General features: G+C 33.5%; 1 protein-coding gene across 12 annotated transcripts; it reads right to left on the reverse strand.

Moving 5' to 3' along the window:
• Positions 1–1,297: 1,297 nt before the first annotated feature.
• On the reverse strand, positions 1,298–461,594 carry LOC118192707 (protein phosphatase 1 regulatory subunit 16A-like). Of its 12 annotated transcripts, none has more exons than XM_085822141.1 (16): positions 461,443–461,592; positions 431,971–432,066; positions 412,561–412,629; positions 407,830–407,973; positions 327,851–327,891; positions 211,708–211,868; positions 210,953–211,223; positions 43,578–43,648; positions 38,724–38,869; positions 37,662–37,765; positions 33,881–34,005; positions 30,082–30,207; positions 24,614–24,689; positions 13,850–13,967; positions 9,000–9,111; positions 1,298–6,265 (listed from the first exon to the last, which is right to left on the reverse strand). In XM_085822141.1, the coding sequence occupies exons 7-16, from the start codon at positions 211,206–211,208 to the stop codon at positions 5,618–5,620; spliced, it is 1,782 nt and encodes a 593-aa protein (XP_085678267.1). In that variant the 5' UTR covers positions 211,209–211,223; positions 211,708–211,868; positions 327,851–327,891; positions 407,830–407,973; positions 412,561–412,629; positions 431,971–432,066; positions 461,443–461,592; the 3' UTR covers positions 1,298–5,617. The 12 variants fall into 12 exon arrangements, with proteins under 12 accessions (XP_085678267.1, XP_085678264.1, XP_085678261.1 ...); XM_085822138.1 differs by having other exon boundaries at positions 211,694–211,868; XM_085822135.1 differs by having other exon boundaries at positions 210,953–211,868.
• Positions 461,595–505,984: the final 44,390 nt, after the last annotated feature.

Raw genomic sequence — 505,984 nt, forward strand, 5'->3', positions numbered from 1 at the left:
TTATGAACAGTCAACCTATTCGCACAAACCATATTATGACGATCAGCAAGTAGTATGCATTCTGCCACTTTGGGACACAAATATTAAAAAAACAAAGAGCACAGAACTTAACATTTAGTAGTTGCTAAGCAAAATTCTCAGAACTAGTTTTTAAAATGAAAGTTGCAAGTTTCCCTTAATCATATTGAAAAGAATTATTTGTTGATCTAATACTAAGGATGAAGGAAAGAAAAATGAAGTAGCTTAAAATTAATCATACTTAACAGAATTCAAACCAATGAAGAAAGTCAAAGGATTTCAGCATGAAAATTATGTTCCGTTTCTGGCAGTGCTATGATATACTTAAGATTATATTTGTGCAAATTAAGAATTATTACGCATTTATAAGTTAACTGTGGAAGCAAATTATTGCAAACATCATGCAATGAAATTGTAGTGGATGCTATAAAGTATAGGATATATTCCGTTATTAGGATGACATGTGTTAACATCTTGAGCCCGGTGGCGAATTTGCTGTCCTTTCCGTTCAGCCGGCGCGAATTGCGGTGCAATGTTGTAGGGTGATCTGCGACTTCGTGCACTGAGTAGAGCTTATCTGTTGGTGAGATTTGTTGGCTACTGACATACAAACCCTGCCTGTGCGTTGCAAAGCTTGTGGTCGCGAATGTTAATGCTGTTGGTTTGTGGGACCGACGCCAGCCAAGCGAAAATTCTAGTGCCGGCCACACGGAAAGTTCACTGCCAGTCCCCTGGGATCGGCGCCGGGCTCTACGTGTTAAACAATTTTTTTGCATAAAGGTATATGTGCATTGATAAGTTAAATACATTATTCTTTATAACTGTGTTATTTTCAAAGTAAAAATTGTCAACAAAAAGGTTTTTAGAAGTGTGCGATTCCACTTCATTCTTTGTTTATTGAGAGAAACTAAGATATATTTCTTTTGTTTAGAAAAATGTTACCATGGTTGATATGAAGTTGCCAGGTTTGGTTTGAAATTCTTCAAGAAAATAAGAAGCAAAATATTTTTTTCCGCCGTTTTTGATTGCACTCCACGTCTGCGCTCATTAACAACAATGTTAAGTTATTAGATAAGGATATATAAAAACGAATCGATTACAACTGAAGGAAGCTTTATCAATTTTATAGAAATAAGAAAGAAAATTGATAATAGTTTTACAAAGAAAAATGTTTATAAGTTAGATGATCTCAACAAGCATATGGGGCCAATACGGTTCGATTGCATGAATGTGTCCAAGCCATAACTTGGCAAAGAAATGACTAATATAAATACATACCTTGTTTTTTTTTTTTTTTTTTTTTTTTTTTTTTTGACTCTTACTTAAATGGTATGCCAAAAAATGACATTTCTGCAAAGTCAAGTATGCTAACACTTTTTAAAACTGTACACAGGATCTACAATTTTTTTAATCTTAAGAGTTGATGGTATGCAGTTATGTACATTATAAAACAAAATTAGAAGGCACACAGATATGTGATAAACATCAAAAGCAGATGCTGTAAAGAATGGGATCTACAAATAAATGAAGAACATCATTTATTATAGGACAAAAGGATAAAACACTGAATTGGAGTAAAAAGAACAGCTTTTTTTAAGCAAATCAATTAAAAATTTTTTATATGTCTAACTGATTAGGAATTTAATACTGCAATTAACAGAAAAAAATGAACAAGGGCAAAAATTACATATAGAGCTATATGCTTAGTAGAGGGTTTATATCTTTTTTTACACCATATGAAAGAATATTTCTGAAAGTATTTTTCAGAAATGTAAAAATTTAGCATTAAATATCAGGTAAATTTTAAAAGAAAGAAGAAAGGTAATAAATCAAGAATCAATTGATAAGAGAACTAATTTTTCATAGTCAAAATTAAAGAACCGTTAGATTTATTTCAATCTTCCAACTGAAATGGAGTTATGAAAAAGTACAAGCAATATTTTCAATTTTTAGTTTCGATCTGATGAAAAGTTTCTGAAATTGAATTCAAGTAATTAAATGTAGTGGCTTAAAATTCAAATTATAATAAAATAATGACTAATAATTCAAAAAATAAATATTCAAATGATATAACTCTGCAGAAAATCAATAAAAAAGTATTTAGTTCTAGAATATACCATTTTCAGCAGTTATAAATACTAAAGCATCTGCAAACTTAGATCCTTTAAAAATAATTCATGAATACAATTTGGTTCATTGTATCCAAATTTAGAAACAGCATTAAAAACACTTTTAAATTTATCAACTACTGCTATTTATTATTTATCGCTAATGGCGAAAGATGTTTCAGCAAATTAAAAATATTAAAAAATTATGTAAATCTTCATTAGGTCAAGAAAAGATGGATTTTACTTTGTTAAAAATGAGGAAAAGAAATTCTTGAAAAATTAAGTGGAATGCTATTCATATTAGTTACATTACAAATTATGCTATTTCACTTTTAATTGTCATTTATCAAAAAGGAAATGTTTAAGGTCTTTCATTTCAAAACTGCAAATGAAGGGTTATGAATGGGGCATTTTTCTGAATATATAATACAATGATTAAATATTATTATACAGCTGCTTTGATTTGAAGTAGTTACTTTAAATGAATATAAAAGTGATAGTTGTATTGTGTGTATATATATATATTTCACTTTTTATATAGCCCCCAAAAAACTGCCGAATAATTTACTTGTTTATAAAGGTGCAAAATTATATCTTTGCCTTGGGTGATAAAATATCTAGGCACAGCTGTAGATATAATCCATATGTATAAGGCCTTCAACAGCATACATTTTATTAATATTGCTACTGTAAAAGGCCTATTAACTGTTTATTTACTAAAAAGAAACTGTTTATTTCATTAAAAAGAAAATCTGAAAGGTTTCAGATTTTAAATTTATTACATGTCATGTTCTTCGCACTTACACCATAAAATTCAGTTCACACAAAATAATTTTAAATTGAGCATATCTTTAGAATTTCTGATACACAGTCTCATGTGCTGGCTTGGCATTGCTCACTTTGAAACCTTGAGTTTGTTACATGTGCTGGCTTGGCATTGCTCACTTTGAAACCTTGAGTTTGTTAATCAAAAATTTATTAAAGTTTTACAAAATATGAAACTTATAATAAAACAAATTCCAAATTTAAAATTTGGGCCTCCAGATGCCCATATTTACAGTAGGATTATGTCATTCAAAATTTGATGGCTCTAGGTACCGTTGTTTTATCACAATGCAAGAAACATATATATATATATATATATATATATATTCATATATATGAAGATTCTTCATTATTTAATTTCTTCAAACATAATACAGGATGATAACATTTGATGGCAACAGTTCGAAAAGTGAAATGGACATTTAGAGTGATTAGATGCAAAACGAAAACAATGGTCCCTCAGAGACAAAACCCCTTTGAACTAAAAATTGCAAATTTGTACAAGTAATGAACCACAAAAATGTAGAATATGAGCACAGGCAATTAGATTAGAAACATTTTAGTGTAGAATGCATTGAATTATTTTATATACAGTAAACTAATACCAATGAAAATGGAAAAGCCTGGCAACATTTATTAGCAGAAAAATAGTTAATACATTTAAATAGATATTGAATATCCTTTAAATACAAACACAAAAATCAACAAGCTTTGTGAATGACCAGATTTATTTTCATATATAAACAGATATAAAATGACACTCTTTTGTTTTTAAAACATGATACAATACACAAACAAAATTATGAATTTTAAATGGCAAAATATCACACTAATTGGCTTTAAATTTTCTCTTAATTAACACAAAAGAAACACAAATTTATAACAAGAATATGGACGGGTAATTTCATTTATATGGATTCCTTAAATTATATAAACATAATTGATATATACTGATTTTATAAATTTGCATAATGAATATTTATACAATAAACAAAATAAATATGTTAATATGTGAAATCTTAAAATAGAGAAAAATACCTTTAACAGAAGTCAATAAAATACATGAATAAAAAACTTGCATATGATTATACTGAATACTATATTATGTTGAATTTATATAAGTCCATTGTTTTATTTAACAAGTGCAAATATTGAGCTTTTTTAAGACAACAATCAATTATTTTTCAATCAATTAGGCATCACCAGGTTAAAAAAATTTTGCACATTCCCTTATTTATACAATTTTTGAGAAGTTTTGAATCAGAATAATCCTATAACAAGTTAGAAACTGCTAGTAGTTATAAAAATTGATGTAGTGAAAGTAAGTAGGAAAAAATACCGTACAGTAGAGCTCTGGAAAGATTAAAGACTATCATAACAATACATATTTAATATAATGTAAGATATAGTAACAGATGCAATGACTATTTTTATAGCTTCTTGAGTTTGAAGATATTTTAATTCATTTCCAAATATTAAAATGTAATAGTTTTTTTAATTATAAAAAAAATTCTCATTCTAGAAAATTTATTACATTATTGAAAATATTAGATATTTGTATTCATAAATATTTATATATTTTAAAAATTAAAAACAATATATTATTTATACTATCATTTAATACATACTTTATAAAAATTATTTATTTTGAACTATCACATTCTTGCTCATGCAATTATTTCTCAGAACTACATAGATTCTTTCAAAATAAACTTCCGAAAAATCACTCGCGTTCAATACATTATTAAAATACATCTCAAAGTATAGTACCACTATTTTCCATACTTGTTTTAACAGTATACTATATCAAAAAATTATTCAGTATTTTCGATTTTTATTAAGTATGATATAAAAAATCAGAATATACTATTTCAATAAACTAAAGTACCTGCATCTGAACCAGGCCATCATTTTTTAGGGAAACATGAATTCATGTATCTAATTCAGTCATGCATAAAGCTCTAATTTTTTTTAAAGTTAGATTAAATTATATCTAGAATATTTGTTCTTAAACTGCATTTAACTAGTAAAAAGAACTGCTTTTACTGTACAGTTATCACATACATATAGAAAATACTTTTGTTCTGCAATCAGAACTTCATATTTTTTTAATTTAACAATGATAAAAAAGAGCACATATAACATGAAAAAAATGTATGAAGATGAAAAACTCAATATTACATCATTTACACATATTAAACTGATATCTGAATAGTTTTGCACTAAATCCACAATTTAAAAATCAAACAAAAACACAAGCAAATATGTACTTCACTATGCAATGCAATAATAACAGCAAGGAAAACACATGTCTATTCAAAATACTATAATTTCATACAATTTTTTTAAATCCCTGAATTAGGAAAAAATATAAAACAATTAAAAATTTATCATGAAACTATAATTGGAAAGCATAAAAGATTTGCAAGAAATGTTTTATATTCTGTAAAATAAAAAATAAATTATTCTGGTCCCAATATCTTTACACAAACTACCAGCCAAATTCTTTTCTTTAGGATACAGTTTTTTTTAAATTTTAAATTGGGTAATTTTATTTTAGTACAAATTTAAAGTGAAGGAGGAATAGTTCATTCTGGAAATCTATATACAAAAATGGAATGTCTTCCAATTGTCAAAAATAACTAAGTATACAAAATACTTCTAACTCACATTAAGATACAACAACCTCGCTTTTTCTTGTGTTCACCAACCACTTCTAGTGGATCTCCATGATATTTTCTAGGTGTTACAGATGGAGAAGGAGGATTATTATAGGCATTCCCATAATGTCCATTCTGCAATATAGATTTACCATTTGTTTCTTGTGCAGATGTATTAGAAGTAATACTATTACGCTGACCACACCTTTGTTTTTTCAAATCTGCAAGTCCGGATCCATAAGTAGGACTTGTATTAACAGTGACATGAATTTCCACATTAACTGATTGGCCAGGCTTCTGCTGTATAACTGATGTAGTCTCAGCAGTTTTAACTTGGGCAGTTTTCTCTGAGGATGTTGAATTATTTCCATTAGATACTGAAAATATATCTGCACTGTTGCCACCCAAATTATCTTTCTCTGAAACTTCATTTGGCACTCCAACATTATCACACATGCTAGCAAATAATGAAGTGGTCCTTTTGGGGGAATCACCTTGCTCAAGAATTTCAGTAGCAGTCTTTGCTTTGAATCGCTGCAAAGTATCTTTACCTTCTAGAGGAAGGAAAGTAAGATCAATATCTTTTGGATCCAGCTCAGATTCTGCAGGAATTTCATGAGAATTAGAATCTAATCCAATTTTCTGCTCATCATCCTGAAAGGAGAAATGCTATAGTAATGCAGTTTAGCACAGATATAAAATGCCAAACTAATTAAATGATAATTTACATATTCTGAATTAAAATAATAATAATAATATATGAAAAAATTCCCAGTTCAAAAGCATACTATTTTTATATTCTTATAAGACTAAAGAACAAAATAGAGATACAAAGTTGTAATCTGAAGTACAGTCTAATACCTAGATGGAAGTTACCATTAAAACATTCACAGCATCGTTCAAAATTAAAAAAATATATGATTTTGTACCAACTGCATAACAAACATCACTAGAAACTTCTTTCACTCACTACAGAAAAGCTGCAAATGTAAAATTATCAGCTAGATATAAATTAAAAATGTTTTGAATTACGTAAATTTGATGTAGCTTTATTCTTCCCATATGTCAATTTCGCCAGGACAGTATTTTACATGTTAAGTGAAAACTACATGTGGGATGGAATCTTAAATATTTTTGAATCCAAATCCTAAAAGTTTGTTAAATATTGAATCTCTTATACACAAATAACAGGAAAACATTTTTTTTTTTTTTAAATTTAGTCAAAAAACTAATCAATTAAAAAGTACTCTTGAATTTTCAACTTTTTCTCCTTTCAAAATAAAATCATTTAATTTAATTAATTATATAAATTACTGAATTGATATCTATGTGTGCTGTAAATTTTTGGCTTAATTTTATATGGTTTAAAGATATCATGCATGAAAGTCTAAAAAACAGTCTTTTGAGATGGGTGTTAAAATTTTAATTTTAAATTTTAAAATTAAAAAATAAAGTAATTTAAGTTAAACTTTTACTTCTGAAATATAAATTTCTGTTCAATAACAATAAAATCACTTTCTGTGCGATAATTTAACACTTCAAATTAAGTATAAAATCACCATATAAAGTATTTCTCCCACTTTCCTAGCATGCCTTTGTGGTGTAGTGTTTCTGCACGCTGGGCCGGTATTCCGCGGTCCGTGGCTTGATTCCCGGCGAAGGCGTTTGCTATTTTTCTTCTTGCCTATTTCTAAAAAATTCTAATGTCTCTACAAGCAAAAAACATTTTTTTAAGAAATCTTTTTATTTCATTTGTTTGTTTTTAAATACTTTAAGCTTGTGAATGAATGTGATATTTTTACACAACAAAAATACATGTGCAGAGTTCCAATTCTTAATTTCACTTACATTCTCACACCCACATGGTGAATCATTATCATTTTTTGCTTTCATCACTGCATGACTGCAGCTTGAGAAATGACTCAAGCTGCAGAGTGAAATGCAGTATAAAATGCAGTGATGACTAAACAGTTTTATTTTAATACTAGTAACTGAATACCAAACAGCATGGTAACCCTTTATGCTGACCTTATGCATGGCGATGATTACAATCTTCAGCTAACATCTCTGCGAAGTACTGACAGTATTGACAAAGAGAAATTAAACAAAAATTTCTTCCTATATGCAAAAAATAGATTTTCTAAATGATACTCATACATCAAAAGATTACATTTAGTGTCATTTGAAAGGAGAATAACTGATTTGTTATTCAGAAAAGTCCAGGACCGGTGCCAGAGCTGATACTGTCTTACTGGCTGCTAAATTTAAGGGAGACAAAATTTTTAAAGGCATCAAGGTAAAAATTAAACGATGGCAAAATCTTTAGGCTTTAGGGAAGGCACTGGAATACACAATTTCAAGAAGGCTAAACTTCTTAATTTAGAGAGGTGCTTGGCAGCAGAATTTCAGATCCTCAGAGAATGCACTGGACCAAAAAATGTCCAGCATCAGCCTTGGATAATGTATATCTGAGAATTTACTTATTCCGGACTCGGATAAGCCTTAATTATATGTGTGGAAAATAAGTGTCAGTATAATAAATAACTAATATATATCAAGTTTAACTTTATCAGCATGCAATAGAAGCAAGAAAAAATGTAATGGAATGTGTCAATATTTAGAATTTCTATAAGCCATCTTAAAAGATTTAAACTGACGGTCAAATATCTGGAAAAAATCCAAGAACTGGAATTGCTGAAGTCCCAATGAATCCGGATCTTGAACTTTGTACTCTATGTAAGTCTTAATTTTAGTTATTCATATATAACTAGGATATAGGAGTTTATTCCTTTATAATTTTAACAATGTAAATATGAATTTTAATAGATATTCTATCCCCTTTTCCTACATATGCATTTTGTACAGTGAACACAGAAGTAGTATAACAAGTTTCCCCGACTGATTAAATAAATAGTACATACCTTTTCAATTAAGGTAAACTACATCTGTGTTTGGCTTCTCAAGTAATCTTATTTAAGCAAAATACTCCTCCTTATATTTCAATTTTTTTTTTTTTTTTTTTTTTTTTTTAGGAAAGTTTTTAGAACATGGACACAATGTTTTAAAAATTCATGAACTGAAAAAATGCTGCAGATATGTTTTTATTTAGTGCAAAACAAGGTTTTGCTCTAAACAAAAACAATAATTAAATGTCTGGCATGCTCTTATGAGTTATGTCTATGTCCATTTTATGTTTATGAATTTATGTGTTCTATATAATAATTCTTTTCAATTTTTAATAGAATAAAACATCTAAAAATAAATTTTTTGAAAAGCCTGTAAGTGGAAAAAAGCAGATTTGTGGTTATCGCATGATGTCAACAACATGAAAGAAAAAAAAAAAAAAAAAACAAGGCACTGCAATATTACTATGTTTTTTTTCTCTTACATCTGGAATAGGATTGCTGTCTTCCTTTTCTTGCCTTAAACGAGCTTCTTCTCGTGCTTCTCTTCGAGATATCTGGGCTTTTTCTCTTATGCTTGTCCTTCGAATAGACTGGCTGCAGAATAAAGTTTTAAAAAATGGTTTTAGGCATGAAAAGTAGTAACTTTTGCAAAATAAAAAGTGATAAATTATTTTTCTCAATGCAGAGATAAAGTAATATGACTATACATAGTTATATGATAAAGCTTCCAAATAACATGCTGTTTAAAATAATGTTTAACATTTACAAGTATATGTGTGTATGCATGTACAAGCAGGATTTTATAAATGAGGAAAGATACTCATTTATTAAATCCTGCTCATACTGTCATCAGATCATACTGATGCAGATCATACTCAGATCATGTTTGAATAACAACTTTGGCACAAACTAAAGGGTAAAAACTGCTATTTTTCTAAACAGATATACCATACTAAAAATATTTTCTACCAACATATATGGATATGTAAATTTTTATTTAAATTACAGAACAAAGATTTATATTATACCCTGTTTACAAATATGATACAACCAAAACAGATATACGAATTTTTAAAATGAATAAAGTATCTCATATATTCTACACAAAAAAACCTTAACAGAAATCCCATAACATAAACAAATACTTGTCTCTTAAAATCTTTATACATCATGGAGTCACCAATATTAAGGGAAAAAAATCACACCTAAAAGCTGACACAGCACAATATTTTAAATTCATGAACCCTTTCAAAACTTTTACTGATACAAGTCCCAAATGTATCATATCACTCAGTTATATGAACAAAAAGTGATGGATGTCATGACAAAGAAAAAGCAAATATGAAGATTTTTCTTGGTTTTTGGAAATTTTCAAAGTATATATTTAACATAATCTAGATGTGTCAGAAAATTTTATGAAAACTTTAAGAAACATTTCTGTTCAGAACAAATGAAAAGAAACAAGTGCAGCCCACATTAGTTTTAATTTAAATAAATATAATCAAGCTTAAATTTAGTCTTCATCTTGCTTATTTGTTACATGTTACACAAGACATTAACCAATAATTTTTACACTCATATCAAATATCTCATTTTGCTGCATTAAAGATTAAAATATATACCATTTCCTACACACAAATAGACTTTCTAATGGCAGTATAATTCTGTTTGATCTGAGAACAATTTTTTTTTTTTTTTTTTTAATTTAAATATACAAAGGTAGATAGATCAGAACATACTCAAAAGATATATTACGATCAGCAATATGCAATTTTCGTATTTATGAAACAAATGTGAAATGTACCAACATTAGCAATTAAATTAAAAGTATTATTAATAAACTTGCTCAACAATAACTGATCAAAAGTAGTTGTTTGAAGATAATTTGTTTAATTTGCATGATCCTTGCTTTCTGGAAATTCACTGAACATTTGCATGTTTTTCTGTCTCCTTCTTGCATATACAGTACAGAGTCTTTAATCCGGACGTCCATAATCCTAAATAATCTATAATCCGGACCTCAAAGCTACAAAATTTCTGCACATGCGTATATGTTTATGCATGCGCATAATATGCTTACGCATGCACGTTCAATGTACAACGGATGGTATAAGCTAGGCTAAAATTATCTAATTATCTATTTCAGTTAATGTTGCAGATTGTGTTTTCCTTAATCTTCTAATTGGATCTGGCTTACTATTTTTTGCAGACTGTTAGAGCAATTTTATAAAAAGAGAGCTTGAACTTTCGATTATGTCAAAAACAGTTTCCGATTCTGGAGCTGCCAAAGGATCTACAAAGTGAAAGCATGTTTCGATGTCCATCAAACAAAAAGTGGAATTGCTGCAAAAAATGGATAAAGGGATATCCTTTGTTTCCCTAACCATTTCGAAATATGTTTATCAATTTCACGCTGCTCTCTACTGGGGGGGGGGGGACATCGCAGCACGCAATGAACTGGAAGTTGATCTGTCAGCACTATCCTTATCTTCAAAGCAGATGTTTTTTTTTTTATTATTCGGCTTATAATTCCTTACTAAATGTAGTATTTCATCTCGATGTACTCCGTCTTTGATATGATTTAAATCAAATTCCTCGTCATTATAAATATAATGAATATACATCAAATAGTTTTCTGGTTGCAATTTTCTAATTTCGACTATGCCTAATGTATGCTTTACGCATGCGCGCATTGAAAGAAATGTTTAATAAAGTAAACAAATAAACATTAAGCTTTTTTTTTATAAATTTTGATACCCTTTAGATCATAATTGCTCTTTATTTCATAAATTATGGTTTCATATTTTTAATTTTATAATTTCTGCATGTCATCTTACCAGATTTAAATTGATGATCTATAATCCGGAAAAACCCCTAATCAGGAATCGACGAACTCCCGATGAGTCCCAATTAAAGACTTTGTACTGTACCTACTCACTCGCCCTGTGCCAGCTTTCTCACTCAGCCAGTTCAGTTGTATGACAAATTTTGGAATATGCAACTTTATTTTGTTTTGCTTTCTAAATATATAGTTCAAATTAGTAATCATAAATTTTTATTAGCATGGGTTGCCATACCAAGCAAATAGTTGGCAGAATAAAGCTGTCTCCATAAGAGGATTTGTATCTAAAAGACATTCATAACAATACATATAAATATTATAAAGTTCATAGTATATAGAAGTATACAGAGTATTCAAAGTATACAGAAGACCAGAAAAAAGATACTCTAACAAAATATACAATTAATATTGGTCATTTAATGGCAAAAGATTAATTCACTCCATGCTGACATGGAACTAAGTGGCAGACAACTCCCAACAGTTTTCAAACGAAAAAAACTAAACAAAATGGAAAGGGAATTTGTTAAAGATATGGTAAAAATGTGTGTGAAAGCTAATATTTTACTACATAAATTAAATCACTTATCTATGTTTGATTATTTAGAAAAATGCATGCTTGTCTCAAATAATCTTCCTTCTGCAGATATTTTGAGATGTTAGTATATACCACTTTGTTCATGTTCCAAGAGAGAGATGATTCAATAGTTATAGTGGCCGACAAAACACCCAATTAATCTTTTTTCATATACTGCTCTAGTTTAATGATTATAGACACAGTGATTTATACTTATTATTTAATTATTCCCTTTATTTCATTTTATTTTACAAATAAATACAAAGTGATTTTTTATTTCTGTGAAATTTTCATTTTTTCAGCATGGAAATTGGATATTTTTAGTTGCGATTTATATGAACGATGACAAGTTAAATTAATTGAACTTTGATGTTACTGGTAATAATATTTATCCATTATGAAGACAGTTGAGAACTGGAATTCACAGATAGAAAGTATAATTTCTTTATCTGGAAATGATGTATTTAAAATTAAAACAGAAGGAATCATGAAATATACCAAAGAAATCATTTATTGCTATTAGTGCTGATAGATAACTACAGGTACCATAACAACAAAATGCTTAATAGATGTATTTAAGATTTTTTCAATGATAAAAAAAAGTATGTCATCTGCCCCCTTTCCCCAAAGGTTTTAGAAATTGCCTAAACATGAGTCACTTTGATACCATAAATTAATGTATATAATTGCCGTTTTAACCAACAAGAAACTGAAGACAACTTCATACAAAAATAAAAGTGGAATGAATCATAAATTTCTAAAATTCAAATTCTAAAAAGCTCTTGAATCCTTTACGGAAAGAAGGAAGAAAGAAAGAAAGAAAAACTGTAAAATTTTTTTAACTAAGCATTTAATTAAAGCATTTTTAATTTAATTTGAAATGTGTGTTTGGTGAAAAACAAATTTAAGAATACAGTTTCTTAAGCATATTTATATTTAATAAGACATTAATGAAATTTAGTAAAATAAATATACACATGTGATACTGTAATTTTTGGGAGAGGATAGGAACAACTCACTTTAGTCACGACCGAAAAAACTGCTGCATGGAGGAATGGACATTGTGGTGTAGTGGATGATCGGATGGAATTTTAGAAGAAACATGATTAGCTTGATAGTTAAACATCATTTATTTTTGAATGATGAATTTCTTAACACATATCTTCATAAATGGTAAAAGACTAGGGCTGCTGAGCGTGCCCCATAATTAAAGATATGCCATTACATCTTAGAAGCTAGCACAGGCTAAGAGACATACTGTCAGCAGGAAGGCAAAGTGGGGAAAAAAAAAAAAAAAAAAAAAAGAGAGAGAGAGAGGCTATGCAGATAGTAGCTATTTATATTAGAAGTTTCGCTTAATCTGATCAGCTGAAGAACTATGCGCAATGCAGAGGTTACAGAGTTATTTTCCAGATATGACGTGTTTTTAAATTAAAAAAAAAAAAAAAGGAAGTAAGAGCTAATTTAAAGTATAATCTAAATTTATGCATTTTTTTTTAATTTTACACACACACACACATCGAATGTTGTATAATCTTAAATTCACTTAGTGCCTACTATAATTAAACTTAGGAGATAATATCATCAATTCATCAATATTATTTAGTAAATAAATTATATATCTATACATATATATATATAGTCAACTGCAGTCACCCATTTTTTATTATTTTATTAAATGCTTTTATAAACATTCACTAAGAAATTTTTTTCAAAGTTTTTTTTTTTTTTTTTATGAAACTAATATTTGTCAAAATTTTGAGTTAAAATGTTTAATGGGCTTCTAGGCTAGGATTAAGAAAAAAGGATGACGAAAAAGGCATGAAGATTCATGAAATTCAAAGATTCAAATGTTCCTTCCCTAAGTAATAATGTAAAGCTAATGACAAAATTACCAAAAATAAAAAGTCGCTCACCTTCGAGTGTTCTGGCTGTGCGACCTTCTCAATCTATTGTTCTGAGACCCTTTCTTTGTTTCCATCTCATATTTCAATTGCATTATTCTTTCCCTGACTTCAATATCTTCAGAGATATCTTAAAAAAATAATAAATAAAGCAATTAAATTACATTATGCTTGCTTGACACAATTTATATATATTTTTTTGGTTCAGCTGTATTATTTTCTGGTTTACAACAGTAATTTCAGGTAAATACTAAAATTTAAATACTTTTAATTTTTTAATTTATTTATTAAAAGATAAATAAATGCAATGCTAACTGTGAATAAATAACAGACGCATTATTTGTGTTTTATAGCACAATAAACAAGGCCCATCTGCTTTAGGAGAGGTCTTTAAGGAGGACATACTGAAAGAAAATAAATTGTCATATGTTACATATGAGGAAAATCATGAAATACTTATGTTAGCAGCACAAATATTTTTTCAATTTTCCCTGTGTATCGCAAATTACATAATTTAAGATAAAAATGCATTTCATATAATATTTACCCTCAGGTTGTTAAAATCACATTTGTTCCAAACATATTTGAGTTTATTAAGAGGCTGAGTTTAATAAATGGTGAATTCAATATGACAAATTACAGTACCAACTTTGAACTTAATTAGTAAACTAGGAATTAAAAGTTAATGTAATAAGACCTAAATTATTAATTAAAAATTAATGCTAAAATTAAACTATTTGTGACATTTGGAACTTTATTTTATATAAAAAAATTTATAATTACACACTTGATGAAATTTAAAACTTTTATATAGAACTGCTCTATCTGTATTTGTTTCATATTGTTTGTCAAGACTCTTTTAATTGCATTTTTAAACTCTTAAAACTGTTGGTAGCTTTTTTGACTTCCACCTTTCAACTGAAGAGATTTTCTTAGAGCCTCAGTGCTTTTTTCTCGATTCAGCTGAGATTGGCATGTAGTCACTTTCTTCCATATGACTTTCGCAGTTCTTTTAACATTTCCTATAATATTGTAGTCATTGTTTAAATTGTTGTAATAGTCTTTTTAATTGTTGCATCCATACTGCATGTTAATAACACATAACTTGTTCTTTTAATTTCTTAAAAACAGTCGCTGCTTCACATTTAAACATTAATGTGTGCTTCAGTAATGCTCTTTAAAACAGATCAGTTTTATCTGCATTATGAATATCGTATGGCTTGCATTCTTTTAAGCTTAGGTGAAATGATTTTTATCCATTTCTCAGCTGAATGATGGTTTGGCCTGCTTTTCACCATGTAATTTCTGATAAACAATATTATTACTCTCTTTCCATCTTGAGCATTTTAATAAATTCTACAGCTTTTGTGGTCAAAAGAGCTCTAGAAATTGGAACATTAGTCTCATAGTTTGAAATCATTCTAGTAGTTTCAATGTCTCCTTTTTTCGTTTAGGCATTTTTGACATGTTACAAGTCATGCACATAGCAAATAAAAAATGTTTCATCCAACGATTTGTTCAAATCCAAAATTCTCGTTTCTAACCAGCATGAAGCATTGCACTTTGTCAGTCAAGTCAACTTGGCACTTTTTTTTAAGTCTACAATTACAACTCCCCTTTTCCAATCAAATATTGATAATCTCTATATGTAATAAAAGGAAGAGTCTGTCTATGTGTGTGACTTTTGTTCATGCTGCACATGAGCTAATAGACCCAGGGCTACGAAATTTGGTACATAGGTTCATCTAGACAAGAGTCAGTGCATCTAGAAGCAATTTTTTCAGAATTCAAATGAGTTTTTTTTATTTAATGTTTTTGATGAAATTGCATCAGATCGATAATTCTCTCTCTCCATATCATCAACAATGGCATGTAACCATTGTTGCTGATATCAGTACTGTTGCCACTCGGAAAAATGTAGGCGATAATTCTATGCAGTTTTAAAATTTAATGTTTTTCTTGGATACAGGACGTTTGTCAAGAGAAAAGTGATAAAACTGCCTCAATTGAATATTTATGTTTTCAGAATTTTGTCCTAGAAGATTCTTGAATTCTTTTTCCAGAAGATTCTTAAAAGTATGCCTCAGCTACCAAGAATAAAGAAATGTTTGCGTGCAAGACTAGCAAGTGATAGAGAATGAGCAAAATTATCCCGAGGAAATTAAACATCGGAAGAAAAATAATCGAGAAAAGAGAGGGATAGGACTTTTAGAATTGCAGCAAGGGAAGGCTCGAAGAAAGGAACATAAAGCAAGAAAATAATAGGAGTGCTACAGCAGCAGCAAGGGCAAGTGAAACACCCAAAGAAAGAAACATAAGGCAAAAAAATAATAGGTGTGCTACAGCAGCAGCGATGGCAAGAGAAATGCTTGAAGGCAGAGGAAATGACTGAAGAAAGAGAAACAAATTAAGAAAGGGATAGGATTTTTAGAGCAGCAGCAAGGGCAAGGGAAATGATCGAAGAAAGAGAAACAAGGCAAGAAAGGGATAGGATTTTTAGAGCAGCAGCAAGAGCAAGTGAAACATCTGAAGAAAGAGAAAGAAGACTACAACAGGATCGATTTGCTACTGCTACTGCTCAGTTGCAGATATGGGGAGAAAAATGCAGCATTTTCCTATAATCCAGCTGTGGATTATGCTTTTAATCCAGCACGTGACATTGGATCAATGTGAAAAAGATGCCATACTGTGCGGCCATGAAGTGGATAAGTGAAACTCAAGGTATGTGTTGCAATGCTGGAAAAGTTTATTTGCCTTTAATGATGGATCTTTCAGATATATTATGTAGGTTGTTGACTGAAGACACCAGAGAAGCCAAACATTTTCAAGACAGCATCTGACATTACAATTCCTGCTGCCAAATGACATCGTTTGGGACTACAAAAGAAATTAAAAAATGTGGTTTCCTGCCAACATTTAGAATAAGGGACAAGTCTACCATCGTATTGGAAGTGTACATCCTTTTCCAAGCGAACAGCCTAAATTCTTGCAGATTTATTTTATAAGCAATGAAGAAAAGCAAGCAGAAGAGCAATGCAGAAATGTTCCACAAGCAAGAAGGGAACTGGTACCTCAACTACAAGAAATGCTGCATCGCAAAAATACTTGTATCATGAGTTTCAAAACAGCACTGGAAAAGATTACACCTGAACTAAAGTTGGTACCTTTGGCAGACAGAACCCCCAACCTGGTGAACATTAGAGGAGATACAATCTTCCAGCAATGTCAGAAGTCACAATTATCATGGCAAGAAAACAGCACAGAGTGAGAGATATAGTTTTGGAATTGCAAAACTGTAATGCTGTGAAACTTGCAGATACACACAGAGCTTATGGTACCCTTTAATATTTTGGGATTGGATGGATATCACTCCGATCTCTATCAAATTAACCCAACTACTGGATTAGCAACACAAAAAAGGAGGTCTGCAATGGATTTTTATGCATTCAGGATTCTGGTGTGGTCTTCAAATTATAATATACGAGGGCTATCCAGAAAGTAGATTACGTTTTGGAATAAAAAACTAAACGAAGTATAGGAAACAAATTTTATTATATACAGATGAAAGCCACACTCAAATACTACTTTTCTACATAGTCACCATACAAATTAAGGCATTTATCGTAGCGATGTACGAGCTTGGAAATTCCTTCGTCGAAAAATTCGGCCGCCTGCGCCTTCAACCACTTCGTTACCTCTTCTTGCAGCTGTGCGTCGTCATCAAAACGCTGCATAGCCAGCCACTTCTTCATTGCTGGGAATAGGTGGAAGTTGCTCGGTGCCAGGTCGGGACTGTACGGCGGATGAGGAAACAACTCCCACTTAAAAGATTCAAGAACTTTACGAGTGACATTTGCCGTGTGGGGCCGGGCGTTGTCGTGAATCAACAAGATCTTAGAGCTCAACATTCCTCTGCGCTTGTTTTGAATTGCTCTTCTGAGTTTTTGGAGAGTTTGGCAATACCTTTGAGAGTTTATTGTAGTGCCTCTTTCCAGGAAGTCCACCAAAATTACACCTTTTCTGTCCCAAAAAACAGTCGCCATCATCTTCCTTGCCGACATTGTTTGCATGCATTTCTTGGGTTTTTGGGGAGAACTTGTGTGCCCCCACTGCATTGATTGCAATTTCGTTTCACAGTTCACATGTTTCACCCATGTTTCGTCACCAGTAACGATGCGATCGAGTAAAGAGTCACCATCCTTATGGTAAGCGTCCAAAAAGTTCAACGCTGCAGCCATTCGCTGATTTTTGTGGTCCTCTGTCAAGATTTTTGGAATCCATCTTGCACAAAACTTGTGGTAACCAAGCTTTTCGCTGATGATTTCGTGCAACAAACTTCGCGAAATTTGTGGAAAACTCAAAGAAAGTTCCGTTATTGTGAAATTTCGATTTTCACGGACTTTAGCATCGACTTTTTCGAGAAGTTCGGCGGTCACTATGCTGGGTCTCCCACTTCGATCTTCGTCGTGAACATTGGTTCGGCCATTTTGAAATCTTATGACCCACTGACGCACTCCACCTTCAGTGATAATGTTGTCCCCATACACTTCACGAAGCTGCCGATAGATTTCTATCGGTTTACAGTTTTTTGCAGTCAGAAACCTTATTACTGAGCGCACCTCGCAGCTCGCGGGATTTTCAATTAACGCAGACATTTCAAACCGTCACAGTATCCGAACGGAGCACAGCACGAACCTCTCACTAGCACGGCTAGATGCAGACTGAGCTGCGCAACGCTCTGACCCCAAGATGGCCGCGCTAGCCCCACCCCTAGCGGACACAGACGGAAACGTAATCTACTTCCTGGATGGCCCTCATAATATTGTGATGTGTCAACCCTTTTCCAACAATGTATAGTTGATATGTATACAAACATAGAGTCAGAAGATACATACGACTTAATCAAAGGGCACTGAGAGTGAACTAGTATGTTCATCTTGGAAATTACTAGGATTACTGATGGAAATGTCACTGACATCGGTGAACTTATCATCTTGACATCCACCTTCACTGGGAAGTCCAAGATGTATGCATGAAAGAACTCAAGATGCAATGACTTCTGTGCGTATTTATGGTCAGCCTGATCTCTTTATTACCTTCACATGTAATTCAGCTTGGGATGAAATCAAGATTGAAATCTTTCTCAGACAAAAGCCACAAGACTGCCAAGATTTACTTGCAAGGGCTTTTCACCAAAAGCAAAAGACCATCATGAATCTCATTGTCAAGACAAAGATTTTTGGCAACATTCAATGTCACAGGCACACAACTGAATGCCAGAAACAAGGGCTCCCTAATGACCACATCTTGGTATGGCTCAAGGAAAAAATACACGTTCAGAGAGTCGATGAATTCATTAGTGCAGAAATACCAAATCCAGATGAAGATCCACATTTGTTTAAATGTATAACTACACAGATGGTTCATGGCCCAGGTGGACTCATGAATCCTCATTCTCCAAGAATGATCAATGGAAAATGTATTAAAAGATACCCACATAATTTTCTGAGAGAAACCCAGACAGGACAAGATGGATATCCACTTTATCACCAGAGGCAGCCAGAAGATGGGGGATTTACAACAAACATCAATGCTCGAAGGTGTGAAGTGTTGGTGGACAATAGTTTGGTGGATTGTTTCCTATTGTCCTCTTGTCTAAAAAATCTTCAATGCTTATGTAAACATTGAATATTGCAATTCAGTGAAGTTCATAAAATATGCCTGTAAATATGTAAACAAAGGATCTGACATGGCTGTTTTTGACGTAATGACTTCTGGAAATGACATAAATGAAATTCACCAATATGAAATGGGAAGATATATCAGTAGCAATGAGGCTATGTGGAGAATTCTAAACTTTCTGATTCATGAGCATTATCCTACTGTTATCCATTTAAGTGTCCACCTTGAGAATGGACAACGAGTATATTTCCCTTTGCTTATGCAACTGAACAGGCCCAGCCATCTCAAGAAACAACTTTGGCCTCTTTCTTCCGCCTTTGCATTGAAGATGAGTTTGCATGTACATTACTGTATCATCAAGTGCCAAAGTACTACACATGAAACAATACAAACAAGAAATGGAACAGGCGTAAAACCGGAACCAATGTATCTGATCACCCTGGAATCAAGTTGAGTGTATATCATACATCCAAACAACTCAGAATGTTTCACTTGAGATTGTTGTTGCAAAACGTTCAAGGCCCCAAGTCATTTCAAGAATTGCAAACAGTTGAAGGGAGAGTGTGCAAAACTTTCAAAGAAGCTTGCCAAGTTAGAGGGCTTTTGGAAAATGATGAATACTGGAATGCAACATTGGAAGAAGTTGCTGTGACTCACCATGTCAAATCATCATCAATTAGGGTCAAATTATAAGGATATCCTATCTGAAGACTTACTGCATCAATGAAGACTTCAGCAGAATAATTTGACTCTTGTTTTTAATGAAGACATCTTCAACAGAGTTCTTATCATGATTGAGGACAAAATTTGCTTCTTAGGTGGAACAAAACTTGCATTCTTCCTGGTTACTTGAACCAACACGAAATGTTGAGCTGGCAATGCCCAGTGAAATTTGTCATGAAATGAGCTACAATTTGCAAGAACTTACAAAATACTTAGAACATGAAAAGAAACTGGTTCCAGATCAAAAGGAAGCATTTGAAACAATTATGACAGCAGTTTTGAATCAAGATGGTGGTATTTTTTTATTGATGCACAAGGTGGTACTAGAAAACATTTCTCATTAATCTTATACTGGCAAAAGTATGAGTTAAGAAACACATAGCACTGGCTATTGCATTATCTGGAATTGCTGCTACATTGCTAACAGGAGGAAGACCATCTCATTCAGCATTTAAATTGCCATTGAATTTGGGAAATACTGAAATACCAACATGTAATATTTCTAGAAGTTCTGCCAAAGCAAAAGTTTTACAAGAGTGCAAGTTCGTTGTATGGGATGAATGCACAATGTCTCACAAAATGGCTTTCAAAGCTCTTGATGTTACTTTGCAAGACCTGAGACATAAAAATAGAAGAATGGGAGGCATTACATTGGTACTTGCCGGAGATTTTTGACGAACACTACCCATTGTTCCACAGGGGACATGAGCTGATGAAATGCATGTATGCTTAAAAAAAGCATATATTTGAAATGAAATTCACAGACTTCATCTTAGAACTAATATGAGAGTTCATATTAATGAAGATACTACAGCTCAAGAATTTGCTGGCAATTTGCTGAAACTCGGAAATGGATTCTTCACACCAGATAACAAGATGGATGTATATCACTGGAATGTATTAGAAACATTGTGGAAAGCCACCAAGACTTGTTACTTGCAGTACTTCTCAACTTAAGACAGCACTTCACTGATCACAGCTAGCTATGTGAAAGAGCTATTCTTGCACCAAAAAACCATACAGTGAGAGCCACTAATAAATAACCTTTAGCACAGTTGCCTGGCAGTGTTCAAATTTACAAGTCAATTGATATTGTGTGTTCTACAGATGAGGCTGTAAATTATCCAAATGAATTTTTTAATTTTTTGGAACTGCCTGAAGTACCTTTGCATATTTTGAAGTTGAAAGTTAGTACACCTATAATGCTGTTGAGAAATTTGGATCCCCCTCACTCTGCAATGGTACAAGATTATCTGTCAAGAAGCTCATGAAAATGTTATTGAAGCAACTAATTATGACTGGTCATGCAAGAGGAAAAGATGTGTTCATCCCAAGAATTTTCATTATACTATCTGATGTACCATTTCACTTTAAACGGCTTCAATTTTCAATATCTTTAAGTTTTGCAATGAGTATCAACAAGACAAAAATCTACAATCAACAAAGTCTTTAAAGGTTGTTGGACTTGACCTACAAAGTCCATGTTTTTCACACAGACAGTTATATGTTGGTTGTTCTAGAGTAGGAAAAAAGGATAATCTTTACATCTTTGTTTCCAGTGGAAAAATACTTAATATTGTGTATCCAAAAGATCTTCAAGAATAGCAATAAATTAACTCACTGTAGCAGTTTATGAAATGCATGCTTAAAAATCATCCTATGTCTGAAAAGAAGCTCAAAGGCTTTTTTTACATGTGAAATGACTGTGATATGGCTGCTGACACATTTTCTCAGATTACTTAAAGTATTGTAACATTTTAACAAATCATCATATATTGGATGTTATTAAAACATAATGCTTTTTCTGTATATTTTTCCATAATTCTAATTTGTAAAATTCAAAATTTCAGAAAAAGAACTATTCAAACTGTCGAGTAAGAAAATGTTTGAAAGAATTTGACTCGTCAGAAATGGCATGGAATTATATTTATTTTATTATAGAATTTCCATACAATTTTTTATGTAGTTATGGTGGTGGTTAAGAAGGGAGACATAAATTATGCTTTAACAAATGTTTAATATACATCTCATGCAATCAATTTGCTAAAAATTCAAGATATATATGTTTTTCTGGTTTGCTTTATACATCAGGGCCATATGTAAGGGGGGTGGAATCTCAACAAAGGAGAAAAAGGTTGGAAGAACTTGCAGGGCCAACAATCTCAGGTGTTCCCTTTAGACATTTTTCCGCTACAGTTAAAAGCCATAAAAGGCTGGACGCATAGTGAAGTATACAATAATAAACATTCATTTGTTTACAAAACTTGTTTCTAATGCCTCTAGAGGACTGATTTTGTTAATCATACGATAAATGTATTCTGCTGTTCTCAGCTCTAGTTCAGACAGATTTACACTGTCTGACAGAGACTAGAGAAGTGTACCCAACACCTCCAGGAGGTCTTGGTTCTAACTACACAAGCCAAAATTTCTGCCAAACCTGCTTTACTGAAGTGCTACATAACAAAAAGATAAATAAGTGAACTACAACCAGCTTTTGTCAGCTACAAACAGTTTATTCTGGATCTGAAGAATGTCTTTTGCCAGATTGAGTTTTATAAGTGGTGGAAGTGAGTTTAATAAATGGCAGTTTGTCTACTGATTAGTACATATTTATTTTGGTTGCTGGAGATCTGAACATAATAAGCAACTGAGTTTATTAAACAGTGGGTTTAAAAAGTTATGGGCAGTGTGGTTAATTTTATTTACTTAGCACAATAATTGTTTAACACATGAAAAAAATCGCTATAAAAATGATTTTTACATTGTCTGAATGTCTCTTCCTCTTCTGATTCTGGGAATAAAGAGAAACCAAAATGACAAACAGGCTCGGGCACATGGACCACATCAAACCAAAACAGTCCAGTTAAAGAGGGACATAATATAAACCTTTGTAAGGATTCATTAAGTCGTATCACTAAATAATCAAAAGATTTTATTTTGATTAGCTTTCTGATGAAAATTTACTGTTTGAAATTTAAAAAAAATCAAGTGATATATGCTTAACTTGGGATAAAAATTTTATTTTAATAGTTTGATTGCAAACAATTAAATAGCAATTATAATTATTTCCTCCAAGGAATTTTTTTTATTTCAAACAGTAATTTTTCATCAGAAAGCTAATCAAAATAAAATCTTTTGATTATTTAGTGATAGGACTTAATGAATCCTTACAAAGGTTTATATTATGTCCCCCTTTAACTGGACTGTTCTGGTTTGATGTGGTCCATGCGTCCCAGCCAGTTTGTCATTTTGCTTTGTTAATTGGAAGAATTTTAAAAGTACTGAACATACAAGAAGTAAAAATAGTGCAGCCTTGGATAAAATGGTGATTTAGCAATTAAAAACATTGCCTCTATTATACCCACTGTTGCAATTTTGAATATTTTGCATCTAGATCTAAATACACTTAATATTGTCTAGATGTTTTCCCCAAGATGATGACAGATTTCTTTTTTATAATGAACTATGAGAAAACACTTGGAAGCAGCTTCAGCAGCTGCAGTGGAGCAGAATCTTTTAATAGAATAAACAATAGTAAATTAACATGGTCTGAAACTAAAGTTTCAGGTGAAAAAAATTAATGAAACCATGGCAAATAATATAATAAACATGGATAGTTTTTGATAAAGTAGTGATTACAAAAGTTTTTTTAAGTCAACTAATTAAGAAATTTGGAAAAATAAAAGTAGTGAAGAAAAATGAATACAAAGATACAAAATTAACAGTGAACTAAATTGCAGTGAATTTTTTAATGCCAATAAAAATAAAGAAATTTTAAGAAAGTTCATATTAGTAATAAATACTAAATAGCTTCTTAATGATAAGATATGTTCAACTGAGTAATTAAAATTTTTCAACTCATTGCTGTTTTGTGTTAACAACATTCTTATTTATATATTTATTCTTAGGACTTAAAGTTTATTTTCTGTTGTAAGCATTTACTCAAAACTGTTCCAGTATGAACAAGAAAATTTATAGTAAGCCTATCCTTACTGAACATGTTACTACAATTACATGAAACGTAAGATTTTGTTATTTCTAAAAGAACATTTTGTTCAATGCTCTGCATGAAATATTCTGCTTCAAATAGTCTTTCAAAATTTAATCAAATGATGCCTTACAGAAATGAAAACTCCACAAAGCTACACCTAATATTTGCTATTTGATCAGCTTGTTAAAAATAACAATTTGATTTGGGATAATTTCATTCTGTTTGTTAATATTTAAATATATTAATTTAAATATTCACACAAAGATTTTTAATAAAGTTTTATTAAGATCACTGAAGTGTTGTAAAAGTGGAAACATTGTTATGTACAGAAATTTGGACATCGAAGTTTGTTAAAATGAAAAGAAAAAGATATGACTCACCATAGGGTGTTTCACCATTTTTTGTTTTTGCATTAATATCAGCACCAGCTTGAACAAGCATTTCTATGGCATCAGGCTGTGAAAATTTAAATTTATTGATAACTAAATTCAAAATGACAGAAAAGGATGATTTTAAAATGTTATTTATAATAAATAGTGATAATACATTTAATTTCCAATATTAAACAATTTTCTCTAATAGTTAAAAATTAAAATTAGCATCAATCATTTTGAATTAACATAATAGTATAATGTTGCTAAATGCTTGATCAATATCAATAATCTGAAATGATGCAGAATAATGAATGATTTTTGACTGCTGTTGAATACCAGATACATATTCAGAATATTATATAAGATAAAAAAATATTGCAATCCAGAATTAATACTGGAAAATTAAAAATTTTTCTCAGAATTTTTTAATACCTACTTTAATTAAAATTATACAATATGAAGGCACAATTAGTTTTATACAGCTGAATGATCACTACAGTAAACTGACATATTAATTAGTCATAGTTATGCTGTTTAACATTCGAGCTTTAGATACATAACACATATCTAAAACGTATTTGCTGAATGAACTTATTACAATACACTAAACTCCCAATTACCCACATGCAGATTATCCATTACCAAAATACGAGTTATAATGACCTGACACCAAAAAAATATGAAAAATTTCTAGGTTTTGAGAATAGTCATGACTTATGAGATAATTAACTTCACTGCTAATTCTTGGATTGAAATCAAGAAGTTACTGTAAAATTGTCTTAGGGGAAATGGCTAGTCCTTGATATCATAAAGATGCAAGGCTTTGTCAATGAAAAGTAAAGGGAAATATTGTTGAACTCATTTATGGTCTATAAAAAGCAAGTGAAAGAAACATGTAAGAGTCACTGTATTCAGACACGAACAATGAGGGTTATGGTATTTATTCAAATCGATATAGTGTGATGCAGTAAATTCAATATTAACCAGCAGAAGATTGGAAAGATGAAGGTAAGAGAGCAAGGATGAACTTTTGGATGGGACATTATAATGTGCAGGGATGTTTTATTAAGCGTTCTGAATCAATATGAAGAATCAACAACTGAGTTTGAATTCAATGATATCATAGATTTGGACACTGACCATAGTTTGAACAGATGTCAATATACCATGGCAAAGGGGAATAGAATATATGGCCAGCAACAGAGCATGTGCAACAGGTACAGCCATACTGGGTGGCAGAGGAATTGAAGTGATTGCACTGAGTGGCAAAAAGCCTAGCACCGGCACTGATAGAATATTAAGGTAATTTTTCAGAAGAGAAACTGAAAATTTGTGGGAATAGAACATTAAGGTACTTTTTCCAGAAAAGAATGAAAAATTGTACAAGTTTTATCTTATTCATTAAATACTATCTTAAAGATTAACCTACATATCAAAAACTTAAAATTTATAAATTAGAAGAAATATATTATACATCCTGGGAAAATACTATAAAATGAATTAAAAGTACCCTTAAATTTTATAACCAAGTTCAAATTCTTCACCCAAACATAATAATAGTGGGATTTGATCATATTACAATATATAAAAACCAGAGATTAAATTTGGTAGCTAATGAGTGTTTATCCCCCCCCCAAGAAAGGATAATGTAATATTTTGGGATTTTATTTTCTATTAATGAATTAATTAAAAGTATGATCTCTTCTTGAAAATAATTAACTTCAGTACAAATTTAGTATTATGTATTTAATTGAGAATAGTGTCATTTATAAGTTTTTCAAAATGTTAGATTCCCAGTAATTTAATTTAATAGTTTTAAAATTAAAGTTTCTTCTTTTGTCAGAAAGTTTAACATTTTTAAAATCCAAAATATGTAAATCTAAATAGTTAATTTCTTTTTGAGTAGTATTAGTTTTATTTAGGACTAAATTATTTGGGTAAATATTATGTTCTATTTTTCTCAAAGTCATTTATTGCAACGATATCATCAATATATCTAAAAATATTATTGAAGTAAATTTTAAAACTTGATTAAATTATTTTTGGAAGTGATATTCTTTGAAGAAAAGGTAATACATATATATATCTTTTAAATCTGTAAATACTTCCTTTTTTTCACAGTACATGGGATCTTTGATTATTCCCTTTTTCTCATTATTTGGACACAATAATGCACTAATTCACATGGATAATCAGGTAAACTAGGCACAACAATCATTTTAACTGCTATGTACAAGAATATTTAAGGGTTATATACTTAGGGTTAGGGATACATTTCTGCAGAACATGATTTATTAACTGATCATGGGAAATCGTGCAAAGCTTATATGCCTTAGAAGGGATGCATTCTAATGGAAATTATTGCTAGATGCATGCTTTATGGAGGATGTTTTCTAAGGGAAATTATTATATATCTATACGGTACATGTTTACATGGGTAAAACCATTAAAACTCCATGCAGACAGCCTGTACATGGAAAACAAACCCAACACAAAATACCAAATGACAGTCTAATGAAAATTACCTCATATCCAATGGCAAGCTATGAAAATTTTAACATAGGGCTAACACTTTATCTTATAAAAGCAAAACATCAAATTCTACTTAAATGTTTTACTTTTTACAAAAACAGAAAAAATAAAAAATTATGCAAAAAGATGACATTTTAAAATAAAATAATAAAAATAAATTTTTAAAAAAATCACAGAAGTTACCAAAAAAAAGGGGGAAGGGAGTTTAATTATGCATCATCACAGTTTATGCCTTCTCAAGCTACTACTACACATTATTTTCTTCTTCTTTTATACCAACTGATTTTCTAAGAAACAAAACAATGATTTTTGAAAAAAAATTAACATTAGGCTTAGGATTAAATTCTTTTAAAGGCATCTCATTTAAGGAGATCGTTGCTAAATCTTAAATATACAGTACAGTCAAATATGAATTTAGCTAATTGATATCATTAGAAATTTTGTTAGGCTGTTTTTTTGGGGGTGGAGGGAATACGGCCATGTTAACAAAACCTTGAAAATCATTTTTTCATGCATTAATTTAAAGTCTGCATCTTTTCCCTTCCTCCTGGCTGTAGGTATGTTACATTTTTTATGTATTAAGCATTTCGATAAAAGACTAATTGTTTTCAATTCGTCAAGTTCTTCATCATTTTCATTTCTTACTTTATAATTACTTTACAACAAAAATCTATTTTGTACAGACATAGCAAGACATCTCAATAATTTTCATCATAGGAGTTAGTAAAATTTATTCTTGCTTTAAAATGTTGATCCTTCAAATTCAGTTAAAAAAAATGCCTCAACTTTACGTTATACACGATATGTTTCACCAAATTTAAATGAAACCACAGGACACCCCATTCATTAGTCATATTTACATTAGATAATTTTATTTTGAGAAGAAGGTTGCAGTATAACTACCTTTTTTACATGAAGATAATTAAAAATTGAATACATTCTCCTTGAAAATGAAATTTTGAATATTTTTTGCTTTAGCAATCTTGACAAGTTTATGAAAATGTTTAGCAGGCATTTATACATTATCATACATATTTGCAAATAACTCAATACATAAGCCCCCCTCCAAAGAAAAACCAATCACAAAATTAAACCTCAACTTATATATGCATTCAAAATTTACAACACTGAAATTATTCGTATGTTTTTAGATATAGTTACCTAAATTACACAGGTAACTGTTATTCTTGTTAGAGATACCAATCCAATTTTTCAAAAACAAAATGAGAGATTTAAAAAGATTACAATTTATCATAAATAAACTTTATTTTATAAAACAAATAGAACATATACCATATCAACAAAAAGAAAATAGCCAGAAAAACTTTCCTCAAAATGATATCGCATTTCAGTATCTTTTCCTGATTTGAAACTTTATTCTTGCGATTTTTCATATGGTCACAGATAAACCAATCATTCATTTGCCATCCTCCCTGGCATCATCTGTCCATAGTGTGTCATGTTCTGTGTGGTTCATTAAACTTCCACACTTTTTAATTGATTTTACTACAGTTCAACTCTGATTTTCATTTTTGACCATGCAATTTAAAATGAAATGATATAAAATATGTAATGATGCAGATCACCTAACTTTAAATTTTGTATGAGTTTTTTCACCTCATAACATCTAGTTATTTTATTTTGAAAAATGAATTACAACTTGCCCCTATAGCAACAGATAGCTGCAGATATTCTGTCAGAATGTGTTTTTGAATTTCATTATTATTCTATGAAATAAATATGTACATGATTAAGTCGACATTTCCGAGTGCAAGATTTTGGGATTCAGTTTAAATGTCTGACATTTTGAAATTCTGTAAATATATGTGGCAAAATCCGATTCCAACATATATGAAGGAGCACTTGTACAAGTATATATCATATAATTTAGTAGCACAAATTCTAAAATAAGTCTACCTTGTGCATGAACATTAATAATTTAAGTTTATAAGCAGATATATTACTCTGATATTTAAAGACATGGATTTGTTTGAACACAGTGTACATAAGTAATCTTCAGGTGTAGTAAAAGCCTGATTATCTGGTATTCAATTAACAGGAAAGCTCAAAAGCTCAAATAATCAAAAAAATTCAGAATTTTTGAATTTGGGTTTTTCTTTCTTTCTTATTTTTTTTAATATTCTTTTTGAAAAATTAAGTAAATTTTAGACTTCTACAGTCATCATAAAGCACATGCAGGACTATTGAAACCCCACGATAACTTCTAAAATGTGAATGGAATTACATGGCTTTCTTTCAGAAGACGTTGCTTACACCTCCTATTCACCACTGCATGCATCATATTGTTCTAAGAATTCATCCTTGGAAAAGGATATCCCTTATACAAAGAAAAGTATACAGGTATTACAAAATAACTTTTAATGGGAAGTTCTTTGTTGTTAAGGCATAAGAACATATGGAAATTCAAAGGAGTCAAATATTTTATTTTGCATTTAGATTTCAACTTTTTTCAGAATCTTTTGATATTCTGTATTTATGATTATATTAGTGTTAGATACCATTACAGAAAAAATAAAAACAATTGATAAAAAATATTTTTAATGAATTTTTTTTTTAAAGTTACGCTTAGGGACACAAAATATCCCGCCTTGCGAGATAGTACTACTGCAACAACACACTGTTTCAAGGTGAGTTGTGCTAAGTGGTATGCTTTTTCTTAAGAGGATTAACTGCTGATGCATATATGATACACCCGTCCTGAAGGGGTTACGATTTAAAAAAAAAAGACTCCGATATTTCAACATACAATTACCATCATTTGCCAAACATTACATAAGAAATAATATAATCAGAGAAATAAATCAGATTAAAGATTGAGAAAAGTCTTCTATCGATTATTCCACTAATGTGCAAAAATTTAACACTATAATCACAACATAGCAAACAATGTATACAAGAAAAAATAAAAATTTTATACTTACATGACCCCAGCAAGCTGCAGCGTGTATTGGCTGCCATTGATCATCATCACAAACATCAACAGAGACATGATGATCAAGTAGAAATTCAATTACTGACAGGTACCCATTCGCAGCAGCTATGTGTAGCTGTCCATGTAAATAAAGAAGGAATAAAGGAAAAAAATATTATTCTTATAAATATTAGAAGAAGCAATTTTTACAGAATATTCCCAATCTCCCTACACACACGCATATATATATGACATTTCGTCAAACTTTTGTATTCGTTTACCAAACACTGAGATATTAATTAAATTCTATACGTCTTATAAAAAAGTCCCTCAAAAATTATCTCTATAGCTTGCCAACAAATGGTAGCATACGGTTGTATTCCTAGTTATATAGATTTAATTTTGATAAAACAGTGTATGACGATAAACTGCCAAATTAATATTAGGAGCTTCTATAGCAGCATTCTGTGATCATGTTGAGTAGGAGCCCACGATTCATGGATATAAGGGTAGAACCATGAGTTAATGTAAAATCTTGCATTAAACTAGCCAAATCGGTCCCAGAGATAATTGAATGTGCTTTGTCAAGCTTATAGAGATGGGGCAATGACCTGTACACAATGTTTTAAGTAGCACCAGGTTCAAAAGTGAAAGAATGTCTCTTCAAGATGAGTGATCTGACAGACATTCCATAAGCATCACCCTTGAAAACATGGAAAGAATTTTGGGACTTATTCAGTGGATCATTAAATCATGAGTAGCAATAATATACACTGTGAAATAAAAATAAAAAAAAAAGACAGTTCTATATCTCCCATTCTACTGGGCCGATTGACAAAATTCAAATTGCGTTTTTCATGTCTTGAAAGTGCAACTTAGGATATTTATTAGATTTACATATAGCATTGTTCTAACATAGGTATTTTGACACAAAAACAGACTTTTTCTGAAAGAACATACCAATTTTTTTCCATATTTTGATTCTATGACTCAAATTATGCCTAGATGTTAAATTTTGTAAAATTAGTGCGAAATCTACAGAGAAATTCAAAAATTTATTTTGATGCAATTTTTTCAGTTGTGCCAAGAATAATTCACTTGGCAAACTTCTTAATATATGGCAACCAAGTTTCCTTTCCCTTGGAAAAAAGGCACTTCGTTCCTACTTTCAAATAATTTTAGCAAAGTGTCTAAACCACATTTGATGTTTTATCGCGTTCAACAAATAAGCCAAATTTCAAAATGCGCCAATATATAAATTCATGTATATCTTCAGAAATTTTGAATAAAAAACTGTTATTTTGCAGGTATGCTCAGAAATATGTCTACTTTAAGATGATGGTAAAAATTTTATAGATTATAATTCAAAATTATTTTTGAAAAATTTCTAAAAATTAGCTAAAAAATAAATTTTAAAAATAAATCATAAAAAATGGGTGAATTTTATTTTGAGTGAACCTAAATTTCGAAATGTGAAAGGAAGAATCAGATAAGTTTAATAAAAAAAAGAGTAATTAAAAAATATATACCAAACCTAATTAACATTGAGCAGCTAAAATTTTGAGAACTAATTTTTTAAAAACTACTCGTGCAGTTTTACAATACTTCATAGGTTGGCATAATTTGCATCGTAGAATGGAAATACGAAGGGGAAAAAAAAATGGTATCTTATTTCAGAAAAAGTCCAATTTTGTGTCAAAATACCTATATTAGAACAATGCTATATATAAATCTAATACATATCCATGTTGCGCTTTCCAGAAATGAAAAACGCAAGTTGAATTTCGTCAATCAGCCCAGTAGAACAGTAGACATTTTTTTTTGGTGCAGTGTACATATTGTTGGTATGCCTAAAAACTTAGTTAGACCTACAGACGTAAAACACAATAGGAAACTTTTAAAAGAAATGTTTTTCTCTCAGTAGTATAGACGGAAACCTACTTAAAGTACACTATACAGAAGTGAAACTTTCCTTTATGATTAGCATATGAAAAACAGAGTTTCAAGCATACCCCCTCCCAAGAGTAAAAAATATTATAGGTATGTATGTGAAATAAATTACTAAATGTAAAATTTCTCCCTACATTGCAGGAAGAAGCAAGGTTTTCAAAAAAATTCTAAAAGGAACATGCTTCTCAAAAAGATTTCTTATTGCATTTCATGTATGCAATTCTAATCAGGACATAACAGTTAGGTGCAGACCATCTTAATGCCAAAATTGAACATGCTGCATTATACTGCCAAGTGTGTTCTCTGACTGCTGACCCCTGATCAAAAAGAACATACACTACAATGCGAAGAGATCTCATTGAGAGTGCCATGCATAATCAATCCTTCCAGATCCAGAATCATCACCAAGAAAAATTGCAATATGTTGATTTATTATTTATTTACCTAAAATGAACTTGCATTCCAGCAGAGGTAAGAATACTAAGAGTGAAAAGACTTAAAAAAACATTAATATGTATACCAACACTTAACACTGCAGGCATAAGAGTGAAGAAAATGATGCTTAACAATAAAATAATAATAATAATAATAAAAAGAAAGAGATAGAAAAAAAATGGGGTAGCAGGAGTGAGTGCATGAGCAGAACGGTAAACTGCGAGCTCAGCAAAAGCCTAATAAACCTTAACAAACCTTTTGGGGCAACCATTAAAATATTAAACCTTTTAGACTTTTATTTATTTATTATTTTTATATTATCACCAAGTCTCAAAATATACATGCAGCATTAAAGTACAAGTCACACCATAGCGAGTTTCATGCATTCAATTATTAGATTTGTTACAGAATAAGGGTTTCAGAATATGTTTCAGACTACGTTTACATAATAATAATAAAATTACAATAATTCAAATGTCCAAGAAAGAAACAGACAACCATTAAGTTTCAAGTTAACCCCTTAGCACATTTGCCCGTGTCTGATATGGGCGAAAGTTACCAGCGAATTTGCACACGCCCGTGTCTCACACGGGTGATCTCGTATCTTGTGTTATTTTATTTCTAATGCCCGCCTGAGTTCCTTCTAGTAAAAACAGATACACTAAATTATAATTAAACTTACCATAGATGACACTACTATGCAGCATTTTTTTGCAAATAAACCACATGATGTATTTTGATGATTAACTATAAGTTTCTTAAGAATTCTTTGCTATAAAGCAGTTATTTGGTGTGGAAAAGGTAATAGTATATCTATTTTTATTGCATTAATTATCACAAAAGTAACAGTTAACCATAAATTGATTTTTACTAAGTGTTTTTGTAACTTGTTTAGAAAAAGTTATCTGATAATGAGCGACTCTGACGATTTTGAATATGCCAATTTATCAAAAGGTTTCAGCGATGAAAGTGAATGTGAAAATAATGATGATGGGATTTTGGATGTAGCAAGAAAGTATCAAATTAGAACAAATCAAATAATTACTAGTGCAAATAAAAATAACTTGCAGTATACCTATATATTCATTTTCTGTCCAAAAAACACGATAATTTTTTATCAGTTTTTCTGACAAAAATCAGCTTTAAGGGGTTAATTCTTGGCTTTTATAGGAAAAATTTTCAGTTACAGAATATACTATTCTCTTTCATTTTAGAAACATAGAAAAAAATTTATGATCTATTCATTCATAAACATTAATATAAATAAACACAAATTTATTAATAGAGTGATTTTTAAGCTTAATAGTATTACTATATGTCATCCTTGTTACATTTATTCAAAAGTCTACTTTGGAAAGTGAAGAAATTATGAAATATTTATAACTATTACAATTATACACTGAATTAAATTCATGCATACTTACAGGACTAGCACCATTTTCATCTGTATAATCAACACCTTCACCTTGTGATACAAGATACTTTAAATCATTTAACATTTTAACTTCGGTTGCTGCACGAGTTTGATCAATCATTTCTTGAGTTATACCTAAGTACAAAATTAAATTCATATAAGTCTTATTATTTGCTTATATAATAATATATATATTCTTCATATTTACAAGTACTTTTTATTTGACTAAATGCTGAAGGAGATCCCAAGGAAATTGCACAAACCATTTTCTGTCAGAAGTTTGAAGAAATAGATCATGAAAATATGAATGGGTAGTTTTCTCATGGAGGGGGAAAACAAAAGTTCAATTTTTTATTATTAAGTGATACCTTTACATAATATTATTACACATTTTGACATTTACATATTAAAAGAAAGCTGTTAATAAACAGATTAAAATTCTTAAAGTGAAAAATATAATTTTTTGAGACAATATTTCACCATACTGTTCGAAATTAGTACTTCCTACCATTAAAGTTGTTCACAAATTGTCTTTTGTTAAGAATTATTTGAAATGCAATTTTAGATGCCTCATTTTCAAAAATATCTGTTCACACTGGTAACTCTCACAAATATGGATATTCATCCTTATACATATGATTTTAATTCAGCATATTTAGCTTCCGAAAGATATTTATGAAACATACATATATCCTTTTCTTTAAACATCATTTTGCAAGCCAGTCACTTCCAATTGATGGTCTGATGGATTGGATTGGATTATTCAATGACGGCAAAGCACACAAGGATTATCTGCCTAAATGGAGGGATGCCTTTGTGGAGGACATTCTAAGCGAAACTGGCTCATATACACGTTACACATGAAGAAAACCATGAAAACACCCATGCAGCCAGCCCATTCGTGGGATTCAAACCTTGGACCGAAATACCAGTCTTCAGCATCTTTACCACTCGGCCGCTGGTGGGCCGATGGTCTGATGGAAACTCCTCAATTACACACTCAAATGGATTTTGAAACATAGAAATATCTTTTGCACTGGCATCAAAATCCATAAAATACTGTTGTAATTGTAGTATATGTTCAGAAAATATATCCTGCAAAAATTTTTTGGGAATGGGGATTTTGTTAATATTTTTAATTTTTTACAGCATGAAAAATAGTCAAATTTGTTTAATGCAATTTGTATTTCAAACAATGTAAATTTTTTATATGATGACCTTATGATACAATACATTTCAAATATGAGTACTGTTTCCCCCTGTAATTTTAATTGAATTCATTGAGATAACCCATTACATCTGTGGCAAATATTAATTTCCATAGCCATTTGCTATTCAAAAAGTGGTCAATTAGCCTATGGTCAATTTTCTCATTTAAAAAAATATCAATGACCTCACTCTATTCGAAGAATCTCGACAAAACTTTCCCACTGCTGAACCATCGATTAGCTGCACGATAAGGCAAGTTAAGATATTTCCAGAGGTTTTAAACATTTAACATCTTCACAAGCCTTAATAATTTGTCCAAGTAGTCCTTTCTACATTCCACAAGCATTTTTTCCACCATCAAATGTGATACATTTTAACTGATTCCATTACTAATTATTATTATAACAAATTAATATTATATTAGCATTTTCTCACCTTCCTTAAAGATATCTTCATCTTTACTTGTTCCACACAGACTAATCATAGAGTCTAATTCTTCAATCATTTCAAATTCAGCATTGACTCCTCAAATAAACACCAACCATTGGGCAGTATCAGTAATATATGTGAACTCATCAAAAGCCAATGAAAACCATTTGAAATATAGCCCTTGTGTTTTAATTGACTGTTGTTGAGGCTCTTGATGTCCTTAAGTCTTCTAACATTTGTTGTCGCCCAAATACTGACATATGAAAATATATATATATATTTTTCTGGGTACATTTCTTCAGTTGCCACAAGCAAACATGGTTTAATTGATTCACCATTGGTAAATGGTTTTCCTTTCATTGCTAATCAATGAGCTATTCCTAAACTGACTTTAGTTACAGCCTCATTATAATTTTTTATTTTTACAAATAAATTGCATTGTGAAGATACATTCAGTTTTAAATTTTCCAATTTTAATTATTGTTAATTTTCTGTGAGGTTTCAATATTGTGTCAATGATGTCTACTGTACTCTTGATTTACAAATACTACGTCACTTCATATGAAACATAAAACTTTGTTGAGCATGACATTTGAGGTCGACTTTTCTCTTCTTATTTGATTTTGAGAGTAAAATCGTAATGAGTAAAATAAAAAGAAATAATATGTCAGAGTACCTTAAAACATATGTGAACTGTTATAACAAAACTGTCAACACGCTTCCACAGCACTCAGCACTCAATAAACAAACATTCGCCTGTTAAAAGTGCTTTCAAAAACAGTGAGAAACAAGAGAATACAACAGAAGTGCCACTTGAGGCTTATTGACAACTTGTCAACACAACTATTGGCCATTGCATAATGGTGCATAATTTGATTTATTTTTCACAGAAAAAACAATATCATTCCATGGGCCAGATTAAAAACAAGAGCTGCATTTGGCCCGCAATCCGTAGTTTGTAAACCCCTTAGCTAGATAATTCCATACTGTTTTTTTCATTTAATTATATAACCAAGACAAAAATTACAAATACAGCATTTAAAAAACTTAAATATGAATTCAAGCTTTGAGATTATTAGATAAATAAATTTATAAATTCATTTAAATTGGAATCTAAGTAGTGTTATCTTTTATTGCATCATTTTGCTGGATCAATGGCCTTTCAATGCTGTAAGTGCGTGCATTAGTATAAGCAATTACGCAACTTTGAAAATACTGCTTGTTGTTTAGTGGAAGGCTGGTCCCAAATTTTAATCAGTTTTTCAAAATGAGTGATAAAAACAGAGAAATAACAGTTAACTTACACCTTTCTTAGCTAAACTAAGCTTGCTTACTGATGATCAGAATTATATAAAACCAACGTAAAAAATCTTATGAGTGGGTTGTTTTGTTATGCTTATCCATTAGTAGTGCTTATTTGCCCTTATTTGGCAACAGTTTTATTAGCAGAAAATGGTAAATAGTGGAATATGTGAGTAGCTTTCAAATCATTCAGTCAAAATATAAGATTTTTTTAAATAAAACTTAAAATTTTACAAATTAAAATATTTAACATGTCATTATTTACAAATATGATTTAGTTTAAGACACAGAAGGATTGAATTTCAAAAAACGATAAGCATACAATACCGAATCCCCCCCCCAAAAAGTGCTGCAAAAGATTGCAATTTGAAATTACAAGACTTTCTGCATCCAGCATAGTTATTATACTAGCTATTAAATCTTAATCTTATCTACATAACATAATAAACTTTCTATAATTTAAAGAAAAAATTGTAATACACTTAGGACTAAACTGAATAAAATAATAATAAAAAAAGTGGAATCTTAGCAATTATATATACATTAAAGTAATTTTAGAATTATTAAAATATTATTAAATCATTTTGAGCCACTTTTAGAAAATTAAAACTTTATTGCTTTCGAATGCTTTTAAAGGGTAGAAAAATATTAATAATACATAAAAGTAGATCAGTTGCATCTTGAAAAACAATTAAATATTTTTCACACAACTGTTCATTGTTCAAATGCTAGATTAGAAGATAATAATAATGCAAAATTTCTTTTATATAGGAAGAAAATGAAAAAAAAAAAAGTAAACCACTATGTAATATTTTTGCACAAACATTTTACAAAAAGCAGCATGTGCTTACCTTTTTTGGCCATTTCATTTTCTATGTAATCTAAAGTGGTATCATCATCACAGATATCATATGGCATATTTCCATCAGCATTCACAGCTAATAAATCAGCTCCTCTGAGAGAAAAAAAAAAAAAAAAAAAAGATAATAGAAAAATTAGCACAAATTATTAATACTATTTTATCACTGATTAATTGATATGTTTTAAATAAATCCATATTTCCAATTAAAACATGTATTAATATTATTTCACATTTAAATATTTATTTAAAATTAGTTATAAGTTGAATTGTTAAAAGTTAATACAGAAAATATTCATTACACCCTAAATGTAAACTGATGAATAACATTAATAAACATGCTAAAATCAATTAAATAAGTATAAATTTTACATTTTAAATTAATATTCCATTAATATTCATTCCAATTTTAATTCTCTTGCAAATATTAAGTTGCTTGAATTTAAACATGCACATAATAAAAATAATATAATCTGTACTTAATAAATTAGCATGAATTTTGAACTATAATTTAAAAAAATTACTTAAACAAACTGAGAGGCATTGCAATGCATATTTAATTTATTCTAAAGATACTGATAGCTGGATGATATAGATGACATACTAATTAAAACTCTTGCTCATGCTTTTCAATGAATTTGGAAAGGGGGATTATCCTTACTCTAAATTTTTTTAGCTATTTCTCCATATAATGAAATATAAATTACAAATATGCTATTACACAATAATAATAAAGAAACAGTTGTATGTAGATTCCTTGCATTTATTTGTGGTGGCAGAAAAACTTAGATTTTAAATAACTGATTACATCATAAATCAATAATAAATCATGCAAATAAAAAATTGATGATTTTTCCCCCTATAGACACATATAATGATCATCATAATAATATGAATACATTTAAAACAATTCTTCGAATTTTGCTTTAGTATTTTGCTTATTTTTTATTCTTTGTTTTAATGAAATACATAAAAATATTCATATGTTAATTCATCAAGTTTCAGAATTTATCAAATATAAAAAATCAATGTGTCTTCGTTTTAATAAACTTACTTTGCAATAAGATACTTCACAATATGTATGTGTCCACATGTAGCAGCTGCATGCAGGGGTGTCCACTGTTCACTGTCTTTGGCATTGACATTTGCACCAAATTCTATTAAGAGTTTCATCATTTCTTCACTGTCATCAATGCAACACTGAAATGAAATGGAACACAAATCTTATTATTATACTTTTGGTGCATTTCTGAAACCTTGTTTCAGTTATTTTTATTTCGTTATACATAGCAAAGAAAGTATTGTAATTGCGATGGGTATCACATTTTCACAGAAATATTCATTCTGACCACTCAATAATTCATCTGGACGATTTGTTTGCACGATTAAATAAAGGATATTTCTTCCCAAAACAAATTATAAAATGGATTCAGAAGGGACTTTTTGTGACACCTATATGTAAATTTTGTGACATTTCTATATGTAAATATCTTTTACATAAGTATGTATCTCTCGAAACTAAAAAATGATTAGCTATAAAATGTTTAACTTTTGTATAAAATCTATGAAGTAAAAGGCTTATTGCCAACTGATTATACATATACATATTATTACAGTTAATATATACTATGTTATATATTATTAAAATTATCAAGCCAATTTACATATTTTTACCTTACACACATATATTGAAAAGTTGTATATCTGTGTGTGATAAAAATATGTAAATCAGCTTTATAATTCAATTTAGCAATAGCCTTTTAATTCCTCATTTTTAGTTTGGGTATCTCTATTCTAAAAATAATAATAACTTTCCTGACTGCAGCATTTCTAGATTAAACTATGCCACAGAACTTATAAACTCTGAATAAGCTACTTTGTAAAGCTCATGAAGTAGCTTATTCAGAACATAAATTCAAAATTTTGAGAAATGAAACTTTTCTGACCTAAACCAAAACCTTCATCTTGGCGATCTTCCATATTGGATAACTGCACACTTTTAACTTGAACCTCTGTGATGCTTGGATACTATTTCTCTGTGCTCTCTTCCTAACACAACAGTATTAAAAATGTAAATGTTCAGGCGTGATTAGAATGCTAAGTGAATTGTGGCCACAAATGTCAATTTAAATAAAAATGAAATTTAAACCATTTTGAAAGCCAATTAATTAGCTGAATTCCTTGTTTTAGCAAAAAAACAAGTCTTATATAGAAACTATAATTTTAGTCACAAAAATTGATTTTTTTAACTGTTTCCAATTGCATCTGGTATTTAGGTTTTCGTTTGTGTGCATGTGTTTTACAATTTTTAAGGAAGATGTTTTAAGGTTTTATGCATTTTTGCCTTGCCCCGGAGTGAGAAATGAATTGATTGAATAAGAAATAAATCTCTAAGAAAATTTGAGGAAATAAGTCTAAAGGAAGAGCAGCAAAAAATGTGTATAATTTAATAGGCGATATAAGGAAGTCATGTTCTGTCCACAGAATTTTTTAATCAGAAACAGATTTAACTTTGGACAACACTTAAAAATTTGTAAAAACTAGCTGAACCTTAATACTTGCTTCATTTTTAATAGATGTTATGTCACATTACTTCCCATGTTCTGTATTAAAACGTACATAGTCCGTCTACGAAATTTTGGGGCTAAATTTACACACAACATGACAGCTGGCATTGCTTCTCTTTGCTGCTGTAGAGTGGCCCAAATCCCATCAAACTGTGTCATGCAGACTGTTCACTCGATGGCCTGTGGTTTGTGTTTGTTTGTCCCCATCGTACATCAGAGTGCAGTTGAACTGGACCCGTGAACACTGCATTTGGATACCAGAGCAGTGGGGTTATGTACTTGATATGGATGAGGCTTGATTTAACATCCAGAATGAAACCCAAAGGGCAACACTATAATGAGATCCAGAGACATGCTATCAGGTGCCAACATCGTCGAAAGAGACCATTACAGAGGTGTTGGTGTATTTAATTATGGCAAAGCCCCGAGGGCTATCTGCCTAAGAGGAGGGATGCCTTCGTGGAGGACTTTCTAAGGGAAACTGGCTCGTATACACGTTACACATGGGGAAAACCATGAAAACGCCCATGCAGCCAGCCCGTTCGCGGGATTCGAACCTCGGACCGAACTACCAGTGTTCAGCGACTTTGGCCCAAAACCTTGAAGGTTATTATGCGCCAGACGAATGGTGAATAAAATTCAAAACGCACAAACACATTGTATCAGATGAATTGTTGAAATGAACCTGTAATGCTGATGAAGGCATGGAGAAATGACTGAGAAATGCTCTAGCAACAGGTAGAGCAGGATAACAGAAAAAAAAAATTCAAATTATATGGTAAAAAGAGATGTCTTTTAAAAATCTTATGAGGCTGATGTGAGGGTTTCTTCCAATGAGGTCTGTTAACATTCATAGAGTTAAAATAATATTCATGTTTCTGACTAAAAGCAGGACAGCAGGTTAAAATGTGATTGACTAAAACGGGAACATTGCAAGTGCCACAAATAGGCTCATTATCTCCTTTCAAGAGATACTGATGTGTCAGTCTGTAGTGACCAATTCGCAGGCGAGCCTTCCTCTTTTTGATTCCCTCTTGACTCCCAATACTCCAAATTGGGTTTTACCTGCCTTAATTTGTTCAGAGTCTGGCATTCCCAGAGTTCTTGCCACCTGGACAAGATTTTTGTTCTGACGTAATTCTGTATGTCTGTAAAAGTGACATCATTTTCAGAGGTAATATCAGCAGATTTTGCTGCGACATCGATGAGTTCATTGCCTCTGATGCCAGCATGTCCAGACACCCAGCAGTACATAGAATAACCTGCGTTTCTCAGACAGAGGTGGTGTGTCTTTAAAATTTCTAAGACCAAAGGGTTGCTGGTATTTGTATTTATTGATTCAAGAGCACTCAGAGAGTCAGAGTAGATGATGAAACCTTCTGCTATTCTGCCTAGAGATAAAGATTAATGAATTAAAAATGGCAAAAGTTTCTGCAGTAAAGACAGATGCAGCCTTATGAAATTTACTACTCTTGATTACTTTTCCACAAACAAAAGCTGCCCCTACATGATCATGATTTCTTGAGCCATCAGTAAAAATTGCTTTATAGTTAGAATAAATACTTCTATGCTCTAGGAAAATTTGTTGATACTGAACATCAATGGTACTGCTCTTCCTTAGTTCTCCAAAAATGTTCAGTAGGTGAATATTCACTTCTTGCCAGGGAGCAATGCCAAAAAAGTTAAAGCTTTTGGGATGCAGGTATTTTAGGTTGAATTCTTCAATGAGTGAATGCAAAGATCAAAAGGTGGGATACACAGTGTGAAATATGTGTAGTTTTACAGTATAAAAGCAAAATTCCCTGTGCTGAATGGTTGTCTCAGTATACAACATTCATACCAATGTTATCCAGTGTGAGTCTTGACTCATCACTTAAGATCACATAACTTGACGAAATTCTCACACATGAAGACAGAAATTAAAGAAAATTCTGCCAGTAATGCTTGCTAATAAGGAGGTGAAATGATGTTCTAGAATGCAGTTTCAAAGGCATCTCACAAGTTTGGATGGGTGCACCAATATTTAACATTTTCTAATTTCCAAAAGTAGGTTATTATGAGCAATTACTCTTTTTGGTTGTTTGTTTTATAATGTACTAATAATTTCACACAATAAATTACTTCACATGGAAGTCCCAATTCAGATGTCTCCCTAGAAATACATATTTTCCTTTCTAAACATGCAAAACAAAGTAAAGCACAATGTAAATTAAAAGCACTATGTTTATTTAAGCCGATTAAAAGCACTACCTTCCCTCCCCCATGCTAAAACCCTCATTCAGAAGACAAAACTTAAAAAATATTTTAAATGCTAGAACCAAATAAATCTATAAAGATTAAAAATTTACATTTCCTTAAAGGTGAATCACTCAAAAGAATTTAGTAATTATTTCCTCTTTTCTTGAATAGCAAACATTTCTAAATTTTGCTATTCAGGAAAAGAAGAAATAATTCAATCATACCATTTTAAAAATTTATAGTAGTCTTAATGGAGCACTGACTCACAATGTCATCAAAGAACTTGAATGGAAACAGAAAATCCATTCAAGTTCATTGACTCAATGATCAATGCATGACACAATATGGTCCAAGATATGCTTACTGTGTCCTGATTTTCCAAAACTGGTGTTTTATGCTTTACCTTGTTTTTACTTAAAATACAGATTACAAGTGGTGGTGGGGGAAAAAAAAAAGTAATGCAAAAATGTTCTTCATTATCCTAACAGTTTATACACAGATAGAGTTGAAGATTAGCAATATTTTAGTTAAAATTTGCAGAAAATTCAGTAAAAAATTATGAAAAAAAATTATTTTGAATACATACACAAAGTTTGTTGCATCCAATTTTCCCACACTTTGTTACATACACACTACTCATACTGCTATGATATCTGTTTGCTTTGAACAAACAACTATCTTAAACATTTTTTCAATTGGATTTATCACGGAAAGAAAGGACTGTGCTTTTCTTTCCTTTTTGAAAAATTATCAATCATACGTTTTCACCAAATAAAAAAACTTGAATGAGAAATCCTCCCTGTTGCTGTTAGTCTTTCCATTTCTCATAGAATACCAGTTTCATTTTTACATGGTAGCATCAAAGTGATCCATAGGATTCACTGTTTTATATCATGTGACAAAGTACAAAAATTGCTCAAAGCAGTCATTCTTCCGAAATGTTTCGAATGTGTGATACGGTCTTCAACCGCATAAGATAACAAACATTAAGTGCACATAAAATTGGATGGAAACTAAATGTTATTCTATTATATTCAAGAAATCATTATAAATTGGGTTCACAATAGAGCGGTTTGATTGCATATTCAAGTTCAAATATTAACCTGGTGCAAAGCTGTCAGTCCATCTTCATTAGTAGAATCAGGCGAGACACCCAGCATCAGCAACCTTTTCACTGAAAAGAAAAGAAAAAATTTAAACACATATAGAAATTAAAATATATAAAACATACAGTCTAAATGTCTATAAATTTTGAGCTGATGATGATGTAATAATTTAAATTTATGACAAACACAAAACAAAAAATAATCAAACTATAATATAAATAAAATAAAATGAAAAATTTAACGGAATAAGATATGCACCACAGCTGAACAAGAAACTATCACCATGAGAATAATGAAACATTCCGAAAAATATTTTCCCCAAATATATATACATTATTAAATTTTTATATTGTAATATGAGATATGAGATGTAATTAATTGCAATATACTAAATGCAGTTTTCAAATTTATATATATCTTTATAATTATTTTTAAAAACTGCATTCACGTTACAAAAGTACTCCCTGTTCATTTTAATAGCAGAAGGATTATTTGGTCAAAACGATGCTTTTTCTGCCCCCATATAAAAAATAATATTTATTGGCATTTTTAATGCTAAGATATAAGAATTAGTTCCTCTGTACCTCAATGAAACACACAAAACTGATTTTGCACATAGCAATTCCTCAGAGAGAGAGAAGTGTTCTTTCTAACAAATCACACAAAAAATTAGAAGGAAATTACAAAAATCTATAACATTCAAAACATTACTCTGCTGCGTATATAAAATAGCCATAATTAAAATATTCCATATAAAAGTAAATGTAAATAACAACTCTCAACAGAATCTTTCAAAAAATTAAACACTCGGTAGAACGTTTACTGGCTCTTTTTTCCCCTCCCAAAAGCGTCTTTATAGTAAACTTTTGTTCCAAAGTGAAATTATAAATGACAAGGAACTTAATGAGGCTTTGTTGATAAAGAAATTGACTTCGCTTGTAGCGCAACATATATCTGAATTATCCAAGACAAAAAACATTACTGCAACAGAATTTTTGTATACGAACATAATTATGCATGATTATTTCTCATTCGGAAGTTAATTCCCAAAATTTTTGCATTTATGCATGAATTAAGAATTGTTTCTTGACTTTCCATTCTTAGTCTTAGTTTTTGACTGATAAGATTCTTTTCTACTTTCTATTTGTGACTTTTTTAATTTCAAAAAATAATGATAAATAAATAATAATAATAATAATTCGACAGTTAATTAAATTCTCAAAGCATGGAGATAAGAATAAAGAGCTATGGCATCCCAGCACTATGCCTGACGCAATGCTACCGAGCTTTGGGAGCCAGAGGAGTGTGTGTGTGTGTGTTTTGTTTTACATCTAGTTTAGGTTAGGTTACGTTATTTAATTACGGCAAAGCCTCAAGGGCTATCTGCCTAAGGGGAAAGATGCTTTCATGCAGGACTTTTTAAGGGAAACTGGCTCGTATACACTGCTTTACATTCAGAGCATGTTACCTTGACAGCGGTTTGGACCAAGAAGTTTTTACCTTTTGAAATTAAATCCAGTTACTTCTACTTTGTCGTTAATAAAAATAGAAATAAATAAGAGAGAACATTCGCTAAAGAAAGTGAAAGAAAGCATTATGGGCAGCGGTTTAGTATTACTTCCACACAAAATGAAGAGAAGAGGGGGCACTTTCGCATAAAAGGAAACAATAATTGTTGAGTGGAAAATAGCAATTCGTATAGTTTAGAGGTATTTACGCAAAATCACATCTTGGTTAATTTTCGATAACTTGTAACAGCGATTTTGATTATGAATTTGTTTTATAAAAGTCTTTAAAATATTGGCAAAAATATTGTAAATAATTCAGTATCGATGCATCAACTGTATAAAAAGTTCCTTATTTCAAGCCACTGATTAACAGAGTTGTAAGAAAAAAGTATAAGAATAAAATTTTCTCTCTCTCTCTCTCTCTTTTTTTTTTTTTTTTTTTTTTTTTTTTTTTAAATTTTATTAAGCAACATGTTTAATTGATGACTAAATTTAACACTCAATTATGAAAGAAAAATCTTTGTTATTTGATACATATGCTGTTGAATGAAACGTAACCAATTTTTATTTCTTAATCTAATCCTTCATAAAAGAAGAGATTGAATAGTGATCTGCTACTTTTAAAACAGTTTCAAGACATGAAAAAAAATCATCATCAATGTTATTAACCAGTATATCAATACACTATGCATATTGTTACCTTTTGGAATACCTTGCAATATGTAAATTTCAAGTATTTGTGAATTTACATCAATTAGCTGTTTTAACTCTTTCATTGAACCAAGGAATACTGCTATGCAGAGAACGGCAATCAAGATTGCGATCTGATGACCATGAGGTAAATATTTAAATGTGAAATGGATAGTTGGTATTTATTATATTATCAAAGAACTATTAAACTGAGTTAAATTTCTAAGAGAGGTATTGAATTCTCTGTAAAAATATATTTACTAGAAAATTTGAAAACGAATGTATTCAAAAACATATCTTAAGTGAAGAGTTTGAAACTTGAGGGCTAAAGGTAAACACAAAATTATGCACGTTTCAAATATTTGTAATTAGGCACAAATAACAGGTTATGTTTCTAAAACTTCCGCAAAGGCTATCTGCCTAAGGGGAGAGATGTATTCGTGAAAGAATTTCGAAGGAAAACTGATGTTATACTAAAAATAATGCACGTAATCTTCATTGAATTTATACATATTTATCAAGTAAAAACTTCTGATGTATGGTAAATTACTTAAATCGAAAAATATAGTGAATGAACAGAAAGTAAAGATATGCGCATCCCGAAAATTAAAAAATATTAAATATATATGGGTACTTATGCATACCTTGAAAAGAGCTTGCATTTGGCTATAACAAAATTGTACTGCTGAAATCAAATGGGGGGGGGTAAGATAGGTATTAAAAGAATTATTTACTTACATTTTATAATACCTCAATCTCAGTTACAAGTTTTAAATAATACTAACAAACTTTTTTTTTTTTCATTCCTTTCAGAAATACTCATACAAAGTTAAGTACATGGAAATCAGAAACCAGCAGCAATATTTAACGTATTTCACTATTATAATAATTTCAAATGAACTGAACAGAGCATCAATTATACAATGACGATGATTTTTATTTTATTAAAATGCCTAAGAAGCAGAAAAATACTCGTACAGCTCTTCACAGTACTATAGAATACAATTAGTAATTACACTTTAAACTACTAAGAACATTAAACACAACGCAATGAAAGGCGAAGCTCTCACGGATATCTCGATATTCCGTAGTTGTTCTGCACTAAAAAAACAGAAATTAATACTTTGATACTGTTGGGTAGGCCTGTGTCAGCAGAACTTTATCCCGCTATTACAAGCACCTCAGATAGCCGGATTAGGAGAACCCTCACATGGGTAACATCACATGTAATCACTGGTATGAGAAATGATTGAATCAGAAATTGATGCTCTCTCTCCAGCCTTATACAATTTTCCCCCAACTTCCAACAAATCCCTAGTACTTCTCGAAATTAATGGAAGGTATATGAGGGGCGGATACGGTTACAACTACATAGAGGAGCCATTACAGTTATTCAACTACAATACCCATTACAGAGATAGAAGGACCGGATCAAAATGTTGCCGGGTGACAGGTGACGGAGGACGGGACATCTGGTGTCACCCAGAGAGTTAAACAGGTGCATGCCTCTAGTCCTGAACAATCCAGCGTTTAAATAGTCGGCAAAACTGCGGATTTCTGGCAATTCGTCACCAAAACTTGTCGCTCAGTCCTGTTGGTTTCTGAAAATTATCAGCCAGAGTTCGTTAAGGATGGTTCGTATAAACCTCTCTACAATGCCATGTGATTGCGGATGTAACAGTGTCATTTGTGTTTTGTCGATGCCGAAGAGCTTGCAGAGTTCTTTATTTGCCGATGCAAAATTTCTTCCTTGATCGGAATGTAACTGAAGAGATACTCCAAACATGGCATTACCTCTGCTACTGCGACAGTATCTTGATCAAGAATAGGATACGCTTCAAATCACTTTTGTGATGTAATCAATGACAGCGCGGATGTATTTATTGCCATGAGCAGTTCATGGCAGAGGTCCCAGGATGTCAAAGGCGATGCGTTCAAAAGGCGCTCCTAGATTGCAACGTTGCAGTTTCCTTCGGCTGCGTTTCTTCGGTTCTTTCCAAACCGCACAAGCATCACATGATTGGTATAATTTTTTCACGTCAGTTCTTGCATGACTCGAGTAGAACCATTTTCGAACTCTATGCAAAGTTTTCATTATTCCGAAGCAACCTCCTGCTGGACTGCTTTAAGGACGTCTGAGATCTTGGAAGTATCAGCTGCCATCGGAATGCCTTTGGATCATCCAATTCAAACTACTGTTACAAGACACAGTTTCGAATATGGAATGAGTCTCAGAGAGCCCAATATTGTTTTGATGTAAAACTACATATTAAAATGCCCTGCCAAGTTTTTCTATTTGGAGATTCCATTAAGTCAATTATGAATTTAATGGCGCCGTCTTCCAGCTGGTCCCCCGTGATTTCTTCATCACACCATGGGTCTGGATCAGATGATGTTATATATGTAACTTGATGTACGACCAGATTAAGTAACTCGTATTTCGCTTCGACCCTGGAACAATATCAACAGCTTTCTGGCGAAGGTCTTCTAGATAGGGCATTGGCGTTCCCATGTGATTCCCCCCCCAACAATGGCTGGCACTTACCTATAACGGCATTGGCCACTACTTAGGCCAGAAGTGGCGGCCATTTTATTGTCGAGGCACCTAATAGGCTTTCACCGTTACCTGTTATGAAGGGACAGACAATTTTAAATCCATGCCTTCTCCGAAATTCGAACCCAAGCCCTTTGTCATCGTAGTCAGGCTTCCCTAACCACTATACCGTCTAGGCGACCATTTCCATGTGATGATCCCTTCCGATGACGGACAGTGATGCCATTCCTGGAGTCTTTGTATCCACCTGGCTATTTGACCTTCAGGATTCTTGAAATTTAAAAGCTCTGTCAACGATGAATGATGAGTGCAGAGCAGGAATTTTCAGCCATACAGATAATGATGGAAATGTTTTACGGCTTTAATTATGACCAGTCACTCTTTCCTGGTGACACATTAATGCCTCTTCGGTTTAGACAGAATTTTAGAAAATTTGATTAATCGCATTAAAATAAAAAATGTATAATAAAATTTTACAGCGTTTTTTACAGAATCATTGAACAGCGTTCCCATGTGACATCATTGAAAAGACCGCCGATAAGTTTCAAATCTGAGGAAAAACTTAGATTTGAAACTTATCGGCGTTCTGAAGTTTTTTGTAAAAGAATTAAAAATATACAAAAAATTTATATTGATGATTTAAGCGATAATAATTTTATTATGTAGATTATTATTTATGTAGATTATTTGAAAACGAATATAAGTTATATATTACAACACCACTGACTAAGACAGGCTGCACTAGAAAACGGGTCTGGAGTTTTTTGTAAAAGAATTAAAAATATACAAAAAAATTTAAATTGATGATTTAAGCGATAACAATTTTTATGTAGGTTATTCGAAAACGAATATAAGTTATATATTACAACAACAATTATTATTATATATTACAACGTGAAGGATATAGAGCTCTTCGCATCAAAACTCGCGAAGAAGAGATAAAAGAAGCTACAGCAGAGATTGAAAGTGCAGTACGGAGGAGGTGTTCAGAATTCAGAAGGGAACAGTGTATCGGTGAAAGAAGAAAGAAAATGTTTAAAAAGAAAAGAGAGAAAGAGAAAGCAAAAGAAAAACTTTCTCGCTGGAAAATTTCTGCAAGCGCTTTAAGAACTGATCTATGAGACTAGCATTGGTAATTGGTCTCTGGAAGTTCGCAAGAATTCGTTAAACAGAATAAAGATACTAACACATAGAACAAGAAACAGAATAAGTTGCAAAATGAGAAGGCACTGCCATTTGGAATGCATGACTCATACGAGAATAAAATTCTGCAGGGAATTTCACTGCATAGCGAAATTTCATAAATATTTCTCGAACTAAGAGGTTTCATATCTTTTTTATAGCCAACTATAACACGGCCCGCTAGTATGATTTTTGAGATACGCAGAACGTTTTTGAAATGCTATTGATGGTATAAAACGTAATTCATACAGCAAAGAAATTAATTATACATTACAGCAAAATGTTCAGCAGTATCTTCTATGTATAAAAACTGTCCTTAATAATAATAATAAAATCACCTACTTGAACTTGGTTTAGGTTAAGTGAGTTAACATATGACAAATTACATCCTTATGGGAAAATGTTGTTTTAAAGTAGTTTTTTTTTTTTTTTTTTTTTTTTTTTTTTAAGAACTGTTAATATTTGACAACGCATATGTTGGAAACAAAACTGTGTAGTATTCCCTTATTTCCTGTTCACAATCGATTAACTTTATTGATTATGAACTAAATATTATAACATCTTCCGTTTTCCCTGCACATAACAGTAACTAAAAAACAGAATTTGTATTGGAAAATTTAGTTTATATCTTTATCTGTTTAATAATGTGTAATGTGTACATTCATTTTTTAATTATTTATATCGATTTTGGATTATGAACTTGTACACAAAGTACAATGTACAAAGTTTAAATAAGGAATGATGTATAGTTCAGGAATGAAATAATTCATTTTGCAAATTGGAATTAAAGGAAAACTTAAAGTTTCCGAACATTTCAGTTTACGAACGATCTTCAGGGATAAAATAAGTTCGTGAACCAAGGTTTCACTGTATCTGCATCTCCTGCCACTTCATAAACTATAGCAGAAATTTTCTAAATGAACTTATTTTACACCAACTATACATAAACTACTTTTAAGTTACCATTTTATTTTTCAAGCGCTATATTTTCAAATTATTAAAACAGACTCCTTTTTATCTACCAGTGGCTAAGCGGAAGAGAAGAGATCGCTGAGCATTCAAAATTCGACATGGGTTTGATTCCGATGAACGTGGAGACTGAAAGGAGAGTTTATAGTTTCCCTTTCCTCCTTAATTATCAGTCCCCTGCCCGTTTAAAGCCTTCAATGAAGACGACTCTCTCTTAGACACATAGTTTTCGCATGTGTTGCCTCAATGGATTAACTAACCAAAAATTCACTTTAAATAGATCAAAACAAATGTAATAAATACCAGTATTTAGTGGTCTTCTCCAGCGACTAAATGGGCAAGGGTTCCTGAAAAACTAAATATAACTACCAAAAGATAAGATCGACGCTGAATAAGACCAGATGCCGAATCATTGAACACTGCTGTTGTCCCATCCAGATGTTTCGATATCAAATAGGAAAATGGAATATATTTTATTCTAATGGACGTATTATGTATGGCGAAAATATTCATGATCTCCAACATCAAAGGAAACCAAGCAGCAATAGCATTTGTAACTCAGCAATTCAGAGGATAAGGAATGAGATGGGAAAACAGTTTCGAAGTCTGCTGTGAGACAAATATACCAAATATCGGAACCTACTATGGTAAGAAGAAAAGCTCAGATATGTCTTTGCAGTTCAGCATTTTAATCATACCTACGGAGCTGAAAGTTTCTAAGGTCTGAATGCAGCACGCCTAATGGTTCTAATGGTTTGAATACAGCACGCCTTCGCATGAAAGACGATTTATTTTAAGGGACGGGTGATCTGCTATATGAAAATACACTGGCTTCAGAAAGTTAAGCACGCAATCCAAATAAATAATTTTCGAAAGTCTAGTTGAGAGACTGAAAATCGCTGTAAATACATATGGCAGTATGAAAATAACGTATGTAACAGCCAGTTGCGATTGACTGCCGAACACATGCTAATTAGACAGCCTGTGAAGACGCCAGTATTCAAAACGGCTTGAAAAAGTTCATTTAAATGCTGATACGAAGTGTTTATAACTTTCGTAGGATAATTTTTGACAATATTTGTGTTCCTAGGGTTGAAAGGAGACAAGTAAATAGAGAATATTGGCGTGCTGTCGGACGATACAACAAAGACAGTCAATCAAAGATGTCGCTCCTTCGTCTGCCATTGATCATTCGGCAATTTCTGAATGTGAAAACAAATCCAAAAAGATAAACAGATGTGCAAAGATCTGGACCCAGTCAATCAAGGGTTACCGCCCTCAACATTGTTACATCTATGATTGTACATTTAATAAGACAATATCTGCCAGTACTATGCGCCGAAGGCTTCACATGAAGTGACTGCATGAGAAATATTAAGTACTTGTGTTTCACTAACCGCCCGATTTAGAGAGCAAGATTAAAGAGGTGTCATCAACATCTCAATTCGACTGTCTCAGATGAGCGCAACGTTCTATTCATCGTAGAGTCTAGATTTGCCCTAGAATTACATGGAAAGCATGTAAGGGTCTGAAGAGAACGAGGCACACGGAATGAGGTCTAGAACAGCGAACACAAAGCCTTCAGAAATGGCAGCAATATGGTGGAGACTTGAATGTCTATGGGATACCGCACCCAGCAACACATTTCTAAAAATGATTCTGTCAAGGCTGCGCGGTATCGAAATTACGTCCTACACCAACACACGCTAGATTTAACTATATATTCACATGCGTTTCGGGGGTGCTGCCTACATTCCACTGTGAGCTGTACGCTGCAGCAGTTAGTTTTAATTTTCGCCTTATGATAATGTCTGCTCCCATAGAGTCAACATTGTTAACGGGTATCTAGAAAGTGATGCTATTCCTCAAGCAGAATGCCGCCGTATTTTCCCGATTTTAATCTCATTGAAACTCTTTGGGATGCCATAACATCTCAGTACGTTTACTTCTTTCAGGCAGTTTGAAATTCATAAATTAAGGAAGAAGTGAACACTTGCGATGGCTGATTACCTCACTGATAACATGAGCAGTCGCTGTAAAGTTTGTGTGGGTGGTCACATATTTTAGTAATGTAAGTTTTGTTTGCTTGTTTTTTTGTTTTAAACAGCAATTTGTTAATGACCTAAACATGACGCCATCATAAAATTTACGGAAATTAAAACTGTTTTCATCTTTATATATAATGCTTGTCTTCTTTCATGCATACACATATTTGGTACTTTTAAGTGCAATTCCAAGTTAATCTAAGCTTTACTTTTCAATTTTTTTTTATCGATTTTAACTTCGCGTGCTTAATTCTTGAAAGCCAATGCAAGTTTCCATAATCCGTGCACATCTCCCCGAATTTAATTTCGAACAGTTATGAACACTTAAGGCGTACATTGAAATTTAACTTAATAGATGAAAAACATAAGTTATTATCCACGAGTAGTAACTTTATAGATCCCGTTAACACAATTAAGCGTATAACCATATTTTCAAAAAATTTATAATTCAAAGCCTTTAATTCTAAATATAATAATAGTTTACTTGTGACAAATCTCCAACTTACAATTCGATTCGAAATAAGAAATTTAGAAATTTATTCAGCTTTCAAATAAGAAAGGAACAACGGAAAATATGAGCGGGAAATACTCTAGTGCATTTAAGATCATTTTTTTTTTTTTTCCCCAAAGTCCCACAAATCCTTCTTTTTTACCACAGAGACGTTCTCACATCGTAACAAATGACCTTATGCTTTAAAATGGCGAGCGAATACCCACGAACTAAAATTTGCGCATTATCGAGTAGTTTTGCACGAACATCCGTTTTGAAAACACAAAATAAATCGAAATCAAATCCACTTCCAACTCATGTCACTCAAAAGCATATCGCAAACAATTTTCTGAAATCGAAATTTGGGTTTACCTTTTTTTTATATATATTTCTGAAGATACATCTCCGAGACAATTCAAAATCGAAACAATACAACGCACAGTTGGAATAGGATACAAAGAGGGGAATAAACCCATCAACATCTAATATATAACATCAAGGCAAATGAGATTTTAGCCTCTGATATATTATTATATTTTATTAAATCACCTGATAACCGAGATAGAGCGAAGCGGATGATCAATTTCGGTTGTGCTAAGAAAAAATAGCGCCTGCCATAACTGCCAGGAACTTCTTGGTAACTTCCACGCTTCGGCAACCACAGGCATCCCGTCAGAATCCAGCAAGACTGGCAGAACTTCATTTTCATTGTTCTCGGATGACCATCAAATGGGACACTGGGTCATAAGACAAAAGAGATGAAGGCCGCTTATAACGGGTCAAGTATAATCGTGCTGTTCTTATCTTTAGAGGAAGAAGGTCATGACAATTTTATAGCTATATACCGTAGCATTGGATACTGTGTGAGCTTGAACTTGACAACCTCTCGTGGTGGAAAGTGGTTGTGGTAATGCACCCACTTAAAGAATGGAAACAAAATGCTCAGCAGAAAAAAACAAACGCAATTAACTACCTAGATTTCCTTAAAATTAAAAGATCACTCACGATTTTTCAACAGGTAGAAACAGTATATGGTTTATATTTCTGTCTTAATGATGTTTCAGCGCTTCCCCCCCTTTTTTTTAACTTATGGGTCGCACGTATAATCGCATAAAAATCGGCGAGGACCCAATACAGAATTTATTTTCATTAAAAATCATAATATGCATTATTATAATTTAAGAAACATAAATATTTCTAATGTACTGAGCTGGTTTTTTTAACATCACTGTATCCGTATTTGATTTCATAGACGTGGAATCGATACAAAGAACATATTCAAGATGTTAGTCAAAAAAAAAATTTTTTTAATGTTTCGTGAACTTCAGATGGAAAATATCGCTCGTGAAGAACTGGAAATTTTTCTTTAGATATTAGAATTTTAAAAGAACCAATTGAGTTTTCTAAATTGCATATACAGTTGCAACTCTATACATTCCATTTGTAAGCTCGGGATTAAGTTTAATATCAACTGATAAAGTGGAAAATGTACATTGAAACGCCATTAGTTTTTCTAAATTCTTGAATCTTCTATTTCACAAAGTACCTCAATAAAATGACAATTAATGCCGAGTAATGTTCGCAAAACTTTGTCTGATAGAATTCAACAAGAAATTAAGTCCTTTCTTTGAATATAAAATTGGCAAAATTTCAATTTAAGTTTGAATGGTGTCATCTTTGGAAACAAAACCTATTAATATGCTCTTGGCATTTAAGGTTTCGGTTTAGGTGATTACGGCAAAGCCTCAAGGGCTATTTGCCTAAGGAGATGGATGCCTTCATGAAGGATTTTGTCAGGGGAACTAGCTCTTATACATTACACTTAGGGAAACCACGAAAACGACCATGCAGCCTGCCCGTTCACGGGATTCGAATCTGGAACCGAACTACTAGTGTTCGGCGACTTTACGGCTCGGATAAGCTTACCGCTTTTTTTAGCATTTAAGATGCGTGTTCAGTACGTTTAAATAACAAACCATATTCCTATAAGACAACTGATTCTAATTTCTAAATTTTTTCGTAGTATAAGCTAATACTTCCACGCATTTTTGGTTATACAACGGATGTAGGGGATATCAACAAGATAAGAAAAACGTAACATACAGCAATGAAAACAGAAGAGATCGCTAGCGAAGAACTGGAAATTTTACTTTAGATATTATAATTTAAAAAAAAAACAACTTAAATTCGCTAAACTGCACATACAGTTGCCAAGTGAAACATAAAATTAGTAACACAACAATCTTGAGCTTGGCGCGGATTTATGTCAAGATCTCAATCGATTTCGAGAGGAAAGCAGGTACAGGTCCCTCTTCGTCAGGAGCAAAGATGTAAGACTCTTGTGTTACCAATTTTATACAGCAATGAAGTAAAAATTCGGATCAGGAACATATAAGGCTACAAAGATAGTACACAGCATTACCCATTAACGGAGCATTAGCTGCTTATGCTTGATACATTTACTCATTTATTTAATATACCTAATATCTTAAGTTTATCAATTTATTTAAATTTGTTACATTGCAGCAAATTGGAGAAACTCCTATATATAATTCTTCGTTTTACATAGTAAAGAGTTTACCTAACAAACAAAACATTTAACAAATAATAATAATAATAATAATAGAGAGAGACATAAAACACCGTGCACATGAAAAAAAAATAAAAGATTCTTTCGAGGCATTAAAAAAAAATAATATAGTACTTAAAAAAAAAAAAAAAAATCTTCAATTTAATTTTCATACAATTCATATCCAATTAATGAAGCACACATTTTTTTTTAAAAATTTCATAATGAGTACATATACAGAGTAAATTAAACTTCGTGAGGAAACTAACCTGCTACTAATTTTAAAACATACATTTTTCTTTTTCAGTGATGAATTATCAAAAATGTTGATGGTTTATAAAATGATCCAAATTTACTGCTTACGAAAATTACAGCTGAATCGTAGTTAACATAAATGGTAATCATAATAATAATAACAATAATAATAATCAAAACTACAAATTATTTAGCATAAACATTTTAAAATCAAACAACGAAAACCAAGACTAATTATATACTAAAGATAAAACTGAGAATAATTCCAGGTAATTCAATGCATTCAAGAAAAAACATCTTTTCGAAAAATGTGACCGTACAATCTATATTATACTGAACGCAAGTTCTACTTTATTTATTGATTAATATTTGAATCGGAATATTTTTAAGATGTAAATTCAAAACATTTTTAAAATAGCCAAAAAATATAACCAAATTAAATAGTCAAAAATGAAAATAAAATGTAACGGCAGAGACCGATTTTCTTAAATCACATTAAGTGAAAAATAAAAATAAATCAATATAACTTTAAATATAGAAATGGATCTAATTTACATTATTTACTCTAGAAAAATTCGTAAAACAGACGATAAGCGCATATTTTTTTTATAACAAATTTATAAAAAAAATTATTTCCTTGTTAACAGAACTAGACAGCTCCCTTCCCAAACAAACTCTCTTATTAAAAAGTAACTTCCTTACTAAAAGAAGCAAAGGCTATCTCACCCAGCGCTATTCAAGGTGAAGACAAAACACTCTTCTTGTGTAACCTCATCAATTACAAAAGTTGTCAAGCAGAACAGAAGGGTAGAGAAAATGAAGGGATTTCTTTCCCTAAATATACATTGCATGAAAGAAGATTTTGTTAGCTACATCAATCTTAACAGGTGGGAAAACTACATCAAACTTAAATGACGCGGTAATCGGAGTAATCACTTTTTATGAGTTCAAGGGATTTCCTCTGCTTCCAATGTTTTCACTTATATACCAACAGCTTAACATAAATTTTCAGTAAAAAGAGATTCAGTTAGCGAAGCGCAATGACTATTATTTTTACTTAGTTACGCATGGACAATGTTCTGTAATGAGTATTATTAGTGCATGGAGTAAAACGTAAAATCACTCCCATACTAAAACCATTTACAATTACCAAATTCATTACTAAAAAATGTTGTTAAAGTCATAGCAATTTTTATTGATACCATATCACTTTGCAAAATATTTCACCTATCTTGCTTAAACAAACTCTTGCACTATACCTTAAAGATTTTACATATATGAACAGGAAAACCGCTTAAAATGAATTTGATGAGTGATCCGAATTACAACTTTATTATGGAATTGCTATTACTCTATTGAAATCACCACAAGGTTTACCCACTTTGTAAAATAATTTACCTTCTTGCAAAAACACACAAATTTCACAACCTAGAGTTCTACATTGCAATAAAATATCAACGTGATAATCAATTAGATATATTTTCCTTTCTCGGATTACTACAGCGCAAATAGTTTGACTTGTCTCGTCAAGTCAACAGATAATTTATTGGGGGAAAAAAATGACTATTTGGATAATAAAGGTGCGAAGAACTTGCTCTATTCATAGAAGCAGATTAGGAGAGTGGACAACAAGAAAATACGATGACTAAGAAGCTAACATCAACAGAACTTGGATAAGATTTCAGTAAAATGAATACTATTTAAATTTGATTGCAGTGCTGTGTTTTTTCTGAGTATTACTGTAATATTGTGTATTGCTTTATTTAGGTCATCATTTCTGTTATATTTTTAACGGTTTATTTTTGTTTAACTCCGTAGAGCTGAGGATTTTCTCAATCCAACAACAACATTTTCTGAGTCCAAAGATTCTTCATTTTTTACAGAGTCCAAGAAATTATTTTCCGAACGCACTGCAACATTATACAGGAATTAAAGGATCAGTATCCACGGCGATATGTTACGATCAGCCAGAAAGTACGTCTGTTGGAAGAATATATGATGCAGCGAGGCCGTCATCTGACGCAGGTCATGGGCGAAGAGGAAAAAAAGTGAGTGGCGTGGACGCGCTCAGCTGATTAATGTTTAACAAAGTTTTTTTAACGAAAAATTGTGAACAGTTAAGTTTTTGATAAATGTCGTGAGTTGATTTTTTAATTTCAGTGATCAGTGTTCCGTACAGATTGAGTTATGCTGTAAAATGAAACAATAAAATGCTTCATATACCTTCATTTGATCATTATATAAAATTTATTTATTGATTAGTTAATCTTTTAATCTTACTGCCAAATCTCAAACTGCATAGAAAATTTTAATGTTAGATTTATTCCCCACTTTTTAATTCTTCCATTCTCATTTCCATTATCTTAGTAAATTTCACGCGTCCGCTTATTCATTTCGTTAGAAGGGGGCCTACTATACTCGTGTGCAACATTAAGAGGATTTATACATTATATCGAATTTTTGAAAAATTAATGAACAGATTTTAGTAAAATTTGTTAAAAATATGCAATTATAACAGAGAAAGAGATGTATCACTCAAAAGTCATTTTATGAATGCATGGCTATCAGTAAAGCTCACAGTGCAGAGATGAACAAATTGAAAATGAGTCTAATATTGAAATCGAATTGTCTATCGAATTGAAAATGAGTCTAATATACGGTAAGCTTCCCTCTCACTGACGACAGATCGCGCAGCATGACGGCGTACTGGATAAGAAACAGTTGAGGAGTCCCTGTGACAGTGAATCCACTGCTGAAGCAAGGCCGTTCGGAGGTGGATGACGAGCTGAAATTACCTTCCCAATGGCGTCCTAGACATGCTCTATAGGGTTAAGGTCACGAGATGTGGCTGGCCAATCCATGCACCGAATATCCTCACATTTCAGGTAATCGTCAACCATCTGAGCTCTATGAAGACGAAAGCTGTCTCCATTAACAGGAACCCAGGACCAGCTGCTCCCCTGAAAACTCAAACATAGGGTTTCTCTAGCCTCATAGCTTTGCTAAACAATGCAGGCATGTGCGGGAGTCCAGCATAATACCTGCCCAAACCATTACACCTCTACTACCGTAATGATCCTTTTCCCTGATGAGGAAGGGATGGTATCGTGTTCCAGGCTCTGTCCAGATGCAGGTACAAAGAGAATCAATTTCCAGGCTGAATCTCGACTCATCTGTAAAAAGCACGATGCTCCACTGAAGTCTGACCCAAAGCGCAAGTTGTCTGCACTAGGATTAAACACGCTTTCTTGTATGCTGCACTGAGCGGGACGTAAACAGCTGGTCTTCTACCTCCCTGGCATCTCATGAAGCCTTCGGACAATTGTAGACCATAAAACACAGGATATAGTGACAGCATACAGCTCACGTGAGAGCTGTAAAGGTGTAGCAGTCCAGTACGCCGTGCTGAAAGCGCCGATTAACGATCCTCATTAGTGGTTTGATTCTTGGTCTACCTCGTTTAGGTCTTCTCAATATGGATCCAGTGGCCTAAGACTGCTTCCATACTTCCACAAATTGCAGACGACACTGGCGTTACACTGAGCTTTGCAGCCACCTGCACTGGTGACGTGCCGGCATCCAAGCTAAAGACAATTCTCCACGTCACCCACACGTTTTGTGGCTACTTATTTTATCTGATTCCTCAGGAACTGCAACTCTTAAAAGAAACACAGCAAATGTCATGAAGGAGTACGAGTGCACAAATCGACAAAAACTCCCCGTACACTTATATTTCCTTCACAATTACAATTCCGCAGACACGCATGTGTACACTTATGTATCCGAATGCGAATATTTGTATAATTCTTCGACGGCAAAAGTACTACCTTTCATTCAATACTTTTCGTAAAAATAGACATAATTTGCAAATTCTGTTAATTTCACACAAGAGTAATTAACTTTAACTCCATACTTTATGAACACAAGTAGCTTTTTCTGTACAATTTTGTAGGCTTTTCTGGAGGGAGTAAAGATAACTGAGCGTCTGGAATATAAAATATTCTTCGTTTTTTGTAGTTACCCTTGGGGATATATATCAATAAGAAACTAAGCCAGATTGGAGGGGAAGGTGTAATCTTCCAAGAACCATACCTTTTTTTGTAACAATTACAAGTTTTTCTAAAATCTCCTCCAAACCCTTACATTCCATAAAATAGCAAGTCAGTCTACTTGAGAAGAAAGAAAACCTTTTCCCAGGATAGTTCAGTGTTTTACGACGGCTGAGTAAATTCGAATCTTTAGTGCCATTGAGAGTTCCAGAAAACTTGAGCCCATTGTAAGAATTTCTGAAAATTTATGGAAGTAATGGGGGAGAAGTAAAAGAAGGGGAGGAAAAGAAATAAAAATTCCTGTTTTTCGTAAAAATATAAAAGAAAGTAAACAACTGAAAAATTTGATATCCCCCCTTCTACCATACAATTCAATAAGTTCGTAATGCGGAAGCCTTACCAAACTGGAGAGAAATTTTTCTTAGCGAGGGAAAAAACATATTTTCTCTCAGGCTGCTAAATACAATGAGTAAAAAAACAGAAATTTCCGTTTACGGCTCATGACTACTTGATGCAGAAAAGGAATACACGCTTTATTCCACATATTAAAAAAGGGAAGAACACAAAAAATTTATATTTGATGTTACTCATTTCTTCATTTTGCCAGTAAAAGCCAATACAATTTTAAACATCTTAAAATTCAATAATACACCATACAGAAAGTGAACTATTTATCAAAAAAAGTAGAACTCCAACCAGATTAACTGGAAATAAACTCAGAACTCGATAAATTCGGTTCATCCCCCCCCCCCGCTTGTGTATTTACCATCATGCAAACGAGAAAATCTTATTTTTTCGTTTCTATTTCATGCCAATAAAAATTATACTGTTACGATAAGTCATATAACTTTATAGTTCTACAAATAAAACATACAACATTAATTTAATAATGTAATAAAATTAAACTAAGAGTTTTCATTTGCCTAAACAAAAAATCTCATTCACCTAAATCAAAGCAATGAAATTAATATTTATACGCAAGATTCTGTAACACATAACACATATTCTGTAACACCACTACACAAGCTTATGTATTTTGCTGTTTCATTAAATCTTAAAAAATTAAGCACATTTAGTACGTTTAAAAGTGAAAGAAATTATTTTCAAATTCGCAAAACAAAATGCATAAAATATACCCATTCAACTAAAACTAAGTAAGATGACGTAAAATAAAAATTTAAAAAAAGAACTGCAATCTTTGATTTTTCCGATTCTAGCTTTCCCACATGAAAGTTGACTTGAACTTGTACCATTGCAGTATAACACACGATCTAAAATTGCACTTAATAATTTTTTTAATGAAAAATGCTTATATTCGTACATATAGGATTTGCAAACTTCAAAAATGTGACGTGGCCAGCACACGACCGCTAGCCAATTTCATATTTTAAACAGTAGCGCTCACTGGTACTCAGAAAGCAAGCATATAAAAAGTATCCACTTCAACTAAGTCTCTTGTAGACAAAATCTTATTTGTTGTTCTCTTAAACAGAATGCAATACGAAATTCTGAATCATATTTGATTAGGTATAACGACTGACGATGGGTAAAAACTTTTTTTTTTTAATTTATACTAGCATAATCAAATGTTTGCCCTTTCATTTTTGTAATTAAAATTAATTTTATTGGGCAGTTGATTAACAAGTAATTTAATTGGTTCTCAATTAAAGAAAAATAAGTGTTTATAACATATTTAAAATTAAATACTTCGAAATGCTTTCCTCAGTATCCCACAGTTCAATAGGTAGTTACACTTCAAACTACTAAAAAAGCTAATTAAATTGCAATGCAAAGCGCATCTAAAGAGCGAAGCTCATACGGCGATATCTCAGTACTCCATAGTCGACTCTGAGATGAGAAAACTGAGAGCTAACGCTCTCTCCAGTATATATAGTTTTTCCCCGGCCGCCGAGAAATATTTAGCAGCTCCCGTTTCTCGAAATTATTGGGAGACATATACGGTTAAAGTTACATATAAGGACTGGATGCGGTTACAGTTGCATATAGGTGCATATGAGAATCAATTATAGTTATCGAGTTACAGTATCAATTAGTTAAGACATGGTCTGGACCGATATGCCGTCAAATGGTCGCCAAGCGTGGCGACTTTTGGCGATTTCTCGCTAAATTTGGCAACAAAACCGTCGCCAGACTGTAAAAAACTTGCCCCTGTAATCTTATACTTCCGGCAGAGCTTCCACTCTTCAGATTTTTTGTGTTGTATTATACAGAAGATAATCCTTGGCAGCAGGCAGAAAAAAGATGGGGCACAAATCGAAAATTAAGGCACGAGTTGATATAATTTTACTTTTCATACATTTAATGAACAGTGGTTTCACAACTATTATACACTAGTTAATGATCGGTCGGCTTAAAAAACTCCCATTATAAATATTGTGACGCATGCTTTGTCTACATAAGCTTATTTTTACAGGAAATGTTTCTTTTTCGACTTGGTGAAAATGATGACGCTTCCAGGTGTAACTATAATAAAAAAATACACCGTATAAGCACGTGTATTTTTTTCGCATATCAACTTTTAAAAAGGCCAATAAGGAGAAAATATTAGCTCACGTAATTTAAATATTTTTTACATATTACATAAAGAGATATATGCGAAGCACTTAGTTGATTTAAAAGAAAATACATTTAAACTGAATTTTAGATTTTCAAAAAAGGTGGCAACTGTCTTATTGCATAAATAAATGAAGTCATGAGTTCTGGTTAGTTAGGGAAATACGATTAGTCTTACTCTTGATTCAATGATGATTATGGTGTCAGATCATTTAATAAGTTCGCGGTGAAATTGGATTAATAGTTTAAAATTTACACTTTGAAATAACGATAAACACTTTTAGAAAGGAGATCAAAGGAATGCACGGATTCATAAAAACATTCAACTAAAGATTTCCATCCCAAGTTGTCATCGACAGTTTGTAAGGGAATCTGCAATCCAAGCAGAGATATTTCACAGGCTGTAAATGTTTCCAATACTGCTCACTATTCTTGATGGCGACTCGGATTGGGAGTAACATGGTGGGGCTCTGAGATTAATTCTTCAAACTGGGTTCATGAAAAATGCATTGCTATGAAAAACTGAAATGTTGTCTAATCTAATAAGTACCTAATCATTTTTATTATTTGCGTGCTGTTTTCTTGTATTTAGGTCAGTTGATTTATTCGATTACGATAAAGCACTCGAGACCTATTTGCTTAAGGGGAGGGATGCCTTCGTGAATGACTTCTAAGGCAACTAGCTTGTTGCAAATGGGGAAAACCACGAAAACGCCCATGCAGCCAGCTCGTTCGCGGTATTAGAACTTCGAACTGAACTACAAATATTCAGCGACTTTACTACCAATATTCAGCGATGGTCGGCCGCTGGTGAGTTCTTGTATTTAAATAGTTAGATTGGTGGTTACGATACAGTCGTTATAAGGCAGGTAGTGCGTGTGCCGTAAAACGAATGCTCCGATATATGATTGTCTATGAGGCTGGTCTTTATGTATGTCGTGTAATAAATGTTCTTATGATTAAAAAGTTTGCGGAACATGTTAATAGGGCAGTTTTGTTTGAAATGTACAAAATTATTATATAATCACTTTTGAAGTAATACACTTCAAAATCCACTTATTTGCTACAGCGTTCCAGTCATTCTTTGAAGCACTGGGATACTGTCTGTTTTGCTGTTTGCTTCAAACTGCCTCTAGTGTAGTTTCGGATAGCTTGTGTCTGAAAATCTTGACCCATTTCGAATCATAGAACCATTTTTTCAAGGCAGTCATAAGGTAAGAAATCTCACCCTTAAGATGATTAAGATATGACAGAGATCCATTTCGGAAAAGAAAACACTTTTTTTTTCCCCTTTCTCAAATGTTTCTTGCTTAAAATGCAGTACTGCACCGAATGGTGGAAAGGTATTTCAACTCGATTTGCACTTTAGCACGAACTACACTGTCTCAAAAAATGCCATTTCACACATTTTCTTTAAAAAAAGAACATTAACACTTCTGAAAATAAAATTCAATTATTACGTGTAGTTTTATGCACGAATCTCTTCCGCGGACAATTTGAGCAAAGAAACGGTTATGACTCAAACTTGCATCGCAAGCCAAACTTAGTTGTACCTAAATGCGTTATTAGCTTTTTGTTGGGTAGAGGCGAGCGAACGTTTTTTCTTATGCGCATGCATATTAATTATGATGGCGCAGCTGTCTCTTCTACCGACACATCTGTCATTCGAGCTTCGAGCGTATGGAGATGGTGAGATGTTACTTGCTGTGTGATGGTCAATACGATTTCCTGTGTGATCCTTTTATTCATTATACGTGTAAATAAAGTGTGTTGTCCTAAATCGATGCCTTCTTTACTGTAAATATTGGCCTCTGAACAACAAATGGTAGCAGCTCCGTGGTTTTGTCAAGAAGAATTGGATATAAGAGACCAAGTCGAAACCGAAACTGTCTTAGTGGAAGCCAAAAATGGAGAAGTGGAACGTTCCCGAATTAACTGGAGAGAACTATTTTATTTGGGCATTAAAAATTAAAGCTGCCTTATCACTGAAAAGACTTGACTCGGTAATTTCAACAGTAAAACCAGAAAATTTAGACGAGAAAGATGAAAGATTGTGGAATGAGAAAAACGCTGACGCCGTAGCATATATAAAACTTTCACTATCGGATCAACAGGCGCTTCAGTTCTCCACAGAAGAGAATGCAAAAATTCTTTGGGAAAAAATAAAGTCAACATTTACGGGACAAGCCGAAGATCGAAAAATAGATGCTGGTAATGAGTTAAAAAATTTAGAAATGAAGTTGCATGAGTCGGCTAATGATTATATCGCAAGAGCGAAAGGAATAGCAACTAAGTGTCAATCGCTAGGACTAGATGTATCTCCTCGGGAACTGGTGTTTTACACAGTCCGTGGACTTCGTGGAAAATTTTCTCGAATTAGGGAAATTGTAAAAACTCAGCGTGAAAAAACAATTGATGAAGTACTCGAGATACTCCGTGAGGAAGAGTCCGTTCACAATTCAACGAATGGGAAACGACCTGATGGAAACAACGCAGAGGCGTTCATATCAAGAAGGAATAAAAACTATAAGCCAAGAATTTGTTACATTTGCCGACGGCCTGGTCACATCGCGAAGGACTGCTATTACAGAAACAAGAATCCAAAAAGTGAGTTATCCAAAGGTAACAAGGAAAGAATGAAGTTACAACCTACAAGTGTGAACGTTTCATCTCGTTCTGGTGAAAGAGAAAATGATTTTGCTCTTCAACTTACGCGTGGAAAAAATGATGAATGTGATAAAATTTGGTTGCTGGATAGTGGTGCAACCGGACACATGGCAAAAGACTTCTTTTGGTTTCAGAATATTACACCAGAGGTGAGGGAAATTTACCAGGCAGGTAAACATTCAAAAATATATTCAGAAGGTATTGGTACTATTAAAGCAAAAGCTATAAATACCAAGAATTCTAGTTTTATTAATTTAACTATTAGTAATGTTAGTTATATTCCTGATTTAAGAAATAACTTATTGTCACTCACTGCCTTAATGGATAAAGGATGTAAAATTGAATCAAGGAATAATTCTGTATTAGTTTTTAGTAGGTGTAATGAATTACTTTTTAAAGCATTTAAGAATAACGGTAGGCTTGAAGTTAATTTAGAACCATATTATAATTCTGAATCTTGCATTGCTAATGATTGTACTGGTAATAATTATGAACTTTGGCATAGTAGATTGTGCCATTTAAATCCAAAATATATGCTTAAAATGAAAGAATACATTGATATTAATGATGTAAGTGATTTTAAGTGTGAAACTTGTGACATAAGTAAAATAACTAGAAAAAGTCATCCAAATATTGACATTAATCAGAGTTCAGAAATTTTAGAATTAATTCATTCGGATCTATGTGGCCCTGTTCAAACTGAATCAATTGGTGGGTCTAAATATTTTATGATCTTAGTGGATGATTTTTCTGGAATGTATTTTACTTATTTTCTTAAAAGTAAAAGTGAAGTGTTTGACGCATTTTGTAAATTTAAAGCTAAGTATGAAAATTTAACTGGTAAAAGAATTAAACGTTTGAGAACAGACAATGGTTTAGAATTTGTAAATCAACAATTAGATAATTATCTTGCTAATTCAGGTATTTTTCACGAAAAAACAATTCCATATAACAGTGAGAGTAATGGAAAAGCTGAACGAGCAAACAGAGTTCTTTTAGAAAGAGCTAGGACATTACTACATGAGAGTGAGCTTCCGGTAAAATTCTGGGCAGAAGCAATTAATTTTAGTACTCAAGTATCAAATTTAACACCCCGGAAAGGAAAAGAAAAAATTCCTTTAGAAATTTGGACTGGTAAAAAACCCAAATTAAACTATCTAAAAAGGTTTGGATGTGTGGCATACTTTCACATTCCGAAAGTGATGCGAAACAAATTTGACATACCAGGGAAAAGAGGGATAATGTTAGGATATGCTAGAGAAAGAAAAGGATATCGTATTTATGATATAGCAAGTAACAAAATAATTGAAGAACGATCAGTTAAACTTAACGAATCTTTAAAGGGTAGTAATTATATGGGAAAAAATAAAACCTTAGAAACTTGGGATATTGAAGAATTAGAAAGAAAGGGAAACGAAGTAGATCAAAAACCCCACCTCGAATTGGTTGTTACGGAAAATACCCAAGCAAGCGAATATGATGACTCATCGAATTTCGAAATCGCCGACATAAGCCGTTGTAGCGGGGGTGATGACAGGGGGAATGAAGTTCAAACATCTGATAGCTATGAAAAAAGTAATAAATATGGAAATGAAATACTATTAAGACGATCCGAGAGGCTCAAATCAAAACAACTAGCATCAAGTATAATCAGTAATGTTCCGAATGATTTTTCAGAAGCAAAACAAAGTGCGAATTGGTATGACTGGAAATCCGAAATGGAAAATGAATTAGATTCATTACATAAACACGAAGTGTGGGAAATAGTAGAGAGGCCTGAAAAAAACAAAATTAGTAAAAAGTAAGTGGGTGTATACTTTGAAGGAAGGAGACTCTGGGGAAGTAAAATATAAAGCGCGATTAGTAGCGGCTGGGTTTAATCAAATAAAAAATAAGGATTATACCGAATCATATTCACCAGTAGTTAACATTGAATGTTTTAGATTATTGCTTGCACTTTCAGCTAAATTAAACTTGACTGTTAAATTTTATGATGTAAAAACAGCGCACTTGTACAGTGACTTAAACGAGGATGTGTATATGACTCCTCCACCTGGTTATGAAAAACTGATTGGAGAAGGTAAAGTATGTAAATTGAAGAAAAGTATTTATGGGTTGCCTCAATCCGGTAGAAATTGGTATATGAAAATAAAAAATGAATTAGAAAAACTAGGGCTGGTACAGTTAGCATCTGATAATTGTATATTCATTTATAATGATACCAAAAACATTTTTATATTGTGTTTGTATGTTGATGATTTAGCTGTATTCTGATATAATAAAGAAATGATTGAAAATATTGTTTCTAAAATAAAAAATGTATGTGAGTTACATGAAAATACTAATTCAAAATTTTTAGGAATGCAAATAGAAAAACTTAAAAATGGTATATGTTTGTCTCAAACAGAATATATTGAATCTTTATTGACTCAACACAATCGGCAAAATTGTAAAGCAGTGAAAACGCCAATCGTTAAAGGGGCAGATAAAGGTTTTTCATGTACAAATGAAAAAATTGATGCAATTTTGTATCAGGAATTAATTGGGGAACTTTTATATTTAACGAATAGAACGCGTCCTGATATATCATTTGTAACAACTTATTTGTCACAATTTAATCATGTACCAGAAAAAAAGGCATTATCTTTTGGCTAAAAGGGTATTAAGGTATTTAAAAGGTACAAAAAATAAAAAACTTTTCTATAGCAATGATTTTGGAGTTTTAAATGCATATGCTGATGCTAGCTGGGGAAATGCAAAAAAATGGTAAGTCATTTTCTGGTGGTACTATTTTACTAGGTGATTCATTGATTTCTTGGAAATGTCGTAAGCAGAGTCAAACATTGTCTATTGTGAAGCAGAATTATTTTCTATTTCTGAAATTTGTAAGGATATGAAATTTGTAAGGATATTATTTGGACTGTAAATTTATTATCAGAATTAAAATGTAAACAATTTTTGAATGCTGCAGTGGTCTTGAATACAGACAGTCAAGCTGCCATCTAGTGGATCAACTGTGCAAGATCTACGAAATCCAGACACATGAACTTACGTTTCCATTTTATGAAGGACTTAACAAAGGACAATGTTATTAAGTTGAAATATTCACAAACTGATAATATGATTGCAGATTTTCTTACTAAGAGTGTCAATGAAGAAAAATTAATGTATACATTGAAAGTAATTTCCTTAATTTCTTAATGTAATGTGTTATATATTGTTTGTATTTCATTTTTGTATTGAAAAATGTTGCTCGCAGGAGGGGTGTGTTGGGTAGAGGCGAGCGCACGTTTTTTCTTATGCGCATGCATATTAATTATGATGGCGCAGCTGTCTCTTCTACCGACACATCCGTCATTCGAGCTTCGAGCGTATGGAGATGGTGAGATGTTACTTGCTGTGTGATGGTCAATACGATTTCCTGTGTGATCCTTTTATTCATTATACGTGTAAATAAAGTGTGTTGTCCTAAATCGATGCCTTCTTTACTGTAAATATTGGCCTCTGAACAACACTTTTAAAGCATAATTTAAAAAAATAAATAAATAAATAAATCACGAAATCCTCTTTCTACCTCACGAAACTCCGAGGCTTTTGCAGTAAAACTTTTGGCAGGCGCTAAGGCTAGGCTATAATTACTTCTAGTCTCGAAACGGGCCATTGACAACGTAAAGAAAAGATATCCTTTGCATTTGAGTGCATTATTATACTACTGATCCTTAAGAGAAAGGATTCTATACGCTGCTTTAATAAACCCAAGGTATAACTTTACGTTAACTGTCTTCGGACATCTAATTTAGGCATTCAAAGCACAATTTGAGCTTCAAAGCACAAATCCAATTTTTCAAAGCACAAGTTTGAAAATAAATTAATGCTTCAAATACCAAAACGTCACTGGAGAAGGAAATTGAAGCTCATCGTCGAACTGCAAGGGGTTCCAAACAAATTTAAGTGTGTCATGGTGATCTAACATACTTAGTAAACTTAAAACAGCTGCGCATTAGTAATTAGTATGGCGTTTAGAGCAAAAATTCTCGTTTGATAGCTGGGTGCAAGCAAGCCAATTCGAAAATGGAATTTTTTCAATTTAGTACTTTCAAGCTTTAAAGCACTCAATCATTATTAATAAATAAACGAAAAAGTGTCATTTAGATATGTTACGATTATAGCAGCAATTTTAAAATACAATGCTCATACAAAAAAGTAATTCAGTGCGTTATCTACAGCTTGTTGAAGAAAATGCTAAAAACGCAAACGATTACAGTTTTTTCCAATATTCATGATATGCCGAAATATTAGCAACTATGCAAAAAGCAACACATTTCTTTGTTCAGAATTTATATGCTTTTAATTTTACGCCTCATTACAATTCGCTAAAAATCAATTATATTGTAAACCAAAAATGAATATTTGATGTCTCAAGTTATTTTTTCTGATGTGAAATATTCGTTAATTATCATAGTAATATAAACATTGCAAACATAATAAACTGTAGAACATACGGCATAACTTTCATGCATTATTGTCCCATCTTAGTATAATGTTTCCATATTTTCCTGCTCTAAAACATAAGAGACATTACAGAAATGCGATTCGGTTTAGCCATAACAGTACTTGGGTTGCTATAGGTAAAAAACATAAAAGGAACTCTATCAGAGTCTTCCGGAGTTTAACCCTTTCAGTCCCAATTTATTTGTTTAAACGTAAAGACGTAGCACACGCTCGCCTTATAATAAATAAATTCACTAAGCCTCTACACGGAGATGCGCGGGAAAATTTTCAGAGAGGATTTTTAGATCTCTTAAACATAATTTGTAGTGTCATTAGGTTAATTGGAAGCAGAAAAGATGAAAAATATGCAACCGCCTTCGCCGGGAATCGAACCACGGATCTCCTCTGGAATACCGGCCCAGCGTGCTACCGTTACACCACGAAGGCACGCTAGGGAAGTGGGAGAAATACCTTATAAATTCTGACGAGAACTCTCGACGGAGAGTACACAGAAACTCAAACTCAACCCTTTTCTGTCAGCAACTACACAAGAGAACATTTGTACAGACATAACCTGCACGCCTCTGCTTCGCGAAGACATAACAGTCAGGTGTCCAAGCCTTACCCAACATTAACACTCAGCTCTATCGATGCGGTTGCCTTGCAATCAAGGAAGTTTTACACGTTTTCAGCTTCACGTAGACACAATAATCGAATACCTTGCCCAGTTTCAATCCCATATACTAAAACTTCGACAAAACTAAAACAATCACATTGACAAGGCGACATCAAACCGACTAAAGAAGCTACGAGACAATATAAATGGGCGAAAAATATCTAACCCACAGTAATTAAAAAGAAATAAAGATGGAATGTCAAGCACTTTATTAGCTTTGTGGTTATGGAATTGTCTGCAGACCGGTAAATGCTGGCTTCGGTTTACTTCATTGCTCTAAGTTGTTCAAATTCTAGATTTTTATGCTCTATACATTTCTGATGACGGTTACGTTGACCCTTGCAGATCAACATAACCTACAATCGATTATAAAACAATAAAATATTTTAAATTCTAAAATCTCAATGCATCCAAAGAACAGCATATTTTTACCCGAAGGGAAAATTACTGTATAGTTGCTAGACATCACATAATACAGTATGTAATTTAACTGACAGCTAATATATTTTCTCATCCATTTGCACAATGATAGCAGGGGGCCTGAACCACAAAACGTTTACACTTTTCCTCCCTAAATAAGATATAGAAATCACTTAAAGAGCAAGCATATACATAATTTTCTTGAAAAATGATTCTCCATGATTCTCTTAAGCAACAAAAACTAAATCGCGTCCGTCGTAACTGTCGAGGACAATCGCTTTAATCGATCAGAAGTATCGGCAATTGGACGTGTGTCCTAATTTCACCGCAAAAGAGAAGCCCACAAACATCTAATCTTACCTCAAAGGGACACAATTAACAAGAGGGAGAAAAGCAATAACCTTGAAGAAAGTTCCTGAAAGTAGGCTGAAGAAACAACGTTCAAGCAGTTTTGTGAGGGTGAGAAGAAGTAAAAAACAATGAGACGAAAAATGCATTACAGAAATCGCAAACAGTTCTCTTAGTAAAACTACTTTTTAAAATAGAACAAAAGGCACTGAACAACAACAATGGTATCCAAAATAAAAACAAGTAACAGCTGATAATTTTGGTAATAAACTGGGAACACGAATACGACATTTAAAAATGTACTAGTTTATAAACCCATTGCAGTGTACTTAATCGACGATTTATGTTTTGATACCTATTTACAAACTTCAGTTTTAACGTTGTCTACAAACGGAAAAAGTTTTCTCTTGAAATCAAAAATCTCTAATCTCAAGATCTGCGAACATTAAACTTTGCAGGTGACTAATACACAAAGTATTGCTTCTTTTAGTATGATATTTTTTTTTGACGAATCTTTCTAATTTTGAGAGTCGCAACACTGTTATTTCCATTTTCAGTCTTTCAGATCCAAAGCAATAATAAACGAATACGAATAATAAACATTACACCTTACCACCAAACTCTCTAGAGGACTTTCGGCTCACCGTATATTTAGAGTGCCCTCATGCCGCACGGATACTGTGCATTTACGAACATCCTTGCCTTCTCCACGATTCAAACCTGGGCCTTCGGTACGTAGTTAGCGTCCCTAACCACTAACCCAGTTGGGAGGCAGGATTAGGGATCCAAGGGAGAAAGCACTTGTAATTTCTCGATAGATACCTATCACCCATTTCTGCAGAAGCAAACGGCTAGCTATGTGTTTATGTTGATTAAACACGCTTTCATATACTTTGACGATCAAATAAATTCCAAGACTAACTTAAACCAAACTTCTCTCTAACACAACATAAGTTTTCATGCACACGTACAGTTATTTCTGACCACTATCTTTGAAATATCAAGCTATTTTTTGCATCGTTTATGCTTCCGATAGACTTGAACTAAGTTTATCATTGACCAAGTATGGGTAGAAATGCCCGTATAATTCATTTACCCCTGGGTAATGAACAAATACAATGGACGATAGTTAAACAAATAACATACTTTTACTTTGGAATAGGAAATTTAGGGTCATTTTCTGCGGCCCAGATTGTCTCGTAACCATGGGAATGACAGCTGCATCAGATGGTTCGAGTCTCTTAACTTCCCCTCCTTCATACTCGATTTTCCTTTTGCATGTTTTACTTCATGAAAAGCACACAAATGAAGGCTGACTTGAATTAGTCTCGTACGAAATGCAGAAAATACAGTGGTGTGAGGTGATAATAAAACGAGCTACGATCGCAATAGGGAGGGCCATAAAGTGCCAATTTTAAAGAAAGAGACTATAAACGTACAGTTATATACAGACTACTTTCTCTTTCTGTGCCTTGAGCAAATAAGAGATCTCAATTCATAAAATGACATATCAACAGCCTTGTGCTTGGCGTATATTTTAGTCACACTATCGACTTCGAGGGCAAACAGGTACAGGTCTCTTTTCACCAAGAGCAAAGATATCTACTACAAACGTTGATTGAGTGGTGCTTATCACCATGGTACCTAGGTACGGGGACCCTATCCCTTGTAGAACATTTTTATATTTACGAATAGTAAAGACAATGAAGGTTCCAAGTTCCGCTGGATGCGCCGCTGATTAACTTGCAGGATTTGCAAGTTTTGTTCCGGCTGTCTGAGTTAGTTGCTATAGAGCGCTGAAAGTAGGACAATGCATAAGTGAGACCTAAGTCAGGATTGCAGATGTTGAGAGGACGCGACTACCTTGTCACGTGAGGTGTGAAGAAGTCGTTAATACGTTGCGAGATTTCAGGTTAGAAATGCTGAAGAAAACCTTAAATGTACAAATGTGCAGAAATAATTACATAAAAGAGAAATTTTTCTATTAATCATCAGAGTAACAACATATGGAATAAACCAAATTTCATCATATAAAACAGTCTAGCAGCCCAGTAAGTTGAAGTTCTGAGTCCATGATAACGTGATGGGGGTGGTGTAAACAGAATCATGATTTCATTATAACAGTCGAAGATGTTCCAGGAAAGCAATAATTTTAGTAAGAGTTACAATATAACAAAATAAATGCAAGACAATGAAGGAAAAGACACGGTTGTATTTATAACCAAAAGAAATGAAGATAACGAGAAGGCAGCGCCATCTATCGGCAGAAATAGAAACGAAAATTGAGAAATTTAAGTGAACAGAATTTTAAAAGTGTTAGGAAGGATTGAATCGGAATTAAAGTCATAAAAACCAGTAATAAAACCATTAAACCCAGTAATTAAAGCCGGTAAACAAAAGAAAACTCCTGAAATGTGAAAAGCTTTAAGAAAATCCAATTCAATAATGAAAATAGCTTTTTCGATTATTTTTGCAAGTTAAATCTGAGATTAAATTTCTAACTATGATTAACTATCGAAAACTTGTCAGTTTCGCCTGTCCGGACATAAAATTCGTATCTCGAGATGCGAAACTTTGATGCTTTTTAGTTTGGTTGATATATCTCAAACCACACAGACAAAATATGTTATAAATTTCCCAAGAATTAAAGTCAGAAATAAAAACTTTAAGAATTAAACCATGGATTTAATTGATAGGCGACAAAATGACTTAAAAACTGAAATTCTAGAGAATCCGCGCAATTTTGTAACAGACAGAAGGATTAAATAAATGGAGTACGACAAGGTTGTGTGTGTGTGTGTGTGTGTGTGATTATGGCAAAGCCTCGAGGGCTATCTGCCTAAGGGGAGGGATGCCTTCGTGGAGGACTTTCTAAGGGAAACTGGCTCGTATACACGTTACACATGGGGAAAACCACGAAAACGCCCATGCAGCCAGCCCGTTCGCGGGATTCGAACCTCGTACCGAACTACCAGTGTTCAGCGACTTTACCGCTCGGCTGCTGGTGGGCTACGACAAGGTTATTAATGTTATTTCTAAGAGCGGGATGTCTTCTTTGATGGCAAGATGAAAATTTTTTAAAGGCGACCACGGGAGAAAATCCTCGGGCAATAGCAAATGAATTCCATGAAATTGAGTTCACTAGCAAAGATTCTCAGGAAAGCAAGCAAAGATTCTGAGGAACAAAGTTTGAACGTGCAAAATACATAACAGTAAAAAGCACCCATTTTTTGCTTAGCCGGGTAACATGACTTAGCATGGGGAAGCAAACACAGAAAAAGGTTAAGGGTAAAAAAAACAGTGCTGAAATCAGATTCATTGCTGTTTATAAGAATACCAAGGAAAAGCAAGGCACTGTCCGATTCAGTTTGAAACGTAAATTGAATAGATAGATCAATCAAATTTATAACAGATAAAAACTGGGATAAATCTTCTTTATTACCATTAAAAAGCGCGAAAGTGTCGTCTACGTAACAAATCCAGAGATTAAAAGAATGTTTCTCAAATACTGTCAGCTCAAAATAGTGCACATAATTGTAAACGCAAATCTCATGTCCGAAAAGGCGAATTTAAGAAGTATTCGATAGCTGATCATAACTCGAAATTTAATCACAATTTTGACTTAGGATCTGCAAAAAATATTCCCAAAAGCTTCTTCCATTGGTGAATGAGATTGTCTTAAAGCCTTTAACATTTCCACGGATTCGGCTTGTTTAGTTAATGATTTTATTTTCAATCCGGTCTTACCTAATACATTTAAAATTCTATTAACTTAATTTTTTAATTTTCGTTACTATTTCTGCCGACAGATGGCACTGCCTTCTCGTTAGCTTTACTCCTTTTGGGTATAAATACAAGTGTGTCTTTCTTTCCGTTGTATATTTCTTTGGTCCTTATGAAGAGGAACCTGTCCATGTTTGCTGTCGAAATCGATAGTCTTGACTAAATCTACGGCAAAACAAGGTTGTTGCTTTGCCTAATTTTATGCTTTACTTTGCTATATTTCTCTTCTGTCTTGAAACAGCTTAGTTAATATATTTCTAAGAAGGTTTGAAAATATAAATGACATACCGTAATTATTACGGCTTGCCACATAATAATTTCACAAAACAAAGGTCTCAGCAAAATTCTAAAGCCTCATTTAATAATTTTAAGACCACATTAATAGAACTATATCTGTATTTTAAAAGTTCGCGTCTGAGAAATATGGAACATGATGATAATAAAGCTGATCTTAATAATTATATTAATGTATATATCTCAATAAATAACGAATAAAGCGCACTTATATATATATCCAACACTGATAAAACTGAGAAATATTAGATTCACCAAGCCTTCCTTTTAAAGTTTTGTTTCTTCGAGAGGTATTACATTCGACACCAATTTCTCTGGAAGAATCAAAACAGAATTTGTAATCCCGGAATTTGGAGAAATGTCTCCCGAGGATTAGCGTTTCATAAGTTTCCTCTTTCAAGAAAATAAAATATCGAAAGCTACGTACAGATCTGATGAATAAATTATTCAACATAGTTACCATCTTACCGTTATCGTGTTTTCGATTTAAAGTTACGAAAATATATATTCTATATAGCCGTTTATTTTCTAGACGGATTTAAAAATAAAGGAAAAATTGGTTTATTTCATCAACTAAAAAAATTTAAATTGGTTTAAGGGGGGAACAGATGGGGGAAAACGTTATATCTATTTGTTAGAAAAATATTCAAACAATACAATAATTTTAACGAAATTTAATATTACACATCTAATATTCTAGTTGGATCATATGTTTCAAATTTTGGTATTGACCGTTTGTTGTTGTGTTATACCAAAAATGCGCCGAAGCGTTATCCCGTGTCTCTTGTGTTATGCCAAATATGGGTATAAGAATTAACAGCTTAGGCATGATGCGTTACTATAGTGGTTCACTCTGGTTGGTCAACGTTTGAATTGAATAATCGCTTCCATATGTTGTACATCACATTTCTTATGTCTTTACAACGTGTTATAACACGATTAACAGACGGGAAAAATAACCAGTTTTTGACACGTCAGTGTCAGGTATGAATTGCTGCTTTTCATATATTGTACTGCTGTATCATTTACACGTAATTCACGTTGAAGTTTGCCGAACAAAAAGGTTAAAATTTTTGTCAGAATAGTGCTAAACGCTTATATAATATATTCGGAAAAAAGTCTGAGTTAAAAATAAACTAAACAGCAATTTACTTCCAGCATTATTGATGCTACATAGAATGAATGGTTAGCAACCAAAAATACCACAGGAAGACTATCAATAAGTAAAATGTTTTCTTATTGCGATATTTGTAAATGGAATTTGTGCAGCGAAACACTCTTGCTAGAAGTGAGAATAAAAAATATTTTTGTTCGTAAAAATTACTTTTTATTTAACAATTATAACCGTTCCCATAATTTTCAAAACAATAATAATAATAACAACTACACATTTTATTTCGCTCTTTTAGGATATATATAAGAAAATTCTTGAGCGGTTAATCAGTAACACTTCTTTTGGGGCTTACTAAAAAATTTAAAAAAATTTAATATGTTCACGTAAATAACATAAGTATTTTTATGTGATCAAATAAAAATTTTCTATGTTAGTTACAACGTTAGTTGAATATAAGGTGACCAAAATCGCCCCAATCTGAAAGTTTTTTTTAAGTCCAAAGGGGCATTTTTCCCTGAAGGACTACATTTCCGTTTTGGCATTTTGCGCTGGTTCACTATAAATGTCCGATTCACTTTTCAAATTGTTGTCACCAAATATTAGAGCCCAGTATTATATTTAAAAAAATTAAATAATGAAGAATCTGCATAAATATATGTATCTCGCATTGTCATAAAACAACGGTACCCAGAGCCATCCAATTTTAAATAACGTACGTTTCCACCTGAATATGGGCATCTGGCAGACCAAATTTGAAATTTGGAATTTTTTTTGTTATCTTTTTCATATTTTGTAAAATTTTAACAAATTTTTGATTTATAAACTCAACGATTTAAAAGCGAGCAATGGCAACACTCTATGGAAAAAAAAAAAAAAAAAAAACTTTTATCTCCAGCGCGCGGAACAGTGTATCGGAAATTCTGAAGATATGCTCATCATCATCATTCTCGATCACGACTTGATTTAATAACTCGAGAGATAACTCTCGATCACCACACAGTTTGACGCGATAATTCGAGAGGTAACAATGTTTATTTAGGTTTGGTTTGGGCAATATCCCTTTATGAATGTATTCAACTACACATGCATATAAAAAACAACTGCCAATCTTTAATCCTGAATGCGCTTTTTAGATTTATTGCTATATATGCATCTTCGATGTTACTTCAAACTCGATACTCTTAGCAATAGTAATATTATTTTCAAAGTTACTGAGACGAACAAGCACGAAATTCGATGACTCAAAATTCGAAATGAAATTAGAGGAATCAGTTCAAGTGAAGGTTAGTTCATTTTTCGTTGGTTACGTCTATGCATAAACTACTTGAGGATAAAGAGAAAGAAAGCTGTGATGAAGATAGCAATTGAGTAAGAGAATCGGAGAGAAGTAAGAGAAGACGAGAAATCACGGTAATAGATAGGGAACGTGAAAGTAAAGGTGATTCTGCAAAAGACACAAAAAATTCGGAATGGATAACATGCACAGAATCCGAAAAAATACCGCAAAGAATACCGTTTATGCGCGAAAACGGCCGAAAAACCACGAGTATCTTCGGACATAATGGATTTCTTTAAATTGTGTGTAAAATCATTTTATGTCAGTCAAAGAAATTCACCAAAGATGAAAAAGATCGATTCGAGCTGCTAGTTCGCCCGAACGATAAAGGCTTCGAATACAAAGCGTTAAAATAAACGATCCTGCAATTATCACAACCCATAGCCCAAATCGGCAACCATTTCTCCTTTTCTAATACGGGATAATTTTGCTTCAAAAGCTGTTTAAAGAATATCGTTTGAAAATTAGTGAAACTAATTTAATGACAGGTTATTCTAAAGGTAGTTCATTGATTGAGACTAAAGGCGTATCAAGTCTCATCAGAAACGACCTTCCGCATCCGGGTTAGGCTTTCCACAAACCGTGCACGCCTCATTTAATGACAATAGAAACAAACTACTAGTGCAGTTTATGAGTTCAACGGAATTATTTGCTCCACTGCTTTAAATTAACAGATGCAGTATTCATGCTTAAGCTTCCAACATTTGAACTATGACGATGAAAAGCTGAATATGTATGAGAGGAAAACTAAAAGTATGATTTCAAGCAGGCACTGTTTTCTCGGCCTTCGCATAACTTTATGCTTTGTAAAGATAGTGCACTAAAGTGTAGCATATGTTTCTCAGATTATAAAGCAGTAATTCAGAGAATATATTGCTTATTGCGATTTTATTTATTAAGTTTTATATATCAAGCTCACCGCAAAGTATTGTTTTCGGAAAGAATACTTCAGAATTCTAAGTTTCTTCAAGTTCGCATAAGATGAATAGAGAAGTTAAAATACTCAGGATATAAGTTTTTAAAATTTCAAATATATGTGATAAATACAAGTATTTCGAAATACTTGTATTTATCTTATACCCCCAAACTATTTGTGTTTACTATTATTGAAAACTCGGAAAATTGTAAAAGCAATTACTGAATACTCCGAAAAAGGAAATACAAAATGTAAAAAATATTACGTAATACGCAATTGTCAGAAAGATAACATGATCTCGCTAAAGATAAATATAAAATACTAGAAAGCCCGGCAGTCATACGAAATGACGGCTGTTCTAGATATTATAAGTTGTAATTAAAATGATTTGTGCAAAGGTTATTGCATATGCTCAGAAAAGTCAAAGCAGTAGCAGAACGCTTACCCTTATGCTCCTCTGTAAGCATTTCCGGTTTCCACCATGCACACATTTTTCTCTTACCCAAGTGTTCAATTACAGTTTCATGCAGAACGTAATATACTAAACTTCAGGGACCACCAATGAAAAATTTGACAACCATTTCAAAAACAGATGATTGCTAATGCAAATATTTACGTTTCCCTTGACACGCTCAATTTGCGTTAAGCTGAAAATTCAGTTTAAAATACATTGTCGGAATAAAATCGGGCAAAATTTTAAACTCTTTACGCGAAAGGATATTTAGCATAGGAGTTTCGGTTTGAGTACAATTTAATTGGGATGAGATGTGCTACGCACAACTCGTTAGTTGGTTTCGTCTCCTTTAATTTCTCAACGTTTGCAAGTTTCTAGGTAATCCATATGTAAATATAGTTAAATGCACAATAAGCAACAATTGTATGAATTAAAAATATTTAAATGTTCTTAAATACCATGCGAATTTAATTAAAACAATGATAACTGCATGTATGGTATCAGTGTATATGGACTATTTGAATGCCGTGGCAACTTCATTCCCCACCCCATTGGCTAGTACAGTTACACAAGCATCCAATGAACTATCGGCGACAAACAGACACTTAAGCCGCATATAATACAGATATAATGCAGTAGGCGCCGCTCAATATAATCGAATTTGTCCACCTCTATTTTAATAACATTACCCGAAAGACAGCGTTAAACGATGAGAAAAAACAGCCTTCAAAATAGCAATGGAAAGAGCTAATTTAGTATACATACATATATAGATATATAACTACACACATATATAGATGCAATTTTGCAGCATTTTAATTGGGAAAATTCAAAATTTTGTTTACGAATTTCTCATAATGTCTTTCACGCAGACGATCATGAATCTTTTACACAGAAGTTCATTTCGTACCTGTTTACAATGTTCTCGAAATTATATGACCGATATTGTACCGCAAATCGGAGGGCATCTCTCATCTCAGCTTGTGGAAGGAATTCATCGATTTCCTCATCTTCAATAAGTTTATCATATGATGCGCTTGTATGGGTTTCAGAAAGCAATTGGCAGGTATCTTCTATCAACAATGTTACAACATGAATTTTTCCATCATCTTTTTTTCCCCTTTAATCGTGTATTAAAAGTCTGGTATATTTAAAAAATTCTTTATTGTCTTCGAGATGCAGTTCCAAGACATTTTTAGCAAAAGCAGTCAATTAAGACAGTTCGTTTTCCATTCTGGCTCATTTACATTAATAACCATATCAACCATGTTATAAATCCTAAAACACTCATTCTCGCACTAATAATATTATTCTTTCATAGTTTAAATAATCCACTGATCACATCTTTGAATTACGGTAGTGACAATATGCTTTTGAGAGACATTTACGTTATGCGCTGTGCAAGATGCTAGTAAGAAAAAAGATATGATTTTTAGTTTCTTATCCCACTTCAAATGCCATTTATTAAAAATTATTGACTTTTTACGACTTTAAACATCAGGACCTTTTTCTCTTCAGATTACTAAGTTTCTGAATTTTCTTATATTAACGCCGCGAAAAACCGTCACTCGATCTTTCGATATTTCCAAACTTTTGAAGTTTAAGTTTTCAGAACGGTATTTTGTAGACAATTTAAACCATTTGTTTAACAACAATGTTTCTACAGCAGATAAATCTACTGCAGATACTGCTTCTATTACCTACTTCTATTTTCTTCACTTTTGATGCCTTGATAAAATTCTGATGTGGACACCACATGACTTCCTTGTACCACCTATTCAATTATACACATTTTTGGGGGTACTTAATTCAAACTTATTCCGTTGAATTATTCTATTCAATTAAGCGATTCCTCAACACAAGTTGAAAATGACATCAATAAATTGAAAATTTGAAATTATATATATCAGTTAACTTTTTTTGTAGGGGAGTGAAACTTCTTATAATTTTATTTTTCCAAAACGAGTACAGAAGTTTCCCAGATATAGTACAGGAACCGGGAGACCGCATTAAAAGTTAGATTTCGTTATTTGACCATTTTTTTTTTTTTTTTTTAAATCAGACAGTGCTAAAACACGAATATTTTCGTCATTTAAAACACTTCTCGAAATGGAAGTATCTGACAACGACCAATGATTACGAAAATAAAGGCCGTTAAGGACTTTTAACCCGGCTCCGGGATACTGGGTTTCTGTATGTGTGTATATATGTGTGTGCATGTATTATTAAAAACAAATTTAGAAGTACTGATGTAGGAACATGGGGACGTAGAAACGCAAAAATACTAGCGCAACACGTAGACAGCGTAGAATGTAGATCCGTAATCGAAGAGCAAGATAGCGAAGAATGCTAAAATGTTGAAGTCGTAATGAATAGGAAACTTGGTAGTTCGAGAAAGATTAAATTTCATTTTGATTTCGATTGACATTTGTGGCCAAAATTTCTTCGGCACTCTAATCCTACCTATTCAGGCACATTTGCATTTTTGATACTGCTGCGATAGGAAAAGAGCAGAGAAGCAGCTTCCTAGCGGCAAAAGAAGTGGAATTATAAGTGCGTACTTAATCCAGTATTGGGGACTTAGCTGGTTTTTCATATTTTTTGGTACTGCCGATTAGAATAAAAAAGGGAGGCGCACAACCAGACGTTATAGAAGTCCCATATACATAATTTCATTCTACGGCTAATCCTTTTTGAGTCGTATCTCGCATGCCATGAAAACATCTGTCATGAAAAAATCCATTCTGAATCCATTTTACAATCCGGGAAAAAAAGTCCTTAACTCTGTTCGTACGAACAGATGTCACACAAAAAAATGGATTCGAGAACGGTCAAAATGGATATATCCGCTGAAATATGATACCCGAAATTTTTCGCGGTTACAGTACTTCCTTTACTTCGTACAACAGTGTAAAAATGTTGATAATAAAATAAAATCATCTTTTCCCATTTTTATGATTAATTCTTCAACTTTCTCCCACAGTAAGGCAAAACTAACTCTACATTCGCTTCACGAATTTTTGTAACCAAACTTTTAGAATTTTCTCAACATTACGATTTTTCTCACTATAAATGCACTTCAAGTTTTCATTTCGATTTTGCTTTGATTTGCGAAGAATATCTTCGTGACTCTTTAATTGGTAAAGAAAGGACGGGAAACATTTAAATTAAGAACCAGCATTCCACTGATTAATTTTTAAGGAACAAATCACAGTAGTCTAATAAAACGAATTTAAAACTTAGATCGCTACGCCTTTTACTAGTGTCCATAACTTGTAAATCAAGGATGTCAAACTCGTGGCCCGCGGGCCGCATATATTTTTGCGGCCCGGCCAATATATCGGCAAATAATAATATATAATAATAAAATAACATATCGACGAAGAAAAAAATGAAATGTTTACTGCTAAGTAATTAACGATAATTTATTCAGTGTTGTTAGATTACTCACAGCGAGCTGACACACACACTACTTAAATTACAAATGCATGTGAGTAGCTTGCGTTCAGCTACCTTCGGCTTTTGGGGGACACGTGCACTCAGAACTTGTACGCATCCCCCGATAGCCGAATGTGGCCGAACTCATGGTCTCAGTTTTCCAATCATAGTTTTGTACGATATATTGGTGCATGCATGTGCATGCACTTTCCTTTATTATTAATTATTACTTAATTCATATTGTAACGGATTTCATAGTTATTTATTTATTTAGTTTTTTTTTATTTAGAATTGTAATTAGATTTGCTTCATGTTGCCTTAGCAACGCAGACGATTTTTGAAAAGACAGCTGTGTTGGAAGGTTAAAAATAGAACAGCGCGTGCATTTAATACTAAATAAATAAATATCTCGTAATTGCTGTTGCCATCCACAAAAATCCAGAAATTTACAGATGTTTCCAGTACATTCGAGAAATTAATTATAAAGCTTATAAAAGCCGAGAACAAACAACTCATCTCAATAGTAGCTGCAGTTCTAGCGAACTGTTTGTTTACTTAATGCTGTGGATTTGTAGCGATTTCGCTGTGAGATAGAATTAGTTTCTCTGTTTTGAATTGATTTTTGCTAAACGTTTGACATTTTGTGATATTGTTAGAATATTTTTGAAGAAATATTTCAGCATTTTGATTTATCTCTTGTGGAAAGAATAAATTTTTGTTAACTTTTTAACGTTAACCGTGTTTATTCCAGCCCTTTGTATTCAGTATGTCTATATCAAAACCAAGTGGTAGTAAAATTAAACGAAAAATCGCTGACGAACATAGAACATTCCAAGTAAAATGGGAATTAGAATATTTTTGCTGTGAAATAAAAGATAAAATAATCTGCTTGATATGTAATAATACTATTAACGTATCAAAGTTATATAATATTAAACGTCATTACGAACAACACAAATCGAAATATAACAATTACGAAAGATTAACGAGAGAAGAAAAGTTGAAAGAGCTCAAGTTAGGAGTGAAAAAGCAACAGTCCATGTTTAGTAAAGTATTGCAAGAAAGTGAAGCGGCGGTACATGCAAGCTACGTCTTGTCCGAGTTGATAGCTAAACATTCGAAGCCTTTTACTGACGGTGATTTGTCCTGGAAATGTGAAGGCTTTTCAATCAATTTCATTGTCTCGAAATACAGTTGCGGAAAGAGTTACTGATTTAGCTGCGAATTTAAGTGATCAGATCAAAGCAAAATCATCTAGTTTCGAAAGTTTCTCCATTGCCTGTGACGAGAGCACGGACATTAGTGGCAAAGCTCAATTAGCAGTGTTTCTTCGTTCTTGTGACAAGAATTTTAACATTTTTGAGGAATTACTGAAACTAATACCGATGCCTGGTACTACCACAGGAGAAGATATATTTACTTGTGTTTTTGGACTTCTGCAGAAATACAATCTACCTTTGGCAAAATTAAATTCTGTAGCTACAGATGGCGCTCCATCAATGACCGGGAAAAACAAGGGCTTCGTAGCATTACTAAGAAAAAAACTTAGTGAAATTCACGGTTCAAACATTCATCATATGCATTGTATTATACATCAAGAAGTTCTATGCACAAAAGTAATAAATATGAAGAATGTTTTGTTATATATAAAAAAAGTTATAAATTTTAGATCTCGAGGTTTAAATCAGCGTCACTGCTTTCTTAAGTGAGTTAGATAGTGAATATTCGGGTTTGTCCTACTATACCGAGGTACGTTGGTTATCTTGCTCCAAGATTCTCAAACAATTCTGGGATTTGAAAGAAGAAATATGTCAGTTTTTAAAAACGAAAAATCAAGACATAAGTTTGTTTTACGATCCAATATGGATACAAGATTTATCTTTCTTGGTTGATATAACCAAACACTTAACCGATTTAAATTTATCGTTACAAGGAAAAGATCATATCATTACGAACATGTATGACAAAATTAAAGCATTCAAATGTCAACTAGTTCTTTGAGAAAAACAACTTAAAAATGAAGATTTGACGCACTTCCCGACGTGCAGCATGAACAAATCAAGTTTAGATGATACTTGTTCGTATCAAAAATACGCAGAAAAAATTGCAAATTTAACAACTGAATTTGAAGCGAGGTTTAATGATTTTAGTTTCCTCGAAGACAATTTTTTTTTTTTTTTTTTTGTTTTTGTTTTTGTTTTTGTTTTCTTCGATTTTTCTCAATAAGTATTGACTCTGTACCTAGCCATATGCAAATGGAGGTGATCGAGATTCAATGCAACTCAAATTTGAAAGCAAAATTCATTGAAGTGGGCGTGCCTGAATTTTACAAATATTTACCAGCCAGGTTTGAAAATACTCGAAAATTCGCATATGAAATTATTTCCATGTTTGCTAGCACTTATCGGTGCGAGCAGTTATTTTCAGTCATGAAAGGTAATAAGTCTCCTATTAGAAACCGTATTAATGATGCTCACCTTGGGTCAGCGTTGAGAGTTATCACTGCAAACAAAATTTCTCCCGAAATAGGAAAGATAATAGCAGAGAAGAGATGTCAAGTATCAGGACGTAAACATTAAATTTTTCTTGTTCTTTTCTATATAAATATATATGTTTATTATTGTATTATTTGAAATAAATCTACGTTTCTATGAATATTTATTTATTTATTTATTTTTTGCGGCCCGCCTAAAGTTAAACCTTGTTTGTTTGGCCCAAGTGTACTTATGAGTTTAACATCCCTGTTGTAAATGATCAAAAGAGAGTAAAAATGATCTGAAATAGCTGAGTCATTAGAAATTTTAGAAGTCAAGAAATTGTCGAATGTGCTATGCCTTCGCCAGGATTCGAACTCCGGTCCTCCCGAATACGCGTCTAGCGTGCTTCCATTTACACCACGAAGACATGAGGAACGGAGGGAGAAAATACCATATATAGTTTACTTTTTAAAGGGCGACTGGGAATGAGGGGACCTAATCGCTAAATCCTGGTTGTAATTAATTATCATCATTCACCCTTTCAGTTCGGGCTCCTTTGTAGGGTCTTCAGTTTAAAAAATTCAAGCTATCATATTTTGATTCTATTAACTAAACTATTTATCCCAGTAAGCGATATATTTTCCATGTTTTTCATAAATATAAATAAACGGGCAGGATTTCGGGGATTCGATAGCAATATCCGCAGGATAACATTAACCGTGTTCACATTAAGCGGCGTTCACTGTATATTGAATCGCCTCCTTGCCCCACATCAAAGCAAAGCTTTAATTCTAATTATGCCTTGAAAGTATCTGCCATATCTAACTTAAATAGTCTTGAATATTTCGGTAATGAACAGATTAGTAACTATGCATTTCGCAGTATCTTGGCAACGAAAAGAGGCACTCAAAAGAAATATTTGAAGTCTTATTGAAATTCTCAGCACGCACTTAACTACAAATGCGTTTATGTATTTAGTAATTTATGCGACGCTTATTACGAATAACAAAGTATATAAAATTAAGAATTATGAACAACGATATTCCAAATTATTTTTACGTGCGTACGGGTTCGTAATAGATTGATTGCACACAAAACCGTTAATAGCTTTATAGGGTTTATATTTATTTTAACTAACATTTATTTTAAGTTATCTTTCCTGTCTAGCCTTTACTTTCCTCTAGAATTGCCAATGCTAGAGTATGTAAATTGTAGTAGAGCGCGCAGTATATTCAAATTTAGCGGAAGTAAGTTGAGTTTAAATAGAAGGAAAACGAGATTGTAAGTGTGCTTCTTGAATCGCGAACGTGAACGTCGCTCGGTAGAATTTAAGAACCGCGCGTTTCGGCCTGTGTGCCTATCTGGGCAGTTTTTGCTGGATCTTTCAACTGCTTAATCAGTAAGCTCGCTGAATCTCAGCGGTAATGTTAGAACGCGGTTAGGTTTGTTTAAAATCTCAGAGCCTCGTGGATAGTGATCTCGCTATTTATTCATCCAGTCATTATTTTTCATTTCTACATTCTGTTTCAGTTAAACCGCCGGGTTGGCGTAGTTTGTGAGCGTCAAGTGGACGCAGCTGTTATTTTAAAAGTTGAATAAAAAGGGTTTTAAAAGCTTCTTACGTGTCTGTGTAAATTCACACTTAGTAGCAGTCACTACCACAGTTGGTGACACGTTGGGACCACAAACGATATTACAGCTTGATAAAATTTATTTTCCGAACAGAAACATTTTATAGTTCTGGAACTTTTCTCAAAAGTACCGGTACAGATCTTCTCAGTGTGTTAGACCTTAATCAGTAGTTATCACTTCAAACTACTAAAGAACGTTAAACACAAGACAATATAAAATGCCTCAAATGCATACTCTTTCAACAGTCTCAATATTCTGAGTTAAACTCTGAACTAAACCAAGCTTGATGTTCTGTCTGGTCTATAGTCTTAAAATTCGCGAAATTTTTAGCTCGCGAAATCACCGATATACTCATTTTCGCGAAAATTACGGCCCGCGAAAATAAGGATCTTTACAGTATTCAAGACGTATATAAAGCTTTAAATTACCCAGAAGTGGGTTTGTCGTTTTTGTTGCCCAGTAACTCCTTAATTAATGAACTGATTAAATTTGAAAGATAAATGAGAGAATTTATGCTCTGCCGAATTGCAGCACGTTTTGAAACTGTTAAAGCGCAAAGACGATAAATTAAAGGTCTTACGTTACGCGTCGTGGCAGTATCAATGTAATTTATTTAGCTAGGACAGGTTTTTAAATATTACGTGAAAAACAAATTTTTTCTTCTTCGACTTTTTTTAAACGTTTTAGTTTAAACTTGTAACATTAATATTCTACTGAATATAAATTATTTTAGTTATTAATAGTCATTTTAAACAAAAACAAACAAAAGGAAATGGAAAAAAAATAAAATCTGAAATATTACGCCCAAAAGGGCCTTTTTTTAACGTTTTGTGTGTTATCTTTATTTATTAAATATCATGTTCTTCGTACTTAAACCACATAAAACTCAATTCAACAGTAATATCACAAAATATAGTGCGTCCGTAATGTCATGGTGCACTTTTGTTCGGTCACAAGAAAGCAACAAAACAAGATAGAAATGTGAAATCTTCACCAAACAAAAGGAAAACTCTCCAAGTTTTCTTATTATTATGTGCAAGCATGTGCGCACACAGGTGATGATGCAGCACCGCGAAATGCGAAAGAGCAGATCAGCCCATCCACGCCCACGCCTATCGAGATGTGGACCGTACAGAGGAAAGTTCAGTGTGTTCTGTGGCTTACCAAATTCGAATCCATGATCGAAGTGCAACGTAAATATCGTCGCGTGTACAACGAACCGCCACTACATAAAAATAACATTAAACGGTGGGATAAGCAGTTGAAGAATACCGGCAGTTTGTTGGATAAACCCCATTTTGGCAGGCCAACGGTCAGTGACGGAGAGACCGAAACGATTTCCGTTTGCTACAGATATGCTTTATGAGTCGACAATGATGGCCGAATTCTGCAGAAAATTGTATTCAGCGATAAGGCGACATTCCCTGTTAGTGGACATGTTCATCGCATGCCCTCGTAGTGTAAGAACGTATTAGCCTTAAAGTGAACATGTGGTGTGGCCTGATGCATGATAAAATGATAGGACTATTTTTCCTTGCAGAGAAGACTGTGACGGCATGGATGGAGCCCACATCAAACTGCACTGAATAGGTATGAAATTTTGAGGTGTTCTTTTGTTAGGTGAAGATTTCACTTTTCCATCTTGTTTTGTTGCTTTTTTGTGACCTATCAAAATTGCACCATGACTTTACGGACGCACTGTATTTAAAAACAGCATATCTTTACACTTTTCTATAGACAGTCTAACGCGCTGGAGATAAAAATGTTATTTTCCGTCCAATGTTGTCATTGCTCGCTTTGAAAACGTTGACTGTTAATCAAAAATTAGTTAAAGTTTTACAAAATATGAAGTAAATAATAAAACAATTTCGAAATGCAGGTGTCCGGGTGCCCATGTTCGAGTGCAGGATTACATTATTCAAAATTTGATGGCCCAAGGTACCATCGTTTTTTCACAATACGAGAAACATACTTACATTCATGAAGATTCTTCATTATTTAATGTCTTGAAATATAACACAGGGCGATAATATTTGGTGGCAACAATTTGAAAAGTGAAACGGACATTTATAGTGAAACAACCCAAAATGCCGTTTCGAATTTAATAGTCCTTCTGGATTACCGCCCCTTTGGGCTACTAATAAATGAAAATAAAAATTATGAAGCAATAAAGATATTTCAAAATTTTATAGTTTTTACACCGAAGTATAGTACCGATTTCATTTAATATTAGAACGCATTTTTGATGAACTGCCGGGAACACCATTATTTTATTTTAAAATTTATGCTATTTACCTATGAAATAGATCTTTTCTTATATACTATTTATTAACGAAAACACATTCTCGCAAACGACATTACTCAGACCCAGGAGAAAAAAACATGAAATGTTTTATGTCATTTTTTTAACTAAATTATTTTATTTTTTAGAATAAATATAAACTTTTACTAAACATAATTATAGACTACAGAGGTCATATAAAAAGTTAGATTTCCAAAGTTTTACAAAACAGTTCCCCCCCCCCAAAATTTAGAAATTTAAAAAAATGACTGTCTTATTTAAAGCACTTTTAAGCGAAAGTATACGTCTACAGCCAACGACTGCGAAAATAAAAGGTATATAGAGTTTCACGAAATATTTATGCAACTTAGGCGATTTTCGAATCTGTTGGAGTCAAATTTGAACCAATGGGCGTGATTCAAGCGCTAAGAATGATGAAGTAGACTTTGATCTGCGTTATTAGGTCTTTATTTTCATTTTAAGTTACTTTATTTACTCTTCAGTAGTCTAAACATGTGAGCTTTAAGATTGTTCTTTCTCTCGAAGAATCTTTCTTCTTTAATGCTCCAAACAGTTAATCCTTCATAATAAATTACAGGTTTTGGGATTTTTGATCTCTTTTTATTCTCTTACTATGACGAAGATAAAACGGATATTTAGGATTCCCTTTCTTATTTTTACCACAGTGAAATTCACTTTTAAAAACTGGGTTTTAAAATAGGTGATCGCTTACTTTCTGTAAGCGACCATTATTCGGCAAAACGAATTTTGTGGATGGAAAATTCAAGTGCCATTTTGCACTTTCCATTTACAGCTTGTACTATAAAGAAGCATCAGTTTTTACATGTCGTTGTTTTTTGTTAATGACATATTTTAATGTTTGTGACTGTATTCTGATTTGTCATGAAAAGAATACAGATTTATCTTTTTAATAGAATGGCTATTACATAAGATACACATGCCAGTTTTCATAATAATAAAAGAAAGGCTAAACGATTCTATATCATGTGCGAAACATATGCGTTAGAAACATCTTTCGTAAATTACAACGTTTCAAATATTCAAAAAATTACCACTGAATATTAATAAATAAAATCTACTTTAATTTATACCAATTAGATACATTATTACAATATAATAGATTTAAGAGGACTTAAGAAATTGCTAAGAAGTGCGTTTATCACTTTAAAGTCGCTCATAACTGATTAAACACTAGCAATAAAATTTAAGACCTTATGCTTAGCCAAATAGAAACATTTTGAGAACTGACCATGTGCGAGGCGACGTAGCAGATATACTAATACGGTTATGTACATTCGGTAAAATACTTGCTAACGCGAATGGATGTGCATAACAGTATAATATAAACTAATGCATAAGATTGTAATGCAAAGTAACAAGCATAATAGTATAACGTTAAGTAACAACCAAAGTTTCTGGAATGACTCTGTTAAGATTGTTTTTGCATCAAAATAGAAAAGAATTCAATTGTTTGGCCCCCTAAAAAAGACGTAAATATTAATAAAATTTGATATGGCAAAGAAAACATTCTTTAGAAAATTTATGGTGTAGATAAAAACTGCTTTATTTATTTATAAATAACTAATTTTTGCATCCTAACATTAAAAATATCACATAACAACACATATTTCACCTGAAAATTCTTTCATACAATTTGTAAGCATCTTAATAAAGAAGTGAATCTCGATCATATACCTGATCACACATCGCATATCTAATTAATTATTACGATCTAGTGAATCAGTTTATTTAAAGGAACATAAATAAAATATTACGGCTATTACAGAGAATAATCTTGCTTTGAATTGTAAAAATAATGGAGGAATCCAAAGAACAAACTTTTAATTAGTTAACTCATTATGATGTATCTTGATGCCTTGCAGCCAATTACAACATCATACTATAAAATGACGACATTGTAACTCACTTTCATTTTTTACAAAAATTCATCACGATGAAAAAATTATTTTAGGATGCTGAAGTGGAAAATAATTTTAATGGACTAATTATTCTTGCTTGGAAATGCTTGGGGTTATCACAGAGGAAACATCAAGAAACTTTTCATTCAGAAAATAAAAAGGTTTGCTTTTTCCTTGCCTTATTACTCAAAGGAAACATAAAATACCGGAAAAGGTTACATAAAGGTATCTATAAGATTTAAATGCATCTTGTTTCTCAGAAGTTTGTTTAGTCGAAGTTGTATACTATGAAGTAGTATATATACGAAGTAGTTGTATACTACTTCAATTAATTATCGGGGGGGGGAGCCATTTATATTTGGCCGTGGCTAGGATTTGAACTTGGGGTTTCTAATATTAAACGTTCATTCAATAAAAATGAATTATTAAATTATACATGCAGCGTTTATCCCTAGACGGCAAACCTACATGCATTTTTAATGAGCATAATATAGCGAACTCTATGAAAGTGACAAGTACATCTCTCAGAGATGATCTCCACAAAAGCTTAAAAATCCTTTGGAATAGTCATAAAGAAATTCATTTTAGATGTTACAAAAAATGAAAGCGTTTCCTCTCATGTTATGAGTATGCCGTGCACTCTCTTCTATGAACTAGAGCAGACAGCCAATTCTTCTCCTTATTAAATGTCTCTTTTAAGGCATTATTTCACTTTAAGTAATAGAAAGAAATCTTTAAGTGCCAAATCTATGAGTAAGGAAGATGATTAACAATTCTTATACTTTTTCTTACAATGTATAAGGTATTTCTCTTCTTCTTAGCATGCCTTCGTGGTATAGTGGTCAGCATACTCGGCGCGTTCGAGAGGTCCGTGGATCAAGTCCCGGCGAGGGCATTGCTTATTTTTCATGTCTCCTGCTTCGAAATAACCTAATATCTCTACAAATGAACCAATTTATTACAATTCCACATCGCGAAAAAAGCTTTACTGCTTCTTGCTCTTCAGTCAGTGAAGCCATCAATCACTGAGTTCTGTTATATAAAATCAACTGATTTAAACTTCTTTCAATTAGTAAACGAAATAGAAATACATTATGTAATGTATGTAATGGTCAACAGCTTTTCTAGCAGCTGGATCATGGCAGAAAGAATTCTGTTCTCAAATCTTGCAGATACACTGTGAAAGGTAAATTTATGAAGTTGCAATTTAGCAGTTACGAAGCTTCCCCCATTTTAAGAAGCCCCGAATTATATATATATATATATATATTATATTTTAAGTAAACATTTTTTTCCACATCTTAAAATGAAAGACCACTAAAAATTCAGGTGAGGTAGGCCCTCTGCTTCATGAATCCGCAACTGCACGCTGTGCACACATAAAAAACAAAATACTATTAGGAAAAAAAAAAATTACGAAAGATAGGTGTAAAACAAAAACGAAGAACGTTAACCACATTTTATGAAGCAAATTTACTACTACTTTACTTTTGATGCATTAAATTAAATGTGCCCGTACGTAAAAGGAAAAAAGATATAAAAAAATAATAACTCCCACGTAATATATAGTTCAACAAGGGCACTTAAAAACTCTATCAAAATATCCCTTTTTCTTCTCTTTGGTTTCACTTGGTTTAATGAATGCGGGGGCTGTGTTCCGCTCCGCTTCCCAAACTTATTAAAATCGACGGTTATGTCGCTGCATAGTCGATTGGGATGCTCTCCGCGACTTGATGAAGTAGTTCGTTTCTGAGGAGAACTTAAACCTGTGGCTGACAGGTAGCTCCATTACGCATGCCTCGGTTATCGAATTAATACCAACCCTTCCCATGTAAGCGCAGTCATAAGAATTGTCTATAGTTTTATTCCTCAAGCAAATACGCAACTTTTTAAATGTAAGAGTATTTTCGTGATAGATACTGATTTCCAGATGACACAGAATACCGTTTGATATTAATTGCTTGTTATAAATTATAGGCGGTAATATTAAGGAATAAAACGAAATAGCTTTTAAAAAGCAGTATAAGTAATAAAAAATTCTTATAAGGAAGCAAGGAAATTATCATTCTCTTGCGAAGTACACAACACATTGGCGTAAAAATACATTTGAATAACTAAAACAATGCTGAAAATGTTCATAAAAATTATCAGTTGGCTATATTATAAATTACATCAGTTAAATTTATTTTAATAGTTATTACTTCCAAAATACTAATTTTTTTTTAATGACAAACTAAACTAAACTGATTAAAATTGGAAGTTTATTTAAAGACCTTATGCTTTGCCAAATGACTGGGGATGAAATAAAGATCCTTTGTTTCGGATAGTGACAACATTTGCCAAGTTCTGCCTGTAAAACATGCCCCAAAACAATGTTTACACTCTTTGAACTAAAAGGTTCTAGTTCATTTATGTGTTTTTGACTACTAGAACTTTAGTGAAGCGTCTAGCGATATAAAATAAAAGTCTAAAGAAGAGTTAAAACACTCTCTTATTCACTCAAAAGAAATACTTCAGCCGGCCCCTCTGGAGCTTACATGAAAGCCTCCACTTGGGCTTTAACTTAAGAAAGAAAATAAAGAACTAAACTAATTCTAACTAGCTAAATTTTAGCCGAAGCTGTACAAAAATAGCTAACCGAGTTGGCCCATAATTAAACCTCACCGGTGAATACTAATAAGCACGTAAGACTATGTCCGAAAGTAGTAAGATAGGCTTAAAGCAAGGACGTGGTTCGAAGGCACAACATGTTTTACTGAGAACTTCTGAGATCATCTACAGAAGTGATTGAACTTCACATGAAATACTGGTTCTACTTCATCTACATAAAACGCGATACTGAAATCTCATTTTGGTAACGGAGCTGTACGTGGAAAACAATAATTTAAAGAAAAAGGTTTCAAAATTAAAAATATTACAAAATTAAAATAATATCTACAGAAACTTTATCAACATTAATGGTAGCAAATAAAAACTTTTTATTTGTATGTGTTGCGTAAAAGTTATAGAAGTTCAAAATGGCCACCATTCGCAGCAATGCACAGTTTGTAATGCCACAGAACAGATCGACAAACAGCAGATATGATTTCTACAGGAAGGGGAAGTACAGAAACTCACTTATATGCCTCATATCCAGTGTCGTCGGCTTTTCTCTGGGATTTTTGGCAGTCTCCAAAGTTTGTTATTATTTTCTTTCCGCTATCTCATTCAACTTTGTCGTATAATCTTACGATCATTCCAACAGCAGAATATCAAAATCTGTCTTCTATCATCTTTGCGCCCACATACATTCTCAGTTTTCAAAAATAGATTAAAATCCAATTTTTGTAAGAAAAATGTAAATAGCCATATCTACAATTTCTAACATACCTGCGCCTTCCTTCTATGGAAATAAAAACAAAAGAGAATAACTACAGGTCTTTCATGTGCATTGACAAACATTGCAGTTTCAATGCAAAGTGTCCAATCGAGACAACTTTAACAACTTCTTTCTTATTAACGTCCAAAGTGTGTACACATTACTTTCAGACACTCTCTACATTCCTTTCGTTCGATTTGTCCTCCAGCTTTCCGATACGTGATCCTGCAACTGATTTTAGATATTATCTGTTGCTGATTCAAAGAACTAATTTTGTTTTGTTCGAACAAGATTTATATGTTCAATATAAATCTTGTTCTTAGATATATAAAATTTATATACATCACAGAAGCTTAGAACTACACAAGCTCATAAAACGAATTTTATTTTATAAACACGATGAAATTCAGTTTATTACCATAAATATACGTAAAAAAAAAACTAATATTTTAGATTTTCAGTTCATACTGTTTCCAGATTCCCGAATTTAAAGCTTGTTCATTCGGAATTCGGCGCAGATGGCCATATCAATATTCTAAAAGCAGATCTTTGAAGGAAAACAACAGATCAATTTAAATGTCTCCCAAAAAGAAAGCTGTCAATTCTTCAAGTAAAGATGCCTTTCACAATATATTTGCAAAGCAGTCCACGTGTTCAACTTCCTGGAATATTGTGTCCCAAACAGAATATTAAACGACATGAGCTGTAAGTTTTTTAAGGGGTAAAGCAGAAAACGAAAAAGGGCCTCTGACATAAGAACTGCAAACTTCAGAGAATTTATTTATACACTTTGAAATTCAACCTTTATTATTTTATTCGAATGAACGTCCACACTAATGGCATACACGGATTTTCATTATATGCACGGATTCATTATATACACGGATTATCTTTTTAAATTTAAACTTATACGAATTTTATTAAAAGAGTTATTTAAAATTACTAAAAAATAAACTTTCAAAAACAAAAAATAAATAAAAATAAAAAAATCACGAAAAATATTTGTTAAACCTTTAAAAATTAAATCATAATGTTTTGTAAAAAATTTTGTTTATTAGCATATTAGACATTCCTTTTAAATTAATAAATAAATTACACATCACAATACAAGTTTATAATAGTAGCAAGATAAACTAGGAAAGAAAAAATAACTACTCCGGCATTCACTGAATATGTACAGGGTGTAACAGCTTTAAATAATATTAAAATCTTGTAGTTTAAATAATTTAAATAGATGAACATTAAGGTATTTGTGAATGGCAATATTTGAAACCAGACTCGAGTGCCTCGTGCGACTCTCGCACGAAGAATGTAATTTATTTTTAAATGTTAGAATATGTTTTCTCTTCTTGTTTGTATGTCGCCATTTTTGAGTGTTAAATAAAAGTTATTGCTGTGTTCCATCATTGGAGTTGCTTCATTTCGCCAAAGAAGCATCACAAGGGATTGGCTAAAATGGTGGGAACACTATGTTGAAAAAAGTTAATTTTATTTTAATCGATTTATACAGCAAACTTTAAAAGTATTTACCTATTTTTTGTATTCATTCTATTTTTCTGTTTGCATATTTCATTTTTTTCATGCACTTTGTATGCATTATAAGGCACGACTTTGCTTTTCAAATGATGATATTCATATTCATTACGAACTCATAGTGGCGTAAAGTTCCTTCAAAGCTTAATAATTTTTGGCTACAAGACAATAGTCTCAGTTCTTTAAAATCTTCAGTCATGCGGTCAGCTGCAAATTAAATTACATTATGTGAAGTTAAATGACCTTATTTTCACGACACCAGCGTGGAATTCATAGCTAAATAGTCCAGTCCATGGTTTATGTAGCGACATTAGTAATTCAGAATAAACCGGTACACTAATAGTGTGTACGTGATGTCTACCTTGACTTTGCTAAAGACGGCGCGTGACAGAAAAGAGAACGCGCTTTTTAGCGTCTAACCGCATAAGGTTGCGATTGCGCACATTCTTTGATGAAAAAGGTTTGTTTCGACATTGTTTATACCATTAGCTCTAAAATACCCAGTACACATAATTTCTCACACAAGAATCAAGTATCGAGCAACTTTATCGGATGAAAGACATCCCTGTACACCTATATGATAGATACGTGACTATTTATTATTATGCAGTTAAAGAAAAATTTAACACCGACTGGCATTTTAATTTAATTTCAAGCGATATAGCAAAATGAGAAATGATGCAATATTTAAACATAAAGCCAGAGATTTATTAAAAGAGAAAATTGATTCAAAACAACAAAGATATTTGAAAATCTGTTCGCCTTCGCACACATTTAAATAAATAAAAGAACCATACCTATGGCTATCACTCATTTAATTTAATTTTAAATTGATGACGAAATCAATGTACATTATACATTCATTAAAAGATCATTAAGCATTGGATTGACGACCAACCAACGTTTTTAAAATTACTCACAAAAGTTACACCGTCCAAACGAGAAAATGTTGAGTGACTCTGACTGCGGTACCGAAGGGCTCAGGTTCCAGTCCCGGAGAATTGGTGGATGTAAATTGTCTATCTTCATAGAGGTAGCGGTAGACCACCTATCAGGTGCCTCCATAATAAAGTGACCGCCGCTTCCGTCCCTAGTTGGGTCCAATGCCTTATAGACTAGTGCTTTAAAGGGGGGGGGGGCTTTCATCCTCAATCACACAGACTTAGTAAATAGGATCCATTAAAAACTTAACTTATAGTCTCATGCTTGTGTATATTCATGCGAGGTTTGAATTTCCTTTCTCTGCCACCTTCAATTAAACCATTCCCTTGTGTTGTGCAGGCGCAATCGTCTAATGAGGCACACCTATATTTTTCTCTAAAGTTAAACTTAGTCATATTCAAAAACACTTGCCAGGAGCAAATTAACACGTGCAATTTAAGTTTGTCTCAGTCTTAACTAAATGCTCGCGAAGCAACAGCGGCTAGAAGCTTAAGTCAATAAATGAAATCCAACAACAGGGAATTTATCAGAATGATGGTTAGCCTATGTCCCCAAGGCACTTTATCAAAACTCTCAGCTTATTTGTGCCTGGATTAATATTCATTCGGGTGCAAGCTAACGAAAGAAGAAATGAAAGTAAAGCCAAAATAATAAGATAACTGGATTAAGTAACGTAAAGCCTTACAAGATGACCACTCATACTTCCAAACGATTTTGATCTTGTTTGGAAATAATTATGTCAGAAAACTGATGTTGAAAAGCGATGTTTATTTGTGCTTTCAAAAATAATCATGCCTTTCAGAAGTGCTCGTCTTAGGAAGGTGGTCGACTTTCTAAGGTCCATAGTAGTCACAATAAGCTTACTAGTTTAAAAATGAATTTCCAAGAATTCACGATATACAGCATAAAATCATGTACTTGAATCGAGCTATTCAAATTAACAATAACTTTTACGTTTGTTGTTGTCGTTGTTTATCTTCCAAAGGTCTGACGAAGTCAGACAAGGTCCGTTGATCCTAAGAAAGTCGAGAACAAGAAGGGGTTGGAAAATACGTCCTGTCTTAAAGATGCCTAGACAATCCAAATGGTCAAAGGTTCGTGGCACTTGGTGCAGGTGTCGGAGATTTTCCTACTCCCAAGAGAAAGACAGGCGCTTGATGTGGCACTTCAGTCGTGAAATCGCAGTCCACGAGACCGCCACATGTAACAGTTACAACCATTCCCAACCTACTACCCAGATATCAGTGATGAGTGGGGGGTACCAAACATTCCACAATATTTTGTAACTTTTTCAGCAAAAATACCTACAAAAAAGTAAGGCCGAAAGAGGAGCGACTAAAATGAGAACAACGCTTCTTTCCCCATTTTGTCCGCTATTCCTTTGCCATTAATGTCTACATCAAGTGGAATCCACTGGAAATGGACATCATGGTGTAGCGAAACCAGCTTTAACGATAAAACGTGTTTCCATCCTACAATAGTACGATAGAAACACGTTTTATCGCCCACTGACATCCAATTATTAAGATGTAGGGAACTACAGCATCAGATAAGATCCATAGATCGCCAAATTCATTTTCGGTTAGAATAGCTTCGAGTCCCACGTCAACTGCTATTAATTCGTTTCTGAAAACCAAATATAAACCCGAGTTATGTTGGTAAAAATTCATTTTATTCCGAGGCGTCTCAATAAAAATTCCGCTGCCTGCATTAACAGTAATTTTGCTACGATCATTGAAGATCTTCATGACATTTTTTGGTATGCTGCTTATGATTTTCAAGGCCAACTAGTCATTTTTAAGATATGCCAGACAAACTCAAATTACCTGCTCGAGAAATCAATAACTGAATCAAATTTATATAGTCATTGAACAAATTACAGTCATAAGGAAAAGAGTTCTAATGTGTTAAATGTGGAAGGCAGGACCACAGAATGTAATCTACATTTTTAATTAAACTACAAAATTTAATTAAAATACAAACGCAGTTAATGCTTCTTAATAAAACTAAATTTACAAACATATATCAACGTTATACATCAATAGTACAGAAATTCAAGACTTCCACAGAACTGCCAATGCTTCGATTACTACGATTTACACAATAGACGACATTCAAGTTTAAAGGAAACAATACACAGCCGACAAAACCGATGAAAAATTCCAAGTATTCGAATATCCTTCGAACAGAAGGGAACAATCTGGAAAGACAAAACACATTTTACAAAAAATATCTTGTCACATCGTCAACAGGGTATAGTTTGACAGCTCTGCCAAATTGTCGACAGAATCGAACATGGCAATTTTTATTTTTCAGTTCGTTCAGATTCCTTCACTTTTTTTTTTTTTTTTTTTTTTTTTTTTTTTTTTTTTATGCTGAAGTATTGTGAAAAATACATATATATCTATTCCGTCGGTGCACTTAACGAAAATTTATAGTCGGTGCAAAGCCAAAACACGAATCCAAACTTTTAGCTCTCCCCCTTGCATACATCTTCTATATCGTTTATCTCTTATTTTGTCATGTATTATCCGATATTCACAGAAATAAAAGCATTATGCTTACAATCAGTATTCATTTCGAGAGCGGCATTAATTTCATAAGAATAGGTTTCATGAATTATCAAGTAAATGCATATTCCAAAGTCATATTTGCCCCTGCTGCCGCTTTCTGCCGGTGACAGTACGACAATTTTTATCCTGAAAAATTCCAGCAGCATGAAATTCGAGCGCCTCGTAACTTTCTTTCCTTATCACCACTTTTTTGAGATTTACTGATTGAGTTTTGGTGCAATTAATCCCCCAAAACGCTAAATTCTTATGTCTTAAACAGCTTAACGTATTCATAAACATGTTTATGTCTTAAAGTGTTCATAAACATGTTTATGTCTTAAACAGCTTCAAGTGTGGTTGGTTCGATACTAACACCTCGCTGATCATTGACTGTGTGACCGGAACTGTAATAAAAACCTAATTTTGCGAAAGGGGAAAAATTTCAAGTACTTTTTTCTCGAGACCTGTAGATTTGCAGATTATTCTGCAGATTTACGATTCTGCCACGGCCTAAAAGTTGCAATTAAGACTGTTTTAGAAAGCTACAAATTATGTATTTAAATAAATTATAACCACAGATAAATTTATGTCTTTCGGAATATTTTTATTATATCATTTATTAATCTTTCCATTCATTGCAGGAATATTTTAGAAAAGTTTTCACACCTATTTTGCCCATATAATCTTTGATCTATTTTCCTGGAAACTAGGCAGTTAAGAACAAAAATATTCCAAACATTTATGAACGCTGTTAATAGCTAGCTTACATATGACTTTGCGGCACGGTGTGCCCGGTCTGAGCACACCTAAAAATTTCCTTCTGTACGCACAGAAAAATTGAATGAAAAATAATCTATAGGTTACTATAGGTTACTCTGAACCTTCTTTGTTTACAGTAGATGGCAGCACAACACAAACCAATCCTTATATTTTAGCCATGCTTAGTTTTTTTAAGACCCTCATTTTTCTAAGAAATCTTCCAGATTTTTTTTACGGTATAAAAGAAATTGTTAGAAAAGAAATTTCTATGTTATTTTATGGCTCTTTATTCTACATTAGTTTTAAATTTTTACCTCGAAATCTTGCCTAAAATCAAACGGCGAACCCCAGGTGTGCCCAGACTGGGCTCACCGATAATCTAAAACAACTGAGAGCCTGTATTCTTTGTTTCTCCGCATCTCATCGGTCAGTTCATTGACAACAGAAAGGTGGGTTCACATCTGTGTTTCATTTTCTGTTTTTCTCTTTCTTCTTCCCCCCCCCTTTTTTTATTTTTGTTTTTGTTTTTTTGTTGTTGTTGTTGTTGCTATCAACTAACAAATTGTTAGGGTGATTTTCTGGAGGTCAACGGTAATTTTCTCAGTTAGCTGTTTGGTTTTACACTAGAGCAGTTCTCTTTTTCTCTTTCGCTTTCGTTCAAAGTTTCGCTAGCGCTACGTTTAATAGTTTTGAGTTGTAGACGTTTAATTAATTTTATTTCATAGTTTATAATTTCTAATTGTAGATATAATATTAGTTTATTTTTTTCGGATTTTTAATTATTTTCCAAACGGATCGGAGAGGGCTGACCATTTCTGAAGCACTGAAAGTGCTACACGAATTGCTTTCAGATAGTGAATCTGATATGGATCCCGGTACATGTGCAAAACACGCAATATTGGGTTGTGCGTTTTTAAAGGTGGTGTCACTTAAAGTGTAAATATGAAATGTAAGTAATGTAAATATCATACAGCCAAGTTACATTTTTTCCCCATTCATACGCATGTAATGATCATATAAGCAAAAAAAAAAAAAAAAAAAAAAGAACTTTTCAGGGGGGTGCAGAGTAGCAGGTCTTCCCGTGGCACACCCTGAGTAATGGTAAATATGCTACAGTATTCAGAATCTAGTGTTTTTTAATCGTTGGCAAAATATTTTACTCTTTTACGCGCTTCCTAGCAATGCTCGTTTCAGTCCCGTTCGTTCTGTGGGTGTGCCCGCTTATTAACGATTAGTTAAAACGATAAGTGCTATCTTCACAACATATTACTTGTGTACTGCTCTAGGCCTAAATTAGACTGCCTACCTTTTCTTTTTTTTTTTTTTTTAATCGAAATTCCAATTTTAAAATTAACCAACTTTAAATCACCTGGAAAAGGATATTGCTGCCAAAAGTATGTGTACAGAGTACATTGCTGTACACGTTTCTTTCATTGCAAAAAAAAAAAAATATATATATATATAAGACTCAAAATAGGCGGCTTTCACATATTTTTATATGAAGTACGGTTATAACAAATCGGCGGATTTCCCGCAACGTTTAAAATTTTTTGTCCCCATTAAGATGCATAATTATCACCTTGTGAATGAGCGCAAAGAAAAATTTTTAGAGAAAATTAAAGCCCGAAATATTTTTTTAAAAAAAATTTTAACTATACGATTGATATTACTATTTACCTCTAATTATTATTTTTATTATTATTAAAAACTGTTAAACAAATATCTCTGCAAATCAAATAATAACGCCTTTAAGAATTTCTCACATCCAAAATATTTATTAGAAGTTATAAAGAATTGTCATATTCTCTCGTATCCGTTCTCGTGTTGTAATAGGTTAGCATGTCTAGCTAGCAAACTGGAAAAGCAGAGGTTCGAATTCCGATGAAATCATAACTGATTTTTTCGGAATGTTTGTTTGTCTGGTGCAATGACAGCACAACTATAAAGAAAATAAAATAGATTCACAAGTATTCGAAACATATCAGCGTAACCAAAACTTCACTGTGCACCCAATGCAGTGAACTAATCTATTCCACGAGAAAATGGTGCACAGTTTCACAAAACTCCATAACCTTCACTGAAATATATTAAATTTAGAATGATAGAGTGACAATACTCTTTATCCTAGCTAAATTAACAGAAAAAAAGATATACAAAAAATATACAAAGCGATTACAATGCGATATACAAAGAAAGTACATAGCAAAGAGTGTTCGAGAAAAGATCATAGGTATGTCATCATAAATTTTTAAGGAAGGAATAATCATTTTCTGTATTTAACGTACATATAGGAGACCATTTTCTATTTATTATCATCAACAGACTCTAATATAATATACTGAAATATATATATATATATATATATTTTTTTTTTTTTTTTTTTTTTCATTTCACTCTACACTCAGCAAGAAACAAGAAGCAACAATTCTCGATTTTTTTTCTTCCGTCTTCTTATAATAAACTGGAAATGATAGCTGCTAAACTATTTCTGCGCAAGAAGGGAAAAAATGAAATACGACCGAAAGTTACAAATAACGTAAATTTTTCATTTTCGAAAACAAAAAGCAAGAGGAAAACGAATGACGGAGAATAAAAAATCTCCGACAATGTAAAATCCAGTCACCATTTTGCGGATAAAGGCAAATACAACAACGATAGACACTGTAACTACAATGCAGACACAGAAAATTGAGAACAAAGTGTACAACTGGAGCATTAAATAATTCGGGATCAATTTATTTTCTACCCTCTTTAACAGTGTTATGCGATGGAAAGCTTTTCGAAAGAATAACGGCTAGCAATGTACGTGGTAACGTGATTAAGCCTTTCAATTAAGGAATGGTTTCCAGGAACTACCGGCCAATAGAATTACTCCGCGGCAGGATATACGTAACCTTAATGGCAACAATATAAACATTCTTTAGATTCCGAAAGACGCTTCTTCTAAAATAAATTAATGTCAACGGATATGTTGTTAATTGACAGAAGTAGAGAATAACAGTGAGCTTCTTACAAGAATTGTTTAATCAATGGCATAACCAAAATATACGATTAGGATATTAAACACTAAACTTAAAAATAAATTATAGCTCAGCTCTAAAGATTGCTAATAACCTCCTCAAAAGCTGAAGAAAACACATTTTAACAAATATAACAGAAACAGGTCAAACTAAAAATTAGGCTGATTCATACGCTTCATAATTCAGAAAAAATTAATTGCTATTTAAGCTCATCAGACTGACGAATGATTAAAACACTTGAATACTGGTAGTTTGATCAGGGTTAGAATCCAGGCGAGGGCACTGATTGTATGAGGGGTTTTTCACGGTTTTCTTCCATAAGTACGAGCCATTTTCTCACAGAAAGTCCACCACGAAGGCATTCCTTCCTTTCAGAAAATAGCCCTCGTGCATTTTGCCACGTTCAAATAAACTAATCTAAACTAAACTAACCATTTACTTTCTTCGGGAAAGTTTCATCCAGAGAAAAAGCACGATCACCCCCTGATCTTAAATCTGAAATCGGTTATATACAGGGCGATTCTAAATTGATTTTACAAATTAAGAGGGGTGATAGTACTCATCCAGATGAGCAATAATTACCATAGAACACAGAGTCGCATTCCACTCTGAGAGGCAGAAAAGAGGAATATTAGAATTACAACCTGAACTTACAAACAATGTTGGGAAATCTAAAGAATTTACCTAAGTCTAAAGAATGCAAATTAAAATTAAAGGCTATGCTTAAAATGTCATTAATAATTCATGTCACTGAAATACTAACAAGAAAATATACTGTAATAGGAATGAACAATATGGCCTAACGGCGTATACTTTCATATATTATGTTACGTGTTTTATTCATTTATAAATAAGCAATATTTGATGGTATTTAGAAAACATATTTATAAATAACTGTACGGTGAGAAATACGGGGAGAATTCTATCAATTAAGAAAACACCTAATATTTTAAGACACTTAATTGCTGCGTTAAAAATGAGATTTTTGAACGGTAAATAAGATTTTTAACAGAAAGCTGAGCATTTAAAAGCAGATTTAAAGTATTAGATTCCAAAAACATACATACAATGTTGCTTCAAACGAGAAAGAAATAATGTTGTAGTAAGTTTTCAGGAACCATATATCAGCAAAATGAGCACCATAAAATATCAAAAGGCTCAAACACACCTTGGATTTAACCAGAACAAAACAAAGATAAAAACATCTGCCAGAGAAATAGTGTTTTTACAATGCTAAGATATAAAGGAACTTCCAGTTCATTCTTTGACTATTTTCACGAAAAATGAGCTTACATTATATGATGAAATATTCGAATTTGGCAAAATGAAAACGGCGTGCATTAAACACAACGCATATTGACTACTTCAATATTACCATATTTACTCATATACTTCTCCCTTTTCTCACTAATTTTAACGCCTGAAAGCCGGGATGGGAAAACAAATAAGCGAAGGTTTCTAAAGATACAATCTAAATGCTAAACATAGCGCACTAAAAAGCACACATAAAGACACACTGATATTATTATATTATGCATTTCAAAGAACTTAATAATTTCAATAATAGTGTTTCTACTTACAAAAAATAATTTATTTGTGCAACATTTTGCATTGTTACTCTAAATCAGAACTTTTCTAAATCTCATGCTGAGAAAACTAAAGAGGAAAAATCTACGAACTGGAAGAATACGCGAGTTAATACGGTGTTTATTTATATCGTTATAACTACGATACGTATACAATTTTTAACTAACCTTCACCGTTGACACTAACAGCAAGTTTTACAAGGGTGCATTACTTAAAGACACAGTAAAGGCGAGATAAACTGGTTGCTACTGATGCCGAAAGGTAAGATGAAATTCTTGATTTCTTCCGAAGAATAAAACCTCAGACTAATATAAAGATATAGTTAAGATCTAGAAATATAGTAAAGCTGACTTTGTGTACGAAACATCAATAATTTGGATTCGGATAATTTATTTCTGCCAAGCACACTAGGATATCTTGTTATAAGAAGTTATAAGAAGGGAGGGCTACCCATGAGAAACTAGATCATAACTGAGCTACACTTTCAGCATCCGGGAACTAAGGGCGAAGGTTACGTAACTTTATTTTTAAAAGGCCGATTAAAAATTACATCATAAAAAAGAAATGAAAGATTAAAAACACAAAACTTTAAGAACATGGCAAGTTTCTTAGAAAATTCGCAGAGGCATTACTACAGCAAATTCTTGATAGTGTTTTATCGCTAATGCCTGCAGAACTATTATACTGTTAAGAAAAACACTGGAAAGCAGTCTTTAAAGAAAAATTAAAATACATGCCACTGATGAGATTCTTATTGTTCTTTAATGGCGACCGGAATAAAGATTCAAATTGTTACACTTTTATCATTTATAGTTTAAACGAAAATCAGACACTTTATGAAAGATGGCTTCAGGCATACTTTCGAAATAAATAAAATATGAAAGCATTAAGAAGAACGGACAGAAAATTTTTAAATCCATACGGTGCAAATTCGATTCTTTAAGAGTGTGAAACGATCAGTGAGAAGAATTTTTAACAAACGAAGCACCGCTTTAGGGAAAGGTAAAAGAGTCATTATATTTATATTATAAGAATCGAGTCATTAAATTTACCTTCACAAAATGTATCGGAATTTTTGACTCGAAGGGTAGCTTTGAAAAAGAGCGCATGTTCAGTTTTTTGCAAATTTAATTAATTCTACTGAGATTTAAGCAATGCATTCGATTGGCGATATTCGGAGATGCATTCAGACAAAGGCAGCGTATTATTGAAAGGCAACTAGTTTAATGTATTGGATGTCACTGGTATCATCACCTAGAAGTTTATAACAGTATCGCGAGGATCTTACGTGTCCTTTCAATGATTATACCTATGAATACTTTCTATAAATGTGGTTTGCTAATAAAAATTTAAATTACAACAGCACAGAACACTAGGTACACTTACGCATTTGATGCCATAAACTATGCCACAATATATTTACCTTAAAAAAAAATGGTCTCCAAACCAAACACTAAGTAGGGCTTGGCATACACCTTTACCAAGAATTTAAAAATTTAGTATTATGAAAAGAATATTTAGAAAGACTTACACGAAAAGGCAGACAACATAAGTTTCCTTTCACTTCTGAAATTCGTTCATATTCGCGACATGAAAATTCCACGAATATTTTTTGGATGCTAAGATGTTTGTTGCCTAGAAAATGTCAAAGCTATTTGCCTCAGAAAGGATGCTTCCATAGTACAGAATACTTCTTGACGGCAAATGATTGGTATTTATATTATACAGAAGAGAAAAATCTTTATGATCTCGTGCAGGTAGATTCTAATAAATGCTAAATAAAATGACATAATAAAAAATCTGATGTGGACACCATATAACTTCTTTTTACGGTCTATTAAACTGTACACATTTTTCGCTGAATTTATTTAAACTTATTATCGAGTATTGTTCTAACTAAATTAATCGATCCTTGAAGGCATGTTGATATTGGCATCAAAAACTTCAAATTTTTAAATTAAATATCCCGATCACTTTTGTCGTATGAGAGTCCAACTTACAGCATTTTTATTTTTTCATAATGAATACATAACTTGCCCAAATGTACGTATAGGAACCAGGAGACGATTTCGTTATTTGTTCGAAATTAATTTTTTTTTTAAATCTGACACATCTAAAACATGAATATTTTCATCATATAAAACACTTCTATGATTGTAATTATATGAATACCAACGACTGTAAAATTAAAAGCGGGTAAGGATTTTAAGATGAGCATTTTGTTGTAGATAACTTAATATAAGAACAGCTTGATTAGGTTAGTGCACCAATTCACTTTTTAACTATAGCCGAAAAAGGACTGCTGCGTAGATTACTGGAAATTGTGGTGTAGTGGATGAGGGGTGGAAATTTGGAAGCAGCACAACCAGCTTGGTAGTTAAACATCATTTATTTTAGAAGGATGAATTTCTTAGAACATGTCCTTTTAATTAGTAGAATATTAAATGTGCTAAACGCATCCCACAATTTTTGGCACGGAATAATATTTTACGTAAGGAAGAATAGCTAGAAGCTAAATGATACGTTGCCAGCAGGAAAGCGAAATAACGAAAGATCCTTAGTTAGTTGCAGTAGTTTTTATACACTTGGAGCGTTTTGTTTTAATCTTGAGAGGCCATTAGGCAAAAGATTTCGCACTGCGGTTACTGCAGGGAAAGCGCGATGTGACATGGTGCAATATGGAGCCTTCAAGATGGGATGCATGTAAAAATTTACAGGAGCATTCCAATTAAGTTTAATTTGATAAGACATTTTAATTCATATTTTGATATCTGACATATATTTTTAGTACTGCCGATTGCAATAAAAAAGGGAGATGCTCAACTAGATGTTATAGCAGTCCTATTTAAAAAACTTCAGTGTTCTATGGCTAATCGTTTATGCGAGTATTTTACGATCCGTTTTCGAAAAAAGAGTCCTTTATTCTCTCCATACATACAGACGTCAGACAAAAAAATAGTCAAGGCCAAAATTTTTTGCGCGATTACAATACTTCCTTTACTTCCTATTAAGAAATAAAAGGACTATTAAGTATGGATTAAATACTGATTAAATTTATCCATCTACGGAGAGTGGTTCTTCAAATCTCTGCTTTCTTTCATATTTTCTGCTTTAATTAGTAATGTTTCACGATTGTTACTTAATCATCTATTTAGATTTAATAAAAATTAATTTAGTATACAAATTATTTTATACTAATAAATTAATAATCAACTACGTCAACTTATTAAAAAAGCACCATTTGTGAAAAAGGGGAGAGTTCAAATTTATAGTGAAACTTTTCAGGGCGACCATTTCTGAAATAACCAGTATTTCTGAAAACGTAAAACAAACATTAATCCAGAACATCAATTTTCTAAGACATCCACCTCTCCAGAAGACCTCAGTCGTTTGTAACCTGGCGGTCATCTTCCAGAGGGTTTACCCATTTTGCAGCTCATAACCATAAACTGACTTAATCAGCAGAAACCAAAAATCTTACTGTGCTTATGTACCGTACGTACTGTTCTCCAATCTTACTGTATGTAGAAACGTCAAAATATGGTAATTACATTACAGCTGGGAATTTACATACGAAATAAACTTCCGAATTAGCGTCAGTGTTATCACTTGAAGGACAGACAATGCGGCCGAAGCAGTCGCCCGGAAATACTTAATGCATACTGTCAAACTCGGTTTTCTTTCTTAAAGAATTTCTGTCACCACAGTTTTGCGCAAGAATAATTTCAGATTTATACGCCGAATACATCGCGCTATGAGAAAACAATCAAAATTACCAAAAATATGCGCAACTTACAACATGCATGGCAACGGATATCTGAAATGATTACTAAATATATATATGCATGTGTGTGTTAATTGTACAGAGATGGTGACTTGAGAATTTAGAAATAAAAATATTTTAGGATGCATGAGAGAGAATACACCAATTAGATTTTATTCATGGCCGAAATATTTATAAATGTCCTTGGCATATAGGTAAGATTCATAGTATACGGATGGGAAGTGTGGAGACCAAAAGCAGATGGATATTCACCGCATGATTTTATTTCTTGAAGAATAACTTCTTTTTACAAATTACTATAGATGCGATTAGCAATTTATAATTTTATATACAACTTACTACATTTCGACATTATAGATGATACACGGAAGCAATGAGACGCACGCTAGCTGGGAAAGAGATATTAGAAGAGCCTAGGGGTATTATTTACGAAAAATATTCTTAAATAATTAGTCGAAATTCCATTGACAGCCCACAGATATGACAAAAATATATTTGCTGTTTTACCGGGTTATGCTGAATTATTATTTATCTCTTTTAACGCAACAAAAAATCTCAAAAGGAAGGAAATATATTGTAGAAGACAGATGGTATTTCTTTTACAGTAGATTCAGGTTTAATTCGAATAGCAAAAATATTCGAACCGTAAGGTATTCGAATCACAGAAATCATTTTAAAAATGGTCCTTATATAATTGGGACTTAATTCAAATAAATCGTAATTCGGAATTACTTGGCGAACTAAAGAGAGTTCGCTATAGCTGAGAATGTTTTCTCTATATATTTGTCGATTTAAAAAGGTTTGAGTCATGTGACTTCCGTGAAAACTGAAATAATAGATTGTAGTTTATGGAGATTCATTTAATCTATCTAACAGTTAATTTTTAGTTTAAAGCAAATTTCCTTTGACTCTCGTTTTCACCCATGCTTTCTTGCCATAATGCTAATAAGCTAGTGCGCGCATATTCAAATGAGACAGAAAGAAATAGTATTTAAGGGAAGGTTTTAGAAGGTGATTGTGTAAGGATCTTAAGTTTTACTAACGTTTATTTTATTTTAAATCTTTACTATCACTTCTTATTTTCTACTTCCGGCCAGAATTATAAGCGTGAAGGTTTTTATGCAAAGTTTGTCTGGCGAACGCCAAGTATTTAAGTGTGGCCTTTTTGCCAAGCGAAAGAGAGGAAGCAGTAAGTCAACGCAGGCCGCTTACCTTAGAAGTTACGCAGTTGCTGTTCGCCTTCCAGGTCAGAGGTTTTAATCCTCTTGATAAATTAAACGTATTGTAGTGTTCACAGTCTCTGTGCTACATACGCTTCCTGTTATTATAAGGCCAATCTTCCACGTGTATTATTCTAAAGTTAAATTAGAGTTTAGTTTTATTTTTATACTTTTTTACGTTAGACCCCGAGTGGAGGGTCAGGGTATTCCGAAGTACGGAAGTTATTGTATATAGAGAAAAATAAAGGGTTTTGTATACCCTTCGTCTGTACCCTGTCTACTTACCACAATTAGTGAACATAGCTTTAGTAAGCTCTCTGTTCCGAGTCAGGTCCTTGTATGTTCCCGAAGAAGGTTAGAAGGAACATTGAACCTGATAGTGGCGCCCAACGAAGAAGAATAACCATGGCCGAGTTTCAAGAAGAACCTGTGCTGCCTGCAGAAACGGCTCAGAATCCAGAAATGCCAGCTGCCGCCCTGGACGGATTCGGTTACATCGTCCAGACCATGCGCGCTTCGATGAAACCAGAAGCAACGTTTAATGGAAACTCACCGGTAACCAGTTTTTTGGAAAAATTGGATGACCACTTCATGCTCTACCCCGTGCACGAGGTTCAAAAAGTTACCTTAGCTACCAGCGCTTTGAGGGGCCAAGCGCTTAACTGGTTCAAATGTATCGGCAGAAGTCTCTTGGGTCAAGCAGGAAGTCCCACCTATACTTACGAAAATTTCAAGACTGCCCTACTAAAAGCCTTCCCTGTTGTAAGGGATCGTGCGAAATTAGAAACGGAACTTTTAAGTATATATCAACAAAGAATCGAAAACCTCTCGAGCTTTATTTTAAGAAAAATTCACGTTTTCAAGCTCTTGTATGGAAACCGTCCGGATCCTGAAATAATTCAAGTGATTTTGCCGAGGTTACTACCCCAAGTGCAAGACTTTATTGAATTAAGAAATCCGACTACACTGGAAAAGTTATTTGAGCTAGCAATCCAGTTTGAAAGTAGAAGAACGGCGGACGTCGAAAGAAGACGCCAATATCAAAAGCGAAACCAATTTGGTACGCCAAGACTACAGCAAACTCAAGCATACGGCTACGGAGAAAAAGCGAATCAGTGGGCAAGGAAACCCGAGCATTCAAAAACAGCCGGCGAACGTCGACAGTTCAATAGCAACCCAGGAAAAAAGTCTCAAGGCCAGGGGAAAAAGAAGGAAAGCACGGAAAGGAAAAATAATTTAAACTAAAACGGATTTCTGCTGACGAGAGGGTGCGGAAATCCGAAGGCCACGAAAACCCCTCTTCCTACAAGTTAAATACAGTAAAGGTGAAAAATTTGACTCTTCCGAAGATTGAAGTCTTGGTGAATAATATCCTGGCCACCGCACTCCTGGATACCGGCGCGCAGTGTTCCTGTGTGGCAGAAGTCTTTTTTAGAAAGTATTTTCGCAAATACCGCATATATAATGCGGATAATACGACAGTATTAGCGGCGCAAGGAGAACAATGTAAGTGCGTAGGTAAAGTACCTTTGTATATCCGTATCAAGGACGAACAAGTAAAGGTGATGTTTTTTATAGTAAAGAATTTGCAAGCACATTTGATCTTAGGAATAGACTTTCTTTCAGGCGCACAAGCTACACTGGATTTTAATGAAGCGTCCCTTAAGCTGACAATGAAACCAGTGCGTGTAGAAAAGGTTGAACCGCCAAGGTTAAATCTTGACCACCTGCCTAATGACGAGCAAGATAGAATCCGACAAGTGGTAAGTGAATTTGCTTCGTTATTTAGTGATATTCCAGGATTTACTCAGGTTACTAACCATAGTATTGACACCGGAGATGCATTGCCAGTTCGTCAAAAACCATACCGGTATGATAAGAATAAGGAAAAAATTATAGAATGGCATATTACCGATATGCTACGTAAAAAGATGATAACGCCCATCTCAAGTAGTTATGCTAGCCCGGGGGTTTTATGTAAGAAAAATAATGATTATCCTTTGGAGCATCCAAAAAGGTGGAGATTCGCTATTGATTACCGTAAATTAAATTCCATAACGAAATATCCGTTACCGATCATAGAAGAAATTTTAAGGAACATAAAATCAACCAAATTTATGACGACTTTAGACTTAACGACTGGTTATTTTCAAATAGGGGTGAGGCCTGAGGACGTGCCTAAGACTGCTTTTATAACCAAGTCTGGCACTTATGCATTTTTGCGTATGCCGTTTGGCCTTTCAGGGGCCCCAGCAACATTTCAGCGATGCATGGACATTGTGTTAAGACCTGTTCTTGGAAAGTCCACATTTATCTATTTAGACGATATCATTATTACTAGTGATAATCTAGACCAACATGTACAGGATTTAAGACAGGTGTTTTTCTTTATTAAATGAGGCCGGTCTAAAAGTTAATGTCGAAAAGTGCAAATTTGCAGCCCCTGAATTAAAATATTTAGGTTACAAAATATCTCAAAAAGGGATCGAGACAGATGAATCAAAAATAATCGCTGTACAAAAGTATCCGACTCCAAACACGGCAAAGAAGCTCTCTTCTTTTCTAGGACTTTGTTCATATTATAGGTCCTTTATAAAAGATTTTGCGGCTATCGCTGAGCCATTGTTAAAATTAAAAAGGAAAAAGGCAAGATTCTCGTGGACGGCCGAAGCCAATAGTGCTTTCGAAAAATTAAAACAAGCATTAACGCAAGCCCCTGTGTTGAAATTTCCTGAAAAGGATGAAAATTTAGAAATTTCAGCGGATGCTTCGGATTATGCGGTAGGAGCGGTACTTTCGCAAAATCAGCAGCCCGTGGCATTTTTTAGCCGAACTTTAAATCAAACACAAAGAAACTATTCCGCGACCGAGAGAGAGGCACTTGCAGTTCTGTTAGCAGTGCAAAAGTTCCGAGTCTATTTTGGAAAGGCGCCGATAACAGTATACTCTGATCATGCGGCGGTAACTAGATTGTACTCAGGGAAAAATTTATCCCCAAGGTTAATAAGATGGGCACTCAAGCTGCAAGAATATAATCTGGTAATCAAGCATACCCCCGGAAAGGAAAATATCGTAGCAGATGCCCTATCACGAATTAAATTAGACGAACAGGGTAATACCGTAAAAGTTGCAATGCTTACAGCGTGTACAATAAATTCCCGAGAAACTGTAATAACAGAACTGGGTAAGGATCCTGAGTTTGGAAGTATTTATGAGTATTTGAAGGATCCTGAAAATTTTAGCCACCAAGATATTGTGGCGATAAGAAATAGGGCGGCCCATTACGAACTAATAGATGGTCTATTATTCTACACAAAAACTACGAATTCCAACAACGAATTTCGACCTGTTATCCCAGCTAGTCTTAGATTAAATATCCTTCATGAGCTCCATGACAGCCCTTTAGCTTCTCATGCTGGTATTCGAAAAACTATCCAACGCGTACGCGAGGCAGTCTACTTTCCTGAGCTGCAAAAGTTAACAAGGGCGTATGTCCAGTCCTGCCCAACATGTCAAGCAGTTAATTATATTAATTTCCGCCCGGCCGGGTTTCTAAATAGTATTAAATCCGAATTTCCAAATGAAATAATTGGCATCGATTTATTGGGCCCTTTCCCAAAAAGTCAGTTAAATAAAAGTCGCTATCTCCTTGTTATGGTTGATCATTTTAGTAAATGGACCGAAATTGTTCCCTTAAAACGAGCCTCCGCGAAATTGGTTACCGATTCTATTTTAAATAAATATATTTTAAAATACGGGGCGCCCCTAAAAGTTATATCGGATAATGGTCCTCAATTTGTAAGTAATATATTTGAAGACATGTGCCAAAAACTGGGCATACGTCATTTAAAAATGGTCCCGTATCGGCCGCAATCAAATATAGCGGAACGGGTCAACAGAAATATAGTGAAAATTATCCGTAGTTATGTTAAAAATTTTCATAAAAGCTGGGATAACTATGTCAATGAATTTGCTTTCGCCCTTAGGACCGCAAAACATGATACAACGGGCAAAACTCCTGCTGAGTTATTTCTAGGCAGAAAGATTATAACACCGTTAGATAAATTATTTTATGTGCAACAAAGAGCCCCAGAATTTAAAATGGGTGATATAGAAAAACTAATAAAAGGAGCAAAAAAGAATACGGAAGTAGCACAAAGAAAACAGAAGCTCTATTATGATTTGAAACGACGGGGAGTAACTTATAAAGTAGGGGATGAAGTTTTAAAAATTAAGCTTTCACTTTCTTCAGCACCAGAAGATAAAACTGCCAAATTTTTTCCACGATTTGAAGGACCATATGTTATAGAAAAAATAACTCATGCTGTAGTAGTGTTAAAAGCCAGAAATGGTGAAACCTGTTCGCAAACATTGATCAAATCAAGCCCTACTTCGATCGTAATAAAATGCAAATCTTTTCAGATCTTTTGCAGGATCTGGCACGGCAGACACCGCAGGTACAAGTTCCAGAGGTGGGAAAACGACAAGTACAAGGGCAGGCCAATGAGAGACAGAAGCAAGTGAAAAGATTATTGCCCCGCGGAAAAATTGAAGGTAAAAAGAAAAAGAAGCCGTTCCACCGTCCAGAAAACAGAGTTCACGAACACCCCCAGAATGAAGAAGGGAGAAGGACGACGTATGTGAAGAGGACCAGGAGAAATGACGGCAACTATAACCCGGCTTTAAAACGGAAGATCGACTCATCCGACAGAACTCTCCGCAGCAAAAGTCGCCGAACTGCGGAAGGGCCATCAGCGGCGGAGGAAAAAGTACAAGAAAAATTTGAACGGCCAACAACGAGGTCCAAGCAGGATCACGACAGAAGTTTCCCGGTTCCGCCAAGACCAGCTGCCATCAAACGGCAAAGACCACAAGCAGAGGAGAAAAGGAAAGTATTCAAGGGTGGCCATAGTGGTGAGAAACGGAAGCTTCCAGAGGAAAGCACTGAAGGGCGAGCCCGTACAAGAAGGAGGATAAACCAAGCTACTATCTGCTATACCTTTCAAGACTGGGCCCAGAAAAGGATGTCCGAATATTACAAAGATAAGTAAAATTTTATGTTACTTTGCAAACTTAAGTTAATCTTTCATTCTTACTGCAAGTGGCAGATTTCAAGAAGTTTTACCTCATGCGAGGTCTACCTTTATCGCCAAAAGGGCGAGAAATGAGTTGTGACCGATTTTCTTATTATGTTTTTCAATTACTCGCGCGTAAAACTAAAGTTGATGTATAATAGCGTTGTGTAAAGACTTAAATATTGTAAAAAGTTATTGTATAAATTTTATTTAAAACATTCTAGCAAGAAAGAAGTTTTAGTCTGAAAGACTTTTTGAAGTGTATTATTTCAATGTAGAAAGAATTGGCACTTGCTTTGAAAAGAATAGAAGTTAACAATGTACTACTAATGTATGTTTTCAAATGTGTAAAATTAACGGCATGTTGATATGTTCTTATATACATGTGAACTGTTATTTTAAATGTTAAGAAATACCGTGATATGGTAAAAGTGAAAGTAATGTTAAAAATTTGTTATTCGTGTGACTGTAAAGATTAAATCATGGCGAATATGTGGTAAAGGTTGAATGATGTAGTTAGGCTCTCTGACGCTACACTTTAGAGTTAGCCACTTTTAGAATAGTACCTCAGGGTTTAGAGTTGAAAGTAGGGTGTGTTAAGAGGTCTCGTTATGTTGAATTTTAACACGTTAGTGTTTTGATTGTAGGAGGAAGTGTGGCACACGTAGACAGAAACACATTCGTGTTTGGTGTTTTTTTACAACACATGTCAGAGAGCACGGGGAGAGATAATTAAAATAGTCATGAATGAAATAAGAATGTTAAGAGAAGTATATTCTATATGTTATTTGCAATGTCATTGTGTAACATTTCATTAAACTAGTTTTCCTTCCAGATCTCTGGAAGGAACCAGAATTGAATAAAGCTCCTGTTTAGATGCAGTACAGATGAAAAAAAGATTGTTGTATATCCTGGGAGCTGCTATTGTAACAAATTTCTTTCTTTTAAATTTTCTAGTTTCTAGAGAAGTTATGGTTGTAAAAGGTTGGCCTCGCGTTAGATTCTAGAGCTAAAAGTTTTCAACAAGGTCGTTTTAGACCTCAGTTTCAAACTAATGAACTCTGGCGGGAAGTATGTAAGGATCTTAAGTTTTACTAACGTTTATTTTATTTTAAATCTTTACTATCACTTCTTATTTTCTACTTCCGGCCAGAATTATAAGCGTGAAGGTTTTTATGCAAAGTTCGTCTGGCGAACGCCAAGTATTTAAGTGTGGCCTTTTTGCCAAGCGAAAGAGAGGAAGCAGTAAGTCAACGCAGGCCGCTTACCTTAGAAGTTACGCAGTTGCTGTTCGCCTTCCAGGCCAGAGGTTTTAATCCTCTTGATAAATTAAACGTATTGTAGTGTTCACAGTCTCTGTGCTACATACGCTTCCTGTTATTATAAGGCCAATCTTCCACGTGTATTATTCTAAAGTTAAATTAGAGTTTAGTTTTATTTTTATACTTTTTTACGTTAGACCCCGAGTGGAGGGTCAGTGTATTCCGAAGTACGGAAGTTATTGTATATAGAGAAAAATAAAGGGTTTTGTATACCCTTCGTCTGTATCCTGTCTACTTACCACAATTAGTGAACATAGCTTTAGTAAGCTCTCTGTTCCGAGTCAGGTCCTTGTATGTTCCCGAAGAAGGTTAGAAGGAACATTGAACCTGATAATTGTAGAGCGTATTATGGCTGCTTGAAATCCACGTTGCTATCTTGAATAACTAGCGATTAGATTTCTGTGGCGTTGGGTGCTTCTAACCATTACGCTTGTTTACGCCGACTTTCACCAGTCATAGCCTTCCTGCGCATTACATTAACCTGTGAGCCGTTAGGATAAACTTACTACAATTAGTTTTAAATTTATTGTTACCTGTTTGGGTTAAGCCAGAACTGTTGGTTTTGTGTACGCCCAAGTGAGGCCATCCATATACTGAGTGAAAAAAGGGTTTTTTTTTAGACCCTTCCTTGAGTCTGTCACACTTAAGACTTATGGCGGATTAATTATGATAATTAAAGATGCTTTGATAAACCGGCATTAAAGCATCTTTCGAGCACTGAGCCCAATGGCACATTCTGTGCAAAGGACTATTAAGGAAAAAGGATTGGGATGAACAAAGCTTGATTCAACAAAATTGAGATGTGTTCAAAACGTTGAAATCAACAATTAAAGAACATTGATTTGATGATCTTGAAAATATTAGACGAAAGAGAAAAGGTTTTGAGCTGCAGAACTTTTCAACGATTTTCGCACTTGCTTTTTGCATTGGAAAAAACGCTGGTGTTAACAGTGCTGAGTTGCAGGAGAGCAGGAAATTAAGAAAGAGAGCAGGAATGATTTTCATGAATGTCTAAGAAAGATGTTCTTATTTATGCTTCGTATTTTATATGCTGAACACCAGAGAACTGAAAAACTAGGCCTCTTACATCAAACATTACTTGAGTTGTAAATGCACATGAAAAGTTATTGAAGGAAAATGCAAACCGTAATACAAGAAAAACAAAGCCTTAACAGCTAGCTTTATTGCCTTAAAAACTATAGCATGTATATTACACAAAACTTTTATGTGGACTAGGGAAACAATTAATTAAATTTGCCTTATTATCGCGGATTTGATAGGAGCCCAAAATATCTCGAGAGAATGTTTTAATTATTGTTACGGATCTGTGTGTACCCTCGGCTCATGTACATAAAAGATTACTTAAATTAAAGATCTAATTAAGAATCAAACCTCATCCCGGTTGAAATTGCTGTCGACACCACGACTTCCTTATAGAGCCTATTAAATTACATATATTTTTTGCTGCGCTTCATTTAAACTTATTTCCTCGAATTATTCTAACTTAATTAGCCGATTTCTTAAGGCAAGTTGAAAATGACATTAAAAATTCCAAATTTTAAAATTAAATATCCTATTGAATTTCTGTCGTACGGGAGTCTTATAATTTTATTTTTTCATAACGAGTATAAAATACTCCCAAATATAAGTACAGAAAAAGGGAGACCGCATTAAACGTTAGATTAACAATAAATTAGTTTATTTGCCAATAAATTATTTTTTTAATAACTGACATTCTCAGAAAATAAATATTTTCGTCATTTAAAACACTTTTACAATAAGAAGTAAGTATATAACTACAACCAATGATTGCGAAAATAAAGGCCGGGTAAGGAAAGCCGGTTAACGGGTGGATGAGTAAATATACATACGGGTAAACAGTACTGGTGATTGCAATAAAAAAGGGAGTGCATAACTAGATATTATACCAGCCCCACATACAAAATTTCTAACTTCTACGGTAATCGCTTTTGAAGTACGCAAGATGCATACACAGCCCGCATACAAACATCACAAAAAAAAGAATACTTTTTAAAATCCATTTTAAAAAAGTTTATTTTAGTCGATTTTGGAAGGGAAGGAAAAAAAAAAAAAAAAAAAAAACAGGGTCCTATCTTATGTACATACTGATGTACAGATGCACGAAAAAAAAAAAAAAACCACCACGTCCAAACATATTCGGGGACGGTCAAAATAATGGATATTTCCACTGAAATATGATACCCGAAATCTTTCACGATTACAATACATCCATTACTTCGTACAAGGAAATAAAATTATAGAATGAATTCGTTACAGTGTGGGAAGGTGGTTGTTTATAAAGCCAATAAATTTTGAACAGCCGAACATTTTCACGTCGAAGCCCGAGTTTTGAAATTCAAATTAGTTTACTTTGAAATATATATATACACACCACACACGTGTGTGTGTGCGTGTACTGTACGAGTTTAATGAATTTTGCATTTAAAAAGGTTCATGAAATCAATGCATATATTATTTCCGCCATCACATTGTTATAATGATGCATGACTTTTATGGTATCGAGCAAGAAAGATTAAAATCTAAAAATTGCATTGAATAAATATCTAAATTAGCCCCCTTTCCCTCTCCAAGAATTGGTTTTAAGTTTATTGTGCAGTTTTTAGTGAGTAAAATAAGGGTTTTCCTTATAAACATTCTTTATTTTACTTGGAATAATTTGCAAACATTATTTTTAGATACGCTGTTTTATTTTTAGTGTAGGTAAGACTCTTATCGTTTATTAATTAGCTACGGAGGATGAAATATGAATCAACTTATTTCTTTTCTCCACACCTTTTCACCTATATTATTTTTTATAGTATATATCTGGCAGTACTGATATTCGCTCAATTATTATTAACATTTTAAGAATTCGGTAATGCAGGATACAACAGTCGTTCTGTCGCAAACATCGCATATGTTATTTCTAAAGTAAAACTTGTCTTTTCTTTCTGCATTTGTAACGAATCTTGATGGATCTCTTTCGAAGGACATCGAAAAAGATCAAGCAAGGAGCTTAACAATAAATAAAGTGGGCGCGCTAAACATAAAGAATTTCAGAATGAATTATCAGCACGGGTCTCGTTAGTAAAATAAAAGTACGAGGCGAAAAAGGACGAGTTTCCCCTAAAAGGACTTTTCTACGGGCAATTTGATACATGGAGCAGTTTATTATCTGGCTGTAAATAAGGAAAATCACCGGATATGTTTAACAAAGTACAAATTTCAAATATTAACGGAGAAGTTTTATCTACATCCGACAGGCAGGCCATTTATCGAACGGCAGGAGATGATATGAGGTAGGAGGCCGGTTTCTCGGGGACGATTCGGGTGCCCAGTAACGGTCAATTGCATCCAGCGTTCTGCTCCAGTTCCGCTAGGCGCAGACATGGTCAATAAATACCCCAACCATGAGTTTAAGAAGCCCCAAGTGTCACTGCGGCAAAGTTATTTATTGAGAATAAAATGTTAAAAGGGAAAAAGGCGTTTTGTTATATATATCCGCTTTGAGCGTTTAATGAGAAACATTTAGGTAAATGAAAGCTGATGAAATGGTTATTAAACTTTCGTACTGATGCAAAAATACTTTCGATGCAATCTCCAAAATTCAGGAATAATATAAGTAATTAAAGATAATGATACAGATTTGAAACAAATAATTAAATATAAACTGATGCATTAAGGCTACTTCTCTTCGTAAATAGTTTAGTAATTAGCGTTTCATGACAGCATAAAAAATAATCTCACTGCTTATGAAACAAATCGGAGTAGTTCAAAAATCTCTAGTCACATATCGAAGCATGCAAAAAAAAAAAAAAAAAAAAAAAGTTATTCAGAATGAATGTCCCTAATTCGAATGCCTACATTTTTTTTAAAGTTACAGAGTGATAAGTAATGTTCGAAATGAAAGGTTAAACTATAAAAATTTTATCAGCAAACGTCCTAGAAAAAGAATGTGCATATAATCTCTCTCTATACACATATATTTCATAAATGCACTAAGCATACGTTTCTGTTACCTTCTCTCCTCCTGTCTAGGTCTACTGGTATATTAGCTTTGAATTTATCCTGCATATCATATCATTTTTATCATCTTTTTCTCATGCCTGTTTTGATTCGCTTTGCTTTTATTATCACGCTCAAGTCTCGTGCATATGAAGATGAACTAACTAGAACAATTGTACTGCCACTATGTCTGCAGTCATTCCTTATCGTTAAAGGCGCTATTTGTGCTTAAATCCTCAGCTAATATTTTACGCTCTCATTACGAACCTGTTGCCATTTTATGCCTGTATATTTGCCATTTTATGTTTGTATATAGTTCATACATATACTGCTGTCTTCTCGTATCACAGTCCACAAAATCTTGCAACGAATTGGTATCAGAATTTTGAATAATTAACATCCCGGAAGTAGGCCAATTCGGAACATTTCCAATATTTTAAGTGCCTTTAGTAGTTACACGTACAGTACCAAAACAAAAATTAGATTCTTGTATTATTCTTCCAGCATTCCTCTATTATTTTTTCACGGAGATAAGTGAGAAGTGACGAAGGATGGGAAAGCGTGAAGCTTTTATAAGGTAAAAGAGTTTATACCCCGTGTGCACCACTGTATAATGATACGAAATTTCTGAAGATCCCCCCCCAAAAAAAAACACATTGAGAATTTAGGTATGTGAGATTTAGATATGTAGCAGAATTTTAGCAATGATGAACAGTACTATCTATGAGGAGGACCAACTTCCATACTGCAACAGAGGCCAGTATCAGTCAACTTGCCATTCGGCACAAGACCTCCCCACAACAGCCAAACTTCAGAAGTCCGAGAACAGATCCATTAACATTCTTACATTTCTTTCAGTACGTAAGAGTATTATATATTTTGCATAGTAATGCTTATCAATCTATTTGTACATTTCATTTGACGTTGGTATTACATTGAGTATCTTTATTGCTTACACATGAACATAATGTTATGAGTACATAAAACAATTAACGGTCATATTAATATACATTATTTTTGTTTCAGATATTATCTCCACTGTAGCACTAAGAACATTTTTTCCCCACTGCAACACAAAGGACTTCTTGTGTAAAGTCCTCTTTTTTTTTAAAGTTTTTTTGTTTTATGTAACCTTGCAAGCAAAACTAGCATTACTGTTGCTTGATGGGTAAAGCATGCGAGAGTTACTTGCATTAGGAGAAATTCCTTCATGAAAAATCTACTCAGGTTAAAGAAATTGCATTCCCAAAAAAAAAATAAGAACATAAAAAAAAAAAAAAAAAAAAAACCCCAAAGAAGCCATTTGCAGTCAAATCAGAACGTTCGCTTACAATCGAATCCGAGGTCGACCAATAATTTTCTACATCAACGTAAGTCCAAAAAGAAATTTTATGGTTAAAATCCGATAGTAAAAGTCAACAGTTTACGATAAATGCTCTTAACCGCTATGAATCTAAATCAAGGATCGTCGCTACATAACCAGCAGTTTGAAGAAGCATTACAAAGCAAAGCATTGCATTAGCGCACATTACAGAGATATACTATTCTACATACTACAACATTTTGGTCCGCCAAACCGGTACAGTGGATAGCGCATGGAGGTAGGAAGTAAGATCATACAGCTGTAATGTATAACAGGTCTATGAGTAAGATGCAGTGGCTCTAACCGGTTTCCCCCATACCCTGCTCTGAAGCACTGGCGATCCCTACGTGGTGACCAAAACATTGGGTAATTTACCATTAAGTTCAATGGGTTTTGACACGATCGTATGTAAATATTTTGTAATTACGTCTTAAATATACATATAAATGTATATATTTTCTTTTTCTACAGTACTTCAGAGTCCTACATATATGAAAAGAATACATCTTTAAACAACATTTTATTCTAAACGGAATTAAATGCTATACTTTTCACAGAACAGTTTGCTCAGAATGGTTTAATTTGAATGAAATATTTTCACAAGTTTCGTTAATTACATTTGAAAAAAATTTTAAGATAATTCGATTTTATTCGGTTAAGGATTACAAAAATTAAGATCTTATTGTGTTATTAATATTAAAATTATGCATTATGTCTTTCTATTTATGGAGCTTCTTCCTAAAATACTTTCTGAAATATGACATATTTTAGCTTCTGAGGCATCTTTTAAATGGAAAACTATAAGTCAATTTATAATTAATGCTCTGTTCGGTCCATTTCAAATTAGAGTACCTTTTATTTTAATAGCGAAATACTTTAAATAGTACATACTTAACTTTCTCTGAATATTTCCGAAAGGGAATAAAATAAGGATTTTTTAAAAATATTATTTAAAACTTGTAACTGAGTTAACAAAATGTAAGGAGAATAATTCTTTTAACTATACTTATCAGATTTTTTACCCATAATTTCAAAAATACGTATTCCAACACTCTTCTTTATTACTTACTTAAGTACGCATCTCATAGAATTTGCTTAACAATACCTTTTAACAGATTGCTTTCCAGTACGAACAATTCTTGTTTAAATAGTTTTATAACGTTTTTGGTCAACAGGATTTCAATTTATGTTTACAATTCAATGCTAAGTTTATTATACATTTAGATAATATTTATAATCATTATAAATTTAGATACATTTAATAATTAGATTTCTTCACAGTAACTTTCACTTGTTTATGAATGAATAAATTCTTCGTTTCAAACACATTTATAAATTATTTAGTAAATATGTACGTATTTTGTTAAAGGTAGATAGATGTATTTTTCAAGCACATGCATAAATACCCATACAAATTTCATATTTTTCATTTCAGGCATCTGCAAATCTTTAATTTCTGTGCATTCACTATATTTTTCGAGTAAAGTAATTTACACTAATTTAACATATACCCGAAAGTTTTACATAAGAAACATGCATAAATATAATTTGAATGAAAATTATATGCATTATTCTTAATACCCACTCAAAGGTAAGTTTTTCTTCAAAATTCCTCCACGATGGCATCTCTCCCTTTAGGCAGATAGCCCTTCCATGCCTTACTCTATTTAATAAAAACTTAACCTGACCTATGTGCCTAATTAGAAATATTTTAACATGCATAATTTTATATTCACATTTAGCCATCAAGTTTCAAACTTTTGACTTAAAAAAAAGTTTTACGATGCATTCATCATCGAATTCAAATCTTCTAGCAAATATATTTTGGCAGAGCACTCAATACCTCTTTTATCGATTTTACACAGTTTAATAATTCTCTGATAATGTAATAAATAACAATAACTAAGTAAAACGTGTAAGCCCAAAGTGATTATTTCTCAGATATATAAAAATAAAATGATCAACAGTAAAGCCTCTCCTCTAAAAATTTTAAAAAAATACATCTTACAATAACATGTGGATGTGAAAAAAAAAAATTATTTAAAACATTTTGGCGTTTGGAACATAAAATAAAAGTAGCGAATACTCCATCAAGAGTATCGAAAAATGTATACAATTTTAAAGGTACCGTAGGTATTTTTCAATCTTTAAGCATAACATTTTTGCTAAAATCTATATTTTTGTAGTTCAACAGCTTAGAAGTTTATAAAACAAATTCATAATCAAAATTGCTGTTGTTAATTAAGACACAATAACACGCCGAACAAATACTAATTCAGAAGTCAAACAACAAAAATCCGCGTTATATTTTCAAATTTTCACAGGACTAATTTCGATGGTTTTATCGAACCACCATCCTCAGCTGCAAACGCGCAAATGAATGAGATAGGATATAATGATAAGAAAGCCTGGACAAGAATAATTAAGTGGCGCCATCTGTTAATGAAACCAGAACTAAAACATAATTTCTTTAAAGGCAATCCTAATTCCAATCCATCAAAGCCTTCGTCCTTTAAAGAAATTATATTTTAGTTCTGGTTTCATCAACAGATGGCGCCTTTTGCTTATTCTTGTTCAGGCTTTCTTATCTAATATAACTATATTATATCTAATATCACTATATCCTATCTCGTTCATTTGCGCTTTTGCATATTTAATATAATATCTAATATCACTATATCCTATCTCGTTCATTTGCGCTTTTGCAGCTGAGGATGGTGGTTCGGTAAAACCATCGAAACTAGTCCTGCGAAAATTTGAAAATATAACGCTGATTTTTGTTGTTTGACTTCTGAATTAGTTGCTGTTGTTAGTTATGATGTGATTTTTGCGTAAATGTCACTAAACTATACAAATTGCTATTATCCATCACACTATGAATGTTTCCTTCAAAAAAGTGTCCCGGTTTTCACTCTGTATGGAACTGTAGTGTGTCGAAATACTATCAGAACACTGTCAAGCGAGCTTCTAAATGCAAACAAAAAATACTGCATCTGGTGACCGAAGCTTCGAAGCAGTGCTTCACTTCTAGTGCCGGTTTGGCCACTTCTTGCTTTCTTACCTCCATGGGTTAGCGACGCTGTCTGCCGTACCGAAAGGCCAGGATTTGAATCCCGGACAAGGCATGCATGTTTGTAGAAGTATAGTGTCTATGCGACATAGAAGCACTGAAAATATGTGGGAAGCCGAAAGTCCTCTCGAGAGGCTGAGGTGTGTGAGACCCCCTCAGACCCATTTCCCCGAGGAGCTCTCCCTCAAAATTGCTAGCGGAACACAGCAATGTCGTACTGTCATCTGTATGGTGCTCAAAGCTCTTGCCCCTACTGGCGCAATCTTGGACTCCTCGCCACAAAGAATTCCGTGGGTTTGTTCTGGTGTTACTGTCCGACAAGTGAGATGAGTCACAACAGCAACATTTTGGTACCACTTTGAAAGTCGAAGATTCTTTTCTGTTATTTGATATATAGCAATTGAACCAGGTTCAATTCTCGGTTGGAGTATTTGATCACGTTAAAGCATAGTAAGGCTTACTGTCTCATGAAAGTTATACTTCCATGGAGAATTTACTAAGGAAAACTGACTGGTATTAATATGGGAAAAACGAAGATAACATCCATGTAGCCACACTATTCGTTTAGATTTGAATCAAGTTTGAACTACCAGTTTTCAGCTTTCAGTAGACATTCAGATGTGGGTAACTGGACGATATGCCTGTTTGGCCCGACACGCACGTAAAAGGAATACGCACCAGATCCTGTAAAGACGTCTTACGGGAGGCAACCTTTTTCAGATAGATGTTTCAATCAAGAGAGAGGAGAAACACGCTTCAAATAAATCATAAAAATGAAGCAACAAGCTGCGTGAGGCGTAGATTTTTAGCATAGAAATACTATCGATTTCGAGGGAGAGAAAAGTTCTTCTTCATCAGGAGCAAAGAAATCAACTGAAAAATAAGATAACTTGTTTTTTCAGTTGATTTTTCTTTGCTCCTGATGAAGAGGAACTTTGTTCGCCTTTGAAACCGATAGAGTTTTATGCTAAAAATCTACACCTAGCATAAGTTGTTGCTTCACTTTTAAGATGTCTAAATGTTTAGTCGGGTAATAATAGGCTAATTCATTAACTGCATATCCAACCAGCCATTAAATAACGTTTAGCTGAACTGCGTTGATTACAAATCCAAATCCAATTAAGCACAAAGAAACACAAGCATCAAAGAAAAATACATTAGAATGTACATAAAATGCTACAATTTAAATGGACCTTTTCTGAGCAAACATGTTCCTTGTCTGATGTCATTAGTTTTAGTTTTCGGATGACAAATCCCTCATCGGTAACGGAAAGATCGAGAGATGCTATGATTTCAATCGAATATATTCCGTCTGTGTCTAATTGGATTATGCAAACTGTTTCCTCCTAAGTAAATTCGCCTTATAGCGCACGAACGTTTAGATAAAAGCAGATAATGGGAACAGCGTGTATCAATTACGTAATCCTTTCGCATTTGAAACAGTGAGTCTGGAACTCGGATGCCAACATTTGCAGCAGCTCTAATTAATAGATATATTTAACAAGGAATTAGCTGTTGAAGTCTTTCAGCACCGATAGGACTGTGCATCATTTGTAATTCTTTTTAATTTTTCAAGCAAAACAGCAGAAGATTCCAGCAAGACAGGCGATGAGAAGGAGAAAGGAACGATTAAAAAATAGTATTTAAATATATATATACAAAAGAAAAGCAGATATACGAAGATAAAAAATGTACTACCTGCCCATGAACAGCAGACTTCCAGCACAACACCACGCATGCGCGAAAATGGTTAAACTACCTGTAAAAAATATTGACCGTTCGGTATGAATGTGCCGGTTTCTGTAAGGAAAGTTTCAGAAATATCCCTCCCCAAACACATAAGCTACCAGCAGCAAGTCTCTTCAGCGTAGATGAAAAGCTTGAATGCACAAAAGTCTAAAGTAGCCAGCACGCTTGAAAGTGTCTTCAACTGAATGGTAATGAATACTAACAAACAAAACTGAGCAACAATGAGAAAATTAATTTCGGCCATGATCAGTTAAACACAATAGAAATGTATTATCTAAATTAATTTCCAAAATTAAATTAAATTAACTGACAAAGTAAAAGAAATGACACTCTGAAATTCTGTTCGATACATAAATTTACAAATACAGCAGCAAATTTAAGACTCTGCACTTTCATATTTGAAAAGACTGACTTAAGAACTTTCCTTGAATATCAGGTGATTTTAACACTAGTTTTTCGAATTTAAGACACTCTGCAAATTCCTCCTCAGATACTTTCTAGTAATAAATAACCTAACCTAATTCGGATTTTGAAGCCTATTCCTGCAAAATATTATAAAACACAAAGTACACAAAGAAAACGATAAAAATATTTTCAGAAGCTTAATTCTCTAACAAAAAAAAAGGGGGGTAAACAAAAAACAGAGCCACTGGTCAGATTCAAAAACTTTTAAAAAAACCTTCTTTAAAAATAATTTGGAAGAATTCAATGATGAAATACTGTAAAGAACAAAGAAAACTCCCGTCAAAAGAAGAAAGCCAGATGAAAATCTTAAAACTTTCAAGACCGCGGGAGACTAAGAACCATTTCTGTCTTGGGCAGGAGGAGGGAGGAAAAAGTCCTTCTATAGGATGAATTCTTTTCCCTTAAAAAGATATGGTGGAAAGGGTCACTTTTTTTTTCCCCTCTTTTGAACATAAAACATTGACGTCAATAAAATATTATGCATTGGCGTAGATCTGAAAAATCTATTATGGCATACACAGGCCAATTCCTCAGCTTCATATTTCCCAGTTTAAGAATAAGATGTGAATTGAAATAGCTAATTGAAAAAAAAAAAAAAAAAAAACAAAGATAGTGATTCATTTATCAGTGATTTAATACACGTTTTTTTTTTTCTTCGAGTACTTTGAATTGCTTTAAGATAATTTACAGATTATTTTTTAGCACTGAAGTATAATTTACCTTTAAGGAATTTATAATATCAGTGGCAAAAAAAGTAATGTGTTTTTGCATTTTAAAAGAAAAGTTATAACTTCAGTATCTATTACTTAATATCAAAACGTTTTACTTGCATTTTATTTTCACGTTGCAGTTTACAATTCAAGACATCAAAAGTTAAATTTATAATTTTTCTGTTACGGAGTTAAGAAGAGACATTTCACCTGGGGAGCCCATGGTCAATTTTTTCCTTATAAGAAGGAATCCATGAACGCATAGTAAGTTTGGGAACCATTGATGCATATATTGATGACTCAACATCGGTTTTCAGTAATTAGCAGTTTACTACGCTTCAGCTGGAAGAAAGGGGTAAAAATTAATTCAAAATATAAAAAACCTGATGTGGAAACTACATGACTTCTTTGCATGGGTTGTTAAATTACACACATTTTTTTTGTTGCACTTCATGTAAATTTGTTTCGCCCAATTATTCTAACTTAATTAACCGATTCCCCAAGGCAAACTAAAAAATGACATCAAAAATTCCAAATTTTGAAATTAAATAATACAGCGGGCAATTTTTGTCGTACAGGATTTATTTTCATTATAATGAGTATATAATAGGGAGACCGCATTAAAAGTTAAGATTTCGTTATTTGCCCAAAATTAATATTTTTGAAAATTTGCCATTGCCAAAACATGAATATTTTCGTCATTTAAACACTTTTGCACTTAGATATATTTGACTATAACCAACGGTTGCGAAAATAAAGGCCGGGAAAGAACTTTAAGCCGTGTAAAGGGAGCTGGGTGTGCGGGTGTGTGTGTATAAATATATATTTGGTACTGCCGATTGCAATATCGCTATACTTCGTACAAGGAAGTAAAAATTTTATACAAAACGTTCACCATTCAAAGACGATGGTAACGAGGTTAATATTGGCATCAAATTAATAACGATTTTGTGTAGTAATCCCGATCAACAGTATAAATACGCATAAGCGACTGCAGCTGATATTTTACTGCTTCCGTGCTTTGATGGAATAGAACGATTTTATAATCTTTTTATTTCACGAAACCATAAATGAAAGTAGAGTTTTTTTTTTTTTTTTTTTATTATTATTATCCGTTGCTCCTTTAAAGATTACATTAAAACTTTATAATCATTTTACTTTCCATACATATAAGAAAAAATATATAATATACATACACAGACAGCGTACAGCACACCACTGTTATAAATTTTTAAAACACTTATTTCTTCATTATTTAGTTTTTATGTATTTTTATACAGTTGTGTTTTGTTTATTTATTTACCGTATTTTGTATGGCAATTTTGTTTACTTGCTGCGTACTGTATTAATGTTATGACCACTTTTTGTAGGTGTTCATGTAAAGGGTTATGTGCTAAATATTACAATTTTGAGTCAACTGACGTTTGAAATCTTAAAAACAGCTTTCGCAGAGCCGAAGACATGAGTAGAAAACCTCCCACCGGGCCTTGGTGAAGTTTTTGTCACAAAGTTAGTATATCGCCAAACTGCACCAACCAAGTCGCCAAATTAGCAAATTTTCACTATTTAACACCACTTTGGAAATTTCTGATAAAAGAATTTTTGAAACCATAACAGCGATTTTTCTCGATGCTTCCAGCAGTGCTTATGAGCAACCGTATAAACAGGAGGCTGTAAGCAACCGTCAGCTAGTTACAGTTAAATAGTAATAACTAGATACTTAGTGTATTTACATTGCTGAAATTTTGCTCGGTAATTACTAGCTTGGATTTTGCTCTGCGAACAAATCTAGTGATAAAATATTCAAGAAGTGTTTCGCCATACCTCTGATTTATAGCTGTGTATCTTTGGGCTATTTATAGATACTAATATCTGATATTTATTTCAATAAAGCTTCAAACTTTCCTTTTAACTGACTCAGTTATTTAAGAAAGTCTCTAAGACTTCATAGCGCATATTATTATGATTTTATTTAATACTCATAATGACTTTTTATGAGCAGTTTATCTGTAAAACTTATAAATAACGCTTCATTCGGTATATTCTGCACTTCTATAACACCCCATAAGGTCTTGGAACATATTACTTCTGGATAATGGATGTATTATAGCATATAATTAGATATGCAATAATCTGATAAACATGCAAAACGAAAAACAGAACATAGATTTAATCTAAAATTTTTCCAACTCACAGTCAGTCAGCATTTTGATATGTGAAATTTTATGTGTTTTCTAATATCTACTTATATATCTGTATGTATTTAAATATGCAAATCCTACACCAGTACATCAGAAATAAAAATTAAATGATTTAAAAAAATCCCACTTCTCAAAATCGCGTTTCTGATTCTTCATCATTGTCGGGAAAGAAGGGAGGGGAGGATTTTCAAAATCTTCGATACGTAACAGATCTAAGCTGACCGAAATCATTCAAACGTGCAGAAAGCTCCGTATATTTCGGGGATTTTCGTGAATTTTCTTCTCAATAAACACAATGGCACCATTTTCCATTTTTATGTTTTGACTTTGCGCAGTTCTTCCATTATCTTCCGTCTCAGTGAACTGAATATTGATGAAATAAAGATTCAAACAGAATGGATATGTAGTAATATTCTGTTTAAAATATTTAAGAGACAGATAATGAGATTGGTAAATAATCGTACTGAAATTTACAGTTAAGACGTATAAAAACAGAAGAACCAAAGAATAATCGTATATTCTGACACACACACACACACACACACACACAAAAGAAAGAAAGAAAAAAAAAAAAAAAAAAAAAAAAAAACCTCCTCAGTGAAGTCACGCCAAAAAAAAAAATTGAGCCGTTACGTTACATTAAGTTACACGTTTTCATGTACTTATCCTTTTCCTCAGCTTGGCAATATGAGCACTACGTGAAATCAAATATGTTTATTTTCCACGCAACTTCGCGCATGACTGCAGTTTTCAAAGTATTGACATTTGGCAAAGGTTTTTGCCTTTCGACTTTAATGAGCCAATAACTGCTTAAGAAAAAACAGTCTCAAATGCAATAAGCGCATTTCTTAATACACAAATTTTATCTTTAATATGTTAATTGATATAAAATAAAATACCTTACAGAAAATAATGAAATATATTCTTAATGTCCCATCTTCAAACCTGGACCATCCTCTGGAACACAGTCGTTTGATTTTAAACAATTACGTGATGCCACTTGAATTTTTATCAATTTGGACAAGTCGATGAAAATGCTTCCAAAGCATTTCAATAGTGCTATTACGTTAACAACCTTTTCTAAATTTAAAACAATATAAAATAACGTATTTATGCTTTTTCACCACAGGCACTTTAAAACCTTGTTCGTTTTACGGCTTCGTTTCAGCAAACCTCAAGGTTTATGATGTGATTTTACTGTACCCAAGATCCAGTAAAATCACATCATAAAGAAAATTCTTCGTTGCAAATAAAAAAAAAAAATATGACCTTTCCAGAAAGCATACAGACGAAAATTCGACACAGGGTCAGAGGTATTACGTAATGATAAATTAAACTACAAACTTTAAGAATTTTTTTAAAGAAATATTTATGCACATAAAATCTAAATTATTCAAAATAGATCGAGAATTCTATTTAACAACATTAACATTTTCGAGAGAAATGTTTCGTAAATGAACCTTTTCTGTCCGAAGACAAGAGACGCGGAATAAGCACAAAACACATGTGCATGCAGTTTGAACAGATTTATTTATTAATAAAGCTGGAAGTCAACTGCGCGCGAGACAAAACATCGTCTGATTATTCAGATTATCTCTGCCCGGACTTCTAGCTAATATTATTGCTAGGTAACTTTTAAATTTGGCAAAGTGCAATTAGAGTTTGCAATAATGACGGCTGCACAATAAATTTAAGCTTGAGTATAATAAGTATTTTATTAATTGGAATTTTTGTTACCCAGAGACTGAAAGTCCAAGTTTATATTTATGGAATCTTGCCAATCACATCATGAAACAGGTTTAAAAAGTTTGTCTGCCTTATTTTGAGACACTTTGTAGCTTGAAATATATGTCTAAGATGTTATGTTAAGAAACGAACCCTGTACATACTTTTTCGAACACCCCATATAAACTTTACCTATTAACATTTAAATATTAGTGCATAAAAATGTACTTGTGTTAAATGAAAAAAATCCATCTCACATAACAGAAAACTATTTAAATTTAAAATCTTGCGCTAAATTAAAGATTTTGAGCAATCTTCAAATCCAATGGCGTGAGAAATTTCTGGATTGCACGCCGAGGCAGCCAAAGAACTGATGGTTAGGATAACCGAAAATTTAAGATAACATTTAAGTATTCAACAAAGTCAGCTCTTTCAGGACACATATCCTCTGGATTCATCATCTGAATATCCTACGAATCGGGCAACGCGAGCATACAGTCCTTTGAAAGTATAATTCAGCAAACTCACGCAGCTAAAAAAAGAAGGTTAGAATAGGCTAGAATAGAAAATTTTCGCAACGCACAGAAAGATAAAAATAAACATAAAGCCCTACTAACCGTAAAAATATTACTTCTTTCCTCATATTTTTCAACGTAAGATTTGTTTTATCTTAATTAGGTGAGCAGAAAGAAAACAAAAACATGAAGCAGCTTCAAAAGTCAATTAGAAAACCTCAGTCGATCATTCGGTAGCAAATATTGGAGATGCATATATATAACGGCAGAGATCGAACATTTGTTTACCATTTGCACTTAACGAAAATTCATCATACAGGTAGATAATCAAAGTACTTAACTAGATTCACCAAACAATTAGCATGTTTTCCATTAACAATTGTATTCAGAGAGTTTATAAGATCCAACAGATAAGAAATATAACAACTGACTAACAATCGGTCTATTTCACTACACTGAACTGATGTGAGTTTTGTATTGCGTATTCATAACTTTATTCGACGATCTTAATCCTGATTTGGCTATTCAGCGCTCAAAATTTATTAACAGGCATTATGTGCATCTTAGCAGCCATCAAATATCAATACCAGATATGTCGCGCTTTTCAAGTAAGATGAATAAATAAAAAGAAATGAGTCAATGACTTTCTTATTGTTTTGGGTTTGCCTAGGTTTTTCCCTATATAGAGAACATTAACTATTTTGGACAAGGAAGTATTAAAAATCAACCGCGCTTTCGGACAGATTCAAACCACGTATCTTGCAACTGCAAGTTGGATATGTTAAGCACTTAACATCATGAGAGCAAGCACAGGAGAATGTGATATTTTCGTATTCTCTTCTCACTTAAACAACGAACTAGGAGAGGTATCAGACCAAGTTGGCCAAATACTATGTTCAATATATTTTAGTTCGCCCCCCCCACAGTAGGAAAAAATTAATCCTTTAGAGGAAGTAAACGAGGAAAGCTTACTACTCCCTAACCCATAATCGAATCATGAATCTTCCAGTCGTCAGTTAGACGTGCTAACCACTTACACTGCGGAAGCACGCACATAGGAATGTGACAATCCTTGTAACCAAAAGAGCATTTTTAATTTGTTGCTCAATTACGACTGCTTGCAATTGCACCGAAACCTGTTGTTTAAAAACTTACTTTAATATAATATAATAGGCAAAAAGAATACGCAGAAAAACAGATGTTAAGGCACTCATAGCAACAAGCATCGGCGTATCATGCGCAGATGTGAAGGATTAAACAAAACCCAGCTATAGGAGTCCTTTGAAAGTATAATTCAGCAAACTCACGCAGCTAAAAAAAGAAGGTTCCGCTTAACCTTCGAAGCTGCAGTCCAGTAAATTTGCCAATGCTATGCTGATTCTTGTTGTTGTAATGTCCTTAATATCATATGGGACATAATGCTTAATTAGGACACTATGAATTCCACAATCCCAATGAGAAACAACATAAGATTTGCTCAGCTGACCTTACGAATTGCAGTACTTAAAACATGACTTTCCTTAAATTACAAACTCCGTACTCATTCGAATATTAGTCTCTTCAACTCGTTTAGAAGATATATACAAAAACCTCTGCGTATAAATATAGATCAGACGTCTAACTTTTATGTTTTATTCTTTTACTAAACCTCGTCGTTATTTATTTCCAAAATAAACTTTAAAATTCAAAAAAGTTTCTTATGAATATCACTGCCGTTAAAGTTGGTTTCGGTTAGTTTATGCGATTACGGCAAAGCCTCGACGGCAATCTGCCAAAGGGAAGGGTTGCCTTCGTGGAGGACGTTTTAAGGGAAACTGGCTCGTACACACGTTACGCATGCGAAAAACGCCGAAAGCGCCCATGTAGTCAGCCAGTTCGCGAATTACTAGTATTCAGCGATTTCACTGTTCGGCCGCTGGTGGGCCTACTACTGTTAAGGAAAACCGATAAAGCGTTATTACAATTACATATCGTTTTTAACTAACAAACGCAGTAGTCTTATAACTCGGATTTAACCTTTTGACAAAGCACATTATGGCTAAGTGCCTTGTTGACTTTCATTGTGAATTAAGGAAAAAAATACAGAAAATTATCAAATTATAACAATTTTTATAACACATTTCTAGTCGAAGAATACATATTTTAGCTGAAGGAACAGAATTTAAGACTCGGATGTGAAATGTCTATACGTTTTTATTAAGGATAAAAAGCAGTGATATCATAATCATAGTCGTGAACAACTTTCTGAAGGAAACTGACTCAATTTCACGTTACATATTCAAAAAATAGTGAAACTCCATGCAGTCTTCTTAACTGAATGCTTTAATTACCTGTACTCAGCAGTCTTATTCACTTGGCCATTAGTGAACCTGATACAATTCGGCAGATAAAAATCTCACGGCGCAGTAGTTTTTTTATTTCCTCAGAACGGAATTTTCTTCACAAGTTGAAAATAACATATCAAAAACAAACAAAAAAAAAATGTTCAATCACTCTTGTAACAATTCTAGTTCCGATGACGGCAATAATTAAAATAAATATTGTACCACCCAACGGCAGCTTCCACTACAAAATTTAAACTCATATTTCGAGAAATAGACGATAGCAAGCACCAAACCCACAAAAGAGCATTTCAGAAAGTTTCAAATATTAAAAAAACTTCGCGCGAAAATGAGAAACAACAAAACCCTAAGTCGAATTCACGGATAAGTACTAGCAATAAGCCAAACAAGAAAACTTTCCCAGCGCAAAATCATCGGATCTAAAAACCGCGAAATACCTTTCGTTCTTCCAGGCAGAAAAACCATTTCATCATTCCTATGTAGGAGATCAAGTGATACATAGCCAGATATTCGAAAAGCTTGTTAGCATCACCAACATAAACTATGGTGACAGACAAGCTTGATGGGGCAATCAGCGGCCTGAAGACAGAAGCTGAGCAGACAGAGGAGCCACAGTAAATCCTTACCTTCCAAATATAATGCTGCAGGATCGATTGACCCGCCTCATCAGTATCTTTTCCCCAGTCGTTATTTTCAGTTCTCCCAAGAAATGGAAACTAAAACTAAATTTTTAAGAAGCATTTGAAAAGGTATTTTTAAGTTCTAAGAAATTTTCCTTAAAAAAAAAAAAAAAAAAAGGAGGAGGGTGAGAGAGTGTGAGAGAGAAAGAGCCTTTTAAGTTTAATAATTTGGTCTTAACTTTAGAGCTACAATTTCAATCAGACATGAAAAATTAGAGGAAAACGTTACTGGTAAAAATTCTGCTACATTTTAACAACTTCTAACTAAAAACGTCTGTAATGTCACTTTTCCTGTTTATCCTTACATATTGTAAAAAGCTTCCTCTTCACTCATTTAAATACTTACGTAAACTATTTACGTAAATATTTGTTCGTAATACGTAATACTTACGTTGTACGTACTAACTTACATAAACTATTTATCACTCATTTAAATACTTACATACAAAACACCAATTCAGATAGCGTGGGCATTACAGGAACTACCGGATTTTTAAATTATTACTTGCTTGTACGAAGTAAAAGAACTATTGAAATTGCGAAAAATTTCGACTGCCATATTTCAACGGAAATATCCATTTTGAACGTTCTTGAATCCCCCCCTTTTTTTGGCATGACATCTGTCCGTACGGATAGAATAAATGGCTCTTTTTTTCCCACACAGATAGTAAAATGGATTTAAAATGGACTTTTACTTCCTTGTATGAAGTAAAGGAAATACTGCAATCGCTAAAATTTTCGGATATCGTATTTCAACGAAAATATCCATTTCGACCTCTATCAAATACAATTTAACGATGTTTTTGCTTGACATCTGTACGTAAGAACAGAATAAAGGACTCTTTTCCTCAAAACGGATTGCAAAAAGGATTTAAAATGGATTCAGAAGAGATTTTTCAATGACGTCTGTACTTACGTAACTCAAAAACGAGTAGCCTCAGAACATTGGAATTTTTCATATAAGACTGCTATAACATGCAATTGTGCATCTCCCATTTTCGTCGCAATCGCCTACACCAAAAATAATAAATGTGTATATGCATATATATATGTCATAATTTGATGCGTAGGAGGAATCGGATACTTCAACAGCTTGCATGCTTAGATGCAACAGCTTAGATGGCTGGGTGGCAAGACGAAAAGACGACGCTGATGATGAATTTGGAAGAAGTCTCAATCTTAATTTTCACGCATATAAAACCATCTAGTAGGCATTTATCCAATCCTAACGAAATACGATAAGTTCTATCCACATTGATTTTTTAAAAGAAATGACGTAGGCATTTAAGCAAGGTAAAGCAACGCGGTGTTGGCAGAGCAGAAGTTAGAGAAAGGAAGAATGACGTAGTTAACTTGTCAGCGATATTTATACCGAGCATATGCAGAAAGTATTCTAAGCTATGATTAGTTAATTTTAGTTACCTTTTTCAAAAAGTGTTAGATAACATGAAAAGATCTCGAATTTGGGAGAACAGATGAATTTAGGGGGAGAGCACCAAATCTAGAATAGTTAATTTTGACATTTTGACGTTGCCAATTATTCTTAAAGCAACCATCGTATTTTGCTATAACTTACACACACACACACACACATATATATATATAATAAGATAGAGTACAGAGTGGGTATATATATATATATATATATATATATTGTATACAAATATTGAAGGTATATATATATATATATATATATATATATATATATACGTAAGATTATATGTAAGATATATATATATGTGTAATATATGTAAGATAGAGTACAGAGTGAGTATGTACTATATATATCTATACCCACTCTGTTACTCGGCTGAGTGATCTTAATGGCGATGTCAAATTTTCAAAAATATTAATTGTGGACAAATTATGAAGTCTAAATTTTAGTGCGTCTCCCGGTTCCTATACTTATATTTCAGACAGTTTTATACTCGTTATGAAAAAAAAAAATTATTAAAAGTTTGACTCCCGTACGACGAAAATTGAACGGAATATTTAATTTTCCGTTCAATTCAAGTTTTTGATGTCATTTTCAACATACTTTGAGGGATCGTTAATTAAGTTGGAATAACTGGACGAAATAAGTTTAAATGAAATGTAGCAAAAAATGTGTATAATTAGGCCGCACGAGGAAGTCATATGGTGTCCACAAAAGATTTTTTTTCAAATTATAATAGTAACCACTGGACCCTAAGCAGCAAGTTTACTATAAGAAGAAATTTTTTCACGGCTCATTAAATTTCTGCTGCACTGATTTCCATTTACATTTCAAACAAGCTGAATATCGCAAATTATGAAATTGTATACAAATATTGAAGAAGGAAATTAAACCACTAGAACATCAAAATAAAATTTTATGAATTTTAAAGAAGATAAAGCAGTATATATTTTAAAGGTATTTTCAAATAAAAAATTCCTTTTAGACAAAAGCTATATTAAATATTCTTTTCAGACACTTTTGAATTAAATTAGCTAGAATTTAAACTAGCTTATTAATTCAAGTAAAATTTCATTTGTTGATTAGATTACGACATTTGCATATAAATACCTCCGTGACTACAAAAAGAGGAGAAAAAAATGGGGAACTCCTAATGCAAACTTATCCCCGATCTATCCAGAAAATATTTCAGAACATATTTCAGGATATTAAGTTACTGATTTGACAAAGATTAATTTTAATGCTTAATAAAACAAGAAGTTATGATATATAAATTTTTATAGGCGGAGCGATGCAAAATGCGAAAAGAATAATTTTGGTCGATACAACAAGAACATAATTCAAAATGAAACGTTCATATTTTAAAAAAAATTCATATAACTAATCTATAATTCGTGTCGTTTCTATAACATTTCGAATTTAATAATGCGTAATGAGTATTCCCAGTGAAATTTGGTCTTTCTTATGTTAACTCAGTTTCGCTTCTCCACAGCAGAAGATTTCTTAAAAATGGGAATCCGTTCCTTTTGAAAATTTATCAATTCCACGTTATTACAAGGATACACAATAAAACTAACAAATTGAAAGAAAGTAAAGAATGCAAATAACTTCGATATTAGAACAGATTTAGTTTCCATTGCAGAGTCTATATACTTTGTAAATATTAGATTTATATCCCACTAGTCGAAACCACAAAATAAAAAAAATAAAATAATATTTAAATACAACATCGCGGCACAAAGAACGAAACATCATTTGAATAATAATCAAAGAAAAAAATTTTTCAAAATTCTAAAATCAAATCATTCCTAGATACTTACAATGATTTGAATTCGTAATGTATTGGGGAAGAGGAGATTCAGACCTAAAGTTATTTAAATTTTTGTATTGTTGCACACTTTTATTTCATTAAAATTACAAGAGAAATGCTATCTACTCCGAAAACATAAAGTGCAACGGCATTAAAGAAATTTTTATACAATATATTCATTTCCTCCTTTATCGAATTAGCTGACTTGCTTAAATAAAACTAATAATACAGCTGTCCTTCGTTTATAAAGTTGAAAAGAGTGAATGGAATCTGTCAATACAATCCCCCCCCCGAAAAAAAACTTTTATGCAAATGGTACTTCCTTATGTAGCTTTTCGAAAAATTTTGAGATTTCTCCTGTGTATGTGAACGAAAGTTAACAAAACAAAAATTGAAGCAAAAGTTCCGCCTAAAGTAAATACAAAGATGAACAAGATAAAGGTTTGTACAGACATTAGGGATTTTGAAGCAGAAAAACGCAATGCCCTCTAACTTGGACCTCTTGAATACGCGCCTAGTGTGTTACCATTACACCACGACGGCATGCACAAAGGAGGGAGAAAATGCCTTATATAATTTATGCTTTTTAAACGCCACCGTTACACCACGAAGGCATGCAGAAAGAAGGGAGAAAATGGCTTATCGCCTGTTACGTTATAACATTTTATATCAAAAAGTATTGCGCACTAAATCATAAAGAGGGCATTAAAGGGGGAAAAATCTAACTCGATTTATTCTAAACTTTTTCAAACCGATCTCTTCAGAAAAGTAAATAAAGATTAGTAAAAATTCTAAATTTTGAAGGTCAGTTTTTTTCCAGTATCGTAGGTTCACCTTTTGCGCTTTATTTTTTTTTATTTTTTTTTTTTTTATTAACTATAAGATCGAAGCGATCTAGAATATTGAAATTACATAGCATGAATATCAACCGCGTAAGGACTTCTGTGTAAACGGTGCATATATCTATTACCCGCCAATTCACCTAAACTCATTACGTTTCGAAATCCATTGGACTCTACAGCATATTGCGACAGCGATTTTTTTCTTCCCCTCTTATTAAAGAAAAATGAAAGCGTGTTTTAAATTTTACGCTTCATGAATTTTAAATTTTGCAAAATTAATGAATTAAAGCTGAATTTTTAAAAAAGAGCGCAATTTATCATAATACATCATTAGGTTACATCGATGCAGGAAAGCGAAAAATAGGCAAAGCCCTCGCCGGGATTCGAACGCTGCACCTCCCGAATATGCGTCCAGAGTGCTTAACGTTACATCACGAAGGCATACGGAAAGGAGGGAGAAAATATATTACATACTCCCCCTTTTAAAAGGCAAATAGAGATGAGGGGATCCAATCGCCAAGCCCTGGTGGTGACGAATTATCATCCACCACATTTTAGTTCAGACGCCACTTGTAAAGCATTTAGAATTTCTTTTAATGCCAAGAAACTGAAGAAATCCGCAATGCACTCGCCGGGGATTCAAACTCCGGACGTCACGAATACGCTTGGAGCCTGCTTCCAGTTACATCACAAAAGCATGCGGGAAGGTGGAAGATACCTTATAGCATCAAAGAAAAAAACTTGATAAATTAATAATGTAATTCCATAAACCGAAAGAAGAATTGACTTATGTACATATAAAGCGGCACTTGAATAGCAACCTAGAGGGGGGGAAAAATCAATCCAGACCCTAACTTTACTGGTATCCTCAGATCACATAAAGGAAATGCAGATGAAAAGAGGAACTTTTGTAGTTCAAATCAGAATCCGCGTCTTTCGCTCAGAAAGCAACAAAATAAAAATTTCAAGAGCACTTAAAGGAACAAAAAAAAAAAAAAAAAAAGTTAGCCCTGACTCTCGTCGGAAGTACAGAAAAAGAAATTTTGTCGAGAATAACACCGCAGATTCACTCGATACTAGCATTTTGCTTCTTTTTCAAAGAACTATCACAACCATCACACGATAAGAGAAAGTATTTGAATTTTAGAATCATTAAATTCTTAGTCAAGCTGTCACTTAGCGTTAACTGCTTTAGCGCTTCTACTCAGCCTATTGCAATCAGACATATTTGAAAGTATTATTGCGGCTTAAAGAATCAGTTATAAAAATATATATGACAAGTAAAAAAAAATTTAGTTATCATACAGGGTGTCCCATAAATCAGACACATTAAGAAAAACAAAGTCCGAAAACTGGCTTGTCAGAATGTGGTTTTTCCGTAAAGACTTATCACAGAGGAGGATCTTTTTCGTCTAAGGTAAACTTAATTTCAAATTACAACACTGTATTGATAATATCTAAAAAATGTGCAAACTGAAATCCTTTACAAGAAGATGTGCAAATGAAATCTCAAAATTAACTCTTACGTCATTAACGGTACTATAATATGTTAGTAAATATACAGGAATAACTGCATAATCATGATTTTTCTCTTTTTATTTTATACTGTGGTGATAACAGCGCCATCTATCGGCGAAAATTAAAATTAAAATGTATCTTATAACATGTTTATGTATCTTTAGAATACCCTTCAGAGCCCTATTTAGCGCCATGTGACTTATGAACATTTTCAACAATAAAAAGACAACTCCGTAGAAAGAGCTTCTCTTCCATATTGAAGAAATAGGTACGGTAGCAGAGCTAAAAGAAGCGACAAAAAAGTTTGTTTCTTGTTTCTGCGAAAGGGCAATTCAACATAAAAAATCTACTTTGAAAACAAAAATACAGGTTACTTAAAATTATCTGGTTCCAAACAGTAATTACAATAATAATAATTTGTCAGTCTTAAAATGTTTTAATCGACCTACTATGAAGGCTCTAAACCGCATGAACATTAAAAAAATTATAGTTAAGGAATACATACAATAATAATAGCATAAATATTAATAGATTTAAAAAACAAAAAGAATATTTTCACAGATAATTACCTATACATTATATATGGCGGAAAGCTTGGAAAATGGATTTTAAAAGAGAATTTGCATAAATTTCAAAATTTTTATAGTAACAGTTAAAGTGCGCGAGACACCAGAATTTCAACACTAAACGTACAGATATATTCCCGATGCATTAAGTTGGAAATTGTGCCCCTTTTATAGAGAACACCCCGGAGAACGGTCCAAGACACCCACTCCTCTTCCATTAAATTACTCGAGAGAACTTTGGGTTCGGCAGTATTTTAAGTACCCCCCTGACGCACAGACACTATAAACTTGCAAACTTGAATATTTTCTTCGAGATTCGAAGCCGGGTTCAACGATACGGAAATCACAATCATTGACCTTTGTACCGATCAAGCGGTTTCTACAGCAGCAGCAAAACATTACATAAATCACTCATATAAAACTAACGTGGCTGTTTATCCAATCAAGAATGCTAGACAGACCAAACACATTTAATCTTTGCATAAATGCAAATGGGTAAAAAATAAAATATGTTCAGCAGAAAAGTTATAAAATGTTTCGGAAGCTGCGACAAAATACTCTTTTTAAAGTTTTATTAGTCTGCAAAGAGTTACCGGGACCAATTAAAGGGCAGAAATTCGGAAAAGGTTGCTAAATTAACTACCTCTTCGTGCTTCTAATTATTCGCAACTTAATTAAACGGCTTTAAATTCCGCTCCGAAGACGACAAATAAATTTAAAGTAAAATTAAACGGGATTACGCATAAAGCTATCAGTCCTATGAAAATACGTGCTCAAGACTGGCTTCGAAAATAAGTTTTGCAAAGCATAAAGAATTAGAGTAAATGGAATTTTAGAACAATTGCGAGTGCGCTATTCAAAAGTTTCGTGTCATAATCACGTAGAAAAATTCGAAATTCACCAATAACTACGTTTTAAAAACTCTTTCTTCAGAATATCGTTTAAATGTTCGCAACCATGTTAATTTTCGGCTCAAGAAGAAAATATGTATTATTAAAGGAATTGAAAGGACCTTAGATTTCAAAATTTTACAAACTATATGGATAGTTAAGCGTCTAAAGCTTTTGTTTCTATAATTAAAGTACCGCTGAATTTATTATACTTAATTTAGTCGGTTATTTAAGGGTTTTGAAAATCAGTCGGAAAATTTTTTTAACTTCATATTTACATATTTAATTCAGATGGATAGAGTTTATTCAAACTGGTAAGTATGGTAAATGAATTTTTGACAATCTTCATTTCCTCATTTCTGCTCGAAAGTTAGTGGCCAGGTCGTAGCAGGATTATTTGATACGACGCCATTTTCTAATGGGAAATTACCACTTGTACACTAGCGATTTACCCAAAACATAAATATTAAAGATTTGCAGACGAATAACAACCATCTCAGCTACTGACATTCTCCCCCCCCCGCCCTCCAAAAATATAGTTCACACACATTTATTATTCTTTGTAGTACAGAATGATGTGATAGAAACACTTCACAGAATGAAGTGCCAGACGATTTTCTCAGTAAATTTTTAAAAAGTAGCACACATATACAATGTGCCAAAAAAATATGCGACAGCTGTGGCCAGTTAAGTGTCTTAAATATCAGTCTTTTTGTCATAACTTGAAACATGTTGAATTTCGCCGTTAGTGAGCCTTCTACCACTTCGGTAGGTTTCAGTTCGACTTTCATGTCAGGTTCAGGAATTTATCTTGCACACTATATTTAACTATCGATTGATCTCCATGAAGCTCCCTAAATAATGTTCTTGGGAATGAGTTGGTGAAATGACTAGCCAATCTCTGCCAAGTGCCGCATTGCTAGAAGTAGCGGAGTTTCTGAATTCTTTATCAAATTATCTTACAAACGACATGCGATATTTATAATGCACGAAATCTGTACACTTTTGAAGATGGGTTCATATGCTAAAAATACATATTTTCATGACAGCATGTACCAGGTTGTACTTATGACTTCAAAAATTCTGAATAATCAATATCACAGTTTATGGATAGTTCTCCAGAGGTCTACTGAAGAGGAATACTGAACACTGTTAGTTCGTCCGAGGTTCGCATCGCCGCCAGTATCTGACTGCATTGGGTTTTAATGATTTTACCCCCCTCCCCCAAACACACACACGTAACGAGAATACAAGCTAATTTCTCTTAGAGTTTCATAAATGGAAGAGTGATTAAGACGTTGAACACTGATAATTCCAGCCGGTTTCGAGTCCTGAAGGGCTCGCTGCATGGGTGTTTTCGGTAGCTTTTTTATGTCTAATGTGAATACGAATCAGTTTTCTTTAGGAAATTCTCTATGAAGGTATCCTTCGCCTTTCACAGATAACCCTAACATGCTTTCTCATAATTAAATAATCTAATCCCTTAGAAAATCCTCTGCGAAGGAATCTCTTCTAAGCAAAATAGATTTAGCGTGTTTTGTCATAAGCAATAACCAAGAAAGTAGATCTGAAAGGGGACTAAACATACTCCAAAACGAACAATTATGCATATACGCTGACTTTCAAAGTTAAGAAAATTCTGAGTTTTTTAAAGTGAGAAGTTAAATTAGGTTCATTTTTAATGACCTCTTATGCACAATAAGAGAGCATTAAAAATTTAGGTGGTCAAAACTAATGTAGAATGTAGAGAATATGCATATATCACATATGTGTAATGTAGAGAATATGTGTAATGTGTCACATATGTGTAATGTAGAGAATTTACATATGTGTAATGTAGAGAATCGTGCATATATCTCAGCTATACACTAATCAGCAAGAAACTAAACTCTTTTTATGAACTAAACCCCCTTCCCCCCATAAAGATACAATCTAAACCAAAAAGCATTTTAAGTCACCATTTTACACATTACAAAGATGACATGATTTTGAAAAGAATTTGGGATGTGGAATTCTCAATTTCTTTCATAGATTTAATATTAATTTAGAAGTCAAACAACAAAAGTCAGCGTTATATTTGCAAATTTTCACAGGACTAGTTTCAATGGTTTTACCACACTATCATCCTCAGCTGCTAAGGCGCAAATGATCATGATGAAATTTATTCATTTGCGCTTTGACAACTTCTTTTCAGGGATACTCAATGTTTACTGTCGCTTTTTTAAATACAAGTCCGAAGCTTATGCAGGCAGTATTCAGTCGCTGAACTCGAGCTAGAATAATATTCTTCTTTGGCAGTTTTATCTGCTCAGATACAAAGAAGTTTCTGATCTTGCAAAGCCAGTTTTGAAGAGCTTAGATACATCTTTAAAGAAAGTACAACAAAAGATGGTAAAAAGAGCGCATTTTAATCCAAAAAATGCAGTATTGTAATAATAACAAATTAAATGATAGCGTTTTCTTGAAGTAAAGGGAACATATTTTATTCTACATAATTTCAAATGGCATGTACAACCTCTCTTCCGCAGTTGTTGTTGCAAAAATTATATCCGAAATTAAGAAAACATGAGTTTTTCAAGAGAAAGGAGTGCTTTTATTCTAATACAATTAGAATTCAAATAGACTGATCTGAATAAACATTACATAACAGACTTGCGAATTTACCTCAGAAGGAAGCACAGAAAACAAGTCTCAAATCACAATCCGCATTACCATAGAGAGCGAAAACAATTCCTCCTCCCCTTTTATTTTCCAATGCTTATATATAGAGAAAACGAGGGAATGAAAACAAAGCAAGATTCGAGAAAACGCCTTCGGAAATTTGTTGTCTCCGATTTCCCGAACCACATCATTACGAAAAGGTTCACAGAACACAAAATATGAAATTTGACCCCAAAGTCAAAATTGGGTTTAAACTTCCAGTTCTCAAAGCTTCCCCCCCCCTTGCCATCAATAAAGAATAAAAAGAAAGTAATCCTGTAATATTGAATCCTACGACCGCATAAAAGCACAGCGAAAAGATATCGCCCTTCGTAAGCTTGTATTGAAAAGAATATTCCATTTATTTATATTCAAATATAATAATGAAAAATTATGCATCCTGCGGGTAAAAATTTCGGCTCTTGCAGCCCAAAACGAAAGAAAAAGAAAGAATAGAATGCAAATCTTTAACATAGAACGGAATCCGAAGAATTTATGGGTTATTTATTGAACATACCAGATTTGTTTCATAATATTAGTTATCTAGAGAGCGCAATTTGTGCCGAAGAATTTCTTCAAAGTTTAGAATTTCTCGAAGAAAAGTATACAGGGAGTCTCAAAAGATCGCTGCCAAATTTAACATGCTGGTCTGTCATACCATGACAAACAATATTTACATAGTAACTAGTGTCAAAAAATGCAGACGGTGATCGCTAGAGAGCAAAGTTCGCAGGCGTAAAGGGGGAGAAAGAAAATACCCCCAAAAGGTGTTAATATGATTTTTATTAAAATAACTTGGTTGAATCACAGAAGATGTTCAATTATTTACATTTGCGACAATGCATACATACTTCACAAAGTCGACGCATCGATTCACGGACCAGTTCAAAATGGGCAGGCAAGGACACGTGCTGTCGCTTCCACGATCCTAGTGACGAGATGCATGTCCGATGTTACGGTCGTCTCGTATGCCATCGACTTCATGTATCCTCACAGGTAGAAATCCCAAGAAATCAGGCAGGGAGATTGCGGTGTCCATGCGACTGGTCCGCGGCACCATACAAGGATTGCATATCGGCCAACTCTGAATTAATAAACTGATTCATCCTTCTCCTCGGCTGAAATGATCCCGCTTCCCATTCTCCCATAAACCTGCGAACATTGCCCTCTAGCTGTCGCCGTTCGCATTTTTGGACATAAATTGCTATGTAAATCTTGTTTGGTATGGTAAAACAAACCAGTATGTTAAGTCAGGCAACATCCTGCATAATGCGGCTAGCTGCCACCAGTGGAGTAGCGAGCATAATTGGCGCTTGGGGCAAAATACCTTTTTGGCGCCCCACCCCCGAAAAAAACACAATGATATGATGAAAATCTTGTTTGGAGAGTTTCAGCACGAATTTAACATAAAGTTAAACTTTTTATACGGTCCCTCTAAAGAATAAAGCTAATAAAAAATATGATACGTTCGTTATGTCCCAATAAGCAAAAGATTCGTACAATTTACGTTTAAAATTAAGACTTTTCGGATTCGCTACAAAGAAAGTAATTAGTGTTTTTTTTACTCATTAATCATCAAAGCAGGCAACTTTTTTACTGTGGTTGCTTGTAAACATTTCGTGAAATCTTATAGGACTTTTTACAATTTCCTTCAAAAATAAGCATTGAAAACTGATGTAAGTCAGAATCCCCAACACACCGAATTTTGACGAATTTTTCACATAAAGGTACAGAACTTTCAATCGTCAGCTTACTGAATATAAAAGCCATTTTACCTTTTGGCTTTTTGCTCTACTTAAAAATTTTCAATTCCGTAATTTCAAACCTGTTTTAAATCCATTCTAAAACATTCCCGTACCTTACTTAGAAATGCTCTATAAATGCAAGATCGATAAGCCTTGCTCGCGAGCTATAATGGATGCCTGCGTGTTAACAGAGCTCAGAATGATTATGCGATGGCTAAAAAATATAAACAAGCTATAGCAAATCACGAAATACGGTTTTATGACCATAGTTCATATTTAAAAGCTGAATTTATTTCCTTTACTTGAAAAAAGTGAACAACTTAGTCATATTTATGAAGATTTGATATGAAACAAAACTTGAAATACGAAACGTCCACAGCGGTAAGATAAGATAGCTTTCCCGCAAGATGGGTTTAGGTTTGCAAGAAAATGGCAAAGGAAAGCAGGGTTACCAGATTTAGAGAGAAATCGCCCACTTGGCGACAAAATTGGCAATATGCTATAGACTGATGGAGAACGTTCTAGAACGAATTCTTACCTGTTTTGAACAGAATGTTCTCGAAGGCAGCCCAAAAGTTATATAAGCCCTGCTTGCACGCGGAGTAACAGTCTGTTAAGAGTGAGTCAGTTTAGTGATAGCCAGTCAGTGCCTCGTCTAGCGAACTGATCGTCGGAGTATCGCGAGTCTAACGAGTGTATCGTCGGGTGCATCGCGAGTTGTAGCATGGAGAGTCTTAATATCACCAAAAATATCGCCTCTCAGACGGTATAGTGATTAGGGGAGCCTACTGCGGAACCGAAGGGATTAAGTTCAAATCCCGGAGAAGGCATGAATGTTTGTAAAAATATATGTCTGCGGACTCCCGAACCACCCTCGAGGTTGCTCTCCCTCAAAATTGGGTTGGAAATAGAAATCCAACCTCCTTGAGGCTCTGGCAACCATTCTTCCATGCAATTCATGGACAGAACAACACCAACTACAAATATCGCCAGCAGCCTCACAACATGATTTCTGTAACCAAATGTGTATATATCTATCTTTTGAAAGACTTCGTTTCATACTAAAGCCATGCTTCTACCTGCATTTGGGTTCGATTACTTAAAGCCATACATAAAAGCAGATGCATGCGAATTTCCACTACGTCACTTAACGGCAGTCAATGTGCTAATTATGTTGACCATAAAATACGTTCTTTCTCTCTGTGCAAACGAAAACCTGCAATTTCGTCAATATTCCTGCTAAGTAGAATGCTTCATAAAGTTGAGGCATGGTTTTATTTATTGCTTCTAGCGTTTAACATTTTCCAGAATGATATTTCATTAAAATCGTAAAAAATATCTGAATTCCAGTTCTTGGATATCAAATGCAATTTAGATAAAGAAATTATCAAAAAATTACTCATTTTATTGATGCGACGCCTTAAAACTTTATTGCATGGAGTCTTGGGGTATGAATTAATGAAAATAAATAAATAAGTAAATAACGAAAGAAAATTAAATCATACGATTCACGTCGTTTATTAATTCAATAAATTAAATCATCTTAAAAAGTCCACATAACTTTTAATAAAACAGCAGATATCTCTCTTCTAAGAATTCAACTAACTCTTTTCTAGTAGGGTCATATACTAAGGATCAACTTTGTCAGTTGCCACTGGATGCTACATATATACACTCTTAGACAGAAAAAAAAGACGCACCAAGAAGGAGTTATCCGAATGGGACGAAAATCGGTAGAAGTGATGTACATGTACAGAAAAACAAATGATTACAGTTTCAGAAAAATTGGATGATTTATTGAAGTGATAGAGCATCACAAAGTGAAAGTCAGTAACGCGTTTGTCCACCTCTGGCCCTTATGCAAGCAGTTATTCGGCTTGGCATCGATTCATAGAGGTAGCGGATGTCTTCCTGAGGAATATCGTGCCAAATCCTGTCCAACTGGCGCGTTAGATCGTCAACATCCCGAGCTGGTTGGAGGGCCTAATGTGACTAAACTAATGTGAAAGAAATGTGTTTAAATTTAATTTGAAATATTTTTATATTATTTACAGTTATATAACAAGTAATTAGTAAATATCAACAATAAAAAATTACTTCACCTGGAAAAAAATAATTTATGCATTATTTGTCCATTTTTTGCAAATGAAAGTGGAAATCTTTTTATGTGTACATCTTCCGCAAACATACTTTTGATATTTTTCACATATATTATTTGTTTTGTTGTTGTGGCAAAGTCGTACTTGAGAAATTTTGTATTTGTTAGAATGGGTTGCATTTCATGATGTTGCAGTTGATCTTTGTGGGTCTTCATGTTCTGATGACTTTTTCTGTCTTGCAGCTCTGCATTCGGTGGAAAGCTGTTCCGCTAATTGAAACAAGAACTCTTTTCGTTTTATTTGTATTCCTGTCGTTTCTTTGTAAAGGATCCAAGCATTTATAGCAACCAAATCTAAAATATTTGGAACATCTACGAGAACTAGCTTTTACTGTATATTTTCTGGCCATTTGATCCGTCATATCAACTCCAAATTCTGTGCTGTTATAAAATTGAATAGATTCCGGTAACACTTTTTATTACTTTTATTAATTCCCACAAATTTATCCTTGGAACTTAGAATAGCTACTCTTTTATTTGGTTTGCTTTTATATATTGTAAGAATACAATTCTCTGATTTATTTAGCAGAGTGGAAAAACGAGGCAAGTTATCCTTCGTTTGTTTGGCTTATTTAGGTAGCTTTCTTTTGTTTCCTGTAATAGTTCCAACTATAGTTGTTTTTTTGCCCAATAATTTTGTCGCGAGTGACATGGTAGTGAAAACGTTATCGGTCGTGATATTTCTTCTACAGCTTGTATCTGGCTCGACAAGTTTTAGAACAACGTGTTTACTGAGATTCGAATAACAAGTACTACTTTAGCTTATTGAGAAATTGCAACTTATCAAGTATACGCCCAAATCGACAATTTATCACGTACTTGTATGTTGTCATGTGACGGTAATTAAAAAAAAAATGAAAACTGTTATTTCAATACACAGCCAAACTGGTCATATAAGAAATTTACTCAATTCAATCATAAGAGTCATTTGATTATTTAAAATTTCCCAATTACCTATATTACCCTTTGGGGCAATATAGGTATAGCACATATACCGGAAATAAAAGAATGGGGGTAACTATAATTATTAATAAACACATTTATATGTTGTACAAAAGTTACAAAATTCTAAGAAATTATGTCATTATATATATAATAGCTTTTCTATAATTGAAATTAAAAAGCAGTCAAAATTATTTCCTTGGGCAATCTAGTGTTAATCCAGACAGCGTTTCGGGGTAATCACTTTCATACCATCACGTAGTATTTCTAATTACAGGACATTCCCTTTTAAGTCGCAATTAATGCATAATTTTTAAATCACTCGCCTTTTTACTACTTTCTGCGAAGTAAAAGAGGTATTGTAATCGCGAAATAGTTCCAGTATTATATTTCAACGGAAAAATCCATTTTGATCGATCTCGAACCAATTTGAACAATTAAAAAAAAAAAATTCTCCGTACCATCTGTACATACGGAAAGAATAAAGTATTCTTTTTTCCAAACCGGATTGTAAAATAGATCCAAAAGAGATTTTTTTTCGTGATGTATATATGTACGCATGTACGTATGCATCTCGGCGTAGAAACTCTAATTTTAATTACAAAAGCTTTTTAAACTGCTTTTAATTGTTTGAATTTGGTGTCTTAAGTTTTTCTGTATTGTACAATTCTTCATGAAGATGTTTTGAATTTTTATGCATTTTCGCCTTGACGCGAAGCGAGAATTGTATTGATTGAATCAGAAATCTCTCTCTCTAATGAAATAAGTTTAATTGAAATGCCGTAAAAATAATTTAATAAGCCATAGAAGGAAATCGTTCGGTATCCACATCAGATTTTTTTTATTAAAATCATAATGTCTTGTATGCTTGGTTACCATAAACTGAGCTCGACGTTAGAAGACTCTTTAGTGAATAATCACTAAGAACGACGACGTCAGAAGAAGGGTGTAAAGAATCCTTTATTAACTCAATAAGGTTTCGATGGCGGCACACGAACTCTTTCTTACAAAGGCCAACATTTTTTTTCGGGGGGGGGGGCTTAACAAAAGGTAATGAATAACTTAAAATTAAATGAGGTTAAGTTTAGCCTAACGGTTTCAGAGATTAACTGTCGCGCAAGTTGGCTCTGATTCGAAAAGTCGGCGTAAACAAGCCTAATGGCAAGAATAGCTCAACGCCACAGAAATCTAATCGTTAGATAATCAAAGTTAGCAATGTGGCCTTTAGGCAGATAGAACACGCTCTGATTTCATTTTCCAAAACCTTCCCTTAAATACTAACTTCTATTTCTGCCTCATATGAAGTCACGCGCTAGTCCATCTGCATTCTGGCAAGAAAGTGTGAGTTGAAAGCAAGAGCGACAAGAATGCTACAACATAAAATAACACTTAAGTAAATTAAATAAATCCCCACAAGAGATCAAAAACCTAACCATTTTGTACCATCTACGTATTCCATGCAAATAGAAAAACTTTAAATAATAACAGTAACATTGCATGTACTTTACGATTTATTTCAATTAAATGTATTATAAAAAATAAAAGATTAAGAGATTTAAATTAGTAAATGTGTATATTGAACCTAAATCAATCAGTTTGTAAAGCAATTCGAGAGAGAAATTTGTTCTGCCAAACAGCAAAATTCTCGGAACAGCTACACGAGAGGCCGCGTGGAAAATAAATCAAGGATCGTATCGCTGTGTTTCGGGCAATGGCAGCAACTGGTAAAAGAGAATAGATAACTTATGTAAAATAGCGTGTTACTCAAAATGATACTATGTAGCCATTATCCAGAAAATCCTCAAAGAAATTCCCCTTTTATACACAGATATTTTATGATAGTCAAGTTAGGTAACGAGACTATGAAATGGGCCATTTCAAAAAGCAAATTTTATTTAAACTAAGACCGAATTTTATTCCTTCCTTTCTGGATAATGATATTCCCCCGCAAAAATGTAACTTGAAGACGAAATATGGCTAGCAATTTCTTTTATGTAGTCTTCATGAGAAAAATTCATTTAAAAGCTTCCTTTGGAAAATGAAAAAGAATTTATAATCCTCATAAAGTTCTTCACATTTATATGCAGCACGAAGTCTAGAGAACAGTTATTGTACAAGAAAAATAAAATATGGAAAAAAAAAAGGTATAAAATAAATAATATATTCTCTTACTTTCCTAAACACGTTTGAAATTAAATTGAATCAATTTAGTACATTCTTTCAGTAATATCTTTTTTAAAAGCACAAAAAGAAGAGCTTTTATGCCGATAATTAAAAATTTGCCGAATTGTTTCGTTTTCTTTAAAACAGCATTTACAAAAGGGTTAAAAATAATTCAGTATTCTTTTGTGAATGGTAAATAAAACAACTCAAACGCCCTGAAGTAATGACAAAGAAACACTTCATTTCTCAAAAATGCATACCTCTTCAACAACAACTCCGTTCTAGCATTTTTTTATTTCGTTACTTCCCATTACTTTAATTAGCAAAAAGGGTATAACTCAATTATTTCATTCAAATCAACATATGATTTTAAAAAGTCAAAATGAAACAGCACATTTACAATAGTTACTTACAGACGCTGCATAAAAATTAACATCAAAATTTTCGGTACATATAAATTAAATTACAAGTAGATTATTAACGTCAAGCAATGAAATTTAATATCAGGTTTATTTCATAAGACTTAATAATGAATAATTATAAAAGAGAATTTCTTTGCAAAACTTTTGGGAAATTACGTTAGATCACGTTATGCCACCGAGATTATTATTATTTTCTAGCTTTGGAAAGTGGTGCCACTATGGAAAAAAATCTGATGTGTACACCACATGACTTCCTTGTACGGAATATTAAATTATACGCATTTTTTCTTGCATTTTGTTTAAACTTATTGGATTCAATTATATCTACTTCGCCGATAGCGCATAAACCACAATAGAATAAAAGCATTCTTTAAAATTCACTATTTGTTTACCATAGCGACACTCTGGCGCTAGGTTCACTTAACAGTATTATATTTCGTTCATATTATAACTCAGAATGCACAAAATTTGTATCATTTAAAGAATTATCTAATCGTTGTCACATGTTCTATTCAAATACTATAATAAAGCTAGAATGATGTATAAAAGAAATTAAGCAAACAAAACAAAAAAGAAACAGTTTTTCACAGACGATTGAGTATTTCTCATTCAATTAATTCAGTTCTCACTTCGCGACAAGGCAAAAATACATAAAAACTCAAAATATCTCTACTAAAAATTACTAATTATTAAAAATTAAGTAAATCTTAAACGCTTATTTCCTCGAAAAAATTCCAGAAAAAATTAAGCATGATTTAAATAGCAATAATAAATGAAGGCGTTTATCTTTGTTGTTGCGAAGCTACGTTTCTCTAGATTGGCAACAAATTCACTACTCAGCTGTTTCAAATGTAAACAAGCAATAAAAATAGGCTTAGCGGCACTTAAACAACTTTTAAATTGTTGATAATTCTAAAAATATTGCATACAGATTTACTAAAGGCATAAAACCCTTAACCGGAAGATAAAAACAACATAATTCAACCATTTTTAAAGCAAAAAATGTAGAATTTACAAACATATAAGAGTAAAGAAACTGAGATCACTGAGCCAGGTAACAGAGTGGATATATTTATAAATATATTTATATACGTTTGGCGAGGCCGATTGAAAGCAAAAAACAGATGCACATGTACATGTTATAGTAGTCCTATATACAAAATTTCAACGTTCTGAGGCTACTCGTTTTTGAGTTATGCGAGATACGTACGTACATACGTTCGTACAGACGCCACGAAAAATTCTCTTCAGAATTAATTTTAAAGCAGCTTTTTTAGTTTTTTTGGAGGAAAAGGGTCTTTTATTCTGTCCTTACGTACAGATATCACGCAAAAACATCGTTAAATTGCATTCGAAAGCGGTCAAAGTGGATACTTTCGTTGAAATATGCTGCCTGAAGCTTTTCGCGATTACAATACTTCCTTTTTACCTCGTACGAGGAAGTAAAAAGGCTTCATTTTATCTTTCCCTGCGCCTCGCGTCTGAATCTGTTGCCACATAGCAAACAAAAGCTCTTTAATTTATCTCTTGATTTTAAACAATTAGAATTTGCTTATCAAACTCAGCAATTATTAAAAAACCAATAATTTAAAACTTAATTTTTGATAACATAGAATTTAATTCATATAATTAAAAATATATATAACGTTATTACAATTAATAAAAGATGTTTCTAACGCTATATATTATATACTTGGTATGGAAGCGGTTTTTTTAACAATAAAAAGTATGCGTAATTTTCACTTAATTAGGACAAAATAATTCTTAAAAATTTTTGTTTAATTTACTTATTAGGACAAAATATTCGAAAACTACCTCCTTTTGAAGCGAATACTTTCGTGAAAGATTTTCTAAGGATAGCTGATTTCTATTCATGTTAAACACGAGGGAAATGGGAAAACCTTATAAAGGCATCCCATATATTTACCAGAAGCCGAACTCAGAACGAACTGTTAGTGTTTCAGTTGTTTTAACTATTCATCTACTGATGAGATACCTAAAAATTTAAGTATTCAAGATTAATTTTAAAATTAATCTACACATTTCCTAAAACGACAGTTTTTACTGTCTATATACCGTTTTTACCAGGCAAAATACACCGCATTCTCCTCCCCCCATTGTACAGTGAAAGGATAATGTTATTAATAGAAAGATGCAACATTATGTTTTCGATAACGACAAGTCTGCAAAAATCTCTGCGTATAACAAATGCGGAGTTACAATTATTTTTAAAGCATATGTTAGTACATTAAAATAATGGCTTATAATATCGGCTGCATTATACTGGGGGGGGGGGAATTTGATGTGTACACCACATGACTTCCTTGTACGGAATATTAAATTATACGCAATTTTCCGGAATTTCATTTAAACATATTGAATTAACACTCAACGCATTTTGAATGAAAGTTTCGTCGATAGCACGGAAACCAAAATAGAATAAATGCACTTTTTAAAGTTCACTACATTTATTTACCATGGGACCACTTCGGCACTAGGTTTACTTAACAGCGTTACATTTCATTCATTTTATTATTCAGAGTGCACAAAAAATAAATCATCTGAATAATTATCTAATCGTTGCCACATATTCTATTCAAATACTATAATAAATCTAAAACGGTATAAAAAGAAATTAAACAAATGAAAAAGAAACAGTTTTTCCACAGACGATTCAGCGCCTCTTACCTAATGCGCATGCGCTACAAATTAATTCAGTTCTCACTTCGCGGCAAGGTAAAAATACATAAAAATTCAAAATATTTCTCATTAAAATTGAAAAATATAGGAAAACATAAAACACCAAGTACAGATACAACAATTTAAAAAAATCAATTTTTACACTTAAAATTACATTTGTACGCAAAAACGAGCTAATAACTTAAATGATAATTCCAGAATGAATTAAGCATAATTTAATTTGCAATAATAATAATAATAATAATAATAATAAAAAAAGACGTTACTTTGTTGTTGCGAAACTTAGTTTCTCTAAATTGGCAACAAATCCACTATTCTGCTAGGTTTCAAATGTAAACAAATATGGCTGCTATGGTAATCAAAAATTAGGCTTAGCTGCACTTAAAAAACTTTTAAAATGTTGATAATTCCACAATTATTGTATGCAGGTTAACTAAAGGCATAAAAATCTTAACCAGATGAGAAGAACAACATAATTCAATCATTTTTAAAGCAAAAAATGCCCAATTTACAAATATTAAGAATAAAGAAACTGAGCTCACTGAGACAAGGAACAGCGTGGATATATATACTTTTGGTTCGGCCGATTGCAACCAAAATAGGAGGTGCATTCCTATATACAAAATTTCAACGTTCTAAGGCTACTCGTTTTTTAGTTATGCGAGATATGTACATACATACGTACGAAAAAAATCAGACAGACGTCACGAAAAAAATCTCTTCAGAATTCATTTTAAATCATTTTTATAATTTTTTGGGGGAAAAAAAAAGAGTCCTTTATTCTGTCCTTACGTACAGATGTCACGCAAAAACATCGTTAAATTTATAAGGTATTTCTCCCGCCTTCGTGGTGTAGTGGTTCTGCACGCTGGGCCGGTATTCCAGAGGTCTGTGGTTCGATTCCCGACGAAGGCAATTGCTCATTTTTCATCTCTCTGGCTTTTCCAATTAACTTAATGTATCTACAGTGGCGCCCGAACTAAAAGGGCTGTTGATGATGACTCTCCACACCCAGGATTTGGCAACTGGGTCCCCTAAAAACCCCAGTCGTCCTTTAAAAGGGGTAGTATATAAGGTATTTCTCCCACCTTCCTAGCGTGTCTTCGTGGTGTAGTGGTTCTGCACGCTGGAGCCGGAATTCCAGAGGCCCATGCTTCGATTCCCGGCGAAGGCGATTGCTCATTTTTCATTTCTCCGGCTTTTTCAATTAACCTAATGTCTCTACAAATTGCATTCGATAGCGGTCAAAATGGATTCAAAATGGATAAATCCCTTATGAATCCATCTTACTTTCGAAATAAAGAGTTCTTTATTCTGTCAGTACGTACAGACATCAAGTAAAAATACAGTCAAAATGGATATTTCCGTTGAAATACGAAACTCGAAATTTTTCCTGATTACAATAATTCCTTTATTTTGTACAAAAAAAGTAACCCCCCCCAAAAGGAGAGTCAGCTTAATAATGCTTTAATGAAGTGGTATTTTTTGTGACATGCTGTGGCGCATTTGTGTACACACTGACTACATTTAGACGTGACGGCAATTTCTGTTTGCCATTGTAAATGATATTTACAAACATAATGAGATCTCCAAACTTGAATACCACATATTCAATAAATGAACATTTAGACGGTTGTTTACGTATTCATATTAATAAAAGGCAACAATTATAATAGTTATTACCTATGTAGAACAAAAAATTCAAACAGTAATATTTTTAAACAGAGGGGGAAAAAAAACTATTTAGAATTGAAAGAGAAGCACGAAACACCCGTAATATTTTCTCACCTGAAACTAATAATTTATAGATGAAAAAAAGAAATCTCGATCAGATACTCATTTAAAAAATATCCAGTCTGGAATTAGTATTTTCATATCTGATTTCTTAATTCTCTGCTAAATAGTTTAAAATAGTAAGCAAACATATTAATGCGGTAGTATTATTTTAGTCAAAACAACAGCAGACGTATCCCTTTACGGTTCAAGTACTGCATGGAATAAACATTCCCTTCCGAAAACGGTTTTTGCCACATGACTGATTCTTTCTTCAAAGTGTACTTAGATGTGACACATCCGTGCAATTTCGGAAAGAGATATGGCATTATGGATGTCTTACGAGAAAAGTAGCAAATAAAAGGTACGCTTGAAAGACAGGACAGTAATCACTGACAGGTGTAAAGACACGCAAAATACATCCACTCTTGACACACTGCGAACAGGTACAGCAAGGTAAATAACACAAAGGATTACAACGCGTCATCTACCATTTTATGATGTTTATTTCATTATAATAACAGTAGAAGACGCAAAATAAAAAAATACACAATAATTTTGTTCATTATCTCCTAGAACTATATGTAGGTATTTAAAGCGATTTATTTTAAGCCATTAGATAATTAAAAAAAATATTTTTAAGTCGTTTTATTTAATAGCAGTAGTGCCGTTGTTATTTTAAGTTAATATTACCTATTATGCATTATCTGCTTGGTCCTAGCCACTTTTATATTTTAAGAATGCTTCTGATTCCGTAAGTATAAAAATTAAAATTATCATAAAAAACGATGCCATCCGTTCAAAGAACGATGGTAGCAATTAAACCAGCTTATCACTGCGACCAATACTTTTACTCATTTATCTTTAGGTGGATTTAGAATCATGTTCTTAATGTGCAGATGTAGGGATTGGAGGGCACTTCAAGGATACCGTGCAGACCATTAACTGCCATTTTACCGAAGATTCTCTAAGTGAATAATTTTCAAAGCTGTCGGAAGATTGTCTCAAATATAATTCCAGAGAAAAGGAGGCTCTGTGAAATTAATACCAAAAGAGACATCACTTCAACGACTACAAGATTAAGAAGCAGACATCTTAATAGAATAAGAATCAACCTAGACAGCCCAAGGACATTTCACTGCAGCAATTGCTCGAAAAGAAAAGTTACTACAAAACATACCTTAACGTGTCCTGCAATACTGGCATCGCTTTAGAAAATCGATGCACATCCTTGAGAAGAACTTTATCTCGCAGATATCTTGCAAACTGTTAAAGCGATACAGCTAAAGTGAACACAGTCTAGTTCGATTTTCCCGAGGGCACGACACTAATTTAAGTCAGTAAATTCGTTTTCGTTACCTCAAGAATTTTATACATCAACAATTATTTTGGGAAGGAGTACTTTGATTTTAACAAGTAAAGCATAATGAACATTTTACTAACTAGAATTCTAATTCTACAGGAGCCACTTAGAATCTCCTTCAAGAATCTTGTGCACCTATAAAATTACAGAGGCACTGCTTTAAAAAAATCCTAGTGTTAAGAAACTGTAACTGGAAGTAAAACATAAACCTAGAAATAGTATTTATAAAAACAAAGTGCACTGACACCTTTTCCGAATACCCTCCACAACAAACTGCATAAAATTTTGTCCGTCTTATTATAGGTTGAAATAATGCCGAAAACACAAATAAAACATACATATAAAAATTATGTATTTGATGTTCTTTCCAGTTACCGTTATCACATAAGCGTACTCATCTATTACATATGGCAGAAATTTTATTTGTACAAATACTATTCATTAAACGCATAAATATTTTACTTTACTCGTTAATACCTTCTCAAGAAAATGATCAAACTAATATTTGCCTCTTAATTAAGAAAATTAATCGCGCCTTTAAGCGAGAGAGGAAAAAAAATCCTTAGGGCTGTTAGAAATCGTGAATATCTGATGTTACACATGACTGAAAAATGTTAACTGAACATAATGCCACCGACATGGGGGGGGACTGAAATGTAGCACAAGAAGCGGGAGGCGGCGCGAAGGATTCAGCTATAAAAATGAAAAATCAATTTTCCAAAAAGCTGAGCTTATTCCTGCTTCATAATTATTTTTTAAACATTTCCCGCCTTTTCCAACAGAATAAAAAATGAAGAAGAATCTATGCTGTCTCCGTCTTTTCCATTAACACTTCGTTCCTAAAGCTTCATCCATCTATCTTCTTGCACATCGCAAGTTCGCAGCGTTTATGGGTGCACAACATCATTACAAACTTTTCACATACGCACTGCCGCTTATCGATGATGTTTTGCCAAGAAGGGATTTTTTTTTATCACCGTTGGGAGATGGGAAAGAATTACCGAATCGAAAGTGCAGAGAGTATTTGTATGTGCGTTTGTTGCGGGAAGGGCAAAATATGCAAGCCAAATCAATTTCATGCACGGAATCACTGCCAGAGGGAACTTCAGCTGATAACGATGTTCTAGTCTAGAGCAATACATATTCCCTAGACTACCTGCATTTAAAAGGCAAACGAAATGGCAAATTACGTTTCCGTTTTACGAATTGAAAAAATTCCGGAAAAGCAGGAAATAAGGAGGAAAAAAGCAGGAAATAAGGAACAATAATTCCCAATTTTCAGTTGCTAAATTTAGCTTACTGCGCAAGGTGTTACAGGCTAAACAATCGTGATTTAAAATCAGATACGAGAACTATTCGTAAAATATCAAACAAATTTACATTTAACCTCATGTCCATAAATTAAGGATAATGCAAAATCAGGCAAAGGAAGAGTTAGAAGCAAAACAAATTTGACTTATTTGTAAACCTTATTTATTAAACAAAAGGTAAAGAGCAAAAAAAGATGCTATATGTTTAATATTATTAAAAAAATTAGCGATTTTTTCTCCCTGGAGCAAATTACAAAAAAAAAACCTAATTACAAAAAATTAATATTACATGGTTGGTATAATTGTTAATACATTGTATGTATCCCGGACGATGCAATACAGTCCGTACAACGCCTAGCCATGCTGAGTATCAAATTATCGATCTGATCTTGGGGGATATTACACCACTCAAAAAGCAAAGCTCTCCGAAATTCCGGTAGACATGTAGGAGGAGGTTGACGAGCTGCAACTCGTCGGCCAAGTACGTCCCGCACGTGCTCTACTGGATTCGAGTCCGGTGAGAATGCTGGCCAGTCCATACGGGTGATATCATCCGATTGAAGGCATTCGCTAACGATGTTTGCACGGTGAGGACGGGCGTTGTCATCCATAAACATAAACTGTGCGCCCATGACGCCCCGAAACAAACGTACATCTTGTTAAAGAATGACATCCAGATAGATTTGGCTTGTCATGGTTCCAATTTGAACATGCAGGTCAGTTCTGGAAACCAGAATAATTCCACCCCAAAACGAGCACTCCTGCACCACCGTAACAGTGTCGTTCAATGATGTTTTCTTCGTGGTAACGGATACCTGGAGGTTTTCATATGAAAGTTCGGCGAGAATGAGACTGCGAGCTAAACCTTGACTCGTCGGAAAACATCACATAAGCCACTGTTGCGATGTCCACAATGCATGCTCTCTACTCCAGGCTAACCGCAGGCGACAGTAAGTGGAACGTATCTGACAGGTCTACGAGCATATAGACCAATCTGCCCTAAGCGTCTGTACACGGTCTGCCTTGAAATTGTCGTACCAGTGGCTGAAGAGAGCTGACGAGACAGGTCTGAGGCTGTGCTCCGCCTGTTTCTTTTGGCAGTAACTGCCAAATACCGGTCCTCATTCGGCGTTTTAACTCTGGGGCGACCTGTGCTGTAACGTCTACTCACATTACCATCATCTTGAATCGTTGCCAAAGCCTGGAGATGACACTCTGGGCAATTCCAAGTTCGTCTGATACTTCAAGTTGGGTACGCCCACAATCCAGACGGCCGATAATTCTATCACGTAAAAAATCATCCAAATGCGTCCTTTGTGTCATAACTATTCGGTTATAGCACTGAAATGCTTATAAAGCGCCTGCGAACAATTTTACTTCTTTGCCTGTATTCCTTATATATCACTCTCTTACACTCTCGTCATTGTGACGTACCATCAGTGTCATCTGGTTACTTCCTGAAATTTGCATATGATTCTTGAAGATGTGTGTAGTGATTTTACAAGTGATATATTTATTTTAGAGTTCGATTTCCGCGTGACTCCGAATTATCCTTAATTTATGGACATGAGTGTATTTCTCATATTGTCGTCACATGAAAAATTCCAGATCATTACTGCAATCTCCAATGAAAAATGTTAAATATGTGGCATGAATTTACTCATTTATGATGCATTTAAATACTTTAAAGGAAACCCCTTTAAAGTGTTTATTATTTTCAGTTCATGAATTTCATGTCTAGGGAGTATTGGCACTCAAGGCAAATATTTAACGCCTGCTTTGTGTTCCAGCAATCCAGTGAAATAAATACTTAACTGTGAATTGAATAAGTAAATATTTTTTTATTAAACAAGTTTAGAAGTCCACAAGTGCGTACATTTATGATGAAATAATTAATACAGAAATTTTTCCTTACCATTTGAGTTTGCCATTTTGAATAAATCATTTTAAATGCAAGATTGTGTCTGCTAAATTTTAATTTCTGGAGAACTAATTCTTAGATTAGTGAGTCCTGCTGAACATTTTACTTAAAACTGTTTTAGGTTTAAACTTAAATCTGCGTAAGATCAAATTGCGTTTCCTTTTAATCTTATGAAATTTACATTTCGAAAGATATTTTTAATACTCCCCACCCCCTGTACATTTTTAAAACATTAATGGGAAACTCTTCGAGGTATTAAGAGTGTAATCTGAAGTTTTCATATCGTAATTTTTTATAAAATTCCTATTGCTTCTAAAATACTAAGAAATCCTCCAAACATGTGCCTCAATAGCTATAATTTTGATTGGAATATTTACAATAACATTAACAATTTTCGTGTGCATTTTGTTTCTTAAAACTGCATTAAGGACATAACAAAAAATATCATCGTCCTTATCACATTATTTTAGGGTTAAAGATTTAAAAAAAAAGCAACGTTTGTAAAGCCAGTCAGGGAAGTTGCGCATGAGTAAATGTATACCTGACTCAGCGAAACCGTCGACGATGTTCGATTCGTTGAGTATGGTAATTCATGCACCAAGTCGGCTTAAAATTAGAAAGTTTGAAATTTAATACAAAATCCTGAAATCATTTTCTGTGACATAGCAAGATCAGGATACTTAGCAATGAAGCTGAGAATAGATTTTTTATGATTTTAAAACCACTGTGTGAACCAACAATCACAGCGAAGCAAACATCGTTCGATGGTTTTGCCGAGTCAGCTACACATTTACGCATGCGCAACTTTTCTTTCCCTGATTGGCTACAGCTTAAACCCTGCTAAACAGGTGTGAATCGACTTATAATAAATCCCTTAAACCATAAACCTTTATGGTGACAAAACTGTAGTCTGAACGAAGCCTTAGTGAACTCTAAGATTAGCTTAAATGACAACAATTTTCAGACAAAACGCAAATATAAAAGTACTTAAAACAGAGCTCAACCTAAACTCAGTTAGCAAGAGAAAGAAGAAAGTGCAGGCAGTCGCCTTATACACGAGCTTTTAAAAACAAACTCGTTATTAGAACGACAACGTGACTGGCAGAATTTAAGCGTAAATTATATTTTAATTTAAAATAAGAACTAAATCCCCCAAATCAAATTTGCATGACGCGAATATTTTTTACGAATTATAAATTTAAGAAAAATCACTTCACAGAATAAAAGATATCTATCACTTCGCAAGTTTCATACCAGCGTTACCTCCGGCTAAGTCAGCAATACTTAATTAGGAATTTCTAGCAATATTATCTGAACTATATTTACCTGCAAAACGATTCTGTCATTCAAGTATTTCCTTAAAGTCAGCTTGTGCTAAAATTGGAGTAAGAAGACACGCCATGTTTAAACCAAAATTTCAACCATCAGAAGGAAAAAAATCTGTAGCGTCTAGTACTTTTCAATCCCCCTCCCCACTACCGGGAATGTTAAAAATATGCATCTAGCTTCCGCAGGAGGCTGAGGGAAGATTGGTTTGGTTTACTTCATTACGGCAAAGCTCTCGAATACTATCTGCCTAAGGGAAGGGATGCCTTTGCGGAGGATTCTTTAAGGAAAATTGGCTCCTACGCACTTTACACATGGGAAAAACCATCAAAACGCTCATGCAACCAGCACGTTTGCTGGGATTCAAAACCTGACCAAATTACCAGTGTTCTGCGATTCTAACGTTCTTCCAAGGAAACTGTATGATAAACTGTAAGCAAAAGCACACAATTTTGCTTTAAAAAATAGAAATTTCGCAAAGATAAAATATCTAATATGAAAATTTCATATTTATTCGGGGTGCTAGGAGGGCAAAAAGGAAAGAAGTACAAATCACTATTTTTTCGAATCTAACGTAATCAAATAGAATATTGCAGTTAAAAGAGGGGGAAAAAAAATTAATTGAAATCTAACTGTAATTTCGGTATGCTTTTCTTTCAGCCTTTATCTACTATCCTTAAGGATACTGTTATCGATATTAAAATATCTCTCAGCATCCACATTTTTAAAGGAACTGCCTTTGCGAAGTTTTGTGCCAGAATTTTGTTGACTTAAAAATCTGTATGACATAGCGTCTTGACTGAAGAATTTGTTTATGAGAGTGACTGGTAAATGCAACAGTCTTAAAAAAATGTGATCTTAAGAAAGATTTCCAATAGTAAGTTTACCTTCAAGGCAAATGTAGGAGTGCTCACAGTTACAAATAGAGTTAGTTGTACTTACAGAATTCATCTGCTACGTTGGATAACATGTACAGAGTCAATATATTTAACTTCTTTTCACAAACTCTCTCTGCTGACGCTGCTGTCATCAACATCATTTTAATAATCTCATCACTCTCCCCAAAATAACCATCAATTTGGCGCTTAGGAGACTGAATCCACTCTTGTGGAACGCTAGATTCAACCTTTTGAATTCTTAGTCAATTTTGTAACTTTAAGACAGAATTCAGAGAGAGAGCCATTTGAATCTGAATTTTACGAGATAGAATTTCATTATTTCTGAAGGAAGTCGATACTCCAGTTGTCATTCTATATTCATTAAACTAAGAAACACTATATTTTGTGTACTCGCTCAAATAAACTGCAGCTTCGGACTAAATTCCGATTCTCACCAGTACAATATAACGTTTTACTGCCAGCTGAGGTGTCTTTTCTTTTAAGTATTAAGCACTTTATTTTCTTTCCCTCAAGACGGAAAAAATGTTTCGTGTTGATTGGAATGCTATTTAATTCTTTAAAGTCTTTTAAAAGTACGTCACCAGCAGAGTTTGTTTTAAACGTTCAGTATTTGTAGAGCAAAATATGGTCTTTAAAATGTATTTTCAGTATGATAAAGCACAGTGCAGTCTGATGCCAGACCTTTTACTTGGGAATATTCTTGTTCACATTCCTTCATTGTGTCAAATATCACCTGAGAGCAATCACAAGCATGAAAACATCTAAACTTGCCAAAACATGACTGTTACAATAATGACGACTGCAAATATACGCTTTCCTTATTTTCTAGATATTTTATGAGTCACTATATAATACTGACTTATCTTTTAGTTGTTCACTCATAGCTTGTTTATCGGAATAAGCGCAATGTGGTACGTACATTTCAAAATATCTCCAGCAGTGAAATTACCTGAACCAAGCACGTATTTTAGTGATCACGCACAGCTGGATGATATAATTTATGCAAGGAAGTACTGGCTTTTAAATACACTTTTATTGTATCCTCAACAAACTCTTTTCCCATTTTGGCACTTTTTTGAAATTAGAAAACCACCAACAACTGTAATCTGCCACTTAATCCCGTATGAGATTGAGAAAATCAAAATATACTTAAACCCGTCTTTTTCGTCGGGTGCGGGATGGATTATCCTTTCAAGAATTCCTAATAATTCGAGCTCTCTCTACATCAATAAAACTTAATCCTGGTCATTAATCTTCAAGATGATAACTAACTGTACATGATAGTTACCTGTCGATACGATAAACACAGAATTCACATTAAGGTTCATAATAAAAAGCACATGTATATGCAATTAATTCCGGATTTGAGAAAGTAAAAATTCCTGAATTCGGAGATATTACTGAGACAAAAGATCGCAGTTTCTTAAACTGTTTCTAGGAAGCACTATAAGTCACGCTGCCCACTGGGCGAGATGAACGAAATAAACAACTCGATTCTGAAGAGAAGGAAAGGGCTTTCAGACGCCAAAAAATCACTTTTTGGGGTTGAGAATAACGAAGAAAGCTATATGAAAATCGTGAGAAATTTTAAGAATAAGAGAAAGTCGGGAGAAATATGTTGAAAATTGGGTTGTGGGAATACGGTCGAAAATCGGGAGAGTTGGCAACTTTGTAAAGGGTTATACATATTTAAAGCGGTTACTACTACTAAACAGAACAGTGAACTTTCTATTTAAATCTGCGCTTTGAATGAAATTAGCAGATGTCAAGACCGTTACCACTGTGCTACTGAAGCCTACAGCGAATTTTCATTTAACTCGTACTTAATCTGCATTTGAAAAATGCATTCTTCAAACTTGTATGCAATACACAGCAATTATTCTCAGTCACCAGCCTATATAAGCTTTCAAAAACCCCGTCAATCATGCACACCTACTAAAATAAAAGGAAGTTATGACAATATAGCGCAGTGCGGCATCTGATGATATCAGAATGCATACACAAATTTATGAGGATTTAAGAACAAAATAAAATGAATGATATTGTTACGAAATGTCAAGACGCGGTGAGATAGCTACCCCGCAAAGCAGTTTTAGGGTTGCCATAAAATTCAAGGGAAGGCAGGGTTGCGACAAAATTGGCGATGTATCATGGACGGATGGAGAACCTACTGGAACGAATTCTTACCAGTTTAGCCCAGAATGTTCTCGAACACAAGCCGAAAGCTATATAAACCCTGCTGGTCCGCAGTCAGGGGACGTTCTCATCGAGTGTGTGTGTCGTCTAGCGAGTGGATCGAGTCGACAGCCGGGCAGCGAGTGCCGAGCAACGACTTCATATAACAGGTAGACGGCTCACCCACAGAGAATTCGTCTGCTAGGGTGTCTCCAACATATACCACGTGACTAATGCTCTTGGCGCTCTTGGGGAGTGATAGCTTAGGCTGTTCATCGCCAGTTTGGCCCGCTTTTGATATGGCACGTAGTGCTTTTTATTTCCGTCTGCTAGCAGTCAGCAGACAACGGCCTCGAATTAGGTTGTTCGATTTTTTACAATTATTTTTAGATATAACTTAACCCCTTTTTTCCTGAATTTTTTATCTATATTTTTAATAATCGCTTTAAATTATTTGCACCATTGTTTAAGATGTTTAGGTTAAATAATTTTAGGAAGAAAATATAAAATAAATAATAAAAAATTGAGATGGAAACTTTAATTTTGAATAACGTTAAAAAACTAATTGCACTACTGTTATAATATTTGAGAAGGTAAAAAAATCTCGTTTAATTTTAATGCATTACATCCTAAAGAGAAAAAGAAAATCACATTGTATTATATGTATTTATGCCATTGATTGCCTCTCTTTTCTTGAGATTATATTACTGGAACAAAATAATGCACTCTCTTTTCTTGAGATTATATTACTGGGACAAAATAATGCACTCTCTTTTCTTGAGATTATATTACTGGGACAAAATAATGCAATCTTAATTACTGATTTCCACACTCATGTGTATGTCATGGCGGGGATCAATACATCTTATTAACTATAACATTGTTTCATAAGAATAAATTGAATTTAATTTAAAAAATTAAATTTAAATACAAATTTAATTAAATATTCTTTGCGCCATTGCTGCAAGGAATGAAATTTAAATTTAAACAAATATAAATTTAATTTTTAACAAATAATGATGATTTTAACAAATAATTAATTAATTTAACAAATAATTAATAAATTTTTAACAAATAATGGATTGATTTTGCACTTGATTTGCTTATGCTTCTGAATTTAAATGATATTGTAGATTAGTTCGAGTATTAAATCTTTTATATGTTTGCACATTTTTTTTAAAAACTATTTTGGCTTTTTTTAAGATTTAAATTTGCTTTTTTCCTTTTATACGTATTTGTTAAAAATTAAATTTAAATTTGTTTAAATTTATTAACTATAACAAATATTTTATATTGAATATATATCAAACGGTAACAAACTTCAACTCAGTATTTATTAATTAGGATCAAAACGATATTACAGTTAAAAATTCTCTCACTCTCCTTTTTTTTAAATACTATTTAAAATATGGTAAGTTTTTCACATCACATTTTTTCAATTACAATAAATTTCTAACAGCATCGTAGATGAGACAGAATTATAATCCAGATTATTTTAATTGATTTTATAGAAAATAATGATAAAGCATTGAGCTTTATAAAAGTAATCTGATTTTTAAAATAATGCTGTTTAACTGTTTATGTTCAATGTTGCATGAATCAAGATCTTCAGCTTTTTTTTTAACAAAGTAAACATATCGCACAATCTTTTCTCAATAATTTAATGCTAATAATAGCATTTTTCTTTTTTTATTGCAGGCAGTAATTGTTTATGAAATCAAAACGCGTACGACTTGGCGAAAAAAAGTTAACGCCAATTGGCGCAGCTTTCTATTTCAACGGAATACACGGAAAAAACATATAAAATTCAATTATTTGTAAAGGGTGATTCCAGTAAATAGTGTCACAGTATTTAATACATTTTGATGCTAATAATACATGCTGAAAATGTCATATACGGCGGCAATTTTCTTATACAATATGGCTGAAACTTTCCAACCAATTCAACAGAGATAATAAAATGACAAAAATACTGAAAATAAAATAATAAATCATGCAGCTTTAACTTACCTATGAAAGATTACAAGTCCTCCTTTCACGAAACTTTCTTTACATCCGTAGGCGCTGCAGCGAATAACCATTTTTACTTAAATTTTATGTGAGCAAGCAGAGCAACAGTCTTTCGTCCCATAGAAAGCAATGTAAAGTATTTCCGGACTTTCGGAATTCGCGCAGCAGTCACGTGATACTAATGTTGGAACCGGTTGAAGGTTGCAATACGCTCTCTACCAGTATACTATCTCGTTGGTGCCGAGTGGGTATTCGAGTACACCACAAGAGTCTCGTAGTGTGTCGCGGTTTGTGCATCGTCGAGAGAGCGTGTAGAGCTCCGGGATCGACTGAACCGAAGAGACGGGAGCCATGTTCTCTGTGTCGTCGAGTGCATCGCGAGTTGTAGCGTGGAGAGTCTCGAGAGTACGTGGAATTCCGAGAAAGACCGAGCAGAGTCGAGAGCTGTACTCTGATGCTTTGCAGTGAAGCTGTCCCTACCGTTCCCGACAATGTGAAGGCTGTGATGCTGATTGCTACAGCGTGTTTATAGTAGATCTTCGACGACTGTAAAAGTGTTTTGGAGCTGTCCTGATAAATATTGGTAAATATTGTATTGTCCTGATAAATATTGGTAAATATTGTATTGTCCTGATAAATATTGTGTTTTGGTACTTCATCAAGTCTCGCTGTTATTCACTCCAAATCCGCACAAACCCCGTACGAACGTGAAGGAAGAAAATAACGTAACAAATGGTGACAGAAGAAAAAGAAAAACGCAACAATATAGACTACTTAGGTTTTCACTGTAAACTTATCCAAGTACAAAGGAAATGCGATACAAAGGTTTCCCACAAGGAGGCAAAGAGTGCTACTGACAATATGAAAGAAAAATTCAAGCGACGTATGTAGTCTCAAATCTGGATTCCATTCCCATCCCACGCGAAAGAGAATCACCCCAGTTCATTCTTGAAAAATACAATAAATACGACGACCAAAGAGTAGACACTAAAATATCGCTTTTATCTTAAGAAATAGAGGAGAGCTCAGAATAAGCATGGAGTTGTAACATGAGTAGTGACGTGTTTGCCGCGTTTACGTAATAAAAAGCAATAACAGTTTACGTAATACAAAGACCAAGGGTAAACACATTAAATTATATTTATGTTAGATCCAAGTAGAGTTTTCAAGTAAAACGCAGCATGCGTCTGAAAAATTTTACGCGTTTAAATTCGTAAATTTTTTTATCTGAATTCGTAAAAAATAGTAAGTTGAAGAAAAATTTACATTCTTATTTCTTAGCTTTCAATACATTATACGCGAAGGTCTATATAACGCTTAGACTTTCAAACAGTTGTTTTATTTCTTCGTAGAATTAATCTTTTGGAATAATACGCGAGTCTCTGGTTACGGTTTTCTCAATCACTTCAAATTCTTTTAAAGTAAAAAAAAAAAAAAAAAAAGAAAAAAAAAAAAGAAAAGAAAGAAATCAAACTTTAAATCTGTGCTTTTTTAAAAAAATTAATTATAATATTTTATGACGATTGTTCTCAACCGTTTAAGATTGCGAACGGCTGCGACACAGTGGATCCATCATCCACATCTTAGCGATGATCATACAATCATACATACCAACGAAAAACACAGGATCGTGTTAATCATCGATCCCGTATGCTTTGCATAACATTTCAAATTCTGCTGCTTTTCCACTTCACAGCAAAAAGTTATAAGGTGTTTCTCCGCCTTCTTGGCATGCCTTCGTGTTGTGGTGGTCTACATGCTGGGTGCGTATTCCAGAGGTCCACGGTTCGATTCCCGGGAAAGGCGTAGCTCATTTTTCATCTTGCCTGCTTCTAAAAATACCTAATATCTCTACAAAGTAATTGCTATTTTCTGCTCAACTTTCGAATCCATGACAGTAAATGTTCATTTCAAAGCAAACGAATAAAAACATCTGTCTGTAAATACGTGATGTTTTAAGGAAGGCAAGTTGCGATGTCACAATAACTGCTATCATCATCTGCCAGATTTGCTGTAAACTGTTTTATAAATAATAATAATAACTAGTCTTATTTAAAAAGCTTACTCTGTACGTTACGACTGGAGAATTTAGCGAATAGTGGAATTCCCTGATAACAAAAATTGAAAATAGTTTACTCGATTTCAAATGTGTTTACACTTGGAATTTTTAAACTCAGAGTGAAGCCAGGCGGAAAATAAGGAATGATTCACATTTTACTGACAAATGTTCCAAACGATTGATTGTTTTTAATTAAATGAAAAATGAGCAAAAGATAATTAAATTCACGACAGAGATACTTCAGAATATTCGCAGTTACGGCATAGCACCAATAACAGTGCTGTTTAAAGTTCAAGTAGCTTTATGACTAAAAATACTATGAACACGTTTTGATTCTCAAAAGACAAAAACCCATGCAGCAACATTCCGTGACCTCGCAGGCCATAATATGTGAATAGATTCACTTATGACCTATCTAACTCCAAAAAAGTATCTCTTTAAAAAAATTCAATTTAAATATTTGCGTATTCTAAAACACGGATATTTTCTTTTACATTTCACAAGCAGTCGAATCTCCAGTTAATGGACGCTCAAGAGACCAACCCTTTTCTTCACTATTAAGAGACAGTCCACTAAATGAGAGTGCCCTGGTCTTCTACTTAACAGGGGTGACTGTGACCCATTTTGGAATATATATATATATATATATATCTCAAAGGATAACCTTCCTTAAGGAAGATTAGATTATATATCAAATAAATACGCGACTAACATATATACATTCGAGCCCTCTGAAAACAGGCCTTTCATTCTGAATACAATTAAGCATTGTAGTTGTTTCAAGCACAAATTCTTAGTATCGTAACGAGTGTTCGCCTTGAAGCTATTGAGCTAATGTACAATCACTCATGGAATAATACTCAATTCCGACGCAAATACATTAGGAAAAAATTCGCGAAATCCTAAAATTTAGGTGCTTGCTTAGCAAAAAAAACGCCTTTATCATCTCGCAAAAACGACCGGTTACCTATTTTACATGTCAAAAGAAAATACAAGTAAGCATGTGCAATAAGATTATCGAACCTTCTTCGTTAAGACAGCTCTAGTCGGAGCGCTGATTTATCTAATATTTAATGCTCTGCAGCTTAATCATGTATTCGAATATATAAAACATAAACTGCACACAAGAAACACAACACTACTTGATATAAATAGATAAACATTAAATATGAAACGCTAAATTCTCTCTAGAAAAAGAAGACTGTGACATTTAGGACAGTCTCTAAGGTCATTAATAATCCACATTAACTAAAAACGTGCGGGAAGGAGAAGGGAACTGGGTTCCGCTTTTAATTAAAATTTTTACGGTATAACGTGTTAAAATAAGAAGTTATTTTTATTTTTTAACAATGTCAAGATTCTAAAAATTCGAATTAATAGAAACACGCAAGGATTTCAGTTTTCGAAATTCGAAATTTTTTCAAGATCCGTGGATTCGAACACCCCATCATTAGAAAAAAGTAATCAGATATAAATTGTTATCACATAATCGAAAGACAAGAATTTCGACTTAAATGCATCAATAATCATGATCACAATTTCAGCATCATAACCGGTAAAACGACATTTGACGCTCGTAATTCTCTAACGAAAATTAAATTTAAAAGCAAGCTACAAGAATAAAATTCCAATCCACCAGATTATCTCAACAAACTGTTAACAATCTTATCACAAAGGCAATCCCCTTCAGCCCAAGCAAGCATCCATTTTAAAAAGCCTCCACCATCAAAAGCCTTTAGAAGGTTCCGCTGATTGTTTGATTAGCACGAATCTATTCAGAAGATAAATCAAAGTGTAAAAATTCTGCTGCCTCAGCGATCACGAATGAAACTCCAACCGCTGTTTGCTTTATTTTATTATAATTTATAACTTCTTTCCACATTCTCCAAAGAAGTAAACAATGAAATTTTGCTTTCCGAAACGCATCGGAAGCGGATTTAATCATATGTGCTGATTTGACTCTCGAGAAGAAAGCAATTCAATCCTAATGCATTGAGAAGTAACAAAATAAATAAATAGAATAAAAATAAAAAGAAAGAAAAGAAAATCTGAAATGTTTCAAATTTTAAATTACGTCCAAAATTAAGTTTTTTTTTTTTTTTAACATATTGTGTATTACATTTATTTATTTATTAAATATCACGTTCTTCGCAGTTAAACCATAAAATTCAGTTCAACAGCAATATCGCAAAATAGTTTTAAAATGAGCGTATCTTTAGAATTTCCAATATAGAGACTCGCGCGCTGAAGCTAAAAATGTTTTTTCTATACAACGTTACCATTTGCTCGCTTTGAAATCCTTGAGTTTGTCAATCAAAAATTCGTTTAAGTTTTACAAAATAGGAAATCGATAATAAAACAAATTCCAAATTTCAAATTTGGGCTTCCACATGCCCATATTCGTAGCAGGATTATGTCATTCAAAATTCGATGGCTCTATGTACCGTTGTATCACAATGCGAGAAATATACAAACATTTATGCAGAGTTTTTATTATTTAATTTCTTTAAATATAACACAGGGCGATAATACTTGTGGCAACAGTTTGAAAAGTGATTCGGCGTTTGTAGTGGATCGACGCAAAACGAAAAGAACTTCAGGAACAAAGCCCCTTTGGACCAAAAATTAAATAAAAAATAAAATTAATAAATAAAACAATATTCTTCAAGACACAAAATAATGAAGAATGGAAGACGTTATATTATGCTCAAATCCATGTATTTTTCGACAGTGTATTTCAAATCAAGCAAACAGTACAACATAACTACTACAACAACTAACAACTATTATTACAGCAACAGCATACTATGTAGTAACATTAAGAGAAATGCATACAGAAATGGTAATACCTATTTTAGAGATTTTAGAACTGTCGATATGACTACCTATCATGACACGAAAAAAATGTTTGGCCTGTAATCCAGTTCGACCCTAATTTCCTGCAGTGTTGCCGGTTCTCTTTAGTGGTAGACGAAGTAATTCCAGTCTAATAAATTCTCGGAACACAAAATTACTGTCCATGAAAACAAGGCCAGGCAGAATATGGTTTGTCGACAATAACTAATCAATTAATTTATTTATAGGTAACTTTTCATTGAGGTAGGTCGTTTCGTTGACTGGTGAGTTGGTTGATTAATTGACTATGATAAAGGACGCCAAAAATACCTAACTTAGAAGAGACACCTTCGTGGAAGTATTTCTAGGGGCAAGTTAATTAATTAAGACATAGCATGTGAATGTTATTTGTCTAAGGAAAGTACACCTTCGAGAGGGACTTTCTCATGAAAGCTGGTGAAATGTCTCGTATTTACACTACATTCTTCCCCCCCCTCTCTTTTTTAAAACCATAAATACCTATGCAGCACTCAGTTCATTGCGAAAGCAAACCGTGACGAACAATCAATGTTCGGCAAGACTTACATACTGGGTTTATTGGTGGAACTTAAGGATTCCTCTCCGAAAGAGGAGAAATAATCCCACCTTACATGTTTATAATAAGAAAACTTTCCATATACCATCTCCAAGGAACACAAATTCAATTTAAAACCATAAATGAAAAAAATTTAGGTTGATATTTAACTGAATTGAAAGATTGTAATTCCAAGTTCTCATGTCAACAGTCAACAACAAAGAAAAAAAGTTGAAGCGAGCCACAGATGAATAACACTGCAGAAAACACCCGGAAAGTGTTCTGAAATTGTCAAGATTTAACTATTTTCTTTTCCAGTTTTCTTCAGTTTATCATTTTTCGATACGATATCATTTTTCTAAATTTCTGCATAGCATTCTGACTACATATGATAAATGCCTTGCAAATAACGTTGCGACAAATGAGAGAAAATTTGTTTACATAGGAAAAAAAAATCAAATATTTCAAATAAAGAAGCTACATATTACCTACCTCTATAAACTACTGTAAACATTCGAAAACAGGAGAGCACAGAAAGTCTCCATTTACAAATATTTTGGAGCCGTTAAGTTTATAGAATAAAATTTGATAAAACGCAGACTTAAAAAAAATAATAATAATAAGAGGTTAACATTTTAGGTTGAAACGATAGGTCTTATTTTTCTTGAGTGGAAAGTCTTGTCAGTACATCTTTCATCCCTTGCTCGTTTCTGACGATAACTCTCGCCATATGCTTGATGTATTTAAAATGTGCTTTAGTTAAATACAGTTCTTGTCATCTGGTATTAAAAAATTAGAAATAATTTTGTATTAATTCATTTTTCATCGATATCCACATTTACCTGCATTGCTTCAAGACATCTGATCTTCAATAATTTTACCTTAACTTTCCTTCCTCATTCCCTAACTCATTTACAGACTTACAGAAAAACTGTTTGCTGAAACAATGGGAGAAACATAAAAAGAAATATTATCAGAGCATTCATTTGAACTGACGTGAATATACGATAATAAGGATTTCAAAAAAAATCCGAAAGTAATACAGAACCATACGTAAAAACAAGAATGAGTTATACAAATTTTAGTGAAATTCTGTTACTTGCTTATTACATGAATAATCATGTTGGCAATATCATGTAATCGTCACCATTAAATGCAGAAATCGAGGAAACCTACGTCAATTTGAACCCTGCAGGATAATTCTTACTTCCGTTCAGTGATAACTTCATTCGAAAAAGATTTCATTTGATAATTACTTTGAAACTCAGACAAAATTCAATAAAGTTTCTATTTTGCCAGTAAATAGTTTTCTTCCTATTTTGAATTTTCATTAACATACGCCTTCCATGTATTGACCTTCTCCAATTTACAATGAACAATTCGTTCCTAGATAAATCAATGTAATGCAATACTTAAACAAATAAACTAAATAAAAATGTGTGAATGCGCGCAGCCAGATTGTAGCCGATGCGAATACAGCACCTGCATCTCATAAAAATGATTGGCATAGAATTAGAACTTAATATTTCAAACATTTAATTAAAAATAATAAAATAAATAAAGATAAGAGATATTACTTCGAGAATTATCTGAAGTGTTCAAATCTGTTCCTAAGACTTTGTGAATGGATCCGCTATTTTGAAATTGAAATATAAGAATCTGAATCCATAATCTTCATTACATCTAGAGACACAGAAAAGTTCAGAAAAAAAATTTGGCCTACAGATGGTATACATAAATTCTTGATGTGTTCAAAATATTGTCAACGGATGACAATTATATATATATTTCTTTTTTTACTAATATTCCATATGAATTTTCAAGCACTAGATGGAATGTTTTGCATTTTAAAAAGAACCTTTCAATATATGAATAGAGTAATTTTTCGAATATGAAAGATTTTTCTCGGCAAAATTTTTAAACCACAAACTGCTCATTCTAGACCAAACAATAATTTTCAGAAGACAGCACATTTAATCTTTTTCTCAAAATATAAAATGATCTCGCCTTTTTGAAGGTATTTTAACAAAACATAATATGCATCAAAATATTTGATAAATGATATTAGTTGTAAAAAATGGCGAATTTTAAAGAATTTTCGAACAGAAGCTGAATTCAATGTGATCATTTTTATTACATGATTTTTATACTATTACTACTACTATTGTCCTTTGACATTCTTTTAATATGGTGTATGGGAGATACACGATTTTATGCTTAATCTAAATGACCAAAAATTTTATGACACGATTTTATGCTTAATCTAAATGACCAAAAATTTTATGATAACTAATACTTCTCTTTTTATATGTTTAATTAACACTATGTAGCGTTAAAAAGTTACGTCACATATTTTACTTTTCAATCGACAAAATGCACAAACTAATAAAGAAAGAAGGCCCGCTAGAGCCCGAGCGGTGAAGTAGCCGAAAACTGATAGTTCGGTCAGGGGTTCGAATCTCGGCGAACAGGCTGGCTGCCTGGGCCTTAGAATGTCCTCCACAAAGGCATCCCTCCCTTTAGGCAGATAGCCATCCAGTGTTTTGTCATAATAATGAAAATAAATGAAACTAAATACAATAAAGAAAGAAAAATCTCCACTTCTGAGCATATAAAATCGGTAAGCCAAAATAGACGTGACATAATCAATTTTCTTTTCCTCCGAGGTCGTGCAAGTTACCGGTGGAGAAAATTTGCTTCTAATAAATTTAATTTTGTGTTTGATTCAGAAATTCAATTTCGTCATCACTTAAAATCATACAACTGATAACAATGAATGATTAAATGCTTCGATATAAACATTCATTAGTGTTAGCAAATGCAGGATTGCTAAAAATTCGAATGATTTTTGAAGAACCGTCAAAATGGTCTTAAAATTTCAGAAATCTTTATGTGTAAAGTTACCTTTTAATTTATCCCATGATCCACAGATTGAAATTGCACTATGATTGATTTGACCATTAAACAAGTACATATGAGAAAAATTCATAGCTAAATAAAACAAAATCTATAATCAGCATTGAAAAAAACTCATGTGAAATACTGCATTGCAATAGGAAAAATGTTTCAGTAGAAAATTCCAAGAAAATCGGGACCAAAGAAACAACTCAAGAATTGATTTCAAGATCTAACTCAAACAACAAACTAACAACGAAACCAGGTTACATAAAATCGTGTAGAAATAGAAGACATCAAAGAAGCCTTGCATATTCTCGCTTAATAAAGATGTTCTGCTGCATAAGATTATATATGTAATATGCAGTCGAACTCAAAAATAGAGATAAGTATTTAAGATTACAAATTAGATTAATTTTTATAAGAAAACCTTAAAAAATCATAACTTTTATAATCAAGTTAACATGCAAACCACCTAACTGCATTATAACAAGCTTAAATATTCTCTTTTCTTCAAACTGTCTTCGATGATCTGGCAATGCAAAGTTAAAAAGGGAAATAAAAGTCATGCGTTACAGTGCAAACGAAGAATCCGCAAAAATTCTTTCTCTAACACAGGAAGAAAGAAATCTCAGTTTTTCTCTTCACTTCCTCCTCCATCTGCTTGATTTTTATGCATTGCTTTCGAAGTGGGTGTTTTTTTTTTTTTTTTTTAATGTATAAAGAAATGAGACTCAAAGTGCTGACAAAGCCATATCGAAAGCTTATAAAACAGGACTGTGAAAAATAGTGTTTCACAGGCGTGTCGAGGAAGAAAAGCGTATTAGGTGACTTTAGCTGAAAGTAAACATTTCAGGTGCGCGATCTGTAAGATAAATGCAAATTTTATACTACGAACGTTTAGCAATATACTCAGTTTTAAGATAGGAAAAGCTATCACTTCGAAAGTTTTGCATACTGTAAAAAGTATTTGAAATGAAATAAATGTATTTATTACAATGTCATCGATCATAATTGTATAAGAAAGGCTAGAATCCGTTTTATTTCAAAGAAATTCAGCTAATCATCATCATTGTCATCCGAGCAAACCAGAAACAAATGAACAATTGAAAATAAAAGATTTGCATAAACATTAAGCATGGGATCTATTGCCTGAAGAATATTTTTTAACTGCAGAGGATTTAGTTCGTAAGACTAATGAAACATACAACACAAGTTAGAACATGATACGACGAAACCCTACTGTAGATACTTACCCCTAACGGAAGGGATGCCTTCGTAAAGGAAGTTTACACGAAAAGCCTCGTATTCACATTATACATGAGGAAATATATGAAAATGGTTACGCAACTAGCCCATTCTCCTAATTCGAACAACTAGTACCGAGCGGTCTTAGACCAATGTTAAATTATATATAGCAATACTTCCGTGTTAAAATAACAATAGTTACTACGTTCACTAATATTTTAAACCTCGGATAAAAAACAGCGTTTTGTTTTGGGACACTTGCATTTTTGAAATGTATTTGAGAATACCTTCTACTAAATATTGAAACAATGACTACAAATATTTTCCTGATATATTATTTTTTCTCTATTTTAAGAATTGCTTGTTACAAAATAAATATGATCAAAATATTCTTTGCAAGAAAATAATTTATTCCAAAACCGATAATCAGTAACTCACATAATAACTCGAGCACGCGAAAGTTTCGTCCAGATGATTCGGAAGACGATGTTTTTTTGACGTGCGTGTGTCTTACCGCGAAAGACCGAAATCAAAATAACCTAATGACGACAATTGGTTTAACAGTCTCTTATTCAATTCGTATATGTTTATTTTCCTTAAAACTTAATATAAAATCTAAACCTGATTTAACCTTACATTCCAATAACCTTATAGATATTTCTATCTCAATTATAATTTTAACTTCAATTTTTACTGGAACATCATTATATTGATCAATCTGTCCTAACCAAATCTTTCTAATACCATTTTCCATAAAAATTTCCACAATTATAAAGTTATCTTTAGGTATTTTAATTGGGCTATTTTATCATTCTTCAATAAAAAGTACACATTAAATTAGGAACTTCATCAATCTCATTATAATTTACTCATTCTATCTCTACTAACCCAACTAAATCCTTATTTGCAATCACAAACAATATCAACATTCGCATAATCGTTTGGTGTATGTCCGAAATATTTGCTAAATATCTTTATTTTTCACTTACACTGGCAAATGATGACATTCACCATGTAGTGAATGATGAATGTATCAAGTATTTCTCCAACCTCCTTACCATGCCTTCGTGGTATAATGGTCAGCACACTCGATGCGTATTCGAGAGGTCCGAGGTTTGAGTGCCGGCGAGGGCATTGCTCAATTTGCACGTCTTCCAGCTTCAAAATAATCTAATGTCTCTACAAATGTTAAATAAAAATATTTTTGTCACGTTTTTAATTCATATTTTATTATTAAAACATCATATGATGTATGTCAAAATGGAAGAAATTTTAAGCAACTGTACATGTAAATAATCAGTTGGACTTAAAACAAACCATATATTCAAATGAGAAAAGAAAATAATACTAATAATAAACTTAGTTATGTGATTGACGTTATACAGTCTTATTTACTGCTACAACTTAAACTGTTATGACACTTCGAAATGCAGATGAATCCCTTCCTTTTATAACGCCTCTCTGTGTTCTTGCCTTCTCATTTCGACCTCCACTACAGCATATCTGTACTTGTCTACATACACCGGTGATGCTCCGAATATATAAGAATATAACCAAATATTCGATTTTTCACGGACATATTTGGTATGTGTCGACATTCACCGGAGAATGCCGAGACTCTCCAATTTCGAGATATCATGGTACCACACACACATATATATTCTAAATAACAGTCATAAATACAAAATATGTAACTGAAAATTGCTAACTTTACTTTAAACTCCACACATCTGAAAATTAATCCGCATTATGCCATCTTTAATTCTGCAATGCGGTGAACTCTTTTCCAATCGCAGTCCAAACTTTAAACAAAGGATTTAACTCTAACCCAACTGCCGAATACGCCTTGCTAGCGTGTGTCTCCTTGCTTCGCTTTATCATCTATTGTCTCGAAGTGTGTTAAGTTATGCACTAAATTATGGGCTGCTTGTCGCACTCACATTGGAAAAGAGTTCACCGCATTGCAGAATTAAAGTGTAAATGAGAACATCTTAAGTAAAAAATAATATTCACTAAGAAATGAAATTATGTTTATTATAAATAAGTCTACAGTTATTTTTGGCATCCAAATCTGAATCGTCTATTATGCAAATTATCTATATGACAGCACATCTACGAATGACATAACCACGACTAAAAAGTAATTGGTCATTACTTAAAATATCATTACCTTAAAATCCTCAAGTCATAGTCAACAAAATTATCACATGTACGAGGCGTATTCGGAAACTAAGTACCGTTTTGGAAAAAAAAAAAAAAAAAAAGTAAAACAATTTTTTCGAATCCAATTTTATTTTTACATGAAAATACATGTCTTAAACTATTTTTCAACATAGTTTCCGCCAATGACCAAACACTTGTCATAGCGGGTGACCAGTTTTTGTATACCATCGTCAAAGAAACTTCCCGCCAGTTTCGATAACCACGACTCCACAGCATTTTTCGTGTCATCGTCAGATCCAAAGCGCTTGCCACCAAGCTCGCGCTTCATGTGCAGGAACAAGTGATAGTCGGACGGCGCCAAGTCCGGGCTGTACGGCGGGTGATCGAACTGCTCCCAATGAAACTGTCGAATTAACGATTGAGTGACACCAGCAGTATGGGGCCGAGCATTGTCATGGAGCAACACAATTCCTTTACTGAGCATTCCTCTTCGTTTGTTTTGAATGGCACGCCTTAATTCTGTTAAAGTCTCACAATATCCTGCCGCATTAATGGTTTCACCTCTGGGAAGAAATTCAGTAAGCAAAACGCCTTTCCTATCCCAGAAGACAGTGCACATGATTTTTTGTGATGACATTGTCACTTTGAACTTTTGTTTTCTCGGAGAATGAGTGTGTCTCCACTCCATCGCTGTTGTTTTCGATTCTGGTGTGAAATGACACACCCAAGTTTCATCACCTGTCACAATTTGGTTTAAAAAGTTTTCTTCCTCATCACTGTACCGCGTGAGAAATGTCAGGGCACTACCAAGTCGCTTTGTTTTGTGAACATCAGTGAGCATTTTTGGAACCCATCGGGAACACAGTTTGCGATAATTCAAGCGGTCAGACACAATTTCGAACAAAACAGTACGTGAAATTTGTGGAAATGCCTCTGAAAGAGTTGTCATTGTGAAGCGTCTGTTCTCATGAATTGCTTCATCAACTTTCCTTACCAAATCATCGGTGACAACAGAAGGCCGACCACTCCGAGCCTCGGCGTGGACATTTGTTCGACCTGCATTAAACATTCTTACCCACTTTCTCACCATTCCATCACTTATCGCGTATTCACCGTAAACTTCTGTAACTTGACGATAAATTTCAGCCGGTTTAACATTCCTCGCGTTCAAAAATTTAATCACGGCACGAATCTCACAGTCAGCGGGAGAACTAATTGTTTTAAACATTTTGAATGTGCACAGCAAACTGAAAACACAACATTGAGCAACCAAAATGGCGACAATTGAAACTCAGTGAACAAGAAAGACTAGTGCGCATGCGCGGGACGCCTACCACAGCGCTGCGACGGCGCTAGAATGAAACGGTACTTAGTTTCCGAATACGCTACGTATTCACGATTTTAAAAATCATAAAAATACTCTAAATAATAAAAAAAAATCCTTGATGCAAAGCATTTAACTATCCTTAATGTATTAAAATGAAGGAAATTGCGTGGAACTGTTTAAAATGCATTGAATTCCGAAACATATTCCAAGCTAGCATGAAGACGTCGGAGATTCAAACAAAACTCGGAAATTAGTGTAGTGAAACTTGCAACGAATTCAGACGAATGGCTTTTAACAAAAGCTACCCTTGAATTTGATAGATAAGTCATTAGAACACATAGATACAACAGGCGATCAGTAAGGAGATTTTTTGTCAAGAAAACAACGAAAATATGCCTGTCATTCACTAAATCTACGGTGAGTAAAGATTTATTATGTTGAAATAATGTTATATTTGCAAACGAGTCATAATTTACTACATTTGGGGCCGACAGACGAACTGCTGTGAGGCAAAAGCCAAATGAAGAATTGAATTCGAAATGCCGATTGCCTTCTATTAGCACGAAGTCGGAAGCATAATGGTTTGGTACGCTTAGCGGCCTCTGGGATATGTAAATTTACTTTTTATATAAAATAATATAAATAGGTATAAATATTCTTAAAATTGAAAGCTTGAAATGCAAAATACATTCAAGTTCTATCAGGCTAACGATCCTAAAATCCTAAATATTCGTTTGTGGTTATTAAACAACTGTCCTGAAATTATCAAAACTCATCCTTATTCTTCGGACTTAAAACTATCCAATAGGTATGGTGTGAGTTGGAGAAAAGAATACTAAAGAAGCTCGGTTAAAAGTCTGTTTTTCGAAAGCTTTGTTAAAAGCAATTCTTACGGAGGAATTAAATATTCTTACTCGAAAAATTTTAAAATCATGGCAAAGCGCATGAAAATTATAATTTTATCTAAAAAATATCTAACGAAGCATTGGATGACCCATTACTTTCATGTTTTTATTAAATATAAACTGCTTGTTCAGAGTATCCGAATATGCGAGTTTATTTTCTGAACTTTTTAAGTCTTTAACAAAAAATAATATAATAATAATTAATTTCGAATAAATTTTTTGAAAACAATCTGGTTTTAATAAAGATTATTACTAGCATACATGGGGGAAAAATCATTTCGATACGCTGATAGATGGCGGAAAGCTGGAAAACGCAAGTGTCAGAAAATAAATGTCAGCCACTGTATATAGGTGTATAACGTTTCGACCGAATTCTCATTAATGATAATAATTTAAAAATAACCTACCAATTATGCTACAATTAAAAGTTAATTAAAACATACTATTGTTCATGTCAATTTGTATAGATAAAAATTAAAAATAAAAAGCATTTAAGACTTAAAGGAATACGTAATTAAGAATTTCATGAATCCGCAATTTGCTATGCACTTCACAAAAGTACATATTAACAATATAAATAAAACAACATTATTTACAAAACAGGGGGGAACACTGCTAAAAAATTTCGCGCTCTTCAAATAAATTATTCGGTTTTACAGATAATTTGCAATGCAGAAGCTTACTGTACTATTTGCAATACAGATGCAAAGACTACAATAAATTTATACCGTAAGCGAAAAATTACATTTTCATTAAATATTTCTCACTCTATTTAAGGTTCGTACATTTTTCAAAATCTAAGACTAAAGCCTGGGGTGTTATTGATTAAAATTAAGTGGAAGCTCGACAGATAGCCCTGAAGTGATTTCCCATAATTAAAATAATTCAAACCACCCCAATCCAAAATTGCAGATGTTGAACAAATTAAAACTTAAAGGCATTCGAAAAATACAATAAAAACAGCGTGCAGTATTCAACTAATGGTTAAAAAAAAATCACTTAATAAATACAACTGTTATTTCGCGTCAGTCTTTAATATGAATTGGAGATAAAAAATTATCAAAAATCAAATAGGTAGAAAAGACATAACTTCAGAAATTCACAAAAGGACAGCTAGAATCGTTGCAAAATATCCTTAAATTTAAATTTGTATTTAAAAAAATAAGTTACTTTTATAATCTAAGAGACACACATTTCATTTTTACTCGTTTTTCTTGCTTTCTTAAGTTAGAAGTATATATTTTGTTGAAAATGTATACTGTACAGTTTACTCCGCAACATAGCGTAAATAGTCCTCATACATAAGATAAGAATGGCGTTAATTCAAGTAAAATTTGTAAAAATTCTGAATTTTAAGATCTGAAATATGCTGAAATGCAAACCAGTAGAAAATCAGACAAATGCTTCGCTTCTTCTGAATACAAATAATACTAATTGTTGTTAACTAAATTTTTTTTTCTTTTATTACAATTCAAAAAAGAAATGAAATAAATAAGAATGTTATCCACATGTTATTACAGAATTTTAATATTATTAGGGTTAATCGTTAATAAGAACAAAGGTAGTGTGCAGGTAAAAAAGACAATTATAAGATACAAATTATTATAAGAAAATTATAACTATTGCAGAATTTGCAATAGTTATGAAATTTAGAAAACAAGGTATTCTATAACATATGACTTCAGAAACGTTTCACATTGCTGACCGGTAATAACAGGTATTTGCAAAAAGAGAAGCATTCCAGTTACAAATAAAATGAAAATAATATATAAAAGCAAAAACAAAATTCCATTAATTAAAAATATCTACTGAAAGTCATTCTGCTGAAACGTTATTAAGAAGTTTATTGTTATTAAATGACTCTTTAATGTAATAATCAATATTATATGTTAGAAAACTGAAAAAGAAAATATATAAGTAAATAAATAAACGTAATACGAAACATTACGATTAGAGTTTAATGTCTTCGCGTCTTAAGACGTTGCGTAACGACTTAATATAAACGTAAGTAACGTCTTAACATAAAAATTTCAAAAAGTTAAAAAAATATTGAAAAATACATTTTAATCCCTTTAACTCATTATCACCTTTTAAAGATAATGCACCTCGCTTTGCCGCGACGATAATACAAATAGTATCTTTTACTTCAATTATCTGTGGACTATGGACTGTTTACGGACTTCACTTAAGAAGAAATCGTTTAAGAAGAAAACAATTACAAGGGAAGAGATACTGTGAACAAAAGGAAGGCAACCTAACCATACTGTGAAAGGAGCGCGCCCTAGAAATATCCACACCGAACTGCTCTAAATTCATTTACAGTAAGTGCTCCATCCTGGAACCACAAAACTGCATTTCCAAGAATCTAAGCTGTAGGAAATCGTGCATCATCTTTATATATCATTGACACATCACAATGATAAAATGTTCTTTTATTTTAAAAGGTATGACAGTACACAAGATGATGGCAATTAAAATTGCTTACGCTCAAGCGCCACTACGCATCGCACAGTGGCGATTTAAAACCGAGGCGATCATTCTGCTACGCATTTTAAGAAAAAACAGCGCGTAATGTATACTCAGTTCACATCAGACAATAGAATCCTCAGTTTTTCCCCTTCAACCCTTGTAACATTGAATTAGTTTTTTAGAATTTTTATATCAATCATGGTGGATCAATCAGTGGATTAAATCTGAGTATGAAGTAGCATTCAAACTGCGATGCATAGAAAAACTTTTTAATTTAGAATGCAATATCAGCGATTTAGTCGCGTTTTAAATAATTTTATTATTAATGATCAGCATGGACTCGCTCTCTATTGGAGGAAACTGCCTGCAGAAATAATATGCGTCAGCCTAACAATCTAACCACAAATGATTTGCTGTAGTGTACAAAATTATGCCGTTCTTTGAACTTGCAGAATGTTAATATAACCTCAAGCGTATGTCATTAGACGATGCAAAAGAATAAGTTTCACTGGATAAATTACCCAAACAGCAAATTTAAACTTTACATTAATAGTAATTTGATTTCAATTTTTTACTTTACTTCTAGTTTCAGCAATAATAAAACTGCGAACGTGTTCCAATGGGGATTGCGGGCGGATTCAATCAGTCCGCTGATAAAAGATCCGAGATTGGAACAAGACCCATCGATCAGTGAACTTGTTTCTTCCAAGCGCTATAGGGAGAAGAAGAATGAATAAATATTCATTTATTACAATAGCATTCGTGTCCTTATAATCTACACAGATCACTTTTGGAAGAACGAAATACAATCTGAAGATAAAAGCCAAATGCATGTAGAAAAGACAATACAAAATTTGCTACACAATCCTTTTAGTATAACACACGTTCACTCGCAAAGCCAAATGAAAATTTCCAAACTAAAATGCAGGGTCATCGAAAGAAATGGAGTTGTTTTTCAAATCACTGTATTCTTCTTCATCGTAAATCAGTTTTCTTACACTTGAATTTTTTTGTACATCTAGCAATCGAACTTAGGTATTTCTAGTACGGACAGAATAATGCTAAGTATTTTATAGCACCGATAGAATAATGCTTACTCGAGTAATTTAATGTTACTAACACAATGGTTAGTCGAACGCTCCGCAAAATACCAAGGAACATACTGATTACTTAAACTATGTTGCAAAGCTTCTATGAAGTTGGCCAATAGTTGTTATGTTGCAAAATAATTCAGAAGTTTTCCAATCTTATTCATTTGACCCCAGAGCCTAATTCGGCTCCAAAATACAGTTCGACTTTCAGACAGTTCCTAAGAATCAACAACAGAAGAATCGCAGATTTTACGAGGGCTAGACTTCTAGAATGGTGTCTGGAAGCTTCATTTTCTCCAGACCAGAGACAAGTGTATAGTCTCAACTATAAACTGGATAAGCCTCCGAAGCTTAAACGTGAGTACTTGTATAGGATTATCCTACACCGATCACTAAAAATACAGATAACGAGGGAAAAAAATTCTTTTTTCAGTAGCAAATGTTAAGAAAGTTTCGGAAGTGATACGAAAAAAATCTATCTAGAAAAGACACAAAAATGATACACTAGTGATCTGCCGACACACTGGAAAATCAATATCGAAAAACGATCAACTAGCTGGCAGCATTCATCAGTATTTCTAAACACGGACAGCCCTATAGAACACCATAAAAAGAGACACAATTAAAATAGAACTAAAATAAGTACAACAACATATGTTATCGTCATTATTAACAATTTATATGCTTCATAAAATAAAAACCGACTTATTGAAAAAGGACTTGCAGAAATAACTCCGAGTTTATTAATAATTAGATTAAGCTTAAAATGCAAATTTACCTCGATTCCGTATATAATTCGGAAACCGAATTATAATTCAATAGCGGCTGCAGTAAGTCGCAAAAGAATTTAATAGGTGTTTTCGTGAAAAGCATATTTTCTGTTTCAGCACAAAATTGCTATATTGAAAGACATTTTGGAAGCAAATGCGCTTCTTTCTTTAAGAAAGTAGGCCAGTTTAGATAATTGAAATTCACTAGTTTACATATGGTTGTAAAGAAAAGATGTATCCAATCCTACTTTTAGGAAGCAGACAGTTTTCTAGAAAATTGTACCAAAAAAGGCAAAATACATACACGTACGAAAAACATAAGACTAATTCAAAACATGAAAACACAATACAAAAACTAATTTATTTTCGAACGAATTATTCCAATTCCTTAAACATATCTTTTTTTTTATGAACTTATTTATAAAGTCTACCCTTCATTTAAAGAAAATGTCATAAAGCTTGCACAAAGATAAAAGGTCACTGTTATTCATTATATTTTATTTGTTGCCACACTTCATTCAAAATGAAGTAGGTTTCCTGCAGATTTTCCAGAAATATTTTTATACTTATAATGATATATTTTAGAAATCTTTGGCCACTCACCCAACTTATATACATAGGTAAGGAGGTAATACTTTAGGTCCAAAAATTGGATAACACGTACGCATAAATTATGATTCCGACAAAAAGTCTTTATTATTTTTACAATTGCCAGGCTGCCTGTGCATACGTGTGTGACGGAACTTACAATTCTTATATCCGAAGTTCCAAAAATTTACATTTCCCGTATTTTAAGCTTTGTGTATCATGTAAGAGCTCATAAGATTCTAGATAAAATTAGACAACCAGAATTAGACTTGACTTGAAATCTATAACAATTTTCAATGAAAAACTACATCAAAATATAATCCAAACCTTTTCAATTTTAGCATTTACGGTATTTATACCAAGAGGGAAAAATATTAGATTTTGACTAAAGCTGATAAACCGGAAGTGATGCTTTACTTTAATCTCTAAAGAGACTTTCAAGGGGAAAAAAAATATTATGTATTATTTTTTAAAAACTATATGAAGCGCAATTGTGTTAAAATACAACATATATACATACTATCGCGAATGCAGAAAAATGAACAGCAACAATTGACACTTTTGGAAATTCTAAAGATATGTTACTTTTAAAAATTTTGCGCTTTGTTATTAAATTTTCTTCTGCGTGAGAAGAAAGTGATGCTTCATAAATAAAACTAAAGTGAAAATAAAAAACTTGACCATTTTATTAAAAAAACTGAACATAATATCTGAATTGTATTTTGAATAAATTATAATTCAAAATTTCGTACTACAGACCTTTCTATTTAGTGGAACAAAAAATTAAATTTCATTTACAAACGATTAACCAGAAATGATACTTTAGTTAAAGCTTGTTTCAGCCTAAATCTTCCCCCCCCTTCCCCGTAAATGAGCTTAAGTTTGTAGATTACTTTAAAATTTGGACAAACATAAGGCGTGTGGAACGCAAGAGAGAAATCGGTTACGCTAATGTAGTTGAATTTTGGGAGCATTAGCCCGTGCATTGCATATTTTGAAAACCAAAACTATTTTAAAAATCTCATCGTTATAAATATAAATTTTAAGAATATTTCCTTGAGTAAGAATGGCTTTGAGAAGAATTAAAATCAGTTAGGGTTTTTTAAAAAAGCACCATTTCAACCATGGTACATTAAAACAGAAAGGGGGAAAGAGAAAGATCAATAGATTCCTTCTAATTACATTAAATCAGAAACCGGATAGGGAAGGCTTCTAAAAAATTCGCATAAGAAACAACCAGTAATCGCGTTAGAGAATAATTATAAATTGAGTGTACTTCCATTTCATTACATACTGCGAAAAACAGTGTTGAAATATGATGTTTTTTATTTGCTACCTTGAAAGCTATCATTTAACCGTTTACAGGATGTGTCAATTACAGTTAGAATATTGCTTTCTTCTTCCTTCTATAACAGTGCCCACCAGCGGCCGAGCGGTAAAGACGCTGAACACTGGTAGTTCGGTCTGAGGTTCGAATCCCGCGAACGAGCTGGCTGCATGGGCGTTTTCGTGGTTTTCCCCATGTGTAACGTGTATACGAGCTAGTTTCGCTTAGAAAGTTCTCCACGAAGGCATCCCTCCCTTTAGGCAGATAGCCCACGTGTGCTTTGCCATAATTAAACGATCCAATCCAATCATTCTATAACATTACCCTCCAGTTATCGGAAAGTTATAATTTCAATGAAATAAAAAAAATTCAACAGCTTATTTCAGATTTTTTTCCTTTGGATATGGCTGTTTGACCAAATGATTTTGGAAAAGCACTCCAGCTATCTATCATGCAAAAAAAGCCTTCATGCAGGACTTTCTAAGCAAAATGGAGTAGCCTTGTAGTCTTACAACACATAGCGAAAACTGATAGAACTCATGTAGTCAGTCCGTTAACCAAGAACCAAGCTGAGACGAACTACCTGTTCAAGGTCTTACCCACTCGACTTTAAGACAGCTGCTTGTTTCGGGATACCAAAACTTAATTTGTAAACATTCTTGCCATAACAAATAGTTTTATACTTAATAAATTAGCAACCAGAACATGAATTTTCAATCAGAGAAGAATTCTCACCAAGGAAGGGGAGGATTTCACTACCCCAAGGTGAAATTGTTAGACTTCAGAATGGCAAAACTCAAATTGTTTTAAAAATTTTTTCACCAAAGAAACGTTAACGCGTAGTTGAAATCACGTGACGTAAAAGTTTAATTTTAGACATCATGTAATGCAAGGAAATTGAGAAAAACATTTCTTTATTTATATTATTTAAATAAACTAATTTACATATTAACAAGCATATATTATTTATATAATTTCGGGTGATTAAAAAGTAGCGAACGTCAATCAGAAAAATTCATTCTTTACTCCAAAAATTTTTTATCTACATCTTCAAAAACTGTGGAAATTCAAAAATGGAAATTAATTTCAAATTGTTTCAATGGATGACTTACACTGTTGCAAGTAATATATCACTTCAAATTTCATTTGCAATTCATGCTGTTAGCAACTTTACAAACCTTTTATTTGAAGCAAGACGGAGATAGTTTTTCTCAAGCAGAATGAATTCTAATGACTGGTCATTAATTTGATGCCGATGCCATTTTTCACACATTATTTGATACTGATTGAAACATTTTTTTCGTAACTGCGTCCATTTTGTCCGAACTAAGAAGAAAAGGGAGGTTAAATCAGTTCTTATGGTGAACGCTTCCACTGTCTCGAAATCAGGCTACCAAAAAAACCATATCTAGTTAGGTTTCTCGAACATTAGAGAAGGCCTCCTTAAATGCTTCACCAACTTTTCCATTAGGATGCATTGCGAAGTTATGCTCAGTCCTATAAATTCTTTCTGCCTGAGGAAAATTCATCTCGGTACTGCAACGAACTAATGTACGCCGCGTCAGTCTTACAGTGTTGATCTTATGAATTTAGCCCTGGTGGTTCAATTACTACAAATCGAGACATATAAAATTCAGCGTTGTGCACTTCTTCACAAGAATGAAAAAAATATATTCAATTAATGAATAGCATTCAATTAAAAAAAAGGCATAATCATTAACACGTTGATTGTCAGCTTTATTTTGCAATATCCCTCTCTTCCTACAATGAACATAAATAGATGAATAGGAACTACAATTAGTTGTAAATTCAATTCTATTGGCTTTACCGCTCTGACATGATGCTTAGGTTTTAAGTTTTCCACCCCTCTTAAATGGCATGATTTCAGCAATTGCTTCCTAATATTTGCCGCGAGTCTTTTATTATAATTTGAGTCAAACAATCTGAATTCGAACAAATTCTTGCTTTCCAGCCCCCCCCCCTCCGATTCAGTACTCTAGCATTAGCAGGATTCTCAAATTTTACTCGTGTATTCAACATTATTCTAATATGCATATTAAATTATTCCTAGAGAACTAGTTTGCAATTCCATTTATATAATAACACTCATATAATGACTGCTACAGTATACACAGAATTTAAACAAAATTTTTTTAGGCTTTTTCATTTACTTTTAACTACTTTATTTTGAATATATATGTAATATATACAGGAGAAGAGGCGAAGGCCAGGAAATTGGGGGCGAATGCAGATTAAATCTTCAGTTTTATTTTCAGCAACAATTTGCGGCTACACGCAAGTCGGCACATTAAATGTGCCTGTTCAAGAACCTTTACATTTTTGATATTATTGCAATAGGAAGCAGCATAGCGAAATTGCACAGCACAGACAGAAGCTGGAGTGCGTAGTTATGCAAGATGGAAGCTCGTGAAGAGAAAAGTTTTGGTTTACAATGGTAGTTTCAGTTCCCAATTATTACGTCATCAGAGCTGCGCAGGCCATAGAATGATCTAGAAACGACGCAATCCAGAGAAGTTATTGCGATTTTTAGAATAGAGAGGGAGAATTAATGTTTTACCGTTAGTTTAAATTATAATTTTGATTTAAATTATAATTATGTTACATATGTGTGTTTGTGTGTGTGTTAAAAAATATGAATACCCAAAATTACTTATTTTAGTTTGGGTACTTTCCCTCTCGGTTCTAAAAATAGTAATAACTTTTACTAAACTATGTCACTTAGAAAACTAACTTCATTAATGTCATCTGCATTGACGTAAGATGTTGTCCAATCGCTGTTCAAAAGTAAACCAAAAAATTTGGCTCTGATACATACAGGCTTTGCTGAAATGCGCCTTACTTTTTTTACTCGCAATTGCTTGGCTATCACGTATCTATTTCCTCCGCGATATTGTCCATCGTTTCAAAATGCGATAAATGTACATAGAATTGTGAAATGCTTGTCGAATCCATAGTGATGTGAAAATCAAAAATATATATGTCCTCAGAAATGAAATTCGTTGTCCTAGACATACTAAGGATTTCCACCGACAATAAAACAAACGGCTAGTTGAAAATTTAATGAGAAATTGTTTTATTTAATACACCAAAATATTTTATGGGGAAAAAAAAAACTGAAAGCTCTGGTTTTATATTACGCCCAAGAAGGCATTTATTTAACCTTTTGTGTGTTACCTTTATTTATTAAATATCATGTTTTTCGCACTTAAACCATAAAATTGAATTCAACAGCAAGATCACATATTAATTTAAAAAGAGCGTATCTTTAGAATTTCCGATGCACAGTCTCGCGCGCTGAAGATAAGAAAAAAAAAATTCCCCGTACACTGTTGCCATTGCTCGCTTTGAAATCGTTAAATTTGTTAAAGTTTTACAAAGTATGAAATAGATAATAAAACAAATTCCAAATTTGGGCTTCCAGGTGCCCTATTCGAGTAGGGGACTACGTTGTTCAGAATTTGATGTCTCTAGGTACCTTTGTTTTTTCACGGTGAGAGAAACATATATTCATGCAGATTCTTCATTATTTAATTTCTTTAAATATAATGCAAGGTTCTAATATTTGGTGGTAAAAATTTGTAAAGTGGAACGTCGTTTATATTAAACCAAACCAAAATGCCAACACGAAATTAAAAGCCCTTAGGGGCAAACTGCACCTAAGGGCTTTTAAACAAAGCTACGCCTCTAAGGGGCCTTAGGGACATAACTTTGTTTTGGCTTAGAGCGTAGCGATCAACTTACTATAAGCACACCTATTATTCTGGAAAACTTTATTATACGAAATAGATGTTAGATGGTGTGGTACAGGGTAAAGTATTCTTTGCATAACCTAACATCACATACTGGGCAACTCATATTTGTTCTTTTCTCTATGTTCATTTGCGTACAACGAGGACAGCGGCGTCTTGATTTTCTCACTATTGGAAAATTATCTCCAACATTCAGGAGATTCTAAGTATTTTTTAAGCCAGCAGTAATTTTTAAACTTTTAATGGGACATATATGTACCGTTAGTAGTCAAAGGGTTAAGCTAATCTATACCTGTTTATTGGCGAAAAATCGTCAGTTTCAGCTCATTTGGCATAGCTATTGAACAGATAGCCACAGTTTTGTAGAGCATAACAAGAGACAGGAGACCATCAATAAGAGCCAGCTGCACCATCATTTCGACTTTCAGCTTTTGTGCTCTATTGATGGAAACTATCTACCATCCGCTATCAGCGGCATTTATTTGAAATAAAATTTTACACAGTTTACAATGGATGTACAAATATACATATGACATACAGAAACAAATTATTCAAGTCTTGTGGTGTTAACGCATAACACTATGCACTATCTGTATACACCTATCGAACAAATGGTCTATAAAAAGTTAAAAAAAAATACATGCAAGTAATAGTTACCGACCTACGCAAGCGAAAATACACGATAAGACTGAATATGCTAGGTGTATAAAAATAATTAAAAAGAAAAATAGGGAGAAACGAATTTGGCCCGCAGTTTCTAAAAGAGGCTGGAGAGTCAGTTTACACAGTTAATTCAAAGGACCGAAACACACTGCATAAAATTCTAGTGAAAATTCCACTCCCATATTTAGTTAAAATTCTAAATACATAAGCACCGGAGAAAAACTTTTTACTTAAACAACTGACATCGTATAGAGATATTTGATTGAAAAAGCTCAGATCAATACATAGAATTCTTAGAAAAATTTATCAATAAATCGGTCACGAAATTTCATAAATCGGTCGGTTCACGAAATTCATATCAATAAATCGGTTCACGAAATTCTTTCTGGGGAAAAGAACTTAAAAATGTTTAAAACAAATTTCAGTTTTCTCCTACAGAATTTTAAGAACTCTTTTTAAAATATAAAATACCAGTGCATGTACTTTTTGACATTTCTTTCCTGCAAAATTAATACTAGCTTTAAAAATGCTAAATTAATTTGAAATGTGATAAAAAACTTAAAGAAATTAATTCAGTTACTTCTTTTATTCCTTAAAAAAGAATTTAAATGAGCGTCTAGCACTTTAATTTTATTATTCTCAAAGTGACAGCAATGACAGACTTAGTTCTTTTTTAAGCTACAAAAAAACCCTAATGATGCCACAATTTTTAAGTAAAAAATCGAATTGATTGCATAGCTTTTGTGTCTAAGGCGCAGTTGAGTTTTGTTACGAATGCAGTTTATTACCTTAGAAAGCAAATTTGCAAATAATTCTCAAGTGCTCAAGCACAAAAACTAATTGAAGCGCAAAAACGAAAAAATATTTTTATGAATATAGACTCCTGATAAAAAAAATAAGCAGCAAAGGCGCAAAACACGGAATAAAACAAAAACTATTTACTGGATATCTGTGAAATTGACCCAAGAGATTGGTGCGTCATTACTAGAGCATATAGAAAACAAAAGCAAAGACACACAAAAGTTCATGTACTAGGACCATCACATCGCGAAAGACCTGAAATGCATGCTTGACAACAGCGAGGCAAGCTGGCAATAGCGTCGCTGATTATTTGTTGGCGCAGTCGTGTCATTTCTGTAGTAATGCATATCGGAGTTCAAGAAGGGTGCTTAAAGGCACACTGCGAACCTGCTATTCGTCGTCCCAACATGTTCACACATGCTCTATAGGATGCAAGTCCGGTTCTACAGCAGATGTGGAATGGTTTCGCACTCCAGATAAGTATGCACCACCTCGAGTAGCACGCGAGTGGGAGTTATGGTTCATAAATATTGCGTCGGTAGTCATTGTTGCGATAAAAGAACGCACAAGACGGTCAGAAATTCGTCGCGATATCAGACGGCTATGACGGAACCACCAAGAAACACGTACAGGTCAGAGCAGCCGTTGGTTGCTAACAAGTAAGCTACTTCTGTAATGGAAAGGTACTTACTCCACTTCTGTAATGGAAAGGTACCATTACAGAAGTGGAGGCTTACACAAGTAAGCCTCCACTTCTGTAATGGTACCTTTCCACGATGTCTGACTCTCAATAACCTTGGTTCTCACCATATCACTAACTTTCGGGAATCCTTCCGGATGTTAAATCGAGACTCATCCTTAAAGAGTACGAAACCCCACTTCTCTGATGTCCAATTGCGGTGTTCACAGACCCAGTTCAACCGAGCTCTAACGTACCATGGGGACAAAGGAACACAAACCACAGGTCACAGGGATTACAGTACACCTTCGTGCAGTCGACGCGACACAGTTTGGCGGGATATCGACCGTCTTGCAGCAGCAGAGAGATGCAATGCCAGCCATTGTGCTGTTACTGATCTACGGCGTCTTGCAACTAGCAACTGGAAGTAATCTTCAGCCGTTCAGGTAATCCCCTAGCATCCAGGCCCAAAACGCAAAGTGTATGTTTTAATTCCCCTTTTTACATTCGTACCTTTCCCTTTAGCGTTTGTTGCTTATTTTTTTAGCACCAGTGCATATACTTTGTCAAAATAAAAACACTGGTCACAGTCAAGCGTGTATATTAAAAACAGACCGGAAAGTACGGTTTATTCAAACACATTTTGATATTTCGCGATGTTCCACAACGTGGATACAATACACTTTCTCTCATAAAATTATCCACAAAATCATTCCTCCTAAAAGCACATGCACTTTGCTGCCATCAATGATCCAACATTCGTAGAAAATTCTTCACGCGCGCTGGTATGGCATCGGCATGACATAGGTCTGCCATTCGACGCCTTTCGAAGAAGATTAACCAGTAAGTTTCGATAGATGTCTGCGCAGTGCTAACAATTCTGGGCTGATTTTGACATGGTTTGGTTTAGCACTTAACCGGCGCTTTAGTTTATCTCGGATATGTTCGACTGGGCTGAAATCAAGGCTTTAGGCTGGCTAGTTAAGTCTATTCACAAATACATTCTCAAAGCACTTGACTTTTTTGTCAAATGACAGATTATCTTTTTGAAGGGGAGAAATGTCATGTTGAAAATAATAAGGGCCTCTTCCAAATTGTTGCCGGAATATTGGTCACGAAGAATTGTGAAATACTGCCCCAGAGGCTTCAGCATACAGGATTTGAGGAACAAAAGCCAGTGGACTAAACCAAAACAAGAAATTCAGTCATACAATACACTTATATTTCCGCTAAATTTTTTCTTCAGCAGAATGGACGTTGCTAAGTATTGTTCACATGACATTCTCAAGATCCGTACATGTTCATCGGAATGCTAAAAATATTATAACTTATAAAAATCGTCACTTCACATGATACTTTTCCACAGTTCTAGAATCTAAAACGACTCGCTTTGCACGACTATACGCGGCGCCAGAGTTCAGTTTACAAAGAGAGCTATCGAACTGCCCGACGGCAATCGCCGTGAAACATTTAGGATTTTTAAATGATGTGAACGAAACAACACGTGCGAAGTGTGAAATTTTGCAATCGCCTGCAACCCCAGGACAAAGCATACGCCCACAATATTTGCAGCCAGGCTTGAGGCATTCTGTCGTGAAAAATTTCCTTGTTACGCACTTTCAGGAATTTGATGTATACCCTGGCAAATTCGTACCCCTATATATTCCATTTCACCACCTATCTCAAAAGCTGGGAGAATTTGCTGCATTTTATCAGGTGTTGTCTTGTATCTTGGAACAACTGCTGCTATGAGTTTTATCATTACGCATGCGAAAACTCCCGTACAAAGCAATTGGTCAATGTATGTTGGAAAGATGTCGTCTGCTGTGTACTTCTGTATAACATCTGTCACTAATATTTATACCATAAAATAGAATTACAAGTCACTGACTAATTACACTACCTGCTTGCTACACTCAAACATTACTTGTTAAGACTCGAACATTCATGTGCTCATATTACTCAAGCAACAGTCACCGCTGAATGGCATGCATGGCACCTGCCAGGAATGCAAATTATCATATAAAGACGTAGTAATTAACATATACATTACATGTTTGCCAACATATGGCTGCAAATAATGTGTGAGCGACCTATTCTGTGGGTTGCAGACGACTGCAAAATGTCATACTTTGAAGCTGTTTTGTAATTTTTCCTGTTCTATCATCATCTTAATTCTGCAGCTTACTTATAGAATGCAAGCGAAAATATCTCACTAAATAGTATTCTTGGCATAATTTCCAGATGCCAATAAAAAGTGTGTGGCCATGGTTTCTAGCGAAGCTTGCCAGTTTGACTTCATTACACGCCGAATGCATCACATTCCCTATGTATATATTTCCCCCCTTTTATTGTCGAAACCTGCGAATTTATAAATTTAAAAACTTTCTCATGTTTCCATTTCACCACTATATCACTTACTGCTCCGTTTGGTATCTGGAACTTGCAGATATCTCACGAATTGAATGGCCATATCTCCAGGCAAATCTCAGGCAATCATGCGCCTTTCAGCCTCAATCAGCTTTGTTGATAGCTATAGCTTAATTATTCTCATCTAAATTCTACCGCTCTGCCAACTCTTTCGCAAAGGCGAAACTAGTCATTAGCATGTCACTAAGCATATGATGGTTTGCTACTTTGTACGTAAACATTTAATTCTCAGTTTCTTCAGATTCTCATCAGAACATTAAATCACATTTTCCTATTTTCTTCGAAGTTTATAAATGATTCATTTTCATCATACTTTCTAAATCGGTCTTGTTCAACAGTTGTCGTTTTTACAAGCTTTTATAAAATCACTTATTAAAATTTGAAGCAGAGATGTAGGTGGAATTAAAGATCCGTCTATGTGGAATTACAGCTTTTGGGCATACGAACTTAACCAGTTTAATTTTCTGCCCGTAATGCAATTGCTGATTAATTCGTTAACTTTCAGCCATGACACTTGCGGGAGGGAGGAAGAAAAGAAAAACAAATACACATTACGCATGCGAAAAAGCTTTTTTTTTTTTTTTTTTGGTGTGTGTGTGTGTGTGTGTGCATTAGTGTGGTATCCAATTCGCGTGTTGCTATTGCAGATGCCATTAGGCAATGCGATGCGTTTAGTAAATACCAGATATAGCCGAGGCTAGTCTGAAGTGCAGTCACTGTGTATGCCAAATGTAACCGGCGTTAGTCGTGAAAGGATTAAACTACATTTCTACCGAACCGCTCAGACGGGAAAGAGGTTAGCGACTCTGATTGTCGTACCGAACGGCTCGACTTCGAATCCCGGAGACGACAGTGATAGAAATTGTCCGCTCTTCCTTAGGAGATAACAGTGGCTGCCCATTTAGGTACCTCCATAATAAAACCACCACCGCTTCCAGCCTCAGTAAAACGGTTAGTGCCCGCTATTAAAAAAAAAAAAAAAAAATCTACCGAATGCATAATAATAATTTTTTTCCTATTTTTTTTCCTCCAGTCTAGTTTTTAATGGCAATAGTTATCCCTAATCCTTGCAGAAATGCCTTGCAGAAATCTTTACTACTGAAGGAGGGAGGCGATGTTTCTGGAAATCTTTTCATATGAAATAAAAAACAACTTACGGTTGAATGCCAGAGGCTTATTACAGTTAAGATGCACTTCTTATATCTATTAAAAATTTTAGATTCATAATTTACATCTTTCTCCAATTTTGTGCTTGAAAGGGGAAACTAAACACATTATTTTCCTTCACACTGATTTTCTTCGCACTTTCAGACTAAGTTCACAGATGGAAATTTGCTACAGATATTTTTTTCACGCACCTTGTGTTAATCACATAATTTCCCCTTCCTAATTTCAGAAGGCTTCTTTATGAAAGACGAAATAATTTACGCGTGTTTATTGACTGCCACATATTTTACTAGATGAGATCGAGATTACTCATTGTAATTAAAGTCATGAGCTTGGCAACACAATTTTCATCAAAATAAGAGACTTGCTCTGAAAACTATATGAATCTTTCTGAGCACTACACTTATGATATTCTATAGTAAGATCTCCGTAAAAATCGTTCATGGGCTAGCAGTACGTTATATACCACAGACTATTAAATATAACATGCTTTTGCTAGCTGAAAAAAGACAAATATATAATGAAAAGAAGAAATGGTTTTAACAGTTATAACTTCCTTCAACAAATATCTGTGACCTAACGCTTTTAGACAGCTATTCATACATTCATAAGCCTTATCAGGGAAGATAAAACAAGACGATGTTGTGATTTTAGAAAGCATACGTTTCAGCAGTTACAATCCGAGTTAAATTCCAGTTAAAACTTGAGCAAATCTCCCTTTAACGAAACGACAGAGAAAACACATTGAATCAACATTTTTAAGCGAAATTTTTGCTGTTTTATTCATAAGAGATAAACACATATTGTATAAAGAAAACAAATGTCCTTAGCATAATACAAGACTACAAAGGACACCTCCAAATGATCAGTCATCATAAATGTATCGGCACCTTTATGAAGGTTAGTTTTTAATTCTGAGGGGAGGGTAGTCTTCACAAATGCACTGGTACCCGCTACACCCAGGGAACCACTATGCAAAGTTTATCTGATACCCTAAATTAACGAAACAAACGAAAATCCTACTTACAAAGCGGTGCTTCGACATAAGATTGACAGCACCTTTACCCAAGAGCACTGTTATAAAGTAATGCAAAGAAAGAATTTTGAGATAAATCTTAGAGCTTCAAATGACGTTCATGAAATCTTCTTGGCGGGGGGGGGACTCCGTATTGCAAATAATACGGGTATGTAAATTCACTTTATCCCTGACTCTAACATCTATGATAAATATACTATCAACTTTTATTTTGTTTTAGATCTCTGACGTCTTAAAATAGTTACCATATATTATCCGAAACGGCTTCGCTTTAGTTAATCTGAATAAATGAGTTTCTACCGTAATTTAATTGCCTGGTTTTAATCCTTTTTAGAATATTCCAGTTCTATGTGTTAATAATGATTACCCATACACCCATTCTGTATTTCACTTTCACAGTAATATCCAATAAATCAAATGAGACATCCACCACAACATTACAAAATAAGCTTTGTGTCTGTCTCTTAAAAACACAGTGCAGGATAGTTTATGAAACTTGGTAAGTCAGGTATATAAGATGAGATTTCGACTTTATCTAATTTTCAAGTTACGTCAGGTTTATCTGGATATAATTCTAGTATATATTGACGAGTATTTGTGCATATAATTTTTTCCAGTTCAGATACTTTTTACATAGCGTTTATTAATAGTTTATTAATAAACAGAATAAAGAACATTATAAAACGAACCAACTGGCATTCGCAAAATTAATAAGAGTGTAGAGACATTACGATTCTTTTTGGGGGGGGTGAAGCAGGCAATATGAAAAATTAGCAACCGCCTTCGGCGGGAATCGAACCAGGGACCTCTGGAATACCGGCCCCGCGTGCAGAACCACTACACCACGAAGGTACGCTATGAAAGTGTGAGAAATACCTTATGTACTCCCCTTTTTAAAGGGCGACTGGGATTTTTAGGGGACCCAATCGCTAAATCCTGGGTATGGAGACACCTCTTCCAACACCCTTGTAGTTCGGGCGCCACTGTAGAGAGATTAGGATATATATATATATATAATTTTTTTTTTTTTTTTTTTTTTTTTTTTAAGCAGGCAAGATGCAAAAATTAGCAACCGCCTTCGCCGGGAATCGAACCACGGATCTCTGGAATACCGGCGTGAAGAACCACTACACCACGAAGGCACGCTAGGAAAATCGGAGAAATAATTTATAAGAGCATTAAGATCTTTTAAAAGCTATCACCGACTCTTAAGCAAGAATCATTTGCGCACAAAACAGTTTAAAACCAGAATACGCAACGCAAGAAAAATCTCACGAACTTAATCAGAAGAATTTAAAAATAAACTCTATTATTCTGCCTTTCTTCCAAGTTGAAAACTGTATTTGCATAGATCAATACATTCAAAATTTTAAAAAAGAAAGAGAGAACCATTAACCCCATTTGCAGTAACTAGGAAATATCTCGTCGAAAATAATTTTCCAGATTCGAAAAGATATATAATTAGAGAACAAATATGAGATACTGATAAATTTCTCGCTGTTTTAATGTATTAGCTTAAAATAAGTCTTTTAAACGTATTATACAACACGTTATAGATTTATTTATTATTTACTTAGTTAAAAAAAGCTACTGTATACACAAACGCATTGCAAGGAATAATAAAGCGTTAAATTATTCAACTATAAAGCATAACTCAAGATTATAAAGCCTTAAATTATGCAAGTATGAATTATCTTCACAGGGATAATATGCAAATTGCAAACAAAAAGGGCGTATTCAAATAGAAACTGATATGGAGGCAACTTCTGTGATATACATACGCAAAAAATTAACGCAAGTATGTTGCTAATGAACAAAAAGTACACATTCATAAATAAAAATTAAACAAATGAAGATAATGTATTTTAAGATTATTAACGCAGCAATTAATGTTGCTTATTTATGGAGCAAATTTTTAAAATGTAGCTGAAAGTAACATCAGTTATTTCTGGTAATCATACTGCATGGAAAAGAAAATGTAGTTAAAAAGCTTTTCGTCTATTAACTAGCAAGAACACATCGACCCCAAAAGTTCTAGTAGTCACAAACACTTAAATTTCTTTAAAACGTCGCAATAGCTAAAAATAAATTAAAAATCATTTATCCTTTCTTCTTACTTTTAATTTAAATACTTGAGATGCAATCAGAAAAACTGCGGAAAAACAGCGGCTATTTTAACTTTGATGGTATCTTAAAATAAAACGCGGAACTCAAATTTTGAAATCGCTAGCGTCGGATGACCCCCATGGAACACTAACATTTTTATCACAAACTGCACGTCTCGTAACACTGGTTGAGCTGGTTGTATCGGCATTTTTGTAATTTCCCTAATGTGTAACGTAACTATATATTATAGCCATACGTGCAGACTTGCTCGCCGACACTTTACTAAGATTTCAATAAACGTTTACAACAAAGTATTAGATTTACACTCGAAGAAGTTTATATATTCTACTAGTCGCCCGATGGCCGATTAGCAAAAATTTCGAAACAGTCGTAGTTTAACCAGGGTTCTATTTTCGGCGGTTGAACGGGTGGTTGCAGGAAGTTTCCGTCGTTTGTCTCACCTGTAATGGGCTCGTTACCCTTTTAGAAAGAATAAACAAAGAATGTTTCCGGGAGGTCCCTCTAATTCAAAGCTTAAAAGCCTTCTATGTTCTTGCTGCGTATAGGACATTTTTCAGAATAAAATAAGACCGGCTTTTTAGTTGTTTGTCACATTTTAGGTACCTACATCTGTTGTGATCGAAAATGATGCCACAGGAGCTACGAGGCCATCAGACACGGAGTGGTTAAGGCTGCTACACATTAGTAGTTCGAGAGAAAGGACTAGTTGCATGGGCAGTTTCGTGGTTTTCTCCATATTAACATGCATAAGATCTGATATTTCTTGAAAAGTCTCACACAAAGGCATTCTTGCCCCTTATATGACTCTCGTGTGCTTCGCCATAATCAAAACAAAATCATAGGTTGATAACGCTCCTGAAATAAACACGGGCAAGTTAACATGCTCCGCTTGAGAAGTTACGAATTACGAGGGGTTAAGTAAGTTACTCGGAAAATTGTTACAATTTTAACGTAAGGATCATGATGCCTCACGTCTCGTCCTAATATCTCGGCAGCGGAGCATCGGTGTTTAGATGGAATTTGAGAGGGAAGGCTTTTAAAAAGATTCTAAACCTATTCGCATGGATCGCCATTGGTGGCAGCTCTTCACCGCAGTGATTAGTCATATCAACATTCAAAGCTTCATAACCAAATCATTTAAAGATCAGTAGGCTGAGTTGTAATCAGCATAGGAGCAGAAGAAATATGCCGAAAAATGTTTTAAAATAAATTAATTAAATTAGTTCATTAAAAAACTAAACAAATACATGAAATGCGTCTATGTACTTGTGGAGGTAACATACAATATATCTACCTACAAATTCTTTGATTTATAAATATGACAGTTTAAATTCCTTACTGATAATTAGTTTTAATTACAAAGATTCAGAGTTTTAAACGCAATAATGTTTTTGACAGATATAATTATTTAACTCTGAGATCTACCCTTCCAGAGAAAAAGTGAACTAATTTTCACCACTTCCTACATTTTGTATTTAAAAAAGAAGGAAACGAGTGGAAAAGATAAAAAGTTTAATACATGACCTTTTTTCTCTAAAGAATTTAAAATCTGACACTAATCCTACCTTAAAAATATTTTGCTGCAGCAAATTCTCGCATTAGCGTAAAAGGTATGAATTTTTTACAAAACAATCTCTCGTTATTGAAAATCTTTTTAATATTAGAAGTACAGGCATTGTAAAAGTAAAAGAACAAACAGTAGCGTAACAAAAATACATCTCATATATACAAGTACATAGACAAAAAGAGAAGCGTTAATATACAATTTTAAATTAGTGAACTTTTAAAAATTTCGCATCCACGTGCATAACCCATTCAGGTCCAAATAAGAATCTCCCCACCCAAAAAAACTCCGACATATTTCAATGACGAGAATTCAAAATTTATCAATCATTTTATGATATTAAGAACATTTTCCTTTTTATTTCACAAAATATTATTTTAATTTTATACGATTCATTCCAATAAAGCTTTCAGATTCAAACGTTCTCTCAAAATGGTTTGTTACGGTTTTTTACACTCTCGCTGAGCTCGCAATCTACAGGTTATGTTTAGCTATAAAAGTAAATAGCACGTTTAAACGCTTTTTACAAGAATTCGCTTAAAACAGTATTTGCAAAGCTTTGCAAGTGTTTGGAAGTTTTATAGCTTTCAAACACTTTTTGCAATGATAGCAACGGATTAAATTCATTAACCAAAACTGTTAAATTCTTGTTGAAGGTGAAACATATCAAGAAAACCTGATCAGCTGAAGAAGTTTCTTGAATAATTTTAATAAAAGAGGAATTAAAGGAAATGTAGAGTGACAAAAACAATTAGATACAGAAGATTTATTAACGTCTCTTCCTAATGTAAGATTCCTGTCTTCCGATTTTAAATCTTCAATGCTCTCGTAGTTTTACTGATAGTAGTATTAAAAATTTTAATTTCTACAAGAATTCAGATCTCACATGAAGACCTTAAGGACTATTCTCACAGTGTCTTTGACAAAATTTACTTGGCATTTTAACTTGTGGGGGAATTGTAACATTTTTATGAGTAACAGAATGAACATATGATGGCAACAACTTTACTGAGATTGCTTCTTGTTTCCTTGTACGAAGTAAAGGCAGTATCGTAATTGCGAAAAATTTCGCGTTTCATATTTCAACGGAAATATCTTTTTTGACATCTCTCGAATCCATCTGAACGTCTCGAAATGGCATTTTGCGCCGAATCATTATAAACGGTTGTATATCGCTCTGTATTGTATTTAAGCAAAATAAATAATGAAGATTCTTCATGAATGTATGTATGTTTATCGTATTGTGAAAAAACAACGTACCTAGAATCATCAAATTTTGAGCAACATACTTCTCCACCCGCCCATGAGCACCTGAAAGCCCAAATTTGTTTTATTATCTATTTCATTTTTCTTTAATGTTACTACCTTTCACATCTTGCTTATCATCAAGGCCATTTTGAGGCAAGAAGTTTCACTATTATTAATCAAATTAGGATCATGAAGAACATTGCGGTAGTAGGTTTGCTTATTAGCACAGCATACGCTAAGCAAACGAGGCAGACGAGTGTAAAATAATAAGTTACGAATTTCAAAAAGTGAAAATTGAAGTGAATAAAATGACAATAAATATGCAAATGTGATATGTGGGCTTCTGAAACAATGTTCAACGCGAAGAAATACATGAAAATTGGCAAACTGCCGCTCCAGCTTTCAAATTCTCAACTCTGTCATCCTAATTAAGTAATTATTATTTCTCTGAAGCTTGTTCATAAGTACGGAATGGCGTAAGTCATATCGTTCGTAACCAGTGTTTGCGTTCATTTAAGTTAATTTTCAAACTTAATCTTTCCATTCCTGTCTTTCATTTTAACGAGGAGGACGCTGTCATTTAAATTCTTGATATTAAAGTAAATTCCTATGAAAGCTTTAAATTGTACGGAATAAAATATTTTTATCTCCGGAAAGGATTTTTCGCGACATTTGTACATATATATATTTGTATCTCTCCCAACTCAAAATGATTAGCCGTAGAACGCAAAGTTTTTACATGCGACTCCTATAACATTTTACATGCGACTCCTATAACACGACTATTTTACATGTCGATGCTTATAACATCCAGCTGTGCACCTCTTTTTTCTTCACTGCAATCGGCAGTACCAAATGTGTGTGTGGGTGCGCCTGCCTGTATGTTTGTCTGTCTGTCTGCGATGAAAAGTTCGTTGCAGATAATCTGTTATTAGATCATTGTGTTGACAAGGGAAGACACCAATCACACTGTAGCGAGTAGATTGAAAATAGAAGATCATTAAAATATCGATTACGTTGTAGAAGATGCAGGGAACATTTGAAGAATTACAAAATTACTTGATAACCTAACATATCTTTATTACCTCTTGATTACTCTATGACATGGCACATCACAATGAGGACAACCTTGCAACCCACAATTTTTATTAAGACATACTACATTTTGTACAATGAATAGAAGCAGCGAAATAAGAGAGGTCCTTTAGCAGGCAAGCGTAAGCAGCAAAGAGGAGGCGTAGTTGCTCACAGTAATATTTATACGCTTGGAAACTCTTTGTTTTAATTCTAGATAGCGATTGGGGAAAAGCTTTCAGCAATGCAGATACTGCAGGGAAATTGCAGACGCCTTGAACGTGCATTAATCGAAAATGAGTAATTTAAAGATTTATAGTCATTTTGTTCAATTAAGTTTTAGTTGGTAATACATTTTTGTGTTTTGATATATAAAATTAATTTTCGACAAATAACGAAGTTTAAATTTGCTGGGGATTTCGGATTTCTAAACTCATATTTAGAAAACTTTTATACTCGTTATGAAAAAATAAAATTATAAGAAGTTTGACTACCGTACGAAATAAATTGACCGAGAGATTTAATTTCAAAATTTACAATTTTTAATGTCATTTCAACTTAATTAAATTAGAATAATTCGAGGAAATAACTTTAAATGAAGAGCAGCAAAAAATAAAGTTTTCTTGAATAAGGTAAGAATAAAATTTCCTTGAAGTTTTTAATGATATAAAGGCGAAACCCTTGTCGATCCCAACAAGCTCTAAGAAATTGTGCTTCTAAGTAGGAACAGACTGTTATATAAAGCAATGCATAAGGAAAATGTAACAGTAAAAAGATCGATTTTTTTCCTTTTTTAACAGAATGTCACAGCCTAGAGAAAACGGCAAACAGAAAAAGTTCCAGATAAACAGTAGTGCTGAAGTTAAATTTAATTCATCGAATTAGAATACAAAAAAAAGAGAACTAACCTACTCAGTTTCGAAAGTGAAATGAAAGCAGGATCAGTGGAATTTAAGTCAATAAATAGGTATTTGTCAAATATTTTTCTTGACGACGCGAATTACCATCCACAAGGGGAACTAAAATGGGGGAGGGGGGGAAGAAACACCTTTTTTAAATTATCAGGTCTCAAAATATTCCCAAATAAATATCGATAAAAATAGGCTTTTCAATTAAAATTAAACCAGAATAACTTACAATTAAAAACATTTACAAGGCAATTCAAAAACCTAAAAGTAACTAGGTATTTTCCAACAGTCTGTAGAAGTATTTAAATATTTCGTGATTTGCATATCCTTAACATAAATATATTTCATTCACTTAAGACTGTCGGCAACGATTGATTTTGAAAAGAAAATAATACCACTTTTGAGAATCCCTTTAATCTTTACTTTAATGTAGTCAAAAACAGAGTTTGTAAATGGCATTACCATTTTCCTGCTTTCATTTGCATTTGATGGCTTACTTAAATAATTCCAATACGCAAGCTAAGGGTCTCAAAACTAGAACATATTAGTATATTCGAACTTAGTCCAACAACATGGTGTTTTTTGAAAATGAATTCAATATACTTTTTGTGCCAATCCTCCTTAAAACTAAATAATGAACGAAAACAGTCAAACATCTATAAAATACCAATAAAAGTAGTCTTTCGCGTCATTTCTTTGTGAAACGTGCTAATAAAAAAAATCAAATAATAAATGCCCATATTTTATTTTGAAAGAAATATCTCGTATTTTGCAAGAAAGATGACAAAGCTACAGAAAGCACCTTTCGCTAAGCATGACTTAAAACTAAATTGCATGCCCTTATTTTGATCTCAATGAACTAGCTAAACTCGATATTTAAAAACAAGTGATTTCTGAATAAAGGAAATGCTAGCAGCAAAATTTTAAGTTGCAATTTCGCATTTATCTTCTGTTGATAGAGCGTTTTTATATCGTTATAAATAATAATATCGTATAAGATAAATGTATGTATGATAAAGGCACCAGATAAAAGGGCAGATATAACTTCTAAAAATTTCTAATAAAATTCTTTCGAACTTACGACTTGGACGAAAATATACTTTGTAGTATCACAAATTGAATATGCAAATGTAAAGCAAAAGAAACTAAACGTATCATTTTAAAAAAGCAAAGCTAATCCGGAATATCACAAAACGCGAATAAATTATTCTACTACGCTTAACAGTTTCTAAAAAAAAGTTTAATGGATAAAGTTACCGAATTATAATTTTAATTATTTTTAATTAAAAAAACACAATCAGTTCTATGAAAACTCTGTTACGATAAATTTGCTTTTTTTTCCTGGCCGATACTTTTAGTTTTGAAGTGCAAAAAGTTATTCTTATACATACGATGCCATTCGCACTGCGATAATGCATGACAATGCAACTTCTGTGCCACATTCAGCTATGAACTGGATTACTCGTCTACCGGTGAAGGCGTAATTAATTTTGCAATTTCTCACTCTGAAATCTTAATAGTCTCCACAACAACACCCAAACTAAAACGTCGTAGACATATATCGCCATCACTTGGATTTGATCAAATACGTCTCGTTCGTTTTACGAGTCATTCTTTAAACGGGGTGAAATGTAACGAATTATAGTACTCCTCTAAGTACACCAGCAGTGAAATGGGTAACACATACACTAGCGGGCAATTGCTAAGGACGAATCTCATTTGCAATGTACCATAACATTAAGTGGGGGTGGAAGCTAAGCAGAACAAGATATTGTTGCCCCACTGTTCGGACATTAGAATAAAGGACACACATTGTTCCAAAAAATACAAAAGGTTTTTAAACATCCAAAAGTAAAAAAGTATTCTTTTGCTGGTGTGCAAGTAGAAATGGAAAATTGCATAGGAATGACAGCAGGCACCTTTGACAAAAGTGTCAGTATGGAATATGTTCACCAAGGAGTGCTATGAAACTTTCCACACGTCGTGTCACGCTTTGCCGAACATTATTCAGCAGTTATTGAAACAATTGATCCCACTCCTCTGTCAGTGCCCTGAAGACTGTCTTCTTATTCGTTGGAGGATATTTTCAACAAGCAAGTCGCCTTCCCAGAACATTCCAAACATTTTCAGTGGGATATAGATCTGCAGAAAATGCTGACAAACGAGGATATGAATATTTTCGCTATCGCAATAAACCTGAACAGTGAGTGCTCGTTGACAGCTTTGCCGTCCATGAAAAGAAATTTATCACCAAAAGCACAACGGAAAAGGCGAACATGAGGCAGTAGACTTCATCAATGTAGCGCTGCCCAGTTATAGTCACAGCTACAACCCCATATAGGGGCGTACGGCCATTGATCATGATGCCGTCTCATATCATGAAACTACACCTAGGATATCTGTCCCTTTCCTGGACGACAAGCATTCTCATGCCAGATCAGTTGGCATCTGTAATCCGAAGATAAACTGAAACTACTCTCATCAGAGAAAAATACGAAAACCCAATCATCAGTCCAATTGCGATGCTCGCGACACCACTGCAAACGGGAGATAGGGTACTGTCTAGACAATGGAATATACACAGCAGGTCTGAATGCGTATAGTCCTCCTTCTCCAAAGCTATTGCTACAGTTTTTCGGGAGATTCACTGTACTGTGGCAATATAAGTACGCTCTTAGATTTCTGCATATTCTAAGACTGCGTTTTTGGATTTTGGAAAGACATAGTTCAACTGCTGTAAGGCAAATTTAAATCTGTAACTGTTTTCAGAAGACGCCACACACACAAATGGCAGAGAGTGTTTTTTTTTTTTTTTTTTTCCTCTCCACTTGAAAATAAGACAAGTCAACTGCCATGTTTGAACTCTCAAATCTTTGGAGGACATTTCATGTACACAGTGTCCATGAAAAGCCCTCACGCAGCCAAGAATTCTGCAATCGTGTGTCGAACATATTTATAGGTATTGCCAATTAAGAAAACATTTTAAATAACGAAAATATTCACATTTTGGGATTTTAGGTATTTGTTTAAGAAGTCAATTTTATAAAAGTTCTGAAATCAAACGTTTTATGCTTTTTTAAAGGTCTATACGTTTGATAAAAGCTTATATACACTGTAAAAATTGAATATGAGTATAGTTCCGTATGAGTTCCGTAAGAAAATATTGACAAAAATATGTAACTTTAAAATTTGAGATCATGTCCATGTGTCCTAAAGGAATTGAAGAGCGAAATATTTAAATATCTATGTAATTTAAAATGAAATATCAATTTAGAAAGAGGCTTCTGACGTCAGCGATGAAGTGCCAAGCACTGCTATGCGCACTGCTATAAAAGCTATGATAAATTCTGCCGCTCCTCCCCACACCCACAAAATACGAAATATTATTATTTACAGAATCTTAAAAAATTTACTGTTCTAGAAAACGGGTGGAAAGTTCCCATTTAGGCACACAATCAATTCATAACATTATTGCATGAACTAAAAATGAAAAGTATTTCTAATTGAATTAATTTTTATTTGAATATACGATCATGATTCTGATGTCATGGAACTGCATGAAAATATTAATATCGTATTAGTATCATTTGAAAACTAATAAATTACAGTCAGACTGCATCAAACGCTACCTTGGCTGGCATTCCGCCAAAACACTCAAGATCGTCCGGAAAGGGTGTAATTACATGTTGCAGGGTGAGGAGGTCACATGAGAGTTCGCTTTCCTCCAGAAAGAAGGAATTTGCTATCGAAGGAGGAAGCAAATTCCCTCCGGAAGAGGTACTGGAAGTCCCCGTTTCATAGGGGGATCCTGTCGTCAGTTGCCTTACGCGCCTTTATTTCATATTCGCAGAAAAAAACGCGAAGATTCCCTAGTGATATGCAACATTGGAAAACAAAAATGTTGATTTTTTTCCCATATGAATTGTACGTGAACGATTTCACAGCTTACTTTTGAAACAGAGATTTTTTATTGCTTACGTTCGTATGTAAGATCAATAAAAATAATGCAACTACATTTTTTAACAGAAATATTCTTTCTGTAGTTAACAGAAAAGAAAACAAGTATCTCTCTGAGCAGAATCTCCCCCAATCATAGTTTATTTAACGTAGTAGACTTCATCAATTTGCCATTATTTGACATTTGCCAATATTGTGAACTTTAATGCAAGAACTATTTTCGTTCATCTTTTCTAAAATAAATTCGGTTCCCCCCCCCACTTCAACTAGGTGTAATGATGCTATAGATCTTAGCCCAAAAAATCAAAAAGAAACATAACAATTATTTACTATAATATAATCATTATAATTAAATAACTATAATAATAATAATGTATTACTGTATAATTTTGATAGAAAATTTCTTTTTTAAAACATATTAATGTACACATATTTTAGTTCAAAGATAAAGATAAATAATAGTTATTAGTTATAGTATTATCATAATAATTATTTATTATCGTAAAATTATAATCAGTATAATTATTATTATATTAGAATTCATTGTAATGAAAATTATACAATAAAATATAATAATTAAATAATTATAATAACAATTACTATATTATAATGGTTATTTAATACATTTTCTCATAAAGTTATGTATGCATGTCTCTCTTTTCCTATATGTATATATAGTACAATTAATCTCCGAAAACACTCATATTTTTACCAATATATAAATAAATATATAAATGCATAAAATTAAACACAATGCAATCAAATAATTAATTACGAGGATGATCAGCATATTATTTTAAATTACTTAAAAGTAATTTTCTGCTTCCTTAAATCTGTGCTCTTTTGAATGCGGTAAAAATATGCAGGGAAAAAAAAAAGAACGGAAAAAATCCCTACTACATAATTTATGTTCCATCCACCATATTTCCACAATAAATTGGTAAGAATGGCGCATGCGTGTTTGCGCTCATGGTCTCGGCTGGCGCGATTAAAGTACACTTCTGTGAACATTTCTTTGGCAATACCAAACATAACAAAGTTATTAATTAAAGGGTGTCACAAACTAGTAAATCAAAAAAAAATCACTGAATAACATTAAAGACACAAAAAAACCAATTTTAAAATTATTCTAATTTATTTTTCAATTGACCAATCAAGGCATACCGAAAAGTAGGGCAAATTTCACAAATTTTGAAATTAATTTCTTGGTAAATTTTTGTCTTAGGGAGTCAAAATTTCTGTGGTTTACTTTTTATATTATGCATAAAACCTTTGCTAAATATAAGAACAAAGGCGGCCGAAGAAAAGTTAGATTTTGTAATTTTTATAAAACTGATTTCCCCCCCTCCTTAATTTAAAAAAAAAAAAAAAAAACTATTTTTTGTTGACAATTCATTCGACCGTAAATGACGTTTTAAGGCTTTTAGTTTTTGCGTTCGATTCTTCTTCGCTGTTTGACAAAAGTAGAAAATTGCGCCCTAGTGTCGTTTGCCCCAAAGTATCACATCGTGTACAAGAGCTTGAGCCAAAATAAGCAGAACTGAACAGAGAACACTTATACTCAAAGGCTCTAGATTGTGATTTTCTCAATACTAAATCTAAAACTATACGAATTACACTCAAATATTACATCTGCTTTTATAATATATTGTTATACATAGGGATTCCAAAAAATTTGCAACTTATTTCAACAGCTCATCTTTGGTAAAGCTTATAACATTTCAAGATTTTTTTTAAAAACTTTTTTCCAACAGCAGCTTTGAAAAGGTGAACAATCTTATAACTTGAAGACAGTAGGAATATGAAAAGAACACATACATCCCTGCGAAGTACATAACGACAAAAATTAGAAACGAAGTTTGTATAAGAATTTGCTTACCTTCCTCCACATCATTTCGAGCTGCAGCCTCCAGAAGCATCACGCTAGGCACAAAATGCACTTTGTAGTCATTTTTCCGCACTTTCTTGACAATGATCTGCTCTTTTTTGCGCTTGTTGCTGTTATATTCCTTTTCCCGCTGACTCCACTTCTTTAGCTGTTGCATGCGTCGTCTTCTGGCCAATTTCAGCCTCTCTTGAGTTGTCATTTTGTCGATCTGGGCCATTTCAGCTATCAAGTCCGCATGTTCGGCCATGACGAAACGACCAATCTAATTTAAAAAAAAAAAAAAAAATCAAAGAAAGATTGGAAGGCTCCTATTTCACAGAGAAGATTTTCGAGGCCTTTCCAGTGGTCATTGCATTATTTCAAAATACAAGCTCACATCTTTATAAGCGTTTTAGAAATGTAAAAACCGTCGTAAAAATAAATATCCGGTAAAAATAATTTCCTTATAAAACTTCACTCAATCTACTAGCATGTGGCCAGTGGACGGATTACGCATGGTCCAACTAAGCTATGGTGGAAGAGTCCTTCAAACTCGATATAAAGCTCCCAACAATAAAAAGTCCACAACAATGCAAAAGATTAAATATATTTGTCACGGCAAATTTATGACGTTTTTACAGATCGGCAGCCAACTGCGCCTTCACAATAAACTCTCGATCAAACTTCACGATTCTGACAATAATCGTCAAAATCGACAACACAAGAAGTTGTCAATAAATAAAAAAAACTTGCCAAGAGGAACTAACTTCGGAAACGTCTTACTGCTCAGCGATCGGTGGATGGAATGTTATGGACGGAATGAAGGGGAAGGCAGAGAGTTCAGCGCAACATCGGCTGGACCGGTTACCAAGGAAACGGAGGCCCGAGATCGGCGCAGTGTAACATCTTCGCCGGTCGTTCCATCATCCTGAAAGAGAAACAAATAAAAGTTAGTAAAACACGCATAGGTCTAAAAAAGTTTGTTACGACCTCACCATAAATTCTGTAATTAAATTGAGATTAAGGAATACATCAGCGGTGAAGATCGAGTATGACAAAGAGAGAGGATCAAGTACTTAAGTGGGCATTAGGCTCCTAAGTTCCGTCCAGGTGCGATTACAGTTATGAAACCATAAACTAATACAAAATTTCATTAGCAAAAGTGACTCGCCTACTCAAAATCTACAAATATTTTATATAAGCTTAATTAAAAGTCGATTCGAGCTGTTTTATTTCTTAGCTAAGCGACAAACCCCCTTCTTTAAAGCCTCAAAGAAAACGTTTTCGATACCCTTATTGTTTCCTAATTGCAATAAATCACATGCGCAATAAATATTTATGCTGTTGCGAAACGACAATGCATACGACATTTGTTTTCATTATTATGTAAATACGTTGCTCAGTGCAATATTTCTCATTTACAAAGTCATGTAACCAGAAATTTTACATGTGCTATTTGATATCATGAATGGAATAAATAAAGTATGTTTCTAATACCTTATAATAGGCAAATTTGAAAATTTCTTGACTACATTTCTCAGCTATGGTCTGCATTAAAATAAAGTCTAAGACGAAATTCTGCACGGTGTATCTGCTATAGCTTGGGAGAAAGAGAAAGCTTTCGATATTACTAGATTACACAATAACAGATACAGAATATTTAAAAAAAAAAAAAAAAAAAAAAAAAAAGAGAGAGAGAGAGAGAGAAATTATAAGAAAGCTAAAAAATAAATAGATAAATTAATACGGAAAAGCAGTCTAAAAGGTATTATAGTATCTGAACTCATAGCTCCCGTATAATTGCTGGGTATTTTAAAAAAGTGCACTTGCGAAAACCCAGCTCGCACCACTCAGAAATCAACGAGAACAACAAATCAAAAGGTTCTCAGGATTTTTTTTTTGGGGGGGGAGGGGCTACTTGATTATGGCACAGCACACTACGGCTATCTGCTTAAGGGAAGAGATGCTTCGTGGAGAGCTTTCTAAGAAAAACTAGCTCGTATACACGTTATACATGGGGGAAAACACGAAAACGCTCATACAGCCAGCCCGTTCGCCTGGAATCGAGCCCAGGTCCGAACTACCAGTGTTCAGCGATTTTATCGCTCGGCTGCTGTTGAACCGCCACAGTTTTCAGTAGTAGTAGACGAAAGGAGTTCAAATGCCACAAAGTATAACTCTTTTGCATTGTGTTATTTCACTTTAATTTAGAAAAACGCGAAAAATGAAATTAAATTTCTTTTCAAGTCAGCTTTAATGGTGCATATTTTGGGAGCGAAGTCAAAATTTTCGTCAAAATTAAATTTAAGGAACTCTATATTTTTAATTGTTCAAAACTATAAATCGTGGCACAAGATACAATCAGGACTTATTCCTTGACATATCAACCATATATGTAATAATAAATTTCCATAGTCAAAAATACACTTAAAATTCTAACTGTAGGTTTTTTTTTTCATTTTTTAATGGCGACGGTCTCTCATTTGAAAGTACGTGGAATTAAATCCACATCGACGTAGTCAAGTTGTTTTTCCCGCTTTTTCTACACGTACAGTTATAGGATGTTCTGGAGATATTTAAAGCGAACTGGAATGGCTGACGTCATTTCTTGGAAGCTCCGCCTTTCCAGAGGCTATAAAAGGACTCGCAAAGGAATATCGGGGTCTTTTATTTAATGTAACGATGCAGTAAACTTATTACAAAAAGTTATTAGTAATTCTTTTTTATTTACTCCGGAAATATGATTTTTGTAACTGCTAATTCTCCTGACCAATAATAAATGGATTCTGTTTTTTTAAACTTATCGTCTGATAATTTAAGCTACAACTACATCTATGATTCTTCACCAATTCTATTTATTCCGGACAAAAGCTGGTACATCATATATACATATATATATATCAGCAAACATCAATATATACGAGCTTTTGCATCAGAACTAATATAATATATATTAATCCTGAGGCAATATAATATAAAAAAAGGTTTGCAATGAAATATATATTTTCTCGTTAAATAAATAAATAAAAAATAAATTTTTAAAAAGTTTTGAAATTCAAATGTGAGCTTCCAGATGCCCATATTCTATGGAAGATAACGTTATTCAAATTTTGATGACTCTAGGTACCGTTGTTTTATCACAATGCGAGAAAGACACATTCGTGCAGATGCTTCATTACTTAATTTCTTTAAATACAATACAGGGCCATAATATTTGGTGGCAACAATTTGAAAAATGATTCGACGTTTATAGTTTTCAACGCAAAATGCCAAAACGAAATTAATAGTACTTCAAGGCAAATTGCTCCTTTGGACTAAAAAAATTAAAAAAGTCTGAAAGCTTTCAGATTTTACATTACGTCCAAACATTGCATTGTATTTTTTTTAAAGGGGAAGTCAATGAGATAAAACGGTAATTTTGGAATACATTTAAGTAATTCAAACAATAAATCATATCACAAAATACCAGTAGTTGTCGAATTAAGTAATAAATACTTCAGAGGGAAAGAACAATAAGACACCATTATCTGTTACGAATAAAAATAAAAGTGGATTCATAAAGAACATCATATCCAGATTACAATGTAATAAGTGTATAAATAATGATTGATTGATTGCTTAATATAGCAAAGTACATATGAACTGTCTGGCTAAGAAGATGAATCCCTTCATGGAAGACTTCCTAAAGCAAGTTTACGAAATTCTCCACAAAATTTTACGTTTTAAAAGAAACATAAAACCCGTATTTATATTACACAAAAATAAAAACATAAAAACTACTATCCAGCTAACTGTTCGCCAGGATTTCAACCCGATGAAACTGTTAATATAAAGCGGTTTTATCCACTCGGTTTCTGGTGAGTGCATAGCTAATGAAAAAGAATTCATAAGAAAAAGATCAGCAAATGGTTTGGTTTCGTTTAGTTTATGGCAAAGTATGCAAGGGATATCTGATTGAAGGGAGGGATGCATTTGTCGAGAATTTTAAGGGAAACTGGCTTGTATCCACGTTACACATGGGGAAAACAACGAAAATGCCCACGCAGTCAGCCAGGTCGCCCGGAATCGAACTTAAATCAAACTTCCAGTGTTCAGCGACTTAAACGCTCAAGCTCTGATGAGCCATGAATTTCAAGGGGCTATGACACATCGCAATGATATCATAAAGAAATCACCCATACATACAGTTCTTCTAGTTTCTGGAGCTATCATAATCATACTATGCCGCAAAATATTACTCGAAAAATTCAATAACTCAGCAAACTCAGCTCGAGAAGCGTGATAGTTCAGTGTCACCAGGTGCCTGCCGATGAAAACACCCTCTATTTTTACCCCAACCATATCAACAGAAAATATTATACTTTGTGATCTAAATCAAAAAGAAAAGAAAAAATGCAAAAGAAACCAAACAAATATTTTAAAACAACGGCAAACATATAAATTTAAATCGGTGCTACTTATTACCCCCCCAGGAAATGAATGCGTGTCATTTATATCAAATATGACAGAAAGATAGTTTTCGCACCATTTACATGAGATATACGGCGCACTGAAACGGGACTGATCCGGTTTCCCAACAGGAAGGGAACGAGTTATTGACCGGATCACAGATTTATGACGTCAAGCTCTATCACATATTAATCTAAATCCACGGGTTAAGAGATACACATAATCCTAAATGGAAACGTATCATTTCAGCATCAAATAATCTTGCTCGAGAAAATACATTGCTCTTCAGTGCTCACTTTGATGAAACAAAGTAATTCATTAAACAATAACATATAAGTGCATTTGGAAAATATCTGATTATCGTCATTAAATAATATCGCCTGAGACGAAACATTTTATGATGAAGAGTTCCAACTCTATTAAAAAAACAACATGGCTTATAGATGAAATACTTTAAAACTTACAATTAGAATGAAATAAAATAAATAAGAAAGCAAAAGAATCAGATTAAAGTGCAGTAGCTTAGTACCTTCTAAGCATACTGAGAAAAATATAACGTTATCATCAGCTACTACTTTATCAAAATATATAAAATTAATTTGAAAGGAAATATTGAAAACACAAAAGGCAAAGAATTTAATTCACTCTAAAAGATAGCATTATTTATATATATTATAACATATGCATTTACACATTTCCAGTATTATAAGATTAAATAACTGCGTGTGTCATTATTATATATATGCAAATGTTATTTAAGCAGATAATGACTTTTAAATTTAAAAATTAATGAAGGAATATTTTGTCATCTTCCATTTTCAACAATTTTAAAAAGTAAACGCTGTATTATACCCATTTTAGCAATGCTGTCAAACTCAAATTGCATGCCGGCCTAATGTATGATCTAAAACAGTTGAAAGGGCGAATTTTTTTTTTTTTTTAACAAAACACACTTTTTAACTAAATTTTAAATTTTATTTACTACACATTTATCAAAATACACATAACGAAGCAAAGGAAAAAAATTTTCTTTCTATCTGAAATCTAAAAATTGACATTCGTAAGAAATTTCTGCTACATTTTGCAATTGAAATGCACTGATGATTAAATATTAAATTTCAGAGTCATTTTTATTATAAGTAGTTCAAATGTGATGAATTAACCATTAAATAACTTACTCAAACTAAACAAATGATGAAAACTTCCCAGGTGGGACAAAACTTGAGAATAAATTATGACAACATATAACCCAAGTTGAGAATGACACAAAAACGAGCAAATTTTGAAGTTAATTATTCCGGTCAATTCTTGTCGTAAGGTATTATTTTTTCATAACAAATACAAAAACCCCAAATATAAGTATATGAACCGGGAGATCGTATTAAAAGTTATATTTCGTTATTTGTCCAAAAATTTTTTTCTGAACTTCACATTACCAAAACATTAATATTTTTATACACTGACTACCAATAAGTATTTGGACACCTATGCAAATGACGATATCTGCGGTCCTAAGATACGCCACGGACTCTGCTGGTATATATCGTGTAGGAAACAACATTGGCTTTAGTCGCATGCAAGATGCCTCGCAGTTCAAGCTCTCTGATTTCGAGAATATAATTATCGGGTATCACAAATGTGGCTGATCCTTAGGAGACATATATAGCGATCTGAAGTACCCAAAATCGACAGTGGCCTATGTGATTAAGAAGTGGAAGGTGAGCGGTGATTGTTGGAATGTGCACCCAGTCGACAGACCAAGAAAACTGGGAGATAGAGACCGACGAGTGCTGTCCAGAGAAATTCGGAAGAACCTCACCCAACCGATGGCCCTCATCCGCGACGAGTTTCAACAGGCATCCGGGAATATTGTTTCATTGAATACCATCCGTAAGGAAGCACATCTGCTAGGTTTTCATGGTCGTGCTGCTGCCCATAAGCCTTTGATCACAAAGTCCAACCGCGCTGCTAGGTTAATGTGATGCAAAGCACATCAAAATTGGACACTAGATCAGTGGAAACGGGTCCTTTGGAGTGACGAATCAAGGTTCACACTTTACCCTTTGGATGGCAGGGCATGGGTCTGGCGTCTACCTGGAGAACGTCTCCTGCCAGAATGCATTGTGCCAACAGTCAAGTTCGGCGGAGGTGGAATTATGGTATGGAGGTGTTTCCCCTGGTATGGGCTGGGACCCTTGGTCCACATTCATGGTAAGCTCAACTCCGATGCCTACTGCACTATTTTGGATGACAATGTGCTTCCTACGTTGTGGCAGTTTTACGGGTTGGACCCCTGTTACTTTCAGGACGACAATGCCAGTTGTCATGTTTCGACGTTAACCAAGGCTTGGTATGGTGCCAATGGAGTTCACCGAATGGACTGGGTCCAGAGTCCAGACCTGAACTCGATGGAGAACCTCTGGGACGAGTTCCATCCCCGAATACAGGGGTGCACTACCAGTGCAAAATCCGTGAAGGAACTTCTATGTCTTCTCCAAGCCGAGTGGAAGAAAATATCACTAGCTCTCATACAAAGACTTGTGGAACGTATGCCCGGAGGGTCCATGCTGTAATTACCTCTCGTGGAGGCTCTACCAACTATTGATTTTGAATAAAGTTAGTTTTTCTTTTCTATCACAGGTGTCCAAATACTTATTGGTAGTCAGTGTAGTCTTCTGTAACTGGAAGTATATGCCTACGACAAATGATTGCGAAAATAAAGGCCGGCTAATAGCTTCATAAGCCAGGCAAAGGAGGTAGGTGGGTGGGTGTGTGTATATATATATATATATATATGTGTGTAAGATAACAATGTATGAATCAGAACTATAATATAACTATAAAGATTAATTCTTCCTCTCTATTCTAAAATCGTAATCTGCATTGCGTCATTCAAATTAATCATGCGATCTTACGTAACCGTTAATACCAGATGCCTCTTGACGACCAATCACCGAATTGTAAACCAAAACTTTTCTCTTCTCGTGCTTCCATCTTTCATAACGACGCACTTCAGCTTTTGCCCTCTACTCTGCTAAGATGTAATTTCGCTGGCTTGCTTTCTATCTCAACAATATCAAAAATGTAAATCTTCTGTGGAAAGGCACGACTAGAGTGCCAAGTGATTGTGGCCACAAATATCAATTGGAAATAAAAATGGAATTAAAACTGCCTCGACTGCCAAGTTCTTTAAATACTACGCAATCAAAATTCTTCTTCAATATGGATCTAATCACGCATCTACACTGCTCCGTCTTTTTTCCTTTGCTTTTATCATGACATATATATATATATAATGTTGTATGATCTTAAATCCATTTAGTGCGAATACTAGTCTACTTGATCTACCAGTACTTTTCCCTAATATACTCAATATCATGATTCTTGACAAATGGAAAACCTACCTAAAATGCACACTTTTTCATAACTACATCAAGTTTCAAAATCAACTTTTTAAACAAGTCAGAGGATTGCCAATGGGCTTACATTCCAGCACCTCGATCTGTAATATCTTTTTATTTGTCAAAGAATTTAACTTCCAAAAAAATCTACAACCACAAGAGTTAAATTACTACAAACACACCTACAGATATATTGATGACCTTATTACAATTAATAATTTTGGTAAAATTGAAAACTCAGACATTTATCCGAATTGTCTTAAACTTAATAAAACTAATAATTCACAAAATAGCATAGACTTTCTAGATCTTCAAATCATTAACTACAAAAAAATTTTACTTTTTCACAAAACAAGAAACTTCAATTTCAATACTAACAAATTAATAAATTGGAACTCCAACATATCCAAAAAAGTAATTAACAATACTATAATTAATCAAATACAACGAATTAAAACTATATGCACAGATACAATAGATTTACAACGCGAAATTTTGATCATTATCAAAATTCTCAAAAATAATCTAATTCCCTTTCAATTTATCAACCATTGCCTTAAAAGAGCAGGCGTTAAATACTCACTCTAAATCATTTAACTGATAGGGATATGATAATTTATTCCTAAACCTGAGAAGGCGGTATAAGTTGAATGACTGTCAGTTGAAAGATTTGTATATAGTGTAATTACTCAATTGTATATATTGTAAAAAGCTAATTGTCTTCAGACATATACTGTTACTAAAAAAATGGGCCTATTTCCTGCCTTTAGACTGTCCATTAGCTCTTGGACAGCGAAAATGCCTTTTTCCTTTCTTAAATTCTTAATCATTGCGACACGACAATTAGCCAGAAATTAATAAATTTCCATTCACTACAGTCTACTTGATCTACCAGTACTTTTCCCTAATATACTCAATATCATGATTCTTGACAAATGGAAAACCTACCTAAAATGCACACTTTTTCATAACTACATCAAGTTTCAAAATCAACTTTTTAAACAAGTCAGAGGATTGCCAATGGGCTTACATTCCAGCACCTCGATCTGTAATATCTTTTTATTTGTCAAAGAATTTAACTTCCAAAAAAATCTACAACCACAAGAGTTAAATTACTACAAACACACCTACAGATATATTGATGACCTTATTACAATTAATAATTTTGGTAAAATTGAAAACTCAGACATTTATCCGAATTGTCTTAAACTTAATAAAACTAATAATTCACAAAATAGCATAGACTTTCCAGATCTTCAAATCATTAACTACAAAAAAATTTTACTTTTTGACAAAACAAGAAACTTCAATTTCAATACTAACAAATTAATAAATTGGAACTCCAACATATCCAAAAAAGTAATTAACAATACTATAATTAATCAAATACAACGAATTAAAACTATATGCACAGATACAATAGATTTACAACGCGAAATTTTGATCCTTATCAAAATTCTCAAAAATAATCTAATTCCCTTTCAATTTATCAACCATTGCCTTAAAAGAGCAGGCGTTAAATACTCACTCTAAATCATTTAACTGATAGGGATATGATAATTTATTCCTAAACCTGAGAAGGCGGTATAAGTTGGATGACTGTCAGTTGAAAGATTTGTATATAGTGTAATTACTCAATTGTATATATTGTAAAAAGCTAATTGTCTTCAGACATATACTGTTACTATACTGTTACTAAAAAATGGGCCTATTTCCTGCCTTTAGACTGTCCATTAGCTCTTGGACAGCGAAAATGCTTTTTTCCTTTCTTAAATTCTTAATCATTGCGACACGACAATTAGCCAGAAATTAATTAATTTCCATTCACTAGTATTTTCAAAAAATCTTAACAGACGGTCTCTCTCAGATAAGAACTCCACAAAATACATCCCTCAAGAATTCCAAGTCCCACCCACTACCATAAATTACTTCACCCAAGTCTTACCGACTGATATTATTCAAAGCCCCTACTGCCGCTAAGAATTTTCGGACACCCTTCACTTCTGAGTCAAACACGAAGAAAACACTTTGCCAACTCCCCCACTAGAAAGAATGTAAGTTACTTAATACCTTTCTGGCCTTTATATCTTCATGTACATTCAATGATCTTATTTATATTACTATTATTTTTATATTATTTTTATATTTTCTTTGATTTGTTTTTACAAAGTTTGCATTATTTATCTTTTTTATAATCCTCTATGTTTATTTCAACTTTACTTTGAATTCGATTTCATAATGACAATTTCCAATGTTTAATTTCTACAAATAATATAGTACTCAAATGCGTAACGATGAAAGTGTCGGGGACGGTTACTCGAGTTTTACAGGATTTCTCTACAGTAATTGATTTTTACTCCAAATTGAATTGAGTAAAATGCTTCATGAGAATAAGTTCTTTGAGTATCAGCATTAGTTCATAATTCCTACTATTCGCGGAAATATTTGGCCTGACTAGAATTGCCGGTTTGGCTTTAACTTATAACTCGAGTAAAAACGAAACACTTTCGTATTTACGTATTTTTATCAATTATTGTTCATTGAACGGGAGTTGGTTTGTTCCCCTTGAAAAGTCAACTAATTTCCGATCAATGACAATGATTACATGTTTTAATTTTTCCTTTTACAATTGAAATATTATTCTTCGTGATGATTTAACTCCAGTCCCCGTTAAAACATTATTAACATTTTGCTTTCAAATTACTTCAAAACATCTTTCAAAATATAACTTACCAGTATGGATGCACACTTTTAAAATAATTCTACTTTAATTAAACTTAGGAGATAATATAATCAATTAATCAATACTGTTTAGGAAATAAATTATTATATATATATATATATATATATAGTGTTTATATATATATATTTAAATTTAAACAAATTTAAATTCTTAACAAATACGTAAAAAAGTAAATATATATATATATATATATATATATATATATATATAGTGTTTATATATATATACATACACTTATACATATAAGTGTTTTGTAATTATATATATATATATAATAACAAAACACTTTTTTAAAAACAAAATATAGACATGCCTAGTATTTTCACTCATTAAGCTGCTGAAAAATTATCAGTAAAGAAATTAAGAACTAATTTTTCACAAAGACGAAAAATTGAAATTCATAATTAATAAATCTGGAAAAATCCTATACAATAAAGTTTATAGAAGAAAACTTTAACCCTTGTCTTTGTGATGTTAATTCTAATAGGATTTTTTATAATTTATTAATTATGAATTTCAATTTTTCATCTTTGTGAAAAATTAGTTAATTATTAGTTAAATTAACAGTTATGAGAGGGGGGAAGCTGCCACAACAAATATATATATATATGTATGTGTGTGTGTGTGTGTGATAAAACTGCGGTTCGATGATACGACATGAATGATTTGGGTACAAACTTGCATTCAAATTTTCCGTGAAACAGGACTTTTCCCATGGACTGTGAACATACAATAGTAAACCCGTATAGATTTCTTCATAATTAGAACTGGCCGAAAAATGTAATGAACGCACAGCATATCTGAATACTCGATGACATCTAACTTTTAAGAATGATGAATTTGCAGATACTACTTTACAGAAATCCAATTGAAGAATAATATTCTATTGAGGTTAATAACACGTAATCCAATCCTGTCGACTAAAATTTGTAATAAAAGCTCATTTGGAAGCACTGATGTAAGAACACTTGAGATGTATAGAAATACTGATGGGGTAGATACTTGATGCTTAAAGCGTCCATGCATTTAGAAGAAGAAGCAGTCGAGCCGGATTAAATTCCATATTTATTTAAATTCACATTGGTGTCCACAATTCACTTGGCACTCCAATTGTGCCTATCTCCGAAACATTTAAAATTTTGATACTATGACAATGGAAACTAACATAGATGGCTGCAGAAGCGTCTTAACAGGATGAAAGCATAAGCGAGAAGAGAAAGAGTGTCACAGTACTTCAGAGTAAGAAGGGAACGGGTATAAAAACATTTTGTTTTACAAATTACTTTGATTGGGCACAAGATATCTGCATTAAGGGTTACGTAAGATTGAATGATTAATTTGAATGACGCAGTTTAGACTTGTAGCGCTATTTTTAGACAGAGAGAGGAAATCCCCAAATTAAATAAAAATTAAAAGAGATTATAGCCAATTAAAATTATAAGTTGTCTTTTATATTTTTTATCTTACATACACACACACACACACACACATATATATATATATATATAAGTTGTAAGTACAATACTAAAAAGACCAATTTTGGTCAAAATTTTTTGCGCAATATGCTGCAAAATTAAGGAAATGAGAAGAGAAATTGTAGCTAGCTCGCCAAAAAATTACCAAAAGCTGTGGCTCCAAGAAAACGTTCAACATAGTATTAACAAAACAATGACATTGAATGAGGTGAAATATTAGACTACTTGCGAAATAAAATGTAAATTATAAAACGCAGTAAAAAACTAATCGTTGGAAACAAGTTAAAGGCAAAAAATAAAACACAGTAAAAAACCAATCCATGGAACAAGTAAAAAACAGATAAAAAATTAAAATTAAAAAGCGGAAAATGGTAAATTAGCTCAATTCGAGGTCCACCCTAGCATTTCAAGGGAAATTTCTGGGTGAATATCGAACCAAGCTAACTCCATTACGCGTTTCGCCGACACAGACAATTGAAACTTTGCGTTACAAAATTTTTTAATTAATTAAATTGTCCTAAACATTTTTTTTAGTCTCAATTCTCTGTTCCAATTTCCCGAAGCGTCCGCTTAAATTGACACATTAAGGTGTAAAATATATATGTAATGAAACTGTGGTTTGAAGGTGGCAGAGTGGAAAGCATGATGACGCAATTTAGCACAACATATCTTGAAAAATCGCAATCTTTATTTTTTCCATGCATATCAAATAATCCTTTTCAGACAAGATATTTCTGAATAATATTTGAATAGAATAACTCCCATTTTGAAGTAAGACATCATCTTAAGCAAGTAAGCGGCAGCAGCATGGATTAAAAGCGTCTTACCAGCGGGAGAGCTAACGCGGGAAAAGGGAAAGGTTATAGCACTTTCATAGCAAGAAGGCTGAAGTTTCAGTTCACAGTTTTGGTTTAGAATTCATTTGATTGGACGAGAGGCATCTGCATTAAAACGTTACATAAGATAGAAAAGTCTGGAACTTGTGAGAAGAGATGAATTTAGGGGCAGATTACCAAATTCAGAATGTTAATTTTGAGGTCGTCAATTTTTTTTTTTTTTTTTTTTTTTTTTTTTTTGAAACAGGTATCATATTTTGCTTTATCTTACATATCCCCCCTTCAAAAGAAAAGTTGAGTGAGCAGGGTGGAAGAACAAGCATTAGAGCAGCAAATGAGCGTTTGTAATTTTTTTATATTATTATTATATTTTTTTATTATGGAATGTATTAGTATGGAATGTATTAGTGCAGTTCTCAAAGGCCAGTTACCTTAATGCAAGGAACGGAGGCCTTTTCAAGTAACTGCCTAGGCACCCTGGGCCACCAGTGCAGAGAACACACTGGTTAGCTCAAGAGGACAGCCCTATTGATGGATATGTTTGTTTAGAAGTATTGCGAGGCTTCCAGTTTTGTAAAATCAGGAATTGTAAATGAAAGATGATAACGATGAAACCATAAATTCTGAAAATCTTAATCCTATTATTTATGATGTTAAATTATAATTTATCAGTATGGAAATAAGTATCATAAATATTTATGTGCATTACATTTAATTACATGTAATGATTATGTAAAAGTTTATTTTGTGATATTCTGTAATCACAATAACCTTCCCTGAAGAATTATGATTATGTGAATTCTCGAACAAAAAGACTTTTGGACTGAAATGCTGAAAAATTCAATGACTCTAAAAATTAAAAATTTATTTTAAAAAAATTGATATTTATAAATTATACTTTAAAAAAGGCTTCTCTGTCGCTACGCCTTTGTCTTTTTGAAGAGGGGAAATATGTAAGATAAAAATGTATGAATCAGAATTATAATATAACTATAAACAATAATTCTTACTCTCTATTCTAAAATCGTAATAACTTATCTGCATTGCGTCATTCAAATTAATCATGCGATCTTACGTAACCGTTAATACCAGATGCCTCTTGACGACCAATCACCGAATTGTAAACCAAAACTTTTCTCTTCGCGTGCTTCCATCTTTCATAACTACGCACTTCAGCTTTTGCTCTCTACTCTGCTAAGATGTAATTTCGCTGGCTTGCTTTCTATCCCAACAATATCAAAAATGTAAATCTTCTGTGGAAAGGCACGACTAGAGTGCCAAGTGATTGTGGCCACAAATATCAATTGAAAATAAAATTGGAATTAAAACTGCCTCGACTGCCAAGTTCTTTAAATACTACGCAATCAAAATTCTTCTTCAATATGGATCTAAGCACGCATCTACAGTGTTCCGTCTTTTTCCTTTGTGCTTTTAATATTACATATATATATATATATATATATATATATATGTGTGTGTGTGTGTGTGTGTGTGTGTGTGTGTGTGTGTGTGTGTGTGTGTGAATGTATATGAATTAACTGACATATATAGCGCAATATATTCTTTAAATTACCGATACAGACGTACCATTATAATATTTCAAATTCACGTTAATTTTACAAAAATTCATCCCGCGGAAAGTATATTCCATGCGCAATTAGCCTATTTTGATATCCGCGAAAATCTTCAAATAATGAGCAATCAAGCTAAAAATAAATAGTATATTAATGACAGGAAGAAAAACTATTGTCTGATAGACTCACCACACCGACCGCCTGCCAAAATGGGATCCCATTGTTCTCCAGCAGTTGAAAAGAAACAGGTGACGAGCTGTTTACCCAGCTGAAAATGCAGCCGCATATCCGAGAATCCGAAACACTATCCGAAGGAAAGAGTGAATGCATGATACGTATTAATGACGAGCGATGCTGATCTCAACAAAAGTTTGATCACCGTCAACATTTAGTCGTGGTTCGTTACGCATTACGTTCTGGTGCAGTGAAGGTTGATACGTTTATTCAACAGCAACCGTTTAAGCCTGGGAAAAAGGGGAGCGGTTGGTTCGTGGAGTCCGTTCCAATGTCTCGTTAACAAAGGACAACACGTTCACAGATTCTGCACGAGTTTATGCCGCCATTAACTGTCAGCTACTACGGAAAACAATGCTTTTTCTTCATCGCCTTAATGGCAACTGATGCAATATGATAGAGCTTCGACTATATTCTTAACATCTGTGTATATAAACTCGCGCAAAGGAAAGATATAATTTCCAAATAAAGATTATATCAATTATTCGTAAACTATCATTTTGACTTTAACGGGAATTGAATGGGAGGAATTTAAAATGGCAAACATTCCTGCAATAAAAAGTGCAGCTAAAAGAAATAAAAACCTTACTAGCCCAAAGCTTCAGTTTCGTAAAAGGAAAATTATTTTTTGAGCACCTACAGCAAAATTCCAACTATAAAGACTAATAATTATTCGGATCCCCGGCTATTGAGGGCATCACAGTTAATTTTTACCTGTTTTTAATTTTTTCGGGGTAATTTCGTGTTCCCCCCTTACAGCCACTTTAAATTGTTACAGAAATTGCAAGAATCAGATGCTTTTGAAATTGCAACAATAAAAAATTTCGTATTTTGTAATGAATTCGTTACTTACGTGCTTTTAATTTTCTTTAGTTTCTTTGGTTTAAATAAAGGAGAGCAAAATAGAGAATACACATTTTTAAGAAGCTATTACATTAATTTATATGAAATGAGTATGATGTATTTATTGAACAGTGATAACATAATACTAAATTTAATGTGATAAATGTGTATGGCAATACACATGTCGTGCACTCATTTCACATAATTCAGTAACATGTCACCATATCTATATAATGATAATTTAAATATGGATGACGTCAGATATGATGCAGCTGGAGCATAAAGATGCACAGGCAGTCATACACACTTCTCGAAAACGTATTCTTACAGTTAAATTGGTGCAATTCGCGCTCGTTCGTGAATATTTACATTTGTCGTTTTGACAATTTTATAACATGTTTAAAGAAAGGTAAGTGACGGACTACATGTGACTACGACAGCAAGAGAAGAATGCGGAGATTACAAAATAAAGGTTAAGAATAATACAGTGATTTTTTTTTATTCCTATTGGTTAAATGGGGTTTTGGCTTTTGAATTTAATTACTATTAATTCCCGAAAAATGTTTTGCGTTATCTTTGCGTAAGTATTATATATAAGAGTCATATCATAAGCATAAGTTTTGAAACCACGCAGTTCTGAGAGATTTATTACGAGCTCATTGCTATTATTAGGCTAGAAAGGGAAAGCAGCCAAAATAAACAGACTTAAAGACGCAACTTATAAATTCAAGTTAGGATTTTATTTTACATATTCTTCACTGAGCGCACAAATATGGGAACAGAGAGCGAGAGATAGATTCTGTGCAATACATAATATACGGCGTTAAAAACATCTTGTATTAATTATAATAATGTATTTTAATTTATATTAATTAGATATATCATTAAAAGCAAAATATAGATTAAGACTTTCAAAAATTAACTTAATGCTTTTAAATTCCTGAATTTATAAAAGAATTACAGATTGATTGAACTTGGAAGTTATATTAAAAATCTTACTTTTTGCTGAATGATAGCACCCAGAGGAGCGATGCAGATAAGTTAAATACCTTACGCCTCGTACAAATGCCATGATTCGAACTTTGGTCCAATACAAATGGATGATATCTCAATAGCAGCGTAAACGAAACTCAACATAATACAACTTTAAATTAATTTTAAATTCCCGAGTCTCGTCTACAGCGGATCTGCTATAGACGTTTCTAACGTCAGAAATGGTGAAACAAGAATTAAATTTGAAAATGAGGTTGCGTTAGTACATCAGTGATTAAATAAAGCAAAAATTCAGAATCTGTTTTAAAATACTCCATCATTTTTCATTACAGCTCATAACAACTGGCCCTACAGAAAATATCTCCACAGTCTGCCAAAGTGGTAAATAAATGTACTAAGACTGTACTTCTCTGTCTCCAACATATACAGAAAGAATAATATAACACCATTCTTTACGCTGGAGAAAAGAAGAGACACGTTCATGATATATTTATTTTCTATTACTGCATACATGATAAAAAATGTATTATGTCTCTCTTATTCTCCATCGTAAAGAGCTAGACACTGAATTACTCGTAACTCTTAACTTTGATATGAAATAATTTTTCTTTTTCACAAAATAAAAAATGAAATATTTGTGAAAAAATTACACTGGAAACAAATGACGCGAGAGAGATAAAGAATGTCCCATCCTTCACTTGTCTCTCGAATTACTTCTTCAGATCAGCAGCAAAGGAATATTTATTAATTTCAGTTGCTAAAGAAGCAAAGGTAGAATACTTAATTCTGGTTAGTTCCCTCAGCGTAGACAACTTTTTTCTGTATCTGCACCACCGATTACGAGGCGGATATCATTGATAAAAGTCTCCAAAAACAGGGATAGAAAGATTGTCGATAATCAAAAGATAAAAAAAGAGCTCTAAAATCAAAGAGGATTCGAAAAAGATGTCATGCTCCTCGGTCACTAGATGGATCAATTCAGCTCAATGACCCTGTGATAATACTCTCATACTGATGCTTAGCGAGCACTTCAAATAATAAGCAAGCAAGATTTTTAGGGAGGAAGGCCTTGCTTCTTATGTTTGATTGATTGAATAATTAACGACAAAATATTTAAAGACTGTCTGCCTAGAATGCTTTCTTAAGAATCTTGCAAAGAGAAATCGGTTTATTTTATGTTATACAACTGCAAAAAAATGAATCATGATCCGCTCGTTCGACCGCCAGCAGTAGACCAGAGTTCATCACCAGTGCTTCAAAGTTTAAGTCAGTTGACTGTTGGAAGTTAAGTTACCTTAGCACTTGTAGTTAAAAGTACTTTATTTTAAGAAGCAAGAAACATTAAAAAAAAAAAAAAAAAAAAAAAAGGTTGTATTCTTGGTTTACATTATCTATATCACCATTTTATACCCTAGCTTTACCAACGTGAACTGGCCATGTATGTCCGTAGAAAATTCTCCAAGGAGGAGGAATAAAGATTGGAAGCAAGCAATTATATCAAGATAGCTTTATTTAATTACTTAATTTAGGTAATTTACAAACATACTATACAATACCATATTGTGTGTATGTACTAATTTTGACAGGAGATTGTAAAACACACTATAGTTAGCGAATGGAACGAAATCAATCAAGTAGAAAAACATGGCCGAGGAACTGGTTTAAGATGGAAACTGTAAAATGGAATACATCAATCATTTTGGCACTGTAAAAAAAGCTCTGATAGAAATAGGCATCATTTAAACGGTCTAAAATAATTGATCTTCAGATATAGTCATATCGCTTCATGCTTTCGAAACAGAATGGCAGCAATTTGACTACGAGTAGATAATATACCGAACTATAGCTGAAAGCAACGTTTCCAGTTCCTGAAATAAAACCCGAAGGCACATGACGTAATAAGCTCCGAACTTGGGAAATTTCAGAAGAGAAATCGGAGGCAAGGGAAACAGAAGAAAAAAGGAGGGTGACGAAAAGGTCCAAAAACCAAAAGAGACAGACAGACAAGTATCCTCAGGGCAGAACGAGTGTCGAATAGAATAACAGATAAAGTTATCCAAGCACATAAATCAATATACAATGAACAATCAAGATACAACGCGCAAGATACAACCTACAATAAGAATAAATACAAATACAAGATGCGATACACAAAATTCAATAAAACAAGTAACAAACTTACATGTGCAGAGAAGATATCAATACAAGTATAAATATCAACAAGAAGTGAAATCTGATAAGTGTTAAAGTAGAGGCAACCAGCACCAAGGAGCTCAAGAAACAAAATCTTGATCGCCACTGATGACAGTATGTGCAGCAAGAAGTCTAATGTTTTTGTCTTCATGGAGAATCTCATAATTAAATACTTGAGAGTAGTTAACGAAGTCACAGGAGATGGTCTTATTAAAGAATTTCTCATTTGTTCTACTAACGAATTACGTAATAGTTTCTATCTTTAAATTCCTGTGAAGAAGCTCATTTCGGACAAGGCTGTCGGGCATCAGTAATGATTCGCAGAAACTTGTTCTGAACCACTTGAAGCTGGTAAAGTTGATTCTTCGTAGCAGTGTTCCATGCAGAAGCAGCATAACACAATATAAACCTGATACGCGTAGTGTAAATTTGTTTCTTTGTGCGTAAACTGAAATTAGAATATTTTCAGATAACAGGGGAAAACTTGTGCATTATTCCAATAGCATTGCTTTTAGCACTTTGACCATGTAATTCTTCGACTCAAAATAATGCCCAGATATTTAGCATGATTGACGATGGGAACTGGTTCTTGAAATAAGAGTAACTCTGAAGTTGGTGCGTAGTTTCCTAGTTTTGCTGAGGATGAGTAGTTGAGATTTGCTTGCACTGATTTTGACGCGCCACTTGGTATACCAACCTTCCACAGTCAGATATAGTTCTGCATCTTGGAAAATTGCATAAACTTTGATAGATTTTATGGCTACCGCCGTATCATCGGCGTAGCAAGCAAGAAGTGAGTAGTTGTCCAGTCCGGGTTGAGGAAAATCAGATATGAAGAATAAATAGAGCACGGGACCTAAGATGCTACTTTGCGGCATACTTGATCTAATAGGCATTAAATTAAAAGTTTCGTTGCCTTGGGCGAAGAAAACAGTACGATGTTGAAGAAAAGAGTAAATAGGATCAATTCTCTATGAATGCCCAAGTTGATAAGTTTGAAGATGAGGCCCTCATGCCAGATCCGGTCGAAGGCTTTCGCCACATCTAGCCTAAGGAGCACAACACTTTGCTTATTGTGGCAACAATGAATTCAATAATTCGCACAAGTTGTCTGGTAGTGCGTAAGTTCTTTCGGAAACCATGCTGGTTATTAGGAGGCAGCAATTTGCATCGCACTATGTAATTATATCACGATGAGAAAAAGAGGGGCAAAGAAAGACAGCCTAAGAGAGCTAATGCCAATGATTTTGTTTTACGGAGTGCCTATGGTTCAAAACCATCTACCTCCTCAACAGAATTAAATAAAGTGAGCAGAAATAGGAAAAATGCACAAGTTAATTTACTTGATGCAAGCTAGAGGAATCCACGAGAGCTTCAAATCAAATCTATTCCTATCACCATCAGGCATTGGCTATTTAAATGCCTTTGGCCAATCGCGGTGGTAAGAAAAATAAACGGTGTAAACACAACTCACCAAAAGGCGAAAATTAAACCTGCATTAGCATACAATCTTTTCCAGGAACATACTACTGTCAGATAAGCAATTCTCGCGAAAAAATATACAATTAATTCGTGTTGTAGATGGAATTATCCAGTGAAAAAGGGCATAGCGGTCTCGATGAGGCAGTCTAAGCGAGGTAGCAGTCAGGCCTAATTGAAACAAAAAGTTCTTAAACAGTTCAGTAGTTGAAGAATGCAATTTTGTAATCATTGGCATTAGATGAGCATAGCAATAATCTTTCTTCCTGAAAGCAAATAACGATAAGCATAAAAAATCCCAATCATTGATAAGGCAGTCCAAGCAAAGCAATTTCTCGAGTCCTAAAAGCAGTTACATGGCAGTCCAAGGGAAGCAGTAATCGATCCTTATTAAAAGACATAATCTAAAGGAGGTAAGAATGCGTGAGCATGCGATTGTAATGGATAAGCAATGGCAGCAATCGAAAAGAGCGTCCTTCCTCGTCAGCGTCCTCTCCCTAACTGAGGTCGGAGCAATCTTTGAAGATCCAAGTTAGAACACTCACGTGAGGTCTCTCGGCCAATGGTAATTCATTGCGAGGAACGGAAAGAGATTGGTCCCTATGGGTCACATGATGGGTGCATTCGAAGTTTGATAAATTTAAAAATGATTCTTGAATAAAATAATTGAGTAAATAGAGAAATAAAATAAACATAGACATAGACGGCAGAGTCCATAACCCTCTCTACCAGGGTTGAGAGTTCATAAGATTAGCAAAGATAAGGTATATACATTATATATAGTATTAATATTATCACTTCCGAATTGTGATGCACAGTTTTTGGTCTTTTGATAATGTGATAATTCGTTGGATCGTAATCAATTATATTTTTAATTGTAGCATAGGGACTGTTCCTCATGCTTTCGAACAATTTATAACCATTAATTAGCATTTGAGTAAGAAGTGGATGAATTTTCAAATCTATGTGTATTTCCCTGTTTCTCACGAACCAGGCTGCGTTGGTTAATGGAACGCAAAATTTTATTCTGTAGAATTCCTTTCCGTTTTTAAACTAATAGCCCATGCAGGGGTTGCATACAATAAAATTGGGCGAATTAAGGAAATGCAAAGCATTTTTTATCCTAAAATTCAATTTAGAATTTCTTCCAATTAAAGCATAAATAGCCATGAAAGTTGCATTACCTTTATTAGCAGTGCATTGAATATTGTTGCATTTTTCTCTTACTGACTTCAGTTGTTACGTTATTTTCTTCCTTCACGTTCGTACGGGGTTCGTAGATTTGGAATGAATAACGACGATACTTGATGAAGTATCGAAACACACTTTATTTAGCCAATATTAATCAGGACAGCTCCAATAACACTTTTTACAGTAGTCGAAAATCTACTATAAACACGCTAGAACAATCAACGACACAGCCTTCCCACTGTCAGACAATAACGGTGGAGATAGCTTCACCGCAAAGCACTCGAGTACAGCTCCCAACTCTGTTTGGTCGTTCTCGGAACTCCACGTACTTTCAAGACTCTCCACGCGATGCACTCGACGATACACAAGAGTATAGCTCTCGACTCAGCATAGCCTAAGACAAAACTCGACGTTGCACTAATTTGCGATGCACTAAAAGACTCTCTCTCGATGCACTCGACGACCAACTCGGCGTTAGACTTCGAGACACTCGCTGAGTGACCGACTATCAGCTCGCTAGACGAGGCGCACACACACTACCTGACTGCGGACCAGCAGGGTTTATATAGCTTTCGGCTTGTGTGCGAGAACATTCTGGGCTAAACCGGTAATAATTCGTTCCAAAAGGTTCTCCATCCGTCCATGGTATATCGCCTATTTTGTCGCCAAATGTTGCAACCCTGCCTTCCTCTGCCATTTTATGGCAACCTGACAACTGCTTTGCGAGGAAGCTATCTCACCGCGGACCAGCAGGGTTTATATAGCTTTCGGCTTGTGTGCGAGAACATTCTGGGCTAAACCGGTAATAATTCGTTCCAAAAGGTTCTCCATCCGTCCATGGTATATCGCTTATTTTGTCGCCAAATGTTGCAACCCTGCCTTCCTCTGCCATTTTATGGCAACCTGACAACTGCTTTGCGAGGAAGCTATCTCACCGCGCCTTGACATTTCGCAACAATATGTTCTTTGAATGTAATTTTTTTTATCAACAATGACTCTTAAGTATTCATAAGCGTCAACTTGAGGAATAATAACATTATTGACTTTGGATATCTGAATTAAACATGCATGCATCTTTTCTATCTTCTGTAAAGCACTGTACAACATTTATTTGCATTAAGGTTTATATTCCAGATATTACACCAATGAGCTATATTATTCACGTACATTTGTAAATTATCTAAAGCAAGTTGCGGGTTCCTGGATTCAGCGAGCACGACAGTATCGTAGGCGTATTTTAAAACTTTTGCGTTCAGAGGGAGATCATTAATAAATAAGTTGAATAATTTTTGGGAAAGGGCACTTCTCTGTGCTATACCGCAAAACATTCTTTTCTTGGCAGATAAAGCATCTCCTATCCTAACCTGGAACGTCCTGTTTTTGAGGAAACAAATGATAATTTTTATGAATCCGTCTGGGAGCAAGAAATTAGAGAGCTTGAATATCAGTCCTGCATGCCATACTCTGTCAAACGCTTTCTCGAAATCGAGAAAGCATGCAGCGACTGCATTCTTCTTTTGCAAAGCCAGTGCAATTATTTCAACTAAGTTTAAAATCTGGTGGGTAGTGCTATGGCCTTTTATGAAGCCAATTTGTAGTTCATCAAGATCATGTTTTTCAAGGTGTTCAGTCAGACGTGCACTTAATACTCTTTCGTAAATTTTACCCATATCTATTTTACCATACCATTTCGTAAATTTTACCCATATGGGAGTAAGCTGATGGGTCTATACCTATTGATTTCTTTTGGATTCTTTCCGGGTTTTAGTATGAAGATGACTATGGAATGCTTCCATTGCTGCAGAAAATAAGTGAGACGAATACATGCATTAATCATATTTGTGATGTTAACGATACATCTATGAGGCAGTGCTTTGAGAGCTTCGTTATTGATGGCATCAGAACCCTTTGCTTTTCTCCAGAACCAATGCCAATGATTATAAGTTACGGAGTGCCTATGGTTTAAAACCATGTACCTCCACATCAGAAAAATATCTAAGTAGTGAGCAGAAATAGGAAAATTGCATAATTGGTTATCATGATGCACACCAGAGGGAGCTAGCTACATTAGCTCGAGAAAGTTTAGGGATAGGAAAAATCAAGTTTTGATTTTTTTTGGAAGTTTTATGATTTAAAACTTTTTTGTATTTTTAATTACTTTTTTTTTAATAACACATAAATACGACGCTAAAGAAAAAAGCAGAAAGGAAAGGTTTTACAGATTAATAGGCTCATTGGCATATGGCACAATTCATAGTGAAGTAAAGATTAAATTTTCGCGACGAAATATCCAGGCAGAAATTTTTCTGCGGGCATGATGTGATTAAATAGTGAACAGATTGATAAGACTGCAGAGATGGCCACTTTTCAGTAATATTAGAATAGAAGAAAGCAATTATGGCAGAGCAATTACATGGTAGTACGTCCTTCATGGGCCGGGCGCAGGAACTGAGAAGAAAGGGGCGTGCCTACGCCTTTTAGCTGGAGGATAGATGCCGTATTCGCGTCCGATGATGGAGCGAGGTCTTTTCTGCGAGCTGCAAATAGCAGGATCGTAGGCTGGTAACTTTTGAAGTGCACGGTTATCAATCTGTTCTATTTTTGAGGAAAAACGAATTACATTTCATACACATAACAGATAAATATTCAGATCCTGGGTTAAGATTTCATCGCATTCCAGGAATAACTGTGAAATAAAGATCAGATGATGAGCTATTTTTCAGAATTACAAAAAGAGATAATATTAGAAACGTTATTGCTTTGCTGTTTTTAGAATGAAGAAGGTAGCATGCTCCGATATTTCATATATTATATATACTATTATACATGCCCCAATAAAAAAAGCACATTTCTAGAAGGGCAAGTCCCTATTTGTCGCCCCTTTCCATCAGGGGACGCTCATGCAACTGGCCATTTATTATTATACAAGATGTTTATGATTCATTTCCTTAAATATTGATCCCAGGCCTGCACTTCCAATTGCAAAATTTCTCAAAATACGAAACAAAACTTTATGACCAGAAGAAGTGAAATTTTCTTAAATACGAAATCTAATTTTGATATGGCTCACATAAAGCAAAAATTTAGTAAAATAACCGCTGCCTTATTAAATAAATAAAATATTAAAAAGGTCCATACATTTATACGCAAAATTCGTGAAGATATTAAAAAAGTCGAAATTAATTTTTATTTACATAAGCATTTTTCAACCAAAATGAAATTTTCTCTAACATTTTTCTCAGATTTTCCTTAATCTTTTAGACGTAACGATACAGCAAAATTAAATACATACTTTGCCTGTATGGTTTTTATACGTCTCTACGTATAAAAACCATACAGGCAAAGTATGGTTACGTCTACGTTTGCATACATACTTTGATGGTAACTGACACATATAAAGTAAAATACAACTCACAATGAATTATGCAATTGACTTCGTTAAATTATTAAATGCTCTTACTTTGGTGAATTTTTCATGTAAAGTTCACGTTTTGATTTTACTAACTATGTAAGTAATAAAAAATATTCCTCCCAGACTTCCTTATGGGGTAGTAGTCAGCTCAACCGGAAGGTCTCCAGTTCAAATACTTGCAAAAGCATCGCTGATTTTTCAAGATATCGTTCGAGCACACATATTAGACATTACAGTTGCAACTGAACTAATGATGTAGCCCCTGAACCATATTTTAAGAAGACTGAGCTAAGCTACTTTCTAGAACACATATGATTTTATATTTTCGGAAAACTGGATTTTTACAATATCGACCTTAAATACAGATCCAAAAAAAAAATGAATTTAACATCACCTAAGAACTCAAAGTTCTCATATGCCACTGTGTGTTTTATTTCAGGAATAATAAACCAAAAAAAATTACATAACCTTTCTCCTCTCCCTTTGAGGTCGAAGAAACTTTGTTCTCCGAACCCTAACTTCCAAAGTTAAACTCTACCGCAGACCGCGGAAAAATTAAAAGAAGCTAGTTAGTGTCTCTGGAGACGGTATTGCGAAGGATATACAAGTCCCCCACCCCCACTGGTAGTTTTATGTTCTTTATAAATGTGTTTATATTGCGCTTGTCAGGTATATATAGCCAAGTTAATATTTGAGTCATTATTTGAGGAGGTAATTTTCATTCTATGCTAAGCTGTTTTAAAATCAACTAGTACGAAATAAAAATTAAATAAAGAGAAACAATTTTTAAAAATACGAGAAGACGCAAAAAGATTCATTATATTACTGTGCAAACACTTTCGCTTACTACAGAAATTGAAATGTTTGACTGATAGTATGCTCATTCAGTTACTATATGTCTCGTTCGTATTTCTTCATTTTCCTGTTAAAAAGCAGTTGAGTGTACTACATCTATCTGTTTATTCGAATATCGCCACGATTATCGCGTAAAGCGAGACGTGTCCATCTCTGTAATATAATTCTAATTGAGCACTTCACATAAATGTTTCTCCAAATGCGTTCCCAGAGGGAAACCTGAAAATGAAATGAGTGTAGTAAAGTAATATTCTGGACAATTTATTAATAGCCCAGAGTATCCCACCTAACTATATCCCTCCCGGATATTCGAAAAATCCGGATATATTTTCTTTCTCTCATTTTATCTCCCTCTCCTCCAATACGCCATAATGTCAAAAACGCGTTGATTCTAACAAAATTTTACATTTTTAGGTTTATCATATATATTTCTTTAAAAATGAAACAGTTTTAAAAACTTTTTCATAAAGCAAAATGAAGAACAGACTTGAAAAGTTCAACAAATTAAAAAAAAATGCTTGTATATGCTTTTACACGCATTTATTTATTTAGTTTCAAAGCGACATACACTGAAGGGACTGCAGTTGCAATGAAAAAGACAAAGTTCCTTGCGTGCAAAAAGAGCTACAATAACATGATGCTGGTTCTGTTCTGTTTTTAGAAAAGAAATACTTCTTATAGCTAAATAGAGACTGATAGAATAAACAAAGAATATATATATATATATATATATATATATATATATAACACGTGACTGTTTAAAAATAGTAATACATACAGCACGTGACTGCTCTTTTATTAATACTTACAGACTATATATTTATTGAACATTAAGGATTCGCGCTATCGGAAACGACGAAATAAAATTTTTGATACGATGATCTCCAAAATGCGAGTCTTACACAAAAGATGAAAAACGCTTTTCAAGATAATTGTCTTCGAATAATATATTGTGGAAATGATTATGACCATCCAATACAATAAGTTGCAAAGCTATGGTAGAAAACATTAAGAGGAGCTTAAATTGAAGCAATGAAACATTAAAAATTAGAAATATATACACAAAAATGAGAATCCTGCTTAAACCGAATAAAAGCTTCCGCTCTTTTTGCAGAAAACTTCTAATTCTGGAAGAAAGAAATCAAATATTGAAAGTGAAAAAATAATCATGAGTTTTTACATCATTATATAATAACCTGGAATTATGCCATGAGTAAACAATGAATGAACATGAGAACGCCAAGACCGAAATATATAATGAAATAAAATTTGATTACGCATCACGACAAGCGACAACTATACGACAGGTACTCACATGAACTAAGCACTGAATTTGCGAGTTAAAATTCACCCTAAAAATGAAGTACAATTTAAAGCAGCAATTAAAATTCACATGGCTTACTCGAATGTACTCTGAAATAATATTGACATACGTGACATATGGAAATTTATGAAAATCAGATGCCGCCTGTTAATCTACATTTAACCAGAATAATCAACTCTCTTATCCAACGGTTTAGACAACCTTTAATGATGTCTTAACAGACGATGAAGACGAGTTATTCAAAAATAACAATATGCCATAAAGCTATATTTACGACATGGCATCTATTAACAAAACACGTAAAGAAGAAAATTAATATCTGAAAATCTAACATAGTCGACCGGGACTGAGTCTTTGCAATTTTGAGTACATTTACCGTCCAGCATTTGCGTTAAGCTAACAGAAATGCTTCAACTGTTTCCCTTTATTTTAAGCATCATTTCGTGATGCGATATAAAACTTTCAAATCTTTAATATAGTCGACCAGGACTGTATCTTCGCAATTGTGAGCACGTTAATCGCCCAGTATTTGCGTTAAGTGAACAGAAATGTTTCAACTCTTTCCCTTTACTTTAAGTATCTCTAAGCAACTGTTCTGTCTAAAATCATCCTTAACATTGCATTAAAGATATTAATATATATATATATATATTTTTTTTTAAGGATCAGATAGATTTATTCGGGATGGAATATTATCTTAAAATACCTGATGTGAACACCATATGACTTTTTTGTGCGGCTTTCTAAAATATACAGGTTTTTTCCTGCACTTCCATTTAAATTTAATTCTTCGAATTATTTTAAGTTAATGAACCGATTCCTCAAGGCAAGTTGAAAATGACATCAAAAATTGCGAATTTTGAAATTAAATATGTGGATCAATTTTTGTCGTACGGGAGTACTTCTTATAATTTTATTTTTTCATAACGAGTACAAAACTTTCCCAAATGTAAGTATGGGAACCAGGAGACGGCATTAAAATTTAGATTTCTTTATTTATCCAAAATATTTTTTTATATATATCTCACACTGCTATAACATGAACCTCTTCGTCATTTAAAACGCTTCCCAATTGGAAATGAATAACTACGACGAACGATTTCGAAAATAAAGGACTTTTAAGCCAAGTAAAGGGTTGGATGTACATTTATATGTAATGATTTTAAAATGCGTAGATGAAAGCACTGTAACTTTTAACAGCTTAGATATTGCGTAGATGACCGAGAAGACCGTAGTGTGGCAGAGTGGAAAGCATGATGACGCAATTTAGCACAACGTATCTTGAAAAATCACAATCTTTATTTTTTTACACATATCAACAGTAAGTTGCATTTTTAGTACGACGTCCTTTTAAGCAAGTAAGCGACAGCAGCATACATAAAAAGGATCTTGCCGGCAGGAGAAGTTTGGGAGTGGGAAAGTTTCAGTTCAGAGTTTTGGTTTACAATTAATTTGATTGGACAAGAGGTATCTGCATTAAAACGTTACGTAAGACAGAAAAATCTATAACCTGTGAGAAGAGATGAATTTAGGAGCAGATCACCAAATTTAGAATGTTAATTTTGAGGTCGCCAATTATTATTATTATTTATTTTTTTTTTTTTTTGAAACATCATATTCTGTTATATCTTACATATATGTATATATGTACTTGGCTCTGCCGATTACAAAAAATAGGAAGGTGCACTACTAGATGTTACAGCAGTCCCATATACAAAATTTCCAAGCTCTATAGTTAATCGCTTTTTAAATTATGCCAGATACAATACGTATATACATACGCACGTATGTACGTACATACAGATGTCACGAAAAAATCTCTTTTGAATCCATTTAAAAATCCGTTTCGGAAAAATGAGTCCTTTATTTTGTCTGTAATTACTGACGTCCCGCAAAAAAATCGTCCAAATGGATTTGGAATGGTCAAAATACATATTCTGTTGAAATATGATACCTAAATTTTTTGGCGATTATAATACTTCCTTTATTTTGTACAAGATAGTTTAAAAGTCACGTCCGAAAACTATATTAGATTTTTTTCTTCTCTTCCCTCCTTAAGAAATAAAATATTTCACATTGTTTTCGATTCTACATTCATTTTCTGATAAAATGTCATTGTTCCACGAATGTTTTGAAACTTTCAAATATCTTCACATGACCTTTACTTCGCAAACCAGGCATAGGCATATACTTCAGATTACAACCATGCTTTTAACTAAGGAAAACATTCATATTTTGACATTTTTAAATTTGAAAATCAGGAAATCTAACATATTAGATGGATTCCCGATCTTGATCTTCCAATATTCAGTAAAAATGTATACTCATTTTAAACAATAAAACCCAAAACATTTGGCTCCCCGCATGATAAAAATTGACTCAGAGATTTAATTTAAAAAATTTGCTATTTCTAACATACTCTTCTTCCCCCCTCTTTAGCTTTTGTACAAGTTTTCCGGATTGTGAAACAGAACGGTAGAGGAGATAAATATCCTTAGGGTGAAATACATATCTCTCTTCTGAAGAATACAGTACTAGCCCTCTATATAAAATCTTGCCAGTCATTTCCATAATTCACTAACCATCTTCTATATAAAACCATACCAGTCATTTCCATAATTCACTATATAGCTTTATAAACAGCCATATCTATGTGGTGAATAAACTGATGACAAATTATCCCATCAGCTACTTTTATGGAAACCAATATTTAATTAAAATATTAAGTACCAAAAACGGAGCTAACAAATACAGTGCCTGATGCTAAATGTTTTCAAAATCGTTTTTCCAAATACAAGGAGTAACATGATCAGTAAACAACGCGACTCGAATAATTAACAGACCTTAAAGAACCGTACCGATATCCAGTGATATTCTTTCGTAATTTACAAATGTATAACATTCTTTCATTAATAATTTTGTTACACTTCGTAAGACCATAAATAAATAATACTTGAATTATTGATTCAAAATCCCTAAATTTAAACAGATGGGATTAAAATCTTATTAAACATTTCAGTAACTATAGAGTTTAAAATAACAAATTGATGGATGTTTACTATTTAGCAAAAATCTGCAATTTGAAGCAATAAATCTGCGTATTTCAATCATCTACATTTAGAATTACGAAGTACATGCACAGCTTAAGAAATGATACAGCAATCTCATAGATACTATAATGGGGTGTCCTTACACGAACGATGAAAGAAAAGCCTTTTGGATTCGAAATCATTGCAATAACCATGATACATCATATTTCCCAACCATGCATAAGTCACAAGTGAATGGGTTTTCTATTCATTAACGTACCATTCACGCCTGAGAGAATATGGGGAAAAAAATATGCCGAAAAATAAGAGTGGTGTTAGAATACTGAAATATTCCACAAATTGCACTTAGACGGGTACAGCCTTCGCCCTAATGCGTAACCCGTTTTGGCAGAATCCAAGAGCGTTTTCCGTACTTTCTCGCAATCAAAGCGCAAACTACGAACACCAAGTTCACATCCTTGGACCACTGAACAAAGTAAAAAGCACTCTCTGGATACATAATCACAAACTTAAACAGAAATATTTCTCAGGAGATACAAAAGACAAAACCCTCTTATCATTAATCCGCATAAAGCCACGTTCGAAAGACAATACAATATTCCCCCGCAGAAAACTCCCACAGCAACTCCAAAACAATCACTTAATGATTCGAAATACCAGCTCGTCCATCAAGATGGCAGGAACTGCATATTTTAAAGAGACCTTCCGCAGAAAGCGTTCCATAAAGAGCTCAGCAATAATTATTCAATGACAGAAGAATATTGATGACGTTTACCGCGTATTCTGTTCTGAATCTCGACCACGCGAGACCTATGAACACCCAAGAACAAATTTAAATGGTTTAGTTTGGAAGTGGTAATGATATTCTGACTTCCCAAGCGTTACTTAAATTCCGAAATAAAATATAGGAGAAGTTAACAATTACAGCGCGGACAAAACAATAATGCAAATATTCAATAAGGAAACACGAAAACCAGAATTTGATTACTGAGTTTAACTACTCAGTAGTAATTCTGTATGCTTCCAAGTTGATGCCTTTCCTAGTGTATCGTACTGCACCATAAAGAATTGGGTATTTTTATTCGTTATAACAATCGAAACTCAAGTAAATCTTCTACTTTATTTTTTTAATGCAATTTAGAACAAAACAAAAGAAAAACCCTGAATTACTTTAATTATTCCCCATTTACATGCCCATACGATTAAAAAAAAAAAATCTGTCTGCTTGCAGGAACATATATCTCCATTTTTACGATGTTCTTTATATTTGAGATGTGAAACAAAACAATGGGAAGAAAGATGACATTTTGTTCTTCCCTCCGAATGTTGCCTATCGTGTCATTTCCTTTTCAATCCTAACAATAAAAGCTGATGAAACATACTTTATGGAAGGGATTGTGAATGTGTCTTGTCACATTTCTTCGCGTAAAATAATACTTAATTACAGTGGATATTTTTTTCAGTGTAGAGGATGATAGCAGCTGCAAAGAAAGTCTTTAAGTTTACTATATACGTTTCCAAAGCCAAAAAGTTTCGAGATGTAGTTACATGAAAATAGAAAATTATTTTGTAGCCTTTTTTGTCAATATATATATATTGTTTTTACAAATTTAGCTTTTAATCACAATGTTAACGCAACAAAGTAACAGAAAATAGCTTTTGTACAAGTTTTCCGGATTGTGAAACAGAACGGTAGAGGAGATAAATATCCTTAGGGTGAAATACATATCTCTCTTCTGAAGAATACAGTACTAGCCCTCTATATAAAATCTTGCCAGTCATTTCCATAATTCACTAACCATCTTCTATATAAAACCATACCAGTCATTTCCATAATTCACTATATAGCTTTATAAACAGCCATATCTATGTGGTGAATAAGCTGATGACAAATTATCCCATCAGCTACTTTTATGGAAACCAATATTTAATTAAAATATTAAGTACCAAAAACGGAGCTAACAAATACAGTGCCTGATGCTAAATGTTTTCAAAATCGTTTTTCCAAATACAAGGAGTAACATGATCAGTAAACAACGCGACTCGAATAATTAACAGACCTTAAAGAACCGTACCGATGTTTTAAGCATGCATTAGCAGACGTTACTTTAAGTCTTTATCAGTTTAGATGAAAAATGATTTCAGTTTGTATTATTTTATTCACATATAAAATTTGGTGAACTTCTTAAGATCTCTTTCTATAACGTAAAACATGAATAATATAAATGGTTTATCGGTTTTCAAAAGAGCATTTTTAAAAATCTTACATATACAGTGATGACTGATACATGAAAAGGAAAAGAAATTCACCAATACTTTATGTGAGCCCCTTTTGTTCTATAACGCCCATTCAAGCAGTAAATGAGTTCAGTCCATATTACTATTTGCATAGCCACCCAGGTCTTCTGATCTCACACCCTGTGATTTATATATATACACAAGTTAAGAATTCTAGTTTCTTAACGTACTTTATACTGCCAATAGTGGCAGAATAAAAAGTCCTCCCTCTCAGTACTACTACTGTGTTGACCATCAACAGAGGAATACTAAAAAAGATAAGGACCGAGCTCAACTACCGAAGTATACTCGGTTGGATGTGTGCTGTGTTATCAACCAGGCATATACAGAACATTTGCAGTACACGTGAGGTTTGTGGGTCATTTCAAATACCTACTATATATAGCGTGGCTATAAAGGTCTTATGCGACGACTGTTTTCACAACTGTTCCATGCAAATATACACTTCAAATTCCAAAAATAAAAGAAAAACGTCTTAAATAAGACAAATATTCATGTTATGGTACTTTTAAATTAAAAAATTAATTTTGTAAAAATTACTAAATCTAACTTTTTAGACGGTCAGCTGACCTATTATATTTCATGAAGTTCATGTTTATTAAAAAATAATAAAGCACAAACTTTTTGACTCCTAGACGATAAAAATTCACCAACACAAATAAATTGTGAGGTCATTTTTATGAAATTTTAGGTGTCGTACTCAACAGCGAAATATTTAAATATGGAAATAGAGAAGATGAAATATCTCTTTAGAAAAATGTTTCTGATGTGCAATAGAATATGTGACAAGCATTGATATGTGAACTTTTGTAAAGCTTTTTAGTCGATACAAATCTTTTCAAAAACAAGACCTTATTCAAAGAATCTTAACAGAATTCGTGTTCTAAAAAACAGCGACAAGCTTTCGTATCTTCAGTGGAAGATTCTATTGACTGTAAACCCTAGTTAGTTCAAACTACAAGTATAATAAACGCATAAAACAACGATATGAAGATTGGCACCATGTCATATTTTTTTTACAAGTCTCGCTTTAATCTGGGCTGTCATATATGTATAGTATATTGTGTTAAGTACCGTCTTTTAATGCGCCATTCAGAAGGTATTACTAAAGGAATGATAAATACGATACTAAATAGCGCTGTCTGAATTATAAGCGATCATGGCAACTATGAATTAGATATTCCTAGCAATAACCTCTACCAGGCAAGTTGTTGAAGCTAAGGTCATGCCCTTATTTTAGTACATTCCTGGTAGTATATTTAAACAATACGACAAGCGATTATATGTTACCCAAAATGTTCCAATCTTCTTTAAAAGGATAGCAGATATTGTTTCTACCTTGATCTAGCTTTAAACAGGCATATAGCTACCACAATATGTACTTAACGACAATCGATTGTCTTAGTAGATCAAGTGCACCAGAAGATAAAGGGGTAAAAATACTCCAACCCAGGTATTGGTAACATTTGGCGATTTTTCCACATCTTGTCCATATTGTTTTCGGCCATACCATGCAGTACCGGTTCTCGTCCGATCTTGTCCTTATTTTGGTAGTTTCCAGAAAATGTATTTTCGAACGCCTAACAAAGATTTTTGTGGAAAGCTTCATTAATGCTTTCGCCCTCAGATTAGTATAAATAGAAAGCACTTAGCAAATCGTTTCATAAAACTGTTAATCAGCTGCACAACCGAAATGGCTTCTCAATGGTAACCAATTATTATTATTATTATTATTATTATTATTATTATTATTATTATTATTATTATTGTGTGTGTGTGTGTTTTGATTGATATGCCATAAGAATTTCAGTCATCTCAGTGTTCCCTTTGAGCTACTTTTTGCTGTTTATTATGCCTGTAAGAACTGTCATCTAAAGTTGCCTTAAAATTTCAAGTTTTCGTGTTCTCTGGTCCTAATTATTTAAAGAAAATTGTTACGAAGTTGCCATACACAGTAATATTAAGGAAATTAAGCAGTATATGAAATGAGTAGGAGCAAACTAAAATAACTCCAAATACGTCAGTGTCTGAAATTAGTTTAAAACTCAGTATCTTATTATCCCTTTTAAAGGGCACACACATTCTACAAAATAAAACAAAATAATTTATATATATATATATATGATAACTATGAAGAAGTCGTTGTAATAACTTGGCGTGGAAAACAGATGCATAAATTAGAAACTTGCAGATGTGGCCGAATTCAATCGTTCACTCAATATTAGCATACATTTTCATTTAATACAACAAAAATCAAATCGGCGCTATAGCGCCTTACTTAAAGAACGTTTTGCATCGGATAAACTTGAAAAATATATTTTTTTAAGGTAGCAATATGTTGCTACAGTGAAGCGGAAGACAGCAAAGAAAGGCGAACAAAAAGCAGACAACAACAACCAAAAAAATTCCTCCAAGGTTTCGTGTGTTACCTTTATCAATTAAATATCAAGGTTTTCACACTTAAACCATCAAATTTAATTCAACAGCAATATCACAAAACTTTGGGCTTCCAGATGGCCATATTCGAATGGAGGACTACGTTAATCAAAATTTTATGTCTCTAGGTACCTTTTTTTTTTTTTTTTTTTTTTTTTTTTTTTTTTTTTTTTTCAGTGCGAGAAAAATAAATACATTCATGAAGATTCTTCATTATTTAATTTATTTAAATATAATGCAAGGCTCTAATATTTGGTAGCAACAACATGAAAAGTGAAACGCCACAAAATGCCAAAACGAAATTTATATCCCTTCTGGGATAACGCCCTTTGAACTAAAAGCTTAAAATACTGTCACACTGTTTTTTAAGCTGTTACTAGCACCTCCGGAAGTTCGAGATAACACAGCAAAGACTTTTTATGCTCAGGCATGATTACATTAAACAGATTGCATTTCGGATCGCATCACAAGAATGTCTACATAAAATGAATTAAATTTCAGATATATAACAGGTTAATATTCGTACGCAGGGTTAAGGTTTCATTGCACTCCAGGAACAATTGTACAACAGAGTTCATGATGGATCGCTTTTCAGAATTACATGAAGTAAAGATTATATTAGAAAAGTTATTGCTTTGCTGTTTTTAGGATGAAAAGGGGAGATGCTCAAATGCAAAAGAAGAGTTAAAAGGCTATGGTTAATTTATTATTAGAAAGGTAGATATAGATATATATACACACAAGAAAACCAGCATTACATTTGAAAATAACGCGATCATAGACTTTCCCCCCCCCCCCGTGAATTCATCTTGTATATTTAGTACAAAACCGACAGGGACGATATTTCTAGTTTCAGATTTTTCCCTCTTTATAAAGTTAAGAAAATTGTTTCAGCATTTAACATCCTTAGCAATATAACGCAAAACGTTTGCTACTAATCCAGAAGCAGTTTTGTTACATGAATACAACACGCTACCCAGAAAACTCGGCATTCGAAACATTATCTCGGTATATCATTAAACCAGAATTGTTTTTGCTTAGTTCTGTAGAACGTGGTACGTTTCATTTTCCTTTCTGCTACGAGTATCAATGTGTCGTGGTAGTCTTCACTATCAAGAAGAAAATACGCAGGAAAACAGATCTGCAAACAGCAGGCTTCAGAAAACGGGACTTTTAGAATTATCTAAGCAGAAAAGCAAATAAAAACATTCTAGTTAATTTTCACGTTTCTAATTCGTTTTATATACAAGTTTCTAGAGAATAATTAAATTGCCAAAAGCCCTTAAGTAAACTTTCGAGGGACACACAATATGAAGATTTTTCGTGACGTGTCTTGAGTTCCATTATTTCATCTTTCAGACATACTAATTAATGTAAGCACTCTTTCATAAATGCATTTAGGCAACTAAATGTTAAGAATTTAATTTAAGTCATAAAGTAAACAGTTTTAAAATTATTTAATTAAAATACCGTGTTTCTCATATAGCAAACGGACGTTAAATTCATCTAACTGCATAAAATCTGTGAATAACGTCGATAATTTTTAGTTAGCCTCATTTCTGCCAGACCTTTTCGTTAATTCTGAATTTATTAAAAACACAATTCTATTCGTAGATGCCAATAATTAAAATAATTATGTTTCCAACCAATTACTATTTATTCAAGACCATTAATTTCTTAACGTCATAATTATAATTTAATTTTTTTTTTCATCAACAGTGAATAGTAAGACTACATACAAAAAAATTAAAATGCGTAATGATTAATGTAATTCAAATGTATAATACTGCATAATAAATAAAGATAATAAACCCCTTATATATATATATATATAAGTTTGTTTGTAACGCCCCGACTTAGGTCTGCAGCAAGCCAAACAGATAATCTCTTGTAATACTAGTTGCTACATCATGGAATGGATTCCCAGAAGAAATACTGGAATGGTTGGCTACATGTCTTCGTGGTTCTCTTTTAAGATTCACGATTATGAAGTATAAAATACAGTTCAACCATTTATTCGTGATAGCTGATTTAGACTGCGTACATATATAAATTTGTATGATTATAAGTACGAGAACTGATTGCTTATATATTTGCTATAGCAGGGTTATATGTTTATATACTGTAAGACGACTTGGCTGTACAGTTCTTTAAAATTCGTTAAATCGAATGGCTGACTGCATAACGTCCTCGTAATTCTTTTTTTAGATTTGTCTGAGGAGACTGACTATATTATTTTTATTATATATTGCAAAAATAATTAGTATAATATAAATCCTGTGTATGTGGAAAAGATCTGTGTTGTATAGCGTTCACCTTTAACGATCGTTTCAGCAAAAGCTCGTTTTTCAGCAAAAGCTCGTCGCTTCGATACTGAAAGGTTGACTGCCAAACTCATTTTTATGGTTCTTCTTTTAAGTTTCGTTAAAGGAGGGGGAAATGTATTATTATTATTACAATATTTACTCCAGTATTCGACCCCTTAGTTTTTACTAATTTTATCTTACGAAAATCGAGAGGAGAAAAGTATGTGAATAATATAATTTCCCGAAGAAAGCGATTAAAGCACGAACATAACAAATGAAAAGTATTCGTAGATAAACTACCTGTAAATATCACAATATTTTTTATTTAAAAGAAATCTGCATTCCATTAAGAATGCAAAGTCATATTAACATTACGATACTTGGTGGTCAGCTGGGGTAATAATCAGGTTTCCAACATATCTAGAAATGAGTCACCTGTCACAGTTTCTTGTTCCAAGAAAAATAAACCACATAGTTTCTCGTGTGACACTAAAAGAAAACGCTCATTTTTTTGGAGTCACGCTGATGCTCTATCTGTGCAGTTGGTTTCTCGCTTCCCGAGATACGGATAGCTCAGATAAACCCCAATCTGAACGGCCCTTTACTTTTGTTCACTGCTACTCCCTAAGCCTCAAATCATTCAGTGCTGCTGGAACTGCTGCCTTTGCCGTCTACATACAGCTTGCAAGTCGTTACTGATAGTGTACATCAGTCCGACGTTCAGTCTGTCTTCCCACGTGCAATGATCTTCAGAGCCATTAAGGGCATTACATATCCCCGTTTTCTTGAAACTCTTAATTATAACTGCTTTACCAATCAGAAATTCTGCACCCAAAATCCGCCAGCAAATCAGTTAGAAAGGCAAAAATAACTAAAAATTGAGTGAATCCATTTAACAAATTTTTAGAACTTTGTGCCCAAAAGCTAGAGATAGTTAAGATAAGTTAGGTATAAGTTAGGCGCTTACTTTACGTGCAAACGCTGATTTCAAATCATAATCATGAAAACTATACAAATAAAGGGTGTGGCTGTATAGTCCTTCTTTAAGGTTCGTTATAACGAATGGCTGATTGCATGTCACCTTTGAGGTTTTATTTTAAAATTAGTCAGAGACGTTTGGTTGTATTAAATTTCTACATTACAAAAATAATTAACGTAAGTTACGCATAATTAATATAAATTGCACGTTCATGAACACACACGCGTTAAAACATTATGAACATCCACACATTTTTCAATGAACACGTCTGGATGACATGGAGGACACGTGATTAAATGGAAATGAAGAAGCTGCTAAAGAAGATAAGGAATCATACTTGCACTTAACTTTGCAAGTGATGGGAAAGGCTCCTAATCTAAGCGAATTTGACAGATGGTCGATTGTAATGACCCGAAGACTCGGAACGAGTACCTCCGAAACTGCACTACTGATAGGTTATTGACGATCTGCTTGTTAGTATTTATGCAAAGTCGATAAATGACGGTGAAACCTGCAGTACACTCCAAGGTGTTGGACGTCCACGCGGTCATTAATGAAAAAGGAAGTCGTAGACTGCCCCGCTTGGTACAGTAAAATCGGCGCCAGACATTGGCTAAGCTGAAAGCCTAATCCAATGCATTTCCAAGTGTTTCGGAACATAAACTTCAGCGGATGCTGTTAGAAATGTGACTGCGCAGCAGACGCCCCACTCGTGTACCTCTGTTGACCAAGCGTCATTGTCAACTACGCTTATAGTGAGCCCGGGAACATCGAAACAGGGCCATGGATAAGTGGAAGACAATTGCCTGGTCGGATGAATCACGATTTCTTATTCGTCACGTAGATGGTCCTGTCAGGGTACGCCGTCTTCCAGGCGAACACTTAGTCCCCCCGCTTTATACAGAGGTCATACACAGGCTCGTGGTGGCGGTATTATGCTTTGGAGGACGTTCTCATGGGTTGTTCTGGGACCTTTAGTTTTGGTAGAACAAACAAAGAAAGCTGTGGCCTATCTGAACATAATTACGGAACAGTTGCACCCTTACATGGCGTCTGTTTTCCCAACTGGAAATGGAATCTTCCAGCACGACAACACCCCATGTCACAAGGCTCGAATTGCGTTGGAGTGGTTCGAGGAGCACAAGGATGAAATCCAATTAATGTCCTGGTTAACCAACTCGACGGATTTTAAACTCGGATAGAGCACTATTTCGGATGTCACGGAGTTCACAGCTCAAACATCACCATGTCGGAATATCTCTACTTTGCGTAATCGCTGCTTAGACATTTCGAACACCCTGTCTCCAATCATCTACCATGAAACTTGTGGCATCCATGCCAAAAGCGAGTTGCAGCTGTTTTGCAGGCCAAATGTTGCACATTGCGTTATTGAGTAGGTAGTCATAATGTTTTGGCTCTTAAGAATAGTTATTAATGTTATTAATAAAATAATTAACATATGATTTTTTAAGAGAATACTTTACGCATAAACCCTTAATGAAAATCATGAAAACTATACAGACAAAAATTTACTTTATACGCAAGTTATCACAGGCTTTTTTTAAATGTTACAACTTCAATCTTAACGTTCGAATCCTCGACTACTTAGCCAGAAAAAGTCAACCAATCAAAACACAATAAAATATATAGCAATAATAAAGAAGGAGTTGTCAGCTAATTAGATAACACACATTTAATGATGAATATTATATAATCGAACAGCGCGAAGTTTCACTGCTTTTATGTTCGTTATAGCGGATTTTGTTTCCCCATTACAACGTTACATGTTTATGTTTTTTGTGCAAGCACCTGGGGACGTATCCAACGCTCCATTTATATGCATTATTAGCTTACTACATTTTACATTTAAAAAATAAACAAGAATATTTATTGTTCATATGTATTAAAACTAATTAAATGGTAAAGAATGGCATATTAATAAATCTGAATGTCAGTAAACAGCAGTGATTGACACAGATTTTATTTTAGTAGGCGTCCTTTCAGGAATTTTAGCTCAAGAAGGCGATAGTGTTGAATCGCCGAAAGTCCTCCTGCTACACTAAAATCTTTACGAATCAATGTTGTTTCCTTACATTTAATTTCAAGTATATCTGACCAACATGCAGGAAAAAAGTAGCTTAGTTTTACAATCAATGGAAGCAAATTTCACATTTTTCTCAATACAGATTACTTAAATTAAGTACTCCGAAGTTGGTTTTAATATCTCTAAATAAATGAAACTTACTCTTCAGTTCTCGAGATTTTCTATAACTGATGACACGTTTTCTTATTTACATCACTTGAGTAATATATTTAACAAAATACCGTTAGGAAAAATATGTTTCATTAAACTGCTAACATTACGAAAAAACATCTGAGCTCGAAACACAAGTTCTTTTTAAATTTTAAGAATTCAGCATCGGAAACTATTTTTTCTTCTTCCTGCTTTCTGGCACTTAGATCTTTAAAACTTTCTACACTTCTAAATATAAATCATTCAGTTATTAAAGCTTTTAGGATGAAAGGTAGAAAATTTATTCCGCCCGTGAAAACGGAATAATAAATTTAGAGCACCTCTTTGTTGTTTGTTTTCAACAGAATTCAATTATGTCTTTCCTTCATTTTCTTCAATCATTTTTTTTTTTTTTTTTTTTTTTAAGCATGCTTTAGAAATATTTCATTTCCCTTTCATTTCACATCATTCTTTGCAAAAAAGAAAGATCAAAGAAGATGGTAATTTGTAAGCGTGTTAATAAATGTGCTAATGAAAGTATATAATAAGCGAATGAGTTAGAACGTTTGGTATTTACTTTTATGTATATATATATATATATATATATATATACACACAGTAAAAGAACGAAGACTAACCGCTTAAGATGAGGAATTTCTTTGTGAGAGATTGAAGATTTTCTAACGGAAGCAAGCACGTATTCAGGCACATACAATGCAAATCACAGAAAAAGCTCATATAGCCTGCTCTCGCCAAAAACTTTGAACTGAGTTGAACTACAACAGTTCGGTCGTATATGGCCATAGCAATTTTTTTTAGTCCAAAGGAGCCTTAGCCCAGAAGGGCTATTAGCATTTTGCGTCGGTTCACTATAAACGGCATATCACGTTTTAAATTGCTGCCATCAAATATTATCGCCCTGTATTATATTTAAAGAAATTAAATAATGAAGAATCTGCATGAATATATGCTTGCTTTTCGTAATGTGAAAAAACAACGGTAACCAGAGCTATCAAATTTTGAATAACGTAGTCCTCCACCCGAATATGGACACCTCGAAGCCGGAATTTGTTTTATTGTCTATTTCATACTTTGTAAAATTTTAACGAATTTTTGGTTAAAAAACTCAATGATTTGAAAGCGAGCAGAGGGAACACTGTGCGGAAAAAACATTTTTATCTCTAGCCCGCAAGATTGTCTATCGGAAGTTCTAAAGATATGTTATTTTAAAATATTTTTAGCCCAAATGCTTTCGAAACGTGTATGAGTATGTAAATGACAAAAACGCCCCTTTGAGCGTAATATAAAATCTGAAAGCTTTCAGTTATCGTTTTGGCATTTTGCGCTGGTTTACTGTAAACGACGTTTCACTTTTCAAATTGTTGCCACCAAATATCAGAGCCCTGTGTTATATTTAAAGAAATTAAATAATGAAGAATCTGCATAAATGTATGTATTTTTCTCGCATTGTGATAAAACAGCGGTACCTACAACCATGAAATTTTGAATAACGTAATCAGCCACTGAATATGAGCATCTGGAAGACAGAATTTGAAATTAATTTTATTTTTGATTTCATATTTTGTAACACTCTAACGAATTTTTAATTAACAAACTCAACGATTTCAAAGCGAGCGATGGCAATACTGTACGGAGGGGGGACATTTTTATCTCCATCGCGCGAGACTGTGTATCGGAAATTCTAAAAATAAGCTCATTTTAAAATTATTTTGCGATATTCTGTTGAATTGAATTTTATGGTTCAAGTGCAAAGAACATGATATTTAATAAATAAAAGCAGCACACAAAACGATAAAAAAAAAAAGCCCCTTTGGGCGTAATGTAAAATCTGAAAGTTTTCAGATTTTTTTCTTTCTTTAAATGTTTAATTACAGTATGTTTTGACGACTGCCTGGAGTTGATAGGTTTGTATGATGATGCGTGCTTTTAATTCGATGAAGCTATCATCTCTGGCATGTACTATTATTACATTTTAGACTACAATACGTTTCGATATTGTGGCAACAGTTGCCAAGAAGTTCTTTATCAGCACGATACTGCTCTGTCCATGCAGCATGGTCAGTTTTATCGAAATTTGCATGCAATGAGTGCAGATGAAAGCACTTAATAAATCTGCCCAAGGCCCGACTTGAACGCAAAAAAATATCTTTCGAGTTCAACTGCGTTGTCGGTCGGTTATGCCAGCAAACGCAACAAATTAATATCAGAGTATATCAGCGAAAATTTGAAAAACTCAGCAAAAAGGGTAACCGCAAATAGCAGCAAAATTTTATGATAATTATAATAAGTTTGATAATTATAATAAGGATGGAAAATTCAGAACCAACAGCAAGTGGTGTCTGGTGACTATTGCTACAGGATGTATATGATCAATAAACTTGCTCAATAATGGTTACTTAAAATATTTTTTTAAAGAAGAGCCTCCTTATATGCTACATGGATTTTTTTTATACTAAACGTTACGAATGGTAATTTTTCTAAGTGTTCACTTCAGGATGCAATTTTATTGTGATCCCATCTTATTTTATATAACAAATAAAGAAGTCTGCGCACAATGAAACACTTTTTTAAAAAGCACAAAAAAAGTCATTTAAGATTACGTATCTTCCCATTCATTAATAACTAACAACGGTTTAATTTTAGCACAATACAAACTCCAAACTGTAATGAATTTGCACAAGCAGATATTATAATAAAGGCATATGATTTATCATTTTTCTTTAGGTGAACTTAATGCATTCAAAATTACCATACATGAACTCTTTATTAATTCCTATTTCCGCTGAACACAGATTGCAATTTAACGTTTCAGAAATAAGAAAAGGTTTACTCGTTTTGTCGTAAGAAAGGAACAAGGGGTCATTTCAACGAGGACAACTAGACAACCTGCAGTTAATCCTTTTCTGTTCTAAGGTTCTGTTTTAGGCTTCATTATCTCTTCGAGAATACTTTTAAAGAAAATCCTGCTTCAGTAAGATTAAAAATCTGTACCAATTATAACGCGAAATTAATCTTCTTAACATTTTTCTTTGACCAGCTCATAAATGCCTTCAGATAAATTTAGCTAATATCATTTTAAAGAGTTCATAATGCTTGGATTGAATCCTTCTTAGTCAAGTAATGTATCAATTTTAAAACCTGAGTCATCAGATATTTTTCTCTGTTCCAGCGGTTTTTCTCGATAAAACATAACAATTCCAGAGCAAAATTCAATAGACAGAGAGCTACAAATATCAACTGACTACACACATAGATCAACACACATAGATGCATATCGCTAAAATATACCAATCTTTCAAGAATCATCGTGAAAATTATAATAGAAAGAATACATTTATTTTTTATATACGAGTTATATACGAGTCTGTATGACTAAAATTTCAAATTTCAAGTGCCCTCTTTTCCCATCCTCAGGTATAAACAAGCTTAAGGTATATAAAGCCGTTAACAATGGCAAATATTTTACGAGACGTATAGTTACAGAATTATGTGTAAGCTTACCAACAAACGCCATTCTATTCAAGATGATATTGGTACTGCGCAGAAAAAGTAAGTTTATATGATTAATAAAAACCTTCACACGGTCTTACGTTATTCGTTGCATAGTGAAAAATACTCAGTTGGATCTACTGATTAAACAGCTGCCTGCTTTCAAATTCATCAAAAACATAACGAAAGTCAGAATATGTGCTTCTTTCATTTTTAATGAAGCCCCTGAAAATGAAAATTTCGTTATAAGTGAAATATTCAAGATTCAGGTTACACGTTAAAGATTTACGGTATTTACATTGCTAAGGTTACATATGATGAATATTTTATCGACTAGCTAATATGAATTAGTCGTGTATTAATGTTACATAAAAAGAATACAATACAGTTCATCCGTGATAATACTGCTACTGATTAACAAGAAAAATATATTATTTGTAAAAAATCACAAATCACGTTTCTTCGCCTTGCAGATGATCATTGTCCAAAGGGCCACCATTTAAATGAGCCCCTTGAAATCACTAAAAATAACAGACTCAATAATTTAATAAACGAATAAGCTAAATAAAAACTTCAATAGGAAACAAACATCATTCGTGTGCTTTGCGAAGATTAAATAAATATCTTTCAAATTTTAATTTCCTCAAAGATTTAACTAAGCTTCAACGAATGATTTCAAAACTAGCTTTGAAATGTGCTAATCTTAACGACAACACTTTATATAGAAATGCAATGAAAGAAGTCCATTCATTATATGCCAGTGCTAACGGCAAAGCATATTACTAGGAATTCTTCCATCCCAAAACTTAGTAAAAATGTTTACTACTATGTGCATATTAAATTAACGTATCGCTTTGAATGCGACAAGACGATGTTTCTTTCTTCATAAAAATGCCTTACAACAAGAATAGCATAACATATTACTTTATAGTTTAAAAAGAAATTATATTTACTTAATTACACTTAAAAATACGGTACTTAGGCCATTTAATTATCTTTTTCAAGAAACCCATTCAACACATCAAGGGGTAACCTGTGAGGCCATTTTATTTGAAATCTTATTCTTCACAAAGCCTTTAAACATCATCTTAACAATGCATTGTCACACACACCCAAAAGGAAAATTTTTAAATATCAAGAACTTTCTCAGAATTATTATTTTGTTTTAAAAGGAATGGCTTAAAGCATTTCGATAGTAGAAATCATGTACTTGAAAACATTACTACAAATATTAAAGTATTAACAAGGAAGAAGGTGCTTTAAAAAGATAATATTTTATCTGTAAACACATATTGTCTAATGTAATACTGTCCCTTTCATATAATTTATGTGGTTGGAGGGATATTTCTTTTGTAAACTATTAAAACTATCATAATTTTGTTATTTAAAAATATAAATATTTATTTGAACAAACAGCGTAACTAGTTTCTACGCGTCATAATGGAAAAAATTGTACATACACTATATATCCTCGTTGACAGAATGAATAACTATTCTGTCTTCCTACTACTCTTTCTTCCAGAATTTCAGTTTTTTAAACAATAAATAAAACAAACCTAAAATATTTTAAGTAAATAAATCAATCATCTCACACAACTATTTCATAAAATCTCATATCAATCTTACCTTTCTACAGAATATTTCAATACACGTCAGACTAGAGGAACAAAAAATAAAGTCAAAACACGTTGATTCCTATAGCAGGAAAATAAAGCCAACGAAACACGCAAATTAGTTTTCAGATGAGATCTCTCTTTTCGCAGCTACTGATTTACAAGTATCCAACCACGCATGTTTAAAATTGCGTAATACAGAATTAAATGCAGAATTTCCTCTGAAGAGAAAATAAACACGCTTTTCTAAATGATGGCACACGCGAAAGAAAATGTTATTTTTGAAGTAATTTAGGTAAGACAGTCACGATTGGGAAACTAAATTAGATGCATTACTTGCAGACAACAGAATTTCGCCAGGTTGCCGAGGGCTGTGCTGAGAGGCGATTTACTGTCCGAGTTTTCGGAAATAAATTTGGCAAGCTCGAGGATTGAATTTTCGCTAGAAAATAAATCAAACCCACCACTAAGCGGAAAAACAAAAACTAACTATATGTCCTAATTTGTTGTTTACATATTGACAAATATATTCCGTAATTTTAATACCGATCGCATGGTAGATATAACTTTTGAGTGCTTATTTGCAGTTAAAGGATTAGCATGAAATTAGAAACATTAAATGCGGTTTTCTTAGTTTTACTTAGCTTTATAGCCCATGTTCCTTAGTCGACTAGGCGTACGCACTTAAAGTACGAAGGATTGGATGCCATGATGTTTCTGCGACTCTCAGCAACATTAAAAAAATTTATTGCTAGTTTCTATTACAGATTACATACTTCCTGATACAGATAACTTCAAATAATAAAACTATGCGACTCGCAATATGCGGCTTCAGCTCAGAACTGCATCCTAATGAAATGCGACATTGCATAGCAGGATTGCACTACGCTGCCGAAATTATGTGACCTACAGTATTAAGCCCATTTTAGAGAAAATTTACAACAGGCACAGACATTAGAAAATAAGTGACGGGGTAAAGAAAATTCAAAGAACGGTTTCAGAACAGAGCTGCATCTTGATGAAATGCAACATTTAGGTGCAACAAAACACTAACTAGCTATATTATATGACTTGTAAAACTGAACATTCTTTTCAGCCATGTACAAGATAACACAGATTTCTACAAACATTCGTCCAAAGAAAACCGAATGAGAGGTTTTTTCAATACAAGAACTACATTTAACTCCATCTCAATAAAATGCGACATTGCACAACAGCAAGATAGAGCCAGCCAGAACTATGCAAACTGCAATGTCAGACCACTTTTCACTTAAGTTCACGACGAACAGATACATTTGCAGGCGGCACAAGAGAAATACTCCGACTGAATGTTTTCAACAAATGAATGCAGCTGATGAAAAGTAACATTCTTAGCAGCAAGACCCTATCCAGTCGGAATTATATGACCTGCAATGACGGACAGACGGCTTCTTGAAAAGAGGTCACAAGAGAAAAATGTCCGGAACAAATAATTTCAGCCCCAAAGCACTTTCGCGCTGAAAGCCAAGGTATATTTGATTCAGATTTTGCATTTTATGAAGGCACTCAAATCAGCGCAAATAAACCACTGATTGACGACTGTCTTCAAAACTTTTCAACATTACCAACATCAGAACATCTTTTCAATCTTTGCTGAAAATAATTTCGATGAAACTACTAATTGGTTTGCCAGCCCACTGAATTCTTTTTAATTTGTGTTAATTTAATGAACACATATATTTAATGGAAAAATACAGATTCAAAAAAAATACAGATTCGACTCTATTTTCAAGGGCCTACTAAAAATGAATAATATACATGAAATAAAAACAGAAAATTTTAAAATGTCATCAAAACATAGATCATGTTTTTGAATAATTAACTGGAATTGCTACGGAAATGATAACAAAGGTTTCAGAAGCAGTTATTTGAAATTGAGTTCGTAACTCTGAATCGTCTTAACATTTCAAAAAGGCCTGTTTAATTTCTTATATGTATTACTTTATATTTGATATCGGTATTTATTTTCCTTCTACCAAACTGTTTTCGTAAATAAATGTAATTTGTGCGTATCATCCCAGAACGAAAGCTGGCTACCAACTGGGAAGAACTTGTCTATTTCAAATTATTCACAGTACTAGAATATTGAAGATAACTGTTAAATAATCCGTATTTACTCATAACAAAAAATAAAAATAAATTATTTTGAATTTGTTTATTAAGTTTTTTTAAAAAATATTAAACGTTAAAAAATATGCAGCAAAAGCATTATCAGTAAGAGAAAATGCTTGAATTGGAAATAACATCAGATGCGAAATAAATCCAATCCCGGTTTTCAAATATGACAATTAAATATTTAGTGCTACAAAAGAGTGGATTACAGATTTAAGCCTAACATATTTGCCTGAGTAGTTGATATGTCTAAAATTGCGTATTCGATTTTCGGTATATTCTCTTGATCTTGAATGCACTAAACACAACGGTCTGTCGAATTCCAGCAAATAACAATAATGGAACAGTATTTTAACTATTCCTTACGACATCCTCCTAATTATCATTGTCGTAGTATAATGTAGTATAATCATAATCACGTAAATGTTGCTTCAGTTCTTGAATACGAGTTAAATCATGAAACATGTCCAATACTTTCTTTTATCTTATCACTGTCGATGTCTTTACTCTCAGCATTGTAAATTCTTTATCATTCGCATAACTTTCAAATGAATTCGAATTTCTTATCACAAGCTCTAATATTAAATTACATTGCATTTCGCACCTCGTTAATCTTTTAATAACATCTTTGCAGCATTCAACGCATATCTTTTCTTGGCCTTCATATAGTCTGATGGAAGCAAATCTTTCTGTACATTATGGCAAGAATTAAAATCTTGAATATGCCATCAAGCATGCGGGACATTCCTTTCCGACTCACAGTTAAACGTTACCGTTAACTCTAGTACAAAGATGATCGCAATCTGCGCATACACTGATTCTGAACTGTTAAATCCTTTGAAATGTCTCTATATTAGACGTTTCCAACCTCTATTTGCAAATGCCCTATTCCTCATCACATGCCAAAATGTCATTCCTCTTTTTATTTTTTTAATTCAAATTTCAATGATGCATTTTCAAATAATACATAAAACCAAAAATTACTTCATAATATACTACAGAAGTATGGTATAATTGTATTTATAAATTTAAGGATAATTAGTAGACTTTTAATACTTACATGTTTATTAATGAATGAATTAATTCTGATTCTATTAATTTTGCTGCGCTTATATAATTCCTAAATTTACCTTTCCCAGTCTGTTTTAGACATATGGTTTCAATCAGACTTTAACTGTTTTCGAGTTTTAACTGTTTTACTTTAACTGTAACACATCAAAATTTGTATGCATGAGAGCCAGCATTAACTTGCTGCATCAATGCAAGAGTTTTTCCCAGAAGTTGATAAAATTTAAAACAAGATTTAATATTCGAGTATTGCTCCGTTCTTCTTTTACTTAAATAAATACCATTATGGCTTCCACTCCTGATATTCATACCAAAACCTCTCTTAACTACACAAGATACTTCCAACGGATCCGAGAAATGATGAGAAAACAGCATGAGCACACTATTGGCTGTCTAAATATTCCTTCAAACAACTGCTAGTAGGAGAGCCTTCCAGCGATCTGGTGTACTCGTACAACTCTTCTCAAACAGACTTCACAAATATTAACCAACGAGACGTATAATTTGGTTATGCAAACGGAATGGCTCAAGTCATAAACATATCCCTGTGCACAATGGATAACCAACAAGAGCTAAGGAGATAAATACAGGCTCTCGGAGAAATGAGGAATTGGCAGACATTTCGTTCTAATTTCAACGTATTTAATAAGATTAAAAGACTGCAACAGCACGTGGTTACATTTTTTACTTAAACAACATTAAAATATAAATGAAGAACATATGCAAGCTTTCGAAAAGCTTCTAAAAAAGGAAATTAATTTAACTTCCAACATGAATTCCTAATCCATTTAGAGCCTGAGCGAGTGAGCTAGCTGGGTTAGGGTTCTTTGGATTATGGCACAAGGGACCCGAAGTCTTATCACCCTAAGCGGAAGGAATACCTTCGGGGAGGACTTCTTAAAGGAAACTAGCTTGTATTCAACGTCACACAAGGAAAAAACCACGAAAACTCACATGCAATCAGCCAGCCCACGAGTATTCGAAACTTGGGTTAGCTAACTAGCACTAGGCACAGCTTAATATGGTCACGTTAGTCCATTTCGATAACATTAACTGAATAATAACATTACACGATGAGGAAAAAATATCCTTCAAAACAGTAATGGACTTCATTTAATATAAATGTAACTAAAATCATTTAAATAAGTATATTCACAACATTTTGATTAGGAAAACGCAAGCTCAGTTGTAAACTATTAAGCAGAATGTTTCGTTTATGTTCATGAAAAACAGAAAGAACTGTTTTGTTTATGAAAGATTTATAGCGTCTGCAATTCTTAAGGACATTCTAAAGGAAGCTGGATCGTATCCACGTTACACATGGGAAAAACTAGGAAAACGTCCATGCAGCCAGCCCATTCGCCGAGATTCGAACCTCGGACCGAACAACCACTGCAAGCGAAATTTTACCGCTAGGTCGCTGGTGGGCCTTCTTCAATGGAAAAGAATATGTAAAATTAAAAAAGCAACCTTAGCTTAGCGTAGAAGTTTACAAGTAATGCAGACATATTTTTGCTCCTGAAGAAGAGACATGTGTCTGATCAACCTCAAAACCGGCAGAGTTATTGAAAGTTATGTGAAACAAGACTGCTTTATACCTAAATTTAAATAGTTATCTAAAAAAGTAATCAAGCTGTTTGGTGACTCAATCCATTACTTGGCGACATTTTTCTGTCACTTGGTAATTTTTGTAATCTATTTTGAGATATTTGGGGACCTTACTTCAATTAAAAAAATTAGTGCTGTAATGCTTTGATCATATTAACCGCACTGTTGATGAATTTTTCATGTCTCCCTACACAAACGGGTGGGACTTCGGCCATTCGATAACACTTATCCCACATGATAACACAAACCGCGATCACATTAAGCGCCGTTCTACTGTAGTATTCAGTAGTTTTATCATTCGAAGAGCATATTAGTACATTTTTACTTCGTACGTGATGCTCACATACTTAATTTTTATTATGATGTGTATACATAGCATGTGCATAGCTATTTATTACACGATAACAAACAGAATCAAATGAAATGCATGCGTTATTCTCTATTATGAGTCTAGTGCGAATTCCCCTCCCCACTCAAATTTACTCGATTCTGAAATACATAGGATTTAATCGTAAATTTTTGAATTTCTGAAATACATACGATTTAATCTTAAATTCTTGAAATTCGATGAGATTACGATTTAAGGAACAATAATCACCCCTCTTTTAAGTTACAAATCATGCATTTCGGATGCTATGTATCCTTCCTTAATGAACTAAACTAAATCTAGACTAAAAAATTTCGCCGACACGAAAACCTGTTATGGATATAACGTAACACATTATTTCAAAAAGACATATATGATTTTATGCTGACAGAATTTTAAAAATGCGATAATGTACAAACATTTCAGCCTCGATCACGTGTTTGCTACTTGGCAATTTGCTAATTTTAGGGCTTCTGACTATGTCACTTCAAATTTAGCGATAAGGTCTAATATCATGCATGCACAAAAGGAGACTCGTTGCAATATAACAGTTTGAGATAGCCAGATGGTTTGTTATATCTTTGATGTTGATTATCTAGATCTTGAAGCAGATTTAAGGTCAAGTATTTATAAAAGCAATATCCTTTTACATAGCATTTTACATTATACAAGTAGTTTCATAGGTTTTCGAAGGAACGAAACACAGTTTTGTGGCTTGAAGGTATTTCGTTGGTGCAGCTGGTTACCTTACTTTCACACATAAAGACAAATCAGCAATTAATGTAATAAATTATTACAGGGTTGCCACTCAAACAGGAGAATGAAATTCCCTGACTTTTCCAGGTGTGTTTCAAGAAAATTCCAGTCTATCCGCGTAATGTACATTGGCTGTGCTAAGAGGTAAATTAATTATGGTATTACTTGTATTGTGTAGCAAATTCACTTAATTATTCAATAAGTCCCAGAGGACATTTATTCTTAATTATTCTTGGTATACTTTGTTTGATAATTTTGTTTAGTTTTCCACTTAAGAAACTTAATAAAATTTAAGATATATATATTGGATAACAAATGTATGTTTTATTTAATTATTACTCATGATCATCAGCAGTTCAAAATGAGGCTAATCCGGTCCTTATAAATCACAACGCAATGCTAAATAGTTAGGTTAGATTTTAGGTAAATTTAATTTGCGTGAGGTATGTTCTTAAAAGGCACCTTAACACTTGAAAACACAAATATAATTATAATAGTTGTTGTTTTCTCTACTGAAGATTGAGATTTGAATCTTCCCAATCTGGAATAAAATAAGGCTTTTTTTGGTGACATTCTGCAGCTAAACGAAAGAAAGAAATCTATTTTAATAAATTGAGGTATTTTATATTTATTTTGCAGCATACATAAGAAAAAAATATGTGCATTAAATTTCGTGATGGTATGTCATCATACTGCTATAATTAATTTCAGGATTATGCCAGAGAAAATTTCCTGAAATTTGGAAATATTATTTACTAATAATAAATAAATTTAGAGGGAAGAAGCAACATTAAATTATATGAATAACATAAAAATAATTACTTAAAAACTGAATTAGAATAATCAACGATATTTTAGCGAATATAGTTATATTACATGGCTAGCCTAGATGACTGATTACTATTTTTTTATTTTACTGCAAAATGGCAAGGTATTTATTAAAAAAATAAATAAATAAATAAATAAAAGGTTTAAAAAGATTTTGCGGTAAAATTCTAGTATACGGTAAGGCTTTGGCACGATTTTGAAAATTGTCGCCAAGACCAAAATGACTCGTTTACTGCGCATCAAGATGTCGCCAAATCCCATTATTATTCTAACCAAAGAACGTCTATGTAAAGAAGAAAAGTTTCCATACAAGTAAAATGCTATTACGCCGCTAGAATGCGGAGGGAAAATTTGCCAAGGGATTTGGCGACGGAACCTGGCGGCCAGAATTTCCCTCTCCGCGATGTGTACAGGAAATTGAGAAACACGTGTTAAGAAGAAACGCTCTTTGTAGTGTCGCTTCAGTTCCGTTACATTTCTAATTAAATTTAGTTAAAGCGGAATGGCAACACCTTCTAGTCTCCGCGAAGAACGAAGTAAACAAAACTCCGAGTTTTTGTCACGCGATGCTACGTGCATGTAAAATGTAAATAAATCTTATGAATAAGAATCTATAACATCGTATGGAATAAAATATTGGTTCCATAGGAGTCAGAGAAGTGTTATTTTTCTATATTTGCACACCAGACACTTCACTGGTGTATCCCGGCGTGATCCAATTCTACAATGGCTGACGAAGACGAAACCGAAATTAAAGCAACAACTGCATCTGTCGCCAAAGTAAGCGTTAAACTTCCTCCTTTTTGGAAGCCAGATCCTAAAATATGGTTTATTCAACTAGAAGCACAATTTAGAAATGCAAAAATTAGTGCAGATCAAACAAAATATGATTATGTTATAAGTTCCATTGAACCTGATATTTTGTCACAGGTATCTGATATTCTGCTAAGTCCACCACAAGATAATAAATATAAGGCAATTAAAAATAGACTAATTTCATTATATGCTGATTCAGAGACTCAAAAAACCCAAAAATTACTGATTGAGTTAGAACTGGGTGACAAAAAGCCATCTCAATTACTGTGTGAGATGCGTAATTTGGCTGGCGATAAAGTAACAGATACTTTCCTAAAAACATTGTGGCTACAACGTTTACCCGTTAATATGCGTAGCATTATATCTGTTAGTAGTGAAGATTTGTCAAAAGTGACTACAATGGCCGATAAGATTTGGGAATTAAACCCTGTTACTCCCCAAATAGCTGCTGCATCATCCATAACGGTAAAAACGGAAGTGATTGAAAGTTTACAAAAACAGGTTAGTGAACTTAGCTTACAAGTTTCTGCTTTAAGCAAGCAACGTCATAGTCGTCCCTATTGTCGTAACCGATCCAAATCAAGAGATAGGAGTTACAGTGGTAACAGATCTAGTGATATTTGTTACTATCATAAAAAATTCGGTGATAAGTCATTTAAGTGTAAACAACCCTGCAACTACTCATCAACATCACAGACAAATAGTCCGGAAAACCAGCTCCCCGTCTCTCATTGACGACGGAGGGACAAGGGGTGCAGCTGAGTCGTCTTTTCATCAGCGACAAAGAATCGACTACCCAATTTTTAATAGATACTGGAGCAGAAATTTCTGTCATTCCTCCCTTGCCTGCAGATAAAAAAAAACATCTCAAAATTAGAACTCTTTGCTGCAAATGGTACGAAAATTAAAACATATGGCCAAAAATTACACAAGCTTGATCTTGGACTCAGACGATCATTCACATGGCCTTTTGTAATTGCGGACGTAAACAAACCGATAATAGGCATGGATTTTCTTGCAAATTTTAACCTTTTGGTAGATTCTAAAAATCGCAAGTTGATTGATGGTACTACATTCTTAACAACCAATGGAACTCCTTGTTTTCAAAATAACAATAATAATATTCCGATTTTAAATGCCGTAAATGATCCATATAAACGTATCATTAACGATTTTCCGGATTTGTTAAAACTCAATGTAGTTAATAATAAAGTTAAAAATCATAACATCGAACATTATATCGAAACCAGAGGTCCACCAGTTTTCGCTAAAGCCAGGAGACTATCAGCTGAGAAACTTAAAGCGGCTAAAAAGGAGTTTGAATTTATGCTCCAAATGGGTTTATGCAGACCATCCAAAAGTAACTGGTCGAGCCCACTACATCTCGCTATGAAGAAATCAGGTGATTGGAGACCTTGTGGAGACTATCGAGCGTTAAACAACGTCACGATTCCTGATAGATACCCTCTACCATTTTTAACAGATTGCAGTTCCATTTTAGCGGGAAAAAGAGTTTTCTCATCCATAGACCTCATTAGAGCGTACCAACAAATTCCAGTTCGCGAAGAAGATATACCGAAAACGGCCATTCTCACTCCCTTTGGCTTATTCGAGTTCCCATTCCTGACGTTCGGCCTACGAAATGCGGCCCAAACGTTCCAACGTTTCATGAACAGTGTGTTGAATGGACTAGAATTCGTGTTTTGCTATTTGGATGACATTCTAATAGCCTCCCCAGATGAAGAAACTCACCAAAAACATCTACGAGCAGTCCTTGAGAGACTAAACGAATATGGCCTGTGTATTAATGCGGCAAAGTGTAAATTTGGTCAAGCAAAACTTGCATTCCTGGGATACGAAGTGTCAGCTGAAGGACTTAAACCTCTTTCAACGAAAGTTGATGCCATCAAAAATTTCCCAGAACCAAAGTCATTTACTAGTTTAAGACGATTTTTAGGTATGGTGAATTTTTATCACAGATTCATACCAAATTGTGCGAAATTGCAACAACCTTTAACAACATTGCTCAGTGGTATTAAAAAGAACTGCAGAAAAGAAATAACCTGGACGGCAGAAACAAGAAACGCCTTCCAGATCTTAAAAGATGTACTTATTCATGCCACAAACTTAACTCACCCATCCGAAAAGGCTGAAATATCGCTAACAACTGATGCTTCCGATACTGCCATTGGAGCCGTTTTACATCAGATTGTGAATAATGAAAAACAACCTTTAAGTTTCTTTTCCCGGAATTTGACATCAGCACAACAAAAATATAGTGCCTACGACAGAGAACTCTTAGCCATCTATACAGCAGTAAAACATTTCAAATACATCTTAGAAGGGCGAACTTTTGCAATATACACGGATCACAAACCACTAACATTTGCCTTCCAACAAAATTTGGAAAAAGCTTCCCCACGACAAGCTCGACAACTGTCATATATTGGCCAGTTCTCAACCGATATCCGATTCATACAAGGGCATGAAAATACCGTCGCTGATGCTCTCTCTCGCATAGACACCATTTCTGTACCATCTGCAATAGACTTACAAACTATAGTAGACTGTCAAGAAGATGACGACTTGGAGATACTTAAAAACAACCCAAACTTAAAAATCCTACAGATCCCTACAGATACCGGACAGCGACAAGAAAATTTACTGTGATACTTCTACAAATTATAATCGACCATACATCCCTGCAAAGTTTCGGCAGAAAATATTTTCTTCAATCCATAATTTATCTCATCCTGGAATAAGATCCACGATAAAATTGATAACACGACGTTTCATATGGCCCAATATGAATAAAGACTGCCAACTATGGACTAGAGCATGTTTATCTTGCCAAAGATCTAAAGTTCACAGACATACACATTCATCTTTGGGAGAATTCAAAGTACCTCCACACAGATTCCAGCATTTAAACATAGATCTGGTGGGTAAGCTACCTCCTTGCAAAGGATTCAAATACCTTCTAACCATCATCGATCGTTATACACGATGGATCGAAGCGGTACCGTTAGAAGATCAATCAGCAGAATCTATTGCTAAAGCTTTGATTTATACTTGGTTTTCACGCTTTGGAATTCCGAATCGCATAACATCTGACCAAGGTCGGCAATTTGATAGCCAACTTTTTCAAGCTTTAGGAAAATATCTTGGTTTTCATACAAACATTACAACTGCGTACCATCCACAGGCAAATGGCCTGATCGAAAGACAACACCGAACTTTAAAAGCAAGTCTCAAATGTCATCTACTCGAATCCAAATCATGGCTGGAAGCATTGCCTTTCGTTCTATTAGGCATAAGATCTGCCATCAAGGAAGACTTAGGTTGCTCATCCGCAGAACTTGTATACGGAACTCCTTTAGCATTACCTGGTGAATTCTTTTCAACAGTACCTCATATGATACAGTCTGAATTTTCTCAAAATCTTCAGAAAATAATAAGAGCTATGAAGCCAAGTTCTACCACCACCCATGGAAATAGAACAGTCTTTGTTTCTAAACATCTTTCCAACTGTTCTCACGTATTCCTATACAACAACATTAATAATTCGTCGCTACAGCCTGTCTATCTTGGACCGTATCCTGTAAGAGCAAGAAAGGATAAGTACTTCGATATTGAAATCCAAGGAAAAGTTAAAAGAGTTTCAATAGACAGACTAAAGCCATGTTTCCTAGCGCAAGATTCTGATATTCCTTTTCAAAACTCCCATTCCAAGAAAGCGGAACTTTGGGAAACACCTTCACTCAAGAACACTGAAGGAACTTCAGAAAATCATCATGAAACTAAGACTACTAGAACCGGCAGACATGTGAAGTTCCCCAGTCACTTTAAAGACTATTTTCCATAATCGCTGTCACTAGGAAGGGGGTGTGTAGTGTCGCTTCAGTTCCGTTACATTTCTAATTAAATTTAGTTAAAGCGGAATGGCAACACCTTCTAGTCTCCGCGAAGAACGAAGTAAACAAAACTCCGAGTTTTTGTCACGCGATGTTACGTGCATGTAAAATGTAAATAAATCTTATGAATAAGAATCTATAACATCGTATGGAATAAAATATTGGTTCCATAGGAGTCAGAGAAGTGTTATTTTTCTATATTTGCACACCAGACACTTCACTCTTTAACAAAAAGAAAACTACGAAAATCCGTTTTTAAATTATTGCGAAAAATCCAAGAAGAAACGTTTTATCAAAGGACGTTTCTTCTTGGATTTTTCGCAATAATTTTAAAAACGGATTTTCGTAGGTTTTTTTTTTTTTTTTTTTTTTTTTTTCCTGAAAATAACTAATCCATGAATTAATTTACTTGCGCCAAAAAATATTTTCTTTTCCTTTAGAGTTTAACCACTTGCGCTAAGACTAAACTTCACAGTTGTGGTGCCGTGCGCTACAATATAACAAGTCGTAAAGTGTCTCATTTACGCCGCTCCGCATCTGTGAGTGCAATCCAGAGCTGTAACTCGAGAAATAAACAATCTCGTTGTTAGGCGACGTTTGCACCACGTTATTTTCATTTTTGCGATAAATGCTTATCGACGTGTTGTTCACGTCGCTCGCGGTTTGAGACAAAAGCATCTTGACGTGAGTGGCACGTCTTAGTAGCGCAAGTGGTTAAAGAAATTTTAAACGATATTCATTTTATGAACTCTTGATAACGTGACCTTCGAACTTCGATGCCGGTTTCGAGCTTTGGTGACAGATATATCAGACATGCACAGCTGTTTTCCCTCTATGATGGAATGGAGCCACAGCCACGTCTGTTGCAGAGAGGTTTTCCTTCTTTACAATACATATTCCTTGATTCTAACCTCCATGGTACCGTATACTAGGATTAAACCCATTTTGTTTTATACGAGAACAGGTACTTTCTTTAGTTCATGCACTGCACATGCGATTCTCAAGAATATTGGAAACCAAAAGTTGCGGGAAAGTTGCTTTGCCTTTCTAAAAGACAATCAAATTGGAGCTGCGAAAATTGGCTCTATGCCAGCTACCCGAATGACACTCACGTGATACATAATTCGCCAAAAAAGTTACCTCTTCCGACGTCGGCACAAAAATCGCTTTTTTTGACGGGATCGTTGTATGAACTTCCCTGACTTTTCCAGATTTTGACAAAAATACTTAAATTCCCTGACTTTTCCCTGAATATTTTGGTCAATTTTCGAATTCCCTGACTTTTCCCGGTTCTCCCGGTTTTCCAGGTAGCGTGGCAACCCTGTTATTAATATAAAACACTACAATTTAATTCAAATGCATAACGATGCCATGAATTAATTTAAATGCAGAGTTACAATTTAATCCAAGATGCATAGCATAAATTACTAACAAGGAACACGGAGGTACTTTTTCCCATTTCTTCTTAGAAATTTGCCTAATATTTGCATAACAATACTGATACTTCAATTCATTTCATTTTCGAAAGGCTGAAGAACAAAGCAAAATTTGATAAGAAAAATTATAACATAAAATAGTATTATTTGCCAGGCATGTCGAATTTTATTAAATACCTACTTAAAAAAAAAAAACCATCTCGTGTTTCCTGTACCTTCAAATTAAAAAGTTCAGTTAACTTCTCAATTTGTGCAAAATGTAAAACGCCTAAAAGTTCAAGAATTCGCGGAGACCTAAAGGAAACTGGAACCAGCACGATCTGTCACTAAAAATATAACCATGGAAAACAGCTAAAAATGTAGAAAAATGGCAAACTGTTAAAAATCCTAAAGTTACGTTAAAAATCCTAATTGTATATGCATATTTATTTTAAAAATATACTACAAAGTTTCATTTAAGCAAAAGGATGATACAAAGAAAATTCTATTTCAGATATTTACTATTTATCCTTATAAATTCGAAGATCTTTCGCCAATGGCCTACCTACAATTTATATTTCTAAAAGAAACTGCATATATGTTTTCAGCTTAAAGTGTATATACTGAATACTGATAAACTTAAAGGAAATACCAGCGAATGATATCTATCTTCTCACACTGCATATCTGTTTCTTCTACTTATCTATGAGTAAAAAATCCCAACGTAAAAACAAGCATATGATTTACCTACACTGAATTTTAACTGAAAACAGGCATATGAAACAACATTTTGGTCCTTAGAATAGAACAGATTCTACTAACTTGCAATCAATGCCCGACAACAATGAAAATGACCTACGCGATATTTTCAGAGAATAACTTCATTTACCTATTTCAGGATTATCAGTTACGCGACAGCAAACTACTACTTACGTGTCTAGCTAACATGGTTAGCTAATAGCATGTCAGCTCTTAGTCTCGTTAACAGATAAATAGCAGTCGGAGAAATGGAAAGGATATTAAATTCAGAATATAGTGAATGTCTACAAGTAGCGTAGACGGCCACGTTAAACCTAAAGTACCCAACGTAACCATAAAAGACTGTCGGATGAACTTTGTTCCCGTCTGACTTTCTAGCTCGAAGTATCACAACTAAAGTAAAATCCAAATAAAAGTATTTATTAACAACATCTGAAAACTTAACTTGCCGGTAGATTAATAACTTCTCAACACAACTCCAAAGTAAATCAAACGTAATTAACAATATCGGCAAAGCCTCTTAGCTTCACTTGTTTAAATTGCACGTAGAGAAAACGCAAATTTTTGCCGGCAAGCTAATGCAGGCAACGGAAAAACAGAGCTAACGAACAGCCTAAGCCGCCACGCTCCCTCCTCTTTGAAACTTAACTCCTATTTATACTTTCAAATAATATGTATTCTGGAGGAAATGGGGGGGAGTATAGGAGAGCCTAAATAATAAGATAACTGATTAATTAAAATAAAACATTATAAATGCAGATTACGACTGCTTTTCAAACTTACTTTTTAAAGTACCTGAACAATCCAGATCGCAAATCATTCTGCAACATATAAGCCAGTTTATTCTGAAGTTTGTGAGATTGAGATTCTTTTCCATGTTGTAGTACTACAAGAAAGTTTTCTCTTATCGATCAAAGCGAAAGATAATAAGTGTAAAAGGATGTACTGTCATCTGAATAACGGCTGCATCTGCCCCCCTTGCGTTTGTTCTTTCAGTTTGAAATTGATTTCATTATAGTAAATCGAACTTCTCGTTTCTCAGAAACAATTCTCAGACTTCCTCTCTGAATCTATTTCGAAATAGTGGCGTAATCCACATAACAATGGATAAATGAAAAGTGATAGTTTGCAAAGGGAATACAGCGTTTGTTTGACGGATACACTATGCGACAGATGGTTAGTCACACACAACTCATGACGAAACATTTGGCTTCAATTATCCCTCTTTACTGGTTAGAAGATGTACTTGACAAAAAACGTAATGATATTCTTTTTAAAAGCATAATAAATGTTTAATAAATCAATAAAATCGAAATTGGTAAATTCAAAATTTCCTGCGTATTACTTAATTATTCTTATCTCTTACTTAATCAGGTCTGGATATAACACTTTCAGCAAACTAATGAATGTTTCGTTAAATTCTCATATTTTAAGATGCAATATGGCTTGTAACAGCGATGTCGATCATTTTCTTTTCATCTGATAAAACAAAAAATGGTTGTATAAGAAAATCTCAGAGTCTCTTATAAGCAGTCATGTACGTGATAAATCGATATGCCTGAAGAACCGGAATAATCGATTGTTTCTACAACCAAGTGTCGCAAGTTCCAGTGACAAACTAAAGCCTTGCCCAAGAAAACGACAAACAGAACATTTATTATTTATAAGAAAGTTCTTGTAGCGTAACGAATGCATTTGTGAAGCTGAGAAAGAAAAAACAACTTTCAGTAAAACTATATTGCAAATTGTTTATTAAGAGAAGCGCATTCGATTGCAAATCCTTTCGCATACACATAAGAACTGACGTAAAGTTCGGACAAGCAGTTTTATGCATAACAAATGCCTCGTTAATCATTACAACTTAAGAACGTATTAAAAATAAATAATAGATTTTGAAAGATATTTTATGGTAACGATTCATTATTTTTTACTGACACTGAGAAAAGATCTTTGAGATTATAATGCAACAAATATAAGTAGTACTATTTAAAAAAAGTTCGTCAAGAAAGGGAGAAAAAACGAGTTCGCAATATTGAAGAAAACCATAAATCTCCTGTGAATAGCCTACATTAATTTTATGCAAGAAAATGTTAAGTTCAACTGTGTGAAAACATTAATGAAAAGATTATATTCTTAATTTAGTTAAATAAATATTATATACTTGTTTTAATTTATTTATCTTTATTAGTCCAAAGGCTCAATTTGACCAGAAGGGCTATGAATTTCGTTTTGGCATTTTGCGTTGGTTTGCTATAAACGGCGTTTTACTTTTCAAATTGTTGCCACCAAATATTAGAGCCCTGCATTATATTTAAATCTGCAAGAATCAAAGAATCTGCAAGAATGTATGTATGTTTCTTGCACTATAATAAAACAACGGTACCTAGAGACATCAAATTTTTAATAACGTAGTCCTCCATTCGAATATGGGCATCTGGAAGCCCACATTTGAAATTTGGAATTAGTTTTATTACCTATTTCATATCTTGTAGAACTTTAACAAATTTTTAATTAATAAACTCAATGATTTCAAAGCGAGCAATGGCAATACTGTACGAACGGGAGGAAAAAATTACCTCCAGGGCTCGAGACTGTGTATCGGAAATTCCAAAGATATACTTTTTTTTTTTTAGTTATTTTTAGTCCAAAGGTGTTTTGTCCCTTAGGGACTATTGTTTTCGTTTTGCGATTTTGCGTCGAATCACTCTGAATGTCCGTTTAACTTTTCAAACTGTTGCCACTAAATATTATCGCGCAGTATTATATTTAAAGAAATTAAATAATAAAAAATCTGCATAAATGTAGTATGCATGTTTCTCGCACTGTGATTAAAAAAAAAAAAAAAAAAAAAAAAAAAGGTACCTAGAGCCATCAAATTTTGAATGGCGTGATCCTACTGCGAATATGGACATCTGGAACCCCAAATTTGGAATTTGTTTTATTATCGATTTCATATTTTGTATAACTTTGACGAATTTTTGATTAACAAACTCAAGGATTTCAAAGCGAGCAATGGCAACGTTGTACAGAAAAAACAGTTTTACCTCCAGCGCGTGAGACTGTGTATCGGAAATTCTAAAGATATGCTGAATTTAAAATTATTTTGCGATACTGCTCTTGAACTAAATTTTATGGTTCAAGTGCGAAGAACACGATATTTAATAAATAAAGGTAACACAGAAAATGTTAAAAAAGAAGCCCCTCGGAACGTAATTTAAAATCTGAAACCTTTCAGATTTTCTTTTTTGTGATATTGCTGTTGAATTTAATTTTATGGTTTAAGTGGAAAGAATATGATATTTAATAAATAAAGAATATCTAATAAAAACGTTAAAAATGCTCCTTTGGGCGTAATATAAAATCTGAAAGTTCTCAGATTTTTTTTATATTAATTTTTTAAAATTTTGATCTATTTATATTTTATAATAATAGAATTAAATTTCTCAGCACATTGCGCGAAGTTTGTAAAACACCAGCCCGCTGATAGCAAATGGGTAAGCAAGACTTTCGTTACACGTAATAAAAAGTAAAAGAAACTAATGCCACAACACAAGTAAAGCAGCTTAACCCAACATTTAAGGCAGTTGAAATTGAACACTATAGTGTCGAAAATCCGCATTATTAAATTGTCTTCTATTGGTTGACCAGACACATATTTAATACAATGCACTACAGAGAATTTTACTTTTTGTTGTACTTAATATTAACAAAGTGTAATAGTTAAAATACCGCTTACTGTTTATAACGCAAAAGGAAATAATAGCATTTCAAGTTAAAAAATAAACTATCACTAATAAAGCACAACATGATACGCAAGAAGATGGGTAACGGAAAATAAATGATACCAGATACTGAAAGATGAATATCCATTCTGTGGGAACGAAATTCATATAATGTCACAAGGATGCATAGCCAATTTTTTAGAAATGAAATAGCACACTTACTGTGACTCGTTATACAATGAATAGACCCATACACAATATATGACGGCTTTCTCATTAACATTGCCGATTTGCATTAGTTAAATAAATAAATAAAAGATAAAATAAATAAGCCCTCGGGATAATTGAAGTTTGGGATATCTATAGTTGGGGTTATTAGGATTTTATTAAATTCCAAACTAATCGTTCAGAACATATATCCTAAAATACATAAAATTATATGTTAAATACTGAAAATTACGCCGGCTTTCTTCGCAGCTTCTGCAAGTGAGAAAAAAGAAAAGGGATTGAAAAAAAAAAAAAAAAATCAGATAAAAACTATTACACTTTGTTAAACGATTTCGCCGAGTCCATAAGAGGATCAGCAACCGTAGACACAATCTACGACGAGAAAAGCACTTTTCAGACAAAATGGCAGCCGCTTTGAAGAAATTATTTCGAACAGTTCGCGGAGCAAAGTGAATTTATGAAATGCGATTTTCTCCAAAATGAGTTTATTTTCTTAAAAAGGCGACAGAGAAAAGCTGTAGCACTGTAAAAGCAGCAGCCAGATCAACAAACAAAAGAAACTAAAAACAGGAATTACCTGTTAACGATACAACATTCTTTTTATTTCCTTGTACAAAGTAAAAAGGAAGTATTGTAATCGCGAAAAGTTTCAGGCAGCATATTTCAACGAAAATATCCATTTTGAACGCTATCGAATACAATTTAACGATGTTTTTGCGTGACATCTGTACGTAAGGACAGAATAAAATACTCTTTTCCTTCAAAAAAATTATAAAAATGCTTTAAAATTAATTCTGAAGAGAATTTTTCGTGGCGTCTGTACGAAAGTATGTTAAGTACGTACGTATCTCGCATAACTCAAAAACGAGTAGCCTCAGAACGTTGAAATTTTGTATATATGACTACTATAACATGTAGATGTGCACCTCTTATTTTGGTTTCAATGGGCCGCGCCAAACGTATATAAATATATTTATAAATATATCCACTCTGTTACCCGGCTCAGTAATCTCAGTTTCTTTACTCTTATATGTTTGTAAATTGTACATTTTTTGCTTTAAAAATGATTGAATTATGTTGTTTTTATCTTCCGGTTAAGGTTTTTATGCCTTTAGTAAATCTGTGTGCAATATTTTTAGAATTATCAACAATTTTAAAGTTGTTTAATTGCCGCTAAGCCTGTTTTTAATGGCGACCATTGATGTTTACATTTGAAACAGGAGACTAGTGTATTTGTTGGCAATCTAGAGAAACTTAGCTTCACAACAACAAAGATAACGCATTCATTTATTATTGCCAATTAAATCATCCTTAATTCTTTTTGGAATTTTTTCGAGGAAATAAGTGTTTGAAATTTACTTTGTAATTTTTAATATAGATATTTTGAGATTTTATGTATTGAATTAATTAAATGAGAAATACTCAATCGTCTGTGAAAAACTGTTTCATTTTTGTTTTGTTTGCTTAATTTCTTTTATACATCATTCTAGCTTTATTATAGTATTTGAATACAACATGTGGCAACGATTAGATAATTCTATTCTTTAAATGATATAACAAACATTTTTGTTTTGTTTGCTTAATTTCTTTTATACATCATTCTAGCTTTATTATAGTATTTGAATAGAACATGTGGCAACGATTAGATAATTCTATTCTTTAAATGATATAAATTTTGTGCATTATGAGTTATAATATGAACGAAATATATACGTTAACTGTTATATAATTATTGGATTATATAACAGTTAACTTAGTTTCCGTTATATAATTATAAGTTAACTGTTACATAATTAATACTGTTAAGTGAATCTAGCGCCAGAGTGTCGCTATGGTAAACAAATACTAGAGTGAATTTTAAAGAATGCATTTATTCTATTGAGGTTTATGCGCTGTTGGCGAAGTAGTTTAATTCAAAGTTTAAATGAAATGCAAGAAAAAATGAGTATAATTTAATATTCCAATACGAGGAAGTCATGTGGTGTACACATTTGATTTTTTTAATAAGATTTAGAGTTAAAAATAGATAAATAAATAAAAATGAAAAATATTTAATTTTATTGTCCTACTATGGTAAGATAATATCGATAAACGAAGAGTCAAAATACTGAACTCAATTTTAAATATAATATAAAAGAATACTACTACAGCAAATTTAATAAAAATTTAAACAATTTTTGAAAAAACAAACCAACAAAAGTACCATTTGCTTTATTAAATACATGGATATCATAAAAAATACGAGGTTTATTCAGTAAAATAGCAGCAATTCTTGCTGATGTGTTCTGACGTGTTCTTTCAGATAGCCCTCCTCCCAAATCTGCCAGATCACTCCACGATCAGTTACCGAATTAGTCCACTAAATAAATAGCACCACGATATCATAATTCCAACACAACAGACATTAATAAAATAAACGCATTTTTATTTATGTTTCCAACAAAAATGCAAGCCATAAAATTCTGTTTTTGCCAGGGTTGAATGGCAATATAAATACATGAAATGATACAGAAAGTACGTGTTGAGGATGCTTTGTCTTATCCTATATCAGGGATTCATAGAAACGTAGATTTATTTCGAATAATACAATAATAAACATATATATATATATATCAACTATCAACTATATAGAAAAGAACAAGAAAAATTTAATGTTTACGTCCTGATACTTGACATCTCTTCTCTGCTATTATCTTTCCTATTTCGGGAGAAATTTTGTTTGCAGTGATAACTCTCAACGCTGACCCAAGGTGAGCATCATTAATACGGTATCTAATAGGAGACTTATTACCTTTCATGACTGAAAATAACTGCTCGCACCGATAAGTGCTACCAAACATGGAAATAATTTCATATCCGAATTTTCGAGTATTTTCAATCCTGGCTGGTAAATATTTGTAAAATTCAGGCACGCCCACTTCAATGAATTTTGCTTTCAAATTTGAGTTGCATTGAATCTCGATCACCTCCATTTGCATATGGCTGGGTACTGAGTCAATACTTATTGAGAAAATCGAAGAAAACAAAACAAACAAACAAAAAAAAAAAAAAAAAAAATTAAAATTTTGTCTTCGAGGGAACTAAAATCATTAAACCTCGTTTCAAATTCAGTTGTTAAATTTGCAATTTTTTCTGCGTATTTTTGATACGAACAAGTATCATCTAAACTTGATTTGTTCATGCTGCACGTCCGGAAGTGCGTCAAATCTTCATTTTTAAGTTGCTTTTCCCAAAGAACTAGTTGACATTTGAATGCTTTAATTATGTCAAACATGTTCGTAATGATATGATCTTTTCCTTGTAACGATAAATTTAAATCGGTTAAGTGTTTGGTTATATCAACCAAAAAAGATAAATTTTGTATCCATATTGGATCGTAAAACAAACTTACGTCTTCATCTTTCGTTTTTAAAAACTGACATATTTCTTCTTTCAAATCCCAGAATTGTTTGAGAATCTTAGAGCAAGATAACCAACGTACCTCGGTATAGTAGGACAAACCCGAATATTCACTATCTAACTCACTTAAGAAAGCAGTGAATTGAAGTTGATTTAAACCTGGAGATCTTCTAAAATTTATAACTTTTCTTATATACGACAAAACATTCTCCATATTTATTACTTTCGTGCATAGAAATTCTTGATGTATAATACAATGCATATGATGAATGTTTAACTGTGAATTTCACTAAGTTTTTTTCTTAGTAATGCTACGAAGCCCTTGTTTTTCCCGGTCATTGATAGAGCGCCATCTGTAGCTACAGAATTTAATTTTGCCAAAGGTAGATTGTATTTCTGCAGAAGTCCAAAAACACAGGTAAATATATCTTCTCCTGTGGTAGTACCAGGCATCGGTATTAGTTCCAGTAATTCCTCAAAAATGTTAAAATTCGTGTCACAAGAACGAAGAAACACTGCTAATTGAGCTTTGCCACTAATGTCCGTGCTCTCGTCACAGGCAATGGAGAAACTTTCGAAACTAGATGATTTTGCTTTGATCTGATCACTTAAATTCGCGGCTAAATCAAAAAAGGAAATGTTTACTGCTAAGTAATTAACGATAATTCATTCAGTGTTGTTAGATTACTCACAGCGAGCTGACACACACACTACTTAATTACAAATGCGTGTGAGTAGCTTGCGTTCAGCTACCTTCGGCTTTTGGGCGACACGTGCACTCAGAACTTGTACGCATCCCCCGATAGCCGAATGTGGCCGAACTCATGGTCTCAGTTTTCCAATCATAGTTTTGTACGATTGGTGCATGCACTTTGCTTTGTTATTTATTATTACTTAATTCATATTGTTACGGATTTCATAGTTATTTATTTATTTTTTTTTATTTTTTATTTAGAATTGTAATTAGATTTGCTTCATGTTGCCTTAGCAACGCAGACGATTTTTGAAAAGACAGCTGCTTTGGAAGGTTAAAAATAGAACAGCGCGTGCATTTAATACCTAATAAATAAATATCTCGTAATTGCTGTTGCCATCCATAAAAATCCAGATATTTATAGATGTTTCCAGTATATTCGAGAAATTAATTATAAAGCTTATAAAAGCCGAGAACAAACAACTCATCTCAGTAGTAGCTGTAGTTCTAGCGAACTGTTTGTTTACTTAATGCTGTGATTGATTTGTAGCGATTTCGCTGTGAGATAGAATTAGTTTCTCTGTTTTGAATTGATTTTTGCTAAACGTTTGACATTTTGTCATATTGTTAGAATATTTTTATCTTATCGCAACTGTATTTCGAGACATCTTATCGCAACTGTATTTCGAGACATCGCAACTGTATTTCGAGACAATGAAATTGATTGAAAAGCCAGGACAAACAATTTCTCCAGCTTTCATTAGGCATTCCTTGATGAAATCACCGTCAGTAAAAGGCTTCGAATGTTTAGCTATCAACTCGGACAAGACGTAGCTTGCATGTACCGCCGCTTCACTTTCTTGCAATACTTTACTAAACATGGACTGTTGCTTTTTCACTCCTAACTTGAGCTCTTTCAACTTTTCTTCTCTCATTAATCCTTCGTAATTGTTACATTTCGATTTGTGTTGTTCGTAATGACGTTTAATATTATATAACTTTGGTACATTAATAGTATTATTACATATCAAGCAGATTCTTTTATCTTTTATTTCACAGCAAAAATATTCTAATTCCCATTTTACTTGGAATGTTCTATGTTCGTCAGCGATTTTTCGTTTAATTTTACTACCACTTGGTTTTGATATAGACATACTGAATACAAAGGGCTGGAATGAACACGGTTAACGTTAAAAAGTTAACAAAAATTTATTCTTTCCATAAGAGATAAATCAAAATGCTGAAATATTTCTTCAAAAATATTCTAACAATATGACAAAATGTCAAACGTTTAGCAAAAATCAATTCAAAACAGAGAAACTAATTCTATCTCACAGCGAAATCGCTACAAATCAATCACAGCATTAAGTAAACAAACAGTTCGCTAGAACTACAGCTACTACTGAGATGAGTTGTTTGTTCTCGGCTTTTATAAGCTTTATAATTAATTTCTCGAATATACTGGAAACATCTATAAATATCTGGATTTTTATGGATGGCAACAGCAATTACGAGATATTTATTTATTAGGTATTAAATGCACGCGCTGTTCTATTTTTAACCTTCCAAAGCAGCTGTCTTTTCAAAAATCGTCTGCGTTGCTAAGGCAACATGAAGCAAATCTAATTACAATTCTAAATAAAAAATAAAAAAAAATAAATAAATAACTATGAAATCCGTAACAATATGAATTAAGTAATAATAAATAACAAAGCAAAGTGCATGCACCAATCGTACAAAACCATGATTGGAAAACTGAGACCATGAGTTCGGCCACATTCGGCTATCGGGGGATGCGTACAAGTTCTGAGTGCACGTGTCGCCCAAAAGCCGAAGGTAGCTGAACGCAAGCTACTCACACGCATTTGTAATTAAGTAGTGTGTGTGTCAGCTCGCTGTGAGTAATCTAACAACACTGAATGAATTATCGTTAATTACTTAGCAGTAAACATTTCCTTTTTTTCTTCGTCGATATGTTATTTTATTATTATATATTATTATTTGAGATATATTGGTCGGGCCGCAAAAATATTTGTTGTGGGCCGCAAATTATATAAACTATGGAAAAGATTATTTATCTACTTTCTAATGGAAATTAAATAGTATTTACGTTACACATGAGGAAAACCACAAAACCTACCATGCTGTTAGCAAGTTCATTATCAGTGTTGCTGAGTAATTTTTACCACTCAGCCCAAGGACTTCTCAGAAGATAGTATGATAGAAAGAAATATCCTATGTCATCAACACCAGTTTATGGAACTAGAGCAGGATAATATCATAACACATAAAAAATAACATGTTTAGCTTGGTGCTATCATCAGGACAACGCACAGATTCATCTGACAAACGTTAGGTTGTCATACCATGCTAAGTGCGTTTCTTACTTTTTTGTGTGGGGGCGGAACTTTGAGAGTGAAGTTATAATGAATTTTCTCCTTGCTTACCGCGTTCTTCGTAACATACTTGGAAGCATTTCTGACGAGCAACCGGAAAGTCAGAGATTCGAATCCTAGCGATGGCAGTGCTGTTTCTTCATACTTCTCAGCTTCAACGGAACCTAAATAAACGACTCAAAAAAATTACGGCTACGAATAACTCGTTTTGCGATTTTTTAATATTTCTCCACGTAAACCAAAGCATTAACGGGGGGGGGGGGGTTGATCATACAGAAGATAATTATAAACGTTTCACAGCAGCTTTCTCAAGCTGATAGCTCACGGGCCGCATGAGCCCCCCCCCCGAAGTAATTTTACGATGCTCGCGAAGACATTTCAATTATATATTTTTGCAAATATTCCAAAGATTTCGAGATTTTAATTATTTGAAGTGGGAGTTCATTTTATTTTCACCTCCATTTACGATAAACATGAATAACGCACCAGAAACCTATAAATGAAACTAATTAATTTACAATGTGATATAAATCTTATTAGAAGATTTGAAAATACAGATTTTATTAACTTTTTTTAATGTGTAAAAAATTAAATAATCTCAGTTACGTTTGCTTAGATATATATATATATATATTTCTCCTCCACAGTTGAAAATTAATAACATAAAAATCTGAACGACCGATCAACATGCACAATCTACGATGAAAATTATTTCTAGTAATTTCTTTTCGAGCCTACAAACCTTATCAGTAATGAAACGCCAACAAGTGTGTTATGGTAAGAAATCCATAATTATTTACATATGCCTGGTAAGTGTTTGCGATAATATGCAAGTACCACTTCTGTATGTTTTCATAAATGTTTAGTAAGCGAAATGTAAAACTTATTTAAAATATTTTTTATTTTTTTTATTTTTTTAGTAAATTTTTTCTTTTTACTATAAAAATTCAGTAATCCCCCCCCCACGTTTAGGAAAAAAGAAAGGGAAAAAAAAAGAATTCTGTCCCATCAGCTGTTTTTAGATCGTGTAGTAATAATTTTATAATCCGAGTTTGAGACTACTGGTTTAGAGCCAGTGTTCAACCACTGGACTGAAACGCTTGCACGAATAATTCCACCTGAAAATGGTTCTTGAAATAATGATCTAAAATGAAAAATCATTCTTTATTGAATAACTTTCGAAACAGTGATATAAATGTCTTTCAAATTGATATACACTGACTGATTGAGAAAATGCCATACTATGAAGTAGCAAGCGTATTACCAGGCATGCTTCTGCCTAAATGCATATGAACAAATTATGTAAAAAAAAAAAAAAAAAAGCTTTTGCAATAGTTTTTACTTTATTTATTTTTTCTTTATTATTATTTTTTTATTTACTTATTTATTTACCTCTTACCTTGAAATCAGATGATCAGTACGCGGGACATAAGCATACAAACAATGTGCGAAGCCATTAGTTTCGGCGTCATCACAGCTGTAAGGGAGTTTTTCTGTTCTTTCCTTATCTGGTGGACGAAGGTGACATGCTAAATATGCCTAGATTTCGTAGTACTCAATATCAGCAAACGGATGAGTTCACGAGTGGTTTCAGTCAGACTTCCATACCGCTGGTTACCCTTGCGCCATATCGCAGAAAATTCAGGTTGATGCTCCAACTATTGGTTAGATTTCGCGACAACGGATCCAAAGAGCAAATGCGCAACACCGTAAGGGATATGATGCAAGGAGACGGATGTCAAAGGCGATTAGCTGTCACCAATCGCCGTATCCGACACACGATCCATTACTAGAGAAATCCTGAGAAGTTGCAAAAATGTTTCCACTGCTCCAGTGTCGACGAGGACAGTTTTGCAACGATTGGTTGATATAGGTTTGGTACCCGGCTTTATACGGATATACAGGCTTGACCTGAATGTATCGTAAGGTGTTCAAGTGTTTCCTCAACTAGCCTAAACACCAAATTTCTCACAAATCGTCGGCGCCCGTTGAATACTTCCCCTCTTCCACGAAACGAAGATGAACTGTGGGGTGAACAACAGGTGATGGTCGATACCATACGGACGTTTATTGATTCGATGAAAGGATATGTTTAAATATTTATTGTTTGTGCGGTCGCATAATCTTATTGATACTCTCCACTTTGAAGTATCTTATCGATACTCATCTTTGAAAATTAAATTACTTTTTAAGTTCTTGGTTATCTATATGCACAAAATTTGGTATGTTTCCAATTATTCTTTCACGATGTGAGATTTTCTCTGTCAGACAGTGTGTAAAAAGATACACTGCCTGACACAGACTCGTTTAGTCTTAAATGATGATGAAATTATGCAAATAAGAAAGCTTTTCCTTTTTGCAGACACTCACCACCAACTCACGAGTACGAATATTTGAACAATGATGGTCAGTCTATGCTACAATCACAAGCAACCGACATGTGGATCCTCAAGGTTTTTTTCTTTTTTTTTCTTTAAAAAAAAAAAAAAAAAAAAAATCAATTACGCTTAGGTACTTCTCTAAAATGCCACCTTTTTCAAGGAAGTAAAGAAATACTTGAATCCAATCTAGGTGGTTTTCCTCATGTGTAACGTGAATAAGAATTATTTCGAAAAATGTGTCTTGAAAAGTTGCCCGTGACATCATTTTGCCTAGACAATTAACTCTGAAATATTTTAAAACATTTTTCTTAATGCTTTTCTTAAACTAACTTTTACAGAATGCAATATACTGATCATGCAACAACTATCCGTCAGGCTCCCCTTGCTATAGATAAATTAGTGCTCAAATTAAAACACTATAATTTTCAATTTCAGAAATAACTTACGAAGAAGATCTTAAGACAAATAGCTTAACTCTTTCCCAATCCAAAATAATCAAAACATCTTTTCCTACACTTTAAAGGATGGAAACCTCAAAAATTTGGAAAAGGATAAAATAACTGAAGCTCCATTTTGAATTGCCATGGTTCCCAACTATGGCTAACTTGATTAACTCTTGATACAAAATATAGCTACCTTCAGAATAATTGTTCTACATTGCTCCGATTCAACCACAGAATTTTCGTAGAAAGTACCTGTAATTTCTGCTTTAAATAACTTCGTAAATTTTGTGACACAGCTTTTTGAAATTCTCTCTTGTCAATTATATACTTTTCTCAGTCTCGGTGAAATAAAAATATTTCGCCAATCCTCTTACTCATCTGTAAATATTCAGCGTCATTAGTACTAAAAATTTCAAAACCTTTTCTGTCCAAGAAACAATTTCAACATAATCCTATCACCAGATTCTTTTTGTTTCACATGACTTCATTCCAATTGGTTTATTACAGAATTTCCCTGTAAGAACTTATTCTAATTATTCACTTTTCAATCCCTTTGTAAATGCAGTTGGCTTTAATTTTTATCAAGCAATAAAGTTATGTTTCTAGCAATATGGATAGCTGAGATAAGAGTATAAGTTTACACAGTTCCATTATTTTAATCGAATTGAAACCCTTCCCCCTCCCGGCCGAGTGAACCGCTGAACAATAGAAGTACGCTAAGGCTCAAATTACGAAAAAGGGACTGGCTTATGTGTAATGAAAGAAAAAAAAAAGATCCAGTTCGACTAATGTTACTAGATGTGAATTACTAATACCTGTATCTATACTTCTATTTCGCGGACCAATTGAGTTCAGGATCAGTATTTATGCTACAGATTGAAAAAGATACGAAAAAATAAAAAGTACATTGTATCTCTCGAACGATGTTAGAACGAAACCATGTAGCATAGACACCACGTTGTATGGATCTTTGCTTCACTGTGATTTGTTGCATATGTGTTAAACGGAATAAACGTACTCCGAGCTCGCCCCCTTCAAAAAACTTTAATTTGACTTAGATTTCGTTTTAACACTGAAAACTTAAAAGCAAAGGTTACGTGATTTTAGTTTTAAGCAGTCAGTCTGTCAAAAAAATCGATTTAAAAAATTAGGAGAAATATTAACCCGCAGATATTTACAAGATATGAAAAAAATAATAACAACGAAAAAACATCAGTTGTTGTAATAAGAATGCGGACAACCCTTGTTTCATATCAATCCCGTTTACGATGACAGTAAAGAAAATTCATTAAAAAATAAAGAAAACAATGGAAGATACATTTCTGTAATTGAAGAACGAAGCAAAATTGATAAGCACTGATAATGAAATGACTCTGTTTGGAAAGATGTTAAATGAATAATTAGCTCTTTATTCTTATAATGAAAATACAATTTTCAAAAAAAGACGTAACAAAAATATACGATTACTGAACATTGGTATAACATTGAAATTTCCTGATCTGGGTTCGATTCTGTCACCGGTTGGATGTATTCAACACTTTTCGTAATTATATCAAGTAACGTATTAAGAAAAACCTAACATGTTGCCGCAAACATTTTAGTATTCTTCATCTGGTGTTGGTGTTGGTGTATTTAAGTATGGCAAAGCACACTAGGGCTATCTGCCTACACTAGGGCTATCTGCCTAAGGGGAGGGATGCCTTCGTGGAGGACTTTCTAAGGGAAACTGGCTCGTATACACGTTACACATGGGTAAAACCACGAAAACACCCATGCAGCCAGCCCGTTCGCGGGATTCGAACCTCGGACCGAACTACCAGTGTTCAGCGACTTTACCGCTCGGCCGCTGGTGGGCCTCATTTCTTCATCTGATATTAATATTTCAACTACGATTTCATAACGAAATTTAAATATTAAATCCTTTGAAAATAAATACTTGCTCTTCATTATTATGCGTTGTACTTCGCTTTGATTACTACAGGGGACAAAATTCTTATTAGTTTCATTTCTGTAAAAGCAACATGATCATTCGTAGCAGTACAAAATCGAGACTGACTCGGCCGCATTCGATTTGCAAAAGCAACATATAAGCTTTTCAAAGGACGGAACTCGATTTCTTTTCTACAAACAAAATTTTGAAGACTATTCATCTGGAAATAGTATGGGACTATGTGTGTTCCTCCCGCAGCTACTATGAAATGATATGCAAACAGAAATGTCGCAGCGAGTTCGACAGATATATTGTCAACAGAGCATCTTATCTGTTTACCAATGAGCTGCATTCCATGCATTTCTCAGAGACAGTGACAAGTTGCACGCATTCAGAATAGTATTTACCCATTCACATTAATTAGTAATATAGACACATCTGGTGGTTATACATAATAATACTAGTTAGCATTTTTCACTTAACATCATGTTAGCAAAAGATGGATTTATTTAAACCAGCAGAATACGAAATATTACAGGGAACATACCATTTTAACTATACTCGACATACGAAGTTTCCCAATATGAAGATTTTCGTGCGTCGGGTGAGATAAACAGCGGTTGCCATCTTTGAGTGACCATATCCTGAACCATATGATTTCGAGTGAATAAATTTTAGAGGGATGACGGTATTTTTATACGGCATGTGAAGATTAGAGCCGAATACTTTTTAGAAATATCGGACATAAAAAAATTTAAAAAATTAAATAAAAAGTTGAGAATTACTAGATTACATGGTAAGCTCAGTTTCATGGAAATATTGTACAACTTCTTCGAAAAGTCAGTCTGATAACATGTCATTCCGCTTATAATGTCACTCTTTTACAGACCCAAAATATTTTAATTAATCACCCGTATAACTTGCTCAGGTTTCCCCGTAATATTTATTGTAAAACTCTTCTTTAGAGCGTAATTTTTGAGATTGCATTTTCATGTTAGCATTATTTACAGTTTTTAGTTTTGAAAATGTGCTATACTCAATTAGAGAAGAAATTCTTCAATATCTGCAACGACTGCAAATATAAAATTTAGAATAAGAAACAATGTTATTTTTTCTCCCCACCATCTACATCCATACTACTCAGGTCATCATCGTAACCACACTGTGACATGCAGTAATTTGATTTTGTTTCATACGTCACAAGTGGAAATAATGTACAGATATACGGACTTCTCAAATGTACCATACGGTAGGAAATGAAGCAGAAGTGATAAAACCAACAAATAATTGAATTCTAGACTCACACATTAATTATTAGTCTCTATAAAAACAGTGTCTAACCTTTTCCTACTGCAACGCAAAACGCATTATATATGGGTGTATCTATAAAGATCTGAGGCTCAATTTTTTACGAAATCCCAAAGCTAACAAATAAAATTCTTAATACATCTGACCTTATCTTTTATAAAATATCGTCAGCTTATTGGAAGAAGTTTTGAAAGGAATTTTTTTGCTTGATTTAATGTAGCTGATACGTGTAGTTATGAATTCAAAGACTGAACAAAGCAAAAAAAAAAAAAATTTCCTTCGCTAAACTTGACTGTCGCCAATAGGTGTATTGCAAAGCTTATTCTTATCAGAGTACAGCTAAGACAAAAGGCTCTTAGCCTAAGGAAAAGGACGTCTTCAAGGAGGACTCTAAGGCTGCGTTCAGACGGCGGCGTAAAGGGCATAAAGGATAGTCATAAGGGCATAAAATACGGGAGTTCCGTTCACACCTGCGAGAATGTGGTGTAAGCCGTGGCCAATGAGAGAAGCTAAATTTGCGCATGCGTGGATGTGTCTACAACTTTCCCGTGCTGTTCTCCTGCGCGATTGTTTTCCCACGTTCACTCTGCTTGTTTTGTAATAGCGAAATCTTCTGCAGAAAGCCGCTTCGTTTTAGCTTCGCTCTGATTAGTCGACGCTTATACGTACTAGTGGGATTGCTACCGCTCCATCTGAGCGTAGAAAAGGAAGCAGCCTATCAGGAGATCACTCAACTTGGCAATCTTACCACCTTCAGAGGCGAGCTATACTCACTAGCCGATTTTGAACAAAAGATGATACGCCTTGCCGATCACCCCTCAACGCAGGGACAGGGAGTAAAGATTAGCATATCTTTACTCCCTGTCCCTGCGTTGAGGAAAACACTAATGTAAAGGAAACTAATGTAAAGGAAGATGATCTAGTTTATTATACCGAAACTACCAACTAGATGAAAATACAGGCTGCGCCAATGTTGCCCTCAGACAGCAAAGCACAATAACACAATGGGAAAGGTCACCTGGGCACAAACAACAGCGTGTTCCAGAGTGAAGCAATGGCCATCAAACAAGCTCTACTTACGATAATCCAACAGTGGCAAAGAGACAGCTTCATTATAACAGAGAGCCTCTCCTCGCTGTATGCAATTGTGAACCCTGGGCACAGCTCCCCACTGGTTGCAGAGATTCAGACACATCTGCGTGACCACAGTCATCTGAACATCAGGATAGAATGGACCAAGGCCCACGTCGGCAACAGGGGGAACGAGCAAGCAGATCAACTTGCAAAGGAGGCCGCAAGAAACATCAATGCCGAACATATCACCATTCCATGGCCAGTTTCATATTTAAAGAAAAGTCTGAAACACAAGGCGAAATCCCTTTGGCAGGAGGAATGGGATATTGGTGAGACAGGACGCCGTGCTCACTATCACGTCCCTACGGTAGACTCAGACCATCTCATATATATCGTAATATATATCGTATATATCATAATATATAATGTAATATGTAATGTAATCGTAATAGTGTCATACGTATCATAATATAATGTAGTATGTACTGATTAATAAGCAACATAACACACAATGCAAAGCCCAAATGAAACAATGTGAATGCAAACTGTATAATAGTATTATGTATAACGATGTAGGCAGTGTATCGAGTAACGGGTACAATTGGCATGGTCCAGATGACAATTCAATATGCATCCAGTGTATAAAGCCTATCATGTGTACAATTAATCCTGTTTAATGCAATGCCTGTGTATAACTAATTTCCTGTGAATAATTTAACCCGTATCGTGCTTATAACACATTACTGCGTATAATGTTCCTATGTATCATTAATTTTCCCGTATATAATGTAATGCGTACCCAGTGTATAATAATAATATAATGAGCATCCTGTGTCTAATGCGAATCCTGTGCAAAATAACCCTTTTATAATGTACCAATATAGGGTTCATTAGGAAAGAATTTTAATGTAATAAGGGATGTGAAGTTAATGTAATGTTAGGGTAAGGTATTAATTTGATATGTAGTATAAAATGCAATGTGTAAATCATGTATCGTAATATATAATGTAATATGAAATGTAAGATAAGGATGGGCGTGGTGCTGTACTGATTAACCCAAATGGTAAAGGGACAGTGCCCACGTCCTCCGTTGCTTATCGCTTGGTCGACGCTTATCCCAAACTCGGCATAAAGTTGAAAACTTTTAACCTTATGCCACGAGCCCTAAACCAGATTTTGTGACGTAGCACAGACTGGTTGCCTTGGCAACGGAGTTCGGCTTTAACCACTTATGCCCTTTACGCCCCCGTCTGAACGCAGCTTAAGTAAAATTGGGTCGTATTCATGCTATGCATAGAAAAAACCAAGAAAACTAACCATGCAGCCAGCTCATTCGCCTGAGTTCGAATACTGGTAAAATTTCCGGAATTAGCGGTCTTAAGCACTCAGCCGTTAAAAAGGGATGCGTACAAAAAAGAATAATATCGGCTATGTATAATAACCACCTTTTTAGCAGCCAAAATTGGAATCTGCGAACTACTATTTATTCTTTAAAGGGAAATCTCACTGAAATGGGCATCATTATGACAATAGCTCTGAAATTCAATTACACGTTGCGAAGTTGTTATATTTCAACATGTGCCTGTTACAAAGTTATAGCAACTACGTGAAAGTGCAAAGAAATGCATAGCACTAAAAAATGTATTTGAAAAAATCCCTTAAAAATGCACGTCAAAAGGAAAGTTGTAGATAAAATTAAAAAAAAAAAAAAAAAAGATTAGCGTAGTTACTAAAAATGTGAACCAATGCCTGAGTAACACTGTACCACGAGATAGTGGTAGTGACGCTGACTATCGTATTGATGGGTCCGAATTCGTTATAATGCGGGAGGCATGGATGTCAGTAAATGTAAAGTATCTGTATGGTACGAGGCACTTAAAACACGGCAAGCTAAAAGTTCTCTCTACTGGTTTTGTTGTAGAGAAAGAGGAACTGGAAACTTTCGGATTCGTCCTCAAAGATGTTCACCATCAAAATTGGAGAAGAGTTGTGAAATAACTGTGGTGGGTCAATATTTGTGAGTCTAATTTGGTGAAGTTCTAGTGTTTCACCTACTTCTTCCAGTCCTGGCCTGACCCAAAGATATAATATTAGAAGTATTCAAAAATGTAAAATATGCAATATTTTAAGGAAATGAAAAAATATCGAGCTGATAGAGATAACTCGTACTCTCAACACCTTTTAGCAATTCCACGATTTGGCGGATCGGTCTTGCGCCATGTGGCAGGTCAAATGCCTGGGTTGGTGGAAGGGCAACACCGTCTCGAAGAACATCTAGAAGGCATTGTGTAGGCACGGATCATTCGTAAAACGCCGTGGGGAGTGGGTTTTTTTTAATGGATACGAGGCCGATATTTGTTCACCAATAATAATTATTTAGTGTCCCCGTACGTTTTACTGCCCTGTACTGTTATGTGTATCACATAAATCAGAAAATCGGCTCAACCCACTGCCACATTATGAAAACTATGCTCGTTGTTAATTCTAATTTCAGTTAATAATAAAATAATTTTCTTAACTTCTGTAGCTGTAATGCGTATATCTTGAATAAATCGCTCATATCTTATAAATGCAATCTTCTTTTAATAACTAAATTTTGATACTACCAATAAAATCTGCCATACACAATACATATTCGCAGCGACTGGGAAACGATGCAATCTTTTTTAAACAATTCAGGAAGTAATAATACAGTAACAAATGACAGAAATAGTTCCATATTTTCTTCCATTAATACAACGATAAACACCTAAAAGGCAAAAGAAGTTACAATCTACAGAAGTGTGGGGGGGGGGAGAAGCTATACACACTAACAGCCAATGTCTTCAACACTTACATTTCTCCGAGTTAACCTCCTCGGGCCGAATTGTTTACACTCGAACGAATCGCTTAAAGGTCGGACAAGTTATATATTGTGATTGTATTACCAGGTTTCTCAATCCTTCCTTGTCGGAGCTCTACGAGATGCTTATGCCGACGAGTGGCTTTCTCGCGTCCATCAAATAAAAGCACTCTGACGGCGTAATTCTCCTGGGATCGAAAGAAAATTGCATTCACGCTGCAAAAAGCTCGAAAAGAAGCCATTCTTCCCAACTCTCCCTCCACACGGAACACTTTTTTTTACTGAGAAAAGTAGGAATATTTTACGCAAAAACTTCATGTTCCATGGTCCATTAGTTTCTACACTTAGCATTTTCTGTAGTAAAAACTGGCTATTTCAACAATGAATCAACTAGGAAGTACAAGGGTTATCGCATCGTTTAACCTGTTAATTAAGTATTCAAGACAGTTTAAAGTATTATAGCAGTTGTAAAATTTATCTATAAGCTTAGTATAGCCTGATTATATATATATATATGAAGAAGAAAATTCAATTTTAGACCCTTTAATCTCATCCTCAACTAGGGAATTCTCCCTTCAAATTCGATATAACTATCACCTTGTTTAATTTCAACTAAGCGGGCAAACTAGCGACCTCTTCGAGAATGAAAATATCTCTAACTGCTGTACAACTACCTACCCTTCTTTTTTCGCCTTTTATTCCTCAGAAATGCATGAAAGTGGTTGCTAGTATTAATAAAGAGGTAAAATTTTATTCAGTGTCACCTAGCTTGACACCATTAACACTCAGTAACATAATTAGGTAATAACACCCTCTGGTGGGAAAAAAAATAAAATTAAGAATCCTGTACACGTTTGTAAAATTTCAAATAAATTATGTCTCTTCTGACGTTTCAAGTCACCAAGTAAACATGCAATCTTCCAGCTGCAAAAAAATTATCGCAAATGAACATGTCTCTTCCCACCTTTTTCTACAAGGTCAAGCTCTATATTGTTTACTTCAATGGAAAATTACACTTAAAATAAAGAAAACCACAAATTATTCAGCATCATCCTCATATTTTCTACATCAATAAAATAAATTAGTGCTCTTGCCATTTGATATGTATCCTCGAATCCCAGTTTAAGGAAATTATCGTATTTTACACGCCTTTTTCCTACTCTCCCTAGCGATTATTTTACTTTCTCTCTCTCTTACATGACTGGCTTTTATTTTCTTCGGTTTTGTTCAGGAAATCAAATTTCCTTATTTTTTTCTAAAAGACTGAATTGCTGCAGGAGGATTACACTATATTACTTCTGAACGAAGTAAAATAGACCTTCAGTAACAGCACTGCTCATCATAGACTTTGAAAGCTTCCGAGCTAAAGCTTCAGTTAGCGGTTATATCTCTGACGAGGTTTTCTTTCAACACAAATACTGCAAGACGCTAATTAGTTTAATAAATGTTTGATAAATATTCACATTCAATATATATACATAATTTAAGAAGGAGAGTGAAGGATAGTTAAACGATGCGATAACCCTTGTACTTCCTAGTTGATTCATTGATGAAATAGCCAGTTTTTACTACAGAAAATGCTAAGTGTAGAAAATAATGGACCATGGAACATGAAGTTTTTAGGGGACATCAAATAGTTAGTAAAATATTTATAATGTCTTAAGGAATTCAAAATATAATGTTCCATATTTTTAGATACAAAAATTCGCACCGATACGCGCAATAACTATTTTAGGAGTTTATTAGAAGTATACCGACGAATATTCATTCTTTTATCCATTATCTTTTATCCAATACTCTTTCATCCATCGCTGAAGCGAAACTACTAACCGCTACAGCGAGCAACTTTCATTTAGTAGCTGCTTCCGAAATTTACCCTAAAAAAAATCTTGAATTAAGCAGGACTCAGCATGGAAAAAGAAATATGTCATTAAATTCATTTTCGAATACCTCTAGTTATTTACAACCTACGGGTAGAGGATTTTTTTTTCGATCAATTAAACAAAATGAATATTTTGATAGATTTAGATAGCCACTCGTCGGCATAAGCAAAATGAATTTTTCGCATTTAAAAAAAAAAATCATTCTAAATACTGATAGTGTTTACATACAAATCGATATCTTATATTAAGAAGTTGAGGAACTGAAAATATATGCTTGCGGTAAATATTCGCAAAAATAAAGACCACGGCCGCCTTTCTCGATTATAAAAACACGCATGAAAGCATAATGAAAATTTTATTTTATTTTAGGCATTATTAAAATAATACACACAATATTAAAATTTTTCATAATTTTTGTTAATCTTTTCCCAAGAGTGTAACTGAAAGCCTTTGATAATTTTTTACAAAAATAAACCTCTAAACTCTTTTTTTTTTTTTTTTTTTTTTCCGAACAACCTGCATAAAGTTTCATACACAAAATATAACAAAATGTGTCCGTAAACTTACATATAATGAATAACGTAACGAATATCATTAAATAAATGTGACTGAATAAATTATGAATTACAAAGCGATATTTGTTTTACATAATAATAATACATCCATGGACCTTATAAGAAATAGACTAACCCAATTGCGTTTTCTCCCTTGTCTGGCGCGTTCCCGGCTGTCACCTTGATCACATCTGGAGGAGTAGGGACGGCTTCCAGAAATTAGCAATGGTTGGCTATTGCAGCGCGCACAATTGTCACGAAAAAGCTGATGGTAGTGCCTCATTTCACAAGTAAGAATTTTTAAATATTTTTATTTTTGACACTGAGATTGCTTTTTAAATACTTAGCATGTTTTTCAAGCATAATTAACGTTCTAAATAATTATAAAGCTGTTGCATGCTTTCAGGCTTGTATATATTTTTAGCTTTTCCTATGATGTAAGCGAATTTGTAACTTCTTCTTTTAGAAAATAATATTTGAAATCTGAACTATCAGAAAAATTCAACCAAGTAATTTTCTCGTACAATTACTAAAACTATAACTAATACTAAACTATAGCTAAACACTAAAATGCCTAAAAATGAATTTTTGAAAGTTTTTCTTTAAAATTTATAATTTTTTGCTGCTTTTTTAAATTATAGGTAAATTTTAATTCCTAGCATTATAACTAATCAAAAATAAGAATATTTAAGAACGAAAAGTATACATCTTATATAGCTGGTTTTGTTGTTAAAAGCTTAGCTTATAAAGTAAAATGTAATATCTGTTTCTCAGCTTTAGTTTCAACAGAACCATATGATGGTTTGCTAGGTTTCAAATATTATAAATCTGGATGTAAAGGTTTGACTTCTCCTTCCAGTGACGTCCGAATGATCAGCAAAAATGCAGAAATAATTTTTAGGCAGACTGAAAAGGAGTTTAAATTGAATAAAAAAAATATTATAAATTTCATGACTCTAAAAGGCTTACAAAGCGTAGGAACACATATATTTCCTTCTCTTCAAGACCATATTTATGATGATGAGCCAGATAAAAACCATCTGATTAAATTAATTAAAGCAGTGATATTTCAATATTTAAAAATCAGAATGCATCATGCAGTTGCATGTTACAATGAATCTAAACAGAGAGAAAATATTCGAAGCAGATTTACTAAATTAGTTTTATTTAAGCATCAATAAATCATATTATCTGTTTCTCTTCCTCTCTCTCTCTCTAAATATATATATATAGGTGTGTGTCTCTTCCTCTCTCTCTCTCTCTCTAAATATATATATATATATAGGTGTGTGTATTTACATTAATAGATAAATAGATATAATCTTGTTTTCACAAATATTTGAAATAAAAAGTGAAGTAAGCGAATTTTGCAATGCAACAAATATCCTAAATTGTTTACTTTCATATATATGTATTTATGGATGTATAGTCATTCTGCTTAAAGTATTTACAGGTATATAAAATTACAAGGTTACTTTAGGCGCATTAATAAAAATTTAAGATCGGACATATAATATCTTGTATTTTATAGTAATTATTTTTTTTAATTTATTTCTAGTTCCGCATAAGATTTTTTTATTTAGTGCGAATTTTTTTTTAATTTTTCATTACACTCAGAAAAGTTTATGCTCCGAATTTTATGAGTTATTAATATTGTCATAAATGATCATCTTTTAATATCATAATAATTTTGAAAACAGAAAAAAAAAAAAAATAAAACAATCCTTGGTTTCTATAAACATTTGAAATGATAAATATTTGCTACTACTGCCTGAAAATGTTTATAAAATTTAAAAAAAAAAAAAATTACCAAATCTTGTTTAATTTTACCTTATTTTTTTCATAGCATCATGTACTATCAATCTTACTTAATTTTACTTTATTTGTAGGCAAAAGTAAATTCATAAATTTTTTGTTTAAGAGTTTTTACCGTTTTATCAAAGTAATGATGTTTAGACAAGAATTACGCTTATGCTCAAAATGTAGTAAAAAAAATACTCAAAATGCACTAAAAAGAGGTTTCACGAGATATATAAAATCTTATTAGCAAAAACTGTGATTTTTATTCTCTCATCATTTATACAACGTATCATATTTAATAATTAAAAAGAGTTATGTGATACAAACGCCATATGTTTCAATGTTACGATAAACTAAATTGTCCCTACTCTCTCTTCCCGACATGTGTGTGACGCACGCCCCGCCCACTGGGTTAGTCTATTTCTTATAAGGTCCATGAATACATCACTATTTGGAAATGACTGCGCACTTTCATTTGTTCAAGAATGTATAATTGACAAAGGCTGGGAAAAAATAACCAATAAATGATGCTATACGACATATGATGATGTACTAAGAATATGACGGATTACGCCCAAGTCATTTATTTTTTTCGAAGTTTATTTAGTTTTGTATCTCTGAAGACAAAAAGTTGGCCTAATATTAGCTATGTTACATAATGAATACTGAATAATAAAGAAGCTAGTTTTTATTCGTCCATCGCAAAATTTTGCGTTCTGTTTAAATTTGTACAAAGTCTCCGCGCGGATCCAGCGACTTTTATGAAACATAAAACTATGCTTAATATCGATATTTGTTAAGCTTCAAACGAACAGAGTTTAAAAGCTCTAAAATGAATAAATTAGATTTAAATTACATTCATGGTGGTGTCCGAAAGATTTTTTTTTTTTTTTTTTTTTTTTTTTTTTTAAAGGAAATTATAAGAGTTACTATAAAGGTCAAACACAAAAGTTTTCTGAACACTGAATTGCAACGAAAAGGATATTTTTGGTGAAAATACTTAATTCAACAATTTCCGATAGATGGAGTTGTATCATATCAACTACAACATTAGGCAAAAGATTACTGGAAAAGTACAGAACAGTATAATAAACAATATACAGAACAGTAAAATAACAGAACTTTCCCTTGGCGGGCATCCTAAATAATTATCTTTCAGATGTGCAACGGGTTTTTTGCTTGTGAAAAAGCTGCTTTGAATGCTACTCTAAAAATGACTTTACAGTGCTGTCTATAAACGAACAATTAAACTAATAGTTTCCCTTCACCAAAACAGAAACCTCTCCTTGCAATTTATTTGGGTCCAAACCACATTCCCTTACATTCCTAATCTAAATTTCCTACATTTCTGAAAGCTTTAGACTTTCGATCCACCCTGTATACACAGTTTTCCATCTGTTAACACTGAATGATTGCTCTTCTTTCACGAATTTACTTATACAGTTAGTTAAACTACGCAATAAGCTTCTCATTAATAACTTATTCAGCAGCGTATATAATACTCAGAATTCCTTCCTCCTTACTGAAAATATTTTATAAGTTTAGATTAATTTACCCAGCATTATTTCAAAATTTAATTGAGTCTATTTTTCCTCCCGCTAAAATATGATTTTGTTGGTGTTTTAATAACAAAGCTGCGAAGTTTTCCAATCTGCATATGAAATTCAAAACGAAAAATTTCTCCTGAAAGATGGGCATGCCAATGTTTTGCTACGATTTTTATGCAAGTGAGCTAAAAGATTTAAAGCAGTTTCGTATGAAAGATGCGTTTAATCAAACTGCATGATTAATGATTCACAAAGAACCAATACAAACTATTTTGCCGCTCATGCAATCTCTTCCAGCCCTAAAACTCTGCTGCTCGACGCCTTCCCATATTCTAAAAATTTAGCCATTTCTTACTCGATAATTCTGTAGATTATAAAAATTCTGCCGCAGCTGCACGGCCTTGAATTTATTTATTCAAGCTACTCGACATTTTAGAATAGTCTCACTGATAAGTAAATATACGTATCTATATATTGGCACAGCCGATTACAATTAAAAAAAGTGCATAACTAAATGTTATAGCAGTTCCATATACAAAATTTGGACGTTCTACGGTTAAACTTTTATAAGTTATACGAGATACATACGTAAATACAGACGTCAAAGAAAAAAACACTTTCCCTAGGAATCCATTTTACTGTGCGTGCGTACAGATGTCTCCAAAAAATCGTCCAAATGTATTCGAGAACGGTCAAAATGGATATTTCCTTTGAAATATGATACTGGAAATTTTTCGCGATTACAATAATTCCTTTACGTTGAACAAAAAAATAAATATGTGAGTGGCGTAGACGCACTGAGCTGATCAATGTTTACGAGTAACTTTTTCGAAAATGAGTGTGAACAAAAACAATCTGACAGGGATCACTGAAGAGTCAAAATGTTTTAGTTCTCTCCGTGCGCTCCACGAGTTATCATCATTGAGTAGTCAGAAAAGTTAATTTCTTTCCGTGTGCTGGACAAATTAGCATCAGTATTACTACATCAAAAATATTATTCGAAACAGATCATTGGAAATTCAAAATAAGGGTTAAACGTTGTACAGGTGTGGTGTATTTAATCATGGCAAAGCACACTAGGGCTATCTGCCTAAGAGGAGGGATGCCTTTCGTGGAGGACTTTCTAAGGGAAACTGGCTCGTATACACGTTACACATGGGGAAAACCACGAAAACACCCATGCAGCCAGCCCGTTCGCGGGATTCGAACCTCGGACCGAACTACCAGTGTTCACCGACTTTACCGCTCGGCCGCTGGTGGGCCTAAACGTTGTACAGGACACATGTACGTTGGTTGGTCATTTTAATTCAAAGCATTATTCGATTCATTTGAGAATAGGGGTGTAGAAACATTAGGTTATTTCGAAAGCAGGAAAGTTGAAAAATGAGCAACGCCTTCGACGAGAATCGAATCACGGACCTCTAGAAATACGCGTTCAGCGTGCAGACCACTACACCGCCAAGGCACGCTAAGAAGGCGGGTGAAATACCTTATATACGCCCCCCTTTAAAGGGCGACTGAATTTTAGGGGATCCAATCGCCAAATTCTGGATGTGGAGAATCATCATCTACTACTCTTTTAGTTCGGGCGCCACTGTAGAGACATTAGGTATTTTAGAAGCAGGAGATGTGAAAAATGAGCAACGTTATCGCAGGGAATCGAACCATGGACCTCTGGGATTCGCGCCCAGCATGCAGACCATCACACCACGAAGGGACGCTAAGAAGGGGGGAGAAATACTTTATACAATCCTAAATTAAAGGGCGACTGGGAATTAGGGGACCCAGTCGCCAAATCTTGGTGGTGGAGAGTCGTTATCCACCACCATTTTTAGTTCGGACGCCACTGCAGAGACATTAGGTTATTTCGAAAGCAGGAAAGAAGAAAAATGAGCAACGACTTCGCAGGGAATCGAACCGCGGACCTTTGGAAATATGCACCCAGCGTGCAGACCACTACACCACGAAAGCACGCTAAGAAGGCGGGAGAAATACCTTATAGGGGGATTATTAGTTTTATCATATAACGGTAACTCTTCATAGTAAGCCAATACATTCTATTTATAAAATGATTAAAAAGGTCTTCAACACATGAAAGCCTAAATGCAATCAATTAGAGTTCGAAGCCACTGTGAGTTAATTTCATTTAGAGTTTGCGCAATTCCCACACGAAACAATTCGAAATGAAAGAGACAATTTCGCAAAGGCATTTTTTTCCCAGGGCAGTTCGGAATTGCAACAACCCAGCTTGAAAAATTCATCACTATGGCAAGAAGCTCGAGAAGCTGCTACGAAATGAGACGTATCGATGTATATTTACGACTATGGCAAATTTGTATTTTACGACTGGAAGAGAAATTCCTCATTACTAGGGAAATGAATCGTAGATAAATCATTACAAATACATAGGAGTTAGAGACAAAAGAAAATGTATGCCATAATTCTTTTACCTTACAAAGCGAAGTTCTGGAATCAGTTTCCTATAATTCATTTTAAAACGTAAGTACAACAGAAATTCAGGTATCTGACCTACTAGGTTACTGCAAATGAAATGGCCACTGAATAGCTTTCTATGGGGTGAAGAAAGAAAGCATTAAAGTTGTTTACGCGATTTTTTTTGGGAGGGGAGGAAGGCAAAATGTCAAGTGACGTCGTCACACTTCAGCGATGAAACTACTGATGTAGTATTTATTTCATTGATACTGAAATTAAATTATTAACATATTACATTTATTATGTTAACGCTGAAATTATTAAACACTGAATACTTCCAAAATTAAGTCAATCATTGAAAGTTTTCTTTATTTTCACCATCAGAAAGGAGGTTCATTCATTGTTGAAATTATTTGTAACACAATGCCTAGGATCCACATGTTTATAGCAGAGTTTTTGCCAAAAATATATACACTCCAACTGTCGAAAGTACAAATAGAGACTGTAACAAATTTCTAACAATTAATGGTCGAAAGAGCCGGTGAGCAGATACAATAGAAATAAATAAATAGATACAATAGAAATAAATAAATAGATGCATTAATAAATAAAATATAAATAGGTAAAATAAAAATTAAGTAAATAATTTACATAAAATGAATGAGTTTGCACATACATGAATGCAGTTACATAAAAATCCAGTAGTCGGGTTGTGTCATATTGTTAGTAATAAAAAAAAAAAAAAAAAAAGAGAGAGAGAGAGAGAGGAAAAAGTTCAGAGAATAAAAAGCAGGCCAGTAATTATACAATAAGCATAGCAGAAAATACATGAAGATTTTGTATTTACAAAGATACAAGCAGATGAATTAAATGAGGACCTTATTGAAATATAACAAACACAGAAAGAGTAAATTTTGAAATGTGTGTGCACAACATAATTAGGTTTCACAACAGAGAAAGAAACTTAAAAATAACAAAACTCAATCGCAGTGGTAAAAATCAAAAATCTCACAGATGGTTTTCAACGAATGACATAAAGCAAATAGAAGAGCAGAGAAATGTAAAAGTACATGTAACAATAGGGAAAAAAAAAGAGAGAGAGACAAAGAGAGAGCAGAGGGAATATAATAAATTGCATCAATTAATACATTTATTAAGCAATGCAAAACAAATTTACAGTAGTGGAACCTAACGGATATTACGCAGCAAACCACTGAACCCAGTCAATTGACATATAACTTTATATATGAATGAATAACTTTATATATGAATGAGAACATATATGAATGCAGAGTTCAAAGTGAGAAATTCTTCCGTGGCTGCAGTAATAAACTTCAATAAAGCATTCCGTATGAACTAATGAAAGATCCACTCTACGTCCGTTAGCAAATTTTGGCTCAGGAGATTGGATGCTACAAAACGAAGCCCATTGGCCATCGTCATTTCTCCGTTGATCCGAATGAATTGAAGGGCTTGATCGAATCAGATCTGCAACACACAGTATAAGAAATCGTCCAGAATGCGTAATGAAGAACTTTTCAACTATTTCATGACATTCCGCAATTACTGGTTAGACTGTTCAAGTATGACAAAGCACATGAGAGGGCTACATGAAAAGGATCCCTTCGTAGAGGACAGTCCACGAAGGACTAATCCTTAAGGAAAGGAATCCCTTCGTGGAGGACAGTCTAAGGAAAACTAGCTGAAATTCATGTTACACACGAGGAAAACCATGAAAAGCAACCATATAGCCAGATCGTTTGCTTAGGATGGAACCTGGCTCGAACATCTAGTATTCAACAATCTAACCCATTTAGCCACTAGGTAAGACTCGCAATTACAGAAAATGTAAGGGAGGTCGAAAATTTAGTGCTCCACGAAATCTCTCATGAAAATAAAGCCCGACGTTTAAAGTACCGTATTTGACGGCATATAAGACGCACTGGCACCCTTATTTAGACGGCCACACACAAGGAAAAAAAGTTTCAATAGCGTGGTTTCTTTTAGTTCTCACGTTTCGTAAAAGCCAAATAAACAATTATTGAATACAATTGCCTTCACGTACAAGACTGTGTCCTTCACGTATAAGACGCAGGTAACTTTTTGAGACCAAATTTAGGGAAAAAAGTGCGTCTTATATGCCGTCAAATACGGTATGTTCTTATCTTTTCAAAAGAAATAAAGAAGAGAAGTTCCGGCCACGAACTGTAATTATGGATAAGAAAAGAATATTCTACGAGAATCTCGTATGTTCCTCGCAATGGTTGGAAATGAAAGATGCTCTAAAATGAACTCGAAAAGCGCTTTTCCATCGAACGAAGTTGTTTACTAAATGCTAGTCTGCTACTGCTATTCACTACTCATTCCTTTAACAAGCGAAAGGTAAATGCAACTCGATAATGTACAGATATGTCTCAATTAGATGACAAAATGTGCCTTAACGACCAGCATTCGTAAACAGACATGCAGTTCTACTGCTTCAGGATAAATGCCTGATTACAAACTGCAGTTTCAACCATACAGTAAATCAACGACTTCGGATATGACACTGCGCTTCATCGTTCATACTCTCCTGACATTTTTCCTAAAAGGTTATAATTTTTTCCGGCTTCTAAGCCGTTTCCTGTCCCTGAAATGCTTTGCGAAAGCTACATCAATTTATCGGGCAGCGAAGAGCTTCACCACTTTCAAAGGCGCTGGTTTTCAATACACGTTGGCAACAAACAATACATTAATGCTGCTGGAGCTTACTTTGATTAAATTTTTCAGTTGGCCTTAAAATCCACCATTTAACTTCTATTTAACCCAATAACTGAGACCACAGCTCGTCGTATAATCGTAAATTGTACATTATGAAGTTATTTAATTTCTGGGGGGGGGGGAATTGGCGAATCCTCTTCAAGATCATCTGCTCAGTTACAAATGATTTTGATCTTCTGTGGAGGTGGTTGTTTTAGAATGGTAATGCCCAATATGTTTATTTATATTCTCAGAAATAGTGGTCATTTTCAAATGTGATCGCCTTAACGGAGTGCATAGTTCACTGTATTGCAAGCAACAAAGTTTTATTTTTCATCTTGTCATATTTATATCAATAAATACCATGCAGTGAAAAATACTTTTTACTTTCATAGTCAAAAATACAAAATTTGCCATTTTAAAGCAGTGCTAATTTTTCTTTACTGATACACATAACCCATTTAAATTTTAAATAAAATGAAATAATGATTTTAATTTGTATTTGCGCTAACAACAAAATATACTAATTTTTATAACAAATAAATCAAATAAATTATTTTTTACTTGAGCAAAGCCTACATATGATGAGAAAAAGATATAAAACAAAACATCACCATATTTGCTTGATTTATTTTAAGAAAAGAAGCACTTCCTATGAACTAAGGAAAGACTTGGAGGCTAACAGTGAATAAATAGACCTATTAATAGTACCTTATTTATTTACGTTAATATGTATCGTCTGTATTTTTTAAACTGTACGCTAATCCACATGTCCTACACATTTATCTAAATTAATGTAATAGCTTATTAAGAAATATGTACTGCGATACATTACGATTTTACACAACTATGATTCTCATGATCATTCAGAGTTATCGGAAAATAATGAAGGACATCAAGTTCATAGAAGTATAATGATTCTCTAACTAAAATTTTTAAATTATTATAATTTTGAGCCATTTTTTCCCATATTCATTGAGTTAATATTATAATATATTTGTTAATTAATACGAAGTATGTGGTGTGACATAGTAAACTGCACGTTTTGCATATGATATTTTACGAGTTTTACCCGCATGAAAACACTGCAGAAGCCAACTGAAGACTTTTCAAAATACTAAAACGCTTTCAGCGAATGCAAGTAGTTCTAGGGGTAGCTTAAGAAGTTTAAATCGGAAATTTTAAACGTAAGGCCTAGAAATGGCTGACCAAGGATATGGAAATGAGTAAAGAAGTAATGTACAGGCTTCACTTTTTCAGGGGTGTTTGTGGGACCCCAAAAAATCCCCTGAAACTTTTACGGACTTACTACCGACATTTTGGAGTTTCGAGGAGGGGGGTGGAGAGAAATGAAAAATTACAATTATGAAGTATTGAATGACCTAATTATAAAAGTTCAATGAATTACTTTTTTTGCAAAATTAATAACCATAAATTTTCAAACATATAAACTACTATTTTATGTAAATATTTTAAATTACCTGAATTAATTCTTTAAAAAAAATTATCTAATTTCTGCTGCTTTTTTTATTTTCTGATGTTTGTGGGCTTGTCTTTCTTTTGTGGTGAACTTCATAATTGCAGGAAGGTTGACTTTTATTTTCCTAATTTACAGTTGAAGAAATTTCCTCGAAAACTGCACATGCAGAGGTAGAAGCAGTTTGCTTTTCTGCTAATGTAGAAGGTTTTTCAGAGACTTTTATAGGTGACTCATCTGAAATACATGTTTTTAAGTCCTTTTGATATGTTTTCCAACTTCTGTTCATATTCAGTAAGAGATCTTTGTGAATTGGATCAGTCATTGTATTTTTTGAGCCATATTTTTCACATGAGATTTCTTTAGAAGCCATTAAATCATATTTAATAGTCTGCACTGCATCTAGGGAATCAATCTTAAGAGAGGTTCTATAGTCAGTGACAAGTGTATCCATTAAGTTGAATGCACTTTCCACTAATAGGCCATGGAAGCAGCTAAGGCAGGCTTTGACCAATTTAGCCAATGTAGGATACTTATAATCATTTGTGAAATCATCTTTTAAATTAAAAACTTTAGACCAATATTTATCAATTGTACACTTGACTTGATTTCCACTTTCAACAGATGTGTAGAGCATTTCTTTGGTGATATCAATATCATTGTGGTATAACCTTATTTCAGCTTCTACTTTTGACTTTTCATTATCACTAAAAATATGGGACATAAAAGATAATTTTTCAAAAGCTAATATTGTACTGGTTTTACCTCTTAGCTCTGGATCTAATGCTGTAAAACTAATTAGATAGGAATTTTTAAGGGGTAATTTCTGTTTCATATGCTGTGCTGTATTAGTATAAGCTTTCATCAGAGAAATTTGGAATTCTTTTGCTATTGGATGATTTTTTGATAATTTCTTCAGGAGAGTGGAAGCTTCTGCACCAGTAAATATTACTTTGCTAGGTAGATGGAATTCTGGATTTGTGACATCAACCTTTAATAAATCATTATAAGATGTGCACTCTATATTTTCTGGCTTCATAAAAAAAGAGAAAAATTTTGCCATCAATTTATAAATACTGGAATGTATTAAATGAAGCATTGGTTTTTTTGTTTCAAATAATTTAATATATGTGTTGAACTCTGGTAATACTGCTGAATATAATGCCATATGCAATAAAGTTTTGTTTTGCATAACACATAACCCATTTAGTATTCTTTTTTTCCTAGCTAATGCATCCTTTGTGAGTTGTTGGGAATGCAAGCAAGAATACACCCCTTCAACAATTTTTTTCTGAGCTGCAGAAATATTTCTTTTATTGTATACAGTTTCAACATAAGAAAAATAATCCCCTTTATCGCGTTTATCCAAGTAGTGAAAATAAAATGCAATAAGAGCATCCCACAGATCTTTGATTCTTTCTAAAACACATAAAATGTACACCCACCTATGGTTTGGTCTCTTCAAGGTCTTAAGTTTTTTAATGGCAAGGGATTCACAGATTTTGAAAAAATTTTCTCTTTTACTGCAGCTTTTCATATCAAAATAGATGTCATCAAACAAATCTTCTAAGTATCTATCAAAACATGAAGCAAATTTTTTTGCACAGTTATTAGCTGTGTGACATGTGTCACCATCAATATCTAATAAGTGGTGTGCTTTTGTTTGATCGTAGTCTGGTTTCAACACCCTTTTTTTTTTTCCACGCATGGTGTTACATGAGTCCAATAATACACTAATTAAGTTTGCCCATGGAATATTATTATCTTCAATAGTATTAACAACTGCTTTAAAAACAGCTTCTGAATTGCAAGATTCCATCTTTAGAGATGCAAAATGATGAACTACAACTTCATTTTGATTGTTTTCATAAAACTGCACCAATATTGCCAGTATACTTTCTTGAGCATTGCTAGTACTTTCATCCAAATTTAGAGAAAATGGAGTCTCCTTTAAAGTTTTAATGATATTTTCCTTAATAGTTTTTGCGAGCCCATATTTCATCTTATAACATGCAATAGTCCTGGACATTTCCAACGAGTTTAGTGCCGTCTGATCACGGCTCAACTGTTTGCAGAGTTCAATTAAATTGGGAGCTACATTGAAAGAAAGAGAATTCTCGGCGATAAACGAAGTTAATACCTCTTGGCGTGCTTTTCTTGTCACTATATCCAATGGCCGAGCATCAGTCTCCAGTAAGTCATCAGTATTTTTTGAATTAGCATAATTACTTAAAAGTCATTGAATGTCTAATGCACTTTGAATATTTTATGTGCGTCACAGTTTTAGAATGATTTGTGAAAGCCTTGAATCCTTCCCCACCATACTTCAGCAGTGAGTTACAAAAAACACAATATGCTTGTCCAGCAACATTTATTTTCTTGCACCATGTGCCGATGGTATCCCCATTACCATCTCTCCGTTCAATCCAATTCCACCTAAATGCATTCCGGACACCTTCTTCTAATTGTATAATATCACTATTTATATCGAGAAATTTCATAGTGAAATTCTCTTGCGTACATAAATAAAAAAAATATTTCAATAAACGAAACGAAAAATTTACACGTGCATCAATAAATGAAACGAAAATTTTACACAGCGGAGAAAAAAAAGTTGAGAAGCGATCAATAACAAATAGCTAATACGGCGAAAAATCCCCCTTCTCTACTTATTGGCGCCACGCCAGGAGAGATAAGACCTTTGAACCCAGAGTCACGTGATCGCACATCTGGTCGAACGAAGTCTCTCCCTTTTTTTTCTGCCGCGCCTACTTGCCGAAAAGAAAGTAGAAGAGAATGTCCGAGAACCGGGGGAATGAGTCATAACTCGCAATAAGGAAAGAACAAAAAAGAAGTTTTTCTCCCCTTTTCACGCATTATCACTGCCTTTGGAGAAAGAACGGAAAAGTTTTTACCACACACACTAACCTTGCGTTTTCTGCTTTCGAAGCAAACAAAATTACCCAGATCAAAATAAATAATTCATTATTATTCCTACTTCCTTTTGAACGACGATCCCCGGAAGGCATCGAAGTTTCAACTGCCATTCTTAAATACGCAGAACACACAAGAAACATTCATTTAAAGGCAGCAGGAAAAGGAAATGCATTCAAAAATAATACGTCAACCTAACTCATTTGCCATAACAGTAGATAGAAAATGGGCGTTCTGCGACAGGTGGGTCAGTGGGTCAGGGGGCGTGGTCAATGACATCACAGAGGGCGGGGCCAAAGGCAACGTCATCACACTAGGAGGCGTGGTCACGAGTGGAGTTGAGGTGTTGGTAGACTGCTGATTGAGTTGTAGACCTCCTGCTTTTCATTTAAAGTTAGTTTTTTTATATTGGCAACGGGAAATATTTTCTGCATCTTAATTTTGATGATATAGCGATGCTGCCCTCTCTTGACGAAAAAGTGAATTATATGTTTTAGAAATATATTTTTTAAGTCTGGTGTTAAAATTATTCAATGCGCGACTCTGAAAACAATGTAAAAGAAACAAATATAAAAAAGACTTTCCTTTAATGATAGTTCATCATGTCATGAAAATGAAATTACAAGATAATTTGTTTTTATTACTCAATTTTATTCTGATACTTTTATCCTTTCTAGTATTAAATGAAACTTTAACTTATTTCTTAGGTTTTCTGTTCATAATAACATATTCATTTACTGTCATATTTTTTTAATACTTAACACGTTTCTAATTTGTAATATTTATTTAATTTCCACATACTATTTTTTTTTCATACCTTTCATAAATTTCAGCATACCCTGATTTTTAACTTATATGTTATATTTCACAAACGTTCCCGCACATGCTGTTTATTTGTTACATTACTTAATTTTAGATGCAATTTAACACTTTTTTTAACGTTATAATGTTCAATATATTCTGAATTTTAACTTCATTTACTTTTTTTAAACCACTCTAGTATTCTATACACACTTTAACTTAGTGGTATGAAATTGTATTTATAAAGAAACGTTTATTTTTCGTGATCTTAGTTCTTTTACTAAATTTTCTACAGAATTTCTAATTTCTTTCACGTGTTTAACAATATCTTCCTTACATTACCGAATATTTTTAAAAAAAATTAAGTCTATAACTGTTAATTGCTTTTCTTATGTTCATAATTTCCCTTCTGTGTTTATATTTCTTAATTCTAGCTTAACTTATTTATTATAATGTTTTTATTTCTGTCTCATCACTCGTAATTCCAACATTTTATCCCTTTTTATTCATTTTAACGATATGGATTGTTTTCATTTACTCCATATTCAAATATTTCCTTACAATTTTTATAATACTTGTTTTATTCCTCGATCATAATAGATCATCTACAGGTTTTACTCAGAAATTTCCATTCACAACTTTTAGTTTAATACCATTTATATCTAAATGTATTTCTTTCTCATATAGTTTTATGGTCTTCAAAGTTTCTAACATCATATTTAGCTTTAAATCCCGATTACCTTTAAGTGTGTTGATAATTTTCATTTCTAATTTTACAACCACGTTCAGTGTTTCATCCACACATACCAAAATATTTCTTACATTTTCTGATATTTAGTCTATGTCATATTTCAGTACTTCAAATGAATTTACACTGCTCACACTATTATTTTTTCATGTTTTAGAGACACTAGTCAGCACTCATGCTAAACTAGCAATTGTTTTGCATCACATGCATAAAGAAATTCTTAAAACCAACTTTTTCAATATCGTACTCAAATTACTGTTTTCCAGATGGGAATTACCAGTATTCTTTGGTTTTACTCTGTTACATCTTTTTAAATTTTAACATCTTACTTTTAATTCTAACATACATCTTTTAAACAGTTTTTTCTTTTAATGATAGCCTTACCTTATTTGTTCAAATTAATTCTTTCATTCACCTTCTTTACTACCTTTCAGTACCTTCATAATTCACTATGCAAACGCAATGTCTTTCACTGACATTCTGTTTAATAATACCACAAGTTTCCTTAATTGACAAAAAGCGAATTATTTCTCATTTCAAAATAGAACTACTATATTTTTGCACAAACATTACCTTTATCCATTCAAGCCACCCTTAACCTGTAACTGACGTAGCGATAGGAAAGGAGATTCTTATCATATGCTCTTTCGACATTTGAGGTTTCTAGAACTTCTTTGACAAGTATATCAATACCATCAGAAAATATACTTAACACTTTTACCCAGTTTAAAGGCCACATAATGTTATAAGAATGGTTTTAGTTAAATTTATAACACAAATAAACGCATTTTGTGCTAAATAGGCATAAACATTTAGATTCAGAATATTTCTTTTTAATCCGATGTAAGACTTGAATTTCATTCATGATACGGATTGTCTCTTGATTTTCTTTTTGTTTACCTTACACTAATAGAAAATTTTTATTTTACAAGTTCAGCTTTTAATGAAATAGAAATAAAAACTACGATTTTAAGAAAAGGAACTTTGATATATTTCTGGAAATGTAAATGCTTTTAGAGTTTTCTTTCAATAACGTTGATTTTCATTACTTTACTAACTTCAATAATTCTCTTATTAGCTAATATGAATGAAAGAAGATTGTCAAAAATGTGACACAGTATAATTCTTACGAACATATGTACCTTTACCAGCATACAGATATTACCGATTGAAATGAAGAAAGATACAGATATTTTACTCCAATCTACATTAAATTAAAAAAAAATATTTAAACTTTCATACATTCCAAAGAATAAACGAAAACTCAATAGATATTGTCATGTTTGTATATATGAGATAAAAGTTTTATGAATGGTATCTAAAGTAATGCTTAGAACTTCATAAAAGCGAACATTCACTATGTTAATACACATATCATCAGTTATTTACATTAATCAATGTAATATTAATCATTACATGTACTATATGCATATATATTTAAAGTTTAATTGTCTTACAATTGAATAATTAACTATTGAGAGAAAGAGGTTCATATCTTACACTATTTAATTCACATGGAACAAATTTTTCCATCAACCACATTGAACCACGTTTATTAAATTCGCCAAAGCTCTTTTATTTCTGCATTTTTCACACTCACGACACATTTTAAATGTAACTATTGATTACCATTTCAAACACCGATATCATAACTCAGTGTAAAACTACATCATAACTCATTTTTTCCCTACTAACTACAATTTTATATATTCAAGAAGTACATCTAAGACATGATCATTTTCTATGTTCTAGCAAATCGATTCAATTGCGAACATACTATTAAGACTTGCGATTTTAGAAGACTTACATGTATTAACGATGTCAACGTTTCTTCGTTTTTGTAAGATTCGTATCAAACCATGTCGCATTCGAATGTGGTGTAAGAGATCACTTTTTCTTTTAAACACTTGTAAACAATGGATGCAATTTATAAGAAGAGAAGGATCATGCTGTTTCAAAACATCATCATCAGCATATTTCTGTTTCTTTTGACACCAGCAAAATTTAAAAAAAAAAAAAAAAAAAAAAAAAAAAAAAAGAGGTTCGTGAGATTTTCTTCAAATTCTGTTTTACTTGAAAAAAATGTCCGAACATTCAATACGATGTAAAGATTCATATTGTTTTAAATTCTTATGCTCACTAAATATTTTTTATCACGATTTACTCTTAAAAGTAACTTTATAAGTTTTCATATCCTTTTTACATGAAAAGAACTTGTGATTATTCACTACAAAATTCTAAGACGAGAAGCTTCGCGACTTTTCAAACTACAAACTTCATTTTCTTAGGACATACACTACATTTCTTTCATGAGATTTCAAATATCTCTTCAGATTACTCGTATTCAAGAAACCTTACAAATATATCACATAAGTTCAGCGAATAATCGCTTCATAAACTCTTAAATTTTCAACACGAGTGAATCACTTGAAGCATATACTGCACTGTTACTGCACTGTAGCATATACTGCACTGTTACTTGAAGCATATACTGCACTGCACTTGAAGCATATACAATACTTTAAAAAATTGTTATAAAAAATAAAAATACATTCATTTCACCAAGAAGCTTTTCTATTTAAATACATTTATTTATTTCCAAAGAACAAGTTTCTGTATTATACATAAAATATACTTAGAATTTTCTTTCATTAGTTAATATCAAATTAACAATATCCATTTACTGATATTTGATATACATGTTTGCTTTAAAGTTAAAACTAAAATTTCAATATATTTCTATTAAAAAAAACATAATGAAAAAAAAAATACTCATAACATCAACCAAAGACAGAAATTTAAATAGAATAGCTGTACTTATATTAGTGCATTTTTATAATCTTCATAACATTTCGATTCAAAAAACCTATTACAAAATAAATGAAACATTTTTTTCTGCCTTAAAGAATCTCTTATATTTTTAAAATTAATACATAAAAATATATCTTCACCAATATATTTAATTCTGTCCTCAACACTTATTATAATGCAATCATGTCTTGTTTGTGAAGGATGATTTACAATGCAACCTTCGCATTTATATAGCTTTTCTATCACTGAATTTAATTCAGTTTTGATAGAGTTTATGAGTTCTTTAAAAAGTTCATCATCATCACTTACCATATCCGAACAATTGTTTTTACATTTGATTTGCAACGGTAAAATAATTTCAAAAATACTTTTATATAAAGTATTAGATACATCAGGAATAATTTCTTTCAATTTTTTTAAAATATCACAGTTTACTTTTAGATATGTAAGTTTTAGTTTAAAAGAATTTTCATCTTGTTTAAAAACTTGTTGAAAAATACACTCACCTTCTTTGTTGAAAACTACCAACTACTCATTATTGCAAATGATGCTGGCACTCATATAGACAAGATTAAATTCATATATTTTTGAGGAAAATTCTTGCCATGTTGCAGGAGTTATAACAACACCGCGTATAGTAGGGTATAATATTTTATTTTGTTCCACACATTCACGTAGATGAATGTTCATTCTGTTTTCAAACTGATTTATGGACACAAAATATCCCCAACCAAGAGTCCACTGTGCAATCAACTTCGAACTTTCTTTTTTCTGTTCTCGATTATTCGGCATGAAGATATTTTCAGGAACAGACTTCATATAGTGGGCAAACCAGTCATCCTCTGGAAGTTCATCCTCATTATCTTCCAAGCGTCGTTTTTTAATTTTCGAAATTTTTATGTTTCGGAATGTGATACTAATTCTAGGATCTTTAACGTCAGGTTGAGAGGGTATTCCGTGCATCCAAAATTGATTCGTTGGGTGTTTCATTACAAGGAGAGTTCCATGAGTTAAGTCCACGCTTCGAGATGTGAAATTTCGCCTGGTAAATACCATTTGACGTTTTGCACCTAAACTGATGATAGGTATATCACTTTCAGGTTCGAGACAAGTTTCATTGTCTTTATGCATTGAAATTTTCGCCACTCCGTCAGGATAATAGTTCAATAAAGCAAAATTATATTTTTTGCCAGTTATCGTTTCAACATAATCTTTTACATTGAGAAGAGTTTGAGTCCATGGTTCTGCAGAAATGCTCGTTCCAGAGAATTCGTAACTAAGTCCTTCATTACCAAAACCGAGTACTTTTCTTCGTGGAACATACTGAGTCCCATTAATTTCAAAACTAATATTTTTAAAATCATAATTTGATAGTTCATCTAGCAAAATGTCAGCTTCATTTCGTGAATAAAATTCTTCGTATAATTCCACATTTAACTCTGTATCACATATATTCCTCATATTCGCTTTTGAATCTAACGACAATTCTGAATGATATAGAAATACGTAGCATTCTTAAATAGCAAAAATTATCTAAAACATACATTAACGAAATGATTTCATCAACACTTATCGTAATACATTCTTGTCATGTCTTGTTTGTGAAGCCAGTCTTTCCGGCGTCATATGTGTAAAAATAATCATGATAGGATAGTGGGAAAGAGTTATAGTGTCCTAATGTTGTTATTCTGAACCTCGATATTACATATATGCATAAGGAGAATCTTAAAAGCATCATCCACTTATCATGATAGAGTAATGGAAAATTTCTAAAACTCTGATAATCATACGCGAAAGAATGTATTATCTTAAGGTTGTTGTTGCTATTCCAAATTTGACAATACATACAGAAGTGAAGGAAGACCCTTGATGAGTGCTGCACGTTATCATGATAACGTGAAGTCTACAGCGCTTATCAAGGGTCTTCCTTCACTTCTGTATGTACTGTCAAATTTGGAATAGCAACAACAACCTTAAGATAATACATTCTTTAACGTATACGTTACGCTGATAATGAAAATTCTCAATTTTTTAGGATATTCTTTTAATGATACTGTATGTTTTGTTCAGAGCATGATAATATCAAAAACTCCGCTAATTCTTAATATTTACAAAATGAAATACCCAACAGCATAAAGAATAAAACATTTCATCAAGCAGAGAATTGCAGATTAAAACTTCAAACAGCACTTAATGATGATAAAAATCATCCTTCAGAAATCTCCTAAAACTCGAGAAAAGAATAAACACCGTCGTACATTCACGTTCTTCTTGGATGGGCAGGAACTTGGTAACGACCCCCTGATCAAAGCGAAGTGCTGAAGTGGTACGAAGAAGAAAGGGGAAAAGAAAAATCCTTCGAAACAAATTGTCATGGGATGGGTTCCTAAGCAAACACAGACTATTAGATGAGGTACGACTTTCTTCCGCATTCGATTCCTTAATTAAAAGACTCAAACGTCACAATCGAAGACTGAATTGGTTTTCCTTGAGTGATTTGAAAAGTGAGAATTCGTCAGTCGTCAAGTAAAAATTCAGTTTTTTTTTTTTTTTTTTTTTTTTTTTTTTTTTTTTTTTTTCACTACTAGTTTTTTGCATGAAGAGTTACTTAGTATTGCACGGATGTACCGAAAAGCCACGTAAAGGTTTATCAGTAAAAATATAACTGAAATATACGAATTGCGACATCTTATAAAATAAACGCTTTTACTCGTAAAACCATGCACTATTTGGTCTTCAGAAATGGCCTCCAATACAGGTCAGGGGGGGAAAAACCTTCTGCGTTCCCGATGTGAATTACATTTTTTACGAAATTCCTGGTTCTTAAAATGAAAGCGGTAATGAAACTGAAAGATTATTCACAGTTCTCAAATTGAATAAAAATAATAATTAAGACTTCCAAAGTTTTTAATTAAGCTAATAGGAACCTCCTCTTACCGCAATATTTCGTCAAATTACATAATGCTTGCTAATACCGATGCATCAAATACCCTCTTTACAAAATACTTTTCACATAACACGGAAATGATTTCTTTCAAAATTCGAATATAGCTAACAATCTATAATGATTTTAGATCATTTACAAAAGAAAATGCAATAAAACTATTCCTTATAACTAGGACAAACTGTTCGCTCTCGAGAGCCAGAGCATCAATCTTTAAATATGCATTTATTAAATTACGGCTAAAGAAGATAATGCATTCATGGAAGACCTTCTAAGGGAAACTGGCTTCTATTTAAGCTATATATGAGGCTAACCAAGCAACGTGCTGTGTCGCCGGGATTTGAACCCAGGTCGAAATACCATTATTCAGTTCTTTTACCCACTTCGCTGCAGATGATCCAATCTTTGACTTATTATACCCCCCGTACACGGATATTGCAAGTGGTTGAGAAACTGACCATAAGCAAAAACAATTTTAGGATTCATTTCCAGTCGAGAAATATGTATGCTCCATAACGTGCAAAGAGCTGAACTGGATAAAAGCTACTTAATGTTGGTTGCTTTAAAGCACTGCACTGAATCATTCTTTGTATAGCCTATGGTCTCCTTAAAGGACAAATAGAAAAGACTACAAAATATCGATAGTTCGATTCCAGCCAAGCGAACAAGCTGAGCATTTTCGTAGTTTCACTTCTCACACCAATATGAAGTGAGTATATGATACCATCGTGCAGAGGTTCTAAAGAAAACTGGCTCCCATTTGCGTTACAAATAGAAAGAAATATGAAAACCCCATGCAGCCAACTCATGCAGTCTTTGGGAACAATATTCATAACAAGTAACGTTCTGCTATTTTATCTACTGGGCCACTAGATCTATACTAACATCAATGGTAACCAATTTTGTTTCCCTAACGAAACATGAAATCACACACAAATGCAACACAAAATAAAATTCTGAATGTACTTCTCGGTTTGAATTAGCTCTATACAATGCGAAATATATATATATATATATTTCGTCATTCTATAGAATAGAAGATATCATATAGAGCTAATTCATTGCGTCATTGTATAGATTATATATATATATATACAGAACAGCGAATAATACAAATCAGTTATATTTTCGAAATATAAAATGAAAATTATATAATAAGTTTTGTTGCACAAAAATAAATGCACAGAATGAGAATTCATTTATTAAAATTGTTACGGATATAAATCAAAACTGAAAACGCAGATACACGAGTCTAGATTTTTAATTTCAAACTACCTGTACTCTACGTACAAAAATTAATAAAATCAAACATACTGCAACTAATTTCGTGAAAGACAAAAATAATCAATAAAGCTAGCTGCTTTCAACAACAACCGAAGAAATCGATACAATGTGAGGAAACCTAACACCAGCAAACATTAGCTTAATAGCTAGAGTGAAATTTCCTTCAGGGTATAACTGCAATGTTTTTCAAGGATCAAGAAAGTTACAAATATGGTATATCGCTCGCGTAATGTCTAATCATCGCACTGAAAGCAAAAATTACCCGAGCATTATCTGGTAAACATAACTTTGATGAGTTTGCTACTGTTCACTGAGAATATTCGAATTATTTCTTATACTGAATTCTTTTTATCCACACAATCTCATTCCAATAAGCAGTAAGCAGATATTATTCATTAAGACCTTTAATATTCACATAATGTAAGATTATGCTTGAAAACTTTTGTTACAGAACTACCGATCAATCAAAATGGCGGATTTTGGACGTTATGAAGCTAAGCATACAATCAAGGCTGATGTTACTAGCTATGTATATATTCAAAGCTATTAGTTTTTGTAGTGTTAAAAATGGCACGCATTAAAACTTAAAAGATATAAGAATTATTTCTTCCAATAACACACCTAATTCTACTCCACCCCGTGTGTGTGTTAAATAGGAATATGCACGTTAGTGATTAGCAGACCTAATGTAAATAGAATGATGCTGACGAGAGAACCGGTCTATTAACTTCAAAATAAATAAATAAATGCTTTCCATTAATGAGATTTTGGTATATATCGTGTTCTTTACTCATGTACACAGAATTGTGACACCAAAGCCATTATGCATAGCATCAGATTTGTCAATTTCCACCATTTCAATAGATAAGACTCCATACCAGTTACGTATGAAAATGAAAAACCTACATTTACAGAACCATAAAAGGGAAGCAATCATAATCGCTACTAAAGAACCATTATCGAGGGAAGAAAAAGGGTTATGGTTACAAATGAAAATACATAAGACGGCAGAATGAAATCTGATACAAAAAGTAGCACATAATAATCAAAAGATTGGTGAATTTCTCAAGATTAGGACTCTGGCATCGCTGCTTGCGTGACGGTACACAATACTTAGCTAATAAACAGAGTTTAGGTAAAAACTACAACGATGTATGTATATCTGTATTAATAAAAGTTATGTTAGGTTATATGATAATTATAAAAACAAATACCGGGTTTCTCAGCAAACTTTAAAAACAGAATTTAGATTATTATCATTTAAATAAAATAGAGAACTCCAGCTTGCAGTTTAACACTTCCAAAGCAGAGCTTATTATAAAAAAAAAAGTTTTTTAAATACTTTTTTTTTTTTTTTAAATATGGGAAGAAAAACATACAAATACAGGGTGGTCATAAAAAAACTTTCGCGATACATGATTCCCAGCAGCCAACTAGGTGCAATCGAAATGAAATTTCATATATTGTTATTTAAAGGTATCGGTTCGTGGGTGCAATGATTTAAAACAACAGAGCTCTCGCGGTTACGGTGAAAATATTCGAAATTTTTGAATGGCAACACCTACTTTTTTCCTACGCAAATTTGTCAGCGCATTCAAAAGCACAAACATGACGCTGGAACGATACACGTACGACAAAAATCGACAGCGTAAAACATTTGTAAAGAACAGCACTGTAAAAGACCAATGAAAACACAACAGAGGAGTGGGGAAATTTTTTTATTAGACATTACAAGCTTTGAACATGTCGACCGTCTGCATGCGGCAGATTGTTGACAACAATTACAGGAGGAACGTGCGTAACTTCACTTTTTCTAGCATCGTTCAGTACTGACAATTCATGGATTTGATGTGAACAATTTACACTTCAGATTACTTCAGAATCAGAAATTCATCGGAGTAAGATCGGGGGATTACGATGGCCACGAAACTGCAAAGTTACGAGAGATGGCTTTATCTTGAAACGTTGTATACGTTAGAAATTTGTAAATCCAATTTAAAAAAATTCCATTTCCCCTACTGTGTTGACATTAGTCCTTTGCAATGTTCTTCTTTGCAAATGTTTTATACCGGAAATTTTCATCATACGTGTATGCTACTAACGCCATTTACAGTTTTTCAATGCGTTATCAATTTGCGCAAGGAAAAAAAGTGGATGTAAACATTCGAAAACTTAAAATTTTCTCATTGTAATAGTAACCGCAAGAGCTATATTGTTTTAAATCATCACAATCTCTAAGACCTACCTTAAAATAACAATATCAAAAATTTCATTTCGATTGATTGTCATGAAACAGAATTATTCACTATTTAATAAAATTATAAGTCAAATCAAAAAGAATTTAAGTTTTAAAATTTTCGTTTGCGTTGGCATCCCTTTTAGGAGCATAAAACAGTGTAAACAGGAGGGGGGGGAATGCTATTTAAGTATACTACGATATCAGGGCTGTGGAGTCGGTAGGGAAAATGCTTGACTCAGACTTCTGGAATTTTAAAGATTCCGACTCCCTCATATATATAATTATAAGTAAGGTTGTAAGAACAAACGAAAAAAGACCAATATATATTGTATATATATATGCGTGTGTGTGAACATATACGCATGGGTTACAGCTTTTAATATAAAAGAAGTAATAGATGCTACAGAAAAAAAAAAAAAAAAAAAATGATGGCATAGCAAATTATTTATATTAATTAGCATTTATTATGAAATGGAAAAACTGGCATTAGTTATTTCTAATGCCAGTTTCAAGCTTAAGTTATAGCTTCAGCAAGATCTTTTTTGTTGGAGGGACATAGATCCGATTTGATAAACTTCAGAGCTGAGAACTTTCCACACTAACTTGAGTAGGAGGAAGAGCTGATACTGTTAGGGCTACTTCTTTTAACCTTTCAGGATAGATTTTTTTTTATAAGTTCTAAAAGATGTGTCTTGCAAGCGCAAACATATTTCTCTATTTCTTTAAAGGCCGTGTAGAAATCTTGCTTGTATTTTTTCATTTTATATCTAAAGGCTCTTGGTTTTTTATTTTCATTCGCTTTGTCTTTTCAATATTATCCAAAAATATTTCTCAAAATCTAATTCATCACTTGAAGAGGATGATAGTGACTCAATTGCAATGTCTGCAGTTTGACTGCCCTGATTCAAATTCTCCAATTGTTCTGAGAATAAATTCATTCTTATTAAAAGTTTATAGATGGCTTTCTTTGCCCTTTTAATTTGTTCTCCATCCAAGAAAATTCGGTATTTCAGATCTACATATATTGAACCCAGCAAGATCTCATTGTCTAGCAAACTAGTTTCTCTTTTCTTCATTGAAGAAATGATTCCTTCTGCAATAAACCCTCCATTTCAGAAAGAATAAACATCACATTCTACCATTCTCGCCTCCTGCCAATTCTTCAGATTGCAGCTTTTTTTGTGGTTATGTACGGTGTAGAAAGAAGAGTTTTCAATTCTGCAAGATTATTCCACGGTCTTTCTGTTAGTGAAACATTAGGGTTATCTACATCTTCTAAAAAAGTTCTTAATTCTAACAACCTCTTTATCAACACATATGTACTTCCTTATCGCGTTGCTCGGTCAATAATTGCTCCTTTTCCTGCTCGCTTCCTAAGAATGGCATCAATTTCTTGCTGCTATTGCTGCTTACCTAAATTTACCAGTGACATTTGTAACTAAATGAAGTAACTAAATGAATCAGTTTAATCACTAATGGCAAATATCACATCCATCCTCCTCCCTTATATTTATTTATCAATTCGCGGTAAGGAAAAAATTAATAAAAACTCAGAGCGTCTTCATTAAAATTTATACAATATAGAAAAACCTAAAACACCAAATACAATTTAAAATAGTTAAAAAAGCAATTTTTACAAACAAAATTACAGTTTCTACGCAAAAACAAGCAATTCGGACACCGGAAAGGAAGACATATTTTTTAGTGCACAAAATTGAAAGTTTACTTTCAGTCCCACTCGGCAAAAGTCAGTATTTTTTCCCTTAACTTAATTCACTATTCTACTTAAGAGTTTCAAACGCAAATAAATGGCGGCCTCGTTAAGCTTAACCGCCACCTAAACTCTCAGACTTTTGATAATTCTAGAACTATTTCATGCAGATTAACTAAAGTCATGAAAACCTTAATCAGATCGCCAGAACAACATAATTCAATCACTTTTAAAGCAAAAAAATGCACGACTTACCAACATATAGGAATAAAAAACTGAGCCACCAAGCAGGGTCATAGAGGGGGTGTGCGGCCCATTGCAACCAAAAAAGAAGGTGCACAATGGTACATAGTATAGCAGCTCTATATACAAATTTCAATGTTCTGGGCTACTCGTTTTTGAGTCACGCGAGATACATACACAACAGGCGTCACAAAAAATCTCTTCCGAATCCATTTTACAATCCGTTTTGGAAAAAAAAGGGAGGTTCTTTATTATCGTCCAAATGGGTTCTGGAGTGGTCAAAATGGATATTTTCGTTGAAATATGATGCTCGAAATTTTTCGTTATTATAATACTTCCTTTACTGAGAAAGTTTTTCTCATTCTTGAAGGAAAACGTCTCTTCACCTTTAAAGAAAATAATGAAGAAATTGGAATTGAATGTAAGAAAAAGGAACAATTTAGTATCCTTTTAATTTCTGCAGGAAATCCTCTTAGTTCATCAACTAAAACTGTATTCGAAATAGGACATCAAGACAGTTTAATTTATTTGTACACATGATTATTACTGATGTGCTTGAAAAGACTCTCATGACCTTATATTTTGAAGAAAAGTACTTAAAATGCAAAATACTTTTGTATATAAATCAACAATGAATGTATAAGCCATTCCCAAGATTGATCAATCAATTAATCCATCAAGGCTGATTTCATGTGCCTTGCAATCATCCATTATGTCCAAATTTAACCGGTAGAATTTAAGCGAATTATCACAAAGTAATAATTTAAATCTGAGAAATGTGTAAAAGACCCTTTATTAAAAACTTTATTTATTAAAGAACAGAAAGCATACTTTGTGCTTACTACTCAGCCAAGCACTTTGGCGAGATAAATAAAATAAGAATAAATTAAATGCCAAATTTAAAAGGCTACACAGATCAGTTGACGAAATCTTGGCTCAAAATTTAACCGGAGTGAAATTTAACTATCGTCAATTATAAAGCAAGGTCAAAGACTACAAATCTTATTTTAGTTAGCAATCCTAGTAAGGTGGCCCCCGACAGGCAAAACACTATCTTACAATGTAAAAACCTCAACTTGCATACACAATAACTAAACGAAAGGGAGAAATGACAGTAAACACCCAAAACATAAAATAACTGGGTAATTAACGTAACGGAAGCTTACAAGACAAAGCACAAGAAGGCTATCTGCCTAAGCAGAGGAATGCTAACTTGAAAGAAAATTGGTTCGTATTCACATTCCCATGTGAATTTCCATACCTTCAACCCATTCGTTACGACTCGAATCTGAATCGAACTAGTAATGTTCAGCAGTTCCCTTCACTCACAAATTGAAAGGCCCAAGTCATTACAATACTTCCCAAATAAATTATCAATTACAATAATATATGTTTTGGTTCTGGTTTATTTGATTATGCAATTACGATGTTCGAGGCCTAGCTGCCGACGGGAAGGGAAGTCTTTCTAAGGAATGGATGTTTTTCTAAGGGAAACTGGCTCATATCTATGTTACACATGGAGAAAACCACGAAACGACGACTATACAGCCAGCCCATTCGCCTAGATTCGAATCCAGGTCGAACTACCATTGTTCACAGACTTTACCGTTCAGCCACTAGTAGGCCTTCATAATAAATGACAGCGCACTTCTTTGCAATAAACAATCAAGATAGATCTATGTAGTTTAAATAATACTTGAAAGCATGCGACAAAATATTCCTCGAAAACTAGAAGATACATTTATTGAGATGCTTTTAACAAGCAGAGATGATGTATGTCAGCCGCTGATTTTAATAAAATAAAAAATGATGAAAATGTTCATAACTATCACAACGCACTACAGTAAATAGTTTAATAATATTCTTTACAATCTTTGATTATGTGTATGAATTGTAGCATACGCTATTTTGATTACCAGTTATTGGATCTTAACCACATACGTGGCTTGTTGACGTGCCTAATAACACTGAAAATAATATCCATACGGATCTCGTAAATTTCTGCCATTGCGTACTGAGTTAACCCTGAGTTACAAATTCATTACGCCATCCTGTAACTATTACTAGAGTGAATGGCAGTACCCGAATTTGTTTTGTTGATGTCTTTGTACTTCAATCTCATTCTTTGTTTCCAAAAGAGCAATTACCATGTTCACACAACCGTTGCACAGCCTTTTCTTTTACACTATATAATGAAGTCTAACAACATACAGTAAAAAGATGAAATTCTTCTTCTGTCCATGTAACTTGTTACTTGAGGTTTAAAAATGAACTAGAATAACCATTATGAGGCATGCTCAGTATAATTTGAATTTGATTACATTTGAATTTTAATGAATTGAATTATCGTACCTAAAATTCTCTAAAAGGAATTGTGTGCGCTCTAATTCCTGACATAAATTTATTACCTTAAGTTTGACTACAAAATCCCGCAAATATGTTGCTTTCAGCTTTTATTATTTATTCATCTACTAAAAGTGAAATGTGAGTTCTTTAGGAAAGTTGATTAAACAGCGCAAAAGCATTATGTTATATTTGTAGCCAACACACTCTTCAGAAGTAAAAGAAAATCATTACTAACTTTCGTAAATAAATCTTAACTTATTTTGGATGAAATTTGACGAAGGTAAATTTTGGACTCCTCACAACATTTGCAAAAACTATGCAGTGTGTGTGTTAAAGCAATGGAAAAAAGGACACAGGAAGATGGAAATTTAGTGTGCCTATAGTGCGTAGAAAGCCAGTGAAACGCTAGAATAACTGTCATTTTTGTGAAAGACTACAAGAAAAGTAAGTGGGAAGACTAATTTGTAATCAGTAAGAAGTTCTGTGCCACACAGTGATTATTTCGGTCCTAATATTCATACAGCTGTCTCAGACATATTTTGTACATATTTCTTCATCAGATGAAAATACTCAGAAATCTAATTCAAGAGCAATGAATGAGAATATAAAGAAAGCTTATCAACCTCACACCAGTTCTGTGAAGGTAAACTCAAAGATTTGAGAAGAGAACTTGGCCTGTCAAAGCAGTTATGAGAGCTTTTACCATATAGAAAGGGGGAAAAAAACTGCCTAAAGCCTGATGTTAAACTATGATTTTCCATTCTTTAATCAGGACGAAGAGTTCAGATATTGCAACAATATTCCTCAGGTCCCTCTCTCTAACACACACGCATAGGAACAGAATATAAACCAAAAGATTAGACGCTTTTCGTTGACAATACAACAAAAGTTTGAATGGCACGTTATTGCACAAAGGCAATCACTGTACGTCCCTTCCAATTGCTCATTCTGTAAAATTTAAGAAAGAATACCAAAATATTAAAATGATCTTCCAGAAGTTTTGCTATCAAAAACATCAATTGCCAACTTGTGTTGATCTGTTAAGATAATTAACTATTGCAAATGCAATATAACGCAAATAATTATAAAATGAATTTGCATTTTATGTTTCTGAAATTACTGTGGCAACAAAGCGGATAAAAAGTATCATAATATTTGAAAGATTGTTACATCTTCTTGTGGGGCAGCAGGGCATACGGAGATCACCGAGAAAAAGCGAAATGGCCTTGAAGAGAAATGTCGACTGTAGCTACATCAAATATTATCAGAAGTCATTGGTTATGACACTCAATAAACATGGTAATTTCTTCACAAAACATTTGCAAAACATTTCCTTAACTGAGCGAAAAAAAAAAAAAACTACACACACAGATTTTGGATAGTTCTGAAATTCGTAAACTCGTTAAATATTCAAAATTTGTCTATGACTGATACTGAATCTTCAGCAAAGAACAGAACTACGAAGAAATGGTGAAAATATTGTTACAAAATTTACAGGTGCGGTAAGATGGGTTCCCTGCAAAGCAGTTTTAGGGTTGCCATAAAAAAACAAGGAAAGGATGGTTGCCACATTTGGCGAAAAATCGCCCCTTTGACGACAATATTGGCGATATGCCATGGACGGATGGAGAACCTTCTGGAACGAATTCTTACCGGTTTAGCCCAGAATGTTCTCGAACACAAGCGGAAAGCTATATAAACCCTGCTGGTCCCGGTCAGTTAGTGTGTGCCTCGTCTAGAGAGCGAGATAGTCAGTCTGTGCGGAGTCGATCGAGTTGACAGCCGGCCAGCGAGAGCTGAGTGGGTCGTCGAGTGCACCGAAGGAGTCTCTGTGTATCGCGGTTAGTGCATCGTCGAGAGAGCGTGTTGAGCTCCAGGAACGACTGAAGCGAAGAGTTGGGAGCTGTGCTCTGTGTGTCGTCGAGTGCATCGTGAGTTGTAGCGTGGAGAGCACGTGGAGTTCCGAGAACGACCGAGCAGAGTTGGGAGCTGTACTCTGGTGGTTTACAGTAAAGCTATCTTCCCCGTGGTAGCCTGATAACCTGAAGGCTGTGTCGCTGATTGTTCCAGCGTGTTTATAGTAGTTCTTCGACGATTGTAAAACGTGATTTTGGAGCTGTCCTGATTAATATTGGCTAAATAAAGTGTGTTACGATACTTCATCAAGTGTCGTCGTTATTCACTCCAAATCCGCACGAACCCCGTAATGTACGTAACGTAAAGGAAGGAAATAACGTAATAATACGTTTTAAGATTTTGTAAAATTGCGTCCTAATGTGCAAAAAATTCTTCTTTCCTCACAGACACTTCGACGAATCTGGGTAATTTTAATGAGTAACAAGACGAGAAGTTCCATCAAGATACAAACTAACAAAACAAATTACGGCAGGTAGAAACAAAGAGGAACACAAACATGATAGCAAATTTCTGCTGAAAAGCAAAACTTCCAATGTACCGAATAGTAAATGTGTTTTTTCTAGAATTGAACTGTTTTTTCTAGGAATCAATTGAATCAACTTACTTTTTTCGTTTTAGAAGACTAAATGCAAAAACATAAATTCCCCCCCCCAATGCTGGGCACTTAGCCGACTTACGCTAGATCACTACTAAGGCCAGAAGTGGTGGCCATTTTATTGTGGAGGCGCCTAACAGACGGCCACCATTACCTCCTATGAAGGGACGGACAACCACAAATATGCCTTCTCCGGGATTCGAACACGGATCCTTTGGTATCGCAGTCGACTCCCTCATTCACTATACCATCAGGACGGCACAAAAACATAATATATTTTTTAGCATAACATTATTGTACAAGTATACAATTATGACTAATTTATTTTTTAAATTTATTTCAAATATTATAATGTTTTAATCTTATTCTTAAATTAAATTTGGCAGTTTTCAACTGATTTCTATACTGCCTTCCTGTTCATATCTGTTACGTGCAAAGTGCTTCATTATTCTTGTTCATATCCGTTATGTGCAAGGTGCCTCATTATTGACTTGACTTCTGACTTAGATACAGATTACCCTTGATAATTAAATTGATTTATTGCATTGATTAATTTTATCATTATTTACATTTATCACAATTTTCATACGATTTATTGCAAGGTTAATTATTGAAGTTTAATTTCCACTTTATCTCAAGAACTAAAGCCGATACTACAAATACAATGCCAGATTCAGTATCAACACCTCAAAATTAAATTAAAACCAGTAGAATATCATTGACAATGAAATCAGTGTTGAGCGGTGTTGCTTACCATAGCCAGAAATCTTAATCATAAGCTGGTAAATGCATGAGTGCTAGATTGATTGGATATGCATGTGTTACAAATCTTCTGCAAATTGTGAACAAGTAGTAAATCTTAATTAAAGACGTTTCCTTTAATAAAAGAAGAAACATGCTTTTCCAGTGGGAAGGAGGACAGTGGAAGAAAGATAAGAAGGGAAGAAAATTAGCATTCTAAGCGTTCAAGGTAATATTTCTTAAGAACCAGTTTCAATCGGAACTTTCTCTTTCAACGCTGCCATAGCTAATGTTAAGGTTTATTCTGACTTCATTGCCTGCTCAGGTATAATAAATAAGTCTGATTCAGGCCTTCTTCCTATTTCCATCTTAATTTCGATTATTAATAATGGACACGGAAGCTAAAATGTGCATAGCACTAATGGCATATGGATATATTACACGCAAATAATTAAAATGGTACCTGAAAATGTATTAATTAAAAAGATATCTAAAAATAAATTTCTTACGAAAAACTTTGCTTTCACAGATACTCTTATCACAAAAAATGTAAACAAAAGGCTAGAACATTTCGAGAGCACTTCAATAGATTGCTGACGTTTTAATGATTAATTTACTTACGGAATATATTTAATACTTTTTAGTTAAATTTCAACATCGATCTGCCTTGAAATGAGCCCGTTATTATTATTATTAATTTTTATAAGGCACGAACACTTTATCTCCATCAAACTGCAGCTGTTTCTTTCAAAAGCTTTATAAATGACACGTACGTATGATAGATAAAGACAGCACGTTCAGATGAAAAGTATCCAAAATCATAGAAATATTTATTGAAGAAATTTCGGGTTTACACCAGTATAAAATTCTCTTAATTTTAATGTGAAAGCCATTTTAGCATGATAAACATCCAGAAAATAGGCGGTCTCATTTCACGTTGCTTGATGCATATTCGGTGAAACCATATGCATATCATATAGGCTTTTAGGTTCCAACGGTTGTTGATTTGACAAGTAGAAAAAGTTTTTGAGTAACTCTCTTACGAATACAAATATACTGGGGTTAAATGTGGTGGACCAGAAGGTTTTTCAATACGCATGTGTTCACTAGATTTCTCCTTCTAGAAATCCTCAATTTGTTACCCAAAAAACCGAATGTTTTATGTGGTTAAAACTGCCTTCCATACTGTATCCTGATAGCCCAACATGTAAGCAACCATATCGTGCAGACATATTTAGACAGACGATACCTGACTCAGACTAGAACAGAGATTCCCAACCTTTTTCTAGCATAGACTCCCTTATATTTTTGTATATAACATACAGCATACAACCATGATGCAAAATAATAACCATGATACAAATAATTCCTCAAAAATAATTTAAAGATAACGATTAAGACTAAATATGAATATATTGAAAACAAAAAGGTTTATTAGATTTATATTATTTTTGCACTGCTATTTTAATTTTGTAAATATAAGCAATTTTCAGAAACAAAATCACAGATTCTTATTGCGCAAAATTTCAATCTTGATTAATATGATGGCTGCGCTAGATATATTGATGCAATTTTCTTAATATTTCGTATAACCCTGCTTAGCTTAATTCTAAATTCACCTCATTAAAAATATTAAAAATGATATCGCCAGTAAATTATTGACTTGATTGAAGCCTGCTTCTACTACGTGGAAGAGTGGCAAGTCAATATTATTGTTCGGTAACAACTTTTCTTTTGGGATATTTCTCTCGGATAATTTTTAAATTTTAAAACTTACCATACACATGTTTAGAATAAAACTTGTCCCTGATCATCATCCTTCACTGCAATCAACTCTTCTTGCACCATAATATCAAGTATATTCCAAAATATATTGAAACTCAACATATGCATACCATTAAAATTTTCTTAAAAAGAATTCATTAAAAAGTCTTAAAAGCAAGGAATCTTTTAAATTTTGCAAGCGGCTTGTATATAGCAATACATCTTGTGATAAAGTTTTGCATTCTTCATATTTCTTGGCTGTGTTTTCTTGTTCCACTGAGTTTTCCTTTTCTACACTGCACTTTTTTAACAAAAATGTAAACATTACTGAATTTTAAAATGTATAAATTAATTTTAGTATACTTTTCTCTCATATTTATTTTATATAGTATATCTTCTTCCTTACTACGTGATATAGCTTTATATCAATATATAATTAATCATTAGTTTTACAGTATTAATTTTTTTAAATCAATGAGATGTTCATTATCTCGAACAATTGCCCACGTATATTCGGTTTTCGACCCTTTGATCATCGCTGACCCTCTTTAAAAATCGACCCCCAAGGGGTAAACACCAATCCCGCTGGGAACTTTTGCATTAAAAGGCACTTGAAAAAAATCAGACTAGACAATAAATGAGGGAACCACAGAACAATTCTGAAGGCAACTCGCAACATTTTATCGAAAAATCAAATTGTTGCTTTAAGCAAAATGATGAAAAAGATAGTCAGAAGAAAGCTACAGGTTGTACAATCTTATTTTGCTAATGAAAGTAATAATAGATTTCCATTCAACGCCCGATTCAAGCTACTGATCAAAAAGGGTAACCTAACTGCATACGTGAAACTCTAGAAATTATTTCGCTAAACACAAGATTCACAGACTTGATATTTATCGTTAGCAAACATTGCCATGATATAAAAAAGAAACATACTTTAGCAATTTAAAATACAAATTCTAATTGTTGAAGAAGTATTACGTGATACATTTAAGAAAAGTAAAATACGGCATTCGTCTCCAAACCTTTCTGTAATTTTTCCTCCTGCACTTCTTCAGAAGTACACAGTGCTCTATTTTCACTTTAAAAAAATCAGAGAAGTACAGAGACATCGCGCAAACATCGGCAACACCGGCTATCCACAAAACGCATCTCTTCATCGTTTTTTCCTTCGGAGATTTCGCGGCAAAATTCTGCATTCCTGTAGAAGTTTTACCAAAGTTTCTCTTACTGCTGGCAGATTCCGCAAGATTTTTAAAATTAAGTTTAAAGCAAAAAATATCACGGTTCATTAATAAAAATCGTTGAATCTCGAAATACAGCATGAAGAACGCATTCCAAAATGGCGACGTTGCTTGACTCAAGAATTGCTATGCGTATGGTTGCCAGAGTTTGGCACATTCTGAAAATTCGGCGACTTCTACTAAGGTGGTTGCTATAACAAGTAAGTAAAAAATATTTTTAAAGATGCAGCTTTATTACTTTTAATATTTTTATCAGGAATTTTGTATATAGGTTATCATCATCCCAATTTAACAGATTATAAAGAATGAAATTTTAGAACACATACTTTTCACGCTCTGAGGCCTAGAAAAGTAATTCGAAAAAATTAGCATGAAAAGAAAAACTTTTCCTCTCGTACTAAAAAAATAATTTAAATATTGCAATAATAAAAGCAATTATTCATTTTACTCGATTTCATAAGCAACCAATTCAACTCATAATTAAAAAATTAATGGCGTTTAAATATTAAAAAACGATTTTAAAAAAGTTAGAGTGCCATAACTATAAGCTTTCGATAAAACATTTGAAAATATACTATACTGTCAAATTTAAACTAAATATCAAATTTCAGTAAGGAATGTTAACTTACATCATCTTCTTACGACAGTATCATAGGTGTATAACATCAATCTGTAAAATAAATAAATATATTATATATATATATATAACTGCGAGTTTCATTTTCCTTATTCAAAACATAAAGTATATTTTCGGCAAAATTAAACAATACAAAAAAAAAAAAAAAAAAAAAAAAAAAAAAAAAGACGACTTTCAGATTTTATATTATGCCCAAACGGGCCCTTCCTTCCCCCTTTCATTTTACACTCATATACACGTTTCGAGGGCATTTGCGCTAATGTCCCTTGGGGGCAAAAATATTTAAAAGCAGGTAGAACTTCCTATAGACAGTCTCGCGCACTAGAAATAAATATGTTTTACTCCGTACAGTGTTGTGTCATTCTCTTTTTGAAATCGTTGAATTTTTTAATCAGAAATTCATTAAAGTTTTACAAAATATGAAAAAGATAATAACACAAATTCGAAATTCTAAATTTGAATCTTCCATGTGCCCAATATTCGAATGGAGGACTACGTTATTCAAAATTTGATGACTGTAAGTACCCTTGTTTTTTCACAGTGCGAGAAACATACATACATTCATGCAGATTCTTCATTATTTAATTTCTTTAAATATAATACAGGCCGATAATATTTGGTGCCAACAATATGAAAAGAGAAACGGACCTTTATAGTGGAACCAACACAAAATGCCGTTTCGAGACTAACGTCCATTTCGGCTGACAATAATGTAATCAAAATCAATATACAGAGAGGAAATAAAAAATTGTATTTCGTTGGCACAACAATCAAAACTGCGCATCTGTAAAATCGTTGCTTCGAGAAGAACAAATATGAAGGTTGGAAAACACAATAATAAATTTTCTGACAGCTTTTTAGCGTAATGTAAAATATTGGAAACCAATCTAGGAAATGCATTTAGGTGAAAACGACGAAAAAAGAATATCTGTGATTTTGGCGAGATCACAACTACTTTATGCCCCCTCAACAAACAAAAAAACCGAATATAACCGAAAACAACGGGTTCTATTTTTTGTGCATGTACGTGTGTGTGTCCTGATAAGGAATTTTAACATCTATTTATGCAGTTCCAAAGCAGGGGAAAAAAAGTAAATAAATGGCTTATAAAATACTATATAAAAGTATGTTACCCTCCTTGTGAGTTTCATGATCATTTTACGGGACTTTCTTATTTTTAGGGCAACTAGCAAAATTATCTAACAAAGTTATAAGCATGAAATTTTTAAAAGTAGCAAGTAACTTAAAATGTTACAAGGAAAAGAAATTAAAAATTATTTTTCGCAAAGCATACCAATATTTTAGGCAGAGTATCACAGAAGTTTACTAGAAAATTCGATTTTATATCAAGATGTAAAGCCGTCAGCATGTAAATTAGTATATATAAATTAATGTATCATGCCGTAAGGCAAAGTAACAGTCGTAAGGCAGTCCTCAGAAAAGTCCAGTAAACACTTTCTTGCCAAAATAAAATAGGCTGCATATTGAAGCGATTTTTCTTTTCTTTTCTTTCTTTTTTTTTTTTTTTTTTTTTTTTTTTAAGTCTCTTGCATTTTGTTCTAATCTTCCAAATATTTCCAAGTCATTCAATTACCAATCTGCGATATACTAATTTGCTTCGTAGCTATTGCAGTTTTATTGCATGTACTAAGAACAAAGCATTACATAACAATAACAAAAGCAGAAGTGACAGTCAACGACATTACCGTTAAGAGCATATAACATAATGAAACGTCGATAAATTTTTCTACGAAGAAAAATGAGTGACCTCTCAAGACTCAGCAACAACAACAAATGGGACACACGCAATATCACGCTCCCAGAAGCAGCGGAAAAAAGACAAGATTTATAGAACCATTAATGTAATGCACAAGACAAATATATGTTTTGCCTTCAACAAGGCAATCGGCGATTTTTCAATTTCGGATAAAACAGAAGAGAAGAAATCGTTCAAAGAACAAGTACGATGCTTGATGTATCTCAAAAACAGCATCCTAAATATCTCGCAACAATCGAAAATTTCACCGACACAACTTCGATTTTCTTCTCCGAAGCCAAATTTATCAGTAATTTAACACGACGATATGAAAATATTTATCATCTTGAGAGACCGAATAAGTGGAGCTTCGACTGATCCAGTTACGATTTTTCTGTGAATTCGACATATTATATTCATTAAAACTGTGTCGTACAGAGCGCGTTATTATACCACTTTCATTAGCAGCACTATTCAATCACCTCATAAATCATTATTATCATTCTGACTATAAGTGACATGTTTCAACATTTGGATAGGTTAACTGTTTATGAAAAAGAATACAAAGGCTACCTGCCTGGAGACTTTCTAATATAAACTACCTCGCATTTAATTTATACGTGAACAACATATAGCAAGCCCGTTCAGTTGCCGGTAATAGAACCGAAGCGAAGTAAGAATATTCTGCGACTTCAGCCGCGCAGATCAGCCTTTAACATTAGGTTAATACTGCTGTTAAGCTAAAAAATGATTCTTCAACGTTAAGTGAATATTTCCACTCAGCCAGAGGTTAATCTTCAACGATTTTTCATTCCTATTAAAATTTCTGTTTGGTTATTTAACTGAAATCGGCAAAGGCCACAAAGGGTCCTTGTATAAGCGGAAGAATGCCTTTGTGGAGGACTTTCGAAGAGAAATGGCTCGTCTTCATGTTACTCGTTGGGAAAAAGCACAAAAACACCAAAGTAACAATATCGTCGCTGCGCATCGGTGGTTTTAAGGTTCAGTGGTAATCCAAGTTTGTCGAAAGTGTGGTGGTTCAGCAAAACATATCAATATCATATTAATAAATCAAATTCAATAATCACCAATCAATAAAATAAAAATGGATTTAATTAAATATAAAAATATCTCAATTTCTCACAACTGCGTCACATCTTCCATCGAGCAACTGCATCGAGTCTCAGCACACTCTCAATAGCCGCTCTCAGCGCCCTCTAGCGTTAGGCGGGTCTTACCAGCCGTTAACATTCGAACGACCAGTATTCGGTAGTTTTAACAAGTCGGCCATTAATGAACACTGTAATGAATAAATGTGAATATGTTTAAAGAAAAATTATAAATTTCTACTCGCCCACTAATAGTCAAATGGATAAGGTAGCTAAACATTTGCAATTCGACCGAAGTTTGAATCTCAGCAAAAGAGCTGGTTCCATGGATTTCCTCACGTGTAAAGTGAATAGAAGCAAGTTTCCCTTGAAAAGTCCTCCATAAAGGTAAATGTCTACTTAAACGCGATAGATCAAAGTACTTTGCTGCGTTCGATTACAGTACGCCGTACTTTATATATTTTTCAAGTGTGAATTAAATGCATTACTTATACGTCATGCAGAAACAACATTTTAGTCCCCCTCCCCTTCATTGCATTATAAACTCTCCTTTAAGCTGAAAAATGAAGAATACAACATACAGTATCCATCTTCAGTAAGCAACATTTTATGAAATGCAAAATTAAAGCACTTCAATGCAACTTCAGCGACTAATCTATGGTATTACGTAAACATGATTTTCTAGATGCCCAAATTGTGAATATTATCGATGGATTAAAAAGCACGTGAATGTAGATAATTGACACGTTGTTAAGATCATTTACTTTTTTTCACTGTTAATGATCACAGAATAATAGACTTCGTAAAAGATAAGAGAATTGTCTACTTCCATATGCATTAAAACAAGGTGAAAAGTTCGACTAAAGTGCAGTAGAATTACAGATAAAGAATATCCTTCTGATTAACTTTAAAGATAATGCGCAAAATATACGAATTACAGCTACTAAAAGTTTAAGGAGTTCTTTGTACGAATAAGTGCACTATTCAGCGCAAGTTTAAATACACAAATGTCAAGTCCCTTTAATCAAAAGCACAATTATTATTACTCACTTAAAAATTGAATTATAATAAAGGATAAATGAAATATATTTTCGTGATACGAACCACCTTTCACTATGAAAAAAAAATCTGATGTGTACACCACATGATTACAAACATATACTTCCTTGTACGGAATATTAAATTATACGCATTTTTTCTTGCATTTCATTTAAACTTATCGGATTGAATTAAATCTACTTCCCCGACAGCGCATAAACCACAATAGAATTAATGCATTCTTTAAAATTCACTCTAGTATTTGTTTACCATAGCGACACTCTGGCGCTAGATTCACTTAGCAGTATTACATTTCGTTCATATTATAACTCACATAATGCACAAAATTTATATCATTTAAAGAACAAAATTATCTAACCGTTGCCACATGTTCTATTCAAATACTATAATAAAGCTAGAAGGATGTATAAAAGAAATTAAACAAACAAAACAAAAAAGAAGCAGTTTTTCCCAGATGAATGAGTATTTCTCATTCAATTAATTCAGTTCTCACTTCGCGAAAAGGCAAAAATACATAAAAACTCAAAATATCTATATTAAAAATTACGAAGTAAATCTTAAACACTTATTTCCTCCAAAAAATTCCAGAAAGGATTAAGCGTGATTTAATTGGCAATAATAAATGAAGGCGTTATCTTTGTAGTTGTGTAGCCAAGTTTCTCTAAATTGGCAACAAATCCACTAGTCTGCTGTTTCAAATGTAAACAATCAACGGCCAATAAAAAAAAAAAAAAAAAAAAGGCTTAGCGGCACTTAAACAACTTTAAAATTGCTGATAATTCTAAAAATATTGCATACAGATTTACTAACGGCATAAAAACCTTAACCGGAAGATAAAAACAACATAATTCAATCATTTTTAAAGCAAAAAATGTACAATTACAAACATATACGAGTAAAGAAACTGAGATCATTGAGCCGGGTAACAGTGTGGATATATATATAAATATATTTATATACGTTTGGTGCGGCCGATTGCTACCAAAATTCGAGGTGCACATCTACATGTTAAAGCAGTCCTATATACAAAATTTCAGAGGCTACTCGTTTTTGAGTTATGCGAGATACGTACGTACATACGTTCGTACAGACGCCATAAAAATTCTCTTCAGAATTAATTTTAAAGCAGTTTTATAATTTTTTTGGAGGAAACGAGTCTTCTCGTTAAATTGCATTCGATAGCGGTCAAAATGGATATTTTCGTTGAAATATGCTGCCTGAAACTTTTCGAGATTACAATACTTCCTTTTTACTTCGTACAAAGAAGTAACAATGTAAATAAGTCAAAATCAATCATCAAAGATAATTATTTTAGAAAATTATAATTTTAATACAACATTTTATGAGAACATGAAATTACAAGTAAACTTTAAAACTATAAGGAATTTAATTCATACTCAAGCCATAAATGGTATATCGGATAAGGCGGAAGATCAATGCGCTGATTTTCAGTCCTACTGTGCATCCTGAGACATTTTCTTTATAGAAATTATCTGATTAACTTGATATGAGTAACGTGAGATTTTAAACAACGGAAATGAGGTTCGTTACTGATACAATTAAAATTCTGATCACTTCTACTGGCAAGTTAGATCTTATAAGTAACATAACATGAAATATTCAAATTAATTTCGGGAACATGCAAAAATATAACTTTCGAAAACGCGACACACGGTGTTTTTCAAATCATGCTGTCATGAATGTTAATGTCTGAAATAAAAATGTGTTTCGCGTCAGATTTTTCCTAGTGTTTTTAATGTTAAGAAACAATTTCTCATGCTAATGAAACATTTTCTGCAGAAACTTGTCTATTTCGGCTAGTGAATAACAAAAAAAATGCTAAATTAACATATGAGACAGAAGAAAATGTTTTAAATTTCCTGGAATCGAAACACATGATGATTTTAACAGAATTCTTACAAAATGCGCCATATATACGGCTTCACAAGATTTTACAAAGGCAAGAAACTTTCACAAATGAGTTGCTTATAAGTGTATTCATTACATTATCTTCGGCATTACATAATATATTGCAATTCAAAAATCATAAATCTTCAGCAGAGGTTTAATAAAAGGTACCCGAATTTCCCTGAAGACATCTACATATCCATTTTCCAGACGATTTGTCAAACATTCCAAGGGAAAAGGATTAGATAAAATGGACCTATTCTTTGATCTCCATAAAACCTGGGTTTTAACTTCCATAGTATTTTTTCCCCCTTCGGGATCAAGTGAAAACACATTTACGAGCAGAAGGTTTAAGATATCATCCTTCAGAAAGAAAGAATTATTGCATCAAATGTAAGCATTAACTTCGGATGTTCTTCCATAAGTGTGAATCAAAAATGAATGCCTAGATACCCCATGAAACCTGGATCTTATCCACCTTGTATTTCTTTCTTTAAGGATCAAGTGTGAATATATTTTCATAGAAAAGGTTTAAAACCATATCCATTCAAAAGAAAGAACTACTGTAGAAAGCGTAAGTATTGACTTTAGGCCTTCTCCCATTAATCTGGATCTAAAGATAAATATCATTTCTGTGTGGGCCATGTCAAAAATTGTGCGTAAACAGTTATGTTACGATACTTTTCAGAATCATTCGAGTAAATAACCACACTAAAACTACTTCTCAACCACAATTCGGAGGCCTTTTTTTCCAAAACAACTTAGCACCAGACCCAACCATTATATATCCGATTCCGTTATAATGACTGGCTAAAATAATAATAAAACAATAAAAAAACATAAAATGTAAATGTGAGTGTCTTTCGTTATGATACTAAAATGTCAATCTCATAAACAAAGTCAGCCAGAAGAGTGAGCGAGAGGAAATAATATAAACCTATTCGGAAGAAAAATAAAATCTTATTCTCGAGTTTAAAAAAAAAAAAGTTTGGCATGCTTGCTTTATGAATTTTTCAAACATGTGAAAAGTGTCTGTCTGTTTCAAGAAACGTTTCTAAACTTAAAGGAAATTTGTAGAGACATTAGGTATTTTAGGAAGTAGCCAAGATGAAAAATGAGCAACGCCTTCGCCGGGAATCGAACCGCGGACCTCTGGAATACGCGCCCTGAGTGAAGATCTCCACACCACGAAGGCACGTTAGGAAGGCGGGAGAAATAACTTATAAAGTTAGCTGAAAATTCGTCATCAGTTTTAAACGGAGGAAAAAAAAAAAAAAAAAAAAAAAAAAAAAACTATTCTTTAGATTCTGTATTTCATGATTATCAAGTAATAGTAAATAAAAAAAAGAAAGAAAAGGAAAATTCAAGAGCAGCAACGACAAATTCAAGTTACATTAAACTAATTTTTGATTGGTAAATAAACATATACACGAGGTGGGAAAAAATATTCTCTATTGGAAAGAGCACTAGCAATTATTTTCGTATTACTGAAATCTACATTTAACATATGAACTATAGATATAATAATTTTTACCACGCGGTTCACAGAGAGAAAGTCCTTGTAAAGCAAAAAGGACTAGGAAAGCTATTCTAAGATTAAGGTATTACCTTCTCAGCTGAAAGGACTGGGAAAGCTATTCTAAGATTAAGAGTATCACCTTCTCAGCTGAAAAGCTGCAAGAGTTTGTAATCTTATTCCAGAGTTCAGTTCTTATTTAATCATTTAATTTTTTATACTTCTGTGTCTAAAGAAGTTCCAAGAACGGTACATCTTAAAATATTGTTACATCTAAACAGCTACCGATAATGAAAGGTAAAAAAAACGACATACATACACTCACTGCCATAAAAATTCGTGCGTCAAGAAGTCATTGTCAGATTATAACGAAACTTGTCATACGAATGGTATACGTCAGGGAGACATACAAATGATTAGGAATACAGCATGTTTGCACACTGTGTAATGACGCCAATCGGTGTTGAACTTCGTTTTCTTGGCACATAAAATGGTATCTAGAGATATTTATCAGTGCTTAACCTATTGCAGAGGAGTGATTTCCCACTAGGAATGCAGTTACACTGTCATCGAAGGCAATATAATGTCAGAGTTCAAGAGCGGAATAATTATTGGGATGATGGATGCTGGTTCGTCAGCTCGGCCCGCCACATAGGCACTTAATGTGAGGAGATGTGTTGGAACCAATAGATAATAGAAAGGTCGCATAAACAGAAGCCAGGATCAGACATCGTCTCAGAGAATGTCTCGGCTCGGGACGCATATTTTACAAGTGCACATCTGTGTAGCTACCGAAGGAGTGGCTTCTAGGATGAACCAATGAGCATCCAGTAATATTTCTGTCATGTCACATGACGTTTCGCGTGCTTTAAGATTTAAGCAAAATGGTTGAAAATATTCTGCGACGCAATTTTATGTACAAAATAATTAAAGCATCGTCGATTGCTTCTGAAACTTTTCATTGCGAAATCAATTATAGGAAATTTTGAAGATTTTACTTCTTGGTTGGAATAAATACACATGTTGGATACTTCGCAAAAATATCGATGTGAAATGTTACTTAATAAGTGGTAAATAAGATGAAGAAAGAAATGTGTGATAAAGATCTGAGCCCAAATGCAATCTTTACATAAAATTATGCGTATGAGAAAAATATTTACACCAATTATATATGTAAATAGAAGTTAGCACTTTTTATTGCAGTCTACATGAAAAAGATGTTCTATAATAATAACCAATGTAGAATTTTATTCAAAGTGAACTTTACTAATTTGCATTCGAATACATTTAGTGTGTTAAATTTCACATTTAATAACCGCTCACTCTTAAATGTACTGTCTACACAAGAAATACTCATGGAACAGAGTGAATTTATTGTGTTCACAACGAGTATATTCAATTTATTCACATATAATTTTTAATGTTAACCATGGATATAATCAGATCATATATATATTCTGAATCTCACCCTTTAAAATCAAAAGAATACAAGCACTGAAATAAGAAATTCATTGTAATACTTTCAGTCATTCTCAGCTCAATTGAAAAAAAAAGAAAAGGAAAAAGAAGAAGAAAAGAAAAACATACACTTGAGTTCTCTTAATCCATATAATATGCTCAATCCTAACATTAATACATGACAAAAATAGCGAAAGTAAAATGTCAGCGATTAATCAAACTCAGAAAACGAAAGCACTACGAGGCCATATATTTATAACTGCGAAACAAATGCAAATTAAAACGTAAACAACATACGTTCACATCCACGAAGATTTAGCGTCACAAGAGCAATAGCAGCTCACTGGTCTATTTTCGAAACTTCTCCCTTAGTAGCTACGCTGATGTGCACTCGTGAAATATGCGCTCGGGACACCCTCCGCACACATGTCGCACTTTTAACACGGGTCCTGTGTCTTTTCGTACCATTCACATGGCACCTGGCTGAAGGATATTCTTGTATCGCCACGCTCATGCCCATTTCGCGTGCTGCCAGTTAAATTCACCCATTACTGCCTCCGTATGGAATCGAAGAGATTCCAATGGAAACGAACGAAAGCAGCTAGTCTTCAGCGAAAAATCGAAATGCAGTTTGAACAGTCATGACCACCCGTGTACGTGCGTGGAGACCAAGTCACGAAGGCTTCTGTACTGTCTTCCATATAGAGCGATACAACGCTCCCACAGCTTAAGTGATGGTATGGGGCGCCGCTGCCCAGCCGGTATAGTGATTAGTGATGCTGACTTATATAATGATGGGCCGGATTCGAGCTCGGAGTTTTCGAATCGCCACCGGAGTTTCTCCCTCAAAATTGGCAGAGTGCGGGGCGGGATATACATATACGACTAATGGGTAAACTTGGCCCGTCCCCTGCGTATATGTTTTATCTGAGATTCGAATTTTAACCCACGACTGCACAGCCAGCTTCCGCTAACCACCAGAGATGCCTCCTCTTACTTAATAATTTTTGGTACTATTCGGTTTTGAGGGCTGTAAAAAGTCGCCAAACTATTGTTGATGCCAGTGCTGCCAAAAATAATTGCGGCAACCCTAATGTAAGAAAGGAAGTATAATAGTAAATAACTATTTAAAATTGATGTTTTAATTTAGATGAAATGTTAATTTCGTATAATACTTTTTATTATTATAATTTATATTAAAAAAAGCTAAACATGACTGAATGGAAGTATAAGAGTAAATAACTATTTCAGATTATTTTTATAAAAATTGCTAAACATAACTGCATGGATGCCTGCATCGCTATCGAGTTATCGCTAAAGCATAATTTCATCTCGTTGGTTATTCAAACATAATTTTCTATAATGAATGATGCCTTTTCTATGAAAAAATTCTCGGTAAAGTGCAGAATCGCCCACTGTTTCAAGTGTCTATCTTGAAACAGACCGTGTTTGCCGCTTTTTACACAGGTAAAAACAATTGGATTTTTGTCAATTTTCTTTTACTTCTTAAGTGAAAATAGGTCGATGTGTACATAGATAAAGTCAAGGGTGTGCGCAATGCCGTTTTTGTGCAATTCTGGGATTTTTTTTAAAGTGAAAATAGGTCGATGTGTACATGGATACCGAGTATACGCAATTCTTAAAAACGCGTCAAGCAGTGGGTGATTCTGCACTTTACTCAAAATTCTATTGCAGACTTTTCGTTACGGGCAATTCACAAGTTGTTAAATAGGATATCAAAAAAGGATTTAAAAATTAAACTAGTATTTCAATGGCGTCTTAAGAAATATAGAATTACATAAACTTATATAAACTTACGCAATCTGAAATCGGCGCGTACGCTAGATTTGGCGCTCTGTTAAATGAGCACGTTTGCTAGATTTGGCGCTTTTGCGCATACATTTTCTCTGCAAGTTTTTTACGGTCCTCAAAACGGAATAGTACCTAATTTTTAGTTATTATAATACCAAAGCCAACCTTACAATAAAATGTTGTTCTCTGCAATTCTGAATCTGAGATCTGAATATAATTAATTCTAGTGTAGTGACATAGCAGATATTTGCAAGCTGAGTTATACTTCGATTCTGATTTCTTAAAAGCAGCTTCATACATCATCGAAATTTTCATGATATTTATCCAATACATTAATGATTAACTTCCTTTTGTTCACATCCATAAACTGCAGGCGATTTTACAACGATTCCACTATCGTATCTATACTTTCACTTACTACAACGACATTATCAAAAACTAAGCAACCGTATCACTATCGTTCACATGGGTTCCGAAGCGTGTCGGTAAGAAAGGGAAAGCAAGACCTCTAGCTAGCTGAGTTCGGCAAAATCCAATGATCCTCTTAATCTGTTGATAACTGACTCCAAAAATAAGTACATAAATCAATATAAGTAATACCCTCATAAGTATGTGAAAATCGCATGATGATGTCCTTTCAATAGCTGAGCGTTTAGAATCCGATAAAAACGTGACTACTTTGGACAAAGGTTTGATACTCAGATTTCGCTACAGAAAATCTTTTTAATACAAAAATAAGCTTAATGAATGGCCATTTTTTTAGAATCATACCATCTGCAAAATCAAATGGAAGGATAAAGCAATCTTTTCATAAAACTCGCTGCGTCCAAATCAATCTAAATAACTACAATTTTTGAAAACATATAAAAAAATATCACGAATGTTTTTCTAAATTGGTGTCTATTGGCTTTAAAAGAGTAATTACTGAAGGAAACGTTTAATAATTTTATTTTTTATCCATTCAGGTTCTTTTCTGGCAAAGGGGAAGACGTGCTTAACAATTTTATACATACCCCAATACTGCTTTCCGGCCATGTTAAATTTAATGTCCTCTTATTTCTCGAGTTACGATTTTCAAAGTAAATATTGTTAATAAAACGTTTAAGCGTATCATTTTATTTCGTTCTTTGTTTACTAAAATAACTAACATAGAAATATATTTCTTATGTTTGTAGAGACATTAGGTTAATTGGAAAGGCCGGAGAGATGAAAAATTAGCAACTCCTTCGCCGAGAATCGAACCACGGACCTCTGGAATATCGGCCCAGCGTTCAGAACCACTACATCACGAAGGCACGCCAGGAAGATGGGAGAAATACCTTATATACTCCCCCTTTTAAAGGGCGACTGAGGTTTTCAGGGGACCCAATCGCCAAATCCTGGGTGTGGTAAATCCTCATCCAAAACCTTTTTAGTTCGGGCGCCACTGTAGATACATTAGGTTAATTGGAAAAGCCGGAGAGATAAAAAATTAGCAATGCCTTCGCCGGGAATCGAACCACGGACCTCTGGAATGCCGGCCCTGCGTACAGAACCACTACACCACGAAGGCACGTCAGGAAGGCGGGAGAAATACCTTATATGTTTCAAACTATTTTACCATACGAAATGCGTTGATCACGACATTACATTTTTCTCGCTGGAATATTAAACTGGCACATACATGATTCTACAGAAAATTGTTTGGCGCGTGTTATCTTATAACAAAAAACATCGTTAATTTATTGACGTTGGTAATGCTTTACAGCGCGAAATTTATCAATTAAACTTTAACGTATTAAATATATGTTACAAGACTACAGTTTTCATTGTTATCCACGTTTTCATGAAACCGCAGTAGGTGTTAAAAAATACTACTCGCGGACAGAGAAGCCGTAAAAGCAAAGTAAGTCGAGAGAAGAAAAACAGCAAACCGGTACATCGAACAGCAATTTTGTAATTGGGTGGAGTTTCTGTAGACAACATGAGGAGCGCGCTACCCCAATTGTTAAGTACTTCTCTATACTTCAATAAGCAACTCATAAAGCAAAAAATCACTTAATTTTGTTTCTATCAGCGGGATAGAATGCACAAAATAACACGAAAAGCAGTTTAATAACCATTACGGATCTGCGCGTGACATCGAATTGCGTGGATAAATAAGTAATACAGAATAATGGAAAAGCAAGGGAGAAAACTAAACTGGAACAACAGTTTTTCAATCTCCTTCAACTCCTCCTCCCCCTTTGCCATAAGCTTCGCAAATATAATTTAAAATTTAGATTTATTCACCCTTCGAATGAGATGTCTGAAAATTAATTTTGAATTTTTTGAAGCCGATTCTAATTTTATGAAACCGATTCTATCTCATGTAATTAACTGCACAAACATTCACTGGGAAAGTTTAATTTTATACTGCACAACCATAAATCCTTTATGCAAAAATCCAAAGTTCGCCAAATGATGCAAAGCGAGTTCATAAATGTAACAAAGCTAACTTTTTAATCCTTTGCACTCGAGAGGTTCATCTCAGTCACCACTTGATTTGATGCGGTAACTCGAGAGGTGACTGGGGGTCACCACTTGATTGGATGCTGCAGCTCGAGAAGTGACTCTCGGTCACCACGTGCACAGGCCTCGAGTGCAAAGGGTGTACTTATTATATTCTGACTGTTTCATTGGTAAACTGATTATAATAAACACATAAAAGCTTCTATACTTACTCTGAAATATATATAGAAATTACAAATTGTATGTAAATTAAATTGTGTTCATACACTGTAAATTATAATGGTTAACAAATAATTAGTTAAATAAGTAAATAAGGAAATTAATATAGTTATAAATAAAAGTAAGATTATTATTAGTCCCATAACTATAGTTTTAAGTAATTAATCATTGAAAGTAAATACTTACAACCGCGATTAAATGAGTTGTATTATACTAAATTTAATTTAATTTCATAACAGAAAAATAGTTCGGATTTAGAAATCTTATATAGGCACAAAATAAATTGGAATAATATTTATGATTTTGAAAAATACCTTTCTAATCATCAAATATAAATTGAATAAAAAACTCAAGTATAGTGTAATTCAAAATTCAAGCATAATTCGTAAGGAAATCGTTCGTACCTTTTAGTTAAAATACAGCAACAGAATTAACAAATTTTATTCTGAATTTAATAGCAACAACAGAATCGCGACATATATAGGTATGAAAAACTGAAGTCTGTTGGCCAATAAAAATTAATACAGTTTAAGCAACGATATGACTTTTCCGGTAACTGTTCAAGTACACACATATTTTATAAAAACAAACACACGGCTTAATTATGCTTCACGGTTAAGACGAAGTAATAATACGAACAAAAAAATTTATATACAGAAAGAGAACTGATTTGGGAAATTCTGAAAGCTAGAACCAAATAGTAATGATCAGATTCTTATACAAAACCCTCAGAATAGTAACATTCCAGTACATTGAAGGGAAAAGAACGGAATTCTTCGGAAAAGCGAAATTTAGTTTTGAAAGCGGTGGCCTATAAACTAGTACAATTGTTAATTAATTGTATGTTAATTCTTCATATTGCAAAAAAGGTGGAATAAAAAATCTCGAAAATAACTAACAGAAAATTTTTAAGAACATTAAAAATGTCAAACATAATAAAAATTTAAAAAATCAATCTGTTCCACTTGCTACATGAGACAAAACAATAGAAATATCTTTTATCATTTACAAAAGTTTCATATTTTCATAAAAATTATCAGTTGGGTACATTATAAATTATATTTATATTAGTTAGCTATAAAATACAATAATTTAATTAGTAAATTATATTAATTAGTAATAAAATATATTTACATTTATTATTTACATTGTAGAAACATTAGGTATATTTTGGAAGCAGGCAAAAGGAAAAATTAGCAATCGCCTTCGCCGGGAATCGAACCACGGACCTCTGAAATACCGGCTCACTATGCAGAACCACTACACCACGAAGGCACGCTAGGAAAGCGGGAGAAATACTTTATGACATATTTATAGTATTTATGCATTATATTTATATTAATTAGATACATTATTAAAAAATAGATTTAGTATCAAAAACTTTGCTTATTGCTTTTAAATCGCTCAGTTTGTTAGTACCAGACTGATTGAATTTGATAGTCAAATTAAATATGTTACATATTGTAGCGAAAATTGCTCTTTTTGACCGAGCTCCTCATAGCTCCAAAGAGCAAGACTTTTTAAATTCCAAGAAATGTTCAGTCGGCAAAAAGAAGCTGACTTAGTTGATCAACATGGGATATAACCCGATCCACAAAAGGCAGAGGTTGTAGCAAAGTTACCTGTTCCGAAAAATATCGCTGATGTCCGAAGTTTTCTAGACTTGTGCTCCTACTACCGACGATTTATCAAAAATTTCGCAGATATCGCAAAGCCCCTGCATGGCTTGTTGAAGAAAGATGCAAAATTTTCTTGGAACGCGTTGCAGATTGAATCTTTCGCAACGCTCAAAAGGCTGCTGATCAGTGGCACTGTTTTGGGACATTTTATTCCAGACGCAGAAACCAGGATACATTCTGACGCTAGCGGCTATGGCATCGGTGCAGTACTGGTTCAGATCCAGGATGGCAAAGAAAGACCAATAGCCTATGCATCCAGGTCTCTTACTGTAGCTGAAAGGAACTATGCCACCACCAAAAAAAGAATGCCTTGCCGTCATCTGGGGAATTAGTAAATTCAGTCCATACCTCTACGGAAAACCTTTCACGGTAGTCACAGATCACCACTCTTTATGTTGTCTGGCCAATGTTAAGGATCTATCAGGAAGACTTGCACGGTGGGCTCTCAGGTTGCAGGAATACGACATAAATATCGTCTACAAGAGCGGTCGCAAACACTCCGATGCAGATTCACTATCAAGGAAGCCTCTTATAAAACCAATAATTGAGAACAATGAAGGCATCCCTTTATAGCGATAGTAGACTACGGAAAAGAGCAGCAGAAGGATAAGCGATTAAAATCCATCATTACAACTCTCAAGAGAGGTGACGCATATCAAAATTATCAAATAAGAAATGGCATACTGTACAAAAGAAGCTATGATCCTATGGGACAGCAATGGCTCTTGGTGGTAACAAAGCAACTTCGTAGCGAGGTTCATGACGTCTTCATGATGAAGTCTTCATGACGCTCCAACCGCTGGCCATCTCGGATTTGCCAAAACGTACGACCGAATAAGGAGGAAGTACCATTGGCCAGGGCTATATGGAAGCACTAGTGATGAGTCGGTACTACCGAACCGGGTATTTTGTAACGGGTACTTAGTTGTAACGGGTACTGAAAATCGGTACATCCAAGTACCCGTTACTTCAGTACCGAAATCGGTACTTTTCGGTATTCGTTACTTCTGTACCGAAACGGGTACTTTTCGGTATTCGTTACTTCTGTACCGAAACAGGCACTTTTCGGTATTCGTTACTTCTGTACCGAAACGGGTACTTTTCGGTATTCGCTACTTTGTAACGAAAATATGCGTCTCTTCTCGGTATTTCGGTATTCGTTACTGGAGGATCGATGACGGTTCAGCTCACTTCGGTTTTGGTACGAGGACAGTAGTATCTGGTTGTATTTGCGAAACTGTCGTATGCGCTCCTTGTGTCCATGAATGACCTTGAAATAGGGCATGGAATGCCAAACGTGAAAGGGAGGAACTTCCGTGACGAGTTTGAGTTAGTATAATTAATTGCCTTTGTGTGCGCGGGAGGACGAGTGTAAAATAATGGAAATTTTTCGAAAGGCCGTTCGTTGTGTGTGTGGGGGGGGAATAGTAGCAGTTGGAGTCACTGTCGCCAGCATTGCTCGCTTGTGATTGGAGTCGGTATAGTCAGGAGGGAAAGAGAGGGGAGCGCTAGATGATTTGCAATCCAAATTGTGCATGTTTTGATTTTTCATCGTTTGTAGGAGAAAAACTGCGTGGATCTGAAATGATTGATTTGGTAAGTTGCTGTTATTGGATTGGTGAATGGAATCAACTACCAACTAGATTACTTCATACTGGAACTACCAACTAGTTACTTCATTCACCAACTAGATTGGTGAATGGAATCAACTACCAACTAGATACGAACTAGATTACCTCAACATATTTTTAGCATAAATCATGAAAAATATTTTTTGTTTGCTTGCTTAATAGGGCAACGTAAATCATATGATCCTTTTTAAATAAATATGATCCTTTTTTATCCCGCTGTACCTACTTCAGAAAATGTCACAGCATATAGAGGATCACTAAGCCAATCAACATAAAACACAGATGCAATTTTAAACTTTCTAATGAAAGAACAAAGATAACTGACCCACTTATGATAATTCCTCCCCCTTCTAAAAACAGATTTTCATCTCGCCAAAAACTAAACCCAGGTCACGTGCCTAACGTGAGGGGGGGGGGAAACTATCAAATGGAACACCGGAAATTATCCGGACATGTTTATGTAAACGTGCATGTCCCTCCCTTTTTTTCCTTTGCATTTTTTGCTCTTTCATGCCTGATTAATAGAATCATTAGGCGATATTGCACTTAGTTCCTTCAGTGCGCAAAATCGTTAGCTGCGTATTTCGGTACTCCAAATCGTTACTAGGGTACTTCGGTATTCCATATCGTTACTAGGGTACTCCGGTACAGCAAACCGTTACTAGGGTACTCCAGTACAGCAAACCGTTACTCCGGTATTTCGGTACTCCAAATCGTTACTTGGGTACTCGGTACTTGAAACCGGTTTTCGGTACTTTTCAAAGTAACGGTTACTTAAGTAACGGGTATTTTGTACCGGGTACTTTTCTGTACCCGTTACTCTCGTACCGGGTACAAGAAAGTACCGAAGTTGCCTATCACTAGGAAGCATACGGCGGTATGCATCACACTGCCGAGAATGCCAAAGACGGAAATCACCGCCGCAACGTCCACCAGGACAGCGTCATCCGATAAAACCTACTGACACACCGTTTACCAAAATTGGAATAGATCTACTTGGACGCTTTCCTGTTACTCGAAATGGGAACCGGTGGATTATAGTTTACACAGATTACCTTACCAGATTTACAGTCACAACAATGCCGACAGCTGAGGGCACCGAAATTGCCAAGTTTATAGTTGAAAGAAATTGTACTGAAGCATGATGCCCCCAAATAAATGATAAGTAACCAAGGATGCAACTTCCTATCCAACGTTGCTAAAGAAGTAATTCATCTATGTAAGACGTCTCATCTTCTGACGACAGCTTACCACCCTCAAACCAGTGGCTTAACTGAAAGATTCAATAAGACATTTTCAGACATGTTGTCCATGTACGTAGACGTTGAACAGAAAAATTGGGATACTATTGTACCATTTGTAACCTATGCCTATAATTCAGCCAAACAAGACACAACGGGATTCAGCCCATTCTTTCTCATTTATAGCAGAGATATCCAGATTCCTCTCGACATAATTTTCCCATATAGTATCGAAGATTCCGAAGATAGTTATGCGCAACATCTGATCACTAGAGCTGAAGAAGCTAGACAGCTTGCAAAACTCCATATTTTTAAAGCGCGAACCACAGACAAATGCCGATACGACGAGAGACATCGACCTGTCAGCTACAACATCCGATACATTGTCTGGGTCACTCCAGTACAAAAGGTTGGGTTATCCGAAAAGCTCCTAAGACGTTACTTGGACCGTATCGAATAACACGACAGCTCTCTGACGTGACGTAGGAAGTAGAAAGTATGGAACAAAATAAAAAAACGACGGAATTCAAAAGGCATCGTTCACGTATGGAGATTGAAGCCCTATCTTGATCCAAAAGTACAACTAGACGATGAAAAGAAAGCCCAATAATATTTCCAGGAGACTTGTTACAAGAAGCCAGACCAGATCGCAGCGGGACGCTGCTTTTTCCTAAGAAGGCGAAAATATAGCGAAAATTTCTCTTTGCGACCGAGCTCCTCATAGCTTAGCGGAGACAACGCAGGACTCGAAACCCGGAGGTCCCGGGTTCGAAACCCATCAACGGCAAGATGCCTGATAATTGGTTTTTACGTAAATGTCCTTCTTGTTAATGTTATCTTATTTATGTAAATTTCCTTCTTATTCTTTCAGGACATTCAAAGTCTGGAATGTTCCAGCATGTTCAACAGCTGTATATAAGTAGCTCTTCATTCAGTTCGAGTTAATAAAAAGTCTTGAGTTTAGACTTGAGTACTTGCTTGGTCCTTTGTAGGATCCCCTCATCTACGCGAATGGCAACGTTCTTCATGTCCATCAACTTCAAAAGCCTAATTATGTCTACGGATTTTACTCTACCAAGACAGGATTTCATAACTTAAATGAAAACAATCCACTTCCTCCGAGGTGTAAAAAGGAAGGTAGAATAAGAAGGAACAAATATGTAAACATTTTAATATAAAATTTTCTAATTTCTCTCGGTATTAATTTTACCTACCAAAATGTTCCGTTAACATCGCGCATAAGTTACATTTCGATTTTTTGTTTGTTATCCGCTGCATGTGGCTGTTTCTTGCAGAATTTATTTTCCGGTGGTAGGCTCGCTATATGAATATTCAGGCAACAAACTGTCCCAAATTTAAAGCAAATGTCAAGCCAAGTCAGTTTATATATATATATATATAAGAAAGTGCTCGCATATCCCTCTCCCAAGGCGAATGTTAATTTATACCAATTTAACAAATATAAATTCTGCGCGTTGTAATTTCATTATCGCAGATTCATGAAAGTTATATATTCACAATGACGGAAACAGATACATAATTTCCTTTCACAAATGAAAAAGTTGCATAATAGTCACCAAGTTTTTCGACATTTTGAATAGTACCTTCATTACGCCAATGCTGATGGGTTAGAAAACTTCGTATATCCATTAAAGACAGGCATTCTCAAATAGGAAAGCGGGGAATTCGGTCAATGTTTTTATTGTATTTAGTTTTAATTTATGAATATAAAAAACTACTTTTATTCAACTTTTGATGTTTACCAACATTTTCTGTATTTTTTGTTGTCTTCGAGTTAGGGAAAGAAAGGAAGGATGATCTTCTAGCGATAGTGAAAGAGGTGCATGGGACAAAAAAGATTGAGAACCACTATTGTGCAACTACACTATTATACATTACGTCTATTACACAAAAACAGAATCGAATACACTGGGAAAAGAATTATTTAAAAATATGAACAGATATTTTCGCAAAAACTGATATATGGAGAATTTTTATCAACAGGAATTCCCATTCAAAACACAGAACAACTACCACTTCTTTTCTCGCATTATTCTATCTTAATCAATCGATCCCTTAAGGCAAGTTGAAAATGACGTCGAAAATTAAATATCCCAGTCAATTTGTGTCGTCGAAGTTAACATTTTTGTATTTTTATTTGTTCACAACGAGTATTAAAACTTTCCAAAATATTAGGAAACGGCAGACAGCATTAAAAGTTAGATTCCGTTATTTGCCCAAAATATTTTTAACTTGACATTGCCAGAACATGAATATTTTCGTCATTTAAAACACTTTTGTAGTTGAATTCTTTTTTTTTTTTTTTCTTTTCTTTAATATATTGATACAACCAACGACTGCGAAGATAAAGGCTGGATGAGAAGGGTAAGTATATGTGTGCGTGCGATTATGGCAAAGCCTCGAGGGCTATCTGCCTACGGGGAGGAATGCCTTCGTGGAGGATTTTTTAAGGGAAACTGGCTCGCATACACGTTACACATGGGGAAAACCACGAAAATGCCCATGCAGCCAGCCCGTTCGCGGGATTCGAACCTCGGACCGAACTACCAGTGTTCAGCAAATTTACCGCTCGGCCGCTGGCGGGCCCAAGGGTAAGTATATATACGGCACTGCCGATTGCAATAGTAAGGCGCACAACTAGATGTTACAGTAGTCCCATGTACAAAATTTCAACGTTCTACAGCTAATCGTTTTTTAGAACGCAGATATGCATGTTTGATATACATGTGCACGTATGTATATACAGACGTTACGCCAAAAAAAAAAAAAAAAAAAAAAAGCCAAAATTCATTCGGGAGCAGTCAAAATGGCTATTTTCGTTGAAATCTGATAACCGATTTTTTTTTAAATGACACTACTTCCTTTACTTCGCAAAAACAAGGAAAAATACAGGGATTTTGTTATCTTTTTTGTTATGTTACATCCTAACCACAATCCTAACATGAGCAACACTTTAAATTCACAGTTTTCGCTAAAACGCTTTATTTTATATATAATGCAACATTCATAAAACATAAAATGACAGTAGACATTAAATCTATAGCATCACGCTGACGTTAACCGTTGAAGGATTTACCTTGAAGTTCATGCATGATTTAACGTCCATTATTGCATAAGAGGAAATCCCTTACGTACGTAATTCGAGGTCACGGCTTAACTCTGGCTGCAACTCGGATAAAACTCTGCATTTTTTCGAAGTCTTTAACCTTTTATTTTACTTCTCAAGTGTTTATGCTGGAAAGCATTTACGCCAATGAAGGGAAAATTTGCGCCAAAAGGTAGATTTCTCAAGAATTCCAACTGAGTTCGGCCTTTAACTGAAATCGAAGTCAATCCAAATGTCGATCTCTCTCAACCACATGTATATTAGAGTTTCAATTTTTTCCTTTACCATATTTTAAATCTGCACAGGTTAACACTTCAAAAATAAATATTACACTGTACACTAAGAGGAGAAAGGCATTTCATTTATAAATACCTAGCCATTCCTACAAAAGATAGAGGTTATCATGCAACTGTTATTACACCGCATGCTTAAATAATTTGTGAGAAAGAATACTGGTATACGTCGCCAAGTTTGTTCGCTCCATTTTTATAGAACAAATACTTGTTAAGCCTAAGAAATAGCTCATGGAGTAAATAAAAGACAAGGCCTATATTTTGAAAGTAACTGTTCTTCCACTGATGTTTATGAACTACATATTTGTTCGAAAACTGTATACCATCTACAAATCATACAAGTTCGTCTAAGATTATTTAATATTTCCTTACAAAATACATATCCCAGAGTATTATCTTTTTTTATACTAATGAAATCGCTTCATTAATTGGCTTAAAGAACAAACGATTCAGATAACTTAAAACCTACTGCAATCGAAACTCCCCGTACTCAATAAAACGAAGATTTTCAGAACATTGTCTTTCGTAATTTCTATGCAAATAACATGATTTGTGTTTAAATTACGAAAGGAATATCAAGCGCGTTTAAAGTCATGTTCAGCGCAAAGAAATAGAAATTAATCAGATATAATGCCAAACACAATTTCTGCTGTTGCATGTGAAATGCGAGTTTTTTTATTTTTAATAAAGAACTACTAACTAAAACTTTAACTAAAAAAATCTAAAGAATACTAAGCGCATTTCACAAGCAAGGAATTCAACTAAATCCTATTTCATCCGAATGATGAAATTTTATTATTATTATTTTATAGATTTCATCAAAATGAATATGCTTCATTATAAGTGTTTTGCACCGGATATAAAACTCCAACGTACGATAAAAAATTTTCTGATTTACTTTCTAGAGTTACTAGTTTTTTCGGGGGGAGACGTAAAAAATGTGCAATGCCCTCGCCGGTACTCGAAATCTAGACCTCTTGATTACGCGTCGAGTGTGCTTCCAATAACACCAAGAAGGCACGCGGAAAGGAGGGGAAAATATCTTATACCTTCTGCTATTTAAAACACAATAATTTGAATAATGGGAGCAATGGATATCATAGAAGGTTACAATAGTGCCCGAAGTACACTGCTTTTTATTATTTTTGTGATTGGGAACTGGAAATAGTAAAAGAAACTGAGGAAAGTATTGACACTACTTTTATTTTTACAATTGGCTAGCTATTCCACTAATTATGCCTAAAAGACTATTAAATGACTTTTACGTTTACTTGCAATGATATAGCTGATGTACAGCTGCACTTTTAAAAGAATAAAATAAAGAACATATCAGCTTGGCCAAAAAAAGGGATAAAAAGTATCTTACATCCATTCCCTTCTGCATTTATGCACAGATTCCAATGCTTGCCTTAGACATCTTTTAACTGATAATGCGTCTTGCATTCTCTGCGCCACTCATTTAATCTCTTTTACATTTAAGTAATCAGAAACATCTGATTCATAACGAAGTCGAAGCAAAATATCTACCAGTCAGCAACTTCTAATTCCATAAGATAAAAGAAAACGAGAAACGCTAGAAGTGCAATGAAAAGAATGATATTAATCCCCCTAAATGACAAGAAGAGAAAGTAGAAAGATAATTTGTCGCCCAAAGTGGAGCGCACAATATGGAGTTTCAATGTAATGTTTTAAAGCGGCAGGGGGAAAATTTTGTGTCACAGAGCCCTGATGAAAACAGTTTTGGGCAGAAACAAAATTCATTTTTCTGTCATCTTTCCCATTCAACAGACTTAATAATCAACCCTTTCCTTTACACTAAACTGAAATCTAAATTGATGGATTGTTGTTTTGATTTCATAACGGATATTCCGGCCGAATCGCGAAGACAGCCAGACATTCCTAAAACTTCAGAGAATTCCTGGTGCCCAATCTTGGTGGAAGCGATGTAACTGAACAACAAATGCAGTTTATTTGAATACAGAAAAGCACGTGACGGCTACCTGCCTAGAAGGAGGACTGCCTTCCGCACAAGCACTTTCGTTACTCCTTCGGGAAAATCATGAAAATACGTATATACCAGTGAAAATAAAGTAAGCCAGTTCACCAAGATTCCAACTTATAGGTTCAGTAATCGTATCTACGCGGCTACAGATAAAAAAAAAGTATAAACGCAGACGAGAACAAATTAGAAGAGCAGAAAGATCAGCTTTGAATCAGATAAGTTTTTAAAATTTTGTTGGCCTTGTCCATTTGATTTTTGATCATCAATTGATGTTAATTTTTTCAATAAATTCCGAAACAAAAGATTATAATAAATAATATTGCCTTAAAAAATTTTCAAAAAAAAAACGTACTTTTTTAAGATAATAATATTCAAGGTATTAAATCAAGATAGACATTCCTTGAACAATACACGAAAACTTATATTTTATGCGAGTTGGGTTATTATTAGAAAATTTGCAACGCATTAGCAAACTAAATGCTTTACCTATCTGTGTCACTGCAAGGAAATGTTGAATAGTGCAAACATGTATAATTCTTCTACTACAATCTGAACTCCTAAATCTACAATCCTATATCACATTATCCCATGCCATAAATACGCTTGAAAGCACGAATCCTGAATTCAGTCTTTTATCAACAGGCTACACGATTTAGCCGATAAAAGCGAAGATATTGTATATCATAACATCCGGCATATTGAAGATGAAGGAATGTAATAGATACAGCAGGCAGCAATCGATCTCGATGTCACTAGTCCTTTACATCAGGGTACTGTTGAATAAATCTCGAAAATTTTCGGTAGGAGCGAAAGAGGAATTTAATATGCTTCCGATCGAAGCGTCCAACATCGTTTCGATTTATGCCTGAAAGAGGAAAGTGTGCTCGTGAGGAAATTCCGAATTGCTGAAATGGCGATTAAATGGAAGAGATTTTGAAGATCAAGCGGTTACCGAAAAGGAACTTAACCGTAACAAAATCTGAAACGCAATTTGTCATGAAGCAGTCGAAAGAATATTTTATGATAAAATCTCGAAAATGCATATTATAAAGAAAAAGTCACAGAATAAGTCTGATAAGAAATATACACACGAACGCCTACAGTATTTTTAATACAGAAATAAAACAAATTCATATTGCCTGTGTATTATTTTTCGTTGGCAAAACAATTACATTTATCATATGTATATATAATACAGTTTGAAAACTCACTATAATAGCTGTGTGAGAATTTTATTTATTTATTTTGACTAATAGTTAATTTTTAGTTAAAGCAACTTTCCTTTTCACTCACCTTTTCACCCACACTTTCCTGCCAGAATGTTAATCAGTTAGTTTGCGGTTCTTCAAATTAAAGGTAAAAGAAGTGTTAGAGCATGTTATGGCTGCTTAGAGGTCATGTTGTTACTTTCACCTAATAGCGATTTGATTCTGTGACGTTGAATGCCTCTAGCTATTAAAGCTTCTACAAATCAGATCTTTCCTGTGCGAATTGATGCCGCTAGGCTACCTTAATTATATTTTATTTTAGATTCAACATTACTTGTTTAAGTTAAACCAGAAGAGCTGGCTTATGTAATCCCAAGTGGGGCCGTCTGTGAAACTCTTTGTCATTTAATAAAGAGTCATTTACAACTTCCTTCTAACTTTATCTGCAGTCAAGAGCTGAGGATAACTCCTCTACAGTCTTTCGAGAGATCGTTAGTTTATAGGTCCAAAGAATACGAGGCTGTTTACAGCAAAAGCCTATTTAAATTTTAAAACCAAGAATTTAAAAAAAAAAACTGCCCGTTTTAACGATTCCAACTAAATATGGGTCATGATTTTTACGATTACACTAAATTATGGTGGATCTTTTGCATAATCGTAAAACTATGGAAACAAAGAGGAGATCAAAATTCCCAGATAAACTTTATAAACAATATAACGATAAAAATCTTTAAGGATTAAAAAAAAAGATCATGTTCTTAATGGGAATCATTTCTATGGCTAAGCAAAGAATCATGCAATACACAAAGAACTACGCCTATATACGCTTATATATGGTGATTAATTTCTTTTCTACTTATGTTTACAAGCTATATATTTTCCAAACACTGTAGTCAAATCTATTTGTTGCGCATACCCATCTAAATTAATTTAATAGCTTCTCAGACATGCAGTACTTCTGTTAGAACGCAGCCGAATGTCACATCGTTAGGCCCGAATTGGAATCCTGAAGAAAGTATATTTGTAAATCTCTATCTTTATGGCATGGACGCACTTCAAACCCGTTGAGTCGTAATTCCCTTCGATAAACTAATGGTGGGGAAGAAAGAGACGAAGGATTTCATCCTCCACCGGCATTCTCGACCAAAATCATCCGGTCCCCTTATAAGTTATTTCTCCCACCTTCCTAGCGTGCCTTCGCGGTGTAGTGGTTCTGCACGCTGGGCCGGTATTCCAGAGGTCCGTGGTTCGATTCCCAGCGAAGGCGTTGCTAATTTTTCATCTCTCTTGCTTTCGAAAAAATCATAATGTCTCTACACCTTATAAGGTGGCAAATGCTTGTCAAACCATAGGCACCTTTTTCGCTTGGCCAAAATGAATTCCTGGTACAACTGATATCATAAATTTCAAATCACAAACAAAGGAACAAATTTTTACATTATTGAAATCAAAAAAAATTAATGACATTATATCCATAAATAAATAATATAAGTAAATACGCCAAAAGCTTAACTCAGCCGAGAAAAGAACAACTAATTCGGTTACCTGAAGTGCCAGATATATAGCGTCCGGTTGATCAGAATTCTACAACATGCAGTCATAAAAAAAACTTCCCCGATACATGACTTCTAGCGGCTTATCCCCTAATCAATCAAAATGAGATTTCAGATATTGTTATTAAATTATGCGCTTGAGATTGTCGTGATTTAAAACAATACAGCTTTCATGGTTACGCTGACAACGAAAAAATTTCGAAATTTTCAAATGACAACACGTTTTACGACATTTTTCAATTCTGACAAAGCTCGTGGATTTGATATGTTCAACTTATATTTCAGATAATCTCAGACCAGAAATTCATCGGAGTAATGTAGGGAGATCGCGGTGGGCATGAAAATGCACATTTACGAGAGATAGCTTTATATTAAAAGGTTACGCAGATTGAAAACTTGTAAATTTCAATAAAAGTTTTTTTCCCCTTTCCGTTCTTGTGTTGTCATTTTATTGAAAAACCATTATTGAATTTATTGCTTTGAAAAACCATTTGAAAAACCATTTATGGTTTTTCAAGGCAGTGATGAATTTCGCAGGGAAAAAAGTGGGTACTGCAATTTTGAAATGTTTTTACTGTCATCCTAACTGTAAAAGCTTAATTGTTTTAAATCAACTCGATCGCATACCTTTAAATAAAACATCTGAAAATTTTATTGGTTGATATAGACCGCTAGCGCTTCATTTATCGAGGAAATTTTTTTATGGTCATCCGTATGTTTCCTCCGAAAGTTTTATAAAATGACTAACAGGATCATAATTTATCTGCGTACTGCTACTATAAGTATTAAAATTTCACCTTAATCCGTACATTATGTTTACAATGCGCTACTAAGCAAAATGTAGGTTCTATCGGTGATGCAACGACATATTGCCAGACACCATATCTCCAACCAGTTCTGTGACGCACTAAGTGGAAACAGGGAGGTTTTGACTACATAAAAGCAACAAGTGAACAAACATTTATAAGCATATGAATACAAATATATAGTTATTCTAAAACGAAATTAAAAAATAATTAATTTATATATATGTAGTTGGAAATATCGAAACAAACGAAGACTGTGAATTAGCTTTTCCGGCTGTCACTGAAAACTCGCAGGGAAGCCCTATTACTATCTGCCACAGTTTACAGGATTTATATTAGAAAAGTTGGCAGTTATCAACGCCAAAACATTTTTTATAATATTAATCCATCTGAATTAACAGCATGTAAATATTTTTGCACTTATATAACAAGCGAAAATTATTCAAGATGCAGCAGGTATAGTACTAACTGCATTTCGAATACTTTACATCTATGTTATCTAGCCTGATTGCAGAAACAAACCAACCAGTGATTATCAGGTAAAATAAAATATCCTCAGTGCTGTCTTACGAAGAATTTTTTGTTTTTATTGTTGAGAGGTTCTATAATCTGCAGTGAATAATTCTCCGACAGGCTTTCTTTTTCATTTAGACTATTATATATATATATATATATATATATATATATATATATATATATATATAAACAGAGCGTACACATAAGTATCACGATTCTTGAAGAGATTAAAGAATAACGTTTACACCAGAAAGACTCTTAGACCATTTTGTTTCTAAAACATATTCTTATAATTCTGTATTACAATTTAATTGCGCTTGATTGTGAATAAAAATTGCAAAAATATATCATCTGTAGTCACTGCTTTTAATTCCCGCATTTTTCACTTTCTTTTTATATTTTCTGTTGACCCTCCCTACGGTCATGGTTTCTAAGAGTAATTTTTCCATCGTTCTGCGATAAATTAATCAACGACCGTTTTTGGACACAGCGCGATTAATTCGAGGCTGATGACATAAAATTAAAAAAAAAAAGAAATATATAAATGATTACAATACATGCGATCAATTATCATCAGATTATTAACATTACTTTTCATTTTTGATGCCGATCCCAGGGCAGAGATAAATAAATCACTTTATAAGGTATTTTCTCCCTCCTTTCAGCATACCTTCGTGGTGTAATAGTTAGCACACTCGGCGCGCATTCGAGAGGTTCAGGGTTCGAGTCCCGGCGAGAATATTGCTCATTTTTCCCTTCTCCTGCTTCCAATAACCTAATGTCTATACAACTTAGAGAGAAATTCTATAACTAAGTTATAGAAAGTTAAGATGTAAAATACAAACTTCGCATTAGATACATCCTTTGTTAATTATGCCAGCACTATAAATGCATACGAAGTGAACTAACTCATTAAAGATTAACTTTTTTCTTTTCAATAACGAAGAAATCACTACATGGGATTCGAGGCACATGAAAAATGCATACCTTACTAATAATATGTTGCCTTTAAAAGATATGAACAGAATGCTAAGAAACACGAATCATTTAAATCTAACTTGTTCTGATAAGCAATCTACTATTACAGTTTCCAAGATAAGTGTAACATCTTATGGCACGTGGATGCCCAATTCAGTAGAAACCCGTTTAACTGAGCTAAAAGCAGCAAAGTCTTTTCCAATAAACCACAGTCGGGCTTCTTTTAAATAAATGTATGAGAGATTCATCATTTTTCACATAATTGTTGACAATTACACCAGTTATGAATACATTATGAATAAAAAATATTTACTCCGTATTTCTGCGGTTCTAGGGTCGCCTCGTTTTTTTTACTGCCGCGGAAAAAACTGGTGCGTTTGAAAATCAGAGATTTCTTTTAAATTAATGATTTCGAAGTATCCCCCCCAACCAAAATTACCAATCGAGTAGCTATACTACTTTCATAAATAAAACTAGTATCCCCTCAACCAAAATTACCAATCGAATAGCTATACTACTTTCATAAATAAAACTAAGCCTATAAATAAAAAAAAAGAGGGAGAGAGAACAAAAAAGGAAAAAATTCTAAATATATTTTAGAACTTTATTTCATGCATTTTATTCTCCTCGAATCAAATTCTTACCCTCCCTCCTGCTGGGGGTATTGAAATTAATGTTATATCTTATAATGAAAGAGCTGCAGTACATACACAGAGAGAAGCCTATTAATGAGACCTTTGAATGTGACCGGCATTTCCGAAAGTATAAAAAAATAACGATATTAAAATCAACGACGCGATCCCAAAACGACCATCTCTACAAAATCCCAAATTTGTTTCGAATCCTAGGCGGTCGTCTAAAAGAGATTTCACTGCATAAATAAATTTCAAAATTTCTGTTTTAATCATTTTGCATTCAATTACACTACGTAAAGGAAATATGCAGTCACAGAAAAGTATTAATTTCTAATACAATCATTATTTTTAAAATATTAAAACAATGCCTAATATGAATTTGGGAAAAAGCAGTATTAAAAACACTATTAATTGAAATGTATGGTTATCTTAGGTTATTTGAATATGGCAAAGCACACAAGGGCTATCTGTCTGAAGGAAGGGATGCCTTGGTAGAGGATTTTCTAAGGAAAAGTGGTTGATATTCACGTTATAAATGGGGAAAAAAGCCATGCAGCCACCCCGTTTGCCTGGGTTCGAACCCGGGAAGAAATACCAGTATCTTTAACCACTCGGTCAGTGTTGGGGCAAATTGAAATGCATGAATACTTACCAAAAATATAGTGAACAATATATTTATGTTATTAATTAGATTTACAATTAATTTACATTTAAATATGTCAACGAAGTTTTTTCAAAACACCTTCCAAACGAAAACTGACAGCATTTATTACTATAGCATCTCAACTTGCGTTTTCTACCTCGTGTGGGCAAAATTTTCTACACACTTAATCGTTTGCTTTGATCCAGTGAGCGTCTGTTGCCATGAATTCGAAAATTCAGCAAATGATTTTATCCATATGGCAGTCATTAATCGTCGTTTTCTAAATACAATGTCACTGGAGATAAAAATTGCTATTCTGCTTATTAAGCAGAGACAAAATGGCAATTATCTGCTTAGGTTGGAGAAAATTCATCACGGGCACAGAAAGTTTGATTTAAGACATCTCGAGTAAAGACATGTTGGAGAATTTCTTTGGCTGGAAAGAGATAATTTACAAGGAATTTGTTCGTGAGAGACAGTCGGTGAATTCCATATTTTATAAAGATGTCTTGGATGGACTTCTGATGAGAATCAGACCTGAAAAGGTTCAACTGAATAAATGGTTTCTGTTGCACGACAGTGTGTCATCATAAAATTCCTAGGAAGGGAATACTCCTAAGAATATTCTCGTCAAGCAATTTCTAGGAAAGAAAAATGTCATATTTCTTGATCACTTCCCTTATGCACTAGATAGGGCACCTGTAGATTACATCCTCTTACGCCAAGTCTCGCTTCAAAAGTCGTTACTTCAACAGCATCGAAGAAATTCAGAAAAGTAACAAGAGACTTAAGTAGTATTTTAAGAGACCAGTTCTACTAAAGAATCAAGCTACAGCGTGGATGTGCTAACCGTTTTTATAGAATTACAAGAATTGCAAGTTGAAGGTTACAAATTTCGATTTTGCACGAACTTATTCCAATGCTCTGTGGACGCAGCTTGTGCGCAATACGAAATTACATTAAACGTGAAATTAAAACGTTGATAAAGGTAAAAAAGATAAATGTGAGATAAAACATGAGATAATCGTTTCAATTTCCAGGTTCGGAAAAATTAAGCCAACGACAAATCTCCGCTCAGAATGGCAAAAATTCCGTCCGATATAATTTAATCTCACAATTTAATTTCTCACAATTTAGCAAAATCTTGGCGCATCCGTGTTTGGTATTCACTTTCACAGAAAGCATTCAGTACGAAGAGAAATTTAATTGACATAATCCATTAGCAAATGCAGATACTTTACAATTACCGACTGGACACAAATTCTTGTTTTCATTATAAAATACATGTTACCTTTACAGAGAACGAGATAATGAAATAAAGTTCTTTTAAAAAGAAGTGGGGATGATTTTGAACTTACCTATCCAAAATTACTTTTTATCCAAAGTTTCGATTAAATCGTTCGTTAAAAGAAATTCGGGAGATTATCGTATCTTCTTATTTTGCTAAAGCATGATCTCTTTAAAAAGTGCAAATATATAATCAACTCCTAATTAATGAGGTAATACCACGGTTTGCGTCCACGATTAATAACTAAAAAAGCATAGGAGAGAAATAGCACATAATATATATAAAAGAAAAATAATCCTAAAATATACTTACATTTTCAAGCAATTTAATCACGATAATAAGCTCATCCTGATTACATAAATTAAAATCTAATGTGGACACCATGACTTCCTTGTACGCCCCATTGAATTACACACATTTTTCTGTTGCACTTCATTTAAACTTATTTACTCCAATTATTCCAATTTAATTAACCGATCCCTCAAGGCAAGTAAAAAAATGACATGAAAATTTTAAAAATTTTGAAATTAAATATGCCGGAATTTCATACGAAATTAAAAGCAATTTTTAGAAAATCTTGTATTTTGTGACTTGTAATCTTGTGAGACAAAAATCTTTTATTTTTATTTTTTCCCAACGAGTATTAAAACTTCCACAAATATAAGTACAGGAATCGTGAGACTCCATAAGAATGAGATTTCGCTATTTGTCCAAAATAAATTTCTTTTTAAATTTGACCCTGCCAAAACATGAATATTTTCATCATTTAATATATTTTGGTAATTGGAACGATTGCAAATTAAAGGCCAGGTAAGGACTTTTAAGCCGGTTAATAGGGGGTGCATATATATATGTTTCAAAATAATAAATTGAATTTAAATACAAATTTAATTAAATTATTTAAATTCAATTTATTATTTTGAAACAATATTTTTTGCACTTAGCAGCTTTAGCGCTAATTACCTGGTTTGTTTCTCTTTTTTTTTTTTTATAAATTTTAAATACAACTTTCAAATTCTAATAGTTTTGTTTTCTTATTAATTAATTCTAATTTTAAACTAGCTCTCTAATAATTTAATTAATTTAAATACTTTAATACAATAGTTCAATTTTAATTAATTTTAGTGAATTAATTAGCAATAACATTTAAATTCCCAGTTTTGGTGAATTTATTTACTTATGCTATCTTAATTTAAATGATATTGTAGATTAGTTCGAAAATTAAATCTTTTATATGGTTGCACATTTTTTAATTATTTTAACTTTAAATTTGCTTTTTACGTATATGCATGTTTGTTAAAATATATATATATTTGTATATATATATATATATATATATATATATTTCTGGTAATGCCGATTGCAATAAAAAAAAAAGGGGAGGTGCACAACTAGACCTTATAGCAGTCCTATGTACAAAATTTCAACGTTCTACGGCTAATCGTTTTGGAGTTATACGAGATACATATGTACGTAAACAAAGACATCATGGAAAAAATCGATTTTGAATCTTTTTTACAATCCGCTTTGGAAAATAAAGTCTTTTACTCTATCCGTACGTACAGAGGTCCCGAAAAAAACAGTCAAAATGGATTCGCGAACGGTCAAAATGAATATTTCCGTTGAAATATGAAACCCGAAATTCTTCGCAATTAAAATACTTCCTTTACTTCGCACAAGGAAGTAAACAGTATTCAAAATTATCTCTTTCTCCGCTTCTGCCTCACTTCACGGAGCACATACCTCTTTTTTTTTTTTTTTTTTTTTTTTTTTTTTGGGGGGGGGGGGTTATACTATTCTTGTATTTCGATAACTGTGAATGTGAAACAAAAAGAATAATGGCTTCACGCTGATTTATTTCTAAGATTAACAATTCACTTTCAAAGCATGAGTTTGCAATATTTATATATTCCTAATTGTGTGCATTAAACTATGCATCGTCGTGCCTAAAAACAACTCTCAAATTTTATATCATCATTATCACTGCTGTTAGTTTACGCAACCCCCCCCCCTCCTTTTTGTACTTTCCACAGACAGTTTGTTTTACTTCAATGCTTTATGATAATAATTCCGTAATAAAAAAGTGGGTTTTTTTTAATACCCTGATTAATCTGCTCTTGAATAATTCAGAGTTAAGTTGTACCTCTTTCAAAAATATTAACAGAAAGGTCTGTGTCTCTTCTAAATGGCAGTATCTGGGGGAGGGCATAATTCTACAGGTCCATAATTAGAAAGCTGCTGTAGCTAGGGTCCCAAAACACCACAAAAGCCTACGAGACCAGTGATTATTTTCTGATGGCCATGAAATGCCTCTTCCTTCCATTGATAAATATCAAGTAAAGCATAAGAGATACATTTAAAACCTGTAAATAAAGAACTTCAATAAAGTTCATAAAACAGATTAAAAAGACCAGCAAAGCCGATAAGAAACCTTGCACGTAAATGACACTTTCGCCCTGAACTTCTGTATCTCTCCGACCTTGGACTATAGACTCCTTCCTTCGTTTCCTACTCTTGCAATGGAAGTTCGCGTGATCGAACCTGCAAATTAGACAAACATAGGCATCGCTATCAACTGCACGACAAGTTGCTGACTTTGACCTATATCCTGGCTAACAAAACCAAACAAGGTGATCGTCTCTTTGCCGTACCCACTCATCCCACTATTCCACGTGGATGAGCATAGCCTATAATTCAAAGAGAGAAATAATCGGGATTTGCGCTGCTGGTAGGATTTAGACTACCATTACCTATTCAATGCAATTTCTCACTTACCTTTGCTTTAATACCCGAATACTCGTATTATTACATATTTAATTTTTCTTACATCTTTTTCGGCTGAGGGTCAAAATCAACCAAAATGTGTGTAAGAAGACGTTTCGGATCAGTCAGTGGTATTTTCATTCCAGATCAGTCTTTCTTAGTGAATAACAAAATAAATTTTACTGAGAAATAATTACAGTACACTTTAAACATAAAAATTAAAATTATAATTACTATAAAAACACGCATAACTGAATGAGTTTTATTTTACTCTTCGATACCATTGGCTCCTCTAATGCTTCACTTCTGACGTCAATTTAGCCCAGTCTGGCTTACAGTTAGTCGTCTTAAGACGAATACAAGCATCTGAATTGTCGATAGTTAGGCTGCTTCTGTTTTTACTTCAATTTCATGAATGAAAATATTTGCACATATTTTTAAGTTGAACCAAACGCGGACAAAATCGGAAAGGCAAATTTTTTGGAATTATAAGTCGGCTTAGCCAAACTTATCGATTTCTTTTTAAAATTATGTTACAATTTTTATTTCGAAAAAATAAAAATGCATGTTTGTTACTGCAGTTTTGTAAACAAAAATGTAATTGTTATTATTTATTTTCGGTTTATTTTCTTATATATTCTTCAACTGCTCATTTCATATTTATGTTTAAGAATTTACTTTCATATATTACAGTTTATTTTCGAAACTCAAGTGGGTCAGTCGATATTATGAAATGGGTCACTCGGTGACCCGCAGGCCGTAGGTCACCGAGGCCTGTTCTAGATGACTTTCTTTCTGCTATCATGAATTTCCTCCCTTCTAAATAATAATACATTATTTTACAATCATTTATAAAACTGAAAAATACATATATATTTGAATATTCCTTTCTAAATGAAGAATATTTCGAGAAAATACCATACTGGCCTGAATAAGAGAAGGTCTCATTTGTAAGACAATTTTATATTCCTGAAAGTGCTTTTACAAAATTAAAATATAATAATAAATATATTTCAAAAATGAAAAAATAATATACTCAGAATCTGCCTGCTATTCAATACCATTTCAATTATGGAACTCGACAAAAAAAAAATATTACCTGCACATCTTTCCGCTTCTTGATAAACAAAACTATAGCTAGATTAGAATTACTGCCAACAAAGCATACGATGGTTATCTGGCTAGGGTAGGAATGCCTTCGTGGAAAAATTCCTGTGGGGAAAGCTAGCTCGGTATTATATTACATGTACGGAAAATCAAAAGATAATCCATTCTCTGTTACTCGAATAGGGTTTAAAATACGAATGTTCAGTGCTTAAGCGGTCACTGGTAAGATTTTATTTTAGAAGTTATTGGCAAAATACAACCATTTTGTCTAGATCACTTGAAAACGCTCTCTCATTTCGACATAAATATTGTTATCTTCCAATTATAACCCCTCAAAGATGATTCATCATTTAAAAACCTTAAATTTTTTTAATACACTTATAACCGTTAATTTTCTTTTTACTTGCAGTCTTATGTTCATATTCAAAGTCTAGTAACACCTGAAACAATTAAATAAACAGTTCCGATATGTTTTTAAGTTTAAGAATTAATCCCCAAATATTCAAGAGATAGAACACAGCATCATGTATTTAAAATGAGTTGTTCAAAATAAGAGTGAAACGGTGAGCTAGAATAATAGCACTGCTTCTTCCCTTTTCTGGCCCACCAGCGGCCGAGCGGTAACATGGCTGAACACTGGTAGTTCGGTCCGAGGTTCGAATCCCGCGAACGAGCTGGCTGCATGGGTTGTTTTCAAGGTTTTCCCAATGTGTAACGTATATACGAGCCAGTTTCCCTTAAAAAATCCTCCACAAAGGCATCCCTCTCTTAAGACAGATAGCCCTCGAGTGCTTTGCCGTAATCTAATAAACCAAACCATCTTCCCTTTTCTTTTATGAATCAACGCCAGTTGGCAAATTTTTTATATTTATTTAATACGTTTAACTTCATTATGGCAAACCTTTCTGCCTAAGAGAGATCTTTATAGAGGGATTTCTTAAGGAAACTGGCTGAGAAAACCACAAAAGTGACTAAGTAAGCACGTTTGCCGGAATTCGAGCCAAATCGAGCTGACAATGTTCAACGGTATTATCTGCTCAATAAACTAATAGGCCTACTGAATGAAAATAATTCTTCAATACGCTGCTGCACCTACTTCCCCCCCCCACACACACTTTAAATTCTCCTATGGGATGTTGACTAAATACTTCCCCCAAGATATTACTTTTTATTTTGACACGATATGAAATTCGATTCGTGCAACAAAAATACCTTTCAAACCTGTTTAGAGCTTTCATATACACCCATGTCCGAAAGTACTTTTATATGCAAGATATGACGGATTCTCAGAAATTGTGAACTACAATTTTATGAAATCGTGTGGAATGATACATAACAATATAGCCCAGTCTCAGCGGTGGTTGACCACCTAATTGAAAGCATGATCACAAGGTGTAAATTTTGTATACAGATGAGGGGGGATCAAATACCCTATTAATGTCATTTTTTTTTCAATTTATGCTGTTTATATTCACTTTATTTAAGTACAAAAGAAAAAAATCTGATGTGTACACCACATGACTTCCTTGTACGGAATATTAAATTATACAAATTTTTTTCTTGAATTTCATTTAAATTGATTGGATTCAATTAAATCTACTTCGTCGACAGCGCATAAACCACAATAGAATCATCAAGGGCCCACCAGCGGCCGAGCGGTAAAGTCGCTGAACACTGGTAGTTCGGTCCGAGGTTCGAATCCCGCGAACGGGCTGGCTGCATGGGCGTTTTCGTGGTTTTCCCCATGTGTAACGTGTATACGAGCCAGTTTCCCTTAGAAAGTCCTCCACGAAGGCATCACTTCCCTTAGGCAGATAGCCCTCGAGGCTTTGCCATAATCACACACACACACACAATAGAATCAATGCACTCTTTAAAATTCACTATATTTGCTTACTATAACGACACACTGAATGCACAAAATTTATATCAATTGAAGAATTATCGTTGCCACATGTTCTATTCAAATACTATAATAAAGCTAAAACGATGTAGGAAAGAAATTAAGCAAGCAAAACAGAAAAGAAACAGTTTTTCACAGACTATTTAGTATTTCTCATTCAATTAATTCAGTTCTCACTTCGCGACAAGGCAAAAATATATAAAAACTCAAAATATCTGCATTAAAAATTAAAGTAAATCTTAAACACTTATTTCCTCGAAAAAATTCCAGAAAGGATTAAGCATGATTTAATTCGCAATAATAAATGAAGGCGTTATTTTTGTGTTGCGAAGCTTAGTCTCTCTAGATTGGCAACAAATCTACAATTCTGCTGTTTCAAATGTAAACAAATATGTCCGCCATGTTATTTAAAACTTAACCCCACTAACAGCTTTTAAATTGTTGATAATTGTACAAATATTGCTTCCAGAATTACGAAAGGCATAAAAACCTTAACCGGAAGATAAAAAGAACATAATTCAATCATTTTTAAAGCAAAAAATGTACAATTTACAAATATATAAGAGTGAAGAAACTGAGATCACTGAGCCGGGTAACAGAGTGGATATATATATATATAAATATATTTATGTACGTTGGTACGGCCGATCGCAACCAAAATACGAGGTGCAGATCTACATGTTATAGCAGTTCTATATACAAAATTTCAACGCTCTGAGGCTACTCGTTTTTGAGTTATGCGAGATGCGCACGTACGTACATACGTTCGTACAGACGCCACGAAAAATTCTCTTCAGAATTCATTTTAAAGCAGTTTTATAATTTTTCTGGAGGAAAAGGGTCTTTTATTCTTACGTACAGATATCACGCAAAAACATCGTTAAATTGCATTCGATAGCGGTCAAAATGGATATTTTCGTTGAAATATGTTGCCTGAAACTTTTCTCGATTTCAATACTTCCTTTTTACTTCGTACAAGGAAGTAAAAATTAAGAGCCCTGTGTTCGGAAGGCGGACTCGGACGGAAAAATACACTCACTTCCCAAAAGTTAAGCACGGAGAGGAAAATGCTAATTTCCGGAAGCCAATCAGAATTGATGAGGATGCAATTCGCTGCAGAGGTAGATGGAAGTATGCAAATATGTTAGGTAACAGCCAATCGCGCTTACATGCCAAGAAATATGCAAAAAAGGCAATCTTATAAGAAGCCAGCTTTATGAAGGGTTACAGAAGTTGATTGTAAGTGCTGATAGAAGGTATTTAAAACTTTCGTACAATTTGGTTTCAAGACATACGTGTTTCTATAACTTCCAGAAGACGAATGGAAGATTCTGAGCTCTGGCGTGCTGTGGGGCGCATTGAAGCAGAACAGTCGATCACAGATGTTGCTCTTTTCTTCGGCGTTCATTATTCTGTAATTCCACGTTATGGAAACAATTCCAAACCACACAGACAGTTGTCCGGAGGCCCGTAGTCGGTCGCCCAAGGGTTACAACCCCCGCAGAAGATCGATATATTGCTATTGTAGCCAAGAGAAATCGCAGAGCGACCTGCAAACGTGTGACATCTATGGTTACAGCGTCCATTGGTAAGGCGATATCTGCAGCTAATGTACGCCGAAGATTACATATGAGTGGACTGTACGCCCGGGTACCTCGAGTTTGTGTTCTTCTATCCGTCCAATGAAGAGAGACACGATTAGAGTGGTGCCGGGAACATGTCAATTGGAATGTGTCTGACTGGGGCAATGTCATGTTTACTGCTGAGTTAAAATTTGCTCTGGAGCCAGATGACAAGAGTATAAGGATATGGCGTGAACAATGAACACGCAATCAGTCCCAAAACATCACCGAACATCACGCATTCCGAGGCGGAAGCATTCTGGTGTGGGCAGGGACTTCATTAGGATACCGCACCGACCTGCACATCTTTAAACGGGGTTCTTTGACGGCTGCCCGGTATCGAGATGAAGTCCTAGAACCCATTTTGAGATTGTACGCTGCAGCAGTTGGCCCTACTTTTGTTTCAATGGACGATAACGCACGTCCCCATAGAGCTGACATCGTCGATGTCTACCTGGAGAGTGAAGGGATTGCGCGTATGGCGTGGCCAGCATATTCGCCTTAATCTTATTGAAAATCTTTGGGATGCTCTCGGCCATGCTGTATCTTCATGTTTCCCACCTTCAGCCACTCTTACTGAGCTGGAAACTGCTCTACAAGAAGAATGGCGATTGCTTAATTCTGCGGTGGTTGACCACCTAATTGAAAGCATGGTCACAAGGTGTAAATTTTGTATACAGATGAGGGGGGGATCAAATACCTTATTAATGTCATTTTTTTTTCAATTTATGCTGTTTATATTCACTTTATACATAATTCTGTTTAAGTCTCCAGTATGTCATTATCTGATAACTTACAAAACTTTAATATTGTTTTCGTTTCTGTATATAATTATTGATTTTGTTTTACGCATAAATATATATGCTACTTTCCTGCCGAATTTTGTGTCAATCAAAGGAGTAATATTTTTTTTTTTTTTTAAACATCTTCGTGCTTAACTTTTGGAAGTGAGTGTACAAGGCTCATAATTTAATATGGATTAGGATCTCCCCCGACTTGTACACACATATCACAACGCCTTTTCATACTAGAACATTGTCAACAACAGTTTGAGAAATTTTAGTTCACTTAACAGTTCGGGCCCTTTTCAGATAAAAGTATTTGTACAGATCTTCCTAGTAGCGCAGATCAGAATCAGTAATTACTACTTCAAAGTACTAAGAACACTGAACACAAGGCATAAAAAAAGCCTCACATGCATAAGCTCCCAACAGTGATTTCCTATTACTTTGAGCTAAACAGAAAACGGATACTCTCTCCTTTCTTATACAGTTTTCCTCCGTTCGCCACGAAATTTCAAATAGATTCGATTTCTCGAAATTGCTGCGAGGCATACACAGTTTAGTTACAGTTACATAGGAACCGGACCAAAAGCGTCGCTAAATAGTCATTAAGTTTAGCGATTTTTGACGATTTCTAACCATGGAGGTAGGAAGTTAGAAGGAGGTAGGAAGTCCTTTCTTACCTCCATGTTTCTAACTAAATTTGGCGACAAATTATCGCTATTATTTTGGCGAGATAGCCATTTACTTAAATGTTAAATGAACTTACTTCTGAAAAACCCTTCCCCCCCCCAGCGATTCGCACTCTTGAGGCCTTTCAAGTTACATTATACGAGAGATATTATAATTTACATACAATTTCCCTAAAATTATTTAAATATATGCAAAATACATAACAATAACATACTCATATACAAGATGCTTAATATTATACACATGACGAACTTTTAAAAGTCTCAGAATTATTGCAGACAACAACATAATCCCCATATAACAAAGTAAGAACAAATAAACAAAAAAGTACATAATCTATTTGTACATAATCTATTTCCATATAATGCATTCCTTCTCTTGAGCGTAAGCTAAGAATTTCCAATTCCTAAAAATATGAAATGCTTTGGGAAATAATAAATTCTCGTACCTTATTCGTACTAGGAAATCTAAAAATTCTTATACCTTGCAATAGATTCCCAAAAAAATTACTTTTAAATTTTTAATCCTGCTCCCATTTTGTAGGGAAAGCATCCATTTCGTATACTGGATTTAGCTTTGATATATATATCTTCAAAAAGAATATTTTTACCTGATCTATTTCTCTTAAAATGTCATAAAAATAACTATATACAAAATTAAACAATACAAATACAGTGAATCTTTTCTAAGATGGCCGGACACGATTCCGGACGATTTCGGTCTTGTGTCGGCTTAGAAAAATTAAATTCAATGTTTGTTTATTTTCAGAAATATTCCTTTGCTTCCAGAGATGGTTGTCTGGGGAGATGGCAGCCAAAAAAAGATTAGCTGTAATTATCTACCCTGAATTATAATTGATTATTTCTGAAAAAACGTTTACGATAATTATTGATCTATACCTCTAAAAACTACAAAGGAAAAATACTGAAAAACGGGAATAAAATTATATCTTTTAGACATCTTCTCCTCCCCCTTTTTCCCCCAAACCCTCCATAATTTAAAACGCTCATAATAATCCTTTCCTCATTAAGCTCGTAACGTATGTCGTCCTCACTGCATAGAGAAATTTAAGGAATTTTTTTAAATTACAGTACTCCACTTTTTTTCTACAGCGCTCCTTACCATGGTTATGAGATGTAGTTTGCGGTAAGGGAGGAATAGCTTAGAAGTGCCCAAAGTAACGGACTATAAATGTAATCGTGTTTATATAATTAATTACATTTATACATAGATATTAAAAATAATGTATTTTTAAATCGCTATAGCAAATGTATGATTTCACTTTTTCACCAAAAACAAAATTTTCCTAAACTCAATTGTATCCTGTACTCCCTAGATAGGTCGGCCTTCTATACATTAAAATTTTTCACCCTATCACATGGTACATAATTTACATATATATAAATATTTATATGAATATATTATTTTTAATTGTATCGGTTCCCCTCCCATATGCATAAGCAGTGTATGATATTTTAATAACTTTGAATTTCTTTAACCACAAAAAAAAAAGCTCGAATTCTTTTCCAACTTTGAATTGCTGTACATAAGAATCCAAATGCGATTTTGAAAAAAATTTACGATTAAATTCAAGTCTAATTTTATAACACATAAAAAGAGCTATCAGTTGAAGAACAGAAGACTGTAAACACCGATACCATTTATTCGACCGCTTGTGTGCTCTCTCTCTCTTTTTTAATCAGAGCACAGAACTATTATATATAAGACTTCTATGGTTTAGTCATACTTGAATAAACGTACGCTTTTAAATTACAGAAAATTTATTTTTATTCTTTTCAGAACTAAGAAACGAATATATTTCTACATCTCAATCATCGGCCGATTTGCTCAAGTAGTATGTTTCAGTATCTACCGCTGTCTCTGAAATTGCAGATAATACCAAAAACTACATATAACGCTGTAGAGACTTTAGGATTTTTTATACTGAGAGACGTGAAAAACAAACAATGCCCTCGCCGGCACTCGAACCGCGAATCTCTCGAATACGCGCCAAGTGTGCTGGCCATTACAACACGATAGCATGCTAAGAAGGTGGGAGATATACCTTATATACTCCCCTATTTAAAGGGCGACTGGGGTTTAGGGAACCCAATCGCCCAATCCCGGTGGTGAAGAATCATCATTAACCACCTTTTTTAGTTCGGGCGCCACTGTAGAGACACTAGGTTATTTCGAAACAGGACACATGAAAATTGTGTAATATCCTCGCCGGGACTCGAACCTTGGACCTCTAGAATATGCATTGAGCGTGCTAACCATTACACCACAAAGGCATGCTAAGAAGGCGGAAGATATACCTTATAACGCGATATTACAATAATGTGCATATTTAAACAAAGCTTATTGTATCAAAAGTTAAAGCTTATTAACCTGTAGTAATAAAAAAACGACTGCATCCGTTACTTATGCGCATATTTACGTATGAGACAGAGATGTAGAGTCCCAGAGATAAGAAATTTGGCATACAGATTCTCCATGATAAGTACACCCTGAAGAGACTATTACAAAATTTCATTTAGTTTTTACTATCATTTAATAATTAAGTGGTACTTTTAATGATTTTCGCCCATACACTTGCTTATCGAAATAATTATGGCAAAAGTTTCTTCTTTGCGCAATCAGATTAGACTAGAAAATAATCCTCCACACAAAAATTACTCCTGAGTATCTAATACTAAGTTACCAATGTAAATACGAGTAAATTTCCCTTCAAAAGCTTTCCAAGGCTCTTCCTCTCTCCCAAGCAGATAGCTCCCCACATCTGCTTTGCTGCTTTTGAATAAGCAAACAAGTTACCAATATTTCTAAAACAGATTTTTTTTTTACCGATCATTTTACTTTTAATATTCTTAAACTTCTGAAAGAGGAAAATCTATAAATTTATAATACCTTGAAATTTTCGTAACATTATAAAATCAACCCTCCTTCATTTGAAATTAGAATGCTGAAAAAGAATATTAAACAGGAGATTTTCTATGAATTTTTAAATGCCAATTCGTTTCGATGCAACCGTTCCCTTTTTTCATTAGCCGCTTATTGCTATATGGATTTACTAATATTTTCTGTGCCTTCAAGGAAATAAGTTTCCGTTTCGCTATACGAAAAACAGATATATTATTAGCATTACATGAAATATTAAAGTCATAATAAAATACACTGTACCGCCGTACTGTATTTTTCCTCTTTACATATAAAAGTAGGAGATTCTGAGTGTTAATCTAATAAAGCAATGACAAAAAGTATCCGTATATTAGTACTGTATAGTCTCACGCATTAAAGGATTACGGAATAATAAAAACCATGCTTTTCATTAATGCGTTTTATATGCAATAAAACAAAGCACCAAAACGCGCAAGTCCATGGTCGGGATTGCTTTCAGGAAAGTACTGGATTTGAAATTGGGCTGTTCCCATTTCATCATGTAACACATTTGGTCTCGTTGGGCATGCACGTATTTTGTACCTCTCCAATTTCTTTTATTAAAAGAAAAATTAGGAGTTACAATAATACCGCAAGTATTGCATTATAGGATATAAAGGCAAAACTGCCCGCAATTATTTTATACAGAAGTAAATACACATATGGCTTCTTTTACTTTTTATACTGTCAACGCGATTATTTTAGATTCATGACCATGTAAGGTTATCATTTGAAAACTAACCAGTTATTTACGATTTCAGCCTTTAGCATACATTTTCCTTTTCGTTTCCTCACCAGAATGTAAGTCTGTAAGATAATATTTAAGGTGGGATTTGGGGATTGCTTTCGCGGCACGTTACATTCGTTCCTACCAGCTCTGATAAGTTTGTAATTATTCGGCTTTGCGTTATTGCTGCCAACATTTGAATTTGATACGCTGGTAAAAAGCCAGCTTAGATTTAAAATTGTGTAGCCTTTGAATACTATTCTACGTTTTAAACTGGAATTTGACTGTTACTTTAGTTGCATCAACACGAGTTGTGGTTGGCTTTGTTAGCACAAGAACGTGCATTTATGTTCAAAGTCCATGTTTTAAATAAATAAATAAAAGTTTATTTTAATCTTTCGAAGTCTCTGTTGTTACTTTCAGACACAGCGATAACTCGCTTCACGTCTGCTAGGGGTTTGGGACTGATTTAACTTCCACTAGATCCAGTAAAACCTTATAACCTAACATAACACATGGAAACCTTCCAATTTCAAGTACCCCATATTAAAAATTCAGTCTTTAAAACTAGAGATATTAAGAATAATAAAAATACCATTAAAAAAGATCTAACAGAAGAAAGAGAACTAAAAACAGAGTTCTTGCTTAATCGCGCATAACACTTTTCCTCACTCAGAAATAAACTTGCAACCATATATATTCGACAGTGACGTCAACTTAAATACCCTGCCTAATCGATATTGCCTGGAACGGAGTCTTATTCCTTAGGGTAAAAGGAAGCTTTATCCAAAACTTTCATTTCTCTTCAAAAACTGAGAATAAAATCCTTCCCAGTGAGAATTTTGCACGTAATAATCATCTGAAACAGCTTGTAAATAGTATCAAAATACTCTGCAAAATTGCCGCCATCTTCAGTCTCTGGATGACTTGGGAATCAAAGATACAGAAGTTTAAAGTCTGTCACATTTTGGAAATCACAGAAAAATATTCTTTCTTTAGCTACAATGGTTACATGGTTATTATTCACTAGTTCTTTCTAATCATCTTTTATCATCTCCATTTCCCTTTCACAATCCATGTACATTTATTACTGTTGCAGTGACATTTATTACTGTTACCATTTAATAGAAATAAATGATCAATTATTAGTTTAAAAAACTCTATAAGCCCTACTCTAAAAGATATTTTATTTATAATACCAGTTTGCATGAATCGCACCTTTAACAAAAACAGAGTTGTGTGAGTGAAAAGTAACAACAGCAGCTTAAAGAATTCTATTCGATTTAAATACACCACGCTTTCCAGGATCATTTACTGCTACTCATTAAGATCTTGTGGTCTGGAAACCTCGGCTCTTGGGGGGGGGTGAAGTACACTCGAACCGTATCCTAGATAAGACCTCTCCGAGTAGAAGCGCGTCGGGTGGCAAAAGTTCGGCCGTTTTCTCCTTTTAACTGTAACGAAGTCGAGAAGGCTCCTTACCCCTTGGACCGATAACGGTGGATAAGTGTGATCGGGCAGATTTTGATGAGTCCCAGAAAAAAAATCTGATGTGTACACCCCATGTACGGAATATTAAATTATATGCATTTTTTCTTGCATTTCATTTATAAACTTATTGGATTGAATTAAATCTACTACGTCGATAGTGCATACACCACAATAGAATAAATGCACTCTATAAAAATCACTATATTTGTTTACCATAGCGACACTCTGGCGCTAGGTTCACTTAATAGCGTTACATTTCGTTCATATTATAACTCAGAATGCATATAAATTTATATCATTTGAAAACTTATCTAATCGTTGCCACATGTTCGAGTCACATACTATAATTAATCTAAAACGATGTATAAAAGAAATTAAGCAAACAAAACAAAAAAGAAACAGTTTTTCACAGACGATTCAGTATTTCTCATTCAATTAATTCAGTTCTCATTTCCGACAAGGCAAAAATACATAAAAACTCAAAATATTTATATTAAAAATTACTAAGTAAATCTTAAACACTTATTTCCTCGAATACATTCCAGAATGGATTAATCATGATTTAATTCGCAATAATAAAAGAAGGCGTTATCTTTGTTGTTGCGAAGCTTAGTTTCTCTAGATTGGCAACAAATGCGTTATTTTGCCAAGTTTGAAACATGTCTGCCAACGCAAAAATAATTAGGCTTAGCTGCATTTAAACACCTTTAAAATTGTTGATAACTCCACAAACATTGCATGCAGGTTTACTAAAGGCATAAAAACCTTAATCGGAAGGTAAGAACAACATAATTCAATCATTTTTGAAGCAAAAAATGCACAATTTACAAACATAAGAATAAAGAAACTGAGATCACTGAGCCGAGTAACAGAGTGGATATATATAGACACATAATGATTAATGAATGTATTATATAAGTTTCTTCTTTCTTTTTAATCAACGTATGTAGACAGAATAACACGGAGCTTTATGAGGGACAGTAAATAACAGTAGGCATTCGAATAATCACACAATCGAATCAGTGCAATAGGGGTTCAGTCTCGTTAGCAAAAAGCCATAACTATTAAATCAATAATATACCTTCTGAAATAACTCGCTTCGTGGAACAGCGTCATATTTTAACCTTGCAAATACTTTTTTTCATCCGGCAAAACTGAACATGAATTTATTAGATTAAGATTATGGGAAAGCATACAAGAGATATCTACCTAAGAAGATATATTCGAAAAGGAATTTCTAAGGGAAACTGGCTCGATTTTTCGCCAGAACCAGGGGAACATCCATGCAATCAGTTCGTTTGCTTAGATTCGAACCTGGATCAGATAAGCAGTGTTCAGCAGCCTTATCTATTCGGCAAGTAGGTAAATGCTAAAAAAGAAAAATCCTTTGTTGACAGAAAACGAAGAAATGCAAGCTTTATGATAACGATAAAAGGTTGACTACCGATATATGGTTGAATGACTTGACACTTGAATATTTCAATAAATATCTTAAGCATTTAAAAATGAAATTACATAAAAGGTACCAATTTATCTATTTATGTGGATTTACTAATAGTTCTTGACTTCATACAAGAACTACAACTATTTCAGAAACAGGTGACTTCGAATAAAGGTTGCTGCCCTATAAATAAGATAATATGACCCATAGAAACGTTAAACTAATTGAAAAATTTTGCAAAGCATTCAGAAAAAGATTTTTGGATTTCAAACCAAACTGAGGTGAAATGAAAGAGTTTTCATACCCATGTGAAACTACCCATGTCAATTTTGCTACTGGTAATATGTCAAAAATGGAATTAAAGAAAATACAAAAGACTCTGACATGAAAAAAAAAAATTTTAGAATTTTAGAATTAGAAACAATTTAGAATGCTTTTATAGAAAATTACTAGAATTCAACTAAAATGTATGGCTCGCTACATCAAGCGTTCAAGAAAGCATTGATTATTTATGTAAAAAAAGAAATGTTAGACTTCAATTCAAAACTACATCTGAAGAAGAAATATAAATTGCTGAAAAAGAATAAATCTAAACTACATTAATAATAGTGTATAAACTTGTGGTATCTAATTTTAAACTGTGGTTCTCATGTTCAAGCTTTTATGATTATTATCACAGAATATAAGGTAATATACGAGTTCCAACATTTAAGAGCTAATTTTACTATTTTTAAATGTTTTTATTACATTTCTTACGGGTCATGAGATACCCCTTTTTTTTGTCAAACTTTTAAATAGCACTTCCTCATATTTCAAATGATATTTTAAAATAATTTGTTTAAAATGATATTATTAAAATGAAAAAAATGATATTATTATATATATATATTTAAGATTTGCCAGCTGACACTTAAGGTTGCTACAGAAACAATTTCCATGTTCCCCTTCCCCTCCAACTCTTAGTTTACGGTCAATTTTAACACGGGATGCAAAAATAAACATTTCTGACATACCTATTTTACTTTTTTTTATTTTCGTGAAAGCGTTTCCAAAAAAGCCACAAAGAGATATGTGAAGTTTATGATGTTGATTGCTTAACAGAACACATGCATCAGAATTGGGGAGATTTTTCACTTGAAGATAATCAACGTTCTGGTCTACCTTCTGAAGTTGATGACAAAATTAAAGTCATTGAATTGAATCGCAATATAACTGTTGCCAGAGATGGCAAAAAGGTTAAGTGTATCACACAACAAATGAAAGTCACAGATGTCTTGGACTAAGTTACCAGAAAGACAGTGAAAGGTCATCGAGCAGAATGGAAGACATTTGACTGATTAAAGTTGCGTTTATTTTACTGGGTGGCTTGCGCAGAAGCCTTGCAACAAATATTTCTCGATATTTGGGTTCTGCATGAATACACAGAAATTCACTTAATACAACAAATCAACATTTGCTATACGCATTTCAAACGTAATGTAGTTGACCATTTTTTGAATCGAATTATCACTGGTAATGAAAAACAGACAACCTACACTAACATTAATCGAACAAGATCATGGTCCAAAACTGATTAATCAGCACAAATAATATCGAAAGCTTCATGCTGTCAGTTTGATGGAATTACAAAGGTGTGTATTCTGAGCTGCTTCCAAGCAACCAAACGATCAAGTCAGATGTTTACTATTAACACCTTATGCACTGGAGAAAACAATCAAAGAGAAAAGCCCAGAATTGGCAAATCGCAAAGGAATCATGTTCCATCACGACAATGCGAGATCTCACACTTCTTTAGCAATATAAAAGAAATTACTGGAGCTTGGTTGGAAAATAATGTTGCAACCCCCATATAGCCCCACCTTGTACCATCGGATTATCATTCATTTCGAGGTTTACAAAATTTCTTAAATGGTAAAAATTTTCAATAATAACGATGACCTCAAATCACACTTGGTTGAATTTTTTGTCGATACAGACGAGAAGTTCTATAAGGGCGGAATCATAAAGTTACCAGAAAGACAGTAAAAGGTCATCGAGCAGAATGGAAGACATTTGACTGATTAAAGTTGCGCTTATTTTACTGGGTGGCTTGCGCAGAAGGCTTGCAACAAATATTTCTCTCAATATTCCTATTATGGAAAGGCAATTAAAATCCCTGAATTGAAAACAAGAAAAATCTCGAAAGTTTCCTTCGAAAGGTTTAACAACTCGTATATTTTTCTGAATTTATACTTTCAACCAAAATAATTTCATAGAAAGCCATATTCTATTTGTAAAACAGGGAAAACAAAATTCTTTTACCAGCCTTTTCAGTTTAGTAAAAGAATTTTGTTTTGCTTATTTTGAAGCTGCTAAATCTAAAGATGAAACATTATACGGGAGAGATTCAGAATAGTGATTTTTGGAACAGTTTCAGAATTCTTTAAAACTGGTTTCCAGCTTTCTATTTAATGACATACGGCATTCAAATAAAATATATATATTTAAAAAGGCACAAAGTAAGTTTTCAGTTTTTTGGCAACTCAATTAATCATTAATTTCATCTCAGAACAGTACCACCTAAAAAAAGTATTGCAAATCGCTTCACGTTACATAAAAGCTCAGTTTTCCATTTTGAACCTACCATGCTCTTAGCAAAAGCTATCAGTAGCAGTTAAATTATCTTCATACATTTCCTAAACGCAAGGCGTTATAAAAATATATTGCATAAACAACAAAGCACTTTCTTTAAAATAAAGTAATGCAAAATTTCAAATCTAGCAACGGAAGAAGAAAAATATTACCCTAGTCTTTTCCTTTCAGATTCAAAACACTCCACTATTTTTCAACAAACACTCGGCGATAAATTCTGACTCTTAGTGTACGAGCACAGAAACTCGTAAAGTAGTCATCGATAAACTAAAAATGTCAAAAGGAGTTAGAAGGAATGGGACGCGAATGTGATAAGATATGGCCATGAAGAGAAGAATAGATAAATACTATAACACCTACAGCATATTATTGTACTGAAGATAAACAATACCTAGTTATAGTTGACAGAAATTTGAGTGGGTTGGCTCATTATGGAACACTATGCCTAAACTATGCCTAAGTTGGAGAATAATTTCGCAAAGGATTTTCTAACGTAAACTGGCTTTTAATTACGTTGCATAAACGTTTCTGAAATCAACTAATTCTTAATAAAGTTAAAAACGAAAAATAAAAATCTGAAAGGTCGCCTAAAAGAGTTTGTTAAATTTTTTTACGCTTTCGTTGAACTTGCAGTCTACCAATGTGCTCTAGCATCATTCCTAACTTTTTTGGAGGCCGGGGGGGGCGTCTTTTTAGCTTTATTATTAAGCATCGTATTCTTCGCCCTTACGCCACATACACTTCAACATAAATCATATTTTTATTTTTTTTTAAAGCTGCATAGCAGCACATGTTTAGAATTCCGGGTGTAGTGTTTAGTGTTGGTATACATTTTTGTATTTTTTCCAATTTGTTCTCGGTTCATCGTACCAATATTGTTTTTCTAGCAAGATGGCGAAAAAGTTTTTTTATCTTTTTATTATAAACTTTTTATTCATTAACTTTATTTATTACATATCACGTTCTTCACACTCACGCCACATACAATTAGATTCGACAGCAAAATCACAAAATATTTAAAAACATCATCTTATACGATTCCCTATAGTGTTAGAGGCTGTCATACATATTTTTATATTCGTTATAATATTTCTTTAAAAACTTATAAAAAAGAAAAAGTATATAATGATTTTAATGAATCCAGCCAGTGTAATTTCTTAAAAATATTGAATATTTCTAATTAGACATCTAAAGATTTTAATATATGTTTATTTAAATCAATAACATTATAAAGTAGGGAAAATATTCTTAAGATCTGTGTTTTATTACTTTTAAATCGCTTAGTTTATTACTTAATAACCTTCCATATTAATCTGAAAGTATCTTAGGTGTTAAGTGAATTATTCAACGGAGTTATTGAATCTTTCATGTTGATTCCACAAATGATAACTGAATCTTCCATTTTATTACCGGCCACGGCAACACATTGCTTTCAAAGAGACGCGTTTGTTTATTAAATCTGAAAGATAAATATCTTGTATTTCTCCAAATAGCAACAGTCTTGCTTCCTGGATATAAAAATGTTTTATTTCGAACAAGTGTTATCACTGCAGGCTTTCAAATCGTTGTGTTAAAAATTATTAAAGTTATATAATATGAAGTAAAAAACTAACAAAACAAATTCGAAATTCAAAATGTTCAAGGCGTACATTGTTAGGGTGAAGGACTATATTATTCAAAATTTGATGGTCTAGGTACCAGGGTTTTTTTTTTTTTTTTTTCCCCACAATGCGAAGTACACTGCGGGTAGGGGGAAAAAAACAAGGCCAGTTCAATATCTCCCGTGCTACTGGGCCGATTGACGAAATTCAGCTGGTGTTTTTCATGTCTCTCGAAAGCGCAAATTAAGATATGTATTAGATTTATATATAGCATTGTTTTTAATGTTGGTATTTTGATACAAAATCGGCCTTTTTCTGAAATATCATGCCTCTTTTTTTTTTTTTTTTTTTTTTTTTTTTTTTTTTTTTTTTTCCCCATATTTCGATTCTACGACTCAAATTAGTCAAACTGCCAAGTTTTGTAAAAATCGCACGAGTACTTTTTTAAAAATTAGCTCTCAAAATTTTAGCTTCTCAATGTTAATTGAATTTGATATATATTTATTAATAATATCTCTTTTTTTATTAAACTTACTAGATTGCTTCTTCCAGAATTCGAAATTTAGGCTTAATCCAAATATAATTCGCACATTTTTTATTCTTTATTTTAAAAATTTCTATTTTTTAATATTTTTCACAAATTTTCCGAAAACAGTTCCGTATAATAACCTATAAAATTTTTACATCAGACAATAACACTATTTTTTATAGAAATATTGCTTATTTAAAGCACAAAATTACCAGCTTATCGAAGGATTAACATCTACATTTAAATGAAACTAGGAGAAACTCACGAAAACTCCACTCAAACTTCACACACACACAGTAGAGAAAAGATTGCTATATCAGTATCCGCATTTAGTACTAAATGTTTCAATAAAACTCGCGCGAAAGTAGATAACACCTGGCGTCTGCATGATATTTCAAAGGATAAGATAATAGCATTTTTATGCATGGAACCATTACTTAACATGACAATTAAGTTAAGCATCATTACGTATACATACACACAATTCACTTACATACATATACAGGGTGCTTCAAGGAATATTTGTTCTAATAAATATTTGTTCTCGGTTCATCGTACCAATATTGTTTAAATAACGCGATCTTTTAGTTGAATAATTCTAGCTACTGACTTATCATAAAAAAGAAAGTAGTGGAGCTAGTGACGTGAAATTGAGTATTAAAGTGCAGGGATCCAAAAGAAACTTATTTACAAACTCTGGTTAGTTTTGAACATATTTTGTTTTCGCAAAATCGGTATTGATATCTGGCTACGATATTCAATCGAAAAGCGTGTATTTTTCGTCAAAACTCTTTTTCTTTGTGACCAGAGATCTGCCAAAACACGCAGAAGTGAGTCTAGTGCCTTTAAAAATATGCAATATCCATCTTCAAGCACGTTAAGACCATTAATTGGCAATTCTGAACAAACAGGTTCAGTGGCTTATGACAGAGTGGCCAAGAACAAACAAAAGACAGCAAGGATGCCCGAAAGCATCACCAATGTCAAATCAATAATGGAGAAAGAGCCATTAACTCGATACTTGGCACAACTTGACATTAGTGCAGTCACAGCATGGAGAATAGTCTTCAAAGATCTTGATATTTTATCCTATAAAATTCATATAGGACAACCTCTCGGCCCAGATGCTATTGGAAAAAAAGAGAGTGGAGTTCGCCAACACCATGTGTGAAATGATTGACACTCGTATCAACTGTTTCGATATTATTTTTCTGAGGAGCACACTTCTGATTGGATGCTATGTCGATCGAAAAGCCAGAATTTCTCGTTGAAAAGCCCCTTCATCCAAAAACTGTCTGGTGTGCTTTCTGTGAAGATCTTTGGGGACTGTATTTTTTGGTCCAGGCCTAAATTCCGAAAGCTATCTAGACTCCTTGAGAGCATGGTTCATTCCTGATGCCTACCACAAACACTGGATTCAAGAAACATGGTTTCACAGGACGAAGCTCCTCCACATTCAACAGGAGGCATTTTGGACTTGCTCAGAAGTCACTATGACAAACCTGTGATCGCAAGAAGTTTCCCAAATCTCGCTGGAGATTCCCTACAGCCCTGACTTATCACCACTAAAATTTTTTTATAAGGCTATGTTAAAGATTTAAATTCATACAGATCGACCAAAACCACAAAAGAGCTGAAAACAGTGATAAGAGATTTCAGCTGACCAACTCAAGCAGGTTACCGCGAATTTCGAGCAGATTTCGTTCCGTTGTGTACTCTGATGCAAACATTCTGGGAAACTAATCTTTTAATTTCCTTTATTCTCATTAGTAAATCTCGAAGTTAATAAATTAAAAACCCTACTGACCGATGAACATCTACAATCTGTGATGAAGGTAATCTTTTCTCCAAGGCTACGAACTTTATAAAAAATCGAAATGCCATCAAACGTCAAGCTGTAGTATGAAATAAAAGAAGTTTATAATTATTTACATATAAACAAATGCATTTTTATTTATGCGTCGAATTAAATTTAATAAACTCAAAGAGATTACATTGTCATTATTTAGTCTCAAGTTTTATCTCAACTTGGAAAATTTCTTTGAAAAATTAAGAAAGTTACCATAATTTCTTTCGTAGCGTTTTTTACCGGCTAGCTGAAAATTGTAAATAACTGACAAAAACTTAAATTTCAAATTAAACTTTGAACACTTAAAAAAATGTATTTAATTAAAATACAAACACTGCATAAAAGCTACATGCTTAAATTAATAAACTTTAACATAAAGAAATTTACTCTGGGACAAGACGAATTATGTCCATGCAAAAATCCGCCGAATCTGGAACTAACGGTTGAGTTGGTAGTTTTTAGTCCAAAGGGGCTTTGTCCCTGAAGGACTACTGCTTTCGCTTTGCGATTTTGCGTTGTTTCACTATAAGTGGCCGTTTCACTTTTCAAACTGTTGCCACCAAATGTTAGAGTCCTGCATTACATTTGAAGAAATTGAATAATGAAAAATCTGGATAAATGTATGTGTATATTTTGCGACATTGCTCTTGAACTGAATTTTATGGTTTAAGTTCGAAGAACGTGATACAGGTAACAGACAAAATGTTAAAAAAAAGTCCCTTTGGACATAATTTAAAATCTGAAACCTTTCAGATTTTTATCCAAAGGGGCTTTGTCCCTGAAGGACTATTGTTTTCGTTTTGCGATTTTGCGTTGGTTCACTATCTGTAGCAATCTTGCTTTTAAGCAAGAAGAAAGAAGATGAGGACTTTGGCGAACGCCGTTTCCTCCAGTCCCGTGAGGGTCCGTGGTTCACTAGAAACGTCCTTTTCACTTTTCAAACTGTTGCCACTAAATATGATCGCCCTGTATTATATTTGAAGAAATTAAATAATGAATAATGTGCACAAATGTAGTATGTATGTTTCTCGCACTGTGATAAAGCAACCGTACCTAGAGCCATCGAATTTTGAATGTCGTAATCCTACTGCAAATATGGGCATGTGGAAGCCCAAATTTGAAATTTGGAATTTTTTTTATTATAGATTTCATATTTTGTAAATCTTTAACGAATTTTTGATTAACAAACTCGAGGATTTCAAAGGGAGCAATGGCAACGTTGTACAAAAAAAAATACTTTTATCTCCAGCGTGTGAGACTGCGTATCGTAAATTCTAACGATATGCTCAATTTAAAACTATTTTTCAATATTGCTCTTGAACTGAATTTTGGACGACCCTTTGGACGCCAAAAAACGCCTTTGGAATATAAATTACGCCCCTTTGGATGTAATTTAAAATCTGAAACCTTTCAGATTTTATATATATATATTTTCCTTTGTGACACTATTATTATTGCTTATGTATATTTTGAAAAATACTCAGTAAGCGAAATTTAAAATTTGTTAAAAATACTAAATTTTTATTAATTTTGTTTAAAGAAAAAGTATGGCTCATCAGTTGTTTTCAGATCGTGCATGCGGCCTACGGGCAATATGAGTTTGAGACCACTAGCCTCTTTACTACTTAATAAAAAGAAACACGACTGAAATACTACGATGTTATTGGTCTACTCAAGAGCTCTTGTCGTGATGCACGACTCTAATGTGACCGTGGTTATCGTCGATAATCTTGGAGCCATTTACATAATGGGGACCATAATAATAATAAGGAAATACCGAAGCAAATTTCGAACACATACGCAGTGTTAAAGACAGTGTATCTTTAGGGAAAACTAAAAGCAAACTACTATTCAGGTCTTTCTTTGACTCATTTAAAAAGAAAATTAATTATAGATAAATTGAGTAAAACAGATTACTTATTGCGCAATAACAATCAATATGCAAATTAACATGACCCCCAAAAAATCCATAAATGTGTTTGTTAGCATAAAAAATAACTAGAAAACTACATTTTTATTTTCAGAGCTTTATATTCGATCGTCAGGTGCTCAGCTTATATTAAATTCCTTTCTATCTCAAACTGCTTATCGCATGACGTATCGCTTAGAGAGGTTTTACTGTATTTGCAAAAAGGGCAAACTGTTCACATTCTGTGACTATGACATGAGTTTTCCATTAAATATACTGTTAAGGATTCTCTAAATTAAGTTTGATTTATTTTATTACTCCAAAGCACTCGAGGGCTATCTGTCTAAGAGGAGAAATGCCTTCGTCGAGGGCTTTCTAACGGAAACTGGGTCGTATACATACAAATTGGACATGGGGAAAACCACGAATCTGCAAATACAGCCAGCTGGTTCACGGGATTTGAACCTCGGACCGAACTACCAGTGTTCAGCGACGTTACCGCTCGGCCGTCGGTGAGCAAATTTGAATTAAGATTTTAACTGGTATATTCGCATTCAGCGTACAAAAAGTAGCAAATGCCCGTTGATTTTATTTTGTGTATTTGGCTGCGGTTCATTGCATTTGGTTAAGTCACAACGCCGAAAAAGCACTGCAATGGTTAGCACAGTAAGATCTTATTTAATTTACAATTTTCTTTACAATGTTCGAGGAAACTGCAAATAAAATTCATTTTCCCTCCTTATTCAAAAACGAATGTTTTTCAAAGCACTCACGAAATTACAACATGTAAAAAAAAATGTTTCTCTTATATTAACTAATTCGATGTAATAAACTCCCAGGCAATTAAACTCATTTTCCAACTTAACAAGACCAAAATATTTAGGGCTCTTTTTTCTTAAGAATGTAAAATGAATATTACTTTTTTCATGATTAAAAATGAATAGCAAGATTAAAGCAAATAATTATTAATTTGATTTAAATGCTCTTTGAAATAAATAAACAGGACCTCGAAAATGCAAAGTGCGCAATAAAAGTCAAAGGCATTAAGGTTTGGAAAAAAAATTAATAATAAAATAAATTTTTAACAGCAATTAAAGCCCATAAAGAAAAGGAAGAAATAAGTGACAATGAGGGAAAAAAGCAGAGACATAAAACACGTAACTTAGCAATTAAACGCACAAGAAAGTAGATTCGTAATCAAATTAGAATATAAAAAAGAAGCACCATGCCCAAGTCAATAACATATATATATATAAAAGAAAACTTCGCAGCTTCTTAGCACTGCTAAACTCATTAAGAACATTTACGATTTCTAACGCACTTTCATCTTTAATGTGGAACATTTTCAGCGTCTTTTAATCTAATTATACAGTTACAAACACAAGATAATTGAAAGAGGTTTAAGATATTCCCTTTGTGAACTGACTGTAATATTCAAACCAGAATACGCATTTCAAATTTTGATTTTCCCGGCTTTTAACTTGGTTATTAGAGGTAAGCAAGTAATTCTGGTAAGCTCTGAACAATCATTAAAAGAGAAAATAAAAATAAAATTTCTTTTTCACCCTTTTCAGTGCGCGTAGCAAATACTACACTTTTAATGTTACAAATTTATGCAATTTCAATTTTAGTGGCCGCTACCTTATATTACGTTACTAGGGGATTTCTCATTCACGTGATCTTGAAAAAAATGTCAACGTCACACGGCTAATCGTTTTTGAATTATACGTGATACGTACGTCATAAAAATCCATTTCGAATCCGTTTTGGAATAAAGAATCCTTTATTCTCTCCGTATATACAGACGTGACGGGAAAAGTAGTAAAAATGGATTCGGGAACGATCAAAATGGCTATTTCCGTTAAAATCTGATAACCGAAATTTTTCGCAACTACAAGATTTCCCTTATTTCGTACAAGAAAGTAAAAGCAAAAAAGCTTTCATATTTATTGCACTGGCTATCAAATGCCAATAATATTAATGCTGCATCTAAGCAAAGCTGAATATGAAATTAAAAGGGCGAAACGTCACTGCATCACGACTTCACAAATCTTTCACGGTCACACGATTTCCCGACACATTTCCGCTTTAGCACTGACTCTGAATGAAAAGGGTGCCCTTCCACCTATCCAATCATGAGAAGCTGACATGGGTGCGATTTTTAAAAAAAGCCTCATCTGGGAAAAACCTAAAGTTGGACATAACAAGTCTCGACATATTCTCAAAATGTTGCTTTCCGATAAGGCCTTACATTTTTTAATTTATTTTTCGAATTATAGACCAGTTTAAAAGAGGCAAAGTAATTCTTTAATAATTTTTATTTCTATAAACGTTTCCAAAGAAAACGAAACGTTATACCGAAAGCGCCTTAAAATAAAGTTATCTATTCTGGTTTGGGAGATAAACTAAATTATGTTAATTCGGGTCGAGTGCAAACGATACGCTAGTAAGAAATTTGTTCCCTCAAAGGCGGGCCTAACCCGTCCACAGACGCTGGCCACTACTAAGGCCAGTAGCGATAGTCACTTCATTATAGAGGCACCTAATAGGTGGGCACCTTTGCCTCCTATGAGGGGACGGACAAATACAACCATGCTTTCTCCGAGATTCGAACCCGTGCCCTTTGGTATCACAGTTAGCTTCCGTAACCACTGTTAGTAAGAAATATACATAAAAAGAAATTATACTGAAACTGTAATTTTTCAATGCGTAGCATGCTACTTAAGAAAATATTTGTTTAATCTACGGAGCACCTGATATCACTACGCAATGACTCATGGAGTAAATAAAGAACATTACGTTTATATATTCAAAATAAGGTTTATAATATAGAGTTTCGTCTCTTGGGAAGCATAAAATAGAACAGACCCCTAAGACTAAAGCGAATTATCGCTAGGTCTTATAATTACCACAGAAATGTACAAAAGGTATAAAAGACCTGTTTATTTAACTCAAATAAAAGTTAACAGAAGGCACTACTCGTGCTTACAGAACAGCCAGCATTTATGGCTTAACCAATTTTAAATTATGACTAAGTTAACCGAAAGGCTACACAGACGCAAAACGCGCAAGTTCACTCTGACCTAACATCAGAGTGACAAGTCTAATGGCGATAATTACGCAACGCCCGCAGATATACTGCTCTGAAGAGAACCAATTAGCAAACGTGGCCTTCAGCAGACGAATCACGCTCTGATTCTTTCCTCTGAAAATGTCCTTTAAATGCTACCTTCTTTTCTACCTCATTGGAACACACGCGAACTAGAAATTTGCATTCTAGCGGGAAAATGGAAAGCGAGAAAGACAGCAAAGCAAATTAACATAAAATAACTGGTTCGTAAAACTAAATTAAATAAGTCCTTAATAATATATAAAAAGTACATAAATGTTTTTCCATTATTGTTCATAGGCTTACTGTCGAGTATTACTGGCCAATATATGGTCATACGCACTTATCTAAATTAGTTTATTTATAAAATATGTAGTGGAGGTACTATTTTTATAGCATTCAAACCACCGAAAAAAATTAAAAGCTCATAAGTTGGTTAAAAGCACGTTTCATTTTATCCTGAGCAGGAAGGAGAACAATCAGTTCGGATAACCGGAATTCCTAATTCTGAAGTTCAGATAACTACTGTTTAACTGTAATAGTTATACATGAAAGCATTCCGTTTTTACGTATAAAACATCGGCCACTTCCTCACTGCTATCTAATTTTCAGCCCCTTATCTGCCTCTGGCAAGTTATCTTGGATAACACACTAACAAAACGAGCGTACTTTACTTTTAATCTGACCTGGATTTTGACAACTGGATGTAAACACAAATTACTGCAACTTGCAGTTAATAAACAATACACTGTATCCATACACACCAGTGCACAACAGCAACAAAAATTCAAGCTTCGCGCTGATTTGGCTTTCATCCATTTAACTTTTAATTGGTCTTTTAAACTTAAATTTGACTTACACGCCCACTAGTCGCCGACAGAATAAGCCAGTTGAACGCTGATAATTCGATCCGAGTACAAATCCTGGCGAATAGGCTAGCTCCATGAGTTTTCCCGTATGTTAAAAAGTGTGTATGTGTGTGTATTTAATTATGGCAAAGCACACTAGGGCTATCTGCCTAAGAGGAGGGATGCCTTCGTGGAGGACTTTCTAAGGGAAACTGGCTCGTATACACGTTACACATGGGGAAAACCACGAAAACGCCCATGCAGCCAGCCCGTTCGCGGGATTCGAACCTCGGACCGAACTACCAGTGTTCAGCGACTTTACCGCTCGGCCGCTGGTGGGCCGTATGTTAAAAAGAGAGAGAGGGATAGTGTCCTTAGAAAGTACTCCATAAAGGATCCCTCTCCTTAAAAAGAAAACCCTAATATATTTTATTATAATAAAATAATCCAAATTCGACTAACCAACTCCTGACTTTAATCTTTTAAGTCTCACCCCAGTTACAGTTCTATCAATAAATCAGTACGTCGGCTAAAAGTAACGGATATCGCATCTCAGATATTATGGCTGCAGTTGACTTCAGAGTAGACAGTTAATCAAAATATCAATGATTCTAGCAAATAAATATCAAATCTCGCGCTCTCTTTTTAATTTTTTTTTTTTTTTTTTTTTTTTTTTTTTTTTTTTTATTTAGCCGTTAATTTACATACTTCTCAGTCGGACATGCAAGAGTTACTGGAAAGATGCCGTAATATGATCAACTCTAATAGCAATAGATTACAGCGCGTTAAACATAAGGTACAGCATTAGCACTGACAGTAAATTAACATCCCTGAAAGTTCAAGTAAAATGCACTTTTTCATTCCCAATAACAATTTATTGTTAGTTACGTAAGTTTATATACCTTCCCACGTCTTTAAAGTAAAAATTTAAAAAATCTCTGGGGGGGAGTTTAAGGGGGGAGTACAGAAACAACTAAAACAGACAGCTAACAGAAAATGTAAAATTAGACAAACGATTTTAATTCTAAAATAATTACAGCATTTTATTTTTTATTTTGCTGAAAGCTAATTTTGAAAACTTTGTTTTGGCGAACTTACTATCTTGTCTCTAATTCAGAGTCAAGGCATTCAAAAGTCACCAAATTCAAATTAAAGGCATTTTGGAGCATGAGAAAGACAGTGTTAAAAATGTTTTATTTCAATGTTTTTTTTTAAAGATACAATTTAATATATTACCATTATTAAAAAAAACATCAAGAAATTCGCAAACCTCAAATCAAACTTTGGCACACAAATTGATTTTCAAATTATTAAAATGTTGATAAAACGCAAATTTAACGATGCACAACAAAAGAATTCATCGGCAGTACGAAAAGTCTGCTAAGAAAAGGAGACAATTCACCAAACTCGTAAATTTTTGGCACCTTTACAAAAAAAAAAAAAAAAGAGAGAGAGAGAGAGAAATTAGTGCAACATTACTTTTGCACTTAAGTTTGTAAAGAAAGAACCAATTTTCATAAAAATTACCCAAAATTCGCAACAGTTGGTAGATATCACCGTTTGATAAGTGAGTTTTTAGCACTGAAGTTTAGACTGTTTTCACGTTAAAGAGAAAGAGCAGCTCAATACTAAACATAGTTTCCAAACAATACCATTATAGTGTGAAAAGTAATTGGGCCAGAGTGATATTTTTCACAGAATTTTAAACCGGTCGGTCGCACGTCACTCAAAATATATTTGCGTTAATTTCATTTGATACCTGCTTCCGACTACTGACAACTAGTTTAGACAAAAAATTAGGATTGTTGCACCATTTTTAAACTTGTTTCTGTGAGAAGAATATTTATTTGGTTTACTTAATTATGGCAAAGCACACTAGGGCTATCTGCCTAAGAGGAGGGATGCCTTCGTGGAGGACTTTCTAAGGGAAACTGGCTCGTATACACGTTATACATGGGGAAAAGCACGAAAACGCCCATGCAGCCATCAGCCCGTTCGCGGGATTCGAACCTCGGACCGAACTACCAATGTTCAGCGACTTTACCGCTCGGCCGCTGGTGAGCCCTATTCATCTTTGGAAACCTTTGAAGGAAATACCAGCATGACTTGGCTCCATGCCACAATTCGCAATCTGTCAGAAGAAAATGAAATTATTGCGCTAGAATTGGCCTGGAAAGTCACTAGACTTAAACCGATAAAAGAGTCGTGGCACATTCTCAAGGAATATCTTAGCAAAATGGTCACAACAGAAGAGCGCATGGTTAAGAAAATTATAAAAGCGTGGTTCCATGATAAAAATGTAAAAAATGCCTGCACAAAACTAGTATCGTTAATGCGTAAGCGCGTTCTAGAGGTCATTTCTGTTAAAAGAGGGCATATTTCCTATTAATCACATTATTGTCATTGTAAATGGAGATACGTACATAAATTATCAAAAAAATCGCTTTGTTTCAATTAATTTACACACCACAGTATGTTAACAATCAGCCCCTTTCGTTATTAACTAACGCCTACAACGTTATTACTTTGTTACAGGAATTCTCTTCCCTTCTGTTTAGAGGATATATAGCAAATGTTGCTGATGCTACCAACAGTTTTATTACAGTGTCGCAGCTAAAGAGGTTGCTACCAAGCAATTAAGCCTAGAATGAAATCTTACATACTTGCAAATGTCGTGTTTGCAGGCAGTATGTAAAATTTACAAGTAAAATTTGTGCAGTTAATGTCAGAAAAAGTTGGGTGCTATCCTCCATCGAAAGCAGAATGGAGTTTGATAATTATTTCAGGGATTATATGATGCCAGTTAACTTATAATATCTGGAACTAAAAATCATAGCTACAGTATGAATCGTTTGCCCAAGCTTAGCTTTCACTCATTCGTATATCCACTTTTATGCCTTTACAGAACGGTTTAACGAAATCTAAACACGACAATGATTTTACAATTAGCGTAACTAGCGAATGCTCAAACTGAAAATAAAACATACTTACAAGAAAGAATTTAAAGCCAAAACATAATAATACTAAATAAATAAATAATTACCTCAAAGAATGAATGCTAAGTCGACTTTATCTTAGACGAATTCTGCAGAAAGGATAAGGACAACGAGAACGCAATCCAGAAATCAAATGATCTCTCCAAATGCCACGATGAAATATGGCGTATTAAGAACAGTATCTTCTAATCATTAGAGAAAGAGTAAGCAATTTAAGAAGGAAGAGGGATAGATCCTAATTGGTTACCATTAGAAGGATAGTACCGCAGTAACGCAATTATTGCGATACAAAAGTGAAACAAGCGCCATACTCCTCAGCTTTAAAGAAGGGAAAGGGAAGGACATAATTCGTTAGTATTAAAAGAGATAATAAAGTTAAGAAAAGATCCTTCTGTATTCTTTTCTTCGATATCCAAAATTATTCAAATGAGAAGTACAAGTGTAACTTTCCGGAAACAAAGAACCAATTTTAAATAACTAAACAACAGGATCTGGATTTAAGTTGGAAGCATTCATTACTATATTTAAATTATGAAGAAAACTCACATTTTAGTCATTAAATTTATAAAAATTAGTATTTCGTAAATTTGATGACTGCAAAAAATTGGTATTTTGCGTACAAAAGGCCACCACCATATGGAGCGATATTCATAAAACACGCTTCGTAAAAGACGATTAAAAAAAAATTCGTAAGCATACCGTGTGTATTTTTTACATCTGCAGTTTTCAAAATATACAGCTGTCTCCTCTATTTATTCGGTATTTTACCTGCCAAAGCACTGCCGAAAACTGATTAACATCGAAATGCTCAACTCTCTCTTTTGTAGATCACAAATGCCATATAGATCCAAGAAGGGGAAATTAATACATTAGATATCACCTGCAAAATCTAAATAACTTGCATGCCGTATGTAATTTATATCCATCTGATTAGAGGTTATTAATGAATAGCATCCAGAACGAGGATTGTTGAAAAACGAGAGATGTCTATAGCTTTCACTTGTCAGGTATAGGTTAAAGCAAAATATAACTTCTTGTCAGGTATAGGTTAAAGCAAACCCTCTCCCTTCTTAAACTGCTTACTCTTTCTCTAATGATTAGAAAACACTGTTCTTAATACGCCATATTTCATCGTGGCATTTGAAAAGATCCTTTGATTTCTGGATTGCATCCTCGTTGTCAGGTATAGGTTAAAGCAAAATATTAGTTATCAGCCTAAGAGAAAAGGTGGCTTCGTGAAAAACTCTAAGAGAACCTGGTTCCCGCATGGGGAAAACCATCGCACCAGCCTGTTTGCCAGGACAAACCTGGGTCGTACTACCCATGTTTAGCAATTTTACCACTTGGCCGCAGCTGAGCCCCAAAACAATTGACAATACCCACTTTTCCTCATATGTACACTAATCCATTTCAGTCGTTAATAAAGTTGAATAAACCATGAACCTGACAATTTAACTGCAAATATCATATGGCGCACGACGTACTTAATTCGGTGAAAATTAAATCATTGAAAACATGTAACGCAATTAAGTCTGGAGCTGAGATCAGATTGAAGGAATAATTGAAAAAAGAGGCGAAACACAGAAGTTGCCCAAAATATTTAAATAAAAATAAAATAATAGTAAAAAAATTAAATGGTTTAGATTTTAACAATGGCTAAAAAGTTTAATGCGGTTTACCAGTAGAGACGAATGGTGCAGATGGAAGAGCGAGGTATTTTATTGGATGCTAGACAAGTAAACATTTAGGCTATAAGAGAACTTTATACACTGACTTGCCAAAACATTATGACCATCCCCATCTTTTTCAATAAACTCGTCTGGATGACGTGGAGAGCACGTGATTAATTGGGAATGGGATTTAACTGCTACTGGAGACGGAACGAGTATCTCAGATCTTTCTTCTTCCCAAACCGGGTAAAGATGTGACCAAGCCTGATGGCTATTGTCCAATCAGTTTGTTATCCAGCCTTGGTAAAATTTATGAAAGACTTATTCTCACTAGATTGGAACCTTTTCTTCACCTGCTACCTAATGATCAGTACGGATTTAGAAAAAACCTCAGTACTACCCGACAACTAGTAAGAATTGTAGAATTTGTGGAATCTGCATTCCATAACAAGCAAAGTGTTGCGCTCCTTATGCTGGAAGTGGCAAAAGCCTTTGACCGCGTCTGGCATGAGGGGCTCGTCTTCAAGCTTATCAACTTGGGACTTCCTAAAGAACTCATTCTTCTGATCTTCTCCTTTTTGCAAAACCGCACTTTCTTCGTCGCTCAAGGAAATTAAAAATCCAATTCAAGACCTATAAGATCCAGCGTATCACAGGGAAGTACTCTCGGTCCAGTACTATATCTTTTCTACATATCAGATTTTCCTCACCCTGGTTTGGACAATTACTCTCTGTTAGCAAGTTATGCCGACGATACGGCGATTGCAATTAAATCCATCCAAGCTAATCATGCAATAGACAAAATGCAAAATTACCTCTATGCCGTAGAAGACTGGTGCACAAATTGGCGCGTAAAAATCAATGCTAGCAAGTCACAACTTTTAATTCTTAGCAAAACTAAGAAAAACATTGCTTTTAAAGATCTCTACCTTTTTCAGGAAGCTGTTCCTCTGGTCACAAAAGCCAAATACTTAGGAATTATTTTGAACCAAAGGCTCACATGGTCTAATCACATTAATAGTGTCAAGAGAAAAGCCATGGGCATAATATGCAGATTTCTCCCGGTCATTGGAAAATATTCAAATCTTAGCTTGCGTACCAAAAAACATATATATACCACTTGCACTCGACCGATACTTTGTTATGCTGCTCCTGCTTGGAACACGGTCACTCAAACTCAACTGCATCAATTACAAGTAGTGCAAAACAAATTTCTGTGCATTATTACTGATTCACACTATCTTATCCGCAATAAACTTTTACACAGAGACTTAAAACTTGAGACGATTCCAGATTACATCAGAAGATCTAATGAAAAATTCTTCAACAAAGCTGTGCAATGTGACTTTGTTAATTAATCCCAAGTCTTTAATTATGAAATTCTCTTCGAAGATAGAAACGTCAGACCACTTGCAGCTCACACCTTCATGGGAGGAGACGACAACTTTTTCACTTAGATCCTCAATTGGTAGCTGTTTATACTTCCAATGCATCTGATTTTGATTGAAGTTCTTCTGTAGCTTGAATATTATTCTTGGAGATTGATAATACTAATGCTGTGAGATTTTTCGCATTGTGATGATATATAGGTTGCTTAGCTTGTTGTTGAATTGCTGTAGTGTATTGCGTTGAATAGTAGTATTTAAATTGTGTTGTATAGTTGTTTTGTATTGTGTTGTATTTAGCACTACTGATTGAGGTTGTTTAATTGTATTTGAATTTGTCATTGGAACTATTGCTATAGTGTATCTTCTCATATTGTTGTCATTGATTTACATTGTCTTGGGTCCTCCTTGAAAGTTACGATCGCTCATCACGTTTTGCGAACTTGTCCGATTGGATTGTCTTGCTCCTTTTGGTACTTCTCTTCTTCCCCTTATATCCGTTTTCTCATCTGAGTTTTTCTCCACGTCCGGATTTCTTTATGTCAAGTGCCCTTGGGCTTTAATTCTGGAACCGGCAACATTGCTCTTCGCAATAGCTCGGTCAATTATAGAGTCTAAGTCTAAGAACGAGTATCTCCGAAACTCCACGACTGGTAGGCTGTTCACTATCTGCCGTAGTTAATATTAATGCAAAGCGGATAAATGATGGTGAAACCAGCAGTAGACGTCAAGGTGTTGGACGTCCAGCGGCATCAAAGAAAAGGACGTCGGAAACTGTCCCGCTTGGTACAACAAAATCGGCGCCAGACAATGGATCAGCTGACAGCCCAATACAGTGCAGGTCCAAGTGTTTCGGAACACACAGAGTATCTCCGAAACTCCCCGACTGGTAAGCTGTTCACTATCTGCCGTTGTTAATATTTATGCAAAGTGAATAAATGATGGTGAAACCAGCAGTAGACGCCAAGGTGTTGGACGTCCAAGCGTCATCAAAGAAAAGGACGTCGGAGACTGTCCCGCTTTGTACAACAAAATGACAATGGATCAGCTGACAGCCCAATACAGAGCAGGTCCAAGTGTTTCGGAACACACAGTTCATCGGACACTGTTAGATACAGAACTGCGCAGCAGACGTCACATTTACTTGGTTCTGTTGACCAAGTGTTGCTGTCAACAACGCCTATAGTGGGTTCGGAAACATCGAAACTGGACCATGGATAAGTGGAAAACAGTTGCCATGTCGGATGAATCACGATTTCTCAATCACGTCGATGGTCGTGTCGAGATACGCCGTCTTCAAGGCAAACAGTTGCTCTTCCACTGTACAGCAGGTCACACACAGATTGGTGGTGACGATATTGCGCTTTTGGGGGTGCGGGAGCGTTCTTATGGGCGGGTCTGGAACCCTTAGTTGTGGTAGAACAGACTATGAAAGGTGCGGAATATCTGAACATAACTGCAGATCAGTTGCACCCTTACAAGGCGTCTATCTTCCGAACTAGATACAGAATCTTTCAGCAGACAACGCCCCATATCACAGGATGAATTCCAGTTAGTCCTGGCCACCTAACTCGCCGGATCTTAACTTGATAGAGCACACTTAGGATGTTATAGAGCAGTAGCTCAGAGCTCAAATACCATCATATCGGAATATTTCTACTTTGCATGACCGCTGCTTAGACATTTGTTGCAAACTATCTCCAGTCATCTACCTGTCATGTGACATCCATGCCAAAGTGAGTTGCAGCTGTTTTGCAGGCCAAAGGTCGCGCAATGCATTATTATGTAGGTGATCATAATGTTTTGGCTCTTCATTGTATAGCTTCTATATATTTGAGAAGTGGAAAAATATATGACTTATCTCTAGAAAAATAACGAACGTTCTTAATTAGGTATATCATGAATTAAATGCATTTTTAGTTAAATCAATCGGATTCAAAACTAAAAAAGTAATATTCTTGAGAATTGCACTTATTACTTTTAAACAGCTTAGCTCATTAAATAATACAGACAGATGACAACATATTATTAATATAAAAAATAAATATTTAACATTTTGTCGAATGACAACATATTCGAATGAAAAGTGAAACAATGGATTTAAAGTGAATCAACGCAAAATTGCGTTGCGAGATTAACAGATCATTTGGGCTAAAAAATGCGGGGTATGGAGGGTTCAAAGAGCTTCAGAGGCACTATTAATAACATCGAATGAAATTTTGAATTGAAAAGTAAAGCCCCACCACAGCTAATGAGAAAATACAAAATCTAATTCTTCGCTTAAATTGTTTTGCTAATATTAGAATAGTTTTACAGTGAACGTATCTGCTTAAAACAGATTTAGAACCACTACTAATATTCATATTTCTGTGACGCAAATCAAATACCGCTCAAACAATATCTCAGAATAATAACTCCTAGATAGATTAAAATTCTGCAAATTTCTCAGAATGGTGTTCTGTAACATAGTATTTCTTTCCATTTATATCTTAAATTAGCAGCAAGTTAATACTGTCTTTATTACGGTCTTAAAATATTCCCGAAATTTAAACTCATTGGATCAATTAAATCGCCAGTTTGAAGATGAAAACGAATCCTAAATTTAGTTTTCAGGAAAAAGACGAGAAACATTTTAGTTTTCTCCTTTCGAATTAACTTCCACCGTTTCTCCGATAGAAGACCGAAGTTCCTTTTAGGTTTAAACAAGAAAACTTGTTCAAACCTAAGAGAAATTCGTTTTCGCTCTCTCTTTCAAGCGACGTAAGTATCCAAGCCGGAAGATATTTATAAAAGCTAATGTCTTTGTTTCAGTTGTTGGTGCTAGTATTCTTCTAAAAATTCGTGATTCAATTCTAAATGAATACAGCTGGGCAGACTTCTTTAAAATTACATTTAACAACCTTTTTGGTGTATTGGTGTATTTTAATTATGGCAAAGCACACTAGGACTATCTGCCTAAGGGGAGGGATGCCTTCGTGGAGGACTTCAGGGAAACTGGCTCGTATACACGTTACACATGGGAAAAACCACGAAAACAACCATGCAGCCCAACTCTTTTTGCAGTTGGACTTTTACAATGGATCGATACGTATGTAGTCATCCAATCCAATTGAATTCATTCTATTAAAAATATCTCACAGGAATAATGCTCTTATTTCGATTCCATCTTCAAACTCATATGAAGCAAGTAATTGCGATGGTAAATTTTAAAGCTTTTTTATTACTTAATTATGGAAGCATTATAATTGTTAATTATGTTATCTAATTATATTAACAGATCTTAATTTCAAAAGGAGATCACCAAAATTCGCTTTCGTCACTTGTTCGTTTCACATTTTAACTGTTTTGTCCGGCACACTAGATCCTTATTCAAACGAACTCTGTTAACTTTTCATTTCGCATCTGAATTACAATAATAAACGAAGTTGCATATAATACACAGCTCTAACAATAACTAATACTGAAACGCAAAAAGTTATTTTAATAGCAATCGCTTCATAAGCAGTGTCTCGAAAAAAAATATTCTCCTGAAGTGCAATAAATTTAAATTTACCAGGACATGAAACTCGCTTACTGAAAATAAACACAGCTTCGAGGTATTTTAAAAAAAATTACCCAGAAAATTCACACTCAATGTTTAAATTCTTCTTCCATTTAATTTCTACTTTTATTTTAATTCAATCTTAGTCTTTTATATACTTGAGGTATTTTATGTACTTGCGGCCACCTTGGCGCAGTTCTAGACTGCGCCAAGGTGGTTTGGTGTTTTGATTTATTTTACACATAATTGATTTTTATTATGATGATGATTTGTTGATTTTTATTATGATGATGATGATTTACGACCGATTTTTTACACATGAAAAGGTGAAAGTTATTAATCTGGTGCAAACTGTTTGTTTTCGCGTCTTTCCTCAAAAGATTCTCGAAGTATGAATAATTACTGTACGTTGTGTTAGGATTATTAAAAAGTCAATATACTTAAGCAATTTAAAATAAAAATTTTATTTTTTAAAATAAGAATTGCATGATATATCAAAAATAAATCTCTTAAATTCGTCTTCAAATCTTTCTGTAACCCCACCCCTCTCCGCTGTTCTTTTCCTCGAGTACAGAGATATCTATAACCTGACCTCGGCAGCACTGGCTATCTATCAAGCGCATCTCTTCGTTGTTACCTTCAGAGATTTTGAGGGGAAAATTTCTGTATTCCTGCAGGAATTTTACCGCAGTTTTTTCCATTGTTTCCAAATTCCACAAGCTCACACTTTAAAATTAATGGTAAAAATATCATGATTTGTCGCTAAAAGCTGTAGGAACTTGGAATACAACAAAAAGAACGCATATGAAAATGGCGACTTTATTTGAAGAATGGTTATGCGCACGTTTGCCAAGTTCGGCACATTCTGAAAATTTGACGACTTCTAGTAAGGTGTTTGCGATAACACCGTAAGTACCGTCTTTTATATATTTATTTTCATTATTATTTTTCAATTAACGTTCCTGAATGCTATCCACTGCAGCTCATCAGAACTTCGGGCTACAAAGAAATTTTAAGAAAGGCAAGAAGATAATTTTACACGGATTCGAGAACTAGAACGGCATTTCTTCACAGAATTTTTTGGATGAAACTAGTTTGTATTTATCTTGCGCAAAACCGCTTAAAAAATTAGGCAGAGAGCGCATACTACTATCGAGAATCGAACGCAAGGTGCAGTTACCAGCGTTCGAAGAGCTCATCCATCTGGCTATTTAGTAGTCATCCACAGAAACTTAAGCATTTTTATCCCATTACCGTCACGCAAAAGAAGAGCATAAACAGATACAGGCAAACAATTATTCATCTTAAAGATGAATTTTTTTGTAATACCTTTTCAAATACTTATATTTTTCATATATTCTTAGATTGTTAATTACAAATGATACTAGCATGATTTCTTATTATCTTGGAATAATGCTTCTATGTTTATTATCAGAAAAAATATTTCTTTTTTCTCTGACATAAATTTTAATATTATAATAAGAGACCACTAATACAAAATCTTAGCTCATCTGAGAACATTCACAGCCGTTCTGCCACTTCCGATAAAATAACCTCCAAAATAAGGAAATAATAATCGCCGACATTATTTCATAAACATGGAAAATAAGCCGCATTACTAGCAATTCTCGGCCCTTTATGAAGTGCTCACCTATGCATTAAGGGCACTCGATCAAGAGATTTCAAAAGCATTTTTAATTCAAGAAAACCAAATGCACACAACATACGTTCGTTATTTTCATTACGCAGTGTCTTTATGCGGATTGTAACTGATTGCTCATATTTCATCGTCTCCTTGCTTTTCAGATCATGTATTGCAATAGTTTGTAAGTTTTCCTTTTCAAAAATTTTGGTTACGAAACTGTTACGCACTTCTACTGTTCTTAAATCCTTAACTTATTTCTCCATTGTTTAGATCGTTCCAGGAAACTTCTTCACTGTTCGTTACCTTCCTTTCCCTCCCGGGGTGTTCAAAATATAAACGTTAACGCAATCAAACTTATTTATTCTACAACAGGAAATTTAAATGCAAGAGTGAAAAATTGTCAATGCTAAAAGTAACTCAACACAGCAATTTTTACAGGAAAAACTTAATCCGATTTCAGAATTAATTCACTGTGGCAATGCATGAGAAGGCTATCTGCCTCGGAAGGGAGGACTTACGAGAGAAAACCGTCTCGTTATTGAAGTTACACATTGAAAAACAACGAAAATACAATTAGCCCCTTAAACGATAATTAAACTTGGAAACGAACTACCAGTGTTCAGCTTTCTTACCGACTCGGCTACTGGTTTATTATTTTGAATGAGGTTATCATACGAAAAGAAATATTACCTCCAGAAGGTTGCACATCTGATGCCAGCAGCCGCGGTAATTCCAGCTCCAACAGCGTATATTAGAATTGTTGCGGTTGATTTACACAAAGACAAATGGATCATCATTTTTATCCCTCCACTCATGCAGGCATACACCTACATAACTCCTTCAGGCATCTGTAACTTCAAGCAAGTATCTGCTGCCAAATTTCAAAATAGAAGGCCACTGCACGAGTCTTGCAGCCAATCTCCGTTAGGCCTCGTATTTTTTAAAGCAAGTACTGCTTTCATTAACGAGTATTCTACCATTAAAGAAGCTTTTGATCAAAACTGTAGATATTGCCGGGGCGGTTAGCTTCAGTGGGTAACTAAAGCACTGCCGGCCACCAGACACTGTCAAATGCACCCGCGACGAACAGTAAGAAGATAATACAGGTAATAGAGGTTGCCAGCTTCGTAGCTGACTATCGTGTTACTTAACCAGCTATGCGCTGTATCATTCTAAAAGAATGAGTACCTGATTTATTAATTATAACTTTATAACTTATAACGATTTACCTGTCCGAAACTCATGTTGGTTGGGACTGGCTATACCTCTACTTACCACTAAGTGGTAAACTTGTCCTGTGACTAACTTATCCAGTTCTTTATTCACCAATAGCAAAAGGCAGATTGGTCTGTACGCTTTGGGGGTCATCCAGGCTTTTTTGTTTTTTTTTTTGCTGAAAAGGATCAGCTTCTTTCAAGCAGTCAGAAAATAATCCAGAGTTAAAATATTTATTGAACATCGTTCTTAGGGTTGAAGGAACGACGTTTTCTAGTTAAACTACGATTTCAAAATTAAGACCGTCAAGACAGGGTGTTTTCCTTTCTGCCAGACTGGATAAAGCCATACGAATTTCGGTGTTAGTGAAGTTGAGAAATGAGTTTAGATTATTATAACTGTTCATCTGCCGTCTTATTGCAGCGTGCTCTGGCTTATCTTCTGTTAATATACCTTTTGAGATAAGCCTTTCAGTTATCAGGTCAATCACTTCCTGGTAAGCCAGAGTACTCCCCGCTTGCGTACTGACAGTACTGCCTACCTAGTACTGCTGGGCGATAGACTTTATCGGAAGTCAGCTTCTCACGGAAGCTGCCAAGTGTTGATGCTGGCCGATTCTTCACAGAATTTGAGCTAACTCATTTTCTTCTTTCTATCTATCGGTTTGCGATAGATCGCTCTCTCAAATTATATCGTATGAAGAAATGAGAGTTTTTTTTTTTTTTTTTTTTCCGGGGGGGGGGGGATCTGCACTCTTATATCTCCTCCTTAGGACTCGGCATTTGCCTCGTTGCGTCTTTAGTTTTAGCTTTAGGGAACTCATAAAGTCATCGACGGCATCGTCCAGTTCTGCAGAGGTACTTACCCAAATGGATGTTGTTAATTAGCTTAACCATATTCTTATTGAAATGACAGATTGCTCTTTTCATCAGAAATATATTCAGTTTGTACCTTTGCGATCGGAAGACTTGTTTATCAAAGTTATAAATCAGGTAGTTGTGATTGCTGAGAGTATCCTCTATTACTCTCCATGTGGCGATAGCGTCACTAGTTGAGTTGAAGCCGACTACAGTGTCCATCCAGCTTCTCCCATTTACTCTCCCGAAAGTTGGCGGGGAAACTAGACCCTTAAGCACATTACGTTCCGACTTTACGACAACCTCCAATACGAAGGTCTCGCGGTCGTCAGAATGAGTTGAAACCCAAATCTCATGCTTAGCGTTCCATTCGCCCGCAATTAGTACCTCGGTGCGATTAAGGTACGACAGTAAAAAGTCTAATTCTATGCGAAATGGATCTATATACTAGGACGGGGATGACCGTCCTCCTCTCATGTCAGCTCTGCTGCAACGATAAGTAGTGAGATATTTTATTGCTATATAAGTCGGATTAGTTACTAGGATTGCTGCTGCCCGTAATCGTGGTGTACCCTTCTCCACACTAACGGGATACCCGTGATTGTCCCGTTAATGAGATAAGGCTCTTGGATGTTGAGAACATCTGGTCCCGTTTATAATATAGGGCTCTTGAATGTTCTTATAACATCCGGCGAGGCTACAGCTTCTCCCATAAATTGCTCTAGATGTAGGGCTGCTACCTTGGAATGTCCCAAAATTCCTTGAAAGAATCGCCGTACTTTCTATGGATTCACTAGCCATAGTCTGTATTGTATTGGGAAGCATCGTATCCGCTTTATTTATGGATCCAAAATTTGTTCGGTTCTTCTGCAGTAGCATTTCAAGCTTATAACACAAGCATTCTCTGGAAATTACGGAATGACAGGTGTCCTATCTTTTGGCCGCACTTGGCATTTGCTTCTGTACAATTCTTACAAGCAGATCTGTCCTCTTTACACTTTTCACGAGAATGTTTATCTGGGTAATTTGAACAGAACTACTCCGAATCTACGCACCCTGCTTGGGTATGCCGGAATCGGTAGCATTAATAACACCTCATTGGATTGATGCCTAAACCACTACAAACAAAATCGGTCTGCCTTCTTTAAAGCATTATAGAACTCAAGTACTCTCTACCTCAACCACCCAATGCTCTAAGCCCTTTCGTGCCTCTAACCGCCTTCGAACCTTGGCGGATTCCACTGCAAAGTCTGTTTTGATGTTCCGTGGTAACTCCCCATCAAACCCACATCAAAGATAACGCGTGAGTCATCTTTGATGGAGCTCCCTTACTCTGCACTAGGAGGGCTCCCTTACTCTGTACTTACCTTTGAGGTCACTGGCTTCCTCAACTGCTTTTTTAAATGTAGCCATATCCTCATTTTTTGCCATGCAGATAGCCACAGCCTCATTTTTAAGATTCCGGATGAACGTCATTTTGAAGTTTAATGCCGCCGATTTAATACTTTGCTTCAGGATCGCCTTCAGTTCCTCAACAGTCTTGGGCCCGGATTCTTCAGGATAAACCAACAGTGCTACCTCCCTTCGAGTCATAGGAACTTTTGTCTTCTTATTGATCTTATTGAACCTTTTAGATCTTCGTTTTTTTACTCGTCTTTGAATTTCAGGTTTTAGTTTTATTACTCGTTTCCGTTTGAGTTTTAGGTTTGTCTTTCTTAGCAGCCTCGACATAAATCTGGGCAACTTCAGTTTCAGCGGCTCTCCTCGCAGTTGTTCTTGAGCCTCTTGCCTGCCTGGGCGTGTCAGGACCTTTTCTAATGTTATCGTCAGGATCTCAACCTTAGATTCAAGTCCTGCGATTTTCTCATCTTTAATAATGAGTTAGTGAAAAGTTTGTCAAACAACTCTCTGACTCTTCTTGATTGAGATATATTTTCGTTGAAATACGATACCCAGAATTTTTAGCAATTACAATATTTCATTTGCTTCATACAAGGAAGTAAAAATTGGAGTTGCGTGTCTGCGAAAGGTTGGCGTCTGGCTCTTCGCTCACTCCGGTGATTTCTTTAATAGTCAAAGTTTGAGTTCCGATTTCCATATTTTCATAACTTATTTATAGTGAATATAATAACGATTTTCTCAATTCTGGATAATATAATGAACGCTGTTATGCAAGAATTTAATATATTGCCGCCATACAAATTTAAAAAGAGCCGACCCACGATATTTCCATCAGCAAACTCGAGTCCAAAGAGACCTCTATCCGATTTTATCACGTCCCACCTGCAAAACCGTCAGGTTTTTATCGTGCCACCTGGAACTTCTCCGGAAGCCGTGTTCCACGGGTCTCCTGTCTCGGGCAGCAACTTAGGGTGCTCATTCCCCACAGATCCGTCACTTACATGTGTCCCAGGCAGAGCCCAAGAGGCCCCGTAAAGATATGAGGATTTCTACTAAGCGCTCCTTCAGGTAGACCTGCTTCCCTTACTGAGGTGACTCACCCTGCGCCGTTTTAAGGAAAAACGGCAAAGAAACCGTTACAGTCGCGATGCGCCATTTTCCATCTTTCATTGAGGAGACAAGGCAGCTTCCCAAGCCTAAGGGGGCATGTCACCAAACCGATTCCCAAGGGTGGTACACTTCCTTGCAACTGAAGGCGGGCTTCAGCAGCTTCCAATGTATGGTATTGACACCACTACTGTCTGTGTCCTTAGGTTAATAGCGAAATCGAATTAGCCATAAATGAAGACCATGTCCTAGTCTTCAAAGTTTTCGGAGCCTCATATCTCCTTCTTACCGTATGCTTCTAGACATATAGCCACAGATTGTCCTGGTCCATGTTTGTTATTATTTTTTCTATTTTCTACTATTATACTTTTTACGGATATTGGTGTGGATATTGGCTTACACGCAAGTATTGAATGCCCGTTATCTGTTCGTACAGTTCCTCACGCAATTAAAATCGTCCAAGTGGATTCGGGAACGGTCAGAATGGATATTTCTGTTGAAATATAATACCCGAAATATTTTGCGATTACAGTATATTTTAAAAAATTGCACCATTTAATAAAACAAAATAATTAGTATAGTTCAGAAGGGCAGTTAACTAACACTCATATGAAAGCAAATGCTATATAATTCAATGGCAAATTTTCATCATTTTGAGGCGAACATAACTCTTTTACTCAAAACTACTTAAATCAACAATAAACAGACCGTCTTATTAAAAACAAGTTAAAATATTTAATCAGATAGCAGAAAGTACTGTAACGACCATGGAGGTATGAATAACAGAACAGACCATCCCTGCACTACACTTAACGTAGTGCTGCCGAGCTTAAGCATGTTGACAGCGGTTTGGTGGTGTTTCCAACCACGACAGTTCCACACAAATCGAAAAGCGGGGACAATCTCATAAAAGAAACATTCATTGTTGGATGAGTAATAGGAATTTGTACAGTTTAGCGGCATTTACGCAAAAATCACATCTTAGTTATTTTTCGATAACTTGCAACAGCGATTGAATATGAATTTGTTTCATAAAAATCTAAGCACGACAAAAATAAAGATTTTACCAAAATGTTTGTTATGTGTAAAGAATGATAAATACCTTAAGGTATCTTTAAAACATCCAAATATCGCAAAAATATAACTCACTTTGGAACTCAATTTCCTTATAACTAACTGGAATAAGCGTAAACACTTTTTATACTTCTTTCGATGTCCTCGATAGTGTATTTGCTACTTTTTTTTTTATGTTCTAAATATCAAAATGTTTTAAATAAAATACATGTTTCATAATCCACATAATACTGCAATATGCACTTTTTTTTTTTTTATTATTATTATTATTATTATTATTATTATTATTTTTAGGGTAGAGGCATAACAGTTGCTAATTTTAAACTCATTTATTTTTACGTAATTGAAAATTATAATCACTTTGGGTTTATTTATCTTAAGTGAAAAATGAGTTTACCTTCAAATCCTGTAGTCCTTGTTAAAAGTAATAAATACACATGTGATAGACAAAAACGGGTCTGGACAACCGGGCGACTTACATAGATTATTTTGGTAATATCCAGAGCCCACAACTGTCTGGGACAAGTAGCTTTCGAATCTCAAAGAGCAATCTAAGTTATTATACACTCATACTGATGCACTAAAATGCAGGCTGAGTTACAACGAAATATTTTGTACATACAATTAAGACGTTAATATAGTTATACACTGTCCTAAACGCGTTAGCTCTACACAGAAAGGTGCAAAGACTTCAATAAGAAGCATACCATGTGACTGTGCGGGAAATGTACAGTTTAATAAATATACAGAGAGATATGCTAATAAGTTAACTTGTCCTTCATTAGTAACCATATATTTGTGTAACACTGTATACAGAAATAATTTGCCAATTCGATGGAAGTGCCATGTGCGATCAAGGTGATGTTACCATGTTAATGTGACACATCATTATGACAGTTTATTAGGAATTTGAAAACAGGGTGATGTCAATATTATTAACAGGTATATCAATACATTTTGCGTATTGTTACATTTTGGATTACCTTGCAATATCTAAATTTCAGGTGTATGTGAACTTAGATCTATTAGTTGTTTTAACTGTTTCAAAAAAAATTAAGCAACCCTCCTCTTACTTATGCAGAGTAAGGCAAACTGTGATGATAATGAGGTTAATGTTAAAATGTAAAATGGTAGTTGTTATTTACTATACCATTACAGAACTATTAAATTGAGTAAAATTGCTAAGAGACGTAATGAATGCTCTGCCAAAATATATTTAATAGAAATTTGAATTTTGCAATGAATATATCTAAAAACATGTTTCATGTCAAAAGTTTGAAACTTTATGCATGCTAAAATATTTGTAATAAGACATATAGGTCAGGTTAAGTTTTTTAAATATGATAAAGCATGCAAGGGCCAGCCCCCTAAAGGTAGAGATGCCTTCGTGGAGGAATTTCGAAGGAAAACTGACCTTTGAGTGTGTATTAAAAATAAAGCATGCAATTTTCATTCAATATTAGAGAATTTTTTTAATAGTTGAACGTACTGCTTATATAAAAAATTCCGATATATGCTAAATTATTGAAAATTACTTTACTCAAAAAATTTGATGAATGCACAGAAATTTAAGATTTACACATGCTGAAAATGAACAATATTAAATACACATGGGTATTTATGCATATCCTGGTAAAAAGCATGTATTTGCCTTTAACAAAATACGGAACTACATGTTAAATTATTTATAAAGATACTTGGAAATGAAGGATTTATTCATTCATAAACTCCTGTGAATGTTACTGTGAAGAAACCCAGTTATTATTAAATATATTTAATAATATTAATAATACAATAAACTTTGGTTTTATACTTGCAATAATTAACTGAATAAAATCGAATTACCTTAAAATTTCTTTCTAGTGTAATTAACGAAAACTTATGAAAATATATCATTCAAATTAAAACTGCTCTGGGAAAAGTATAGCATTGAATTCCAATCAGAATGAAATGTTGTTTAAAAATGTATTCCTTCATATACTTAGGGCTCAGAAATATTGAAGAAAAAGAAAATATATACATATATACGTATACTTTGGGCGTAATTACAAAATGTTTTATCTCCGATCATGTTAAAACTTATTGATCTTAATGGCAAGTAATTGAATGTTTCAGTCTCCAAGAGAGGTGCGCCACTGTTTCAAGGCAGTAAGTACATGGGAAAAGCCAATTCGGGAGTCTCCTCCTTATTCCTGCCTCCATGGTAACGGCTAACCCATTTCAAGTGCAAAAGATGATTAAATACTCTTAATTTTGTGACTTGAATTACTTAAACCAGTTTTGAAGGAAGAAAAGTCTATGCCCGTATTTACAAATGCTGCTAATTCAGATAAGAAACGTTCAACTGAAAGACTTCTTTTAATTCTTTGGAAGAAAGAAAAAAAGTACATAATGCCAATGCAGAGAAATCATTTCATTACATTCTTCATGTCAATCCAAAAAAAAAAAAAAAACTCCTCCTTTCCCCATCAAATATTTGCAAAATTCAAATCTGATTAAATTTTCAAATTCTTCTTTAACTTTCTTGAACAAACTTCAGTTTAAAATTTGAAGCCAGTATGAAGTGATTTCTGCTTCAAAGTTATTTAAAACTCCTCCTTAGAGGGAAATTCTTTCAACAGCACGTTTTAGAACATTTCCGGTTACTTAGTAAGAACCACTAAAATAAATCTCTTGCATTTAAGCACTACAGCGGCAAGAATAAAAATATCTGTGAAATTTATGTACAATTAAGTAATTCGGTATATTTTGACACAAGATTCGGAAAATCTTCTTATTTGCAGCTTAACCAATAATTTTTGTGTATTCATTATTAATCCAAACCGTGAAAATTTTAAGTTTTTATTTTCTAACTCTCTACTTGATTTTTACACTTTGAAATAGGTACATTTTTTTCGGGTTTTATATAAAATCCAGTTTTGGCAAAATAAGATTTGAAGACATGATCATGTCTCGAAAACCGACAGATAAAGAATAGAAAAATTCTAAAAGCACTTATCATCCGAGTATCTTAATAAGCCTCACAAAGGCGCGACACATGATACTCAGAGCGTTACTATTCAGCATATTGTAAAAATTTAATTTATCCATCTATATAGATTAATAAACTAAGCGTTTTAAAAGAAAGAAACAAGTTTTTGTTGAAAAGGAAAGGAGAAAAAGTATTTACTTTTTTCCATTAGTATCTAGGTGATATAGATTAAAATAAATTTAATTCTGAATATATTCCATTTAATAATTTTATCAACATTTGCAGCTTTTCTGTAACTAATAAAAGATATTTTAACGCCATCTAACTGATATAGCTTCACGTGCTTTCTTGGGGGGGGGACAAGCGGTCTACGGCCAAAGCAATATTTATTAAGTTCTATATGCTGAAAAACTAAAAATAAAATGAACTATTAATTTAGTGCAGCGGTTGCAAACCGGTGGTCCGTGAAAACTTTTTGATGGGAAACTGGGACATTATTTATATTTTTATGAAGATTCAGCTTTAAAAATGATGAGTAAGAAAACCTATTATGAATATGGATATTATACTTTTTTCCCTTATTTTAGCTACTATTTTTAACTATTGAAAAACTGGGACATTATTTATATTTTTATGAAGATTCAGCTTTAAAAATGACGAGTAACAAAACCTATTATGAATATGGATGTTATACTTTTTTTTTTTTTTTTCCTTATTTTAGCTACTATTTTTAGCGAAATTCCTTCTAAATTTAGCGACTTTCTAGCTACTTTTGCAGGCGTACCTAGCGACATTTGAAAGTGAGAGTTGACATCCATAGATATGCTGCTGTTATCAATAATAGCGCGAACTAGAATACTCTTTCTTTTTGAATTACAAACATTTTTTTCCCGTGTCAATAGGCATCTTGATGGATATTTCTGAGAACCATCTGCATTCTTGTTTATAATTGCATAACTGGAAGTTTCTGTTTTTGTTTTGTCTAACTGTTGATCGATAACGCCACTGCTGATTATTATGTTCACAATAATTAAAAATTGGCGGCATAACACTGTCAGTTTATTGATATTGCTTTGCGTTTGCCGGTTTATTCTTACTTTTCGTGAAGTTCCTTTTGAGCGATATGGAAATGTGAAGCTTTCTGTACAAGAAGGTAAGATTTCTGTACTTTTCATGTAATTTTTCAATGAACGAAATATGTGTAGTTTGCTGTTTAATATTGCATAAATGTACTTACCTTTTTTTAATTCATATTAGTGGTCCGCCAAATATAAAATTATATATGTAGTGGTCCGTAAAGTTCTAAGGGCTGACGACCGCTGATTTAGTATACAAAGTTGTTAGCTGCGATCAAAGCAAAATTTATAAGCTCTCTGTACACCTGAAAAAGACAGTGCACATTTCAATATGAATGAAGTCAGTTTATTCTTTCCAAGCAACATTCAATTCGTAAATAATTTTTTGTTGCCGGAAAGAAAAACTTTTGACATTTCAGGTTAATACGAATAGGTATGACGTCATGATTTAACAACTTTTTCTCAATATCAATAAAAGAATTAACGTGGCACTAACATACCAGAAAAGTTGCCAACAGCAACTGTTTATTTAAAATGCTGTAAGTTTACAGGTTACATCATAGTGATAAACACTTTTTTAATACCTTAATAATTTTTATACATTTAATCTAATGTTAAAATTGTAAACTGTAATAATTGATTGTGCTAACATTTCATAATCATTATTTTTTTAATTTAATTTTAGTTCTGCATAATTTTTTTTTATTTACAGGGAATTTATTTTATTAGCGCAAAGGGGCGGTAGCCCAGAAAGGCTATTAGTTTCGAAATGGCATTTTGCGCTGTTTCATTATAAACGTTCGTTTCACTTTGCAAATTGTTGCCACCAAATATTATCGCATTGTATTATGTTTCAAGAAATTTAATAATGAATAATCTGCCTCAATACATGTAGGTTTCTCGCATTATGAAAAAACGACGGTATCTAGAGCCATTAAATTTTGAATTACGTAGTCCTCCACCCGAAGAGCCGAATTTTAAATTTGTTTTAATCCATTTTGTATTTTGTAAAACTTTAACGAATTTTTGATTAAAAACTCAACGAATTCAAAGCGAGCAATGGCAACACTGTACGGAAAATAACATTTTTTATCTCCAACGCCTAATTTCTAAAGGTATGCTGTTTTCAAATATTTTGTGATACTGCTCTTGAATTGAATTTTGTGTGGCTTAGGCTAAAGTGCAGAATCGCCCACTTATTTGTTTGGCGCTTTTTACAAGAATAAGAAGAATTGGATTTTTGTCAATTTTCTTTGACTTTTTAAGTGAAAATAGGTCGATGTGTACATGGATAAAGTCAAGGGAGTGCACAATGCCATTTCTGTGCAATTCTGGGATTTTTTTTAAGTGGAAATAGGTCGATGTGAACATGGATACCGAGCAGGTGCAATTCTTAAAAACGCGCCAAGCAGTAGGCGATTCTGCACTTTCCCCACGAGGGAAGAACCTGGTATTCAATAGATAGAGGTAACACACAAAGCGTTAAAAAACGTCCCTTTGAGCGTAACATAAAATCCGAGTGCTTCCAGGTTTTATTTACTTATTTATTTATTTACTTTCATTACACTGAGAAAAGTTTATGCTCCGAATTTTATGAATTATTAAAATAAATAATCATCTTATAATGTTAATAATTAATGATCATAATATGATCAAATGAATGATCGTCTTGTAATGTAATAATAATTTCAAAAACAAATGCCTGAAAATGCTCATAAAATTTTAAATATATATATATATATATATATATATAATGTTGTATGAACTTATATATATATATCAGATCTTGTTTAATTTTGCTTTATTTGTTTCAAAACTTCATGTGCTGTCATTCTTATTTAATTTTACTTTATTTGTACTCAAAAGTAAGTTCATAAATTTTGTGTTTATGTTTTTACAGTTTTACCAAAGTAAAGATGTTTATGCAAGAATTACGCGTGAAAAGAATGCGCAAAATGCAGTAAAATGTGCTTTAAAGAGATATATTAAATTTTATTTGAAAAAACTGTGACTTTCATTATCTCATCACTTATACAACGTATCACAGTTAATAATTAAAAATAATTATCTGATACAAACGCCATAGGTTTCAGTGTTAAAGTAAACCAGATCGTCACTAATCTTTCAGCTTACTCAACTGTGGAACTTGGCTTTCGCCGTGACATTGGAGATTTTGCCGCGGGACACGGACGACACACAACGGTACCTGAGGGTTACGATACCTGAGGGTTACTAAATTTCTCGAAACTGCAAAACGGTATTCAATTTATTTACAAGACATATTGAAAAGCAGAGAGCAGAAAAATTTCTCAGCTACCTTCTAAGCTTTAGCAGCATATAAGTATTTACAAGTCTGTTGTCTTCAAGTATGTATGTTATGTATTATCCTGCGTTTTCTTTTTACCAAGTCTTGTATATGCCCTCCTTACTGTTCAGTTTTCTTTTCTTTCAATAAAGTAACAATGTATTTTTCGGCTTTTATATATATTTAAATGTGTCAGCTGTGGTTATAGGCCGTGGTGCATAGCCTTTTCAGTTTAATTATTATACTTGCCTGTGTCTAATCAAAACTGCATTAAGGGTATATGTATTAATTGCATGGTATCATGCGCCCTACGTTTTTTCTCCTTATTATTCCACTAATATGATTTTCAGCTACCATACTTCGTTCTATAAATAAACTATGTTCCCCATAAATGCTCCTCCAAATTTCTCTGCTCTCTCTCTATATATATATATATCTTTACAATTCCTTTAAGATTTAAGTACTATTATATTAAGTACTATTAAGTACTATTAAGTATTATATACAACATAAAGACTTTGTTTCCACTTAGAAATGGGTCTGGATCTCGGAATTTACCAGCGATGTATCAGGGAATTTACCAAGGATTTTACCAGTTACGAAATGGGAATCTACTCATTTTTTCATAATATGCGAACGCTTTATTTGCGAACAAGTGAGGGGGGAAAAAAAGAACTAATGCAAAGCAGAATTAAGTCCGATACATTTCCATAGCATTAGGCCTCACTATTCTGGACTGTATAAAAATAAACATATGCTTACATTTAACGTTTTCGAACTAGAATGGAAAAGTGAGTTATAAACCATCCTTTTATTGCGAGAGATCGGGTTCAATTAGCTCAATAAACAAGTACTTTTATTGCGAGAAGATTGAACCCGATCTCTTGCAATAAAAGTAGATGTAAATAAACATCTACTTTTATTGCGAGAGATCGGGTTCAATTAGCTCAATAAACAAGTTTTCTGTCAATGATAGAACCTAACTTAATTAATTTTAATATACAAATGGAATTGCTAAGATTTAAACTTGATTACATTAACTCCATCAATAAGAAAATTAATTTTCTAAAAGTTTAACGAATTAGAATAACTATCAAGTAATTAATATCATATCAGTGAACCAGTATAATTAACAATAAATATCATGAATATATGAGAATAAATAAAAGTTTCCTACTTACACGTTCTAAATCTGGATCCATTACAACCATTATACTTAACACTGTAATATTAATAGACATGTATAGTTTTGGTAATAAGTAAATGAAACTCAATACAGTACGGAAGCGATTCCAACTGAAATGTAGCAAAAGTAAGCTAATTTTGTGTAGGAAAAAGATGATAAGCAGTCTTATCAAATCTGCAGACAACAAAAGATAAGAGCAACCGAAAGCCACGAATATGATCCTTTTCATCGCCAACGAGTTGTAAAGACGTTCAACTAAGCATAGTGTCACGAATAAGTCTAGCAGGATTTAAACAGGTGGATTATGCAGAGCCACATACACAAAATGCACAGGTATTGTTTCAGAATGATAATTCTGATTGGTTGCAATACATTTCATGTTGTACCTTATGCGAAGCAAGAATTTGCGCAATTTGAACAAAAATGTCATATGTAGTTCAGATACATAATCCGCTTAAATGTTTCCAAATCCATGAAAAAATACTTCTTCTATATAAAAAAGTACATAAAAGATGCAAAGCGATCAAAATTTTTTCAAACTTAATTTCAAACACATAATTTCAATCTGATTAAAACTTAATTTATCAGAATATGTTTATTATCCATACTATAACACCTTTCAAAGTGTCAGAGCACACAGCCAACTAACAATTTACGAAATGTAAAAAGAAATGTTTCAAAGCACATTCCTTGCTAAAGTGAATGCTGTATCTTGCAAGAATGTTTGAAATGAAAAAAAAAACTTAAAACATCTTCATAACAGATTGTAAGCAAATGATTTCAGTTTTTTTAACTCAGTCTTTGCAGCCAAATATAAATAAAGTAACTCCCTGCTTTTAATAGCCCTACAGTGGCAATATTCAAAGCCATGTTCGACAATATGACGACATTATTTAAAAATACTTCAAATATGTCTTTAAGTACTGACCATTATATGAACTCATCTTTATTTCGAAGACTTCGATCAGCAGCATTTGTTCCGACGGCCAATATAACATTCCATAAGTTCTCGAGCAGATTTTAAAATCATATTTGTTAAAAATTAACCTTGAACACTTTAGAGATGCCCTGCTCGATATTTGCTGCATGTTTGGGCGGCTTTATACTGCCATAATAAAAAAATGGCATATGATTTATTAAGAAGATACGGAGGCCGCTGAATGGGAGCGCACGTGCGTACTTTGAATTTCCGGTGATTGAAGCACACAAGAATTTCCGGTGGGAAGCATCCATTTAAGTTTAATGCATTTGAGGAGGAGGCTCGACTATACACGATTAACAGACTTCACAGGATTTCACGCATGTGTAGTCCAGTAAAGCAATTAGTTTAAAAAAAAAATAAGCAATACAGAGAGTTTATGAAATCTATCAAGAAATACAAAAAATTAACAAAGTATTTACCATTGATAAGATTCTTCGTATCAAAGATCATGTCATCAAACCACAAACCTCAAAACATCACATTTTTGCCTACAGAAGTTTAGAAGAAATAACTATAAGAGCAAGTTCTTTACAGAAAACAAATATCACATGCATAATTTCAAAAAAATTACATAAAATATTTAGAAGAGCTGCATACGAATTGCAGTTCAACTTCCCAAATTATTAAATATCGAATTCAAAGCCAAGAAATCTTATAAACACACCAGATTTCTTGATTTTTCAGATACGAATAATTGCATTAATTCAATAGTTTCTGATAATCAGCAGAATGTTTGATGATCATTTTCATTTATGAAATAAATTAAAAAACACATGCATATGATCTCCATAGTGTGTTCTTTTGGCATAATACCTTTATTAAACAAATGCAAATCACTTCATTCGCATAATATCTATCCCTACGTAACGCAACTCCTGGAAAAAGCCAGCATTTGGGGACACGTGTTAATATAACCAACCAAAAAATCCTTAAACATAAAAACTGGTTTAAGAATCTAATCCTCTGGAAAATGAGCTTGTTGGATGGGTTTATATTGTTTATCTACGTGTGCATAAATCAGAATCTCTAAAAAGTTCCGATCCTCAAAGTGAATGAAGTAGTAAAACAGGAGTAGTTCATCTCACATTCGGTTTCCGGTGCTACACTAGTTAGTTGTTGTATGCAGACTTCGTGGTTTTCCTCACATGTAGAGCAAATGCAAGCTAAACTGAATCTCCCACAGAAAATTCGAAAAGAAGTAAAGAGTATCCTTTCCTTTTGGCGAAAGTATCCTTTCCTTTTGGCACATAGCACTAGTTTGCTTTCCCATAACTTATCAGCCAAATGAATGCATTTGACGAATAACACTAGTTTGCTCTTCTACAACTTATAAGCCAATTGAAATCAATCTCCAAAATAGTTTAAGTAGCTCAGGCTTGATAACCTTTTATTAGTTGCATGCAGCCTGAATGTAACGGTTTTCCAACTTTGTCGGTTTATGTCCGTGGTCGGAAGCCATCATAGCGGTGCACTCACTCACTCACTCTATCCTTCTCTGTGCAGCGTAAACATAATTAATAATGCTGTGCTGCCAGTTACAAAAGGACATTTATAAAAAACAGATTACATGCTATGTCCTGTATCCCTTACATGCTATCTCCATGTCCTGTATCCCTTACATGCTATCTCCTGTAAGAGATATCCTTATCTATTTTACAGTAAATAAGAACAGAAAAAGAGTCACTGATACATATTAAAAAATTAATGGGGGGAGGGGAACTCACAAGATCACAGAAAGGTAAACATAATAATAGATATGTTCATAAGTAGAAAGGACAGAACATCCGATCATCTTAACATTTCAAAATACACTGATACACTGTAGATTTCGGTTTCTGGGAGGAAAAGTGGAAATCGTTGCACATATGCTTAGAAACTGAATTACGGAGGTTATGGGAAAAGGGCTACCAGCTTAACAGAAGGGATGCCTTTGTGAAGTAGTTTCTCGGGGACACTGGCTCGTATTCACGTTACACATGGAGAAAAACACCACTAGCATAATCGACGGACTGCGTTGAACTACCAGTGTTCAGTGATTTTAACGCAAAACCACTGGTCAGTGTCTGCTATAGGAAGTTGGCAAGACAGCAACTAAACTACTCGGACAACTTTCTCAGTCGCCACTTTAAAATAAATTGACTCTACGTCAGCCAAATTCGGGAGACAACAAAAGTTTTAATTAAGCCGCGTCGCCCGTACATGGGTGACGATTATACTGAATAATAATTTTTAAGGTATTTCTTCCGCTTTCCTAGCGTACCTTCGTGCTGTAGTGGTTTTGCACGCTGGGCCGGTATTCGAGAGGTCCGTGGTTCGATTCCCGGCGAAGGCGGTTGCTAATTTTTCATCTCTACGGCCTCGAAATAACCTAATGTGTCTACAATTTAAAATCTTAGAAGATATAAGAAGAATATTCTATAGCAAGTATGGCCAAACTGCCGATCTTTTACTCTATAACTTTGGGCCTAAGGCTTTTTGGTCCTTAAATACGATTCATTTACAATAAATAACAGTTTTTTTTTTTAAATATTATTGCATTTTTAAACGGAAATCGTTCACCGACACACTTCTTTATCAATCAGTAATTTCATTGATTAAATAATCGATTTCAAACTCGCCACTATGCGTTAAGCTGTAAAATAACAAATCTATTCTGCGAATTATTTGTATGCCTATGTTATTTTTCGGCCAGAAAAACAAAGACTTGAGCATTATAAAATGCAAATACGAAAGTTATTTAAAAAATAACGCAATTTAATTTTTTCTCTTATGTTAGTTTTAATTCAGACAATTTCTCATTACAGTCTTTCTACGTACGTCTCCTGCATCTCTAGCCACGATTCAGTGTCTTACAAAAAGGGCGTTCCTTTTAGGGAATCCTTTTATTGCTCTTAGATGGTTTAGGCAACCAATGAAGAAATCTCAGGAAGAAAAATGAGGTGCCCACCAGCGGCCGAGCGGTAAAGTCGCTGAACACTGGTAGTTCGGTCCGAGGGGATTCGAACCTGCATGGGCGTTTTCGTGGTTTTCCCCATGTGTAACGTGTATACGAGCCAGTTTCCATTAGAAAGTCCTCCACGAAGGCATCCCTCCTCTTAGGCAGATAGCCCTCGTGTGCTTTGCCATAACTCAACACAACAACACCAGGAAGAAAAATGCTAGCCTTGGTGGCTCTCTTTCAACGACACACAGATCTTACGATGAGTGACATAAAACTTCTCACTCGTACTTGGTCAGCAGATTTACCACGATATTCCTAATACAGGTGTGCATAACCATTCAAAATGAATTGTCCATCCCTCAAGTCAGTTAGTGATTTAGTGCATGTTTTTATACAAATTTCGCAGTCACTCGTAGTAATTCGGCAGATCGAGCTTTCAAGCATGGAATTCTACATTTAACGACGATTCCTTGGCAATCCTTGATATAGACCGACATTTATGCCATCTAAATATTATGAAAGTCGAAATTACGGGATCGGGGAGAGGATGGTTTTCTATACTGGGTTAGCCGCGATTTCATCTTTAGTTAAAAATAGCTTCATCGTGTTTCGTCAGCAGCGATTATTCGAAAGAGAAATCTTTCATCCTTCATTTAAGCAACGCTGCATGAACCAGTGACGGAACCATGAGGTATAAACTCAGGGCTTAATTTCTAAGATTAGAAGTGCCAAAACCCTATGGAAGACCGTCAGCAAAGAGGAACAAGAGTAAATAAATAAATAAAATGACTATTAAACTCATTAATAATTTTAAAATTAAATAGTTAATTACTATCAAATTAATTAATAGGTATTTAATTCATGTTTATAAATTGTTGTTATATCAATAATTATTATATAATTAATTATAATTTAATTGATAATAATTAGAAAATTAATTATTATTTATTGAAATAATTAAATATTGAATTAATTAAAATGTAAAGAGATAAATTGAAATTTAGTAAGCCATTTTTAAAATAATTTTATTGTTCAAATAAATTTTAGAGATAAAATTTCTACTGAGATTGTTATTCAATTACATAAAAGAAGAGCCGCAGCCTTCTTATTCAGTGCTCCGGTGCGTTCAGGCTAGAATTATGATTTATTACAAAAACTAAGAAGCACCGGAGCCGAGATCCGGTGGGCTCTGGCCCAATTTAAGCTCTGATCGTAGGGGGAGGGGAAAGTTCTTTTATTATCACAAAAATTAAATATACTTAAAGTATAGTTGATGAAAATTCCAAGGCGAAACAGAATGAGGGTATGGGTAGGTGGGAACAAAAAATGAGGGGAATTTTGGTGAGAGAGGACGTTCTCTTTGACCGCGGCTCTCTGCTGATATAATTATAGCCATCAAGCAGATGTATGTCAGGGGTAAAATGAGTCCTGAATCTGACTCCTAAGGGTGAATGTAAAGTTGCTGTTTACGCTTCTCCCCCATTAGTGGATACTGTGGGAAGACGATGTATAGGACGTGCTTGAGCAGTTTGTCTCAGTATTTCACTCTTATGTACGCGTTCCTGAATAAACTCCCCCAAATTTATTGCCCTTCTTAAAGGGAAAGGTTTCCGCATGTGAGTGAGGGGACTTTACTTGAACGTCTCATGTTCTCATGCGTTCGTATTTCTAGGGAAAGTATTGCAAGGTCTGCTTATTGTTAAACTAAAACGTTAGGAATCCTAAAATTTTTTCCCTTTAAATTGTGGTTCATGTTATAAAAAGAAGTACCGGAGTTCATCTTACGAGGCGTATTCGGAAACTAAGTACCGTTTTGAAAAAAAAAATAGTAAAACAATTTTTTCGAATCCAATTTTATTTTTACATGAAAATACATGTCTTAAACTATTTTTCAACATAGTTTCCGCCAATGATCAAACACTTGTCATAGCGGGTGACCAGTTTTTGTATACCATCGTCAAAGAAACTTCCCGCCAGTTTCGATAACCACGACTCCACACTTTTCGGTGAATGAGTGTGTCTCCACTCCATCGATTGTTGTTTCGATTCTGGTGTGAAATGACACACCCCAGTTTCATCACCTGTCACAATTTAGTTTAAAAAGTTTTCTCCCTCATCACTGTACCGCGTGAGAAATGTCAGGGCACTACCAAGTCGCTTTGTTTTGTGAACATCAGTGAGCATTTTTGGAACCCATCGGAAACACAGTTTGCGATAATTCGAGCGGTCAGACACAATTTCGAACAAAACAGTACGTGAAATTTGTGGAAATGCCTCTGAAAGAGTTGTCATTGTGAAGCGTCTGTTCTCATGAATTGCTTCATCAACTTTCCTTACCAAATCATCGGTGACAACAGAAGGCCGACCACTCCGAGCCTCGGCGTGGACATTTGTTCGACCTGCATTAAACATTCTTACCCACTTTCTCACCATTTCATCACTTATCGCGTATTCACCGTAAACCTGTGTCACTTGACGATAAATTTCGGCCGGTTTAACATTCCTCGCGTTCAAAAATTTAATCACGGCACGAATCTCACAGTCAGCGGGAGAACTAATTGTCTTAAACATTTTGAATGTGCACAGCAAACTGAAAACACAACATAGAGCAACCAAAATGGCGACAATTGAAAGTCAGTGAACAAGAAAGACTAGTGCGCATGCGCGGGACGCCTACCACGGCGCGGCGACGGCGCTAGAATGAAACGGTACTTAGTTTCCGAATACGCTACGTATTTAGGGCTCCGGCTAAAATTGTAATTTATTTTAAAAAGTATCGGAGCCGGACTCCGTCGCTATTTAAGCACTGTATAAACTGTTATTTTATTCAAACTTCTGTTAAAATATGATATACTAATGCTAGTGACATCACTGTAGCTTGTGACATTTCGAATGTTAGTATTTCTACAAGTATTAATCTGAAATTTATGCTTCTACGTCGATATTTTCACGATGCAAAAGGAAAGCGTTTTGAAAACTTGCATTCGAAAAGTTAATATGCACATTTGTCTTTGATTCCTAAAACGTTTGAGTCGGAATATTTTGATCGCGTGACGGTACGACTTTTTTTTTTTTTTTACAATAAGAACATTCGAACCCTCCGAATTCTGAAAGAAAATCGAGGTTGATCACTTAATTTATCAGTTCCTAGATCATCAATCTCATTTCATGGTCCCCTGAATAGTTATTGAAAAATGTGCTTTTTCCGCTTAAAACACTTCAATTTTTCTTATTCTCGATTTTTCCTAATTCTGTAGGGAATTTAGAGTTCTACATTAGGGTTAAATCTGAAAATTATCTCCTATCTTCCTCAATACTTGCTCTCATGCAAACAAATTCTTGTAAATCGCACAAATTTTCATCAAAAATTTGAAAATCATTTGATACTCAAATGTTCTTTGTCAGATGATGCTGAGTAAATGAATGTCAAAAGTTCAGATAGAGTACTTCATTCACTAAGTTTCATTTGTATATTAATAAATAAAGTTGTATTTTTTAAATATTGCTTTAATTAAAAAAATTTAATATTATTTTATTATTATTATTATCTGAAGTATTCAAGGTTTAAAGGATTCGAGATTTAGAATTCGTCCCACTTTTACTTTTGTTTGACTAATTCTACTACAGAAATATTTTTCATACTGGCACATTTTTAACTATTTCTTCTTATTAAAACCGTGTAAAAGTTTAAGTTTCGTACGTTTTTGGTAAAAATATTACATAATCAAAATTGCAGCAGTCTAAAAATTTTATTCTCCTGACATTTTAACCTTATCAATACCTGCGCCTTCAATAAATCTGTCGAGTAGAGCTGGATATGCATAATTACTCAAATTCAGTTTAAAAGACAAAATACATGACTGAAAAACGTAGGCTTTGATAAGAAGAAAATATAGAAACTCACCTCAGCGATGACATAATACCAAGTATATGTATTTACAGATAATAATACGTTACCTTCTATAAGCTGTTGCCACTGCTACTATTTATACGACTAATAACTGTTATATAAGAATTTTGTTGAATCTTCCATCTCAACTTACGCTATTCAACCTCCTACGCATCCTTTCCGAGTTCAGTGATGAAGAACGATAAATTATATCATAAATTATTATATAAATATTTTCATAGTCAAGTGAACACAGGTAAAACAATACCCATTTTGAATTTCGGAAAACAAACTGTTTGATAAAACCCTCAAAATAAACTTATCAGATAAAAAGATCAAATCCGAACGTCTAATGAAGTTAGATGTATTCATTCCTCCCAAAATTCAATCTGTAAAATATGACTTCACTGATAATTATCGGAAGGAAGATACTCTGACGTCTCCCCGTCATTAATTGTACATATTGAATGGTTTTCATACAGCTGAGTTCGAACATAGCCTGAAACGAAGAAGCGCCCACCTAGCCGATCTGTGGAATTTTTAAGAATGAATTTAGTATCTGTTAAAATCCTCATCAGTTGACGCTAACTTATTAGTAGTTGAAAATTAAATTCATTCTAGGTTGTGCTTATTCAAATATTTAAGTTACTGGAAACCTCGCAAGAAACTATGGCAAGAATTTTTAAAATTTTTAGCTGTATTACCAGACTAGTTATAATAGACTTTTTAGTTAAATCTAATTAGCCTGTGATGCTGAAATTTAGTTAGATTCTTGCTTTTTTCCCGAAGATACGTTGAATGAAGGAAGATCACACATGTGCAATATAGTTAATAAGATTTAACTATCTAATTGCACATCTCAGATTTTCTTCTAATCTTTTTACTTCATTTTCCATCCACCTCTCTTGATCCCAATTCATTGGAGAAAAAACGAAACAGCAAAATTCAAAATATCGACTGGGTTGTTGAGACACTGTCTCGCCACCCCTCTCCAGCTAATAAGGTTGATGGAATGTGGTATAAACTTGAAGTAGCATGGATTGAGTGGCCCTTTTCTGCAATCCAAGCTTAGTTCGACTCCATGCTCAACCAGGTAAGGAGCGTTTCATTCGCACCCCCCTAAACCCCCAAACTGCTTAAAAATTTAATCAATTTGTCTCCCTGCCATACTGTTTAGGTACAATAAATATCATTTTTGTACTTGCTTTTCTTCACGGTGTTGCAATTTTAATGGCCAGATACGTGAAGACAGAATTTCTTGTATAACAATATTAGCAAAACTTGTTCATGTTTTTTAATTTGTATTTAAAAATTTCCACTAGAAATACTTGCCGTGGAGACCATAAATCTATGAAAATTTTATAATTTAAGTTTTAAAAAAAATAATATTAATACTTTTATTAAAACTAATACTTTTTTAGTTTAACTCAAATAAGTCCAACTATAGCCACCTAAAATTTTGAAAATCCACGTAAAATTTATTTAGTTGAATATCACGAAGACATCCCTCACCTTAAACAGATAGCCCTCGCTTTCTTTGCCATAATTAATTAAATATATAATCGGTAAAATAATTTAATTAATTAATAATTTCAATTTTTAATTAAGGAAAAGAATGGAAGAAGCACATAAACAACTGTAGTATATATGCTGGAGAATTTTCTAATCATCATTAAACTAAATTTATATAAAATTACAAAATGTTTCTAATACGTAGAATTATCAAAATGATTCCGTTCCAGAAATAACACTTTTATACAAAACACTACAAAGTAAACTTAAAAAAGCAATTTTAAAATAAAAATGAATAGTTTTTAGTTTTTATTTCATGGTAGATGCCTTTGATCAAAAAATATTTCCGTGCCATTCAAGGCCCAATTTCAATATTTTAAGGAAGGAAGAACAAGATTTGTAGATAAATAATTAGTTCAATAAATTTCTATTTAATTATTTACCTTGAAGGTTCATAAGCAGATTATAAAATATAACACAGCATAAATATAAAAACATATATGCTATATATGCATTAATAAAGAAACAGATTTTTTACTCTATTTCAAAGGGAACAAGTGCCCCATTTACCCCCTTCCCGGCAAATGGCTATGCCTTCGCATTTATATTTAAAATGAATCTATTGATTTATATAAAATCATGAAATGAAATAATACATTCGAGGTACAATATCGAGAGTTCGTGTAAAATATATTCCGTAAGATATTTTGCGCACATGCCAATATAACAGAAGTAAAACTTCATTCATCTCTACGCATTTATCCACGGAAAGTGCAAAAAGCATAAATAATGGCATATTCCTGCACAATGGGATAAAAATGAAGATTTCCAGTAGCGTGTTGCCAACAATCGTTAACCCTCCGCACAGAAAACTTAACAGCATTACTCAACAAGTAACCTTTCACCAACGCAATAATTTTAGAAGCCATCGAAAGAAGTGAAGCGGTAGTCAAGAAGTCAAGACCACGTTATTTGGTTAGGATGGCTGATCAAGAAGAAAAACGCTAGAATGCACGTTTTGACAGGAATGGTATTAAATCTAAAAAAGGAAAAATATTCTTCCGAGGCGGCGGTGATTATTGAACACCAATACTAAAACGAACTGTCATCTGTGAATCTGATTTCAAAATAGAGCATCCTTTATATCTTCACGGTACGTCAACTTCATAAAGATGAAGTATCAGATAGATATTAGAATCTCTATGCTCGGCCAAAAAATAAATAAATAAAGAGGGCAACGTTAAAATACTTTTTGTAGAAAAGTAGATATAGATTAAATCTGTTCTGCGAATAATTTAAATTACTAAATATTCCACGAACAATCTAGGGTATTGTATAATGCATATTAGCTGCAAGGACATAAATGCAGTTCATAAAAAACGTAGTTAAAAAATTAAAATATTAAATACATACATGCGTGCATTGTCGCTTTTGATAGAGTTCAAAAATTACATTAGGAAACATTAAAATGTTCAAAACTGTTTTTTAATCACAGGCCTGACTAACTGAAACTTAAAAGGTATCTGCGGACATAAGGCCTCACAAAAGCCTATTTAAGATTTTTTTTTTTTTTTTTACCTTTATGCTAAACAAGAGGAAATTCACACAAACATCTATGCAGCCTGTTCATTTTACCACTATTTTGATAATCGAATTAGGAATAAAACTAGGAATGCTCAGCAATTTTAATTACTTAGTCATTTTTAGGTGTAGATACATAAGAAGGAAAGTATCCACTAGGGTTCCATCCATTCAAAACACTTCTGCAAAATTCGATTTAGAAAAGTTTCCCTTAACATTAAAAGTTTTACTGTGTTTGCACTGAAATGCGTAGATTACATAAAATCCTGTACATGAACCAATATCGTCCGAACTTCGTCCGTCAAAACGAGAGTACAGTATTGACATTTTATGAAAACAAATTTTTCATCATCATTAAAATATAAAATTAAAATTCAGACAAATAATGAACTCGCTTAGATACAACTAGCTGGCAAAAATCCACCAAAATTTTCCAACATAATGAGATGCTTTGTAGTAGGATGGATCAACCATTCCTACTAACTGATCTTGATAGATACAGAAAATTCAACACTCGAAGCTTGTCCCAAGTTAGTTCCCGGTAAGAGAATATGAAGTTTTCATAGTTGAGCTCATGTGTAACGGAAGACAATTAATTTCCTTTAGCATACGCTCTGCGAAGGCATTCTTCCTAAAGCCCTCGAACACTCTGAAGGACGTAATTTATTTATATAACGAAAAACTTTTTTTTGGCTGTAAACTCCATTTTAGAAACCTAAGCTTCGAAAATGAGAAGAAACAATAAGCGGGGAGAGCATGGACCAATGGTGTACTGGCCATATGACAAAGTGACAGTAAAAGCGGAAACTTCAAGCAATCGATGCCCTCCGAAACGTAATATGAAGTTGGCCCTAAGACGGCGGAAAAGTTTTACAAATGGTAATAACGTTTCTGAGTGTTTTACAGCAAATCATTTTCTCAATCAATATCAAGTTTATGCATAAAAAAAAAAAAAGAGGAGAACGTGTTTTTCTTTAAAAATTACGGCCAAAGAATCCGTTTTCAATTTATTCAACTCGCTTCAGTGGATGGATCATCACTAAAATAAACATGAGCTGTTGTCCTTTTGATGTTAAAATGAATTTTCGTAAATATTTATTTCTGGTAATTTAGGTTTTATGCAATTTTGTTCTTTTAATGTACTATTTTATTCACTTAACTTGTAACGTATTTTATACAGAATATCCCATCAAGACCGCTCAAACTACACAGCCCGATTCCTCGCTTGGAATGCATGAAAAAATGCCCAAAAACTGGTTTATTCATTCCTACTAGCAGGCATCTCTTCAGGTAGGAAAATTTTGGTGGATTTTTTTGCAAGGTAGTTGTATCCGAGTGAGTTCATTATTTGTCTGTTATATTATTAATTTTAATGAATAAGTTGATTATTTGTTATATAATTGATTTTAATGAAGATGAAAAATGTGTTTTCATAAAATGTCAATACAGTTATACTTTCGTCTGATCGGACGAAATTCAGAAGATATTGGTTTCTGCACATGATTTTGTGTAAACTACACTCTTCAATGCAAACACAGTAAAATTATTTGAATGTTAAGGAAAACTTTTCTAAATTGAATTTTAGAATAATAGAATTAGGAAGTGTTTTAGAACGAACTCTTGGTGGATGCTTTCCTTCTTTTGTATCTACACCTAAAAAAGGCCGATTAGTTAACCTTGCCGAGTTAAAATTGAATTCTTAATTTTATTCCTAATTCGATTACCAGAATAATGGTAGAATGGGCAGGCTGCATAGATGTTTGTGTGAACTTCCTCTTGTGTAACATACAGGCAAAAAAAATTCTTATATGTACGACCCATAATTTTCGAGATAAATGCAAAAGAAAAGTATGGCGTCATATTCGGCGCAATAAAAAAAAACTTTATTGGAAACATGAACATAGGTATTTGCATATGTTCAAATCCACCGCGCATGTCGAGGCATGCACGCGTACGCCGTTTAATGGCTGACAGCACACAATACCGCAGTGTGGTGTCCACCAAAGTACATGCAGGACGAAGATGAGCAACTAAGTCACTTTTCTGTAGTAACTGATCTCGATAGACCAATTCCTTCATATTACCCAATAGGAAAAAATATAAAGGTGTCAGTTCTAGCAATCGTAGAGGACATAAAACAAGACCCTACGTCCAGGCCAGCGGCGTGGGTATTCCATACCCAGCCAATCAAGTACAGAAGCACATTGGAGCTTTATCATGCTGGAACGATTCACCATGTATTGCCTCTAAAGTTAATCATGTAGGAAATCGGCTAATTCATCACGGAGAATTAGCAAGTATGAATGTTCCATGGGACGTTCGGGCAGCAGATATTGTCCGATCATGCGATCGTCTAGTATGCAGGCCCATATATTTACATACCAACGGACCTAACGTCTCTGCGGGCGGATTGGATGAGGATGTGGACTCTGACGACTTATGACTGTTGAAGACCCCCATCAAGTGTAAAGCATGCTTCATCCGTCCACAAGATTATCGCTTCATGTTTTTGCAACAGTCATTTACAAAATCAATGAATAGCTGAAAGTCAATTGGAAGTAGACCTTGCACGGTTGCGCAGCAAAATGGGTGTAGCCCCTGTGACCATAATAGCCAGTGCACAGTGTTGCTACTCTCATTCATGTGATGCCCCTGGCTAGTGCTCTGAGCTTGGGAGTTTCTTCCACCTGCCGAAGTATCCTGCGTTGGCCTAAGCCCACCATGCGTTCTGCCACCAACTTTGAGAGTGTATATCAGGTGGACGCTTCCAGTATTTTTCTCTTCCTAGCATAATCCCCAGAAGTTCGTAAAACATTGCCATTAAACTGAACGGAGATAAAGGACATGTCGCAATATTCATGGAACGGAATACACTATCATCATGAGATGATTACCGGTAGCTACTAGATGCGTCCATTTAAAACACGATTCAAACGACAATTTGAGACTCACCACCGGCCCAGCGCTTAAATCCGCTTAACACTGGTAGTTCGGTTCGGGGTTCGAGTTTCGGCGAACGAGCTGGTTGCATGGGCGTTTTCCCTCGAAACGTGGATACGAGCCAGTTTTCCTTAACAAGTCCTTCACGGAGAATCACTAACTTTCTGTATAGAAATTTAAAAATAAATAAATAAAAACAACGGCCTGACATCATTCCCGACGGGAGCATGCATGCCTCAATAGGCGCAGTGGATATTTTGAACATCTTCCAATGTAAAACATGTGTAAATGCTATGTTCATGTTTCCAATAATTCACCCCTCCTTGCACCGGATTTGACATCATATTTTAGCTTCGCATTTATCTCGATAACTATGGATCGTACAGGTATAGTTCTTCGGACACTATTTACGTATTCCAAGCGAGGAATCTGGTTGTGCAGAGTTTGAACGGTCTTAACGAGACATCCGCATAATAGTAATTTTACGGTGTACTTTTGTTAAATTGAATTTGTGGTACTTACTGGGCTTATAAGTCTTTGTTTCGTATATTATATTGTATACCTTTTTAATTCTGAATCGATGAACATTTGGACTGAATTGAAACGCAGTTACAAGAAGAAAGCCTCGGACCGGGTTAAAGTTTAGGAAAGCAGATAAATACATTCAACAAAAACTATGAAATACAGTTCTTTGCATCCTCTTACCATTGTTAACTTAGCTATATGCTTATTCTGTTGGAAAATACAGAATACTTCAGATAGCAGTCTGACGTATAAAAAATACACTCATGTCCATAAATTAAGGATAATGTAAAATCAGGCAAAGGAAGAGTTAGAAGCAAAACAAATTTGACTTATTTGTAAAGCTTATTTATTAAACAAAAGGTAAAGAGCAAAAAAAGATGCTATATGTTTGATATTATAACAAAAATTAGCGATTTTTTCTCCCTGGAGCAAATTACCAAAAACAACCTATTTACAAAAAAACAATTTTACATGGTTGGTGTGATTGTTAATACACTGTATGTCTCCCAGACGATGCAATACAGTCCGTACAACGCCTAGGCATGCTGAGTATCAAATTATCGATCTGATCTTGGGGGATATTACACCACTCAAAAAGCAATGCTCTCCGAAGTTCCAGTAGACATGTAGGAGGAGGTTGACGGGCTGCAACTCGTCGGCCAAGTATGTCCCACACGTGCTCTACTGGATTCAAGTCCGGTGAGAATGCTGGCCAGTCCATACGGGTGATATCCTCCGATTGAAGGCATTCGCTTACGATGTTTGCACGGTGAGGAAGGGCGTTGTCATCCATAAACACAAATTGTGCGCCCATGGCGCCCCGAAACAAACGTACTTGTTGTTCCAGAATGACGTCCCGATAGATTTGGCTTGTCATGGTTCCAATTTGAACATGCAGGTCAGTTCTGGAACCCAGAATAATTCCACCCCAAAAGAGGCACTCCTGCACCACTGTAACGGTGTCGTTCAACGATGTTTTCTTGGTGGTAATGGGTACCTGGAGCTCTCCATATGAAAGTCGCGCGAGAATCAGACTGCAAGCTAAACCTGGAATCGTCGGAAAACAGCACACAAGCCCGCTGTTGAGGTGTCAACAATGAATGCTCTCTACTCCAGGCTAACCGCAGGCGACAGTGAGTTGCAGTAAGTGGAACGCATCTGACAGGTCTACGAGCATATAGACCAATCTGCCCTAAGCGTCTGTACACGGTCTGCCTTGAAATTGTCGTACCAGTGGCTGAAGAGAGTTGACGAGACAGGTCTGAGGCTGTGCTCCGTCTGTTTCTTTTGGCAGTAACTGTCAAATACCGGTCCTCATTCGGCGTTTTAACTCTGGGGCGACCTGTGCTGTAACGTCTACTCACATTACCATCATCTTGGAATCGTTGCCAAAGCCTGGAGATGACACTCTGGGCAATTCCAAGTTCGTCTGATACTTCCAATTGGGTACGCTCACATTCCAGACGGCCGATATTTCTACCACGTGAAAAATCATCCAAATGCGTCCTTTGTGTCATAACTATTCGGTTATTGCACTGAAATGCTTATAAAGCGCCTGCGAACAATTTTACTTCTTTGCCTGTATTCTTTATATATCACTCTTTTACACTCTCGTCATTGTGACGTACCATCGGTGTCATCTGGTTACTTCCTGAAATTTGCATATGATTCTTGAAGATGTGTGTAGTGATTTTACAGGTGATATATTTATTTTTTCGATTTCCGCGTGACTCCGAATTATCCTTAATTTATGGACATTAGTGTATTATCCGTAAATGGCTGTATTGCAAAAATACAGTGTTTTGCAATACAGCCATTCACGGATAATATTTTTTATATTTCAGACTGCATCCTCGCACTCCACTTTTCCTCTCTGATAGTGCTAGAGATTAACAATCACGCTCACTAGTAGTTGAGCTAGACTTAATCTCACCAACACTGCGGAACAGGCTGCGTATTTATTAGTTAACCTTCAGTAACATGAAAACAATGCAGATATCTTGATTAGTACAAAAATTATAACACCTGTCATGATGCTGTTACCATCGCAAAGTTATCTGACGGCAAAATGGCGAATTTGGAAATAACAATAAAGACAGGATTAAGGCCTTTAATTACAGCAATGAAAAACGTCTGACATTAAAGGAACTGATTTTTTATCTTTTACCTTCAATTGAGATGTGTATCGTAGCCAATGATACACATAAAAATAAGTTTTAAAAAATTTATTTTCAACCTTTTGCGCCAGTTCCTTTCCTTTGCGCCTTAATAAGTTTCGCCAGCTTGAGCTTTTTGCGCCAAACGCAAATCTAATGGACAAAAAAGCTGGAATATTTAAAGTATTCGTAAAGTACTCGTACATTCTATATATGAGAAAAATTATTATTGCATTTATTCCGCCCTGGGTACAACTTCTGCTAATATGTGTAAATGAAGAACTTAAAAAAAAAAAAAAAAATTAAGTAATTTGATTACTTAGCTGAAGATATTAATTACTTCACGAAACAAAAGGAAGTTCATGTATCGTAACAAAATCTTATATTCTCAGTAATAATGTGCAATTTTAAATGCACATTTAAATATTTGGCAAATTGTTATCATTTTCGTTATATCAATCAATTTTTTAATTTCCATTTAATGAGAATGTATACATCCTTTTTCTATATATACCAGTAATTTATGAATTCATTGCCTCAACAGTAAAAAAGTTTTCATTTTTAATGAACAATTTGGATAAAAAGTAAAATGCGTGTTAACCATATTTACATTTAAACACATAGTCACATCTTCAAAAATTGCACGGAAGATGCCCCTGCATGTATTTGACAAAGGCTTCCTGACTGTAAAGAGGAGATCTTAGGGTCCTAAATCCGACTTTTTTAAGAAACGCATTTGGTCCTGCATTTCAGTTAATGGAAGATGACGCTCGTTCACATAGGGCTCAGGTGGTCAACGATTACCTGGGAAGTGAGGATATTCGCCGAACGCTATAGATCATGTCTGGGACGTACTCGGAAGGGCAATTCATCTCGGCATCTCCCTCCGAGAACCATCACGATGTTGACAACCGCCATGCTGCAGCAGTGGAATCTACTGCCACAGGGATTCCTCGCCCGGTATGCCGTCACGCTCCGCGAATTATCTGGTTGTGAGAGGGCTCAGTACCCCATATTAAACTCATTTTCAGTTCGATATTACAAAGTGGATTTAGGGCACCCCTGTACTATGAGCTTACTGATAATCAAGCGCTCATAAAATGACTTTTGAATGCTACACCTCTTTCTCTATTATAAATGTATATTCTTACCATACCAAATTTCATTCAAATCTGTCCATTAGTTTTTCAGAAATATAATGTGCAAATTTTCTTAATTTTTCTCACCGAATGTATTTTTATTATTGGTGTTCCGCCCTGTTATTTCAATAACACATGAAATATGGGACACCCTGTTCCAAAAAAGCCGAATCAATATGATATAATTTCCATAAATCCTTCATTCATTACCCTTGTATTTTATACGTAAAATGACTAATTTCAAACTTTCATAATTTCCTTTAAAATAGTAGAAATCATCAATGGGCACATAAGTGTAGTTGCTCCTATTATGCACAAAAAAAAAAAAAAAAAAAATTAAGGCTACTTTTAGAGAATTCCATTGAATATGCTAGCTTCTATGGTATTTTTCTCAATTTTTATCGCAAATACGAATAATCTTTGTCTCAGATAGCATTCCACGAAAATATTACTAGCCTCAGGCAGATAGTCCTCATGAGCTTTGCCGTACGCAAACAAGATTTTTTTTAAGTGAAAAAAAATAACTGAAAAGCGCGTTCCCAATTTATAATAAAATTATGATTAAATTCTTAGGGTACTGCAAATACAATCAGTAAATGTCAGTACATACTACACGTGATTTTTTAAAAATTAAGTTTGAGAGAAAATTATATCTGATATACAACTTCCTAAGCCAGGTCTCGAGTACCTATGACCCGCGGGTCATCGAGTGACCCATTCCATGATTGAAAGCGATCCACCTGAGTTCCGAAAATAAGTAATAATATATATAAATATAAAACATAAACATGAAACGAGCAGTTGAAGAATATATATAAAAAAACGAAAATAAATAATAGCAATAACATTTTTGTTTGATTGCAAAGTTGCAATAATGAATATGCGTTTTTGTTATAAAAAATATTATTTGGAACATGACTTTTTTGCACGCCTATTAAATTATGCACATTTTTTGCTGCACTTCATTTAAACTTATTTCACTTGAAAGCAAGGTACGATCTTCCAGTTTAAAGAGCTTAAATACTGCCAATTGCAGTACAAGAGATGTGTACAACTAGATGTTATAGTAGTTACACATACATAATTTCATATTTTACGGCTGAACCTTTTTGAGTTATGCGAGCTACACATGTACGTACATTCATATATGTTGAAAGCAGTCAAAAGTCCCATTTACAAAATGTCAACATGTTGCGGCGAACCGTTTTCAGGTATGCAACAGACGTACATAGAGATGTCAGGGCGGATCTTCAAAATGGATATTTAAGTTGAAATCTGAAAATCGGAATTTTCGCGATTACAATGCTTCCTTTGCTTTGTACAAGAAAGTAAAAACAAAAATTGTTACATAATTTCCTGAAGAAATCGGTAAGTTTGGCAACTCCGATCCAGAATTCCAATCCATAATACAAAAATATTGGCTTCCCCATTTTGTCCGCATTCTATTCAACTTATAAATGCGAACAAATAATTCACACATGAAATTTATTATTTAAAGCAAAAACAGGAACTGCTTAACTACCTAAAATTTAGACGCCTGTATTTGTCTTAAGATCACTAACTATAAGTCAGATTTGACTAAGTAAACTGACGTCACAGATTCAGCATCAAAGGAGCCACTGATATTGAAGAGAAAAAGTTCATTCAGATACTATTGTTTTTATAATGATTATAATTATAATTTTTATGTTTTTAGTTTAACCCTTTCCGGCACGCTAAATTTGGAGTTTTGATTTTTTAAAAAAAAGTAGGCAGTCTAATTAGGCCTAGAGGAGTACACAAGTAAAATTTTGTGAAGATAGGACTTATCGTTTAATTCTCTAGGTGTGCCCAAAGTGGGCACACTGATTGAATAGAGCTTCGAAAAGAGTGCTGAAACGAGCATTGCTGTCAATGAACTGACCGATGAGATGCGGAGAAATAAAGAATACAGACTCTCAGTTATCCTAGATTATTGGTGAGCCCGGTCTGTGCACACCTAGGGTTCGCCGTTTGATTTTAGGCAAGATTTCAAGGTAAAAATTTAAAACTAATATAAAGTAAGGATATTAGCATACAGCCAAAAAAATAACATAGAAATTTCTTTTCAAACAATTCCTTTTATACCCTAAAAAAAATCTGGAAGATTTCTTTGAAAAATGAGGGTCTTAAAAAACTAAACATGGCTAAAATATATGGACTGGTTTGTGTTGAGCTGCCATCTACTATAAATAAAGAAGGTTCAGAGTAACCTATAGTAACCTATAAATCCCTTTTCATTCAATTTTTCTGTACGTACAGAAGGAAATTTTTTGGTGTGTCCAGACCGGACACACTGTGCCGCAAAGGGTTAGAGCACATTGTAATTATTTTCTCAGTTTATCTTATTATTCACCATAAAATACTGTCTAAAATAAAAATACTACTGATCCGAAAAGTCTTCTTAATAATATAAACAATTTGGTTGCTTCTGACCTGCAACCAAAATAGGTTGCCGACGCCTGACCTAAGCCATTTTTGACTCTAAAGTCTAACCTGACACTAAGAACAGTTAACATATTCAATCATCTCTCTCCCCGCAAACCAATTTTATTACAGTGTCTGAATAAAGAAGGGGGAAATAAAATTTCCACCTGCTGCAGTCAAACATAATTTTTATGAAAACGCTATTAACTATCTCCATAAAGGAATTACTACTCAAAGGTTTCTCTTACACTATACATCTTAAAAAGCATTTAAATTGAGCATATACATCTTAAAAAGCATTTAAAGCTCTTTCCGGAACAAAGTATACAAGACAATAGGACGATATTTCTTAAAAGGACAAAAAGCCAAAAAGATAAGCTTCTTTCAAAAGCGAAATAAAAGAAAAGGCAGCTGGAAAGAAATGGCTCCTTACAGTCCAATCGCTTGAAAAAGAATTCAAATCCAGGACTGAAAGTCGAAAAGAAACATGTAAATGCACTGAATAAATATGAAGATACTTTATCGTGTCCAATAAACGAGTGCATTTTTTCCTAAATTATTCTTTTCTAAGCTGCTCTTTAAGATTTTCAGAATCAATAAGCAAATACGATGCAGGCTATGCTGAAACAATCTCTCTGTAACAAACATATTTTAACTCGTCAGTAAGAAAAGGATTGTTCGTGTAAACGCAAAATACTTACGCTTCTTTCAGTCTGTTAACTTTGATTTTACCGCTGCTACCTTTTCTTAGAAGATTCTGAGCATCGAATAAGAAAGAGTGCTGAAATCTTGAAAAACTGAAGAAAAAAGAAGAATGTACATTTTTATTATCACCAACTTCCTAAGCAACGCAAGTTTATAATAAAACTATACAAGATGATTTATAATAAAATAACCATCTCTTAAAAAAAGGGGGCACGAATTTTGTTTAAAAAATTAGCTAGAATAATTTAATTCAATCTTAAAATGCACGTCACCTTTTTTTCCTTCTCTTTCCCCTCATTTTCTACAAAAGAACTTCACCAAATATTGGATTAAAGATACTTTGGCGACATCTAATATCTAATAAAAAATTTCAGAAAATTCAGAATTTCCAAAATTGTGATAATTCTTATGTTTAAAAATATAATTTATGTTACAAGGCAGCAAAATAAATCTGAAAAGATGAAAATTACCGAATTAGTTGATAAATCCCCCCCCCGGCCTCACCAATGGCCGAGCAGTAAAGACTGCTGAATACTAGTAATTGGTCCTGGATTCGAACCAGGCGAACAGGCTGACTATATGATTGGTTTTCACATGATTTAACATGATTAAGAGCCAGTTCTTACAAAGTTATCTACCAAGACATTCCTCTCCTTAGGTAGATAGCCATCGTACTCTTATTCACAACCAACAATATTCAAAGATATTATTGGTTAGCCGGATTCAAATACTCAACCAATCTCCCCTGTTTAATTAATCTTAATTAGCAGAATATGATAAATTTGGAGCTCTGTGATCTGCATAAAAACTTTCACTTATATTTAAAGTTCTGAATGACGAAAAAATAATATTACTCAGAAACCAAACACTGCAACCAAGGGGGAAAAGTCCTTTATTCTGTTCGTACGTTCAGATGCCAAGTGTACGGTAGATATGGAGTTCGGATAACTGAAGTTCCATTGCAGTATTAATCCTTGAATACAATACTTTATCCTGTCAGTTTATACTGCCCAATCACAAAATGCAGAAGATAAAAATAAATAGTCAAGCGCTTTTCGGATCAGTTTGTTCACAAAACACGGATACGATTCCGCGAGGAGAAAAAACATCCGCTACGCTCACATGTTGCCCATCACGGACACAATTTTTTAATTAACACCCCTGCTGGATAAGTAGAAGTGTCAGATAAGGTTGCGTTAGCGGTGGTTAAACAATAAATGCATTATACTTCATATTAAAAATCTCCCCTTTCTTGGAAATAAGGAGATTATAATATTGAGAAAAGTAAATTTCATGATCTAAAACATGTCTATTCATTCATAGAGTCTAGCAGCACAGCTAACCTAAAGCACAAAGCATTCAGCACGTAGCACGAAAAAATTTATAAAAGACACAGTCTGCAATAAACTACGAAACAAATGCTAAAAATTTCTCGCCCTCCCCCCTCTTTCTGCGAAACTATTTAATCAGAGGAGAGAAAAAAAATTAAACCAGCGTTTAATGTAATATGAAAAATAAAATAATAATGTGCCACAAAAACATACGAAATTCATCTCAAGTTCTGAAAACAGAAAAAGAATTACTTCCGAGGGCTTTCTAACACCAACTGAAAAAAACGCTAATTACGCAACGCCTCCAAGATAATCTTTTTTGGAACAGAAGGCGGGAGGTGGCCATTTTTAACGTGAAAAATAATTGCAATGATTTTAAAATTCCATTTCAAACTCAAAAATACATTTTAATATTAAAGCACAAAATTTTCGCATTAAAGCTACATTTTTGTTTATTTAAATTCACGGAAGAAAAAATTTTTAAGGGACCAAGAATTTAATAACACAGCAGCGAGAGTTATGTAACATCGAATGCTTTCCGTAAATTTAACAATGGCCAGATAAAAAATAAATGAGAAAATTTATTCGACACATACGCGTTAAGTAAAAGAGAGAAATAAAAGCTTAAATTAAATAATAAGACTCGCTGATGTTCAGTTTTTCATTCGCTTAATTACATAAAGAGACAAAGAAATAAATATTTGACCACTAATTAAATGGAAGACGTAGGACATATCTGAAAAGTACAAAAGTTATTGAAACCTAATACACTACTATTTATCGAATCGCGCAACTGAAATTTTTATTTAACAACAACATTTCTCTCCATCTCTTATTACTGAAAATTTAATTTTAGCATTCCTCCTCTTATTATTTCCCTCCTCTCTTTTATAGTGCGCAAGAGTAAGCAAATATTTTAAAAGCTAAATAAATAAAAGAACTCATTTTATTTTACAAAAGTAGCACATACTGATTTTTTGAAGTGAAGAAGCAAGAAAATAAGTATAAACCAAATTATGTTTCCGAAAATCTTTATAAATACAAGATAATCTGTTAACTTGTATAAAAATCTGTATTCCTCAATTCTTCACCCCCCACTACCTACACACACACACACACACACACACACACACACATACACACACACAAAAAAAAAAGGGGGGGGTTATTAATTCTATGCAAATGCAATGTACCAGTTTCCAATTTTGATTTAATAATTAAGGAAAGAAAACAAGAATTACCGGCAACAGAAATGCCACCGTGTGAATTTTCTAACGGAAAATCGGTAGTATTTACAAAAATTATGAAAATCCGTCAGCTGGCTTGTTCAAGATTCCGCTAGGTCTAGGTTCAAGATCTAGGTTCAAGATCTAGGTTCAAGATCGAACCTAGACTAAACGACAATGTCGTACAAACCATTCGGCCACAGGTCCCCCTTCCCTCAATGGCGCATATATTTTCTGCCCTACTTGTATGGATCACGTGAAAACGCGCTAGCTTCCCTAAGAAAAATCCCTTCACACCAAGAAACCCTTGGGTTTTCTTGGGCATTTGGGGGGGGGGGGGGTTCTTGGGTTTTTTCTTGGGTTTCCGGTTAAAATCGCTGAAGGTGGTAATTCGTCGCGAAGTCTGTTCCCAGCAGCATGAAGTTTCTCCACATATATCATGATATGAGTTAGTTTTCTTAAGACCTCCACGAAAACAGATGGCGATCGTGTGCTTTGCCATAATCAATTAAACGTTTTCATGACTCACGGAATGGCAACATTTGAAGATTGTGTGGATAATAAATTCTCTGCGAGCGAATGTAACGTAATATAATGTTTCATAACATTGGAGAATTTTGCTATACACTAATTCTCCGAAAATTCTAAAAAAAAACTCTTTTTTTCCCCATTTCCTCATGACGACTTCTTGTTGTTTATATCTCTTTTCGTTGTTACTTTCAAAATTGTCTCTGAATTACTGAAGCATATGTCGAGGCTACTACAACCCCTGTACTCTATTACTGGAAGTCCTCAACTACTAATCATATTAAATCACTTTAATAGTTCCGACGAAGAATTCGGAAAATTTCCACATTTAGCATTATTCGTCGCTTACTGATTTCATTATATTTTAAAGAGAAGATTACAGTAATAATTAAAATGCAGAGTAACTCAGAATGCTATTGACGTACTGGTGTATTCAAAATAAATAAGTTAGTATTACAATACTCAAAACACATTAAATAAAATTTCATAAAGTGATGCACATAAGGATATAAACATGACTCGCTCAGCACATCCGCATATGAAATAAATGTAAGTCACATGCTGTTTCGACGCATTACACTGATGACGAGAAACTTAGCATTGCCAAACCTAAATACACAGGTCACTCACCTTTTACGACGAGCATATTTATTTCCTAGTAAAAGCAGACGCTCTACACGGAAATCAGTCTCATCATACGCAATATTTTCACAAATAAAAACTAAAAAGCAAATAGAAATAGGACGACTAAAACACGAAAGATAACCTTCCTTCAGGATACCATCATCAATAACTTGTCATACGCGATGTTCGAGGCCAACCAAGACTATATTTTCGTTCTTTCTGCTAATCCAGCGACAATATCTATTTATTTATTTTGTTGTAACTAAGCACGGAACAGTAGCAGTTATCGTCTAACGTCTGAAAAAGAACCCAGAAATTTCCAGGTAACGATTAAAGCAACTGAGTATCTAATATATCTATTTACCTCTGATTGCAGCAACAGTATTGATAACACAAAAACGCCCGAAACAAAATCATGACTTTAGTTCACCATCAGGATTATTGTATTAAACACTAATTATTCGTTGTTGTTCCAACTGCTGCTTACTCAGAGTCACTTAATGTTTTCATTTCATACAAGACCATGAATAATTGAATCGCCATTTTGAGGAAAAGGACAAATCTAAATTGTATTTCTGTGGGAAAAAACAGAAATATCCATTATGTACGCCTTCATTTTTATACAGTTTGGCTCTATCCCATCTTCTTTCTTATTTTAGTTAAATCTTCAAATTACTTTTTGACCTCCTTCTAAACAGCCTATTTTATTAAAATACTGCATATATGTACATCCTCACGATAGCAATAAAAATATCCCACAAAATTATTTCCACTTATATACAGTAAGACCCCGCTTAACGCGGGGGATACATTCCATCGAAGTAGAGCGTAATGCGAAACAGCGCTAAGCGAGGCTATCTTAACATGTAAATAATGGGGTTAGGGGAAGACGGATAAAAAATGGTTAGGCATTAAATTTAATAATGTTTTTTTAATAAAAATAAAATCAAACATTTATTTCTTACAAAAATAAAAACAATATAAACGCATATACTTTTAAAAACAAATAAAATTCTCAGTCAGATCATTCAGTCTATTCTGGGTTTCCAATTTTCTGCCTTTTTGTCAAGAAGGCATTATGATAGATTGGCTTAATGGCATATTGCGTTCAATTTCGTCGTCAATCCATATAGACAGTCGTTTTTTCATTTCCTCTATAATGTTATTTCTAGAACAGGTAATTCTAGTTGCAGAGCTTGACGTAGTTGCAGTTGCCGATGACAGTATTTTTTCTTTATTCTTAAGAATTGTCCTTATTGTTGAAGTTGCCAAAATCAATGCAGCACTAATTTGAGATTGACGTTCACCAGAATCTAATCTTCTAATCACTTGCATTTGAGTTTCCAGTGAAATGCTTTTTCTGGTTGCTTTCTTTTCTTGTTTTTTATTATCACCCATGATAAAAACTAAAGATTATAATATTTGTCACTGTATTAATCGTTATAGTATTATACAAATTTAAACTTACAATAATGTCAACAAATGTTTCAAATGATAAAAATGCGTCCACAAAGCAAGAAACACAACTACACTGTTTCGGATATGTTATTTGGAAACCTTGCGCTGCGCACAATTTCGGAGAATCCCCGGGTTGAAATAAAAGAACGCTAAACGAAACAGCGTTAAGCGGGGTCTTACTGTATATATATATATTACACACACACCATATTTCCTCGCATATCCCACCTTTTAATTTCCTAGTACGAATTAAAGGATAATCGCCAAAAATTTCGGGTATCATATTTCAACAAATAGATCCATTTTGACCTCTCTCGAAAACATTTAAACGATGTTTTTGCGTGACATCTGTACATACGGATAGAATAAAGGACTCCAAAATGGATTCAGATTTTTTTTTTTTTTTTTTTTTTTTTTTTTTCGTGACGTATGTATGCATCTCGCATAACTGAAAAACGAGCAGCCTCAAGCCATTGAAACTTTGTATATGGAATTGCTATAACATGCGGTTGTGCCCCTCCGTTTTTGGTTGCAATCGGCCGCACCAAACTTGCATATATATCTATATATATATATACCAACTCTGTCGCCCAGCTCGGTGAGCTATATATATATATATATATGCTGGTAAATTATGCCTTTTCTGCTTTAAACGTGATTGAATTACGTTGTTCTTATGTTCTAGTTAAGATTTTCATACCTTTAAATAATGTGCAAGCAATAGTTGTAGAATTAACAACAATTTAAGTGGTACTAAGCCTAACGAGGCTATCATTTGTTTACATCTGAAACTTTGAGTAGAATAGTATTTTAAGTAAGTTTGTGCACTAACTTCAGTGTCTTTTGGCAAGTGGGACCAAAAAGAAACTTTCAATTCTGTGAACCGAAAAATCTGTGTTCCTGCCGGCTGGCCGAATTGCTCGTTTTTGCGTAGAAACTCTTAATTTTGATTGTAAAAATTTTTTTAACTGTATTTTTTGTTTTTCTGCATTTTTTAATGTTTAATGAAGATATTTTGAATTTTTAGGTATTTTTTCCTTGCCGCGAAGTCAGAACTGAATTAATTGAACGAAAAATATATCTCTGATGAAATTTGAGGAAATAAATGTTTAAATTGAATACATCAAAAAATGTGTATAATTTAATAGGCCGTTCAAGGACGTCATGTGGTGTCCATATCAGATTTTTTTAAACTAATTTTAGTGCGCGAAGAAACTAAAACAGGAAAAATTGTGGGAATAACCATTAGTCTTCGTTCGGAAGCAGGCAAAGAGTGACATAAACGAAAAGTAGTAAAGTTACTGTTGAAATAAGTATATTAGGTGATTTTTACATACTCTTTACCGTTATAGTGTATACGAGCCAATTTCCCTTAGAAAGTCCTCCACGATGGCTTCCCTCCCCTTAGGCAGATAGCTCTAGTGTGCTTTGCCATAATTAAATAAACCAAACCTTTACCGTTATAATGAAAAATGAAGAAATATATGCTGAAATATATTTCTGAGATCAAATCCACAGAACTTACTGTTAGTAGTAATAGCGAGACAGAAAGTGACGTAGTAGCGTAATTTACACGGAGAGATAAAACGGTGGTAAGAAATGACAGCGGAAATCTAGCAACAGTAACTACGAAACAGATAGTCAATGAACAAAATATAACCAAAAAAGAAACTTAGAAATCTTTACGGGTAATTAAGTTATCAAGGTATATCCAAATAATCCTCAAAATATAAGCAAAATGGTAGAACTAGTTACTGAAGATGATTTTATAGAAATGGTCGCAATTGAAACTGAAAAATATTAGGATCAGAGGCACCGCAGATATAAATGTGCGGGCAATCAACAAAATGGTACAATACTACAACTTCCGAGACGAAAATATTTCTCGCATTAAACCTTAAACTCAGACCTGGAAAGCTTGAGGCTGCCTTAACGCAGTTAAACTCACCAACCCTTAGAGGCGATCCAAAAGGCGGCTAATCTATTGGTCGAGCCGACGAGCTAAGACTAAAGAAGAGAGTCAGCAACTCACATTCCACGTCCCATCCTAGAGAGATGGTAAAAACATCTGCCATTAACAGGGGCCCCCAACCCCGGACTGCTGAACGAAGGTCACTTAAACTCTACCAAACAGAAATTTTGATGGGACAGCTGCAGAAAACCTTCAAACAGGCCCGCGCCGACAACAGGTGTAGGGTCGTGCGGCGCACGACGGCGCCGAGTCAAAAAGGCGCCGGACAATCATTAAACAAGCAGTCCGTCTCGGAGCGCCTGTCTCAACAGGAAAATTATTGTCGTATTTGAACGCCCCTCCCAGGGGTCGACTCAGATAAAACCTGGGAAGCTACTGATTAGGATCTGTACCTAGGCAGTCTCGGCCACGGGTGTTTAAAATCAGTCTTTACAGGACTGGAATCATCGGTGGCGATGGCTGTTTCAGGCTCGACAGGGACCATATGGTACTGTTTTGTTCATTCCTTTGGTTCTGGTGGAGCTATGTAGGCAGATATTTATGGTTATCCGAGACTAAACATGAGAGATAAACAGTTTTCGAGTAATCCCGTCTGTGGAGTTGGCGAATTCAGCGAGCCTTTAAGCTGCGAGGTTTTCAGTGGGCGCCAAGAGCCTCGAAACTGCATATTCATATCCTTCCTTGGTTTCCCCCTGGGGGCTCCTAAAGCCGAAGTCTATATACCATGACGTAGTATTAGCAGGTCGGATTGGTGGCCCATTCTGTTTGGTAGAGTTTAAGTGACCTTCGTTCAGCAGTCCGGGGTTGGGGGCCCCTGTTGATGGCAGATGTTTTTACCATCTCTCTAGGATGGGGCGTGGAATGTGAGTTGCTGACTCAGTTTAGTCTTAGCTCGTCGGCTCGACCAATAGATTAGCCGCCTTTTGGATCGCCTCTAGCGGTTGGTGAGTTTAACTGCGTTAAGGCAGCCTCAAGCTTTCCAGGTCTGAGGTCGCCTTACTGCTTTATTTGACCGAAAGGCAGGAGCAGGCAGGAGATATCTCAGGACCAGGGCAGGAGATATCTCAAACATGAGAGATAAACAGTTTTCCAGTAACTATGCTCAAATCGTTGCTTTTCCGAATTAAAAAGTTAACGTATGATTAACATAATATGTAGCTGTACTTACTTTTTTTTTATGTAGGATAACAATAATAACAAGCAATCACCAAAAAAAAAATTACAAAAAAGATAAATGTTGCACAAATTACTACGATTGCAACAGTAGACACAAAATAAGGATTAAACAATTTGTCGAATGCGTCCCCTACATACGCATCGGCATCACGTATTTTCGTTCACATATATCTACAAGATCAGCTCAGCTTAGGTCAAAAACTGGAAAAAGCATTAACTGATAAAAATCAAAGCGATATAAATAGTATAGATATTATGCATGAACTGCAGTTATTGCAAACGTTTGGAGAAAATGTAGCATCGCCGGTTGAAATTCCAAGCTATATCGTTGTCAACAACATAGCGGTATGCAGAAAAGAATTTTGGATATATCCCTGGATATCATACCTGAAATATTTTTTGTGCCCTGTTGTAATCACAATTTGGACCTTGTCGTAAACGACGCTAACAACAATAATTTATTCAGTGCAAACATATTAGATACTTAAATTAAATTGTTTTTAATCTTAAGCTAATAGATAGTGTTAAGCAATAAAATCGCCGCTCCAAGAAGGAATCATCTGATTGCTTTGAAATTTCGTATGCATAAAGATTTTGACCAAATATGCAAATGATTAAAATTTAGTGTCCAATAAATGAATAGTGCGATCTCCAGTTCATCGGATCCTCCAGTTAAAAATTTCTGTTGCATTGCTATTTAGGATATCTTTCAACGACTGAAAAAATTGGCCGCCGCAGGATTCGAACTCATTGCGAGCAACTGTTAGAGTTTCAAAGAGGTCGTATCATTGGATTGAAAGAGGCAAGTTGGGTGAATCGGAGAATTGATCGTCATAAGAGCCGAAGCGATGCGGTGATTAGATGTTGGCAAAAATGGGTAATACATTGGGGATTGGGGGTACATTCAGACCCACCTGGCCACGAAGTGGCCTCATGGTAAGAAAAACGTGTGACCCGAAAAGAACAAAGAAGTTTTACGATTTTAAGACAAAAAAAGATTTTTTAAAAAATTGAATTTCTTAAGAAATATTTGGATGTAGATTTTCAACTTTTTTCTTAAAATTTTTATCGTTTTTACTGTATTGATTTCTGAGATATTTTAATATTAGCGGCCGTGTTTTCGGTATGTTTTTAATGTATTCTTATTTATACATCAGACTACACTTTGTTATTGCTGCTTTCATGCATCTACTTGGCAAAAATGGGTGCACAATGGCAGATTTCAGCGTCGTGATGGCAGCGGTCGACCTAAGACCACAACCGATCGGGAGAACAGAGCGATTGTCAAATCAGCTGTCACAGCGCCTGATTCATCGCTATCTACCATCAGATGTGTGACCCGCACACGAGTGTCTACCATGACCATCCACAGATGACTGATAGAGCGAAATCTACGCTCATACTGAACCTTACGCCACCTGCCACTCACGCCTGCACACTGTCGAGCCAGATTACAGTGGTGCTTGGCTCGATCAGGTTGGAATGATGCTGACTGGGGACGTATAGTCTTCGACGAATCCCGCTTCCAACTGTGTCGTAACGATCATCGAAAACGTGTCTGGAGACGCCCAGAGCAGTGTGCCGATCCTGCCTTCACTATTGCACGCCAGACAGGCCCTCAACCAGGCATTATGGTCAGGGTGTCATTTCTCTTGATAGCCGGACGGACACCTTTGGTCGTCATTAGAGACACATTTACAGCACAGCGGTTCGTCGACGACATTCTGAGACCTGTTTTGCTACCGTTCCATTTGCGGTACTTATACTGGCCTTATTTTTCAACAAGATAATGCCAGACGACATAGGCTCGTGTTGCTATGACCTTTATTACAGTTTGTCAAACACTGCCTTGGTCTGCCAGATCGCCAGATCTCTCTCCCATTGAGCATGTCTGGGATATGATGAGAAGGCGACTGCATTTATAAGAGAATGTTGATGACCTAGCCCACAATAGGAGCAAATTTGGCAAGAAATACTGCCGGAGACCACCCGCGAGCTTTATCAGTCTATGCCACGGCAAGTGGCAGCTTGCATACAGACTAGAGGTGGGTCAACACCTTATTGAGCTCATTACTTTGTAACTTTGAAATAAATCATTCAATTGTTCTGAAATTTTAATCATTTTCTATTCTATACATAATCTTCCTAGCCACCAATTTTTGTCTCCATCGGATGACTCCTTCTTCGTGCGTCGATTTTTTTGTTGTAGAGTGTATTTGATATTCAATGCGTTTGATATATTGTTCCGCTTCGCTTGCAGTGTTACTGTTTTGTAATATAAATATATGTATAATTCTTCAATAAATATGTTTGAGTGTGGGTTTTAACAAAGCACAAAATGTTTGCACATTTAGACAAACTTAAACATAAAATGTAATTTTTTTTCTCGTATTATTATGTTAATAATACTTCATTTTAAGTGTTAACCATAAGCAGTTTCTCTTTTAATATCATCACTGAGTAAAGGCGCTCGCTAGACATTTGCTCGACGGCGCCAGTTAAGCTCGGCGCGGGCCTGACGGTAATACGTGATTACTGGTCAACTCGTTTGTCAATCGCGACACATTTCTTTGCAAAAATAATGACAAGGCAAAGATTCCTTCAAATGTTCGTTTTTTGTACTCTTTCCATTAATGCACAAATGTGTCAAATCCAAGCAAGTTATGTAAAATTCACCCCGTAATATACTATCGTTTAAATAAATTTAACGCAGTGTACAAAACAGAACAGGAGCTTTTCTTAGATGAAGCCATGATACCATATCGGAGCAGAGCGTCCTTTAGAGTTTATAATTCAAGTAAAATAACAAAGTACTGAATACTAGTCATAGTCTTGTCTGAGTTGAGTACTGGATACGATTGCAACTTTCAGCTGTATTGTGGAAAAGGAGACAATTTAGAAAAAAATTATTTCACTTCTTGTATATATAAAAACAAAAACCTGTGGCAACATGTATACATGGGCAATTACTATAATACTATTATATTAGCTGAAAACTTACTCAGAAAGAAAATTCGCATTTGCGGTACTATACGTAGGAATAGGGCTTTTCCAAAAGAAATTAATGATCTCAGATTGAATATACGAAAATTTGATTTTCGGTGCAAAAGGTGAAGTACTGGATCTCAAATGGAAACATAAACGAGATGTTCGAATGATATCCACCATACAAAATACCAATATCGTCGAGATTGGAAAAATAAATTTTAAAACTGGACAGCAAGTTCGTTAGCCTGAGTGCATAATAAAATTAGATCAACATATGAAAGGAGTAGATCTTGCTGATAAATATCTTTCATATTATTCATTTTTACGAAAATTTATCAAATTGATAAAAAGAGTTTTTATGCTTCTTTTGCACTGCACACTCTCTCTCTCTTCAATTCATTTGTATCGTAAGTCGATCCAAATACGAAATCCTTACAATCTCTGGCAGAACTTCTGCTACTGGACATCATGATCCCGAAAATTTACCAAGTAGTAACTCAACAGCAGTGGGCCACCATTATCCTCATTATAGGCTTTCAGGTAACACAGCAACACACCAGTTCGAAAGATACGCTCAGTCGCGAAAATCACGGTATTCATAAAAACGTTGTACAGTCTGCAAAATTCATGGAAAACGTCGTGATACTTCATATATATATATATGTAAATTATGTAAAGTTCCCTTATGGAAAAGTCACTGTTTTTGGATTTATCAGACTCAACAGAAATATCAAATTTTATTTTTCATCTTTGTAATCCTAAAATGTAGGATATAAATGTAATATAATGCTAAATAAACTGAGTAAAATAACGTCAAGTGTTCTATTACCTAACTTAAAAGCAAGCATACAATTTATGAAAATATTTTTCCTAGAACTCTATTAGAAACGTAAAAAATCTGCAGAATCGCGAATGTGTTAATATACTGTTAAGTTTAAAAAAAAAAAAAAAAAAAAAAAAAAAAAAAAAAACTTTACTATTTGTATGAACAAAATTTAACTTGCAGTAGCTATATACAGACTTTGTGAACAACAGTATATATGGAAAGTTTTCCCTTTATATGCATATTTTGCATGACTTGACAGGGTATTCAGTAGCTTAAAGGCAGATAGCCCTAGTATGCTTCGCCATAATAAACTTAAATAAACTACCCTGTATCTTAAAAAGTTGACGTGTTAAGACAAAAACTGAGGTTACTTTTGATTCAGAGGCCAAAAGTTAGTCAAAAATAAGTAAGATGTAAGACAACGAAATTGCTGTTCTCCACTGTAATTTCCTGGGGAAAGACAACATGGACGCAAAGTGAAGAATCTTTTAAGAAATTTTAATAAAATTGTTTTAAATAATACAAAATAAATTAAAAGGTAATAAAATAGATAATCAAAGAGGTAGAACCGCTGAAGCAACTAATAAAAGAAATATATCTAATGTCGAATTTTGGAACAGTTTATTATTGAATTAAGGCTACGTGCTTTGTACCATTTTGGTTTGCTATTTAAATTTAAACACATTTCTTTTAAACCGTGCAAGGAATGGACTACATTGATTAAAAATTTAACTACTTCATTTTGCTCAAACAGTATGAAATCCTTTCTTTACAAAAGATTTTGGCTTTATTATTTTTGGATTCATTATGTATTTCAGAAACTTGACTGTCCTTGCTAAATCATTTTGTCGCACCAAACTCCTGAAGAGATGCTACAACATTACGTAATATTTCGTTTTAATTTTTATATTCTTTTGGTTTATTCTTTTAATACTTTTAATACATTGTTCTTTCACAGACTTATTACTTCAATAAGCTCTTGCTGTTCCCAAATGATTACAAATTTATTCATTTCTATTTTTAGTTCTATTGATTTATTTATTTCTATATATATTATGTTGAATTAATTAATGTTAAATTTTTCTCATATACCCTTCCTTCCTTAAAAAATTACTCATCGTATTTACACTATTGGAAAACCGAAAAATAATCTTTCAAATGACTCTCCCCCCCCCCAAAAAAAACTCGTAAGTAATTTTCAAAAAAATTTTACTATTTTTCGAAAATTAATGTCTCTCTATGGGAAAAAGGAAGAAAAAAATGCTATCTATCGATTTTAAGCCAAAATTTAAGAAAGAAATTCTAAATTGCCCCTCTTAGTAAACCTTGGATTTTAAATGAATATGAGGTCAGATTTTTAAATAAGGCAGAAATTTAAATGAATTGAACGTAAGCTTACACTATCAGATAAATCGGAAGACTTTGAAATGAAAAGAAGCGTAGCAACGAAATACATGTCACGTACTTTGCTGCTACGCAGATTAGATGGAATAATTTTTGCACATAGACGACACAGAATTTACTTACACAACTTAAAATGCACAGTTTTAATTTTATGTACTAAAATATATATATATATATATATATATATATATATATATATATATATATATATATATATATATATATATTTAGTTATAATATTCTCGGTTATAAATGACTAAAGTTAAAATCGTGCAGGTGCTAACGATAATGGATTGTAAAATTTCCAAAGAGAAGATTATTATTTTTACACATATCCCAAATATAATCATTCTTATGTAAGTAATTTCTGTGCTATCACTTAAAATTCTGCTAATATTCTCAATGCAGATCTAATATGGGTGCCCATGATTTTATTTTTAGATACCAGATATGTCTAAAATGATGATAATTACTGTGTAGCGTATTTAACTAATATCGTTTAACATTCATATAGAATATAATTGATTCAGAAACTATCATTCCCTACTGCAATTGAATACAAAGCTCTCTAGAGGCGCAGACTCAACAATCATAAACTAATTATCAGAAACAAAAGATGTGTACGCACCTTCAAATTAATGCATGAAGACAATTCAAATTAATACAAAAATATCTTGGTAATGATATCTTTTTAATCACAAAATGTTTGATCAAAAAACGAAATACAATTCATAACCGAAGAAATACAAGGATATAAATATATAATTTGGCGCAAAAAATAATACCTCAAATGAAATATCTACTATTTACAATCAACATTATTTATAGAAGTGGTTAATACAGTCAGTATTCTTCATAAAATCGTTTTTGTGTTTAGCAAGAATTTGCGAAATGACTTTTCGAGAAACTTGAATTTTATTGCGATTTATGGCAATCTTAATGACTGTAAGCTGATTCTGCTTGGGAACGGGGAATATGAAAAATCAATTACGCCTTCACCGAATTTCACCTACACGGAAAGCATCTTCCAGATCCACCCTCGCAGGTGAATCTTGACGAGGTAAACCACGGATCTTCTTGGTCTAAATAAATGTGCTAAATACTTACACCACGAGAGTACGCCCGGGAAAATACGATAATTCTTTACAAACCTATACATCTATGACAAGATATATTATTATTATAAAACTGGTAACGTAAGTCTATCAATATGGTGCACTTGTTCAAATTTATGAAATTATTTTCGTAACTTACTTTAACATACAATCCATATCTGTTTAACTAAAATGAAAAAATGATAGTAAATAATTTTTTTTCTGTTAACAGGGCGGCAAATGTGTTAAGTGTCTTTGCATCGCATCAAGAGTACTTAAACAATAAACCATTACGCCACCGAATAAGAGGGCGCCAAATGTGTTAGTGTCTTTGCATCGCATCAAGGGTTAACAGGGCACCATATGTGTTAGTGTCTTTGCATCGCATCAAGGGTAGTTAAGCAATAAACCATTACGCCACGGAATGAACATCAATCCAGTAATTTTCCACTCAAGACTTTTCAGCTGCTTTCTTGTTCAAGACCCGGTCTTTTTTGAGAAAAGAATCAAACTGGTATAGGATTGTGGGATAGCACAAAAATGGCGAAATAAACGTTAGCGTTATCATTCCCATTCCTTCCTAATCGAATTCATACGGCGTCGGCTGCATGAAAAGAGGCAAACGTTTTCGGCGATGTTAGAAGAAATCGGTAGCTTTATGCCATCTGTGTAATATGAAATTTAACTAATGAAGACTTTTTTATCGGTCCAAGTTTCGAGTCTCGATGAACGGGCTGGCTGCAAGAGACTTTTCGTGGTTTTCCCCATGTATAACGTGGATACCGGCTAAGTCCTCCACGACGCATCCTATCCTTTCCGTGGCTAATGGAAAGGATAGGCTATTCTAATGGGAGCACGTTTAAAATTGCAACACCAGGAAGGAATGATCTGACGAACGTCAAAATCAAACGAAAGCAAGAAGAAGAGGCAAATGATTAGTATTTCAACGCATTTAAGACGAAGCAGGAGGGAGAAACGACATCTGAAGCACTGCATAAAAAGAAAAGTTGTGTAGTGGATTTCATATTCAGAAAGCGCTTTGTAAGGTCGGAGTTTGCTCACAATATAGTATTCTGCATCGAATAATAAGAAGAAATGCTTACCAGCAAGTGTCAAAATCCGATATAGGCAGGATCGTTGCCTATCGAGAGTTTGGATTATCGTTCCGTGATATCGCCCGTCTCACTGATCGACATCCAACCTCTGTCATGCGAATATGGAATCAATGGGTTGCTGATTGTCATACTAAACAGCCTGTAGGATCTCAACGCCCTCCCGTGACCAACGCTGGAGAGGACAGGCATATTGTGAGGTCAGCCCTGCAAAACCGTAACAACCATATCACGGGCCTTAGTCAGGAAATGGGCATGTTTCCAGTACGCCCAGTATCCCCTTGTACGGTTCGTCGACGTTTGCAGCGTGGATTATCAGCACGCCAACCATTACTTTGGGTTTCATTGACAATGTAGCATAGAGAAAGACGGCGACTCTGGTGCGCCGAACGACAAAGCTGAATACAGGAATGGCACAATGTTGTCTTTCAGACGAGTCCCGGTTCTGCGTGCGGTATTCTGATGGGCGTGTACGTGTCTGGAGGCTCTACGGAGACTGCACGTCGCCTGCTTGAATTCGATAGCAGTATAGTGGCCTCGCTTGTGGTGTGATGGTTTGGATAGCCACCCACATCTCTAGTTCGGATCTCGACACGCACATCTCTAGTTCAGATCGACGGTGATTTGAATGCAGATTGGTACATTTCTGACGTCTTACGTCCAGTAGTTGTGCCTATTTTCGAGGCCTGCCAAACGCCATTTTCCAACAAGATAATGCAAGACCACAAGTTGCACGTCGTGTTCTGACCTTTCTCGATACACAGGGTATTCGACTGCTGCCCTAACCTGCACGGTCTCCAGATCTGTCACCCACTGAAAACATCTGGTTATGGCTTGCTGAGAGACTGGCTCGCCACCCCTCTCCAGAGCAGCACAGAATGAGTTGCACGTTTCTGTCATTCAAGCCCAGTCCGACTTCATGTCTAACCGGGTAAGGCCTGTTTTAGCGCCCAGGAACGGGCAGCTGTTTCTATTAATTTCGCACCCATGTAAACTCCCAAATTGCTTACAAATGTAATCACGTTGTCTTCATGTCATATTATTTACGTACAATAAATATCTTTTTTGTATTTGCTTTCCTTCATGGTGTTGTAATTTTAATGGCCACCAGCATAAGTTTTTTTTTTTTTTTTTTTTTTTAAATAACCATTCTTTTCGTAAAGTTGTACGTACAAATAGCGTTGCCATTTAGTTAAGATTCAATTGAAATGTTCATATCTGGCGCTAGCGGCGCCCTGTTAACAGAAAAGAATCAATTAATTCTTATTCAGCAGGTCTTGAAGTTAAATACATAATCTTACTTCTTACTTTAAAACACATATCTTATCAACAGTCAACTAAATTTAAACTAAGACATTACTTTTTTTCACTGAAATAAAATAATTATATTAACAACATAATTTTATTAAATGTTTTACATTATTTAAATCAAGAAAAAAATTAAACTAAACCTAATATGCCAAAATGATGAATTTTTTCCTCGTTTTGATGCAGAAATAAGCGAAGTTTAAAAATATGTGAATAGATTAAAAACATGTTTAATTGTGCTTGATTAAGAAAAAAACCATTCGGATAATAGGATATTTGGAATATAATTCTGAATATCCAGAATTGAAGTTCTATTGCATTTCACAGCCTTCATACAAGCAACTGAAGATATTTTGCAAAATTAAATACAAGTTAATGGAAGATATAAAAATGAAACACATACGAAAGATAAAAATAAGTCTCAAATAAACAGGAATCAAAACAAACGGCAAATTTACTACGTATCACTTCGCTCAAAAAAGTATTTTTAAACGCCTCTCTTTATATGTAAGGCTTTCGTATTTTCTGACATACGAATGAAAAACGTCTACTGCGTTTTATAACGCTTTGAGTCTCAGCATGATTGAATAAAAAGATTTATAAGATGCAACCGAAACTTAATATATATATATATATATAACTGTATGTTACTTACTCAATTTGAAGGGGGTAGAATTTACTCTGTCCCCCTTTTTTTAAAGGCTGAAAGCACAGAAATGAAGTAAAGAAAGATTTCAGCAATATGATAAATTATCATCATCAGTAAATTAAAAGAAATCATACACTATTTAACGTACAAATGCGTTCCTCAATTTACTTAAAGCTTAACTTATTTTAAAACTCGAAGATTAATTGTTTTGTTCAAAAGCTTCATGTTGGAATTATATCTTAAGAAAAGGCAAGCTTAGTTACACCCAATGGTCGTTATAAAAAAATTCCTTTAAATGAAATAACAATATTACCGCCGAAAAGCTTAAAATGTTTGAAACTGAGATGCATGCACTAAAGCATTAAAAATAATGCATAATTAGCTGCATCGGAAGCTAATTTCGGATTCTAGTAACTGAATATCAGTAATTGGTTTCATTAATTGTACACACATCTCGTTATCGATTTTAACAGTATTCAACAATAAAGAAAAATTCGTGAAAAAATGACACTGGCAGAAGAGAAAGCGTTTGGATAAAATAAACGCTTCTGATTACAAAGTTCTTTATGTAGCGTAGATTACTTATATGAGAAATTAAATACATTTTTTTGTTTTTTGTGTTTTTTGCGAATTTACCACCAGTAAATAAGCAGCTTCAGACGATCACGGTTGGTACGGTTTTTCATGTTTTCTATTCCCAATGATTGAATAAGCTTGGCTGCCTGGTCCCCCCCCCCTTTCATGTGCAATGCAAATGCAGGTCAGGTTCTACTAGAAAGTTCCGTGTAATGACATACATTTTCAATGGTTAAATAATCTTTAAATAAATCGTTAAATAATCTTAATCCAGTTAAATCGTTAAATAATCTTAATACAAAGCCATCTTTTGGAAATTGTATTATTCCACCGCTGCTTTGCAGTGAAAATTATTATTCTATTCACATCTTTATGATATATGATTTTCGATCAGTCAGTATCAAAATTAAATCAAGAAACCAGTTGAATATAAAAGATAACAAATGGATTTCCAAATTTGACTTCTAAACAAGCAAAGCTTGGAAATACAAATTTCAGACATTAAAGTACATTAACTAATTATTTCAAACAAACTTATTTTTGCAGCCTATAACATGATCAAATCATTATTTGAAATTTTGCCTGATGGCCCGGCATTTCCCCATAACGATATTCACCAAAGAATGGTTCACTAGCTGTTCTGCCTTCTCATCAACTAAATCGCTGCCACAGGTGCATCAATAAGGGGCTACCGAGATTAGATCCGCACGAAGTAATAAGTCATAAACTTGATTGGATTCAAACCTTACACCACCAGTCTGATACACCCAGTGAACCGAAGCATGGCTGCAGTCTGTCATAAAAGAAGCATAAGCAATTACGAACGCGTTTCATAGTCAGACTTCTCTATCATGCTGATCTGCGCAACTTATTTGAAATCCTAAGAAATTAAAGGCCTGTAGGTTATAACCAAAAGCGGACCATTTAGAACTAACATTTAATGCTTGATGTGCAACTATAAAAATTGACAATTTCGATTCCATGCAGTTTTAACAAAAATATGTCGGGAATATTATTTAAAAGAAAAAGGCTTACATTTCTATTCGTAAATCAATAACACCAAATCTTAGTTAATATTTTTTTTTAATTTTCTGACTATCCCTACCCTAACAGTATTGGTTAGGAATGGTCGAACCTATCGGTCATTCAGCCGTCTCATCATAATAAATATTGTTCAGAGTATACTGCAGAAGGTAGTCTGATATTATATCTGCTAAAAGAGAGGAAGGATACATGTGTTTCGATCGTACACACACAATTTTCTAACTACCCCCACCTCAACAGTACTGGTTAGGAATGGTTGAACTTATTGGTCACTCAGCAGTCTTATGTCCAGAGTTTACCACAGAAGGTAGCAGGGATGCAACGTGTACAGCGAAGCCTTACATGGGAGTCTCGAAGAGGGGTTGGTTCAACCTGCACCTTTGGTTTCGAGCTTGCAGTCAGCCTGCACTAACCTCTATACCACCCTACTTGGCACGTGTTCTAGTAACAGTATATTGATTTCAATGCTGTCTACGCGATTTTTTTTTAAATACATAAAAGTCTTTATGCCTTGATTTCACTATTAACATAATTAATATGCATATATGTCATATTCATGACATTTTTCAGCATTCCATATCATAAAAATTGGATTTATTCATTTTCACGAAACTTTGCTTTCTTTCTGCCCCCCCCCCACTTTCAGTTGCTATTGTTGAATTTACAATGCACATAATCCATCAAAACCAAACATACTGCATTTGATTTCATGCATATAAGACAGCATTTCAATCAAATTTTTTATGGACAGAGACAAGAAAAATCTCATGTATGTTTTAATTTCGAAACGAAGAGCAGCAGAATATCATTTGTCAGTACATACAGTCCCTGCCTTATAACAATAAATTGCTTCAAACATAATTTTCCCGCACATCACAGAATGCAAAGGGTGCCAAATGATAATCTTAAGGCCTCAATGTTAAAACCAGAACACGACCTAATCAGTAATATAACAGAGCTGTAGCTGACGAAAGTTTTAAAAGCCTTTGTTACAGACCATACTTATCCTTTCTATTCAAAGTAGAAAAAAAATAAAACAACTGGCACAGCTTGAAAGGGGAGAATCTGTTGGGGACAGCACACGACTTCCTTCTACGACCTATTAAATTATACTTAATTAATCAATCCCTCAAGACAAGTTTAAAATGACATCAAAAATCACAAAATTTTTAAATTAAATATCCCGCTCTACTTTTGTGATAAAGGAGTCAAACTTCTTATTTTTTTTTTTTTTTTTTTTTTTTTTTTTTTTTTTTTCCCCATGAGTATAAAACATTCCCAAACATAAGTATAAGAACCAGAAGACAACATTAAAAGTTAGATTTCATTATTGGTTCAAAATTTGTTTTCTTTTTTAATATTTTGTTGCGAAAACATGAATATTTTCGTCACGTAAAACACTTCTGTAACTGCAAGTATATGACACTACAAACGGCTGCGAAAATAAAAGCCAGGTACGGACTTTTAAGCCAGTTTTATACTATATATATATTTAATACTTGATACTGCCGATTGCAATAAAAAAAACAAGAGGTGCGCAATTAGATGTTACAACAGTCTCATATAAAAAATTTAAACATTCTAAGGCTTATCGCTTTTGAGTTATACATACAAATCTACAAATATAAAGATGTCACGAAAAAATCCGTTTTTGTATCTATTTTAAATCATTTTACAGTCCGTCTTTAAAAAAAAAAAATTACCTTTACTCTGTGAGTATGCACAAGATGTCAAGCAAAAAAACATAGTCAAAATGGATATTTCCTTTGCAATACGATACTAGAAATTTTTTTTCGATTACAATACTTCATCTACTTCATATGAGGAAATCAAAAGTATCAAGCAACCAAAAAAAAAAAAAAGCTTTCAGATTTTACATTACGGCTAATACCACATTCTTCATACTTAAACCATAAAAATTCAATTCAACAGCAATATTGCGAAATAATTTTTAAATGAGCATATCTATAGAATTTCCGATACACGGTTCCACGTACTGGAGATATTTTTTTTTGTGTGTGTGTGTGTGTGTTGTTGGATTTCTGTTGGATTCAATGAAACAAAATTCTCAAAGTTTAAATTTTAAACTTTTATAAGGGATATGAATGAAGTAAAGTGAGTGAAAATTCAAATCTTTTCTAAGATTTGCTGCGGTCAAGAATCTGATTCCATCAAACTACCAGCTGAACTGCGAATTCTTGATCTGACAGGATGCTACCCTAGCAACAGCGCTCTAGCTGTAGCAAGGTTTGCAACTGTAAGGTTCCTCATTTATAGGATACTAGATTCAGCTAACTGACGATATACTTTAAGCAGTGAATGCTGATCAAATACAGTCATATCACAAATAACATATGACCCTAAACACAGGGGTAGGCTGCTATCACACGCCGGTTTGTTTTGAAAGAACAACTGTTTGGAACTATTTTTCTACTTTGTCACAACAGCCAATCACCACAGCTCGCTTTGGGGTTAACACAGGGGAAACTGGTTCTCCATTACAAACAAGCTAACAGCATTCGGTGCTGATATCTGATTGGTTGAAAACGAACAACTTGCAACTTTTTTCGAAAGGAAGGAAAAAGTTGCACGTCTTTCTTTCAATAGTAAACCCGGCAGAAAAATTGTCCCAAACAGTTGTTCGTGTGAAACAAACGTCGTGTGATATGGGCCTAAAAGGGAAGACTGCCCGCTTCGGAGTCGTGAGAAAATACGGGGGTCGTTTAAACATTTGCCTTCAGTTTTATAGAGAGGAAAATAAGAAAACAAATTGAACTCTTTGAATAAATGCATGATTTTGTGCATTGAGAATGGATTATTGAATGAAAAACTGTAAGGTAAAAAAACACCTTTTTTTAAAGGTACAGGAGTAGAAAGACACATATTTGTCACATCAATGAATCTGCAGTCTAATACTGAGTTTTGTATTTTGAATGCTATGTTACATGTATGCGGAAGTATCCGAGAAAATAGTTTTAACCCAAATGGCTTTCAAACTTTTCACGTTTAACAACTGTTTACCAAATTACAAATACATCATGGTCGCTGCTTTTTGGTTAATTTTCTAATGCTATGTACACATTTAATTGCTTTTCCTTCGGGACTTATGAATAAAATAATACAAATAGACTGCAGAAAATTCTTAAGAATTAAATTAATAATACTGAAAAATACATTATTGGCACAGATTTTGGCTACTAATTAATATGGAATGGAACAATGTATAAAACTTAAAAGAAAAAATCTCAAATATACAATGTTCATTAATATAAATATATTTATGTAATATCAATGTAAATGGTTAGTTAGATTTTGAAGCAATCAGAATATATACCATTTCATAAGTATACATAAATCAATTTTTAAGTTATATATATATATATATATAAATAATTTAAAAGTTACAAATAAATACATATATGTAATAAGATTGTGCCATTATTGTAATAAGATGACTTGGTGAAAGAAAGTTATAATGTTTTGGCAGTGGTTCTCTGCATTATAGAATGAATTATAGAATCTCTACATAGAAGAAATTTTACTGCATAGTTAAAAAGATGGATGTATAAGCCAAAAGCTTCCAGACGTGGCAGTTTCGAAACATAATTTTATTCCATGATAATTTCCATCAGAGAATTTTGGTACACAAAGTATTTATCCAATCACAGTTAAATATGATAATTTTTATGTACACATGTTTTTAAGGTGAAAAACAATATAGCCTAGCAGCACAGCGGTTTGGCATGGCAGGAGAAATTAAGAAGTGACGTAATTACTCACGAAGCAGTATTTATATTAGGTATGTGCATATGTACAGCTAAACTGCGATTGGTTAATTTTAGATTTTAGTTTCTTTTCCAGACAGCGTTATGTAATTTGGGAAAGATCTCGAATCTGGGAGAAAGGATGAACGTTGGGGGCAGAACATCAAATTTAGAATAGTCGATTTTGAGGTCGCCAATCATTTCTTAACGTAGCCATCTTATTTCATTATATATATATATGTGTGTGTAAAATATAAAATAATAATCCATCTTTCAAATAATAAATTAATAATAGTTCTGTTTTCATTCTAAATAACAGAGCAATAATTTTTCTAACTAAACTCCCGCCAGTTCTGATGCACACTTATTGATGAAATCTCAACTCCACATATGGACATTAATCTGTCATGTGATCTGAAATGGAATTCGGTATAAAAAGGTAAGGTACTTTTCCGTTTTGCCGGCGCAAACGATAAAGTCGCCAATAATGGTACAACTGATGCCAAACAGCATATCGTCGCTGGTAACCTTTTACGCCTCATTTTCAAAACAAGTCGCAGCCATTTCTTACCAGATTGATTGTTTCTTTTAATACTGGCATACAATTACGTATAATTTTTACCCGATAGTTTAATTTTATGCCCCTAGGCCATTGGCGGTAATTAAGTTAATTAGGATGCAATCACACCGCTCACCCAAAGGCGAAAATATATAAAAGACAAAATCAAGTGTTAAATTCATCTATTCTAATGAGAATGCACTACCGAAGTAAAGCACTGCTGTTTTACATAATTTTTGAGTAAGCTATTCATACGAATTGAAATAATTCTTGCATTTAAACTTGTATTCCAAATTAAGATTTAACTTGAAATTAATGTAGATAATTTCTGAGAGAATTATATTTTTGTAGCGTAGTTTACGTGAGATCACTTGGGGTCACGTGATACGAACCGGCGAATCAGGATGTTGAACCATGATAGCACAGTAAATTCTTAAATTAATGTCTTTTTATAAATTTATTGTCTTTATTTATTGGCTTTTTACAAAATTATAAACCATATTAAAATTTTTATGCCTTCAAAATAAAAAATTCTTAGAACTAACGTTTGTTAACATTTTTTATGTGTATACTATATGTTGTCGCCAACAAAGTCTGCTTGGCGAGATTTGCGCCGGCGAAACGGAAAAGTACCAAAGGTAATTGTGTGGCAATTCCCCTTCTTCACTTCTGCTTCTAGACGCCTGTGTCGCTTTGCCACTCGCCGCGTAGAGTTTACTTTTCCAATTTTCTTCCATTGTTTAAGAAATATACATACTTTTATGCCTTTCTAAGGAAAGTTATAGATACTTTACGCATATTTATGGAATTCTAATTCATTTAAATCAATATATTTTAAACACAAATCATTTAATTTTATGCAGTTAAATTCAAATAAATAAAAAAATGACTATTTTCTTCGTTTTAAGGAACAAAGCTTTTAAAAAACAAAGATTTTATTAAACATGAATGAAAATATGCAACTTTATTAAGTATTACTGTCAATTAAACCATAATTCTACAACAATGAATTCAATTATTAATAAGTAATAAATTAGTATATCTTTGTTTACAAAGATGAATCATAAGATGATACATAGTCAAAACACATTTTTTGAGAGCACTGAAGATACACTGGTTCAGAGTCTGACTAAGGTAGGGGGCATACGTGGTAGTTGCCCCAGGCCTCCAAATGGAATAGAAAGTTTATTATTATAAAAATTTAAATATCTCCATAAAGTTTGGTTGTTCATTGCTCATGTAGTTAAGCAGACGAGGCCCAAAGAAGTTCTTTTCCCCAGGCCCCAATTAGGCAAAGTCAGGCCTTCACTGGTTCCTTGCATTCCAATTTCTCTTCTTGCAAGGTGGCCACAGACTATATGTTTTTCTTTCTTCTAACTTTTCTTCTTGATTTGATAAATCCATTCTTTTAATTTCCTTCTGTCCAATGATTCTTCTAATTGTTATCTTCAGTTCTCTTGGCAAAAAAGTGGAAGTTATCCAAACTTTCAGATGTGGTTTAATAAGTTGATTAGCTAATAAAAGCATAATTTTTTTCTTTTCAGTTTTGTAGCATCAGGATATGACTGAAACAATATGTATGAACATAAACTCCAAGTATCTTTGGGCTCTGCTCTAGAGCTTACTTTTGCATGATGTTTCAGACCAAAGAGCTGAATTATTGTTATGCTTTGGTGTTCGTACCGACCGATTTGGTTCCTTTTTGCACCATTTGAAGTGCTTTTTTCCATAAAAATTATCATTTTGTTCACAGTATTAGAAAAATTAGGATATTCATCTACAGAAAGCTTAGAGTCACTTTTGCTTTTGCTGTCAATACTACATGTTTGCTTTCGCTGTGAATACTACATGATTCTTCAGAATCATTCTACATCAAAAATATTGCTGACAAGATATTCAATTTCTGAGATATATGAGATTTTTTGAGATATACGAGATGTTTTCTTGTAAGATTTTTTGAGATATACGACATGTTTTCTTGTAAAATTTGAAGCCATATTTATCACTTTTATGAAAAACAAGCATCCGATAAATAACGTCTATTGTCCACTAAAACTGGTGTGCATCTGCTGTGAGCAGTCTCCTAGACAACTTAAAAAGTAAAAAATGTGATAATTGAAACGATAATAAAGCTAGAAGTGTAAAACCGGATATGTAACCTTGTGGGATGGGTTTGGGAAGGTAGAAGGAAGGACAGGGACCATTCTCTGTTTTCAGGGGTGGAAACGATAAGCAGTCTCTCAGACCACTCACAGCAGTTAAAGGTTAAATTTTGTACAGGTATTTTTGAACAGTTTTAAATTTTCTAGAAATTAACATTCAAAATTAATGACTTTTATCTTTTGACCCTAGAAGTTATTTATTAAATTATCATAAATCAAAGACAAATCTTTGCTTGAAAAAATTAAAGCATTTTTTAAGCACTTTGTTGTAAAATCTTAATTTCAATCCCACTCTTTTTCTAGTAGATAAAAGATCTAGAAATCCCATGCATATCACAATTTTATGCTTACTATCAGGCTATATATACATACAAAATTTCTTTTTTGAAATACTTATATCAAAACAGGGCCAGCACTAAGCATTTTGCTCCCTGGTGCAATCTCTTCAGGTCAAAAATTCTATTGCCTGGAGCCTTCCTAAATTACCCTATATTCCGGCATATAGAGTGCACCTATAATTTAAAACTTCATATTTGAATTTTTAAGTATATTCGGCGTATAATATGTACCCTTTTCTTCATAAAGAAACGTGAAAAATAAATCTACAATGCTCTTATTTTTTTAAGTCATTCATTCGAAGATTTTTTTCATGCTTTCGAAGAATGATATACTGAATTGACAAGCGACGAGGGAAATAAGGAACATTACGTGTGTGATTGATGTGAAAGAGATAAAAATGATTTACATAAAACAACAGGTCATGAAATATCTCACTTCACCAAAAAGCATTTCTGCTTAGCAAAACAGTACAAAAATTAAAACCCATAGTAATTTTTAAAAGAAAGATGGTACCAAAATGTTATTTCCCAAATGGTGTTTTCATTCATGTTTACGAGAAAGGATGGATGGACGAAAATGGTGTGAAATCATGGAAAGAAATGTTGGCCAAAAGCGTCCTGCTGCCGTAAAAAATCCAGTCAGTCTTTCAGTTTGGATCTTTGGTCTTTTAATTTAGTTCAAATAGTTCTTTAGTCTTTTAATTTAGTTCAAATCCCATCTCACGGATAATATGAAGAGATTTTTGTAAGAGTGTAATACAGACATGGCTGTTATTCCAGGCAGATTAATGCCATTAGTTTAGCCTTTAAATGAGTGTATCAATAAAACATTCAAAGAAAATTTAAAATGACAAGGAAAAATGTGGATGTTAGAAGGTGAAAAAACATTTAAAAAAAGGAGGCAAATGCATCATGCCAATCTATAAATAGTGTGCGAGTGGATAATAAAAGCATGGAGAGAAATTAAACCCAACATAATTCAAAAGTCATTTAAAAAATGTAGTATATCTAACAATCTAGATGGAATGGAAGATGATTATTTATAGATGGATCACAAAAGTAGTGATGGTGAAGATGAAACAGAATTCAATGATGAGCCTGTAGATATAATGAAAGATGTATACAATTAAATTTTCATGCTATTCCATAATGAAAATTTGTATGTATATCATTTCTTTTAAATAAACAGCATTTAAATACAAATAGAAATTTAATTTTTACATCCCCATGTTTTCCTCATTTTTAAATCTATCATTTTTACATCCAGGGTATAACGCACACCCATAAATATCGATCTTATCTTTTGTATTAAAAGTTTGTGTTATACCCAGAAATGTATGCTATAAAATTTTTTCAGCCTATAAAATTTTGCTGCTCAGTACTTTCCCTAAACTCTTAAAAATTTTGTTATCTCTAAATTTTGCTGCTCAGTGCTTCTCTAGTTTCTAAAAACAATTGCCACCCTTAAATTCTTTGGGGCATAGCAGTCCTGCATGAAGCACAGGCCCTGGCACCGGATCTGGATTTTAATGAACAAATCACCTCCTCTGATGTAACACCCAATGTAAAAAATAATGTGGAAAAACTATAAAGATACTGTTAAGCTATAATTAATAAAAAAAAAAAAAAAAAAGAAAGAAAAAAAAAGGAGGAGGATAAAGAAAGAAAAATCAGACTAAAATATTTTTTAGAAAATTTCAAATAAAAAAGAATAAAATTTTGATTCCTCAAATTTTTATAATTCAAAATTTTCCATATATTAAACCGCTCTGCATAAACCTTTTTTGTATAACACTCAAGCAAAGTAATATGCACTTCCAAAATTTCATTAAAAAGCCCCTCTATAACCAAATGAATTCCTCCTGTGAATATTTTGAAATGAATATTGAAGAAAAAGGCAATTCATTTATTATTATTCATTTATTAGAAATATTATCTACGCTTTCATTTATAATAAAAACAAACTTAGCATCTTAACATTTTACATTGTTATTCTAAGCTTAAAAGATCAGTTTCTTTAACCCTCTGCATGGCATACGTTTTTAGATAAAAACCTGTATTTAAACAGCATTTATTAGCTAAATTTGCATAATTACTTTAGTTTCTATTTTTCATAAACTTACATTCATTAAAGTGACATTTACATTATTAAAGAAAGTAAGAAAGCAAAATATCTTTAATATATTCTAATATATAACAAGTGACAAAAAATTTCATGACCAGAACGAGGCGGTCATGCCACTCAGAGAGGGTAAAGAAATCAAAAGGCAGACTGACTAAAATACTTTTTTTTTTTTGGGGGGGGGGGGGTTATATCATTAATGTTAATATTTTCATTATAAATTTTTCAATTCAAAGGAAAAATTAATTAATTAAATGTAAAAATTTTTATTGTCATTTTCAAAATAAACATATTTTACTCAAATCCCAATCACAACCATATGAGTTCATGCCACTTATCGTTTTACGTAGCCTTTCTGTAAAGGCTTTTTGAAAAATTAATTATATTTCATTATTTTCAAGATATCAAATCAGTTTTATCACTTGATATGTAATTTCAGTTTTCCTCTGTCCAATTTGTACATCTACATACATTGCTAGATGCTTTTCTGCTGTAATCTGTCAAAAAATTCATTAACATGATTTTCGAGTCAAATAATTTTCCTAGTCCTTTACATTTATCAAAATTCAAGTATTTTTATGAAAATAAAACTTGCAAACAATATTTAATATAAAACGTACTAAAAACACAAGTTTCCCGTCATTTTCAATAAACTTATACTTACTCCTATTTCAAGGACAATATTATTATAACTTATATTCTGATGAAGTTTTCGTAAAAAATTAAACGAAATATTTATTTCCGAGAGCTACATTATTTAACTAAATGGAGCATGCTTGAAAAGGTAAGAAAAAAATTATATGAACAAGCACGCAGTACTACAGCCGAGTTATGGTGTAAATAAAAAATTCGCCTGCACACATACAGTGAAGAAATGTTCATAACAGTTATGCAACTTCACTGTCAGAACACATCTTCGTCCAACTAACATTAAATACAAATAAATAAAAATTCACAGGCTCAAATGTTTATATTCAGTACTTAATATACTATTTAACTACAAATTTTCCGTTAAAAAAATATTCGAAAAATTTTTTACTCTTTATTTATGATAATATTCTTAAACAAATCAAATCAAGTTTATTAAAATACTCAAATCAAGCTTATTGTAATAATGTTATGAAACAGTTATTTAATATGTTTATTTCAGTTTTATACTAAACGACAACATCTATAACTGCTCATTTAGATAAGTAAACTTACTGACCTGTATGAAACCACTGAAAAGATAACAATAATACAGCAAGTAAATTTGTATTCCAGTAAATTTTGCTCATCAGATGGCCTTTAACGGCAAAACCACCTTGCACATCAAACTGAATACACCACACAACTTCGCCATGGTTACACATTAAAACTTTACGCCCGCGGTTAAAACTTAAATTGGAAGTTAAGGATGTAAGGGGGGAGGCAGAGGGAACACAATGTGTTAATGATATTTAACTATTACATAATATAGTTAATAATGATATTAAAATGCTTTACATATGTAGTTGAAAATATATTTTTATTTACATTCTTAAAAATTAACAAAATATCGAAATATAAGTTTCTAATTCTCCTAATTATATCAAATCGTTTCCGTAAACTTAAAACAGATCCCATACAGAGAACTACCGAACTAGAATTTATTTGTTAAACGAATCCTTAAATTTCTATTCAGTGAGTTCTGCTTATTAGTCGAAGGGAGTACAGTTTACATTGAAATTTTAAACGATCTGTCAGTAAAGAAGTTTGTTGTTTTTGTAAAATTTTAATAAAAAAGGCTTCCTATTTGATTGAAGAAAACTTAGTATAGTTTTAAGCAACTGAAGTTAAGTTAGCATCTACACTAATATTAGTAAAACTAACTACATTATCATTATGTCACTGAATGGGTTTTTAAAGGAAAGTGAAATTTCGAAAATAGGAAGGAATTTATCTTCTTAAAACTTGCGTAAACAGTTAGGACGGTAATCGTGTAGAGGACAGTATGTCAACTTGAACAACGAAGTTTAGCAATTTTTAGCAGTAAGGGATATAATCCGGAAATGTCCGTGAAATTTAGTCTGAAACATCTCAATTACAAATTAATTTTTAGATATGGATTGAATCATCATATTTATGAACTAGAGCAATGAATGTATCGGCAAACATATGGCTCACACACTCCAGACCAATGATTCAAACATCGGATCTTCACGACTTAATGTTTTGACACCTGTAAACTTAGTTTTATTTGTAGTTTTCGTTTTCAAACTTTGCTTTGTCTGTTGCTAGTTGCTTCTAACTGACTGTGTTTCAGCCTGAACTGGTGATAATCGCCTTAAACTTAAAGAATGAGTTTTGTAGACACATAAACTTTATTAACCTTCTAAAACATGAAATGATATTAAACAGAAAAATGCATGAAGCAGAGTGCAGCTAAGAAAACTAGACTGTTTTATTTTCATTCCATTGGTGATTGGTCATCAGAATACAATAGGCATTTAGCATTTAAAATACGCTTTTACTTGGCGTTTGAATATACTTGAAACTTTATTTGGCGTTTGAATACACGTTTGAAATACTTGAAGTTTTAACCGGAGGGCGCTGGCGTTATTTAAATGTTTAAAAGCACATGAGTGCTCACGCCGAAAAGGCGAATCCATGGACGAATGCCGCCACAAGCGACGAAAAGTGTCTTTTCAGCTGCTGCAGGGGAAATTTTAAGAGTTAAGCTTGAGAAACAATTAAAAATTTACCATTTTGGATTGTGATGAATAGTTCTTGACCGTTTGACAGTATGTTCAATAGTTGGATCATAGTTTGAAAGTTCTCTTATATGGTCGTATTCTGAATTTTGCATTTTTTGGAAAAAGTTATGGCAAGTAGAAACAAGTTATTTTGAAAAACTTCTAATATTTTACGATAGGTTTTAGTAACAGTGCTCCAGGCAGGAATACTGTATAGTAAAATGGGTCGAACCGTAGTGAGATATAGCATACGTTTTGTTTTTATATGAAGTTTCGAGTTTATTCGTAGGAGGGGATAAAGGGCAATAACCCCTGCGTTAGATTTTCGTAATTCATAGTTTGTTCTTTAACCCATTGCCGGTTTTCACTTCGATGGCAAAAACAGACCAAAATGTCTCACAAAAGTTTTAACTTTTGTCCTCAAAACGGGCTTGCCTGCAAGTCTGAGGGTGTCTCAAAATTGTTTTGTCTCCAGTAGAACGATTTCTCTCCCCCCCCCAATCTGTTTTCCGTCTGTTAAGCATCAAAGACAAGATAGTTGTAAAACTGAAGTGTATTCAAAGTTTAAATTCTACTAACTTTCCCCGCGGATTATTTGAAGCAGTCTTGAACAATATGTAAAAACATTACCCCCTATTCCTGACTTCTTCCATGACTGAGGTCTTCATATGAAAAAGAAATTAATGATTAAAGTTTCTACGACTGTTCGGCAAGATAGCCTTTCCTACTAATCTAGATATTACAATATAAGCAACAAATATTTCTACAGAACCGTATATTAATGTTTAATTTTAGTTCCATGCTTCTTCTAATCACGTTTATGAATACAGAAGTCTAATATGAGATTATAGTTCCATTAAGTATTTTTAACTAATTTCTTTAGAGATTTTTGCGGAAATTAAAATGTATCATTAAAAATGTTTCCTGTGAACTGATTGGGTGAGTTAAGTATTATGAAGTTGGGTCAGAAATAATAATAAAAAGACACTTATTTCTGTTACAGCTAAAAGTACTGCATTTATTATTATTGTACTATTTATTTATTTATTTAATTTATCAAGTAATATAACATATTCCCTTTCTTCTGATAGTAATATTGTAGATATAACAATGAAAAGGAGTGCTTCCTCAAAATTTTTGTTATAAGAATGAATTACTTTTGGCCAAGTTTGATGTCAATTCAGAGCCGTGCCTAGCGGGTGTGCAACGCGTAAAAGTACACGGGCTGCGAAAGTCAGGGGCTGCCGGATTCTCCCGATATCACGACTAAATATTTTAAATTCATTCTAAGTACATTTTATACAATTTGTCATATGTAAGTACATTTTATACAGTTTGACACATGTAAACACTTAGTGAATATGAAATAAAAATTTTATTAATCATTGAAGTTTTTTTTAAATTTTCGGGGTGGCAATCCTAGAAAAGTACGCAGGCAGCCAATGGCCTAGTAACGACCCTGTGTCACTTTGATTTATGTATAATTGCATCAAAAGAAATTCACAATATTGTCATTCAGATTCAATAATTGTTACAAATTTAACAAATGTCAAATTTATTAATATTACCTTTAAATTTGTAAGTTCAAAATTAGAACTGTATTTTAACTTTCAGAAGAATTGCTGAGTAACTTTTAATTAGCAAGCAATCTTTAATGCCATCGTGTAAATATTTTCAGTGTCACTTGCTGTATAAATAATCAAAACAATTAAAGTTCGTCTGATCTTTGACATTCTCCACATTTATGTATATATACAAATATGTTAAAAAATATTATGACTATTTATATTCGCCAAGATGCTTACATAAAGGAAATTTCTGCAAACATTTTTGAGTTTCTTTCCGTGCTGCCCAAAGTTAATATGCAAATTTAATCTACATTATAAACGATATTTTTATTTGAAAAACTAATGACTAAATGCAAACTTCTTTCCAACACATTCACGAAATATTAAATTTTGAACGTTCCAGAGAAAGTTAATATGGAGACATTCTGCGCTTACAATATAGAGATTCTTATTGTTCGCGGAAAGTTTCAGATCATGTATATAAAAACTCTCCATCACGTATATAAATAGTCGAAAAAATACAAATTTATATAGACTTTAATTAAAGTTTTATGGATTTCAACATCGATTGATCGATGTGTCTTTTTTACATTGAAGAAAAAAAGAAAACTGTTGATTTTGACACCACTAGGAGTCATACATTAAAAAAGAGATTGTTTTATCTCGTAGAAAAGGTTAGGTTATTAGAATATGACAGAGTAGAAGAGGGCTATTTGCTTAAGGCAAGAAATGCTTTCGTGAATGATTTTCGTAGGAAAACTGACTCATATTCGCATTACACATGTGGAAAACGACGAAAACATATGCAGTCCATGTTTTCGCCTAGGATCGAATCTTGGTCGAACTACCAGTATTCGGCTGTCACGCGGCCACAGATAGGACCTTTCCACTTACAAAGACCCTTTTGTTTAAGAATTGTTTATCATCTCTTTCTATTCTCGATGATGGGTTTTGTCGTTATTAGGGATGTTGTTTACTATTGTTTGATTTCGATGTATAATGGTAAAGCAGACAAAGCCTATCAATCTGAAAGATTAAATGTCCTCGGGTAAGATTAATGGGAAACTGGCTCGCGTTCGTTTCATGGATCAGGAAAATTACAGAAATGACCATACAGCGAGTCCGTTCCTGAGCATCTGGAAGTAGGCCTGTAGAGACATTAGAATTTTTTGGAAGCCGGAGAGATGAAAAATATGCAACCGCCTTCGCCGGGTATCGAACCAACGACCTCTGAAATACCGGCTCAGTATGCTTACCACTACACCACGAAGGCACGATAGGAAGGCGGGAGATCTACCAGGGCTCAACGGTAAAACCATAAAAATTGCCGAACATTTAAAAATTCTTTTTGATAAAATGTTCCATTAATTCTGATAAGTATACATGCTTATATGCATAATAATTATAAAAACTTTTGTTGCTCCAATGTTACAGATTTCAAAAACTACATCTGTTCTTTTTATTTTTATTTTATGTTTGTTTCGTATCAAATTTTCAGTGGTTAATATTTTTTCATTTATTGGATTGCTTCTGTTTACTTGTTTTGTTTTTTCGAAACTGTCCGCTTAAATAGAAAATAATTTGTATTAGATTTTCTTAAGTTGTTTGCTTGTTTGTAATTTTTAAGCTACAAATTTGCGGAAAAAAATTGCTTCGCCCTATACGGTTTTAAATTTGTATACGTCATTATTTTTCCGTGAGTTGGATTGCAGGTCCGAAAATGAAGAACCTGTCAGAAATAAAAACTGCGATCAAATCTCCACAAATGCTTTCAAGCAACTTAAAACATTCGCTTATCCCATCTGTTGCGAATTGTGCCAAATTATATGCTCTTCCCAAAATTCAAAAAAGTGATATTCCTTTCCGCCCTATTGTATCAAATTTAGGTACTGCCTCGTATCCGTTAGCTAAATATTTAGTTTCTAGATTTTCAACTCTATTAGAAAATAACATTTACACCGTAAAAAATTCGATAGAGTTTGTAAAAAATGTTAAAAACATTTCTCCTAGAAATTTACTCGTGGTTTCTTTTGATGTAAAATCATTATTCACCAATGTTCCAATGGAGGGTGCATTAAGATGTCTAGCCCTCCAGGCGGCAAGGCCGTATATATGCGTTCGAAAATAATGGCTCTCATAGCGGCAAGGCAGCATATATGCGTCCAAATATTTTTGTCCTCATGGCGGCAAGGCAGCATATATACGTAAACCTAAATTTGGCACGAAACGGCAAACCAGTATATATACGGCCTGTCTCAGAATGCCCTCCCCTCACTGCTCTTAATGTAAACTGACAGGTGATAATTTTTCTCTGCGGGAGGTAATTGAGGAGAGGAAACTATCTATTCGCTAGGGGCAAATGGGTTTTATCGTTAGGTTTTGAATAACAGTTCGAAATAAATAGCCCGTTCAAAACTTCCAGCTGTTCCAGCTGTTCTGTGCTTATACCAGCTATAGTAAACTTAAATGTTTATATATAAATGTAAAGAGAATTTTCATTTTCCAGCCTAATTATTCTCCAAATTTTAGATGCAGTTTGGCAAAATGTAATTGGAATTAAAATTAAAATTGCAAGAAACTGCAACAATATTTTGAAATATGTGATTTCAATTATATTGCAATTGGAATTAGCTTCGCAATTACAATTAGAAAGTAAGTACTTTTTAAATGCAACAATAATGTATGTAATTGCATTTTAATTCTTAAGTCTTACAATTACAATGCAATGATAATCACAAACATTATAATTATATAATCTAATTACAATTAAAAATTTTATTGCATCTAATCACAACTACGGTAATATTAGCTAATTATAACGTAATTTTAACTGCAATTGCAGTTGGTAATTATAACTACGTAATTAGGAAAGTAATTGTCTCTGATAATTAGAATTACTTAACATAGTGAAATTATGATGATAATTGTAATTCTAAGTGTAGTATGCAATTGTAATAAAATTATGCAATTACTAAGTAGTTATAGTTAAAAAGTAGCTGTTTTTTTAATTATAATTACAATTTACGTAATTTCATTTAAATTACAATTACTCTATATTTGTGAAATCCAATTTCATATTCAATGCAACTGCAATCATATAATCTAATTATAATTAGACTGTCATTGTAACTCCAGTAAGTAATTATAATAATGTAATTAGGATAGCAATTGTTTCTGATAAAAGCAGTTATGTAGCCCAGGAAAATCATGATCTTAATTGCAAATGTAATTGCAGAATGCAATTGAAAACACATAGTAATTGGAATAATATTATGCAATTATCTTGCAATTACAATGTAACAATTTTTAATTACATATACAATTTACTCATATGCATTTTAATTATACTTGCATTTTAATTGTGAAATCTAATTGAATAAACAGTATAACTGTAATTATATAATCTAATAAAAATTACAATGCAATTGTAATGACCTCTTAATTAAAATTGCGCAGCAGATGATTGTAACTATTTAATCAGAAAAACAACTGCCCCTTATAATTTCAGTGACATAGGCTAAGGAAATCGTGATAATTTTTGAAAATTACAGTCAATAATATTATATTCGAAATGTTTCTGCATTTTGGATAATGAGTTTTTAAATAATACAACGGGATAATCACCTATAAGAAAAATATTAATATTTTCTGTCATGTCTTCTGAATCATCTTACATATATTGTAGTTTGTGGTACCAGCATAAATAGGAGTTTATTTAAAGGAAATATTTTATATAGACCGAAATGCACATAACGTTAGTAAGCAAATATGTATGTTTATGATCTTCGATATACATGTGAACTTAAATTACAAGATTAAGGGAAAGCAAGCAAAGAGTTTATGCCAGTGCAAAGGGATGTTTTCGCAAAGGATTTGTTACGGGACGCTTGTCTTGTTACACAAGAAATAAATCATAAAAATTACATTTATCCTTTTCTTTTCAGAAAGGTTTGGTTTGGTTTATTTAATTATGGCAAAGCACACTAGGGCTATCTGCCTATGAGGAGGGATGCCTTCGTGGAGGACTTTCTAAGGGAAACTGGCTCGTTACACATGGGGAAAACCACGAAAACAGCCAGCCCGTTCGCGAGATTCGAACCTCGGACCGAACTACCAGTATTCAGCAACTTTACCGCTCGGCCGCTGGTGGGTCTCTTTTCAGAAAAGAGATCATCAAGGACTAAACTAAGCCTCATAATTTTATCCAACCTATTGCTTTAGCTGGTAAAAAAGGATTCTGATCAGCAATCAGTATGCTTAATTGCTGTGTGTATTAGACATTTTACTAAATCCATTTATTATGAATTACCGCCCAGACAGTAAAGCGGTTCGTGACTCTGGTTGCCGTACCGAAGAGCCTGGGTTCGAATCCCGGATAGGGCATGAATGTAATTTCTTCGTCTTCATAGGTGGCAACGGTGGTCCACGTATTAGTTCCCTCCTTAATAACATGACCGGCCTTAGTAGTGATCAATGTCTATAAACGGCTACTACCTGCCATTGGAAAAAAAAAATTACGAATTGGTCTTTTATTCAACATAACACACATTTTCCATAAATAGTTAAAATGCATTATTCAGTTACAAGTGAAAGTACTTGCATGAACTATTTTCCATCATTGTTTCACGTAAGAACAAATAAAAGTACAATTTTCTTATGCACCTGTGATTGTCATATTATTTGGATTACGGTAAAGACTGCAAAGATGCTTCTGTGGAGGACTTTCTAAGGGAAACTGGCTCATGTTCACATCACCCGTTAATAAAAGCAGAAAAAGATCTTTACTTAATTGAATGCAACGAAACGTTTAAGAAGAATGATGTACTCATAGAGAACTTTCTAAAATAAAATGATTTGTATTCATGTTACACATAAGGAAATCCACGGAGCTATCTAAACATTTAGATTGTTTGCCAAAATGGGCATCCGATTTGAACTAGTAGTATTCAAAAGACGACTTATTACTTTGCTGAGCGAAAAATCTAATTGCTTTTGAAGTTATATTGTAATTCGAACAATCATTGTATTACAATTATTATTATTATTTTTTCCCCAAAGGCAGATTGTGAACAGTTACAGTGCAACACATTCCATTAGTCTATACAAGGCCAGAAGTTGCAGTCACTTTATTATGGAGGCATCTAATATGTGGGATCATCGTCTCCTATGAAAGGACGAACAGTTAAAGCCATGCCTTCTCCGGAATTCGAACCCAGGCCCTTCGGTATCGCAGTCAGGCTTCCCTAACCACTATACCATCTGGGCGGCACAATTACAATTATAACTGCATTAGTTGTAGTTTTAACTACAATGAATAACCAGCTTTTCTCAGTCAATAACAGATAGCTTAAACTTTAAAGATAAATGGAAGGTCTTATAATTTGTCGAATGGCAATATTCTAAGAAAGTGTAGTCTCCAGGATTTTCGAAGTTTAATTACAGTCTTACATTTCGCATACTCGCAGCACTTGCCCAAAGGCTGTTCCAAGATTATTTCTGTTCACCTCATTCATTAATTTTGGAGCAGAATCATGTCTAGAGACATTTTTTTCTGAGGACAGTATTTTATATAATAGAAAAATAATAATAATAATAATGCGTCTCCCTCAAGGTGCAGGAAACAACAAGTACTGATAAATTTAATTGAAATTACAATTATAATTTTAGTTAATACAAATACAATGTTACTTTAACGGTTAGAATTACATTATAGTTCTAATGGCAAAAATATCAAATGAGTGTTACAGATTAGTATACTTTTACTTATCACAATATTAAACTTTTAATGCCGTTTTATTTTATTTAGCTTATCACAATATTGAGCTTTTTAATACCGTCGGTACTGAAAAAATGTTTTACTACTGTCATGAAATGTATATTCGATAATAGTTTCTCATTGATGTTTTTCTTATATATTTTTCTGCATAATTCATAAATGTTTGCAATGGAAATAATTCTGAGGCTTTTATAATACTTCTAAATTTTCATGAAATAAAGTTCCATTAAAGTTTACTTGAAGGAGACTCTCAGTGCAAGCACTCGAAAAGAAGTTATGCTACATTTACATATTATGAATCGGTTGAATGTACAGTATTTACTTGTAACAGCGGTGCTCAATATATCGCGTTTTCTGAAAGAATGCATATGTTGCCTAAAATCGAATTTAAATCACTATAATCAGAATAATTGGCTAAAGTATTAAATTGTAATTTTTACAACATCAATCGAATTAGTGGATTTTATTGAAGATAAAAATGTGTTGATATTGACAAGCTATATTAGTTTTTGTACTATAATGAATGCTAGCTAGTAGCTATATGAATATAATGAATGTACTATAATGAATGCTACCTAGTAGATACTCTAGTTAATAGCTAGAGTAAAACTCAGGATATGGTAACATTAAATAAATAAATAAATAAAATTAAAAAAAGAAGAAGCAGAAAACGAAAGCGAAAAGGAACTGAATACATTCGGAAAGAGAAGGCTTACTATGGTGAAACATTAGAAACGTGTAGACAAAGTGTTAATACTATATGTGAGAAAATACTAAGGACAAATTAAAATACATCATAGCTACGTTTGGTGCTTTCTATATTATTTGTATCAATATTAATATAAGTACCGAAAAATACTTAAAAAATAGGTATTTTCGAAACTTTAAAGGAACAAAATTGCAGTCTGAAAATTTATAGCAGCGGAACTTTTGAAGTAATTTCATGCCTTCTGTAGGTCGCCATGAACATAACAATTTATAACTGTCAGCTTTTACAACTAGGAATCAGATAAACTCTATTGTCTGGTAAACCGGACTGTCTAGTAATGTTTTCGGTACTGTCTAGTTTCCGGGAATGGCGATGTATGCAAGCTTTTCCCTCTTTCTGCCCTAAGAATAAACAGCTCATAGGGGAATTCTGAAAAATATATAACCCTTTCATATATGTACTCATACCCTGATATTTACAATAGCGTTTCTTTATTTAGATAGCTTTGAGCATGCAAATTCAGTAAAAATCAGAAAACAAGTACCATACTTATAACAAAGCAGGTTATCTCAGTAAATGAAGGGAATTAAGTACCGGCGATGGCAAGATTTTCCCATGGTTTGAAGACTAAGTAATTTATTCCTTTCAGAAAATTTTCTCGGAAAGCAAATCATCACTTACGGATAGAAGAATGTTCTAAGAACTACGGGACAAATTTATAATGAGAATAAAAGAATGAAAGAAATCGGAAACTCTTTTCTAGTAATCATTTTACTCCTCGAAAGTTGGTTTCAGTATCACCTTTTTAAGGAAATGACACATGAAATGGATTTCAGAAACTGAATCTCGAAATCATCAATAACTATCCAATATTCTGCATTTGTAAATATTTATTTAATTTGCATTTCAACCAAATGTTGAAAACAAAGCGGAAAAAAAATCTCCTTACAAAAGAAAAAAGAAAAAAAAAAGATTCCCTTTTTTTTACAGTGATATTCCATTAAATTATATCAGAAAATCATATCACTGATGGATGCAATAAATACTAATTTCAGACATGTTGCCTGTTTATGTTGTTAACTCTCTTTTGCAACTGAACACTGGTAGTTTTGCCTAAGTTTGAATTCCGGCGAATGCGTTCGTTGCTTGGTATTTTGGTGAATTTTAGGTTGAATATATCAAACCAGTTTCTCTGAAAAAGTCATCTACAAACGCATCCTTTTCCTCAAGCAGGTGCCCATCGTATGCTGCCTGACGAATGTGCAAGAATTTTTCTTCTTTTACACAGCTTTCATAATCATATATTACCCACCAGCGGCCGAGCGGTAAAGACGCTGAACACTGGTAGTTCGGTCCGAGGTTCGAATCCCGCGAACGGGCTGGCTGCATGGGCGTTTTCGTGGTTTTCCCCATGTGTAACGTGTATACGAGCCAGTTTCCCTTAGAAAGTCCTCCACGAAAGCATCTCTCCATTTAGGCAGATAACCCTCGTGTGCTTTGCCTTGAATAGCACCATACCAATAATACCATAATCACATATTATATTATTGAACATTTTTAATTTGCAAAACTATAAGTTATGGAAAACTCAATGACATGTTTATTTAGATAAATAAAAAGATAAAAATTAAATGCGTCATCGACATCATTTTGTTAGTAATATCATTATATAATCTATTGTACTTTTTTTTTTTTTTTTTTTTTTTTTTTTTTTTTTTTTTTTTAGTGTACTGGGGAATTAAAGAAAATTTCTCAAAAGTATCATCATGTTTTCGTAAACTGATATATAGCGTTAAATTATTATATTAAATTTCAGTTTATTATAGCAGAAATCGTAAATAGCTGCATTATGTATAGCTCTTGCTTCGCTGAGCTTTCAGAAGTTAATCTGCGTCCATCCGCATAATCGAGGAGCAGGTCGATTTGTTTCTTAGTGCAATCGCTGTGGGATCTACTGACCGATGTTCTATAAATTTAAAATATTTTGCCCTGCCTAAATTCTGTAGCTCTCTACATTCTAAAACTTTTGCCGTTGTCAAGTGCCAAATTCTTAGAATTTCGCCATCCCTAAATTTTCTTGTTCGATGCCTCTTTAAATTCTAATAATTTTTCAGCCATTAATCTGCCTCCTGGCCAGACGTGTTTTTCGATGCCACATATGTCACTGAAAAAGTTGAAAAATCGGAATTTTAAAAGCAAACTTCCTACTTTTCATCAAATAAATTTTATCGATTAGCAGTGCTATGGAAGCATTAAAACATTTATGTAATAAATACACAAATACTTCAGAAACATTTTTTTCTCTCTACTGAAGAAAGGCCTGTCTCTGACTACCTGCGAATTTGATTAAGTTTTATCCAAAATCTACGTCAAAGCGTTTCTTTTTGGCCTAATATTAAATTTTACATTGGCGTGTTCCTGTCCCTGCTTGATGTTGACAAGATTTATTCAAAACTTACTGTTCTTATTTTTTATTTTAAAACAAACAATTTAAATGGAAATCCTCAGCTTGCTTTTATTTATTTAAATAATAACATTTGATAATGTGAATTGAGATCAAGAAGTATTTTGCGTATTTGAACCCAAAAAAATGTTAAACACCAATTTTGAAGCTTTTGTTTTGGTTTGCTTTATTTTTCCTTCAAAGCACGCGAGAGCTATCTGCCTAAAGGGGAAAATGCCTCCGTGGAGGACATTCTAAGAAAAACTTACTCGCGCCCACATTATGCACAGATAAAACCACAAAAATTCCACTTTGAAAGGTAAAAGTGTCTAATTTTTTAGAGCGAGATTTTCCTAACAATGAATTTTAGCAATTTAATATAAGTGCTATATTTAATTAAGAATTAAAACAATGTTCTTTTGTGATTAACGTAAGGTAACTCTTTCCGTCAAAAATAATCATATGAAAATGCACCGAATTTTAGTACCATGTAATTTAGTTCGGAAACTGAGAGGTATCTGTGACTTGTTGTCTATATGTAGAAAATTTTTAATAAGGTTATTATAACTGAAATTTGTTTCAAAATATTCAATATTTCATAACTTCTATCAACCAATAAATGCGATAAAGGTAAACTCATCTTTTATAAATATGAAACAAGATAAACGAAATAAATTTGTGGTAAAATGAATTACAAACATTATATCGAAATGACTGACACTGAGCATGTGTTTGGTATTTTAATAGTAATTTAATTATCAATTACATGTAGCTTTCAATAGGAATTAGGTATTTTAAGCCTCTTATAATTTTTTTCTTAGCGTTAAAGCTCGATAACATGAATCAAAAGCAGAAAATTAGTTAAACTACACTGTCTCACTAGTCGTAAGATTATATTACTGAAATATGCATATAAAAACAAATTAACATTTTATAAACGTACATTAAAATACCGAAACGCAATAAAAATCAATAACATTTATACTTAAAAAGCAACAAAGCCGGGCTCATGTGAATCACTAGAAGAGGCGCCAAATTGGCTATACGAATTCGAAAATTACCTTAATTATTAGAGGAAATAGGCTTCGTCAAACTTAAATCAATAAAACAAACCAAAAAAATTGCAAGAAAACCTGGAAATTAATGCAATATGCATTTCAGTGTTATTTCTTATTTATCAAAAACGAATTTTTTAACGTTTTCATTTGAAAATTATAAATAATTGGCTACATTATTTCTCTGAATTTATAAAACTACGATTAAAAAATACTTTAAGAATTATGGTATAATTATGCTATAAGAGTTATGACATTTTGATTTAATACAGTTACTTTTGCTTAATACAAGTGTAGCTATTTTTATATTTATATGGACGCGCATTGACCTTTCTGCCTCAGGTGAAAAATTATCTTGGCACGGCTCTGATAAGCAATTAAGATTAGAAATATGCACAAAATTAGTAACAAGGCAATACAAAACTTCCTTTTCTGTTTTGGATTTCCAGAAAAAAATATCTTTTTTCGTCTAACCAAAGCATGGACACAAAACGTGTTCCTTTCTCCGTAAGGGCAAAAGCAGCCCATCTGCTTACTCGCCTCTAGGCGGTAATCAAAGGACAGTAGGAAACCATCACTTAAGTGAAACGACTTGTTGATCGCCCTACAAGAAGGGGGGAGAAAATCTAACAAAGGCCGTTTTCAGGACAATTTTGGTTCACACTAAATGAAAAAAAAATTGTAAACATGGTTAATTTTTACTGCAGTTTTCGAGACGTAAATAGATTTGAATGCGAGCCGCCCGGTGGGCTAGAAAGCAGACTTCGCGAATTTCATTTCTCTTGCATCGAATTGATGAGCTAATTTCTCTCACACAACTTTGTTTGAAACAAACGCATTTGGTTTTCCAAAGTAAATATTACAAGCAAACTGAGGGATTAGCCAAGGGAAGCCCCCCCCTCAGTCCCATCCTGGCTGATATCTACATGCGTTATTATGAATCAAAATTTTTTTAAACTTTAAACTTCCCGGTATGGTTCGCTACGTAGACGATATTTTATCCTGTTTGAAGATAAAAAGGATGACTGAAATAAAGTTCTTTCAACAATGAATTCCATTGATCCTGCTATTCAGTTCACTTTTGAACTCGTGACTTGCAATTCTCTTCCGTTTCTCGACATTCTAGTCACATGTAACAAATCCAACTTCATTACTACGGTTAACCGTAAACCTTCATCGGTTTGCCTTCCACCACACTTCAAATCATGTCATCCGACAAAACAAAAGTTAGCTTCATTTTGTTCCTATGTTTTCCGTGCTCTTCAAATTTGCTCCTCCAAACTATCCCTTGATGAAGAACCAAGTTATTTAAAAGCAATGGCTATTGACAGGTGCTTTTCACTCAACATTATTAATCAAGCAATTAAAAAATTCTCATCTCAACAGACCAAAAGGCACACTCTTGTTTTAGGAGATTATAAAAATTCTGTTGTTCTTCCCTTCTTTTTCATCAATTAGCTATAAAGTTGCACGTATTTTGAAGAAATTTAACTTTCGGGTCGTTTATTCTCCCATCAATAAAATTCAGAGTTCCATCCTCAAGGACTCCATTCCAGATATGAATTCCTGGTGTATTTACATGATTCCTTGCCAGTGTGGTTTAATTTACATTGGCCAAACTAAAAGACAGCCTTAAAATTTCGCGTTAAGGAACATGAGGCATATGTTAAAGAAAACACAGAAGTCTTCTCTTGCCCAACATTGTTGGTCCGAAAATCACACTTTCAATTTTTCTGCTGCCAAAATTATTCAAAAAACATCTTCCATTGGTGAACTGGATTTTGCAGAGGCATTTCACATTCAAAAAAATCTTTCTGTTCCAGTTAACGACTCTGATTCCAATCCATCTTTGCCTCAGCCTTTAAGGAAATTATGTTTTAGTTCTGGTTTCATCAACAGATGGCGCCAGTAGCTTGACTCCTGTCCAGGCTTTCTTATGTTTTCTTATCTAATCATTATATCTTATCTCGTTCATTTGCGCTTTTGCAGCTGAGGATGATTGTTCGGTAAAACCATCGAAACTAGTCCTGTGAAAATTTGAAAATATAACGCTGATTTTTGTTGTTTGACTTCTAAATCAATACATCATTTGTATGTTTGAACTAAATTCATGAAAAGAAATTGTATTATGTTTTTGGAAAATGAAGTGTTTTTTCGCCCTGCTCTTTTTTATAGGTCATTTGAGCCATTTCAGGTATAGTTGAGGCAAACAAAGATATGTTTTGGCATTAGTAATCTTTAATGTAATGTAATTAATTGCCTAGCTCTAAAATACATGAAACTTAAGTTGTGCTTGCTAAGAAATCATTCCATGGAAATATACGATGCTTATATTAATATAGGAATGGAGTAAAGTAAGTCTCCAAGAAGCATCCTTCCCCACTCAATAAAGTACTCATGGAGATAAGAGTAAACCTCCATGAAATACTGTCTAGGAAGTTTTATTTTAGCATAAAACAATTTTCAGATCCAAACGGAATTATAATTTCGAGACATTTATTACAAAAGAATTTGTTAAGTTAAATTTGATTTAGCAAATTCGTTATACGTGTAAAATATCTATCCGAGAAAAAAATTATATCGTAAATTACGGCATTAATGCCATTAAAACCCGAAAATATCTCTTTGCTTTTTTTTTTCCCCCCTACTTTTTTTTTCCTTTAACTCTTCCTACAAGTAGTTTAAGAAATGTTTATAATGTCTTAGTCCCCGATGTTAGATACTATGACTATTAAGGGGGAGACTTACGTATTTCATTTATGGTTCTTTCATTTTGCTCAAAGCATGCGAGCATTCTCTACTTATAGACAAGTATCTCTTTGTGGAGTGCTTTCTAAGGTTCGGAACCAGGTTGAACTACTGCGGTTCAATTATCTTAATCACTTGTATTCTAATGGGCCTCAAGAGCTTTGCATTTTTGTTAATCAGGCTAATTTATGTCGAAATCGCACGAAATTTACCAAAATTTTAAAAACTGCTTTTTGATGAAATATTCCAGTAATTTTGATTTATTAGAAATTTTGAAATGTGTCAGGTTTCTGGAGTATGTGTACATGTAAGCATATAACATTTAGTCATTTTAAACATAAATCATATAGCATATCTTTTATGATACATTCAGTAATCTTCCGTGCGATGTAATTAGTGCCCTAAATATGAAAGTATGTGAAACTTAAATTAGGAATTATAGCAAATCTTTCCATAGAAATATGCTATGCCTGTATTAATCTAATAACGATCATTATTCGTGAATATTGCAGTAGGCATGCCAAGTAACAAATTTTCAGCAGTATAGATATCATTAATTTAAGAGAGATAATTTCGATATGTGTGCCTTTTCCCGTTACTTTTAAGCTAAACTTTTCACTTGAAATAAATTTCTTTCTAAAATTATTATTATATTTAATAATTATTCTTTATTACATAAATATAATGTTTATCCTTTATTATATAAATAATTGAAATGCTTAAATTTGACATTTTAATAAATGTTTTATCTTAACTTTCTGAAAAATTGAACTTCTTTTAAAATGTATGAAAATGAATTAGAACCTGAATTTTTTTCCAGTCTTATGGTAATAAAATTTTAGAATCATCAGTTTATATAACCGTATAGATTATAGGAAAGTATCTCATTCTTTCTTGAGGGCTTTTGTGGTGTAAGTGACAGTTGATCGGACTAGCAGTCGGAAGGTCTGGTGTTCGTATCCCGGCGAGAACATAGAGGATTTTTCGTATTTTCTCCTCAGAAAAACGAAATGTCTCTACAGTGGCACCCGAATGAAAACGTGATAGACGATAATTCGTGAACACATGAATTAGGCCGACAGAGTCTCGTGTTTCTTCTCACTCGCCCTATAAGAGCGGGAGGAAAATAAGGAAATATACCATTCTCCCTATGTTGCTATAAATGGATGTTCTTCCAGCTACAATTTGGAAGACCTTGTTGGTAGAAGCATAATGAGAGCACTGCTGAATTTTCGCATTTCTTGCTTCAAAAAAATTCAAGGTCCGCCTATTAGTCCGCCATTCGCAAATTTTTAAAATTTACTTTTTCTAGTATCGCTTTTCCATTACAGTATGTTGATAGGTGAAACAATGCAGATTTCTGTCTACTTTCTCAAGCTTACGTATCCGCAGAAAAACGTACTGTCGTATTTAAAATTAGTATTTAAAGTTAGTATTTATAATTCCTTATATACACTCTTAGACAAAACAAAAAGACGCACCAAGAAGGAGTTATCCGAATGGGACGAAAATCGGTAGAAGTGATGTACATGTACAGAAAAACAAATGATTACAGTTTGAGGAAAATTTGATGATTTATTGAAGTGAATGAGCTTTACAAAGTGAAAAAGTCAGTAACGCGTTTTTCCACCTCGGGCCCTTATGCAAGCAGTTATTCGGCTTGGCATCGATTGATAGAGGTTGCAGGTGTCCTCCTGAGGGATATCGTTCCAAATTCTGTCCAGCTGGCGTGTTAGATCGTCAGCACCCCGAGCTGGTTGGAGGGCCCTGCCTATAATGCTCCAAACGTGCTCAATAGGGAAGAGATCCGGCTACCTTGCTGGCCAAGGTAATGTTCGGCAAGCACTAAGGCAAGCAGTAGAAACATGTGCAGTGTGGGGTCGGGCATTATCTTGCTGAAATGAAAGCCCAGATTGGCGTGACATGAGAGGCAACATAACGGGCCTTAGAACTTCGTGGACGTACCGCTGTGCTGTAAGGTTGCGACGGATGACAACCAAAGAGGTCCTACTATGAAATGAAATGGCACCCCAGATCATCACTCCTGGCTGTCGGCCTGTCTGCCGGAAGACAGTCAGGTTGGTATCACACCGCTGTCCGGGGCATCTCCAGACTCGCCTTCGCTGGTCATCAGGGCTCAGTTCAAAGCGGGACTCGTCGCTAAAGACTATTTTACTCCAGTCAGTGACATTCCAGTGCGAATTAGCCCGACACCACTGCAAACGGACTTGACGTTGTACAGAGGTCAATAGTAGTCGAATGGTCCTTGCGGTCACTGAAGCACTAGTTGCACGTGCAATCGATGATAATCATGCATCTGGGGTTCTGCGTGCCGCTCTGACGATTACTCGGTCTTCACGTTCTGTCGTTTCTCTAGGCCTACCGCTTCCTTCTTGACGCTGTGTGCGGCCATGGTTCACCCATTCCTGCCAACATCATCTAATAGTGGCATTGCTCCTGCTCAAATGTCGAGCTATTCGCCGATAAGACCAACTGGATTCTTTGAGACCAACTACACGATTTCTCTCAAATTCTGACATCTGCGCAAATCGTTCGCGCACCTGTATGCGAGGCATAGTTACTGTCTACCAGAGTACACGGAATGAAATTCGTGAAGAATTTATGACCTGGAATCGTGATTTCTCCTCTTAAATATTCTGACAATTGCGCAGATCAGATGCGCTATAGCGACAACCGTTCATTCATTGGCAGCCGAAATGTAAAATTTTGCATTTTCGGTAGAAACCTGTATGCATATGAATTTGTGTCCAATTTGCTTTATATCTTCTCGATGCGTCGCGGTGCGTCGTTTTTTTTTTATTTGTTTTTGTCTAAGAGTGTATATATACCGCATTTTATAATTTCATTACCTAAAAGTTTCATACCTTAGAGAGTATATTTTTGTATTGCTTGAATTTTGAAGGAAAAGAAATTTCAAGGTTTCTACAAATAAACAAACGTACTTTCCCCCGCTCAGTGCTGTTATCTCTTAACTAAGGAATTAACACCAATAGATAGGCTGTTTTCGCCCGAAGGTTCGGCCTTTGTGTGAACGATTAGGGAAAAGCAATAAAATAATTTTTCATTCATGAATCGGCATCTTCAAGAAGCATTGAATCCCAGTGAGTGAAAGACCACCATCTGGGAAGATGTATTTTAGCATAAAATGGTTTGCAAATCCAAATAACATTAATTTAGAGAAATTTTTATAATTCTAAGATAAAAGTATAAGTATTTTTATAATTCTAAGATCTAAGATAAAAGCAATATATAATTCTAAGATAAAAGTATAAATGTAGGTAAAAGAGGGCGATGTAGGGCGATTTCGTACTTTTAAATTTTAGAATAGGGCCTCAAACATATTACTGTCTGCCCTGTATTTAGATTTCCTAACTTAACTAAAGCACGCGATATCTATCTTCCAAGATAGAAATATTCCACTTCTGGCGAACGTTTTAAGGAAAACTTACATGCATTTACTTTACATATAGATACATATAGATAGAGAATTACATATAGATTCCACGCAGCTGATCTATTCCGTTGCTGGAAATAGAAGCCTACAAGAATTGATAGTGGTTCTTTGGCTTCAGCGACTAGATTTCTCACTTTGATTTTGCAACTAGAAATACAATTACAAAGATCTCCACTAGAGGAGATCATAATTCATTATTTTTCTCACACATGTAAGATCTGGTTAAATACGTTTCCTCGTTTATAAATTACAGAAGTTTTTTTTTTTTTTTTTTTTCCAATAATTCCTAATATTTTAAAGGAAAACTTCCATGTATTTATTATATTATTCATTAGCTATAAAAAACTTAACTTGGGTTGAAGATTACCTCAGAAGTGATTTCTTTTTTTAATTTCTTAATTTAAGTGCCATAGAGTCTGGTAATAGTTATTTCCTCTATTATACTACGGCCATATCAGTGGCCGATAAAACGGTGGCATGGCAAATGCGGTCAAGAGCAGGAGACTGACGTTAATTACGGAAGGGGAAAGTAAACGGCTGTGTTAGGGATCATAAGGGGAGATATATTTAAAACAAAAATTGTTTTTAGATCTCATTCAGTATCAGTATATCAGAAATAAATGATGCACATGGTATCAGAATGGAGACAAATTACATAAGATACGAAAAGTTATATTTATTTGTTTATTAACATTTCATTATTACATTGTTTTCGTTCAGGAATTTCCTTCCACCCCCCTCTGAGCAATACATACAGGTACATGTAAGTCGGCTGAAAAGCACTGCTATAAACAAATAATCCAACCTAATTCCAGTTGAACAGCCCTTATTAATACTAATTGTTTACGGAAAGCATCCTAATTTTTGAAAAGCTTCGTATTATCTAACATAAAATTAATTAATCATCTTAAGAATGATTTTGTGTTGAATATGGCAAAACATATGAGGGTTGGCTAGGTATGATTTCATGGAGAATTTCTAAGGAAAATGGGCTCATATTTACATACCTTAAGGAAATCCACGAAAATGCTTACACAAAGTGGTACGTTGCAGTAGGGTTCATTCAATCCATCTGTTAAATTTGCATCTAATTGTCAAGTGCTCCCATCTGTTAAATTTGCATCTAATTGTCAAGTGCTCAATTTTTTGGCTAGTTTATACATTCAAAGGAAAATACAAGTTACTCACTGAACTTCGCACTTTAGTCTGAATAACCTTTAAACCCGATGAACAGTATATTTCTGTGACAAGGCGAGCTTTCTGACTGTACAATCTGTTTTATATTTAGCGAGCTTGTGCCGAATAAGTTTATTCGCTATTTTATGTAATTTCTGCAATATTTTGTAATTCTTTTATTTTTTTCATTTAAATTTTATTTTTTTAAAGATAATTTCTTTTTATTCACAAATATTTATATTTTCTATTTTTCTAATAAGTGAAACATTTAATTAGATTCTGATATTTTGTTTTCATAAGATAAAGTACGAAACCTTTGTTAAAATTTTCATAGCTCACTGTAGTTCAGTGACCGTATTTTAATGTGCCATTTTATTCGCGAGTCCATTCATCCGATTTGAAACTTGGAAATGAATTAAGAAATCGATCTTTCCATTCAATTGGTCCTATCGACTTGAATACAGTGAGCCTGAGTAAACGGGAAGTATCTTTCGTAAATATAAAAACCATTATAAGCGCATTTCTAAATAACAATTTTAAAATATAATTTTGACAGCTGTTTGACGCTGCTTTCAAAAGATTTCTTAATTATAAATATAAATATATGTACTGAAAATTACGAAGAGAATAACACATACGTATCTGTTATTACGAGAATAAGTATTGCTAATGTATGCAAAAGGCCTTGAAAACTCATTTTGATTCACCTTTCTTTTCTTTATGAATGACGAATATCTGTTTGCCATACACGTGATCAAATAGGGAATAAGTGTTTAATCCGTAAAATTATAAGTATTGATTAACATTTCATATAACTACTTCTAATTGAGGCTTTCTAAGAGCAACCCCCTTAATTTTGACTCGCATCTTTTAATTTTAGACTAAAATATGAGCATAGAATCTACCTTTAAACAATGGGATTTTTTTTTTAAATACTGTGGCATGAGAGTGCCTAGTAATATTAGTTTTAGCGTCGCTAAGAATCATTTTCTGGATTCTCATATTGATTTTTTTCCAAAAGATATTAAAAGCTGCAATTGACAAGTATGAGCAATGCATAATACATACATATATAACGTAAGCATACCATAAAGAAAAATGAACCCCTAACAAAAGCTGATCGACTGCTATTGAACTCTAAAGAGGGGTTTATCAGAGGGAAAATGGCAATTAAAATCAATTAAAATTCCATTTAATTGATTTTAATTATTTATTTAGTGTATCGATTTATTACTTATTGTAATGGATTGGAATATTTGAATATGAATTAGCTGAATATTTAAGAATAATATTATGACTGCGAGAATAGGAAAATAAAACATTTTTTGAATATTTACTTTCTTATAGAATGCAGATGAATTCATTTTTACTCAACGAAAATCAAAATTTAGTAGCTAATTAATCTGTCCTGTATCGAGCACTTTAGTTCAGTGATCCGTATTAATGTGCGCTTTTTTTTTTAAAAAAAATTTAAATGCTTCAAGAATAATTAGAAAAGGACATAATTCTCTTCTTACCCTTAAATTCTTCAATAAAAAAACTGCATTTTCAGCTATAACCAAGTGAAATAATTTTCTAAATATAATTCAAAGCATGAAAAATAAGGTACATAAACAGCTTGGAAATGGAACTAGCATTGAGATTCTCTTTAAGAAATATGGTGAAGCTTAAAAAAACGTCTACGAAGTGAAGTAATTCCGTAGAATATTTTCTAACTCTTTATGATTAAATTGCACTCAATTATACTTTATAAACGACATGTAAATACTATTTAATGTATATGTGTGGATGTGTGTGTGGGGGGGGGCTCACTAGCGGCTGAGCTTAAAGTCGTTGAACTCTGGCAGGTCGATACGGGGTTCGAATCCGGATCAGCTGTATTGGCGTTTTCGAGGCTTTCCCCACGTGTAACGTGCATAAGAGTCAGTTTTGCTTAGAAAGTTCTCTACGAGGCACCCTTACCCTTAGGCAAATAACCGTCGAATGCTTTGCTATAATCAAACAAACCAGACCAAACAATAGATATATAAATAAGTAGCTTAAAAAACTGCTATATTTTATGTATACTTATCAAGTAGTATTTCAATATATATAATGATTAAAAGAAAGGAAAAGTCGGATCCTAACTGATTGTATATAATGTAATCCCTATGAAGACCCTAACAATTCTTTCTTACTTAAAGTCGTAACCCAAAAAGAGAACAAATTAAACGTCAGATACGTATACAATACTGAATCTAATACAAAAAATACAAATATAAAAATAAATTATATATGTACGAAACCTAACTAACTATTTATATTGATATTACGTAAATATACGTATGGTAATAAACATTGTATAATAAAAATATTTTATACCTTGTTCTATATTTGATTCCATTTATATATACCTATACATAGATATATATAATTTAAGGATTCCATTTAAGGATTATAGTAGTAGTTAATACTACTACATATAAAACACAAAATTTTTCAGTATTATTTAACTTCAATCTTAAGAATTTTCTGCAGTCTAGTTTGCGTTATTTTATTCATAAGTCTCAAATAAAAACAGTTATTCTTTATGTCATTAGAAAATTAACTAAAAAGCAGCGACCACAATGTAATTGAGAAACAGTCCTTAGCCGTGAAGAGGTTGAAAGCCATTCGGTTATGAGTATTATCTCACATACTCAGCTACTTCGCATACATGGAACATAGCATTCGAAATGAAAAACTCAATATTTACTACAAATTCATTCGTGTAACAAATATCTGTCTTTCTACACCTATGGCTTTTAAAAAAAAAAATGTTATTTATCTTACAGTTTATCATTAAGTAATACATTTTCATTGTACAAAATTGCATTCATTCGAAGAATTCAATTTGTATTTTCCTCTGTATAAAACTGAATGTAGATAAGTTAGATGTTTAAACGACCCCCACCCACATTTTGTCAAGAGCAGGAGCAAGATTATCCTCTACTTTTCAGCCCCCCCCCCAGGAAAAAAGGGGTTCTAAATTTACGACCTGACCGCATATGGGTGTATTTCGATAAAACCGCTGTATATTAGTTGTTTGAATTGAATTCAAACTCAGAGGAAAGAATGCGATGGCTGTATGGTATTTTTTCGTATGTAACATGAATATGAGCCATTTCCCGTTAGAAAGTCTTTTATGAAGGCATCTTTCTCCTTAAAAGCAGATAGTCCTCGTGTGCTTTGCTGTATTCAAATAATCCTAACCCTCAAACTACGAAACTTGTCACAATCCAAGATGGAAGTTTTCTAAACGAGATTTTTAAATCGGGCTGTGGAGGTCCCAGTGGCCAAGCGCTAAAACCGCTAAGCTCTGGTAATTCCACATGGGTTCAAATCCTGGCGAACGCGCTTGTTTTATGAAAGTTTTCCAGGGTTTTTCTACGTTCATTGTGGATGAGATCTAGTTTCCCTTAGAAATTCCCTCCATGATAGTTTCAGTCCTCTAATTCTCTAATTCTGCGCAGATTCCAAATCCATTAAATTTTCTGTATTAAATACAGTTACAATTCTTTTTAGAGAAATCGTAAGGGAAAAAAACTGTAAACATCAAATCGAGTGCGATTACGAATATTTTAAAATAGTTAACATTTTGAGCGGGAAAGCTTTTTTAATACGCTCATAAGCAACTGAAAATTAGGGGATGAAAAAAACCTTAAATTGGCATAAAACTTTGTCGATTTCTACAACAATCTATATAAATGCGTTTTCAAAAAATTCTGCTAAAATATGAAGAGTTGTGCTTGTAAAAGCATTTATTAGTTAGATTTGTAATTATATACTCAGCTTTTGGTTTTCATAACCTTCCATTCATCAGAACAGTAACAAAGTCATTAAGCGTGGGGAGGGGCGAAAAAGGAATTAAAAAAAAAAAGATTATTTTTACAAAATGACTCAAAATTTCCTGAGCTAGTGTAAGTAGTTATGTAACTCAATTAAATTTTTGCGAAAATTTTGTTGGCCTCTCTCAATCTTACCAATATTTCTGTACAGATACAGAACATAATTAAATATCTATAATAAGTATCATAGATAGTGGAGCATAAAAATGAGCATCGCAATATTATCAAAAGCAGCCACTTTGACAAATGAACATAACTGTCGGGAATCGCATATGAATGTCACATACATGTTTTATAATGTTATAAAAATGATGGTTATGTGATATCAATAATTTACAGAGCTTTCCAAAATGTTTAAAAATATAATATTTAAGAGACGGCAAGTTGTTTCAAAAATTGTATTCATTTCACTCACGGTGTTTGTCGCTATAATCAGAAGCTCGTCATCGATTTTTAGACTATTTCTGGATAAGCTAGCGAGTTCAAATTTTTTACGCACACCGTTTACAAATGAAAATACAACGTGGTAAACCGAGTTTTATAAAATTCAATTTAGATATCTTAAAATTTAATGTTGAAAACAATTTTTGCGCATATTTCCATTTAAAGAATAAACTAAAAATTTCAAAAATTTTAAGTTTGCATCATTTTACAGAGCGTAAAATAGCTTTTGAAATAAAATTTGCATAAAGTTAACATAATTTCTGATTTTGGGGGAATTTTTAAAACTTTATACTTTTATAACGTAAGAGGTTTCTTGGAAGTAAAGGACTTTGTCGTACAAATTATTCTGATTAATGAAAATAAGAGCCCCTTTAAAAAATTCCTGTACAGTTTTATAACAAGAATAATAGATTCTTAAATAACCAAATCAAATAATCGAATCGCATTGTCAAAAGTATAAGATTTATAAATTTATCGAAAGAGCCTCACGTTTTTTATTATTCGTGATATAAATTTGTAGGAAAAAAGAAATTAAAGAGAATCATTAATTTCGTGTTCCCAGTAAATTATATAATATACTATATTTTTCATTTTAATTCATTAATAATTTTATGAGTTATAAATAAAAGTTTTTATTCGATAACTACTCTAAAACGAAAATTCTTAATTCCTTTTAATACAGTCACTTTGTAACTGGTAATAAATTTGTTTCTTTAGAGTCAGTGTAAGGCCTTTATCTCAAAACATCAAGATTTCTCCCCGCGCTAATGACAGCCATTACCCATTGTCCTCAGTGTTGAGTATACACTTGTTCCCTAAGGGGTTGGAAGACGAACAGAAATCCGGGCTAGCCCTTCTTCGCGTACATTTCGCTATTACTTAGACACGGAACGAGGGTACATTTAAACTAACAATATTCCGTAACGGACCGTCAAGAGGCCTGCATAAAAGAACTAGGAAGAAAAAAAAAAAAAAAAAAAAAAAAAAAGAACGAGAAACAGTTAAAGGGTTAAACAATAGTTGTTCGTCAAAGAGCAAACCTAGGTATTTAATAGAGTTAACTGGTATTTGAACATTAATGTCAACAGGAGTATTCTTTTTGTATCTTCTGAAAACATTGGTAGGGTACGAACTGCGCCAAATTTGATCGAAAATCCCCGTCCTCCACTTTTCTAATCCACGAATTGCGCGACGTTTCCTTCCCCCATTTCTTTCCAAGAAGATTGGGTGCTACAAAAAGTCGTTTATCGCCATTAATGGGACATTCTATTGGAGACTACAAGCCTTTATTTCCGTTTATCAATATTGTAAAAATTGTGCATGTAAAACAAATATTAATTTAAAGTCTGGCGTGTGCTAAAAAATAAATTTCTTTTACACTCATTTTAAAGTTTTATGATGCTTAAAGGAATGATGAGCCAGATCTTTTTTATTCTCTGTAAGAATTAAAAACTTTCCAAGTTGTAGATTTTAGTCGCTGATATATATATATATCAGTTTTGAATAGTAAAATTGATAGATTAATGACATACACAAAACTGATACATAATCAACCGATATTTGATTTGATCAATCAAATCAAATATCGGATTTGTAGCTCACCTTAAATAAGTTTCTTGTCTAGATAAATATTAACAAATCTTCTTAGATAGCAGAATGGTTTTAACTTTCAAATTTACCATTTTAGGTAAACAGTCTAATTTAATTATAAAAATTATCTTTATTAAATCTAAAAATTGGACTTCTTAAGTCGTTCTAAATTCACACTAATATTATTGCAATATATTCCCGTATTAAGCTTTCCATTTTTAATTATTGAAGTTATTTTAAGGTTATTTAACTTTGTTACAAATTCCATATTTTAATACTAGAAACGTTTAAATATTTATTCTGTTTTCCACCTGATGTACTTTGGCATACATTTAATTTCTAATACACATTTAATTAATAAATTAATAATTATGAGCGTCAGCAGAATTTTCATAATTAACAACAATAAATAAATAAATAAATAAATAAAAATAAACTTCCTTATATTCATATCCTGGGATTTTCAGTTCCCTTTTTATCCATTCCTTTTTCACATATTGTTGCACCGTACTCAAGTTTTCATGTATGTAGAATCTATATACTTTGTATTGTATTTATGCCAATTTATATTTAAATGATAATTTTTACAAATTCTTGCATCACAACTCTAGTTAACAGAAGATGTTTCTAACACCTTGGCAAAGCTTAATCTTCAGCATTTAACTTATTTTCCAACCTAGTTTCAGGCCGAATTATTTGTAAAATTAATTACTTGAAATTATTTGTTAACAAAGATGGTCGCTAAATCACGCTAATAATATTTCTAACTGTTGTAATTTATAATGCAACGAGTTCATGTGATTTATAATGTAATTCATTTATAATTTTTTCAGCAGTATTGAAATTAATAGCAGATACTCATAATGATATACATTTAGATTACAATGATTTAGATTGCCATTGCCTTCTTCCCTCATGCTTTATGCTACATTCCTAATATTTCATAATGGCATACAGGTAAGTTTAACTCATTCACCAAACATGTAAATCTCTAATTCAGCCCACTTTTGTTCTTACGTGTGCTGTATCTTCTATTTTCTTTAATATATTGTTCAGCCTAATTTCAAAAGGTCTTGTGGAAAAGTCACTAAACATTGGTAGTTCGACTCGAGTTTCCAGTCCCAGTGATCCCCCAGCTCTTTTTTTTTTTTTTTTTTTTTTTTTTTTTTGTACTTATTTACTGTATAAAAATGTAGCGTAACAATTTCAGTTCATGAAGTAAAAATGCTTTTTTAATTTATTCTTTAAAAATATTGCAAAAATTTTAACCTTTACCTTAGAGTATCTTTTTACAAATTCCTCTAATAAGAAAAAAATAAGGAAAGAAATTAACTCAATTTCGGTGATTGATACCTCGGTGCAAATTATATGTAACATTTTCCCAAAAGCATAGAGTTTATATGGATATCAATAAATTAAGGATTATTTCTCCATCTAATTTTCTTAACATGTTTATTCCAGAATTTTCTTTTCCCACTGTAGCGCTTAACTTTATGAGTTTTCTATAATCATTCAATTTCTCTAGCCATAGCAACTTTGCATACCTTCTGACAAGTAGTTATATTTTTAACCACTGTATTTTAATTCCTGTTGGCTATCAGTACATTATTCACTTGTTTCACAAGTTCAACTTTTATTTTATTCGCAAATCTACGTAAAATAGCATTAAAACTTCACTTATGCGGAGCTCCTGATCGATTGCTTGTTTTAGATTAAATGAAATTAAGCTTAATGTTACTGTTAATTAGCTTGTTATTAATTTAATTGTATTTTCTAACTAATTATATGTTCAGATATTTCCAAGTATATTACACAAACTTTTGCATCCCAATTTTTAGTTTTTGGTTAAAAAAATAAGCTTTAATTTATTGAGGCCTAATTGATTATATTAATTTGCAGTACTGTTTATCTAATTCTTTTCTTCTAGATAAATTTTAGAAAAACTTCTTAGCATAATAATTTAAATTTATTTACAATTTATACGTCAGTGATCCAAACGCATAGTAATGTTGTTATAATAGATTTCATGCTAAGCTTTTTTTTAAATTTAACTATTAATTTCTGCAAACATTTACATGATTGCTTTAATTAACGAAAAATATTTCTAGCACACTTTAACACACTTTGATATGGAATAATTTTTTGCACTCTATTAAATTTTCCAGTCTAGTTCAGACATCTTGACTATTATTGATGTAATTTATTAAAAATATAATTTGTATGCTTTATAATTATTTAATTTATGATATTATTATCATAAATGAAAGATGTTTGTAATGCTAATATGTATGTTTACCAATACCTTTTATTTTCTTTGTTATCTCTCGCATTTATTACTGTTATTCAAGTAATTAGCCTGCTTGTTAGATATTTTTTACTTGTTTTTGTGATATGTAATTCTATTTGTTTATTTTTATTTTCCTCTTGGCTACAATTGGCTTCGAAAAGTTAAATTGTAACCCTGTAGGCAGCAGGAGGGAAGAAATTTTGATTGGCGCAGTTGGACTATAGCTCAACCCGGGGGGATTTTCATTAGCGCAGTTGGAGTACACCCAAAACATTGATGTTACATTTATTTGGGTTTAATTTAATTCTCCAGATCTTGAAACAATGATCAGTGATGTTAACTTCAAATATAAGTTTGTCAATAGCAAGTTGCGGCTTTAAAGACTTCGTAAGAACGACATTATCATCAGTGTATCATATTTAATGGCTGCGGCCTGTCATTTATAAAGATGTTAAATAGAATTAGCGCTAAAATGCTTCCTTGGGAGAAGCCACTCTTAATGATCTTTCTATTGGAGAAAGATTTTCCAATTCGAATTTGAAATGAACGATTTTTTAAATAGGAGTATATTAATTTGATGAGACTGATAGGAAGAAGTTCGTTTTGCATTTTGAAGAGGTCTTATTTTCATACGAAAAGAATAAAAATATTGTTGCCATTCACAAAAAAAGAAATGCAAATATTAAATTAATAATTCAAACCAAACATTAATTAAATAATCAAACAGCTGGGAAGAATTTATTAGGTGAACAGGACGGTAAGAACTATAAATTTGATGTGTAATTCGTTCCCTGCCGCCTTCGTTCCCTGCAATAAGGAACAAGGCTCGAATGGAGTCCGGGTTGTTCAGAAGATTATATCATTTGCGAGAAGCATTGAAAGCTTTTATTTTAAGAAAAGTTGAAGTATGGAAGAAAAACGGACACTGAAGCAATAAAATTGATTTAGACTAGGTTACTACCTCACGTGCCGGGTGTTGTCGAAGGTAATCTATTTGTTAAAGATTGTACACTGCTTTAGGGAAAAAAAAAAAAAGGGGGGGGACAGATCTATATTTCCTGTTCTATTGGGCCGATTGACAAAATTCAAATTGCGTTCTTCATGTCTCGAAAGCGCGACTTAGGATATATATTAGATTTATATATAGCACTATTCTAACATAGGTGCTTTGACACAAAATCTGACTTTTTCTGAAATAACATACCAATTTTTTTACATATTTCGATTCTACAACTCAAATTACGCCTAAATATGAAATTTTGTAAAATTTGGAGCGAAATTTACGGAGAAATTCACAAATCATTTTTTTCAGTTGTGCCAAGAATAGTTCACTTGGCGAACTTCTTAATATATGGCAACCGAGTTTCCTTTCCCGTGAGAGGAAAAAAAGGTCACCATCGTTCCTTTTTTCCAAATAATATTCTTTATATCATATTTTTAATTATAACTGTTATTATTTTAAGTAATTTTTTCTTTTTCGAATTTCATTTTAATTGTTTAAGTTGCATGGTTTTTTTTTTTTCGAATAACTGTTTTAAAAATTTCTATTTACCTATTCGAACTGCATAAATAAAGGTGCAGCGTTTATTTTTTTCCAAATAGTTTTCTTTATATATATATTTTATCATAGTTATTATTTTAGGTAATTTTTAAATTTTTATACTTTTATTTTAATGGTTTGTGTTGCATTGTCCCTTCAGAGAATTGTTTTAAAATTTTCTATTTATTCCTTTGAACTGAGCATTTTAAATATATTTATTAATATAAATTTTCCAGAATTTGATTTTATTTATTTGAATTGCGTTTCTTTCGGAAGAATACTTTGCAACCCAGACTACGATGCGTTTGAAAACTGCATATATTAAAAGAGAAAATACAGTAAAGCACAGTTAACACGTCTTTCAATGTTCCGTTCAGAAAAGATATATATAAATAAGAGAGATGTATAACCGACATTTTAACTTAGGATGACTTGCATACACTGCTTTAAACAGTTTTATCATTGTGCCCATTGCTTTACACAATTTTATCCTACATTTGGTTTCTTAAAATGTTATTCATATTTTAGTCATATATTTTATTTTTGAAATCGCAAGAATAAAATATCATAAGATTAAAAGGATTTAAATTAAAAAAATACAAATACTAAATTTTACGCAAAAATTTATTTTTTCTTCTCTTTTTCTTCAGGCATTCTACTTTATTCTTGCTCTTTTTCTTTAGACATTCTGCAAGTATATTAAAAAGCATCCAACTTTTCCAAATATCTTGGTATTTCTGACAATCATTTTAAATAAAGTTATCGCCTTCCATTTCATAAAGGCCCACAAACGGCCGAGCATTAAAGTCGCTGAACACTGGTAGTTCACTTCGGGGTTCGAGTTCCGGTAAATGGGCTGGTTGCATGGGCGTTTTCTTAGATTTTCTCATGTGTACCGCGTATGCCAGCTGGTTTTCCTTAGAAAGTTCTTCACGAAGTATTTGGTCAGAGCCTTTATCAGTCTTTAGAGCAGGAATGTCAAATTCATAGGTACACTTGGGCCAAACAAACAAGGTTTAACTTTAGGCGGGCCGGAAAAAAAAAAAAAAAAAAAAAAAAAAATCAGTATTCATAGAAACGTAGATTTATTTCGAATAATACAATAATAAACATATATATATATAGAAAAGAACAAAAAAAATTTAATGTTTACGTCCTGATACTTGACATCTCTTCTCCGCTATTATCTTTCCTATTTCGGGAGAAATTTTGTTTGCAGTGATAATACTCAATACTCAACGCTGACCCAACGTGAGCATCATTAATACGGTTTCTAATAGGAGACTTATTACCTTTCATGACTGAAAATAACTGCTCGTACCGATAAGTGCTAGCAAACATGGAAATAATTTCATATGCGAATTTTCGAGTATTTTCAAACCTGGCTGGTAAATATTTGTAAAATTCAGGCAAGCCCACTTCAATGAATTTTGCTTTCAAATTTGAGTTGCATTGAATCTCGATCACCTCCATTTGCATATGGCTAGGTACAGAGTCAATACTTATTGAGAAAAATCGAAGAAAACAAAAACAAACAAAACAAAAAAAACAAAAAAAAAAAAAACAAAAAAAAAAAAAAAATTGTCTTCGAGGAAACTAAAATCATTAAACCTCGCTTCAAATTCAGTTGTAAAATTTGCAATTTTTTCTGCGTATTTTTGATACAAACAAGTATCATCTAAACTTGATTTGTTCATGCTGCACGTCGGGAAGTGCGTCAAATCTTCATTTTTAAGTTGTTTTTCTCAAAGAACTAGTTGACATTTGAATGCTTTAATTTTGTCATACATGTTCGTAATGATATGATCTTTTCCTTGTAACGATAAATTTAAATCGGTTAAGTGTTTGGTTATATCAACCAAGAAAGATAAATCTTGTATCCATATTGGATCGTAAAACAAACTTACGTCTTGATTTTTCGTTTTTAAAAACTGACATATTTCTTCTTTCAAATCCCAGAATTGTTTGATAATCTTGGAGCAAGATAACCAACGTACCTCGGTATAGTAGGACAAACCCGAATATTCACTATCTAACTCACTTAAGAAAGCAGTGAATTGACGCTGATTTAAACCTCGAGATCTTCTAAAATTTATAACTTTTTTTATATATAACAAAACATTCTCCATATTTATTACTTTCGTGCGTAGAACTTCTTGATGTATAATACAATGCATATGATGAATGTTTGAACCGTGAATTTCACTAAGTTTTTTTCTTAGTAATGCTACGAAGCCCTTGTTTTTCCCGGTCATTGATGGAGCGCCATCTGTAGCTACAGAATTTAATTTTGCCAAAGGTAGATTGTATTTCTGCAGAAGTCCAAAAACACAAGTAAATATATCTTCTCCTGTGGTAGTACCAGGCATCGGTATTAGTTCCAGTAATTCCTCAAAAATGTTAAAATTCTTGTCACAAGAACGAAGAAACACTGCTAATTGAGCTTTGCCACTAATGTCCGTGCTCTCGTCACAGGCAATGGAGAAACTTTCGAAACTAGATGATTTTGCTTTGATCTGATCACTTAAATTCGCAGCTAAATCAGTAACTCTTTCCGCAACTGTATTTCGAGACAATGAAATTGATTGAAAAGCCTTCACATTTCCAGGACAAATCACCGTCAGTAAAAGGCTTCGAATGTTTAGCTATCAACTCGGACAAGACGTAGCTTGCATGTACCGCCGCTTCACTTTCTTGCAATACTTTACTAAACATGGACTGTTGCTTTTTCACTCCTATAACTATAACTATAACTATACTATAACTTGAGCTCTTTCAACTTTTCTTCTCTCGTTAATCTTTCGTAATTGTTATATTTCGATTTGTGTTGTTCGTAATGACGTTTAATATTATATAACTTTGATACGTTAATAGTATTATTACATATCAAGCAGATTATTTTATGTTTTATTTCACAGCAAAAATATTCTAATTCCCATTTTACATGGAATGTTCTATGTTCGTCAGCGATTTTTCGTTTAATTTTACTACCACTTGGTTTTGATATAGACATACTGAATACAAAGGGCTGGAATAAACACGGTTAACGTTAAAAAGTTAATAAAAATTTATTCTTTCCACAAGAGATAAATCAAAATGCTGAAATATTTCTTCAAAAATATTCTAACAATATCACAAAATATCAAACGTTTAGCAAAAATCAATTCAAAACAGAGAAACTAATTCTATCTCACAGCGAAATCGCTACAAATCCACAGCATTAAGTAAACAAACAGTTCGCTAGAACTACAGCTACTATTGAGATGAGTTGTTTGTTCTCGGCTTTTATAAGCTTTATAATTAATTTCTCGAATGTACTGGAAGGATCTATAAATATCTGGATTTTTATGGATGGCAACAGCAATTACGAGATATTTATTTATTAGGTATTAAATGCACGCGCTGTTATATTTTTAACCTTCCAACACAGCTGTCTTTTCAAAAATCGTCTGCGTTGCTAAGGCAACATGAAGCAAATCTAATTACAATTCTAAATAAATAAAAAAAAAAAAAAAAAAAAAAAACTAAATAAATAAATAACTAACTATGAAATCCGTAACAATATGAATTAAGTAATAATTAATAATAAAGGAAAGTACATGCACATGCATGCATCAATATATCGTACAAAACTATGATTGGAAAACTGAGACCATGAGTTCGGCCACATTCGGCTATCGGGGGATGCGTACAAGTTCTGAGTGCACGTGTCCCCCAAAAGCCGAAGGTAGCTGAACGCAAGCTACTCACACGCATTTGTAATTTAAGTAGTGTGTGTGTCAGCTCGCTGTGAGTAATCTAACAACACTGAATAAATTATCGTTAATTACTTAGCAGTAAACATTTCATTTTTTTCTTCGTCGATATGTTATTTTATTATTATATATTATTATTTGCCGATATATCGGCCAGGCCGCAAAAATATTTGTTGTGGGCCGCATACGGCCCGCAGGCCGAGAGTTTGACATCCTTGCTTTAGAGGCTAAACATTTTGAAGGTATGAGATGAAAGGAAAGACTGGTTTCATCAAGAGGTTTTGGTTTATTTAATAATGACAAAATTACTTAGAAGTAAACATTTACTTAGCAGTAAATTACTTAGCAGTAAACATTTCATTTTTTTCTTCGTCGATATGTTATTTTATTATTATATATTATTATTTGCCGATATATTGGCCGGGCCGCAAAAATATTTGTTGTGGGCCGCATGCGGCCCGCAGGCCGCGAGTTTGACATCCTTGCTTTAGAGGCTAAACATTTTGAAGGTATAAGATGAAAGGAAAGACTGGTTTCATCAAGAGGTTTTGGTTTATTTAATAATGACAAAGCACACTAGGGCTTTCACTTTTCTCCCTAAGGGGAGGGATGCCTTCGTGGAGGACTTTCTAAGGGAAACTGGCTCGCATACACGTTACACATGGGGAAAACCACGAAAACGCCCATGCGCAGCCAGCCCGTTCGCGGGATTTGAACCTCGGACCGAACTACCAGTGTTCAGCGACTTTACCGCTCGGCCGCTGTTTCATCAGGAGGGAAAAAAAAAACATTTTTAGGTAACATCCACATACATCACTAGATAAACTCCTAGAAAATCATGGGATTCTCCATTTATGATACGATATGATGTTCTTTAACGTAATTTAAATTTATACAACCATATAGCTTAAAACCAGTCGCTCTTCACTTTAATCTGTAATGATATCGTTTTTGTCTTTTCTGTTAACACAAGCTCAGTTGTTGGTATTTGCTGGTGTACACGTCCAAGTGTTTTCTCTTTGAACACCTAAATTCTTTGAAGTATTCTGAAAGTATATTCAAAAGCGTCCAACTTTTTTAAACATCTTGGTATGTCTGACAGCCAAATTTCCCAGCAAATTTTTGCTCACTTTTCTCCCTAATTTTCTTCTTTCCTTCTACAGTTATTTTCAGTGCTCACACAAGAAAATTAAGATTTTCCGATTGCTAGACTTCCATAAATTTTGCATTCTTGTCAATTTTTTAAAATATCAATTACATGAATTGCGTTTCAGCTGAAGACAGCTTTTCATTTTCTAGTCATTTTAACTATAAATAAAGTTTAAAGCGAAGTCCAAAGGATAAATATTTTAATTAAAAGATTTTTGCTAAATGACAAAGAAATAAAATAGTCCAGCAGGGTTTATTGTGAACCACCGAGTGATCCGATTCTTATATCGGCTGAAACAATCTAAATCATATTAAAGATCATATTTTTTTATACAATCTATAACGCGAGAGAAAAATTAGCTTATTAAAACATTCTTTCTAAGAGAATTAATATAAAAGATTATATAAATATATATATATTTTTAAAGCTGAGACTTGAACCAAACTGTCAAACTTTTAAAGTTTAATTTACATGGTGGTTATAATTAAAGTTCCAATTCGAAATGGTCATAAAAGGAAAACTACCGGACCAAATGATATCATCAAACTTGGGAATCGTGTAAAGGAGGTTATGGGAATTTATTTTCGGTGGGAAAAAAAAAGAGTTCAAAAACTCACCATCAGGGGGAAAATGGCGCTGTATACAATATTGTTAAATGAAATAAGACATGAAAACATCGGTTTAAAATGTGTTTAATAGTTTCCGAAACGTGTTACAAAGCATGTTCAATGTAGCGTCCAGCATTTTCCAAAAGCAAGTTAAATCCTGTTACTGCATTCTCAACAGCAGCTCTTAGCATATCAGGAGGAATGTTACGGACATGTCAGTGTATCACATGTTTCATTTCTGCCAAATTGTTTAGATTATCACCATAAACAGTGCTTTTGAGATAACCCCATAGCCAAAAGTCACAGAGGTTGAGGTCTGGTGGCAAGAGGGGAAGTGTCGACATATAAGACGTTCATTCGTGAAATGTTGCGTAAAGTAACTGTGCGACACACGTGAGATGGGGCCCAGCCCTGCATAGAAATCGTAGTATCTAAACTGCCACGTTGCTGCAGTTCATGTATCACGAAACATTTTAACATTAAATCTAAGTGAGCTGCAATCACAGTGGTCCAGCTGTCGACTGCTCTCCAGAGAAAAATGGTTCAGTTATGAAACTAGCACTAAACGGTGCTCATTCAACACTAAACGATGTGGAATGACTGCTATGCAATCGAATGCAGTAGGAGAATGCAATGGAACTAGATAGATAACGTGAGGGATTTCTTTGGCCCAAATCGATTAAAAGCGTTTTGAATTAGTATCTTCATGTTTTAGGACCAAATTCAGGCTTCAAAAATTACAAATTAGCGATCTGTAAGAAAACGATTTCCAGATTGCACGCGCTTGTGCGAATGATTTGCGATCTCACATTTTCTAATCGCTAATTCGTGGTTTTCACGGACGAATTTCTCACTTACACGAATGGCGCACTCGACTTTATCGAATTTAACGCCTTGAAATTGTAATTTGCTTACTTCTAACTTTCTTAAGGATATACAACACATTAAACCCCTGTAACAAAAGGTTAAGTTATATTCCGACCCATATTTCGTTTAGCCACTTCCCTCCTGGTGGTGAGGTTTCGAACTTTTTTTGTTTCGCGGAAAATAATTTTCCATGACCTCCTTTACACGGTTACCAAGTTTGATAACACTTGATCCAGTAGTTTTCCTTTTATGACCCTTTTAAATGTGGAACTTTAATTATAACCACTCTGAATATTATTAAATTTTAATTTGAAGCTATGCGTTATATGCATACTATGCGTAAATTTTTCGCTTTTATGGAAAAATAAAGAATCGAAGCAAATATACTTAGGATAATGGACCAAAACTGAAAAAAATTTCCCCTTTCTCCGAAAATCAAATATTGAAACTTCGACCTTGAATTTATTGGGTTATCGAAATATTTAATTTGATTTATCTTCTAAGTCCTAGTTCCGACAACAATTCCGTCAAAAATTCTGAATTACTTAAGCTGAAGTAAAAGATTTAGTATATATTCACTGTATGTTAATAAAATAATCAGAGTGTAATAAAAATATATTATAGAATTTACGCTGATGCAACTCTTTGTCTGACTGCACAACATGTAATGGAAGAGAAGGCTTGTAGAGATCTGTTTTTGACATGCCTCTAAATGTAGATGTCATACTCCTTTTGTCTCTTCAATGTCAAAAAACTTTCCTTTGAGAGGCAACTTTAGTTTTGGGGAAAGAAAAAAAATCACAAGAAGACAAATTTGAAGAACATGCAGGACTATTGAGTACACATACTTATTTTCGGAAGACAATATATTTCTCCAACTGGCTATTGAATAATGAAAAGATGCATTGTCATGCAATACAAAACATTTGGAATATGTTTTCTGACTGAAAACGTAAGATTAAAAGTCATCTGCTTAATTCACAGCCATTTATAAGTCAACTACTCGGGCAAATGCAGAATCGTTTTGATCCTGAGCTTGTAAGACAAACCTAATATCACTGGATTTAAACACTTCCTTTAATCTTCCGAGAACGTTCTTCCTTCTTTAGCTCATATTCTAAGAATATTAAGTGAATACAATTATTGCAAAAGAAATTGAATATTCATTTGCACTACGGCTTGGTAGTTTACTAACGAGTTAACAAAAATTCTGCTTTTTGTGTCTAAGAATACAACAATATTTTAAATATTTACAAATAAAATATTAAACTAGAGATTTAATTGGAGCCTCACCAGTTGCCCAGCATTTGAAGATTGTTAAATACTAATTGTTTGTTGCAAAGTCTAACCCAGGCTGCATGGTTTGTTTTCGTAGTTTTTTAGGTTCTCTTTACAAAGGTTCTCTATGAAAGCATTTTAATCAAATAGCTCCCATGTTCTTTCTATGTTCAAATAAGCAACTAATCTAGTTTAAGCGCGATTTCCAAGTGAAGTTACTCGCAAAAATCGAATACTCGTTAAAAATCATGTAGCTTGCCAATCGGGAGTAACATGAAAGATACGGCGCCAATAATTTAATTGCTGTTACGGTACGCTGTTTCTAAACTTAGATGATCATTCCTTGATTACATAGCCCACCAGCGGCCGAGCGGTAAAGACGCTGAAACTGGTAGTTCGGTCTGAGGTTCGAATCCCGCGAACGGGCTGGCCGCATGGACGTTTTCGTGGTTTTCCCCATGTGTAACGTGTTTACGAGCCAGTGTCCCTTAGAAAGTCCTCCACGAAGGCATCCCTCCCTTTAGGCAGATAGTCCTCGTGAGCTTTGCCATAATTAAATAATCCAATCCTTAATTAAATATAATTGATTTGTAACTTCTACTAGAGCTGACGGTAAGAATTGAAGTGTAAATAAATAATATCGTGTGCAATCTTGATTAACATGAAATTAAAAATATTTGCATTCAGACAGAAAGTTTTTTGAAATATTTGCAATTACTTTATAAGAAGGATTTATTAATAACCGTAATAATTACTTATTATATTACTGATGATTAGGATTCAGTTCTTGACAATTACATTCTAAATTAGAATTTTAAGGATATAATGAAAATACGCTACGCATAAAAATACATTTTAGGATAAAAAAATGAGTCGATTTTTTATGTTTAAAAACTTCTTAAATTCATTTAATATACATCGTATCTTCGTCTTTAATTGAATTCAGAATGTTGGGTGTCGTTTATATAATTATTCTTACTTGTCCACAGAACCTGCTGAGTTATTCAGCCATTAAGCAGCTGCAAATCATTTCTACATAACCATTGAACTTCCATTAATTCAGTCTCTAAAGGGTTGTATGTTCATATCATAATTTGACTTTTATAAAAATGATTATTCTAAATCTTATGTTTCTATAAAAATATACTGTTCTTAAAAAATATGGATGATAGTATCAGCCGCTCTTTCAGCCACTTCATAAGCAACAGTTTGTTTAGAAATAAATTATGCAGTTAATGTCATAAAATATTTTCATAAAATTCAAATAAACATCAAATGAAAATTCTCAGTTTTAGACAATTCGATTTAAGCAAAGTAAAGTAGCAGACGATAAAACGTCGAAGGTAAAAATTTACTCTTATTTTTTTAAAAAAAAAAAAGATAGAGAGAAATTTATAAAAAAAGTTAAAAATTTGAATAATATCATCTATAATTTAAAAAAATAGCTTTTCATATAGTATTAATAAATATTTATTAAGCAATATTGAGGGAAAAAATGTTATATAATTAATTCTTCGTAAAACTTTACTTGAAATTTAAGGTTAAAAATAGCTATGGCAATTCACTGTAACAAAAATCCATAGACCTCATTTGGCGTTATTATCAAGGAGGTTAGAATAGAAGGAGGGAGGGTTCGCAGTTTCCTCCACTATCGGGGAATGAAACTCCACGGAACAAGCGGCGTCCATGTTTGTTACTTCAAAACATTGCAATACGGTAGTGAAACGTACGTGTTTGTAAGCTGTTCTATGCATGAATTTTCCAGTAAAAATATGTTAAATTTATAATGAAATGCTTCGCTATTGTTAGTTTTTTGTTTTAAAGTTATAAAGGTGATATCTGTAATTTACTAAGTACATAAAATCATTAAGAAATATTTCGAAATCTAAATGCATGTGCATAACATTAAAGCCTTTACAAATTATGTTTCTGCATAATTTCAAGAATTTGTTTAGGTTTTATTAGCAACTTCTCTGGTATACTTTCCAATTGTTTCTTTAAGAAGTGATATTTCTGATTTATTCGCAATATTATTATAATTTATTAAAGAATCATTTTTACCTGAAATTAATAGCAGATAATTATCTAAAAAAATGGTAACATGTTGCTTTTTTTTTTTTTTAAATGAAAGTTTTAAATAGATTCTTTTCATAATCAACAACCTTATATCAACAAGAAAATAAATCTTAATAAAATAAAACAGATTTATGTGAATTCAATGATTTCAGTTTATGCGCGTTTCATATTTATGAATCTCAAAGAAATTACCTTGAATTAAACTGAATTACAGAAATATACCTATATAAATTTTTGGATATGTCTTTTCACATGTTCAATTGTGTAAATATTTTACTTACGTTTATCGCTATACTGCCCAGAAATTTGTAAGCTTATGCAAAAACATTTTAACAACAGAACAGTTTATCTTGATCAAATGCACAAATTATATTCGTAACAGTTCACAAAACTTAAGAATGAATAATAATTAATACATAAGGAAAAGCGTTGCTTTATTTAACACCTTTACAATTCATAAAAATAGTAACAATTGATTTCTTACTTTTCATGAAAATTATAAAACGAATTATCTAAGCGTTCAAATTATACAGCAAGCATATAATCCTAGCATATATTATTGCATGTTAAGGAACGAAGATACCAGCTGTAAGCAAAACCATTAAAATGTATTGTATTTAACATGTTTCGATTATTATTAAGTCTTTTTTGTCACATCTGGAAAGAAAACAACATGACATTGTGACATTTTTTTAACATATTTATTAAATTACATAAAAAAAAAAAAAAGAAAATACTTACGAGTGAACAGTAATCTCAGGAATATTTTTCGAAAATCTATTTGTGCATCCATATGCAATATAAGCAGACATGCTTCAAAAAGAAAAGGGAAAAAAAAAAAAAAATGTTACAATTACAGACTTCCTTGCACAAGTCACAGTGATAACAGTAACATGGCCGCCAAGCTTCACCGTTTGAGTTGAACCTTCCCTCCTTCTATTCTAACCTCCTTGGTTATTATCGCTCAAAAAAAAAAAAAAAAAAAAAAAAAAAAAAAAAAAAAAAAATGCCAAATTTCAAAATGCAAAAATATGTAAATTCGTGTATATCTTAGAAAATTTTGAATAAAAAAGTCTAATTTTTTTTTTGCGGATATGCTTAAAAATATACCTACTTTAAGATGATGGTAAAAATTTTATAGGTTATAATTCAAAATATTTTTCGAAAAATTTATAAAAATTATTTAAAAATAAAAATTTAAAAAATAAAACACAAAAAATGGGTAAATTTTATTTGGAATGAACCTAAATTTCGAAATGTGAGAGAAAAAATCAAAAACGTTTAAGAAAAAAAGAGATATTAATAAATATTTGCCAAATTCAATTAACGTTGAGGAGCTAAAATTTTGAAAGCTAATATTTTAAAAACTACTTGTACGATTTTTACAAAACCTTGTATTCTGGCATAATAGAATCGAAATGTGGAAAAATATTGATATGTTATTTCAGAAAAGTCCGATTTTGTGTCAAAATACCTATGTTAGAATAGTGCTATATATAAATCTAATATATATCCTAAGTCGCGCTTTAGAGGCATGAAAAACGTAGTTTGAATTTTGTCAATCGGCCCAGTAGAACGGGAGATACAGCACTGTCTCCCCCCTTTTTTTTTTGAGCAATGTACAGTAATTGATGTCGTTATTTAAATTTAACTACTACTTTATCTATGAATTTCAACTTATATTTTTGTTATTACTTTTCTTGTTGTTGAATGGCAACAATTATTATTCTTATCAAGAAAAATATCCTTCCGTTTCTACGTAATGTTTAGAACGCAGTGTTCTCAGTTTATTTTGATGTTGTCTATGTTAGCAATGCTAATTTAAAGTTGCATTTGAACTTAATAATAGTTATTTCATTCCTCTGGAGAATAGGCCCACCAGCGGCCGAGCGGTACAGTCGCTGAACACTGGTAGTTCGGTCTTGAGGTTCAAATCCCGCGAACGGGCTGGCTGCATGCATATTCACAAAGCCTACAGAACATTTCTTCTACGGTCTGCTCTCATTGGATGAAACATCTGCTTGTCGGTCATATTTGAAATGGCGAGTTATCGCCTTGTAGGCGTGGTAATTAACGCCAAACAAACCTTACAGGCTTTCAGTACAGTGAGGAGAAACAGCGTTTATTTTATTCGATAATTTTTTTATTTTATAAATGAAAGCTAAGGGGAATTGTGTGGAATATATTTTAAATAACCTACTGATCTTATTAATAGTTTATTTGTATTTGAATTTAAACTGTTAAAAGTACGATAATGGTTTTGCAAGAAAAAAGGTTTACAATCAATCAATTCATTAAACATTTAAGGGCATCGGCTACATATTCTTTTAATTTAAATTATGAAAGTAAGGATAACTAATATTATATTTTATTCCATTATGCTCTGTTTCTATCGAAACGCTTTTCGGGATCTTGGTGCATAATCCTGCTACTGGTACCTGCTGCAAAGACTCCAAACCAGTAAATAAAAATAAGAAAAATTATCATTAACAAAAATAGAGAAAATAAAAGTGTTAAATTTTTAACACCTCACCCGAAGGCGAAAAGACCAATAATGACAAAGTCATTTCAATAGAGTGAGGATAAAAATAAATCCGTCCAGAGCAGAATTCGTAAAAATCTCGAGCGGGAATAGAACCGGCGATCCAGAGGTCCGAGAAATTTTTCCATTCTCGTTACTGTTCAGCTGCGGTTTCGCCGTTGGCTTTCGCACACTTTTCGGTACACAAGGCTGATATAGAAATAGTATAGGCGATGAAGCAAAAGTCGCCAAGTACAAGATTCTGTAACCCTACGTTTCCTGTTTTAACCAATCGGAGCAAACAGTAGAAGAAACGGTCTGTAGGCTTTAAGAATATGCTGGCTGCATGGGCGTTTTCGTGGTTTTCCCCACGTGTATCGTGTATACGAGCCAGTTTCCCTTAGAAAGTCCTCCACGAAGGCATCCCTCCCCTTAGGCAGATAGCCCTAGTGTGCTTTAGCATAATTAAATACACCAACACCACCTCTGGAGAACTTGTAATTCATTTGAGTGATTTGAAAGGCGTCTGTAACTTTTAGTTTGCAGTTGTTCTTTACACTTTAAAAAAACTAATTTACAGCCATTTATGTTCAAATTTTGTAGTTCTTATTGCCTAATAGATTAAGAACGTACGAAAGCTATCTTAAATGGAGGTAATGCCTTAATGGACGGCTCAAATGCAGTTTAGTCTACTGCTTGGCGACTTTTTTTGAATGGACAATAAACGCGCCAACATAGCTAACTGGATATTTTGATTCACTTTTTAAATTGTTGTCACCAAATATTAGAGACCTATATTATATTTAAAGAAATTAAATAATGAAGAATCTGCATAAATTTATGTATGTTTCTCGGATTGTGATAAAACAACGGTACCTAGAGCCATCCAATTTTGAATAACGTACGATTCCACCCAAATATGGAAATCTGAAAGACCGATTTTGAAATTTGTTTTATTATCTATTTCGTATTTTGTAAAACTTTTAACGGTTTGGTTTGGTTTGGTTTATTAGATTATGGCAAAGCACTCGAGGGCTATCTGCCTTAAGGGAGGGATGCCTTCGTGGAGGACTTTTTAAGGGAAACTGGCTCGTATACACGTTACACATGGGGAAAACCACGAAAACACCCATGCAGCCAGCCCGTTCGCGGGATTCGAACCTCGGACCGAACTACCAGTGTTCAGCGACGTTACCGCTCGGCCGCTGGTGGGCTTTAACGAATTTTTTATTAAAAAAAAAAAAAAAAAACTCAACGATTTCAAAGCGAGCAATGGCAACACTGTACCGGCCCCCCCAAAAATCTATCTCCAGCGCGAGAGACTCTGTATCGGAAACTCTAAAGATATGCTCATTTTAAAATTATTTTGCGATATTGCTGTTGAACTGAATTTTACGTTTTAAGTGCGAAGTTAGCATGATATTAAATAAATAAAGGTAACACACAAAACGTTAAAAAAACGCCACTTCGGGCGTAATGTAAATCTGCAAGCTTTCAGATTTTTTTTTTTTTTTTTTTTAAATCTCATTATATATGTTGTTGTTGGTTTAGTTCAAAGGGGCAATATGCTCAGAGGGACTATTAATTTCGTTTTGGCATTTTGCGTCAATTCACTTTCTGCGTGGTTTCACTTTTCAAATGAATGCCACCAAAATATTATCGCCCTGTGTTATATTTAAAGAAATTAAATAATGAAGAATCTGCATAAATGAATGTATGTTGCTCGCATTGCGATAAAACAACGGTACCTAGAGCCATCAAATTTTGAATAACGTAATCTTTCACCGAATAATACGGGCATCTGGTAGCCCGAATTTGGAATTTGTTTTATTATCGATTTCATATTTTGTAAAGCTTTAAACAATTTTTTATTAACAAATTCAAGTATTTCAAAGCGAGTAATGGCAACGTTATACAGAAAAACAAAACAAAACAAAAAAAAAAAAAAATATTTTTAGCGCGCGAGACTGTGTATTCGAAGTTCTAAAGATATGCTCATTTTAAAATTATTTTGCGATATTGCTGTTGAACTGAATTTTATGGCTTAAGTGCGAAGAACATTATGAGAATGGTTGATTCTAAGATTTTCTCAGTACAATTTTA

The sequence above is a fragment of the Stegodyphus dumicola genome, chromosome 8 (genome assembly GCF_044657685.1).
Source record: "Stegodyphus dumicola isolate Sdum_Otavi_A_Nest chromosome 8, ASM4465768v1".
NCBI lineage: Eukaryota > Metazoa > Arthropoda > Arachnida > Araneae > Eresidae > Stegodyphus > Stegodyphus dumicola.

Coding starts and splice junctions, on each gene's coding strand:
- LOC118192707 (XM_085822137.1), bottom strand. CDS start 211,208: ATGGCCGAACATGCGGACTTGATAGCTGAAATGGCCCAGATCGACAAA. Junction 37,766..38,723: donor GTGAAGTATCTTATTGCAAA/GTAAGTTTATTA, acceptor TTTTTCTCTCAG/AGGAGCTGATTTATTAGCTG. Junction 34,006..37,661: donor AAATGAAATGGCCAAAAAAG/GTAAGCACATGC, acceptor TTTTGTACTTAG/GTATAACTCAAGAAATGATT.